The 453,219-nt window shown below is 40.3% G+C and overlaps 1 protein-coding gene and 1 non-coding gene across 3 annotated transcripts; both read left to right on the top strand.

The window, feature by feature from the left end:
- Positions 1-103,313: 103,313 nt before the first annotated feature.
- Positions 103,314-401,183, top strand: LOC124777944 (ubiquitin conjugation factor E4 B). 2 transcript variants are annotated; one of them, XR_007015809.1, is made up of 23 exons: positions 103,314-103,498; positions 103,726-103,885; positions 115,811-115,870; positions 134,477-134,664; positions 142,934-143,086; positions 155,357-155,653; positions 181,579-181,845; positions 197,999-198,160; positions 208,645-208,839; positions 221,490-221,678; positions 233,001-233,121; positions 234,938-235,083; positions 238,633-238,955; positions 253,949-254,184; positions 266,632-266,758; positions 266,863-266,947; positions 319,204-319,316; positions 336,080-336,225; positions 356,630-356,757; positions 374,429-374,603; positions 375,686-375,832; positions 394,659-394,793; positions 400,398-401,183. XR_007015809.1 is itself a non-coding variant. In XM_047253495.1 (22 exons), exons 1-22 carry the CDS (start codon positions 103,475-103,477, stop codon positions 394,715-394,717), a joined length of 3,501 nt encoding a protein of 1,166 aa, XP_047109451.1. In that variant the 5' UTR covers positions 103,314-103,474; the 3' UTR covers positions 394,718-401,183. The 2 variants fall into 2 exon arrangements, 1 of the variants encoding a protein (XP_047109451.1); XM_047253495.1 differs by having other exon boundaries at positions 394,659-401,183.
- Positions 228,599-228,673, top strand: Trnat-ugu. Its single transcript has one exon. It is a non-coding gene; the product is annotated as a tRNA-Thr (tRNA).
- Positions 401,184-453,219: the final 52,036 nt, after the last annotated feature.

Here is a 453,219-nt window from a genome sequence, read left to right as displayed (position 1 = left end):
GCATTATGGGCACCCAACGTGCACAAAATTTGTTGTAGCCTAGCTTTTGAGTGACAGTTTCAAACAACAAAGTCTGTAAAACGTGTGGAAAAGAAAGCGAAAGCGCCGTTATTGTGAAGCAACGGTTTTCACGAATCGTCTCATCAACTTTAGCGACAAGATCGGCAGTCACAATGCCCGGGCGTCCACTCTTCTCTTCATCATGAACGCTGATTCTGCCATTTTTAAACCGAATGCACCATTTCCGGACGGAACATTCACTCATTACGTTGTTTCAGTACATTTCGCACAGTTCACGATAAATTTCTATAGGTTTTAGGTTTTTTGCCAACTAAAACCGTATCACAGACCGTACCTCACAACTGGCGGGATTTTCGATTGCAGCGCACATTTCACATTCGAATATTGAAAAAACCAAATGCGCAGAGACGTTCCCACTGTCACGGATGGATGCCGACTGAGCTCCCGAACACACACGATATCGACGCGCGCCTAGTGGCGTCAGACGGAAACGGTCTCTACTTTCTGAATAGTCCTCGTATATACACAGAAGCACCAAAAAAACTCATATGGACTTGCGTATCCAAATACCAAGACATGAAAACAGGCAGAATACGGCGCTGCTGATCGGCAACTCCTGTATAAGACAAGTGCATGGCGCAGTTGTTAGATTGGTTACTGCTGCTACAATAGCAGGTTATTAAGATTTGAGTAGTTTGAACGTGGTGTTATAGTCGGCGCACGAGCGACGGGACACGGCTTCTTCCAGGTAGCGATGAAGTGGAGATTTTCCCGTACGACCATTTCACGAGTGTACCGTGAATATCAGGAATCTGGTAAAACATCAAATCTCCGACATGGTAGCAGCCGGAAAAAGGTCCCGCAAGAACTGGACCAACGACGATTGAGCAGAATCGTTCTGTGTGACATAAGAACAACATCTCCACAGATTGCTGCAGATTTCAATGCTGGGCCATCAGCAAGAGTCAGCATGCGAACCATTCAACAAAACATCATCGATATGGGCTTTCGGAGCCGAAGGCCCACTCGTGTACCCTTGATGACTGCACGACACAAAGGTTTACACCTCGCCTAGGTCCGTCAACACTGACATTGTATGGTTGATGACTGGAAACATGTTGCCTGGGTGGACGAGTCTCGTTTCAAATTGTATCGAGCGGATGGACTTGTACAGGTATGGAGACTACCTCATGAATCCGTGGACCCTACCAGCAGGGGACTGTTCAAGATGGTGGAGGCTCTGTATTGGTGTGGGGCTTGTGCAGTTGGAGTGATATGGGTCCCCAGATAGTCTAGATACACCTCTGACAGGTGTCACGTACGTAAGCATCCTGTCTGACCACCTGCATCCATTCAAGTCCATTGTGCATTCCAACGGACTTATACAATTCCAGCAGGACAATGCAACACCCCAAACGTCCAGAATTGCTACAGTGTGGCTCCAGGAACACTCTTCTGAGTTTTAACACTTCCGCTGACCACCAAACTCCCCAGACATGGATATTATTGAGCATATCTGGGGATGCTTTGCAACGTGCTGTTCAGAAGAGATCTCCACCCCCTCGTACTCTTACGGATTTATGGACAGCCCTGCAGGATTCATGGTGTCAATTCCCTCCAGCAGTACTTCAGACATTAGTCGTCTATGCCACGTTGTGTTGCGGGGGCCGACACGATATTAGGCAGGTATATCAGTTTATTTGGTTTTACAGTATATATCTTTTCGAAACACACTGTGCGTCCTGTTTTGTCTATCTTTACATTCATCACCTCGACTATTTTTGTTTCCTTTCGATCAAATATCTAATCTAGTTTACTGCTTCTTGCCAAACTTCTAGAATTCTAAGTGGTACAGTGTTTTCCCTCTCATACCTTTTCTAGATCGACTCATATGTGATCCGATGGCAACGGAAATAAACTCGTATTTTTAGAGCGTGATGTTTAAAGTACACGGGTTATCGAGTTTCGAATTCGAAGAGTTCATTCACACATGGAGCACCATCTCCTTCAGCATGACAATGCCAGACCACACTCGACCGCTGCGACTTCTGCAACAATCCTATGCCTTGGTTTCACTACATTGATGATCCTCCATACAGTCCCGACTTTGTCCTATACTATTTTCACATTTCCAAAACTTAAAGAACACCTTCGTGGACTTCACTTTGATATTGATAAAGCGGTGCAAGCAATTTAGCTATTCATTTTGAAATAGTTCACTTATGAACTTAGCCGGCCGAAGTGGCCGTGCGGTTAAAGGCGCTGCAGTCTGGAACCGCAAGACCGCTATGGTCGCAGGTTCGAATCCTGCCTCGGGCATGGATGTTTGTGATGTCCTTCGGTTAGTTAGGTTTAACTAGTTCTAAGTTCTAGGGGACTAATGACCTCAGCAGTTGAGTCCCATAGTGCTCAGAGCCTTTTGAACCATTTTTGAACTTACGAACTTACTGCCATTTTATGCGTTTCAGCGAATTTTAGTCTGCATACGTATGTCTTCTTCTGTCTTCTTTGTGTTCAACCGCAAGGCTGATTTTGCAGCAGTACACCATCTCCATCTTCTGTCTACCTTCCTCCTCATTTCCGCTTATGTAGCGCATCCAACATTATTCACAATCTGCTGTATGTATGATATCTTTGTCTGTAGTCAGAGATTCCTTACCTCAATTCTTCTTTCTGCCATTGTTCCAATTGTGTTATTCTGTATTAAAATATGTGTTGCGAGTTTGTCTCTTCTTGTTTGGGTGTACCTCCAGAGAGTTCTGATGTCCTGTGCTCTTCTGAACACCTCTTCATTGGTAGCTATCTCTCCAGCTGACCGTCACCACCCTTCTGTCGTCCCAAATCTCCAGGGCTTCTAGCCATCGTCTCTCTGTTTTCCTACTGTGCACGTTTCACACCCGTATGAGCACATTCAAAACAAATGCTTTCATGATCCATTTCCTTATTTCGACACTGATGTTTTTGTCGGTGACTAAGTTCTTTCTCAAATTAACTACAGTTTTGGCCTACTGAATTCTTATCATAATTTCTTTCAGGCTTCTACCACTCCTTGCAATCGTATGTGTACAGTGGGAGAATTCTTCTTCAAGGTTCTCCCTGCAATCATTCATTCCGGAATTTTTATTTAATTGCCCATCTGATACAGTTATATTGCTACAATGGTCGAACATATGTTTCTTTGTCGCCTTGCTCAATAAACTGGGGATCTGGCCTCGAGTTCCTACCTGGCTCATGACCTTAGCTTATTACACACAATCAGTGGCTGTCCAGAAGTGCTCTGATTGAAAATGGCGTTAGTCAAGGACACAGTCTTCCTTCCTTATATCAAAGAGGCTATGAAAGAAACAAAAGATACTTTCAGAGTTAAACGATATAAATAAAAGAGCAGCTGATAAGATTGCTATTATCTGTGAAAATGCAGAAGAATTACAAGACCCATTAAATCGTGTAAATAAACTACTGACCACTGAGTGTGGATTTAGAGTGAACCGAAGAAATAGGAACAAATTGAGAAGCACCAGAAAGGAGATTAGTGACTTTAATGTATCCCCTGGTGATATAGCCACCAATCACACAGTCGCGCACTTCAGATTGCTGCAGGTTCAATCGGCTAAAGACGTTTCCTCTAAAGCCCAGAGAAAACATCCACAGCAAGAGACACTTCACGGGTTGTTTACAATCTAACTTCCAGCAGCAGACACTGTATCACGTAACATCACCATGCAGACAGGTGCATAACCATTGCAGAAAATGGCGCTGCCATCGCGGCACAATCCCATTTCCTCGAGTCACGCGCCTTCACCAGTATCATTTCGCTAGATGATTATTTAGGTCGCCGCCAGATCGCTCTGCAGTCACTTCACACTGGGGCGCCACATTGATCGCACGTAGCAATTCCTCAGTCTTTATCTGCATTTACATACATACTCCGCAAGCAACAGGTCGTGGTGCAGGGTGCCCTGTACCACTACCAGTCATTTCCCTTCCCGTTCCACTCACAAACAGAACGAGGGAAAAAAGCCTGTATGAGCTCTAATTTCTCTTATCTTCATGATCCTTATGCGAAATGTATGTCGGCAGCAGCAGAAACATTCTGCAGTCAGCTTCGAATGCAGATTCCCTGAATTTTCTCAGTAGTGTTCCTCGGAAAGAACGTCGCCTTCGCTTCAGGAATTCCCATTCGAGTTCCCGAAGCACCTCTGTAACACCTGAGTGTTGTTCGAACCTACCCATCACGAGGACAAGATGAGAGCAATTACTGCACGCACAAGAGCATTTAAACAATCGTTCTTCATGCACTCTGTACGTGAATGAAAGGGAAAAAACCTAATAACCGGCGCAGAGGTACGTACCCTCTGCCACGCAGTTCACAGTGGTTCGCAGAGTTCAGATATAGATGTAGGTGTACAAGAGCGGCTGTAATGCTGGCAGACCGCAATAACTCACACTGTCCTCCGGAATCACTGTATGCGAGACACACACACAGTAAAAGATGCTGCCCCAGTCCGTGCACTCCATGAACAGTCGGGAAGCGATTTCTGGACACCAAACAGCCCTGGACGACCCGTGGTTGGCGCCTTCGGGACGGCACGCTCGTCGTGTCAGCCGCCTGCCGCCACTGCTGAGGCGCTTCTTCAAGTCCGCGCTGTTCCGTTGAGCCACATTAAGGTGGATTCACACTTGCCGGAACGTCATCGTCACGTCCGTCACGTCAGAAGATTATCCCCTGTGGTACAAATGGTGGCATTCACACACGCCGTCCCCGGAACGTCATCGAAACGTTACGTCACGTCAACATCACGTGATGATTTCTCAGGAAGAATGTTTCAACGGGCCATAGCGTAGTTTACTTGGCTAGCAACTGTTACATTAAATACACAATGTAAACTACGAAAGTATTCCCCACCGCCTGCTATTGCAAAAATGTCTCAATATGTGCTACAAGACAATACTAAGCTAAAGTATTGTATTTTGTACACTGAAGGAATGCATTACAAAATAACGATAGGCCTACATATTTTGTTCAATGTGCTTCACTCACGATTTTTCTAGTGGAATAGCGAAAAGAAAAACCGGGAGTAAGGCTTATGCGGCGTTCATAAATTTAAAACAAGATTAGTAATAAATTAACGACGAACACCTGGCAGCAGAAAAATACGTAAACATAGTTGAAATAATAAAAAGGCCCATCTAGACAAGCCATAGGCAAACCATCAGCTTCTGTCGAAGTGATATTCGCCACCTAAATCTTGAATTCTTCTTCGTAATTTTTTGTTTGTATCTTGCTTAACAGGTAAGAAAACTATTGTTGATGGTGTTGAAACAGCAACCAACCACAAATTTATTTTAAGTTCCTTTTTTCAAAAGGTACCGTTAGCGCTTTCGAATCATTACAACTCATCGTCAGACGACTTTCGGTACATGTGGTGCGTTTTTTATTGATTAGTTCTCCTAAAATATAAATAATACATAATTGTAAGCGCACCACACAGATAGTTGCGTTACAGATTTGCATTGGGTTGTGACTTACGTGAAATGTCGGTCTGGAGTATTTGTTTTCATAGTTTTCGTCCCACAAATGATGTTCGTGGTTTACACTACATTCTTATCGTTGCACACATAAATTTGTATCATTGAGCACTTTAGATTTATCACAGAATACATTTCCACAACATTCTTATCGTTGCACAAATAAATTTGTATCGTTGAGCACTTTAGATTTGTCACAGGCTACATTTTTAACATGCATCACATGTTTTGAAAGATACAAAGTGTTTACAAGTACGTGAGTGTCAAAGATGCTGTGATATATCGAAACATTATAAAGATGTCCCATGTGTGGAAAAGTATCATATACTCACTTATGCAACTGAAGTGCATTTTCCACTAGTACAGAGAGACATTCATTTTGTGAATTTTAGAGCGAATACTGTCACATTATAAATAGTTCCATGTCAAAGATTTTTTAAATATATATGGATAAGACAGTACATTATTTATTTACATTTAGCATCATAAAAATTGTAGTAACATATAAATTTGCTACTTGATCTGCAGATAAGTGTAGGGATATTATTTACTTTGGAGGGTGGAAAATGACTATTGGAAATTTGTCAGGAAAGGGGTGTTAGCTAACTCAGTTTGTTCATTAAAGATATAGTCTGGGGTGCTGTTTGTGTGTGTGTGTGTGTGTATTTCTACTTCTTCTAATATATTCATAGTGGCTCCTTTTTCTGCAAGATGTAAAATTTTTAAGTTATTCTCAATGTTTCTCACTAAATGGTTTTCTTCAACAATATCGGATGCAAATGCAGATTTGTTCAAGTTGCCAACCATTAAACCATCAATGTGTTCTTTGTATCTAACTTCAAAACTTCTGCCTGTCTGTCCAATGTAGAATTTATGGCATTTATCACATTTGAGCTTGTATATTCCCGATTTATTGTAGGGACTCTTGGAGTTATTTACATCATCAGTTACTCTTTGTTGTAATGTATTATTTGTGGAAAAGCTGATTGTGATATTTTCCTTTATAAATAAGTTTGCTATTTGGTATGATAGTGGGCCTATGTATGAGAGAGCAGCATATTTAGGTGGGGAACACTGATTTGTTTTGAAGTGCATGTTGGGTAGATTACTGTTAAGTGGATCTGTGGTTTTTGATTGCATTTTGTTGTGGAGTTTTTCTATTATTATGGGTTTACATCCATTATTATGAGCAACTGTTTTAATTATATTGATTTCATTTTGTTGGTCTGTGTCACTCATTGGTACTTTTTTAATTCGGTGCATCATAGCTCTGAAATATGTCATTTTTTGTTGGTGGGGGTAGCAAGATGAGTTGTCAGTACTGTCATTTTTAGTGGTAGGTTTTCTATAAATACTAAATTAATGTTTATGGTTACTATTACAAATGTTCAGGTCAAGAAAGTTAATGCTTTTATTGGTTTCATGTTCAACTGTGAATTTAATATTTTTGTGCATTTTGCTTAGACCTGCTGCTAATGTAACAATTTCATAGTTGGTACCATCAAAAACTAAGATTGTATCATCAACATATCTTCTCTAGTAGATTATTTTGTTTGAGATGTGCTGGTTGGTTGAGAAGAATTTTTGTTCTATATGGTTGATGTAAATATCAGCCAATATCCCAGCTAAGCTACTTTCCATTGCCAAACCATCATGTCATTGGTACAGCTTGTTGTTGAAGCTAAAGTGATTATGCTCTAGAATAAGTGTAAGTATTTCTGTGAGTTCATGGATCTCTCCAATTTTAGTTTTCTTATACTTAAGCAGATTGTTTCTTTTAATGTGAATAATCTCTTTGACATGGATATTCGTGTATAGGTTGACTATGTGTAGTGATGCCAATTTAGCTATTGGTGGGATGCGGATGTCTTTAATTAAGTTCATGAATTCATACGTGTTATGTATGGTGTAGTTATTTTCAAATGTATAGTATTTGGTAATGAGGTCTTTTAGTTTACGGCTTATGAAGTATCCAGGGCTGTTTCTTGAGTTGACTCAAGAAACATTCACAACCTCCAATAAAACGTAAGCAGTGAAAATTCTTATTCCAGTGAAGAAAGTAGTGGCTGGAATACCACTGCGATCAGTTCAATGCGCACCGGAGTGTAGAGTCGACGACTATTTAGGGAGGTTTGTGAAATTATTTAATGTTCATCTGCAGGCTCGCTCACATTGTTATCAAACTCGCAATTTCTCCATACCACAACAAATTCCAGAAACGTATAACGAAGTGATTAGAGATAATAAGGAGGAGTAAAGAATTTAGTTAAGCCTCACCATGTGTTCGCAGAGACGTTTATTAATCAGTCTTCCGTCATGCAATTCAGTAACTTGTACAGCGAGCAATGTCGTCAATAACGCTGAATCCAAGTACACTTCCGTCTGTAGTACAGCTCCAGGATAAAAAAAAAGAATAGAAACAATAGAACTCGGTATGGAGATCAAGCACACGGAGTGTAACAAACAACTTCCGCACAATGTTACTCCAGTCAATAAACTGATTTGCATACCAAAGTGAAGCACAAGAAAAAGTATATCATAACACTTGTTTCTAACAGGAATATAGAGTCCTTACGAACATTTTGTGCATCTGATAAGTTATTTCGTGTACAGCTTTTTGTCAGAAACTAGCTGACAAAGCCGACTTTGTCCGGGTATTCATTTTGCCAGTTTTCTATTAGAAACGAAAACAAAAAATGAACTGTGTTTGTAGAGTAACATCGAAAAAATTTCATTTCCATATGTTAGTGGAAACGCCTTTGAAATTATGCACTAGTCTCGGTGTGAGATGACCCCGGACAGTTTCTGTACGCTGGGTGCAGCTGGGTCGCCAGTCTACAACGCGTTTTTATAAACGTCTCTCCGGCAACGCCTCTTCATAGCTCTACACGCGACTATTGTTTTCGCCTACAGCCATTTTCGCTTCGCAGTTGAAAGGCGCCAAAAGCGATTTCGTGTCTCAGTGTTGCCTTAAGTTGGCTCGAGTAAAGGAATCTCTAAGCAGAAAAGAATAAATGTATTAAAATATCAATCATGGTGTACACTGTTTTCACGCACCTCCGTGTTTATGATGTCATATCTCTTGAACTACGTATCGTAAAATAATAAATTTGTATAGTTACATTCATCGACATATTTGGATACTGTCTGCAAAATGTGTTGCGAAATAGTAACAGAAAAGTGATAAATTTAAGCCTCAAGCTAAATGCGCCAGTTTTTCAGGTATCTCAGTGTTAATGTCGTCATATCTCTTGAACTATGACAGGTTCCACCCCACAGAGATTGTTGCCTGACAGTAAGTGATATGTGTACCAAGTTTGGTTGAAATCAGTCCAGTGACTTAGGAGGAGGTGTGGAACATACCTACTTACATCCATTTTTATTATACGCTAAGGTGACAAAAGTCATAGAACAGCGATATGCTCATTTACAGCTAGCGGTAGTATCGTGTACACAAGGTATAAAGGGCCAGTGTATTGGCAGAGCTGTAATTTGTACTCAAATGATTCATGTGAAAAGGTTTCCGACGTGATTATGGCCCTACGACGGGAATTAACAGACTATGAACGCAGGACGGTAGCTGGAGCTAGAGGCATGGGACATTCCATTTCGGAAACCGTTAGGGGATTCACTATTCCGACAGTGTCAAAGTGTGCCGAGAATATCAGATTTCAGGCATTATCTCTAACCATGGGCAACGCAGTGGCCGGCAGCCTTAACGTCACCGAGCGAGGTGGCGCAGTGGTTAGACACTGGACTCGCATTCGGAAGGACGACGGTTCAATCCCGCGTCCGGCCATCCTGATTTAGGTTTTCCTTGATTTCCCTAAATGAATCCAGGCAAATGCCGGGATGGTTCCTCTGAAAGGGCACGGCCGACTTCCTTCCCCATCCTTCCCTAATCCGATGAGACCGATGACCACGCTGTCTGGTCTCCTTCCCCAAACCAACCAACCAACCACCCTTAACGTAACAACCGAGATCAGCGGCGTCTGTCGTTAATGGGCTATGGCAGCAGACGACTGACGCAAATGCCTTTGCTAACAGAACATCACCTGCAGCGCCTCTCCTAGGCTCGTGACCATATCGGTTGTACCCTAGACTACTGTAAAATCGTGGCCTAGTCAGATGAGTCCTGGTTTCAGTTGGTAACAGCTAATGGTAGGGTTCGAGTGTGGTGCAGTCCCCACTAAGCCATGGTTCCTAGTTGTCGTTTTGGATTGAAATCAGCTAAAAGGTATTCTTGCTTAAGGGAAGTCAAACAAAGGAACCACCTTCAATGAAGGTCACATATCCAAGTAGTGAAGGAATTAGCATATTTTATCGAAATAAAAGAGGTATGAGAGATAAAGTTAGTGAACTGCTTACAGGTGTTGACTCTAACATTACTGATATATCAGATGTGTAGGTACATGGTGAAAGACCCCCCGGATATGGAAAGTTAAAATTTATTAATAAATGAAACAGCGATAACGATATAATCAAAGACCGACTATGAACCTCGGCAAAAACATTAGTTATGAATGCACGTTAAAGCGCAGACAAATGACCATAAAACATCATTCACTTTTTTGTACATGATTTTGTTTCACTCCCTCGTATGTAGAAGTTTTGTTACGCTGTACTGCTTGGAGTATGACGGGCTACAAGTCTTTTGCATCATATGTGTTTCTGCATAAGATAAGACTTAATAACAGTATTAAGTATTTTTATTAAAGTGAAATAGAATCAAGTTAAGAAGAATTCCGTGATATTTTACATCATCTTGAGAGGCACTGGTGTTCCCTGGAGTTGGCTGCTTCCATCTACAACTGAAGTTAAGGAAAAGAAGTCCACGGTCATATTTTCGTAAAATTAACAGAAGGAGGAGATTTCAGAAGACGAGATTTATAATTAAAATATATATAGTGATGGACCCAGAAAAAGAAACGGCACAAGGTAAACTGAATAAACAATAACACAATTTCGTACACGCAGAATATTTCATAATAATGCAATTGTATTAATATTCTCCTTTCACTGCAAGCAGAAAGACAATTACCAATCAATTTCTTTCATTCTTTCCCTTAATATTTTTAAATTGTTTTTTATTATAATACACAGAGCACTACTTAAACAATGTGACAGTTCAGAGGCTTCCTTCCCCAGGCTATAGATTAGCTGGCAGTTTCAAGTTTTTCTTTGCGGAGTAGGGGAGTGGTCATGTACGTAAAAATCAGTACTGTTTTCAGTCATAGATGTACCAAAGCAGTACAATGAACAGTTATTTGAATATTGCTCAGGGGCAATTGAATTTAAGGAAACTAAACTAATTGGTTTTATTTATAGGTCACCTAATTCTGACTTCAGAGATTTCTACTCAAGCCAGAGAGGGATCTTGATTCACTATATAGGAAGTACCAAAAATTAGTTGTATGTAGTCACTTCAGTATAATTTTTTATGTAGTTGTGAAAGAAAAAGGGTGTTGAAAAATCTACATTCATATGATCTGATGCAACTGTATTTTTTCCAACAAGTGTGCAGTGGAACTGCAGTACAACCATACACAATATTTTTAATCCTTCTTCATTACTAAATGGACATTCTGTCAGCAAAAGCGTGAATGGCCTTTCATACCACAATGCACAACTTTTAGCACTAAAAGCTCCTGGTACTCAAACAAATGTTATATGTAATTGCAAATCATTTGGAAAAGTTAATCCAATGGCAACAGAGAGTTTTTTAAACCTCGTTAAGGAACAAGAGCGGCAGGATGTTAATAGTGCTGATAACATAGATGACAAAAATGAAAGGAAATGATCGTGTGGCACTAATGGCTGGTAGGCCCCATCCGAGGCGATGATGATGAGGACGACACCATATCAAGTCTACGAGCGTAGAAAATCTCGAACCGGGAATCGAATTCGGGTCTGCTGCATGATAGGCAAACATGTTACCACTCAACTAAGCATGTGGACCACATAGATGACAAATATTTTCTCTTGCTCTTTGAAAGTTGCTTTCGATTAGAATGTTCAAAACGGTACTAACAGAAAAGGCAGCCTGGGGAAAAGGATCTCATGTAGAACAAAGTGGAAATTATATCAGGATGTTAGAAGTAGTTGCAATTGTGCTACAGTAGCCCATTACATACAGTACTGTAAGGTGCTTAAAATGTTAATAGGAAGGTAAAGAATATGTGGTACGGAAATAGAACAGCTAATTCACAGGATAAAATTAAAACCATTTGGTCAGTCGTGAAGGAAGTGTGGTCAGCAGCACAATATCGAGAAGATGAAGTCAGTACACAGCAAAAACGTTTCTGTTACTGATAAGTCAGATATCTGAACAGTATTTAATAGTCACCTTCTGGACATAGCTGTTGGTTTAAATAAAAACTTAGTTTCTTTGGGGAATCGTATAACTGTCTTGTAAAATTACTTTCCGAGACATGTATGAAATACTCCCCCATGATAGATTCTAGATAGTATCTAGCAGTAAACTAAAGTACTGTGCTGTACATGTTAACCCTATAGTTAGCTATATTTGTAATTTTTCCTTCAGTAATGGTCGTTTTCCTGAACGATTAAAATACTCAGTAGTAAAGACTGCTTTATAAGAAGGGAGAAAGGGTAATGCAGACAATTTTAGACCTATTTCTGTGCCATCAGTGTTTGCTAAATTTATTGAAAAGGCTCTGTATATAAGGATAATTAATCGTTTCATTTCATATAATTTGCTGTCAAATGTACATTTCGGTTTTAGAAGTGGTTTAACAACTGAAAATGCTGTACTTTAAACATAGCTGCGCTACAGCAACGGTTCCACGTAAATCAGACTAAGAGCAGCCGACCAGTTGCAAAGGATAAAGTAATCTTTACCTAGGTTTCAATAGATATAAATCTATCTTCTTCAGAAGACGGCAATATTATAACATGAAGTGATATGTCCTTATCGTTTAGGCAAACATCTGCATAGTTACATTAATCATATAAAATATAGCCCTGAAAACAGGGTTTGTCGAACAAATAAAATAGGTACATGGAACTTCCATGTACCTATTTTATTTGTTCGACAAACCCTGTTTTCAGGGCTATATTTTATATGATTAATGTAACTATGCAGATGTTTGCCTAAACGATAAGGACATATCACTTCATGTTATAATATTGCCGTCTTCTGAAGAAGATAGATTTATATCTATTGAAACCTAGGTAAAGATTACTTTATCCTTTGCAACTGGTCGGCTGCTCTTAGTCTGATTTGAAAATGCTGTATTCTCATTTCTCTGTGAGGTACTGGAGGGATTAAACAAAGGTTTCGATCACTAGGTCTCTTTTTTATTTAACTAAAGCATTCGATTGTGTTGACCAGTAATATTTTTTCAGAAGTTAGACCATAATGGAATACGGGGTGTAGCTTACAATTCGTTCCCCTCTTAGTTTAACAGGAAACAGGAGAAGGTCATTCTCCACAGTATTGAGAATGGCTATGATGTGGATCCACTTCAAGCATGGTTAAATAAGGGATGCCCCAGGGATCAGTGCTGGGGCCACTCCTATTCCTTATCTGCATTACTGCCTTCTTGTATTACAGGTGATTCTAAAATATTTCTCTTTGCTGATGGCAGTAGCTTATTAGTGGAGGATGTTGTGTGCAACATCGGCTCTGTTTGAAATAGTGCAGTTCAAGACATAATTTCATGTCTTGTAGAAAATAAAAACTAACTCTAAATACGGTAAGACTTAGTTTTTATAGTTTCTACCACACAATTAAAAACATTGACCTCTTAATTACAGAGTACGAGCATATGAATACTGAGACTGAAGAGTTCAAATTTCTAGGTTTTCAGATAGATAGTAAATTGTCGTGGAAAGCCCACGTTCAGAATCTTATTCAAAGACTTAATGTCGCCGTTTTTTACTATCAGAACAATATCTGAAGCAAGTGATAGTTCGACATGAAAAGTAGTCTGCTTTCCTTATTTTCATTCGATTATACTGGATGGTTTTATATTTCGGGGGTAACTCCTCCCATTCTGAAAGGGTATTTTTGGCTCAGAAACGGGAGGTTCGGGTAATAAGTGGTGTAAGTTTGCGGCGGAGCGGTTCCTTTCGTCCTTCACCTGCACCTGCCTGTGAACTCGCTGCAGCAGATCGCCTGTACGAAAGCCGAGTAGAAACCTACCGTACTGCAACTCGCACCAGGCTCCATACAACGTAACTATTCCAAGAATCGGGAAAAGGCCTTAATTTTGAAGGAAAGGTGGAAATACTGGCAAAACTCCGCTATATTCTGAACCTTGATAATGTGCACGTTCACTGCCAAGCCCATGCTAATCTTAACAGAGTCATGCACAGATCCTTTCATTTACGTTAGCAGGTTTATGGTAACGTATTTCCCGAAATCTGAACAGCTACTAAGCACGGTTTGTTCTTAAATGAAACTGCTCGTCATACTATTAGGTTTATCGGTGTCTAATGCACTCAAGTTTTTAGTCACCGATCTGCTCAATATGCCACGCGTAATTACTGTCTTTTGCCATACACAAAATTGCTTAAAATATCCGTACTTTCCAAAAAAAATAAAGTCACCGGAATAAATATGCCTTTACTTTAAACACTTTTGAAACATGTAGCACAACCAAAACCTGCAAATTATAACTTCCTTCGGAGCTCATACTACAGACGACCGTAACATTCTCTATCTCCAAGAGAAAAGACGTTCGAAGTATACTCCGTTCCGATTGGTTAGTTTTCTTTAAGGCCAATAGAAAAACGTTATCATCTCGCGTTGGAACGCGCTTTTCATGACTAACCGATCAAGAGTGTGTGTGTGTGTGTGTGTGTGTCTTACGAAACAATGTGTGTGTAATGTGTGCAGTGAGTGATAGTGAGATATGAGTGCACAGTGTGGCATTACATTGTTTAATACGTTATTTGTTTAAAAAAGATTATCGTATACCAGGAGTAAATCTAATGATTACCTCTAACTAGAAGTCTGTAAATATATGTGTATATGAATTAGATTATTCTAAATTGATCTAAACTTGTAGATACTTTGACATGTCCTACATCCCTGTAAAAAGAGATCTACGGATGAATAAAGCTACTACTACTTCTACTACAAATAACACACGTTCAAACCTTGCTTTTTCCCAAAATAAATATTTAACATTCTGATATTTTGTTTATACTTTACGTAATTAACTACTTTCATTTGCACTCTAATTAGCAATGTTTTTACCATAAACTTACTTAACATATTACGATACAAAATTCCCCGTCGTCTGCATTCGCACTGGCTTAAAACTTTCTCGCACTCGTTCGTAGAGCATACATCATTAGAACAATGATCAACGTATTTACTTTAAACCACATTCACGCATCATTTACACTGCTAAAAGCATATACAAAACTGTGCAAACATAAATAAACAAAAAAGCCTTCAAGACATAAACATAACAATTCACGAAAACATTCTCTTGACCTGTTTCTTGAATGTCTCTGTGCCCTACTGGACTCTAGTGGACGACAATTAGAACTACGTACTCGACTGAATCCGCTTCGGACCATTGTCACTGTGCGCGCATGAGTCATTCCTTCCATGCACAGGCTCTAGACAGTAGCGATACAAGGCGCCACGCCTGAAGTTCACGAATCTCTTGGCGACACCTGTTCATTGGCCTGGGTATTCTGACTTTGGTCTCTCAACATATTTTTCTTCATGTCGCTTCTTGTTAACAATATCAGCTTATTCGCAAGAATTAGCAGCTTTCACTCAGTTAATACCAGGCAAAAATCCAGTCTGCATTTGGATCACACCTCCTTGAGTCTTGTGCACGTACTTTTGTCGCCTCAGTGTACATGTGGATTTGACGTTCTTTACTAAATGTAAACACAGCGTTGCCCTGCAAACGGAGCATCAGTATGGATACACTCTACTACCGCCAGTGAGCGGTCTGGTTCTTTTTAGCAAGTCTATTTTGGTGCCTCCAATTTCAATAGCTATCTCAGGAATTCCAAAATCTTAGCAGTCATTCAAGCGATTGCAAATGTAAGCTGAAGAGTTACCTCATGAGTCACTCCTTCTATTCTGTCGAGGACTTCCTTTAAAAATTAAGCTGATTCTTGTGTTATATTGTTGGATACGTTTATATAAACCTACAGCTTGTTGTCTTTTTAGGATTCATAAACATTTTATTTATTATTACGTTTCTGCTGGAGTTTTATTACTGTCACTTCCATGACCATGGAGATTTACTCCTCAATTTGGTCTTATGGAAACAAAAATAAAATAAATGACGATGTAATGTCATCAGGCCGCAATTGTCGCGATTGGTTTGGAGAACATTCTGGACTCTTAGAGTGAATGATTTGGCCACCAAGATCGCCCAACATGAATCACATGGAAAATTTGTAGGACATAATCGAGAGGTCAGCCCGTGCACTGCATCCTGCACCGGCAACACTTTCGCATTTACGGGCTACTATAGAGGCAGCAGGGCTCAATATTGGTGCAAGGGACTCCCAAAGACTCGGTGAGTCCCTGTCATGTCGAGCTGCTGCACTATTCTGGGTAAAAGCAGGGCCGACACAATATTAGGAAGTATCCCGTAACTTTTGTCGCCTCAGTGTATGTGTGGAGTTGAAATTCTTTACTAAATGTAAACACAGCGTTGCCCTGCAAATGGCGCATCAGTATGGAAACACTATACTACCGCCAGTGAGCGGTCCAGCTATTTTTAGCAAGTCTATTCTCCAAATGTCTATGCCCTTTTGTAAAGGGCGAGGAAATTGAAGCAGTGTTGGCGCCGCCTGCCTCAACGGGCAAAAGGTTTATTGCAAAGCAGATCTGTGAGCCGCGCTTTGCATTACAGGCACCAATAATTTTTCTCTTATTATTTCTAGATACACAGCGACGAAAAGAAAAGCAAGGAATTTCCTGTAACATTAAAAGTTCATCCCAGACCGGGACTCGAACCTGGGACCTTTGCCTTTCGCGAGCAACTATGACTCACCACACGCCGTCATAGCTTTCCTTCCGCCACTATCTCATCTCCTACGTTGCAAGCGTCACGGGAGTTATCCCGCATACCTCGCCGAGCTAGCATTCCTGGAAGAAAGAATATGGCAGAAGAATTTCTGTGAAGTTTGGAAGGTAGGAGTTGAAGTAAAATTGGAAGTAGAGCGTGAGGGCGAGCTCTGAGCTGTTCTTGGATGTGTCAGTAGGTAGAGAACTTGTCCGAGAGAGGCAAAGATACCAGGTTCGAGTCCTGGTTCGGCACACAATTTCAACGTACCATGTAGATTCAAAACAGCGCCACTCCGCTGTAGAGTGAAAATCCATTTTGGGAAAGGAAGATTTAGAGTTTACCGTGACATCGACGATGAGGTCTAAGAGCCCGTATTCACGATGACCGACGACGCCAGAACATCGTACAACATGCATTCCGGAAGGCGAATAGGCATGTGTGACGAATGTAGGGCGTGTCTGTTGTATGCGACAGTCGACATTTTCCAACCACTTGTAATATCGTCTTTATAACTTTTGAAATTAGTGGCTATGATTCCTTCTGGCGTCAACTCAAGTGGCATGTTTTTTCATCGACATTACATAGCAGTGATCGAAATTCATCGGCTTTGTCAAACGTATGAGTCAGACGACATAAGTACCCAAATACTATGTTGCTGGCGTACATAATTTTCCGTTGTCAGCAAAATACCTGTGTCAACAACTACAGTTAGCGGCTTCCTCCCATCGACCACTGAGGACAACCTTTGAGAGTTATAACACCATCATTTATTCCACAGGATCGGGTCGGTTACATACCAGTGAAATGAGAAAGGATTTTTTTGCTCCAGACAACTATCTCACCAACTTTAGAGTACTCAGCAGATTTCCTACTGTCGTAAGCACTGCGTACGTCAGTACAGAAATCTCAGCTCTCCTATATGACGACATGGTCACACCTGCATGGCAAGTGGTTATCTGCAACGTGTAAATCAGACTGCTCCATAATTAGTACGCTAGTTAACAACTCAATACATTGCACTCTTTTAGCATATGCTCCACAAATAGCTTTAACAATTGTTAAGTTTTAGTCGTCAAAGAAACACTTAACGGCCTTCAATGTAATCAATCAGTTGTCTTTCTGGATTTCAAAAGAAAAAAATGCTAACAAGGCGGAGAGTTACCTTTTAATTTATAATCTACTTTCCGTACATAGACGTCGATACCAAGAGACACAAGTTAGAAAACAAATAGATCTAAATGCGTTCTCTTTCGTGTTCACGTGGACATTTTTCTATGACTCGCTGTCGGTGTACAGACACAGTTCGGTTAAAAGGACAAACAGTGCATTTCGGAAGTAACTCCGGTGCAGTATATCAAGAGAAAATACATTTCATACTCTATTGTACATCGTATCCTGGGAAGAACAATGATAATGAATGCCAACATTCTAGTCTGAGGTTCGTTCTTTGTTTGCCTTGTTGTTGTGGTCTTCAGTCCAGAGTATGGTATGATGCAACTCTCTACGCTAGTCTACGCGAAGTCACTTCATTTCTGTTCAGCTACTGAAGCCAAAATCATTTGAACCTGCCTCCTGTAGTCAAGCCTTTTTTCTAATTTTTACCCTCTTTTCCGGATAGATGATTCTTGATGCCTCAGGATGTGTCCTACAAACAGATGTGATGTCCAGTAAATTTATTTTCTCTCCAGTTCGACTCTGTGCCACTCTTTTGTTACTCAAAAAACCCATCTACTATTTAGTATTCTCCTGTTGCATCACATTTAAAAAATTTAATGTTCTCTACTTGTTTATCGTCCGTAGTTCACTTCCGTACGACACTACACTCCAGAGAAACACTTTCAGAAAATACTACGTGACATTTTCATTTATATTCACGGTTAACAAATTCGTTGTTTTCAGAAATGCTTTTCTAACCGCTTATATTACATCTCTACACTTCAGCTACCGTCACTTATTTAGCTACCCAAATAACAAAATTCTATTACTTTTAACGTCTAATTTGCTAATCTATTTACCTCAGCTTTTTTTCTTGAGTCATCAGTCTTCTGACTGGTTTGATGCGGCCCGTCACGAATTCCTCTCCTGTGCCAGCCTCTTGATCTCAGATTAGTACTTGCACCTATTATTTGCTGGATGTATTCCAATCTCTGTCTTCCTCTGCAGTTTTTACCCTCTACAGTTCCCTCTATGACCATGAAAGTTACTCCCAGATCTCCTACCATCCTTCGCTTCTTCTTGTCAGTGTTTTCCATATACTCACTTCCTCGCCGACTCTGCGGATAACCTCTTCTTTGCATACCTTACCAGTCCACCTAATTTTCAACATTCTTCTGTAGCACAACGCAAATGCTTCGATTCTTTTCTGTTCCGGTTTTCCCACGGTTCATGTTTCACAACCATACAATGCTGTGCTCCAAACACAGATTCTCAAATATTTCTTCTTCAAATTAAGGCCTAGGTTTGATACTAGTGGACTTCTCTTGGTCAGGAATGACCTTTCTGCCAGTGCTAGTCGGCTTTCTATGTCCTCCTTGCTCCTTTCGTTATGGGTTATTTTGTTGCCTAGAGAGCAGAATTCCTTAATCTACTTCGTGATCACCAATTCTCATGTTAAGTTTCTCGCTGTTATCATTTCTGCTACTTCATATTACTTTCGTCTTCTTCGATTTACTCTCAATCCATATTCTGTACTCACTGGACTGTTCATTCCGTTCAGTAAATCCTGTAATTCGTCTTCACCTTCACTGAGGACAGAAATGTCATTGGTGAATATTATCACTGATTAATTTTAATTTCACTCTTGAACCTTTCTTTTATTTCTGCCATTGCTTCTTCGATGTATATATTGAACAGTAGGAGCGAAAGACTACATCCCTGTCTTACACACTTTTTAATCCGAGCACTTCGTTCTTGGTTCCCCATCTTATTGTTCGCCCTCGACTCTTGTATATATTATGTATTAAACATTTTTCCATACAGCTTATACCTATTTTTCGCAGAATGTCGAACATCTGTAAACGAAATTTAAAAAGACATTTAAAAAAATTGAAGCAGTGTAAACTTAACAGCGTTCTCTCATTCCATTTTACGAAATGCAGCTAATTATCACACATTCGTCTCATCTGTGCCATAAAATATGGTAACTGCAGATTCTGTAATGTATTTTTGTATATTTAACTGACAAAAATACTTATATGTGCACTTTTAAAATTTTTATTGATGAACTTTTCATTTAAACAAATGAGTAGCAAATTAATAGTCAGTAGCCACCCCGGGGATTAGCTTTTATCAATAAGAAGGCCCATCCCCGATTCTTTAAAGAATTGAACTCCCATACATAGAACATTTTTAAAAATCTAATTACTTTACAAACGAGTTGTTGTGTTAAATATTTGACTAAGCATTTAAAGCGAGAAAAGGCTTATAAAGATTTCAGTTTATGTTTAAAATTTGTTGGAAGTCGCTATTGCTCTCATTATCACACAATGAGTGAATGCAATCTGCATATGATAGAAAAGTCCGTGGGTGTACTGCCAGTCCATAGTGTCCAATGGACACAACATTTCGGCGATCAGACATGTCACCATCGTGAACACCTAACGATGGTGACATGTCTGCTAACCGAAATAGTTGGTCCATTGGACACTATGGACTGGCAGTACACCCACGGACTTTTTGATCAATAAATAAGCCGGCCGTTGTGGCCGAGCGGTTCTAGGCGCTTCAGTCCGTGAACCGCGCTGCTGCTACAGTCGCAGGTTCGAATCCTGCCTCGGGCATGGATGTGTGTGCTGTCCTTAGGTTAGTTAGGTTTAAGTAGTTCTAAGTCTAGGGGACTGATGACCTCAGATGTTAACTCCCATAGTGCTCAGAGCCATTTGATCAATAAATACACCAGGAGGAACTGAAGAATCAATAGTTTGCGGTAATATGTGCGCTCTAAATTACTGCTACTTATTATAGGTATGAAGAGACCAAACGTCTAAATGCAGACTCACCCCAACCCCCCCTCCCCAAGGACAGGATCAGTGCACCACATATGACTACATCTAGAGTATATCCTATGTGAGAACGTTTTCTAGGTGTCCTGGAATTTGTATGAGGTGGGGTATGGGTACCAGCTTGGTATTTACCTAAAAAACCACATCCAGGCTGGCCACCTCACCAGCTCCCATCGTTAGTCCACGTGAGGGATTCGTTCAGTGTCAAGCTCGCCTCCCCATGTCCTAGAAGCAGCACTTAAACACAACAGCTGTATGGGCGTATGCCGTGAGTCACACTGCTTGTAATTGTAATACTTGTCTTACTGTGTTAGATCTTTAACTTAAGTTTATGTTTCTTAATGAATAGATTCCAATGACCCACACAGACAACTATGCGTGTCAAAGCACTACTTCCGGAACCAAAATGCCCGGTGGACTGTCACTGAGTGTCCGTGAGCCACCTAGTGTGGATGTGATTTTTACGCTGTTTCCCACATCCTACTACGTGAATACTGGGCTGGACCCAAGTCCCACCTCAGTTACCGTGTAATATTTAGAAAACTTTTACCCACTTTCACATGACCAACCTTACAGGTAGACAGTTGGAGTACATTCCATACTGGGAGGTAACAGGGTGACGACAGGAACACATCCGGCGACCTTTCAAATTAAACATGACGACCCTGCGCCAATTCTGGAGAAATGAACAAGAAAAACAAGAGTGGGTAGATAATGACAGAATTTTAAAGTTTTAAATTCGGTTAGTAATTGTATTAAATACTGAAAATCTAATTTTAGTTGCCACTGGAAGCTGTTACACAAGTAATCTGCAAATTGTACGATGCACAATGAACCAGATTAGTCATTTAGCAATACAGATGTATCGGACACTAATCACATTGACAATATGGTTTCCACAGTTCTGGGACTGAGCTACAGCATGTGCATTATGATATGACATCACTTTATTTTACTGTATTTTAATTATGGCCTAAATTTTATCTAGAGGATACATAACAATCTCATATCAAGATCACTTATAAGGACTTCTGATGTCAAGTTACACACCTGTGCCTTTTTTACTCAGGGTCATCCCTCACTCCCCTTTACCTGGAGAATCACCAGAATGTATATATGGTCATTCAAAGTCACCCAGAGGATACCCTGCCCTAGCAATGCAACTTAGTCAATTGGATTAGTCATATTCAAGGTCATGAAGTAGATTAATTTGAGACCAGTCATGTGGTCTTGTATGATTGGCAGAAAAATCCCTGGACCAATGCGAGCACATGAAAATGGTGAAAACCTCCTGGACCAATAAGATTTAAGCAGTCCCTTATCCCTCTTGATTTATAACTGGAAAACATAAGTGGATGGTTTTATTCTTGAACTGTGCACCATAGGGAGAGGATTCGAATGTGGCTATAAGTTAATAACAAATTACTTTTGTTCTAATTATGTTAAGTCAAATCACTCAAGATCTAGGATGTTGTTTTTGTTAATAACAAATCAAATTTAAAGTTACACGATTTTCGTCATCCGAGGCATTAGCAGGGACCACACACAGGTGGATGTGTAGGCACTATTTTCCATTTTTTCATGTTTTTCTATACATTCCATATTTTTTTCAAATTTTTGTATTTTTCCGCAATGTAACCATTTTATACCTGTTTCTCCATTGTCTTTCTGTAAATATACAGAATAAATACACCCTTATTGCAACAAATTACATAACTACAAATGTGCTGTTGCAGAGACTGTAACTGTTAAACAAATAAACCCTTACTAAGTCACTCCTACAGTACTAGTTTACGCGATGTCATAGTGTATGTGTTGAAATGAGCATATTGTTAGAAATAGTGACGTCACAGCACACTGCACAACATGCAGGCAAATTTGTGAGATCATGGAAAAATTCTGGGTTTACTGATTTCAAAGACATGTGCACATGTGCTGCTAAGTACTGCAGTAAGAACTGCTTCTAGTCAAAAGCAATGCTTGAAACACAGGTAACCTGTTTTTGCCACTCATACAACCGAATAAACCCAAGCAAGCAGGTAATAAATACATTTTTATTCAAATAAACAATATATGTGTAATCCTCTTTATGCCAGGCATGGCTGTCCTGGGTGTCAGCAGAGAAGATACTAGGATGAAAACATGCACTCAGGAATAGACATAAAGACCACGATAATAAAGGCAAAGAAGTTATGACACACCAGTGGAAATATGTGGGTGACATAACAGATAAATGCCAAGAACTCTGATCCCATTCTCTCTTTCTCTCTGAACCAATCATAATCAAACTCCATCAACCATCCTGCTTTCAAAACTAGCACTGATGTGGGGGCAGCTCCATTTTCAGCCATACAGCACTCCAAAGTGGAATGAGGATACATAATAACAATTATGATATCTAAACAAATAAACCATGCAATATTATTAGTAAATGCGATGCTACTATAAGACCCATGTGTTAACTACAGGAAAAAATCCGAGTATCCCCATCACCATTAACGTAATTTAAACCGATCCATAGAATTACAAAAACGAACGACAGCTAGAACAATGTAATAAAAAAACTATTGCTATAAAAGACTTATACACGCAGTAATAATAACTGACATCACATATCTATGCAAGTTTTAGTAGTGGAAAGCCGATCCATTACTACAAACCTGCCACAAAACGATATTTATACGAATAAATCTTGAAGCATTGTTGGTTTCTGATTGTACTATAAGACTCATAAATAACTACAGAAAAAAATCGAGTAGGAGTATCTCAATACAGTGCTATTGTAGCGTCGCAAGTGTGTTTCGAGCGAACGTTTGTTTTAGGACAGCTAGCTGCATGTAACTTCGGGTGCTGACATCTGCCGGCCTAATTGGGAGACACACGTGCATCTGTCACTACCTGCCGTGGGAAAGCTATCCAATGTCTCTTACTGGACGCGTACATTCACCAACTATAAGAATCTAAATAAAGGATATTAAATATTATTCAATCATTTTCAAAATCGGTACGCTACCTTTTGACATTCAGGGGAAGATTGTATCCAAATTTCAGCTTTATAACTATCATAGCTTCAGAGATGCAAAAAAGAATTGCTAAAAAAGTAAAAAACTGACACTTAGGAAACTAAATTCAGTTAGGAAATATAATAGTTTATCCTTTGGTATTATCTAAAAACATAAACCGAACTCGCAGGATGCAGAATTAATTAATTGCGATTTTCATATTAAAACTTTAATTATTTTTCGTTTTCTTAATATAAAAATCAGACAAAATTATTATTGGTGTCTAAGATTGTTGTGGGAGTATATGTGAGTGAATGAGAGTTTGTACATGGGACATTCGTCAAATTTTAATGTCGCATTATGTACCATCTTAAGTAACCTGCAAGAGTTACGTAAGCCTGTCACGGGAAATTGTTCATTGGGAATTTACACACTTTGCTGATGACGTATGTCTAGGTGTGATTGCTATTGTAACAGAGCAGCCAGAAAGTCAGCTGGAGTATTATCGCTATCTAAAGGATAATTCCAGATTTATTGCCTTTTCGTTTTCGTTTATTAAACATTACTTTAATATTTGTATGTCAGAATGACGTAAATGCGTCTGTATGTAAGGATTGGTGCATTCCACTTTTGGCGTCGGTATGATCATGAGCGAGCATTCTGATTAGCAGCGAGTACGGTCAGCCAATCGCAATTGAGACAGACACGGCTCATTATCTGGTAGTTATACTGGGAGTGAGTCCACTCGCTGAGTAGCAGTCGAGGGTTGAGCATCGCTCCTCTCACGCGCGTACTGTCAGCCATAGGCCCCCGCTTGCACGGGAGTAAAAACAGAAGTGATCTCCGGCTCTGTTTTTATTAAAACATTGACGGGCACTTGCGCCGAGGTCTGGGAAAAAATTTTGCATGGCGTCGCCTGGCAGAGTTGTCGTGTCTTCTCGTCGTTGTGGTATGCCGAGCTTGGGTGGCGCCTTGGGGTCGCGGCGGTCTCTTTCCGCCGACGACACGAGGCGCGTTTTCTTGTTGCCGCGGGCCGCGCGGCCGGCCGTCTCGAGCACCTCAGCTGCCGCAGAGTCAGTCTCTGCCCCCCCCCCCCCCCCCCCCCAAGAACAGGGAAAAAGTAGGCCAGGACCTGGAAGCGGGCCGCGGAACCACAGAAATGTTTTCCGCCGCCCCCGTTCAGAATTCCGCGTCTGCCATCGTCATAGTAGGGTCAGCAATGCAACCGGAAAACCCAACGGTGACAACAAAAGTTGCAACTGACAATAACCTGGCAGCAAGCCCCCTTTCCGCTACCGACATGGCAAAAATACACAAAACGCAAACAAACAAATACATCGTCAGTATTTGCGATCCTGCCCCTCCCTCTCCTCTCCTCCCCCCCCTCTCCTGCTTGCCAACGGCTGTGGTCTCCGCCTCCTTGCTGAACATATCCGCAACCTAAATGGCAAGCAGAAGCCCAGTCAACCGACTAAAATCTTTCCCAAACCCGCAACTGCCACCCAACCCCCTACCCGATCCCAGTTCCTCAAATCCCCCCCCACTCAAGTCCACCACATCCAAGCAACGGCGTGTAAGGAAGGACAAGAAGGAGAAGCACTCCAAGGGGAAAAAGCACTCCACCACCCCCATCCCAACCACTTCCACACCCTCTGAGGAGCCTGCGCCCCCAACAGCACCTGTCGTCGTCCTAGGAGGGGACCAGGAAACACCGGCACTGGAAGGGAACCGCATAACTGGGCAGGATTCGGATGGTTTCGTGCTGGCGAGGAAAACCTTTCTCCAGCCGAGGCTCCCGCCGGCCCGGGGAGTGGAACCCACCCCGAACAGGTTCCAGGCGGTGGCTGATGAGCCAGAGACACCACAAGACACAACAACACAAACACAAAATCAGGTCACCCACCACTTCCCTCCGATCGTCGCGGAGTTCACTCAGAACTACGAGAAACTCTTCGAAATGTTAAAAACAGCAATCGGGTGAGGCAATTTCAAGGCAAAACCTGCTGGTGGTGACAAAATAAAAATAACATTACTCACACTCGAGCACTACACCACAATAAAAACACTTCTCAACAGCAAAAACATACCCCACTACACTTTCCCCACAACAAAAACACGTAATAAAAACATAGTCATCAGAGACCCACCAAGACGAGTGGCCCCCCAGGCGATCAAAACAGACCTGACTGCCCAGGGGTACGTCGTCAAGGCGGTCCAACAGATGGGAAACATAGGGAGCAAGTGGCCCCTGTATCAGGTCACACTGCCGGATGTCCCACAAAACAAAAGGAACATTAAGATGATCATGGCGGTCCCTGTGACCGCTGAACCACTGCGCCGCAAAAACAAGATGGTGCAGTGCTTCAGATGTCAGGGCCTCAACCACATTGCGGCACACTGCTCCATGGCAGTGAGGTGCAGAAAATGCGCCGAGGCCCATGACACAAGAACTTGCAACATAAAACACACGGACCCGCAAATAAGGTGCGCGCTGTGTGGCAAAAACCACACAGCGGGTTACCAAGGTTGTGAGGTCCATAAAAGACACACACAGCAGGCAAAGGGCGCAAAGGCCGCCCCCCACACACGAAAAGAAAACACCACGAACCCATCCAGACACACAAGAAACCAAAACATGACAACACACACAGACAAGGCCTGGGTAAAACCAAGGCCAGACACACCAAGGGCAACATATGTGGAAGTGGTTTCTCCCCTGAGGAACCATGAAAGCATTGCCCAACCACCACAACACCAGACACTATCACAAGAACAACACCGGGAAATACACAGCAACAACGACCAGGTCCACCATGACAGAGAAAGCCCTAGGGAACCCCAGACACCCCCCCCCCCCCCCCATGGATCAGTTGTTAGGCGTAATGGTGCAGACCATGAACCTCGTCATGGAAATGATGAAGGAATTCAGGCAAGGCCAGAAGCAGAACACACAGATCCTTGCTGCCCTTCAGGCAACAGTCCAGCAGTCGCTCCCCTCTGCGACTTCCTCAGTAGTATCAAAACCCCATCATGAATAGACGACCAAACATCCAAGGCTTGACAGTGTGCGTCTTTAACGCAGACGGCACTGTTAATCAAGAGGTCGAGTTCAGAGAACTCATGAAGGAGTTCTCCATCGACATATGCATGATGGGGGAAACCCACCTAAAACTGGGAATAAAAGCGACAGTCCCCAACTATGTTAGCTATCGCAAAGACAGGCCAACCCAAGGCGGAGGAGTGACCATATACATAAAAAGAGGGATCCCCCACCACCAGGTATTCTTACCAGCTACCAATAAAATCGAAGCAGTGGCGGTGGAAGTAACCACTGCCACTGGACCCCTAACAATTGTTGCAGTCTACCGACCCCCACATGACCAGATAGATGAGGGAGACATAGCTGCTCTAGGGCAAATTGAAGGCAAACTCGTAATAGGGGGAGACTTCAATGCCAAACACCCTGACTGGAATTCTAGAGTAACCTCCAGAGGAGGCGACAAACTGCAACAACTAGCGCGCACCCACCACTTCGAAACATGGGGTCCAGTCGAGCCCACACATTTTCCGAAAAACGGAAGCAGGCCCGATGTGTTGGACATAGCTCTCACTAGGAGGATCGCAGGATTTGTGACCGCAAGGACAATCAACAGAATGTCCTCCGACCACAACCCAGTGATTCTAGAAGCCGATGTGGGAGAATGGGTAGCACTCCCACAGTACCAGACGTCTTACAAACGCACAGACTGGGAGCGATACCAAGAAACTGTCTCCTCTGATATCGCTCGCGCTCCGCCACCTGCTGCCGAAACAGTAGAACAAGCGCTACTAGACTTGACAGGCACCATCTTGCAGGCAGCGGAAGAGGCCACCCCACCACAAAGGGATGGCCCTCCACCGCAAATACAGCTCCCGGAACACTTGCTAGCTCAAATCCGACACAAGAACAGAGTGGCAAAAGAGTGGAAGATCACCAGAAATCAGGCCACCAGGAGGCTGCTCAATCGTCTACAGAGAGAACTGAAGGTAGCGCTCAATGAGCACAGAAACCAGCAATGGCAAAACCGCCTCACAGCTCTCAAAGTAGTCGATCACACACTATGGCAAGCAACCAAACAATTCACAAAAAGACGCGCTAGGATGCCGCCACTGCACGGCGAGCGGGGACTGGTCTACAGCCATGCTGGGAAGGCCAACTCGCTCGCCGACTCCTTCGAGAAGCAGTTTCAAACGGCAGAACCCCAGGATGAAGAGCATGAAGAGGTAGTCAGTCGTCAACTGGCTGTCTTCCTCAATGCTGAGGAGGACCCAGAGGACGAACCCATACTTTTTGCCCCCGAGGACGTGGCAAGAGTAATCAGGTCCCTCCCTACAAAAAAGGCGCCAGGGCACGATAGTGTAACAAACCAGTTAGTCAAAAAACTCCCACCCACAGCGATCACACACCTCGCGAACGTCCTCAACGAGATTACTCGTTCCCGCGAGTTCCCAGCTTGCAGGAAACATGCGGAAGTGGTCGCGATACACAAACCAGGGAAAGACCCTCTATTCCCGCAGCACTACAGGCCGATTAGCCTCTTGCCAACTCTCAGCAAGATTTATGAGCGCCTCTTGCTAAGACCCATACAAGAACATATTACCAGAGAGCAAATTCTGCCGGATTTCCAATTTGGATTCCGGCAGAACCACTCTGCCTCACAACAGGTCATGAGAATGGTTGAAGCAGCCACAGAGGGCTTCAACAACAGAGGCTACTGTGGGATAGTGCTACTAGATGTAGCCAAAGCCTTTGATTCAGTATGGCATAGAGGACTACTCTACAAGTTGTACACACAAGGGTTTCCCGGGAGCATAGTTCAGCTGATCAAGAGATACCTCACGAATAGGACTTTCTCCGTCAAAGTAGAAACTGCCACCTCCACCAGAAGGCGTATTCCTGCCGGGGTGCCACAGGGATCGGTCCTGGGGCCCGTATTATACAGTTTGTACACTGCGGACACTCCAACGGCCCCCTGGTGCACACCGCGCAGTACACGGACGACACAGCCTTCTACACAAGAAATGCGAACAAGGACCTGGTCATTTGTAGGCTACAAAGGGTTTTAGACGACACAGAAACCTGGGCCCGTCGCTGGCGCATTCTGAGAAGACACAGGCAATGCTGATTACCCGAAGGCTCGGAAGGCGCGAACCTCCTCAATGTCCCCCCTTCCACCTCCACCTAAATGGAACCCAACTCCCCTGGCGCAGAACTGCCAAGTACCTTGGCGTAACCTTGGACTCTCGTCTTACGTGGAAACCCCACATAGACGAGGTCCACAGGAAGGTCTGCGCCAGAATGTCCATCCTATACCCTATCCTGAACACAACCAGCTCCCTTCCCTGCCCAGTAGCAGTAAATGTATACCAGGCCCTGATCCGGCCGGTAATGGAGTATGCGTGCCCTGTCTGGGGATACGCGGCAAAGCAGCACCTGGACAAACTCCAGAGGCTGCAGAACCGCGCCCTCAGAAGGGCATCTACCTCTTGGATTCCCCACAGACGATCTGCACGCCGCAGCCGAAATTCCACTCCTGAGAGAGCGTTTCCAGGATCTGGCAAGGTCCTCCTATGAAGGTTCCTCCAGATCCGGAAATGCACTTATCCACTCCCTAGGTCGGTATGACATGTCCCGCGATAAGCACAAGCGCCCTATGACGATCTTCGACGATTAAGTCGAAGAGAAAATCCCAATACCCAATCCCTAGTCCAGTTCCTTCCCATATAACACCAATCATCTCGCCTACCTCAGGCAAGTACCAGACACATTCACAACAATTCATCACATATCACAGACACCAAAAATATATAGAAAAATCACACACACACGTTCACAGGGGAGTAAAAGCCAAAAGGCTACAAACTCCCCCTCACACTTCCCCACAGAGGGGAAAGTAACAGATGAAAGCAGCAGCACAAGAAGGGAGTCTCTTTCCAGCTTTGAACGCGGACAGTCATGTTACTAGTGCGACTCAGAATAATCTGTAAATTGAAGGAACATTGAGTTCCTCGCGTTTGATACATGCCGAGATTGACACTGATGTAGTTACGGAGAGTTTTGTGAATTTTGGAAGTTTTAGAACTGTCTTGTTGGAATGATATTCACATGCGAAAATTTGGCCTTCGTAGTATTTGCATGGAATGTTTCAGTATTCAACCACTGAGCATTTTTGGAGAGCAATTTCGTTTTTGAAATCCAGCAGAAGGACCGAATGTAGTAACTCATGTTAGTGGTGGAATTAATGACTGTGGAAACGTTGCTTAACTCTGGTCGGATTTGGACAGATTTCTGGCTGCTGTGTGTGCGAAATGAATGTGTGAATTGTGAACTTGACGGAAATAACTAATATTTTAAATGTGAACTGAATAGTACCATTTATTTTGCTATAAGAACAAATAAACATTTTGGTGTGGAAATTTCGGACATTATTTTCCAGAAGACAATCCATTATAATACCACCCGATAAATTTTTTATTGACAGTTTTTCTACAGAACTTTATTTCATTGCTAGAGTTGCACAGCCTCAGTAATTGTAGATATTTGATGGTGTTTTTTATCAACACTGCTCTCACATCATCTTGTAAGTGTCTACGTTGCCGAGTGAAGGGACATTGCGCAGACGCCGTTCTGAGGTAGGTGAATTATTAATTTACAGCCTGCACAGAGACACCGACAGATTTCTAACCCGCCACGCTGCACTATAAACAATTACCAAAGAACACCGTGAACTATTTCTGCAGTACCTTATTTAACAGCAGATACCCACTTGCTAACTACTGAGGCTATATTATCCCTGCGTTATTAACAGGTGTCGACATAGTGTTAAAGAGCAGTGGCATTAGCAATCCAAACATTCTGTAATGGATTACACTAATCTACATACCAAGTGACACTGTTCACGTGACACCTGCTGCCATCCCGCAGTCAGTGCAAATGTCGATAGCACAGTGGCATGTGGAGGATGCCCAGGGAGGAAGTGCTAGTTCACGTTCAGAGACATTTCATCTTTCTAAGAAACGCAACACATCTGCACTTTGAACACATAAAAGCCATGTAGCCAGGGAAGTAACACAAATGTGTACAACGCCACTCTCATTGTATTCAGATACATGTGTTGAAAGGTGGCTACACTGTGCCACTGCGCCAGAGAGTGCGCCAAAGAGTACTATTAAGCCGCCTCCACAGTGCTTGTTATGAGATTGTAGAAGTCAGTGGTTGTTGAGATCGGACTGGACAGTGCTAGTAGAGAGCTCGTGGAGGTCAGTGCTAGCAGAGAGCTCGTAGAGGACAGTGTGTGTTAAGAGCTCGTGGTTGTCGTGAAGTTGGAGTAAGATGTTGTAGTAAAGAGTGTTCCATGTTTTATGCAGTTATTTGATGGGAGAGATAGCAGATGTTATTGTAATGAGTGCATTTCGTCAATATATATGAAGGTAAAATTTATAATGTTCCTTTATTAGTTGTGTATCTGAAATAATGTGTCACTACAGGTTCAGTCAACAAAGCATCTGGCTCGTGTTCTTGTATTAGAGTGAATTTTGGTTTTCTTGCGTAATTATAGTTTTTCTAAATTTCTTTTGTCACGTCAGTATAATTGGTATCAAAATTCTTGTCTTGTTGGAAAAGAACCGTGCCAGATGTGGGCGTTGAGTCACACTCCCACATACAGAACAGTTACATTTGTGCTTGGATTTTGTAGGTTTTTTAGTTGCTGGGGACTTAATTAATTAACTGTGTTTACGAAAATTTTCTTACATTGTTTGTTGCAGTCAGATAGCGTAATAATACTAGTCAGGGCCAACCGATTACGAGACTTACGTAATCGGACATACAGCTTAACTAAAAAATATTTTCAATCAATTTATTTAATTAAGCCCCCATGCACGTGGCGACCGCTGCTTCGGATCGTCCCTTGGATTCTTCTGATTGTGAAAATTGTAGACTGTAGTATTGTTGTAGTAATTTGTAGTTCAGTAATTGTAGTCTGTATTGAATGTGTAGATTTGGTAATTGGCATTCTTCTAATGGTATTTTTCAAAATTTAATTTTTATTGCCTTGTATACGCGTTTGACAATCTTGTGCAATTATTTCAATTGTTCGATTGATCGTGTTTGAGGGAGACATTGCGTGTGAATAGTATTGTTGGAGATAAGGGGCCATTGCGTGTGATTTTCGTACAGTGACGAATCTTTCGTATATTTTGTAAATGATTACGCGATCAATGAAAAAGGCAAAAATGATGAATAGTGAGAATAACGAAATTGTTAACATGGCGAACTCGCCAACAGAGGAAAACAGTATGATGGATAATGAAGTGGAAAACAATGTAATAAGTCGGGAAGACAGTCCGGAACCATTTCAAAATTTTTCTCAATCGGAAAATTCACAGAATACGAGATTAACGATAGAAGATTCTGGAATAGTATCGAACACAGATAGCTTTACAGCTATTACGAAGGAAACTGGTTTTGCGGGAAATGTTAGGCGCGAAAAGAATTGCGAACCGGCTACTATGGAGCAGTTGATGGGTGCAATATTAAATTTGGGATCTGAATTAAAAACAGTGGCAACACGTTTAGAAACAGAGATGGGAACAATTAAAACTGATATGGGAACAATGGGAACACGGTTGGGATCTGAAATAAAAACAGATAGGGGAATAATGGAGCAGTTTCGATCTGAATTTAAAACAGAGATAGGAACTTTGGAAACACGGTTAGATTCACGAATAGGGACATGTTTCAAAAATATGAAAGATGAATTAAAGAAAGAAATCAGGGAAGAAGTGCAACCGATTCTGAATTCTCACAATAATAGATTAATTGCAGTAGAAATCAGACAAAGGGAACAGGATAGAGAACAGGAAGAAAGAGATCGCGTGATAGTACAGAATTTTTCAGAGTTAAATTTACAACGTGCGAAGGATAAGGAAGAAATATTTGAGAGAATCGAAGGATCCGTATCAAATGACAGATTAAATAACCTAACACAACAGTATGAACAGTTAGCTACCAAATGTGACAATACTGAAACCCGAGTCGCGACACTTACGGAAGACGTAAATAAACAGAAAGAACAATTAGGTGACTTATCGGAAAGAGTAGAGGAAATTTCAGATAAATTGACAAATCTTAGTTTACATGGGGACAGAGATTCGGATGATACAGCCCCATTACCATTTGCAGAAACCGAAGAGTATCAGAACATAAATAAGCATGTTGAGAATCAGGGAAAATTTAATGAACGCGTGAAAAGGGAATTTGAAGCATTACGGAAGCAAGTCAAACAAATTGAAGGCGAAATAGTAGGAAAGGACAGTAGAAGGAACTTAGAATCACAGATAGCAGAGGGGTATGAAGAAAGTAATTTATTTCATTTACGAGAAGCAACAAGAGAGCGCCAGGCGCGCGAACTTTACAATAATCGACATTCGGACTGGGACAGACGCGGTAGGTCTTTGTCGCCACGAGGCGAAAACTTTGACTATAAACACTTTTTGACTGTTCGGAAATTTAAGATTTTCCGCAACTCTAAGAATGACATACATCCATGTGCATGGCTAGATCAATTTATGTACGCACTTCCACCAAATTGGCCACTAAGTCACAAACTAGAATTCATGTGTGGATATTTAGAAAACGAACCAGCGACGCGGATGCGCGCACTCATTAGAGATTGTAATAATCTAAATGATTTTTATCATGCATTTCTATCGGCATATTGGTCCGAAAACACGCAAGACAGAGTCAAACACAGTCTTATTATGCAGCGTAATTTCAAACAGTCTGAGTTCCGCACGCCGGCAGAGTACTTTGAAGACATGATTCGAAAGAATCAGTTCCTGTCCAACCCTTATAGCCCGACTGAATTAATTCGCATTTGTTTAACTAAGTTGCCACAATCCATAAGACAAATTGCTTTGGCCGGAAGATGTAAAGATGACATTGAGACTTTTAAGACTTTGTTGCAAGAACTGGAGTATGACAACGACGACGGGACCTCTTGTAACTTTTTCAGTAACAGTAATTACAATAGACTTTCAGAGAAAAGTGATAGTGGTCGGAACGGGCGTTATATGGGTAATTTTGAGAATGACAGACGTAACAGACACGACAATAGATACCAGCCCTATGACAATAACAGACGTTCTAACAGAAATTACACAGACAACTATAACAACGGTAATTCGTATCGGAATGATCAATCATACGGAAACAGTAATCGGTATCATCAGGACAGAAATCATTCATACAGTAATAGAAATTCTTACTACAGAAATAACCAGGGTAGTAGGTACAATAATAATTTCAGAAATGACAGTCGAAATTACACAAGAAGTAGTTATGCAGACAGACAGGAAAACAGAAATTTTAATAACAGACACAGCCAAGAATTTGCATCTAACAGACAGGAAGGACCTAATTGGCATCCTTCACGTGACAGAACTTCTGAGAGACAAGTGCAAATCGTAGAAATGGATCCGCGAAATGACGCGAATACTCAAAGACGTGACGCAAACAATCGACAATGACTTGTAGCTTCGGCTTCTGGCAGCAATATAGACGGTTCAGAAAGTAATGACACTACGACTTTACACTACGTACGCCTGGAAGACATGAGAGACATTTTATTAGACGAAAAGGAAAATAATGTAGACGCATTTTTACACCCTGTTATTGAAGTATGTGTGGGTAAGAATAAGTTCACTGCAGTATTAGATTCTGGGAGCCCACTGAATGTCATTAGTGAATCAGTTTTTCGTATATGTGAAAGATCTATTGCCTGTCCTGTGTTACCTATTTCTAAAACTACAATTCGAGGTGCGATTTCTGGAAAAAGTGTGGAGGTCAGACAACAGACCAATTTAAATTTCATTTGTCAAGGATACGAATTTTCTGCTAATTTTATTATTGTTCCATTACTCAGTACACAAATTATATTAGGTATGGAGTTTCTTAACGCACATAAGGCAATTTTGAACTTTAAAGAAGGAAGTGTAAATTTGACTGTTGCTGGAATGCCGAAATGTCTAAAATTTTTCGAGTGTTTAACAAGATCTGAGTCAGATACAAAATGTTTAAGGTTTCTTACTTCTGATGTTTTCGTTGAGCATTATGACGACAATGTGTTTATTCATGACAATGACAATAGATACAGGGACGCGATGGATGATATAATTAATAGCGAAGAATTAATTAATGAAAAGGTTAAGAAAGCTGAAGTGCCAGATGACGTTGCAAGAGAAGAGCTGCACCACATTTTAACTTCACATGCTACAGTGTTTAGTCATCACACAGGAACTATACATGGCTTACAATATTTATTTAAAGTAAAAGAACACACACCATTTCGCGGGAAAACGTACGCTATTCCTTTGGCTTACAGAGACAAGGTTAAGAATGAACTTCAGTACATGTTAGATCAGGGCATTATTGAGCCTGCAGTCAGTCCTTATACTAGCCCATTACACGTTGTTCTTAAAAAGGATGGGTCAATTCGTTTGGTTCTGGATTCCAGACAGATAAATAATATCATCATTCCTGAAACTGACCGCCCACAAAATTTAGATGAACTTCTTCAACATTTCCATGGAATTAAAGTCTTATCCACAATTGATATGCGCGCAAGTTTTTGGCAAATAGAACTCCACCCTGATTGTAGAAAATATACTGCCTTTTTAGCCTTTGGTAACTGTTACCAATTTCGGAAATTACCGTTTGGACTTACAGTATCTTCAGCAGCATTCATTCGTAGCTTAAATGAAATTTTACCTGTTTGTCTTCGTGACAATATTACTTCTTATGTTGACGACATTCTTATCGCTAAACGTTCTTGGAGTGAACACAACAAAATTTTGGACTCATTATTACGTATCTTTGCAAAAGTTGGCATTACGGTAAACTTGGAAAAATCTGAATTTGGTCGTTCTCAGGTGAAATTTCTCGGTCACATTATTTCTACAGAAGGTATTCTTCCTGATCCAGAGAAACTAGACGCTATTCGTAATTATGCTGTTCCTACCACAAAACGTGATGTTCGTAGTTTCCTTGGTGTCTGTAATTTTCTTAGACGCTTTGTTAAATTGGACGATTTGGCCACACCTCGTTTATGTGAACTATCTGGAAAGAAATCTAATTGGTGTTGGGATGAGGAAGCTCAGTCAGAATCTGAACAGCTTCGTGATGCTTTAGTTGCTGCTCCACTTCTTTCACATCCGGATTTATCTAAAGAATTTTGTTTGGCAACGGACTCATCATACAAGGGCCTAGGTGCACATTTATTTCAAGAGATAGAAGAAAACGGCGTTGTAGTACAGAAGACGATTGCATTTGGAAGTCGTGTTCTTTCTAAATCAGAAAAGAATTATTCGATTACGGAACTTGAAGCTTTGGCTGTTGTTTGGGCTTTCACAAAATTTCGCACATTTTTGTTTGGCAGACATACTAAGGTTTACACCGATCATCGAGCTCTGGAATTTCTTATGTCAACGAAATTAACTCATGGCAGATTGTCACGATGGGCGCTGTACCTACAGGAATTTGACTTTAGTATTGTTTACATACAGGGTTCTTCAAATATTGTTGCCGATGCTTTATCACGTGCACCTATGGGTTTGAAACAAAGTGCTGAAGAGGACTGCAAGGAAAACAATTTTTGTTTGATGTATATTCAAGGTGTTGCGTTTGAGAACTTTATTTCGTCTTCGCTCCAGGATATCGCTAAGGAGCAAAATAAGGATCCAATCTGGAAGGACATTAAGGAGAAGTGGAGGAGAAAGGAAAGTGTGGCGATTAGACAGCATTATCTAGTTCGCAATGACATTCTTTTTAAACGAAAATCGGTCGACAACTCCGTTTGGTTAGTTTGTATTCCTGATGAGTGGGTCAATAAATTGATTTGGTATACACATTTCAGTTATGCACACTTTGGTCCCAGAAAATGCTTTCATAAATTACGAGAAAATTGTTACTTCAGTAATATGGAAAAACGTATTCGATCTGTTCTTGCCAAATGTAAATTATGTCAAATGGCTAAGCCTCCAACGATTTCTCACAGAGCACCGTTGTTTCCTGTCATTCCAGCGAAATTAAAGGAGATGGCTGCAGTCGATTTGTTCGGTCCAGTGGTTCGATCTACTAATGGTTTTGCGTACATTTTCGTAGCAGTGGAATTGACATCAAAATATGTGTGTTTTACACCTTTACGCAAAGCAACAGCTCGTTCAGTATCTAACGCTTTCATCAAACATTTTCTTAAAGAAGTTGGTCATGTTGATAAGGTTATATCAGATAATGGATCACAGTTTCGTTCTAAAATTTGGCTTCGTACTCTACACCGTCGTAAAATTAAACCAATCTTCATTTCACTTTTTCACCCTCAATCTAACGCTTCAGAGAGATGGATGAAGGAAATCAATAAATTGTGCCGTCTTTATTGTCATCAGAATCACAGAACTTGGGATCAGTATCTTCATATTTTTCAAAATATTCTGAATGAACTCCCTAATGATTCAACTTCTTTACCGCCTCTATTGATATTAAAAAATAAAGTACCAACAAATCGCATTTCTGAAATCGTTCCTTTTCCGCCTTCACGGAAACTACGGCATTCTGAAGTTGTCAACCTGGCTCTGCAAAATATTGCATCTGCGGCTGCTAGAAGAGAGAAATCAGCTAGACGTCCTGGTCGTTCAAAAATCTTGTCAGTTGGTCAGAAAGTGTTAATTAAGTCCCACCGTTTGTCTCATAAAGGAAAAGGCTTATGTCGCAAATTTTTTCTGCTTTATAACGGTCCATACAGAATTCGCAAAATTATACATGATAACACTGTTGAAGTAGAAACTCTTAAATCTCGACGCTCTAAAGGAATACATCATATATCAAACGTTAAAATTTTTGTGGAATGACATACTTGTGAGAAACTAACAGCTACATGTAAACACGCGGAGAGTACAAGGATACCGCGCTGTGTTTTGGCGGCGGCACATACTCAAAGCAACAGTGAAGTCTGCGCGCCGCACAAGGCAGTCGTTGACCGCGAACAATTGCTTCCTACGTCACGCGCCCACAGCTGATCGAGCGCTCAGTGCGAATGCACTGACAGCCGTAAACAAATACACAGTCTAATTTCTCCGACTAAATTCTGTATAAGCTATAAGGACTTGTTGAATTGTGTTATTAACATTCAGTATTTTGCAGGATACGGTTGTATAAAATATTTAAGACCTTCAGGTAAATTCTGTGCGTGTCCGACGTTAAGACGACTTGCTATCGAGAAAATTTCAGGAAGAATGTAATTTCGAAGAAGAAACTAATTAACTAAAAAAGGTAACTATTAATGGAGTTCATTTTACAGGTAACCTCTTTCCACTTAGGTACGTACTTTAGACGTAATTTGCTGCTCGCGATTACGTGATTCATACTTTGTGCTAATTTCATGTTCTATGAATTTACTTGTGAAGCGACATGCTTGTATACATTTACTGATTTTGACAATTATTGATTAATGAACTGGGTTGTAACTTGTATATATTATGCATCGCTTGGCTGCACTGCTTTTTCACTGATGTCATATTTTCTTTTAATTGTGTGCCTGCTGTGCTTATTTATTTAAATTATAATTGTCATCTGATTAATTGTGCTGACTGTGGTTATGTATGTAGGTTATACTTTGTGATTTATCTGCTTGCGCCTTCATGTTTACTTACTAAGATGACATATGAACATTTATTTGCTTATGCTGATATGATGCTAATGACCTGTTTATTACGTAAGATATATGTTTGCTGCTTTTTGTATGGATTACATATTTACACATTTCTGTTTTGTTGTCATAACTACTCTTCAATTTAGAATATAGCAATGCTGATGTACAGTGTACGAACATAGAGTTTAGGTCACACTTTTGGATTAATTATAGATTGTTCGCTTGGCAGAGCCTCGTTGTAGGAATTGTGCTGCATCCACTTGTTGACATTTTGTTCTCTACTGGTATATTTACTCGCTATTGCTTGTTTTGCTTACGCTCAGTGCCTTATATTTTAAGATAAGAAAATTAACTGCTATAATTCGACGAACGACATTAGTACAAGAAAGTCATAGAAGTCACATGAGCTGAGGTTTTATGGAAGCTGTATAAATTTATGCTAATAGGAAGGAAGCTAACGACATGACATACCAATACTAGGTTTAGACCATTAACAGTTATTACACTGCATTTTTCGTGAGCAATTGAAATAGGAAGTGACACTTGACACAAGAAATACTCCACATGTTTGCTTCTGTCTGCTATGATTCTTGAAGTGGTGTACACACTGTGAAACATTATGATTATTCACACTCCGTTATCGTACTTAATTACTGAGAGTTATTCGAACTAAGTCTGTTAGAGGTCAGGTATGCATTTCTTTTATTTAATGATGGACAAGGAACCAAAATGTATCTTATAATTTATAATGAGTAGAAGATTGGGTCAGATGGATTACACAGAGGTTGTGTGTGGACACTGTGTCTTCGAATTGTATGGGATGCTGAATTGAGGTTTGCATTAGGATTTTATCTGTACTTGTTCGAGGAGACTGACTAGAGGAAAGAGTTGTTATGGAAGTGAAATGATATTGGTGCTGAGGTTTATATTTATCGACGTATTATTATAGGTATTGAGAGTATATGAAGTTGTTTGTGGACAAGAGGTAAGGTAAATGATGTTGATGATAAGAGTTATATGTATCGACGTATTGAAGAAGTATTAGTGACGTATTGAGATTATGTGATGCTGATGATTATTGGAGTTTTGGTGGATAAGAGGTAAAGTAAGTGAGGAGCATATTTTTTTTTGTTGGTCTTATGGAACAAGGAGGATGAAGAGAGCAGACTAGAACACTAAAATAGAAGGAAGATAGTCTATACACACACTTTGTTAAATCACTAAGCAGTATATACTTTTTTTTGGAGAGAGGAAGCAATTGCATATCTTGGCTCACTGACAGTTGTTTAACAACAGTACATTTTGATCTGGCTTGGCAAACATTGGTCTTGACATGATGACTATGACGTTGACTAACTATTATTGACTGTTATACATTGCTGCCAGTACTACTTGATACACATGATGAACATCAGATTTTGACAGAATTACATTTACACAATTAACACTATTCAGTTACACAGTAGTACTTAATGTGGATGAGAGATGAGTGAGTGTGTTCTGTGTGTTTTCCTTTACTAATCCTAACCACCTATCTCCTAAATATTATTTTATTTGTTGGTAGTGGCTTGCACTGACACCCATAAATATTATAGGTTTACTGGTATTTGAGTATTTGTAATAGTTAATAGGACAATTATCTGACATCGTTTGTGTGTTTGTTATGATTTGTATGTTACTGTAAAAGCATTTGTATGTGCATTCAAACTATTGTTCATGCCTGAACTGTCTGATTAGTGAAGATAAATATTCTGATCTGTTACCTGCACTTTTTCAACATGATGTGTGACATTTGGTCGTGTTTAATTTCTGCTGAAGAACTGTGTGATCAGTGATTGTAAAAAAAAAATTTATGGACTGTTACCTGTACCTTTTCTACATGATTGGTGCCACTAGGACATGTTTAATTTGTGCTCATAAACTCTGATGAACAGTGTGATCAGTGCTAGTGAGTTTGATGGAACTGCTTCTGCTGAGAGATGTGACTTTTTGCCGTCTGCACCTACTCAACATTGCTGGGTGCCACTGATAGACTGCGTCTACTGAAGAGATGTCCCCTGTTGCTGTGTGCACCTGATCAACATTGCTGATGCCACTAATGGACTGCTTCTACTGAAATGGTGTCACTTGTTGGTGTCTGCACCTGCACTCAACATTGCTGGGTGCCACTGATGGACTGCTTCTACTGAAAAGATGTCCCCTGTTGCTGTGTGCACCTGATCAACATTGCTGATGCCACTAATGGACTGTTTTTACTGAAATGATGTCACTTGTTGCTGTCTGCACCTGCACTCAACATTGCTGGGTGCAACTGATGAGCTGTTTCTACTGAAATGACGTCACTTGTTGGTGTCTGCACCTGCTCTCAACATTGCTGGGTGCAACTGATAGACTGTTTCTACTGAAATGGTGTCACTTGTTGCTGTCTGCACCTGCTCTCAACATTGCTGGGTGCAACTGATGGACTGTTTCTACTGAAATGATATCACTTGTTGGTGTTTGCACCTACTCAACATTGCTGGGCGCAACTGATTGACTGCTTCTACTGAAATGATGGTCACTTGTTGGTGTCTGCACCTGCTTAACATTGCTGGGTGCATCTAATGAACTGTTTCCACTGAAATGAAGTCACTTGTTGCTGTATGCACCTACTCAACATTGCTGGGTGCAACTGATGGACTGTTTCTACTGAAATGATATCACTTGTTGGTGTTTGCACCTGCTCAACATTGCTGGGTGCAACTGATGGACTGTTTCTGCTGAAATGATGTCACTTGTTGGTGTCTGCACATGCTCAACATTGCTGGGTGCAACTGGTGAACTGTTTCTACTGAAATGAAGTCACTTGTTGCTGTCTGCACCTACTCAACATTGCTGGGTACCTCTGATGGATTGCCTCTACTGAACTAATGTGACTTGTGCTGGGTGTACCTGCTAAACCTTACTGAGTGCAACTGATGGACTGCTTCTACTGAAATGATGTCACTTGTTGGTGTCTGCACCTGCTTAACATTGCTGGGTGCCACTGATGAACTGTTTCTACTGAATTAATGTGACTTGTTGCTGGGTGTACCTGCTAAACTTTACTGGGTGCAACTGATGGACTGCTTCTACTGAAAAGATGTTACCTGTTGGTGTTTTTTTTTTTTTTTTGTATAAACTAATCATTGAAGGCATTTTATGTGAACATTTGCATAAACTGATTTTTTGTATATTGTAAACTATTATGTAAAGTCACATGTATGAAAAGAAGTTGTATTGCTTACTGTATTTCATACATTAGGTTAGTGAAAGGTCAGTGCAAAGCCAAAATTTTTAACTAATTATGTGATGTTTAGGTATTAATATTATCTTTTATTTTTGTCTGTATTTTTGTGGACGAATTTGGTGGTATTTTCACCACCAATGCTGGCAAAAATACCATCAAATTCTGGCCTGTGGAGGAGGGGCATATGAAAGGTGGCTACACTGTGCCACTGCGCCAGAGAGTGCGCCAAAGAGTACTATTAAGCCGCCTCCACAGTGCTTGTTATGAGATTGTAGAAGTCAGTGGTTGTTGAGATCGGACTGGACAGTGCTAGTAGAGAGCTCGTGGAGGTCAGTGCTAGCAGAGAGCTCGTAGAGGACAGTGTGTGTTAAGAGCTCGTGGTTGTCGTGAAGTTGGAGTAAGATGTTGTAGTAAAGAGTGTTCCATGTTTTATGCAGTTATTTGATGGGAGAGATAGCAGATGTTATTGTAATGAGTGCATTTCGTCAATATATATGAAGGTAAAATTTATAATGTTCCTTTATTAGTTGTGTATCTGAAATAATGTGTCACTACAGGTTCAGTCAACAAAGCATCTGGCTCGTGTTCTTGTATTAGAGTGAATTTTGGTTTTCTTGCGTAATTATAGTTTTTCTAAATTTCTTTTGTCACGTCAGTATAATTGGTATCAAAATTCTTGTCTTGTTGGAAAAGAACCGTGCCAGATGTGGGCGTTGAGTCACACTCCCACATACAGAACAGTTACATTTGTGCTTGGATTTTGTAGGTTTTTTAGTTGCTGGGGACTTAATTAATTAACTGTGTTTACGAAAATTTTCTTACATTGTTTGTTGCAGTCAGATAGCGTAATAATACTAGTCAGGGCCAACCGATTACGAGACTTACGTAATCGGACATACAGCTTAACTAAAAAATATTTTCAATCAATTTATTTAATTAAGCCCCCATGCAGTGTGTCATTCACAGTTACGGTCGAATTCCTCATGTCACCTTGGAAGACATGCAAACATCAGAAATTAAGACACCACCCGATAGTACTGCCCACACCTCAGATGGCAAGTCTTGCGATGGCCTCTGTGTGTGTGGACACCTGCCATGCTATAGTGTGATGTGATCATGATAGGAGCGATGTGCACAGTACACAATCTAAAAATCTTTAGTTACATCTCGATCTAACTATCAAGACTAATAGCAGTAATAACATAATACTAATAGCAGCAGAGGTTTCCCATACAGCAGTAATTCTTAAGTCAATTGTTCTAAGAAAAACGACTAACGTTCAGTAAATTGTGTCATGTTTACAGCCTGACCACTGTGATGACCATTAAATGTACGTTTTGTTCACACATGCAGTGGTAAACTACGTCACTGTATCACAATACAAGTCCACACACTGCTTCCTACGAAGAATGAATACAAAAAACTAATAAAAAAGTTGTGGTCAACCCATGTGGTATATAAGGTTGCTGGCCGCACTTCATAGCAGTAAATCTTCCGTTACTTTCGGAAGTGGTGTAATCCACTCGTTACTAACTTAGTGAAAAACTTTACCAAAACCAATAACGTAACGCCAGTCTTGTTGCTGGTTGGTTCGATCAACAAGCGAATATTGCGTGAACTCAAACTGGACAATGCTCCTTTCGTGAAAACATTATTGAGAACTGACATTCACAGCTGACTAAACATATTTATCATAATATAAGAGAAATTAGGACTCACGCAGAGGCAAACAGGCAGTCGTTTTTATCCATCGATCTATTCTTTGCTAGAATCACTAACTGCCCTGACCAGAAACCATATGGTTGTTTGCAGAGTATATGTGTTCTAAAAATTTGGGGAGAGATGTTATGATCGCATAATCAACTTACAAACAAACAGTGACCTAGAGTTTGAAGCAGAATTAAATAACACAAATCGGCTAATATAACACTCATGTTCAGTGATTAGCGGTGCTGAGACGGGAAGACTGTACATAGGATATTACTAAAGCTTTCTTTCGTTCTGTTCTAGGGTGGTAAATGTGACACTTAGTTTGGAAGAAGTTCATAATCCTTGATTGTGATGATTTCCTCTTACAGCTTGTAGTCAACTAGGATGGGATATTTTTTTTTTCAGGAGAGATGCATTTAAGATGGAAATGTCGTGTGGCTAGGGCCTCCCGTCGGGTAGACCGTTCGCCTGGTGCAGGTCTTTCGATTTGACGCCACTTAATGATATACCATACCTATGAAATGCAACCTAGTAAGAACGCACTCGAAAATTCAAGTCATTATCAAAACGTGATATGTAAATAATAAATATTACAGATTACTCTGATAGCAACGGACAATGATGCGTATTTTTATGACAACATATTGACATTAGCATAGCACCGTGGGGCTGTGGCACTTCCAGATTATGTGTTGTATCGTCAGAGGAGAGCCTAATACACACATAAACCGAAAACATCACGAACCATACAATCGCATAATGTGAGTTTTGTCCATTGTGGCAATACATAACCAAGTTTTTTAAAGGCTCATGATCACATGGCTAGCTTATAATACATACGCGGTGGTTTGTGAGGCTAGAGATATAGTTGTATGCATTAGTCTGTAATCTTGTAACTCAACCTCCATCTTGTCCTTAAGCATCTTGAACTTTGCGCCCGCTTTCTCGACGAAGCATCTGAAAATCCGTATCAATTCCCGAAATATTATATGCATATAATAAATAATATATATTAGATCGACCCAGATGAGTGTATATCAGGCGTCATTTCCAGTTTGAAGTACATACTGTCAAGTGTATCTGATAGGTAACCTGAAACGGCAGATGCATATCCCTGCTCGTCTTCACAGTCTTTGCGCTTTAAACTCTACTGTAATAAAATGATCTTATATCATAAGGCAGCATGAATCAACCATTCTCTTTTGGAAGGAGATTCTCTTATGACTGCAGGAACGTGTCAACACACTGGTAAAAAGTACTGGGCAAACAACGTCATCACAAAAAGACTTAGGATAGAAAATCCATTTCATGTAAAAAAAACTGTGATGTGGAGGCATATATGTGTTATTACCCCAGCTATGCTGCACTGACGAGAGAGCTAATGAGAAAAACATTATCTCTCCCTCCGACTGACATACAGTAGATGTGGCACAGAACAGGATGAAACCACCAGTCACAAGACACACAAACCATGGCGGAGAATATGGACTTGGCCTAGATAAACAGTACCTCACCAGAATGCAGTCTCTATTAACTTTAATTAAATATTCCCACAAATAATGCCAGAAATTATTAAAATTCCAAATACTCGAAAATTTAAACAGGTAATAGTCTAAGTCTGTTCGACACATTGACTCCTTTAGGTGTCTACATATTTGCCAGCGAAACAGTCAGGTCTTTAGAGATGTATAGCTGTTCTTTGAATTCTAAGATTTACTCTCATATTCTTAACAGCAGTAAAAAACTTTTGGCAGGGAACTGTATCCTATACTGATTTTGAAATGTGATTTACTTACTATGAACAGACAGTCATGCACATGCACAACATCGAATACCACCGAGATATAGTCAACAGTTGAACTATCAGCATTGCTGTTGTGTAATTTGTGTAATAATAGTGAAATAATTAAAAGTATAGACATACAGAGCATAGTTTTATAACCAATTATAGGTCCTCATTATCTGTAATATGTATACTTCAGTTATGTGGAAAATTGGAAATGTAGGTTTCGATCGCACGTCAATGCGTCTTAGTATTCGTACACGTGCAGGACAAACACTGGAATACGTTTTTGCATAGAAATATGATCAGAATATCCACCAACAGCAAATATTTCAGCTGATGATCATTATTCATCCATTTACCATCAACCTTTGGGTAAAGACCATGATACCAACACTTCTACATGATTTCCTGATCATACGTTCTGAACTTGAATGGTTTTGCTATAGAATTACATTATTTTGTTTGTACTGTGATGTGGATACCCCAGGGTCAAGAGCCAGTGTGCTAATCCAGAAATGACAACCAATGTGCATATGTAATGTTTGTATCCATAGTGTTACTCCAAATATCAAACCACAAATGTAGTCATATGTTTTATTATAGCATCTGCCCCAATCCCTAAACGAAAATTCAAGATGCCATTCCAACGTGAAAAACACAGACCAATCCTGACAACTGTGTGGGAGATATGATAATGTTACCCTAGAATGGAAGATCGTCATATTGTATGGATGGCCTTGATATCGTTTTAAGTAAACCTAGGATCCATATCTTGATAAAATAATACCCATACCCTAAACTTTGGCCCTCAGTTCCTAAACGAGCACTTATGCGCCATCTACAGTAGTAAGCAACTGAGAATACATTATATTTTATGAGTCCACCATCAGCACGAGTGTGTGTAATCGACTTCCAGATTAAATATAAAAATTATGAACAGATAGACAATATTATGCATGAGATCTCCAGCTGTCAAATATAATTTAGTCGATTATCGGTACTGTAGAATAACTCCTGAGTAAAGACTCAATATATCAAAACTCTTAATCATACCCCTTATGTGTGGATGTAATTGCTATCAAATCACGCTATTGTGTGTGTGTGTGTGTGTGCGTGCGTGTGCTGTAAAGTGGATACCACAGAGCCAGCAGTAGGATGGATGTGATTATTCTGTATGAATAGAGTTATTCAACACGCCAAAACACATATTAATGGTGGAAAATCATCAGACATCACCCAGGTCTACTTCATTGCAAGAGTGTAATTACTTAAATTAAAAAATAATAAAGGATGACAGTAAAATAATAAACATTAAAACCATAGTACTATGACCAGAACTCAGAGAATGGCAGACAATGACACCGGACAGCCCTGAAGAATCAGCAGTGCTGGGCACAATCCTCCACACAGTGGCGATGAGGTCTGGACAGCAACTGAGCTGATAGCATCTCTGAACGTCTCTCTCTCTCCAGAGTGCGCTAACTCATCTCCAAAACAAAACTTTAAGTAATAGGGCAATCTATGCATGCCCCCAAAGTACCGTTATTCAAGATGGCGGCCGTGACGCAAGTAAGTGACGTCATGTGACATCAGCTGATGACGCATTATACAAGGTAGCGGGTTTTGGCGGGAAAGTGCCACGCCCCCCTGGTGAGATGTTCGAATTTTGGAGGGAAGATAGGTCAATTGGCCTATCTCCACTAACCTAAGAAAATGGAGGGAAAGAAAGGACAGTTGGGCTACCCCCACTAACCTAAGTCACCCGACCGCCACCTCTTCCTAGGAACCGGACCTAAGTCTTTATTTAAACAATTAGAAGCAGTATCACCATCAAGTGTGTTCGCCATGGCGTCCTGGCGCCTCATCCTCCTGGAAAGTGGGCGTGAATTTGTAATTTTGCTCCAAGAGCTTACTCGTACAGCTGAGGGGAGTTAGTATGATGCTGCCCCCACTAGAGGCTGCTCATTATGTCATTCAATTCGAATATAATTTGTTTACATTTCTTTAAATTTTTTAAAATTTGTATAAATTTGTTTAAATTTACTATCTAACTATAGCATTAGTGTGGTGTTACCACCTGAAGAGGCTAAGATACCAGTGCTTGTTGAGCTGTCGGTATTCAATTATCTAGAAGTTGGTGCCAGTCAGAGTGGGTTTTAATAGGTATATTACCCGTGGTCTAGCGATAGCGTCTTTAATTCATAATCAAAACGTCTTCGGTCCCGGGTTCGATCGCCGCCACTGCCTAAATTTTGATAAATAATCAGCATTGGCGGCCGAAGACTTCCGGCATAAGAAGTCAGCCTCATTCTACTAACGGCCTTGTCAAAGAGGGTGGAGGAGCGGATAGAGGTTCAGGGCACTCTCTTGTCCTAGGGGTGGGAAATTGCCCCTAAAGGCGGAAGAATCAGCAATGATCAACGACATGAGCATGCAGAAGGTAATGGAAACCACTGCATTAAAGACACGTAACGTGTATCCACAGGACATGTGGCCTGTAATTGAAGAAGTGTCATGATGATCTCTCCATTGGCAAAAGATTCCGGAATAGTCCCCCATTCGGATCTCCGGGAGGGGACTGCCAAGGGGGAGGTTACCATGAGAAAAAGATTGAAAAATCAACGAAAGGTTAACGTTCTACGAGTCGGGGCGTGGAATGTCAGAAGCTTGAACGTGGTAGGGAAACTAGAAAATCTGAAAAGGGAAATGTAAAGGCTCAATCTAGATACAGTAGGGGTCAGTGAAGTGTAGTGGAAGGAAGACAAGGATTTCTGGTCAGATGAGTATCGGGTAATATCAACAGCAGCAGAAAATGGTATAACAGGTGTAGGATTCGTTTATGAATAGGAAGGTAGGGCAGAGGGTGTGTTACTGTGAACAGTTCAGTGACCGGGTTGTTCTAATCACAATCGACAGCAGACCGACAACGATAGTTCTGGTATACATGCCGACGTCGCAAGCTGAAGATGAACAGATAGAGAAAGTGTATGAGGATATTGAAAGGGTAATGCAGTATGTAAAGGGGGACGAAAATCCAGTCATGGGCGACTGGAATGCAGTTGTAGGGGAAGGAGTAGAAGAAAAGGTTACAGGAGAATATGGGCTTGGGACAAGGAATGAAAGAGGAGAAAGACTAATTGAGTTCTGTAACAAGTTTCAGCTAGTAATAGCGAATACCCTGTTCAAGAATCACAAGAGGAGGAGGTATACTTGGAAAAGGCCGGGAGATACGGGAAGATTTCAATTAGATTACATCATGGTCAGACAGAGATTCCGAAATCAGATACTGGATTGTAAGACGTACCCAGGAGCAGATATAGACTCAGATCACAATATAGTAGTGATGAAGAGTAGGCTGAAGTTCAAGACATTAGTCAGGAAGAATCAATACGCCAAGAAGTTGGATACGGAAGTACTAAGGAATGACGAGAAACGTTTGAAGTTCTCTAACGCTATAGATACAGCAATAAGGAATAGCGCAGTAGGCAGTACAGTTGAAGAGGAATGGACATCTCTAAAAAGGGCCATCACAGAAGTTGGGAAGGAAAACATAGGTACAAAGAAGGTAGCTGCGAAGAAACCATGGGTAACAGAAGAAATACTTCAGTTGATTGATGAAAGGAGGAAGTACAAACATTTTCCGGGAAAATTAGGAATACAGAAATACAAGTCGCTGAGGAATGAAATAAATAGGAAGTGCAGGGAAGCTAAGACGAAATGGCTGCAGGAAAAATGTGAAGACATCGAAAAAGATATGATTGTCGGAAGGACAGACTCAGCATACAGGAAAGTCAAAACAACCTTTGGTGACATTAAAAGCAACGGTGGTAACATTAAGAGTGCAACGGGAATTCCATTGTTAAATGCAGAGGAGAGAGCAGATAGGTGGAAAGAATACATTGAAAGCCTCTATGAGGGTGAAGATTTGTCTGACGTGATAGAAGAAGAAACAGGAGTCGATTTAGAAGAGATAGGGGATCCAGTATTAGAATCGGAATTTAAAAGAGGTTTGGAGGACTTACGGTCAAATAAGACAGAAGGTATCGATAACATTACATCAGAATTTCTAAAATCATTGGGGGAAGTGGCAACAAAACGACTATTCACGTTGGTGTGTAGAATATATGAGTCTGGCGACATACCATCTGACTTTCGGAAAAGCATCATCCACACAATTCCGAAGACGGCAAGAGCTGACAAGTGCGAGAATTATCGCACAATCAGCTTAACAGCTCACGCATCGAAGCTGCTTACAAGAATGATATACAGAAGAATGGAAAAGAAAATTGAGAATACGCTAGGTGACGATCAGTTTGGCTTTAGGAAAAGTAAAGGGACTAGAGAGGCAATTCTGACGTTAAGGCTAATAATGGAAGCAAGGCTAAAGAAAAATCAAGACACTTTCATAGGATTTGTCGACCTGGAAAAAGCGTTCGACAATATAAAATGGTGCAAGCTGTTCGAGATTCTGAAAAAAGTAGGGGTAAGCAATAGGGAGAGACGGGTCATATACAATATGTACAACAACCAAGAGGGAATAATAAGAGTGGACGATCAAGAACGAAGTGCTCGTATTAAGAAGGGTGTAAGACAAGGCTGTAGCCTTTCGCCCCTACTCTTCAATCTGTACATCGAGGAAGCAATGATGGAAATAAAAGAAAGGTTCAGGAGTGGAATTAAAATACAAGGTGAAAGGACATCAATGATACGATTCGCTCATGAGATTGCTATCCTGAGTGAAAGTGAAGAAGAATTAAATGATCTGCTGAACGGAATGAACAGTCTAATGAGAACACAGTATGGTTTGAGAGTAAATCGGAGAAAGACGAAGGTAATGAGAAGTAGTAGAAATGAGAACAGCGAGAAACTTAACATCAGGATTGATGGTCACGAAGTCAATGAAGTTAAGGAATTCTGCTACCTAGGCAGTAAAATAACCAATGACGGACGGAGCAAGGAGGACATCAAATGCAGACTTGCTATGGCAAAAAAGGCATTTCTGGCCAAGAGAAGTCTACTAATATCAAATACCGGCCTTAATTTGAGGAAGAAATTTCTGAAGATGTACGTCAGGAGTACAGCATTGTATGGCAGTGAAACATGGACTGTGGGAAAACCGGAACAGAAGAGAATCGAAGCATTTGAGATGTGGTGCTATAGACGAATGTTGAAAATTAGGTGGACTGATAAGGTAAGGAATGAGGAGGTTCTACGCAGAATCGGAGAGGAAAGGAATATGTGGAAAACACTGATAAGGAGAAGGGACAGGATGATAGGACATCTGCTAAGACATGAGGGAATGACTTCCATGGTACTAGAGGGAGCTGTAGAGGGCACAAACTGTAGAGGAAGACAGAGACTGGAATAAGTCAAGCAAATAATTGAGAACGTAGGTTGCAAGTGCTACTCTGAGATGAAGAGGTTAGCACAGGAAAGGAATTCGTGGCGGGCCGCATCAAACCAGTCAGTAGACTAATGACCAAAAAAAAAAAATTACATGCACTCATTCAGCTGAGGAATGGAAGCGAGCATTAATGCTTAAACATATGAAGAGGAAGAATTGGGTTCTGCAAATAAATTCTTCGCACAACAGGCAACTGCCTCCGACCAGAGAGCTGACTTAGTTCACTGCTACATGGCGCCTCGATAGGTCAGGTTGTCGTACAGTTCAGTCGCGCTGTATGTGTGTCGTGGTCCCATCCCGGGCGATCAAGCACGTTGATATCCATTAATAATAAGAATGACGCTCGACTAGCCTACTTTCAGACCCGCTGATGTCTGCCAGACACAAACGGCCACTTTCTCTAGGAACACTCATGCCCACTTGCCAGCTCCACCTGAGCCAGCCTTACGCAGTGGCCGGCAAAGTTTCTATATAGGTAAGAAAAGGTGTTCGCTACACATTCAACTACCTAGTTTCAACTACTTTTCAAGGTCATCCAACCACTCACTTCCATACTTCCTACGTACATTGAGGGACGGATGTCACCTAGTTTATTTATTATGCTGATACAGCACACTCACCCTACCAGCGGTCTGGAGGGGGGAAAATTGAGGTGGAAAAGGAATCAGCCTGTTCTGGGCTGCTGGAAAGAGGAAGGAGCGTACTTTATTTATTTTTTGAACAATTTATTTAGCAACGGATTTCACCTAAGTTGTTTATTACACTGATGCAAAACACTCTCCATGACGTGCTTGGAGTCACAATATACAGTTTACAGACCTGGAAACTACTCGTAAATAATGCATTATGCTGATGTGCAGAGACCCAAACAACTCGTAAATTACAGAAATAATCCAGTACACACCATACAGACGTGCCAACTACTCATAAATTTTAGCATCACTAAAATAATGCATACAAACACTTTCACAACGCTTAAACAGCCGAAAATAATACATTGCACGAACACTCAGTGCACATAAAAAACACAACTTATCAGCGATATAATCGTAATTATATAATTAATCATAAAGATCGGTCCTAATTACACAACTATATGCACAAGGATGGCTTAAAATCGCTATACTAACTATACCATACAACTCATGTTATCCTGCTGGGAAAAAGAATTTCGCAATACCACTCCAAAATTACGCAAATATCCATCCTAATTACATACTTAATCACAAGGATCGGTCTTCGTTTCACAACTATATGCATATAGTAACATGTCAGGTGTATTGGGACATCATTTTGCACCAGTATGTCCGCCTTTTCAGGGGTGCAGTGGGTCCCACCTTCCTCCTGATGGATGATAACACACAGCCCCACCGAGCTGCCATTGTAAGGAGTACCTTGAAACAGAAGATATCAGGCGAATGGAGTGGCCTACCTGTTCTCCAGGCCTAACCCCCATCGAGGACGTCTGGGATGCTCTTGGTCGATGTATTGCTGCACATCTTTAAACCCTTAGGACACTTCAGGAGCTCCAACAGGCACTGGTGCAAGAATGGGAGGCTAAACCCCAGCAGCTGCTCGACCACCTGATCCAGAGTATACCAATCCGTCGTGCGGCCTGTGTACGCGTGCGTGGTGGTCATATGCCATATTGACGTCGGGGTTCATGCGCAGGAAACAGTGGCGTTTCGTAGCACATGTGTTTCGGGACGGTTTTCTCAACTTATCACCAATACCGTGGACTTACAAATCTGTGTCGTATCTGTTCCCTTTGTGCCTATGCTATTAGCGCCAGTTTTGTGTAGTGCCACGTTGTGTGGCACCACATTCTGCAATTATCCTTAATTTATGAGCGTGAGTGTAGATGCCTATGGCTTTTAAGAACGCCAATAGCGACCTCCTGTGGAACTATGATATGGTGGGAAATTCAAATTGAAATTTGTCCGGATTTAAGCACGGCACCCTGTACACTCATCCGGGCCACTTTCATGTGCCCTATAAGGTACAAGCTACAACACTTCATGCCGTGAGAACCTACCATAATGCCATTTACACGTCTGTCAGAGGTTGCAAAGCAAATATTTGGACATACAGCTTCTGTGCCTACGGAACAGGCAGATCCTGAGAAGTTCACAGAAGAGTGTGCTCCGCAGACTCACAGTGGCTTTTGACAGCAAGCCAACCAATGTTTCAAAGGTGACCTGCATAATCCACCCAGTAGACATTACAGAAGAATGTCTTGCGTCCTGCTACTGGTTATATAAAGGAGATGACAAAATTCCGACAAACCTTTGACCGAAGGGTAATAACTGAGGTTCAACTCCTGAACTGCAAAGTGGGGACGTGATAGAACGACTAGGACAACAGTCAAATGGGCCAAAGAGTCCATCAACTTTTCCCGTGCATTCGAGAATGTCTAGCTCTTGGTCACGTAAACCCCCTCAGGGCATGGTAATTATCTAAATTGAGACAGCCGTACCCATTTTATCTGTACAGGTCCGACAGAAAAGACAACGACATCTGTCAGTGCGGTCGTACAGAAACAACCGAACACATTATCACTAGCTGTGACGCCTGTAGAAGAATTTGGAAACCAAAAGAGACAAACCAGCCGAAATACGAACTTTTAAGAAATTGCGAACGGTGGACAATAATATGCCAGGGTACGACTACTACAAAATCCCTATCATCACGCACAGCATCGCCACAGAAGCGTTAGTGTGAGAAACGAAGTTCCAGCGATTGCATCTAGTGTTGTGGAAAATGAGAATGCAGTGTTGCATTACAGAATGTATGTAACAAGGATCACAGAGCCACAAGAGGCAGAAACTACAGAACCACATCAGCCCTCCGTCGGAACAGAAACCAGTTGCACCTCGGCGACAGTGACGAAGATATAACCAACAGAAAGGAGGTGCATTAACACATGGAGTATATAACACAGTACCGTTAACAGTCTCGACGCCTTCCGAGTCCGTTTCAAACACAGACAACAACAAAAAGTGATTGTTATGGCAGAGACAAAACGGTTGTGTGTAATGATTTCATTACAGAGAATGTACTGATTTATACATAAATCCACTCGAATTTTTATAAGTGAACAGTATTCATTAAACTATTTCGCTCTGCCCGTAGTCCTTTTATTTAGAATCTAGGGTAAAATGGCTCTTACAATAAAATATCATTTACCCAGCATTTTTCTTCTAAACTTTCATTTTCTCTGTTTTCAGCCAATATATTTGAATGTAGTCTCTCAACTAACATTGTTACTGATACATTTCCGATTTAAGCGGCGCCTAGACGATCTATTATACTGACAGCATTTCCCAGTTGCACAATAATATTAACCTTATAGGAGGGAGATTTAGATGTTGCGTATAATATTGAGAACATCACTAGCGATGGAAATATATTGTACTGTCTGGAGATATTGTACCGCCTGCAGTCAGTATTGGCAATACCCTTGACCGTTGTTGCGTCCTACCCTGCAGGGACGCTAAGTGAGGTTAGGTTTGTTGTTGCTGTGTGAAAATTAAGTTCAAAACAAGACGAAAGAACGCTATTATTAAAGTGCATCGAAATGTCTAAATCACTGCCAGAACTGTGGGATGTTAGGGCAGATGAGTACAAAAACAGAAGTGATGAGAATGATGAATCGTATTATTTGTTCCTCAGAAAATATACGGAACGGCCATGAACAAGGATATTTTTGAATAATTTAATTAACGCTAAGTTATGAATAAAACATGTATAGATATTTATCTGTGTGTGTACATTACTTACCTGAATATAGTCCTTTAGTGCACGTATTATTGCATTTTGGATTTTACGCTACCATAACTGAGGGGCGGGGGAGGGGGGGGGGGAGGGGGCCGATAACTGCGAAGTGCCTATGTATGGTGACGCCTCTGTATGGGAATATCCATTTCCAGTAATGTGTCAGATGTTGGACTATCAATTTGCAAAAACTTATAGTAATCTTTTTTTTGTTCAGCCTTAATTCTTTCCACAAGTTTTCAAGAATCATTTTTACGCCCTTTGAAACACTTTTTCATGACCTTTTTTTTCTGCTTGCAAAAAGTTGAGTAATCATCTAACAACCTGAATCACGATTTATTTCTCAATATTATTGACAATAAAATTGACAGTATTATTGAGCAGTCAAGGGGGAGCGTCAGTAACATTGCACAATATTACTGTGCTGTATTATTGCCCGTCTGGGGACCACTTTACGAATATGCATACATTTCTTTTCTTTTACAATAACTTAATTGCTGACACTGTTATTATTACACTACTGCCCATTAAAATTGCTACACCACGAAGATGACGTGCTACAGACGCGAAATTTAACTGACAGGAAGAAGATGCTGTGATATGCAAATGATTAGCTTTTCAGAGCAGTCACACAAGGTTGGCGCCGGTGGTGACACCTACAACGTGCTGACATGAGGAAAGTTTCCAACCGATTTCTCATACACAAACAGCAGTTGACAGGCGTTGCCTGGTGAAACGTTGTTGTTTTTCTCGTGTAAGGAGGAGAAATGCGTACCATCACGTTTCCGACTTTGATAAACGTCGGATTGTAGCCTATCGCGTTGCGGTTCATCGTATCGCGACATTGCTGCTAGCGTTGGTCGTGATCGGTGCGTTCAGGAGGGTAATACGGAACGCCGTGCTGGATCCCAACGGCCTTGTATCACTAGCAGTCGAGATGACAGGCATCTTATCCGCATGGCTGGAACGGATCGTGCAGCCACGTCTCGATCCCTGAGTCAACAGATGGGGACGTTTGCAAGACAACAACCATCTGTACGAACAGTTCGACGACGTTCGCAGTAGCGTGGACTATCAGCTCGGAGACCATGGCTGGCGTTACCCTTGAAGCTGCATCACAAACAGGAGCGCCTGCGATGGTGTACTCAACGACGAACCTGGGTGCACGAATGGCAAAACGTCATTTTTTCGGATGAATCCAGGTTCTGTTTACAGTATCATGATGATCGCATCCGTGTTGGCGACATCGCAGTGAACGCACATTGGAAGCGTGTATTCGTCATCGCCATACTGGCGTATCACCTGGCGTGATGGTATGGGGTGCCATTGGTTACACGTCTCTGTCACCTCTTGTTTGCATTGACGGCACTTTGAACAGTGGACGTTACATTTCAGATGTGTTACGACCCGTGGCTCTACCCTTCATCCGATCCCTGCGAAACCCTACATTTCAGCAGGATAATGCACGACCGCATGTTACAGGTCCTGTACGGGCCTTTCTGGGTACAGAAAATGTTCGACTGATGCCCCGGCCAGTACATTCTCCAAATCTCTCACCATTTGAAAACGTCTGGTCAATGGTGGTCGAGCAACTGGCTCGTCACAATACGCCAGTCACTACTCTTGATGAACTGTGGTATCGTGTTGAAGCTGCATGGGCAGCTGTACCTGTACATGCCATCCAAACTCTGTTTGACTCAATGCCTAGGCGTATCAAGGCCCTTATTACAGCCAGAGGTGGTTGTTCTTGGTACTGATTTCTCCGGATCTATGCACCCAAATTGCGTGAAAATGTAATATCATGTCAGTTCTAGTATAATTTATTTGTCCAATGAATGCTTGTTTATCATCTGCATTTCTTCTTGGTGTAGCAATTTTAATGGCCAGTAGTGTATTATTACTATCACTATGGTGAGACATAATTTTCCAATGAATCAAAACATGTTCCAACTTTAAAAAATTTAAAGACACCACCTATAATACAAACAGTTTTTCTGAAGGAAGAGTCGGCAGCTCGTGGTCGTGCGGTAGCGTTCTCGCTTCCCGCGCCCGGGTTCCCGGGTTCGATTCCCGGCGGGGTCAGGGATTTTCTTTGCCTCGTGATGACTGGGTGTTATGTGATGTCCTTGGGTTAGTTAGGTTGAAGTAGTTCTGAGTTCTAGGGGACTGATGACCATAGAGGTAAAGTCCCATAGTGCTCAGAGCCATTTGAACCATTTGAACATCCATGCCCGAGGCAGGATTCGAACCTGCGACCGTAGCGGTCACGCGGTTCCAGACTGAAGCGCCTTTAACCGCACTGCCACACCGGCCGGCGATCTAACAACTTCATTTGCAGTTTAATTAGATGAAGATGCTATTCATATAATGAAATGCAAGTATTACACAAATATTTTGAGGTGTTTTCAATTATTCATAAGGCCTTTCATTCAGTATTTCCATACTATAGGAACATGGTCTGCAACGATACCATGAACTGGCCAGCTTCCTCTGTTAGGGAGAGTTATTTTGCGACAGTGACAATTCTTACCGTGGGTGACTGTGTTTTTTTTTCATCGCTGTCTGGAGGTTCGACAGACTGATCAGTTTCGCCATTGTCCACAACTGCTCAGGATCATCAGCTTCACAATCACTTTGATCATCGAGTCACTCACAGAACTTCCACGATTGAGTTCCTCTAACAATCCTTCCCGTATAGCACCTTTCATTAGTAAAATGTCATTTCTACGTGCCACTCTCAAATAAATGTACTTCACACTCAGAGAAAGACCAGTTACACAATGTGTACTCCAGAGTCAATGGGAGCTTTCATAAAATATTTCTCTCAGATTAATTAAACAACTATGTTTCACAACTTCGATCGTCCGTATCTGGTGTACATTTCTGTGATTAAGGCATCCCACAAAGAAACAGAAATAAACGATAGATAAAAGTTTTTCAATGACCTTTTGTACACACAGTATTAGAGTTTGAGTATATGGTCCTTTCCGGATACATGTTAGTGACGACGGGCTCAAAAATAGTGAATTTCGGCTTTTACCTCTATAATTTCGTAGTACTTCAGTTCCTTTGAGCTGACTGTGGTCCGCGTAACACATGTTGTATTTGTTTCCGTGTAGACTGGATTTAGCGATGGGAGGTGATCTTGCGCCATCCGCTATGGCCGAGAGGTTCTAGGCGCTTCAGTCCGGAACCGCGCTGCTGCTACGGTCGCAGGTTCGAAACCTGCCTCCGGCGTGGATGTGTGTGATGTCTTTAGGTTAGTAAGGTTTAAGTCTAGCGGACTGATGACCTCAAAGGTTAAGTCCCATAGTGCTTAGAGCCATTTGAACCATTTTCCTGATCTTGCGTTGGTGCGATTCTTATACACCAACAATTCTTTCCTCATAGTTTCACAGAGGAATAAGTAAAAACCTTTTGCTTTGAACAACGTTGGCAATTATATTTTTCACATAAGCATTTTTATTACTAAGTACTGTAGTTTTTTCTCGGAACAACCAGCTCTCTCAACCTCTCATCACACACAGAAAAAGCTAATTAAAAAAATTGCATGTAGTTTGCCTGTCAATTAGCATTTATTGCTTCTCAGATACTGTGTCCTTTGCCCTCTTTTCTCTGCACAATTTACCCAATAAATATGTAGTAAAAATAAAAGGAAAAAATATGACTGTTTCTTCTTTCGTTACGTTGAGATACATACACCTGCCCTCACTGGGTACTGGCATCGATGACAGTATGCAGGATGGAGAAAAACGTTTCACGAAATTTTAACCCTGGGTAGCTGATGCCAGTAGGAACCAAAATTACTAATGTTGTGTTGGTCGACAACTCACCATTTTTTAACTACGGAAACTTGGCGCCACGCGCCCTGTTTGACCGTGGGATTGCCCTGTCGCCGTTCGACGGTTGACGGGCAGCGCTACGGTTGTCGGTTAATACATACAAACGTCCCTCACCCCGTCACTATCCCAACGTGATACGCACACTTATCGAATAGGTCTTGCTGTTTGTCTCCACCTCACGTCAGAGGCATTCAGACGTAAGCTTCGCTTCGGAGCACACACATGTCACCTGCGATTTATTCATACAGTAAGTGTGGCGTCACAGTATTCGTTTGAAGAAGAACGAGATATGGTTTTGGTTTATGGACTAGCCGACGGTAATGCGCATGAAGCTCGACGGTTGTATGAGGAACAGTACCCAGCAAGACGCCACCCACGTTTACAGCAATTCACCGGCGACTTGGCGAAACACGCTCGTTAGGTGATGCTGGAAGATCTCGGACACGAGGGGACGCTGCATTTGAAGAGGCTGTTCTCAAGCGCTTCGAGGAAGCATCTACGACAGGTACTCGAGCGGTTGGAAAAGACATGGGAGTCACTCATCGGTTAGTCTGGCAGGTTTTAAGGGATGACGGCCAGCATCCATTTAGTTTCCACCCTGTCCAAGACCTAAATCCTGCGGCAGATTATGAACACAGGCTAGGGTTTTGCAGATGGTTTCTGCGACATGTTGCACAAGATCCCAACATCCCCACCATTTTGTTGTTTACCGACGAGTGCACCTTTCATCGGGATGGCCTTTACAACACTCAAAACGTTCATTACTGGGCAAGGAGAAATCCTCACGTCACGTACGTCCACGGTCACCAGGAACGATTTTCGCTCAACATTTGGGCAGGCATTGTGGGTGACCATCTGATTGGGACCTTCACTTTTGCAAGAAACTCTACTCGGCCTGCAGGACATACGGCTAGGCATGTGGCTGTAGCATGATGCGGCGCCCGCACATAACACTCGAGCTGTGCGCGGATATTTAAACGAACCATTCGACGGCCGTGTAATTGGCAGAGGTGTTCGCAGGTCATGGCTCCCGTGATTACCAGACCTCACGTCACCGGACTGTTTCCTATGGGGATTCTTCAAGGTTCTAGTTCACCCACCCGGGCGTGAACCATATAGAAACGAAGAGGGACCGCATCAACATGCCGCTAATCAGATCAGGCAATGCCAAGAATCTTAGAAAGAGTTCAGCAAAACACCATTCGACGTTCCCAAGCTTGTGTCGCGTCAGAGGGCCGCCAGTTAGAGCACCTGCTTTAAATAAACAATGTCCTAGCTACAAGAAAGGCCCTTTCAAGGGCCTACACAATTTGTAAAAGACTTTCCGAACGCAAACTAACAGCTGTTGACGTGTTTGTTCCCGGTACGTCTTACCATGAAACTACAATAGATGTGTGGGACCTCGGCGGTTCGCCCCCAGGACCCCGGAGTGGAAGGCTGGTGTACTACCACATAGCGTGTGGGCCACCTTGTATACATCGCTATCTCCGGCGGGCAAAGCACTCGCGGTCATGCGTTGTCCAGAGCATCCGGCAAAAGGGCAATCCTGCGGCCCATCAAGCGCGTGGCGTCAAGTTCCGTAGTTAAAAAATTGTGCATTGTCGACCTACACAACATTAGTAACTTTGGTTCCTACTGGGATCAGCTATCCAGGGTTAAAACTTCGTGACACAATTTTTCGCCACCCTGTATATTATGACATTTTAGGTATGAAAGTCACATACAGTCCAACAATACGAAATCTCACTGTGCATGTAATATGATTCGAAAGTATAATCCTTTATTGCTAGACCAGAGGATGGGGTTGGTTGTTAGGGTTTTAACTTTTATAATATTTTTTGCTGAATGCGGGTTAGCCCTTACTGGCAATTAAAATTTAAATCTTCGTTACTTTACAATTTAATATTTCTACTGCTTCTAGTGGCATATGATAATCTTGTATTCGGTATCATATTTACAAATGAGTAATTCTGTAAATATGTAAACTGTCTTCCTTTTTTCTACTCTGTCTCTGTTATACGTAATTTAATGTCCATCCTTCATTAGTGAAAGTCTTAATGACCTTTCGTCCGCAGTAGGGGTGCACTGTTTGTTGGCAGTGGAGTCGTATTGTTCGACTTTCCGTTCTGTATAGCCGTATTGTTTCGGTCAAACCGCCAAGACCACAGTTTTTCAATGCGTCGGCTAACAGGAGTAAGCTCACACCTTCCATTGCTAGTCCGTCCGACTATACAGGGTGTTACAGTTAAAGGTACGGCTAAACTTTCAGCAAACATTCCTCACACACAAATAAAGAAAAGATGTTATGTGGACATGTATCCGAAAACGCTTAATTTCCATGTCGGAGCTCATTTTTTAGTTTCGTCCACCTACGCTCAATGGAGCACGTTATCATAATTTCATACGAGATACTCTACCTGTGCTGCTAGAAAATGTGCCTTTACAAGTACGACACAACATGTGGTTCATGCACGATGGAGCTCCTGCACATTTCAGTCGAACTGTTAGTACGCTTCTCAACAACAGATTCGGTGACCGATGGATTGGTAGAGGCGGACCAATTCCATGGCCTCCACGCTCTCCTGACCTCAACCCTCTTGACTTTCATTTATGGGGGCATTTGAAAGCTCTTGTCTACGCAACCCCGGTACCAAATGTAGAGACTCCTCGTGCTCGTATTGTGGACGGCTGTGATACAATACGCCATTCTCCAGGGCTGCATCAGCGCATCAGGTATTCCATGCGACGGAGGGTGGATGCATGTATCCTCGCTAACGGAGGACATTTTGAACATTTCCTGTAACCAAGTGTTTGAAGTCACACTGGTACGTTCTGTTGCTGTGTGTTTCCATTCCATGATTAATGTGATTTGAAGAAAAGTAATAAAATGTAACATCCTGTGCACCAGCAGTTGTCTGCTGTCCAATAAGCATTTCTTCCAAGTGATACAAAGGGTCATCTGTGGCTGAAATTCCCGAATAAGACACCGGAACTGCTCCACATAGCCAAAACCTGCATACGGTAGGTCCGCCACACGATTACCAGCAGTTTCCTGAAGTGTTAGTTCGCCCCTTCCTAACGGTTGTAGTCTCACTACCATCCAGGGCACACTTCATTGTACACACCTTGCAGGTCGAGTCACTGAGGTCTATGCTCCGTAATTTGATCCATTTAACACATTTTTAATACGAACACTGTAAATACACCTTACGAGTCATGTCACAAGTTAAATTTATTGTTCCAGCTTGTTCTGGAAGCATAAGAAACGTTCCACATTTTCCGTACACCTTCACAGCATTTGCACATACAAACTCATTAAAATACAATTTTCGATGTGTGACTACTAATACATACTACTACACTCCTGGAAATGGAAAAAAGAACACATTGACACCGGTGTGTCAGACCCACCATACTTGCTCCGGACACTGCGAGAGGGCTGTACAAGCAATGATCACACGCACGGCACAGCGGACACACCAGGAACCGCGGTGTTGGCCGTTGAATGGCGCTAGCTGCGCAGCATTTGTGCACCGCCGCCGTCAGTGTCAGCCAGTTTGCCGTGGCATACGGAGCTCCATCGCAGTCTTTAACACTGGTAGCATGCCGCGACAGCGTGGACGTGAACCGTATGTGCAGTTGACGGACTTTGAGCGAGGGCGTATAGTGGGCATGCGGGAGGCCGGGTGGACGTACCGCCGAATTGCTCAACACGTGGGGCGTGAGGTCTCCACAGTACATCGATGTTGTCGCCAGTGCTCGGCGGAAGGTGCACGTGCCCGTCGACCTGGGACCGGATCGCAGCGACGCACGGATGCACGCCAAGACCGTAGGATCCTACGCAGTGCCGTAGGGGACCGCACCGCCACTTCCCAGCAAATTAGGGACACTGTTGCTCCCGGAGTATCGGCGAGGACCATTCGCAACCGTCTCCATGAAGCTGGGCTACGGTCCCGCACACCGTTAGGCCGTCTTCCGCTCACGCCCCAACATCGTGCAGCCCGCCTCCAGTGGTCTCGCGACATGCGTGAATGGAGGGACGAATGGAGACGTGTCGTCTTCAGCGATGAGAGTCGCTTCTGCCTTGGTGCCAATGATGGTCGTATGCGTGTTTGGCGCCGTGCAGGTGAGCGCCACAATCAGGACAGCATACGACCGAGGCACACAGGGCCAACACCCGGCATCATGGTGTGGGGAGCGATCTCCTACACTGGCCGTACACCACTGGTGATCGTCGAGGGGACACTGAATAGTGCACGGTACATCCAAACCGTCATCGAACCCATCGTTCTACCATTCCTAGACCGGCAAGGGAACTTGCTGTTCCAACAGGACAATGCACGTCCGCATGTATCCCGTGCCACCCAACGTGCTCTAGAAGGTGTAAGTCAACTACCCTGGCCAGCAAGATCTCCGGATCTGTCCCCCATTGAGCATGTTTGGGACTGGATGAAGCGTCGTCTCACGCGGTCTGCACGTCCAGCACGAACGCTGGTCCAACTGAGGCGCCAGGTGGAAATGGCATGGCAAGCCGTTCCACAGGACTACATCCAGCATCTCTACGATCGTCTCCATGGGAGAATAGCAGCCTGCATTGCTGCGAAAGGTGGATATACACTGTACTAGTGCCGACATTGTGCATGCTCTGTTGCCTGTGTCTATGTGCCTGTGGTTCTGTCAGTGTGATCATGTGATGTATCTGACCCCAGGAATGTGTCAATAAAGTTTCCCCTTCCTGGAACAATGAATTCACGGTGTTCTTATTTCAATTTCCAGGAGTGTATGTGCACTTTGTATCACAAACATACTGAAACCAACATTTTTAAGGAAGGAGAGGTCTCCCAAGCGCCAGTCTTTGTATTACATAGTTTTAAGCGTGAAAGGAAATGTGAATATTTAAAGTGTTCGAGGTTCTTTCCTATTTCAGGCAAATGGACACATCTCTCTCGGCCAATTCTCCACTGCACATCACGATCTTCATCAGAATTATATCACATCTACACCTGTAACTATATTCAACAGCATCTAGGGCACCTACTTAGAAGCTGGGGTAGAACTGCATGTGTTAGAGTGCATATTTCAATAAATAATGTGATTATACTATTAAGAACAAATATTTTGTAAAAAGACTAAGGAAAAAATAATACTGTGTCATTTAATCTTAAATTAATCTACGGTGTATTATGTACATTATGGACAAGCTTGATAATGAATCGTCACTGTGTCTTCTTTCTGCATTTTCAAAGTATCGTTGTTTCTATTTACACCGCCTCAATTTTGCTCTTCCTATATATGCGCAGATGTTTATTCTTATTTGTTTATGCTGATGCAAGTGAATATTTGTGCTGAGTCAGTTTCAACCTAATTATTCTTATTACTACAGATATTTATAAAGTTACACCATTGCTTATTTGGCAAATTGTCATTAAGCAAATTTGCAATTCATTTTCTACGGAATGTGTTTGACTATCCTACTACGTTGATATATTTATATACCAACAGCGTATAACATTTGAACTCACGTAATGTAACAGACAGTGCAAAACAAGAATATTTCTTATGTAATCCCTTTGATGTTCATAGATTATTATTCTACCACGGTGCTTTATATAAATATACAAATGATCGCATCTTTGTGAGGGAAACAGGATTGTCTGCTACAGTTTATTTTCGGTTCTAACTTGTGAAACGAACGTTACCAAGCGATTTGCAACTTAATGCTATCGTGACTGATTGCGTCTATCATTATTTTTTCGCTTCCTCATTACAATTATTGTTACTATAGCGTACACAGTAACGAGTATTTACATATACTTCACTATTCCTCTTTGCATTCCTTCTCACACACATTCGCACATCCACGCACAACTATTTCGAGTCAGTGGGGTTCTCTCGGTACCTACCGCCATACTTCCACCTATTTTCCTATAATTATCGGGACGTGCACCCACATCATTCCCTTAAACCCACTATTCTTAAATAAAATGAATAAATGCTTAGCTACCCGTAGGTTGATCAGCGTAACATGGATACTTCAAATATTTTTTAGCAGAGTAGCTTGCATCTACATGTGGATCTATACTCCACAAGCCACCGTGAGGTGCATGACAGAGTGTACGTGCGATTGTGCCAGTTCTTAGGGTTTCTTCCTGTTCCATTCGGGATGAAGCGTGGGAAGAATGATCGTTTGAATGCTTCTGTGTGTGAAGTAATTTTCTGATCTTATTGTCACGATCCCTATGTGCGCGATAAGTAGAGGGTTGTAGTATATTGCTGAAGTAGTCATTTAAAGCCGATTCTTGAAACTTTGTTAATAGATTTACCCGGGATAGATTACGTCTATCTGCAAGAGTCTTCGAGTTCAGCTCCTTCAGTATCTCTGCGACACTCTCTCACGGATTAAATAAACCTGTGACCATTCGTGCTGACCTTCTCTATATACGTTCAGTATCCCCTGGTGTTAGTTCTAAGTAGTACTGGTCCCACACACTTGAGCAATTTTCTAGAAACAGAGGCACAAGTAATTTGTAGGTTGTAGCACTTCCCCAGTATTCTGTCAATAAGCCGAACTCTACCACCTGCTTTAGCCACGACTGAGCCTATATGATTGTTCCATTTCATATCCCTACAAAGTGTTAAACAAGCTATTTGTATGAGGTGGACGATTCCAGCAGTGACTCATTGATATTATAGACTTTGCATACTACATTTCTTCGTTTTGTGAAGTGCAAAATTTCACTTTTCTGAACACTTATAGGGAGCGGCCAGTCTTTGCACCACTTTGAAATCTTATCAACATCTGACAGAATATTTATGCAACTTCTTTCAGATAATACTTCATTACAGATAACTGCATCATCTGCAAAAAGCATAAGGTTGCTATTAATATTGCCTGCAAGATCATCAGTATACAATATGAGCAGCAGTGGTCCCAACACACTTCCCTGGAGCGCACCCGAAGTTACTTATACATCTGACGATGACTCTCTATCCAAGATGACAGGTTGCGTCCTCCCTACCAAAAGTTCTCTATCCAGTCACAAATTTCACTTGATTTCCCATATCACCGTACTTCTGACAATAAGCTTGAGCGTGGTAGTGAGTCAAAACCTGTTCGGAAATCAAGAAATACAGCACGTACTTGGTTTCCTTGATCCAAAGCTTTCTGTCATGTGAAAAAAGTGCGTTGCGTTTCATATGACCGATGTTTTCGAAATCCTTATTGGTTCCATTGAGGAGGTCATTCTGTTCAATATACCTCATTATGTCTGAGCTCTATCTATAGTCCCACGCTTTATTTTATATCTATTATGCAGTAATCTCGGTTTCTGTAGAAGTTTCTTTACATTGACTGTATACCATGGAGGTTCCCACTCATTATGAACTGTTCTACTGGGTACATATCTTTCCAGTGCATAGTCAGCTATTCTTTTAAAGCTGAGTCAGAGTTCCTCTGCATGCTTCTGCCCTGTGCTGGAAGTTTCAAGTCCCTCACTGAGATACGGCACTACTGATTTTTTATGTAATTTATTGAACATATATATTTTTCTTCTTGTTTTAGTTGTCCTTTGTACTTTGGTCGTCATTGTTATCACAACAGCGCGATGGTCACTGATACCAGTTTCGATACGGATATCCTCAAAGAGGTCAGGTCTATTTGTTGCCATTAAATCCAATATATTTCCGTAATGAGTGGGGTTCCAAACTATCCGTTCTAGGTAGCTTTCAGAGAAGACATTAAATAATGTTTCACATGCTGTTTTATCACACCCATCAAAGACAAAACTGTAACGTTCCCAGTTGATTGAAGGATGATTAACGTCTCCATCGATGGTTACAGTGTGATTGGGGAACTTACGTACAAGTGATATGAGGTCTTCTCTAAAGTTATTCGTTACATCAGGAGAAAAGTCCGATGTACGATAGAAGGATCCAATAATCATTTTATGTCCACCCCTGATAGTGAGTCTTGCCCAAACAATCTCACACGCAGCTTCAATTTCCATCTCAGTGGATCTGAGTTTCCTGTCTACTGTGACAAGTATACCACCTCCATTTTCCATTTGCCTATCCTTTCAATATACGCTTAAATTTACCCCAAAAATCTCACTGTTATCAATTTCAAGTTTTACGAGCTTTTGTACCTAGTATTACGTGAGCTTCACTGCACTTCATGAGGGTTTCAAACTCTAACACTTTGTTGGGAATACTTCGGCAGTTTACATTAGGATTTTAATAGACTCACCTGTGGAAGTTATTTATTTCGATGTTACACTGATACTTCTGAATTTGGCCGGCCGCGGTGACCGTGCGGTTCTATAAGCTGTTTTTACATATTTGTATAGCGTGTAGATTTAATTTGCTTGTAACACATCATATTTCGTGTAGAGCAGTTTTTTTGTAGTTAGTCACACCTTGTACTTAGTAAATGTAGTTAGTTCTTTAAGTATCTACATATTATTTATATACTTTTCCTTTTCTTCTCTCCCTATCTTTTCTTACTCCTAAGCTTAAATCTAATATTTACATCGGCTTTTTATACTAGCATATAAATCTTTTCAAGTCGTTGTGTGGGTACTAGCCACGTGTTTTCCCAATCTTAGGACATACCAAGAAGTAACATCCAGGGTGTAGAATGTTGATTATGACATACGGTTCGGCCATTTACGATTTAGTTTCTTATACTTGGTTGATTTAGGGTGTGCGCGTAAGATTACTTCCTGGCCTACCCGGGAGCTACGCTCGCACACACACACACACACACACACACACATACACGTCCTAACCTTCTCTTCCCAGCCGCGGCTTTTTCACCGAGAGTTAACAATGCTTGTTTGATCTTTTGTTCTAATGATAACTCATTGCGAGGAATGCGTGGCAATTGATTCACCCACTCAGCAGTTTCAGACTTGTGGAACATTTGTTTTGTTCTTGTAAAACCAATGGAAGTGTGTGGTAAATTACTAATAATTCCTTCGAAGTATTCCAAATATTCCATCCATTTAGTTTGCTTATTTGGGTTGTTTGTCCTTGTAAAACTATTGAATTCTTTAAATACACATTCCACCCAGCTGAATTCAATCGTGAGACTAAGATATGTTTAATTTTCTGTTCTTTTACAAAATTTCCCCACTTGTTACTCGTAAAATTTGACGCATTACCTGTCATAATTGCTGCCGTTTTACCGATTCTGGGTAAATAATCACTCATAATGCATCTAATAATAGAGGCTGAAGTCACTGTTTTTACTGTATACGTACGTAGGTACTTAGAAAAAACATCATACAGTGCAGGTACAAATTGTACCCCACCCCTGGGCTTTGGAAATGGACCGGTTGAGTCCAGTGATGCTAATTTTAGGGGTTTTGTAGGGGTGATTGAATGTAACTTTTTTTAGACAGGATCAGTTTGAATTTTTTGGTTTCTAGCATATGACGCAACATTGGGAAAATAGCAGTATAACATAATTTTGTTAGTACACTTTGAGACTCCATAATGACCCCAGCTACTGTGGGTATACTTAATGAAGTTATCTACGTACACCTCTGGTAAACATAAGCATCACCTGGATGATTGTGGCATGTGATGATGAAAGAGTACACCTTGATGTAATTTGTAATACATACTTAAATCTTCTTTATCATTTTCTCGACGTCTCTGAGACTAAGTTCTTGCAGGAAAACCTACCACCTTTCTATTCGTTTGCAAAATAGTCTGCATTTTAAGATAAATAACAGGGACTGGTGGTCACAAAATGTTTCGTATGTTTCTTCCATAGGTAGTACTGGACTTTTCTGAATGCGAAAACCACTGCCAATGCTTCGAATTCGATCATTTAATGCGATCTCGCAAATTCTGTAAGGATTTGACTCCCAAAACCAATGAAAAGTATCACTAGTTTCTCTTTGACTTCTCTGATCTGAAACAGACATGCCCCCACTCCTTGTGATGAAGCTCATATACTGAAACAGAATTACTTCCTCATGTCCGGGTGGCACAATAAATTAGCTTTTACTAAAGCTTTCTTAACAGAATCAAAGTCCTACTGACATCGTTTTGCGCGCAACCATGTGTTGTTCTTTCTTAATAACTTAACAGTGCGTCACTGTCCGCCCCCGGTAGCTGAGTGGTCAGCGCGACAAAATGTCAATCCTAAGGCCCTGGGTTCGATTCCCGGCTCGGTCGCAGGTTTTCTCCGCTCAGGGACTGGGTGTTGTGCTGTCCTCATCATCATCATTTCATCCCCGTAGACGCGCAAGTCGCCGAAGTGGCATCAAATCGAAAGACTTGCACCCGGCGAACAGTCTACCCGACGGGAGGCCCTAGTCACACGACATTTACATTTTTAGGTGTCACTGCTCAGTGGTTGGTATGGTGCGAATGTCCTGAAAAATGATCTTAACCACAAAAATGCCTTCAGCTTTTTGTTTTGAGGTGTTGGAAAGTGTCGGATCACATCCATTTTTGATCTCGTTAAACAAACTTATTCATATTACATTGGTCGAAGTCCCGATGTCGAACACAATAGGCAGTAAAATATACCCTACTTTAGCATTTATTGTCGCCTATACTACTTCGTCAGTGACTTCGTGTTTCAGTATCTTGCTTGCATATAACTCATCTCTTACATCTTGGTCTTTATCATGACGTAAAAAATACATGTTTTGTGGATGCATGCACTCACTTTCCCTTTCGATCGTCGTGAGAGGGCTTAAGACGATCGGCTTTGTGTTCTGGTGGTGGTGTCCGGATAGCAACGTTATTGTTAACTGCCTCCACTAAATACACTGCGTGCCCTGTGTTATGCCAGTTCGTGTCTTGGCTGTAAACCCTGTTCTCCTTGTTTAGTTTCTCTACCTTGACTGGGACCAACAGTTATTGGTCTGTACTTTTTATAGTTCACGTCATTTGGTCTCCTATGATCTGTAGCGCCGTGCCAATCATTGCACCTGACTCTTTTCTTGGGACTTGATAGGTTCCTGTAGCTTGGTTCATAACCACGGCTACCTCTCTTTTAAAAACCATTGTTTCCCCGATATCCGAGATTTCTCTGCCCATTATCTGGAGGTGACACGTGTGGGTGGCAACCATGGCTGTTGTTATCAGGCTCGTTGTTTCCATTGCTTTGGATAACTGGCTTCACAATCGGATTGCATCCTTGCCCTCGCCCAACTTCATGTGTGACATCTGTGGAATCCAGTACCGAGAGAAAATATTCAATGTCTGCTTCAGGTGTAGCGATCAATTCTCTTGGAATTTCGGCAGCAATCTACTCCTCAAAATTTTTACGTGTCTGTATGCGAGATATGCTTACTCCAGTATCTCACCTTTTTTATATACTTTTCAAAGTATTTTTGCAGTCCTCTTTCTTTGCTATTGAAAGGTTTCGAGTCGAACACTGTTCGCCGCAATCGTTCTTAAACGCCAATGGACCAATGTTTAAGAAGGCTTGTCAAACTGTTCATATGTTTGACAGCGTTCTGCAACATCTGCTGCCCAGAGCACTGTATCTCCTTGGGTAAATCCTACCATGTAGTGTATTTTTTGTGACTCGGGCCAGCTACACGGCAGTACGTTGGGAACGCTCTTATAACAATTATGGGATGAACCTTTTTTGTCTCTATGGAAAACACTTGAAAATGGTAATATTTTAATAAGTTTTCATCCACTAACAGCGCCCTGTTTCCATTGAGTGGGGTAATGACATGTGTAGCAATGGGGTGTAATTTATTTGGTTTGTCATCGGCATCGGCGATTCATTATATGGGCCGAAACCCTTTTCATTTACATTGTGAAACTGCGGAGGCGAAAACGCATTTTCTATTATATTGGGCGTGTTCTCCTGTATGTTTCCGACGTTAAATTTTCGTTCGAACTAACTTTGCTAGGGCCAGTTCTGAACGATTTTACAGTACAGTAGCCTTGATGTCGGCCTCTACCTTACTAGGTAATGATTTTATTTCCTTTTCGTCTGTCAATTTTTCGATGTCGGTTACATAGGTTCGATGCTGCAGTATAAACTTTTCAGAGAGCATGGTGTCACTATCGAACACATCCGTGCGACTTTCAACTTCTCTGCGCCTACGTTGGGAAGTTCATTACACAGTATTTCTGGAACGTGTGAATAGCGTTTGCTGTCTGCGCGAAGTCGTCGTGTGCTGTTTTCAGACTGTTTTGCTTTTCGGTGAGCTTGTCTAATCTACACGTAGTTTTCTTTTGTTCATCAAGTAATCATGAAAACTTTTTGCCGAAATCTTTCGATATATCTTTACAGTTTTGATTAAACTTGCTCGACGTAGTTGTAAAATTTTGATTGAGAGCGTTCTGTTTTAAAATTTGTACCATCTCATTCATGCCGCTTGGCTCGGGTGAAGTGTTCTATCAGGATATTTAAGGTGTCCTTTTACCCGTAAACGTTTTATGTTCAGCCGACACCGGACTGTTGCAAATTTCAGTGTCAGCTACACTGCCTCTTCCAAAACTAATAGGTAAAAAAGCTCTCCTTGTTGACAATTGTGCCAGCAGGTCATCTGTTCTCTGCATTGAAGTTGCTTCACTGCGTCAGTCGTTTCATTTTGTTCATTCATGTTAATTATTTCGTGTTCTTGGTTACTGAAAATATTTCCATTCGTTTCATGACTTTCTTTTGGTTCCATATTGTTGAATATACATTCCACGTACATCTTTAATTACGTTTTTTATATTTTAAATTACTCTAAATTACATTCAGTTTTCGTCGAAAGTTCTAGTGTGCTTATTACGCACAACAAGACGGCTTCTGTTAATTGAGCAGAAAGTAAATGGCGCATTCCTCATTCGCCTGTTAATTTCCGCATAAATGGTGCTACTAAAAATCTCAAAAAAAATTGAAACTTCCAGAAGGAAGGAAGGCAAGGGTCTATTGCTGCTAAATCTACTAGCTACAGAGCGTAATGATTACCATAATACTTGGTCCCACCTTGTCTTCCACTGATGTTCTCATTTGCGTATTTATGTAAATCTTTTAAATTTTGGTTTTGTATTTCCTTTTACTGTTGCTTTGCAAATTTCGTTCTGGGCTTTTGTTGTTATTTTCTTGACGATCACGTATCATGCAACAAAGAAAATGTACATCATTATTATGTGAACCATGAAATCCCTTACAATAATATGAACAATAGTACTTACAACATCCTGTAGGCAGCGTCCCAGTGAGGTCGCCAGTCTAATAAATGAACAAATATAAAGGGTGTATCAAAAAGAATCATCCGCTTTGGCACTCTATTTCTGAAACTAATAAAGATATTCAATGAATTTTGTTTTTTGATTCAAGGGAAACTCAAAAATTTTGTTTTCATACCTTTTCAAAGGTGATCAATATGCCCCCCCTTGAGATGCACAGCGTCTGTCAATGTGGTATTTAAATTGTTCCCACACTATAGCGAGCGTGTCTAGAGTTACAGTTTCCCCAGCTACTGTTACGTGATGTCTCAGTTCATTCACTGTTTAACATTTTAAAGAACATAGTTCTTATATAAGGAAAACAGCGATCTGTAACTATTATGAATACATTGGAAGCAGTCTTGATCGCTATCCATGACGCAATGCCGGAGACGGTGGGCGGGACTTCATGTATTTAATTAGCGGCTGGTGTTCTTCACAAACAAGAGGATTGCCATCCACCACCGCCTCCAGCAGACATTCATGGTACATCGGTGTTATTTACTGCTTTATGAATATATGATTTCGTCCTTTATATGTTCATATCAATTCCTGTTTATTGTAGGTCCGAAGATGATCTGATGAAAAGATCGAAACTGGCAAAAAAAACCCGTAAAGCTGAAACATTTGGTCCAGTGCTACCGATCCATCGGGCAGTAATCCTTTGATTTACCAATACCCGCACTTCCAGGTGCCAGTGTGCCGGTGCCCCATGCTGTTGGTAAATGAAGTCGAATCGCTCTCCAACTGTGAGAAAAGAAAGTTCTCAAGCATATTGAGATATGTGCTTCCTGTAACAGTATCCTCGGCAAAGAAAAATGGACAATACACGTTTTCCCGTGAAACTACACAAAACACACAAAATTTTGGAGAGTCCCTCTCACGTTGTACAATTTCATGTGGTTGTTCCGTATCCCATATTCTCACCTTATGACGGTTCACCTTTCCATTTAAACGGAATGTTGCCTCATCACTAAACGCTAAGCGTGGAAGAAAACTATCATCCTCCAAGAACAAAATTACAGAACTCTACAAGTTGTTGTTTGTCACCTTTACGAAGAGTTTGCAGTAGCTGAATTTTGTATGGTCTCAGGCGTTAATGTCGACGCAACACACGCCAGACGGGCATCGGGGGCATGTTCAGCTGTCGAGCTGCACTGCGAACGGATTTCTGGGAACTCCTTGTGAAACTATGGTGAATGCGTTCGACGTCTGTGTAAGACACTCGCGAACGGCCCGGCGGTTGCATTTACACTAACATGTTTCTCGGAATTATTCATGCCATCGTCTAATGCTCTGTGCTGTAGGAAGATCCAGCCATACCTAGTACGGAAGTCACTCTGATCCGCACTGCCGAAAACGTAGAACACGAAACGCTTTCTGCTGTCCCGACACCATTTTTCCTAGGACTGAAGTGGGCGCACACTGGTGCTACCTAAAGCGAACCAAGTTAAAACTCGAGAGTTTGCTCGTTCCAACAGTAACTTGTTCGCGCACATATCTCAAATAACATAATAGTTACGATTTTTTAAAAATTGGATGATTCTTTTTGATACACCCTGAATGATGTGTGATTATATTGTTTTAAGTTATCCCTCACAGAATCTGAAAAAAATTTTGGATAGAAGTTTTACAGTGATCTTTTGTACACACGATGTTAACGTGTATGTATATCGCCGACGGGTTTGAAGACGGTGAAGATCGGCTTTTGCGCCTGCATTTCGTAGTATTTCCCGAGAGCTAATTGTGGTCCGTCCAACACATCTTCTACATCTACATGGATATTCTGCAAATCACATGTAAGTGCCTGGCAGAGGGTTCATCGAACCACCTTCACAATTCTCTATTGTTCGAATCTCGTATAGCGCGCGGAAAAAATGAACGCCTATATCGTTGCGTAAGAGCTTTGATTTCCCTTATTTTATCGCTGTGATCGTTCCTCCCTATGTAGGTCGGTGTCAACAAAATATTTTCGTATTCGAAGGAGAAAGGTGGTGATTGGAATTTCGTGAGAAGATTCCGTCGCAATGAAAAACTCCTTTCTTTTAATGGTTTCCAGCCCAAATCCTGTATCATTTCTGTGACACTCTCTCCCATATTTCGCGATAATACAAAACGTACTGCCTTTCTTTGAACTTTTTCAGTGTACTCCGTCAGTCCTATCTGGTAAGGATCCCACACCCCGCAGCATTATTCTAAAAGAGGACGGACAAGCGTAGTGTAGGCAGTCTCCTTAGTAGGTCTGTTACATTTTCTAGTGTCCTACCAATAAAACGCAGTCTTTGGTTTGCCTTCCCCACAAAGTTTTCTATGTGTTCCTTCCAATTTAAGTTGTTCGTAATTATAATACCTAGGTATTTAGTTGAATTTACGCCATTTAGATTAGACTGATATATCGTGTAACCGAAATTCAACGGTTTCCTTGCATTGTTTCTGTGTAGCCTAGATTCAATTACAGGACGTGACTTTGCATTCCGTCGTGTGGCGATTTTCTTCCTTCGTAGTTCCACAGAGAAATAAGTAAAATACTATTGCTTTTATTTAACACATCAGCGTTTTTATTACAGACTGTTGTGTCCGCTCGGTTCAACCAGCTCTCTCAGCCTCTCATCGTAGACAGAAGAAAGCAATTTAAAAAATTTGAGTGTAATCTACTTGTCAACTTTCATCTGCTATTTCTCAGATATTATGTCTTTGGTTCTCATTACTCCGTACAACTCATTACAGTCAGTACGTCGTAAAAATAAAACGAAAAAGTACTGCTGTTTCTTCATTCGTTATGTTGAGATATCACAGCTGGACGATTCATTAGAGCACATCTGACCCTGTGGTGATGTGCTCTGTTCCAGAACTGTGCTAGAAACTCTTTGCTCAGTTGTACGAAATCCTGGCAATACGTGCTGATTATCAGCCACCTTATGCTCATTTCAGACGTTACATCCTGACAGAACATGTTGATTTATTGACCGGGATTGACGCAAACCAAGCACTAAAATTGTGGAGAAAATTTACTGGGAGGGTTCTGGAACTGATTCCGCTGAACTTCTCACAAGAGCGTGAAGGAATGTTTATAGGAGGTTCACTATGTGGAAGTGCAACATCTCCTCCGATCAAGAAGTTGTTGCTTTGAGGTTCCTGGAGCCACCGTCATTCTTTCTGTGGAAGTAAACGATCTCTCTTGGGATCTGCTCCCAATCTCTGTGGCTGTACTGGAGTGGGAGGGATGGGGGGGGGGGGGGGGAGGACTACATTAGCTGCTTTCTCTTAAGTCGCTGGCCATAGACGTTCTAGGTAACAGACCGGTTCCAGCAGAGTGGTAGCTTACTATGCCGCGATGGGCGCACTCACCTTCACCTGTATTGCCAACGTCATCGGCCTCACCTTCAGTGGAAACGGATGTGAAAACTACCACCATAGGCGGAGCTGCAACCAGTTCGGCGACTCGCACTTAATTCATCAGTTATTTTCTCAGCACGCTATAATGGGCATCGATCTTTCAAGTTACCCCTTTTCTTAAATCTTCCAGTTGTCCCTCTGTTCAGTCAATTCTATTTTCAGTAGAATGTACAGCTCTGTATGTCCTGACGTGATCGTGCTTGCTTCCAGCTGATCACTCAGTAACTCTTAGTAGTGTTGTGCACATCTGCCTTTTCAGCAGTCAGGATTACCTGCTCGTCTACACCCATGAATGACCGCTCGACAATACTCAACCTTGTGTGAGTAATACTTAATCGTCTTTGTTATCTAGCAGCACCTTATCTGTGAGCTCTTTTTGTGTGTTCATCCATTGAGCCTGAACATCTAGATTGTTAGAGAATTCATCACTATGAGCCTGAAGGACTCTGGCGAATGAAGCTTTTATTGCTTGTAAGGCTTGCATTTGCAGGTCTAATTTTGCCTATAATATTGCACCTAACTCTGTATCTAATCTGGTATCCTGAGGGTCTTACTTAGTATCCTCTGCATATAATTTTGCATTTAGCGCTGAGCCTCCGATTTGTTGCCTTGTGCATGCGTAGCAGCCATCAGCTAAGCAGACATGTTTACATCAAGTCTGTGGAACAACTAATTATCTTATTGTGGCTTGCAGCGACACCGGGCATTGTCGAGGACTGTGTGTAAATTCTAATGTCGTCACTGTGCTGCATCGTGCTGGCGACGATGTTGTCGACTGTAAAATCGTTGGTGGATACAGGCCTTGAACAAACGGCTGGCCGCTGTCGCCGAGCGGTTCTAGACACTTCAGTCCGGAACCGCGATGCTGCGACTGTCGCAGGTTCGAATCCTGCCTCCGGCATGGATGTTTGTGATGTCCTTAGGTTAGTTAGGTTTAAGCAGTTCTAAGTCTAGGGGACTGATAACCTCAGATGCTAAGTCCCTTAGTGCTCAGAGCTATTTGAACCATTTTTGAACCTTGAACAAACTACGCAGCACACTCTCAAAGTCGGTGGTGGGAGTTGCTGGGGTACCTTGATCAGCCAGTGCTTAGAAAGATGAGGTGGTGTCGTGGCTTGGATCGTTATCCCACTGGTGGCGAGGGCAGCATTGTCAGCTGTGTCGCTGGCCCAGTGGAATATGATGGTCCTGGAAGCGGAAGGATGGATGGTGTCTATCGTTTTGTGCTCCTTTTCGGACTCGACGACCACTTTGTTCTGTAATCTCTGTCATGTCCCATCATGCAGCTGCCAAGTTCGTAAGTTTGTGCATCCAAAATCTCTCTTGCTGTTATGTATCTATAGGAGTATTCTATGAAGGGCAGAGACGTTAGAGATAACCGGAACAAATGATAGTATACTATTTATGGTGAGTATCAGACCTGCTGCCTAAATGCAACTTCTTCCCCTGTCTCAAGATAAGTGATAGCTTACCTGTCTTTGTTTTCTATAGACGGATGTGATAAACTACTTTGCAGAAGTTATGTGATACCATAATAATCCAAATTAATTAAAAGGATATTATGGTTTACACAGTCAGCCACTTTTGATAGTACCAGTAGCCTGTAATTTATTATCTGGACATCAAAGAATTCAATGAATACCTCTCATAAGACATGTTGTTGTTGTGGTCTTCAGTCTAGAGACTGCTTTGATGCAGCTCTCCATGCTACTCTATCCTGTGTAAGCTTCTTCATCTCCCAGTACCTACTGCAACCTACATCCATCTGAATCTGCTTAGTATATTCATCTCTTGGTCTCCCTCTACGATTTTTACCCTCCGAGCTGCTCTCCAATGCTAAATTGGTGATCCCTTGCTGCCTCAGAACATATCCTACCAACCGGTCCCTTCTTCTATTCAAGTTGTGCCACAAATTTATCTTCTCCCAAATTCTATTCAGTACCTCCTCATTAGCTATGTGGTCTACGCATCTAATCTTCAGCATTCTTCTGTAGCTCCACATTTCGAAAGCTTCTATTCTCTTCTTGTCTAAACTATTTATTGTCCATATTTCGCTTCCATACACATACTTTCAGAAACGACTTCCTGACACTTAAATCTATACTCAATGTTAGCAAATTTCCCTTCTCCAGAAACGCTTTCCTTGCCATTGCCAGTCTACATTTTATATCCTCTCTACTTCAACTATCGTCAGTTATTTTGCTCCCAAAGTAGCAAAACTCATCTACTACTTTAAGTGTCTCACTTCCTAATCTAATTCCCTCAGCATCACCCGAATTAATTCAACTACATTCCATTCCTCGTTTTGCTTTTGTTGATGTTCATCTTATATCCTCCTTTCAAGACACTGTCCATTCTGTTCAACTGCTCTTCCAAGTCCTTTGCTGTCTCTGACAGAATTACAATGTCATCGGCGAACCTTTAAGTTTTTATTTCTTCTCCATGGATTTTAATTCCTATGCCGAATTTTTCTTTTGTTTCCTTCAATGCTTGCTCAATATACAGATTGAATAACATCGGGGATAGGCTACAACCCTGTCTCACTCACTTCTCAACCACTGCTTCCCTTTCATGACCCTTACTCTTATAACTGCCATCTGGTTTCTGTACAAATTGTAAATAGCCTTTCGCTCCCTGTATTTTACCCCTGCCACCTTTAGAATTTGAAAGAGAGTATTCCAGTCAAAACTGTCAAAAGCTTTCTCTATGTCTACAAATGCTAGAAACGTAGGTTTGCCTTTCCTTAATCTTTCTTCTAAGATAAGTTGTAGGGTCAGTATTGCCTCACGTGTTCCAATATTTCTACGGAATCCAAACTGATCTTCGCCGAGGTCGTCTTCTACCAGTTTTTCCATTCGTCTGTAGAGAATTTGCGTTAGTATTTTGCAGCTGTGACTTATTAAACTGAAGGTTCGGTAATTTTCACATCTGTCAACATGTGCTTTCTTTGTGATTGGAATTATTATATTCTTCTTGAAGTCTGAGGGTATTTCGTATGTCTCATACATCTTGCTCACCAGATGGTAGAGTTTTGTCAGGGCTAGCTCTCCCAAGGCTGTCAGTAGCTCTAATGGAATGTTGTCTACTCCCGAGGCCTTGTTTTGACTTAGGTCATAAGAGATACAGCCTGCTTAATCCATACACATCTTGCAAACAGTAGCTGCAGATGAACAGGCGGATTCTGTCTTCCTCAATCTCCAAATGCTGTTCAGCATTGCACCACATCATTGACTACTGAACACCATATTGAGCATCTTCGTGCATATTTTATTGGTTCAGTGAATGTTCGACTAAAAGAACTGAGTGGGTTGTACTGTGTGGTGAATATTCTACAAAAACGAAACATCAGTTGTGCCCCCAGGAAGCGTATTATGATCTCTAATGTTCTCAATCTACATAAAAAATTTATCAGATAGTATCAGCAGCACTTTAAGACTGGCCACTAACGGTGCTGTTGCCTACAGGAGCATTGTTGGATAATTGTAGGGAAATGTAGAATAACTTGGACAAAGTTTTCACATGGAGTACTCTTAATAAATGGCAACTCCCTTTAAATGTGGATTAATTCGAGATAGTGCTTACTACAAAGAGAAAGAGCCCAACAGTATCTAATTACAAAATTAGTGGTGAACATCTTTAACTTGGTACAATATAATACAATTGTTTGAAGGTAGCATTAAAAGGCAAAATAAGATGGAACATCTGTGCCAATTCTTTTTTACAGACTCAGATTTGTTGGAACTTTTCTGCAAAAATGTATACAATATGCTTGTGCGACTAGTTGTACAGTATTGTTCAATGTTTAGAGTCCTTATCAAGTAGGCATGCCAATAGACATGGAACCAATTCAAAGATGTTCTTCTAAGTCCAAAACTAGTCGTTATAGCCCATATTAAACTGTAACAGACATTTTTAGGGAACATAAAGGGAAGAAAGTTAATATAGTTCCGTGAAACCCTGTTGGTTAAATTTGGAAAACCTGTGTTTGAAGAAGACTGCGTGGCCATTCTGCTGCCACTATCTTGCATGGAGATAATGATAATAGGGTAAGAGAGATTGCAGAGTATACAGAGGTATATAGATAGCCATTTTTTCCTCTCTCCATACATAGATCAAATTGAACAAAATATCGATCATATTGGTATGAAGTACCTTCAACCATTTACTCTACAGTTACTTGCAAATTAAGTATGTAGATTTAGAGTTTTCTCCATATGAAAGCAGTTTTTTCGAAAGTTGTCTTATCAGGATGTGTTAGATAAAATGGCCCCAATAGAATGTGCCACAAATAATTGATCGTTTCAATATTCTGGTAGTTTGTATGTTTGTTATAGCAAATTTTGCAAAAGTTTGCTTTTAAGAACTGTAATATCGACATTTATTTCTGTGCAAAATATCAAAGTATTCAGTTTGAATGCATTAATATTTGTCATTCACTTGTGCCACATTGGTGGCTCCTTAGAAATATTAAACTATCATTCTTCACTATTTTTCAGAATAATTCACATGTGTGTTCATCACAAAAAAATAGACAAAATTTCGACTGCAAGATATTTGAGTCCTGCATCGTTACCATTTCCACTTTTTTGTTGTATTCTAGAGCGATCAGTTTCCACATTAATTTACTATAATATTTCAATATTTTTCTTAATATTGACACCAAGAACAGTCTAACATAATGTACCTTTTTCGAATTGTTCGCCCTTATTTTTCATTTCTTTATTTGTTTTTGCATTTTACATTATATGATGATGACTTGCAGGTTAGGGCACTAAACGGCAAGGTTGTCAGCACCGTTGCTTGAGTTAAATACAGTCAACTGTGGTAAAAATCTAATAAAAAAATAATGGTAAATTGTAAACTCAAGTCACATTCACACGCAAGAACTGCCAAGATAACCCTGCTATGGTGAGCATGTTAAAAGACCAGAATAACTAGATAAATTCAAGGACAAAATATGAGTAAAGGCTATGGTTGGGTGACTAATTAGAAATAAGGTTTGGCTGAGCAACTCTGTGACACATTACAACGTCACACCAAGTATTTTGAGAATAAATCCAGGCATCATACAAAATCCAAAACACCAATCACACTCGCCTCAGTAGCAGATAAAATAGAGGGCAAACGCTGTCAGAGATCCAAATCTGTCCACAGGTCATTATACAAAATACTCTCAGTTGAAATTTTCGAATCGACAGCTGTGTTCCACATCTGTGACTCACTGGGGGCTCATTGCGACATAAGAGGAAGCCATGTGTCAGTGCGCAATGTCCCACTCTAAGCAGTGAAAGAGCTTCTCCTTCAGCTCGTAGTGGTCAGAAGGAGGAAATCAGTGTTATGCTGAATGCTTCACTGAACACAGTTATTATTCCTCACTTCCAGCCACTGGGCCTCCCACAAAAACATATTCATCTTGGTCATATACGTGATAACAGCCTGCAAGGGGACTGGACACTGAGCATCCACATCAGCGAGTTTGCATGAGAAGGTGAGCATCCTGCTTCTTGCAAAGCTGTTGGATACATCTAACCAATATCAAGAATGGCTCTTTTGGAATACGAGCATGTGAGGAATTTATTGATAGGTAGACATCTCACCTGTACCAATGTCCTCAGCAGAGCAAACTATTCCACATAATAAACTGAAAACTGCTCTGGGAGCCCTATCCTGATGACAATGACACGGAACACTATGGAGCAGCTGATAAAACCCCTCTGCTTGTACCCACCTGTGTAAACACTGATAAAATCATGATAACCTCATTGCATTCAGTTTTAAAAATGTAGTCTGGGGCTCAGTTCTTCTGGTATGCACGTAATTCGAAAAGTAAAGTAGGCCTCTGTACTAGCCTGGGAGACCCCATAGTCCCCTTTTGCTAGATTAAAAGCAACACACACAGTTTTATCCAAAGAGCATTTAAAATCTATGCCAGCGGATCATCAAATTCAGTTGCTGAGTAGCCATTGCAAGTTTCAAAGGGACACATGAAATGGAGAAATAGTCCAAAAACAAGGGACACTGTAATGGGATGACCTACTGTGGACATAATACTGCTGATGTTAAAGAAGAACGACATTACACTTAAAACTCTCCCTCAATGGACAACGTGTCTACTAGTAAAATATAAAGCTTAAAAACTATTAAATAAAACATATTAGAAATTTGAGAAAAATCTAGGCTTCTAAAAAGTTAAAAAAATATGTATTGCTCCTTTAAGTTTAATATAAGAAGTAATGTTCTGATCCAAGCATTGTCTCATTGCGGGACTGCTAAGTAAATAAAATTAAAGCAGAATACATCTAACAATGATAAAGTATGAAATTTAGGTACAAGTAAGCTACCTAGACAATGTAACTAAATGTCAAAACAACAACATCAAATTGTTGAGTCTAAGTGTTAATTAGTTTACTCTGAAAAATTCACATTATTGACACAACCATCAACGACACCTGGCTTCAGCTGACTGCCCATTTGGGTAACCACACTTCGTTCACACCCTGCCCGTTGCACACTGTGTGAGTTAGCATGCTATCATCGAACAACTGCACGGCATAGACCTCATAAGATACAGTATGTTAATACATGAAACTAAGCTCCTACACAATTATGTGAAAACATGAGATCAGATAAATAGGTATCTATTCTTTACAATGTTAGGTTAATTAAAGATCAGTTGGTTTTCATATTTTACATAATAATTAATTATAACTTCACTAGCTGTTCTGAGGTGCGGATGTGGGATGTGCAGGACTGTAGAAGATGACGCCAAACAGAAGAGGCTTATATCCAACAATAATGAAAGTATGCTGCTCTAGAAAGGACAGCTGTTCTTAACTTCTTTTTTTAATAAAATTTCTTAGCATCCCCCAAAATGATGATGCTTGGATCTCTTAAATTTTGTAAGTCAGGTTTTACATTACAAGCATTGTTAAAAAACTATTAAATTTACGCTGCTGTAAGAAGCTTCTTTCACTGAAATTTCCTTTAGGGCCAGTTGAACAATCTCAGGTTAAAACCAAGAATAATTAACTCAGGAAAAGGCTATCGTCAGGTTAACTTGGAGCATGTGTTGTATGACACTATTTTTCTCTCCAGTTAGTTATTCACGGAATAGTGTTCCCATCCAGTTAAGTTGGCAACAGCTTAAGAGTTCACTGGGTATTTTCGTGTATGTCATTTCACAATTCTTTAGTTATCGTTTGCAGAGATAGCATGTCTGATGTGAGTGATAAGCCTTTGAGATCGCAAAACTGTTTGGTTGAGGATATTCTCAGGTTGGTGGGTACTGTAGAGGAGATCAAGAGTGTAGTAGAAAACGCGAAAACTTCTGCGGTGTCGTTCAATGAAAACAGTTTTGCAAAACATTTAACTAAGTTTTAGGGTACTTGCATGTATAATAGTATAAGAATCTAACGTAAAATTAGTTAAAGGATTAGGTGTTTGTTGTTTGACGAGTAAGAGATCTTTCTAGATTTCCGACTAAAGCATGGGAAAAATATGCAAGTTTCCATCTGTAAACAATTACACAGAGACCAACAGAGCAGCTACAATGGGCATACTATTTTTTTTTCTCCGCAAGAAAGAAACACGGAAGCATTACGCTTAGAAAAGGTAACAGTGGCGCTCCATACTTGAAATGTAATTTCCAAGTTGTGCACAATGAAATTCAGGAGTTGATTAAGTTTTCAAGGGAAGAACACCACTGTCAAAGTAGGGACACAATATAAAAGCAACTGTGAAATGCAGTCTGCTTTGTGAAACTGTTCGTTTCAGAGTCTCCAAATGGGACAACACAGACTTCATTGCATTTAATTTGATTCACAATCCTGAGAGGTGATACTGGCTAACTTGCTGTTTTATTTATGTCCTAGAATAATTAATTCATTTCAGCAGCACAGGGTTTCTACAGAAAGTACTTTTGCTAAATTACTGAACATCGTGCATCCAATTTTGCAGGTGCTGGGAATATATAAATCTTGTTTCTATGATGTGATTATTAATAATTATATTGAGAATTTATATGAAGAATATGTTGCCAATATTTACAATAAACAAGTATAATATACAATAAACAACTATAATAATAGAAATGTACCTATGGCATGCATCCAAATTCGAAGCTGTTATCGTACCTGACCCTAAATGTTTTAGGACCAGTAACTACTTCACACATAAGTTTGGTTTTTACAATCATCTGTAGTAGCAATATGTAATCTGGGAGGGAAGGGGAAGTAACTTGGGGCATGACATCTTCACTGTGTTCTTTTTTTCTACAGTCAGCTGAGCTTAAACCTGTCAGTTTTGTATTCTGAATAAAAATATCTGCTCTCAAATGTGGAAGAAGTAGCAGAGTTGTTGATGGTGCTGCTTCAAAAGTAGCAGACAAGAACCAGAGAAGGGAAGAAGAACTGTATTGGTTAAAAAAGAGCATAAAGTTCAAAATTAAGATTAGAAAATATAAATTAAACAAATGATTTCAAAATAAAAGTATATTATTCCACATACATGTGTATTTTATTTCCACTTAATTAACCTAGCCTGAGTAAGCACAAATAATTTATATGTTTATAGGAATAATTGTAAGTGGTGTACCATTTTTTTTTTTTTTTGCTCTGAAGCAGTCACTAAAAGATGGAAAGCTGTCACAATAAGAGATAAGAGCGAACAATATTTTCTGCTATAGATGTGGCTGAGTGAACTCTGGACACTAGCATACTATCAAATATTAAACAGTCATAATAAGCCATCAATTTCAGAAAAACAGTACTTCACAGAAGTACAATATAAGATCTATAAATTTAAGTTACCTTCAGCTAGTTATAATCTGAAATAAAGGAAGACACTGAAAATAACTTGATATTCAAGGAGAGATATAAATATAGCATTTCAGGCACTCTTTCCACATGCTACAACTACCTAGATTCAGTAACTGGATTCCTATCCTACTCCTATAACATACATACATAGGTATTATTTTATGATAAGTATGGATAGGCTTATGTGGATAAAACTGATAACTGAGAAACACAACAGCTATGTTCTGTAGCTGAGGAAGCATCACCATTTAAAAAAAACTAACTTTCCTGTTAATCTTACTGTGTTAAACTTAGCTTGAGTAAGTGTAGATAGTTCACAGGCTTCAGCGGATAATGGTACGTGGGAGACAATGTTGTTGTTCTGAAGCATTTTGTTTTATGGATAAAGCTGTCAGAATTGATACTGGGTGGTAGCTGTTAGCATCAGACCTATACTCTTTTTTGTGGAATGATTTAACAATAGCATATTTCAGTCTATCTCGAAAAATGCCCTGCTTCATTGAGCTACTACATATGTGAATGAGACTCCTACTTACCTGTTGGGAACAAGCTTTTACTACTCTGTTGGTAATGCTATCAATTCCATCCACCAACTTCAGGAAACTACTTCTATGAGCTGACAAAACTTCCAGAAGTTGACTTGATGCAAATGTTTCCACATCAAAGAATTTGCAGAAGTAGGTTTTGCAGGCGATTTGCGAAAGTTTGCTTGCCAGTGGACACCATGTGACTTGCTGCAAGTACTTGCCATATTTGTTAGTTGCTGGGAGTTTTTGCTGAACTTGCAGAAGTTTTGTTTCTGGTTCAGATACTAAAATGCCAGTGCCAGTATCGAAATGTGTGTGAGACTGCTATAAAATGCAGTTGTTGATACGAAAGGTAGAGTACTTCTCTGTTTTGTGGGACACAATAAAGAAACAGAACACATCCGAAAACGTTGCAGTAGACTTTGCTAAGCAAAATGAGATGTGTACTAAAGCAAATGGAACTGATTCATTGAGATTTATGTTTCGCTCCCGCATGCCCAACAAAAAAGAGGACAATTTGGTAAGTGAAACAAATTTTACATTTCACAAATAGCTTTTATTACTTTCATTACACACTTAATAAATGTGCTACATGTAAAACTCAGGGAAAATTTAAAGATGTTAGTAGTCCCAATCTGCTTCCCCTTCTGATGAAACAAAGCAACCTATAAATTCATTTCGCATGTGCTTGGTTAATTTTGATCAGTTATGTATGTCTAAGGGTTCCAGTAGTACTTTTGTTTATGCCAAACTGTCTTTGCACCATTCTGCTTAAGTTTGTGAATCTAGAGCATCAAATGTGCCAGGTCAGGTAAAATTGGAATTGCTATTCTTCTCTGGCATTAAAAGTTGTGGAAAGTACAATTCGCTTTGACAATTTTCCTTTGTTTTTTTTAGAAGAACTGGAGTTCGTAATATTCAAAAGCATTTGGAGATAACTACAAAAAAGGTTTCAGAAACATTTCTTGCTTTAGAGAACCCATAATTAAACATTTGATTTTTCATTAGCTGACCTCTAAAAGGGTAAGGCTTGGCAAACAAAGGCATCATCACCAACAATGACATGGTGTCTGAGGTGTTCTACCCAATGAACTTTGAGGAACTCGTAAATCTGAAGTATTATGCTCAAGACATTCTAACAATTTATAATATCACTAAAAACTTCATCATCACATATGCCATCATTACTATCTACATCAAAGTATGGAACACTATAGTCACATCAAATTAGTGCTAATAGCACAATACTGTATGTGCTTTTATAATTAAAGTATATACTGCCTTTTTTCTCAGAAGCTTGTATTACTACAAGTTTTCCATCCATAGCACCAGCGCAATTTAGAAAAGCCCATCTATTCTCAAAATCAATATCAATTTGTAACCACTCTTCCTCTGCTGAAGGTACATAAAATTTTACAAAACAACAATTATATCTGTAATTTACCCATATGAATAGTAAGATACCTACTACATTATAATATTTATTTCAGGTATGGGTATAAATGAAAGAAAACAAAAAACTGAATTTGACACAAGCAGGCCTACTATTTTGGACAGAAATTGTGTAAAAACAGAACCCACAAGGGCTACTTCCAAAAGAAAGAATGTTACACACGAAAATTATGGTGTTATGTTGAAGGATCGTTAGACATTACGCAGAAGCCTGCAGAGGTATTTCAAGTGTTTGATGAGTATTCTGTTCCCAAGGTCATACCATTGTCACAAGTAACTTGTAAAAAGAAACTACAACACATAATTTAACAAGCAATTTTGGAAGTTTTGGCAGTAGATGATGCTTGCAATAATGCTTGAAAGTCTGACAACAGGAATTTCATTTCTACAATGTATATCACATCAGATGTAGTCGCCATTTTATCTGATCCCATTGAAGTGGATCATTTAGGAGGTAACTGTTTTGCAGCAGTTCTGTTCAAGTAAGTTATTTGAGTGAGCTTATGAAATATCAGAATACTGACTTTTAGATAATCTTTTTCCAAACCAATCTCACAGCAGTCAAGAACGAAGCGAGAATTCATACACACAGGGACCCAAAAATATACATGAGTGAATTGAAAGAATCTCCTGACGATAAATAAGTTAAATAAGTGTATATGTTGTTACTGAAAGTAAATATTTCGTTTGTTTTGTATTTAAGCGTTTTATTCTCTCACCTGCTGCTAAAAATCGAAGGGTAATTAAAAGGCAATCTCTTGGTGAAACAGATTACCGCATTTTTTAACCAGTTTTTTTATATAAGACTTATTCTACAATAGACAAGGGTTGTCCAGAGTCTGCTTATGATATTCTCAGAACGTTTTGTAAGCTGAACAGACTGATGAGTTTAGTTCAGTAATGTTTCTTGAAAACTTATAAAGTACTTCACTTCCTTTTTTCTTAAAATTTTGTCTGTCACGTTTTTTCTTCAATAACAATAACGCAGCCGTTGTAAACTTGCACTTGCCTGTATCTCACAATTTCGTGGGTTCGTGAAATTAACTTGTCTATGCGACTTGCACAAGGAAACTTGTGTAAACACCTCAGCAAGAGCCTGCAGAAGTTACTTGCAGAAGTTACCTGGTAGAGGAATGCGCATTTGTGTAAGAATACTCAACGGAAAGTATATACAAATCTTCATGGAATATTTGCAATTTGCTATGAAAACAAAGAAAAATAATAACGTAAAGACTAAGAAAATGCAACAGCACAAAGTCTACTAATATAACTTGTGAAAATCAGTGAACATGGCGAAAATTGATTTACTTCCTACGTAAGCAGACGCCGACACATTTCTCCTTCTTCCACGTCAACTTCAATACCATCCTACCGAGAAAACTTGACAGTGATGTCCCATTCCGTGCCGTTTACAGTCTGTATTAAAGCTGCCCAACAACTTGTTGATGCTATCATTTGGAATGTATTGGGAATTATGTAAATTGAAGGTGGGGTGGGGAGAAAGGAAAGGAAAGGTAAGGAACTAATGATATCAGCTACATCGGGACTTTATGCGAAATCAGCAGCTACATGTGAAAATGTGTGCCAGACTGGGACTCCTGCTCACAGGCAGTTGGGCTAACAAATGTTCCATCTGGACACAGTGCTTAACGCAAATGTGCGGACTACCGCGGCAAGTTCCCCGGCCAACTCACACTCCCAGTTAGCCCCACCCACCTGCAGTCTCAGTTGATGTTCTCCTTGCTCTTTAATTTTATATTGCCCCTGGAGGTCGAATGTAAATGTGCATCCACACTGAAGGATGTTGATTCATTGGCCATCAAGGTGAATCAGTTATATGATTGCATGGTGTCTGTTCTTTCGGAATTTCGGCCAATGAATCCACAATCTTCAGTGTGGTTGCACAATTATGTTCGATCTCCAGCGGAAACCTAAAACTAATGAGTGTGCAGGACACGGACGGGGTCTGTGAACAGGTGGCGGTAGGTGGGATTGTGGGTCGGTTGGGGAGCGAACCAAGATAGTCAGCTCATTTGCGATAAAGACTGTCTCTGGATAGTGCAGTGGTTAACATGCCCAGTAAGCAGCAGATCTGGGTCCGAGCCCCAGTCTGGCTATGTTTTCAGTGGTTGCTGCTGATTCCACATAATCTTATGATACACCTGACATCATTAGTTCCTTCCCTTTCCTTTCCTTTCCACCCCTCCACCTTCAATTTATATAATATGTATCACAGCTCCGATTTTCACGTGGTGTCTGTTCTTTCAGACTTGTCTGAAAGAGCTGCTCTGAAAACAATTTGTGTCTGACGATTGGTAAGGCACTAGCACCCCAAGCGACGAGAAAGTACCTATAAGATTAAAGTTTGTTTTTCATTATTTTTCTATTTAGTTAACGAATATTATATTTTTATGTTCCAAGCCTTAGTAAATTATTGAAAGACGTGAATGATCGTGAAATGCATGTAAAAACAGCCGAATCCTTCCGATTCAGTGACACAACTTACAACTTGTTGATGAAGAAATAATTTCTAGTGTGTGTATAGTTGCAATTTATTCTGCTGAAAACAAGAGAATATAATACATGTTCTCAAGCATGAAATATGTGTTTACATATTTCATGCAAGTCAAGCATGTATTTCTTTTGTTGTCTATTCTTATTATGGCAGGGATTTTCCTTGACATTTAGAAATTTTGTGTTGAATTTAATAATTCACACATTCTTACACTTCACTCGACTTTATAATACATGAATATTTTTGTAAATGTAATTACTTTTGCTTTAAAAGAGACTGTATTTAAGATTCTTGCCATTTGCAGCTGTGATTTAGCAGCTATTGTTGGAATTGGTTCCTTTTGCGTTGGGAAACACTCTTATACTTTTGTTGTTTTATTATCGCATCTGTATCGTTTTTCCTTCAGCTGTGGTTGTATGGCTTATTTGATACATTTAAACAATTTAGGTATTGCAGTTTCCTATGTCCCACAATCACTGATTCTAATGGAAGTTAGCGAAGAAAACTTCTTGTTGTGAAGTAGATCACTATGTCTTTCAGTAAAAAGTCAGGTCATTGCTCTTAATAAGAACTTGATTTTCTTTTGCAAATATCTGTAGGTACAAGAAAATTCTAAATAAACTGTTCTGTAACGAGCAGTTCGCACCTCTCCAAGATCCTCAGGAAACCCAAAAAAAGACCAATGTGATGTCTTATTTTTGTTGTTTCTGCAATCTATCGCGCTAAAGACGCTTCCGTTTTTAAAAACCATTCTACAGACATTTATAAACAATTACGATTCGTTTTCGCTTTCAAGAACCACACTGAACTCAACATTACAACAGCATAGCTTTCTTGTCACTGGGCAATCTCAGTGGACAACAAAAACGAGATGGAGTGTTGTGATATGTTATTTATTTATCTTTTATTTATTTATTTACACATCTAGTTCCGTAGGACCAAATTGAGGAGGCAGTACATGAAATTACAACATAAATGTCATGACAGATAAAATAAAATGTTTATGAACCCAAAAGAAGTCAAGCCATATGTTAAGGTAAATGCAATCAAAAAATTGAAACGTCCCCTTTGAACAATTGTACATGACTGTGCTTAAACTGACACACAATATTTTGTTAGCGCAACGCAATCTGACTTTCAAAATTCCCTACTAAAGAATGGCCCTGACTAACATTAAACTATACCTTTCACAAATCACTTACCTCACAAAAATCTTCGCTGCTCAAGCTACTGCAATACAGCGAGCGCCACTACTGCCAGCTAAATAAAAGATTCAAACTATGGAAGGCACTAACTACTGATAGGGATAGTTAGCAAATGAAAGATATTAATAGAGAACAAACAATGTATTTACCTTGATATCATCATATATAAATATAGCAGTTCATAACAAATTTCAAAACTCCGCCATCTCTCTCCCCACATCCACCACTGCTGGCGGCTCACCTCCAACTGCGCAACGCTACGTGCTGTTCACATCCAGCTGCCTAACACTACAATAGCGAGTATTACAACAATGCAAAGCAGCCACAGACTGCACACAGCACAGCCAGTGATTTTCATACAGAGGTGGCGTTACCAATAAAAAAACCTAAACAGCCTATAAAAAAACCTAAACAGCCTACTTACATAGCCCCCATGCTCCCCACAAAAAATTTTACAAATTGGATTGGGCAGTGGCCAATACAGATTTGCAAAAATTTTTCATAATTACAATAACAAAGAAATCAAATGCACACACTTATTGATACCATGTTGGTCAAAAGCTCAAATTTTCTCACAGTCCATAAAGACAGTCCTGATCGTTCATTACGGTAAAATAGTAGTGTTTTTCTCAAAGTCTGAGCAGTAGAAGAAAATGCACACAGATGTAGTGGATTTCCATGCAGTCTTGAAGAAGTAGTGTTGTCCTTCCAACGGAAAGACAGTGCTGACTCTTGACATGCATACAGGTAATGGGCCACAACAGAGCAAACCCACAGCAGAGTCAGTCGAAATTTTGAAGAGTATTGGTAGGTAGGTCATCACAGAGCAGACCCACTGTAGTCCTTGTAGAGATTACGGTATTGGTGGGCCACCAGAGGTGCAGACCCACGGTAGTCCTTGTAGAAATAATGGTATTGGTGGGCCATCAAAAATGCAGACCCACTGTAGTCCTTGTAGAGATGGCCAGCAGCCATCTGTTGCGATTGTGCAGGTGCACATTCACCATCGAAGAGTCTTGCGGAGAATATAGCAAGTCCATAAACCACCACTTGTGCACTCACAAAGTTTTTTGGAATTGTCCTTAGAACGAGCAATGCTGTTATCCAGTCCCTTGCTGAATTATCAACACACGTGCAAACACTAACAGTCCCTACTTCTCACATATTGTCCATATACTATGACCAACAGAAACGTGTGCAGTGAAATGTAACTTACAAGTTAATAATAAGATGAACTGGTGTCAATTACAATTTTATAACATGAGAATACAATTACAAAGGTACAAAATACATCATTAAAGAACATAACAATACAGATAACATTTGTAGTAAAACAGGCGTTACAAAAGAATAGAAATAGACATATACGTCAGTGTTACAGGAATTATGACATGAGTACATACATAAAAGATCAGAATAACTTTCGAAACATCAACTTCACACATGAGCATTAAAACAAAACAGAATAAATAATGTCTAAACATCTTTACAAAGTAAATAACACATTATTAATGCTAATTGTATTTGAGGATAACAGTATTCCTCATCATAGTGAATGTAACTTAGTATTAGAAGAGAAAAAAGTTCTATGAAACAGTACACAGAGACAGGAAGAAAACAAATACACAAGGGTACACAAACATATAGTGGGATAACACAAAAGGGAAAGGACAGGGTTTGTTTTACTGCAGTATTTTGCATGGAGATCTCCTTTTGTTCATCATTATTCCCAAAAAGTACTATCTAAGCCTGCTTTCTGTATTCTGTTCATATTTCTTTCAAAATAATTATTTCTGATTGTACAATACTCATTTGGGCCCAAATCATTTTCGTATAACTTCGCAATGCATTCTTTACCTATTCTCCCTAGTCAGTTTCTTATATAGTCTACCCCCTCTTAAGCTAACTTAAATCTACTGAGCTCAGATGCTAAACTAAGGGTCGAGGCAATGCAGCAGCACATAAAACAATTAATATAAACAGCAATGAAAGAAAATGGAAAATCGCAAAGCAAGCTACAGTAAATCTAAATTACCAAGCAATTCAACATTACAACTAATATGAGGCAATGCGCAGCAAACAAAAAAATAAATCTGGCTTAGCAGAGTAACACAAATTAAAGTTCAGTAGCACTATGCCTGGCAAACAGCAGCTTATATCTAAACATGACATAGCTCAAGCAGAAAAAATAGTACACTAAAGATAACAATGCAGATAAGGGAAATGTATAATCACACCTTAATGTCTATGTAATTAAAGTGGTGCACCACAACAACTTATTGTAAAAGAAATATTACCATGTACTTGAAAAGAAAATTATGTGTCCAGTTACTGTTACTAGTCCCTTCTTATTGTTCTTTTCTTTCCAAGTGCTCCTTTTTCTTAAAGAATGTGGATTACAAAATTATCATTTAATAGATCTGTTGACAGAAAGTGTTCACATTAGCAAATGCATCTAAGTTTATTTTATAAAACTAATGCTGTAACATAGCTGGAAAACAGGTATCAAATGAAATAAGCAATTACGCAAACCAAAGCATAAAAATATCATTCAATAGTCATGTGACATTTCATAAGTTAGTAGAAATTCTCTCAACTCTCGTAGAAAGACGCTTGTCGTAATCAGGTGTGCAGATGTAAAAATATTTCTCGTCATTTCATTAGGCATTTCAGTAAATATCATAAATTACGAGCTCCACAGTATGCTTTCAACAAGGAAATGTCAATATGGAGGATAATGGCCTCCCCCCTTTTTTTTTTCTACCTGTGCTTCCAGAAAGGCACACCCTAATGGCTTGTTCTCCAGGTGTCTGACACAGCGGTGTGCCGACGACGCACGTGCAGGTGGTCACTTAACTTTCTTACGGAAATATTTACGACAGCAGTTTCCGCTACAGTGACAGTCTCACATAAAAATATTTCACAGGTCAAGAATTAGCGTTGCAAATCTGTAGAAAGAAAATTCTATAAATATAAGTGTCCAAATAAAATATTCGTCAGCATTGTGATACAGTCACGCATTTACGCACATTTCATAACTCTTAAAGTACGATTCTTGGTTTCCAACATACTTCTTATTCCTCATATACGGTAGCATCATCTTATTGATCATAAACATATCTCAACAGCATAGTACACATCGTCGTCGTAATAATAACATCATAACACCTCAGTCAAATCCCAAAAACGTCGTAGCTTTCTGCAATCATTTCAAAACCTAAAAAAAATTCTCTGCTCATGTCAATAGTGTCATCTGCCTCAAACGTACTTTAAAAATCATGATCCCATACCAAATACATCATTCAAAGCTCTCATAGTACCACAATGATTCCGAAAAAATGTGAACAGTTTACAAAGTACAGACAAAATACAGTTTCATATGTGTGAAGTTACCCAACTGTGTATTGCGTAAACATGTGTCACTGATGTAGTAAAAAAATGTTTATCTCTCAGTTAAATGATCAGATAGCTGTGTAATTTGTGTGTTAGAGAAATATGGTACCGATGTGTAAAGTTGTGTAAGCAAATACCATATTAGCTAGGGTTCCTTGTGGTTGCCACACACATGGTACACAAAGTAAGCGTGTACCCCCCTGGGAATTAATGTAATTATACCCTCAGGTGTTACAGATTACAGCAATGAAATGAAATGTATCACTGAAAACCTTTGTATCATTGTACTTCAAATATCTTTAAAAATAAATGTTTTAAGTACAAAATTAACCACTCAAATACGTGTCCTGTAGCGCTAAATGTGCGTCTTGTTGCAACATAATCTCTGTGGAAGTGTCGTAGTTATCGTCCTCCGAAAGCTAAGTTCTGCAGAAGTCAATGTACTTACCTCATGATAAACAAAAGTGAAATGCTTTGTGTATAGATATCGTAGTTATTACGCTTATTGCCATGATGAAGAAAGTACTGTGCTGTAACGTATTGTTGTGCTACGGAAAAGGCAATCTCATTGTAGCTATACCACAAAAGTTACTACTAAAACATGTTTTACTTTGCAGAATAAAACAGAAAAACTGTGCAGAAATAAAACGGAAACACTACAAAAGCAACATTGTAAATTGTCACTCATTAGTAGTGTCGTGATAAAATCGTGTAACTGTCACATAAACTAACACTGTGTCATCTGGTATCTCACAGAAAGTACTTTAAATTCGGAATATATTTTCAAGTCAACCAAAATGTTGCATTAAAATCTCATTAGCAGTACTGGTAAATGTTCTAAATATGTAAGCCTTATAGTCGTTCCATAATCGTGCAACTAACAAGCAAGAATGTACACACACAATAACACTGTGACGTCTGTTCACTATAACAATGCATTCGTCATTTCTGTTTAAATAAGTTCTCTTGATTCTTGATTGGATATTTAACTTCAAACATTGTTGTATGTTAATAGATTCTAAGTCTGACAAAGCATATTAGTAATGTGAAGCGAAAAATTTTATGACAAAGACTAAGTTAAAAAGCAGATTATCTTTCAATAAACGGTTTTACATGTGAAATGTGGTGTAAACCTTTACTCTTCCTAGTACGCAGAGTTTCAACTTCAACGCAATTATCATGTGGTATACGTCGGATTCTGTAAGGTCCATTGTAAACTAGAAAGAATTTGTGACTCAAGTGTTTCTTCTTATGTGACAATGAATGAGCTTTAATGAGAACTTTCTGACCAATATACAATTTCTTCGCATTTGCTTTACCGTGTAGTTTTCTCCTTTTGTCTGCTGCAGATTTTATATTTTTAAGAGCCAAATCAATTATGTCTTTGTGTCGAAGTTTACGTGTATTCGGGAAAGGTACAAGCTCTCTGATTCTGTTCAGTGGTTCTTCATTCTTCAGTACAAGAGTAGGTGGTAAAGCAGTGGAGTCGTGAGGCGTTTCATTCAGCACGTTTTGAAATAAGTGTAAATATCTGTCCCAATGCTGATGCTTTCTGTGACAATAAAGTCTGCAAAGCTTATTGATTTCTTTCATAATCCGTTCGGAGGGGTTACAATGTGGTGAGTACAATGAAATAAAAACAGGTTTGATTTTATGGTTGCGAAGCATGCGTGACCAAACAGCAGATCTGAATTGAGGTCCGTTATCTGAAATGACTTTACTAACGTGTCCAACTTCACGTAAGAAATTTTTAACAAAGGCGTTGGATACAGACCGTCCAGTGGCTTTACGTAACGGAGTGAAAGAAACAAATTTTGAAGTAAGTTCAACAGCGACTAGAACGTACGAAAATCCATTGGATGTTCTGACAAGCGGTCCCAAGAGATCAACAGCAGCAAATTCTTTTAATTTAGAAGGAATAATAGGAAACAACGGAGTACGATGTGAGACAGTAGATGGTTTCGCTTTTTGACAAAGTTTACAAATAGACAAGACTCTTCGAATTCTTTTTTCCATATTGTTAAAATAACAAGTCGTTCGAAGAATATGATAACATTTTCGTGGGCCAAAATGTGCGTAGCTGAAATGAATGTACCAAATGAGCTTATTAACAAAATCGTCAGGAATGCAAAGTACCCATAGCTTGTCATCAACAGTGCAGCGTTTGAACAGTATGTTGTTTCTAACCAGATAATAGTGCCGAATCTGTGTGTGTGTCTTTTCATGCCATTTGCTCTTGATGTCTTTCCAAATCGGATCTTTATCTTGTTCATGAGCAATGTCCTTTAAAGATGTGGTGATGAAGTTTTCAAAGGCGACTTTCTGAATGTAAAGAATACTGAAATTTTTCTCGAGGTTGCCTTCTGTGGTACTTTTCTCAAGCCCAGCCGGTTCGCGTGACAGTGCGTCCGCAACAATGTTCTCCTTGCCGGGAATGTAGACTATTGTGAAGCGGAATTCTTGCAGAAACAATGCCCAACGTTTTAACCTATCATGATTTAATTTTGAAGACATAAGAAATTGTAATGCACGATGATCACTGTATACTTTTACGTGCTTACCAGAAAGATAGAAACGGAATTTGTTAAATGCCCAAACGATAGCTAAAGCTTCTAATTCAGTAACGGAATAATTTTTTTCAGATTTTGTTAGCACTCGGCTAGCAAAAGCAATGGTTTTCTGAACAGTAGTGTCATTTTCTGTGGCTTCTTGAAATAAATGGGCACCAAGACCGACTTTAGAAGAATCCGTGCTAAGGCAGAAATCTTGTGACAGATCTGGATGAGCTAAGATTGGCGCGTGAAGTAACGCTTCTTTCAAAGAATTGAATTCCAACTGTGCTTGTTCGTCCCAGTTCCAAATAGTATTTTTTCCAGTGAGAGAACAAAGTTTTGGTGTAACAAGAATTTGCATATTCAGAAAACGACGGTAAAAATTTACGAGACCTAGAAAACTGCGGACTTGTCTTTTTGTGGATGGAACTGGAATGGCTCTGATTGCTTCTAAGTTTTCAGGATCTGGCTGAATGCCTTCAGACGAAATAATATGTCCCAAAAACCTCACCTTTGACCTACCGAATTCAGACTTTTCCAAGTTAACTGTAATTCCAGATTCTGCAAAAATACGTAACAAACTGTTGAGGATGCGATTATGTAGTTCCCATGAAGCTTCCGCTATTAGAATATCGTCCACATATAAGGTGATGTGACGTTTTAAGAACTCAGGTAATATGGAATTTAGCCCGCGAATGAATGCTGCTGAAGAAATGTTCAAACCAAAGGGAAGTTTCCGAAACTGATAACAAACGCCGAAACAAAGGAAAGCTGTGTATTTTCTACATTCTGGATGAAGTTCGATCTGATAAAAGCTGGATCTGAGATCAATGGAAGACAACACTTTTACACCATTAAAATTTTGAAGAAGTTCTTCCAACGTTTGCGGCCTGTCTGTTTCAGGAATCATGATCGTATTGATTTGTCTCGAATCTAAGACAAGCCTGATCGATCCATTTTTCTTCTCAACAACATGTAATGGATTGTTGTATGAGCTTACTGCAGGCTCAATAATGCCCTCGTCAAGCAAAGATTGTATTTCTGTTCTAACACGGTCCCTATAATGTGCTGGAATTACATATGGTCTAACACAAAATTTAGTATGCTCACGAACACGAAATTGGTATTGAAATCCCTTGATTGTTCCTGTTTTATGAGTAAAAACTGTGGAATGTGCTTGTAAAATCTCAAAAAGGTCCTGCCTATCAGTGTCATTACAATTCTCAATTGTTTGAATTTTATTCTGAATTAACTCATTAATTTCAAATATGCCGTCGATATCATCCCTGTCAGTTCTTACAGAGTGATTGTTAGTGTCTAGTTCCGTAGAAAATTCCGAACTGTTGTCCAACAGAAGGTAAAGCCGATTGATTTCTTCGTCATGGTTTGAGAGCCAATCTTCAAATTTCAAAGCTATTGACTTACCTTCTTTTTCTAAACTTATTTCAGCATCGTGAAAGTTTAAGATTGCTTTGTATTCATTCAAAAAAGTCTACTCCCAATATAATTTCCGTCGACAATAACGGAACAATAAGAAAGTTCGTAGAGAATCTGTGGCTTTGACAAAAGAATTCTAAGTTGGTTTGTTGGCGTACATCTACACTTTTTCCAAAGATTGCACCTTGTAATTTAATCTTACGTAACGGAAGTGTGAGGCAATCGTTCGATTTGTTGCATTTGCTAAAGGCTGTTTCACTAATTACTGAGATGGGACTGCCAAAGTCAAGTACTGCCGTAAATTTTACGTCATTTACAGTAATGTGAATCACAGGATATGCAATGTTGTTAAGTTTTACGTCGTGTTCCTGGAGTAAGATGTCCCTAATGTTTTCCATTTTTACGTAATTACTGGCTACGGCAGCTGCGTCATCAGTTTCATAAGTACGTTTTGTTGCTGCCAGCGGTGTGAGTCATTCCCTATTGTCTCTTTGTTGGCGCGCGTCGTTATTGGGATTTGGAGACCTAACTTCTACAAATTCACCGTGACGAGAGGGCCCTGCTCTGTTTGAATCCCGCCAGTTCTGATGCAATTCAGGTCTGTCGTTACGATCATATCGTCTGTCGTCATGTCGGTAGATTCCATAGTTTCTTTCTTGTCGGTCACATGGTGGAGAATTTCTCCCTGAATCGTAACTGCGCGCTGGTCCGTTGTGTCTAAAGTTATTCTGTCTCCCTTGATAGTATTTATTTTGGTTCCCATATTGTCTGTTTCTCTTATTGTCTCTGTGATAGTCATTACCACGGAGAGGTGATCTTTCCCTGTAGTTATTACTACTCTGCCAACGGTTGTCATACGGGTGGTGTCTGTTTTGGTCACGATTTGTGTTGTGAGAATAGCCTTGTCGTGTCAAGTTATTACTTCTTTCATCGCGGAATTGCGACGGATGTGACCTGTAATTGTTGTGTTCCTGGTTTCGCATTCCGCGATTGTCAGTGTCAATTTCTAATTCTTGTAAGAGTCCCTGAAATGCTTCAATGTCGTCTTTGCAACGTCCTGCCAAAATAATATGTCGTAAATGTTCAGGCAGTTTGATTAAGCAAATGCGGATGAGTTCTGAGGGGCTGTATGGGTTTGAAACATACTGATTCTTATGCAACATGTCTTCAAAATATTTCATAAGACTGGAAAATTCAGATTGTTCGAAACGTTTCATCATTATGATGCTATGTTTTACTCGGTCTTGTGTGGCTTGAGACCAATATGCTGAGAGGAAGGCATGGTAAAATTCTCCTTCACTGTGACAATCGTGAATTACCGATCGCATTCTTACAGCTGGTTCATTCTCCAAGTAGCCACACATAAATTCTAATCTGTGTTCTAACGACCAGTTGGGAGGAAAACAATGCGAATTGATGGAGCCATGCTTGTGGATGAATGTCGTTGCCGGAATTCTTAAATGTTTTGAATTTACGTGTAGTAATGAACAGCTTATAGTCAAAATCATCATGTCGGTTAGTCGCATATCGGTCATTGTTACGTCGTTTCGGCGGTTCCATTTCAAAATTCGGTGCACCTTGCCAATTTCTTTCATAACTTCCGAAATGCCCTGTGTTATTATTTTGCGGCTTTTCCGTATTTCTAAGTCCCTCTTCCCGCGTTGGAGCGGGAGTGTCCTCTGAAATACGTAATTCTTGTATTACCTGTGTCAGCTGATCTTGTACTTCCCGGATTTCTCTTTGGTGTTGTGTATTAATTTGATTCTGATTTTGTTTGAATTTCCTAATTTGTTCGTACTCTTCTGTGTCATTAAAGACTACCGGTCTTGCGTCAATCAGATTATCATCTACCTTCGCAGATAAATTAGTGAACTGATCCAAAAGTTCGGCTACTTTCTCTGATAGTGTACTTATTTCTTCAGTGTGTTTTTCTGAACCAAGTTTCAGAGTGTCCATTTGTGTTGAAATCGAATCTACTGTGTCCTTTAAGTTTCCCTGAGTTTTTGCAAGTTGCGTAACCGAATCGGTAGATGCAACTGAGTCAAATTTAGCTTGCAAGGTCTCATGATTTTCATGAACAATAGTTTGCAGTTCTTTTATGGCTGCTTCGTGATTCTGTAATGCATTTTCATGCCGCGAAAAAATAGGTTGAAAATGCTCACAAATTTGTGTTTTTACGTCATTACAGACTTTTTGACATTTCGATTCAATGTTATGTAACTCAGTAGTTAAATCTTCACGCGTTTGTTCAAGAGTTTGTTCCATTGAGTCTAACTTTTGAAACTGTTGCTGTGTTTGTCTCTGATTTTGTTCCATTGTGTCTAACTTTTTAAGATTTTGTTCTACTGTGTCTAACTTTTTAAGATTTTGTCCCATTTGTCTCTGATTTTGTTCCATTTGTTGCATTAATTGCAATAATAATGTATTAGTGTCTGGAATCTGTTTCTCTACGCTTTTCGGCAGTGCATTTGCACCGGCAACATTCACATTTTGACAAGCAGAAAATGTGTCTTGACCTATTTGAGAAAACGGTGATGACCCAAAACCTGAATCTACAGTATTTGCGAAATTGTGTCCTGTCATTTCGGATTCCTGAGGCGAGCTGTTGCCGACCGATCGATCGATAATGCTTCCCTGTTCACTACCTGTTTCACTGTCTACACCATTGTTTGCAGCCCGCTCCATTTCCCTATGCACAATTACCAAATTACTACTTTGAACATCAGTTAATTCATTACTCGGTGGCGCTAACACACTGCTTTCATTTTCACTGTCATTTCTCAGTTTACTTTGGAGCCTAGTATTAAGTTTTTCACACGCCATTATTGTCACAGTATTTCACACGACAACACAGAAAAACACAATTTGAAGATCAAAAATAAGAGAACACATTAACATAGCACTGAAAATAATATCTAGTTAATTGCAGCTGCGAAATACTTGGTGCAAATCTACATGCATGCCACAACTGTTTTACTGTACAACAATGAAAGACTGCAACTACAAAGGAGATTTTCTCTACAATTACGCGCTAGCAATAAACAAAATCTACACTAATTACACAAACTACAAAAAAAAATCAGAAGATTCCAGTGAGGCATCCTCGGCTAAGGGTCGACATATGAAACGTCCCCTTTGAACAATTATACATGACTGTGCTTAAACTGACACACAATATTTTGTTAGCGCAACGCAATCTGACTTTCAAAATTCCCTACTAAAGAATGGCCCTGACTAACATTAAACTATACCTTTCACAAATCACTTACCTCACAAAAATCTTCGCTGCTCAAGCTACTGCAATACAGCGAGCGCCACTACTGCCAGCTAAATAAAAGATTCAAACTATGGAAGGCACTAACTACTGATAGGGATGGTTAGCAAATGAAAGATATTAATAGAGAACAAACAATGTATTTACCTTGATATCATCATATATAAATATAGCAGTTCATGACAAATTTCAAAACTCCGCCATCTCTCTCCCCACATCCACCACTGCTGGCGGCTCACCTCCAACTGCGCTACGCTACGCGCTGTTCACATCCAGCTGCCTAACACTACAATGGCGAGTATTACAACAATGCAAAGCAGCCACAGACTGCACACAGCACAGCCAGTGATTTTCATACAGAGGTGGCGTTACCAATAAAAAAACCTAAACAGCCTATAAACAAACCTAAACAGCCTACTTACAAAATCAGCTTCATTTTTGAAGGAACTCCTCAACAGAGTAGGAGGAGGGACCCATGAGGAAACTCTTCAGTTTCGATTTGAAAGCGTGTCGATTACTGCTAAGATTTTTTAGTTCTTGTGATAGCTTATTGTAAACGGATGCAGCAGTATACTGCACACATTCCTGCAAAAGAGTTAAGGAAGTGCGATCCAAATGCAGACTGGATTTCTGCCGAGTATTAGCGAAGTGAAAGCTGCTAATTCTTGGGAAAAAGCTGACATTGTTAAAAAGAAACAACAGTACATAATATACGAGGGTTGGAACTTTAATAGTGGCAACTATTTATTTATAGCTCGTACAAAATAGATAAGTGTTTCAAAGTTTTACTGACCTTCAAAGTAGTCACCAGCATTGTGTATAACCAGTTGCCAGCGATGTGGAAGTCGTTGGATACTCTTAGCAGTGCCAGTTGTGTTGATAGTTCGAGCGGCGCGGTCTATTGCCCGACGAATTTGTAGCAGTTCTGATGTGAATGCTGCGAAGTGTTTCCTTTAGTTTAGAAGTCGAGTTGAACTTACGAGGGCTTAAGTCAGGAGAGTGCAGTAGGTAGTATAGCACTTAGCAGTCCCATCAGTCAAACAAATCAGTGACAGGTTGCCCTGTAAGTGCTAGAGCATTTTCCTGCAAAATAATGGTCAGGTCTTGCAAAAAGTGCTATCACTTCTGTCTCTAAGCTGGTCGTAGGTTGTGTTCCAAAAATGAACAGCTTAGAGACATAAAAGATGACACTTTCTGCAGGACCTGACCATCATTTTGCAGGACAATGCTCAAGCACATACAGTGCAAGCTGTTACTGATTTGTTTGACTGATGGGGCTGCTAAGTGCTATACCACTTACTACACTCCCCTGACTTAAGCCCTCGTGAGTTCAACTCGATTTCTAAACTGAAGGAAACACTTCACGCCGTTAGCTTCAGAACTGTTACAAATTCGTTGGGCAATAAATAGACTGTTAACACAACTGGCACTGCTAAAAGTATCCTACGACTTCCACATCGCTGGCAACGGGTTATATACAATGCTAGTGAGTACTTTGAAGGTCAGTAAAAATTTGAAACACGTATCTATTTTGTACGAGCTGTAAATAAATAGTTCCCAACCCTCATATAATATATTGAGAGGCCAGTGTCAAAATACCCAGACTATTGAACAGGGGTCGACAAGAGGTTCGCGAACTTACACCACTTACTGCCCGAACAACCCGTTTCTGAGCCAAAAATATCCTTTTAGAATGGGAAGAGTTATCCCGAAATATAATACCATATGGCATAAGCGAATGAAAATAAACAAAGTAGACTAATTTTCAAGTCGAGCGATCACTGACTTCAGATACCGTTACAATAGTAAAAATGACAGCAGTAAGTCTACACTCCTGGAAATTGAAATAAGAACACCGTGAATTTATTGTCCCAGGAAGGGGAAACTTTATTGACACATTCCTGGGGTCAGATACATCACATGATCACACTGCCAGAACCACAGGCACATAGACACAGGCAACAGAGCATGCACAATGTCGGCACTAGTACAGTGTATATCCACCTTTCGCAGCAATGCAGGCTGCTATTCTCCCATGGAGACGATCGTAGAGATGCTGGATGTAGTCCTGTGGAACGGCTTGCCATGCCATTTCCACCTGGCGCCTCAGTTGGACCAGCGTTCGTGCTGGACGTGCAGACCGCGTGAGACGACGCTTCATCCAGTCCCAAACATGCTCAATGGGGGACAGATCCGGAGATCTTGCTGGCCAGGGTAGTTGACTTACACCTTCTAGAGCACGTTGGGTGGCACGGGATACATGCTGACGTGCATTGTCCTGTTGGAACAGCAAGTTCCCTTGCCGGTCTAGGAATGGTAGAACGATGGGTTCGATGACGGTTTGGATGTATCGTGCACTATTCAGTGTCCCCTCGACGATCACCAGTGGTGTACGGCCAGTGTAGGAGATCGCTCCCCACACCATGATGCCGGGTGTTGGCCCTGTGTGCCTCGGTCGTATGCAGTCCTGATTGTGGCGCTCACCTGCACGGCGCCAAACACGCATACGACCATCATTGGCACCAAGGCAGAAGCGACTCTCATCGCTGAAGACGACACGTCTCCATTCGTCCCTCCATTCACGCCTGTCGCGACACCACTGGAGGCGGGCTGCACGATGTTGGGGCGTGAGCGGAAGACGGCCTAACGGTGTGCGGGACCGTAGCCCAGCTTCATGGAGACGGTTGCGAATGGTCCTCGCCGATACCCCAGGAGCAACAGTGTCCCTAATTTGCTGGGAAGTGGCGGTGCGGTCCCCTACGGCACTGCGTAGGATCCTACGGTCTTGGCGTGCATCCGTGCGTCGCTGCGGTCCGGTCCCAGGTCGACGTGCACGTGCACCTTCCGCCGACCACTGGCGACAACATCGATGTACTGTGGAGACCTCACGCCCCACGTGTTGAGCAATTCGGCGGTACGTCCACCCGGCCTCCCGCATGCCCACTATACGCCCCCGCTCAAAGTCCGTCAACTGCACATACGGTTCACGTCCACGCTGTCGCGGCATGCTACCAGTGTTAAAGACTGCGATGGAGCTCCGTATGCCACGGCAAACTGGCTGACACTGACGGCGGCGGTGCACAAATGCTGCGCAACTAGCGCCATTCGACGGCCAACACCGCGGTTCCTGGTGTGTCCGCTGTGCCGTGCGTGTGATCATTGCTTGTACAGCCCTCTCGCAGTGTCCGGAGCAAGTATGGTGGGTCTGACACACCGGTGTCAATGTGTTCTTTTTTCCATTTCCAGGAGTGTATGAAGAAAATGGTTAGTCCGGTGATCTCTATGCTATATAAAGAATGTATGAAGATCACTGTGTTAGTGTCACCACGGCTCCAGAGATGTTGTAACACTTCGAATACTGCTAGTCATGGCTGCCTTTGCAAGTTCACGCACCCAGGTAAGACAATCGCTGACTACCAAACAGCTGTGTATGTGACGTCATGACGTGTGTGAGCGCATCAAAGTATCTTTGGTCTTCAAACGGTAGAGTGATTTGATGAATGCATTGTTTTCACAAAATCGGGTGTTTTTTATCTTTATACCTGGAGCGTTATTTTCGTATTACAGTTTTGTCGTAAACGTAAACAGTTGACCGTTATACATCCAACACAATGAGCGAGCTGAGCCAGGAAGAGGTACGAACGCGCAATTCATTGTGTTGTTATGCGCTTAATACTTCTATGTTTTACAGACGATACGCTCAGTAGTGTGTGACATTGTCTTTTGTATCTGAGTATTATTTAATTATTTTACAAATGCATTTTTCGTCCATTGATAAAAGTTGTTTGTTTGGTTTTAATTTTTTGTCAACATATGCTTGTAAACATAAAAGTGAGGTCTTTGACATGGTTCTGTGTGACAGATTCGGAAGAGGCGACTAGCAAGATTGGCGGTACTTGACACGAAGGCCTCTTCATCGTCTTCACCACCACAAGCAGCTCAGCTAGCACCGCCCTCACCAAGCAAAGCAGTGCCGTCCACCCCTCCAACACCAGGCCCATCACAGAGTACAAGTGAACAAGGTTCTTATTACTATAATTACGTTTGGTTTCAGAATTTGTTGTTTACCCAAGCGTTATGAAATATTTATACACTAGAGCATGTACAATAACAAATTACAAGCTATATTTATATTAGTCCTTGACACACACTCAGTGACCCTCACCCAAGATATTTAGAACATAGTATTCACACACACATACTTGTGAGTCCTGTTATTTATTAGAGACAGACAGCATCATTTAAATGAACTTCTCTAAAGAAAACCAAATAACAGTGATAGTGTTTTCAAAGCATGAAAAAAATGTAAAATTTTTTACAGCCCTGATTTCATAAAACAGTGTTGATTTTTACTTGTGTTAGTACATCTGACTATTATAGAGCATCTTTATGATTGGCTTAATGATTTGTTGACCTACAGTGTTAGTGCTACAACAATTTTTTACTTTCTGTCTTGTCATAGTAGTCAATTATTATATAGACCCAGTTACCAATCAGTAACCTAGTGATAAGAGGATGTATAGGATTCATAGAGATGCACTTTAACAAATTCTTTGTATAAAACATAGTCACCAAGTCATCTGTTCCGTAAGAAATATAAAATTTAACTCCTGTTGTATGCACTGAGTGGACAAAAGTGGGTAGGCTCAATTCTTATGAGGGGCAAGTTTATTCAGTTTTATTTCAGTTTTCATGATGTACATTGTTGTTGTTCCTTTAATTATTTTGGTAAAGCTCGTTGTCGTTACCTACGCTCAAAACCTCTCTTTGTTCCTTTATTAGTGGGGTTAATTGAGGAAAATATAGAGCCGGGGTCCACAATAGTTTCTGATGCTTTTTTCTTTGTATAGGGGGTTGGGTGAGAGGGGATTTCATCATTTAGTAGTGAATCATAGCTTAGAGCTTAAGAATTATGAGACTGGGGCTTGTACCAATACAATAGAGGGGATGAGGGGGCGGTTAAGTCAGTTCTTGGGAGGGGGAAGAGGCGCTCTTCCAACCTTCAGTCTCATTTAGATTAGTACTGTTGGCGGAAGAGTGTCCCAGAGGGCTATTATTGTGTTCGGGTTTTCTTAAGGCCTGTGAGTAAAATGTATAGGCCAAAAGTGGTTAGTTAGGGTGGTCTGAATGGGTGGGTGGGTGGCTGCGGCTCAGGATGGGGTGGGTGGTTTATTTGGTGTTAGAGTATTTGTTAAGGGGGGGGGGGGAGTGTGTTTGTTTGTATTTAGTTGTGGAGGATCTATTTTGTTGAAGTTGTTGTTCAGTTGTAGTGTGTGATTGAGATTTTTTTATGTTGCGTTTGGTTTTTGTTTGTGGGTTTTTTATTTTGGGGTGAGGGGGGAGGTTGGGTTGATTGGGGGTGGTTGAGGTGTGGGTGGGTTGGGTTTTTCTTTTGGTTGAGTATTTTTTCGTTGGTTTGTGTGTGTGCGTGTGCGTGCACGCGCGCTTGTGGTGGCCAATCTAGTTTGAGGGGCTGGAACTTTTTTGTGGTAAGTTTTTATTTTTTTTGTTTTTGGTGTATGTGCCTTGTGTTGGGGTCTAGGGAAGTGTTTCATTGAAATTTGTTTCTGTGAAGGTTGGTATTGGTATTGGGAGATGTTTTTGAGTTACATAGGTAAAGGGAAGTGTTCGATCCTAACTTATGGGATTGGGAGCTGCTGTTGAGCTATATAGGTCAATGGAAGTGTTCGATCCCAATGTTTGGCAGAGTATGTTGGTTTTTGTAATGGGATATGGGATCGGGAGTTGCTGTTGTGCTAATATAGGTCAAGGGAAGTGTAAGATCCCAATTTATGGGATCGGGAGCTGCTGTAGATCTATGTAGGTCAAGGGAAGTGTCCGTTCCTAATCTTTGGCGGTGTATGTTGGTATTTGTATTGAGAGATGGGATTGGGAGCTGCTGTTGAGCTATATAGGTCAAGGGAAGTGTTCGATCCCAATTTATGGGATCGGGAGCTGCTGTAGATCTATATAGGTCAAGGAAAGTGTCTGATTCCAGATGATATTGTGTTTTGGGGTATTTGGGGAGTTTTGTGATGTCGGTTTTTTGCGTGGTTTTGTATGTGGGTGGGTGTCTAAATTTGTATATATTTAGTTTGTCCCCACCCAAAAACCCCCAATTTCTTGTGCTTGTCCCGTTAGGGTCATTAGGCTTTTTGTGGCATGTGTGTGTGTTTGTTTTTCGATGTATTTTCGTCTTTATAATGTGTACCTAACGACTTTATAGGCGCTGTATTGGAATTGCCATTTATGGTCGTTTCTGTCATATTTGTGACATCATGGGTCAAAGCAGACGGGTGGTATCGGATGCTTCTGTATTTCCAGTGAACAATATGATACCACACCATTAGACACATGATGTCATTAATGTGATATAAATACAGGGCTCAATACATGACCAATGTATAATATCACTATCAGCATGAAAACTTTAGCAAAATAAAGACACTTTAACAAAATAAAGACGATACGCTATCAGGATCTCCATAGGAATGAGAGATTTTGAATAAGCGTTTTCGTGAAGAATGACTGTTATAACTTGCTGCATTGAGGGGTGGGGGAGAGGAGAAGGAGAGAGAGAGAGAGAGAGAGACGGAAGGGAGGGAGGGGAGAATTTCAAAGGTCAAAGCAATATGGCAATGTTGATACTTAACTACACTTACTGTCTCCACATAGTGCTATATATGTCTAGAATACAGCATTATGTAAACCACTATTCCCATGAATGGTTGCCTGTATAGTTCCAGTAAGTGACACAGTTTGTAAGGTCTTGCCCAAAAGAACTAAATGATATATGGTATATTGTAAACAAAATGCACATATGTCATCTTAACAGGGACACACGAACAAAAACACTGCAGGTGCCATCTTCTTAACATATGATATCACACTTCAAAGAATATACCTGTAGTTCCCTAGACATAACAGACATTGCTGTTAATAATCTGACAGTTCAGGTTACTTAACTTGAATGATCTGTTTATGTTATTCAAAAGAACAAGCCAAGTCCATAATCAGTAGTAACAACACCACACTACACACACAGTCTATTTGTCACAATGTTCTGACAAAAGTTAGATCTTGGGCTAGACTATAGATTAGTGTGCCGTCACAACCAAAATTCCAAAGAGGTCCAATATCAGGAGTGGTGATGTCAGCATTAACTGTTAGGTGTGGTAGGAATGCAAGAGGCATTGGCAGCTGATTTGAGTTAGCAGCAAGAGAATACATGTCACACATTTTGTTCCATAGTAATTCTAACCTATGTTGTACATTCAGCACCTCTTAATTTTGGCACTAAAACATATCTCTTGTTTTCTCAACCTCCCCATTGGCTCAGTGAAGCTGACAGGTTACCAAGTTCCAAACAGTACTGGGAAGTACTTATCAGCGACTTCATTATTACGTAATGTAACATTTCTAAATTTCATTGAAGTTTTAAGGCTGAAAATATTGAGTTTTTGGGCAAAGTGCTTCTTCTGATTTAAGAAAAAACTCTAATACACAGTGGATGCTTACATTGTCCTGCCACTGCAGCATGACTACAGTGAGGGGCTGAGTCAATTGACATGGGTGAGAGGATAAAGGAAATAAAGATAGGTGGGGTGTGTGGAAAGAAAGGAGGGACTGGCAACAAAGGAGTATGATAGAGTTGTGGCAGCAGTGAGCCTGCCCTATTGTAGACAGAGGGGTAGAACAATGAGAGAGAGAAAGTGTGGAGAGAAAAGTGTGAGTGTAGATCAGTGGAGTGAAATGAATGGTTCAAGGACTGAAGTGGAGATGAATGTGGGACAATGGCTGTGGAGATTGAAGCCGGGAGAACCGTTAGACCAAAGGATGTGGGATCCTTGGCATCTATATTATTCAGAGAACCTGATATTGGCAGGGAGGGAAAACATGTGCTAACCACACATTCTGCCACTGGGGGGGGGGGGGGGGGGGGGGGTGTAGTAAACATTCCTCTTGGCTGTTCATTCACCTGGACAATGTTTTGGTGGGCATAACCAAATAACAGAATATGCCTACGTTAAAGAAGAGTTGATGCATAATATGACTGTTATCGTAGATGACCCTCTCAGATATACCCCTGCATGACTGGAATATAAGGTTTTGAGGGTTTTTAGGGCTGGTCTTGTATATGGGTGTATCACAGAGATACCACCTACGTTGCAAGGAAGTGGAAGTTGATGTAGCATTAAACATGGACCTGATTATTTTGTAGATTGGTCGTGTGTGTCATAACTACTGTGGAAAAGATTTTAAGAAGAGTGTTCCTCATTCCAGGACATGATGAAAGATAGCCTAAATTAAGTTGTTCCAGTCTAGGGTGATATTGTGTTCTACACTCGCCTTTCTTCCGCAAACCGAATGGCAAATCATGCTGCTGAGTACAACATGCTCATTTCAGTGGCTGCTTCACAACCTGCACTGTGTGTGTCCCTCTCTGCACTAATACCAACTTCTCTGAATTACGCATATGGCAGATTTCCTTGCAGCACATCTTTTTGTTCAGTGATAATCCTCATTGCAATCTCCCCTGGCCCCAGGCCTGCATCAATCTCCACCCCATCCCCGTGCCTTCCAGTAAACTGCAGTCACACACTTTTCTTTCCTCATGTCTCCCTGTTTTCCTAAGTTATATGCCCCCCCCCCCCCCCCTCCCTCCCGCTTTCCTTTCCCAAACCATAGATTTAGGTTTTCATAAATCACCTAAAGCAAATGGCGGGATGGGTCTTTTGGAGAGCATGCAGTGAATGTCCTTTCCCAGTCCCGGTATCCACTCCATCCAAGCTCACCTTTAACCCAGTCAGGTTGCAGTGATGGGACATTTGTGTGTGTACTAGATCAGACACAAAGAATGACTTTGTTCAGAAGTTCAGTGCCATTTTCAGTCTCTCTTATGTGCCTCGCAGTTACTCAATGGCTTTACTGTATAATGAGTGGTTATTTGTAATTCAATCAGCAATATGCAATGTTCTTGCTATTTTTAGTGTCATGTGAGTATATCAGGATGGGAGCTTGTGAAGTGGCTTGTCCAGCTCGTAGACCTGGTTCCTGAGAATACAAGATGGGAATATTTTCAGATAACTGAATGGGAAATGGATGAGGAACTCCGATAAATAACTGAGAGTCAACGAGTATGTTGGTTAGGAAACTACTGTTGGGTCCCATGGGGCACTAACATGCTGACTATGTTGTGCAATCCTGTGTGTACCCTATGCAGCTAACCGCCACGAGAAATCGTGTCCTGTTCCAGGGCAGATTAACGCAGGTCCAGCATCTGAGGCAGACTAAATATCTCCAGCAGCATCAGCAGCACCACTTACAAAGTCTCACATGTCACATCTCCCATGCGGTCACACTCTGCCCTCGTGACTTCTGTTTCTTCCAGAAGCTTGTCGACAGACAGTCACGTAGTCTCCTGCTTCCTAGCACCCCTGCTGATTTAGGTTACCCTTCTACATGAATACATAGTGCAACATTACAACTCTGGCTACTGATTCTTTAGTATCTTACCCGACTCATTCGTGACAAATTTTACTAATTTATAAAGAGAATGGTGTTAACCCCTTAATCAACCACTTTTCTGAAGGAGAAATGTTCAAAAATTTTCAATTTTCTTTTTGGCAGTGTTATGTACACCTTTCTGAAATATATTTTGGTGCATTTTGAAATTGTGGCTTATTTGTTGTACTTTTTGAAATATGTGACAAATGAGTATGGGTGTAATATTAGCTAGAGTATCTTGTGCTGTGAGAAACACTGCAGTTATTACTGCGCAAGTGTCCGTCTATTTTATTTGAGTTATTTTTGTTTATTGTTTATGGATTTTGTACTGTGTGTTATTAAAAAAAAATCAAAGACTTCACAACACAAATAGTGTTTCATTCAGAACATGTTTCCCATCAGGAAGCTGACTTTACACTCCATGGCTGGATTTGAAATATTCTCAGTTGGTGGAATGGTTTACAGGAAATGTCATGCTGTGGGCCAAAATTGTTATGGCATTTGAGAGGGTGTTGACATTTTTCATTACAAATTTTTCCATAAGGTTTATTGAGAACTTCATATGGGTCATGCTCCTCCTGATTGTAATCAGATTCCATACTGTCCTGGCCAGAACTTACTCTGCTATCCAAGTCAAAGCTGCACACTGTCGAATAGTAACTACTACAATTGTACCCAGTGCTTGCGGCAAACAACAGCCCAATAATGTTTCTATGATAATCACACATTTGCATCGCTACTTTGACAAAGAAAGTTGTAGTACAGTTACCTCAGGTCCCTTAAATTGATGCAGAACGATAACTCACTAAATTGCACAAAAATTGATGTAAATGACATACACACACCACATATGGAAGAGAAGGAACTGCAGACAGAAAAATTGCAAGAAATTAAAGAAAGACGTGCGTACAGGTTAACACGGGATCTTGCTTTGCAGCAAATCAGCCTGCCCGAGATAGTGGGTCAAGGGGTTAAATACGGTGAAAATGTTGCACTGGCAATGCTAAACCAATTTCATTACACAATGTGGACTGTATCCCATATTGTTATTGTGGCCATCCATAATGGGTATGGATTCACTTAATCTGACATTCAGCAGACTATAAACAGCAAGTGACTTATCTGTGGTATTATTTACATTATTTTTTTTACAAAACTTATTATTATTTGTTTGAAATTTTTGCAGGCAGATACTATTTTTGGGCATTACAGTTTCGACATAAATAATAGTAGTATAGTACATCATCGTCATAATAACACTCATTATTCCAAGTATAAACTGTAATGCAAGATTTTCTTTATGTTTCTGAACTAACTTTCAGTTATCCACATGAGACAAATAAACTGAGCCTCCTTGATGCCTCCTAATTTCCCTACTCATGAATATGTGATGCAGACTAAAATGGTATCTAGATTAAAATTTAAAATCTTGTATTTCCACAAAGATACGTTTAATGTGCAGAGTTCAGTGATGTACAGGATGGTATAGAAATGAGACATATCACAAGTGCAAACTGATAGTCTTCAGCCCCCATCCCTTTTTTTAGTGTGAAGCCATAAACACTAAATGAAGGCATGCATAGTGGTTCGGTGGATTGTTTTCTAATAGTTTAATGGGTTTTCTTGTAGTTAATAGTATCAGCAAAAACAGTTTGCAATATTTGTTCATAAAGTGGTATGTGACAAGGTCAGTTATGAATGCACAGTCAACATTGATCCCTTCCTACACCTGCTGTGATCACAGAAATTCAGCCTTGGTATTATGCAATGCCATCTTGAAATGTCAGTTGCAATAGTTGCACAGGTCTTGGAGCGCTACAAAATGATAAGAATAGAAGGCAAAACATGCTAATTAGTTTACAAGACTAATTCAAACAGTTTTGAATAGCTTATTGGATTTGTTGTTGTAGTTCTGTTGGGATGAAGACAGATTCCATTGGTCTAAAGACTGCCAGATATTGGTCAGTAGTTAACACCTCCATGGTTCATGAGAATCAAGTCCACAAGGGCGTAACTGGTGTTGAGGTGAGCTGTATCTGCAATTCTTACTGTTGGTTCCATAATTTTGTAGTCAACTGTGAACACTGGTGTGTATATGGGAGTATCAGAGAAATTTGAACACAGTTGTGATTCTATGGCTGCCCATTCACTAACTTTCAACATTACATATGAGTAAATCACACACACACACACACACACACACACACACACACACACACACACACACACACACACACTCCCAAAAGGGAACTACAGAACGTAAATGTGGCAGGTCACATGGAGCCGATATGGACCGAAGACTTAACAGTGAATTGTAATATCAGAAGCAGATTAACTAGAATTACCGAATAGTTAAAGTAGTTACTCAGAAGACAGTCAGTATTCAGAAGTTATGTACACATCATAGGTAACAGTTGTATTGTCAGTTCCAGTGGTCAAAGCACAATGCTGGTATAGTCATATTATTTTTATTGCTGTGTGATTAGAAATAAGTATAGGACAAGTCACGTCTTGGTAGAAAATGATTGCAGTTAATCACCACAGGTATTTTGTTGACATTTATATCTTTGAGGCAGATTGACATTACAAGCTTTGAAATACAGTACTCAGAATGAAATGTTGAAATTGACCCTACAAAGTTGTGCTAAGAAGTAACCCGTTTGTTTTTTGGGTGCTGTAAATCAGTTACAGACAGGCTCGTTTGAGTCCATGGGGTTATCAGTTTTTGAGGAGACTGTAGGTTAAGGTTGGGAAAAAAATTGTAGCTTTATTCTGCAGCAACAAAGATGTAAACCTCACTCCATTCATAAAGGTGCTGCACTGTTTCTGAGTAAATATAAGATGATTTGACATTCAGGTTAATTCCAAGATTGCAATAGAAACAAATGAAGTGTGCTCCAGACATGTTCCTCATTGAAATGATTCATGTTCATTACAATTTTAAGCATGCTTTTTTCCTAGCTCACAGACAGCCACCATTAAGCCCAGTTATTTTTAACTTGGTGTGGTCTGATAATTTAAATTCATCCTGCTCCTGCCTTAGTTGTTCTGCAATGACTATGCAGCTTAAACTTCAGCATTGTATAAGATGTTGTTTATGATATAACATTCACTTTTAGCAATTACTGTTTTATTCACTATTGCAGTTGAAGCATTTGTGGCATTTTGAAGCAGTAACAAAGCATAGTACAATGTGCCGAGGAAAAGATTTTCTAATATGTGTTTCTCACCATGTTATATTCTGCTTAAAAGCATTAACAGCTGAAAGAGAATATGGAAACATTTAAAAAAATTATAGCTATGGATACACACTACCGAAATTAATTGTGTAAGGTTTCTGGAGACTACTGGAAAATGTTATTAATTGTCTCTTCTAAGGAGATGGTAGATCATACATTAACATTAATCTTGTATATTACATATTGTTTCTGACATTTAATAGTATTGTTCTATGCAAGGCAATATTTATCTATCTCTGTGTCTCTCTTTACTTAGGTGTGAAAGTAATTAAGACATTGTACTGACATTCAGAAGGCAGGCTGAAACTCCCATCCAGACATCATGTATTAGGTGTTCTATGGTTTTTCCCTTAATTGCGCACATTTTGAAAGTGACAAGGCCAACACTCTTCCTGCCCTAGTCCAGGCTTGTTCTCTGTCTGTCTCTACTAAATGAGTCAGTGAGGTTTTAAATCCTAATTATATCTTTCCCCCCCATCCGTGTGCTAAGTATCCTCTACCATCTGGTTTACATTATTGTTCTTGTCTTCACAGTTTTCTGCACTCTACTGCATCCTCCAGTGTGAAGTTATATGTTGCTGGATTCTGTAACAGATGTCTTACTTATACGAGGGGAAGCATTATTATCACAAATCTCAAAATGTTCTTGATCAGTTTACTTGCCATTTTTACGTGATACTCTAATAAACATTTGGATGGATGTACTGTACATTTTTGTACAATATAATTATATATCTAATACATGAAGAGGAAATGTTACAAAAAAGGAAAAGATATTGGTGCATTCACTTCACATTTTGACACTATACTCTGTTGAACATTCAGATGGAAATTGACATAGAGAGGGGGGAGGAGGTTATGCATAGTGCAATAGGAGAAATAGCAGATGTACAGAAAGAAAGAGAGAGAGAGTGGGAAGAGGGGAGAATTTGGGATAGAGTGGAGGGGGCAAGGGCTTTAGGAAGTATGTGCAATTGCCATACATATTTAGCAACATACTAACTTATCGGGATTAGTATTGCTCTAGCTCTTAATTTGTGTGCTCCTGATATCTGTAACTTCAGTATAAATGGTTTAATACACTGGTTCTATACAAGCAACTACTGTAATGCAACAATAAAAGAAAATTGGAGTACATAAACAGTGAATAATGAAACAACAGAGTAAGACTGGCAGTGAAGTATGCTATATATAGTAAACAATGAAAATAATCAATTTTTGATAATATTTCTGGAATCTCTAAATGCTTTTTTCCAATTAAATTTCACACGGTCCTGTTCTGAATCCCATGCCACTTTCCTTGTTATTGATCTCATCCTTACCAAAGGCCAGCTACACACTTCTGTCCACATTAAACCTACTAAAAAACAACAGTACGTACATTTTGACAGTTGCCATCCTTTCCATGTCAAACATTCCCTCCCATACAGCCTCGGCATTTGGGGCAAACATATTTTTTCATGTGCAGACTGTTTACTGCAGTACACCACCATTCTCACCTCAGCCTTCACTGGATGTAATTACCCACCAGCCTAGTTCAAAAGCTGAGTTCCTGGCCATCACATCCAATTCTAGTATTTCTGATCCCTCCAAAAAACAACTTTGCAGCTCACCACTTGTCACTGAATATTATCCTGGTCTTTAATGTATTAATTAGCTGCTTCAACAAGCCCATGACTTCCTAAAAACATACCCTGAAATTATCCATTCTGTCTGAAATTTTGCCCACCACACCTTCAAAAGCTTTTCATCACCCTCCTAGGTCCGCACATCCTTGTCAGACCCTATGGTACTTCTGTACTCATCTCCCTACACTTTGGCTCCTACCCTTGTGACTCTGTCCACTGCAGGACTTACCCAATGCAACCTCCTACTGCCACTTGTACCAGGCCTGTAACTAGCAAGACACACATTATCAAAAGGAGAGCCACCTGTGGAATGATATGTTACGTAAACACTGTTTGGCCATTTACATTGGCCTGACTACCACCCAGTTATCCATAAGGATGAATAGGCATAGGCAGAGGGCGAATACTGGCAAACAGTATCTTGTCGCAGAGCATGCTCTACAGCATGCCTGTTATGACTTTGGTGCCTGTTCCACCACACGTACAATGTGGATTCTTCCCCCAGATACCAGTTTCTCAGAGCTCTGCAGGTGGGAACTAGCGCTACAACATGTCCTTGGTTCTCACCACTTGGCCGTAATTTACGTTAATTCCTTCCGTCTCACCATTTCTCCACAGTAACTACTCTTTTCCTCACTCCATTTTAGTTTTCTATATCTTTCATTTTCTGACCTGTCTATTTTTTCTGTCTCCCCTCCCACCTCTGTTACATGCATTGCACTTAACTTTTCACTCTTATCATCTCATGCACAACGTTTTAGCAGCAATTGCTGCCCTCCATATTACCCTGCCTTCCACCTTTAGGCTCTCAGGTTCCCAAATCTCATCTGGAGCAGTCCCCAACAATCAGTCTTTCCTTCTCATCCTGCCCGATAAGTCTCACGCGACCCAGTGTTCCGGGTGACTTTTCTGAACTCTGCCCCTTTTCCTAAGCCTCTCCAATCCTTTTCCTGTATCTCTCTTCCTCCCTCTTCAGCTCTTCTGCTGGAAGAAGGGCCCACTGTCTCCGAAAGCTTGCATAAGTTAAACCTGTGTGTGTGTGTGTGTGTGTGTGTGTGTGTGTGTGTGTGTGTGTGTATTCTCCTGCTACCGGTGAACAGATATTTGTTAGCAGTATATAGTAAGGCGTAGGTTTTTATGCAACCAACAGCACAGACCAAAAGCAGCTGTGGGGCAGAAGCAAACAATGGGAAGGAGTGCTTCTTGTCTCACTCGTCAGAGGCATTCTTATAAACTGAATTTTCACATTCTGGAAACAGTCCCGCAGGCTGTGGCTAAGCCATGTCTCTGCAGTAGCCTTGCTTCCAGGAGTGCTAGCCCTGCAAGGTGTACAGGAGATCTGTGAAATGTGGAAAGTTAGAGATGAGATATTGGCAGAAGTAAAGCTGTGAGGGTGGGTCATAGGTTGTGGTTGGATAGATCAATCAGTAGAGGACATGCCCACAAAAGGCAAAGGTCCCAAGTTAAAGTTCCAGTCTGGCATAAAGTTTCAGTCTGTCGGGAAGTTTCAATAATTTTATATTTTGAATTTGTTGTTTGACATTTCTCATCTAATAAGTATTTTTGTAACTAGTTGCAGGTGTGAACCAAGGAGCTTCATGTTCATCACCATCAAAATCTGGTAGTGCAGAACGTAAGTAGCATAGACATTATCCGTTATGTTTTCATGTACTAACATGAAAATCTAACAGTAGAAACATTCTTGTTTATTTGGCACATGTAGTATTAGTTAGAAATGCAAATTCGCTGGGAAAGCATTGTTTTCAGCTACTTTATTTATTTATTTGTTTATTTATGTATTATGAAATATGTGTATGGGAATTACATCATCTGTCATGAATTACTCAAGGACTGAAACTACTTCTGTCTGTAAAAAAATATCTGGGCATTGCAGTATACTTATGGCCACCAATGTTTCTTGAAGGCTGCTTGATCTTACTGATGAAAACGAATCTTTTGCAAAAATATGGATAACTCTTTAAGAGAGAATACGATCTCAATTATCTCTGTAAGTAATGATGCTAGGAAGTATGTATGAGAGCTGTCCTGTACTCCCAATACTGACAGACATAGTTTCCAGGAAGAACAGTTTATTTCAGTGCCCACCAAATAGTTGCTTGGTATTTCAGGTTGAATGAAAATATTAGTAGAGAATAAGACAGTGCAAAGGGTGACTACTACGGACCGGTTGGGGGAGCCCTTTTATTATATCCTAGTGAGGCTTAAGGGAACCAACCAGGGAGATACCAGTGCCAAAGTCCAGGTGTTTGCACCATGTGGCTGTTAATATCCATGAGGCAACCACCAGGAAAAAAGATAATCTTCACTATCCACAACTTAATCTTAGTCTTGCACAGAAAGGAGCAAAGTATGCAGCCATATAAATATTTCACCACCTCCCTCGAGTGGTAAGTACTCTGGCAGATAATGAAAATTATGAAAACAAACTCCTACTCCTTAGATACATTTCTGAATAGTTTTTTTTTAGTTATAGAGTTACATTTGTCAACTTTATTTTTTTTATTTTATCCTAAGAACTTAGCTCTCAGTAAATCAGTTTATGGTGAGCAAATAATCGTGAGCCCCTCACCAACCCGCATTGCAGCCTACAAACCTCTGTGCTGGGCTCGGATTCATAATGTGTCGTACAAATACTCACTGGTTGTAAATGATAACATAGACTTCAGACTTTTGGACTCTGTCCACATACAGGGTGTTACAAAAAGGTATGGCCAAACTTTCAGGAAACATTCCTCACCCACAAATAAAGAAAAGATGTTAGGTGGACATGTGTCCGGAAACGCTTAATTTCCACGTTAGAGCTCATTTTAGTTTCTTCCACCTACGCTCAATGGAGCACGTTATCATGATTTCATATGGGATACTCTACCTGTGCTGCTAGAACATGTGCCTTTACAAGTACGACACAACATGTGGTTCATGCATGATGGAACTCCTGCACATTTCAGTCGAAGTGTTCGCACACTTCTCAACAACAGATTCGGTGACCGATGGATTGGTAGAGGCGGACCAATTCCATGGCCTCCACACTCTCCTGACCTCAACCTTCTTGACTTTCATTTATGGGGGCATTTGAAAGCTCTTGTCTAGGCAACCCCGGTACCAAATGCAGAGACTCTTCGTGCTCGTATTGTGGACGGCTGTGATACAATACGCCATTCTCCAGGGCTGCATCAGCGCATCAGGGATTCCATGCGACGGAGGGTGGATGCATGTATCCTCGCTAACGGAGGACATTTTGAACATTACCTGTAACCAAGTGCTTGAAGTCACGCTGGTACGTTCTGTTGCTGTGTGTTTCCATTCCATGATTAATGTGATTTGAAGAGAAGTAATAAAATGAGCTCTAACATGGAAAGTAAGCATTTCCGGACACATGTCCACATAACATATTTTCTTTCTTTGTGTGTGAGGGATGTTTCCTGGAAGTTTGGCCGTACCTTTTTGTAACACCCTGTATAACCAGCATGTGAGCTGATATGTTGATCCTAGGCTCTCAGATCTAGCTTGAAACTGGTGTGAACATAGCTATGTTGTCTGCCAATAATCATTTTTGTAGCCAAACTTTTTGGCTCTGGCAGGCTAGCATGTTGTGGGTAGGTTTTTTGGAGGCCTTACTGCAACTTGTGACATCCTGGGACATCAGAATTTCAGCCCGAGCTGAAGAATTAGGAGTAATTGACAGTTGGAACACATTCAGTGGCTATGCTGTGTGTCATATCATATCCATCTACTTCTGCATCAGCACTGTACTACACAAAGTTTGGCTCTATCAATAACATCGATCCTAGGAATCCAGTTGCGTCCACTACTTCTGATTTTGAACCAGTAGATTATAGAACATTGAGTTCTTCAAGTAAGTTAGAAAAGTTGAAAGTTAGGTTAATAAGAAGGATATTGTAGGCTTTATTGAAGAAAAGAAAATACATTAACAGAGGGAATATTTGATAGAATGAAAAGATTTGTTTTAAAAATAAATAAAAATTATTCTGTGGAAATCATTAAAATTTACACCCCAGCATGTTTACACTCTAAAGTAGAGGTAGGAGACATCGATGGATAGTTTTACAAATGAAGAATCCCACTATGAGATATTGCTGTAGGTTTTAATACAAATGTAGCACAAAAACTAAAGAACAGTTCTTCAATGGTAAACTTTTGTGTGAAACCAGAAATTATAGTCACATGTTAGTAGAATTTACTGAAAAGTAGAAAATATATTTTCCTGCAGGGGGAAAATGACTTTGAAAGGACTGAAAGAAATTAAAAAACATTATTGACTAAATTTCACCAAACAAAAAGATATGATACAAGGTGTGATAATCTTAAACCACTTTCAGCTTTTAATAGACAGTTAACTCATAAAAATGTTGATTAAGAGAATTTATTTAAAAGCTGCTAGGTGTACAACATCTAGTTAACGTACAGGGGACAATAAAGTAACAAGGTACTTAGATAAATGTCAAAAGAAGTTGGACATCTGAAGAAGGAAACAATAATAATAATAATAATAATAATAATAATAATAATAATAATAATTACAACTGGATACAGATCACAAGTACACACAACATTTATTACCAGATACCCAGAATTAAAATTTTTAACAGAACAACGACTAGCTGATCAGATCCGTGTAATAATCAAAAATAACAGGATACCCCAGTCAGAATTAGAAAACATCAAACAACAAGTATAACAAATACTGGAACAAAATAATGTGCAATCAAAAGAAGAAGAAAATACAGTAATGGACTCAAACATCCCAGAGCAAACAAACAAAGAACAACACACATCAATTAAACATTCAGAGGAAAATGAAATCTTAAGACAGTCACCAGAACAAGCACAAATAGAACACGAAGTGACACACATGTTACATATAGAAGAAAAATTTCAGCTGACATATATAGAATACAAAGACACAAATACAGACATTAGACCATTCTTGCATAGACCACCAAATAACCCACAAGTTGAAACAACAATAACAACTATCAACACAATCACACACAACAAAATAAATGAAAATACAACTATGGAAGAGTTACAACTACTGGTTTATATAGGAGCACTCACTACACTAAATATACACACTAGGCAGAGACCAGAACCAACCAACACACAGAAGAAACCCACAAAACCAGCATGGCAACACAGGCTACAGATCAGAATAGAAAAACTGAGAAAAGACATCGGACAGCTAACACAATTTATAAGAAATGAAATATCAGACAAAAAACGAAAAAGGTTAGGTAAAATCTCACAACAAGAAGCGATATAGCAATTAGATGAAAAGAAACAGAAACTACAAGCATTGGCCAAACATCTTAGAAGATACAAAAAAAGTGAAGATAGAAGGAAACAAAACCAAACATTCAACACAAACCAAAAGAAGTTTTACCAGACAATAGATAACACACACATTAAAATAGACAATCCATCAAACATAACAGACATGGAACACTTCTGGAGCAACATATGGTCAAACCCAGTACAACATAACGGACATGCACGGTGGATACAAGCAGAAACAGACACATACAAGATGATACCACAAATGTCTGAAGTGATAATTTTGCAACATGAAGTCACTCGAGCAATTAATTCTACGCACAATTGGAAAGCCCCTGTAAAAGATAAAATGCAAATTTCTGGCTAAAGAAGTTCACCTCAACACATTCACATCTAACTAAATTATTTAACAGTTACATTGCAGACCCATACACTGCCCCGATATACTTACACAAGGAATAACTTATCTGAAACCTAAAGATCAAGCAGGCACAGCAAACCCAGCAAAATATCGCCCCATTACATGCCTACCAACAATATACAAAATATTAACTTCAGTCATTACACAGAAATTAATGACACATACATTTAGTAGGACACACTGGCTGCAGGGCAACGGAATGAGGAGTAGCAAAAAATTTCTGTTGGTTAACGCACAGAAATGACGTCAATTGTTAAGCAAAGAATTGCATACCATGTGTGCAATGGGGGGAGCCCAGTCACCAAAAGATTATGTTACATATATTACTGGAAGCAGATAAGCCATTTCACGTGCTTTTGGGTAGATATTCTTGGACCTTTTGCACAAACACAAACAGGAAACAAGTATGTTTTGACAATAATCACATTTTTTTTTCTGCGATAGCGATACAAAAGCAGGAGGCCAAAACAGTAGCACTTTCAATGCTAAACCAGTGAATACTTAAGTTCAGAATGCCTGAGACAATAATAACTGACCAAGGATCAAACTTTGTGTCCAATTTAATGAAGCAGTGTCGCACATTAAGAAACTTCTGACTAGTGTGTTACACCCACAGACAAATGGTTGATGTTAGGCTACTATGTTAACTAACAGCGTAATAATGGGGGCGGTCTATTTGCATACATTATGGCTGCACACAATTCAAAAAAATCGTAAGAGCACAGATTTGTTTCCGTAGGAGGTTGTTTCTGGACAGAAGGTGCCTTCTCCTTTTTATAAGCCTCCCCCAAGAAGTGATATTTCAGCTGTGAAAAATTTCTCTAAATGGTTAAAAAGTATTTGGCGACAGGTGAAGAAGATGAGCACCAAAGCTTTGGAACGACAAAACAGGATACTTAATAAGAAACCAGTGTTATCTAAGCATTAATTAGGTCAGTGGGTTATGACGACAATCCCGTATGTGTACCAAAAGGAAAAATTATGAAGTTTGTGACATGTTATCAGGGCCCCTTTCAGGCTACAGAAATGATGCGTGTTAACATTAAGCTACAACTCCAAATGAGCCCCATGATAGTCCATACCAGTTGGATTTGTCCTTTTAAGGGAACCATAGAGATGTTGCCCATAACATTGGCAGCATCTTCCAGGGAGGGGAGGGGAGAATCTGGGGAAAAGGGAAAAAAGAGAAGACTAGTTAGGAGAAGCGAGACAATTCTTTAGTTATCTTGACACTTCACTACCCACTTGGGCCATGGGTGGGAATAATAAAGTATCAAGACAATGGCAAGATAACCATGGACTTTTGTATTTTATTTGTTTTCTTACTACTTATTCTCTTCATGTATGTATATTTTGTGGTTATATTTATATTTTAGGAAAGATGGAAGTGTAGAGGATGTTACTTTTTTTTTTAAGGAGTCTCACAAGTGCACATACGGACAGATTTGGTGCAAGTTCTATGTTGAAGGAATTTTGGGTGAAACTGTACTCAAAACTTCAGTGCTTGGATTGACAGGAAAAATGCCAATATAAGTATTACAATAAATTAATTATTTTTTAAAAAGAGTATGTGTTTAATTGATGAGAAAGTAGTTGTCCATTCTCATCAGGCTTGAACGGCAGGTAGATTGTGAAGATTGTGAAGATGAGTGTGTATTTCTGCACATGTTAGTTACAGATCATTAGCTTCACAGGGAAAGATTTTGCAAACTCAGTTTACTTATGTACGATAAATTGTGAAATCAGACAGCTCCATCCCTAGGAACTTGCGATGGAATATCTGAAACAAGTCTGGTCAGAAAAAAAGAGAGTTTTTTCAAAGAATGGGTTTACACTGGATGTATTCTGTAGCATTTCAAACAGTCTTTATCCTTACTTGGTACCAGCAAGGTCGACAGAGTGGCACACTGCTTGTAGAACTACATGGTCGGGGGATGTTAATCAATGGAGCCAATGTGTTATATCTGGACCAGTCTTCTGATTACCTGCCACCATGACAGGAACCACTGCCCTGAATATAATCCACGCGTTGATCCATGTACCCCCTTGAGATTTTACTACCGGAAACCTAGTCTTCCAAAATGACACATTAGACCTGACCCTGCTCATCTCCCTAGATCGAATGTTGGCTGCACAGCATGACCCTCCCCCCAGGGGATCCACAACTCTTTTGTGGATATGTGTGTAGCGAGCACGGGACCCCGAGCTAATGTGGCCTTCCTTCCTTTCCGGGCTGCATACCTTCCCTTTCCGTATCCTTCCCCATCCCCCATCTTCCCCCCCCCCCCCTCACCTCTGGCTCTTTCCTTCCCTTTCTCCCCCTCTGGGGAGTATGGTTTGTGCCTACGTCCGGAGACGGACGCTTGTAAATGTACCGCCCTCTTCGCCTTCCTTGCTTGTATGTCTTAATCTTTCTTCGTCCTTCTCTTTTCCTTACCTCTTCTCCTTACCTCTTCTCTTTACCCTTGTCTCCGCTGCGGCATTTGAGACCTCTCTTCTTTCCTTTCCCTGTCTCTTTCTTCCTCCCTGTGCGTGTCTGAAGGCCGACCCACGCACTTCCATGCGTAGCCGGTGACGGGGTAACGCGTAACTCCCCGCCCCGGGTAGACAGGTAGGACACGTACGTACCCCCTGGTAACGGCCAGGCCCAGGGAGGGGTGATTACCTGAGCTGATACCTTCCGAAAGTGCCGATTGGTCCCTCCGTCCGTTTGTCGGGAGGTGTGACCTGAGGTGTGAACAATCACCTAAGGCGGGTGTGCCCTCGGTGAGGGCCCCCACAAGGGAGGAGCGCGCCATCGGAGACGCCGGTAATCATGGGGGATTCTTCCGCAATGGTTTCCTCACCTTCCACTATGTCTGCTCACAAACGTAAGTTCACTGAGTCTCAGCCACAGACGGTTCTTCCATCGATGCCACAGTTCCTCGTTGTTTCTCGGTCTGACGAAGGTCACGACTTTTCCACGGTCAACCCTTTCATTATTCAGAAAGGTGTCGACGCAATTGCGGGTCCTGTAAAGTCTTGTTCCAGATTACGGAATGGCACCCTGTTGTTGGAAACACACAGTGCCCTCCAGGCTCAAAAATTGCTGCGTACTTCTCTGCTCCACACCTTCCCTGTCCGGGTGGAACCGCACCGTACCTTAAATTCCTCGCGTGGAGTCGTTTATACACGCTCCATCGATGGATTGTCTGACGAAGAAATTCAGCACTACCTGTCTGACCAGGGCGTCACAGCTGTTCATCGGGTTATGAAAAGGGTTGACTCGAACATCATTCCAACCCGCACTGTCTTCTTGACATTTGACAAAGTTCAACTCCCATCAAAAATCAAAGCAGGCTATGAGATAATTTCCGTTCGCCCTTATGTCCCAAACCCTACGCGTTGCTATCGATGTCAGCGGTTCAATCACACCAGCCAGTCCTGTTCCAATCCGGCCAAATGTGTTACGTGTGGCAAGGATGCCCATGAGGGTGCTTGTCCACCTCCATCCCCTTGCTGCATCAACTGTATGGGTGACCACGCTGCTTCCTCTCGAGATTGCCCCGTTTTTAAGGACGAAAAACTTATCCAGGAAATAAGAGTGAAGGAAAAGGTGTCGACCTTTGCTGCTCGAAAGTTACTCGCCAGTCGACAGCCCACTGTACCTCAGAAAGGAAAATACAGCTCTGTCCTTGCTTCTCCTCGGCCAACAAAGGAGGCGGCCACGCAGACTTGCGACCTCACCTTTAGTACCACGGTCGTCAGATCGGCCAGCGCGAAGATCGCCCGTTCAACCTCACCACTTTCGCCTGCCCACTCTATGGCTCACCCTTCGTCGGGTTCTGCTAAATCTCGAGCCCAAAAGTCAGACGCCAAGTCTTCGAAAAAAGAGCATTCTCGTGAAGAGTTTTTACGTACCGCTACTTCACAACCATCGGTTCCTCCTTCATCTAAACATCATACTTCCAAGAAGGCTACGAAGAAACACAGTTCCTCTCCTTCTCCGCCAAGGCGCGTCCCATCTACAGCACCACCTGGCGGAAATCGCCCTCGGCCGTCTTCTGTGTCGCCGGGGCGCACTGCTGGTGGCCGGTCAACTGGCCGATCGTTGGTGGCTGGAGCTGCTCCTGACCAACCTATGGATCAGGATCTTCTGCCTTCGACTGAATGCCATTCCATGCTGTCGGTCGCAAGCTCTGAGCAGTCGTTGAGCTGACAGCACCCTTGGTCACGTTCCTCCATTTTCTGTTCACCCTATGTCCATTATCCACTGGAATATCCGCGGCATTCGAGCCAATCGGGATGAATTGTCGATCCTCTTACGATCCTACTCGCCGGTCATCTTCTGTCTTCAGGAAACAAAGCTGCGTCCCCATGACCGCTTTGTTCTCCCTCATTTTCAGTCCGTCCGATATGACCTCCCCTCTGTTGAAGGCACTCCAGCCCATGGAGGACTCATGATTCTGCTCCACGATACTCTCCATTATCACCAAATCCCCTTAAACAGTTCCTTCCAAGCTGTCGCCGTCCGTCTTTCCCTTTCTGGATACACGTTCTCTCTTTGTACGGTGTACATTCCATCGTCTACACCAATGGCACGAGCTGATCGCCTTCATCTTCTTGATCAGCTTCCACCCCCCTATTTGCTGGTTGGGGACTTCAATGCCCACCACCCGCTTTGGGGATCTCCACATCCTTGTCCACGTGGCTCACTATTGCTAGACGTCTTCCACCAAGCGGATCTAGTCTGCCTCAACACTGGGGTCCCCACATTTTTGTCTGCCTCCACGACAAATTTATCTCATTTGGACCTTGCGGTCGGTACTGTTCCGCTAGCTCGGCGCTTCGAATGGTTCGCCCTTGATGATACACACTCGAGTGACCACTTTCCATGTGTTCTTAGACTGCAGCCTCAACTGCCATATATGCGCTCGCGACGCTGGAAGTTTGCCCAAGCCGATTGGACACTTTTTTCGTCTCTAGCGACATTCGATGACCGTCGCTTTCCCAGCGTCAACGATGAGATCACACATATTACCGACGTTATTCTCACAGCTGCGGAACGTTCAATACCACGCACCTCCGAATTGCCCCGGCGCCCCCCCAGTTCCTTGGTGGAACGAGGCATGCCGTGACGCAATACGTGAGCGGCGACGTGCTCTTCGCATTTTCCGTCACCATCCAACTTTGGCAAACTGTATCCGATATAGCAGCTCCGTGCGCGATGCCGTCGCGTCATCCGCGATAGCAAGAAGGCAAGCTGGAAATTCTTTATTAGCTCATTTAACACCTTCACTCCCTCCTCGGAAGTTTGGAGTCGGCTTCGACGGTTCTCAGGCGCGCCTAGTTTCTCCCCGGTCTCTGGGCTCACTGTCGCGCATGATACCTTAGTGGACCCCGTCGCAATTTCTAACTCATTGGGTCAGCACTTTGCTGAGATTTTGAGCTCTTCAAATTACCCGCCAGCGTTTCTCCTGAAGAAATGTGCAGCGGAAGTGCGACATCTTGCTTTCTCCTCTCAAAATCACGAAAGCTACAATACTGTTTTCTCCATGCGGGAACTCCAACATGCCCTCTCTTCTTCTCGCTCCTCCGCCCTAGGACCGGATGGTATCCATGTCCAAATGTTGCTGCATTTATCAACCCATAGCCTGCGTTACCTCCTTCGCTATTACAATCGAATTTGGACCGACAGTACCTTTCCCAGGCGCTGGCGGGAAGCTATTGTCGTTCCCGTTCCGAAACCTGGAAAGGACAAACATCTCCCCTCTAGCTATCGCCCCATTTCTCTCACGAGTAGTGTCTGTAAGGTTTTGGAGCGTATGGTGAATTACCGTTTAGCTTGGTGGCTGGAATCCCGCAGTCTTTTAACACCAGCCCAATGCGGATTCCGAAAGCATCGTTCTGCCGTTGACCATCTTGTTGCTCTCTCCACTTCTATCATGAACAATTTTCTCCGGAAACGCCAAACGGTAGCAATATTTTTTGATCTGGAGAGAGCATACGATACCTGTTGGAGGACAGGCATCCTCCGCACACTGTTCTCTTGGGGCTTTCGAGGCCGGCTGCCCCTTTTTCTTCGCGAATTTATGGCAGAGCGCACATTTAGGGTGCGGGTGAACACTACTCTCTCCCGTACTTTCTCCCAAGAAAACTGGGTACCCCAGGGCTCCGTGCTGAGTGTTGTACTGTTTGCCATCGCCATTAATCCAATTATGGATTGTCTCCTTCCTGATGTCTCGGGCTCCCTCTTTGTGGACGATTTTGCGATCTACTACAGCTCTCAACGGACCAGCCTGCTTGAAAGACGTCTTCAAGGATGTCTCAATCGCCTCCACTCGTGGAGCATCGAAACCGGCTTCCGTTTCTCACCCAGTAAGACCGTTTGTGTTAATTTTTGGCGATGTAAGGAGTTTCTTCCGCCCTCCTTACATCTGGATCCTGTCAACCTTCCGTTTTCCGACATCGCTAAATTCTTGGGTCTTATGTTTGACAGAAAACTGTGCTGGTCCTCCCACGTTTCCTATCTTTCGGCTCGCTGTCTGCGTTCCCTTAACACCCTCCGTGTCCTGAATGGTACCTCCTGGGGAGCGGACAGAGTGGTCCTTCTCCGCCTCTATCGCGCCTTAGTGCGCTCGAAATTGGATTATGGAAGCATAGTCTACTCCTCTGCTCGGCCGTCTATTCTTCGGCGTCTCGACTCTATCCACCACCGTGGATTACGTTTAGTGTCTGGAGCTTTTTACACCAGCCCTGTGGAAAGCCTTTATGCTGAGACTGCTGAACCTCCGCTGTCCAATCGGCGGGCAGTCCTTCTGAGTCGTTATGCTAGCCATCTGTCTTCCATGCCTGCTAATCCAGCCCATGACCTTTTTTTCGACACCTCCTTTGATGTCGGGTATGCAGGCCGCTCCTCCTCCCTACTACCCCCGGGAGTCTGCTTCCGTCAACTGCTCCATTCTCTCTCCTTCTGCTTTCCTAAAACCTTCTTGACAACTTGGGGTACAGCACCGCCTTGGCTCCGTCCCCGGATCGACTTGCTCAGAGACCTATGTCAGTTTCCCAAGGATGGTACCCCTACACTTGTCTACCGTCGGGCATTTGCTGCTCTATGTGCACAAATGACAGAAGCCACATTTATTTACACCGACGGCTCGAAAACATCGTTAGGTGTAGGCAGTGCCTATATTGTTGGCGACACCCCAAATCACTTTCGGCTTCCCGACCAGTGTTCGGTTTATACTGCGGAGCTTTACGCTGTTCTCCAGGCTGTCCACTACATCCGCCGCCATCAGCGGATACAGTACGTAATCTGCTCAGATTCTCTCAGCTCTCTCCTAAGTCTCCAAGCTCTTTACCCTGTGCACCCTCTGGTCCACCGGATTCAGGACTGTCTGCGCTTGCTCCACCTGGGGGGCGTCTCAGTGGCGTTCCTCTGGCTCCCGGGACACGCTGGTATCTGTGGGAATGAGGTGGCCGATATAGCGGCCAAGGCTGCAGTCTCTCTTCCTCGGCCAGCTATTCAGTCTCTTCCGTTTACCGATCTACGGAGCGGTTTATGTCGCCAAGTTGCTCATTTATGGCATGTGCATTGGTCAACACTTCCCCATAATAAATTGCGGGAAGTGAAAGCCCTTCCTTGCGCTTGGACCTCTTCCTCCCGAACGCGTCGTCGGGAGGAGGTAATTTTAGCTAGACTCCGGATAGGGCACTGTCTTTTTAGCCATCGACATCTTTTAAGCGGTGATCCTCCCCCACTCTGTCCCCACTGCTCTCAGCTGTGGACGGTCAGACACCTTTTAATTGAATGCCCCTATTTTAATCCGTTACGCTCCCGTCTACAGCTATCGCCTGATCTATCGTTGATTTTGGCAGATGACACGCGCTCAGCTGACCGCGTTCTACAGTTTATTAGTGACAGTGAAATGACGTCAGTCATTTGATTTTTTTTTTTTGGGGGACAACCAACCCCTTTCTATAGTGGATTTTTAAGCATTCCTTCTGCCTTTAGTTTCTCAAATTTTATGACTTTGTTCCCCTTGCTGCTGATTTTAAATTTCGTTTTTTTCCTGTTTCCTACGTCACGGGCTGGGCGCTAATGACCATAGAAGTTTTGCGCCCTAAAACCACAATAAAAAAAAAAAATAAAACAGCATGACCACATGTCAATGGACACCTGTTTGAGCATGTAAAAAAGTATCACAGTGAACAGCACCAGTGGCTAGTAGTTATATGATCTTTAGCCTCAGCTGCCTTTAAAATTTTTGCACTAATGGGAGTCGCATACTATCAGCTAAAGTGGAAAGTAGGCCAAATCCCATCACTACCAACCTTCAGCCTACTGGTTCAATTAAGTCACAGCAGTACCAATTAGAAGCACTATGACTAAGGGCAATGTGCACCATGAACAAAGACTTCTGTGTAGAGATAAGTGCTATTGAAGTTGGACAAATAATGTACAATGTGATACCATGAGTGGAGGAACAAATACAAAGTGTAAATAAACTAGTCTTTTTATTCCAGTAAAATTCAAGGGCGAATTTTTTTCATGACAGCGAGGGGTGTAAAGGGATAAAGCTATAAAATGAGACTTGGAAACAGAAGAAGAGCATTGTGAGGAAACCAGGGCACTGCCAAATCGGTTGCAGCCAGCGAGGGGACGGACTGCATGGTCAGTGACTTTGCAATGTTTTTGTCACAACAGACGGCACTTGTCACTGACGCATGCAGCAGCCTGCAAGAGTATTGCAACCCAGTTGTGAGAGCTGGCAGTCACTGACACATTGCAAATAGTTTGGTGCAAAACACTAACTGATGTGGACAGCAGAAATCAACATGGAGAAGCTGGATTTAAGGACTCACAAATCAGGCAGTCAGTATGAAACAAGAGTCCACTATTGTGACATAAAGTCTGTGCGGCCTCATCCAGGTCATGAACTTCTGTCTGCCACCTAAACCTCTGGAAGCTGGGAGCAGGTCCACAGGGTGCCAACAGAAGATCACTAAGCCCTGAGCTCAGAAGTGTGACACAGTCCAAAGTTCCTGTAGCCGCCGCTTCCACCCACACTCACAATGGCCAGGAAACATTGGAACCTTGTGATGCAGCAGGAACAGCACAGCAGTGAAGTGTGCAGTCAGCAGTCTGAGCCCATCACCTCTGGAAAGAACCAGTCATGTTCTCCATAGTGCCCTCTGATGATTGTAATCAAGCCTTAATAAAGAAATCATTGTAACGATCAGTGGTCCTCCTTCAGCTGCACAACATCCTTCATCAGCAAGGAATCAAGGCTTACTCTAAAATATCAGAGCTGTCCTGTTATATTCCCATTGTACCATTTATCAGCATTTCTACCTGTTCCATTTACATATGGAGTGTAGGAGGAATGGTTGTTTAAATGCCTCTGTGTGTGTCATAAGTACTCTAATGTTATCTTTGCAATCCCTCCAAAAGCGACATGAAGGAGGTTGTAGTATGTTGGTAGGTTACTCAGTTGTAGCTGATTACTGAAGCGTGGGAAGTAGGCTTTCACGGGGTTGTTGCATTGATATTCAAGCAACTGCCACTGTGATGTTCTCCCATGGGTCAAACAAACTTTTATCATTCATGCTGCCCTTTGTTGTATAGGTTCAATATTTCATGTTAGTCCATTTGGTATAGGTCCCACAAGCTTTTGTTTTAGGTTGGGTCGCTCCATTGTTTTGTAAGCAGTTTCCTTTGTAGCCTAATTGCATTTTCTTACTGTTCTACCAATGAACTGAAGTCTGCCTCCTGCTTTACCTGTGACTGAGCTTAGGATATTGTTCCATTTCATACTTCTGAAGATTGTTACACCCATATATTTATTTATATGAGTTGATTAATTCCAGTTGGCTCTGATAATGTAGTCGTGGGACATTACTTTTTTTTTCATTTAGTGAACTGTACAATTTTATGTTTCTGAACATTTCAAGCAAGTTGACAATCTTTGCACCACTTTAAGTATACAGGTTACTTTTCCGGCTCAATATTGTGTAAAAATCAACACCCATTTCTTTTAGGCACTGTTTATAATGTATGTGTTTTACAGATTTTTTGTTGATATCGGGTAATGCAATACACTTTCTAAACAAATTAAAAGTATTTTGAATATTTTTGAATGTGCTTAGGGTTATTAAAAAATTACAAAGAAATTGATGCATTTTTTTTCCAAATGCTTCCTCTAATTGGGTACCATTTAATCGAATGTTACACATTTGAAGGAGACCTAATTTTTACCACATATGCATGACATGAGGGCTGAGGTACTAATTCCACCTATTATGTATATTACAAGAATAAAAAAATATGACATCTTACATTTTAATTTTTATAATTTTTTCCTAATAAAAATGTTATTTTTTTCTATAATTTAGTTGATTCTGCAATGAAGCTTAGGTCTACTACATAAATATGGACTATTGCAAGTTACAGGTAAAAAACTAGAGTAATGCTGTGTAAGCTTTAGGAAATATTTGTACCTGAATTCTGAAAAATACAACTTGTGGTAAATTGTGAATGAAGGTATGAGTCCAATCAAACTGTGCCTCAGAACATTCCTAAAGTATAGTCTTCATCCTGCAGCATTTCTTCATCTTTAAGGTTCCTCTTGGCATTCCTTTTAGCACTTCGTGCTTCTTTGGCAGCTTGAAGAGCAAATCTTTCGGCTTCATGCACCTGTTGTCTGTCACACCCAAGCAATTGATCTTACATATTAGAGCCGCATTTCATACCTAAATTTCTCAGGACTTCCAACCTTCCTATCACTCCATCATTGAAACATATCACTGCATCTAGTACACCAACTTTTAATGTATTTAGTCCTACAAAAACATTCTTGGGTAATTTTTCCCATATGCAATGGCTGAAACTTTCATTTGTTTTCTGAGTACCCCAATGAAGACATTTACTAAGCAAAACAGGGTCACTCAGGTGTCTAAAAATTGGTTTTATTTAATTCATAACAGTGTCAAGAATAGATTGCTTATGATGGTATATTTGACCACTTTCTTTTGCTTTTTGGTAACCACATCTAGAATCTGTTCCTTTAGGGCAAAGTCTGTGAACAGGGTGGTCATCTGTGGACAATGTATGAAAGTAGGTGGCCCTTACAGCTTTTCTCATTGCTGTAACATCATTCAGAGGTGCAGTTTGTCTAATGGCAAGTCCGTAATAACTCTGAAGAAGGTCTATTTCAGTTTCTGTCAATCTGCTTCGACCAGACGGAGATTTTCCATCAGATTGCAACTTTCCTTTCATTTCTCTTCGTAGCTTCCTCAATCTAGCACCCATCCTCTTTTGCACATGTCCACAATACTCCAGTTTTGTTACCAAGGTATCACCATAAACATTGAACTCATTAATTTTATTGAAAGCAAGCTTCAGTGTCCCCATCGCTTAGATACTTCATATATCTTATGTTATAAATGGGCACTGACCTCTGAAATATTTATATTAAAAATTAAGAAATTCTTCCAGCTGTATTTAAGGTGTTGATTTTATTTTGGCAGCCTTAAATACAGCTGGAGGAATTTATTCATTTTTAATGTAAATTTATACCAGTTTACGTCCCACTGTCCTCCATTTCAAGTAGGATGTACGAAGATCTGAAATATTTTGAGCTCCGTCACACTCCATACCTCCACTGTAACCATCATAATTCGTAGAACACTGATGTTCAATATATCCTTCAGTGTTACCATGGCAGGTGTGGCAGTACACTCAATGTCAACAATTTTTCCATTCTCCAGAGAAGTAGCACTTACACCACCATTCAAGGAACGATATCCTTGACATTGCCATGTCCCATCAAATTCAACAGCAATGTCCCTGGTTCCATTAATATTTACAGTTTCCTCTACTGATGTTTTATAGATGCTTTAGACACAACCACCAAGGCACCTAAAATTATTTTTATGTACTTTCTGAACCTACTGGGAGGAGGAGGAAGGTCCATCAAACCACAAAATGTTTGAGCAGCATTTTTTCCTTCTCATATTGCATGCATTGCATAAACCAACTCCAATTTCACATCATATGAATTATGCACAATGTTTGAAGTCATTTTCGAGGTAGATTTATTGCAGAATCTACACAGAACAACTAATTTTGACGCTAAACCCTTTCTGCTACTTTGTTGTTCAGTTATTTCCAGACAGCCTACACCATCACATTGTTTACATTTCACCACTGCCTTTATCAAAGAAGATAAGATGCCCACATCAACAACAACAACACATCCACTACAAACAGCCTCATTTTTAACACAAAAATTTGAATCACCAGGAGGCATACCATGTGAGAGTTTCTTCCATGAAGAACTGATACATAGGTTACCTTCAACAGTGTGGCTTGCTTTGTTTGTGAACTGGTTACCACGGAATTTCCTTTTATTGAATTTCTTGATGGGTGGCATAGTTTGTATTTATTGCACACTAAAGGATATGTACTTCCACAAATATGTGTAGCACTTGGGCTACAAACATTCAGCAACACGTGAACAAATGCTTCAGTGAAACAAAAGTAGATACTAGCAAAGATAATCATTTACAGATACTAGAAACCTGTACTGTTACCAACATATACAATGTATCGTATGTATAATTGCTAAAAACAGAAAGTTCACAGTTCTTTTTTTAAATAAAACTGGTTTCTGTAACAGAAATAAAGTGGTCGTAGTGGCATACATGACCATAACTTGAAAATTTGGTATGTATAGGTCATTTTTCATTTGAAACCCTATGATGTATATATCAATGTAATCAGGAAAGACTATAGAATTTAATAAAGTCATTAAAAAAGTTCAATTTTTCCACCATTTATAAGTACCCTGTATCCTTAAAATCTTATCAGTTGATGCTTGCCAACTGTAACCATGTACATTCATTGCCTGGTTTCTGTAAGTGTAACGTGTCACTAATTTTGTGCATGATGCTTGCATGAGAGTATTATGGTAGACATATGCATTTACACGTGATTTGCACTTGATAATGACACTTCTACCAAAACTGCCCTATTTGTGGAAAATGAAATTTTTAACAGTCATGTGAAATGTGTGTCTTCAGTGGATAAAATTACTCAGGAATGTCAGTGAGATGGTATTAGATGGCTCAAAGGAAATTTTATGATAGGAAAAATTGTAAACAATAAATAGAAACTAATGATGTGAAGATATGCCATTTTTCAGTTAAGATAGCAATACCACAAAACTACAAACTTAGAGAAACCTGCACAGACTTTTCAAGAGTTCTTCAAATATATCTGTACTCTCTAAAGTTGACTGAGAAACACATATAGTTATTAATGAAAAACATTGCATTATGGAGGTAAAGTCAGACGAAGCACCCAAAGTCACTCAACGTATGACAAAAGTAACAGTGCCTAGAGATGATTCAGTGGTTAAACTGGACAAAAATTAATACAAAAGAAATGTGAAAAACTTTTTACAGAATGTGTGCCAAGCAATAACTTTATTGTATGCATAGGTCATTTTTCATTTGAAACCCTTTGATGTATATATCAATGTAATCAGGAAAGACTATAGAATTTAATAAAGTCATTAAAAAAGTTCAATTTTTCCACCATTTATAAGTACCTTGTATCCTTAAAATCTTATCAGTTGATGCTTGCCAACTGTAACCATGTACATTCATTGCCTGGTTTCTGTGAGTGTAACATGTCACTAATTTTGTGCATGATGCTTGCATGAGAGTATTATGGTAGACATATGCATTTACACGTGATTTGCACTTGATAATGACACTTCTACCAAAACTGCCCTATTTGTGGAAAATAAAATTTTTGACAGTCATGTGAAATGTGTGTCTTCAGTGGATAAAATTACTCAGGAATGTCCGTGAGATGGTATTAGATGGCTCAAAGGAAATTTTATGATAGGAAAAATTGTAAACAATAAATAGAAACTGATGATGTGAAGATATGCCATTTTTCAGTTAAGATAGCAATACCACAAAACTAAAAACTGAGAGAAACCTGCACAGACTTTTCAAGAGTTCTTCAAATATATCTGTACTCTCTAAAGTTGACTGAGAAACACCTATAGTTATTAATGAAAAACATGGCATTATGGAGGTAAAGTCAGACGAAGCACCCAAAGTCACTCAACATATGACAAAAGTAACAGTGCCTAGAGATGATTCAGTGGTTAAACTGTACAAAAATTAATACAAAAGAAACGTGAAAAACTTTTTACAGAATGTGTGCCAAGCAATAACTTTATTGTACCTTTTGTTTCTCAGGTTTTTCATTTATTGTTATTGATTCTAATAATTACATATGTACTGTCATAAAACAAAACTTCCGTGAAGAGTTTCCCGTTGCTGGAAATATTCAAAAGGGATTGTTCTCGTCAAACACACACAATTTATGTAGCAAAGATAGACTGCTGATCACAAGAGTGATTTGCTTGTGTTTAAATATGTTGGTAAAATATTTCATTTGAGATCTTCAATTGTACGTAATAATGCCTCTACTTTTCTTTACAGCAAAGACACCACCAGTTCTAACTACACAGAAAAGTGATTCTCAGAGCACTGACACATCTTCCCAGATGGAGGTTGACGAAATGCTACCATGTGAAAAAAGTGCTTCTACTTCACAGATGGATGTAGACTCTGGCATTGAGAACATGGAGGTAGAAGATTCACGTGAAGGCACAGGCCTGAGGCACCGGGTAAGATAACAGATACTTGAAGTTGTTTATTGCATTCATCGTACAATGTCAGAAAATTCCAGCACTTTATCCACAAACTTTTTCTGTTCTAACCATTTACTTACTGTGCATGGACTCCTCTGAAATACTCTCCTCCACCATTGATACACCACTTCCACTTCTGGAATCAAAAGTAGTCTCTGGCTGGATCGCGCGAAGCGCCCTCTGTGAATTTTCTTCTCTCTCATCCATCGTTGCAAATCTTCATCCTTTCAAAGGAGTTTTCAACTTTGGATGTAAAAAAAAATAAAGGTATGCAGGGGTCACGTCTACATCTACATCTATATGTACATGTACGTCTATACTTTGCAAACCACCATGAGGTGCATGGCAGAGGGCACACCCCTTTGTACCAGTTATTGGGGTTTCTTCCTGTTCCATTCATGTATGGCAAGCAGGAAGAATGATTATGTGAGTGCCTCTGTGCCTGTAGTAATTATTATATTCCCAATCCCTATGTGAGCGATACATAGGGGATTGTAGTATATCCCTAGAGTAATTATTTAAAGCCAGTTCTTGAAACTTTGATAATAGACTTTCTTAGGATAGTTTATGTCTGTCTTAAAGACCTTGCCACTTCAGTTCCTTCAGTATCTCTGTGACACTCTTCCACAGATTAAACAAATCTGTGACCTACATGCTGCCCTTCTCTGTATACCTTCATATCTCCTGTTAGTCCTATCTGGTATGGATCCCACACACTTGTGCAATATTCTAGGATGGGTTGCACTTGTGATTTGTCAGCAGTCCCTTTTCTAGACTGATTGCACTTCCCTGATTGGGGAACAACAAACCGAAGCCTCCCATCTGCTTTTCCCATGGGGTCTGGAGAGTATGGAGGGTGAGACCACAAACTGATTTGGATTTTAGTTCATTAGTCACGCACTAACAGGGATGAATGTGTGGGCATGTTATCGTGATGCAAGAGCCATGAATTGTCTCGCCACATTTCAGGCAATATCCTTCTCACATTTTCTCGCAGGCATCACAACGCATCCTGATAGTATCACTGATTAACAGCTTGTCCCTGTGGCACAAATTCATGAGGAACTAATCCTTCAAAGTCGGAGAAACCCATCAGAGTGGCATTGATATTTGACCTGACCTGACAAGATGTTTTTGGTGTTGGAGAACATTTCCCGACCCATTGTAAATATTGAACCTTGGTCTCAACATCATAACTGTAGACCGATGTCTCATCACCAGTTATGATTGTCTAAAGGAACATTTCATTCTTATTTGTGTGATCCAAAACTCTTCACAGATTGTGAGGCGAATGTCTTTCTGGCCTTGATTCGTGAGCCATGGGATGAACTTGTGGCAACATGATACATTCTGAGATGCTGTGTCAGGATTAAATGACATGATCCAACTGAAATGTTTCATTCTTCTGCAATCTTTCAGAGAGTCAATCTTGGATTGGCATGCACAGATTCATTGATGTTGCTGACATTGGCGTCGTCAGTAGACATTGAAGGGTTTTCTGAATGATGGTCATCCTTAACTTCCATCCGGCCATTTTTAAACCGTGTGAACCATTTTTAACACCGAGTACAGCTTAAGCACTGATCTTTGTAGGCTTCCTGCATAATTAGGTATGTCTCTGTAAAGGTTTTCTTGAGTTTCATGAAAATTTAATACTGATGCATTGCTCCTCCAACTCTGTCATCTCGAAATTTGCAAAATGTGCAACACAACATTCTACTCAATATAGCACTTACAGCACTGAACAATAACTAACAGACATACAACGGTGAAACTTCCGCCAGTTACATATTAAACACAGGCGTGTGGATGGATGCTAACCGCATTTTGCTCCAACACACCATTGGTGTAAAATTATGAATGTTCTGGAATTTTTTGAACAGGCGTCGGAGAACAGTATCTTATGACTGTGTTAAATCTAATTAACTAGATGTGCTAAGTAGTGGAAAAACTTAAGATTACCACTTGATCTGCACAGAATGTCTTAAATACTTTTACAAATTGTGACAAAGATCTCTCATGCAGAAATATGGAAACAATCCAGTATAAATGTTAAAAAAAATAACAAATTGTCAGTTTCAAATATTAATGAACAAACCATTTTACAAAATTTTCTGTTCAGAAACTCATTTTAATTGTGCGTGTACTCATAATATTTGTGCATATATGAAAATTTTGCCATGGTATACCAGGGATTGGTAACATCATAGTGGTAGGTTTGAAACTGCAGTCTACAATTATCTCTTCGTCCTGTAATACACCTTCCACTAACAGAAGAATTCACGGTCTAACGCTTGAAATATGTGCATCGTACCAAGTAGGATGTGAAGTATCTGTGTTTCTGCGTTAGGGCAAGTTCAAAATGTGACTGCCAGTGATTTACATTTCACACAGTCTGAACCAAGTATCGAGAAGGAAGTCAGTACCCATAAATCAGAAAAGATGAGAAAATAAATTTTTTCTTCCAACTTCAGTGAACCTACCATGAAATGTTTTGCACAGAACGTGGACTTTTTAATGAGTGATCTGAAGCCTTCTGAAAGACAGTCATATGATTGAGGTAAAAATAAACCATTCAACTTGATCCAAAGACATAATGGAGTGTGACTGTGTAAGTCCAGACACCAGACATGTACTAAACTTTTCTCCTGTGGATGTTGCTTTCTTTCAGCATGCAGGTTTTTCCAAAATTAGTACTATTAGCATTTGATATGTAGGATGCACAAAACCAGAGTTCTTATTCTTCAAATTTGTGACAAAGGCTTCTAACATTTCTTTCTAAAATAGTTTTCTCAATATAAATTTTTTATTCAATTTGAGATGAAAATAGACATGAATGCAGACCCATTACACTTCATTAGAGAGGAACTGCATATGCCACCTGAAGATATCAATATTGCCAAATCATCTCTTACACAAGTCATAAAAATCACCAGGTCACCGAAAGGAAGTAAATGTTGTGGCAGTGATCATGTTACAACCTAAGCACTAAAGTTTTACACTGATTTAGTAGTGCCTCACCTGCACGCCTCACCCTCTTGATGCTTGACATTCGAATTGATCACGCACTGGGATGTAGATAAATTAACAAAAAGTCTCAGTTCTGCTTACTGCACCCTTTCATTCTGTTGACCTGCAGAGTGCATTGCTAGCATACCTTGGCACGATACTATTGTATGGCATAATCTTCTGGGGCAAGGCAGCTAATGTCACATAAGTATTTATTCTAAAGAAGAGTTCCCATACATATCCTCCCTAATGGTATTTGTGATTATCAGCAAGGGCCAGTTCAGGATGAACCATGCAGTTCATAACTTCAATACTGGATGATGATGATGATGATGATGATGATGATGATGATGATGAGGTTCCATACTCTGAGGAGCGTAGGGAACGATGCGGGAGACCCGCACCACCGACTAGGCAAGGTCGTAGCATAGGTGGTTGGCCATTGCGTTCCTCCAACCGTAACGGGGATGAATGATGATGATGAAGACAACACAACACCACCCAATCATCTCGAGGCAGGGAAAATCCCTGACCCCGCCGGGAATCGAACCTGGGACCCCGTGCGCAGGAAGCGAGAACGCTACCGCAAGACCACGAGCTGTGGACACAATACTGGAAGTGAAAGGAATTTCTACACAGTGTGTATTCCTATCCAGGATTCAGAATAGATATCTACACTGTTGACTCAAAACATTATGACTACTGCCCACTGTGAGATGTAATGCCATTTGGTGGTAGTGCAGGCACGTGACACAGTAAGGAAAGTACGTAAGCGGAGAAGAGACGTGAGGAATCATTCTAGCAATGATGTTATTATTGTTGTGTTGTCCACTCCAGAAACTGGTTTGATGCAGCTCTCCATGCTTCTCTATCCTGTGCGAGCCTCTTCATCTCCGAATAACTACTGCAACCTACATCCTTCTGAATCTGCTCAGTGTATTCATCTCTTGGTCTCCCTCTAAGATTTTCACCCTCCAATACTAAATTGGTGATCCCTTGATGCCTCAGAACATGTCCTACCAACTGATCCCATCCTGTAGGCAAGTTATGCCACAAATTCCTCTTCTCGCCAATTCTATTCAGTACATCCCCATTAGCTATGTGATCTACCCATCTAATCTTCAGCATTCTTCTCTAGCACCAAAGAAGCTGCTATTCTCTTCTTGTCTAAAATATTTATCGTCCATGTTTCACTTCCATACATGGTTACACTCCATACAAATACTTTCAGAAAAGACTTGCTGACACTTGAATCTATATTCTATGTTAACAAATTTCTCTTCTTCAGAAACGTTTTCCTTGCCATAGCCAGTTTCCATCTTATATCCTCTCTACTTCAACCATCATCAGTTATTTTGCTCCCCAAATAGCAAAACTCATCTAATCTAGTTCCCTCAGCATCAGCTGATTTAATTTGACTGCATTCCATTATCCTTGTTTTGCTTTTGTTGATGTTAATCTTATATGAGGCGTGTTTTTTAAGTAAGTACCGTTTTGAAATTAAAAAAAGATGTGCTAAGATATCTCAATAATTTTATTTTTACATGAAAGTGTGTACCTTAATCTACAGACTGACGCCATTACAGTCTGATTCTTCCTTGTTTACGTTGTCTACTGAGTGTTTAAAATGCCTCAGATAATCATGAGTCCCGCCGACTTTGAAGTACTCGCTGGTATAAGATTTCTTAGTGCTAAAGGCCTAAAAGCGATCGATATTCATCATGAGATCTGTGCAGTTTATGGAGAAAACATTATGAGTGATGTAATTGGTTCACTCTGAGACACCTGGACACTTCCCGTGTTGAGAGCCCTTTCTGGTACAAAGTAACAATGGGTACGCAATTGAACTATGGTATTGACAGTCTAGGCATGGTTGAACTACAGACAACACGAACCGTGTACCTCCTTCCTGGCGGAATGACTGGAAGTAATCAGCTGTCGGACCTCCTCCATATAACAGGTGCTGCTCATGCATGGTTGTTTACATCTTCGGGCAGATTTAGTGACACCTCTAAACTGTCAAAGGGACTGTGCCTGCGATATAATATCCACAATCAACGTCTATCTTCAGGAGTTCTGGGAACCAGAGTGAGGCAAAACTTTTTTGATGTGTTTATAATCTACCTGAAACCTTTCAGTGTCTCCAGGCCTCTTCCACATATGCAACCTTCTTTCATGATTCAAACCAAATGGTAGCTGTGATTAAGTTATGCTCTGTGCACAATTCTACCACACAACTTTCTCTTTCATTCCTTACCTCCAGACCATATTCACGTACTACTTTTCTCCAGTTGAGTTCAAGTCCCCCATGACTATTAAATTTGTGGTAGGTGTGGGCCTCATGTCTATCTTGGCTACAATTATGCATTCACAATGCTGTTTGTAGCAGCTTATCTGCATTCCTATGTTTCTATTCATTATTAAACCTACTCCTGCATTACCCCTATTTGATTTTGTGTTTATAACCCTGTACACCTTACCAGAAGTTCTGTTCCTTCTGCCACCGGACTTACTGATTCCCACTATATGTAGCTTTAATCTATCCATTTCCCGTTTTAAATTTTCTAACCTACCTACCCAATTAAGGGATCTGACATTCCATGCTCCCATCTGTAGAATACCAGTTTTCTTTCTCCTGATAATGATGTCATCTGGCGTAGTTCTCGCCTGGAGATCTGAATGGGGCACTGTTTTACCTCCAGAATATTTTACTCAAGAGGACGCCATCATCATTTAACCTTACAGTAAAGCTGCATGCCCTCGGGAAAAATTACAGCTTTAGTTTTTACTTTCTTTCAGCTGTTTGCAGTACCAGCACAACAAGGCTGTTTTGGTTAATGTTACAAGGTAAGATCAGTCAATTATCCAGACTGTTGCCCCTGCAACTACTGAAAAGCTGCTGCCCCTCTTCAGGTTTGTCTGGCCTCTCAACAGATACCCCTCTATTGCTCTATGGTACAGCTATCCATATTTCTGAGGCACGCAAGCCTCTCCACTAACAGTGAGGTCCTTGGTTCATGGGAGAAGGCTTTACAAAATCCAGTCAAAGTGGCGGATTGCTATGGTGAAGCTAGTGAGCTATAAGTGTGCTACTCTCATGAGCATTTCTGCAGAGCGCTTGAAGGACAGTGAAATCACCAGTAGGCAGTCAGATGTTCGACATCCTTGCCTGATCACAGAGCCCACTGTGTAAAGCAGGATAGGCAACAGGCTGTGGCAGATCTGACTACAGAATACAACGCTGGTGCAAGCACAAGTCATGTGGAGCACATCACTCGGCACAAATTGCTGAATATGGGTGTCTGCAAAAGACAAGCCTCCATTTGTTCCCAGGTTGACCTTAAGACATCATCAATTATGGTTGCATTTGGTACAGGATCATTGAGGTTATACTGTGAATCAGTGGAAAAGTGACACCTGATCAAGTGATTCACATTTCTTGCTACACGGTATTGATGCCACAGTACAGATACGCCATCATGCAGTTGAACGGCTGCTCAGAATGTGCAGCATGCAACAAGCCATGGATGGAGGACAATGGGGACAGTATTATGCAGTGGGGGACATTCTCATAGGCTTCCATAAGACATATGATAGTAGTCTAAGACACCATGACAGGTGTGGACGAAGTGAATATTAATTGCAGACCTATTTCTATCCCTTTACGTTTGATGTGTTCCCTGAAGACGATGGCATTTTCCATCAGGACAAGTTAGGATAAGTGTCCATGTTGTAAAACTATAATTGTGGTATCGTGTTCGGGGAACATGGCAGTCAATTCACAGTGGTGCCTTGGCCACCTGATTAGCCTGATGTGTGCCTGATGAAACATACTGTTACATCATCTGGCCCAGCAACCCACCAGCCCGTAATTTACAAAATTGCATGACCTGTGCTTATTTTCTATCTGGTACCATGCACCTCTGGAAACTTACTAAGGTGTTGTTGAATCCATGCAATTGATTATCTGGTGTATTGCATTCAAAGGTGGCCCAACACACTATCAAGCAAGTGGTCATAATGTTTTGGCTCATCAGTTATGTGCTGGGGCAAAAGTCTATTACAGGATACCAGCAGTCAAAAGACATGAAATTGAAAATCTTCAGGCATACAAAAACAAAGTAAAAGAATACCCTCATTATCCATTCCTTCTACAATTTGTCAGAATATTTGGACTCAGTGATTTAAATTCTACCTAACTCTAATGTTTATATTAAATGTGTTTTGACAATGCCCTTACATAACCAGCAGAGCGTTATGAGTAAAGTTACATAAATGATTTATTGGCAGTATTTGATAAAAACATCAGAGTACTGTAGGATGGAGGCCAGTGGATGTTTTCAATGTAACTGTTCGTCTCCTGGTGTAGTTGGTTCTGCCTGTCAGTGTCTTGTATAAATTTAATGCCGCCTTAACAAAAACTACAAACAAACACACACACACACACACACACACACACACACACACACACACACACACACACACACAGTTTTATTGTAACCAGTTGCCAGTATCCATTTAGAGTAACCGCATTTTGCAGCACGCATAGCAGCTGTATGAATTGAAACTGTGTCAGTTTGTTGTGATAGGGCTGAGGAAGTATTTAGAGCCATGTTAAGAGCAGTGCTTTATGCAGCTTGTTGGGAATGCATGGTGGGAAATTTTCACAGTAAATGATACGACTGATCCCACAGATATTATGAGGTGTTAAGATATGGATAATTTGGAGCCAAGGAAAATACTGTCTTTCTATTCTCTTCCAGCATTTGCAAACATTTATAGTCTTATGGTAAGACACATTGTCTTTCTACTAAATCACACCCTCTACAAGGACAGTCACCTTTAAGCACAAGTGACACATGGACTCTGAGGATGAATTCGCACCTAAACTGGTTGAGAGTGGCCGGCCGGAGTGGCCGAGCGGTTCTAGGCGCTACATTCTGGAACCGCGCAACCGCTACGGTCACGGATTTGAATCCTGCCTTGGGCATGGATGTGTGTGATGTCCTTAGGTCAGTTAGGTTTAAGTAGTTCTAAGTTCTAGGGGACTGATGACCTCAGAAGTTAAGTCCCATAGTGCTCAGAGCCATTTGTTTTGGTTGAGAGTGTAAATGTCAAATGTCCTAATTTGAACTGTGGCCTGGCATGTAGTTACGAACTGTCAGGAAATTTATATAACATTGTGTTTGAGATCTACATGTTATTCAGTTTTCTTTTCTTTTGGTTTATATTCCAGACATCTAGCTCCTGTAATGACATAACAGAGGATCAAGTTCATGCTACGGTGTCAAGAGTACTGTGTGTATCATGGAAGGAGAAGACTGACAAGGCCATTTATCTTCCTGAAACAGCAGCTGCCATTGAAGAGGTTGACAATATCAATGTCCAGGTTAGCTGAATTGCAGTTGTCAATGCTTCTCAGTAATTGTGTTACTTTTAATTGGGGACAGTTATGTTGTGCTGTAATAAATTGGCACTTATTTAGTTTTTATTTGTTTATTTCCAATTGTTGATATTTGCTACCTAGCAAGATTGTATCTCCTTTCAACTGTACCATAACTGTTAATCATTAACACCAAGTGACGTCACAGTGAAGGAAGTTTCAAGCAATCTTGTGTGTTATGATGTGCTTTGAGGGCTAACAGTTTTGTACTTCAAGGAAATTTCTAGAGTGATTGGAGAAGACTGTCCACATGACATTACTTAAGCAGCTCTTCTGTAGGGTTCCGAAGGAGTAACAAGTCTGAGTCATAGTCTTCATTCAGGTCAATCTTCTTCATTGCTCACAAGAAAGAATATGGAACACTCAATGGAAGACAGGTGGGTTGTGTAATGTAAGATTAAAGAAAGCCTCCTTTCTCTCAACAGTTGCAGTTAACAATTTTCTATAATTGATAGAAACAATACAGCTGGAAGCCAGTAGGTCAGCAGTTCCACTTTTGTGTATGAAACTGAAATTGGTCCTGCCGATATTTCAGAACTGTTTAAGTGTTGTTTGATGACCACATACTTCGAGTGGAATGAATAGTTTTATGAGCAAACAGATGGTGTGGCTATGGGAAGCCCCCAAAGTCCCGTAATTTCAAACATCTTTATGGAGAAATTCGAAGAACAGGCCTTAGGTACTGCCAGCAAAAAACCAAATGTATGGTTCTGATATGTGGATGACACGTTTGAGCTGTGGAGACATGGCAGGGAGGAACTATGCCGGTTCCATGAACATGTGAATAGTATAAACTCGAGAATTCAGTTTACAATGGAGGAGGAGGTAGATGGCGGCAAATTACATTTCCTCGATGTGCTTGTTTTTAGAAACGAAAATGGTAGTTTGGGCCACTCAGTATACCGCAAATCTACGCACACGGACCGTTATTTGCACCGGGATTTGAACCACCACCCACAACAGAAGCGGTCTGTTATCGAGACGTTAGCGGACAGAGCTAGAAATATTTGTGAACCTGAGTTGCTTGACACTGAGATGGAACATAGCCGCAATGCACTAATGAAGAACAGATATTCATCCGGCGAAATAAAACGTGCATCGAGGCAGCTATGCAGAAATCATAGTGACGTACAGGCTACTGCAAAATCTAAGGCTTTCCTGCCGTTTGTTAAAAATGTAACGGAAAAAATAGGGAGGATCTTGTCGAAGCGGAATATTACTGTAATTTACAAGCCCACCAGGAAGATACAGGAATACCTTAAGCCTGCCAAGGACGCTCGCAAACTGTTGGAAAAAGCTGGAGTGTATAGGATCCAATGCAGCTGTGGAGATGTTTATGTGGGTACCACGAAAAGAACTGTTTCTAAACGTTTGGAAGAGCACAAGGGCAATTGTAGAAGAGGAGAAACGGAACGATCAGCTGTTGTGGAGCATGCTTTCCAGGCAGGGAACCACAATATTCATTTCGAGGAGACGCAAGTACTGGCGGCCACAAGCGGATATTACGAAAGGCTCTACAGGGAGGCAATCTAAATCGCTAAACACCCTAATAATTTCAGTCGAAAGGAGGAGGGCGTGAAATTAAACGGTATATGGATGCCGGTGTTAAAGAAGATGTGTACCACCCGTCCACTACTGGGTGATGGCAACAGCGATCAACAGCGACGGACAGCGGCCAATTGCACTGAACGTTTTCAAAACACGTGACGTCACGCTGCAGCACAGGAGCGCGCAGATACGGAATTTAGCGGCAGTCAGTAGTGAGCCAGTGGGTGTGTTGGACCTTCCATTGAGCTACGGACCCCCTTGAAGATGTCTCCCGCAGTCGGAGACGAAATGTTGGGAATTGACACAGAATTCATCAACCAACCATGGCATAACAGCCCGGATAATTATAATGGACACTGAGAAAAAGCATTTTGTTCTTTCATTGAGACAACGCCCCAGTAAATTGCTCAGAAACTTTTACTGACCAGTTAACTGCAGTGAGCACCCTCTCCATTCTTCTGATCTTGCCTCAGTTGACTTTGTCATGTTTCAACTAAAGTAGAATCACTTGAATGAATGGTTATTTTTCTGGAAATGTAGGGCTCCTGCAGTTATGCAAGATGATGTGCTCAGCTCTGAAAAAACCTTGGAAGTAAATAATTTGATTTTTGATTTCAGCAAAAGGGGAGGGGTGTTAAGTACAAGACATTATTTCAGTAAATAGAACTGCATTGTGGAACTAATGTAGTTTCCTTTGCATTATTAAAATGTAACAAATACACTCTTAAGAAGAAAAAGAAAAAAAGAAACCACACACACACACACACACACACACACACACACACACACACCACGAAGGAGTTATGAAAACTGGTCACAAATTGATATTTATACAGGTGTAAACTGAAAACTGTGAGCTTTTCCAGCCGATGGATGAATGTGTGATGCAGTAACACAGTTTCCCCGCACAGCTAGCAAGGGTAATGAACAAGGGACATGTTGATACTAAGGCATAAAGTCTTTGTGATTTTTCAATGTGTGCACTTAGCTGGACAGTAACTATGCCTCACAGAAAGGCCCGTGAATAATGTAAGCGGATTTCAGCACATGAGGGAGGATGTGTCCAAGACAGGACATATAGCTGGGTTCAAAGAAGGCAGTTGGAGTAATTGGCAAACCACTTAACATTTGAATTAGAGTTATGCCACTACTTGATGATGTTGGCAGGAATGGGAGAACCCTGGCTGAACACAGCATCAAGAAGAAAACTGTCCAACTAGCAAGATGACAGAACGAGAGACACTCACAAGGAGAGGTCCCTAGAGGTGGTGTCAGCTTCTTGAAATCACCTACCATATTTACTCGAATCTAAGCCGCACTTTTTTTTCCGGTTTTCGTAATCCAAAAAACCGCCTGCGGCTTAGAATCGAGTGCAAAGTAAGCGGAAGTTCTGAAAAATGTTGGTAGGTGCCGCCACTACCAACTTCTGCCACCGAATATATGTAACGCTACACTGTCATGCTTTGCAGGCACACAGATAAATACTGGCGCCAAAACCTCTGCGTCAGTAAACAAATTTAAGAAAAGGTGGAAGACGAGCTTCGTTCTCTGCCCCGAGTTTCGACCACTGCTTTTTATACATTATCCAACGAAGTAAATACAAATTCCGTGTTGTTCATCTTCGAACGTAGCAGTATTTCAATGTACTACGAAAATCCAACTGGCAAAACTGTTTGAGATGTTTGTCAATTTGGCCAACTGTACATTCTGAATTTTTTCCTACCTGTGAGAAGAGATGGTTGCTAATAGGAACCTTTATGAATTGTGAATCACATGTAGTACTCTCTTCACCATAAGAATAATATGAACATAAACATTTTGCCATGTATTCTTTCGTGTTTGCTGCTATCTCATTTAAATCCTGTCTGCCTAATAAAGTACGAAACTAGAGTGAGACAACAGCAAACGCGGAAGAATGTATATATCATGTCATGTTTATATTTGTATTATTCTTATGCCTAATAGTGATACAGTCAGAAATGAAGCACGGCATTTGACTAGATTTTTAAATCTAAGATGACTCTAATTTCTGTGCAGAATGTAAAGTACTAAAGAGGCGTCCAAAGATTTTCAAACGGAGAAAAATTTTCGCTAAACTCTCGTTCAGAACATCTTCTATCATCCGCAGTCTATTATTTGGTTCTTGTTGGTCATTATCAAAGAAAGCAGCAGTGTAACAACAAATAGCAGTCTCTTGCCATTGTTTTGCTAATGAGACGATTTTTTTTTTTTTTTTTAGTAGTAAGCGGCGGTAGTGTGCACAAAAGCAAGCCATGCCGCGAGCGCCGACAGGCCATAAACACCCTTTATCAGAATGCGACAAACAATGCATGACACAGTACAATAATGCATTTTCAGCTTAGAGTGATGTAAACACCTATAACAAAGAGAACGGCACTTACCAGATCAAAGAAAAATAAGCAATTGATTCAAACCAGACGAAGCACGTGAAAAAGGAAGGGTACCCGTATAAATACGGACGGAGTGTCTGACGCATAGCAATGGCTACCTGGTAAAGCTCAACTGCTAAGCTTACAACTCGAACCAAACTACTGTACCTGTATCGTCATTCATTCGACCTAAACTGTGTCTCATATTACAATGGACCAACTTTGTTTCGATTTGGAGGTGCGGCCTAAAACATTTTTCTCCCCTTGAATTTCGAGTCTCAAATTTCAGGTGCGGCTTAGATTCAGGAAAATTATTGTCTTGATTTCGAGTCCCATTTTTCAGGTGCGGCTTAGAATCGAGTGCGGCTTAGATGCGAGTAAATACGGTATATGGGATGTATGTTACGGTCCCAGGTGTCACACCCTGCAGCCGTTCACCCTAGTGGCCCTCATATGTGAGCAGGACAAAAAAAAGTCAGAATTTCATAAGGTGGTCTACAGATTTAAAAAAGAAACATTAAACAGATTGCTTGCATGGCGTAATGATCATAGTACAAGCCTCATACGTAAGTGTTTGTGATTTCGATTCTCACCAAGTGCTTTGAACTGTTTTTATTTTTTAATTTTTATCAAAATGACTTTGATCATTTTTTTTCCAGTTAATTGGTTTTAGTGTGACTTTAAATTATTTTCCTTTGTGTCATTATTTTGATCACCATATTAACTTTTTCAATTGCTCTCATTTTTTCTTCCTGTAATTCTTTTCCTCTTCGAATCTTTTGTGTGTGCTTTTAATTCTTTCCATTTATCAACATTGATTTAATTTCTTCTCTTTTGTTGTCCTGTATTTTCGTCCATGTTATTGCATTTGTTATTTCTGTTCCTCATTGTGGTTGGGTTTTGATTTTACTTATAATCCCTTCTTTCGTACTGAGCGAGGTGGCACAGTGGTTAGCCCACTGGACTTGCATTTGGGAGGACAACATAGATTTTCCGTAATTTCTATAAATTGCTTTAGGCAAATGCCGGAATGGTTCCTTTGAAAGTGTGTGGGGGAAGGAAATCACCCGTGCCCTTTAAGAGGAATCATTCCTTCCCTAATCCTATGGGACCAGTGACCCTGCTGTTTGGTCCCCCAAATCAACTAACCAACCTTCTTTCATATAAATCTTTATTTGCATTATTTTGTCTGTAGTGCAGTAAGTCTTTTATGTTTTTAATGTTTGTATGACAATTACCATTCAAGAAAAAGTACATCTTGTAATGAAAATTACATTTTGACACCATTGCACCGTCAATATAAATATACTATTTCATCTTGTTTTTTAATCGATAGATTGAGATGTTCAATTGATTAAATATTATAATAGATAAATAAAAATAATTAAATTCCTGTGCACAAAGATTCCAATTAGGAAAAAGAATGATGGGAAGAATAAATGAGAGCAGTTGACAAAGTTAATACAGTGACAGAAATGATGTGACAAAGGAATATAAATTAAAATAATGATGAAAGTCACTTCGATAAAGATTTAAAAATATGACATTTCAGAGCACTTGATGAGATCAGACCAACGTCATCTTGCATATGAAGTTTGCGCTACAAACATTGTGCTACGCAACCAGGCTGAATAACATTTCCTTTTTAAGCCTTTGAACTCGATACAGTTAGGGTGCTCAGTATTGATGCTCAACATTTTGATTTTCATGTACATCGACAGTTATCAACTTTCAAGTGTCACTGCAGTGATGTATCGACAGTCAATAACTCTGCTAGTGTGCTGTTCATTTGTTGACAATATGCTTTGTAATACTTGTTTATATGTTGTTATTTCTTTGGGCACTGTTGTCTTTGTGCAGTATTGTTAATTAATATTGTTTCTATGCTATTTTTCTCTAAGTTAATGTTTTCTGTTTCTATATTTCATTTGCTTACATGATTTATTTTTTCAAATGTGTCCAACAATGAAATTAGTGAGTGTGGTAGGTTTTTTTTTTTTTTTTTTTTTTTTTTTTTTTTTTTTTTTAAATATGAGTGATACAGAGTATTTCATTGAAAGCAGTTCAGAAAATGATAGTGATGTTCTTGCTGATATATTGACTGAAAGTGTAAACAGAATGGAAAATACGCACTACAGTGAAGTGATTGCACCTGAAACACAACAACCACTACCGCATCCACTTCACAAGGTGCCTGGACCAAAGCAATTGCCACCAATGAGATCTTCTGCAATTGAATATTTCAGTTTATTTTTCACTGCAGCATTACTTCAGTAATTATCACTGAAACAAATTGCTCAACTAAGCTATGTATATACAAATGTGCTGCTACTTTGTCCAGCCCATATAAAAAATGGAAGAATGTCACAATAGCTGAGGTAAGATGTTTTGTAGCAGTCATACTGAATATGAGACCCACCAAACAGCTACATTGTTTCCATACTGGAGAACAAAACCAGCTAAGGAATTTCCATGGTTTGGAAAAATGTATTATGCTCCAAAACACATGTTAGGTGATACACAACTGTGTACATCAAGGAGACTGTAATTTACTATCCGATTATTACATTCATTATCTCTGTAAAAAATAGTAAAAATTTCATTGTTCTTTTGTCATTTTACTCAGAAATATGTATAGATTATAGGTTTTATGGACATTAGTTAGCATTCTTTAAATTAAGTGTAGTGTTAATTGTACAGAAGCAAAATCAAATTTATATAATTTTTAAAGTACTTTTTATTTTGTCACTTGTAAACAATTTAAAGCCAATAAATTTGACAATCATGGTGTAATGCCACATGGGGTAGCCATGCAGTCTGAGGTGCCTCGCCACAGTTCGTGCCCCCCCCCCCCCCTCCACCACCCTCCGCCCCCTCCCTCCTCCACCGCCCTGCCCCCCTCCCTGTCGGACATTGGAGTCATCGCTTTGGTATGGATATGTGTGCTGTCCCTAGCGCAACTTAGTTTAAGTTAGATTAAGTAGTGTATAAGCCTAGGGACCAATGACCTCAGCAGTTTGGTCCCATAGGAACTTACCACCATGGTACAACATAATAAACTACATACTTTCATGGGTAAACTGTATCTTTTGATATTGTTAAATTGAATGCAGTATGATGTATGGCAATTTAAATAGAACACTGAATGACAATATAAAAACTTGACAGTTTTAGTGTCCACTGCTCGCGTGTTAACACTGTAGACTATCACATGAAACTCCATAAATTTTTCCTGGGTTACTCATAATCGACAGTCCACCAGGATGAATGGTTTCAATGTGTGATACCTAGGATCTTAATTCCATTGCTGCGTACCTCTCCTTGTCAGAGCCCTGGATTCATCATTGTTATAGATCTTACATGCCACTATTGCTTCAGTGACCACTAATAGGCAGCTCACAGAAAGGGTGCTGAATTCGAGGCGCTCCTTGTGCCGACTACTGTTGACGTCTCCAGTGCTGTTGGCCACTTTGTGATAAATGTAGATTGTAGCATAGTAATGTAAGTGACTGGATTAGAAACATTAAATATTTGTTGTAGTTTAGCAATTACATTTACCTGAATATAAGATGACCTAAAGAAAAATTGCTTCATGAGAAAATTTATTTTTAAAATATTCTAACAGATCAACACCATTTATTGATTGTCTATATCTTGACGATAGGAGGAGGAATAAAATAACAAAAAGAAATGGTTTACATTAATGTTCATCTTCACTTTCTTTTTGCTTACTGTATAAGCAAGTCATCTATGTTATCTATATCTTTAATCATCATCATCGTCATCCTATAAGCACAGCTGTTTGGTTGTCACAAATATTTGGCTGTTTCCACAAATATGGTTAGATTTCCAAGGTTTTTGTTATAGTGGGATCTGAGGACACAGCTGGAATACTGGAATACATAGCGAATTTCACATCTATATTTGTCTCCTACTTACATACATATTGTCTGCTCATTGCTCTTTCATATTGCATGGGTAGTAGCAACAGCTGTCCCCCCCCCCCCCCCCCCCCCCCCCCCCCTTTTCATTCCCATCATACTTTTCAAGGTGAGTGTTGGCAGCATTGCTGCATGAAACACGTAAGTATGCCAGTATCCCCTATTTACACCTTCAACGTCTCCAGCATAAATTTATACTTTTGTGGAGTATGTTTGGCAGCACAATGAAATTACCTGCACACCCACGACTCCTCTCCCCATATTTGACCCATTTCTCAGCCAAGCTGGTGATGCTGTTTCCACTCCAACCCTTCCAAATTCTTCAAAATAAATCGGCTTGTAGCCTCAATTGCAAAAGTATTCCCTGTAAATTCAAGATGACCCCCATATTAATCTATTATGCAAAATAGAGATGTTGATCTCAGTAGCAATAGTTTAATCTGTGAATGTACTATGACCTTGTATTTTTGAATCACACATCTTGAGAAGAAAACCAGCTCTTATAATTGGATAAATACAGTATTTAAATTATTTAAGTACTTATAATGGTGATTAGAAAGGGATCTGTCGAAGAAAAGGTTTAGAGAAGTTCTGAAAATTTTAGTCTTTATAGTTTTTGGTGTGCTGATTATAAATGTCACTGTTACCATCACAAGTGTTCACAAAAATGGAAAAAAAAAAATGCATGAAAAGACACACAATGCAGTCCCCCCCCCCCTCCCCCCAACCTGAAAACACTGTTGCAGTTTTCAAGCCGCATTACTTGTCAGTATTAAATTGAGTAGGACTAAATTAACTTACAGTTTTGATTCCATAATTTTCTTTGTCCATTTTACTTGTTCATTTTGTCTTCTTGGAGCAAGTGCACACCTGATCAGCTTGTTTACTGTTCTTTTTGCATTCTCATTCACTCCATTTGCTGTCATCCATTTATCTAATTGTTTCTCAGCCTATGTATTCCTAGCATCACGCTAGTCCCATTTGTTTGACTCTCTCTCTCTTCCCCCATCATCGTCCTCTACTGGCCATAGCTCATTTTCATGAGGCTTCATTTACAATCTTGTTCTCACATTGCATTTGAAGAGTTTTATTTGTTTCAATACACTGGAGCATGATAGACAATAGTGCATTGGGTTCTGAAAGTGTAATGACAGAAGCAAAACAGGAAGACCTATAAACATATTGTAAAGCAAGATGGGGAAGGTGAATGTCACAAGGGGAAAACATAGCTTACAGATAATATCAGAAACAATGTATCAGTGAAAATTTTATTGCAGCCCATGTTAAGAGGGTTAACAAGGCAGCCGTCCACAGCTCGTGGTCTAGTGGCTAGCGTTGCTACCTCTGGATCATGGAGTCCCGGGTTCGATTCCTGGCTGGGATGGGGATTTTCTCTGCCCGGGAACTGGGTGTTTGTATTGTCCTCATCATTATCATTCATGACAATTGCTGGATTGGATTTTGTAAAAAATTGGGCTGTGTAAAAACTGGGACTTTGTATGGACGCTGATGACCGTGCAGTTGAGTGCCCCCCAAACCAGTCGTCGTCGTCGTCGTCGTCAACACAACAACAAGGCAGTCACATCCAACAATTATTTTCATCTGTACGTTTCTCTGCAATCAAAATTATATTTTTGTGTGGATTGTGATTCTGCGGCAGTTCGTGAATGAATGATGAAAGGTGATTTCCCATGGCTAAATAAAATTCTGTGTACAGTGTTAGGACTTTAAAGTTCTGGGAATGTACTAAAACCACAAATTATAAGTTAGACAAACCATAATGTGACATGTACAAGCTATTTTAGATTTAATATCAGCAGATAGGCAGTGTTGTTTTTCCTGCATAAGGAAGCTTTATACTTCATCATATAGTGAAGAAAGGAAAGAACTGGTCCTTCCAGGAATGTATAAGGTACCTACACAGATATTTTTCTCTCTCGAAAACAAGAATGAGAAGTGTGAATTTTCTGTACACAAACTGCTGGATAAGATTGAAAGTGTCTTCCACGTAGAGGGGGGAGGTGGGGGGGAAGGAAAGCTCTGCTCTTTATAATGTAAGGAAGCAGCATACTAGTAATGACGTATCCAAATAAATTGCTATTTATTTTCTTCAACAGAACAAGTGTCAGTATCATATCAGATTCTCCATAACAACAGAAATTCTCTTCAGTTAAGTTTTCAATCTTTCATTAATACATAATACTGGTCATTACACTGTCATCTGAAAGGACACATTTTGCCCTTCCCTTGACATTGTTGTGTTGGAAAAAAACATGGGATCATTGACAAATGGGAGAAAAATTCGACCACTGTTGTACACAGTAATATGAGTGACGTAATCTCAAATTAATTTTTTTCATAATTGCAGGAAGGTTTGTAACTGTAAATTCACAAGAAGTATGAATCCTGAAAGTTAAGTCATGTATTGGGATTTTGCTCACTTTGCAGGAAGGGTTTGTATTCTGAAACTTTTACTGTCATAAGTATACCTGTGAAAGCTCATATGCAACACTTCTCTCAATTTGTTTTCAGGAAGCAGATTTTAATATTCAATTTCTTGTTGTTTGTATCACTCCAAAAAATGTAATTGTTCCATATCAATATATTCATTGAGCAAAGACCATACTACCAGCACAATTCATGGGAACTTGCGGAACTGGTCAGCTAAAATGTTTTGAATGGAATTGCTTGCTGTGGAATGGGTCCACAGCCTTTATGCACTTAGTAAGAATAATTGTTACTGCGTGTGTCTCTCAAAAATTATTTTATTCTTTTATTTAGTATGATTGTAATTTTGAGTACTACTCATCTTCAGGCATAAATCTCAAATGCAAATATACATTTAGGCACTGCCGCTATTTAAAACTCCATCAAATTTGGCAGTCAACTGTCAAGCAGAGCCATAAAAGTGTGGAAAATTATGTTACTGTTGTGGTTTTTGCCTGGTTTTATGTTTGTGTATAGTATGACCTGAACACCGTTTGTACTCATTTGGAATGACTGCCATATTTATGCCTGTGTGTATATTTGCATGTGAGATTTCTGTCTTAAGGTGGGTGATACTCAGAATTGCAATCACATTAAATAAAAAAAATAAAATTGTGTTTGATGGCCATAAGTGGAAACAACTGTGTTTGAATGAAATGAATAATGATGTAGGTATAGTTGCAATTAAGGTGTAAGATCTTTGTAATATTTAATTATCTTCGTAATCTATTATTCGTTCCATGCTTGACTTCTTTTGGCTTTATATTGAAAGTGAAAACCTAGTGAGTGTTCCATGGTGGAAGTAATTTTTTGGAGGAAGTCAGCCAAGATTCTTCTTGTGAAGTAACCTTTGCAGGTGTAGTAACTACGACAAATACTTCATTTGCTTTTGTATGCTATGGAAAAGACTGGAGGATTACGTCATGAGGCTAATGTGGTAATATTTGATCAGCCATTTTATCTGAAGACAGTATATACCCTAGCAAGTTGACACTGAAATCCTGATGGATACCATCTCATAATGTCTTTTCATGGTAGTAATGGGGTTCACAGTATAAGAGCCTGGCATGAAGGAATGGTTCAGCATCATCTATGCCTTTTGTAGGCGAGCATAGGGTGTTGAGAGAGAGGACTCTGTACTTCTCAGACTTTCCACAATAAAAACTACTTTCATTTAAATATTTAACTACAACAATGTATTTAATCTTGTCTGTAATATAATGTTGCAGGCACAATTTAGACAACATGTATATTTTATCCCTGCAAATCGTTCTAGTTCCTCATTATCTTTCAACACTTTTTAATATTTATTTTCATTAGTGGATAGAGAATTCAGTAAACCAATTATATGAATAGCCCACTAAGAAAGAAAGAAGAATATTTTATTGTGTAAATAACAGAACTGATAAAAATTTGAAATATTGAGCAAGTGATGGACCACCAGTTACTGTAATTTCCATAAACGCTTACTCCAAGATGCTGCAGTAGACAAGAAAATTCATTAGGTTCATAATTGTAGATAATTTAATTTTGTGTCATCCAACATGGAATTATATTACTTGGAAAGAGCCCATTTTCAAGTTATGAACAAAAACTCTGATTTTTAAGGATATATTCTGTTATATTTACGGGGAATATCCGAGGAGACAAAGTTGAAATTCATAATCAGCACCCTTAAAAACACAGCGAAGCAAATTTTCAGAACTACTCCAGAATACTCTAGGTAAAAATCACCATTTGTTTAGTGTATGTTTTAATTGTATCAGCTGCAACAGATACAAGTCCCTCTCTGTTTGTGTGAGGAGCTGTTTGTTAATTTTTGTAAGACAAAAAAAATTGAATGTTTACAGGACTTAGTAAACCAGTGCATAATGGAAGTGTTAGTGATAGTGTGCCAGCGTGGTGAGGATCCAGAAAGTGAAGTGTCAGGACTATCAACAACAGAAGGAGACCGTGATGGTGACTTGGCAAGTCCTGCTCCTCACACAGCATCCAGCAGTGACAGCCCATATCCTCCTTCCTCACCATTACAACAGCAGGAACGTTCATCACCAGCTCTTCCACTGACTGATCCCCAGGAACGTGCCCTACGTTATCTCACCAATTGCTACACAAGAGTAGCCACAGAGGAAAGGAATCATCCAAAGGTAAGTCGTTGAGCCTGAATCTGCATCTGTCGTTCTCATTGTATAGATAGTAATTTAATTGGTGCCTCAAATAGTGGATGTTCATTATTTTAAACATCTCATTAGATTTGGTATTTATCTTTCATAACTTACTCCTAGTGGAGGTGTTCATATAAGAGCCTTTCCCAAGTAAAAATTAATTTATTGGTGCATATTTTGATTTGTAATTACTTATAACACCTTGTTGAGATACAACATTCTTCTTCAACTTTGTAAATGGGTTAATGACTTCTCCTGAGTCTGATCCAGATTCATCTCCTACGGAACTTTTGTTCAAAAAGATAGTGTTGTCTTCCCCCCCCCCCTCCCCCCCCTTTCCCCCCCAAAAGTGAAGTGGTTTAAGTGTAGCCTCTTTTTTTCAATAGCCACCAACCGCTTTTCATCCACAATGAGGAATACTGTGTTAAATACTCACTGTTCTTGTATGATGTATAATCTTCACTCTTAATCCATCCTTACTTCCATAATGTGTCACAAAACAGTTTTCAGAATCGGCAGAAAAGGCAGTCTTTGTTAGGTTTTCACTTTAAAGAAAGTTAAGTGTTGATTTTAAATGACACATTTTCAACCAGTCAGTGTTAGTTTCTTGAGGATAATAAGAAACGTGTCAGTACAAGTTCCAGTGAAATGTAATTTTGCCTATACTGAATGTGATTTCAGGGTGTATATTAGAGATGGGCAAACTCGTTCTTCCTTGAGAAATAGTTCACTGCTGATTGTTCTTTTTTGGGAATCATTCACTTTTACTCGTTCACCGTTCATTTGTGCTTGGTATACGGTTCTTATGAAAAACTGAAAACTAGTTGTGTAGGTGACTGACAGATGGAGGGCTCCAAGAGGACGCACTTCCCTCACCCATGGAGTACAGAGTTTTTATTCATTACAGAATTCTCACACACTTGTAGAAGTAATTTTCATGATCCTGCAGAACCACTCGTTTAGCCAACTGTAGCGTTATGTGGCTGATCACAGGGAGATAATATATATGGTGGCGCATGGAAAACTGGCCCCAAGTACAGACTGCTCGCCAATTACGCAAGATTTGTTGCCCGTTACGAGCAGATACGACAAACAGATAAACATGTAATAATTAGGCAGAGAAGAAATAACAAATAAGCTAATGCAAGCAACAATGGCAAAACAATAGATGACGATTGTTGGGGGACAATGGGCAGTCTAGTACTCGGGGCCGATTTTTCGTGTGCCACCCCGTACCACTAAAATAATATTGTAGAAGTTATCATATTCTCTTTACAAAATATGAGAGCAGACACTCGATTATGGAGCGCAGGTTTCATTCGGTTGTAAGTCAGCCTGCTTTCCATAGCAATGAACATGCTGTTTTACCTTGGATCAAAGAAAGATGGAAAATAGCTGCTTGTCTGTGCCGTACCGACTTCCTTCACTACCTTCTTCGAAATATTGTTGTGGAGTTGCGTATGAGGCGTTTCACCGCTGTCGTGGAACCGAATTCCCCGTCACAGCTTTCTTAACGTAATCAACAATAGCTAAAGGTAGCGCTTCCTAGAGCTATGTTTTGTTTAACAGAATTCCATGTGCATTGCGCTATGCCTTAAAAAAAATTTTCTGCTTTATCACTTTCGAGAAAGATTAGTCAAAGGTTCTTTATGACTGGTTCATTTTTGTTTATAACCAATAGTATTCTCATTTCTGATAGTTTCTTACTTCAGATTCTTCGTTTTCAGTATCAGTTTGACGTTACTAGTACTTGATAAAAATATGTTTTCTAAGTAGTTTGCTGTTTTATTTCCCAACTTACTGGTAATTTTCTTGAATACATGTTAAATGCTATCGTAAAATGATATAATGTTAGATCGTCAACTTGAGAAATGTGTCATTTCCAGAATCAAAATAACAACACAGAAAGGTTTACTTCAAAGAAGGTAATCGTGAATCACGCCTGTCTTATAAGTATCAAAGTAGCCTACCCATAATAAATACAAATATTGAATCGATATCCATCATTTCGCGGAGAGTTCCGGTAGCATGACACATCTCAAAAGCGATCAATTAATTTATATCAAAAATGGCTATTTTAGAGCCTTGCCCCTCTCCTTGGAAAAATTGCTGCGGACACTCACAACTAGTAGTATTATACCTTTCCTTTTCAAGGGAAGATTGTAGCAAGTGCAACGTCTTTGTTTTCTGTTCCATTATGTAAAATAATTCACATTCACAAGGGAATTACTCACATTAAATAACTGGCCAGTAATGAGTCGTCTATCAAACCAACATTAATAGTTTTCTTTTGCAATTTGCTGGTGTCTACATCACATTGTCTGCACATCAAACTGCCTCTCCATTTGAAAAGACATTTCTTACTGAGCCAAAATGAACCCCAACCCACTTATCTTCCCCCCCCCCCCCCCCCCCCAAAGAAACCAAACCAGAAGGTAATGCAAATTGGAAACAATCAAACTTAAAAATAATTAGAGCCTTCCTAAATGTAATGTTTTGCATATGAAAGATACACGAAAATCGTTGTATATGAATTTCCTTACACTACAAATTAAGCAAATTATTGAAAGTTAGTTGCTAAATCAAGCCGATGAAATCAAAAAATATATTAATAACAAAAAAGCTTGCCTTGTTATTAGTATGTCTTTCGCTGTTCATCGATATAATGAAGTGAGCTGATATGCCCGTTTGTTGCCTGAAAAGACGTACCTATGACATACAACGTAATTTTTATGTAATTTACGTAACTATAAAATACTTTTTAATCACTGGTCATGGACGCTGAATAGCCAGAACTAGTTGCAAGAACAGTTTGAAACACATGTAAAATGGGCGACCGCAGTGAACGAAATGAACAACTGGATACTGAACTACCTAGGAGCAGTCGGCAGCATAACTGCAACAGGTGATCATGTGAAGAACAACAAGTGCGGCCGAGGGAGACTGAGAATGAGACAAGCATGCGACCGAGGCTGGAACAAGAACTGCTGATGTGACTGCCGCAACCGAAGTGAACTAGTGAACTATGAAGCGATCGTTTCTCGTTCCCGGGAACTATAAGTAGACGGCTGAGACTGAAGTGAACTATGAAAGACAGTTTCTTGGAATTCGTTCCTCGGTCCTTTCGTTCATCTTGCTGAAATCGTTCCTTTGGACCTGTTCGTTCACGAACAGCCCGTCTCTAGTGTAAATGCCCTGGGACAGACCTAGGAATTTTTTCACCTGGAAGATACCCAGGAATTTTTTTAAAACTCTGGAATTTTTCATTGTTTTAGTTTTCAGTTAAGTTTTTGTAATTTTGATAGTGAGAATTGACACACTAACAAAGAATTTTACTTTAGCCCGTTACTGTAAAATAATACTGCAGCAATGAAAGAAGAATGAGGGAATAACACTAAAATGAAACTTAAGTTGCAAAGAAAATGTGCCATTTACAACAACAAAACACAATGTACATATAAGTGTCTGCCAACAATAAAATGTGTCAAAGACGTTAAGACGAACCCTGTGCAAATTGCTTTTGATGAGCATGACATCACAACAGCTTACACTTCTAAAAGGTTGTGGCAAAATATTTTGAATGATAGTTTGAGAAGAGTTACTTTCAAAGTGCATTTCTTTTTATGCAAGACCAATTATGTTATGTGTGAGAATATGTGGTGAATATTTTAAATCATGGAGTGTTTGACTTCACTTAATACTTTGAGGAGCATCCACTTAGAAAAATTTTGGGCACAGAAGACTAGCCATTATTAAAAATTTTACTAGCACTTTTGTGTTTGATATCTCTTGACTGGTAACACGCGCTATAAAAGACCAAGCTTCAAAGTTAGTTTTTCATATTTATTTTAGTTTTTCCATAGATTACAAATTAGACAATAGTGATGACAAAAAGTATAATTATCCTTAAAATAAGGTACGAGATTAGTTAATGACTAATTTCACGTGTAATTGGCTTTTCTGCGGTACAGTCCATGTGCTCGACAGAACCTGCATTCATCTAGGTAACTCATGATATGTTCGGTACATAGTGGTGCTTGTGAGAAATATACAAACTGTGCTCTTAGGATCCTGCCTAACCACACTCTCAGAAAAAAACAACAAAATTTTTTTTACAAACGATATTATATGTGAAGGCGTAGCTTCTTTATTGTGTCGTTTTTTGTAACTGTACTGTCTGTATATAAATTTAAGCCATTAATGTTTTGTATTTGTGTGATCGTGCTACTTAAAGTGATGTTGCTATTGGCTGACTACATCATTTGTCCTGTGATCGGAATATCTGCTATCATTGGTTGGCAAGATCACATGGCACGAGCTACAATTGGCTGACAAAAGTACATTGCAGTCTTGATTTCAGTGCTTCAGAAGCTACCATACTGTATTTGGAATCCATATTTATACATTCGTAATACAAAAATATGCAATATACATGTTCCCAGGCATAGAAAGATCTTCCAAAAATGTGTTGTCTTTTGTTGGGTTTTGTTTCCTAAAGTGCCAGGAAGTTTTAGGCCAGTGTATAAAACCTCTGACATTCAGAGGATTGATCAGTTTTATAGCCCCAAGGGAAAGTATGTTGTCTCGTAACATGAAAAAAAAAATTGTTTTCTCTCAGGGCATACTGTATTTTCACCTGGGGAAAATGTTTATTTTTAAATGGAAAATCCGGAGAAGTTTTTCTTTTTTAAGTTATTTAGTTCGCCCACCGCTCCACCCTCTCTTGTCCGTGTGTACACCCTGGAAAAAGTGAAGCTGCAAAAAAAGTAAGAATGAGTCAGAAATAATTGCATCTTTGCAGCTTTTAACTAAGCTGAACAAAAATCATTTAGAGTTTGAAATATTATCCTTTGTGACTGAACTTTAGATATTACTTATGATGTAGATCCAAAAAAATTGATTTGTATTATTTGTTTCTCGGAATTGAATATAAACTGAGAAAATATCAGAAACAGAAGTAATTTGAACTGAAATAATTGAAATTATTGATGCACTTGCATACATTATGTGTGGAAGCCTTTCTCCTCAGTTGGAATTGTTCATTCATACCTACATCATTTGGTTTCCCTCAAGAATTTACTTAGCTTGAAGGTAACTGTTCTGTACACAAAATGGTGTAGACTCATTGGAGTCTGTAAAAATGGCAGAGGAAACTTATGTTTTTATTATGTCATTCATTTCTGTTGTTTTTTGTTTAATCAAATTACTGTTTTGTCTTGGTCCAGTCCTAAAAATTCAGAATCTTCATCAGAAATGTTCTGAGTTACCTCAGCAAAGTAGTACTGATACTTAGGATTCCATCTCTTCAATAGCTTCAGCCACTTGACAATCAATGAAAGCTATTTTATGGAAATTCAAGAAGCAGTACAACAGATGCAATGTCAAGGCATTCTCTTGAATACCAGGATATATCAGGAAGCAGTGAAATGTTTCCTTCCAGGAAGCAAGGACACTGCCTGACCCCCCCCCCCCCCAAAAAAAAAAAAAAAAAAAAAAAACCACTCGGAAGGGGAGGAGGAAGCAAAATAAATCTTCACAGGTTGAAGGAGTATGTGATACTACTTCAGTGATTACAAATGGCTCTGAGCACTATGGGGCAGTGATTACAAAATTGAGCCAAATTTACAAAGGATTTGACAGTATGAGCCCACTTATTTAGTATGACTGCACCTCCTGTGGTCTGGATGCATTGATTTTGTTGGGAAGGGTGTTACTAAGCCATTATATCCTTTCCTGAGGCGAGATGGCCCACAACTGTTGTATTTGGTGCAGGATGTCCTGGCTACAGGCACTGGGACAGAGCTGAGATCCCAGTCGGTCCCCCACATGTTCAAGGGCAGGTCTGGGTGGCCATAGGAGTACCTTAATATAACACAGACAGTTGATAGAGGCTCATGCCATGTTTGGACAATCATTAGCCTGATGATAAATGGCATGACAATACTGTCGTGAGAGGTAACTCATAAGCATGCAGGATGTCTGTGACATACCATTTTGCTGTCACTATTCTCTCAATTGCTACCATTCGTGACCAGGAGTCATACATAATGGCTTACCAAATCATGTTGCAGTAACACGTAGTCTATGTCTATCCAAGATACTGAAAGAATGGAACCTCTTCTGAGGTTGCCACCATAACTGCCAATGATGGTCGTCTAGTGTGATGCAGAACCGCGATTCATCACTGAACACAAAGTGAGGCCATTCATCAGCAGTCCCTGCTTTCTAGTCACGGTATCACTCCAAATACAGCTGTTAGTGGTGTGTTAATGTCAGGTTGTGCTTGGGATAGTAATTCCCTAGTCTGTCTGCTGCTAGCCTCCCAGCTATTGGTGTAGAATGACACACAAAGGTGCAGTGAGTCCATAACTTGTTCTTGGTTGGCAGACACAGAGTTGGAGGGGTCACAGTGTTCTTGGTGCACAATACATCGATCCTCTGTTGTGGTGGTCAGACACAGCCGAACAGAATCTTGGTATGAGTATGCCTGCTCTCATGTCCCCATGCAGTTGAACATTGGCCCATTGCGACAGCAGACTGCCTCACAAATCTGGATATGGCATGACTTAACCAGTTGGCCAATTGGAGACCTACAATGACATCTCCATCAAACTCTTGTCAGGTCTCACAGTGATCCCTCGACATCTGGCGATGTTCATGCCCCTTATATGCTCAGTGTGGGTGTATTGAGTTACATTAACATTTGACCAAGTCTTATGAGTGCTTCACTTTTTGTGCCAGGAGACAAAGAACAGACATCGTGATGTGGTGTAGCATCATTTAGCATGCTGTTGTATTTCTGTCAGTGGTTGAAAGTAGCAAACAACAAGCTGTGGACAGTCACATTAACAACCTGAGCACGGTATACCTCTTGCCAATCACAATTATGCAAGAAAGTGAGAGTTACCAGGCTAAGAATAGGACATCGTCCATAAACACACGACTTCCTTTTCCAGTGATATCAGTCAATATATGGAACTTTTGGAGTACCACTTTAAGCACAACATATTTTAACGAAGTGTATTTTATTTTCTGACAAGTAGACATCTCTCTTCTTATCTGGTGATCCAGCCTCTATTTTAAGTGACAGTGAGACTTACTTTAACATTTTGTGTAGTGTCAGGCTTCTCACTAAAAGGTTTGGAGGTAATTTTAATGAAGTCTTGGAGTGTCTGGCTGTTTCCCTGGTTTTCCTGGTAATGAGGCAACTACACACATGTGAGGGGGAAAAATTTAGTACTTGGTAAGCATATACTAGTTTCATTGGGTATTGTTATACGCAAGGACTATTTTAGTTTCCTTAAAAAGGACAAAAAACACACACACACACACGCGCACACACACACACACACACACACACACACACACACACACACACACACACAAAGTACTACTACTACTATTCTGCATTGTAATATATTGATGCCATTCTACATTCAATGTAGGCTTACTTCTTAAATATAAATTTTGTACAAGCTTGATTGACCTACCAGTATCTACATATCCAGTGGAATCGCGGTAGTATGTCTCTCATTACCATGTTTTCCCATGTAGTAGTACATCCAGTTTTGGAAGTCCCAGTCCCAGCTGCTTTAAACACAGGTTAAAACGATTCATTTATACATTCTCCCTGCCCTATTAGTGTTTTCAAATTTGGTCATATCAGTAGTGTTTACCCACTGCAGCTTTTGTTGCTGGGAGTTCTGGTAGTGGTGGGAGTAGGTCATCTGCGCCTGTGCGATGAGAAAACATGCAGAGACAGTGCTTTTCAGTGCCAGCATCTTTGCACATCATACATATCATTTGCTATGGTAGAAATGAAGCTCAGAAATAGTTTTTATAGGTTGGCATTAACCCTGAAGACTTCAGACTTTTACCGACAAGCATCAGTTGGAGGCAGGGATGAAGTTGTAATCGCCAAACAATAAATTGAATATTTATTAGTGTTTAACTCTGCAGCTGGTGTCTTTTGTTTTTGTTTGGCATTTGACTGACACAGTTTGTGGTGTTTTCTTTTCTTTTCTTTCTTTCTCTCTCTCTCTCTCTCTCTCTCTCTCTCTCTCTCTCTCTCTCTCTCTCTCTCTTTTTCCCCACCAAATACGTCAGGACAAAAAGATGGACAAAAAGACAGTGAGTAAGTTAACATACAAAGAAAAGTGGAACTTTATTCAGAAACTGGACAAAAATTCACACATGAAGTGTATTTATATTGCATGAAAACTTAAAATTAACTATATGAACGTCAGGTAAGATGGTGAACAAACAAAAAATAATTGAAGCAGCGTGTTTGGTTGGGAAAAGGAAATGGCAGTCATAAACTAGGGTGTGACTATCAGTCTCCAGATGTGGAAAACGTGCCATTGAAGTGGATGTAATAAGCTTGTGCTTTGAATATTGCAATTAATGATACTGTGGTTCAGGTTAAAACAATATATTTGGCACTAAAGATGGGCTCACAGATTTCAAAACATCCAATGGTTAGATCAAAAGGTTCAAGAACTGAAAAAATTTCGTGTATAATTGTGTTAGAGGTGAAACTGAAAGTGTAAACATTGAAACTGTTATTCACAGAAAAATTTGCATCAATCATAAAAAGGTACAGTCCCAATGCTATTTTTAATACAGATGAAATAGGCTTATTTTTTCACATTCCGCCCGATAAAATTTTCAAGTTCATAAGAGAGAAATGGCATGGAGGGAATTTAGTAGAGGCTAACTGTCCTTATTTTGTTGTAATGAAAATGGAACAGAAAAGTTGGTGCCACTAATAATGGGAAAGCCGAAGAATGTGTGAACATTTTCATGTAAATGTATTTCTTAAGTTGAAAGCATTGGTAACAACAATTATATTCAAATAGTTGTTGCGTGCCAGGGATGGAAGTTTGGGTGTTAGAAAAAGCAAAACCATCCTTTTTATTGAGCAGGCTGCAGTGCAACCCCTAGATACACCGTATCTACATAATATAAACATAGTGTTTTTTTCCTCCCAATTGTACAAGCCACCTTCAGCCATTCGGCTATGGCATTATAAAATGTGTGAAACAGAAATACAAGAGATTCTTGTAAAGAAGAGGCTGGTCTATCTTCAAAATTGAATTGGAAAGGGGGTGAGCTTTGACACCAAGTATTTTGTAAGAAGTGCCTGGGATTCAATGAAAGAAAACACAATCTCAGACTGCTTCAAGAAGGCTGGCTTGCATTGGATATGTACAGAAGACATCACTATAAAAAATAAAGGAACTGGAGCTGAACAGTGGCAGCAAATTGGCAAATAAAGGGGCAAGTAGAAAACACCTGCTGCGTTAGCTTTGATGTGTATGTTGAAGTTAATGAAGATGTTGCTGCCTCTCAGGCCATGACAGTCGATGAAGTCTTGCAGGAACAGATGACAAAGAAATAAGGAGATGAAGATGGGATGAACCAAAACCTTAGTATTTTCACATGGGTATCAGTTGGTTTTTGCCTTCCACTATCCGCCTACTACTTCAGATTTCATTTTTCCCATACCTCATGCGTTTCAAACTTTTTGTGATCCCCCCCCCCCCCCCAAATCTGTGTTTGGATGTATTCTTGCATATTTTTTCAGACATATTTCTACATTTTTAAGCGTTTTTATCCTCCACCGTCAATCCTTGCAGAAAAATTTCCTTATCCCTAGCCAGAACCCAATCCCACATACTGTTCCTGTGTTGTTGTGTGGCTCATGCAATCCCCCCAAATGGCCTTACCATCAAATTACCCATCTCTGGCTGCAACCACTCTTTCTACAATGACCTACATCTGTTCAGATTTCGCCATTCCTTAACGCTCACCAACGTAGTCCTACAAACCCATGTCAGTCAGGCTCAAAACTCCTTGCAGTATTTTCTCTCCATCCACAAAATTCAATTCTTCTCCTACGCGGTCCCAAAGTCCTGGATCCCATATTACACATTGAAACTCTTGCCCTCCAGGAACTAGAGCGACATGCACAATGCCATCTCAAAAAAACTCTTCTTCCTGTTCACTTCTTACTCCTGCTTTGGACTACCACCATCCACCACCTCTACAACAACTTCCAAACCTCCCCCACTTCCCCTCATAGCTGACAAACCCTGCCTTGCATATGTAGTACATTTACCCCACCTTCAAAAACTTCCTCCCACCACCATACAGAATCCAAAACATAAGCAGACCCAAAACACAGTCATGAACCTTTCCTCCAAAAGCCTTAGCCCCACAGAAGCACCAGCCCTATGAAAAGGCCTCACCTTTTGCCCCACTCCCAAATTCCACCAAGTGGGACTTCTTAAAGACTTTATCTCCTTCTCCTGGTCCCTACAGCTGAAACACTTTCTTGCTGCCAACTCTACCAATCAGACTCAATCAAAGACCAATATTGAACCATGCCAGACTCAGTACAGTCCTCCATCCAAAACTGATTCACCCCCACTGCAATTTTAACTTTTCGGAATTTCTTAACCTCAAACCTTGCATCACAGTCATTCCCCCAAATCCCTGAACATGCAAGGTAGACCGAGCGAGGTGGCGCAGTGGTTAGCACACTGGATTCGCACTCAGGAGGATGACAGTTCAAACCCGCATCTGGCCATCCTGATTTAGGTTTTCCGTGATTTCTCTGAATGACTCCAAGCAAATGCTGGGATGGTTCCTTTGAAAGGGTATGGTCAACTTCCTTCCCCACCCTTCCCTAATCTGATGGGACCAATGACCATGCTGTTTGGTTCCCTCCCCCAAACCGACGAACCAACCATGCAAAGTAGCCTTACATCCGCTGAAAGAACCGCAATCTACCACCTAAAAACTTATTCTGATCTTATAGTCCTACCTGCTGACAAAGGCTCCACCACTGTGGTTTTGAACCACAAGGATTACCTGGCAGGAGGACTCCAGCAGCTGTCAGAGTCATCCACCTACAATCCCTGCCATGGTGACCCCATTCCAGTAATCCAGTAGGATCTCCTCACCCCTACCACTCCACGCACTCCTACCTTCTACATGCTTCCTAATGTCCATAAGTGCAACTGCCTGTGACACACCATTGTGGCCAGTTACTATGCTCCCACTGAGAGAATCTCAGGTCTCGTAGACCAACACCTCAGGCTATTGTCTGCAACCTACTCTTGTATATAAACTATACCAACCATTTCCTCCACCGAATCTCCACAGTTTCTGTTCCTTTACCACATGGTGCTCTGCTTGTCACTGTTGATGCCACTGCCATTTACAGTAACATCCCTAATGTGCATGACCTTTCCGCTATTGAACACTATCTTTCCCAATGCTTGAAGGATATCAAACCTACAACATCCTTTCTTCCTGATCACTATAACCAACTATATCCTCAAAACAATTATTTCTCCTTTGAAGGCATCTCCTACAAACAAGTCCGGGGTATGGCTATAGACAACTGCATGCGATCATCCCATGCCAACCTATTCATGGGACATCTAGAGGAATCTTTCCTAACTCCTCATCTGGTTCAGATTCGTTGATGATGTCTTTTTGATATGGATCAAGGATGAGGACACCCTATCCACATTTCTCAAGAACCTCAGCACTTTCTCCCCCATTTGCTTCACTTGGCCCTTTTCAACCCAACAAGCCGTGTTCCTCAATGTTGACCTCCTCCTCCTCCTCCTCAAAAATGGGTACATCAGTACCTCCATTCATATCAAACCTACCAATTACCAGCAATACCTCCACTTTGACAGTTGTGACCCATTCCACACCAAGAAGTCACTTCCATACTGCCTAGCCACTTTTGGCCATAATATCTATAGGGATGAGCAGACCCTCTAGAAATATACCAAGGGTCTTGCTGAGACCTTCACAAACTGTAATTACTGTCAAATCTTGCACCAAAACAGATCTCCTGTGCCTTATCTCTCCACCCACCCACCACTCCCAGCCCTTGGGCCTCTTTTGCAGGTTCATGCATGGCTACCACAAGGGCCTTTCCACTTCCGTGCCCCATGTCTATCCTCTTGCTAATCTTTTTCCCCTCCCTTGGGGAACAAGTCTGGAATGTTGTTGGAAATGTGTTCTGCATATTCAGTAGCCGATATCAGAACATTCTCTCCACTATCTTTCGTTCCTTCTTTCTTTTTCCGTTCCCCTTCTCCTACCCTTCCTCCACTGCAGCGTTTGAGGTTCCCCTTTTTCTTCTTCCTCTCGGTGTGCTCCTGAAGGCCAGCCCACATGTCTGACATGTAACGGGTGATTGGGTAACGTGTAATTTGCAGCCCCGGGTTGAGAGGAAGTGTTCACACATACCCTCTGGTAAAGGCCAGGCCCAGGGAGGAGTGATTGCCTGAGCTTCTACCTTTTTAAATTGCTGATCAGTCCCTCTGTCAAATGTTCGGGAGATGTGACCTGATTGTGTAAACAATCACCTAAGGTGGATGTGCCCGCTTCTGAAGGGTGGCCACCAGTTGGAAGGAGTGCGCCATCAGAGATGCTGGCAGTCATGGGAGATTTTCTTGCACTGAGTCGACGTCTGCTAAACGTAACGGAATGAGGCTAACGATTCAAAGACCCTCCCAGCTGCACCACGGTTCCTCATAGTTTCACATACTGAAGATGGTCAGTCATTTTCTGCAGTCAATCTGTTCATTATTCAGAAAGGTGTTGATGCAATTACTGGCTCTGTGAAATTTTCCTGTCATTTATGAAATGGCACTTTGCTTCTGGAGACTACTTCTGATTCTTGAGCACAACAATTGCTTGCAGATTCACTCCTCCATGGCTATCCTGTTCATGTCGAGGCCCATCGAACTCTGAATTCTTCTCATGGTGTTATTTACACTAGGCTGCTAGATGATCTGACTGAGGTAGAAATCCAAACATACCTCTCCGATCAGGGTGTGTTGCAGTCCATCCGGTGATGACAAAAATAGATGCATCCTTAGTGCCCCACGAACTCTTTTTCTCACTTTTGATAGAGTCACAGATAAAAGCAGGCTATGAAGTTATCACAGTACGACCATACATACTGAACTTGATGTGGTGCTACCAGTGTCATCGTTACAACCACACTCGAGAGTCCTGTCAACACCAGGCCAAATGTGTAACCTGTGGTAGGGATGCTGATGAGAGCAATTGTCCCCCTCCTCCTCCCCAGTGCTTCAACTGCAGTGGTGACCATGCTGTCTCCTCCCACAATTGTCCTGTGTATCTCAATGAGTGGGCTTTCCAGGAGATCTGGGTGAAGGAAAAAGTGCCTCACTCAGTAACTCGCAAGTTGTTGGATAGTTGGAAATCCTGCATTCTACCAACTGGCACCCACAGTACTGTTCTTGCCACATCTTGCTCCACAAAGGACATGGCCACACAGACATGTGACCTCAAATTGAGCACCACGGTTGTGAAATCACCCAGCATCATGGTAACGTCCCCATCTCCCCTCCTCCAGCTGTGCAACCAGCCACCAAACTTTCATCTCATGGGGTGAAGTCACCTGCTACACAGCTGGATTCCTGGAAAGGAGAGAAAGCATACTCCTGTGAAAACTTCCCACATCCCTCCAGCCAACAAACATCTGAGGCTTCCTTTGCCACCCAGAAAGGCTCCAAGAAGTCAAACAAAAAGAAACAGTCTTCTCCTTCACCAATTCAGAGATCCTCTTTGATGATGTTGGCCACGTGATACTGTCGCCTGGCCGACCTTCGTTTCACCAGTACACACCACCAACCGTTTTTCTGCCCTAGACTCTGCCGACCGACAGAGGGAGAATGTCGATGTCTCTGTAGACCTCATGAAGCAGGATCCTCCTGCCTCTGTGCCCTGTAGTAGCAAGTCTTCGAAGGCTGGCACTTGGCAGCTGCCGAGATGACATCCCTTCATTTTTTCCTTGTCATGTCTCTCCTCCAATGAAATGTTCGCAGCCTTTGATTCAACAAAGAAGACTTACGGCTGCTCTTAGAATCGCAGTTCCGCTTTTACTCTGCCTCCAGGAAGCAAAATTGCATCCTCACGACCTCTTTGAGCTTTCGCATTTCTTCCCGGTCCGCTTTGTCCTTCCCCCAAGAACGGCATTCTATCTCATGGAGAAATCATGCTGCTTATCTGGGATGATGATCATAGTGAACCATCTCCCTGATGAACGGCTCCAAGCTGTTGCTGTCCACATTTTCCTTCCTCACTTGACCTTTTCCCTTTATACCGTTTACGTCCCTCCATCATTCAGAATAACCAGGGCATATTTCCTCCAGCTTATTGGGCAACTCCCTCACACCTTTCTGCTGCTCAGTGGCTTTAATGCAAAGCGTCCCCTTTGGGGCTCACCCAGAACCTGTCAGAGAGGTGCCCTTTTGGTTGACCTTCTCAATCACCTTAACCTCACCTGCTTTAACATGGGAGCACCCATGTTCCTTTCAGACTCCACTCACACCTATTGTCATTTGTACCTCTCCTTCTGCACTGCTCAGCTTGCCCATCATCTTGAGTGGTTCGTTCTCTCTGACACATACTCTGGAGACTGTTTCCTGTGTGCCATCCAATTGTTGACCTCTATCCCAACTACGTGCACACCAAAATGGCAGCTTTCTAAGGCTGACTGGAAGCTTTACCCCTCCCTGGTGACCTTCAATGAACAACACTTACAGTTGTTGTGACCATGTATAATATCTTACAAACATTATCCTTACCATCGCAAAAGTTCCGTTCCTTCTACTTTCACGTTACTGCACTGTATCCCAGTCCCTTGGTCAACTGAGCCATGCTGAGACACCATTCGCCCACGGAGACATGCTCTCCATATTTTTAACTGTCATCGTAAGATGACAATTTGCATTCATTATAAACGGCTGCATGCCGTTCTTCAGAATAGCAAAAAAGCTAGCTGGATTTCATTTACTAGATCTTTTAAGAGTTCCACTACCTGTTCTGTTTTGAGGGCCATTCTCTGATGGTTCTCTGGGACCAAGGTCCATTCTCCAATTTCCAGCCTGACAGTAGCAGATGATGTCATAGTGGACCCCATTGCTATCTCCAACACCTTGGTCTGCCATTTTGCAGAGATTTCGTTCTCCTCCCACTTCCACCCTGCCTTCTTCCATCGGAAACAAGCGGAGGCGGCTTGGGCAATACCCTTCTCTTCTCAGAATAGTTAGTGCTAAAATGCCCCCTTTAATATGAGGGAGCTAGATCATGCTCTCACTTCATGCCAATTTTCTGCCCCAGGGCCAGACAGTGTTCACATTCAGATGTTGCAGCACCTTACTCTTGCAGGCAAACAATTTCTCCTTCAACTGTACAACGGCATCTGGGCAGAGGGCACGTTTCCCAGACACTGGTGTGAAGCCACTGTCATACCTACACCCAAGCCCAGTAAGGAATAAAACCTTCCTTCTAGCTATTGCCCTCTCTCACCAGCTGTGTTTGCAAGATGATGGAATGTGTGATTCATGCCCGGCTGGCATGGTGGCTTGAGTCTCACAATTTACTAACCACTGCACAGTGTGGATATCGAGCATGCTGTTCTACAGTTGACCATCTCGTCACTTTTCCACCCATGTCATGAATGGTTTCCTGCTGAAATACCAGACTGTAGTTGTGTTTGTCGATTTGGAGAAAGCCTTCAACACCAGTGGGAGGACTTGTATCGTCCGTAGTCTTTGCACGTAGAGCTTCCGTAGCCGCATGCCCCATTTCATTCAGGAATTTTTACAAGGCCGAGTTTTCACAGTATATGTGAGTTCTACCCTGTCAGACACCTTTATCCAGGAAAACGGTGTGTCTCAGGGTTCCGTCCTGAGTGTTGTCCCCTTTGCTATCACCATTAACCCTATAATGGCTTGCCTCCCGCTGGGCATCTTCGGCTCCATTTTCATTGACAGTTTTGCCGTCTATTGCAGTTCTCTATGGACCTGTCTCATTGAGCGATGTCTTCAGCGATATCTTTACTTGTTGAGCACTGACAATGTGTTTCATTTTTCCATTGGCAAAACCGTTTGTATGAATTTGTGGCAGCGTGATTGGTTTCTTCCACCATCTTTAAATCTTGGGCCTGTTGCTCTTCCTTTTGTTGAAACTGTGAAATTCCTGGGGCTCATGCTCAGTAGGAAACTTTGATGGTCCTCCCATATGTCTTACCTGGCAGTCTGTTGTATGCGGTCCCTAAATGTCCTACTAATCCTGAGTGGTGCTTACTGGGGAGCAGATCAAACCATCTTTCTCCATTTGTACCGGTCCCTTGTCCATTCGAAACTAGACTACAGGTGTTTCATTAATGCATCTGTGTGTCCATCCCTCTTACGCCACCTCATGGCACCCGTTTGGCCACTGGGACCTTTTACTCTAGCCCGGTTGAGAGTCTATATGCAGAAGCTGCCAAACTACCACTGCTGCCGTGACGTTCTCTTCAGCAGATACACATGCCGTTTGTCTGCCATGCATGACCACCCATCCTATGCCTCCTTTGATGACTCCTTTGACTGCTAGTATGGGGCACGTCCTTCTTCTCTGTTACCCCCTGGAGTTTGCTTTTGGCTCTTGCTCCAGCAGCTTAACTTCATGCTACCAGCCACTTTCCTGATGGATGGGAACCCTTCACCACCTTGGCTTCATGCGGCGGCCCTTGTTCACCTTGGACTTCATTCCCTCTATCGCCTTCAGTTTCAGTTTGGCAATAGTACCTTCGTGTAAACTGATGGCTTTTGGACTGACCGTGGTGTCAGGTGTGCCTTCGTCATTGGCACTGGTGTTTTTTGCTATCAGCCTCCAGAACGCTGACCAGTATTTACAGCAGAGCTCTTTGCCGTGTATCAGGCCATGCAATACATCCAGCGACACAGGCTTTTCAATTACATCATCTGTCCTGACTCTGTCAGTGCCCTTCAAAGCTGTGTGTGCTGTACACTGTCCATCCTTTAGTGCAATGGGTTCAGGAAAGCTGTCACTTGCTGAATCTTGATGGAGCCAGTGTGATGTTTATGTGGGTGCCTGACCTCATCGGACTGACAGAAAACGAGGACGCTGACATTGCTGCCAAGGCTGCAGTCCTTGTACCTCAGCCTACTAAAGCTGTCACTTGCTTACTCTTGATGGAGCCAGTGTGATGTTTATGTGGGTGCCTGGTCTCATTGGTCTGACAGAAAACGAGGACACTGACATTGCTGCCAAGGCTGCAGTCCTTGTACTTCAGCCTACTAGTTCTTACATTTCCTTCGATGATCTCTGTGTTGCTGTCTGTCAGCAGGTGCTGTCACTTTGGCATCACCACTGGTCCTCCCTTCATGGGAACAAGCTCCAGGTTATTAAGCCTCTCCCAGTGGCTTGGACGACCTCCTCTTGGCCCTCTCGCCATGAGGAGATCATTTTAGCTAGGTTGCATATTGGGAACTGTCTTTTTAGCCATCGCCATTTGTTAAATGGTGCTTCCCCACCACTTTGTACTCATTGCCCTCAACCGTTGATGGTCTGCCATTTCTTTACAGAATGCCCTTTTTTTTAACCACTTACATTCTTATTTGTGTTTGCCATCTGAGTTACTGGCTGTTTTAGCGAACAACTCATGGGTTGTTGACTGTGTTTCAGTTTTTATCCATCATAGCAATATGGTGAAGGACATCTAATCTTTAGTTCAGGACCTCTGTTTCTCTATAGCGTATTTTATAGACCTTCATCCAAGTTTTTAGCTGTGTTCTCTTCCGTAGATTGGGATTAACATGTAGTCGTTTTTAACTCCTATCTTTGTTTTTGTGTTCTACAGTTTTGACATGGGCACATATGACTGGTTGTTTTTGTGCCCACCCCCCACCCTACCCCACTCCACCCCGAAATCCCACTATTCAGCCACAGAAGAGCATTTCCTTCGTGACTCTTACCACTCAGGACTGGAGCAACTGAGTCACATTCTCTGCCAGGTTTTTGACAACCTCTAGTCGTGCCCTTAAATGAGGAATAGCCTACCCACTATTCTCACCTCCTCCCATAGTGGTATTCGGCCACCCACCGAAACCGAATCTACACAAAAGCCATGTCTATCCCTACACAAGCCCTACTCCCAACTCTTGCCTCATGGTTCATATTCCTGTAATTGACATAGATGCAAGACCTGTTCCATACATCCTCCCACCACCACCACCACCTACTCCAGTCCAGTCACAAGCATCACCTATCCCATCAAAGTCAGGGCTACCTGTGGAACCAGTCATGTGATCTACAAGCTATGCTGCAACTACTGTGCTGCATTCTACAAGAGCTTGACAACCAGCAAACTGCCTGTCCACATGAATGACCACCGACAAACAGTGGCCAAGAAACAGCAGGACCACCCAGTTGCTGCACAAGTTGTCCAACACAACATTCTTTATCATACCTAATGAAGAAGGGCTGTCATTCTGTTGAATATTAGATAACACAGAAATCTGGGGAAATGGATTATCAGCTGGGGGGGGGGGGGGGGGGGGGAGCACAAAATGTCTGACCATTATGGCTGGAAATCAAGTGTTAATGTAGGAATGATTCGCTGGCAGTGTGCAACTGCAATCAGTGAAAATCTTGGCATACTTGTGTTTGCCACTCCCAAAAGTGTGTTGCTTGTAGTTATCAGTTTTAAAACAATTTATCATACTTTATCTTAGGAGACGCTAGTCGCTGCTGCTGCTGCTGCTGCTGTTGCTGTTGTTGTCTTCAGTCCAGAAACTGCGCAAGCCTCTTCATCTCCAAGTAACTACTGCAACCTACACATCCTTCTAAATCTGCTTAATGTATTCATTCCTTGGTCTCCCTCTATGATTTTTACCGTGCATGCTTCCCTCCAGTACTAAACTGGTGATCCCTTGATGTGTCAGAACGTGTCCTACCAACCGATTCCTTCTCCTAGTCAGATTGTGCCACAAATTCTTCTTCTCCCCAATTCTGTTCAGTACATCCTCATTAGTTACATGATACCCATCTAATCTTCAGAATTCTTCTGTAACACCACATTTCAAAAGCTTCTATTCTCTTCTTGTCTACACTGTTTATCGTCCATGTTTCACTTACATGCATGGCTATACTCCATATAAATACTTTCGGAAAAGACTACCTGACACTTAAATCTATTCTCAGTGTTAACAAATTTCTCCTATTCAGAAACGCTTTCCTTGACATCATAGCCAGTTTACATTTTACGAGGGCGGTTCAGAAAGTAACCTCCGAGTGGTCACAGTGCGGGTTGTGGGGGGAGTAGCGACGCCATCTGTGCGTTCACGCACTCAACAGGTCAGTCGGCATCAAGCCGTGGTCGAGTGAACGTCGTACCTGCGCTAGTTTAGTTTTTGTGGCAGTTTGAAATGTATGCTGCAATAGAAAACCCCGCCAAATGTGAAGTGCATGCTGTCATAAGGTTTTTTACAGCCAAAGGATATTCTGCAGCAGCTATTCATCGTGAGCTTTGTGCCGTGTACGGACCAAGAGTTATGAGTGAAGGAGTTGTCCGTGAATGGGTACGTTTATTTAAAAGTGGACGAGAAAACGTTCATGATGAAGAGAGGAGTGGTAGACCATCATTGGTGACTGACAAACTCGTTCAGACAGTTGATGCAAAAGTTCGTGAAAATCGACGTTTCTCAATGTCAGAGTTGTCTACTGGTTTTCCACAGATTTCTAAGACTCTCTTGTATGAGATAGTGACAGCAAGATTGGGTTACCGTAAGTTCTGTGCACGATGGGTGCCCAAAATTCTTACCGACCACCACAAAACTCAAAGAATGGCCTCTGCATTAGACTTTCTGTCACGTTATGAGGACGAAGGAGAACCATTGTTAAACAGAATCGTGACCGGTGACGAAACCTGGATTAAGTACGTGAACCCTGAGACAAAAGAACAATCAAAGATGTGGGCACATTCAAATTCGCCTACCAAACCAAGAAAAGCCTCGCAAGATTTTTCTGCCAGAAAACTGATGGCAACAGTGTTTTGGGATGCCAAAGGGGTGTTGTTGGTTGAATTCATGGAACGTGGTACGACCATTAATCAAGACGTGTACTGTGAAACAATAAAAAAGTTACGACAGGCTATACAGAACAAACGCCGTGGTATGCTGACTTCCGGTATCGTTTTTTTGCACGATAACGCCCGTCCTCACTCTGCTCGCAGAACAACGGCCCTTCTTGAGTCCTTCAAGTGGGACATTATCAACCATCCACCTTACAGCCCAGACCTGGCGCCAAGTGATTATCACCTCTTCATGCATTTGAAGAAAGGCTCGGGTCACAGCGGTTTGATGACGACGAAGAGCTCAAAGATGCGGTCACAGGCTGGCTCCAGGCACAAGCGGGTGATTTTTATGCAGAAGGAATTTCAGAGCTTGTGAAGAGATACGATAAGTGCCTCAATCGCTATGGAGACTATGTAGAAAAGTAGTGCAAAGATGTAGTTGTAAGATGTATATATTAAAATATTTTTATTTAACTTGGTGTATTTTTTTAAATCAACAGGAGGTTACTTTCTGAACGGCCCTCGTATATCCTCTCTACTTCGACAATCATCAGTTATTTTGCTCCCCAATTAGCAAAACTCATCTACTACTTTAACTGTCTCATTTCCGAATATAATTCCCTCATAATCGTCTGATTTAATTCAACTACATTTCATTAGCCTCGTTTTGCTTTTGTTAATGTTCCTCTTATATGCACCTTTCAAGACATTGTCCATTCCATTCAATTCTTCTTGTCTGATAGAATTACAATGTCATCGGCGAACCTAAAATTTTTTGTTTCTTCTCCATGGATTTTAATTCCTACTCCAAATTTTCCTTTTTTTCCTGTACTACTTATTCGATATACAGATTGTATAACATCAGGGATAGGCTACAGCCGTGTCCCACTCCCTTCTCAATTGCTACTTCCCTTTCTTGCCCTTCAACTCTTGTAACTGCCATCTGTTTTCTGTACAAATTGTAAACAGCCTTTCGCTTCCTGTATTTGACCCCTACCACCTTCAGAATTTGGAAGAGAGTATTCCAGTCAACATTGTCAAGAGCTTTCTGTAAGGCTGCAAATGCTAGAAACATAGGTTTGTCTTTCCTTAATCTATCTTCTAAGATAAGTCATAGGGTCAGTATTGCTTCGCGTGTTTCAGCATTTATACGGAATCCAAGCTGGTCTTCCCCGAGGCCAGCTTCTACCAGTTTTTGCATTCATCTGTAAAGAATTTGTGTTAGTATTTTGCATGCGTGGCTTATTAAACTGTTAGTTCTGTAATTTTCACACCTGTCAACACCTGATTTCTTTGGTCTGGGATTATCATATTCTTCTTGAAGTCTGAGGGTATTTCACCTGTCTCATATACCTTGCTCACCAGATGGTAGAGTTCTGTCAGGGCTGGCTCTCCCAACGCTATCAGTAGTTCTAATGGAATATTTTCTACTCCCGGGGCCTTGTTTCGACTTAGGTCTTTCTGTGCTCTGTCGAACTCTTCACGCAGTATCATATCTCCCATTTCATCTTCATCTATGTCTGTTTCCATTTCCATAATATTGCCCTCAAGTACATTGCCCTTGTATATAGACCCTCCTTATACTCCTTCTTCCTTTCTGCTTTCCCTTCTTTGCTTGGAACTCGTTTTCCATCTGAGCTCTTGATATTCATACAAGTGGCTCCCTTTTCTCCAAAGGTCTCTTTAATTTTCCTGTAGGCAGTATCAGTCTTACCCCTAGTGATACATGCTTCTACATCCTTACATTTGTCCTCTAGCCATTGCTGCCTGGCCATTTTGCACTTCATGTCGATTTCATTTTTGAGACATTTGTATTCCTTTTTGCCTGTTTCATTTACTGCATTTTTATATTTTCTCATTTCATCAATGAAATTCAGTATCTCTTCCGTTACCCAAAGATTTCTACTAGCCCTTGTCTTTTTACCTACTTGATCCTCTGCTGCTTTAACTATTTCATCTCTCAAATCTACCCATTCTTCTTCTACTGTATTTCTTTCCCCCTTTCTTGTCAATAGTTCCCTATTGCTCTCTCTGAAACTCTCTAGAACCTCTGGTTCTTTCAGTTTATCCAAGTCCCACATACTTAAATTCACACCTTTTTGCAGTTTCTTCCATTTTAATCTACAGTTCATAACCAATCAGTTGTAGTCAGTCCACATCTGTCCCTGGAAATGTCCTACAACTTAAAACCTTGTTCTTAAATATCTGTCTTTCCATTATATAATCTATCTGAAACATTCCAGTGTCTTTAGGCCTCTTCCACATATACAACCTTCTTTCATGATTCTTAAACCAAATGTTAGCTGTGATTAAGTTACGCTCTGTGCAGAATTCTACCAGACGGCTTCCTCTTTCATCCCTGACCCCCAGTCCATATTCATCTACTACTTTTCCTTCTCTTCCTTTCCCTACAGTTGAGTTCCAGTCCCCCATGAAAATTTTCATCTCCCTTCACTATCTGAATAATTTCTTTTATCGCATCTTACATTTCTTCAATGCGGTGCTAGTTGGCATGTAAACTTGTACCACTGCAGTAGGTATGGGCCTCGTGTCTATCTTGGCTACAATAATGCATTCACAATGCTGTTCATAGCATCTTATCCATGTTCCTATGTTTTTATTCATTATTAAACCTACTCCTGCATTACCATTATTTGATTTTGTATTTATAAACCTGTATTCACCTGACCAGAAGTTCTGTTCCTCCTGCCACTGAACTTCACTGATTCCCGCTATACGTAGCTTTAACTTATCCATTTCCCTTTTTAAATTTTCTAAGCTATCTGCCCAATTAAGGGATCTGACATTCCATGCTCCGATCCATAGAACGCCAGTTTTCTTTCTCCTGATAATGACGTCCTCCCGAGTAGTTGCCGCCTGGAGATCCGAATGGGGCGCTATTTTACCTCCGGAATATTTTACTCAAGAGGACACCATCATCGTTTAACCTTAACAGTAAAGGTGCATGCCTTCGGGAAAAATTACAGCTTTAGGCTTCTCCTTGCTTTCAGCTGTTCACAGTACCAGCACAACAAGGCCGTTTGGGTTGATGTTACAAGGCCAGATCAGTCAATCATCCAGACTTCCCTGCAATGAAAAGGCTGCTGCCCCTCTTCAGGTTTCTCTGGCCTCTCAACAGATACCCCTCTGTTGTGGTTGCACCTATGGTATGGCTATCTGTATTGCTAAGGCATGCAAGCCTCCCCCCCAACAGTGAGGTCCATGGTTTGTGGGGGGAGACACTAGCTATGAATTTTAGTTTAGCTGTCAGTTACATGAAAGTGATACAAATTGAAGAAAGGGAGAGGGAGAGATGAAAGTGATACAAATTGAAGAAAGGGAGAGGGAGAGGGGGGGAGAGAGAGAGAGAGGGAGGGAGGGAGTGAGTGAGTGAGTGAGTGAGTGAGTGAGTGAGTGTTGATTCTTTTTGAGGGAACAGATATTAAACTATCGTTTTTTTGTGCTTGGTTTGTGAAGTCTTAAATACCCAAAATTCAGTTTCAGTTGAATTATAACTAGGCGTTCGTGTAGCATTACACCATAATGCATTCTATATTATAGTTATAAATATCATCATCAAGTAACCATTGCACTCTAGAATATTTTATCAGGAGAAGAAAATAGTTTTGTTTGTTAATCAATCAAATACAGATTACAGATAATGTAATCCCTCTCCTATTCATGAAGTATATGCCATATTGGTAATTTATGACAGGTTAAAACTGTGTGGCGGGGCATGAATATGGACATTTGCTGCATATGACACAGGCTGGAATATGGACATTTGCTGCATATGACACAGGCTGGAATATGGACAGGGGGGAGTTGTGGGTGCTTAAGAGGTGATTGAAAGAAATTAAACTAAACAAAAAAGTGTGGCCGGCCAGGGTGGCCGAGCGGTTCTAGGCACTACAGTCTGGAACTGTGCAACCACTATGGTCGCAGGTTCAAATCCTGTCTCGGGCATGGATGTGTGTGATGTCCTTAGGTTAATTAGGTTTAAGTAGTTCTAAGTTCTAGGGGACTGATGACCTCAGAAGTTAAATCCCATAGTGCTCAGAGCCATTTGAACAAAAAAAGTGTGTGTTTATTGCAATGATACAGTTCACATTCACACTCTTCAGGAAACATAGAATTATACCAAGAGCATCTAAAAGCAATGGGGTGGTTAGCAAGAAAGTTATTTGAACTGGTTACAGACCGTAAAACCTTACTGAACAATGAAGAAAATGATAAAAAGCTTTAAACTTGTAGGGTCCTATTGCCCATGTTGAAACTGACAACCATGTTTGTATGCTGCTTCTCATCGGTAGTAATGTTACAATTTAGACACCCCCTCCTATACACTTTGTGGTACAATTCAGATCTTCATCTTGTCATTGACTTCTCTCTACTCCATCAAAATTTCACATAATATCTCTCACACCCAAAACCTTCAGATACTCAGATGCGCACCAAACATTGTGTGTTAATAGAGTATAAACCAAAACACTGATTTAGTTCGTGCTATGTGTTGTTGTCCAGTAGAAGATGCGTAAACGATAATTAAAAGTAACACCAGAACCACGAAGTGTAGGCAAACCGTATCTGTGAGATCAAAATGCGAAGATCTCGGGTAGATGAGTTGGTAGAGCATCAGATCATTGTACTAAAGGTCATGAGTTCGAAACCTACTGATGGTGATTATATATATATTGCAGATTATGCCTGAAATCGTTAAATGGGATACCATTTTTCATTTTTCTGGCATGTGAAAGGATGTTTCAGAGTTTGTAACAATGTTCTTTTGGCAGTCTGCTTTCACTTCATTAGTTGAAAGTAGCAAACCTATACAGTACATTTGTATAGATAGGTGTGGTGTTACCTATGCAAATGTACGCTATAGGTTTGCTACTATCAACTAACAAAGATACTGCAGACTGCCAAAAGAACATTGCTACAAACTTTGAAACGTCCTTTTACACAACAGAAAAATGTTCTTCCATATAACAATTTTACATGTAATCTGTTAAAAAAAAATTCACCAGCAGTGGGCTTCAAGCTTAGGACCTTTAGCAAGACAATCTGACTCTTAACCAACTCACCTACCAGAGATCTGCACACTCAGAGCTCATAGATACGGTTTGCCTATACTCCGCAGTTCAGATGTTGCTTTTAATAGCTGTTTACGCATCTTCTACAGGATGACAGCAAACAGCACAAACTAAATCAGTGTTTTGGTTGATACTTTATTGACACACAACGTTTGGTACCGATCTGAGTGTTTGAATCTGGAGGTTTGGGTGTCAGCTCTAATTTCTTTCACAAACAATAAGCCTGAAGTTATGTTAAACATAGACTCTTCTTCTGATCTCCCTTCTTCATATGAGACCTCACAGTCATAAAGTGCAGCACTACATCAGTGCCACCAAGGATATTAGTCACATAGCGTCATTAAGTTTGGAACGGAAGCAGGAGAAACAGTGACAGCTGAAGCTTTGAATCGATTCATGAGGCATTTTCAGATGGCTTATTCAGATGGAAATTGTCAGTAAAATACAGTGTATGTGTTCAAGCCCCCGTCTGGCACACAGTTTTAACCAGCTACAGGTGTTTATTTACATTTAAGTATTTTAATGACAGTAGAAATGACAGCTTGTGAGAGTATAGTGGTTTTGTACAGAGTATTCAGTTGAATTTGTGAACCTTATCCAAGATCATTGGTGTTCTGATAAAAAATAAGACTGTGAAAGAAGCAAATTCTGTACAGTAGTTCATGATAAATACTAAAGATAATGCTGTGCCAGAACATCTCTCAGTTAAAAAATCATTGATTACAATATTAATTATTTGTCGAAGTCCTCATGAGGAGTTGATTTTAAATATAATCATTACATCAAGGCCTTGTCCCTGTTGGAAATTTTTAAAGGACATTGTACACTGTGTGTGATAGAATGTTGCTGAACTAATTTTGTTTTGTTTTTGTTTGACAATATTTCAGAGATGCAGTTCACCACCATTGAGTGAAGTTCTGTCAGATCTACGAGCACAACTTGTGCAGTTTGCTGCATTGGTCTTGCAGGGCTCTTTAGACAACTGGCCTGAGGAGAGGCCCACAAGTGCCACCTCTGGGTCAGTGGGAGGTCTGGGAGTGTCAGAATCCCTTCTTTTGTCACCTATTCTTTCACAGACACTGCCTCGAGGATTCCTGCCCGAACTTGTATCCCGAACTTATACATCACCAGGCCCAGGAGATGCCTTCTCAAAGGTAGGCTGTGTCAGTATTGTACTACTTTGTGTTTACTTGCACAGTAGTAAGTCCTTCAGTTAACTGTTCTTCTGTCTTACTGTGTGGGAAACATGACCTTTTCTCCCATTATTCCAAGTCACAAGGTAAATAAGACACTTGAATAAGTGACATAGTTTATTAACATTGTTGAAATAGTGATTCTTATATTTTTTGTTGGTTAGTGATTTGTTGCATGAAATTAAAAGAAAAAAAGCTATTACTTCTTCCTTTCCACTCTTCCAAGTTTGACAACTAAAAATGAGCGAGGTGAATGTAATAAGGCTGATAGTAAACATTAGTGTTGCAGAATACACTGATTAGCTTTACATAATCAGTTTATTATGTTCATAATCTTCTTAGATGTCAGAAACTGTGTTTGAATGTTGCATTTTATTAATGTTTCCTGCATTTGTAATACAATGTTAAACCATATATGCTTCATGTGTCAGGTTTTGAATATATGTGGTGACTTCAGAAAGTAAGTTTTGTAGAGTGCTGACAGCACTCAATAGGGTGAGTGGTCATGGTGACAGGCCAGTGGCAGGTCTGCAGCACTGTGGCACCATGTCCCACAAGGAGACTCAGTGCAGGCAGCAGCTGTCTCAACACAGTCTCAAACTCATGGCTGCATCTGGCAGTGCCCATTCGCTTCATCATCTGGCATAGAGCTGGTGTCTTGATGGTACTGCTGGACGTCAAATGAATCTGCTTCAAAATTTCATATCTGTTTTTACATCAAAGAGGCGGCACCTTTGTTGCATTGCTATCCAGTTCTTGGCCAGGTAGCTCACATCCAGGGTGTTGTCATGCTCTCATATTTCCCTACCCGCATTGGTTCTTACTGCTAAGCGGTGCAAGTTCCCACTTAATATGGCTAGCTCATCTCATAAACCTTCTGCTTATGTGTTATTCTAATTCACAGGTTGCCACACTGCACTTATTGGTACATAGTTGCTACTGCAACATTTCATGGCAGCTTTCTTACAATATCTTACTGATCTCACTAAAAACTGAGTAGCGAGACTACACTGCCCATCTTCACAGGGAAGACCCGGCCCCTCAGGTCTTGATCAGGACTGGTTTTTCACCATGGCTACTTCCACCTTTGAGCAATGTAATAAGTGCACACCAATAGACTGGCAATTCTTAACACTATACACTTACTACACTAAACTTTAGGACTGTGTTCCATCTTCCTCAAACCGTACAAATTTATTCTCCATCTCTCTCTTGGGGGATCCAGTCCATTAGAACCTAGACTACCCATGGATCAGGTTCCTCAATGGCTCTTAATCTCAGGTAAATAAAATCCATGCAGAGCAAAATCAGAGTCACAATGACACTATGAATTGTGACACTCAAGGTCACGTTTAATCGATGTCTACCAGCTCAGTACTGTTCCATGTACTGCATTAGTTGCTTTGCAGTGATCCACCCCTCATGGGCGGATATCGTCTGTCTTAGTGAATGGAATAAACTTGGTTCCCAGGTTTTGTTTAGGAAGTTAATGTTTTGTTTAGGCAACATCTCTAAGGGCTTGTCCAGCCAATATAGCTTGGCTGTATTATATTTAAAAGAGTAACTCCCATTGTTGTAGCCAGGAAATGAAATGTTGGTGCTGTAATATCACACATGGTACCGTTAACTAACAACCAACGGCCTCTTAACTCAAAGCACTTGCTCCCATGAGCTTACCTTTTTCTTAGCAACTTGCAACCACTATTATGTCGTACACTCCATACACCTGATGTAATATTGCTTTCTGGAAGTATGGCTTTGACCCCATCACTTTCTTTCAGCATGGCGCATGTGCTTCCACCCATGTGGATTTTTCAGGTAGGACATATGATGACCATCCCACTTTGGCATTGCTATAATTTCACAGGGTGTATACGACCTGGGAGATCTGGGAAAAACCCGGGAATTTTTTCATCTGGGAAAAACCTGGGAATTGTTTAGAATTCTGGGAATTTTTCATTGTTTTGGTTTTCAGTTAAATTTTTGTGATTTTGACTGGTAAGAACCAATACTCTAACAAAGGATATTACTGTATCCTGCTACTGCAGAATAATGCTGCAGCAACAAAACATGAACGAGAGAAAAAAATGAAAATAAAACTTAAGTTGCAAAGGAAATGGGCCATATACAACAACAAAACAGTTCTCATACAAGCGCCTGCCAACAGCAATGTGTGTCAAAGGCTTTAGGAAGGCTAAGCAATTCTTTATAACAAATTGCCTCCGATGAGTGTGACGTGACAACTTTAAATTAGATTCGTTTGAGCTGTTGCGGGCGGGCTCTTGAACATGCGCAGTTGAGTCACGCATGAGTGATACATTCTCCCGCGTCTGGTTACAGAAGTGTGGTTGGGCGCCACTACTTAATATTGCCCTGGTTCGGAAATACAGTAAATCTGGGGCTGATGCACAGAGCAGTCTGAGTTGAGGTGGGAAGTCTCCATGTGACCTGTGTTTACGTTCAGTGATTTTGTTGTTTCCTCTTCATTTATTGCTCTCACGTTAAATGATAACAAAACTGATTTTTGTGGCCGGCAGCTATCAAATCAATTAAAATACGTTCGCATAATTACGGAAGACTAAAATGTGTCATTAGTTTCAGATTTTATCTCCACCTTTCTGACAGTCGAGCATTAATCGCCTTACAGAACAATGAAGTTATTTTTGCCGGTTTGCTAAAGAGATTTGGTTGACAATTAATCTTTTCTGCTGAGGCAGTCAATTTATTTCAAACGAAGTGTTTAATTTCACACTATTGGCTAGTTTCAACTGTTCGCTGCATTTCAAGTGCACGTATGGCATTATGCCATAATAAAAAACCAGGCATTAGATAATACAGTACTGGTGCTCCAAGAGACTATACATACGAATGTGCATTTTTAGCTGAATTATGCGTTTTAGTATGGTTCACGAAATTCCGACGCCCTTGAAGTATCATCTGAAGTCTTGTTTCTTTTATGACATATTTTCTTATTTGTGTGTTCGCACTACTGAAGAGTGATCCTGCTATTGGCTTACTACATCACGTGTCCTATGCTGCCATCAGCTGGCGAGATCACGTGACGTGAGCTATGACTGTCTTACAAAAGCGCATCACAATCTCGATTTCAATGTTCTGGAAAGTAACATGCGGTGTTTAGTGGAATTAAAATTTATACTTTCGTAATAAGAAAATATGCAGCGTATATTGTAACGGTACTTTGACTTCCGCGCCTCCGCCAATACAAAGTTATAATTTACGATCGCGCACGCAGAAGAGCGCTGCGCCAGCGACCGATTTTATAAATAATTTTGTTCTTTTTTATTTTTGCGTAGGTTTTTGTTTTTAAGAACTAATTGATGACTCTCTATCTCTTGTCTTGATACGAAAGACGTGTATTTGTCGGCGATGTGTTGAATGTGCCTTTGGGTGAAAATTAAAATTACATTACAAAGCGAGGTTGTTTCAATAGCTAATGAGGAGAAGATAATAAAGGTAACAGTACAATTGGCGTCCTGGTGACAGGACTTGCAATCTTCGGATTTGATACAAGTGCAGTTCGGATTTGATACAAGTGCAGTTCGGATTTGATACAAGTGCAGTTATTATAAATTTTGGACATTTTATCTAATTTTAACCATTTAATAGCATCAGAAAATGAATTTGGACGAAGTCTCATTCATTTCAATTGTAATGTTACGTGCATGAAATTTACAACAATATTGTTTTCCCTGTTATTAATTCGTGTTAATTTTCATTTTCATGTTGAGGAAATTAATTTGGTAAAAACAAAAAAGGGAAAAGGATAACGTTCCATAAAATAATTTGCACGGACGCAAAAGAAAAATTTTGGATTAAAAACTGTATATTTGTCGCTACATTTACAACATAAGACTGAAAAAAAAAAAAAAAAAAAAAAAAAAAAAATTGGTGAGTACAGAAATTTACATTTTTTCCAGTTTCAAGCAGCCATCTGTACTTCCTTTATTCCGATCCATTTATTTCGAAATCATTTTTTCAAATTGTAGTTAAAATTGATTTACTACTATTATTGCAAATGATAAGTGAAGAGCATATTCACAGTCATTTATTTGTGAGAGGGAAATTTCAGTACCAGTTTAATAATTCAATTTCTAATTAGAAATCATATAGAAATATCCATTTCCATAAGAGAAATTTCAGATTTCAACATACCATATTTAAAAAAATTTTTTTTTTACCATTGGAAAATTTTATTTGCAATTAATTACGAAAATCGCAAGATGGACGCTAGACGCGTAGAAATTGTTTCCGCGGACGAGCTTAGTGAAAGTGACACATTGCAAAACATGTCCGACAGTCAAATGAATATTGAACTTAATAGTGAGGATGTTCAAGACATAATTTTACCGGATCGATTAAGACAACAACCCCTATATTTAAACAGATATACAGGCGAATGGAGAGTGAGTACTACGCGACAAAACGTGACATTGACAACGTCAACTTCAGAACCAGACATCAATCAGACACGAAAAAATGACGAAACTAAGACACAGGACTCCGACATGCTCAACCAGATTCTGAAGTTACTTGGTGACCAAAACAGAAAATTTGACACTTTAGACAAAAGATTTGACGCTTTACACGACTATTTAAAACGTGACACTGGGAAATTTGATACTAAATTCGATGAACTGACACGGGACATAAAACAAAATTTTGAAAAACAATCGAGACAAAGTGCCGACTTGACAGAAACCACCAGTAGTCTTGGAAGGAAATTTACTGACTTATCAGACAAGGTTACGAGACAAGAAAAGGTATTTGTGGAATTCAGTGACGAGACAAAAACTGACTTACAACGATGTAATGAGAAATTGTTAACAGTAGTTTTTGAACAACAGAAAACCAGTACCAAAGTTGACGAATTACGACAGTCACACAATTCCGTAAAAACAAACCAAGAACACTTAGACCTGACGATTATAGACCTTTCAGACAGATTAAATGATGTAACATTGGAGCAGAAATCCTTACAAGAAAAGTTAGAAAAGCTTGAAGACAGAGCAGATGTAGCATCTTTAAAGAGTGACACAACTCTAGCAGAAAAACTTGTACATGAATGCAAATTATGTGATGATTATTTAGATGAGAAGTTTGAGACAATGACACAGATCATTTTAGATAAGACAAAGGAAAAAGTAAAGTGAGAAACAGATAATATTCAGAAAGAGGTACGTAAACTTAAAGAAAATGTAATACCAAGTTCGTCAGTGATACCAAAACCCATAACAGGCAACCAAAACAAAAATGAGAATCCAAATAATGCTAGACTCAGCACACAGCAGAAAATAGAATTACCAATGAGTGATACAAATCCCAATGAACCATTTTCAATGCTACCACAAGATCAAATTTACTATCAGATATCACCACATACTATGCACAGTTTGACACAAAATGCAGGACCCATAATATCATCGGGAGTAGCTGATGAAACATTAGTACGACATGGATACTTTCAGACATTTTCATGTGATGAGAAAGACAAAGTGCATCCGATTGTTTTCATCCGCTCTTTTGATGGTATTTTCCCGAGACATTGGTTAGAAGTCGATAAAATTCGATATGTTACAAATTTGTTACGTGGAAGAGCAGCTAAGTGGGGAGCAGCAATGAAAAGACGATGTTTAACATTTGAACAGTTTGAACAAGCATTTCTTGAGGAATTCTGGTCGATCACAGAACAGCAAAGTTTAAAACGAGAAGTATACAATCCAGAAATTTACAACCCGAAGAAAGAGACTTTACGTCAATACTTTGAACGCTACCTAGACAAAACATTATATTGGACAAAACCAGCAGATTTACCAGATGTAATTAGAACACTTAAAAGCCACTTACCATTTCCTTACCGTGATAAATTAATAGGAGTGTCCGAGGACAACATAAAGAATTTTTTCAGTTATGTTGATGAGATAGATGTTGTTTACAGAGCTGCTATCAGGAATTTCAATCAATTGTATCCGATCCATCCAAGCAATTCGCGTGCGCACAACAGAAATGACAGAGGCTATTGGAATCCGCCTCCGACACCACAACAAAACACTCAAAGAAACAATTCGCACTACACTGGGACAAATCCATTCAATATTAGGAGAAACAACTCGCAGCATTGGCAAGGAAACAGTAATTATTACTATAATGGTTATCCGAACAGTAATTACAATCAGAACAATAACAGTTATATTCAAAATAACAACAACAGAAGAAGGAACCGAAATTGTAGAGATCAAAGAAGAGAGGATAACAGGTACCATCCAGGATATTTTCAGAGAAACAACATCCAACAACATCCAAACATGTATTGCAGGAATAACAGTAATGACAATACCAGTTACAGTCATGGGCGAAATAATGTATGGGGAAATCACAATGGACCACTGCCACGACACATGCAATACAGCAACCCTCAATTCGTACCTAACGGAACTCCCAATGCGACAGAAATGTAAATATTATTGAGTTGGGCAATGAACCCAACCCACAGCAACAACCGAATTTGCCGGAAAACGAACGACGACCGAGCTAAGCGCTTGAGTTACGGTCAATAGGGAGCAGAGCACAATGGAACCGACGATTTGTTTTCTCCGATATGACGACAGTAAGAAAATAGAAAGAGAATTATAACAGGATGTAGATTTTAATAGTACCAGTAAAACAAAGAAGATAATTATATATTTTTTATATATAATTTTTCCCACGTGGAATGTTTCCTTCCATTATAAAGAAGATAATTAATATGATATACAGTTATGATGAGCCTACATTTAAGTTATACAGATACTTACAATCTAATGAATGCAGGTAAGTCTAGAAAGCAATGTGAACCATCCAATAGCTAATAAGATATTTGGTTATAAGAGGAGTTGCTGTTGAGGCATATACACATAGAGGAGGCAGAGAACTGAACAGAATTATTTTCTTTAGGAGGCATGTGATAATAGTAATGTTTATATGAGTGATGTGAGTGACTGAATGAGATGAGTGAATGTAATTTTAGTTTAATAAGCGGACAAATAGTAATACGGAGAGAGGTAAATGGAATATAAGATGAGAAAAGGGTATTATTATTACTATTATTATTGTTGTTGAAGTAAAAAGTAAGTGGTGATGAATAAGAGGAAAATATATATATAATGCTGAGGAATAAGTATATGTTATTTTGTGAAGAATGAATAATGGATAGGTGAGAATGTTATGAGTAATTGAGAATATGTTGAGAGGAGAGAAACTAGATTTGAACGCTATATCACATGTACTCATGGAATACAGAATGAAAGTAGTGGAAAGAATATTATTTATTGAAAGATTGGTATGCCTGAGATAATAACTTACGTGATGTCTTACATATTCTTATAACTAAAGGTGAAAGTATAGATTTATGTGGAAAGAATTATTTACAGCAGCCACTGTTGGAAATGTACCAGAAGATTTAAATCTATAACACTTTAACACTAATCTAATGGGAACTTGTAATGAAATTTTTGGAGTTATGTAGGCTTGACACTTCAGATTGGAAGAATTATTTAAGAGAACATATTTAGCAGTCATCTAATGACATAATTAAAGCTCATCTACTGTACTGAACTAATGCGCCATTAAATAGAAAGGAGAAAACAAAACGTCAGTCCTCTGTTGCGGCTCATACTCTCATCCCTCCCTTAGAAAATTTTGTACATGTTGATGAAATATTTGACATTATATAATTCGTGATTATCTGACAGTATGGAGAGACATACACACACATTTATTTATGAATAGAATTTTACAGGTACCACAAGGTAAATACAGAATGGATATACAGCATGGAACACAGCAGCAATTATCTAAGAAGATTTACTAATTTATTAAGTAAAACATTTATTTATATTGATTGATACTCATGAAAGGAAGGAGATGAACTACACAAACTTTATAGGAACATGATTGACTTGAACTATATATATATATATATATATATATATATATATATATATATATATATATATATATAAACACACACACACACACACACACACACACTTACCACACTGATGTACATACTTGTAGGATCCTAAGATATTTAGAGGGGCACCGCTCTTAGAAACGGTAATAGAGGGGTACCACTCTTAGAAACAGCAATAGTGGGGACACGACACTTAGAAGCGGTATTAGTTATAGGAATTTTTACATTATATCAAGTTAACATGTATTTTATTTATCATATTTTATTTTGTATAGTCCACTGTAGGAGATGACTTTACTAGTATTTATGAAGTAGTTAGCAACCATCCCATGAACCTATCCTCCTACAGAGGGCTGTCTTGAAGCTTGAAATATGTGTAAATTTTATTCCAGGAGGCGAGATGAATTTTAAGTTGAATATTCTAGTGAGTTGCCACAATTATCTTCAAATGTTGCAAGTGTAACGAAAGGGAAAGGAACAAAAAAGGAAAGAAAAGAAAAAAAGAATGAGCTAACAAATAAAATAAATAAAATGTATATTTCAATCTGAATGTAATGTAATTCACATGTCAGCACAATGAGATTGAATGTAACGTAAAAATTTACTATAGTTTTCATTTAATTCTGTATATGTATTATATGACAACAATGTAACTATCTCATGTAATGATTAATTGTAAATGTTTGTATATTTATGTACTTACTATATCAAGAAATGTATTTTAAGGAGATGTTAATGAGCTGCAAAGGACTTGTGCATGTAGCACATGATTCATATAAATGGAACTGAAAATGCAAAGTAGAAACCAATGTGATGGAACACTGGTCAAGCAATATTTACGTAGTGTCAATATGCTTTGAAGTGTATGGTGTTGTGGAATCGGCAGGTCTTCAGGTTGGTGTAAAAGACAGGCTCATCACCTGTGGTAGGCAGTGAGGTGTTTCCTGTGCCCTCATTGACTATTTATACCCCGGTAGACGCCACCAAAATTCGACTGCTGGAGATCACAATTTCGTGTTGACACATTGAACAAACTTTGGATTTTCTTCAAGTCACACGCAAGAGATCCAGGCAGTACACACACACTCAGAATCCGATACTACGTTTAAAGACATTGGAGCAATATAATAGAAACATTTATTGTTCGAATTAATTCCATTGTAAACACAAATCATGTGAACTGAATTCAAACGCTGTGCTAAGCAACGATAATACGCTGCAATTCAAAGACATTAATGTTACGACTCCTAAAGAAGATACACACCAAAAAGACTGTATACAAAGACTGATATGCAAAGAGCATTGTGCTCAGAAATATTTTTTGTAATATGTAAATTTTCTATACTGCCACACTCGCTTGCGGAGCGTGTCAGTAGAGGAGGCATTGTAATGGTACTTTGACTTCCGCGCCTCCGCCAATACAAAGTTATAATTTACGATTGCGCACGCAGAAGAGCGCTGCGCCAGCGACCGATTTTATAAATAATTTTGTTCTTTTTTACTTTTGCGTAGGTTTTTGTTTTTAAGAACTAATTGATGACTCTCTCTCTCTCTTGTCTTGATACAAAAGACGTGTATTTGTCGGCGATGTGTTGAATGTGCCTTTGGGTGAAAATTAAAATTACATTACAAAGCGAGGTTGTTTCAATAGCTAATGAGGAGAAGATAATAAAAGGTAACACCACAATATGTTGCTGCACAGCAAAGGTCTTACAAAAAAATTTTTTCACTCCCTGAGTTTCGTTTTCTAAAGTGCCGAGTTCTGTTTTCTAAAGTGCCGGGAAATTCTACTTCGGTATATAAAACCACAAACATTCAAAGAATTGATGAGTTTTACTGTGCCGAGGAAGAGTTATACTGTCACTTAATACGGAAAGAAGTGTGTTTTCACCCAGGATAAAGTGTATTTTTAACCGGGAAATACGGGAAAAATCCGGGAATTTTTTTCCTTGTCCACGTATACACCATGTTTCACTACCACATACCGATCCCCATCTTCCATCACCATTACCCTCGCTGACACGTACAACCATACACTATCCATTTTTACATCCACAATTGTGCCATGGTAGTAGGAAGACAGGTTCTGGCTGATGGACTCTGCTACTAGTTGTTGTTATGATGATAATTATCTCTGCACCTTCCACAGCCCCTTCAGATATTGCTCAGGTGACAATAAGACCAGACTCAGTTGCCCATGGAGTGACTGATGAACAGCAAACTGCATTCAACAACTCCAGATACTATCTTGTAATGACTTCAACAGTCTCGTCAGTGTTATTGAAGCCCTTTATACTTTGCATCCCTATTTCAACTGTTTCTAAATCCCAGTTCAGAGTGCTAACTGATGTCTTGACAAAATCTATTATCTTTTCTAGTGAGCTATCGAAGCATGCATGTGTTGTTCAGCATGCTACTTTCCAAACCCCCAGTCCATGTGGAATGCCACTCAACAGCCACTCTGTTCCCTTCTGAAAATTTTCTTGTGACTTCTGACACCGTGATCAGCTCACTTAAAGTCGTTTGCATCCACTGTCCAAAATGTCGTTTGCATCCACTGTCCCAAATGTCGTTTGCATCCACTGTCCCAAACATGATCTTGAGTATCCTGCCTCCAACATCTGTCAATTCCCTTTTTATCCTTCATGACTCATGCGGCACTACTTCTACTACTTCCTGCATCTGTTCCTTCAGTTGCACATATGCCACAAGCATTTTCTTGGGTTCTTCAGATACTTCCCTCAATACGCCATTACTACTTGCTAATTGCTGCAAACCTAAAAAGACCTATTCCAGCCTCCTTATCTCATTCTGTTGTTCCTATACATTGAATATTAAACATAATAGCCGTTTTTGTCTAGATAATACCACATACTGCTGCCTGGAAAACAAAACTCCTCCATCCAGGTGATGATTTTGCTGCACTCCCACTCTGCTCCAGCCGAAGAGATAAACCACTGCCAAAAAGCATTCTTCTTCCCTCACCTTTTCTGAACTGCACTCTGAGGACAGCGACTGTTGTCACCTCACCTCTCTCCAGAAGCCTGCTATCTCTGAACAGCACTTCTCACCAATAACAAAAGATAATCTTTATTCTAAGAGATACATATAATCCTACTCGAAATTACTTCAATAATATACACAACACACAAAAGAAAATAACCAAAACCACAAGAATCACAATAGAACACAAAATATGATGACTACTTCCTCAATCTTAACGATACAGTATATGAGGTATGTGGAGTTCCTTCTCTTTTTGCTTATTGTCCCACTTCGTATACTTCCCCTCTCTTCCTGGGTCCCCTAATATTACCCATGTGATTGCTTCTGGCACTCCCATGAATGGTTATAAACATCCAACATGTACAGTCATCAATCTCTTTGGCAGATGTAGCTTCACATTCACAGGTGACATGGTTTCAGTCACTTGGTACTGTGTCACAAACTTACCTTCCGTTTCAGAGTATAAGAACTGGATAGCACTCACCTTGCATTGAGGGCAAGTTCCCCTACACTTTACTGCCTCCTGTTGGCTTTCCAATGCCTTGGTGTTTGCTTGTTGGACCTTCAACACATCTCACTGTTTTCACAAATTTTCAGGCTGATTCTCATTTCCTGATCCTTTATGCTTAATCTCATTGAATGGTGGCATCTTCTTGCCATACACCACCTCGAATGGTGGCAACACAGTGCTGGTGTGTACCTTTAAATTATTTGCACTCACCGCAAAAGTTAAATATATGTCCCAGCCCGTATGGTGAGAGTTCATCCAATAACTAAGTATCCTCCCAGTTGTCCAATGAACCTTCTCTGCCCTTCCATTAGATTGATGATGAAATGGACTAGTTCTTAATTTCTTCACTTTCAACAACTGACACATCATCTTCATCAGGTCAGATAAGAAAATCGTCCCGTTATCCATAATTATTGTCTCCGGCCTCCGAACTTAACGTCCATCTACTCACCAGCAGTTGTGCGACTGTGACTGCCTCTTGGTCCAGCATAGGCACCATCTTTACGCAATGAGAAAAATGGCGTATTATAGTCAGCACAAAATGATTCCTTGCTGACCTTCCATAGAATGGTCCTAATACATCCACCTTAGTAACACGAAACAGTTCCACTGCATCTGGCAATCTCTGCAATAGTATTTGCTCCTGTCTCAAATCCACATGCTGTACACAGTTTCTGCTGTACTTATTAACATCACTTTTCCTTCCTCTCCAGCAGTACTTCTCTGCCACCCTGTCATTCAGCACTCTGCATCCCCCATGGCCAGATAAAACATGATCACGCTTTTAGCTCAGCACTTCTTTCCTTAACTTCGTTGATATAACCACTTGTGGTCCTGATCTCATTGCATTACATAACAACCTGTCACACTTGGTGGACTGCTGCTGCTAACTGTACTACTTACACTCCTCACAGCTCTCTGTGCTGCATGCCACTCGGCAGTGTCCTGACCTAGTGCTTGTAGCACCACTACCTTCCTGCTTAGCGTGTCCTCATTTCCATATTGTCCTCCCTGGTTTGTAGATTACTTTGCACTCAAATATGCTGAGGTTTAATGCCAAACTCCTCAGTCTACTAGATGGGTCCTTCAGACTTAATAACCACTTCAAAGCAGCATGATCAATCACTGCTTTAACTTTCTTCCCATACAGGTAACACCAGAAGTATGTTACTTTGTACACCAGGCTAAGCATCTCTCTCTTTGTGGTAGAATATTTCTTCTCAAGTTCATTCAATTATCTCGAAGCAAAAGCAATAGGATACTGCTCTCCATTGACCTCCTGGCTCAGAACGAACTCGAGTGCACAGTTTGACACGTCAGATGATAACACAAATTTCTTCTGAAGATCTGGAGACACCGACACTGAACTCAATGTAAGAAACACTTTAACTCGATAAATGATTTATGACACTCCTCAGATGACACAAATTTAATATCTTCCTTTAGTATTTGTGCAAGCAGCCTTGGTCTATTCGCAAAACACCTCGCAAGTTTTCAATAGTAATTTCCAAGACCCAGTAAAGACTGTAACTCTTTGCTCATTCCTGGTACTGGAAAAATCCTGCACTGCCTGTATCAATCTCGTATCATTCCTCACACCAACCTCACTAATTACATGACCTAAGTAATTTATTTCTTCTAACGTGAAGTGACTTTTTCAGTAATCATTGTTAGATGAGATACTTGCACCTGCTGAATGCTTTACTTAGTCTTTGCCTATGTTCCTGCAAATCTCTTGAAAAGACGATTATGTCATCCAGGTACACTAAACAGTGATGAATCTTCAGTCTTTCAACACTCTATCCAACAAACGCTGGAATGTAGCTGGCGCATTCTTTAAACCAAATGGTATAGTTTTGTACTGTTAATTTCACCAAGATACTGAAAATGCAATCTTTGCTCTATCCTGTGGACCCACCTCTAATTGCTGGTACCCACTCTTCAAGTCTATCATCAAGAGATACCGGCAAATGCTCCATATTATCAGTTGTTTTCGTGATGTTTGGAATGTGGTAAGCATCTGTCGAATTCTTACTGTTCAGGTGGTGGTAGTCACAGTAAAATCGATATCTCCTCAATCTGTCTGAAGACTTCTGCAGTATAATTACAATTCCTGCAATACTCTCTCCTTCTTCTATGACGCTGGTCAACTGTTAATTGATAAACTCCTCCAAAATTGGCTGCAGAGACAATGGTATTCTGTACAGCCTCCAGTACACTGATGATTCATTCCTCATCAGAATCCTGTGTTGGCTTAAGGGAACTGCAGGCAAGAGCCCTTTTGGCAAGAACGAGACTTGAATCTCTAGCAACAGTTCTTCCGCCTGTTTCCTCTCTGTTCCCCTTACAAGCCTCACTTTCTCACGCAATGTAATCTTAGTGGCATCCTGTGCTCTTCTGTAGCCTACACCCTCTGTGGAACAATATTTCTCTACCGCAGTTTCTAACATTGCCACTAATGTTCCCTTTAACAGCTTAAACCTCCTCGACACCAAAATTATCCACGTTGCCTCCATCCCTTTCCTGTATGTGTACAATACTTCATCTCACTAAACAACTTGCTGCTTCTAATACTTCACTATCCTCCAGCATTCCAGTATGCACAGCATATCAACTGGTAAGTCAGGCATCACATTCGCTCACAGCAACATCCCAAGTACCACTCAACACACAATCAAGCATTAAGCCTTAATGTCATTGTTCACAGCTTAACTGGATTACCTTGTACAACAGATACTCCTCACGACAGATCAGCATTGATGACAGCTCCTCCAAGTCAGAATGTCCTCGCACTAAGTTCCACCTCAAATCATCAAAGATCAGTTATGATGTGATATTGATGCAGAAAGTCTAACCCTAGGATTGTCCTGGTTCCTCACTTACATGAGACACCACTTTCACACACAACATAAACTTGGTTGTCTCTAATTAAAAATACCCCGTTACCAGCCCCAGTGGCCATACATCATTATCCCCTATCCCACGCAAATTATAATGTGGAGGGTCAAATTGCTTCTTACCCACTAAACCTCTCGAGGCCACCGACACATGTGCCCTTGTGTCCTACAAAAATGTATACTTCTTATCATGTATGACACCCATTGTGGCACATTCTGCCCCCTGCATTTGTACTTACTGCTTTCTCTTCTACTGGAACACCTTTCAGCAGGTCTGGGGCTCTTGTATCTCACAGAGCATAAAGTCAGTAATTCAAAGGAATAGAAATGAAAAACGGCCTCACACCTGTGGCATCCTTTCTGTAGTGCTTTATCACTGTTGCAAGCATTAGCATGTTAACTGCAAGAATGCTTGATTACATTAATTACTGCTAGTCTTGAAGCACAGTTTCTTCGACGGAACAACAGTTATATAGAAATTTAATCTACTTGCTCTTATGTTCTCAAACAAACTGGCCATCCAGTAAGGTTTTCTGACCAAACCATTCTATTCTGTCCTTATCCAAACTCTTGAGATCTCCTTCAGTTTCATAGCCACTTGATTGTTTCGGAGAATGAGTACTTCACCAAATTTCTCAATGACCGCAACTGCTATAAATACTGCGGCTAAGGGCCAATTTCTCCTTTCACAACGAGTTTCATCCATCATGAATGATTATAGTCATTTGATTGGTTACCTCGTGGCCATCATGTACCCTCCTCCTTCCAGTCTGATTATTTTTGAGAGGTAGCTTATGAAAACTCTCATAGTCTGGTGCTGGTGAAATCTAGTTCATTCTCTCTCCTATGCTATTTTGGGAAGCCATCCTGTCTCTCTTCTGTAAATTCCGTCAAAGTATCAGAAACGTGTTTACTCTCAAGATATGTAAATGTGCTTCAGTCACAACAAGGCTGTATTAATTTGTAGAACAGCCAACAATACTGTTTTGATGGCTGGTAGAGCTGCACCTATCAGTACTCAAGTTATAAAAATCAAGTTGTGGGGGATTTCTCTGTCTCAAGCTCTTGATTTAAAAGTTCCTCTGTGTTTGGGGTTAAGTTGTACTTGAAGCACATAGTTATCAGCCCAGTCATATAGTCCAAAGTCCTCTTTGGAACATCTTGTGTAATACCATCTGGTGTCTTGTGAATTTTAGTCACTGCGGTGTATGACTGTTAGTTAAATCATTGGCAGTATTCATAGCAGCCAGAACTGGAAGGTTGATTGTAGATTTTGTTTCAGATTATTGTACTCATTTTATTTATTATAATGCCCTTTCAACTTCTTATATACAGTCATCATGCTCTCCATGAGTCCATTCCATAATAATATTGCCATTCCATATTCCTCTTATTCTTTAAATGCTTCTGTATCATAGCCAGGAATATGGAGCGTATATGTCAAATCTTCAACAGAGAAAATAATGAGAGTCATTGTTTGTATGTCATCCACTTTATACATACAAAAAAGAAATTGCAAGAAACATTAAAATAAAATGCTAATAAATTACACCAAACTGCAACAGGTTTTTGAAAAGAATTTTTCTTGAAAGAGAAACCTGTAGTTGAAAATCATATCATGTAACTACATGTAGTTAGCCTTTCTAGCCCGTGTTTGTAATTACATGTTTCAGACGGACATTTGGCAGTTTTTGCACTATGTGATAAAATATTGTCTCTTTCATGACACAGATATTTGGATCCATTCTTCAAGGGCTTTTCATAACAATGAAAGCCTCTTCAATAGTTGGAAATGGGCACAGGCAACCAATCCAGGCCTTGAGTGATTTATTGGAAATAAGATGTGGTCCATCTGGAAATGTGCGCCCAATTTGCAGATTACTCACACAACAGGTGAGTATTTAAAATACTATAAATCAGAAGATTTATCAAATGATTCCTGGGAAAAAGTTTTCATTTAATATTGTCTGGGGTTATTTGTGCTTTTTTTATTGTATTTTATTTTACTTTTTTACTTGAATATGTTTTTCATGTTACATAATTAAATGCGAAACACACTAGCAGATCTAAATTATGAAAAGCAGGACTTGTTCAGTTAAAAAGAATTCTACTCACGATTGGCAGAAACTGTGACATGAAACATTACACGTATTTCAACCAAGATAAGAGTATGTTGACATGTCACTTTTGCAAGTCTTTTCTTCTGTAGATTTGTTTCTCGGGTTTTGTGAGGAAAATGGTAGATCAGAAAACTGCATAGTCCTCTCACTATTTTCTTTCTTCCCTAGTTCATTTTATTCATAACAAGTGTTATATTGCTAGAGGAGGCCGATTTGCACGCTATAAGCTCACGCAGGATGGCGTGAGGTCTGAAACGGGATACGTAATGAATGCTATAAAGAAAAGTACATAGCTGCTGGAATACTTAACTTTAATCCATCATTGGTGTACATCGCTCTTGACAAGTTAGACTCTTTAGATACGAGGGCAGTTCAATAAGTAATGCAACACATTTTTTTTTCTGAAACAGGGGTTGTTTTATTCAGCATTGAAATACACCAAGTTATTCCCCAATCTTTTAGCTACACAACACTATTTTTCAACGTAATCTCCATTCAGTGCTACGGCCTTACGCCACCTTAAAATGAGGGCCTGTATGCCTGCACGGTACCATTCCACTGGTCGATGTCGGAGCCAACGTCGAACTGCATCAATAAATTCTTCATCATCCGCGTAGTGCCTCCCACGGATTGCGTCCTTCATTGGGCCAAACATATGGAAATCCGACGGTGCGAGATCGGGGCTGTAGGGTGCATGAGGAAGAACAGTCCACTGAAGTTTTGTGAGCTCCTCTCGGGTGCGAAGACTTGTGTGAGGTCTTGCGTTGTCATGAAGAAGGAGAAGTTCGTTCAGATTTTTGTGCCTACAAACACGTCTACGAACAAGTCGTTTCTTCAATTTCTGAAGAGTAGCACAATACACTTCAGAGTTGATCGTTTGACCATGGGGAAGAACATCGAACAGAATAACCCCTTCAGCGTCCCAGAAGACTGTAACCATGACTTTACCGGCTGAGGGTATGGCTTTAAACTTTTTCTTGGGAGTGGGTGTGGCGCCACTCCATTGATTGCCGTTTTGTTTCAGGTTCGAAGTGATGAACCCATGTTTCATCGCCTGTAACAATCTTTGACAAGAAATTGTCGCCCTCAACCACATGACGAGCAAGCAATTCCGCACAGACGGTTCTCCTTTGCTCTTTATGGTGTTCGGTTAGACAACGAGGGACCCAGCGGGAACAAACCTTTGAATATCCCAACTGGTGAACAATTGTGACAGCACTACCAACAGAGATGTCAAGTTGAGCACTGAGTTGTTTGATGGTGATCCGTCGATCATCTCGAACGAGTGTGTTCGCACGCTCCGCCATTGCAGGAGTCACAGCTGTGCACGGCCGGCCCGCACGCGGGAGATCAGACAGTCTTGCTTGACCTTGCGGCGATGATGACACACGCTTTGCCCAACGACTCACCGTGCTTTTGTCCACTGCCAGATCACCGTAGACATTCTGCAAGCGCCTATGAATATCTGAGATGCCCTGGTTTTCCGCCAAAAGAAACTCGATCACTGCCCGTTGTTTGCAACGCACATCCATTACAGACGCCATTTTAACAGCTCCGTGCAGCACTGCCACCTGTCGGAAGTCAATGAAACTATACGAGACGAAGCGGGAATGTTTGAAAATATTCCACAAGAAATTTCCGATTTTTTCAACCAAAATTGGCCGAGAAAAAAAATGTGTTGCATTACTTATTGAACTGCCCTCGTACATGCAATATACTGTTAATGGCGCCTTGCTAGGTCGTAGCCATTGACTTAGCTGAAGGCTATGCTATCTATATTCTCGGCAAATGAGAGAGTCTTCGTCCGTGTAGTCGCTAGCAAAGTCGTCCGTACAACTGGGGCGAGTGCTAATAAGTCTCTCGAGACCTGCCGTGTGGTGGCGCTCGATCTGCGATCACTGACAGTGGCGACACGCGGGTCCGACATGTACTAATGGACCGCGGCCGATTTAAAGCTACCACCTAGCAAGTGTGGTGTCTGGCGGTGACACCACAATAAGGATTCTGGCATGTTAGGAAATTTAATTTTTGAACAAAGTAATTCGAAGTGTCTATAATAATGATAGGTAATGTGTGGATTTTATGGCAGTTGGCCGGTATATGTACAAGAAATGTAGTGTAAGATCTTGATAAATCTAAAAGAACAAATTGTACATACCATAAAATTTGAAAATGACTGTCCATCAAATCAACCACTATGGGAGTCTGCACTTAACTTGTCTTCTACAGTATTATAATCAATATCTTGTTAGTTCTACTGTATTGTATTGATCCTGTCATCTATAAAGCATATTATGCATAAGACAAGGAACAAGTCAGTTTATAAGTATTCATTTATTACATATTTATATAGCACTTTTTACTTGAGTAAAAGCAGTGATGCTACACTGAAGTCCCAAAGAAACTGGTATATGTGTGCATATTAAAATACAGAAATATATAAACAGGCAGAATACAGCACTGCACTTGGCAACACCTACATAGGACAACAAATGTCTGGTGCAGTTTTTAGATTGGTTACTGCTGCTACAGTGGCATATTATCAAGATTTAAGTGAGTTTGAACATGTTGTTATACTCAGAACACGAGCAATGGGACACAGCAACTCTGAGGTAGTGATGAAGTGGGGATTTTCTCTTACAACCATTTCACAAGTGTACTGTGAATATCAGGAATCAGGTAAAACATCAAATCTTCGACATCGCTGCAGCCGGAAAAAGGTCATGCAAGAATGGGACCAATGATGACAGAAGAGAATCGTTCAATGTGACAGAAGTTCAGTCCTTCCACACATTGCTACAGGTTTCAGTGCTGGACCATCAGCAAGTATCAAGTGTGTGCACCATTCAATGAAACATAATCGAAATGGGCCTTTGGAGCCAAAGCCCCACTCATGTACCCTTGATGACTGCACAACACAAAGCTTTACGCCTCGCCTTGGCCCGTCAACACTGACATTGGACTGTTGATGACTGGAAACGTTGTCTGGTCAGCAAGTCCCACTTCAAATTGAATGTAGTGGATGGATGTGTTTGGTTATGGAGACAACCTCATAATCCATGGAAACTGCATGTCAGCAGGGGACTGTTCAAGCTGGTGGAGGCTCTTTAATGGTGTGGAGCATGTGCAGTTGTAGTGTTAGGAGAGCCCTCATATACCTAAATACGACTGTGGCAGGTGGCTTGTATGTAAGCATCCTGTCTGATCACCTGCATCCATTCATGTCCATTGTGCATTCTGACAGACTTGGGCAATTCCAGCAGGACAATGCGACACACCACACATTCAGCACTGCTACATAGTAGCTCCAGGAAAACTCTTCTAAGTTTAAACAATTCCACTGGCCACCAAACTCCCCAGACATGAACATTATTGAGCATATGTGGGATGCTTTGCAACATTCTGTTCAGAAGAGATCTCCACTCCCTTGTACTCTTATGGATTTATGGACAGCCCTGCAGGATTCATGGTGCCAATTCCCTCCAGCACTACTTCAGACATTTGTTGAATCCATGCCATGTTGTGTTGCCAGCAGCACTTCTGCCAGCTCATGGGGGCTCTAGACGATATTAGGCGAGTGTACCTGTGTCTTTGGCTCTTCAGTATATAAATATGACTTTAAAGATTTTCCAAAGGATTTGACATCGGCAATTGTTTTTTATGTTTTCAGAAAGTCTATTAAAAGCTCAAGTTTGGCAAAGAAATGCTTTAATTTGGGTAATATGTAAATTTTTGTTTTGTGTAGCACTGCGATCATGAGTGTCACACTTCTTTTGCAGTCTGCAGTCCTTACCTATCACATTTATTTTAAAGAATATAAGGGTTTCCGTAATGTAGATACATGGCAAAGAAGGAATACCGGAGATGTTGAATAAAAGTTTACGAGTCTCTAGGTTTGCATCCAAACATTACTCTAATGTCCCTTTTTGCAGATTAAAAGTCCTGATACCTGCTTTAGTGTTTCCCCAGAAAGTGACTGCATATTTAAGGGTAGAATGGAAGTAGGCTTATTATGCATTTGTTACTGTTTTCTCACTACAGCAGGATTTTAGTGAGCAAAGGAGGTAACATGTCTTGCTAAATTTTACATTAAGACAGTCAGTATTTTTATTCCATTTTACGTTGCTTTGCAGTCATAGTCCTACGTCCATCATGTTGTCAACTGGTTCATTTGATGGAGACAAATGGGATAAACTTATGCTTGCTTGGAGCATTGTGGAATTCTATTGTAATAGATTTTTAACTTTTTTTTTACAAGGTGATTATTCTGTGCCCTGCACTGTTTTCTGATTGCTGAAATTCTTCCTTACTTTCCCCTGTTAGTAAAATTGTGGTATCATCTGAAAATATGACTGTCTTATGTGCATCCATGTTTAAGATTAGATCGTTAATGCACAGAAGAAACAGAAGAGGTCACATTACTGATTCTTGGATTACACCATGTTTCAGTGATTTATGGTCTGACAAATGTTCAGAGGTAGTTTTCGGGTTGACATTTCTGTACTTGATGCCCACTGCTTGCTTACAATTGCACAGAAGAAACTGAATGAGTTGCTGGATAGATTTCAAATATCATGTTTTTCAAGCTTTGACAGCGGAGTCTAATGATCCACAGAGTCAAATGCTTTCAGTAGGATTCCTATTTCTTGTCCATGAGCCTTCATATGAAGTTGATTGCACTCACAAATGGCAGTTGTTGATCTCTTATTTCTGAATATGTGTTGTTCATTACGTAGGATACTATTTTTATGTATAAATTCCATAAGTTCACCATACATAAATTTTTATGATATTTTTTAAATGCAAGAAGAAATCGTAGTCGGTCTGTAGTTGTTGACATTATCTCCCTCACCTTTTATGTACTGGAATATAGTGTAGGGACCGATGACTTCAGCAGCTTGGTCCCTTAGTAATTCACACATACACTGGAACAGCCTTAGATGTGTTCAGTGTCTCATTTAAAGTGCTCGCCTGAAGTGAGCAGTCATATGAGCAGTTAGGTTTGGTTCAGTTCTCTCTTCTTTAAGATCGTTGAAGGGATACAATCAATGCCTGCAGAGTTGGAAGTTTTTAGTCCTTTTATTGCTTTTGCTACTTCATGTTGTGAGATGGAGCTGAGTACATTGACCGTCTATGTTCACTTATTTTAGATTCATTGTTTTGAGTGTTCTTATTTGAGGTTGACTTTATCATATCAGCAACACCTTTGAAAAAGTTGTTAAATATGAGGGCTACTTTTAAGGGGTTTGTTACTTTTTGAGTTTCTTGTAATTGAGTGATATTTCTGCGTGATGCTCTGTTGTCAACAGATTCTTTTTTTTTTTATAACACTCCACATAGCCTTTGCTTTATTAGCTAAATTATAAATAAATTCACCGTTGTGCGTTATTTTTGCTGCAGTTATTACTTTTCTGTGTATTTTTATAATATACATGTAATGCAGGTGAAAAGTTTTCCGTGTTAAATATTATTCAAAGTAGTCTCTTTTACAGTTTTTTGTGGAAGTGCAGTTTGAAAGAAATGGGTTAGTGTGTCAATGAATGTGTTGAAATCCATGATGGAATAATGACAATATTATGAAAAGGATAGTTGCTACTCACCATATAGCTGAGATGCTGAGTCGCAGACAGGCACAACAAAATGACTGTCAGCAAGTAAGCTTTCGGCCAAAAAGGCTTTCAATCAGAATAGACTACACACACACACACAGACACACACACACGCTCATGCACACACACAAGCATGCACACATGCGCACCATCACAGTCTCTGGCTGCTGAGGCTATGGTCTCTGTGTGTGTGTGTGTGTGTGTGTGTGTGTGTGTGTGTGTGTGTGTCTATTTCCAATGAAGGCGTTTCTGGCCGAAAGCTTATTTGTTGACAGTCTTTTTGTTGTACCTGTCTGTAACTCATTATCTCCGCTGTATTATCATTAATTTTGTAAACTAGTGACCATTTTTCTTTGTTTAGCAAGCTGTTGAAATATTTCATGTTCTCCTACCTATAGCTTCTATGTGTGATTGCTAAGGACGTTAACAATACTGCCTTTCATTTTCAAGCTTCATTTTTAATGAAGTGCTGTGTAAACTCCCCTTGACTAGCAACTGATCTAAAGGTATTTCACAAGTGTCTGTTATACAGGCAGCCGCATTTCCTTCAGCCATTAAACTGTAAGTTGTAACAAGTACTAAAGGACCTCTCTGCTTCTACTGTTTTGAGGAAATCAATGTTTATGTCACCACAGATTATCAAATCACAATCCATTTTATTTAAACACTGGAAACTCCAGGTAGAAATATCAACAATATAGGAAAAAATGGGCTACTACTTACCATGAAGAAGGCACGTTAAGTTTCAGACAGGCGCTATTAAGACACTTACACAAAGCTTTCAGCCACACCCTTCATGAGCAAAAGCGAAACGGAGAACTGCACACCATTCTTACACCCGAGAAAGCACACGTCTCACTCACACATGACCAACTCCGGCAGTCCAGACCAGCTTACTTTGTTTAGCAATGACTCTAATTTATTTAAGAAAAGTTCAAAATTTCCAGCTTGTGATCAGTAAACAGTATGAATAACGAGGTTGACCTTAATAATTTTTATAGCTGCAATTTCATGATGCTTTTGATATTCTTTCCACTTATGGCAAGCAGGATAGTAAAATCTATATTTTTTCTGTACATTGCTACTGCACTTTAGTAGGAGGACAAAGTGAATTCATTTATTTTTGTATGTTGAATTAATTCGGGGTTAAGCCAGTGCTAGGAAATGAATAATAGTGAGGTATCCTTTAGTCCACCTGTAATCAATCTTATTAAGCAAGGATTGTACATTTTCATGAAAAATGTTTAGATTGAGTTTATTTATGATTGATAGTTCAAGATCCCATTTTTTCAATTGAAAGCTGTGATGTTAATGAACCTTCAGAAATTTAAATACTAATACTATCTTCAAATATGCATTGCTGAACAACTGAAGAAATCATTAAAAGAGAATGGCATTTATACAACAAATCACCAACAACAGTGCAAACTAGCAATAATGTTTTAGGGTAGTGTCATCAAATCGCTGGCATACTATCAGTATTTCCTAAATGTATCAGTAGAACGTATGTACATTGAAACATCAAACTAAAGAGTCTTCTTCATTTTGGGAACACTACTTGTCATGTCGCTTAAATGTAAATGTGTATTGTGTTAGTTCTTAATGTCAAAGTATCAGAATGGCCAGTTACTGCATAATTAGCTCTGAAACTCCTTGACAGATTAAAATTTATGTTCTAGACCATTACTTGAACTTGTCCTTTAACCTTCATTGGACAGTACTTGTGACAAACTGAGTTTTCAGGGACTTTCCCATAACACGACTTGTAGCTTTCATGCTCTGGACCTCTGCCCTACATTTCAAGCTCTGCAGGTGTCATTTAGCCATTAGTGGGTAAGCCGGTCTCCATCATATTCTTGCTCAGGTCTGATATACCAACAAGGTATTTGAGATACTCTGTGGGGAAAATAAATTAGAAGAGAATAACTGGCAGCTCGAATCATTTAGGTGCATGAATAGGCATACATGGAGAGCTCACTGAAACAGAGCACTGTCCACAAAAGAAAAGGGCAGGTTTAGCTTAGCCCCATTCTGACCAGGTGTTATACTCTGTTGGGAAGTGTCATAAGTCTTCACATCAGAGTGAAAGATTCATTCTGGAATCGTACACTTTGCACATACTGATTGCCCACTTCTACTTGGACCCCTGTGCGATCATTGCATTTCACCTGACTACATGTGAATGTTTACGCTCATTGAAAACGTTAGCTACATAACACTGTAATGTTATTACACATGATAACAGTAAGTAACTATTGCGAATATAACCTTGATCTGTGTGCAGTGCTGTGCTTTGTTGTTGTTGTGGTCTTCAGTCCTGAGACTGGTTTGATGCAGCTCTCCATGCTACCCTATCCTGTGCAAGCTTCTTCCTCTCCCAGTACTTACTGCAACCCACATCCTTCTGAATCTGCTTAGTGTATTCATCTCTTGGTCTCCCTCTACCATTTTTACCCTCCACGCTGCCCTCCAATGCTAAATTTGTGATCCCTTGATGCCTCGGAACATGTCCTACTAACCGGTCTCTTCTTTTTGTCAAGTTGTGCCACATACTCCTCTTCTCCCCAATTCTATTCAATACTTCATCATTAGTTATGTGATCTACCCATCTAATCTTCGGCTTTCTTCTGTAGCACCACATTTCGAAAGCTTCTATTCTCTTCTTGTCCAAACTATTTATCGTCCATGTTTCACTTCCATACATGGCTCAGAAACAACTTCCTGACACTTAAACCTATACTCAATGTTAACAAATTTCTCTTCTTCAGAAATGCTTTCCTTGCCATTTCCAGTCTACATTTTATATCTTATCTACTTCGACCATCATCAGTTATTTTGCTCGCCAAATAGCAAAACTCCTTTACTACTTTAAGCGTCTCATTTCCTAATCTAATTCCCTCAGCATCACCTGACTTAATTCGACTACATTCCATTATCCTCGTTTTGCTTTTGTTGATGTTCATCTTATATCCTCCTTTCAAGACACCATCCATTCCGTTCAACTGCTCTTCCAAGTCCTTTGCTGTCTCTGACAGAATTACAATGTCATCGGCGAACCTCAAAGTTTTTATTTCTTTTCCATGGATTTTAATACCTACTCCGAATTTTTCTTTTGTTTCCTTTACTGCTTGCTCAATAAACAGATTGAATAACATCGGGGAGAGGCTACAACCCTGTCTCACTCCCTTCCCAACCACTGCTTCCCTTTCATGCCCCTCGACTCTTATAACTGCCATCTGGTTTCTGTACAAATGGTAAATAGCCTTTCGCTCCCTGTATTTTACCCCTGCCACCTTTAGAGTATTCCAGTCAACATTATCAAAAGCTTTCTCTAAGTCTACAAATGCTAGAAATGTAGGTTTGCCTTTCCTTAATCTTTCTTCTAAGATAAGTTGTAAGGTCAGTATTGCTGTGCTTGGTGATTGATATTATTATTTACTGAAATTAGTGAAGAGGCTGTACCTGGTCCTTCTAGTGACACGCCGTCACCTTTTGTGTCACTTCTGCGTTGCATTAATCCAACATGTTTGTTTCTTTTATAAACTACACACTGGCTTCTCTAGGAGGAGAATGTGTGGCTTGTCTCAGCAGCCAATGTCCTATTGAGCCAATTGGAAGCTTCCGCTCCCAGCGTCCTCTGCTCAGGGGCCAAGGAAAAGTGTGTGTAATAATCTGTACTGTAATAATCTTGCCATAGAGTGACAAAAGTGGGATAAGAATCTTTAGTGTGCAACAAAGAAAAAAGTTCATCCAACTCCAGAATTTTAGTCAGAAAAAATAATTTAAATGGGTTGTAAGAATAACACATTGGCATCCTAATTTAAAAAAAAGGGAGTTTTTTAAGCGTGTATATAGATCAGTTCAAGATATATTGTGCATTGATAGTTAGTGTTATAGGAAAGATCGTGTAGAATTTGAATACTTTTGGATAAAAGGAGACCACTCACCAAAATGCAGGAGTGTTGAGATGTTGACAGGCACACACAAAAGAAAGAGAACTTGCTAGCTTTCACAGTTATCCTGTAACAACGACATTAAAAACTCTCTCTCTCACACACACACACACACACACACACACACACACACACACACACACTCTTATGCTGCCCTTATATGATACCAACTCGATTACCGGCATATCGTAGGATCAGTAGCGTGTGTGTGTGTGTGTGTGTGTGTGTGTGTGTGTGTGTGTGTGTGTGTGTGTGGAACATGAGACAAAATACAGACATTTAAATAGATAAATAGAGTGAGTTCTCTGCTAATAGCTAAAGACTGTCAGTGCAGAGGGAGTCAAGACAACAAAAATCAAGTCTGTAATAAATACTGTTGTAGAGAGACAGTATCATAACCCATACAAATTTTCTGGTGGAATTGTTAAGGATAAGTACAATATGTTGTTAAAATGCGTGCTTGCTTACTATAGGTGAACTTATAGTGAACAAAGAGAACACATTGTCCAAAATGAATTCTTGCTTCAGTTTTTGAATTCAGTCATTGTTATGCATCAAATTCTTTCATAAATAACATCAGTATTTATACGTGACCCCACTCTTTTGACTTTGATACATACATGATGCAAAATAATTGCTCACTTCAAGACAAAAAATAATAATTCCAAATTGCAATATGTCAATCTTCTTTTCAGGTTCAGTTCCTGCCTGACTTGGTTACTCCAGCTGTTGGAAGAGAATTGTCTCGAACATCTTATTTGGGACCATTCCTGTCAGTGTCAGTCTTTGCAGAAGATGAGCCAAAAGTTGCTGAAAAATTCTTTTCCGGAAATACAGCTGCTGACAAATCACTGAACCACACACTACAAATAGAATTGGAAAATACAAGAGTAAGAAAAAAGTTATAATAATTACTTGTGGCTGGCATAAATTTTTCAGACTTAACATTCATTGAAACTGTCCTTCTAAACAGTAGTTATGTTGTTGCAGACATTACAAAGATATTACTGAAAACTGATAAATTGGAGTTTGTGGTCTTGTTGCCACACGCTGTCTTACGCAGATCAAAGTTAGTGTCCAGTCCCTAGCAAATGAGACAGAAACTGAAATTGAGAGTAGCAAAACAAAAGCTGAAATGCTTAACTCAATGATCCTTTAGAAAGGAAAACACAGGAGAATTACCCCAATGTAATCCTTATACCACTGAAAAGTTGAATGAAATCAGTATTAGTGTCAGTTGTAGAGAAACAGCTGAAATCATTAAATATGAACAAAGCTCCAGGACCCAATGGAAAACCTATCAGATTCTGTACTGAATTTACGGCTGAGTTAGCCCCTCTCCTGTCTAAAATCTGTCATAGATCTCTGGAACAAAAAACAGTTCCTACTTCTTGGGAAAAAGCTCAGGGCACACCCATCTACAAGAATGGTAGTAGAAGGATCCTCAAAACCAATCCTTGACATCGATTTGTAGTAGAATCTTAAAACATATTCTGAGCTCAAACAAAATGAACTAATGAACTACAGTAGAGTGTCTGTAGTCTGACACATATGGGAGTGGTATATGTCCACTGGGGGTCGAACTGCACAATAAACCTGGATTCGGTGTGGGCCGGCGGTTTGGTGAGTGGACTGCTGTAGCCTGTTGTGGGGGTTGTGAACCACTGAGGACTAAGGTGGGGACGAAGCCTCTCTGTTGCTTCTGTGTCCCCAGTTCGGTATAATGCAATAATTGTGACACTGATTCACATTATCACTGTTATTAATAATATGCTATGTGCATTTGCTGTCTGTTTATTTATTTACAGGATGGAAACCTCATCATCCACAACGATGCAGCAATGACAATAAGCTATCATGTAACTCTTAACATAGATAAAATAGCATGGCCCTTTGGCGATGGAGAATTTGTAAAAGAATGTTTTGTTGCTGCTGCAACAATTTTGTGCCCAGCAAGTCTTCCTGTTTTTGAAACTGTTCCTCTTTCAAGGAGAACAGTTTGCAGGAGTCCTGAAGAAATAGCACACGATGTGGAAGCTCAGTTGAGAAACAAGATCAAAGATTTGGTTTTCTTTTCATTAGCATTGGACTAAAGCACTGATGTATGTGATGTTGCTCAACTTGCAGTTTTTTTGCGAGGAGTAGATTCTCAGTTTAATGTGATTGAGAAACGCCTTGATTTAGTTCCAATTTATTATCCAACCCCAACAATGTCTGACAAGATACATTTGTGTGTATAACATATAATAGAGAAATACGAGCTATGTTGGGAAGAACTTTCATCGATTGCAACAGATGGGACTAATGCAATGATTTGTCATAAGTCTGGTGTTGTGCTTTGATACGAAAAAAATTGAAAGCTGCCGGCGTTCAGCAGTAACTACCAGCAATACATTGTGTTCTTCACCATGTTACTTTGCTAGCAAAATGTGCCAAACTAGTTGATGTCATGGACAGGGTTATAAAAACAATTAACATTCTCAGATTGCACGGTTTGGAACACAGACGATTCAAATTGTTCCTGGCAGATCTCAAGTGTAAATGCGGTGATGTTCAATATTTTCGTGAGGTATGCTGGTTGAGTCGAGCTATTGTTTTAGAACGATTTTTTAATTTACGTAAAGATGTAGCGTTATTCATGGATGCGAAAGGAAATCTGGTAAAAGAATTGGACCACCCACGGTGGATTTTAACCCTTGCATTTTTAGCTGACATAACTAAAAGCATCTGAATAGCTTGAATGTAGCTTTGCAAGGTAGAAATAAGGTAACTAGTGGAGTGGTTGACACTATTTTGGCAAGAGAAAACTGCTTTTGTGGGCAAAGCAACTGTCAGAAATATTGTGCTTACATTTACTGAGTGTTGCACTAGTTGTTAATGAAAATAATTTGGAACAGGAGAGGCTCAAAGAACATTTTTATGGGTTTGTAATGGTGCTGCAGTCTCTCGTAGGCATTTTTGATACTAGATTTGAGGATTTAAATCAACTGGAATGCGATGTCAACCTTTTTGTGACTCTTTTTGCAGTTAACGTTGAAAACGTGCCTTATGAAAATCAGTTGGAACTCATTGACTTTCAATACAATCATGTACTGAAGGAGAAGTTTTGCACTGCAGAAACCTTGGAAAGCTTCTACAAATATTTCTCATGTGAACAGTTCCCATTGTTATTTAAAATAGCTGCTCATGTGTGTAGTTCTTTTGGAACAACATACTTGTGCGAAAGTGTTTTCTCCCTAATGAAACTGACAAAATCTAAGCTTAGTAGTAGTCGTACTGATGTTCATCTGGTTGACCCCTTGCCGTGAAGCATGTTGGGACCAGTAATTTCACACCAAATATCAAGATGCTAGTTGAAAATCATTGTAAAAACATCCAGGATGATGTAATTTAATGCCTATGTCCTATTCGTACATAGTACCCTCCTCTGAACTATACACATCTGTGTAAATATAACGTAATACTTACAATACAAATTTGTTTGTTTCTTAATCCTTTACATCTGTATCATATTTGTGAAAATAGAACATTTTATAATGATTCAAAACTGTGTTTCATCTGGGCGCAGAGTTCATGGACCCCACATGCGCGTGAAACAACCTCGGATGTATGTGTGTTCCACCTCCACTACGTACGTTAGCTTGCTCACACTCAGCTGTGTGCATGAAGCGCTTTCACAGCGACATGGTTGCCCCCCGTGAAGTGTGCATACCCAAGCGGCAGCCATGTCATACAGCTCTGCTACCTGCACTACGTGCCCTCATAGCTGCTCAGCGTTGCCCTCGCGGGTCACGGTGCGGGCGGGCAGCTATCGGCCCACCCCTGCAGTAGATTCTTTTTTTTTTTGGTAATGAACCTTAACAGTCTGCGTAATATTATGATCCATAGGCTGTAGCAAAGGAGCTACATTTGGAGGGAGAAACATCACTTTTATCAAACCATCTTTGGGTTTAAGTTCTTCTTCAGTTGGATGTCCGGGGCAATTATCTAACACCAACAAAGCTTTCTGAGACAAATTTTGCTTCTTGAGGAAGTTTTTGACCATTGGCACATGGCACGCACTCCTTGTGAAACCATTCACTGAACAATTCCCGGGTCATCCAACCTTTTTTTGGTGTTTATATTTGAATTGCAAATGTTTTGCATTTTTGAATGCCCTAGGATTTTTTGATTTTCTTATGACAAGCAGCTCAAGTTGATGTGTTCCCTCAGTTTATCATGATTTTTTAAATGTCATAAATGGTAGCATGCCTAACACCATAAAATGAAGTTAAATCATTAATTTTTTTTTCTCTTTTGTTTAATTTTATAATAATTTTGGATTTTTCAACTAAAGTCATTGTCCTGTGTTTCCGTTTTTAACTACCTGCTTGAGACATATTGTAGGAAATACTCACTAACACCATCACAGTAAAGTTGAAGAAGGTGCTAATTCGATTGCAACAAGTGGTGGCTGACTGTGTATTGTTTACTAAACTGTTCACTTGAAGTGGCTCGCCCATCCACATCACGTGATCTCGACTCATTGTGTTGGACCTCTGTACGTGTCAGACTTGTGAAGAGACCGTATCTCGAATGGAATGACCTCCTACATGCCAACCAGCAGAGATTCCGAAAACATCAGTCACGTGTAACCCAACTCGCACTTTTCTCACATGACATGCTGAAGGTTTTGGATCAAGGTAGGCAGGTAGAGACAGTACTTCTTGATTTCCAAAAAGCCTACACTTATTGTCAAAAGTGCGATCATATGGGGTATCAAGTGAAATTTGTGACTGAATTGAAAACTGTTTGTTTGGGAGGATGCAGCATGTTACCTTGGATGGAGAGTCATCGTCTAGGACAGGCTGTTAGGCCGGCCGAAGTGGCCGTGCGGTTAAAGGCGCTGCAGTCTGGAACCGCAAGACCGCTACGGTTGCAGGTTCGAATCCTGCCTCGGGCATGGATGTTTGTGATGTCCTTAGGTTAGTTAGGTTTAACTAGTTCTAAGTTCTAGGGGACTAATGACCTCAGCAGTTGAGTCCCATAGTGCTCAGAGCCATTCATTCAGGACAGGCTGTTCCAACCGAGCTCCAGGGAGTCGGAGCGCTCACTGCGGCAGCTCGGAGCCCGCGTGGAGGGGGGAAGCGAACTCACTGCCCCCTGGCCGCATGCAGCCGCAAGTGACGCAATAATCCTTGTTCAATGACAGCTATGACTTGCCGCGGGAGCCCTGTACCTCTGTTGGAGGATACCTTTCTATTCATTGAGAAGGATGATCGTCCGCAATGTCTTGTATGTCATAAAGTATTCAATTCTGCGAAGAGGTACAATATACAATGACATTATACACATCTTCACGCTGCGCACTACGATCAGGTAGAAGGCGTTGCTCACAGAGAACTGGTAGCCAGGCTTAAGAACGACATAGCAGGAGACGTAAGTTCAAAAACAGTTTCGTAATACAGAGGGTATCAAAACATGCAACATAGTTCGTGTTCTGTAATGCATTTATAATTTTCAGGTGAATGAGAGCGGAGAAAACACTACTGAATCTGCACTTCGAGCAAGCTACAGGGTCGCTCACATCATTGCGACAAGTGGCAAGCCATTTTCGGTGGGACCACTCGTAAAATCGTGCGTGGTAGCTGTTGCAGAATGTTTGTTTCCAATGGAGGTGCAGGCAATTGAAGGGATTTGCCTGTCGAAGCAAACAATGTCTCATCTAATCCTGGACATGGCAGCGGATTTAGAGACACAGCTCAGGAGAAAGGCGGAGAGCTTTGTTGCATTTTCGCTAGCGCTTGACGAAAGCACCGACATATCGGACTGTGCTCAACTTGCAGTCTTTGTGCGTGGTGTCGACATGGAGCTGCAAGTAACTGAAGAACTCTTGGATGTGGTACCACGTGATTACACCGCAACAGGACATGACATTTTTGAAGCTGTTTGTGAATCAGTGGACAATATGAATTTGCTGTGGGATAAGCTCCATGCTGGAGCGACAGACGGTGCACTACAAATGATCGGGCATCACCAAGGTTTTGCTTCTCGTTTGAAAAATAAACTCGGGGACGAATTCGGGAAAGACATTTTGACTCTTCATTGTTTTATTCACCAAGAGGCACTGTGTGCTGAAACAGTAGAGCTAGGTGGCGTAATGAAAGATGTCGTGAAGTGTGTGAATTTTGTGCGGCGTCACAGTATGAATCATCGCCAATTCAAAGGATTCCTGAAAGATATCGAAGTGGAGTATGGGGATATACCTTACCACAGTACAGTTCGTTGGCTGAGTCGGGGAAAAGTTCCTGATGTTTTCTTTGCCATTCGTGAGGAAATTTCCCTTTTTCTTGAAATGAAAGGGGAAGAAATGTGTTGTCTGAAAGATATAAAATGGATATCAGACCTGGCGTTCCTAGCTGATATAACTATGCATCTGAATAATTAAAATCTGTCACTGCAGGGCAAAGGGCAGCTAATCGTTGACATGCACGACCAGATCAAAGCGTTCATGGAAAAGTTACGTTTATTTGAGAGGCAGATGAGTAATGGACATTTAACGTTCTTCAGTCGTCTTGCTTCTTTAGAACTACCTGAAGGTACTACTTTCGGCAATTACCAAGCAAAGTTAAAGCAGCTCATCACCTCGTTTGAAACACGATTCCGAGACCTCACTAGTTTGGAAATGGAACTTAAGGTGTTCAGCACTCCTCTTTCAGTTTCCCCCAATGACTTGTCACCGTCACTTCAATTGGAGATAATTGATTTGCAAAATTCAACTTTGTTGAAAGAGAGGTACTACAACACGTTGGATTTGTCACGATGGTATCATTTATTACAGCAAAAAACATTTCCCAAGCTTCACAACAATGCCGCTCAGATCATGTGCATGTTTGGATCTACGTATTGTTGTGAGCAGCTTTTCTCAGTAATGAAAAGAGTAAAAAGTGAGGAACGATCGTTTCTTCAGGATGCAACAATGAAGGCCATCCTCCGCATTAACTCTGCGAACACTTTGACGCCTGATATTTCCGATCTTGTAATGAAAAGAAAATGTCAAGCTACAGAGACCCAATAAAGTTAGTATGCAATTTCTTGTAAAATAGTTGTTTCTTATTTATTTCCTGAACATCGTATTTCCTGGTGTAGCATGTCACCACGTCTTAGCAGCTAAGAGTATGAGGTTGTCGATCTTGTAAGACGCAGCTGGCACATCAAAATGCTTGTCTTGCTGCCTGCCTCAGCCAGCCGTGCCGCGTGCCGGCCTACTTGACTGGTTACAGCGAGCGACACGGCTCCCTGGAGCAGGGAGCGCTCTGCAGCTCACAACGGAGCCGACGAGCTGGAACAGCCTGGTCTAGGAGTAACTTCGGGTATCCCCCAAGGAAGTGTGTTAAGACCCTTGCTGTTCATGTTGTGTATCAATGATCTTGCAGACTATATTAATAGTAACTTCAGACTTTTTTGCAGATGATGCAGTTATCTGTGGTGACGTACCATCTGAAAGAAGCTGCATAAATTTTCAATCAGATCTTGATAAGATTTCAAAGTGGTGCAAAGATAGGCAACATTCTTTAAATCTTTAGAAATTTAAAGTTGTGCGTTTAACAAAATGAAAAAACTTAGCATCCTATTATTATTGTATCAGAGAGTCACATTTGGAGTTGGCCAACTCGTGCAAATACCTGGACATAACACTTTGTAGGGGTATGAAATGGAATGATCACATAGGCTTAGTTGTGGGTAAAGCAGGTGCTAGACTGTGGTTTATTGGTTGAATACCGGGCAAGTGCAATCAATCTACAAAGGAGATTGCTTACAAATCACTTCTATGAGACATTCTAGAACATTGCTCAAGTGTGTGTGTCCCATACCAAATAGGATTAACAGGGGATATTGGATGTATGCAGAGGAGGGTAGCTCAAATTGTCACAGGTTTGTTTGATCCATGTGAGAGTGTCTCAAAGATATTCAAGAAACTGAACTGGTAAACTTGTAAAGATAGGCGTAAACTATCCCAAGAAATTCTAGTAACTAACTTTCAAGAATCGGCTTTAAATGATGACTCTAGCAATATACTACAATCCCCTTCATATTGCTCATGTAGGGATTACGAGGATAACATTAAAATAATTAAAGCACACACAGAAGCATTCAATCACTTTTCCCAGACTCCAAGTGTGGAGCAGCCCTATAACTGGTATAATGGGATGTACCCTCTGCCATGCCCTTAATGGTGGTTTGCAGAGTATAGCTGTAGATTTGTCACGTACTAGACTGAATAGAATTGTGAATAATCAATGCTGTTTACTGATTGTGTCCATTCATGAGAGAGAGAGAGAGAGAGAGAGAGAGAGAGAGAGAGAGAGAGAGAGAGAGAGAGAATGTGAAACAATGGAAAACTGTTCATCATTTATTCCCATTTCATGGTGTTAGAGGAACCACCAAGTTGTTCCTTTTGCATGTCAACATTATTACATTATTATTGAATTTGCTCTCTCTTCTACACCTTTTATCCTTCACAGAGTAACTCGTTATCATTACATAATTTTTTCATGACTGAGTAACATATTGAATCACCAGAGTTTTAGTTTTTCATTTAGTGATTGTGAGATTCAAATACTTATCCGCCTTTCCCATTGCGTGTTTGGATTTTTTATAGAAATCTAAAGCCTTTCCCAATGTGTGTGTAGATTTGTGATAGTTATCTAAAATACTTTAGGTATGCGGTCTGTTCAAAAAATCGCGGAATATTCGTAATTTTGCAGCAGAGTGTGTTGCAACAAAATGTGGTCGGTGTCCCTACACATGCCGGCGTTTAATGTGTAACTGCCGGAAGTTTCATTGTTGTGCATCTGTTAGTTATTGTTCAGTGCTGTATGGAGTAGACTGTTGTATCGTACAGTTTGCAAATTTTGAGATGGCCGAGTTACAGCAACATGTCTGCATTAAATTTTGCATGAAACTCAAGAAAATCTTTACAGAGACACACCAAATGATGCAGGAAGCATATGGTGATGAGTGCTTGTACCAAATTCAGTACTACAAATGGTTCACATGATTTAAAAATGGCCAGACGAAAGTTATAAATGACCCTCGTCCAGAACAACCTTCGTCGTCTACTGGCGATGCTCATGTCAGGGCAATGAAATTGTGCATGCCAATCAGAGAGTGACTATCTGAGAGATTGCAGAAGAACGTAACATGTCAATTAGATCATGTCATCTAATCCTGACACAGCATCCTGGAATGCATCGTGTTGCCGCCAAGTTCATCCCATGGTTGGAGTCAAGGCCAGAAAGACATTCACCTTACAATCTGTGAAGAGCTTTTTGATCATGTAAATGAGAATGAGATGTTACTAAAGAGAATCACAACTAGTGATGAGACATGAATCTACCATTGTGATCTTGAGACCAAGATCCTGTCTTCACAATAGGATGGAAAAGGTTCTCAAAGACCAAAAAAAGCTTGTCAGTTCAAATGTCAGACATACTGATAGTTTCCTTTGACTTCGAAGGCTTAGTTCATCATGAATTTGTGTCACAGGAAGAAACCATTAATCGATGGTACTATCAGCACATATTGTGATGCCTGCAAGTAAATGTGAGACAGAAACGGCCTGGAATGTGGCGATGCAATTCATGGCTCTTGAATCATGATAACGCACCCATACATTCATTCCTATTGGTGCATGACTATTGCACAAAAACCAAATTGGTGTGCTACCTCATCCTCTGTACTTTCCAGACCTGACACCTGTGGACTTCTTTTTGTTTCCAAAGTTGAAAACTTTGTTGAATGGACAAAGATTTTTCAAAGATAGATGAGATACAAGAAAATTTGCAGACAGCACTTCGTGCGATCCAGCAAGAGTTGTAGCAAGATGGTTTCCATAAGTGGAAACTGCATTGGGAGTGGTGTATCAATTGTGGAGGAGAATATTCAGAAGGAGTCCATACAAAGCAAGTAGAAGGCAAGTGCTGAAAATTTTTTTGGACAAAGTTCCGGAATTGTTTGACCAGATCTCATAAATGAATGAGTGAATCATTGTTAGAACTCTCAACCACATTAATTTCTCTAGCCTGTTAGATCTTAGTGATCACACTGTCTGCAATGGCTTTCCTGCGTATCTCTTTATTCTCCATTCCAACATTGTTTCTATGTAAAAATTTCTGGCTAATGAATAGGCAAACCAATGTGCCAGATATGTATTTTCCTATTTACTTTGCTGCAACTCCAGTTTCAATTTGTTTGAGAGTTGACGACATTGATGGCATTCACTGTTTCAAATCTACTACCAGAATGTCTTCTTTCATTTAGATTTTTCATTTGTTTGGCTTCTACCATATCATTGGTGTAGCAGAATTTTTTGCCTTCATTACTAACATGTCAAAGATGCAAGGTAAGTAGAAGAAAAACTAATACTGAGGATTGTGGTAGCCCTTTTTTATACAAAGATTAACTGAATGGCTATGGTGAGTGTAGAGAGTTGATTTATTAAACAATGGGAAGTCCAGTTTGGGGTATCGCCAGTATAGTGAAAAGGATAGATCGCTACTCACCATAAAGATGACACATTAATTTGCATACAGCCACAATGAAAGGACTATTACGCACTTAGCTTTTGGCCAAAACCGTCTTCAGGAAAGAAAAGAAAACACACATTCAGACAAGCAGTCATGCCTCATGCACAACTTCCTGTGAGAATGTATGTGTGTTTTCCTTTCTTTTCCAAAAAAAGGCTTTAGCTGGAAGCTAAGTGTCTAATTGTTTTTTGGTTGAACCTGCCTGGAATTCACCATGTCATTGTTATGGTGAGTAGCCATCTATCATTTTCATAATATCGATTTATTATCATGTTCTTCATGAGCCTGCTAAGCTTTGAAGAAGGAATCATTTTTGTTAGCTGCAGCATGGGTCCATATAGCCATACACTGTCATAAGCAGCAGTAGAGTCCATGAACACAACTCCTGATTTCAGACCTGTTTGGAATACTGATCCAACATTTGATGTCAAAGTTAGACTTGTTTGCAGTAACTGCGGTTAGTTATAATGTCAACTTGTTCAAGAGGAATAACATTGTTCTCGAGCTGTATGGTGGTAAGTGTTGGATCTTTACTGTGTTTCCTTGGGTTTAGTAAGATACTAGTTTCAACTATTTTAAACTCGCTGGGCATCATCCCATTCTTAGAATACCTTCATCGAAATGATCAAACAAGTCTCTATTGGGGTATCCCAGGTTTTATAAATTCAGGAAAAATTATCCAGTTTGGCTGCCATCCCCATTTTCAATTAAATTGCAGCCTGTTTCATTGTTCTTTAGTAAAGGCAGCAAACAAATTAGGGTTTTCAATAAGAGTGTCTATTCTCAGTTTTTCTTAGACAGTTTTTGTACATCCTTGATCAGCTGGGATTTATTTTGGGCATTGTTCTATCTGCTTTGCTACTTGCGATGGGGTTATTTATGGATGGCTGTTCAGGATAGAGGTTGCATCTCCAAGGCTCTCATTGGGGACTATCCTTTCATACTTGAATGGATGCAGTTTATCTGCTCTAATGGGTTGCATGTTAGTTAACTATAGCAGTGGTAGCCTTAGTGATGATTTCCCATTCTCTAATATTCGTGATAAAGATTCTCTGTCTCAGCACTTCAGCACAGGAACCCACAAAGTATGCTAGGATTTGCAACTACCCTCAAGAAACATCAGTAGTTTTCTGTATAGGATTGAACCCAGCATAGGTGTGAGTGAACCTTTGTTTTTGTTTCAGAAGTTCAAGCATGCTTTCAAGACTGTTCTAATTACTGGCAGCTGAAATCCAATATTTACAGTGGTTGATCAGTGTTGGCTGTGTGGGTAATTTGGTGGCACTTTCCCTAAATTTGGTGACACTTTTCCTGAACTAAACATTGCAATCTGATAATATTATTCACCATATAGTGGAGATGCTGCATCACAGATAGGCACAACAAAAAGACTCTCACAATTAAAGCTTTCGGCCATTAAGGCCTTCGTCAACGACACACACACACACACACACACACACACACACACTCTCTCTCTCTCTCTCTCTCTCTCTCTCTCTCTCTCTCAACCCACACACAAGTCTGGAGTCAGGCAACTGAAAACCACACTCATTGTTGCCTGAGACTGCAGTTGTGTGTGTGAGTTGCGTTTGCATGTGTGCGTGTGCGCGTTTGTGTATGTGTGTTGATTGTTGATGAAGGCTTTAACGGTCAAAATCTTTAATTGTGAGAGTCTTTTTGTAGAGCTTATCTGTGACTCAACATCTCTACTATATAGTGAGTAGCAACTTTCCTTCTCATAGTATTGTTGCATTCCATCCAGGATTTTCCATTGTTTGACATTGTAATCTGAGTTGTTTCTATGATAACTATGCATAGTTCAGGATCTGTATCACTTTTCTGGGGAACAGAGTGGAAAGTTTTTTCTCCTTGCATTCGACCCTAAATGAAGGTCCATATTTTCCATACATTTCATCATCATCAGAATATCCCCAGCTGACAGTGACTGTTAAAATCTCCTGGGCACACAGCAGGATTGTTAAAGGCTGGAATAGAAGGTGTAGGCCAGATAAACTAGGTGATTAATAGATGGAAGTGTTGTATCTCAAAGACTTTTATTTAAACAGTGGAAAACCCAGGTTGCAATACCAACAATATGGAAAGGATAGATTGTTACCGACCATAAAGATGACGTGTCTACTTGCAGATGGGCACTTGTTGATCTTCATGGCCATTGGAGCTTTAGGTCCAATACAGTCTCTGTAGATGATTTGATGGACTGCTCTTGCAGTCCATTGCGTGGTTAGCATCATAGAGTAGGTTATCTGCTCTTGCCGCCGCCCCCCCCCCCTCCTTTTATTATGATCTTTATTTGGTTTCCTGACTTTTTGATAAATTTTGTAAGTCATCTAAATCTTAAATAAGTAGTTATCAACCCACTATTTGATCCCTCCCACACTGCGCTGCTGCCTTTCAATGACAGGAAGTATGAAAAACAAAATACTCTCAATGCTGTAGAGTTTACAGAATTTTCTGCAATGTCTTTTTAAGAGTGTATCATTTTCTAACTGTCCACTGTTGATTTCAAATAATCTCCATCATTTACCAGAATGCATACGAACAATTTCCATGCACCTTTTATCACATTACTTGTGCATGGTCTAGCAAATTTAGATACTGTAACCCATGCTGTATTACAGTGGGGCCTTTTGCTTTATGTGCTTCAATCAACATAGGCAGTGGTGGTTTAGCATTATGAACTCTGTAATAATTTGTAATTGAAATGGTGTTCCAGTTTGTGATATTACTGCTTTCCTCTAAATGTACCATTTCATTTTCTTCTTCTTCTTCTTCTTCTGACAAAACTGAATTTGGCCTTAAGTGTGTTACATCCTCACCACCCATTTCATTATTATGTATATTATTTCAGATAGTGTAATAGCAATCGTATCAAATGTTATGTCTGCCTTTCTTTTGTAACATTATTTACCATTTTCAGTTTGAAAATATAACCATTATTTTTTTGATTACAGGTCATATTGCATAAGGTATTCCATGATATACTTGTAAACAACAGTTCTCGTGAACCTACACTGTCATATATATCAACCTTGTTGCGGACCAATGAGAAAAGAGCTCAGATACACGCAGATGAACGCATGCTTGCTGGAGATGGTTTCATGCTCAACCTACTTTCTGTTTTGCAGATGCTTGCTCTAAAGGTGAGAGTGACACCATAAAATTACCTCTCATTATTACGGTACCTCAAATAGCTAATGTTTGTATATCAACATATAATTAATAGTACAGTTGTCTCTATAATGTAACAGCGCAAACTGATTTTTTTTTTTTCTTCAGAGCAGTACTACAAAACATCATTACTCATTTGGCAGCTTATTACAGTTGTAAGGAATGTCTGCTGAACATATATGAAGCAGAATATTTCACCAGTTGTATTACGGTAGCTGTACAGATTATTAGCAAAGCTGACTAGAATTATTAACGTCATAGAAGAAGATAAGATTGCCACTTACTGTAAAGATGACATGTTAAGTTTGCGGACAGGCACAATTAAAAGACACTTACACATAAGGTTTCAGCCACAGCCTTTGTCAGCAAAAGGAGTAGAAACACACACCATGCATGCATTCACACAAGCAGGTACATCCTACGCACATGACAGCCAACTCTGGCAACTGAGACCAGAATGCTAGCCACCGCAGGCTGCTTACACCACATAGACCTATTAGCAATATGGCAATGTACACACATCATACTGGATTTTAAATTTTACTCCATTGGTTTCTATACAGTTGGTGTCTACTGGACCCTATAATATGTTCTACAGGATGTTATCTGTCCTGTCTCATTCAGCAGTGATGCTGTGCGCATTTCGACTAGCATCTTTTGGTGTACTCAATTTTATTATGGTTACCCACCATTGGGGTTTGACTCTTGATGTGGATGATTTCATGAAACCAGGACTCTGTAATTGCCCATTTACATTACGGAAATATAATTATTATAAACCTGAAGATGAATCTAAACTGACATCAAACCGGTAGCTGCAAATAAAGCACCTTCATACAGCTATGCTGCTTTTGGAAACACTTTATCATTATTGACTTTTTAATTGTTATAATTGGGATATTTATTGAGTGGTGAGTAGTGTTATTGTTATTCAGAATACCTAATGAATGGTAAGATGAAGGATAAACATGAATGCATGTTTTGATCAATGTTTATGAATTGATAAAATGAAATCATAATATCAACAACTTCGTTGATGTGAAACCTGTCAAATTGAGGGGACATTAGGTAGAGCAATAAACCAATACACTAGATGTGGCACATGCACACACAGAGCCGCCAGCACTGTAGTCTTCCACCACTGTCACCTGATTGGTGTGAACAGTGATCTTTGCTCAGGAGGGTGATGTGGAAATGAAAAGGATGTGGTGTACAGTGAGAGGGGGTAAAGAATGATCATACTGCAACTAGATGGTGTGGCTGACCTTATTCAACCAAAGGTTTCATTGTCATCGTGCCCACATTTGCACAGCAACATGGCATGTTTCATGGTGGCTGCAGGGAGTGGTAGAATCAGTAGAAGTCAACTTAGATTCAGTCAGTGCTAAACTTAGTTAGTAAACAATATTGTTTGTTGTAGCATTTTATAGCAATGTTGTTCAATTTGTCACAATACAATTTCATTATTGACTGAAAAATATACGAAAATGATAATTACCTTCTTGTGTAACTTTGGCGTTCGTAGAAATTATGCGTTGTTGTTTCTTCCATATGCTGCTCATCCTTTGATACTAGTCTGTGTGCAAGGCAGGGACCGTGTGCCTCTATCCCCAAGCAGCCTTCATGTTACATGCTATGTAAATCCACCGGGGGGCCGAATTGCACAATGACCCTGAAAGAGTGGTTCGGTGTGGGGCGGCGGAGGGGTGCAGTGGAATGCCGTAGTCGGCGTGGGGTTGTGGACCACTGCAGCTGTGGCGGGGACGGAGCCTCTCGGTTATTTCTAGGCCCCTGGTTAACATACAATACAATACAAGTGTTTCTTGGAAAACGGGAAGGAGTGCAGTGCATACATGGCACCCCATCCAGGTTCAATGAGAGGAGGATCTTGTGTAATATTTTCTAAATTTTTTTCTGCAGTGCAGCTGTTGAAGGAGAAGTCTGCATCATTTTGGCCTCATCATAGTCTTCAGCTGTTTGAAACAATAAGGAAATAAGCTTTACAAATAACATGGGCCACAGAATTGGCAGAATTTTAATTACCTATATCTTCAAAACTTTCTAAATCGGTATTCAAATCAATATCATCCAACTCACTATTTGAGCCGGGATCATCAGGCAATTCATCTAGAATACTCAGAATTTCACTCTCTTCTAAATCCTCCATTATAAATGTAAAAAATGAATTAAATTCTATCAAACACACTCTTCCTACAAACACTACACCTCCATATTGGTTGAAATAAGCACAAACAGGTTGAAAGAAGCACAAACAGGTTGAAAGAAAGAAAGAAGGAATATTAGGGTTTAAGGTCATGTCAACACGAGGTTAGTGGAGACAAAGAACAAGTTCGGGTTGTGGCAAGGATAGAGAAGGAAATTAGCCATACCCTTTCAACGGAAGCATCCCAGTAATTTCCCAGAATGGTTTAGGGAAATCACAGAAAACCTAAACTTAATGGCTGAACACAGACGTGAATCATTATCCTTTTAAAAATGGATCTAGTGTGCTAACCACTGTGCCCCCTTGCTTGATAAAACAAGTTGAAGTGTTACTGACCTGTTTGATGACTTATTAGTCTTGTGGAATTTTAACAATCCAATCCTCTTCAGATGATTATTAGGTGATTTACATTGTTAATCATGATGAAACACAAATTTCATTTTTCATTCATTCACATTTATTGTTATTAAACTCATGATGATCTGCTTCTTTTGTGTTCTATTAGTATAGATGCTCAGCACAGATCAATAAGCTACACAGATTATGAGTGGTTTCACAAAATTCACAAGTGGCAAAAAATGAGCAACATGATGATTATGTATTGAATGATGCGTGATGACTGACTGAAAATTGCATGATGTAAACTGAACATATTGTGTGAACTGGTTGAGTGCTTGCCCACAACTAACTTACATAAATGTTTACATATCAGATGCTTGCCCCTGACTGGCTGAGGCATTATGCATGACCCCTACATAAAGATGCACATAGTGCTGAAATGACGAAATATTAAAACACTAAGTTGTTACATTTTACATGTGAACACAAAAGGCTGAAGAAAACAAAATATACATGAATAAAATAGCTGGTGAAGTTACCTTAATTAACTGTAAGCGGTATAATCAGAAAATGGCAAATTGATACGCACTATTTTATGATGTGAAAGTTTTTCTGTATATTTGCTTTTTACAAGGTTATCAAGAATTTTCCAGAAAGTTAATTTTTTGTAATTTGAATAGTTGATAAAATATGTTGTTCTAGGAAAGTATACAATTTTGGAAACAGCAAATTCGTTGCTAGTACACTGTAACACTAGGGTTGTGGAATAAACATATGTTCAGATTCACACCTTCTGGAATATGAAACTTTCGACTACAAATAACTTTTGAAATGTCTGGTTTTCCGAAAAAAGTAAAGAATTTGTTTAAAAGGGAAAAGTGCGGTGCTTCTAATAAGGTATGTCAATCTTGAAATAAACAATTCTAAGGGGGTTCGAATTATGAGGTACATTTGCTTTACCGGAATACTAAATTTAGAATATTTCTTTAAATATATCTGTATAATCTACACACACTATTGGCATCAACAGTCTGATAATTATCTGGTGAATAATAAAGTTTTGTCAAATACGCCATGACTATTAATTTAGCAATTTCAGGAACATATTGTAGTGCATTACATGTGTAATAGGTAACAGAAAAAAATATGTAAATAGTAGAATTGTAGCAAGTGAAACCATTCCACTTCTGTGTCTCAAGGTGAATGATATTTTTCTTTAAGAGATTAACCAAATAGTTCACTTACTTACCAGAAGAGGGCAGAACATTGCAATAAATGCCCCTGTGCCATTACTGCCTTAAATGCTGAGCTCTGTGAATTTATTTTATTTTATTCTATTTATTTTATTTTTTACTGCTTGAATTTTGACTTTGCATCTTTACAGTGAGCAGCAATTTGTCCTTTTCATAATATTGTTGATATTCCAACTTGGAGTTTCCATTTTTTGAATACATCTAAGTTATTTATGTAGTTATTTTTTATTTTATTTTCACGTCAAGTTCTGTAGGATCAAATTGAGAAGCAAATCTCCAATATTCATGGAACGTGTCAGTACATGAAATTACAACATAAAAGTAATGACAGCTAAAAATAAAATGATTATGAACCTGAAGAAGTCAAGCAATAAGTTTAAGTAAACACAATCAATAATACAATAAGAATCAGCTTTATTTTTCAAGGAACTCATTGACAGAATAGAAGGAGTGACCCATGAGGAAACTCTTCAGTTTCAATTTGAAAGCACGTGGATTACTGCTAAGATTTTTGAATTATTGTGGTAGCTTTTTGAAAATGGGTGCAACAGTATACTGCACACCTTCCTGCACAAGAGTTAAAGAAGTCCGATCCAAATGGGGGTCTGATTTCTACCAAGTATTAACTGAATGAAAGCTGTTTATTCTTGAGAATAAGCTAATATTGCTAACAAGAAATGACAGTAAAGAATAAATATATTTAGAGGCCAATGTCAGAATATCCAGACTAGCGAACAGGGGTCGGCAAGTGGCTCACGAACTTACACCACTTATTGCCCAAACCGACCGTTTCTGAGCCAAAAATATCCTTTTAGAATGCGAAGAGTTACCCCAAAATATAACACCATATGACATAAGCGAATAAAAATAAGCAAAGTAGACTAATTTTCATGTCAAATGATCACTTATTTCTGATACAGTTCGAATAGTAAAAATGGCAGCATTAAGTCTTCGAACAAAATCCTGAATGCGGGCTTTTCATGACAGCTAACTCTCTATCTGAACACCTAGAAATTTGAACTGTTCAGTTTCATTAAGCATATGCCCATTCTGTGAAATTAAAATGTCAGGTGTTGTTGAATTGTGTGTTAGGAACTGTAAAAACTGAGTCTTACTGTGTTTTAGCATTAGTTTATTTTCTGCATGCCATGAACTTCTTTCATGAACTACGCTATTTGAAACTGAGCAAGTGTCGTATACAACATCCTTTACTACCAAGCTAGTGTCATCAGCAAACAGAAATATTTTAGAGTTAGCCGTAAAACTAGAGGGCATATCATTTATATAACTAAGGAATAGGAGTGGCCCCAACACTGATTCCTGCCCCCCCCCCCCCCCCCCCCCTCACCGCCACCTCCCATTTGACCATACCCTCCTCAGACCCCACATCACAGCCATTCTCAATACTGTGGAGAATGACCTTTAGCTGTTTGCTCTTGAAGTAAGAGGTGAACCAGTTGTGAGCTACTCCCCGTATTCCAACTTCTAGCTTCTGGAGCAATATTTTGTGATCAACACTATCAAACGCCTTAGTTAAATAAAAAAAATATGCCTAGCATTCAAAACCTTTTGTTTAACCCATCCAGTACCTCACAGAGAAAAGAGAATCTAGCATTTTCAGTTGTTAAAGCCAAACTGTACGTTTGATAACAAATTGTGTGATATAAAATGAGCAATTATCCTTACATACACAGACTTTTCGATACCTTTAGCAAACACTGATGGCATAGAATTAGGTCTAAAATTGTCTTCATTATCCCTTCCTCTCTTTTTATAAAACGACTTTACTACTGAGTACTTTAATCATTCGGGAAACTGACCATTCCTAAAGGAAAAATTACAAATATGGCTAAATACAGAGCTAACGTGTGCAGCACAGTACTTTAATATTCTGCTAGGCACTCCGTCATATCCATGAGAGTCCTTAGTCTTCGGTGATTTAATTATTGACTCAATCTCCCCCTTGTCTGTATCACAGAGGAGTATTTCAGACATCAATCTCAGAAAGGCATTCCCTGTAGAAACTAAATTTTTGTTTAATTCACTAGCAGTGTTGAGAAAATGATTCTTTAATACTGTACATATATCGGATTTATAAGTAACAGAAATATTTTTACTATGAACTGACTTTATATCGTTGACCTTGTGCTGCTGACCAGACACTTCCATCACAACTTGTCATGTGGTTTTAATTTTATTCTGTGAATTAGCTATTATATTTGCATACCACATACCCTTTGCCATCCTAATAACATTTTTAGGCTTCTTGCAGTACTGTTGATTGTGACTACTTCTAACATTGTGAAATAATTCCCCTCTTTGTTCTATGTGATATCCTTATCCCACTAGTCAGCCACCCAGGCTGCCTTTTACTGCTGGTACCCCATTTAGAACATTCTAATGGAAAGCAACTGTCAAAGAGCATGAGAAATGTGTTAAGGAAAGCATTATATTTGTTATCTATGTTATTGGCACTATAAACATCCGGCCACTCTTGTTCCTTGATGAGGTGTAAAAAAACTCTCTATTGCTGTTGGATTAACTTTCCTACCTAGTTTGTAATTAGATGTGACATTTGTTTGAGTACAAAAGCCTTTTAGTATTAAAATTTGTGCATCATAGTCTGAAAGGCCATTCACCCTTTTACCAACAGAATGCCCATCTAGTAATGAAGAATGAATGAAAATATATTGTCTATGGCTGTGCTACTCTTCCCCTGCACCCTAGTTGGAAAAAAACACAATCTGCAACAGATCATATGAATTTAGGAGATCTGCCAACATCATTTTTCTTGCACAATCATATACAGAATTAATATTGAAGTCACCAAATATAATTAATATATACTTATATGGATATCCATATAAGTATATAGTTCTGGCATTACCGGCCATGACCTCCTCCTTCTGTACGGATGCACACATATTCCCCAAACTCTTACGGGACTTGGAAGAATGTCTTCCATGAGTAATGAGTGTGTTGGGGTGGGACACTATGAATGTGGTGTGTGGACATACAAGGTGAGAATGTGAGTATCGCGGGGCGAGATAGTCCCTGCAGTCGCACTATCATCTGTGCCCTCGGTGGCTCAGATGGATAGAGCTTCTGCCATGTAAGCAGGAGATCCCGGGTTCGAGTCCCGGTCAGGGCACACATTTTCACTTGTCCCCGTTGATCTATATTAACGTCCGTGCGCAGCTGACAGTATTAATATAATTTTAATAAATATAATTAATTTCTGGTACTTCCTATAAAGTGAATCAAGAACCATCTCTAGCTTGAGCAGAAATGCTCTGAAGTCAGAGTTAGGGGACCTATAAACAACAAAAATTAGAAGTTTAGTTTCCCTAAATTCAACTGCCCCTGCACAACATTCAAATATCTGTTCAGTGTAGTGCCATGATACGTCCATGGACTTCAATGGAACATTGGTTTTTATGTACATGGTCACTCCCCCACTCCGCAAGGAACTCCTTGAAAAACAGCCAGCTAATCTGTATCCTGGTAAAGGAAGCCTCTGAATTGTCAAATTTTGTCAAATTATTTAAGTGGTGCTCCGACATACCAATAATTTCAGATTCAACATCTATAAGCAGTTCACTAACTTTATCTCTAATACCTCTCATATTCTAATGAATTATGCTAATTCCTTCTCTACTTGGAAACGTGACTTCCTCTGAAGGTGAGTTTGTAGTTAGAGGGACTTCCTTTAAACAGGTGTACCAGGGTGTATACACCCTGGGACAACCGGGAAATCTGGGAAAAACCCAGGAATTTTTTCATCCGGGAGAAAACTGGGAAAATCCCGGGAATTTGTTAGAATTCCGGGAATTTTTCATTGTTTCAGTTTTCAGTTAAATTTTTGTAATTTTGACTGGTAAGAAATGATACTCTGACAAAGAATTTTACTGTATCCCACCACTGCAGAACCATACTGCTGCCATAAAATGTAAACAAGACAAAAATATTAAAATAAAAGGAAATGCGCCATTTACAACAACAAAACACAGTGCACACACAAGAGTCTGCCAACAACGAAATGTGTCAAAGGCTATAGTATGAAGACTATGCAATTCTTCATAACAACAAACTGCTTCCAACGACGTGACGTCACAGCTGTTCACATTAGGTTAGTTTGAAGAGTTGCTAGTGGGCTCTTGTGTGTGTGCTGTTGAGTCACGTGTGAGCAGTACCTTCTACCGCTTCTGCCTACCTGAAGTGTGACTGTTACGAGTGTTAGCTGTATCAGCAGTACCAACAAGCAGCCATATGCTGCCTGGAAAAATTTTTCTGGCGCACCCAAGCTGCTAGATTCGCACATGCACAGAGCAGTCTGGGTTGTAGTGGGGAGGAGAAATAGTCTCCTTTTAGTGATTTTGCTATTTATTCTTTATTTACAGCTCTCATGTTAAATGAAAACAAAATATAATTCTATGACCGGCAGCTATCAAGCGAATTAAAATATTTCACATAATTAAGGAAGTCGAAAATATGTTATTAGTTTCCTGATTTTATTTTATTTCCACGTTTTTGGCAGTCAAGCATTAATCACCTTGCAGAACAATGAAGTTATTTTTGTCGATTTGCTAAAGAAATTTGCCTTTTATTAGTTTTTTTTTGTACAGGCAGTAAATTTATTTGAAACAAAGTGTTTCATTCCACACCATTGGCTAGTTTAAACTTTTTGCTAAATTTCAAATGCACGTTTTCATCTTCCAGCACGTATGGTATTATGCCATAATAAATAACCAAACATGAGACAATACAGTACTGGTACTCCAAGAAAATTGTCTGCAGCTCGTGGTCTCACGGTCGCACTCTCTCTTCCTGAGCACGGGGTCCCGAGTTCAATTCTCGGCGGGTCAAGGATTTTCACCTGCTGCAAGATGACTGGGTGTTTGTGTTGTCCTCATCATTTCATCATCATTCATGAAAGTGGCGAGTTTGAACTGAGCGAAGGTTGGGAATTTGTACAGGCGCTGGTAACCCTGCAGTTGAGTGCCATAAACCAATCATCGTCGTCATCATAATCCAAGAAAATTTGCATCGCGGAAACTTTATATCAGATTGGGGCTTACATCTTTGTAAATCTGGACACGCTTTAAGCCAAATTATGAATTTTAGTATTGTTTACAAAATTCCAATGTTTTCGGAGTATCGTGTGATGTCCTGTTTCGCTTACGACGTAATTTACGATCTCTCAATGCTATGCAAGATCCGTAAATGCTATATACATGCGGGCTTCCTACGTCATCGTAGTTGCACATGGGCAACACCTGTTTTCTGGTGTTGTCTGATAATTGGTGAAACGAATTCTAACAGGTCGCGGGAAAATATTGCGAATGATGGTTTGAAAAGCATTTCTTTCAAAGTAAATTTAATTTTGCGCAAGGTGAATTATGTTACGTACGAGAATGTCCTTTGAATTTCTTAAATCGCAGAACACTTGACTCCCGTTTAAAGCTTAAACACTTTAAAGACCAGACATTTACATCATTATTTAAAATTTTGCTGGCACATTTGCGTGATGTATCTTAAAGCATAACACATGCAAAGAAGACAAATACTATACGTAAAAGCTTAGCTTTTCTTGTTGCTACACTATGTACATTAATTTAAACCATTAATTTTTCCTATTTGTGTGCTAACGCTTCATAACAGTGATGTTGCTATTGGCTGACTACATCACGTCCCCTGTCCTCTGACGATCTGCTGTCATCGGCTGGTGAGATCACGTGATATGATCTATGACTGGCTTACAAAAGCATCGCAATCTCGATTTCACTAAAGTGCTGTGATTGGTTTTACAGTTCCGAGGGAAAGTTTACTGTCACTTAAACTGGGAAAATGTGTATTTTCACCCAGGAGAAAGTGTACTTTTAACAGGGAAAAATCCGGGATTTTTTTTCCTTGTCCCCATATACACCCTATATACCGATCAGCTGACGTCAGTCTAAAAACGGTGCATCTCTAACACCAATTATTACAGGAATTTTTCCACGAGCGATTCCACCTCCACCCACTGCACTGTCACCTATGAACTTTGCCAGCTTCCCCTTCCCACACCTACTGAGGTGCAGGCCATGCCTAGTGAAACCTGATCTACTGATAGACTCAGCTGGCAACACTGAAATGTGGCCCAGACCCTCTGCCATCAGTGCCTTCTCCAGCCCCATATTAAAGCGCCTAACAGCCGCATTAAGATGAGGCCGATCATGACACTGAAACAGTTGCATGAAATGCACATTAGTGCCACCAGTTTGAGTAGCTATCTTTACCAGATCACCACCTACATCATATTCCCCATCCCTATCAAGACTATTACTTGCTCCACCCACTATCTCTACCTGATCCTCCTTCGTAAAATTCATACATAACTCTCCTATGCTGTCAGTCACCTGAGCCAACCCTGCACTAGCGTTCATGGTGCTGGTGACCTGGTACTCACTCCACAACACTTCCTGCAGCTGCTGACCCACACCTCTACCGTGCGAACTATCTGACAGCAGAATCTACTTCTTTCTGTTTGACTTTGTAACTGACCTAGGCCTCATAACTGCTGAGGACTTCTGCATATTTCCTACACCTACAGCTACAGTTACAAGGGGCTCCTCTCCACTCAACCCTGACAGTTGCTGAAATCTATTGCATATACGTAAAGTATAACTGTCTGAATACCTCCTCCTCCTCCTAGCTGCCTTCTTGCCAACCATCAGTTCCCATTCCCCAGCACCCTTCATCCTCCTCAACATATCTAGTTCTTCCTGTGCGTGTTGTAACTGCAGCTGAAGGGCACAGGTCTTATGCTCCTGCTCCTCTATCAACTTATTTCTATTACAGATTCTGCATTCCAAGGAGAGGATCTCACTAGGATATCCACTGGCTTCCCCATTGCATTTCCCCCCCAATGAAAATACTTTGAACAAATCCCATACCGTAACTGATTACTCACAAACCTACGACAGAGCCCACACTTCTCACTCATGGTAAAATTTTACAGTTACTGAAAGAAAACTATACGTCTACGTTACCTAAGTTCAGTTACACCAGTGGAAGTATTTATAGAACTAGCAATAGCGTTCTCGAAATTCCCTCTCTACTGATAAAAGCAACTACTTTTATTAATACTACTAAACCACAACTAATACCAATACCAACAAAACTTCACAAAATTATTTGTTAAAACCAAAAATTCAAGTGGTCACTGGAACACTCAATGAAGTTAAAACAGGTTTTAGGGTCACCATCCTCTATGAAGAGGAAAATATTGTAAATTGACAAATGATGCTGTTCTGGTGCTACAGCTGTGATGGATGTTTTCTAATTCACCAGCAGAGAAAAACTTATTTAGTTATAAAAACTGTGTTGATAATAGGAGCTCATCTGTCACTCTGAGTGGATTTAGTTTGCTAACACTCTTTTGTTTAATCATCAATCTTCAGCTTCATTATTTGTTGTTTTTTTTTCTGTTGTTACAGATTAAAATGGACAAAGTAGATGTCTTCTACCCATTCCACCCATCAAGTCTAATTGATGTAAAAAATGAAACAAGGTTAAAATTTACATCACAGGAGGCAACAAGTTGGCTGGATGATCTCAGTGGGTATAAATGTATTGTTTTCCATTTCCTTACTTTTGAAAATCTGTATATTGAGCAAGCAGTAAAGGAAACAAAAGAAAAATTCGGAGTAGGTATTAAAATTCATGGAGAAGAAATAAAAACTTTGAGGTTCGCCGATGACATTGTAATTCTGTCAGAGACAGCAAAGGACTTGGAAGAGCAGTTGAATGGAATGGACAGTGTCTTGAAAGGAGGATATAAGATGAACATCAACAAAAGCAAAACAAGGATAATGGAATGTAGTCTAATTAAGTCGGGTGATGCTGAGGGAATTAGATTAGGAAATGAGGCACTTAAAGTAGTAAAGGAGTTTTGCTATTTGGGGAGCAAAATAACTGATGATGGTCGAAGTAGAGAGGATATAAAATATAGGCTGGCAATGGCAAGGAAAGCGTTTCTGAAGAAGAGAAATTTGTTAACATCCAGTATTGATTTAAGTGTCAGGAAGTCATTTCTGAAAGTATTCGTATGGAGTGTAGCCATGTATGGAAGTGAAACATGGACGATAAATAGTTTGGACAAGAAGAGAATAGAAGCTTTCGAAATGTGGTGCTACAGAAGAATGCTGAAGATTAGATGGGTAGATCACATAACTAATGAGGAAGTATTGAATAGGATTGGGGAGAAGAGAAGTTTGTGGCACAACTTGACCAGAAGAAGGGATCGGTTGGTAGGACATGTTCTGAGGCATCAAGGGATCACCAATTTAGTATTGGAGGGCAGCGTGGAGGGTAAAAATCGTAGAGGGAGACCAAGAGATGAATACACTAAGCAGATTCAGAAGGATGTAGGTTGCAGTAGGTACTGGGAGATGAAAAAGCTTGCACAGGATAGAGTAGCATGGCGAGCTGCATCACACCAGTCTCAGGACTGAAGACCACAACAACAACAACTTTTGAAACAAAGAATTAACGAAGATAATCCAGATCTGTAGGTTTCTGTTGGCGCAATAGGCATATCATTCTTAATGAAGATACAACATAAACATTTTTCTTGCTACATCTTAAGGAACGAAGTTGTTATTTGTAACTTAATGGTTTTCTGGTTATATTTTATATGAAAATATGCAAACTATTTATCTTTGTCATTTATGTATTATATACGCACATTAACTTTATAGGAACCAGGTACAGCAAGTGGTAAACTTTGGTTTATTGGTAGAATACTGGGGAAGTGCAGTCAATCTACTAAGGAGATTGTTCACAGATTGCTCATGCAACTGATTCTAGAATACTGCTGAAGTGTGTGGGACCTGTACCAAATAGGACTAATAGGGGTATCAAATGTATACAGAGGAGGACAGCATGAATGTTCATAGGTTTGTTTAATCCTTGGGAGATCCTGAAGGAACTGAACTGGAAGACTCTTGAACATGGATGTAAACTATCCCAGGAAAGTTTGTTAACAAAGTTTCAAGAACCAGCTTTAAATGATTACTCTAGAAGTGCATTACAACCCTCTACATATTGCTTACGTAGGGATCATAAGGATACGACTAGAATAATTGCTTCACACACACAGAGGCAGTCAAACTGTGGTCTTTGCGTGCTCCATACATGAATAGAACAGGGAGTCACCCTAATAACTGGCACAATGGAACATACCCTCTGCCATGCACCTCACAGTGGTTTACAGAGTATAGGTGTAGATGAAGATGTAGAAACAGATATATTGTATTCTACCATTAAAATTTAATGTGAAAGAAAAACACTTCAGAGCTTATTGTGTAAAATTAAGATTGATAAATGATCAAACAGTGAAAATTGTGTCTTTAAACTGCTTACACTTTTCCAGACCGATCACTGACTCATAAATGGCGAGAACCAAAGTTTCCAACACAGTGCTGGTTTCTGACCCTCCACTGTCATCACTTGGCCCTGCTTCCAACATGCCACAAGTATCAGCGCCGCATTAGAGCTCTTCGTGATCTGCAGAAACTGGTAACTGTATATTTCCTATTAAGGTTGTGAGATTCATCTATTCTTATCACAGTCGTAAAACCAACCATTGAAATTGAGTATGGCATGCAAAAGGCAGTTATCTTTCTTATAAAACAATTTTACAATTAAATGTGTGAATTCCGCGTGTTTCTTCTGTATAATTTTGTGCAGCAGCCGTTTGTGTTTGTAGTAGAGTTATTAGTGAGTACATGTGCAGTGGCTCTCGTTTTCAGGCTTGAATTGTGTTTTATCACTTGCAAAAGTGGAATTTCTATTATAAGGGATAAAAATAGCATAAAATGTGATGGCACACTTGACCTTGTTGGAATTTGAAGACTTAATCGTGGACTATGCCTGAACGTACTATCTCTGTCAATCATGCTAGAACGCTTGTTAGTAGGAGGCAATATAATCCACTTGAATTCCTCCCACCCCTTCCCCAAGAAGCGTGCCACCTATAACGGTAACAATGTTTGACTCGCTCATTACCATGATATCTCTTGCCAGCAAGGAAAAACAACAAGTGCAGAAAATATGGCAATGAGCGTGAAACTGGAGCTGTGGGGGAGCAGGGAAAATGTTTCTCAACTAAAATATGAAATGAGTTGCTCCATTGCATCTGCTGTGTGTAGAAAGTTCATTGTTGATAAAAAAAATTAAAAAAAAGGAACATGTTTCAAAGTGCCATGCCACTCTCAGGCATGCATCTGGATTGACTGATCGTTACACAACAAATTTTCAATGGCGCAATGTGTCGTCATCTGGTAACCTGATGATTATGGCACATTATGCCGTCATTCATTCAACAATGATCAATCAATCCGGCTACATGCCTGAGAGACTCTCAAGCAGCATATTCACTGGGAAAACCTACAAACAAATTGAAATGATAATTAAATCGACACCCTAGCTGCAAACAGGCGTTGATATGCATAATTGGGGACATGTTGAAAATGTGTGCCCCGGCCGGGACTCGAACCTGGGATCTCCTGCTTACATTGTGGATGCTCTATCCATCTGAGCCACTGAGGGCACATAGGGTAGCGTACCTGCAGGGAATTATCCCTCGCACGCTCCCCACGAGACCCACATTTCCAACATGTCCACACCACTACTTTTGTAGTGCGCCTAATAGATCTTTGTCCATCAAACTCATTACTCGTGGAAGATTAATCTACCATGTCCCGTACGAGTTGGGGCATAGCATTTGCTAGGTCAGCGGCCGGGTAGCCATATTTTAACTATATATGGAGGTGGTATCTGTTCCCGAAATAACAGATACCACACGCTACAAGAATCCGTTCGCTATCTTGTTTGTAGTAGCTTGCCTGTATTCCTGTTTTCTTATTCATTATTAGATCCGTTAACTGAAGTTTTATCATGTGTTAAGTTTGATTCACAGATTTTAGTCAAAATTAAGGATCTGCTCTGAAGTACACACAGCACTTCATGATACAGATAATCTCAATCTGATTGCTACTGCAATATCAGGTGCAGTAACTGCAGCATCCCTAAGAAAAATTATGAAACGCTTGAGACGGATACTGCTGCAGTTAGCACTTTAAAAAAGAATGTATCTGAATATGAGAAAAACATGTAAGTTTTGGCTACCTGCTTATATAGGCTGCACATGAGAAATTGGACATTGAAGTAATCAAGGTGGACATTGACAGGAGCCATCGTGGGGTATGAAGATTATCAGGTGTTACGAAACCTCGTCCAGTAATTTTCAAGTTGTCTCTTGCCGTACTTTAGACACAAAAAAATTAACAAGGCCTGGGCTCACAATGAGAGAAGATCTTACACAGAAACATCTAAGGATTTTGAGTAGTGCCATATCGCATTTCGGCTTTCAGAATGTGTGGACTCAGGGTAACAGAGTAATTATCAAGACCACAGCTGGAATGACATAACTAACTAACATGAAGTGAAAGTACCTGAGCCAAAGTGAAAACTTAACATCTCTCTCCTTGGTTTGATATTAATCTAGTGTAAAATCCCTTGTACTCAAAATACTATCTTGAAATTGTATAAACCCTGTAACTATCTTTGTACATGTGCCTTCACATGCTGTTCTTGTAATTGTAACTCTATAATTGTCTCTGTACTAGATCCTCCACGTATTATCCTTCTATTGCCCTTAACTGTGGTATTACTGAACTTTATTTACTGTTAACACTAAACATTTGCCTAGATTTCTCTAACCTGTATGTAATGGTAGCACTGTAATTATTATTATTTTCCTGGTTACTTTAGTAACTCAACTTCTTGGTTTAAACAGCTAGGAACAAAACTGCAAACCATGTTATTTTAGTAATTTCTTATTTGATAGATAGCTTTCTGCATTAATCTTGTAGTTATTTCAACTGGTTTTCTCTGCTGGCAACATCAACCTTGTAAATAATTCACTTTTTTCTTCCAACCATGAAGTGTATAATGCAATAACTACTTTTCATTCTTTAATCCCCCCCGACTGTGCGTACCCACTTAAAGCATTTCAGTTAATGTCTTTGAATTCTTGTTCCAAGTGTATATATGCTGTAATTCCCACAAAATTTCAGCGTTCACCAATGTAAGACAATTTGTTTTGACCATAGTCTTAACAAGAAAAGAAATTTAAAACTCTTCTTGACCCTTATATTCATTTTATTTATAGTGAAGAGTTAAACGTATTCAGATTGGAGTTTTTGTAGCCATTATCACCAGTGTCCACATTTTTCATTGTGACCCGTTAGATCTTCTAGTCATGCTACCTCTCACAAGATGGCATGAGCATGCATAGTACTGCATATTGCCTCACAGGTGTGAAATGCAAGTGAATTGTTTCCATAATTTATACCTGAGTCTGCTTGTGACTGACTTGTAAAGCAAAATATAGCAAAAGATCATTGCTACATTACACTCTCTGCCATAAAATATCATGCATGTGGTCCGACACAAAAGAACTAAAATCGTTGCTACATTACACTGTCTGCCATAAAATATCATGCATGTGTGCTGACACAAAAGAAATGGAACTGGTGCTGCATATACATGTTCTTACCAAATATTCACACTCAGTGATGGTTGCCTTCACTGTAGGATGCAGTTGAGTTCAAAAATATCTACATTCATTTTTTTCATGAACTATGTAAAATTACAGCCTTTTGTCGACATAATAGCTCGTGACAGATAGTTCCTTAGCAATGCAGGTAGTCTCATTTCTTTTGTGCTGGAGAAATACATTGTCCCAGATAACCTTTAATGATTATTTATTGAGGTGCTGTACAGATGTTAGGCTGGCCGAAAATTGGGAAGTTTGATGTTGTACTTCTCTACAAATTTATATTTAAGTGATTTCTTTTCCAAAGCTGTTCTCATCTTTGCTCTCTAGCTCAAACATTAGTAGGTTTTACATTGCTTGTGACTCAAAACCAGTGATTTCTCTTTAGAGGAGAAAAAAATTGTCTTTTGAAATGTACTGTAAAGGGAAGCAGTTGTTATGGTTTTACTGTTTGTTTCTCAGACATGTAACAGAATTTTTACGTATGGCTGTTCATGTTTGTCCAGGTGGATGAGATGCAAGCGACAGAGCCCCAGTGGCGTGATTTGGGAACAGCTGCACGCAACAAAGAATTGCTGCGTCGGTGGAAGCAGCAGGTGAAGAAGTTGACACGAAGCAAAGCATGTTCAGATACTGGACTACTGGACGAATCACTTGTGCGTCGCTCATTAGTATTCTACTCATCTGTGGCAGAGCTACTGTTGAGTGCACTGACTGACCCAGCTGCTCCACCAGGGCAGCTGCTGCCCAGTAGTGCACCAGCTGTTTTTTCTGCTCTGCCTGAGTGGTATGTCGAGGATGTTGCTGAGTACCTGCTGTTTGCCCTCCAGTTAGTATGCATTTATCTGCTGCAACCTTTCTTATTTGTTTTCTTTATCATTATGCAGTTTGTTTTGGATTGTTATTTTGGTGTATGTCATGACATGAAAACTGCTGACCATCATACAATTTCTAATGTTTTATAGTTTGCAGATACTTCATTCTTAGGAGTCTGTACCGTCACTAACTATAACTTCAGCCACTACTTTCCCTCTTTGTGTATGTAAAATGTAGTAAGGTGTACCATAGTTTTCAATATGATGAAATAATCAGCAACCAGTTGCATAAAAGACATTTAATTTGTTAACCAGCTTAGGACACTTAGTGCGCTTTTTCAGAATATTGTACGCATCACAATAACCTATTGAAACTGTTAAGAAATTAAATTTCTTTTATGCAACTGGTTGCTGATTATTTTTTTGTATACAACTAAAGTTGCTGAGAATGGATAAAATACTAAACAGTTTTGAGTCCACACTAAATTGTGGTTCCCTCTGTAATTGAGTCAATAAGTTAGTCCACAGTCTGGAGAAAAGAAAGAGCATACCACCTCCAATAGGATCATGTTCGTAATTGACACATGTAGAAATAAATTCAGGCATGCACAAGAGAAGTGTTTTGACTCTTGCTGTTCACTTTGTATATTAATAACATGTCAAACAAACCTCAGACTTCTTGCAGACGATACAGTTATTTCTAATGAGCTACTACCTGAAAAAGGCCACATAGGTATCCAGTCACTTCTTGATAAAACTTCAAAGAAGTCCAGAGACTGACAATTTGCTTTAGTTAGTAAGTTACTTGTTCCATGTATGTGTAGCTGCATAGTGGCCTTTTTTTCCACTCAAGAATTCCTCTGTGGTATGAAGTTATTATGGAGAACTCCATGCCAAAGTTGTATTCATTAAAGGGTAGTGCAGATCATTTTTCTTTTCAGTGTTGTACTTATGAATATTTATGTTACTCTCAAATATAAAGCCCTTATAACTGGCACAATGGGAAGTACCACTGCTATTCATTTCATAGTGGTATCCATATTATGGATATGGATGTAGATGCCTTGTAAAATACTGTGATGTTGAGACCTATATTTATATTGAGGACAGCTTTACTTTTTACCATTATAATGTCGTCTTAATTGTTACTAACCATGTAGTTTGTGAACTTCAAGTATCTATTACTTGTCAGAATTTTTGTCACAGAATCTTATAATATTTAAGGTCATGTTTGCAGTTTCAGTTTTCAGCAGGGCATGTACTTAACATTTAAGTTCATATTACTGTTGTGCAAATGCTCTTCTGCCAGTTTTACGAAGTGATCAGGTATCCGAGTGGGAGCCAGGTACTGTAGCTGCATGTGACAAGTGGCAAGTGACAGGCTGGAAAATATGACCATGATATCGCAGCCATGACAATATAAGCTTGGATTAGTTTCCATTCTTGTTTATGCATACACATGTGTAGGTGCCTAGCCAAATCATGCTCAGCATGATGTCTAATTACACTTCTGCATTGGAAAAAATTAATCCAACTTTCAGTCTCATGACAGAACTTTCATACAAGTGTTGAGGAGAATATGGTGGGTAGTATTCTTATAATCTGGTCATAAAATTAACTACAGAGTGAGTGGTGTACTGACCACGTGCTCCTCAATATCGGCCTCGAGTGATACCTATTGGCTGAGTATGACATGGTGGTTGGTCAGTACTGTTGTTCTTCCAAGCCTGTTCAGACAGATTTTAGTTTATAGTGTCCTTGTAAGAACATTTAAGGGTTCACAGTATACATTTGCTAATTGAAAGCAGGTGGCTTTGGTGCTCAAAGATTGTTTGGTTCAAAAGATCTACATTAGATGTACACCTTCCCTTCCCCAGCAGCCCAAGTTTCTTTTCCTATTATATGAACAATTACAGAGCTCATCTGGACCTAGTACTAATGTTAACAAGTAAAGAAAAGAATTCAGATATAGTCATCAATTAAAAATACAATTTAATATTTTTAATACCATCTTACTCGACAGATCATGAACTTTTTCTTTTGCAAGTAATGCGAGTAAGTATTAACTTTGGAAAATCCAGGATGGAATTACAACAGTATTATGAAAAAGATAGAGGAGATGCTGAGTTGCAGATATGCACAACAAAAAGACTACTATACAACTAAACTTTTTTGGCCAAAAGGCCCTCTTCTGAAGTTGACACATTACCACCATCTCTGGCCGTTGAGGCTTTACTGCATATACCACCACCTCCAGCAGAGAGAATCAAGCTGTGGGTGGTGGTGGTGGTGGTGGGAAGGAAGAGGAAGAGGCTGAGGCGGGGAGAAGGAGGGATAGCAGAATAGAAGTGGGGCAGATGTATTGCTACTTGTGGGAGTGTACATGGATGTCGTGGGGACAAGATAGAGCTCCTAGATGATGCTGCAAGCATTTGGGGGGGGGGGGGGGGGCAGAAAAAGAGGCAAGTAGAGGGGGAGAAAATACTTGTGGGTATACTGTTGGAGTAGAATGATGCAAAGTCCTGGATTGGGAGATATAGGTAGATGAAGGCCAGGGACTAGTGAAGGTTGAGGACAGGGGATTACGTAGGATATATTACAAGGTGGGAATTTAAGGAGATGGGACCTGGATAAACTGACTAAACCAGAGGTTGTACAGAGTTTCAGGGAGAGCATAAAGGAACAATTGACAGGAATAGGGGAAAGAAATACAGTAGAAGACGAATGGGTAGCTCTGAGGGATGAAGTAGTGAAGGCAACAGAGGATCAAGTAGGTAAAAAGACGAGGGCTAGTAGAAATCCTTGGGTAACAGAAGAAATATTGAATTTAATTGATGAAAGGAGAAAATATAAAGATGCAGTAAATGAAGCAGGCAAAAAGGAATACAAACGTCTCAAAAAAGAGATCCACAGGAAGTGCAAAATGGCTAAGCAGGCATGGCTACAGGACAAATGTAAGGATGTAGAGGCCTATCTCACTAGGGGTAAGATAGATACAGCCTACAGGAAAATAAAAGATACCTTTGGAGAAAAGAGACCCACTTGTATGAATATCAAGGGCTCAGATGGAAACCCAGTTCTAAGCAAAGAGGGGAAAGCAGAAAGGTGGAAGGAGTATATAGAGGGTCTATACAAGGGCGATGTACTTGAGGACAATATTATGGAACTGGAAGAGGATGTAGATGAAAATGAAATGGGAGATACGATACTGTGTGAAGAGTTTGACAGAGCACTGAAAGACCTGAGTCGAAACAAGGCCCCAGTAGTAGACTACATTCCATTAGAACTACTGATGGCCTTGGGAGAGTCAGTTCTGACAAAAATCTACCATCTGGTGAGCAAGATATACGAGACAGGCGAAATACCCTCAGACTTCAAGAAGAATATAATAATTCCAATCCCAAAGAAAGCAGGTGTTGACAGATGTGAAAATTACTGAACTATCAGTTTAATAAGTCACAGCTCCAAAATACTAACGCGAATTATTTACAGACGAATGGAAAAACTGGTAGAAGCCGACCTCAGGGATGATCAGTTTGGATTCCTTAGAAATGTTGGAACACGTGAGGCAACACTGACCTTACGACTTACCTTAGAAGGAAGATTAAGGAAAGGCAAACCTACATTTCTAGCATTTGTAGACTTAGAGAAAGCTTTTGATAATGTTGACTGGAATACTCTCTTTCAAATTCTAAAGGTGGCAGGGGTAAAATACAGGGAGCGAAAGGCTATTTACAATTTGTACAGGAACCAGATGGCAGTTATGACTCGAGGGGCATGAAAGGGAAGCAGTGGTTGGGAAGGGAGTGAGACAGGGTTGTAGCCTCTCCCCGATGTTATTCAATCTGTATATTGAGCAAGCAGTAATGGAAACAAAAGAAAAATTTGGAGTAGGTATTAAAATCCAGGGAGAAGAAATAAAAACGTTGAGGTTCGCCGATGACATTGTAATTTTGTCAGAGACAGCAAAGGACTTGGAAGAGCAGTTGAACGGAATGGACAGTGTCTTGAAAGGAGGATATAAGATAAACATCAACAAAAGCAAAACGAGGATAATGGAATGTAGTCGAATTAAGTCGGGTGATGCTGAGGGAATTAGATTATAAAATGAGACACTTAAAGTAGTAAAGGAGTTTTGCTATTTGGGGAGCAAAATAACTGATGATGGTCGAAGTAGAGAAGATATAAAATGTAGACTGACAATGGCAAGGAAAGCGTTTCTGAAGAAGCGAAATTTGTTAACATCGAGTATAGATTTAAGTGTCAGGAAATCATTTCTGAAAGTATTTGTATGGAGTGTAGCCATGTATGGAAGTGAAACACGGACAATAAATAGTTTGGACAAGAAGAGAATAGAAGCTTTTGAAATGTGGTGCTACAGAAGAATGTTGAAGAGTAGGTGGGTAGATCACGTAACTAATGAGGAGGTATTGAATAGGATTGGGGAGAAGAGAAGTTTGTGGCACAACTTGACTAGAAGAAGGGATCGGTTGGTAGGACATGTCCTGAGGCATCGAGGGATCGCAAATTTAGCATTGGAGGGTAAAAATGGTAGAGGGAGACCAAGAGATAAATACACTAAGCCGATTCAGAAGGATGTAGGTTGCAGTAGGTACTGGGAGATGAAGGAGCTTGCACAGGATAGATTAGCATGGAGAGTTGCATCAAACCAGTCTCAGGACTGAAGACCACAACAACAACAACAACAACATATTACAAGGGCAGTTCCACCTAAGCAATTCAGAAAATCTGATGATGCAAGAAAGATTGAAATGGAGCAGGCTGTGAAACAGTCATTGAAGTGATGCATGTTGTGTTGGGCAGCATGATCAGCAATTGGGTGTTTCAGCTGTCTCTTGGCCGGTTTTTCAGTGGCCATTCATGTGGACAGGCAGCTTGTTAATTGCCATGTCCACACAGATAGCAGCACAGTGGTTGCAACTTAGTTCGTACATCACATGACTGCTTTCATAGGTACCTGTGCTTTCGATGGGATTGGAGATGCCTGTGGCCTGACTGAAGTAGGTGGCAGTGGTAGGACATATGGGACAGGACTGGCTTCTAGGTCTGCTGCAGGGGTATGAGCCATGAGGCAAGGGGTGGAGTAGTGATGGATTAGGATATTGCATAGGTTTGATGGATGGCAGGACAGCACTGTGGAAGGGATGGGGAGAATAGTAGGTGGGATATTCATCATTCTAGGGCACAAGAAGTGGTAGTTGAAACCTTGAAGGAGATTATGATCCGGTTGCCATATTCTTGGCTGGACTGAGTCTCAAGGGGAGTTCTCCTTTGTGGCCAGACGGTGTGTATGTGGGATGTGATACGTGACTGGAGAGACAAGGCATAGGAGATCTATTTCTGTGCAAGATTGGTAGGTAATTTTGATCTTTGGAGGTCTCAGTGATATCCTTGGTATATTTGGAGAGGGTCTGTTCATCACTGCAAATGGAATGGGCACAGGTGGCTAGGCTGTATGGAAGGAATATCTTTGTATGGAATAGATGGCAGCTGTTGAAATGGAGTCATTGCTTTTAGTTTGTAGATTTTATTTGGATAGAGACATCCTTGAGGTGGGGGATCAACATCAAGGAAGGTGAATTGTTGGACTGAGGGAGATCAACTAAAGCTTTGGGAGAAGGTGTTGAGGTTCTGGAGGTATATGGGTTGAGTGTCCTCACCCCCAGTCCAGATCATGAAGATGTCATCAATGAATCTGAACCCGATGTTAGGTTTGGGATTCTGGGTGGTTAGAAAGGAAGCCCCTAGATGCCCCATGAATAGGTTGACATAGGATGGTGCCATGCAGGTGCCAATTGCAGGTGCTCCTTCAAAGGAGAATTAATTTTGGATAAGGATATAGTTGGTCATGGTGACCAGGAAAGACGTTGTCAGTTTGGAGACAGTCGGATATTGGGAATGAGAAGTAAAGGAACAGGAACTGTAGAGTATAGGTGGAGGAAATGGTTGATTTCTTTTATACAAGAGGGTAGGTTATGGGTAGTAGGCTGATGGTGTTGGTCCACAAGAGCAAAGATTCTCTCAGTGGGGACACAGTAACAGGCCACAATGGGACATTATGGGTGGTTGAGTTAATTGACATGTAGAAGGTAAGGGTGCAGTAAGTGTTAGAGGTGAGGAGAAAGATAGACTCATGGGTATGGTTCTAGGATGGGCCTATGGATTTGAGGAGAGACTGGAGATCCTGTTGGCTCTCTGGAATGAAGTCATTTTGGCAGGGTTTGTAGGTGGACAGATCTGATAGCTGGCACAGACCCTCCACTAATACCCTTCCCTGCTCCCACTCCAGCACTATGCAGTCTTCAGTTCCACCAATGTTCCCACTAGCCTTTTTTCTCATACTCCTTTTCTGCTCCTCTCCCCCCTCTAACCTCCAGACTGCACACCTACATTCCTACCCTGTCTCACCTTGTCTTTGCACACTCCCACAAACAGCACTACACCTGCTCCCATGCCTATTCTGTTATCCCTTCCCCTTCTCACCATAGCCTCCTCCTTACACCCACAACCCCCAGATTGCTTCTCCCGCTAGGGGCAGTTGCTGCACATGGTCCGGCCTCGGTTGCCAAAGAGGGTGGCCGTGTGTGCGTGTGTGTGCGTGCGTGCGTGCGTGCGGCGCGCGTGCGCACGTGAGGCATTTTGGCCGAAAGCTTAAATGTACAGCAGTCTTTTTTTAATTGTGCCTGTCTACTACACAATGTCTTCTCTATATGGTGAGAAGCAATCTTTTCATTTCATAATACTGAATGTTAATTTTGTTTGCTAATTATCAGATCATTAACTCAATCAGTTGCACAAAAGTAATTGCTTTAACAGCAGCTCTGTTGTTAATTTCATAATGCTTTATTGAAGATGATTTCATTTTAAATTCCCAATAATAACTTATATTTTGCAGTACTTACTACTCAAAAGGAAACTACAAATTGAGAATTCATGTAAAAAGCAAGTACAGTAAGATCCTTTTTTAACTAATCTTGGACCCAAATGTTATTTATATTGAGGGTCAGTAGCCAGTCCCTAGACTAAGCGTCGATAGTCTGCAGGTCTTCCTGCACCATAATACAGTTTTCTGGCATTGCAAATTTTCTGTTTATGACAGCAGCATCTTCAAATTGCTTCATGGAGCTTCCAAAATTATCGACCTGATTATTTACTTATACTGTGAACTAGTCATGGTAAGAGCTGAATGAAAAACAATCGATTCATTCAGTTGTAAAAAAAAATTGATTCGTTTGCTTGTAGTTTTACATATTTATCGGATTATTACAAATTTATTTTTTTCAAGTGAAGGCAGTCTGTGGGAGTAAATGAATGAAAACATTCAACACCGTTATAACTTTGCGTATTGACTGTATTATTTATGCTTTCCTTTCAAGTGGAAACAGACAGTAGTTTTTCTGTCAGTTGAACCATATATTAATTCTTTAAGCTGAAACCACTCTTTACTGTTTTAGTTGACTGAGCTATCCAATCGTCATTCTGAGTAAAGCTGGCCTACAGTACTTTCATCAGTTAAACTAAAGCAATGCCACATTATGCTAGCAGAGGATAGCCCTATCCCCAGTGATAAGTGAAGACGTACTTCACGGGGTATGCCAAAGTTAAAATAAGCATTATACATTTTCATTTAATTATTTATTGAAGTGACCAATTTTTTCTTTCCATCATTTAAAACTGATTCGTATATTGTTGTGGATTTAGTTGTTCCTGATGCCATTAAAGCATAACTAATTACGTTCATGTATCGCTGGAGTAAGCCTACCTCACCTAAATTGCCGAGCCCAGACAAAAACTTTGAAAACCCTTGACGTCTGGGTCAAATCAGATTATTTTCCTGAACACACAGAGTCTGTAGATGATAAGATGGATGATGCCCATGGTGTTCTGGGGGAATGTGTCCTCACTTGCATTTCAGTGCCGACAACACCAGCATGTGTGCGCCTCCTACTGATCAGCAGATATGAACTATATACACGAGAGTGACAAGGATTTGTGAAAGTGCATTATAGAGGTGTACATGTGTAGAAGTAGTATTCATTTGCAGTAATGAATATGAACATAAATTAAGTCAGTTTTAACATAGCTCAATGAGTAGAAGGCCAATGCAATGTAAAATGTTCAGTTATGTTGTAGGCAGTGCAGCATCACAGTGCATGCGATCCCTGATTGTTGGCTGCTTCTCATTGTCTCAATAAAGAAGTATGGAAAAATATAGGGTGTTCCAAAATTAACTTTACAACTTTGACCGCATACGTTTGAGAAATGGGAAGAGGCAGAAACGTGCATTTTGCGGCATGATGTTCACACACACCTAAGGTTCTAGTAGCTGCTTAACAGAGTTCAGTGTGTTAAGGTGATCATATTTTCAAGACCAAATTTGGGACACATTAAAAATGTCTGGTATTGCAAGTTTGTTATAAGAAGTACTTTAATATATATTTTATGAGTACCTTATAAGATAGAGTGTGAGAAGACGTACAGTTTTTAATAGTGCTTTAAATTTTCTTCAGTTTGTCTGTATTCTTCAACAGCACTTGAAAATATTTAACTCAGGTTTCTGTAGTCACTAACATTGATTTTGAGTTTCTGCAACAAACTTTGTCTAGTCACTGCTCCATACATTACTTATATGTGAAAATGCTCTTATAATTAGCAGTAGACTGATACAGGTGAAATGAACATCTGATTTGGGATACATATTTCATAATGGTTAAATCTGGAGCAAATTGGTGTCCAAAATTACTTTTGAAAAAAATTCGAGACAGAACTAGAAAAATAATGATTGTCAGAAAAAGGAGGGGTGGGAGGAGGGGGAGGGGGGCAGATGGCCACCTTAAATATGTGCACCATCTATAGCACACAAGATACTAATCAGTATTCTAGTAACATGACTGGCCTAGTGTGTCCGCATTAGCATGTGATGTTGCCACTCTGAGCAAGCTCACAGTTCCTGCAGATCCCGAACAAATAAAATAAAAATAAAAGTAATGGAGTTCCACATATATAAAATCTGGTGTGTACCAACCATTCCACACACTGTGTCAACTGCTGAGGGGTGGCCACTTAGTAACTAACATGGGAAAATAAGAAAAAAACAGCTTCACGTGTGTGTGAACAATATGCCACAAACTGCACTTTTATACCTTTTCTCTTTCTGAAATATATATGATCAGAGTTGTAAAGATCATTTTGGAACATTTTCTATATGCATAGGAAAGCATCTAGATGCACTTGCCTGTGGGTTTTTATTAGACTAAAATGAAGAAACTACCTACAGGTTGGTCCTCATTTAATGGATTTTAACTAAGCTTTTTTACAGTCTGTTTATTTCCAATCAGTCGAATTTCCCCCATCACAAACAAAGCTCCGGGTTTACCCTTGACAGTTGTATAAAAATCCCTCAGTATTCCTCTGAACTCCTCAGAACTTCTGAGACTTTTCATCAGATCTTTCAGTAACACTTTGCTTTCAGATTTATTGAAGACTTAATGCATCACTATTTTACTATCATTTTTGCTACATTCAGATGTTGTTTGTCTACTGCGTTTTGACCTTCATTTAAATCTGTGATGAATGTCACTTTGCTTTTATAGAAATTTTCTAACACAGCAGTTGAACCACAGGGATCTTTCCCATACCTCATATCCTAGCTCGACACATAATTGCCTATTGAGATACTGTGTGAACTATTACCTGTCACACTTGCCAAGCAAAAATATTCTCTCACCTTTCTTAACATTCATTGTAGCCCCTGTAGCCAATGATGCCATAACAGCCTTACTGTCAAGGATTCTCTCCTCTGTGGAAACTAAATCATAAATCATAAATCATAAAATCCAGCTTGTTAGTTAGTAGGAGGTATGAGTGCAATTCACTTATTGGTTCTGTAACTAACTGCTCATGGTATTTTCAGAAAAGACATTTAGAATAAACTCACATGAACCTCCATTTCAGTACCTGCTATAGTCTGGTGGCTCACCCGTTCTGCGCATGAAATGTTGAAATTTCCTCCTATTACAATTGTATAAGCAGGAAATTTACCCACAACATCCTATAGATTTTCTCTGAAGCATTGTGACACTGTAGCTCCATACTCAGGTAGCCCATAAAAGTATCTGATCAATTTGTGTGACTTACATTTTAATGATTACTTGCACCCAGGTAACTTCTCATTCTGAATCTGTGATAATCACTTAGGTAGTATCTAGGTGTTTATGCCAGTAAATACAAATCACCAGCAGTGTCCAACCTATCTTTATGTCATGTATTCCAGTGATAATTAAAAAAATTTCTGCTATTCACTCCTAGTTCCGGACGGTTTTCTGTTCCTACTGTATAGGAACCCAGCCAGCAGATGTCATTTGCACTGACATAAGTCATAATTTCTCGTTGGTTGCACCTTGTGCATTCAGTAGCTGCCTGTGCAGCTGTCTCTGCGTCTCTGATGAGACCCCCTCCCCCCAGCAAATGTGCTCTGTGCACACTTGGCTTCCTTCCCTGTGTGTTAGCTATTTGTCTGCAGGGCTCCTTTATCAGGCTAATGTTAGGGCTTTCAGTGGCCATTATAGCTAATATCTGTTCCTGGCTGGACTTTGCAGGAAAACCAGCCACAGAACCAACAGACAAAGCACAAGTGTTGCGTCTGCTGTGCTCTCAACAGTGGGCAGTGCGTCATATCTGTTGCCAAGGTGTAAGGATAAGTCAAACTGGTCATATCATGTGGATTAGAAGCTGCAGTGTCATCAGAGGCCTTTGGGGAGAAGAGAAGCAGCTGTATGAATATCAAGAGCTCAGATGGAGAACCAGACCCAAGCAAAGAAGGGAAAGTTGGAAGGAGTACATAGAGGGTCTGTACAAGGGAGCTGAACTTGATGGTACTATTATAGAACGGGAAGTAGACATAGATGAAGATGAGATTGGAGATATGATACTGTGAGAAAAACTTGACAGAGCTCTTAAAGATCTATGTCGAAAAAAGGCTGCGGGAGTAGATGATATTGTGTCAGAACTACTGACAGCCTTGGCAGAGCCATCTGTGACCAAACTCTTCTGTCTGGAGTGTGAGATGAGACAGGGAAAATACCCTCAGAGTTTAAGAAGATTGTAATAATTCCAACCCCAAAGAAGGTAGTTCCTGACAGGTGTGAAAATTACTGAACTATCAGTTTGATAAGCCGTAGTTGTAAAACACTAACATGAATTCTTTACAGAAGAATGGTAGAAGATAGGTTAAGGAAAGGCAAACCTACATTTATAGCATTTGTAGGCTTAGAGAAAGCTTTTGACAATCTTGACTGGAATACTCTCTTTCAAATGCTACAGGTGGCAGCGGTAAAATACAAGGAGCGAAAGACTGTTTACAAATTATACAGAAACCAGACAGCAGATATGAGAGTCAAGGGGCATGAAAGGGAAGCAGTGGTGGAGAAGGAAGTGAGGCAGGGTTGTAGCCTATCCCCAGTGTTATTCAGTCTGCATATTGAACAATCAGTAAAGGAAACCAAAGAAAAATTTGGTGTAGGCATTAAAGTTCAGGGCAAAGGAATAAAAATTTTGAGGTTTGCCAATGACATTGTAATTCTGTCAGAGACAGCAAAGGACTTGGAAGAGCAGTTGAATGGAAGAGACATTGTCTTGTAAGGAGGGTGTAGGATGAACATCAACAAAACCAAAACAAGGATAATGAAACGTAATCAAATTAAATCCGGTGATGCTAAGGGGATTAGTTTAAGAAATGAGACATGTAAAGTAATAGCTGAGTTTTTCTATTTGGGCAGCAAAATAACTGATGGTAGCTGTAGTAGAGACTGGAAATGGCAAGAAAAAAATTTCTGAAGATAAGAAATTTGTTCACATTGAGTAAACACTGAAGAGCCAAAAAAACTGTTACTCCTGCCTCATATTGTGAGGGACCCCACAAGCACCCAGAAGTGCCACAGCATGACATGGCATGGACTCGACTAATGTCTGAAGTAGCGCTTGAGGGGACTGACACTACGAATCCTGCAGAGCTTTCCATAAATCCATAAGAATACTAGGGGGTGGAGATCTCTTCCGACCAGCAAGTTACAAGGCATCTCGGATATGCTCAATAACATTCATGTCTGGTTCATGTTTGGTGGCCAGTCGAAGTTTTTAAACTCAAGAGTGTTCCTGGAGCCATCTGTAGTAATTCTGGATGTGGGGGGTGTCACATTGTCGTGCTGGAACTGCCCAAGTCCATCAGAATGCACAGTGGACATGACTGGACGCTGGTGATCAGACAGGATGCTGCCCGAGTCATGTCTAGACATATATCAGGACTCTAATATCACTCAATCTGCACATGTACCACACCATTACAGAGCCTACACCAACTTGAACAGTCCCCTGCTGGCATACAGGATCCATGGATCCCCATACACATCTATCTGCTCAATACAATTTGAAACGAGACTCATTTGACCAGCAACATGTTTCCAGTCATCAACAGTCCAATGTCAGTGTTGAAGGCCCAGGCGAGATGTAAAACTTTGTGTCGTGCAATTTTCAAGGGTACACAAGTGAGCCTTCATCTCCGAAAGCTGACGTCGATGATAGTTCGTTGAATGGTTTGCACGCTGACACTTGTTGATGGCCCAGCATTGAAATTTGCAGCAATTTGCAGAAGGGTTGCACTTCTGTCAAATTTAACGATTCTCTTCAGTTGTCATTGGTCCTGTTCTTGCAGGATCTTTTCCTGGCCGCAGCGATGTCTGACATTTTATGTTTTACTGGAGTTCTGATGTTCTGGTACATTCGTGAAATGGTCATACGGGAAAAATCTCTACTTCATCGCTACCTTGTAGATGCTGTGTCCTATTGCTCATGCGTCAACTATAACACCACATTCAGACTCACTTAAATTTAGATAACCTGTCATTTTAGGAGCAGTAACTGATCTAACAACTGCGCCAGACACTTGTTGCCTTATGTGGGCACTGCCAACCACAGCACCGTATTCTGCCTGTTTATGTATCTCTGTATTTGAATACACATGCCTATACCAGTGTCTTTGGTGCTTCAGTGTAGATTGAAGAGTCAGGAAGTCCTTTCTGAAAGTATTTGTCTGGATCGTAGCCATGTATGGAAGTGAAACATGAACGATAAACTTTTTGGACAAAAAGAGAGTAGCAGCTTTCGAAATGTGATTCTACAGAATAATGTTGAAGATAGATGGGTAGACTATGTAACTAATGAGGAGGTACTGAATAGAATTGGGGAAACAAGAAAATTGTGGCACAACTTGACCAAAAGAGGGGTTCAGGTGATAGTACACATTCTGAGACATCAGGGGATCACCAGTGTAGTATTGGAGTGTAGTGCGGAGAGTAAAAATCTTAGAGTGATCAAGAGATGAATATAGTAAGAAAATTCAGAAGGATGGAGGCTGCAGCTGTTATTCAGAGATGATGAGGGTCACACAGAATAGAGTAGCATGCAGAGATGCATCAACATGAAGTTAGGAGGGACTCCAGACACACTACCAATACCATTGCTTTCACCAGTGGTGCCCTATGTATGCTGCAGCCTGTATGTGTTGATTGCAACCAACTCATCTTTTAGCTGTTCCCACACACAGTAAGCCTTAACTCACATCCATTTTCCATTATGCAGAGTTTTAATATAACCACATACAGAACCTACTAAGTAATCAGTTTGAGAGTAACAGAAAAACTGTTAGAGGCTGAAACAACAGATCAGCTATGTAACAGTTTCACTTCAGTTGAAGGCTACACCACTGAAATTAAAATTATAGAAGAATAAAAAAAAGAAAATGAAAATGGACATAGGCATCTTGTAGGAGGTGATAATATCGGTACACAAACACAATAAAAAATATAAGCTGCTGTATAAGCATTGACAGGCACAACTGCACTACACACAGGTAGGCAATAAAATACTTAATGACTGATAAATCCTTTGAATACTAGAAAATAAACAAGATGTGGAAGTTCCACCTTAGATGTATGACTTGGATAAAAAAGACAATTATTTACCTGTGTAAGTGTTTGTTGGGATATCATTTTTAGTTGTGCTAATTCTAAATGTTGATGTATAATAAATTTAATAAATATAATTAAATTCCATGTTAATATTTTACATATATTGGGACAGGTATTATTCTGTTCTCTGAATTGGTAGAAAGGAAAATAATTATAAATTACTTTCTAACAATTTGCCACCTAGCATTAGAACTGCTTAAAAAACCATCTTTGGAGTGTAGTTGAGTCTTTAAAAACTGTTTGCATACACAAACTAAATGCTTCTGCTCATAAGCCTCAAACTCCCTACTGTTAATTATACAATAGGTGCCATATATACATTACTAATTTCAAACCATGTTTTTGGAGTTTACCATTTGCTCTTCAACAGTAGCTTGTGTTGGGAGTGATTCATGAAATCTTTACTCATGTTTAATATGACATTACCCCAATAACACTGTTGAATTAGCATTCGAAATGTGTTAGTCAAAAGTTCAAAATTTATTGGCGTAGCTAACAAGCTTTGATATGATCAGTTGTAATTTTTAAAATAATCATTCATCTCAACCATACCTCTTTAATTTATATTGTAATTGTTCAGTAATTAGTTGACAATTCAAGACTTTCTTCTGGGTTAGCTCAACATTTAACAGATACAAAATGGCATTAAAGATTGTTTTTAATAGTTTGGATTGAATTTGGTTCAGAAATGATCACACACACACACACACACACACACACACACACACACACACACACACACACACACACACACACTTTTACTTTTGGAAAACACTTGTGTTGCCTCATATTTTTTCCCTTCCATATCTCAGTATATTTTGTATGAGTATCATTTTGTAATGACTGGGAAATCAATTGCAAATATTTTCATCACAAAAGAAAACTACTTTTATGAATTAGAGCTAGAGCTTTGCATTTTTTTACATTAATTGATACAAATGAAAATGATTTTATTATTCCAGATTTATGCCAGGTGTCGTTGCTGACTGCATGGAAAATAACCTAATCTCATGGTTGTTGGTAGCTGTGTGTTGCCCACAATTTATCAGGAATCCTTATCTAATAGCCAAAATTATTGAAGTTCTGTTTGTGATAAATCCTAATGTGCAGTCAAGAACTGAAACTCTCCATGATCGTGTCATGGCACATCCTATTTCACAAGTGCACCTGCCATCTTGTCTAATGAAATTTTACACAGGTAATAAAGCTAAATATTCTCTCTCTCTCTCTCTCTCTCTCTCTCTCTGATTGTTTCCCTGAAATTATAAATTTTTAAGTAGTGTTCTGATGCATAACTTATGTGTTGTGATGCATGTACGACAGCTCTGACAACTTCACCATCAGCTCATTATTATACCTGAGCCACACTTCCTTTTTTTTCCATAGAATCAGTTGTAGTTTTCCTCAATAATGGTACACTGTTCCTGTCAGTGTGAGTGCCAGATTGTCAGTTTCTCTGCACAGTTGTGTACTGTGATTGTGCAAGAGTGAGGCTCCATTTTGTTCACTTTTCAGTAATGACTAAACTAATTTTTTGTTCATTGTAGGAGTGAAAATAGAGATAAATAGTATTGATCATATAATTCTTCAGGCTTTTCCAGTTTTATGTTGACATGTTGAATAATCATGTTTTCTGTCAGCTGTTTGCGTTGTTCTCGCAAAATATATCAGTGGCTTGACTCGCTGTCTTCTTCAGGTGCCCTCTGAGACTGACAGTGAGTCAAGCCATCAAAATATTGTACAAGAACAAAGCAAGCAGCCAGCAGAGACCCTATTATTCAACATGTCAGTACTGATAATATTTAACCCTACACTTTCAGAAAAGGCACATGGGACGTAGGGACTCATAAGATATTTGTTTTGTGTATGGTGAAAATACCTTAGCAAAATAGGTATCCTAGAAGTGATTTGCTTAATTCTCATCGGGAGATTTTGAGACTTGGTCCTCTCTACATTTCTGTCTGGGATCAATTAAAATGTTATTGATGGTCTGATCAGTGTAATTAATGTGACAAAAATAGGAAGAAAACTTGCTAGCTTTTAGGGTGCATTCTACCCTATCCCATTTAGCTGTTATAAAATATTTTGTGCTTACAATGATGCATGCATCAATGCATTGTTCAGATACAGGTAGAGCAAGTTGTTTTCAAAGATATGTGAGAGGGGAAAGTAACTGCACTAGCAATATTTATGTTGCACTGGTGTCTGAATTTATTTTCTTATAAGGTGAACAGTTTGGGTGATTTGGGCAAGTTAGAAAAATTGGTTTACCTGATATAGTGAAGATAATCTCTGGGTATTCTGAATGACTTTGAGAATTTAACAGTTAATTGACTGAAGTAGATATATTAAACAACTTTGTTGGAAATTAAATAATTTAGGAATAAAGGAGACCACTCACCGACACACCTGTGTCCCTACATTGTGCTAGTTGGGCCCACAGTGCTGGGATTGCATTTTGACATTCTTGCCCCCCCCCCCCCCCCCCCTTCTCTATTCAAACCTCCATGTCATCTTAATCATGTGCCACACTTCCTCAGCTTTGGTGCCTTTGTGTCATGTGTCTAGCCTAGGCATCTGCCACCCCTTCAACCCACTTTCCTAGCCGGCATACTTGTTGCCTGCCTCTCTCTATCTATCTAACGTAACACGACCCCCACTGCCCACTGCACACTAGTTCACCTCCCAAAATGCAATCCTGGCATTGTGTATCCAGCCAGCATAACATAGTGGCACAGGTTGTGTGTGTGTGTGTGTGTGTGTGTGTGTGTGTGTGTGTGTGTGTGAGAGAGAGAGAGAGAGAGAGAGAGAGAGAGAGAGAGAGAGAGAGTGAGTGTTTCAGCTCATTAAAGGATTTGTTCTAAAAACTAGAAAGTGTTCTTCTTCCTTTGTGTGTACCTGTTCACACTTCTGCTATTTGGTGATTGGTGTTCTTCACTCCTAAATTATTTAATTTCTGCCAGAAATTACACAGTGAGGTTCTGCTTTGGAGAACAATTAGTTTAGAGTCATCCCAAAAGGAAGGTGAAGCATGCCCATTTTGAAATGCTGGTCATCATTCATAACAAAATATATTAATATTACGTTATAATGATGGCAATTTGAAGCATTTTCCAACAGATTTTTGTCAAACACTGTGGAGCACAGCACAGCACAGCACAACACATTAACAGTGATACCAGTGTGGTTTCCAAGGGAGGCAGAAGAGGCAAGACCCTGTAAGTTACAAAATTGTAGCTTAAGGGAAACTGCTGTCTGATCTCCATTGTGTTGGGGTCTTGGTTATGATAGCTGCAAAATCTACCACCAGTACACTTAGAAAATGTAACTCCTATAGATTTTTTTACTTTGTGTTCCTAATATTTATTATTTCAACAGGCTGAATGTCATTTTGAGAAATATTTTGTGTGGAATGTCACGGTCATTATTACAGCACAATTAGCGTGTAATCAAAAGCAATGCCAATCAGCCCATATACAGGGTGTTAGTTTTAACTTGAGCAACTAAATAATGTAGGAAAATAATGTTCTGTGTGAAAAGGTAATATTAATAAAGGGAACATATGTCGGCACTATGACTGACCACCTCCTAACCAACCCCCCTGCGTGTGCAAAGTCAACCTTGTATTTTAAAATGGGAACGCCCATTATGTATTGCATGTTCAGATTCTACGCCAGAAAAATGCGTACAATTTACCCAAACCATTGTTTCCCATTTGTAGTAGTCAGCCCTATAATTGACAGATATCAAGTGTGCCTATTTTTGCAGTTGAGAACCAATGCATTTGCTTCTATGTTTAATTTACAATGTGAATGTAAACCTTTGTGCTCTAATGGCTGATATTGATGTTTAAACATTACTTGAGTATTGCAAATGTGATTGTGCACTACAAATAATATGACTAGACATTAACATTTTTGCAAATAAGATACACGTATCATAATGTAGTTTTCTGTTGCATATGGGGTTGATTGTGGTTAGTCCTCAGACCATTGGAATGCTTGACTTTGATGACTGCCCTCAAACGCTACTATCAGTGTGTGTTTTACCGTCCAACTGCCATAACTCTTGCTTTTGCCGCTATGCGGCTACTGGCAGAATACAAACCACAACCCTCACACTAAGAAAAATGTCCATGGAGTGATTGTGACAGGCACACCTGCCATTGATGCTCACTGAAATCTAGCACCCCAATGGTGCGAGGGAAGGAAACTCACCAAAAACAAGCATCCCGATGGGAACGGAAAACTATTACATCCATGTCGTCGTTCCTGGATCACAGTTTCTAACCAAACATTGAAACAGCGGACCATATTGTACAATCAAATTTGCAACACTAAAATTGATGTTGAACATAAATATCAATTGTTACAACACAACGGTTTACATTTACATGTAAATGAATTGTAGAATCAGATGTGTTGACTGTTAATCGCAAAAACAGGCACACTTAATATTTTCAATTACAGTGTCATCTATCACTAATGTAAACAATGGTTTGAGTAAACCATACGTATTTTTTTGTGTATAATCTGAATATACAGTAAAAATGAGGGGGGGGGGGGGGGGGGGTTCCATTTGAAAATATAAGGTTGACACTGCCCACCAAGAGGCGTGGGTAGGAGAGATTGACAGTTGTAGCATAGACCTATATCCCCTTTACTAATATTAACTTTTAACCTAGAACATTTTTTCCACATAACTCATTGTTTTCAAGGTACTTAGTTGTCTCAAGTTAAAACAAACACACCCATATAAAGAAATTCATCAAGGAAGTGAAGGAAAAAGTTCAACTTAAGAATAAGAACAACATAGTAGGCTTAAAGCTGACAGCGACACATTGTTACCTGCCATACTTTTTTTGATATTTTCATTACTTGCATTTCTGTACATTACTCTAATTATTATTTTGAAAAATTTAATGGAATGATTTGCGAAGACACAAATTCCAAAGGGAAGTATTCGTCAACTGGGAATACTTCGACAAAAGAAGCCCACGTAGCGTTTTAACAAAACATGGAAATTTGTTCACAGTTTGAAAGTTCCATAACAAATAACTATCTTAACGAAAGTTTGGGCTTTTTGTGTCTGTATGTGAAGTACCAACTATCTTAATAACAGAAACACTATAACAAGGCTTCACTCGTGCGGCCTCAAGTCAGGAACACCACACTGGTTCAGAAAAAAATGATTAGGATAATTACAACAGTGCATGATGCACTTGAGTAAAGTCGTTTAATCACAACTTGAGAGTCTAACAAGAAAACAGTGAGTAAAACAGTAATAGTGTCCTACGTGTCATGTCTCTTAGCAAAGTTGGAGTCAAAATCGCCTTATACTGTCCAATGTTTTTCGGACGACAAGAGACAGTGTGGTATTGGGTTGCAAGACTCACACGTCTCTCAAGTCAGTTAACTAGCACATTGTGTGTAGCTGATCCGCTTCTCTGGGTAATCAGCTATGTCGATCTCCTAGTCTCAAGCGAGTCCAATACGTGGATGTATATAGAAATCTATATTCAATTGTTCATTAGTCTTTTTACGATCAACACAGACACTAAAGAGCACAGAATTTTCTTGTTCTTCTCTGCCCATACACGGAAACTCTGTGGACTGTACATCAGGTACTTGTCTGCTGCTGTTCAGTTGCTGGGTCCAGCTTTTTCTCATAACTGTTTTTTGACCTGCACATACAAATAGGCGATGCACAGTAGGGCATATTCCTTTCTCCCCCTCACCTCTAAAATATTTTGGTGGAAGGTAGAGTGGTTCTAGAATTTACTCCGAAATTCTCGAAGCACTGCAAGAGCTGATGGCACATCGAGAGCGATTCCCTGATTTGAGTGGTACTAATGTACTTGGCACGCAGCCCAGTCCACTGGCTGTGATGGAACTGGCTCACTATGGGTAGCGTGTCTGCCTATATAGCTGCAGATGGCAGGATACACAGCCAACGATTTGCAGCACATGATCTGGTGGTAGGAAATAATTCTGCACTACTAGTGACCTTTTTTGGACACTACTAGTGCAATTTGCTGGTGTGGCACTGGTGCTGTGACCACCGCCTGTTGGCTTTGCAGTGAAGGTGACCTTCCTGGCAGTAGAAGCAATCTTCCGCTGTCAAAGTTCCTGCTGGTAGAAGATGAGCCATAACTAATGCTGTGCAATGGTCTTGCTGGTAGCTGGCTGTGCTGACATTCCTTAGCATCACAGCACAAAAAAGATAGCAAAAATAAAGCCAGGGTTTTAAATTTCATATTTAATCAATTGTCCACGCAGGAGAATTGTACAAACATGCCGTCGTTTGACCACCATGCAGACTCCCCCATATGTAGGACATAGTAATAAGCATTGCTGATGTAGAAAAGCAGCTGAAACTATTGAAAGCAAATAAACTGCCAGTTGTTGATGGCTCCCCAATTTGGTTTTCAAAGAGTGCTTTACAGTATTGGCCTCTTAGAACTTGCATTTATTGCGAATCTCTCACCCAACACAAAGTCCCAAGTGACTGGCAAAAAGTACTAGTGACTCTTGTATATAAGAAAGAAAGGATCTGCTAAATTATAGGCCAATATCTTTAACATCAAATCCTTGAACATATTCTCAGTTCGAATATAATAAATTTCCATGCGAGGGAAAAAGTTCCGCCCATAAATCAGCGTGTTTTTAGAAAGCTTTGCTTGTGCAGAACTCTGTTTGCTCTTTTCTCACACGAGATCAAAGCATTTGACGCAGTGTCACACTGCTGTTAACAAAGGTACAAGCATACCAGAATAGGTTCCCAAGTATGTGAGTGGCTCGGAGACTTTTTAAGTAACAGAACCCAATATGTTGCCCTCAGTGGCAAGTGTTCATCAGAGATGATGGTATTGTCAGGGGGACATGGTAAGCAGCAGTCTGTTGCGGCTTTTTGCTGTTGATGCTGTATGGAAAGGTGTCATTGTTGAGTGACTGTAGGAGGATACAAGATGACATAGACATAATTTCTACTTGTGTGATGAATGGCAGCTAGCCCTAAATGTGGAAAAATGTGAGTTAATGCAATGAGTAGGAAAAACAAACCTAATGTTCAAGTACAGCATTAGCATTGTGCTACTTAACACAGTAATGTTGATTAAATATCTCGGCATAATGTTGCAGAGCAATTAAAATAGAATGACCCTGTAAGGATTGTAGTAGGGGAGGTGAATGGATGACTTTGGTTTATTGGGAGAATGTTAGTAAAGTGTGATTCATCTGTAAAGGGGACCACATGGAGGACACTTGCGACTTATTGTTGAATACTGCTTGAATGTTTGGGATCTGCACCAGGTTAGATTAAAGGAAGATGACAAAGCAGTTAAGATGGGTACTGCTAGATTTGTTACCAGTAGGTTCAAACAATACACAAGTATTACAGAGATCCTTTGGAAACTCAGATGATAATCACTGGATGGAAGGCGATATTCTTTTTGAAGAGCATTATTGAGAAAATTCAGTGAACTGGCATTTGAGGCTAAGTGCAGAAGGATTCTACTGCTGCCATTTTGCATAGGGACCTTGAAGGTAAGATATGAGAGATTAGGGCTCATACAGAGGCATATAGGTAGTCACTTTTCTCTCTTTTTATTTGTGAATGGAACAGGAAAGGAAATTACTAATATTGGTACAGGGTATCCTCAGCCACACACCATACGGTTGCTTGCGGAGCATGTATGTAGGTGGAGATGAAAGACTGTTCCGTTGGTAGTACTTCAAGATTTTCAAAACAATGGTAATTTTTTTTTTTTTTTATTATTTGCTTGTGTCATTGCTTGCAAGGAAATGAAACTTATTTCTCTGCCTCGTGATGACTGGGTGTTGTGTGCTGTCCTTAGGTTAGTTAGGTTTAAGTAGTTCTAAGTTCTAGGGGACTGATGACCATAGATGTTAAGTCCCATAGTGCTCAGAGCCATTTGAACCAAATGAAACTTATTAAAAGTGTTTGACAGAAAACTTGTTTTAAATTCAGTAAGAACATAAAATGTCCCACTGAAAATTCACCATGATAATATTTTTTCCAGTATCTCTTAATAGTTCTGCAAAGGAATTGACTTTGTTACCCTGGTACACGAGTGACTTCCATGAAGTTATGAAAAGTCCACGGATAACAGATATGTGGAGAACTTCAGTCCCTACAAAACCTATGTGGATGGAGGTGTGGGGCTACTTACATAAGTTGTACAGTAGTGTGAGGGGAAGGAATGTGAATTGAATCAGCATTTCCATAATTTTCTAGTTAAAGTAGTGAACTGTACTTTGCTATCTGACAAAATAAACTTTTAAACAATGGCTTTAGATGAGATTGATATTAAAAAAAATATTTACTGAAGCCATATTTATTAGTACGGGAGGTGATGTCTGCTTGTGTCTGTATATGTGTGGATGGATACGTGTGTGTGTGCGAGTGTATACCCGTCCTTTTTTCCCCCTAAGGTAAGTCTTTCCGCTCCCGGGATTGGAATGACCCCTTACCCTCTCCCTTAAAACCCACATCCTTTCGTCTTTCCCTCTCCTTCCCTCTTTCCTGATGAGGCAACAGTTTGTTGCGAAAGCTTGAATTTTGTGTGTATGTTTGTGTGTCTTTCGACCTGCCAGTGCTTTCGTTTGGTAAGTCACATCATCTTTGTTTTTTGATAAATTTTTCCCACGTGGAATGTTTCCGTCTATTATATTAAGTTTTTATTGACACGCATGGAAGTTAGGTGGTCATCTCATGACAGAACAGTTCTCATATTGTCTTTTTCTCATCAGCTACACCTTTCCCATGGCAAAGTGTCTCTTCAGCTTTTGTCTTATTTGGCAGATATGTTCTTAAAAATCAAATGTTTAGATACTTCAGGGACGAATCACAAACTCTTGTACTTTGCAAGACTATATCAAATCGTTTATTAAAAACCTCTTTAAATTCCAGTCAAATTGAGTGCTTTGATACCGTTCATGATTTCCTAATATAAGTTCATATTACTTTGGGAGACAGTGTCAAGAACATAATGAAAATTTGAAGTATCTTGGAAGACCTTTCAAAGATTATTTCCTTGCTCTGCCTACACGCCATGTTCTATAAATAAGATCTGTTACCCCATTCTGGGTGCTCAAAATATTTAAGCACTAATTTAAATTATATGTGTTTGTAAATGCTTCTCTTCATGTATGAGCATTTACCTCATTCTCCACTACATTCTCAGCATAGTGTCACTGTAACTTGTACGCCCATGTCCCCAGTGCTTGTACACCCATGTCCCCAGCAACCTCAACATTGAACCATTGTCAACTTCATAACCTTGGTAGTCTCTTGAAATACTTTGAGAAACTGAATTAATTTGTCAGGTATCTGGTAATTTCAGTTCCCAAATAAGTGTATTAACTTCAGCAATTCATGATACTGCAGCAACTATTCGTTATCAAGGGTGTGACATGGGACAGTGCAAAGGTAATGGTTGTTGCGTGGAAGTCGACAATATTTTCCAAGTGTCTTTTGACAGTTATGCCCTAATCAGTAACAAACACAACCCTTTACTCGTGCATTGTAAATATCCCTGACTTGTTCACATTAGTTTCAGTTTGCTCTCGTATATCTGTATCACTTTTCTCCATATCAGTTGGGAACTCTGCAACAAACAGGACACAGTATTTCCACATCAGCTCTCACAAGACTGAATGCGTAGTCAGATAATCTGTTTTTTAGTGTATGAATTTGTTGACCTGTCAGTTGTACATACACAAGCACAATCTTCCATGTCCTGCAACCCTTGAGGTACCATAGCCACATCGTATTCATCTGCCATTTTTTGTACCATGCAAGAAATTGTTGATGCGTCAGGAAGCATGTCTCTTGCACTTGTAGTGGATTACTGCACTCCTATTACTAGCATTATGTATGCAACATCCTGAAAGCCTCAGTGTTGCTGAACGGCTTAGATCTTTTGCACACTGATCGAGGTAATGGATTTTGCTGTTATCGGAAAGTTGCTACTATTGTTGATCTGACTATTAGGACAAGCTTTGAAGGTATTAAAGTTTTGCAGCAGGGTACTGATACAGCCATCACAGAAGCCATATGAGGGTATACTGAAAAGTTATGCCTCAAAATTGTTTATGTAAAAACACAGATTTTTAAATAAAGCAAATATTATTAACATTCTGCATTTTTACCTTTCATTTCTACATATTTATTTCTCAACATTCACCCTGAGGACAAACACATTTCCTCAAATGGGAGACCAGTTTATTGACATTGTTGCTGCTGTTGTGATCTTCAGTCCTGAGACTGAATGTGGAAAAATGTAAATTAATGCAGATAAGTAGGATGAACAAACCTGTAATGTTCAGATGTAGTATTACTAGTGTCCAGCTTGACACAGTCAAGTCATTTAAATATCTGGGGGTAATGTTGCAAACTGAGTGAGGTGGAACGAGCATATGAAAACTGTGGTAGGGTAGACAAATGGTTTACTTCGGATTGTTGTGAGAATTTTAGGAAAGAGTGGTTCACCTGTAAAGGAGACCGCATAATGGACACTGAGTACTGCTCAAGTGTTTGGGATCTGTACCAGGAAGGAAGACATCTAAGCAACTCGGAGGAGAGCTGCTAGATTTGTTACTGCTAGGATCGACAAAATGTAAGTGTTATGGAGATGCTTCAGGAACTCAAATGGGAATCCCTGGAGGGAAGGCAGCGTTCTTTTCGGGGAACACTATCAAGAAAATTCAGCAAACCGGCATTTCAAGCTGACTGCCGAATGATTCTACTGCTTCTAACGTACATTGTGCATAAGGACCACGAAGATAAGATACAAGAAATTGGGGCTCATACGGAGGCAGACAGTCAGTTATTTTTCCTTTCACTATTTGCTAATGGAACAGGAGGGGACATGACAAGTACTGGTACAGGGTACCCTCTGCCACACACCTAATGGTCACTTGTAGAGCATCGATGTAGATGTAGATATTTGACGCAACCACAGTTTGAAACACCCACCACCTAAAACCGCAATGTTAAAAATTTCTGCCTTATACCAACTTTTGTACTTGAGCTAACAAAAAAACACGGGTGTTTCTTTGATCTAAGATGCTTTGTCCCACAGCTGAGTACTACGTTGCATTACAGGATGTGTGTCTTGTACAGATCGGTCAACCACTCGCAGATTGCATGTCACCAGAGCATCGAGTGTACTGACACATCATTACATTTGTGCACTTTTTATTTTAAAAACATGTTCTTATACACATTACTTTCCAAACTGGGCTTCGTCAGGTGATGTGCAGTACAAGTAACTGAACATTTGTTATATTTTCAGTATTTATATGCAGAACATATTTTGAAATAGCTTTATTTCTGATAAAATGTTTCATCTGGGCACAATTTACTATGAAACAGCGTCTATTGGGTAATTTCATGTTTTTGTTTTCTGAGGCAGAATTAGCATCTGTATTTGCATCTATCACAAAATCTGAATTTTTCAGTTCCCAGCGTATCGTCAGGGAGATTGCTTTTAAATATTCTGGAGGAAACTGTGACAGTAAATGCAATACTGGTAATGTTTTGAATGTACAAAGACGATTCAGTCAGAATACACCATTGCTGAAGGAGGTTTAGGAGGCCTCAAGATGCAATCTGGACAGTTTGCTGTCACTGTCACCCCATTCCTTCTTGGCAGCATACAGTGTTTATAGCAGCAAGCTACCAAGTACTGTACTTGTACAGTTATTCAAGATACACCCTGGTTTTAACTCTTATGTTTCACATAAGACATTTTTACTTTAGCCCCCCCCCCCCCCCCTCTCTCTCTCTCTCTCTCTCTCTCTCTCTCTCTCTCTCTCTCTCTCTCTCTCTCTCTCTGTATACTCAGCATGTATCACCTCAGTGAGGAGTTGAAGCTGACAAAGAACATATTTCATCAGACGGAATTATTGATTCAACAATAATGCTACATTTTACAGCAACACCCAATAAATTTCTGTCTTTTTCAACTTAAGCTCTGATATTAACAATGATTGTCGTGTTAAAAACTTGCAGTGAGTAAAATGACCAGACCAAGAATCATGCACAAATAATTGCTGAAAAATCTACTTTATCCTCTTCTCTTAGCTGAAGGTGTGTTTCACTCATTGTATGTACTCAGCCTATAACACACAGTGAACAAAGTATAACAACAAAAACAATCAATTATTGATAATATAATGTAAATGGGTAGATAAAAAATTTACTAACCAAGCAGTGGCACAGGAACACACACACACAAAAGGATTTAACTTCTACAAGCTTTTGGAGCCAGTGGCTCCTCCTCCTGACAGAAGAGTTGAAGGAGGAGGAGGAGGGGTGAAGAAAAAGGATTGAAGAGATTTAGGGAAAGGGGTATAGTTCAGAAAACTCACCCAGAATCCTGGGTCAGGGGAGAGTTATGAGACGGGATGAGAAGGAAAGACTCCTTTCTTTCTCATCCCGTCCAAAAGCTTATAGAAGTTAAATCATTTTGTATGTATGTGTTCCCCTGCCACCACTTAGTGAGCAGATTTTTTGTATTACACAATAAACAAATGTTGACACACCTATGCACATCAGGAATCACTCTCGTCATTTCTCTAACATGAAATGTGTCATTCATAAAATAAAATCATTTAGACAAAAGACCTCATCTTACTCTAAAATTTCCCATTTATTTCAATACTATCACACTACCACTTGACATCAGAGTGCCATCTTCTCAATCACCACTGCTTCCAACTGCAGCCACTTGTTGGTTTGTCCAGTGAACACTAAATACAGAAGAAGGGAAGGAAACTTGACCTATGTGAAGGACCTGAAATAGCATTTCATCAGGATAAACCTAATAACACGCTTAGTATATTAACAGGCGATAGGCACAATGAATTCCTTAACTTTTAAAAAGTCATTATAAACATGCCACATTTATGTGAAAATTCACAGAAAACTAATGTAAATATACATTTCACCATTAGCACATGTTGTTATTTTTGGAATTGTGAGGGACAATTGATAACTTATTGCATTCGTGTGACATTCCACACTTAGTGTTTACTTAACAAACTGTTGGGTTAGATATCATCATATGTGACAAGAAGTGAACATGGTCAGAGGCACCATGAAAGTTGTGCAGTGATGAGATGGAACCAAGGGACACAAGTTGGAAATTTTAATCTAAGAGAAAGACCTTTAATCCAAATAATTTTATTTTATGATGGCTACTTTGCATGTTGAAGAACTTATGATTAATTATTTAAACACAAAAATAAATGTGTAGCTTTGTGTTAATTTTGCTTTATTGTGTCTTATGTGGTGAATAAATATAGTGGTTAACTTAACAATCACTACTTCAGATTCATAAAAATAATGTTATTGCTCGTTCAATTTGAAGTTACCCTGTGAGTAAGCTATAAGTAATGATTCCAGACTCATAGAATTATTCTGTGTGCCACTCGATGTAGGGGAATGTAATCATCTGTAGTCAGTTTGTGGTGATAATTTTCATATGCTACATTGAAACTGTTTTCTGTTAATTTGTGTATTTGTGTATGTTATTCAACTTTTAGTTTTCCCATTGCAAAGGAAAATCATATTTCCTGTGTGCTGGATATTTGTCCTGATTTATTTTTGTGTATTTCAGATGTTGAAACTACTGGTTCCAGTTCAGAATTTTATGACAAATTCACAATACGCTATCATATAAGTGTAATCTTAAAGGGAATGTGGGATAACCCTCTACATCGTCAGGCAATTATTAATGAGTCAAGGTTTGTGGCATTTTCATCTTTTGCTGTTGTCATTTACTGAATTCATATAATTATGTAATATAGTGCACTTAAAATTTTTCTAATAAAGAACATAACTGTTTCAGATCTGGAAAACAGTTTGTAAAATTTGTTAACATGTTGATGAATGACACAACATTTCTGTTGGATGAAAGCTTAGAATCGCTTAAGGTATGAGACTTCAATGTCAAGTATTTTGTTTGTATTCTAATTATGTTCTAATTCCTCACTCATGTTATATTGTTGTTGCCACACTTTAAATAATGGTTTCTCAGTTTCATAATGTACAGAAAGTTCTGGTTGAGAATTACAAATTATTTAGGAATAAAGGAGACGACTCACTGAAAGGCAGAAGTGCTGCATCGTTAGTAGGTATACAAACAAAAGGTACAGAGCTTTGCGATCTTTCAGAATGAACTTCCTTTTTCAAGTTTGTAGGAAAAAACATGCGACACACACACACACACACACACACACACACACACACACACACACACACACCTGTCTGCCTACATTGTGCTCAGTCAACTGCCAGCTCTTTCCTGTCCCACGGTGAGTGTACTGGGGTGATGTGAGGCTGTGCCTGAGGGATGTAGAGAGGCAGGGAGGGAGTCGGGGGGGGGGGGGGGGGGGAGTCAAGTAGCTTATGGAAGAGGGGGGAGCCGTCTGTGGGCTACCTAGGGATGCAGATAGATGACGCAGGTGGCAGACGCCTGGCACTCAATTTCACAGGCTAGGACACAAGATAACAGCACAAAACTGACTGACACGATTTGGGTGGGGGTGCTGGGACGGAGGTTGGTGTAACATACACATTATATTGGGTGGGGGGACTTACTTTTAAGCCAGGGAGGCTATGGGAGAGAAAGATGTTCTGTAAGAATAGCTCTCATTTGTGCAGCTCAGAAAAGCTGGTGGTGATGGTGGTAGTGGTGGTGGAAAGGATCCAGATGTCAAGGATTGTGAAACAGACATTGAAATCTCACATGTTGTGCTGTGCTGCATGTTGTGCCACTGGGTGGTCCACCTTGTTTTTGGAAACAGTTTGGTGATAGCCATTCGTTCTAGTTGTCTGATGGTTGGTTGTTATACCAATGTAAAATGCTGTGCAGTGGTTGCAGCAGAGCTGGTATATAATATGGCTGCTTTCACAGGTGGCTGACCCATCCAGCACCACCTACTCCAGTCCTGTCACAGGCGTTTCTTACCTATCGGGGGCTGGGCCACCAGTGAAAGCAGCAATGTTATTTATCAGTGTTGCTGCAATCATTGCACAGCATTTTATATTGGTATGTCAACATCCTGGCTGTCAGCTAGAATGAATGGCCACTGCCTAACTGTTGCCAAAAACAAGGTGGACCACCCAGTGGCACAACATCCAGCAGAGCATAACAAACTCCCTCCATGCCTCTCTACATCCCTCACCCCATCCCACCCTGCACCCTCACCCCAGTTCACTCACCATGGGAAGAAAAGAGTTGGCAGTTGACTGAACACAATATAGGGAGACAGGTGTGTGTGTGTGTGTGTGTGTGTGTGTGTGTGTGTGTGTGTGTGTTTTTTTTCCTACAAGCTTGAAAAAGGAAGTTCATTCCGAAAGCTATCAAAGCTCTGAACCTTTCGTTTGTGTACCTATTCAACAATGCAGTGCTTCTTCCTTTCAGTGAGTCATCTCCTGTATTCCTAAATAACTGGTTTCCTAGTATCTGCTAAGAAGGAAAGCATGTAATTTTGCTGCAGTAGTGACTGGCTTTCTGTTCTGTGTTAACACAAACTGGTGTCGCTAATGGTCCAGTATTGTGCAATTTTATGTATGTACTGTGGTATTTCCGTAGAAGCAGCAGGAGTCGCATTCATTGATTTGCCACAAGCTGCAATTGCTTCGCCACGCGGGGTAGCCGCGTGGTCCAGAGTGCCTCGCCACGGGCCTCGCGGCTCCCCCCGTCGGAGGTTTGAGTCCTCCCTTGGGCATGAGTGTATGTGTTGTCCGTAGAGTAAGTTAGCTGAAATTAGATGAAGTAGTGTGTAAGCTTAGGGACCGATGACCTCAGCAGTTTGGTCCCATAAGACCTTGCCACAAATTTCCAAATTTGCATTTGCTTCATTAGAATTTGTAATGTTTCATGAGGTCATTAATAGTTTCAGTTTTGAACATGCTTTGTCAGTAGCTGCACGAGTTTCTTCAACAGTGTATGTACAGTGTGGTTGCCATGTAACAGCAGTGGTCTTTAGTATCCTCTCTAGCATGATACTCGCACCGTGGCTTAGTCTGACACTGATTTTGGGTCCATACATTTGTAGCATTGTAGTACTGATGAAAATTGTGCATCTACTGAGCATCGTACATAATGAAGATACAGATCTTATAGTTGTTTCTGTACTTAAAATATTAACAAAACGACAGGAAGCAGTGTAATCACATCATTGCGTCCTGCTCGGATTAGTCTTGCAACTTTCAAACATTTGTCGCAGGGACTATAAACAGAATTCTTCTTGCATAAGTTTACATCAACATTATATACAGTATAGTTCAAGCTGCCCATACAATTTGTGCTATGATCATAGGATAGATTTCTTCCTACTATGTGATTAACTGTAGTATTGGATACCACTCATACTTTTATTGTGTTACATTTGGTGCTATCACTGTTGTGGCTTTGCTAGGTTCAGTGTGTTGCATAGTTTTTGGTTTATTTGTGATCAGTTTTCGTTTGTCATAACTGATGTGACACATGATGGAGTTGACAACCCATGTCACAACTATGAATAAAAATTTCATTCCTCCTCTTCATAATTGTAACAAGTGATTTCTCCTCACAGTCTTTCAGACACAAAAGGGATGTTTACTACAAATGCATCATATACTTCATTTTCCCAGACCAAACTGTGTAAAATGTTTGAGCACCAAAATAGGTTATCCTTATGTATATTGACCTGCTGGACACAAATCTGGCCTTGTTTTTTACACAGCACCCGCAGTTTTTGTGTAAGTTGTATAGTTATTATGTAACTGTATTTGGTTTTGTGTTGCTTAAGCAATATGATTTCATTTGTAGATGCTAATTTATCAACACAAAGAACATGAAATGCTAATAAAATAGGTTTAATATAATAGAGGGAAACATTCCACGTGGGAAAAATATATTTAAAAACAAAGATGATGTGACTTACCATACAAAAGCGCTGGCAGGTCGATGGAAACACAAACAGACACATACATACACACAAAATTCAAGCTTTCGCAACAAACTGTTGCCTCATCAGGAAAGAAGGAAGGAGAGGGAAAGACGAAAGGAAGTGGGTTTTAAGGGAGAGGGTAAGGACTCATTCCTATCCCAGGAGCGGAAAGACTTGCCTTAGGGGGAAAAAAGGACGGGTATACACTCGCGCACACACACATATCCATCCACACATATAAAGACACAAGCAGACATATTTAAAGACAAAGAGTTTGGGCAGAGACGTCAGTCGAGGCGGAAGTGCAGAGGCAAAGATGATGTTGAATGATAGGTGAGGTATGAGTGGCGGCAACTTGAAATTAGCGGAGATTGAGGCCTGGTGGGTAACGGGAAGAGAGGATATATTGAAGAGCAAGTTCCCATCTCCGGAGTTCGGATAGGTTGGTGTTGGTGGGAAGTATCCAGATAACCCGGACAGTGTAACACTGTGCCAAGATGTGCTGGCTGTGCACCAAGGCATGTTTAGCCACAGGGTGATCCTCATTACCAACAAACACTGTCTGCCTGTGTCCATTCATGCGAATGGACAGTTTGTTGCTGGTCATTCCCACATAGAATGCATCACTGTGTAGGCAGGTCAGTTGGTAAATCACGTGGGTGCTTTCACATGTGGCTCTGCCTTTGATCGTGTACACCTTCCGGGTTACAGGACTGGAGTAGGTGGTGGTGGGAGGGTGCATGGGACAGGTTTTACACCGGGGGCAGTTACAAGGATAGGAGCCAGAGGGTAGGGAAGGTGGTTTGGGGATTTCATAGGGATGAACTAACAGGTTACGAAGGTTAGGTGGACGGCGGAAAGACACTCTTGGTGGAGTGGGGAGATGCACCCTCCCACCACCACCTACTCCAGTCCTGTAACCCGGAAGGTGTACACGATCAAAGGCAGAGCCACATGTGAAAGCACCCACGTGATTTACCAACTGACCTGCCTATACTGTGATGCATTCTATGTGGGAATGACCAGCAACAAACTGTCCATTCGCATGAATGGACACAGGTAGACAGTGTTTGTTGGTAATGAGGATCACCCTGTGGCTAAACATGCCTTGGTGCACGGCCAGCACATCTTGGCACAGTGTTACACCGTCCGGTTTATCTGGATACTTTCCACCAACACCAACCTATCCGAACTCCGGAGATGGGAACTTGCTCTTCAATATATCCTCTCTTCCCGTTATCCACCAGGCCTCAATCTCCGCTAATTTCAAGTTGCCGCCACTCATACCTCACCTGTCTTTCAACAATTTCTTTGCCTCTACACTTCTGCCTCGACTGACATCTCTGCCCAAACTCTTTGTCTTTAAATATGTCTGCTTGTGTCTGTATATGTGTGGATGGATATGTGTGTGTGTGCGAGTGTATACCCGTCCTTTTTTCCCCCTAAGGTGAGTCTTTCCGCTCCCGGGATTGGAATGACTCCTTACCCTCTCCCTTAAAACCCACTTCCTTTCGTCTTTCCCTCTCCTTCCCTCTTTCCTGATGAGGCAACAGTTTGTTGTGAAAGCTTGAATTTTGTGTGTATGTATGTGTCTGTTCGTGTTTCTATCGACCTGCCAGTGCTTTCGTATGGTAAGTCACATCATCTTTGTTTTTAAATATAATAAAGTAGGTTTTCATACATACCTAAATAATTTTTAGCATTTTCTGCCTCCATTATGTGTGGTGCTACTATCGTACAGTAGTGTCCAAGAGTAGTCAGCTGTGATACTTCTTGCACATTGCTCCTGATGGCATTGTTCCATTATAGATATGGTCTGATAAAATCTTTCTCCATGTTCATCAGAGACTTGTCCAAGAACACCAACAGGAAAAGAATCCATGTTTTAGTGAAGAATGCGCAGTTTTAATGACATTTGATAACCGAGATTACGGTAAGACTCTAGTAGTTTGTTGGCTAACAGATCACTGTTGTCTGCTCTCTTGTTTCCAAAGAAATTGGAACACAGTTTTTGAAAGTCCAGTTCAGGAGGGCTCACAACTATGACAAAATCAGGATCATGAATAAGCTGTCTAATTTGAGGGCAGCAAACACACCTGCTTTCACCTTGGCTTCACTCAGTGAAGGGAACTTCTGATGTAAGTATCCCAATTACTTTGAAGCAGCACAGATTTTTGCCACTTATGACTGTTATATTGAATCTTACTTAACAAAAGTTCCATACTGCCATATGTTTCCTACAAAATAATGACATAAGCTGTGGGAACAGGATGATACATACCGTATTTACTCGAATCTAAGCCGCACTCGAATCTAAGCTGCACCTGAAAAATGAGACTCGCAATACAGGAAAAAAAAAATTCCCGAATCTAAGCCGCACCTGAAATTTGCGACTCGAAATTCAAGGGGAGAGAAACGTTTTAGGCCGCACCTCCAAATCGAAACAAAGTTGGTCCATTGTAATATGAGACACAATTTACGTCGAATGAATGACGATACAGCGACAGTAGTTTGGTTCGAGTCGTAAGCTTAGCAGTTAAGCTTTACCAGGTAGCCATTGCTATGCGTCAGGCCCTCCGTCCGTATTTATGCGAGTACCATTCCTTTTTCACGTGCTCTGTCTGGTTTGAATCGATTGCTTATTTTGCTTTGATCTGATAAGTGCCGTTTTCTTTGTTATAGGTGTTCACGTCATCCTAAGCTGAAAATGCATTACTGTACTGTCATGCATTGTTTGTCGCATTCTGACAGTGCGTGTTTACGGCCTGTCGCTGCTCACGGCACGGCTTGCTTTTGTGCGCGCTACCACCGCTTACAATTAAAAAAGAGAGAGAGGGGGGAATCGTCTCATTAGCGAAACAATGGCAAGAGACTGCTATTTGTTGTTACTTACACTGCTGCTTTCTTTGATAATGATCAACAAGAACCAAATAATAGACTGCGTATTTCAGAACATGTTCTGAACGAGAATTCGGCGAAAATTTTTCTCCGTTTGAAAATCTTTGCGGCCGCTTCTGTAGTACATCAAATTCTGCACAGAAATTAGAGTCATCTTAGATTTAAAAATCTGGTCAGTTGCCATACTTCATTTCTGACTGTATCACATTAGGCATAAGAATAATACGAATATAAACATGACACGATACGTATATTCTTCCGCGTTTGCTGTTGTCTCACTCTAGTTTCGTAGTTTATTAGGCAGGATTTTAATGAGATAGCAGCAAACGCGAAAGAATACATGGCAAAATGTTTATATTCGATTATTCTTATGGTGAAGAGAATACTGCATGTGATTCACATTTCATCAAGTTCCTATTAGCAACCAACTCTTCTCACTGGTAGGAAAAAATTCAGAACGTACAGTTGGCCATATTGACAAACATCCTAAACAGTTTTGCCAGTCAGATTTTTGTAGTACATTGAAATTCTGCTACATTCGAAGATGAACAATACGGAATTTGTATTTACTTCGTTGGATAATGTATGAAAATGCAGTGGTCGAAACTCGGGGCGGAGAAAAAAAAAGCTCGTCTTCCACCTTTCTTTCTTTTTTAATTTATTTACTGACGCAGAGGTTTTGGCGAAAGTATTTATCTTTGTGCCTACAAAGCATACCTGTGTAGCGCTACATATATTCGACAGCAGAAGTTATAGTTGTAGCGGCACCTACCAACATTTTTCAGAACTTCCGCTTGCTTTGCACTCGATTCTAAGCCGCAGGCGGTTTTTTGGATTACAAAAATCGGAAAAAAAGTGCGGCTTAGATTCGAGTAAATACGGTATTGATGTTGTGAAGGAGTACTGCTTTGAGGGTAGTTTTGGAGCCATCAACAAATAGTCACCATTCTGCTGATATATGTTTCATTTCCATAGCATTAAACAGACCATTCATATCATTGCAATTATGGAATGAGTCTTCCTTGTCAAAGAATGTTGCTAAGGCAACCTGACGATATTGAAAGAAACACACCGTAGCATCTTTGTATAGTAAATTCCACTGTTTCAAATGTGAACCCAAAAGTTAGGTCCACAGCTCGTGGTCCAGTGGCTAGCATTGCTACCTCTAGATCACAGGGTCCCAGGTACGACTCCTGGCCAGCTTGGGTATTTTATCTGTCTGGGGTCTGGGTGTTTTTGTTGTCCTTATCATTCCGTCATCATTCAAGAAAGTGGCTAGACTTGACGGTGTACAGATTGGGAATGTGACAGGCGCTGATGACCACGCCGTTGAGCGCCCCATAAACCAATCATCATCATCAAAAGTTAAACTTGTACCTTTGAAAGATTCAGCTTCCAAACAAGATCATTCAGATCATTTTGTGTCAGGAGATGTGGCATTGTTTCTTCATAATCGAAATCAAATTTTACATTCTTCGCCTCTGTACTAGAATTGACGTAGGTTTCAACTTCCAACGATGTCCACAGCTCGTGGTCTAGTGACTAGAGTTGCTACCTCTGGATCACGGGAACCCAGATTCGATTCCCGGCCAGGTTGGGGATTTTCTCTGCAAGGGAACTGGGTGCTTGTGTTGTCTTCAGAATTTCATCATCATTCGTGAAAAGTGGCATGACTGGACTGTGGAAAGATTGGAAATCTGTATGGGCACTTATAATCATGCAGTTGAGTGCCCCACAAACTAAATATTATCATCAAATTCCAATGAGTGTGTGTTGGGAGGAACAGGGACAGTTAAGGAAGAAGTGTATTGTACAGATTGAACAGTGAGTTGAATGGATACTTGATCATGTTTCTAGCCCTGCCCTTCATCCTTGCTGTTTTAACCATGTGGAAATAGAAATTATCTATGAGACTGGTTGGTTCTCACCATATCATTGGAATAGCAAAAGGCATTGCAACTTTACCTTTTATCTTCACTCAGTCATAAAGACGAGATGAACAGTTCACACAGACAGTATGTGGTGCCCATTTTCGGTCCTGATCACCCGAAATAAAGATCATACAATTTCTTAACCACTGATGTCACATGTTGTTTGCTTGATTTAATAGTGCACTCAACAAAGATGAAGCAAAAGTTATTTGGGTGACTTTAAGATACCCATGACATTGTAAAGACACTGACACAAATGCACCACTAAAACAAAATGAAACACAGCACAGGGTATATTTAGACCGCACTACTCACACTCATGAATGCACAGCCAAACAAAGAATGCATTTCCTCATGACTGATAACAACGTGGTGTTCAGGAGCGACAGACAGTAAGTCACACATTGTTGCCATGTTATAAAAGATTAATAATAGGAAAGCTTTCTGACAGTCACGTCATGAGGGTAGCCTCAATAGGTTGCATTTCTTAAGCAATCTACTGATTTTCTTTTTACAAACATATTTTTGAAACTGTGTGTGCTAACAACAAATAACATATTCGTGCTTTGGGGGTGAAAATACATAAGAAACAACCATTTCCATTCTTGAAAATTTGTTGTTGTTGACTACGAACCTAGTGTGTGGACATACAAGGTGAGAATGTGGGTCTCGCGGAAGGCACGCGCGCAATAGTCCCTGCAGTCACGCTATCCTCTGTGCCCAACATCTGCCATGTAAGCGGGAGATCCCGGCTTCGAGTCCCAGTTGGGGCACAGATTTTCACCTGTCCCCGTTGATATATATCAATGCCCTTTAGCAGCTGAAGGTATTAATATAATTCTAATTTTGGTGTAGTGAAATGTCAATGAATATTCATTCATTAGGAATACCTCATGTCATCTGTTTAAAAGCCCTCTTTTCATTTTGTAACAGGGAAAATGCGCAATTCCATTCTATTTGTGTTACATGTTTATTAAAAGCTGTTGTTATTATTTTAGTGTTATTCAGTTACAATCAATCTCATACATTGTCGATCAGAACCCCATGTACAAACTTTCAGAGATTGTTCAGATACCTTTAGAGAATTTTGGTATAAGGGACTCACATTCTCTGGCAGCTCATTACAGAGCCACTGCATTTCATTTCTTTTGTTTCTTGCCCCCAGTATCATTTTGTCTGTACTGCACTGACAATAGTGCACAACAATGTAAATGTCAACAGTATGCCCAGTGTGCATTTTTTCATTCACTCATGGTACCTGCTGTTGACGAAAGTAGTGCCACAGCCCGCCCCTGCCCCCAACCTCGTTGCCCTCAAGTTTGCATTCAGCACTGCTTGTTTGTGTCCTAATTTTGGTTATTGATACTATTAGTTATGTGTTAATTGTGATGCACTGCAGCACTATGGATAGGTTTACTGATGAAGAGTGCACCTTTTGTATGGGTTCACTGAATGCAGTGGAAGAGTGGCTTGATGATGCTATGCTGAGCTGTTTCCGCAGAGGCAGCAACGATGTCACAATATTTATCTATCTGTACATAGGCACCTGTGAGATAATGGATCCTTCCATGTTTAATGGAAGTTATTGGTGTGTGATATGCTAGAACCACCAATATCGAAGAGAATGTGTTACACACCATTGATGACAGTCGTGTCTCTAGTGGTCGGTGTGTTGCGTGAGCTCTGATCACAAGCCAATCAACTGTTCTGAGAGTCTTACATGAACAACAATTGCACCCATGACCACCACAGCAGATTCAGTCATTGCAGCTGGTGGATTTCCTATTTTGGGTGAAATTTGTGAATTGGTTCCTACAGCAATGTACAGAAAACCCCAGTTATCCTGCTTGCATGTAGTTTACAGGCATGGCCACATTTACAGAAGTTGACATTTCCAGCAGTAAGAATAGCCATGTAAGGAGCAACGAAGTTTGCTGGGAATGTATGGGCTGGTATTGTCAGTTATTTTCTGATTGTCCCTTACCCACTTCTATGTACACTGAACAGTCATGTACAAAACATTCCTTCAACATCCTCTCTCACAGTTCTTAGAAGATCTGCCACTGAGAATTTGTCAGCTTATGTGGTTTTAAAATGACAGGTCACCAACACAGGGTTGTTGCATTACTCAGTGTTTTGTGTTTTGGTTATTGCATATTACTGGCTTAAGAAGGTATTTTCATAGAAGAAAGGACGATTGCAATAACAAATCGAACAAATCCTAGTTACATTATTAGTTGGTAATAAGCAGCTGGAGACCATGGGTCCCTGTACCAAAATACTCAGAAGGTATCCTGTGAAACTTTGACAGTGGAGTTCTGGTTCACCCTGTATTTTGTCTGTGGGCTGAGAAACAGTAACAGAATTCGTGCTCAGTATTTGTGCTGCCAAAAGTGATCCAAATTATCGTTATTGTATTTTAACTTAGGTATAAGTTGACAATCAAACAAATGAACAAAAGGCTTAACTAAATACCAGATATCACATTTATTGAATGAAGTATAAGTTTAAGTATACCTGATGACACTATATATACAGGAAATAATTATGCCCTGGAATACAGACACTACAGGTAGTATGATATGAAAACCTCTTCTGCTTTCAAAACCATTGAATGTCTTCACCTGTTACTCTGGCAAGAGATCCTCGCAGGGTGCTACCATCTGAAGCTAGGTGGACCCAGGTTTTTTTTCCAACAAGGTTATTACAATAGTGTTCCCAGAGAAGAGAGAGATAGGAAACTTTGGAGAGAAAGGGAGCTGGAAAGCAAACCACTGGAATTGTTCAAGCAATATAAGACAGACGCTTCAAGTGTGTCCAGACACAAGTGGGAATAACTGATTGGTTTAGGAATGCTATTGATTTGAGGCAAGGAATTGTGGTGCCACCATTATTTTTTATAATTGTGGTGGACGAAATTGTGAAAGAGGCAAAAGAAGCTTAGAGAGGAAGGGAGGTGAAGTTATTGCTATTTACCAATGAAATTGTGGTTTGGAGAACTGACAGTAAGGCTGTAAAAGAAGAAATAGACATTTTAAATGAAAAGAATTAAGAAATTTTGTGCTAACCAGAGGAGACAGAGAATGCAAGGGACAAATTAATATTAATGGACAGGATATGGCAATTGTGGATTAACTTTAAATATCTAGGAAGTGACATAGTGGAGAATGCAAGAATGGAGGTAAAAGTTAGCAAAGGGGTAAAACAGAGTAATGCCTTTTACCAGTGTGTGAGGGTACAAGATGTACTTAACACTCATCCTGACATACGCATCAGAGACCTGGACAGTGACAAAAAGAGAGGGAAGTAGAATCCGAGGTAATGAACTGAAATTCCTAAGAAGTATGTTACAGAAAATGGGAAGAAACATAGTGATAAATGAAGATGTTAGGGAAGAATTTGGAGTAGAAAAACTGAGCGAGAGAGTTGAGGAAAACAGGCTAAAATGGTTGGGACATCTAAAGAGAATGGAAGATAGAAGACTAACAAAACAAATGATTGAGAATAAGAGTGAGGCCCAGAGCAGCCAAGCAGTCAGTTAACACCAGTTTAAGAAGAAGGAATCTGGACTGGAACAAAACAGTTACAGAAGAAGAATGGTGGAAAGATGGTGGGGAAGTGGAGAAGTATCATAAATGTCCCAATCCAGTCTGATGTCCCCCCTGCGGGTCCGGGGATTAGAATAGGCCCGAGGTATTCCTGCCTGTCGTAAGAGGCGACTAAAAGGAGTCCCACCTCCTCAAGGCGGTCGTTAGCGCCTGCGTCCGGAGACGGACGGTTCCACGACCTCTATTTGCGGTCATTTTGCTTTTTCACTTCTCGTTTCTTCCTTCCTTTGGTTGGTTCCTTTCTTTGCTCTTTTCCACCTCACTGTCTTCCTTACTCTTTCCCTTGTCTTCTTCTCCTTGCCTTCTCATTGCCTTCTTCTCCTTACCTTCTCCTTGCCTTCTTCTCATTGCCTTCTTCTCATTGCCTTCTTCTCATTGCCTTCTTCTCATTGCCTTCTTCTCATTGCCTTCTTCTCATTGCCTTCTTCTCATTGCCTTCTTCTCATTGCCTTCTTCTCATTGCCTTCTTCTCATTGCCTTCTTCTCATTGCCTTCTTCTCATTGCCTTCTTCTCCTTGCCTTCTCTGGTCTCCGCCTCGGCGTTTGAGACAGACTGTCCTCTCTCTCCCTCTCTCTCTTCTTTTTCCTCTTCTTCCTTTCTCCCTGTGCGTGCCTGAAGGCCGACCCACGCGTTCGCACGCGTAGCCGGTGACAGGGTAACGCGTAATTCCCCGCCCTGGGTAGACATGTAAGGCACGCGCGTACCCCCTGGTAAAGGCCAGGCCGGGGGAGGGGTGATTGCCTGAGCTGATACCTTCTGACCATGCCGATTGGTCCCTCCGTCTGTTTCTCGGGAAGTGTGACCTGAGGTGTAAACATTCACCTAAGGCGGGAGTGCCCTCTGAGAGGGTCCCCACAAGGAAGGAGCGTGCCATCGGAGACACTGGCAATCATGGGGGATTCCTCCGCAATGGATTTCACTCCATCTGTCTCGACTTCTGCCCAAAAACGGAAACGTGACCAGCCACCAGTGACAAAAGTACTACCGCCTGCCCCACAGTTCCTCGTCGTTTCTCGATCTGAGGACGGAAAGGATTTTTCCTCTGTCAACCCTTTCGTTATCCAGAAGGGTGTAGATGCCATAGCCGGATCTGTCAAATCTTGTACCAGGTTGCGTAACGGTACCTTATTACTAGAAACTGAGAGCGCCTTTCAGGCGCAAAAACTGCTTCGGGCCACACTCCTGTACACGTTCCCTGTGCGGGTGGAGGCTCACCGAACTTTGAATTTGTCTCGTGGTGTGGTCTATACTAGCTCCCTCGACGGATTGACTGACGAGGAGATTCAATCATTCCTCGCTGAGCAGGGCGTGACGGCTGTCCATAGGATCATGAAAAAGGTCAACAATGACCTTGTACCGACCCGGACACTTTTCTTGACCTTCGATAGTGTTAAGCTGCCATCGCGCATCAAGGCGGGCTACGAGGTTATTTCTGTTCGCCCCTATGTCCCGACACCTACGCGCTGCTACCAGTGTCAGCGTTTCAATCACACTCGACAGTCTTCTTCCAATGCGGCTAAATGTGTCACTTGTGGCAGGGATGCCCATGAGGGTGACTGTCCACCTCCGTCTCCTCGTTGTGTGAACTGTCAGGGTGACCATGCAGCATACTCCCGCAACTGTCCTGTCTATAAGGAAGAACGCTGTATCCAAGAAATTCGGGTCAAAGAAAAAGTGTCCACCTCAGCTGCTCGCAAGCTATTGGCTAGTAGGAAGCCCACGCTGCTCCCAGCGGGGAAATACAGTACTGTCCTCGCCTCTCCTCGGACTACCAGGGAGGTGGCAACCCAGACATGCGATCTGACCTTCAGCACCACGGTCGTCCGTTCGGCCAGTGCTAAGATCGCCCGGTCGACGTCTCCTCTTCCTCCCGTCACCTCTCAGACACAAGCACCTTCATCAGCTTCTGCCAAGACGAAGACCCAGAAGTCAGATGCACGGGCCTTCAAGAAGGAACCGTCCCGTGCAGACTTCCTACATACCTCGACCTCCCAGCCTTCGACCGGTACTTCCACCAAACGTCCTTCCAAGAAGGCTCATAGGAAGCACAGTTCTCCTTCTCCGCCACGGCGCATTTCTTCTCCTGCGCCACCCAGCGGTTGCCGCCGCAGGCCGTCATCCGTTTCGCCTGGCCGCACCGCTGGTAGCCAAACATCTGGCTGTTCACCGGCGGAGGAACCCCCACCTCCCGGCCATCTTCCCAAGATGGCCGATGAACCTATAGACCCAATGGACGATGACTGTCCGCCTACTGATAGCGGCGGCAGTGCTCGCTCGAAGCCAGGCGCTCAGCGGCCTTCGAGGTGACCCCTTCTTTCATCTTCCTTTTCTCCTTACGATGGCACTTATTCACTGGAATATTCGCAGCATTCGCTCCAACCGAGAGGACTTGAAGTTGCTGCTCCGCTTGCACCGTCCGCTCGTCGTAGCCCTCCAGGAAACGAAGCTATGCCCATGCGATCAAATTGCCTTGGCACACTACACCTCTGTGCGTTTTGACCTACCCCCTGTGGTAGGTATCCTGGCTCGTGGAGGGGTTATGTTGCTGGTCCGGGATGATATTTACTACGATCCCATCACGTTGCACACCGGCCTGCAGGCAGTTGCCGTCCGCATTACTCTCCCCACTTTTACATTTTCCATTTGTACCGTTTACACTCCATCGTCATCTGCCGTTACCAGGGCAGACATGATGCAACTTATTGCTCAGCTACCTGCACCATTTTTGTTAACTGGAGACTTCAATGCCCACCATCCCCTTTGGGGCTCTCCAGCATCCTGTCCGAGGGGCTCCCTGTTAGCAGACCTTTTCAACCAGCTCAATCTTGTCTGCCTCAATACTGGCGCCCCTACTTTTCTTTCGGACACATCTCACACCTATTCCCATTTAGACCTCTCTATATGTACTCCCCAACTTGCATGCCGGTTTGAGTGGTATGCACTTTCTGATACATATTCGAGCGACCACTTCCCGTGTGTTATCCATCTCCTGCAGCATACCCCCTCTCCGTGCTCCTCTAGTTGGACCATCTCCAAGGCAGACTGGGGGCTCTTCTCTTCCAGGGCGACCTTTCAGGATCAAACCTTCACCAGCCGCGATCGTCAGGTCGCACACCTCACGGAAGTCATTCTCGCTGCTGCTGAATATTCCATCCCTCACCCTACTTCTTCTCCACGTCGTGTACCGGTCCCCTGGTGGACTGCAGCATGTAGAGACGCTTTACGTGCTCGTCGACGTGCTTTACGCACCTTTAAACGCCACCCTACAGTGGCGAATTGTATCAATTATAAAAGATTACGTGCACAGTGTCGTCGTATTATTAAAGAAAGCAAGAAAGCCAGCTGGGCTGCTTTCACAAGCACCTTCAACAGTTTTACTCCTTCTTCTGTTGTCTGGGGTAGCCTGCGCCGGCTATCTGGCACTAAGGTCCACTCACCAGTTTCTGGCTTGACGGTCACGAATGACGTCCTTGTGGCCCCTGAGGATGTCTCCAATGCCTTCGGCCGCTTTTTCGCCGAGGTTTCGAGCTCCGCTCATTACCACCCTGCCTTCCTCCCCCGCAAACAGGCAGAGGAGGCTAGGCCACCTAACTTCCGCTCCTCGAATCGTGAAAGTTATAATGCCCCATTCACCATGCGGGAACTCGAAAACGCACTTGGCCGATCACGGTCCTCCGCTCCAGGGCCTGATTCTATTCATATTCAGGTGCTGAAGAACCTTTCTCCTGCGGATAAAGGTTTTCTTCTTCGTACTTACAATCGCATCTGGATTGAGGGACATGTTCCTGCATGCTGGCGCGAGTCTATTGTTGTCCCGATTCCTAAGCCGGGGAAGGACAAGCACTTGCCTTCCAGTTATTGACCCATCTCGCTTACCAGCTGTGTCTGTAAAGTGATGGAGCGAATGGTTAACTCTCGATTGGTTTGGCTGCTCGAGTCTCGACACCTACTTACCAATGTACAATGTGGATTTCGTAGGCGCCGCTCTGCTGTTGACCATCTGGTTACCTTGTCGACCTTCATTATGAATAACTTCTTGCGGAAGCGCCCGACCGCGGCTGTGTTCTTTGATTTGGAGAAGGCTTACGACACCTGTTGGAGGGCGGGCATTCTCGGCACCATGCATACATGGGGCCTTCGCGGTCACCTCCCTCTTTTTATTCGTTCTTTTTTAATGAATCGACAGTTCAGGGTACGTGTGGGTTCTGTCCTGTCAGACACCTTTCGCCAGGAGAATGGGGTGCCACAGGGCTCAGTTTTGAGCGTCACTCTCTTCGCCATCGCGATCAATCCAATAATGGATTGCCTCCCAGCTGATGTATCAGGCTCCCTTTTCGTGGACGATTTTACCATCTATTGCAGCGCACAGTGTACACGTGTCCTGGAGCGCTGTCTTCAGCATTCTCTTGACCGTATTTACTCCTGGAGTGTCGCCAATGGCTTCCGTTTTTCTGCCGAGAAGACGGTCTGTATTAACTTCTGGCGCTACAAAGAGTTTCTCCCACCGTCCTTACGACTCGGTCCCGTTGCTCTCCCAATCGTGGAGACGACAAAATTTTTAGGTCTTACATTTGACAGGAAACTTAGCTGGTCTCCACATGTGTCATATTTGGCTGCCCGTTGTACCCGTTCTTTAAAAGTCCTCCGCGTTCTTAGTGGTATGTCGTGGGGAGCGGATCGAACCGTCCTGCTTCGTCTATATCGGTCGATCGTCCGCTCCAAGCTGGATTATGGGAGCTTCGTATACTCCTCTGCACGGCCATCCATCTTACGCCACCTCAACTCCATACAACATCGAGGTTTACGACTTGCGATTGGAGCGTTTTATACTAGTCCCGTAGAGAGTCTTCATGCTGACGCTGGCGAATTGCCACTCACCTACCGGCGTGATATACTGCTTTGTCGGTATGCGTGTCGGCTACTGTCCATGCCCAACCACCCGTCTTATCGTTCCTTTTTTGACGACTCTCTTGACCGTCAATACGGGTTGTATGTCTCTGCCCTGCTACCCCCTGGAGTTCGCTTTCGTCGCCTCCTTCAACACCTTAATTTTTCACTCCCTGCAACCTTTCGAGTGGGCGAGAGCCACACGCCACCTTGGCTCCAGGCTCAGGTCCGCATTCACCTTGACCTCAGCTCGCTCCCGAAAGAGGTTACCCCTGATTCAGTCTACCACTCCCGTTTTGTTGAACTTCGTTCAAAGTTCATCAATATGACCCTCATTTATACCGATGGCTCAAAGACCAATGACGGGATCGGGTGTTCTTTTATTGTCGGGGCACAAAGTTTCAAATACCGGCTCCATGGCCATTGTTCGGTCTTCACAGCTGAGCTCTTTGCCCTCTACCAGGCTGTTCTTTACATCTGCCGCCACCGACATTCTGCTTATGTCATCTGCTCCGATTCCCTGAGCGCCATCCAGAGCCTCAGTGATCCTTATCCAGTTCACCCTTTCGTGCACCGGATCCAACGCTCTCTTCAGCAGCTGGTGGACGTCGGTTCTCCGGTTAGCTTTATGTGGGTCCCTGGCCATGTCGGTATCCCTGGGAACGAAGCTGCAGATGCCGCGGCCAAGGCTGCGGTCCTCCAGCCTCGGACAGCTTCTTGTTGTGTCCCTTCATCAGACTGTAGCAGGGTCATTTGTCGGCGCATTTTATCGCTGTGGCATGCCGATTGGGCTGCACTTACAGACAACAAGCTTCGGGCTTTGAAACCTCTTCCCGCGGCTTGGACGTCCTCCTCCCGCCCTTCTCGGCGGGAGGAGGTCGTTTTGGCCCGGTTACGCATTGGACACTGCCGGTTCAGCCATCGCCATCTGCTGACGGCTGCGCCGGCGCCGTTCTGCCCATGTGGGCAATTGCTGACGGTCCGCCACATTTTAATGTCCTGTCCGGATTTTAACACACTGCGTCTAGATCTTAACCTGCCATGTACTTTAGATGCCATTTTAGCGGATGACCCACGAGCGGCTGCTTGTGTTCTTCGTTTTATCAATTTGACAAACCTCTCTAAGGACATTTTATGATGCTGTTTTTTAATCCTATGCCTGTCAGTCTGTCTTTTATCGTGTTTTCCCTTTTAGTTGTTGTTTTAAACTTGTGCCTCGCGGTGCATTCTTAACGTAGTCAGGGCGCTAATGACCATTGAAGTTGTGCGCCCTAAAACCACAAAAAAAAAAAAAAAAAAAACCCTGCCTGATGCTGGATAAAGGGGAGCAGAAGAAGATGATGACGTCTCACACAGCCACACTGTTTCCTTCCTGTAAGTGACAGAAACTCAGGAAAATACTATAGACAAAGAAATTTCAGTGCTTTTTCTGGACATCTGGCTTTTAAAGATCATAAACTGTAATTAACAAAAGGAGAAAGTATAAAAATGCAGCAAATGAACCAGACAAAAGAGAACACAGACATTTGAAATACGCGATTGTGGAAACTGGCAAAGCTGGAATGGTTAGACAATAAATGCAAGGCTGTAGAAGCATGTATGCCTATTGGAAAGATAATGTGGAGTATAGGTAAATTAGAGAGAGGTTTGGAGAAGAGGGCAGCAGCTGAATGAATAGTAAGAGCTCAGATTGCAACCTTTACTAAGCAGAGAAGGGAAGGCTCATAGACAGAAGGAATACATAAAAGGGTATACATAGAGAAACAAACTTAAAGACAGTGTTATGGGAAGAGAAGAGGGAATAAATGGGAGAGATGATATTGAGAGAAGAATTTGACAGAACTCTGAAAGACATAAATCAAAACAATTTCCCTGGAGTAGATGACTTTCCTTAAAAATTACTGAGAACCTTGGGAGAGCCAACAATGACAAAACTATTCTGCCTTGTATGCAGCATATGTGAGACAGGTGCAATATCCCATTTCAAGAAGAATCTTATAAATCATATTCCAAAGAGGGCAGGTGCTGACAGATGTGAGTATTACTGAAACAATTTAGTAAGTCATAGTTGCAAAGTACTGACAAATTATGTACAAAAGAATGATAAGATTAGAATAATTACTGCTTGCATAGTGGCATTCAGTCAGTCATTTTTCCCATGCTCCATATGTGAATGGAACAGGAAGACACCCAATAACTGGTACAATGGGAATTACACTCTGCCATGCACCTCGTGATGGTTTGCAGAGTATATATATGTAGATGTAGATGTAGACAAAATGCCCAATGCCAACATTGAGGAAGATCAGTTTGGTTTGCTGAGAAATGTAGGACCTCGCAAGAGCATACTAACCATATGACTTATCTTAAAAGATAGTTTGAAGAAATTCTAATTACGTTTACAGTACTTATAGATTTAGAGAGAGCTTTTGACATTATTAACTGAAATACACTCTTTGAAATTCTGAAGAAAGTTGGGATAAAATACAGTGAGTGCAAATATTATCTACAACTTGCATGGAACCCAGTGTGCAGTCATAAGTCAAAGGGTGTGAAAGGTAAGCAGTAATTGAGAAAAGATGAAGACAGTGGTGTAGCTTCTCCCCGATGTTGTTGAATGTGTGCATTGAACAAGAAATAAAAGAATCAAGAACAATTTTGGAATGTGAATTAAAGTTTTGAGAGAAGAGAGAAAAAATTTGCAGTTTTGCTGATGACATTGTAATCCTCTCTGAGATGACAAGCATCATGTAAGAGCAGTAACAGAATGTAGTCAAATGAAGCAGATGAGGAAAAGAGGCACCATAAGTAATCAGTGAGTTTCACTGTTTGGCAACAAGATAACTGACAATAGCAAAGTAGAGAGGATATAAAATGCAGACTGTCCATAGCAAGAAAAGCAGTTCAGAGAAAGAGAAGTTTGTTAACACTGAATATAAATTTAAGTGTTAGGGATTCACTTGTGATGGTGTTTGTATAGAGTGCAGCCTTATGTGAAGAGTAATGTGAACTACAAAAGACAAGAAGGGAATATAACCTTTTAAAATGTGGTGCTATATAAGAATGTTGAAAATTAAATGTGTATATTAAATAATTAATGGTGAGGTACTAAATTCAGGTGGTGAAAAAGAAATTTGTAGCCTAATTTGACTGGAAGAAGGGGTCGATTGGTAGGATATACAGTGGGGCATCAATGAAACATTTTGTAATGAAAGGAAATGTCGGGGTTAAAAATCGCAGATGGAGACCAACACATTTATGCAGCAAGCAGCATCAAATGGCTGTAGATTACGGTAGTTATGCGGAGATGAAGGTGCTTGCACAGGATAGACTAGCATATAGAGCTGGATCAAACCAGTGTTTGGACTGAAGACCACAATAACACTGCAAAATATCATTGTACTTTGTGATGGTCGATGTTGTTAGTCTTTATATGCAATTGAAATATTTACAATAGAGAATGTTTGAATACCACAATGCTGTTTCCAAAAGGTGAATAAAATATTTTCGTAATATTTCCTGTTGTGACAATAGTATGACATAGTAGTGAATAACTGCTTGTAGATATGTACTTCTCTGCTACTACTTGTGTCATTTCACTATTATATATTGAAGTGAGCAATGTCTTTATCTCACTAGAATGCCACAGCAGCATCTTCCTTATTCAAAGTCTTGTTCATTATTCCTCTTGGCATGGATTTCCTTATCAGTGTGACAGTGTTATAAAAGTCTTTTCTTTTAGCTGGCAAAAGTATAGTGTGTCCCTTTCAAATCTCCCATATTTCAGAGGCCCAGGAAAAAAGTGCAGTAGATACGATAATGAAATTGCACCATGTACTAGAGCATGTCAGAGAATTTATTTAATAATTATCAGTTCATATCTGCATGTGAACCATTCGTAGCACAAAGAGTATTGAGTCTATATTCAATTTCTTACCATGTTCTTCGTGACATGACTCCGTCATTGTTGCATTCGCATCAGTGATAGAACATCTTAATGTAGGAATATCGTCCACTTTGGTCTTATACACGCCATCCTTTATGGATCCCCACAAGAAGAAATTGAGCGGTATAATGTCGGGGACGTGGTGGTCAGACAATGAGTCTTCCTCATCCAGTCCAGAAATTGGGAAATTTCGAATTCAGGAACTTAAAACAGTTGTTAATCAGTGCAGTAGAGCTCCATGTTGTTGGGTTGCAAGTCTTGTATCTGACGGTGTACAAACTGCTCCAACATGCCCAGATACAGTGGCCCATTCACCGTCATTTCTCCAAAGAAGAATGGTCCATCTATCCTGTCACACATTGGCCCACATGAGATGTTCAGTTTAAGGCTATCACAGACATGCTCAGTAATAGCATACAGATTTTGTGAGGCCCAAATCCAAGCATTAGTCTGATTAACCATGCTTGGTTCATGAAAGATTGCATCATCTGAGAATACACATTATTGCAGGAAGCTGATGCTCGTGATATTGCACTGTAGCATATCTGTAGCAAATTGTTGTCGGCATTGTTTGTCATTCAGCATCAGATGTAGCAGAATTTGCACTTTGTAAACAATGAAGACTCTGGTGTACTACATGATACAGTGTTCCTTGGAATACATTAAGTTGCCTAGATGTCTGCTGATTTGACTTACATGGGCTTCTGAGAAACACTTGTCTAATGTCCTCTACTGTCTCCTCTGAAACTCTACGACATGCACTGCCAGATTGTCCAGTCACCAGAAACTTACAGTACCATTCCTTAATTGTTTTTGCATCAGATGAATTACATCCGAACAACCTATGATAATTGCTTTCCACTGTAACAGGCAATTTTATTGCTGCTAACCACACTACTGCTAGCGTGTTCTGCAGTGAAGTTGTCATTTTCACTTCATGCAATCGTGCTGCACTCTGGTGACAATAGTTGGCATATCTGTTGCGAAAATATAAATTCTTTGAGATGCTGTATCATTTGGTGTAATTTCATTATCATATCTACTATAGATTTTTTCCTTGGGTCGTTGAAATATGGGAAGTTTGAAAGAGACATCATGTATTTGTTGGCTATGAAGTTGTTTAAAAATGATCAGTTGTTAAGCAATGTCTGTTGTTCAGAAAGTCTTGATCAGCGTAATTACAATCTGTAAATACTTACAAAGATCTTTACACTCTCAACTAAACTTTGTGCCTTTTTTGGCATATGTTATGGTAGGTATTGTATGTCTATTTCTGAATTCACAGCACATGAAAGATGTCATTCAAAATTCCAATCTTTTCAGTGTCATAAATTTCACCAACACAATTCTTCCTTACAGTCTATAAAGTAGCATCCATTTTTTCTGCAGCAAATGAGGTAAGGACCTAATTTCATTTAATCTAGGGTGGGATAATTGTCGATTCATTTTACTGTTGTAGAAGAAGAATATCTCCAGCTGCCTGAATTGAAGTAAGGACATTGCCTTTGTGAAGAATGGAACAGAAATTATTTATTTGCATGACCAGTATAAGTGCAGATCAGCTACCTTCATTGTGCTTTGCCAAACTGCAAGTGATATAACAATACATATGTTTTCACTTGTTTTTGGCAGGTACTGATCTGATTTGCAGCTGCAGTGATTTGCATATCTTCTAGTTTTTTCATCTAAGTGTGAAACTTGTAACAAATCTGTCGATCTCTTGAAGCCAGAGCTAAAAATCTCCTAAAGAGAAAAAGAACTATGAGAAGTCACTTCCTGACAGAGAAATCTGCTGACTTTGCCTTTTTTTTCATCTCCAAATGTAGCTCTGTAACAGTCCATACTCTTCAAGTAGTTACAGTGGTAAAAAATCATAAAAGTGAAGTAATGCACAAGAGAAATAGCTAGTGGCATTTTTGTCAGTTACTGCAGTGTCTTCTGATAAAAGTAATGTCACTCATCAATACATAGAAAGACGAAGTGGTGGAATACCTACTCCCATCCAGCATTGTGTAAACTTATAGTTCAGAGTGAATTACTTTATTTGATGATAAGCACAGTAAAAAACTGCACTGAAGATAATTGTGGTGTAATAATTTGCCATCACATGTACCAACACATGTTCCCTCAACATAAATCATATGTACAATTACTTTGAATTATGTTTCTTGTGGTTTATCCAAAATAATTTCACATGAATACAAGGTAGCCAAGATCACTTTCTTCTGGCACTTTCGTCAAAACAGAGCACCAAATTCTGATGGTTGTTGTACAGGTTTCTGTTGTATTATCTGTTGCCTTTTTTGATGGATTCGAAATACACTAACGTCTGGAGTGTTAATTGTTTTACTTGATCTTGCTGATGGGGACTGAAGGAGGTTACTTGGGACTTGTTTTGTAAGTGTAGTCATTCAGCTTTAGAAGTAAGTTTCTATAGTTCTAGAAATCAGCTTTAATAAGAATAGAAACATTTTGGGACTCAAATGATATGATGGGCTTTCATAAAGGTTTAATTATCACCTCAAAAAAATTAAGCTGCTACCATGAATCTTTGTGATTGCATTAGTCTTCTCTGGATATTTTTCCTTCAAATGAAACCCTCCCTGTGATGGTTGGCTTGGCAGAGACCTCAGTTGTAGAAGTTAGCTTTTTGGCTGTTGAGGAAATGTTACACCCTGAAAGTCACCTCGTCATCATTTGGGAAATACATGTTGTGCAATGATTTCTTCAGCAGGAGAAAGAAGTAAAAGTCACTGGCCACCATGGCAGGAGCAAAATTTGATAGCCCAAAAGAGCAGTGTGTATGATTGTGTCCTGTGCAGAATGGACTTGGGGCATTGTCATGGAGCAGAAACACTTTGACAGCTTCCTGTGACACTTTGTCTTAATAACCACCCATAACTTCATCAGGAGATTTAAGGAGTATGCTCTTATGGTAGTCTGCCACTTATGAGTGTACTCTGTTAGGAACACACCATTGCAGTCCTAAAAAGCACTTTGGATTTCCTTGCCCAATGATGGTTGGGCCTTGGCCTGTTTCATTAGTGCTGGATCCATGCTTTCACTGCTTGCTTTGCTCATTTATATTGGGGTCATCTGCATTGGCCTCATGCACTTGAACATAGCCTCTTCTGCCTCGGCTTGACAGGCCTCTTAGATAGGTGTGAGCAGTTATGGAACCCAGTGGACAGCCTTTTTTGCATGTTCAAAAATGACCTGAAAGATGTATAAAACCGATCTCTGATTAATTTTCGCTTTTCTGGTGTCACAACAGTAGTGATGCCAGCATTGAGCACCAGTGTCTCCACTTCTCTTGTGATTTCTGGTTCTTCAGAGAAAGATGCTGTGCCACTTTGTCAGTTGTGTTTCAGATTAGTGTCACCATAATGTGTAATACAGTGGTGTATTACACTTTCACCATGTCAATAAGGATCCTAGCAGCATTGTTCACCTCAAAATGCAGAAAACAAATTACTGCACAATGCTCCACTTGCACGACAGTGAGCCGGATCGCAAGCTAATGGACACCCCCTCCCCCCCCCACTTAAATGTACTTAACTTAGTATTGCATATCATCCTGCAGACTTAAGCGCTGGAGTCCTGTAGCAACATCTACCTGCCTTTCATTTACAAAAAGTATGAGCACTATATGCACTTTCCATCATAAAAGCAAATCACGGAAAAAACTTGCTTTCTTTAGGGAAAGATTTTAATCAGTGGACCAATCAATATAGACTTACCGTATTTACTCGAGTCTAAGCCGCACTCGAATCTAAGCCGCACCAGAAAAATGAGACTCGAAATAAAGGGAAAAAAATTTCCCGAATCTAAGCCGCACCTGAAATTTGAGACTCGAAATTCAAGGGGAGAGGGAAGTTTTAGGCAGCATCTCCAAATCGAAACAAAGTTGGTCCACTGTAATATGAGACAATTTAGGTCGAATGAATGACGATACAGCTACAGTAGTTTGGTTCGAGTCGTAAGCTTAGCAGTTAAGCTATACCAGGTAGCCATTGCTATGCGTCAGGCGCTCCGTCCGTATTTATACGGGTACCCTTCCTTTTTCACGTGCTTTGTCTGGTTTGAATTAATTGCTTATTTTTCTTTGATCTGATAAGCGCAGTTTTCTTTGTTATAGGTGTTTACGTCACTCTACGCTGAAAATGCATTACTGTACTGTGTCATGCATTGTTTGTCGTACTCTGATACTGCGTATTTACGGCCTGTCGCCGATCGCGGCATGGCTTGATTTTGAGCGCGCTACCGCCGCTTACAAATAAAAAAAAAGAAAAAGAGAGATAGAGGAATCGTCTCATTAGCGAAACAATGGCAAGAGACTGCTACTTGTTGTTACTTACACTACTGTTCTCTTTGATAATGACTAACAAGAACCAAATAATAGACTGCGTATGATAGAAGATGTTCTGAACGAGAGTTTAGCGAAAATTTTTCTCCGTTTGAAAATCTTTGCAGGCGCCTCTTTAGTACATTACATTCTGCACAGAAATTAGAGTCATCTTAGATTTAAAAATCTAGGCAATTGCCTCGCTTCATTTCTGACTGTATCACTGTTTAGCATAAGAATAACACGAATATACACATGACATGATATGTATATTCTTCCGCGTTTGCTGTTGTCTCACTCTAGTTTTGTGGTTTATTACGCAGACAGGATTTAAATGAGATAGTAGCAAACACGAAACAATACATGGCAAAATGTTTACATTCGTATTATTCTTATGGTGACGAGAATACTGCATGTGATTCACAATTTATAAAAGTTCGTATTAGCAACCATCTCTTCTCACAGATAGGAAAAAATTCAGAACGTAGAGTTGGCCATATTGACAAACATCCTAAACATTCTTGCCAGTCGGGTTTTCGTAGTACATTGAAATGCTACTACATTCGAAGATGAACAATACGGAATTAGTATTTACTTCATTGGATAATGTATGAAAATGCAGTGGTCGAAACTCGGCGCGGAGAAAAAAAGCTTGTCTTCCACCTTTTTTTTTTTTTTTAAATTTATTTACTGACGCAGAGGTTTTGGCGCCAGTATTTATCTTTGTGCCTACAAACAGCACCCTACAAAGCATGCCTGTGTAGCGCTACATATATTCGACGGCAGAACTAAGTTGTGGCGGCACCCACCGACATTTTTAAGAACTTCCGCTTGCTTTGCACTCGATTCTAAGCCGCAGGCGGTTTTTTGGATTACAAAAACCGGAAAAAAAGTGCGGCTTAGATTTGAGTAAATATGGTACCTTTTGACAGAAAACACCACTTACTTTGAAGTATGGTTGCTTCCAACGACAATACAAAGAACAAAGCACTTCCCCAATTCCCCAATTACAACTCTGCCTGACATCAAAGCAGAGCTAGCCAAATCTTCGTTCTGCCGTGCAGACCTTACATATTATTCCTTGATTCACAAAATCTCACCAAATGTTTGAGCACTTTAAAATAGAACATTATTTATCACAGCTTAGAGGCCTCAGTGATTTTAGTACTACAGTCAGGAAGATACTAACACAAAGAGTGAATGTGTCAGAAAGTTACGTGTAATGTTAGGTAAGTTGCAAAGCTGCACAACCAATTGTAACACTAAGGCATGGTGTTACATCAGCTGCTGGAATGCTTTGCTGAATCTGAAATTGCCCTTTGTGTAATGCAGCATGATGGAGAAGAGAAGTATCCGATAGCTTCTCCAAAGTTCTTGTAACAATTAGCTCTGCAATGTTTATCTCAGCTGTGTTGTTTTTGTCAAGCACTCACAGAGGCCTCCACTGAGTGCCCAGTCATAACATGCTCTCCGTGAAAACAAGAAGGCACCTCTGTTCAGTAAGGAGCAACTACTATACTGAAGCACCAACGAAACTGGTATAGGCATGCATATTCAAATACAGAGATATGTAAGTAGGCAGAATACTTTGCTGCAGTCAGCAACGCCTATATAAGACAACAAGTGTAGTGCAGTTGTCAGATCAGTTACTGCTGCTACAATAACAGGTTATCAAGATTTAAGTGAGTTTGGACGTGATGTTACAGTAGGCATACAAGTGATGGAACACAGCATCTCTGAGGTTGCGATGAAGTGGGGATTATCCCATATGATCATTTCACGAGTGTACCGTGGATATCAGGAATCTGGTAAAACTTCAAATCTCTGACATTGCTGCGACTGGAAAAGGGTCCTGCAAGAACGGGACCAACAACGACTGAAAAGAATCGTTTAACATGACAGAAGTCAACCCTTCCGCAAATTGCTGCAGATTTCAATTCAGTACAGGCTTTCGGAGCTGAAGGCCCACTCATGTTCCCTTAATGACTGCGTGACACAAAGCTTTATGCCTCAGCCTGGGCCCATCAACACCGACATTGGACTGTTGATGACTGGAAACATGTTGCCTGGTCAGACCAGTCTCATTTCTAATTGTATCGAGTGGTTGGGTGTGTACAACTGTGGACACAACCTCATGAATCTATGGACCCTGCTTGTCAACAGCGGACTGTTAAAGCTGGTGTAGGCCCTGTAATGGTGTGGGGCGTGTGCAGTTGGAGTGATCTGGGACCACTACTTCAGACATTAGTCAGGTCCATGCCACGTCATGTTGTGGCACTTCTGCATGCTCGCGAGGGAGATAATAGGTACGTGTACCAGTTTCTTTGGCTCTTCAGAGAATTTTGGCTAGATCTTTTTCTCTAACTACCTAGGTAGCTTAATGAAGTTAATTCACACACATTACCAGGCCTCCTCTTCTCCAACTCTAAGAAGAGCACATGAGCATTTGTAAGATAGAAAAGAGCTTCCATCTATTTTCTGTCCCCCGCCCCCTCATCCTTCACTCTAGTAAACAGAAGTTCCCATCATTGCGGGGAAGGATGTCCTTGTACAGAGAAACTGCATAGTACCGTATTTACTCAACTCTAAGCCTCACTTGAATCCAAGCCGCACCTGGAAAATGAGATTCAAAATCAAGGGAAAAAAATTTTCCTGAATCTAAGCCGCACCTGAAATTTGAGACTCGAAATTCAAGGGGAGAGAGAAGTTTTAGAACACACCTCCAAATTGAAACAAAGTTGGTCCATTGTAATATGAGACACAATTTAGGTCGAATCGATGAAGATACAGCTACAGTAGTTTGGTTCGAGTCTTAAGCTTAGCAGTTAAGCTTTACCAGGTAGCCATTGCTATGTGTCAGGCTCTCCATCCATATTTATACGGGTACCCTTCCGTATTCACGTTCTTCGTCTGGTTTGAATCGATTGCTTATTTTGCTTTGATCTGATAAGTGCCGTTATCTTTGTTATAGGTGTTTTACATCACTCTAAGCTGAAAATGCATTGTTGTACTGCATCATGCATTGTTTGTCGCATTCTGATAATGAGTGTTTATGACCTGTTGCCGATCGCGGCATGGCTTGCTTTTGTGCGCGCTACCGCCGCTTACAATGAGGGGGGGAAAAAAATTAGAGAGAGAGAGAGAGAGAGAGAGAGAGAGAGAGAGAGAGAGAGAGAGAGGAATTGTCTCATTAGCAAAACAATGGCAAGAGACTGCTATTTGTTGTTACTTACACTGCTGCTTTCTTTAATAATGATCAACAAGAAGCAAATAATAGATGCATATGATAGAAGATGTTCTGAACGAGAGTTTAGCGAAAATTTTTCTCCGTTTGAAAATCTTTGCAGGCACCTCTTTAGTACATTACATTCTGCACAGAAATTAGTCATCTTAGATTTAAAAATCTAGTCAGTTGCCTTGTTTCATTTCTGACTGTATCACTATTCAGCATAAGAATAAAATGAATGTAAACATGACATGATATTTATATTCTTCCACATTTTGTCTCACTCTAGTTTCGTAGTTTATTAGGCAGACAGGATTTAAATGAGATAGCAGCAAACATGAAAGAATACATGGCATGATGTTTACATTCGTATTATTCTTATGGTGAAGAGAATACTACATGGGACTCATGATTCACCAAAGTTCCTATTAGCAACTATCTCTTCTCACAGATAGGAAAAAATTCAGAACGTAGAGTTGGCCATATTGACAAACATCCTAAACATTCTTGCCAGTCGGGTTTTCATAGTAGATTTTTAGTGATGACTTCAAATGTAGTGTGTGTTGTTGTTGTTGTTGTTGTTGTTGTTGTTGTTGTTTTAAGTCCGTAGACTGGTTTGATGCAACTGTCCACACTTTTCTTTCCTGTGCAATGCAGAGTAGCAACACTTATTTTATAAGAATGAAAATAACTTAGAAATTAAATTCTGAAATTTAAAACAAAATTTTATTAGGTTTGTAATACCACTTATACGAAATGTTTAAAATATCAGTCATGATTTTGAATCACTATCACTCGATTCTTTGTTGCTAATTTCTTCGTACAGATCATTGTCCTCCATATCATCTAGTGCATTGGATATCTAACATGTTTTAAATGCTTGTTACACAGTCTAATTTGGAACATACTTCCATGCATCATAAATCCATTGGCAAACTTGCTCCTTTGACGTGTCCTGTTGGTGTCAGTTGTCTGTCGCGTTTCGAAAGCTACTCTTTGTACATGTGTTTAAGCTTGCCCTTAAATGGTTTATTTAAAAACAGACATCAAGTGGTTGCAGAATTGACGTCATCCTGCCTGAAATTATTGCCAAGTCTGTGTTGCTTTCCTCTAATTCTCGTTTTGCTGCAGCTGATGTATGGCCTGCGTTTGCATCTAATTCCAACAGACTGCGTAAACCGAGCATTGCGCCAGGACGACGATTCCACACATGCCTAATCCATTCCAGCACCATGTCCTCCGAAAACCTCCCAGTTTCGTTTCCTCGTACAGTTACAGTTTTTGGAAACACTTCCGATTTTGGTAAGTCTTTCGCTTCAAAACTATGAATGGCAGTAATTTATGTCCATCTGCTGTGCAAGCAAGCATGATGGACAGCCACTGTTTTTCACCCCCTGATGTAAGAACACTTATGTCTTTCTTTCCTTTGACGTCAACCGTATAATTTAACGACATGTCAAATATACAGGAGTTTGATCAGCATTTCCTATCTGACCGAGAAGGCATTGCTTTTCTGTGCTGAAATTCCACATGTTTTTCTTCATAATTTTTTGGCAGCTTCTGTGCAACTGAAGTTTCGCCTCCAAAGTGAAAAACCACAGCGCTTCATAAACAGGTCAATCCAGTTGCGATTAGCCTTAAAATTGTCAAATTTTTGCTCTCTAGCAATTCAATGTGCCTTAATTTTTAAAATTTCGGCATTCACAGGCAGGAATTTCTGACGCTGTTCATTAAAAAAATCATTTAAAACCACTTCTAGTGCATGACATCAGCCACACTTTATCCCACCAAATGCTTTCCTGCTACTTGAACATTCAAATAATTTGTCTCTCTGCAATTGCCATCGCCTGACGTTGCTCTCATCAATCACGTATCGCAGACCTGCAGCACGATTAGAACTTTCTTCCGCAAAAGAGATAACTCCCCTCTTGAATTTGGCACTGTAATGAAAGGGCTTCATTATGGTTCACTAACACCAACAAGCACTTCACAAAATTCCACGAAGCAATAGGTGCCACTAAATGAAATCTTGATGTGCCCCAGTGTATCAACTCATGCAACAATCCTAAAGCCTTGTGCATTGTTGGTATTTCTGTATAAAGAAATTTATTTTTGTTGCTACAAATATTTGAAAGGCTGCTACATTTGATGATGAACAATATGGAATTTCTATTTACTTCATTGGATAATGTATGAAAATGCAGTGGTCTAAACTCGGGGCGGAGAAAAAAGCTTGTCTTCTACCATCTTTTATATATATAGACACACACACACACACACACACACACACACACACACACACACACACACACACACTGATGCAGAGGTTTTGGTGCCAGTATTTAGCTTTGTGCCTGTAAAGCATGCCTGTGTAGCGCTACGCTCACTTTGCACTCGATTCTAAGCCGCAGGTGGTTTTTTGGATTACAAAAATTGGAAAAGAAGTAAATACGGTAAGCTCAGAAATCAGCACCAGAATTACTCCAGTGTCGCATTGGTAGCTTCCCCATGCTGAACCTGACCACCAGGGGCCTCATCAGATACTCCTATTCCAGCGAGAATGTGTCAGAAAGCCAGCCATTTTGGCTGTCACTGCTTTTGGGCATACTCAATCGTTGGGTTCGTACTTTGAGCTCATGAAATCAATTACATACAAACATAGTATTCAGTAAAGATTTCTTACCACATCTTCTCTATATGTGGTGCAGATATTTCAATATGTACCAGGGCTGCAGATGTTCCTAAGAGAGAAAAAAAAGTAACTTTATTTTTCTAATGTAGAGAATCTGAAAACAGTATGCTGGTTGATACTTTATTTTGGTGTATAAACTTATTTTAGCTTTATTGCCTTCATCAGTACATATCCTGAAGTCGTAGATGGACATATGTCAACTTCGAGTAAACCAATATTGCTGCCTGTAGTTGTTGTTTGTAATATTATTTTTTCGGCAATGTTTTAAAGCTGTTCAATAATTTGTTGTTGTATGTATATTACAATACTTATTTTTCTGAGGTAATAAGTATGAAACTTTGAATGCCCATCATAAACTTGATATGTTTGTTCATTATACCAAATGAACCTTTGCATCAAACTGAAACTGATAATTTCTTAACATTTATGCATAAAATAAATAAAGTATTAATTTTTGTGCTTACATTGCAGTTGGTCAAAAAGATTCACTTCCTAAACTATCTTAATCAAAACCGTTCTATTAAAACATTTCCAATAGGAATGGCTCCCAGTAGGAATTTACCTATAAATGCTTATGAGTAAGAAGTACATAAAAACCTTAGTGTTGTGTATAGAAATATCAGTCTAAAATGTATAATGTTTCTCTGTGAAGACATGGAAAGTGACAGATCTATGTACCTTTATCCATTTATTGATTTTATCTCTAAGATTATCTATGCAGTTATCAGTATGTGGTGTTGCAGTTGCTTCTGTGGTGGGAAACAGTTTGGTCTTTGTGGTAATATAGGTTTCCATAGCTTTTGCCCGTTTACTGGTATGTGGTCACCTCATCATTTTGGTTGGTAGATCAACATTCCAATTACTGTTGCAAGTGCCCTTCATCAGGATAGAGAAAATATGAGTTGACCTTTTTATCATATTGTTTATATATGCACCCTGATGAATGGCCTTTGCAGCAGTGATCAAAATGTAAACACTGTTGCTTTATTCTTTAAGTTAAATGAACTTTCCTTCGAGTGGATGGTATATTGTGGAGCATGGTTCAGAGCTTGCTCAATTATGTAGATAATGTTTGGTGTGGGTAAAAATTTTGAAATAAGTTAGTAGGAATATTGCGATTAAACTCGTCACCGACTGCAGGCTCTCTTTAGTACTGCACTGGCAGTAGTAATAATGCTACAAAAATTTAATGCATAAACCAGTGTAGACATTTATTTGTATCTTCAGTTTCAGTCCATAAGTCTCAGTATAATGATTGAATAATCAAGACTGCAGTCTCCTTGCCCAAGTTTACACACGCAACTAACTTCTACCATGAATCGATACAAAGTCCTCGATATTTCATTCCTTCATAAGATAATGATATGTAAAATAATCTGGTAGCAAGGAAAACAATATGCATTGAGTATAAAAGATCACTACTGCACAGACATAGGAACTCTGTGAATGGAAAACTGGTATGATATACTCTATAGCTCTCCAATGGGAGGACAACCTTTTAGTTACAGAATGTTGCTGTGCTACCATTCATTATTCAAAATCCCTCAGCAGAAGGCAGAAAGAAACTATTATTCTATTCAATTTGTGTTTGATTATGCCTGGGATCATGTTGTAATCATGGGTTATTTCTTACATACACATAATCAGACTTGTTTTTGTTCAGACACAGAGTTCAATGAATAAAGTTTCTGCGTGTTCAGTACTTTTAGTTGATGCCAAGAACTTCATGTTAATATCTAGAAAATGCCGGCATTTATACTGATATTTGTTTCACATTTTACCATTGTCTTGGTGAAACAAAGCATGTCATATAGTTTGATGTTAAAAGATTATTTTTTGTTAAGATATATTTGTTGTTGTGAACAGCTCAATTAAACTCATTTTTGTTCCATCTTATATGCTTTTACATTTACTATACCCTCTCTCTACATCCAGTTACATTTCTCAAGGTTTGATGTCTTTACTCCCTGGAATCTTGCAACTTGCTTCCCCCATTTGGACACATCTCAAGGGAAAACCAAGGTAAAACCCCAAGTGAAACCTACAACCTGAGTTGCATAACTGCCACTATGATTTCCACTTAAATTTGGTTTCAAAATAGTAAACAGGAAAATAATTAAATATTGTCACGTGAAGTGCTGAACACATTATCAAAAACTATTGCAATTCATTTTGCTTGCATATCAACACATAATGCAAATGCGTTGTGTTTCATGAACCTGAGAAACTTGATGATGACGTAAGTGTTGGTTTCCTGCATAATATGAGCATAAGCCGTATGCATATTGTTCGTTTTGGTTGGATATGAGTGGAGAATTAGGAGAGTTTTAGTACATACTTTGTAGGAAAAACATCATCATTTGTATTATTCTCCTGCTCTTAAAGACAATAGTAGCCCTGGTGTGGCATTGGAATGGTGTCAGCAATATTAGTGGTGTGTTGCCAAAGAATGAGGCAGGTGAGTATCACCCAGTGGTGTGAGCTGAAGTAATCGGCAAACACCCTCAGAACGTTGATACGCAACCAAACCTGTTCGGAATGTCGCCACCCAGCAGATGACGACAGAGTACATGAAACATTTATATGCAATAGTGAACGAAAAAATTAATTTACAGCTGCGTGTAAGGAAATAGATTAATACACAACAGAGGTGATAATGAGCGTTAATGTTCAGTTGACTGTAACTGTTATCATTGTAAATTTTGGGTGAGCAGTCTGTTACAAGTGTACATTGCAACATTTAATACATGTTCAATCCTCATCAAATAAATTTTTAAATACAATCACATGTTTTGCAGTTCATTTTCAAAATCTGTAATTGAACAAGCCCATATAGCGCAGTTGCCTCAACAACCCAGAAGCGCATAATTACATTGTCGCAAGCAGTGCAGCCATATACAGCATTAGCTCTTTAGCGATTCGTAGGCTTCTCACTCGGTGCATTCTCAGACCACCTACTTATTGTTCATGGGTCGCCCATAATTGCACATGTTGATACTGTGTGTTCACATCAACCCATACGTCATCTTGAATGTGTGGATCTCTTCAAAAAAGGGATCATGGTTTATGGATCATTGTTCCAACCTGTCATCACAGCAGCAAATGTAACTGCATGTCCAATCAGTGAAGTCTGTCAGACCTATGACTTTAAAACAATACATTGTAGTTTGACTACCCCAGACCACACAAGTGTTCAGTTGGCCAATGAAACACAACTTTAATTGCTATTGTAAAGAATTAATGTAATTATCTTTCTGCAACCTGTTGCTGGTTCACATCCTTGCCTCACTCCAGAAGTTACAAGCACAATACTTTGAAGGAAATTACAAGGCAGAAAGCAGTAGAACATTTATACTTGTCCCCATGACTCGCTCAATTCGTACAAAGGTCATGAGTTTTACAGAATAATACCACCCTTGTATGAAAATCATCCACAAAAAACACAACAAATAAAGAACAGATCAGCCTAACTTGAATAAAAATTTGCATAATAACCTATTCAAAATTCAGGTAGATCGTTCCTATTAAATGTTCCTCTGTCTATATGTTTATAAATCTACAAGGTGAGAGTAGGTCCCTAAATTTATTTTCTCCATCATTTCAACATCATTTACTTAATTCAGCTATTCTCAGAAAAAATCATACTTAATCATCTAGTAATATAGTTATTATAATCCCAAAACAAACATAGGTTACACAAATCTACACACAGAGTACAAAATATACTACCCTATATTGCTTCACACTGAAGTCTCTTATTCTTTAATTATTTACACGTGAATATATACATGCAGATTAATACAGCTGAAAAAGAAACCTTCATTAGATACAATTAAAGTGAGCTACTACTTGTTGCTGTTGTGGTCTTCAGTCCAGATACTGGTTTGATGCAGCTCTCCATGCTACTCTATCCTGTTCAAGTGTCTTCATCTCCCAGTACCTAATGCAACCTACATCCTTCTGAATCTGCTTAGCGTATTCATCTCTTGGTTTCCCTCTACAATTTTTACCCTCCCTGCTGCCCTATAGTATTAAATTGGTGATCCCTTGATGCCTCAGAACATGTCCTACCAACCGATCCCTTCTTCTAGTCGAATTTTGCCACAAATTCCTCTTCCCCCAATTCTATTCAGTACCTCCTCATTAGTAACATGATCTAGCAATCTAATCTTCAGCATTCTTCTGTAACACCACACTTCGAAAGCTTACATTTTCTTGTTGTCCATGGCTACACTCCAAGCAAATACTTTCAGAAAATACTTCCCGACACTTAAATCTATACTCGATGTTAACAGATTTCTCTTCTTCAGAAACACATTCCTTGCCATCATCAGTCCACTTTTTATATCCTCTCTACTTCGACCATCATCAGTTATTTTGTTCCCCAAATAGCTAACCTCATTTACTACTTTTAAGTGTCTCATTTACTAATCTAATTCCCTCAGCATCACCTGATTTACATTCCATTATCCTCATTTTATTTTGTTGATGTTCATCTTATATCCTTCTTTCAAGACACTGTCCATTCCGTTCAGATGTTCTTCCAGGTCATTGACTGTCTCCGACAGAATTACAATGTCATTGGCAAACCTCAAAGTTTTTATTTTTTCCCCGTGGATTTTAATTCTTACTCCAAATTTTTCATTTGTTTCCTTTACTGCTTGCTCAGTATACTGATTAAATAACATCGGGGATAGGCTACAACCTTGTCTCACTCCCTTCTCAATCAGTGCTTCCCATTCTTGCCCTTCGACTCTTGCAACTGCCATCTGGTTTCTGTACAAATTGCAAACAGCCTAATCTATCTTCTGAGATGAGTCATACAGTCATTATTGCTTCACGTGTTTCAACATTTCTACGGAATCTTCTGAGATAAGTCATACGGTCATTATTGCTTCACGTGTTTCAACATTTCTACGGAATCCAAACAGGTCTTCCCCGAGGCTGAGTTCTATCTGTTTTTCCATTCATCTGTAAAGAATTTCTGTTAGTGTTTTGCAGGTGTGACTTATTAACTGATAGTTCTGTAATTTTCACACCTGTCAATACCTGCTTTCTTTGGAATTAGAATTATTATATTCATCTTGAAGTCTGAGGGTATTTCACCTGTCTCATACACCTTGCTCACTAGATGGTAAAGTTTTGTCAGGGTTGGCTCTCCCAATGCTACCAGTAGTTCTAATGGAATATTGTCTACTCGAGGGCCCTTGTTTTGACTTAGGTCTTTCAGTGCTCTGTCGAACTCTTCATGCAGTATCACATCTCCATTTCATCTACGTCCGCTTCCATTTCCATAATATTGCCCTCAAGTACAGTGCCCTTTTGTAGACCCTCTAATACTCCTTCCACCTTTCTCCTTTCCCGTCTTTGCTTAGAACTGGTTTTCCATCTGAACTCTTGATATTCGTACAAGTGGTTCTTTTTTCTCCAGAGATCTCTAATTTTCCTGTAGGCAGTATCTGTCTTACCCCTAGTGATATGCTTCTACATCCTTACATATGTCATCTAGCTTTTGCTGCATAGCCCCTTTGCACTTCATGTCGATCTCATTTTTGAGACGTTTGTACTCCTTTTTGCCTGCTTCATTTACTGCATTTTTATGTTTTCTCCTTTCATCAATTAAATTCAATATCTCTTCTGGTAGCCAAGGATTTCTGCTAGCCCTCGTCTTTTCACCTACTTCATCCTCTGCTACCTTCACTATTTCATCTCTCAAAACTACCCATTCTTCTTCTATTGTATTTCTTTCCCCCTTTCTTGTCAATCAGTCCCTATTGCTCTCCCTGAATCTTTGTGCAACCTCTGGTTTAGTCAGTTGATCCAGGTCCCACCTCCTTAAATTCACACCCTTTTACAGTTTCTTCAGTTTTAATCTACAGTTCGTAACCAATAGATTGTGGTAAGAGTCCACATCTGCCCTGGATATATCTTACAATTTAAAACCTGGTTCCTGAATCGCTGTCTTACCATCATATAATCTATCTGAAACCTTCCATTGTCTCCAGGCCTCTTCCACGTGTACAACCTTCCTTCATGATTCTTAAACCAAGTATTAGTTATGATAAAGTTATTCTCCGTACAAAATTCTACCAGGCAGCATCCTCTTACATTCCTTCCCCCATTCCATATTCACCTGCTACTTTTCCTTCTTTTCCTTTTCCTACTATTGAACTCCAGTTCCGCATGACTATTAAATTATCATCTCCCTTCACTATCTGAATAATTTCTTTTATCTCGTAATACATTTCTTCAATATCTTCATCTGCAGAGCTACTTGGAATATAAACTTGTAGTACTGTGGTAGGGGTGAGCTTCGTGTCTGTCTTGGTGACAATAATGTGTTGACTATGCTGTTGATTGTAGCTTACCTGCACTCCTATCTTTTTATAAATTAAGCCTACCTGCACTCCTATGTTTTTTTAATTTCCTGGTCGCCAGCTGGATATTCTCGTCCGCAGAAAGGAGTATGAATTGTGACAATAGGTTCTGGGTGGAGGGGGAGGGGGCGAGGCGTGCAGCATTAAGATGGTATGAGTAACCTCTTATGACTTTGATCTCTCTCGAAAAACTTGTGTGTCCTGCTGTAATAGAGTAACCAATTCAAGTTCGCTCCTTAGGTGAGTGGTCAGTGCGGCAGAATGCCATGTGAGGGACCTGGGTTCGACTCCCGGTGGGGTCAAAGATTTTCTATGCTTTGGGACTGAATATTGTGTTGTCTTCATCATCTCATCCTCACGGACATCCAAGTCCCCAATGTAGCATCAACTAAAAATACTTGCAGCAGGTGACCAGTCTATCCAAAGGGAAGCCCTAGTGACACACACATTTCATTTCATTTCATTAAGTAATTCGAGCCACTGGGATTTTGTCAAAGCATTTGATTCGGAGGTCTTAGACTTTATTTGTTCCTTTATTGATGGAATGCTTGTTGTTACAGTTGACTATCGTCTAAATGTATTGTTATCCATATCCATCCAGTTGATAGTGAATCCTTTATGGTACTTGCCACGGACTCCCTCATCGCTTAATAGATTCACTGAAACTTGGATACCTTCAACAGTAAGACGGCTCTTGTCTGAAGAAAAGTCGCCTATTTCATCCTTTTCTCTCAATAGGTCAAGTCCTACTATGCAATCCATAACAAGATTCTTTACAGCTACAAAGATGCTTGTAGTGGCTACGTTTCCTAGTTTCACATTAAGTCGTCTCTGCAGCTTCGCCTGCATTGACCCGTTCCCAACTGCTTCAGTGATTTGGCTGTTAGCTAAAAGAAAAATAGACACCTGCACTTCCTTCAGTATTCTTTTGAGTAAAGCAGTCGAAATCGCACAACAGTCGAGCCTGTGTCCGAGACCGTTAAAATTTTCGTACCTTAATTTCTGCTCTATGGCAGACGGTGGCAAAGCCAAGTTACAGATCTGGCAAGAATTAACGTCTTGTGATAATTCTTCCCAGTATTATCTCCATCATCGTACCTCAGCATCTTGATTAATCCAACATAGCTCCTGTCTCTATTCTAAACTGTCATTTTGAGGCAGTATGTAGCTACTTCTAGTCTTCTGGGTATTAGTGGGTAACACGGTTATTGTCATCGACTACCTCTGTGATTATTGGGGTTTTGTTCTGGCAATCAGTATTATCTTGTTGTGATGCTTGGCGTCGGAAAACTGGCAGCCTGGATGGTACTGTTGCTCCTGCCGCATATTGCTGTATCTGTTACGGTTGACGGTGTTATTTCCGTAGTTATTATGTCCGTAGTTACTTCCACTGTGGTTATTTGGTAGGTTTTGTGACATATCATTTCTTGCTCCATTATAATATCCTGTTCCACTGATCCTCGATTATGTGATGCACCTGATAAAACCAACTGGCTAATGACCTGTGGTGTTCTTGATTTTTGAGTAATCATATAGTGCGTCATTCGAATTTAGGACAGACGTAACTTGCAGATTCCATTTCGCTGTGTGTATCAATTTTTCATGTATTTATATTGGTAAATTCGCCTATAAAATTCACAATATATCCTGATGCGATATTGTTTCATCCCAGTATTGAGTATTGTTCATATACTTCTCAAAATATTTGTGCAAGCAACCTTGTCTGAAGCAGAAAGGTGTGGGATTGAATGCTTCCTTCCTTAATATTTATTAAGTTTCACCGGACCACTATTACACTAAAAATGCGCATTCAAATTCTTTGTAGGTTGTGTGATTCAATGGCCTCTACAGCCCAGAGGACTTTTTCTCCATAAATGTATGAGCTGACATAGTCTATCTTTTCAATTTCACTCCAAGAACGTAGTTGTGCACCTCTAAAAGCTTGTATGAAAACGACTAGGTGTGTGCTTTCTTTGTCTGGTAGAAACACTTAAAACTGCCTATGCCAACTTTCCCTCCATCAATATAGTGTCTTAGTCAGTCATCATCGCGTCCCCCCTCCATACATAGCATACTGGAGCTGAGAAGTTTGCTTCTAATTTTAACCTTTTATTTTGTGGATTCCCTGACAACAGAGTACGTACTTGCATCCACTCAGAATCATTCATTATAGATTGGTCTTCCTGCATTGCTTTCTTCGCTTGAGCAAGCTCTGTGCTCATAGATTCAACATGCTTACTAATGTCAGCTCACCACTGCAAGAAATTGTCTCCCAATTGGACTTAAATCTCATGAATTCTGTGTGGGAAGTCTTAATCTACATTATCCTTTTTGAATGATGCCATCTCAGCTGATGCCTGAAACTCTTGTTCTATCCTTTTAACTATATGCACATCCTTCACAGATATCCACATACCCATTTCAGCAGCAAATTGATCTCTTAGTAGAACAAACTGCTCACTAATCTTTTTCTCTTGTTCCAGATATGGGTTGGTAACGCATTCTAACTTTTTTTTTTGTGGTTTCTGAAAGCGTTTCCTGATTTTGTTTTATGTCGGCTTCATTGTTAGTGAAACATCTGATCACTTTGGGTAAATGTTGATGAGCTTTTCTCAGTCAAATATGTCATTGATTAAAGTTGTATGTTGACTAAATCTTTTTCTGTTGACACTATTCCCTGCTTCTCTGAGTACCCTCCTAGGGGGCTCGCCACTCTTTGGTGGATTCACGCTTGGCTGTGACGGAGCCCCAGCCGTTGCAACATTTTTTCCCATCCATGCTGCATGTCTATCCTCTTGCTATTCTTTTTCCTCTCCCTTGGGGGACACGTTTAGAGTATTATTGGGAATGTTCTGCATTCTGTCGCTGACTTACGAACAGGTTCACCTTTGTTTTTTGCTCTCGTTTCCTTTCTTTGTTTCCCTTTTCCTCTCGTTCCTCTGCTTCGACATTTGAGGATCCTCTTTTTTTCTCTTTCCTCCCTGTGCATTCCTGAAGGCCGGTCCATGCATCTGACACATATCAGGTGACTGGATAGAGTGTAATTCCCAGCCCCGGTCGACAGGCAGGGTTCACACGTACCCCCTGATACAGGCCAGGCCTAGGGAGCAGCGATTGTATGAACTGTAACCTTACCAAATTGCCGACTGATCGCTATGTCAGGTGTTGGGGAGGTGTGAACAATCACCTAAGGTGGATCCGCCTCCTCGTGAAGGGGGCCCCCAGTTGGAAGGAGCATGCCATCAGAGACGCTGACAATTGTGGGGGATTTCCTCACAATGAGTCAATCATCTTCCCACTCAACGTCTACAAAACGTAAACGTAATGAGGCTAATGATTCAGAGATACTTCCCTCTGTGCCATGGTTCCTTGTGGTTTCACGTACTGAAGACAGTCAGTCCTTCGCCACGGTGAATCCGTTTATTATTCAGAAAGTTGATGATGCAATTGCTGGCCATGTGAAATCCTGATCTCGTTTACAGAATGGCACTTTGCTTTTGGAGACCGCTTCTTATGCTCAAGCACAACTGCTGCTTGCTGCCTTGCTTTTCCACGGTTACCCTGTTTGTGTCAGGGCCCATAGAACCTTGAATTCTTCCTGTGGTGTAATTTACACCAGGCAGCTCGACGGTCTAACAGAGGCCGAAATCCAATCTTAGCTCTCTAATCAGGGTGTCACTGCCATCCATCGTGTAATGAAAAAGGTTGATTCCTCCTTAGTGCCTACCCGCACTCTCATTCTCACCTTTGATAGAGTGGTGCTTCTGTCCAAGCTCAAAGCAGGCTATGAAATTATCGGTCTGGCCGTACATTCTGAACCCGATGCGCTGCTACCAGTGTCATCATTTCAACCTCACTAGAACATCTCGTTGACACCCTGCCAAGTGTTATCACCTGTGGTAGGGATGCACATGAGGGCCATTGTCAACCTCCTCCTCCCTGCTGTATCAACTACAATGGTGGCCATGCCGCCTTCTCTCGGGATTGTCCTGTGTATCTTCATCAGCAGGCTGTTCAAGAGATCCAAGTAAAGGAAAAGGTGCCTTACCCAGTGGCTCACAAGTTACTGTCTAATCACAAACCCTGCGTTCTCCTATCTGGTACCTATAGTTCTGTTCTTATTACCCCTCGCTCCATGAAGGACGTGGCCACGCAGACATGCAACCTCAAATTCAGATCTGAGGTTGTGAAATTGCCCAGTGTCAAGGTAACATCGCCATCCCCTCGTCCAGGTGTGCAACAAGCCGTCAAACTCTCGCCTCAAGGGGCAAAGCTGCCAGCTACAGAACCGGTAGGCCGGAAAGGACAGGAGGAGTACTCCCGTGAAGACTTCCTTCATCCCTCCAGCCAACCAACACCCAAGTCTTCCTCTAACTGGAAGGGCTCGAAGGAGTGCACCAAAGGCAACCGGTCTTTTCCTTCGCCAACTCGAAGGTCCTCTTTGACAGTGTCACCTCTGTATCGCCGGTGCGCACCACCAACCATTTTTCAGTGTTGGACTCCACAGACTGGGCGCACAAGCACACCAGTGGTTCTGTGGACCCCCATGGAGCACGATCCTCCTGCTTCTGTGCCCTGTAATAGCGACTCTACATCGGCTTTCATTCAGCAGCTGCCGAATTGACACACCTATATCTCTCCTTATCATGACTGTCCTCCAATGGAACATTTGCAGCCTTCAGTCGCACAAAGAGGATTTATGGCTGCTTTTAGCATCGCAAGACCCCTTGTACTCTGCCTTCAGGAAATGAAATTGCGTCCTTGCGATCGCTTTGAGCTTTCACATTACTTACTGATTTGTTTAGACCTTCCTCCTGAGGTCGGCATTCCATCTCACAGGGGCGTCATGCTGCTCATACGGGATGACATCCATAGTCACCCCATCTCCCTGACAACCCATCTTCAAGCTGTTGCAGTTCGCCTTTTCCTTCTCCGCCTGACATTTTCCCTCTGTGCCAGTTATATCCCTCCATCATTCAATGTCACCAGGGCAGAATTCATTCAGCTTATTGTGCAGCTACCTCCCCCATTTTTGCTACTCTGTGATTTTAATGTGCATCCCTTTGGGGTTCTCCCAGGATCTGTCAGAAAGGTGCCCTCTTGGCTTATGTTCTTAACCCACTTAACCTCTTCTGCCTTAACACTGGAGCACCCACTTTCCTTTCCGACTCCTCGCACACTTATACCCATTTGGACCTATCCTTCTGCACTGCTCAGCTTTCCCATCGTCTTGAAAGGTCCATTCTTTCTGACACCTACTCAAGTGACCATTTCCCGTGTCCTCTTCGTTTGCTGACTCCTGCCCCATCCGCATGCACGCCCAAATGGCAGCATACTAAGGCTGACTGGCAGCTTTACTCTTCCCTGGTGACCTTTGAAGAACAAGAGTTCCCCTGTTGTGATGACCAGGTGGACCATCTCACCAATGTTATCCTTGCTGCTGCAGAACATTCCATTCCTCGCACTTCTTCTTTACCATGTCATGTCCCCATCACTTGGTGGACTGAGGAATGCCGTGATGCAATTTGCGCACGTGCTCTTCACATTTTTAACCGTTATCCTAAGGTGGCAAACTGCATTCCGTATAAACAGTTGTGTGCAAAGTGTTGTCACGTTCTTTGGGTTAGAAAACACGCTAGCTGGATTTCATTCGCTAGTTCTCTTAACAGTTCCACCCATTCCTCTGTCATGTGGGCCAACCTCCGACAGCTATCTGGGACCAAGATACATTCCCCATTTCCACCTCACAGTAGCTGCTGATGTTATCGTGGACCCTATTGCTATCTCCAACACCTTGGGCCACCATTATGTGGAAGTTTCGAGCTCTTCCCACTATCACCCTGCTTCCTCCATCAGAAACAAGTGGAAGAGGCTCAGGCGATACCCTTCTCTTCTCCGAATCGTGAGTGCAACAATGCTGCCTTTACTACGAGGAAGCTCTATCGTGCTCTCGGTTCATCCTGATCCTCCACACCAGGTCCGAACACCATCCACATTCATATGTTGCAGGACCTTTCTCTTGCGGGCAAGCACTTTCTGCTTAACACGTACTGTAGTGTAATGACATATAGATTTGTTTAAATGATTTTCATTTGACATATGGCCATGTGCAGACTTCGTCACCTACGTCAGTTACAACCCACTTCAAAATTATTTATATCCCTTTTAAATTGTCTCAGAATGGTTCTTGAACGAAACTGTAAAACATCATTTGAGTCATATGCACAGAATTACGTCACTCGGGCCAATTGGTTTGCGTAAACTTTTTCGATTTTAGATGTCGTTTGTTTCTCCTCAGAAATTATATTGATACACGTTATCTGATTTAATCGATATTAGAACCACATTGAATAAACTTTTTGAGATTCAAAGTCGCGATGAACGCTGTCAAAATTCAATAATCTTGTCAAATATATTATTAATTCATTCACATAATTCTTCATAAATAAATCCTCGGAACAAGTATTTCAACTTTAGTAGTATCCACTAGTTTATTATCTTCCTACATACAGACGTGAACCTGAGCCTTGATGAGACAAAACTAACATTTTCAATTAGATTAAACTTCCTATGATATCATTGTTGTACAAAACATTACAAATTCTCAATTATTTAATTTTTAGAAGCACGACGCAACAACTCGGTTTCAGGATCTTCTGTTGCTCTTTGGCTGGCGACCCGCGACGTATAGTGGCCAGCAATTTTCTCTCCGGTCCCGGCAACGAAGATGCTGTCTCCGTTCGTTGCGCCGCCGTCTCCGTACATGAAACATAAAAAAAATACAAAAACTTTAGACACTTCACAACCATTACAAATATTACAAAAATACATAAACAAAACTAAATTAAACTTATATTCACCTGCAAACTGGGCTGACACTGGTGGATGGGTGACACTTCAATTTCGTCCCACTACATACCCCACCCACAAGCTCAGTTTGTCAGGTTTTAACCAAAAATAAAACTTTTTCTATATACAATATTTAACTGTTAATACATTTTCCTCACATTTTACGTACTCTAGAGTCCTTGCTCTTAGATAGATTTAATCCTTTTACTACGATATTATTGTGACTATTTGTCATTTACTCTTAATTGTGCTATTATGGTAATTCATAACCGAATATATGGAGATTACTCCTTTTCATTTAATAGTTGCTAGTAAATACTAATTTAGTATGTTCTTTAATGTTGTTACATTAGGACAGAGCGTTCAGATTGTGATAGATTAGTTTCAGTTTTTTTCATTTACTAGAGTTATTCTTTCCAAAAATGTATATCACTAATAAGTTTCTCACAATAACTAATAGTACTATTTACTTTACGCCCTTCTTTTCCCTAATGCTTTATTTATGCCTGAGGTCAAGAAGAAATCAAGCAAAACTTTCTTTAGAATCTCGGCACGGCTTTCTTTACCTTCGGACACCCTGTTGGGTAATGGCAATTTATTTAGGAGAAACAAGCGAGAGAGCCCCGTTTGGTGTGTTCTATATTAACACCATTACAAATCTCTATTAAAGGCACTCTGCTATGTTCTCGTGAGCCATATAGCTCTGGACGCCCATGGTCCCTAAAATTATTAACCATCCCCTTTGGTTCCTACTATCCGAGTAAATATAAAAATATACAAAATTCCTTCTGACCTAATAACAAAACTTTCTTCCATATAAATCCCCTTTTAGTTATCTTTCCCTTTTTGAAGTACCGGTAGATTATTGTAGAAAACTTGTTTAAGCTTCCTGTCATTTCTTTAAAATAACACGTAACTATCACGAAAAACTTCACGTGAATAAACTATGAACGCTCTTCCGTATGTAACATATACTAAATATTAACTTATTTAGGAATGAAGGGTTTCATTTCATCAACAGTATATAATCTTTTAATTACACCTGATGAAGGTTCCATAAGAAGTAACGCTTTGGGATGTACAATCTTATGTACAACATATGGACCTTCAAAGATAAAGAAGAATTTTCTACATTCCTTATTGATCTTCGAACTTTTAGGATGAGATTGTACTAACACAAGATCTCCTACCTGAAATGAGGGTTCTATAGCATGTTGATTATAACTTTTAATTCTCCGTTCAGCATTTTTAACAATCTGTTCGCAAACTTTTTCGTCTGGGATGCATTGTTGGATCTCATTTACTGGTGGCCAAGGTAGAGCAGCTAGTAAAGGCTCACCTACAATTCGTTTACCTAAAATTTCTATAGGTGATAATCCCATTGTTAGGTGAGGCAATTCATTTAATATCTTTTCGAATTCAGGCATTAGTTTCGCCCACCGAGTATGTTTATGTGCACAATAAGTCCTACATAATCGTCCTAATTCTTTCATGACTCTTTCTACTAAATTACTTTGAGGGTGATATTTCGAAATTAAGACATGTTTGATTCCATATTGTTTTATCATATCTTGAAACTTTTGGCTAATAAAGGCACTACCGTTGTCAGACATAAGTCGTTTAGGAATGCCCCAGTTAACAAAGTAATTTCGGGTGAGGCAGCGTATAACGCTTGCTGTATTCGCTCGTTTCAAAGTATATAGCTTCACATGTTTGGACCAACATTCCATTACAACAAACACATAAGTAAATCCTCCTGAACTACGAGGCAGAGGGCCGAAAAAATCTAATGACAGTAGATCCCACAGACCTCGAGGAATTACAGCATATAATGTATAACGCTTAGATTTGTTATTAACTTTAACCTTTTGACAGTTTTCACAAGCCCTAATAATACTTCTCACAATACGGGACATATTTTTGAAATAATACTACTTCATTAGATGTAATACATTTATGAATTCCAAAATGCCCGTAACCTTCATGAATATAAGCAATTAACTCGTACACAACAGTTTTCGGAATGCAGATTTTCCATCTCTGGTGTTCCCTCTGTGCTTTCCAATACAACAAGTCGTTGAAATATAACCACACACCCCGGGTGTTAACTGTTTCGTCCCCATTATTAAGGTTTTGTATAAGGTCCCTATATTGATCATCATTTCTTTGATTGCATCTGATAGCAGTTACTATTCGTTTAACCTTACGTTCGTTCTCCTGAGTTAAAAGGAAATAAACATGATAATTTGTTCCTGGTTCTTCTGCAATGTTAATATTCTCCATTCCTACTGGAAGTCTCAACAAAGCATCCGAAACTACATTCTGAGATCCTTTTATATACCTAATTTTGTACTGAAATTCTTGCAAGCATAATACCCAACGTAATAGTCTATGGTGAAGTAACCGACAATTGTTCAAAAAGATTAAAGCCTGATGATCAGTATATACAATTGTTTTTCTTTCCATTAATAATCCTCTAAATCGTTGAAAACCCCATACCACTGCGAGAGCTTCCTTCTCGGTTACAAAATAATTTCTTTCATGTTTATTTAAAGTTCTACTAGCGAATCCAATAGGCCGATATAATCCCTTTTCATTGGTCAGATCACCTTGGAATATTACGCAAGACACACCATAATCAGAGGCATCCGTACACATACAAAAGTCCTGGATTGAAATCTGGATGGTATAACATTTTGGCTTCTGTTAACCCTCCTTTTATCTTATTAAAAATTTCCTCTTTCTCTTTTCCCCAGAGCCATACTGACTTCTCTTTTAATAAATCCAGTAATTTAGGATTAACAATATCCTGCCCTGGAAGAAACCTTCTCAGAAATCCTACCATTCCTAAGAATGATTTCAGTTGTTTCCGATTTCTAGGACTCGGGCATCGAGCAATAGCTTCAATATGTGCTGGGTCTGGCCTAATACCTTTACTGTCCACTATATGCCCCAAAAATCTCACTTCCTTAGATAATTTTAGCGTAATTCCTCTGTCAATTAAACGGTCACACAATTCCCCCCCCCCCACTGACGTACTGTGCCTGTTAGTTTAGGGAGAAAAAAGATTGTCGGGGTTTGCAACGTTCATCTGCTGCCCAACATATGCGCCTTCTCGTGGAATAACTGCGTGACCGTACTGCTTGGCTGCGCTCCGTCAGATGCCCACACCCGCGAAGTTGCCGCTGGCTGGTGAAGGCTCCACGAAAACTCGCGTTGACTTCCGAAGGACTCTTGATGTTTTGTTTCGTACCTGTGTGCCTTAGTCACACACAAGTCCTGTTTCCAAGGTCGCTACAGTGTAGTGTAACGACGTATAGATTTGTTTAAATGATTTTCATTTGACATATGACCATGTGCAGACTTCGTCACCTACGTCAGTTACAACCCACTTCAAAATTATTTATATCCCTTTTAAATTGTCTCAGAATGGTTCTTGAACGAAACTGTAAAACATCATTTGAGTCGTATGCACAGAATTACGTCACTCGGGCCAATTGGTTTGCGTAAACTTTTTCGATTTTAGATGTCGTTTGTTTCTCCTCAGAAATTATATTGATACACGTTATCTGATTTAATCGATATTAGAACCACATTGAATAAACTTTTTGAGATTCAAAGTCGCGATGAACGCTGTCAAAATTCAATAATCTTGTCAAATATATTATTAATTCATTCACATAATTCTTCATAAATAAATCCTCGGAACAAGTATTTCAACTTTAGTAGTATCCACTAGTTTATTATCTTCCTGCATACAGACGTGAACCTGAGCCTTGATGAGACAAAACTAACATTTTCAATTAGATTAAACTTCCTATGATATCATTGTTGTACAAAACATTACAAATTCTCAATTATTTAATTTTTAGAAGCACGACGCAACAACTCAGTTTCAGGATCTTCTGTTGCTCTTTGGCTGTCGACCCGCGACATATAGTGGCCAGAAATTTTCTCTCCGGTCCCGGCAACGAAGATGCTGTCTCCGTTCGTTGCGCCGCCCTCTCCGTACATGAAACATAAAAAAAAATACAATAACTTTAGACACTTCACAACCATTACAAATATTACAAATATTACAAAAATACATAAACAAAACTAAATTAAACTTATATTCACCTGCGAACTGGGCTGACACTGGTGGATGGGTGACGCTTCAATTTCGTCCCACTAGAGTACAACAGCATCTCGGCAGAGGGTACATGTCCCAGACGTTGGTGTGAAGCCATCATCATACCCATACCTAAGCCCAGTAAGGACAAAAACCTTCCTTTTAGCTACCGTCCCATCTCTCTTACCAACTGCATTTGCAAGGTGATGGAACGTATGATTCATTCCCAGCTGGTATGGTGGCTCGAGTCTCACAGTTTACTGGCAAATGCACAGTGTGGATTTTGAGCACAGCGTTCTGCAGTTGACCATTTCGTTACTTTGTCCACCCATGTCATGAATGGTTTTCTGTGGAAATCCCAGACTGTAGCCGTGTTTTTCAATTTGGATGAGGCCTATGACACCTGCTGGAGAACTGGTATCCTCCATACTCTTTACATGTGGCGCTTCCGTGGCCACTTGCCCTGTTTACTTCAGGCGTTTTTAAAAGATTGAGTTTTCAGGATGCTTGTGGATTCTGCCTTGTCGGACATCTTTATCCAGGAAAATGGTGTGCCTCAGGGTTCCATCCTGAGTATCGTCCTCTTTGCTATCCCCATTAACCCTATCATGGCCTGTTTCCCACCAGGCATTTCCGGTTCCCTTTTTGTTGATGATTTTGCCATTTATTGCAGTTCTCCATGGACCTCTCTCATTGAGCAGTGCCTTCAGCAATGTCTTGATCGTCTTTACTCTTGGAGCATCGACAATGGCTTTCGCTTTTTCACTGACGAAGCCATCTGTATGAATTTCTGGCGACATAAGTGGTTTCTCCCACCATCGTTACATCTTTGGCGTGTTGCCCTTCCGTTCATTGAAACTACAAAATTCCTGGGGCTCATGTTCGATAGGAAACTCTCATGGTCCTTCCATGTGTCTTACCTAGCAGCCTGATGTACGTGGTTCCTCAGTGTCCTACCTTCGAACCACACTCCTTCGTTTGTACCGGTCCCTTGTCCGTTCGAAACTCAACTATGAGCGCTTGTTTATGGGTCTGCACGCCCATCGCTCCTACACATCTCAACACAATCCATCATCGTGGTATCCGTTTGGCCATGGGCGCATTTTACACTAGCCCGGTTGAGAGTCTGTTTGCTGAAGCTGCCAAACCTACCACTGTCTGACTTTCTCCTCAGCAGATATAAGTGCCGTTTGTCTGCCATGCATGCCCACCCATCCTATGCCTCCTTCTTTGATGATTCCTTTGATCATCAGTATGGGGCTCGTCCTTCTTCTCTGTTACCTCCTGGAGTCCACTCTTGGCACTTGCACCTTTCCTGATGGGTGTGAACCCTTCACCACCTTGGCTTCGTGAAGCAGCCCATGTTAACCTTGGCCTTCATTCACTTCCTAAGGACACTATTCCCACCTCAGTCTATCACCTTCAGTTTCACGACCTTCGCATGGAACTTCGCAATAGTACCTTTGTATACAATGATGGCTCTCAGACTGACCGTGGGGTTGGGTGTGCCTTTGTCATTGGCACCCGTGTCTTTCAATATCGGCTCCTGGCACACTCCTCAGTATTTGCAGCTGAGCTCTTTGCCTTATATCAGGCCACGCAGCACATATGGTGACATAGCCTTTTCAATTGTGTTTCTGCTCAGACTCACTCAGTACCCTTCAAAGTCTATGTGTGCTGTACACTGCCCATCCCTTAGTGCAGTGAGTCCAGGGAAACTGTCAACTGCTCTCTCTTGGTGGAGCCAGCGTGATGTGTCTGTTGGTTCCTGGTCATGTCTTTCTACCAGGAAACAAGGCTGCTGCCAAAGCTGCAGTCCTAGTACCTCAGCCCGTGAGTACCTATGTTCCCTCTGATGATATCTGTGCTGCCGTCTGTCAGGTGGTGGTGTTCCTTTGGCATCGTCAATGGTCCTCCCTACATGGCCATAATCTCCAGCTTATTAAGCCTCTCCCAGCGGCTTGGATGACCTCCCTCGGCCCAACCACCAGGAGGAGGTTATTTTAACTTGGCTGCATATTGGGCACTGCCTTTTTAGCCATTGTCATTTGCTAAGTGGTGCTACCCCACAACTTTGTACACATTGCGCCGAAGTTTTAACTGTCTGCCACTTCCTGAGGGAATGTCCATTTTTTAACCTTTTACGTTCCTGTTTGGGTTTGTCGTCTAAGTTATCAGCCATTTTAGCAAATGAAGTGCGGGCTGTTGACTGTGTTTTACTTTTTAACTGACAATGCAATATGGCGATGGCCATTTAATTTTTGGTTTTGGACCTCCATTTCTGTATAGTGTCTCTTTTAGCCCTTTTTCCATGTGCCTGTTTTTAACTGTCGTCGATTCTGTCAATTGGGACTGACATATAGTCGTTTTTTAACTCCTTTCTGTCTTTGTGTTCTATAGTTTTGACTTGGCCCTGAAGCCTAACAAAACCAATCTTTGAATACACCTAACTCATTGAAAACTGTGGCTAAAGTTCCACCCATTTTGTCGATCCTATGAAATAATTCTGTAAAGGGATCAGCATTTGCAGAATGAGATATTCACTCTGCAGTGGAGTGTGCACTGATATGAAACTTCCTAGCAGACTATGTGCCAGACTGAGACTCGAACTCGGGACCTTTGCCTTTCACGGGCAAGTGCTCTTCCGACTGAGCTACCGAAACATGACTCACGACCCGTCCTCACAGAGGTACTGGCAGAATTGAATCTCTGAGGATGGGTCGTGAGTCGTGCTTGGGTACCTCAGTCGTTAGAGCACTTGCCCACGAAAGGCAAAGGTCCCGAGTTCGAGTCTCGGTCCAGCACACAGTTTTAATCTGCCTGGAAGTTTTAGATCAGCATTTGGTTTGTCTTAAATGGCAGGCTCAATATTTTTGACAATCTGCTGAACATTACTTTCGTCTGTATTCTCCATTCTTACTTGGTGTTTCATGTTTACCATAACCCACAAGGTTGTAGAAAAAAATCAAAACCTCCACCAATAACAATTAAAACAACAGTGTCAGTCTTCAAATACCACTTATTTTAGTTAAATGTTATAACAATTAAGATGCAATCTCATAATTGAGGGAAAACAATGTAGTACCACTTATCTATATACCAAATTATGGTTGTAGATCTTTGCTGAAAAAGTTTTAAACACCTCTAAACTACTAAAGTATGGAAACTGCTAATTCTACAAAAGAATTCTAAGTGTTTTAAGCATCCTTTGTACAAGCAGAGCATGAAAGGGAACAAACAAAAATATACAACACTTGCCCATATTTAGCAGTATAGCCCTTGTTCATAAGTCCACACCTGGCTAATTACTTTCCTAGTCCTCTCCTCATTGCACACGCCATTAAACATAAAAACATATGAACATAAGATATTTATAATAGATTTTACATGAGAATACATAGAAAATTTTTACAATAACTATACTACTAACTAATACTTTAAAACATCCTGGAACTTAGTTGCTAGTAAAGAATATTACTTTTAAAAAATTTTAGAACATTGTTCCAGGAAAACAGCGATCTGTTAACATTTTAAATTATTTAGTAAACACAGTTGTGGTCGCATATAAGTTGGTAATTGTTGTTTTTAAATGACCAGTTTCAATCTTGTAAAGAGATCATCAGATGTACATTCTCGGCTTCACCATACTGGCGTGGAGAGCACTGCACGCCAGCAGGATGCGCCTACTTCATGCCAGTGATTCCTGTTATCATCAAGGTTTCTAGATCTGATGATGATCTCTTTACAAGCTCGAAACTGGTCATCTAAGAATAAAAATTACCAACTTTTACATGACAACTGTGTTTACTAAATACTTTAGAATATTACTTTATTCATTGAGTTAAAGGAACTCTCCTATGAATGGCTGGTGGCATGGATAAAAATTTCAAAGCAGTTAGTATGAATACTGTGATTAAACACATCACCAACTGTAGGCTCTATAATGCCATACCATTAACTGCCACAAAAATTTAATCCATAAACCAGTATTATAGTTCATAAATCTTGATATAATGTTTGAATAATTAAGATGGTAATCATCTTGCCCAAGTTTACACACACATCTAATTTCTACAGTAGATCGATACAGGATCCTCCATATTTCATTCCTTCATAAGATAATGGATAACAAACAAAAAGCAGGCAGCGGAGAGAACGACACGTATTGAGTGCAAAAGTCGCTACTGCACGGACAATAGGAAGTCTGGTGAGCAGAAAACTCATTAAGTCACAACACAACATGATATGCTATAAATGTTGATCTGTAAAACAATATGACAAAGCAGTTACTTATTTGGAAATGTTTAATTGAAATTTGATCTTTCCTTGTAAAGTCATTTTGATATGAAAAACTATTCTGAGAGAGTGTGCTGTTACAGCGCATTCATGAGGTGCAGGAGCTAATGAGCCAAGCAGAAGCATGGAGCCAGGTACCACATGACCAGCAACAGGCCAGACAGAGGCAGCTGTCAGCTGATGAAAGGCAGTGCAGGTATTGTATCCTCCTTCTGCTTCATTATCTACTGTTTTGCTTTCCACTGGAAATGCAAGTTAGTGGAGCTTGTCTGAACCACCTTGGTGTGATGCTGCTTTTGTACGGTTTGGCTCTGGACCAGATAAACTTCAACAAGAAGAACTTCACAGAGGAATTTTAAAAGTAGATCTGAATACGAGAATTTTGAAAGTAGGCCTGATTACAATAAGACTGAAACAAAGTGTAACTGATACATCAGAAAGTAAATGTGAAAGAAGTCTTCCATGGCACTGGTAAATATAGAACTTGGGTAGTCATTCAGGAGAGAGTTGCACTGACAGATGATTGTGATTGATGCAGCAACTCCCATTACACATGACATGGTTTGCATCTGATTGCTTCTGGTAAGAGCCTGCTTGTATGGCTAGTCACCTGAGGCATCCAGATTGTCACAGGAGTAATCAACCTGTGTCGCTGTTTTCCAGTGTATTCCCTATACGATTTTTTGAAATTAATTTATCTGAAGAACCATTGTTTGTGTAATCTTCAAGATTATGATTGGTGAAAATTAAAAAATAAATACTCTGTCATTACACAATATATTTTCAAAGTATAACATGATAATGGTAAATTGTAAGCTCTAGTTCAGTGATAGAAAATGTTAACCTGTATTGCAGGGAGAGGTGGGCTACAGAGCGGTGTGGCAACATTTTTTGTAGGAAAGCTGGACAGGAGCAGAAATGATCAACAAACAAGTTAACACAGTAAACAGAATATTTAGTTAAAATGTATTTCTCCAAGTGTATGAAGACTCAGTACAAATAATGCAGCAAGAAATAGAGTTCAGCTCTAAAGCACGAATGATGGTGTTGGAGATGCGACTAGGAACATCTGTGTAGTGTCATACAATGAAGTGACTCCAAGTGTGAGTGGGGTGCGTGGCTGCCACCAACCACCCTATATTGTGGCAGCAGAGGGTGCTCGTTGTACAGAGAGCCACTGGAGGCATGGCTCAGTATGTGTGCCTCATTGGGTCTGCCAAATCCCATATGTTTCGCTTGTCTGTGTGGAGTGGACATCGCCTGCCATGACAGGTGCAGCAACTGAAACCAGGTGTGGTAGCACTGTCCATCTAACATCTCCACCAGTGGTGGTCCATTGCATGGCTGTGAGTGGTAGGAAAATAAGAAGAGCAGCAGAGCTTGATCACATGGATAGGAGGCAAAAGGGTTTGTTCATCTTTTGCTCAGATGTTCATAGAAAGTGTTGAGCATCGCCATTGGGTTGTGGGTGAATGGTGCACTCAAGATGTGGTTGATGCCAGAGGCTATGAAAAACTGTTCAAACTCGGCATCAAGAAATTGAGGTCTTATCTCAGTCACAATCACTTCAGGCAATCCCATGAGGCAAAAGATTTGACAACAAGGCCTGGATTGTAGAATGAGATGGTAGAGTGCATAGGAACCGCAAAGGAAAATTTGCTGAAAGTATCACAAATGATAGCCAATGTATATTCCAGTAAGGGCCTGTGGAATCCAAGAGCAAACATTTCCAAGGTGCTTGAAGTTTGAGCCATTCGAAGAACTGCTGAGGCAGGGCTGACTGATGTTCAACACAAGCTTGGCACTGAGAAGTCAGCTGTTCAATTTGTGCATCCAGACCTTGCCAAGTGCAATGACATCACACCAACTGCTTGATACAAATGACACACCAGTGACCTTGATGTAGCAAACAAAGCATGTCAGGCTGTAAAACCTGCAGAACCACAAAACGTGACTGTTCATTATCAGAATGAAGCAAAAAGATGCCTTGGTGAACTGCAAGGGCATGTCAGCGGGCAGAACCTTTGCGAAATACAGAGGTACAAATCTGTCTGGCTGAATGCGACCATCCAGTGTGGGTGTAGTGCAACAAACTCTGCAAATCAGCATCTGCAGCTGTTGCTTGGGCAATTTTCTGGTGTTTAAGTGAAATATTTGCAAACCATCTGTCTCTCATGCAACACTGTAACAACAAGAACCACAGGACTCGTCGAATGTTGAATATGGATCAACAGGGAAGCGAGAAAGAGCCATCTGTGTTGGCATGCTTAGCAGTGGGCTGATATGCACTTTCACATTGGTAATATCACAAAAGAAGAGGCCAGCATTGCAGCTTCTGCACTGTGCGAGTTGGGACTGACTGAGAAGGGCCAAACAAAGATTTTAGAGGCTTATGTCAGTCACCAAATAAAATTTTCTGCCAAAACTATATTGGTAAAAATTAGTGACACCATAGAAAATGTCGAGAGCCTCCTTTTCAATGTGCAGATAATTACATTGAGCTTTCTTCAGCAACTTTGAAGCAAAGGCAACCAGTCGGTCAACAGCATCAAATTCATTCAGCAGAAGTGCATTGATGCTGTAAGAGGAAGCAGCTATAGCCAAGACCATGGGTTTGGTTGGATCAAAAGAAACAAGGCATCAGTCACTAAGCAAAGCAACTTCTGGAAGGCAGACTGATACTCTTGCAACCAAACTAAAGGAACGTTCTTCCTCCGAAAGCAATGCAAGGGACCCACAATTTGAGTGCATTTATGAATACATCGAATGTAATAGATGAGTTTCCCTAACACAGACTGCAATTCCCACACATTGTGTGGGGGTGGAAGGTCTCGATACCAAGCAAATGTTATTGCAATGGGTGAACACCCTGGCTATTAATAATATATCTAAGTACTCAAGTTCAGACTGAAAAAACCCACACTTGTCTCTGGTATATTTGAGACCAGCTGCAGACAACACTTGAAACAGAGTATGGAGATTGATAATATATTCTTCGGTAATGTGACGTGAGATGGCAATGCTATCTAAATAATTTGAACAAAAAGGAACTTTTGCAGTCAGCTGCTCCATAAAGCACTGAAGTATGGCAGGTGCGGAAGCGCTGCCAAACGGCAATCTCAAAAATTTGAAGAGACCCACATGAGCATTAATGATGAAGACCTCTTATGATGGCTCACCCAGAGAGATTTGCAAGTGAGCGTCTCGCAAATCAGTATTGTAAAAGTGATACTGATATCCAAATTATCCATCTGTTCTTCCAGGTACAGCAAGAGATAACAGTCAATGACTGTTTGAGGATTCACAGTTTCCTTAAAATCAGTGCCCAGCCGGAGTCTTCTGGACAGCTTCTTCAGTACAAGAAGAGGGGACACCCACTGACACAGTAATGGGTGCAATGACCCCATTGTCTTGCAAAGCAGTAAATCCTGAGCTACCTGTTCTTGAAGTGCCTGAGGGAAAGGACGACTAAAAATAAAAGTTGCTTCCCATGAGGGGCAGACTGGCAATCTATTACAGCGAGGACACAATTTCAAACTTTGTGCTGGACGCAATGTGTTTATGTGAGTGCTGTGGCTGTGGCCAGCTGGGCTGCTGTTTGCGAGCTGGCTGCAAGACCTTTGTGTCGTGGCTGCCAAAGAATAGACAGGTGCAACTTCAAAACTGTCTGCTGCACTTTCACAGGAATCCTGACAGTCTAGAATCTGCAGAATCTATTGCAAGGCAGGGTCCAGGTATTTAAGAACCTGTTCCTGAATCTCAGAGTCAGGTACATTATGCATGATGGCATCATGAACCACTGCATGACTGTAATATTTGCCACAGCCACATTTGAATCTTCATTGTCCAAGGTCTTCCAGTTCAGTTACTCACTGACAATATGTCTGTTCTTGTTGCTTACGCAACCTAAAGAATTTGTAAGGCACAGCTGACACTTGAAACCTGCCTTCATAGTACTTTGTAAGTGCCTGAAATAGGTCCTCATATTATACTAGCTCAGGGTGAGATGTGGGAAACAACTTGGCGAATTTGTCGCACAGGCTATAAATAGCCACTCCCACCGGGGCCAAGAAATGAGAATGTTTGTCAGTACCTTGTGTGTGATCTGCTGCAATGTGCATGTTGAACTGTGTGAGGTACTCTGTCCAGTCTTCCTTCGCCTCATCAAACTCACAAAATAGTGGCACATACATAGGTGATGGAGTCGGTGGCACTGCCATTGGATCCAGTGTCTTGTTTGAACCCATTTTTGCCATCATGAAGTGATTCATCAGGTCAAGCAGTTGTGCCATTTGTTGATTCTTGACACTGAATAAGCTGACAAATGAACTGCAGATGGCAAAGCAGCCAACTGCAGTACAGTAGCCATTATCAGTTAAGCAATGCTCAAATACAAACAGTAAAAAGCAAAAATAGCAGAGAAAGAAAAAAGGGGATGCAAAAGCAGCAAACGTGGAACCTAGAACATAAAGAGCAGAAGCAAGGTAAATACTGGATACACAAAAGATAAGCAACTGGGGAAAAAAAGAAATATGACAGAACAGGATTAAGTCAATTTGAAGACTGCACCATGAAGGAAACAACCGCTTGTTGCCAGTTGTGTTGTCTACAACTTTCTACACAACAGTAAGGAGAGGTGGGCTACAGAGTAGCGTGGCAACTGTCGTCATAGAAAAGCTGAACAGGAGCAGAAATGGTTAGTGGTATTTCTCTAAGCATACTATGATTCTTTACAAATAACATAACAAGAAATAGAGTCAAGCCCTCAGTGTCAACAAGGAAAAGACTGCCTAAACTAAAGCACAAACAATGGTGTCAGAGCCACGACTAGGGAGCATCTGCGCAGCATCACATAATGAAGTGACTTCAAGTGTGAGTGGGGTGTGTGGCTGTCGCTGACATATATTGCGTTAGCAGAGGGTGGTGCTTGTGGCATAGAGCCACTGGAGGTGTGACTCACAGGTGTGCTCCATTGGGTCCACTGGATCTTGAATGACAACTCGGACACCCATGGTGTAGTATTGATACATGATACTGCGTAACCCTTTTCAGCTCCCTAAGCTCAATGCATCTTTCACTATGGGAGGATTGAGTTTTTCGAACAGGCAAAAAGAAACTGTACATATAATGGAGAGCCATAGGTATCAAGGTCTTGGGGTCAGCTAAAAGGCTGTGTATGCAGTGAGAGCAGTCAGTGGTGTTTTTGTGGTCAATCATGATAAGATGTGAATAAATAGAGTAACATTAGTTTTGGAATTAACTTGGGCTCTAAGTAATTACTCTCTTCCTTGTTTTTTACCTTTTAATTGTGTTTTATTACTGTATCAAATTGACATTAATAATTGTAAAGTTGTATGTGTAAGAATAAATAACTGATTAAATAATTTTCTATCAGATTGCGCTGATTGAGAACAACTTAGTTGCTGATGTCCGGATATTAATTACACTATATGATACAAGTATCTTGACACCTATTAGTGGACATTGATTTGGGAAGTGTTACCCTTCATCTGTATGACTGCTTGAACTCTTTCTGTAAGACATCTGAATGCTTCAATCAGGTACCTGAACATCTATGGAGAGATGGCAGCCTATTCTTACCCTAGAACCAAAACCAGCAACCTTCTAACCCATCCCAAAGGAGTTCTATTCGTTTCAAGTCAGAATTCTGGGCCAGACCATTTCAGGAATCTGATTGTCCCCAAACCATTGCCTCATAGGTACTGCTTTATGATAGGGTACATTGTCATGCTGATGTAAGTAATTGCCGTCTCCAAGCTTTTTCTCTACTGTATATGGTACACGGTGCTGTAAAATGTCATCACATCTTTCCCCATTTGGCATTATCTTAAGTGCAATAATGGGCCCATACCTTAACCATTGAAAACAGACCCATGCATGATGGCAGGTAACATTCTCCAGGCATTTGTTGAACCCAAACCCTTCCATAAGATTGCCACAGGGTATGGCATGATTCATCACTCCAAATCACTAGTTCCCGGTCACCTACTGTCCAGTGGAGTTGCTCATTACACCTCAAGTGTGGCTTACGGGGAGCTGCTCAACCATTGTACCACATTTGTTTTAACTCCCTATGCGTGGCCATTGTGCTAGCTGGACTGCTGGTACCACTTTGGAGCTCAGATGATTCATTCTGCGGATTTCATATGATTTTTTACAACCATCCCTCCACAATGCTAGACAGTTGCCGTCCATCAGTACATGAGTTCTGCCTGGCCATTGTTTGGCTGTGGTTGTTTCTTCTCTTTTCCACACATCGACTTGGGCAACTTTAGAAGGATTGAAATGTCCCTGATACATTTGTTACTCGGATGATGTCCAGTGACTAGTCCATGTTCGTAGCCATTGAGCTCTCCTGGGCAGCCCATTCTGCTGGTACTGCTTTCTACCGACAACACACTATTTCCACTTCCTTTTATACTGATGGGTCAGCCTCTCGTACATCTGGTGACCAATTCCACAATACATAGGGATGTCTGGATACTTTTGATCAGATAGTGTCCCTCCCACAGTAACTTCCCATCAAGGACTGAAAGATATATTGTAACAGTGATTGCGAATTTTTTTTTTAACCCCAATTAACTTCAATAACTTTGATTCAAAAGTTTGTCTAACCATGATAGTTAACTGCTAAGAACAAAAATGCTGACTAGTTTGTTTCAGATCATAGAAGAAAAGTATCACTTAGCGTTAAAAATAACTAGAACATGGTGTTTCCTCCAGTCTGTTGTTAGAAAAACTGGACAAGTGTGAGTAAGATATGTACTCTGTAGGTTCCACACAAATTTAATTATATACACACACACACACACACACACACACACACACACACACACACACACACACCAAACGAGAAAGCGCTGGTAGATAGACACAATAAAAAACACACAAACACACACAAATTTCAAGCTTTCACAACCCAAGGTTGCTTCATCAGGAAAGAGGGAAGGAGAGGGAAAGACGAAAGGATGTGGGTTTTAAGGGAGAGGGTAAGGAGTCATTCCAATCCCAGGAGCGGAAAGATTTACCTTAGAGGGTAAAAAGGACAGGTATACACACCCGCGTGCGTGCGCCCACACACACACACACACACACACACACACACACACACACTGTCTGTATATGTGTGGATGGATATGTGCTGGTCAATGTTACAAGGCCAGATCTGTCAATTACCCAGACTGTTGCCCCCTCAACTACTGAAAAGACTGCTGCTCCTCTTCAGGAACCTCACATTTGTCTGGCCTCTCAGCAGATGTCCCTTCATTGTGGTTCTATCTATGGTACAGCTACCTGTATTGCATGCAGAGGTGTGCAAGCCACCCCACCCCACCCCACCCCCCCCCCCCCCCACCCCCCCGACAGCAAGGTCCATGGTTCATGTCTAGTTCAAAATTATGTGCAACCATATTCAGTAATTAGTTCCTCAAAGTGGCAATAAATTTTACACCCATCAATAAAAAACAAATCCAGGCGCATTATATTTACTTTTGTAAATGTTGAATGCACCACCATCAGACATTAGTTTCAAAAACATAAACCCTAAAGAGGTTACAAAATTCATCAGGTCGCAGAAGAGTAGTAATGCTGCTGGCTACACTGATGGTTTTTTAGCAGTTAAAATTCCATGCTGAGTTGATAGGGCTACCTTTAAATTGCCTTCTTAATCACTCCCTGGCATAGAACATATTTCCTGTCATATTTAGTCATTGGTAAAACCAGAGATACACAATGCATCTTTAGTTACAAACCCGTTTCATTCCTTCCAGTCATTTTTAATTTTTCAGAAAGTGGCTATTATGATAATTTATTTTTTGTGTCTGTGATTTGAATTATTTTTGGTGGTGTGGGTTATCATCCCACAGCCATGGCCATCTGGATGGGCAGCCACCTCATGGCCTGTGCAGCTGCCAAAGTTTTACTTCAGGGCCTTATCCCATAGATAGCTTGTCTTCACCTCGATTATAGAACGCTGTCTACACCTCCATTTTAAAGCTAATGTGCACTACCATTGTGCTTGTTACCAAAGATCTTCCACTGTCACAATAGCGAACTATGCCTGCTACCACACAATCACAGGGCGGAAGAGGAACAAATAACTAGATAGGACTTTATGAGATACTCTTTGTCTCGATCCTCTGTGGAGCCCTGCCTGGTATGGAAAGACTCTGCTAGCAGTTCCATTACCACTAGTATAGCCCTCTACTTCATTGGAACACACAGACCCCTCTCGCCCACAAGGACAGTATTTCATAAGTCGGTGTCTCCTGAATGGATAGATAGAGTACTGATTCATTTTTCCAGACAAAACTTTTTATATGCCTCTCAGTTCGGCATTTGTAAAAAGTTGTCTGCAGTGGAAGCTATACAAGAATAATTGACGTATGGGTATACTCTGTGTGCTTGCCAAAGCCTTTGATTCAAAATTTTTTCTTGACAAAATAAAATGTTCTGGCATTAATGACATTCGTCTTGGATGGATTTAGTCTTACTTTCACAATAAAAAGCAGTGGGTCTCACTGTGCAACTGCATCACTGGACTGAAAGTAATTTCATAAGGTAGGAACTGAAAGAGTACTGCGTCTGCTATGCTTGTACTCTTTGGTTACCGTGCACTAGCCAACCAGTCTGACATTTTAGACCTTTGATACATTATGCGCCTTTTTTCAGTGGCGGGAGCATTGCTGAGTCACACCGGCATTGATCCAGTACATATGGAGCAAGCATACATGTAGGTAGGTGTCTGGAGTTAGAGGTGTTGGTTGGATTGTTAAGATAGGGCTCTGTGGCAGTAAAAGTTGTTAACTGAATGAAGGAGTCGAGCAATTATTAGTTAACAATCATATATGTAAAGGTTAAGCAGAAGAAGCAAGTATTTCTTATGTAAGTGGAACTGAAATTATTGATTGAAATTATACAAAGTAATGACCTACTGGAGACAGTAGTAAAAGTTGAAACAGTATCGATGAAAGAATCAAGCTCATGTAAATGATAACTTCTCTCGAATAACAGAGTCCAATCACTGGACAACTAAATAAACAGTAATATGTGTTAAATTTCAAAATGGAGAGTTAACAGAACGTATTGGATAGGGGGGTTCCATTGAAGTTCAATACCTGGTCAGCAGTTGTACATAGATTACGTAAATTTCCTTTGATTGGCTTTAAAGGGCAGTTCAAAAACTATATGTTTGTTGATGATGCATGCATACTAATTGAGGGTCCCAAGGGGTTAACCTCACAGGGCACAGTTCAGCCAATCACCAAACAGATCTTCAACTAGCTCTTAGCTAGCATTTTAAGTCTTACTCTCACAAAGACACTTACTATGTAATTTCAAACAAGCAAAGATGATCTGCTTGAACCAGCAGTAGACTTTAATAGTAATAACACTAAGTAAAATTTTGTATATAAAATTCTCTGGGACGCAGCTGGATACCATGTTAACTTACATTGGCACATAGATAAACTTATCAAGACGACAAATTCATCATGTTTTGCTTTTAGAAATGTCTCATTGTGTTTTCAAACAATGGAAACTCCAGGTGGGAATATCAGGAATGTAGGAAAAGACACATTAATACTTACCTTAAAGAAGACACATGAAGTTGTGAACAGGCACAATTAAAAGACACCTACATAAAGCTTTCAGCCATGACCTTCATCAGCAAAAGAGAAACACCCACTGTTCATACACACAAGCAAGCATATCTCATGTACACATGACCGACAACTCCAGCACCTCAGGCCGAAATGCTGGAGTAGGCGGTCATGTTTGCATGTGGTATGCTAGCTTGCATGTATTAATGGTGTGTGTTGCTCTTATGGTGATGAAGGCTGTGGCTGAAAGCTTTATGAAGTGTCTTTTAATTATGTCTGTCTGCAACGTAATGTGTCTTCTTTATGGTAAGTAGCAGTCGTCTTTTCCTACATTGTTCATTATGATTTCATGTTGACTTTGCCTTCTCATTTAGGATGCAGAGTGGAGTTTTGTACTCTGATCCTAAAGAATTCAGGAAGCAGGAAATTGATAAAACATACCAGTTCACAAAGAAATTAGAAACCTGTGTCATTAGCTACTCTTACAAATCATCAGACTACATAAAATTCAAGGATTGGAAGTTATTTTTACCTACTTGACAAGTATCAGAGTTCATTGTAAAACAGGCTTTTGCAGTTGCAAGTGCAGTGTTTAGGTTAGAGGTCTCGGGAAAACACAAGATGGGCTTCAGTCACAAAGGGTGCATGTCGAACTCAGGAAGAATGTAGCTACAGTAACCATCCGTATAACAGTTGTAAATTGTTGTAGCTGTGTTGGGAAAGTACAAGAGCTCCAAGCGCTAATAGAAAGCACTGATACTCAAATTGTTATAGACACTAAAAGCTGGCTAAAGCCGGATATAAGCACAGCCAAAATTTTAGCGAAGAATCTTAACGGTGCTCCGAAACGATAGGCTAAACATGGTTGGTGGTGGCTTGTTTGTTGCTGTTAGAAGTAGTTTATCTTGTTGCGAAATTGAAGTGGGTGCGCCCTGTGAGTTAGTATGGGCAGAGGTCATTGTTGTCAACTGGAATAAAATAATAATTGGATCCTTTTACCAACCCTCCATTTCAGATCATACGTTTGCTGAAAGGTTCAAAGAAAACTTGAGTGATTTCAAACCCGTACCCGACCCATATGATTATAGTTTGTGGTGACTTTAATTTGCCCTTGATATGTTGGTGAAAATACATGTTTAATTCTGAAGGTATGATTGAAACATCATCCGAAATTGTGCTAAACACATTCCTGAAAATTATTTCGAGCAGTTAGTTCATGAGACCATGCAAATAGTAAATGGTTGTGAAAACACACTTGACCTCTTAGCAACAAATAATCCTGTGTTAATAATGAGCATCAAAACCAATACTGGGATGAATGAACACAGGGTTTTCATAGCGAGATTGAATGTTGTAACCCTCAAATCCTCAAAAAATGAACAAAAATATACCTATTCAAAAAAGCAGATAAAAATTCACTAACGCCTTTGTGAGAGATAATCTCCACTTCTTCTGAATTAATAATATAAGTGTGGACCAGATGTGGCTTGAGTTCAAAGAAATAATATCGGCAGCAATTGAGAGATTTATACCAAATAAATTAACAAACAATGGAGCTGATCCTCCTTGGGACACAGAACAAGTCAGAACATTGTTCCAGAAACAACAAAACAAACATGCAAAATTTAAACAGATGCCAAATCCCCAAGATTGGCAATCTTTTACAGAAGTTCTAAATTTAGCACGGATGTCAATGTGAGATGCTTATAACAGTTTCCACAACAAAACTTTGTCTCAAAACCTGGTAGAAAATCCAAAGAGATTCTGGTCGTATGTGAAGTATGTTAGCGGCAATAGCAATGGAGATACTATTGAAGACAGTGCTATCAAAGCAGAGTTACTAAACACAGTCTTCTGAAATGCCTTCATAAAAGAAGACAAAGTAAATATTCCAGAATTCGAATCAGGAACAGCTGCCAACATGAGTAACGTAAAAGCAAATACCCTCGGAGTAGTGAAGCAACTTAAATCACTTAGTAAAAGCAAGTCTTCTAGTCCATACTGTATACCAATTAGGTTCCTTTCAGACTATGCCGATTCATTAGCTCCATACTGAACAATTATATACAACCGTTCGCTGAACAATAGATCTGTACCCAAAGATTGGAAAGTTGCACAGTTCACACAAATATTCAAGAAAGATAGTAGGAGTAATCCACTTAATTACAGGCCCATATCGTTAATGTTGATATGCAGCAGGATTTTGGAACATATATTGTGTTCGAACATTATGAATTACCTCGAAGAAAACGGTCTATTAACACACAGTCAACATGGGTTTAGAAAACATCATTCTTGTGAAACACAACTAGCTCTTTATTCCCATGAAGTGTTGAGTGCTATTGACAAGGTATTTCAGATCGATTCCGTATTTCTGGATTTCCGGAAGGCTTTTGACACTGTACCACATAAGCAGCTTGTAGTGCAATTGCGTGCTTATGGAATATCGTCTCAGTTATGTGACTGGATTTGTGATTTCCTGTCAGAGAGGTCACAGTTCGTAGTAATTGAGGGAAAGTCATCGAGTAAAACAGAAGTGATTTCTGGTGTTCCCCAACGTAGTGTTGTAGGCCCTTTGCTGTTCCTTATCTATATAAACGATTTGGGAGACAATCTGAGCAGCCATCTTAGGTTGTTTGTAGATGACACTGTCATTTATCGACTAATAAAGCCATCAAACGATTTAAAAAAATAGCAAAATGATTTAGAAAAGATATCTGAATGGTGCAAAAGTTGGCAGTTGACCCTAAATAACGAAAAGTGTGACGTCATCCACATGAGTGCTAAAAGCTTAAACTTCTGTTACACGATAAATCAGTCAAATCTAAAGTCCATACATTCAACTAAATACCTAGGTATTACAATTACGAACAACTTAAATTGGAAGAAACACATAGAAAATGTTGGGGGGGAGCTGACCAAAGACTGTGTTTTATTGGCAGGACACTTGGAAAATGCAGCAGATCTAGTAAGGAGACTGCCTGCACTGCGCTTGTCCATCCTCTTTTAGAATACTGCTGTGCGGGTGGGGTCCTTACCAGATAGGACTGATGGAGTACATCAAAAAAGTTCAAAGTAGGGCAGCACATTTTCTATTATTGCGAAATATGTGAGATTGTGTCACTGAAATGATACAGGATTTGGGCTGGACATCGTTAAAGGAAAGGCATTTTTCGTTGCGACGAAATCTTCTCACAAAACTCCAGTCACCAACTTCCTTCTCTGAATGTGAATATTTTGTTGACACCAACCAACATTGGGAGAAACGATCACCACGATAAAATAAGGGAATTGAGAGCTCGTACGGAATGATGTAGGTGTTTGTTCTTTCCATGTGCTATACGAGATTGGAATAATAAAGAATTGTGAAGGTGGTTCGATGAACCCTCTGCCAAGCACTTAAATGTGATTTTCAGAGTATCGATGTAGGTGTAAATATTATGGTACTAGTAGAGGATAAATAATAGCTATTTAATATAAATGAGGAAGTGGCAGCTTTCTCAGAGTAGTGGCTGTCCTTATAATGTACAGATGGTGCAAGCACAAGTAGTACTGAGTAGTGAAGTGTTAATTTATTGTTAATACAGTGTACAGATGAATGTTTCTGTAAGTTGGTAATTTTTTATATATACCAGACTTGGTCCATATCCCTGAAGGATCTCTGGAACACAATGAATTAATAAGGCGGTTGATGACAGTGAGTTAATTTAAAGGAAAAGAAATAATAGTAACAATGTCTTGTGATGCTTTTGGTAAACTAAACATGGTTTTCAAAACTTAAGTGTCCTGTATGTTTGAGAAGGAAAGTTTACAGTTAGTAAGCAGACTTGTGACAGTGAGTCATGTAGTTTCAGCATACCATCTAAATCTGAGACTTGCTGGGTGAGTAACGGAGAGATGCATTTTAGATATTACTAAGAGAGATTGGAAAACAACTAAATGGAGCTGAGAGTAAAATAGAATGGAAAATGTCATTATAACTAATTGAAAATGAAATGTGTGTTATTAGGACATATCAGGTGAATTGATGGTCAGTGGATTAATGAAGTGCTATGTTGGATTCCAAAAGATAAGTAAAAACAACCTTATGGAAAGTAGGTAGATGAAATGTGGGGAGAAACATTGATGTGAATAACTGAAGCTCATATAATGCATGGAGAAGTTTGGCAGGGGCATCAGGCAGCAGTGGATGTCAATTTATGACTGTTGATGATATACACATTTAATGTGGTACTAGTAAGTTCTGGGTAAATTAAAAATTATGTGAGTGTAAAGGTAACCTCTAGAACTATAACTGAGGCATTGAGCAGTTGATAGGCACATAAGGAAGACTAGAAATGTTCCTGAGAATGTTGCTGAGCTATCAGTGTCCTCTGTCAGAGCTAAGTAACTGAAAAACACACACACACACACACACACACACACACACACACACACACTGATAGATATGGGCTACCTCCTGCTTCCAACATTTATATTTACAGCCCTTCCTGGTAGGTTAAAACTGTGTAATGGACTGGATGTGAACTCTGAATTGAGCCAGTTGGGTGTAACTCTCTTACCAGCAGAGATAACTAGGCTCAACTTTTGGCATGGCCCTCAAGCTTCAAAAGTGCCAGTACTGCACTGTACTCTCCAAACACTAGTGAAGTTCTCCCACATACTATTTTGGACTAGCAGTCCTGGAAGGAAGGATAACACAGAGATATGGCTTAGCTATAGCTGAGGTGTTGCCTTCACTATGAATCTTTCTCTCTACCATGGTTTGTTTAATCTGTCAAAAAGTTTCAGTACAGTGTGCGCTCCTCTGGAAGATTCACTCCAGAAAAAATCCCTAGGCTGTGGCTAAACCAGATCACCACAACATACTCTCTTCCAGGAGTAGTAGTTGAGGAAGATATGTAGGAGAGCTTCTGTGAAGTTTTCAATGTAGAGGAGAGGCACTGCTACAACTGAAGCAGTGGTCGAAAAAGGTTGTAGGTCATGCCTAAAATCTCAGTTGGTAATAGCATTGGCCATGAAAGACAGTTTTCCACAAGGTTGAGACCCTAAAACAGTGTGCGCCCCCCCCCCCCCCCCCCCACACACACACACACACACGCACACACACACACAAAAGCTGCTGCAGGGTGAAAGGTCCGTTCTGGATTTAGATTTTTGAGAAGACTTGCTATGTAGCATGTAGAATAACAGTAAAATTTCTTATCTGCATAGAAAAATTGTCTGACTCGTAGTAAAACATTACATGTTAACACTAATATTTCTTCCTAAATATGAATAACTCTTCCGTATTCAGTTGTAAATGAATTGTATTTAAGTTCTTACCTGTAAAAGAACAGAAAGTTTTCTAAATTTTGGAAAAGCAACCTAAATTTTAATTCAGTTTTATTTGGAATATTTTTTATGTTTGTTGTTCCACATTTTTCTAATGTACAGTTCTTTTAACAGTCATTTTTTGTTATTGGTTATTCTTGTTCCATGTTTAGTGTATGGTTTTCGGTACAGTGTTAACGTGCCACTTTAGCACAGCAAGCCATACTACAAGTGATGTGCTCCGGAGAGATCTTCAGTCACTGAAAATGCATATTTTCGTAATACACAAGAATAAATACAAAAATCACTGAATATGCCGTGTTAGTTTCGCAAACGCTTACATCGACATGGCAGCTGCTTGGTTTGCTTCTGTCAGCCAATCACTGCATGGAATATGTGAATGACAGGATGATTCAATACTTGTACAGATTGCAAGACTATTATGAATTATTATTAATCACAGCTCATTATTCTACAAGGTCCCATGCCTTCACTCCCGTGACACTGCGCTAAAGGAAATACGACTAGAATTCTTCTCACATCATTGCTCCAAATATTAAAAGCTAAATGTGTTGAACAAAGTAAACAGCATAAGTTTATTTTTTTCTGTTATTGCTATTTGGTTCAGAACTCATACATGATGGTCAAAAAAATATCTGACTTCTTGTTATGTGTATTTCGACAAGTAATTCGAAGACAGACACACTTCTCTCAAATTTTGGCTTCTCTGAGCATATAGTGACTAAATGGCCTTCCTTCTCTAGTGAAGTATGTATTGAGTGGGTGATTATCAATTCACAACAGCTTGAGAGACAAGGAATCATTGTTGAAATAGACAAGGCAAAATTTGGGGAAAGGAAAAGTGTCAGAGGTTGTAAAATCACTTGACAGTGGCTGTTCATTGGAATTCAGTGATGATCTGTGAAAGTCTTATTCCTGCCTGTGTAAGCATGGAATAAGGCCATCTTGATAAGAATATTGTCAACTACTGGAAATCATATGACACCGTAGTTATTGGAGGTTTTCAGCACTTAAGAGGCAACCATTGAGCAAACTTCATGGATATGATAGATCGTGCTATTCACTCACAGAATTGGAAATAATATGATAAAACATAACCAACCGCACAATTTGGCAGAAGGACCAATGATTATGTGTGTTAATTAACTGAGCACATGTTCCACAGAGCTTTTTACACGAAAGAATTATTACATTAACTTTTATGTTGAGGGAGATAAATTTTTCCTGCCTGGGGAAACTGTGATGAAATAGTTTCTTCTTACAGTGTTGAAGGCATGACTGGAAGCTACATTTCCATGCCTGTGTTTACCATTTTTGGTGCAAAAATGTTGGAGATCCCAGTGCCTTTACATCCCTAACCATGTGAAGGCATAGCTTTGCTTTGTGCTATAGATTGTATATTAATTTAAAACATTTATCATTCATATTTTACCCATGCTGGATGTTTTCTTTCTTTTTTCCTTTTTAAAAAAAATCTGAACTTTGATGAATTTTATGTGCCTTTACATCCCTAACCATGTGAAGGCATAGCTTTGCTTTGTGCTATAGATTGTATATTAATTTAAAACATTTATCATTCATATTTTACCCATGCTGGATGTTTTCTTTCTTTTTTCCTTTTTAAAAAAAATCTGAACTTTGATGAATTTTATGTGTGTTTGCAGTATTTGTGTCTTCATGCGATGAAATAGTGCTGTTTCTCGTCCTGTGCTGTGATTGACAGAAGCAAACTGAAGAGCCCCCGTATTGATTTAATTATTTGCGAAGCTAACATGCCATATTTGGTAGTCTTCATATTTATACTCGAATTTTATGAAAATATGCATTTTCAGTTATAAAGATCTCTCCAAAATGCATCATTTTAGTACAGTTGTTGTGCACATGTCTCAAAATGGGACATTGGCACATTAACTCAATAACTGGTTTCTTTATGGTAATGAAAACTTCCATTTCTGTCAGCAGTAAACTTTGCCTGTAGTATGCATATGTATGTAATGTTTCGCAGGTCTTACTTGACTTTGGCCAAAGAGACAGTGGATATGTTCCATTATTTGACAGTTGCCATCAAGGAGCCATTCTTAAGGCCAGAGCTGGTTGACCGCTTGGCAGCCATGTTAAATTTTAACCTGCAACAGTTGTGTGGTCCTAAGTGTAAGTATCTAATTTTTAAATAAACTGTTTCACATTCAGGAAAATATTACTATGTGTATGTCTTAGAAAAAGGTGACAAAAATGATTGATTGTAAGTAGAAAAGTGGCTATGGGAGTGCATTTGTCTCTTCTCTTTAAAAAGTTCTCACTGAAATGGTTGTATCACATCATTTGATTTTTTTCTTTTTTTTCCATAGGGTGTTACAGTTATACATCTTGTGGCTGTTTGAATGTGAAAACTTTTTACTGCATTTCAAGTAGGATAATAGTAATTAACTCATTACATTATGGTGATATAATGAGTTATGACCAGAACAAATTTCCCGGTGATGTGGGGGGGGACCTTCATGGGTGCCACTGTCTTCCAGAAATGGTGGAGTTAACATAAAGATAATAAATGTAGTATATTTCAGAACTTTTATGTAGCATACACATATATTCTCGCAAGAATCAATAACCTAGACCAGGGTTTGCCACAGATATGCTTTACAAAAATAACCCTTCATTAATTTTCACTAATGTATTCAAGTAGTACTAAAACTATTAATATTGTTGTTATTGTTGCTGCTGCTGCAGCAGCAGAATTAGTAGTGGTGGTTTTTGTTGCTGTCATAGTTTAGTGAATGTTTTGACATTATATATCATCCCTATATATAAAAGGCAATGTCCTGATTGATTGACCTACTCACTGACTCATCACCACCCAGCCCAAACAACTAAGGATAGAAACTTGAAATTTACGAAGGTGTTGATCTTTTACTGTAGGCATCATTTAAGAAGGAATTTTTCAGTACTCCATCCCTAAGTGGGCGAAACAAGGGACAAATGCAATTTTGAAGCTGCATCTATGAAAATTGGTATTTGGTTTCTTAGTCAGAAATAAAATTGTATGTGTTTCAGCATTTTTTGAAATTCAGCCACTAAGGTCATAAAATAAGGGGTGAAAGTTTTTTTGAAAATAAATCATTATTAAAGAACTACAGAAAAATTTTTAAACCCACATCTATGAAAACAGAATTTGACTTCTCAGTTAGAAATTAAAAAATACATGTTTCAGTGTTTTTTTACTGTCTAAGAGAATGAAATAGGGGATGAAAAGTTTTATGACATTATTTCATTGTGAAACCATTTTCAACACTAAATATATGAAAATTTGTATTTGATTCTCTGTTAGAAATAAAAAAAATACACATTTCACTATTTTTGGAAATGCAATCCCTAAGGGGATGGGGGGGAGGCCAAAAATTTTTAAGGAAATATTTTGTTATAGAAAAAATAGTTTTAAAAGCTAAATCTTCAAAATTTTGCGTTTCACTTCTCGGCTAGATATAAGGAAATGTGTTATGGGATGGTAGTTTCTGTGGCAGTATCATCACAAGAACACAAAAGATATGATTAACAAAAACTTCAGCTATCGGAAACACTTTTTGGTCAGAAGTACTTTCAGGAAAGACCCTGCTTCTGCAGCCTCAATCAGTGTGAAAAGCTTAGGTCTTGCAGTTTGTGAACAACACAAAAATCTATACAGACCATACAGTCTATGTGAGCGAAGCAGCAGGCACTAAGCTAGTCTGACAATAACTATAGTTTAACACACGTGCAAAAGCTACATCATGCTGTTTTTTTCTTTCATGACATAGCACCATCTGAAAGATTTGTGTTGAAACCGGAAACCATGCTCGTGACTAGTAGCCATTTTATCCATCTCATTGTTGTATTCTACCCTGTTCATGGCTTGTTATTTCATCCATAATGTACACGTGTCCCCCCCCCCCCCCCCCCCCCCCCCCCCGAAGGTTAATAAGTCATACATGCAATTTGTGTTAGGTGAAGATCTTACTGTTTGTGTTTAGTGCCACTTTTTTCATATTGAATCATACCTTCAGGAGATGGACTCAACTTCAGAACACTCTAAACAGTGAAAACATGGAATGGTAACTAGAAACCAAACAAAACTGTTGCTTGCTATTGCAGGTCAGTTTAATGTCCTCTTGGAGTTCTACCTGTTGGTGCAATATGTACACATGGTCAACTGCTGCCAAAGTGCTGCTCTTCCCTTAGTAAATTACCCACTGTAAAGAACTTCCACCAGTGGGTCCATAACTAGTCATAGTGATTAACAAACAAACCATGGAGTCAAGATGTTGACATTTATGATAATGGTGATTATAAATATATTTGAACTATAGGTGTTTATTTTATTACAAGATCCTAACTTCTTTAAAATGTTGATTGCTATGATGATCTACGGTGGACTAACAAAGATCAACAATGACTACAAGTCTCTGCTATACTCGGCAAGATACTGATAAAATCAGCCTATATCAGTAAGCTAATATTCATTTGAGTGTTGTATTCTTGAAGATGAATTAACAAATAGGACACTAAAAATTGATCATTTTTGTCCAGGAACTTTCAAATATCTGTGCCGTTTTTCTGCACTGGCTGTGTATATATGCCTACAATGCATTTTAAAGCTGTCCAGTACAAGGTTTGATTACTAAAGTTCTTACTCCAAGAGACAAGTTTGTCTGTCATCTGAACCCAGCACCTGGCATAACAGGTGAATGAAAAGTGTGGAAAATACTTGCAGTTTGATTGTACTCTGCTCAAAAGTGAACTGACTAAGGCTCTTACCTTAAATCAGTATAGCACAGCCAAAAATACTTACTTCTTGCAGATACATAAGGAAATAATAAGCTTCTGATGTCATCCATCACACAATATCTGGGCTTCTGTATCTGTTACAATCTGTGCTCAGTACTAGAACATGGAGACATTTAGTTACTGCAGTCATGATTAAATTTCATACTCACTATATATTTATAAAACTCGACTGATTTGACTGACTCCGTACTTATTTACAAAATTCTTTCTCTTTTCTCTGAATTTTCTTATTCCTCTGCATGTGTCATTTATAAGGACAAATCAAATAGAAAAGATAGTTTTTTAAAAAAGAAACTTTTATACAGAAAACAACATTGCGAGTGACATCATTTCTCTACAGATGTCCCTGGGTCTCTATGCATGCAGTTAGTCTGTCTCGTGAAAAATTTTGTAATTCCAACCTGGAAAAATCTTTATGGCATTGTGCAATGTCCCGCTTGCATTGCATCCTCTTCGTCTTCATCCAACAAAAACTGTGATTCACTAAGGTGCTCCTTCATTTGACCGAGTATGTGAAAACTGCTTGGAGTTAAGTCAGGACTGCACAGTAGGTGCCCCAGCAGCTCAGAACTGAAATATTGGTTGCACCGGATTGTTCCACCAGCCACATAACAGCAGGCATTATCATGAAGCAGGATCACACCCTTTGGAACCTTCCCTCGCCTCTTTGTTTTGATTTTGGAGTACAGATCTCACAGTAGCTGTTGCTGTTCACTGTTCGACCTTTAGGAATGTGATGAATCATCAGTGGATGTTTCAGATCACAAAATAGCATTATCAGCAATTTTCTTGCATAAGTCTGGACTTTGAGCTATTTTGCTATAGGCAAAATTAAATGTTTGCACACTACACTCCGCCGCATACTCATCAATTTTTACTGTGCAACTGAGAAATTCTAATTCCTCTTCAGAATGCCTTAAACATGATTTTTATATTTCCAAATGTTCCTGTTCTTGTTTGTGTCAGTCTGTTGGTTGACATGGTACCCAACAAGCATAAACTGTCCAATTGTGGAGGGATTCATGGATAATTGCAGATGAGGAACTGTGGTGCAGTATTGTCATTTCTGGAACAAGTATCATCACAAGTCATTCCCTCAGCTGTCTAGATTTTCCTGTCAATTTTTGAAATGGATGGGCTACCCAAATGCTTTTTATTGCCGACAGATGTATGTCCACTTTTAAGCCTTTGACGGCTATGGATGAGTTAACTTGTCATGCTCTATCATGCCCCAGGTGCTGCGGACGGGTTTAAGCTATGCCTCTGGGATTTCCTGAAGTGCTATTGATATGTTTACACATCCTATTCTGCCGGCCCTCTCACTGCTGCAGACGAGTTTTAGTGTACATGCATGCTCTAGGCATATTGATATGTAGAGCTGCATTTCTGCATCGTTCTTCCAGAGCTTTTCAGAGTTTCAGCCCGAAAGTTCAAACGTGTCTCTATATCTGCAGCTGTGGTTCCTCATTTCAGATTTTGTCTTCACTGCGTGTTTTGTCAGTATCAGATATGCATTTTTTCTTTTCTACAAGAGAAAATGTCACATTGTCACGGTTTCACAGATAGAGATCCTGGAGATACTCAGAGCACAGTGAGTGTGAATTCCCCGAGGTCAGTGGCAGTGATGAGTCTCCAATAGAATCTCAGATTAGTAATTCTCAAGAGACTAAAGAGAAGCTTGATAAACATTAGGGTGACTTTGCACCTTCAATTAGGACAGTTTATAAGTGGTTTCAAAATTTTCGGAATGGCTATATGGGCACAAGTGATGCTGAACATTCTGGATGCCCTGTGGAGGTTACGACTCCAGAAATCATTGATAAAATCCATGATATAGTGATGGATGATAAAAGAGTTAAGGTCCGTGAGATTGCTAGTGCTGTGGGCATCTCGAATGAACTGGTACATAATATTTTGCATAAACACTTGGACATGAGAAAGCTATCCGCAAGATGGGTTCTGCGATTGCTCACGCTTGACCAAAAACGGAATTGTGTGAAGTGTTGCAGGGATGGTTTGCAGCTGTTCAGGAAGAATCCGCAGAACTATAAGTATCATTTTGTCACTGTGGATGCAACACGGATATATTACTACACTCCTGACACCAAAGAACAATTTAAACAATGGGTTACCAAGTGAGAATCTGCAGCAAAAAAGGTGAAGACTATTCCTTCGGGTGGAAAGTTTATGGCGACTGCCTTTTGGGATTCGCAAAGGATAATCCTCATCAACTATCTGGAAAAAGGTAAAACTATTACAGGTGCATATTATTCATCGTTATTGGACCGTTTGAAAACCGAGATGCAAGAAAAACGCCGGCGATTGGACTGCAAAAAAGTCCTTTTCCATCATGACAATGCACCAGCACACACCTCAGCAGTTGTGGTCACAAAATTAATGGAAGTATGATTCCAACTCGTTTCACATCCCCCTATTCTTGAGACTTGGCTCCCTCGGACTACTATTTGTTCCCCAATTTGAAGAAATGGCTGGCAATCATGCAGTTTGGCAAGATATGACTGACCCTGCTTTACAGTGTTATGAAATTATTCCAGCGCGATGGAAACAATTATATTCAAGTCCACGGATGATTATTTTGCTGCTAAACTTGCCCAAGGATGTAAAGGAGGATTGAAAAGTTTCCTCTCTTCGGAGCATCCTCAAAATGAAGAAATATGCTAACAAACAGATTTGTTGCTTCAGATGATTCTATATCTGTTTTGTACATGAGGTAATTACACAGCACACACTGCGCCAGTAAAACAAAAATTGTATTCATTTATCCGCCTACAATAGGCTAAAATTATTACCGTCTGATGTAGACAGTTACATTCGGATATCATGATTTTGACCATCAAAGTTCTCTTGAGGCATATAAAAGGATTTAAAATACGTACTGCATATTGTAAAAAGAATTCAATACCTTAAAGGTTCCAAGTTTTAAATGTCGCTTCAGATGAAGTAGTGCGCTGGCAATAGCTGGACATGATTTCTTCATTTGCAGCAACAAACATTCCATACTTGCAGTAAATACACAGTTATTTAAAAAAATCTGTCAGTTAATAAAAACTCGTACAGATTCATCTCTTTACGGTGTTATAAAATTATTCCAATTTAAAGGTTAGATTTTGTATTCAGAGACATTGATATTTGTCCTTGACTTTTGCCTTAAAACAATTAATTTTATTTAAGTATTCGAAACATATTCTGATACATCAAAAGTGTGTTCCATTAAGCATGTCATTTCACTTGTGAATCATTTGTGAATAATTTATTGTGCTAGCATGCTCAAAGAGCACAGGCAAATTGGAGGGAGTAAATATACAGGTTCTAAAGTGTTTGCCTCACAAGCTATGTCCAAAACATTCAGCACAGGGCTGGAGACTGGCACAAGTAATTCAACAGGCAGGATGTGATCATGGATGAAAGAATCCGAGCAGAGACAGATGGCTTAGACAGTAACGACACAGCACTCAGCATGCATTGCATCAAGCGTGTCAGTATTAGTGAAAGGATTAAAGCAATTTATCCATCCATAACTCTTTTTGTTCACTAAGCCAATTATCATTGTACTGCAGTTGCGTTCTGTGAAGATTTCCTCTGATTTAGTTACTTGAGAGCACAGAAAAATTATCTGCCCCATATCTTCCTTGGTGATTACAGAAATGATTTGGACTAACACAGCTAATGCACAGTAACAACAGTGAGATTAAGGCCTGTCATTTTTGAGACAGTACTGTCAACCTGTAGACCAGAAAAAAAATCTTTACTTATTGATGTGCTCGCATATATTTGTTTCTTTTAACAGGTTATCTTCACCCCTATCTCTATTTATTTCATGCAGGAGTGCTGATGACCTCACCATTTAGCACTTTAGAACCATAACCACATTACATCAAGTGAATGTCCCATTGAATTGAAAACAATTGTCTGGAGATTTTTTAAACTTTTGTTTTATCAAAATGAAAATCAATTTTACTGACTGAAAATCCACCACTATTCTATTTGTACAGAATCACTCATTTGTAATTTCTTTTTAAAAAATTTGCCTTAAACCAGGGCCTGATAAAATTCTATAAGGTGTTCCCTACATCTGATGATGGCACACAAGGTGTCATGTTTGCCAGCCATCAGAGCCACACAGCTGGTCAAATGTGTCCTATGTCTCCCTGTGCGCCATTTCAGCCAGTGTCATTCAAACAATGAAACAAACATCATGAGTGTAACCGAGAAGTCTGTGAAAGAAGCAGTGGCAAAACTGAATTATTCCATCCCACAATGAGTGTTTATTTATGATTTAATTTGTAAGTGCGCACAGAGTCTGCCTGTATTGTCTGGTGGAGATTGTTTGAACAGAAGTTTCCAGGCATTTAAATTCTAAGTCATGGGGCAGAATACTAATGAGTAACGAAATTTTGTGAAATGGCAAGTGTCCATGACAAGAAGCATTAACGATAACATACCGTGCTCACATAACCGCATCTTGATGTCATTGCATACCACCTGGAAATTTGCCTAAAAAGTCTCTTAGACATATACCGAGCGAGGTGGCGCAGTGGTTAGACACCGGACTCGCATTCGGGAGGACGACGTTTCAATCCCACGTCCGGGCATCCTGATTTAGGTTTTCCGTGATTTCCCTAAATCGCTCCAGGCAAATGCCGGGATGGTTCCTTTCAAAGGGCATGGCCGACTTCCTTCCCCGTCCTTCCCTAATCCGATGAGACCGATGACCTCGCTGTCTGGTCTCCTTCCCCAAAACAACCAACCAACCTCTTAGACATATTTCACTGCAAACACAATTTTCTTGCACGTCTGTACAAAGAGGTGCTAAGTTACTTAGGCTGAGGCCATAAAATATAACAGTAGTGCAAGAACTTAAACCTGTTGATCCTGCACACACGGTTAGGTTTTGCGAATGGGTTTTACAACAAGTGCATGGCAGTGAAATGGATCCTTACATCATTCTGTTTTCACACAAAACTTGGTTTCACTTACAAGAGTATGTTAATTCCAAAAACTGTTGACTTTTAAGTACTGATGGACCATTCTGCTTCATGAGGAATCCCTTCATGATCACAGAATAGGAGTGGTGCACAGTGAGTGGTGACAGAATAATAGGTCCAATATATTTTTATGACACAGTTTACAGTGAAACAAATGTGCAAAACATTTTGCAACTGTTTTTTAATACATTGATTGAAAAAGAACAAAGCTTCATATTTTTCAACAGGATTTGGCAAGAGCTCATACAGCCAAGGATTCTTCCCACACAAGTCATGATGTTTTCCATGACAGAGTTGTTAGCAACATTATGTGGCTCGTTTGAAGTTCTGATTTAACCCCTTGCAATTTCTATTTGTGAGGAGCAGTAAATGATAAAGGGTATGCAACAGATCTCTACACATTACAGGTACTCAAGGTTAATACCTGTGAGTCAGTTAATTCGATTTCTTAAAGAGAATTACATTGTTTGATGAATAACTTTTGTGAGTAAATACCAGAAATTCTTGGGAAACAATGGCATACAGTTCCAGCATCTCCTTGCATGAGTGCAAAATGTACTTGCATATAGTTTAAATTTGGTAGCACAGTCGTAGATGGATGACACCGCACCTGATTCACTGGGCAACGGAGCACTCGTTGCCCACCATCTGCTGTGGCTTGTACGTGTGGTCATGAGGTAAATGGAATATCCTGTATTGCAGTAGTCATTGATGGGTTTACACTGCCCATTTGAAAGCTACATATATTTCATTAGCTTATCTCTTGTCTCCAGCTCTGTACTTCGTTTTACACTTATTATGCACAAGTCTCTGTTTTTACTGTGGCTGTTAGAGGATTTCACCATTCATGAATTGTGTACTAGGTACATATCTGCCCACTGCATGATCAACTATTCTTTTAAATGGAGCTGTAGTTCCTCTACAGTCTCCTGCCCAGAAGTAAAAGTTTTGAGGAGCTCCTCTTTGAAATGCGACATGACTGCCTCTTTATGTAACTTGCTAAATATGTCTATCTTCCTACTTGTTTTAGCTACCCTTTCTACTTGCATCAATGTTTTAGTAATCATTGTTGTTACACTGCCACAACGTCACCGATACCAGTTTCAATACAGACACCCAAAAAGATATCAATCTATTTGTTGCCTGTAGATCTAATTTATTTTCATGAGTGGGCTCTTGAACTATTTTTATGATTTGGGAACATACATACTAGCGAACTGGGGTTTTCTCTAAAGAGTTCAGTTACATCAGGGGGTGGGAGAAATAGAACTGTCCAATTACAAATGTATGCCCACCCTTGACATTGGGGGTTGCCTGAACTACATATGCAGCATCAATTTATCTTGGTGGATACTCTACCTCCATTTTGCAGTAGCATATCCCTTCAATATACACTTTGATTTACCCAAAAAATATCACTACTGTCAATTTCAGTTTGTAGCCAGTGTTCTGTGCCTAGTGTTGTATGAGCTCTGTCACATTTAGGAGTACTTCAAACTGTGACATTTGGTTGTGAATGATTCAGCAGTTGACCACTAGAATTTTAATACTCTCACCCATGGGAGGCATTTCTGTGGCACTACATTGATACTTTGGAGTCTCCTACAGCTATCATTTTCTGTAATGAATGGAAAGTTGCCTCCACACACAGACAGCTGTACCTGAGTAACAATGTCTGATGTGTAGTACACCCGATACATTTAGGGAGTGCTATAACTGAAGGGATAGGCAGAACAAAGCATTAACATACAAGACTGTATTTTGAGATATTGTATGTATTTGTTTTGTTAAATTCAAAGACAAGAGCATAAATAAAATAACAGAACAATCTATATAGAAACAAAAAATTCCAAGAAGTCACAGCCTAACTCATTACAGAACCTTTGAAGTCTCTGTTTCCAGCCCTCTACTTGGCTCATAACTAGAGGACCCCAATCAGTTCTAGAACCAATGCTGCAGATTGTGAGCTTCGTTGAAACTCTGTGAGCAAGGTTGGTCTTCTCAAACCTTTCTGCCAATCACTGAAATGATTCAAGTAAGATCTTGGAATACAAACAACAGGCATCATTTGTTCCAGTCTGTACGACAATCTGCATTTGGCTGCACCTCATTTGTACAGTGACTGCCAGAACAGCCTGTCCCACAAGTTGAATGAGGCCCCAAGCATACATGCAGAGTGCGTAAGGTAATACTTCTCATTCCATGCTGACATTTTCCCCAAGGAGCATTGTTATACACTGTATACTTTGAACTGCTGACAGTGAACACATTCCTATATTTTTGTACCTACCTCTGCTGACATCAGGCACAGCCATTTTCCCAAGAGCTAAAATGTGTGTCACTGACTTGGTTTCAGTTCCGGTGGAACACAATTTGTAGCAGTAATGATTATAATAATGAATGAATCTTTCACTCTGCAGCGGAGAGTCCAAAAAGTAAAAGTGCGGCTATAAGTGTACATTGGGAGTCATGCCCAGATAGCTCAGTCATTAAGAGCATTACCTGCAAAAGGCAAGGTTCTGTGTTTGAGACGTGGTCCAGTGCTCAGCTTTAATCTGCCAGGAAGTTTCAATTTTCATTTTTCCATAACTGAATTTTTAACAATCTGGCAGGAATCCCACTGAGCCCTGAAGCCGATTTTAATTTTATCAGTATTGATTGTTCTCGACTCCTCTCACACTGATATCTTTTTCGTTCTTCTTGTAGTGGTGCAAGAAATACACTGGGACAATACACAGAGAACTTCCTTAGTAAAGGAACATTAGGCAGTGAAGTTCACCATTTCTGTGTTTGCTTTGCTTTACTCGATTTCAGTTCATATGTGGTTCACAAGCGTCTGGACATGAACTTTGATGCTACTGGTAAGATTCTGTTAAGGTTGTCATTTGCAGCTGTGCTGTACACCCCATGAACAAAAATCCTATGACCAATGATTGAAAAAATTTTGTAGTTAGACATGACTGTCTTAAGGAGTGCGACTAAATGTAAGTTTTTTCAAATTTATTTGACATCAGTACAGTAGTCAAGCCATAGTCCCAGTAAATTTCAGAATGTTTACATGACTAGTTTCGATGAAGCTCAGTCAACATTATAAAATGTTATAAGTCTGCTATTAATTATGAATACCTGAAATATAAGTAACATCTAACCAGACACCTTTTTCGTAGGAAAAGCCCCAAGGGCTTGCCGATCACAGCAGTCTTTTATGTGCGTGTTCTGCTGCCACTTAGTGGATGGGTTTTTTGTCTGTTCAATTACATAATAGAATCACATCTTGTGATATGCAAAGGTTGTGTGTCTTTCAGCATATGTGAGACTGTACAATGTCATTTACATTTACCTTGTATAATGATCCAATATGATCTAAGGTATTTACGGCTTATTGTTCTTCAGTGCATATTATGCCATTTATTGTCATCTTCATATCTTTTGCATAAATGATCTAATGTATAACCAAGACCTAGGGCTACATTTCCTAATCCAGACCTTCCACATCTGGTCACAAAACTTGTTGTTTTTTCTATGTTTGCTGTACCATATTTTGTCATCTGTGATTCCTTTGTATGAATGATCTACTGTATGTTTGTTTTTATTCTCTGAATATTATACACCCTAAATATTTGTTTTCAAAATTTAGTTTATGACTCAAATTCATGTAACTTACATTTACAACGTTCTTAGGTGGTTTATAAGCTACCATTATTATTGCTCTAATCGTTGGACAATATTGTTCATCTCTATCCTTGTTCCTAAATGTCACCCATACCCAGCATCGGCAAAGAGGCAGCATCAATGTGTTTGTCAGTCATATGGTAACAACAGCTGTATATGTGTCATCCAAGCAAACAGTTGTTTTATGGACACAGTGCTATTGAGTGCTGTGCTCAAGATTACAAGCATGCATTTTTATTTTTAAGACATTGAGGTGAGATTATAACAACATTTTTCGTTACTTTATTGACATTTTACAGTTAGATTAATAGTGATGTTCGTTGTATTTTGCAGATGTGGAGATTTTTGCTTGTCAGGATCGTTATGCAAGTAGTTGGACAATGCTGATTCTAATCCAACAAATATGACATTAAGATATTAATGTTCTTCACAGCAGTCAATTGCAATGATGTTGCTTCTTTGGCATTACTTCATAATGAGATTTAATTTAATACAATAAATTCACAATATCATTTCCTATGACAAAGGTGTTGTGGTTAAATGTTACTTTTCAGGTTCCCATGATTAACAGCAGACTTACTTCACACTTGTTACATTTGATGATGGTGACCGGCTTCACTGATTCACTGAAACTAGTCCTGCAACCTTTCTGTAATTTACTGTGACTATAGCTTGACTACTATATTTAAGCATGAGTGTGTGTGTGTATATATATATATATATATATATATATAATGGAAGGAAACATTCCACGTGGGAAAAATTATATATAAAAACAAAGATGAGGTGACTTACCGAACAAAAGCGCTGGCAGGTCGATAGACACACAAACAAACACAAACATACACAGAAAATTCAAGCTTTCGCAACAAACTGTTGCCTCATCAGGAAAGAGGGAAGGAGAGGGGAAGACGAAAGGAAGTGGGTTTTAAGGGAGAGGGTAAGGAGTCATTCCAATCCCGTGAGCGGAAAGACTTACCTTAGGGGGGAAAAAGGACAGGTATACACTCGCACACACGCACATATCCATCCACACATACAGACACAAGCAGACATATTTAAATATGTCTGCTTGTGTCTGTATGTGTGGATGGATATGTGCGTGTGTGCGAGTATATTTAAATATGTCTGCTTGTGTCTGTATGCGTGGATGGATATGTGCGTGTGTGCGAGTGTATACCTGTCCTTTTTTTCCCCCTAAGGTAAGTCTTTCCGCTCCCGGGATTGGAATGACTCCTTACCCTCTCCCTTAAAACCCACTTCCTTTCGTCTTCCCCTCTCCTTCCCTCTTTCCTGATGAGGCAACAGTTTGTTGCGAAAGCTTGAATTTTGTGTGTATGTTTGTGTGTCTATCGACCTGCCAGCGCTTTTGTTCGGTAAGTCACCTCATCTTTGTTTTTTATATATATATATATATATATATATATATATATATATATATATATATATATATATAAAAACAAAGATGATGTGACTTACCAAATGAAAGTGCTGGCAGGTCGACAGACACACAAACAAACACAAACATACACACAAAATTCAAGCTTTCGCAACAAACTGTTGCCTCATCAGGAAAGAGGGTAAGGAGTCATTCCAATCCCGGGAGCGGAAAGACTTACCTTAGGGGGAAAAAAGGACGGGTATACACTCGCCCACACACACACATCCATCCACACATATACAGACACAAGCAGACATATTTGAAGACAAAGAGTTTGGGCAGAGATGTCAGTCGAGGCAGAAGTGCAGAGGCAAAGATGTTGTTGAATGACAGGTGAGGTATGAGTGGCGGCAACTTGAAATTAGCGGAGATTGAGGCCTGGTGGATAACGGGAAGAGAAGATATATTGAAGAGCAAGTTCCCATCTCCGGAGTTCGGATAGGTTGGTGTTAGTGGGAAGTATCCAGATAACCCGGACGGTGTAACACTGTGCCAAGATGTGCTGGCCGTGCACCAAGGCATGTTTAGCCACAGGGTGATCCTCATTACCAACAAACACTGTCTGCCTGTGTCCATTCATGCGAATAGACAGTTTGTTACTGGTCATTCCCACATAGAATGCGTCACAGTGTAGGCAGGTCAGTTGGTAGATCACGTGAGTGCTCTCACACGTGGCTCTGCCTTTGATCGTGTACACCTTCCGGTTTACAGGACTGGAGTAGGTGGTGGGGAGAGGGTGCATGGGACAGGTTTTACACCGGGGGCGGTTACAAGGATAGGAGCCAGAGGGTAGGGAGAGTGGTTTGGGGATTTCATAGTGTATATATATGCAGTCTCCCATCCTTCATCAAGGACACCAACCACTTCCTTGAACGCCTGGAATCCTTACCCAATCTGTTACCCCCGGAAACCATCCTTGTAACCATTGATGCCACGTCCTTATACACAAATATTCCGCACGTCCAGGGCCTCGCTGCGATGGAGCATTTCCTTTCACGCCGATCACCTGCCACCCTACCTAAAACCTCTTTCCTCATCACCTTAGCCAGCTTCATCCTGACCCACAACTTCTTCACTTTTGTGGGCCAGACATACCAACAATTAAAGGGAACAGCCATGGGCACCAGGATGGCCCCCTCGTACGCCAACCTATTCATGGGTCGCTTAGAGGAAGCCTTCTTGGTTACCCAAGTCTGCCAACCCAAAGTTTGGTACAGATTTATTGATGACATCTTCATGATCTGGACTCACAGTGAAGAAGAACTCCAGAATTTCCTCTCCAACCTCAACTCCTTTGGTTCCATCAGTTTCACCTGGTCCTACTCCAAATCCCATGCCACTTTCCTTGACGTTGACCTCCACCTGTCCAATGGCCAACTTCACACGTCCGTCCACATCAAACCCACCAACAAGCAACAGTACCTCCATTATGACAGCTGCCACCCATTCCACATCAAACGGTCCCTTCCCTACAGCCTAGGTCTTCGTGGCAAACGAATCTGCTCCAGTCCGGAATCCCTGAATCATTACACCAACAACCTGAAAACAGCTTTCGCATCCCGCAACTACCCTCCCGACCTGGTACAGAAGCAAATAACCAGAGCCACTTCCTCGTCCCCTCAAACCCAGAATCCCCCACAGAAGAACCACAAAAGTGCCCCACTTGTGACAGGATACTTTCCGGGACTGGACCAGACTCTGAATGTGGCTCTCCAGCAGGGATACGACTTCCTCAAATCCTGCCCTGAAATGAGATCCATCCTTCATGAAATCCTCCCCACTCTGCCAAGAGTGTCTTTCCGCCGTCCACCTAACCTTCGTAACCTGTTAGTTCATCCCTATGAAATCCCCAAACCACCTTCCCTACCCTCTGGCTCCTATCCTTGTAACCGCCCCCGATGCAAAACCTGTCCCATGCACCCTCCCACCACCACCTACTCCAGTCCTGTAACCCGGAAGGTGTACACGATCAGAGGCAGAGCCACGTGTGAAAGCACCCACGTGATTTACCAACTGACCTGCCTACACTGTGATGCATTCTATGTGGGAATGACCAGCAACAAACTGTCCATTCGCATGAATGGACACAGGCAGACAGTGTTTGTTGGTAATGAGGATCACCCTGTGGCTAAACATGCCTTGGTGCACAGCCAGCACATCTTGGCACAGTGTTACACCGTCCGGGTTATCTGGATACTTCCCACCAACACCAACCTATCCGAACTCCGGAGATGGGAACTTGCCCTTCAGTATATCCTCTCTTCTCGTCATCCGCCAGGCCTCAATCTCCGCTAATTTCAAGTTGCCGCCACTCATACCTCACCTGTCTTTCAACAACTTCTTTGCCTCTACACTTCTGCCTCGACTGACATCTCTGCCCAAACTCTTTGTCTTTAAATATGTCTGCTTGTGTCTGTATGTGTGGATGGATATGTGCGTGTGTGCGAGTGTATACCTGTCCTTTTTTCCCCCTAAGGTAAGTCTTTCCGCTCCCGGGATTGGAATGACTCCTTACCCTCTCCCTTAAAACCCACTTCCTTTCGTCTTCCCCTCTCCTTCCCTCTTTCCTGATGAGGCAACAGTTTGTTGCGAAAGCTTGAATTTTGTGTGTGTGTTTGTGTTTGTTTGTGTGTCTATCGACCTGCCAGCGCTTGATGATGATGATGATGATGAGACTTACCAAACAAAAGCGCTGGCAGGTCGATAGACGCACAAACATACACACAAAATTCAAGCTTGCGCAACAAATGGTTGCTTCATCAGGAAAGAGGGAAGGAGAGGGAAAGACGAAAGGATGTGGGTTTTAAGGGAGAGGGTAGGGAGTCATTCCAATCCCGGGAGCGGAAAGACTTACCTTAGGGGGAAAGGAGGACAGGTATACCGTATTTACTCGAATCTAAGCCGCACTTTTTTTCCGGTTTTTGTAATCCAAAAAACCGCCTGCGGCTTAGAATCGAGTGCAAAGCAAGCGGAAGTTCTTAAAAATGTCAGTGGGTGCCGCCACAACTTAGTTCTGCCGTCGAATATATGTAGCGCTACACAGGCATGCTTTGTAGGGTGCTGTTTGTAGGCACAAAGATAAATACTGGCGCCAAAACCTCTGCGTCAGTAAGTAAATTAAAAAAAAAAGGTGGAAGACAAGCTTTTTTTCTCCGCGCCGAGTTTTGACCACTGCATTTTCATACATTATCCAATGAAGTAAATACTAATTCCGTATTGTTCATCTTCGAATGTAGTAGCATTTCAATGTACTACGAAAACCCGACTGGCAAGAATGTTTAAGATGTTTGTCAATATGGCCAACTGTACGTTCTGAATTTTTTACTATCTGTGAGAAGAGATGGTTGCTAATACGAACTTTTATAAATTGTGAATCACATGCAGTATTCTCGTCACCATAAGAATAATACGAATATAAACATTTTGCCATGTATTGTTTCGTGTTTGCTACTATCTCATTTAAATCCTGTCTGCGTAATAAACCACAAAACTAGAGTGATATAACAGCGAACGCGGAAGAATATACATATCATGTCATGTGTATATTCGTATTATTCTTATGCTAAACAGTGATACAGTAAGAAATGAAGTGAGGCAATTGCCTAGATTTTTAAATCTAAGATGACTCTAATTTCTGTGCAGAATGTAATGTACTAAAGAGGCGCCTGCAAAGATTTTCAAACGGAGAAAAATTTTCGCTAAACTCTCGTTCAGAACATCTTCTATCATACGCAGTCTATTATTTGGTTCTTGTCAGTCATTATCAAAGAAAGCAGTAGTGTAAGTAACAACAAGTAGCAGTCTCTTGCCATTGTTTCGCTAATGAGACGATTCCTCTCTCTCTCTTTTTCTTTTTTTTTAATTTGTAAGCGGCGGTAGCGCGCTGAAAAGCAAGCCGTGCCGCGATCGGCAACAGGCCGTAAATACGCAGTATCAGAGTACGACAAACAATGCATGACACAGTACAGTAATGCATTTTCAGCGTAGAGTGACGTAAACACCTATAACAAAGAAAACTGCGCTTATCAGATCAAAGAAAAATAAGCAATCAATTCAAACTAGACGAAGCACGTGAAAAAGGAAGGGTACCCGTAGAAATACGGACGGAGCGCCTGACGCATAGCAATGGCTACCTGGTAAAGCTTAACTGCTAAGCTTATGACTCGAACCAAACTACTGTAGCTGTATCGTCATTCATTCGACCTAAATTGTCTCATATTACAATGGACCAACTTTGTTTCGATTTGGAGATGCTGCCTAAAACTTTTCTCTCCCCTTGAATTTCGAGTCTCAAATTTCAGGTGCGGCTTAGATTCGGGAAATTTTTTTTTCCTTGATTTCGAGTCTCATTTTTCAGGTATGGCTTAGATTCGAGTGCGGCTTAGACTCGAGTAAATACGGTACACTTGCACACACACACACACACACACACACACACACACACATATATCCATCCGCACGACACAGACACAAGCAGACATTTGGATGGACATTTGCGTGTGTGTGTGTGTGTGTGTGTGTGTGTGGGCGCGCGCGAGCGTGCACCTGTTGCCCCCCTCCCCCCAAGGCAAGTCCTTCCGCTCCCGGGACCAGAACGACTCCCCACCCTCTCCCCCAAAAAAGTCCTTCTGCTCCCGGGACCGGAACGACTCCCCACCCTCTCCCCCAAAATGGTGTACAGGTGTACGCTTGCACATACACACACATATCCATCCGCAAATGTCCATCCAAATGTCTGCTTGTGTCTGTGTCGTGCGGATGGATATGTGTGTGTGTGTGCGAGTGTATACCTGTCCTTTTTTCCCCCCTAAGGCAAGTCTTTCCGCTCCCGGGATTGGAATGACTCCTTACCCTCTCCCTTAAAACCCACATCCTTTCGTTTTTCCCTCTCCTTCCCTCTTTCCTGATGAAGCAACCGTTTGTTGCGAAAGCTTGAATTTTGTGTGTATGTTTGTGTTTGTTTGTGTGTCTATCGACCTACCGGCGCTTTTGTTTGGTAAGTCTCTCGTCTTTGTTTTTAGATATATTTTTCCCACGTGGAATGTTTCCCTACTGTCCATTCTCTTTGATGTCCTTTTGTTGTAAAACCATAGGACATATCCTGAACTTAAACATAATGAGGTTTCTCAAAGGAATAATCTCATCCATGCCAACCAGCATAGATTCCGAAAACATTGGTCATGCTAAACCCAACTGGTCTTTTTCTCAGGTGACACATTAACATTTATTAACAAAACTGTGATTATGTTATTAAACTGCACCTGATTGTGTTCTGACTCTTGTGGTCATTACCTGGCAGACAGTGTTAATGGAAGCCTCAGACTTTTTGCAGGGGCTGCAGTTATCTGTAATGAAGTACTGTCTGAAAAAGGCGCAGACATATTCAGTCAGAATATGAGAAGTAATGATATACTTCTTTTGTAGCCAACATGCTGGAAAAGTTCGAGAAGTTTGATCAGGCTATAGATTCACTCCTTAGGCGATCACCTTGATTTTTTCCTCCAGGAAATTTGGGTGAGGTCAGTGAGGATAAAGTGATCATTTACTGAAAAATATCAAAGTGACACCTAGACTGTATCAGAACCACTGGAAATAAGCATTATTGTTAGAGATTGCTGTTGGTCACTTTACCCAAATGTACAGCAGGATATTGATTGGAGAAGAAGATACATTAGTTGCTTTAAGGAGAAGAGCAAAGTATAGTCCAATGGACACACGCTTGCTATGTAATAAAGAGATGTTTTTTGTTTATACTGCAATAAAACCTTTGCTCATATTGAAAAATTTGTGCTAATTTTCTAGTTCGTTTCAAAGTCACATTGTAACATAATATTAAAATAACTATAATAGATAAGATCCCTGTAAATCAGACGAGGAAGTAGAAATAATGAAGCTTACGGTAAAAATGCTCTCTCATAAGAAAAAACATACCGGTATCAATGTATCACATTGTTTGGAAAAATACTGACTATCCTGTAATAGACTGTTTCATAACTTTTGATAATAAACGTAATATTTCTTCGTAAAACTGATGACTGCTAAGGTATCAATATTAGGATGTACGTGATAAAACCTCAAAAGGTGTTTGTAACTGTGATATGATTCATATCAAATGCTGAAATCACTTACTCAAGTTACAGTTTTTAACATTCAGCGTCATTTTGCTTTACTATGGAATTGCCAGTTCTTAATGGAATTAAAACATATATAAAGACTGTACTCAACAACGTGCCCTAGAGACAAAGTGAAAACTGATAGAGAATTATTTTTGTAATTTGCCAGTCTTTCACACATCATTTCATGTTGTAATACAAGTGGTCGGTCCCCTCATACATTGCTGCAACAATGCATTACCCTCATTGTGAAAAATACTATGAATATAGTAGTGTGCTGTAGGAGTAAAAGACATGACTCACCAAATAGCAGAAGGTTCAGTCATTAGCAGGCACACACAAATAAAATAGAAAGCTTAGACTAGCTTTCAGAATAAATTCTTTGTCAAGCTAGAACACACGCGCGTGTTTTGTGCATGTACTCTACCTTGACAACAAAAGCTAGCAAGTTTTCTTTCTCCTCTGCATGTGCCTGTTGACAACTCAATGCTTCTGCTTTTCATTGAGTGGTCTTCTTTACTCCTAAGTTACTTACATTTTACCAGAACTTTCCTAGATATAAATATACTATAGAAAATTTTACTCTTTCATCATAAACCCAGCGCTTTCCACTTGTAAGTCTTCCAGATAGTCATGGGGTTTGTGTGGTTTTCTTCCCCCGAGACGGCCACAGTTCAGAAATGTAACACATTGTTAAGTTCATCATGGTCTCTCTCTTCCTTTTGTTTACATAATGCTGTTGGATGACATTTTGTTTTGCTTCTGTTATTGTTATAGTAAATTAATTATCTGCTGTTGTATAAAGCTAAAGACTTTTCTGAGTGTGTATCACATTAATTATTTGATTATTTAGTTATGGTAATGGAAAGCCCTTGCAGAATGTAAATATTGAAATCTAAAATATTTAAATACTTAATATTTTAAATTGTGTTAGTTATATGAATATAATTCCATGAAGCTTGATTGTAGAAGAAGATACATTAGATACTTTGTTTAAAAACTGCAATTAAATTATGGCTTATGCCTAATATATGTCAGCAGAGAGGAAAGAAACAATATCGTCATAGTATGCCACAGCCCCAATCCCCTCCTCCCCCCCCCCCTCTCTGTCCCCCTCCCCCTGCACACCATTAATTTACCATGGGCTTGTTATGACAACGTCTTCCTCCCCATACCTGTAATTCTCAGGGATTTTTTGCCCCAAGTTTGAGTAGCCACCTTGTTCTTCTGTTTCTCGAAAGGATTAGTCCGAAAGCTAGCAGAGTTTTCAGTTTTGTTTGTAGATGATATAATGCCTCTACTATTTGGACTGTTGTTAATTAGTTTGATTACTTGGTTGAGTTTTATTAATCACAGGAAATATGTTCTTAATAAAGTCAGCAAAATATCAGCTGCACAGTACTGGTGAAATAGGATTGTCATCAGTAGTTTGTAAAAAATTAATCAATTCAAATTGAAACTATTTTTGCTAAAAACATTATTGTATGATGTTCTCTTCATTACAGGCAAGAATTTGAAAGTTCGCAACCCAGAGAAGTATGGCTGGGAGCCGCGTTGGCTTCTTAGTCAATTAATTGATATATATCTCCATCTCAATTGCGACAGTTTTGCTGCTGCTTTAGCTGGTGATGAGGTAAAGTGTCTTTTTTTTTGTTTTTTGACATAGCATTAAATAAAAGGAGCACACTCATAATTAGTAATGTGGTACAGTATATAAGTGACAATTTTAATTCATAAAAGTTAACACACTTGAGACTGGCCAGTTTTTTCCTTTCTCTAAAATTGACTTAGTCTATTTATTCATGAAGATATTACTATAAAATGTTAGAAAAATCAGATATGCAACTTGCTTTGCTGAGTAATAAAGAAAACTTGCACAACACATTTGTACATAATTTTCCTCAGTGTGTTATGTTTTGAAACACTCGGTCACAGCCAGGACATTTCTTTGCAACACACTTTTTCTTTCTGGCTCTATCTTACATTGGCAGACACTCTGCACACAGGTGCCCAGTTTTTTTCTAATTGGTTGTATTTTTTTGGCAAAATGTCTTCCACTAGATCTGCTAAGGCCAAAACTTGGAGATGAAACAATTTCTTTACATTAGTTGACTTGTGCCGCAAAAGAAACCCCTAGTTGTACAAGAAACTTGGAGAGAGTACATTTTGTCGTTTCATCATTGTTTTGTGTTCCCTGATAAAGCATGAAGCATGGATGCAGCAGTGATCTCTATTGCAACCTAATGAATGAACAATTTCATTCTTTCCTGCTTCGAATGCTATGCTCCAAAACAACATTGAGTTGACAAACTACTATTTGCGAAATAGTGTATCATGTCAAGAACATCAGAACGTCTTTTATGTCCTACATTTGAGGCAGAGCAGATGTTCCCTTTTTGCAAAAACCGCTTGCACATTTTGGATTCTTTGCTTGACAACCATGTATTTTAAATGATATTTTCTGTCAGTCGTGAAAGTGCCTACTACCTTCATATTGCAATCCTGTTCGTAATAAAGTACAACAGATGACACTCAATAGCAATACATGGACATTATAACAGTCACTTCTTACCCAGAATTAATGTTTCCCTGCTGTTATTAACTTTGTTCATCACTCTCTTCAAATTTTCTATGTTCATTATGTTGACACATTCCCACCATTTACAAATCATGAAACAACACTCATAAAGGAGGGGAAAAACCATTGTAGTTGACAAAATAAAATGGTGCTGTTTCTTGAGCCCTAGACGCGCTAGTCCTGAATCAGTAGAAGTGATTAAAAGTTGTAACAACTAATTTTGCTGCTAGTGCTCTGTCTTCTGCCTCTGCTAACCAATTGCTGTTTCTCTTGAGCATTCTGAGGTTGAATTATTTGTGTTAAGTGAAAATAAATTGTTTTTTGCCACTGTTTTAATACAGAAAGGGACAAGAAAAAGTAAACCTCTTCAAAAAAGATGAGGTTCATTGGGAATTGTATAAGATTTGTACAGAGTTTAGGATACCTGTGTTCATGCTGAATACGGTTATTGAAAACAAAAACAGTATCTAGGGAAGTGCAAATAAAAGTGGCCCAAATTCCAAAGGAAAAAAATATGCTAGTTACTCCAAAATGAGGAACCGGGAACATCTGCAAAGACCTGGTTCAAGAGATCACATGCACATGATATGCCACTAAAGGGCACAATGTTACGTGAAAATGGTCTAAAGGTGGCCATGTGCTTCGTAATTAGAATTTCTCCACAAATAATGGCTGGACTGATGGATGTAAGAAGTGATGTAATGTGTTTTAAGAAACTGTATGTGTTTAAGGAAATAGATAATTTACAGAAACTGTTAGTGAATGCCTGAGTAGTAGATTAAAAGAACATACACAGCCTCAATAATGTAAAGACAACATCAATATTGATAAAATCAGTCTTTTTGTCAATATCCTTCCAGATAAGATACTTGCCTTTAAGGGTGAAAACTGCCATGGAAGGAAACACAGTGTTCACCCCTACAGTAATGTAAGTTACCAGTGCTGAAAGACTTCAAGAGATTGAGGCCATTGTGATTGGTAAATCAAAGAAACCAAGGTTTTAAAAATGTGGAAGCATTACACACCAACTTCAATGCCAATTACAAAGTACAGATGATTTCAGAGCTTTTAAAAAATCATTTGTCTAGCCTTCATGCAAAAATGGAAACTTATGACGTGAAGATTCTCCTCTAAGTAGGTTGTTGCCCCACAGTCCTAAAAATGTCAATTTACAAAATGTACAGTTGAGTTATTGCCAACAACCTGCACAAACAAATTGCAGCCCTTCAAATGGATCATGATTCATTCTGTCAAGACATTTTAGAGAGAAATCATTGTACACATAGTATTAATTTAATAGAGACTGGAAAGAAATTGGACTTTTGTAAAGTATCGCTACTTGACACACTGTGTTGTGTAACAGAGCCCACGACAGAGGTTATTTAGCTCATCTTCAACTGCTTCCAAACAGATGAATGAAATACCTGGCTTCTTTGCCTCTTTCCCTGCAAGTACTTCCCTCCTACATAAATATCCCATCTAAGCACCACAAGGTACAAACAGTTTTATGCCGTACTTACCTGTTTGATATTCATATACTAGCAAAAATGAATTTGTTCTTGAGAACCACACATATCTCCATCAACTGCAAATATCTTCAGTCAACAAGTGATGGAGAAGACTCAGAATTCAAATGATTGAACATTCTGGCGAATTTTGAAAAGTCGATTGTGGTTATGCTGGATACACAGAATTTATTTGTTAATGTTATTGAAGTGCAGTGTTAAAATTTCTTCGAACTTTTTGTGGTTCATAATGGTTGCAGGAACTATGAAAGATTTATCCTTTTGACCAGTAGTCAGTGATTTTTGGCATTTTCACAAGATACATATGAATAATTATGAAGAAGAATGAATAAATATTCTCAGCTTTTGTCATAGTGAACTTCCCCAAAAACTATTCGCTTTTCTGAATCCTTTGTCGTCTTTGTATGACTATTATTGGCCCTACAAAACAATTAGGCTCAGTTTTTATATATTTTTCAAAAATTATTTCCACTGGCGCACATTATCAGAAACAATACATTGGTGCAGAATGAAGTATTGCCTTCACACAGCAATTTCCAGTAAAGGGTGTACAGGAGCAGGGTAATTAGCTTGATGCCATGCAAATCTCTAATCTGCTCTCTTGGGTCTCTTAAGCAGTAACACCAGTGAAGTTGATTGTTCAGGAGATTCTTCAGAGTCATTTTCTTCATCTACAATCAAATTATTATAAATTTTACAACTATAATTATCTTATATATGGTACTTCAGCCAATACATCCTTGCAAAACATACACTACAATACTTCTAGGTGTATGAACCCCAGGCCAACCAGCAAAAATGCTGGAATTTTTTTATCCAGAAGAAATTCAAGGAAACCTGGAAATCATTTAAAATTCTGGGAATTTTTCATTGTTGCAGTTTTCAATTAAATTTTTGTTATTTTGACTGGTAAGAACTGATACTCTAGCAAAGAATTTTACTTATGTCTGCTACTGCAGAATACTACTGCAGCAGTAAAATATAAACGGGAGAATAATGCCGAAATACAACTTCAGTTTCAAACAAAATGTGGCATTTACTACAGTAAGGCACAGTGCACACACAAATGTCTGCCGACAGCAAAATGTGTCAAAGACTATGTTATACTTCGCAACAACAAACTGTTTTCAATGTGTCCTTTTCGTGGGACTTGCTTCAGTGAGCATGATGTCGCAATTGTTTGCGTTTGTTGTAGGTCATGGGAAAACATTGCAACTGTTGGTTTGAGAAGCGTTACTTTCAAAGTAAATTTCCTTTTATGTGGGATGAATTATGTTACATGTGAGAATGTGGGATGAATTTCATAAATCATGGAGTGTTAGACACTCATTCGAAGCCTAATTCTGAAGACGAGCCACTGTTAAAAATTTTGAGCTCAGAAGGCTAGCCATTTATGCCATTATTTAAAATTTTACAGGCACATTTTAATAGTAACACACACAAAAAAAGACCAACTTTCAAGGTTAGTTTTTCATATTTATTTTAGTTCTTTCATAGATTACAAACTGTGTAGTAAAGATGGCAAAAAGTATAACTCTTCTTTTAAAAAAAATGTGAAATGAGTTCTTGAGCACTTTCACATGTAATTGACTTTTCTATAGAAAAGTCGGAAGTGTTCAATGGAACATGTATTCAGCCTGCCTACGAAACATTTGCACAGCAGTTAAATTTATTATCATGCTTGTGAGCAATTTAAGCTGTGTCCTTAGGACCCTGCCTGACCATACCATTGGAAAGAACAGCAAAAAAATTTTGACAACTGATATATGTGAAAGCTTAGCTTTTCTCGCAGCTGTGCTGTATGTATGTTAATTTAAACCACTAATTTTTTCCTTTTTGTATGTTCATGCTGCTTAACAATGATATTGCTATTGGCTGATTACATCTGCTGTCCTATGTTCTGAATATCTGCTGTCATTGGCTGGCAAGATCACATTACATGATCTAAGATTGGCTGACAAAAGCACATCACAATCTCAATTTCAGTGCTTCAGAAGCTACTGTGTTGTATTTGGTGGAATTACTGTTCATACTTTCATAATATGAAAATATGCAGTGTAAGTGCTGCTGCGTATGAAGACCTTTCCAAAATGTGTTGTTTTTTGCTGCATTTTGTTTCCTAAAGTGCTGGAAGTTCTATGCCAATGTATAAAATCTTTGCCATTGAAATGATTGATAACTTTTACGGCACCAAGGGAAAGTATAATGTCAGTTAACACGGGGTATAGTGTGTTTTCACCCAGGAAAAAGTTTATTTTAAACAGGGAAATCTGAGAGAAACCCATGAATTTCTTTTTCTTGTCTGCGTATACACCCTGTTCTTGTCGCTGTTACTCAATCAAGCATTCAGCAGTATAGAAATTTGAATCCATACTAGAATCCTCCTCCTCTCCTTTTGAGTCAGAATCATTGAATACTTCTCCTTGGGCATTGAAAACATCACTATCATTGAATTCCCCCCCACCTCCCTCCATGGGCCCACAGTACCTATTGTGGGTTCATGTTTGGCACACATGGGGCCCCCGAACTATTGCAGTCTCCTTCCTTTTTCCAGACTGCATTATTTTCCCTGTCCCTGTTCCTCTCCTTCCTTGTCCTTGCTCCTTTCTCCCTACCCCCACCTTTCCCTCTTGGTGTACTTCTTTATATCGACCCGACTATCCTCCCAGCTTTGTTTTGGTATGTGCTATTGTTTAGTTTGCTTTTTCCATCTCCTTTTTGGCAATTTTGGTCCCCCTGGGGTTTGACCTCCATTTCCAGCGTTTTCCGTTCAATGTGAACCATTTGGGGATGAGCTCCCAACCTAGTTTCCATGGTGCAGGTTCCTTTCCCCCTCCCCTCCCTTTTCCCCTTGCACTCTGGCCCCCTTCCTGCTGGGTCACCAGCATGGTAGCCAGTCCATGTGGTGAGGCTGTTAAGTACCTACTTGGCTGAGCCCCCTGACAACAAGTGGATCACACTGCTAGTACCTGAGCTGTTAACACCTCATGTATGCCAAGGAGTCGATGCTCATCACTTTGGGGCATCAGAACTTCCGACAATGGCCGCTGTGCGAAATGGCCCTTGCTGTGGCTGGTTGGCACCCACAGGGCGAGCCCCTGGTCGGAGTGGATGGTACTAGGGTGGACGCCTTGCACATGAAACAACAAAAGCTTCAACATCCTGGCCATTCTGTGGCCATGTCTAAGAGTGATAGAAGACATGACATTCCTCCTCCTGATCCTTCAGCCTTCAACTCTTTGGCCACCCCCTGGGAAGAGGGTCAAGCTCGCCGGCTTGGGTTGAAATCTTTCCTTTGGTACCTGGTTTGTACCAGGACAGATAGCAAAAGTTTTGCCATGACCAAACCTTTGTTTTTCAGGGAGATGATTGAAGATAAGTATGGCGAAGAGGAATCCATGAGTAAAATGCGGTCTGGTTCTTTGCTCATAAAGGCACCTTCAGCTGCCCAGTCTGAAGCCCTGCGTGTTTGTGACCATCTATCCCAGTCTCCGTTGCACCACACCAATCTTTGAACTCGGTACAGGGCATCATTTTCTACCGGGATCTTCTTCTCCAAACTGACGAGGAGCTCCGTGCAAACCTCGAGTGGTGAGGAGTCTGATTTATCCGCCGTGTACAGTAAGGCCCTAAAAACAATCACACCGAGACAGGCACCTTTATCCTGGCCTTCGAGGTGGTACCCTCCCAGAGAAGGTAAAGGTGATGGTGTATCAGTGTGATGTAAAACGTTACACTTCACCACCAGTGAGATACTTTAAATGCTTACGGTTTGGACACGTCTTCCCGCTGCACGAATGAACCCCTCTGCGGTGACTGTGGGCACCCCCTCCACGAATGGAGTGCCTGTGCTCCCCCGCCAGTATGCGTAAATTGTAATGCACAGCATTCTCCACGTTCGCCAGCATGCCTGGTGTATGTGAAAGAACACGGATTCAAGAGTAAAAGACCTTAGCTTGACTTACCTACACCGAGGCTTGTCTAAAGTATGACTGGCTCATCCCATGCCTATAACTTCTACTTTTGCTTCAGTTACGTCCATTCCCCCTCCTACTCCCTCCTCTTCCCAGCCCTGCCCCATTCGCCCCACACCTTCTGCCTCACCCACTCTCTCCCAGTCCCCCTCCCTCTCTCCCTCTCCACCACTGTCCATACCCACCCCTTCGGGTGCTGCTCCCCCTCCCTCGCCGAAGAAGTGCTCCCCTTCTTCGGCAGCCACCAGTACTGGAGCTCACTCCCGGGACTCCTCTTCCCGGCACCCCCCTGAAAGGCGATCTGCAGCTTCACATCGGCCACACGATCCGTGGCCAGTGGGCACCAAGATTGCCAGGTGTAATTCCATGCCCGACCTCACTGCAGTCTACCCTTCTCTTCCTTCACAAGAGAAGAAGAAGAAACACAAGAACAAGGGGAAGGCCCCTCTGGTACCCCCTGAGGCGCTGCCTTTCCCTCCTCCAGCCAATGAACCAACAGAGTCTGACTCCATCTATATGGGCATTACCCAATCCTTATCGGTGACGGATGGCGACTCGACGGCGTGACTGGCTGCGGTCTGTTCGCTACCCATTTGGTCTCCAGCTTAAGAATCTTCCAGTGGATTTGTACTGGCTATTTGCGTCACCCCCCGGAGTTGCAACCTTTTCTTTCATCCTACTCAGCTGCTTGCATTGCTCTCCAGGAGACCCATTTTGTTGATTTTTTACTCACCCACCCTTCGTGGGTTCCACGCTTTCTGTCGAAACCGAACTGGCCCCTTGCGGGCTTCTGGTGGTGTTTGCACCTTGGTCTGCAAGGACATTGTTAGTAAATGGATTCCCCTTCATACCACTCTGGAAGTAAGTGCTGTCAGTGTTCATCTGGCCACTCCACTCACAATCTCTAATCTCTACCTCCCGTCTGACAGGCTGCCCACGTGCCTTGCCCTAACCACCCTTCTTCAACAACTTCCTTCTCCCTTCCTGCTTCTAGGGAACTTTAATACACACAACCCTCTTTGGGATAGTCACATGCTGTTCTGGCAGGGCTTGACCTCTGTCTCCTAAACACCACCGCTCCCACACACTTTATGTGTGGCACACGGCACCTTCTCTGCCACTGACCTCTCCATCTGCAGTCCCAGCCTTCTTCCCTCCATTCAGTGGCGTGTCCATGATGAATTGTGTGACAGCGATCATTACCCGATTGTTTTGACCTTCCTTCAGTATATCTCACTCCGTCACCCTCCCAGGTGGGCCTTCTCCAAAGCTGATTGGGGTGCCTTCTTCTCTGCTGCCATCCCCCCTGTACTACCACACAGTAGTATTGATAAGTCTGCACAGACTTTGACTGCTGCCATTCTTTCCACAGCTGTTTCGGCCATCCCTTCTTCCTCAGGTTCCCCCTGTTGGAAGATGGTCCCTTGGTGTACTTCGGAAATTGCTGTGTCCATAAAAGACCGCCACCATGCTCTTCAATGCTTCAAGCGCCACCCTTCTACTGCTCTCCTTCTGGTCTTTAAACGATTCTGCGCCTGGGCCCTTTACCTAATCAGATTTCAGAAACGGATTTGTGGCTGCCATTGGTCTGCACACCCTCTCTTCACAAGTCTGGGTGAAACTTAGGCGAATTTTAGACCATCGTCCTTCCAGTGATGCTGCAGGAATTTCTGTGCTTGGTGTTGTTCTTACTCATCCGGACTTTGTCGCAGAGCATTTCACTCAACACTTTGCACAAGCCTCTGCATCGACTCAGTATCCACTCACGTTCCTCCTCCTGAAAGAGCACTCAGAATGACTGCCTTTGACTTTCGGTTCTCGCTGTTTGGAGCCTTATAATGCCCCATTTATTGAGTGGGAATTCACCAACGCCTTTGCCCTTTGTCCTGACATGGCTCCTGGACCGGATTAGATACATAACCAAATGCTCCAACACTTACCAGTGGCTGCAACCGTTGTATACTGACCCTTTTCAACCATCTGTGGAGTGAGGGGGTATTTCCTACCCAGTGGCAGGAAAGCCTTGTTATTCTGGTTTTGAAGCCTGGGAAGCCACCTCTTCAGTTGGATAGCTACCATCCCATTAGCCTTACCAACACCCTCTGCAAGCTCCTTGAATGCCTGGTGAGTTGGCGGCTGTTTTGGATCCGTGAATCCTGCGACCTTTTGTCATCGACTCAATGTTGTTTTCACTGTGGCCACTCTATGGTGGATAACTTGATCCTCCTGGAGTCTGCTATCTGGTCGGCTTTTGTCCATCGGCAACACCTCATTGCAGTCTTCTTTGAACTGCATAAAGCCTACGACACCACTTGGCTCTACCACATTCTCGCCACCCTTTTCGAATGGGGCCTTCGTGGCGCTCTGCCCGTTTTTATCCCTAACTTTCTCTCTTGTTGCTCTTTCCAGGTTCAAGTTGGTTCCTCCTACAGTACTTCCCATCGGCAATAAAATGTTGTTCCACAGTGTTCCGTGCTGAGCGTCCCTCTCTTTCTAATCGCCATTAATGGACTGGTGGCAGCTGCTGGGCTGACAGTGGCCCTTTCTTTGTATACTGACGATTTTTGTATGTACGTCGCTTCCTCCTTCATGGGCGCTGCAGAATGCCGTCTACAGGGGGCAATCTACCATGTGCAATCTTGGGCTCTCTCCCATGGCTTTCAGTTTTCGGTGGCCAAGTCATGTGTCATGCATTTCTGCCATCGCCGTACAGTTCATCCCCAACCAGACCTGTTCCTTGATGGACAATCCCTCAAGGTGGTGGACACACATCACGTCATGGGTCTGGTCTTCGATGCCTGGTTGCCGTGGCTCCCTCATCTTCACCAGCTGAAGAGGACATGCTGGTTACATCTCAGTGTTCTTAGATGTCTGTGCAATACCACCTGGGGTGCAGACCACTCTATTCCCCTGATATTGTACAAAGCGCTGGTCCAGTCTCGTTTAGACTATGGGAGTCCTGTCTATGGTTCTGAGTCACCTTCGACATTGCAGATACTAGACCCCATCCACCATTGTGCGGTACAACTGGTGACTGGTGCCTTCCGGACTAGCCCCGTGATTAGCCTTCTTGTAGAGGCGGGGATTCCACTGCTGCGAGTTTTGCTCCAGCAACAGTTGATATCTTACACGCTCTACATTCGCTGCACCTCAAAGCACCCTAATTATGGTCTCCTTTATCCAGACACGGAGATTAACCTACCACGGTGGCGGCCACGATGTGGGGGTTACCATGGCTGCTCGCATTCAGTCGTTCTTTTCTGAGCTCCAGCACTTCCCTTTACCACCTTTTTTCTCTGCTCACGCATTTACCCCTCTGTGGTGCATCTCTCGGCCACAGCTCTGTCTTAATCTCTCCATCAATTCAAAGGATTCTACCCCTCCAGAGGCCACCAATTCTGCTGTCTCCTCAGTTCATTCCAGTGTTCAGAAGTGATTTATACTGATGGCTCCATGGTTGCTGGTCACACTGGTTATGCGTACACCTATGCGAGCCACACGAAACTTAATTCCTTACCAGATGGCTGTAGTGTTTTTACCGCAGAATTAGTAGCCATCTTGCGTGCACTGGACCGTGTCCGCTTCTGCTCAGGACTGTCCTTCACTATCTGTAGTGACTCCTTGAGCAGTTTTCAACGTGGATGCGCAGTGGTTTTCAGCTGGACCCCAGGCCATGTTGGGATCACTGGCAATGAACTTGCCCATTGACTGGCAAAATTGGCTACTAACGGGCCGCCGTCTCTTGCTATTGGCGTTTCGGAAATAGACCTTCGCTCAGCATTACGTTGTGAGGTTTTGGGACTTTGGAATCCAGAATGGCACACTCTTTCTTCACCAAACTAGCTCAGGGCGATAAAGGCTTCTACAGCTATGTGGCAGTCCTCCTTACGGGCCTCTTGTAAAGCCTCTGTCGTCCTTTGCCAACTTCGTATCGGCCATACTTGGCTGACTCACAGTTATCTCCTCCATTGTGAGGACCCCCCTCTCTGTCATTGTGGATCAATGTTGACTGTGGTTCACCTCTTACTGAACTGTCCTGACTTTTAGCGTTCCTGATTCGCTACCCCTGGTGTTAGCTGACAACGCCCCAGCGGCTGACCTAGTTTTACGATTTCTTCATGATGGGGGTTTTTATTGCTTTAATTAAGGTTGGGACCTTCAACCTTATCGGTGGGTGGAAGGAATGGCAGGCCGTCTTGCTCCCCCCTTCGCTCCAGTTCGACTGGCTTCAACTGGGCTTGGCAGTTCATCCCCGCCCTCTGCCTTTCCACTCCTTTCTTTATGGGGTCTATTTTATCTTGAGTGTTTATCTTGTCTACCTGTGCTTCTTCCTTCATGCCCCTGTCATTAGTCACTTTCTTTCCCTCCTCTCTTCTTCCATCCTTCTCTGTCAATAATTTGTAATTTTATGTCTCTTGTAGTTCCCTCTTATAGTGTGAGGTTTTATCAGTTTTAGTTATTCCATGGTCAGAGGGATTGATGACCGCCTAGTTTGGTCCATTTCTCCATTCCAACCAACCAACGATTGAATTTTTCCAGCTCAGAGTTTCTGCAGGCCATGAAAAGTGAGCCCGATAACACACAAATAGCCAATAGCGTAGGACCTAGAGCAGGGTAGCAGTAAATGAAGCAGTCTTTGGTACAACAAATAGTTCAGAATCCAGTAACTAGGTAGCAACACAATACAGACATTCTGCCTTATGTGTTTGAGTTAATTCCCAACAGAGAGCATGAAATGGTGTGTCAGGTATAAATTTTTAAGCTCATAGTGAAGCACTCTCAGTTGCTGTCTATTCTGACAAACTGCTGCCACCCATGTCCTGTCTGGGTGTTGTCCACTACATATTTGTTAATAACCAGTTTTGATAATTATCACCAACTTCACTTATAAACACTACTGTAGGCTTACTGCAGCAGTAATACACCAGAAATTCGTGCACAACCATGCAGAATCAAGTGACAGAGTAGTGATTATGGCTTCATCTGTAGTAGTATCATATGTTAAAACAGTCTTCTATATTGGTAGAGGAAATAGGGCAGTAGTTTCATTCATTCAGTTCATAGGTTCTCCATAACAGCCTTCTCTGTTACACCTTTCCCAGTGGGGCTTGGAAGATGGCATCTACACAAACTCAAGTTTATGGGAGATATGTACAGAAGCATTAAAGCTTTTCCCATGATGTTGAGCATGCTGTGATTGCATGACAGCATCAGAAACAAGAAATTTGTTTCTCTTCTTTTCTTGGACTTTTGTAATTTTTCACAGTGAGTACTTTCCAAACTCACTCATATGCAGAATGCAAGTCATCATCTAGAAGACAATACCTCTTTGTCAAAGTTAGTGGTTTAAAACATATTTCAAATCATATAGAAGGTGGAGTTTAAAAATAATTATGATCTTGAATTATGAGAAACTACCATGTGCTTCCTGTATGGTCCAAAATCCTTGTTCCCATATCCCTTGCAGAGCAACATATCTTCCAGGACTTTCCATACGTTGTCTGGTATATGTCAAAGACCAAATAGTAAATAAAGTTTCCTTCACACAAGCAGATGGATGTTAATAGTGGATTCTCATGATAGATACCTGTACTACAGTGGTTCCCAACGAGGGAATAATAACCCCCTGAGGAATAAAATGTAATAATTCTTAGAAGTAAAATGTAATAATTCTGAAGGTTAAAAATCAAAAGGATGCAATTGTGTTTCAGTCCCAAAACTAAATTATTTTTAAAACCTTAGTATATTATCACTATTCCTTAAGATTGTACTGCTGATTACATAAGTTACCAATAATTACATTTTTCAAAATATTAGCATCAACTCATGACAGTGTTGTGGGGGTTATAACTTGATCTTCCTCATGTAGTCCACCAACTACACACCGATTTGGTACCATGCATCTATCACAGTAAAATTGAGCACATACATCAAAAAAGTTTAAATATATCATGAAATTGCATTCTCCGAATTGTAGTAGTTCCCACAACAGAACAGAAATTGCTTCACTATTTAATTCAGTACAATAAACAAACTAATTCACAGCACAACAGTAACTGTGTAATGGCTACTACACTGCTGTAGGCCTGACACTGTATTATTATTATTATTATTATTATTATTAGTAGTAGTAGTAGTAGTAGTAGTAGTACAAGCAGCAGTGATATGACACAAAGCATCTTCCAATTTCTGCCAGTTCAGAAGTAAGAAGCCCAGCAATGAAGTGATTTACAAACCATAGGCGTTAAGTACAGGATGTTTCAAAATGAGTATATGGATTTTAAGGCTTTGTATCATTTATTACATTCAACTTACAATTATAAATAATACATCAAATAAAAGAGCAAATCAAATAGTTTCCTTACAAGTGTTCAATCTGAGCACCATTTGTCACCCATCAAGTTGATAGGCGAGTTCTTGTGAAGCCTTGATCAGCGTGTCTTAAGTAACTGTGTTGTGTCTAAAGTCAAGATGATCAGCTGGTAGCGGAGGACTGTCACTTGATCCTTTGTGAACCCACAAACGTAAAAATCACATGATGTCAAATTGTGTATGAACATGGAGGGCACACAAAATAAGCTCTCTCATCCGACTTCTTGAAGACGGTCCAGTGTTCAAGCACAATCACTTACTGAGTTATGCCAGTGAGGCAGTGCACCATCTTGCTGCAAAACACAGTTCTGTGGTTCATCTTCTTCCCATTGAAGAAAGAGCCATAGTTATAGCCCTTCAAGGTAAGAAACACCAGTTACAGTTGCTTCACTGAAAAATGAAGGCCAATAACTTCCATAGGAATATGGAACAAAGAAAAATTCAATTTTCTTTGCAACTGTGCCATCTCATAGGAATTCGCTGACCCTCCAGATGCACACATTATTTTCAGTCACATTTCCAGGTACGGGACATGTCGATTCACCACTGAAGACGACAGGACCATCCTCACGCAGCAACATTTCCTTTGCACAGTTGGCATATAAGCCATAGTCTGTAGGCTTTAGAGCTTGGAATTGCTAATTCACGACTAGCCTTCCAAACTGGTTTATTGGTGCGACACATGAAACACAAAATAAATAAAACTTTTTGAGTTGCTCTTTCATTTGATCTATTATTTACAATTATAAGTTGAATGTTATAAATGCTACAAAGTTTTAAGACCCGTATATTCCTGTATAGTGCACACATTTTAATTTGGTTGCTTTGAATTATGGTGCAGGTGTGGGTGAACCAAGTGTTGCTAGGGTGCTGAGGAAGCATGTTTTGTAATGGGGCGCCTGCCCTACTATTGACAGTTAGCTTTCTTTTCTGTGAACTAGTTTTAGGTAACACTTGCAATGGTCTGAGAATTGTTTCATCCTTCTACAAAAAAAAATAAATAAATAAAATAAAAATAAACCTTACCCGTTGTCGCACTGAGTCATTAGATCACATTTTAAGAATACACCAACAAAAACTAAATATCATCTACCTTTCAATATTTTGACAATGAAATTGTTCAAAAAAATTCTTTTTCTTTATAAAGTTTGATTAGGTGGGGATGATAGTAGAGGGAAGGTTCGGGGTACTAGCTAATATCTGACTGCCCTCAGGGATAATTGTCTCAGAAAGGCTGGAAACCAGTCCTCTACCATATGCTGTCTTCAGTTGCAAGCCACTCATTGGACAATAATGCATGTTTATCTAAAAACGTCAAGTTTGGTATAGAACAATAACAAGCCAAGAGATAGAGTGTTATGGGTATGGCCCTGTAATCAAACAACAATTATGTTAATAGTAGATAAAACTGATACAACTTGTGATCAGTGTTATACCTTAGAGCTAATCATCATCGCAGAGCGGCACAATTTCAGTTGACAAAATATGACGTAGATTGTTCTGATGTTCGGTTTAACTACAATCGTAGGTGGTACAATCAGCGAGGAGTAGTAGCACAAGCATCTGGTTGCACTTTAGGACATCAGGGAAGAAAATAACTGCATGTGCAGAACTATATATAGCAGAATGCTCAACCCCAGTGTCACCAACTTATAAGATCTGTTCAAGAGAGTGACGAAACTTTTTCTCCGCCTAAGGCGTGCATCTGCTGTAGCATCATGGCACAGGTGGTGGCACTGTATCTGCCTGGAACTCTGTCTGCCACACACCAGCAACTGTTGACATTGTTGATAGTTAATTTAATTTTCAAGCTTTTGGTGTGGAAGATATGAGTTATGGCAATATCGTGATTTTTGGAAGCAAGGCTGTAACAAGAAATTTCACTTAAAATGGGGAAAATGTTTTCGGAAACCTTTAAACTTTTGATTAGGGAAATGATACTTTACCCCAATTGCAGTGTTACCAGTGGTTCTCTCATTTCAGAAGTGCTCGGTAATCAATTGAAGATGAGACTTTATGGTGCCATGAAATTTTAACCAAGAAACTTGAACAGACATTGAGTTGTAGTGTTGTTTGTTCATTGTTTGATATTGATTGAAGAGAGGAAGTAACATGAAGTGAAAATTTGCAAGGAACTGCTTGAATAAGCTGACAATGACAAAACTTCTGGGCAATGGACGATAGGATCACCATGGTGCTGCTGCTTTTCTTTTCCCCTCTCCCATATTTGCTTTTTAATGTGTTTGGAATGTAGCATTTCAAATGTTTCATGATTACAAGCCATATTACTCCAAAAACTTCAAAGTCATCTACTTTTAGAAATGCGTCATACTGCTTTAGGAAGTTGATGTCTGAACACAGACCTTCAAATCATATGAGTACGAAAAAACCAGAGGAAACCAGTTTGTAAAATCCCATTATAAAATATGCCAGTACTGTGGCTGAATACATCGTGGGTATTCTGAGGGAAGCTTGAAATCACTTTGCATTCATTCATAACCATATCGTGTTGTGTAAATCACATGATGAAAGAGAGCCTTCAGGGACACAGAGTGTTGTGACCTTTCAGCGCTTTTTAAGGGTCATATTAAAAATATCATTAAAAATTGATGCATGGCTCACCCACAATTTTCAGTTGTAGTTACAAAATGATGTTCAGTTACACATAGCACATCTGTAGAGACACCTTTAGATGTTTCAATTGCCTTTGGTGGTACAAAAAGCTCACCTTTCTTATGTAACAAGCTTCTTATCGAAATTTCTCCATGAAAAATTTCAGATGTGTTATGACTATGACTTTTTGAGCTGTACAGGTTGCCATTTATTGTTTCTGTATTGATTGTTGCAACTATTTCTGTATTTATTTGGCACTTCAGTCTTTCAGAAAAATCTATCCTAAATAAATATTGAAAATCACATGGCTTGGGCAGACAGTGCTTCTGGAAATCAGTTATGCAAGTAACTCTTTACCAAAAACATTCTAATGTAGACCACACCAGATTTGTAGTGAGCATGTTGGAGGCAGTTCATGTGTCGCAGTGTAACCTACCAATCTGGTTCATATGCCTCTTAAATCATGTAGAATTTCTTCTTTACCTTTCTTCTTCTTCTTCTTCTTCTTCTTCTACTTCTTCTCATTAATGATGATTAAGAATGTTGAACAGTTGCAAAATGATTGTACACAATCAATTTGAGTATAACTTTCATTTCGTTCATGTTTCTTATTCATAAATACTTTAAATGACCAAATTACCAGTGTGTTAGTAATGAATACTTTAATTTAATGTCACAGGTCAGTAAGCTGCCTATATAAGCTATTATGAGCCTAGTGAATATTAACGTGTGACACCGTAATTAAACATATTATTTTGGATAAAATTGCATGTATGAGCATTGGAACTTTAATAGTGGCAACTATTTGCATACAACTTATACAATATATATGCATGTTCCAAAGTTTTCTGTCCTTCAAAGTAGTCACCAACAGTGTGTATAACCCATTGTGAGCTAAGTGAAAGTTGTAGAATGCCCTTAGCAGTGCCAGTTGCGTTGATAGTTTGACTGGATTGATCTGTTACCCAATGAATCTCTCTAACAATTCTGAAGCAGATGCCGTGAAGTGCCTTCTTCAGTATAGACCTGATTTTTTTCTGGAGGTAGGTAAATTTGTCTTTATGTGGTAATGCTCTTAGGTGATTTTTTAAAATAATTTTAGATACAAAATTTATACGAATATATTCACTCATTTTAAAAATATGCTTTGTACTCTTGTCTGCACTTTAAGCACTAAAATAACTAATTATGAAATATTGTCAATTGTAGTAAATAAAATGATCATTTAATAGTCACCATGCAAAATAACAACAACAATGTTCAATTGTACAGTGGAATATGGGGAACCAATGACATCAGTGCGTTCTGATTAAATTTTCAAGCAAAGGGAAATATTTGTGTGAAAGGGGAGAGGGGGGGGGGGGGTCATCATTCTTAAAACAAACAAACAATATGCAGGCAACATAAAATATTAAGGTTTCACATAATAAAATAATTCCATCCAATATACTATTATCATCAGCAATCGGTAAACTATACTGTAAATAATAAAGTTCAGTAAGATACAGCATGAATAAGAAACTAGTTACTTTATGCATATGCACAACTAATGAACAGAGACCAGAAAATTAATGATTATAATAATGGTATCATGTGTGGTATAATAAGATGAAGTCTAATTGCACCTTTCTCTGTTACAAAACCCATGCGTGATCATCGCATTCTGAATCTCTGCATTCACACATTCAACAGAACACTTGGCCAAGTCTTATCCTGTAACACAAAGAGTAATGCAGTTGTAAAAATAGTGTGAGAAGCATTTGCACCATTGCACCTAATGTTATCCTCAGTTACTTAGTTGAAGTTACAGTCTAAATCTCTACCAGCTCCTCTAATAATCACTACATGATCTTTAATAAGATCTTTCCCAGAGAGCCATAATCAAAGATGACAAGACAAGATAACTGCTTTAATCATTCTGTCATAAAATAATAGATTGTCGGAATCAAGATTTAATATATTTCCAAATCTGATTACTACCTATGCAAAAAAAGTAAAATAGGTATTGACAACAAAAATTTAATTTAATCATAGTGTAGCATACAGGCAAGTGGTTCCTCACATTATGCGTATAAATTAGTTGTTTGATGGTAATAGAAATTCTATTAAAATGGAATGCGGATTTTGAGGGTAGACCTTGCTAACACTGGTTTGAAGACAATCCAGAGTTTCATTTTTGGCAGATCTTAAATTTCCATCTGTTTAACCCACATATTTCATTTATCTGTTTATTGATTGCAGCGGTCCTTCAAGAAAGAACTGTTTGAAGATGCAGCAGCACGAATGGAAAGACGCTCCATTAAAACACCAACTGAGATTGAACAATTCAGAAACTTAGCTGAGAAAGCACATGACATTTCAGTACAGAATTTGAAGAAAGAAGTTGATTACAGTGATGCACCTGATGAATTTCGGGGTAATTTTAATTTCATTAACCTAGCGAAACAAATAAGCGTGTAAATAAAATAACTCTTGACACAGAGATATAAAATGTAGCAGTAATACTCAGTATTTTGAGTAAAAGGAGAGAGCAGCACAGTGCACATATTTCTTTAGTCTCTGAAGAAAGTAGAAAGTGTGCAAAAAAGTTAAAGATTCATCCTTCTGACCATAGACATTAATCAAATTCTGATATAGGAATTGATGTAAAATATGGCTACTTCATCTATCTTCTGTAGCTTTTGATTTATTTGCAAAGTTTCATACATTTATTTATTTAATAGAGTTATATGCTAGTAAACAAGCTTTTGATTTATTTGCAAAGATTCATATATTTATTTGTTTAATAGAGTTATATGCTACTAAATCAGTATCAGTGGATCACACTCTATATTACACAATGCAGTGACTGTGGCTTATCAGGAAGTTGATAATATAATGAATTTGGTTGTTCATCTCTAATCAGAATTTTATTGTTTATTAACATAGTCACGGACTATTATAATTTAAACTTTGTATGTTAGTTTTTGTCGTACTCAAATAAGATATTCTACCTACACACCTGACCAAAAATGAGTTTCCGTGAACATAAAAGCTGTTGAAATGAAGTACACTTAAAAACTATGCAGGACATATATGTCATAGATGAATGTTAGTTGTCACACCCAAATTTATAGCACCAGTGCACACATTTCATTTCTAATAAGAGAGAAGAGTTGTTATGCCATGTGTAATGTTGCAGTCTTTAGATAGGTAGCCTTAAGTGTAGTATAAATTTCCTCTCATCAACAGGTTATGTACATCAGATTTTATTGTTTCTCTTTCTCTTGATCTCCTACTTTGTATTGCTTCATCATCTTTGAACTAAATGCCTGAAATGTTATTGAGGATGAACTTTTTTGAACTGAAGATGTAGGAAATCTATTGTGATCTACTTTTCTAACCTACCGTTCATGTACATAAGTAATTTCACTTGTGTAGATAGTTACTGTACAAAGCCTTTTAATGCATTTACCATTTAATGTTTGAGAGCTGTATGTGGCTCATCATATGCTTCAGATCCATTGATGGATACATTGATGGAAGATCCCGTACTGCTTCCATCAGGGAAAGTTATGGATCGTGCTGTTATAGTGCGTCACCTTCTCAATTCATCGACAGATCCTTTCAGTCGGCAACCCCTCTCAGAGGACATGTTGGAACCAGGTAAGTTACATCATCTTTGCCACTAGGAACTGATTATTGATGTGTGTTTCCTCTCTTTATATTCTTTTTCCTCTTGATAGAGATGAATACACTAAGCAGATTCAGGAGGATGCAGTAAGTCCTGGGAGATGAAGAGGCTTGCACAGGATAGGGTAGCATGGAGAGCTGCATCAAACCAGTCTCAGGACTGAAGACCACAACAACAACATGAACTAAAATGAGAAATAGAAAGAATGGTATTGCAAATTTAGTAACATTTGAGTATCAGATTATTATCATAACTTACATCAAGAAAAGGGAAATGTCCCCAAAGTTAAACTTCAGTCAAATAAAGATATAAAACAAAACTTCCGTTTATCTGTTGGCAGGGGACATAATCATAAAAAGATATAAATTACAACTTTTGTATGCCTCGGTCAAAAGAGAGACAAAGGATGAAGGAACTGGGACTTAAAACAAGCGATAAAAGTTACCCTGGACTGTCAGCCAAGGAAACCCAAAAAGGCAGCATGAAAGAGAAATAAGAAAGGAAATTTTAACTAGGTTTTGAGCTGAAATCTCAGACTGTTAACCAACTATAATGGAAAAAAACAAAGAAGAATGTAGAAGCAAATAGAGTGGGACCAGTTTACTTGTGCACATGTTCTTTCGCTGCTGAACTATCTTTTTCAATGTCTGACTGAGACTGTAAAAAATACATCCTTCTTCCCCACTTTAATACATTCTTTTATTTTGTGTGTGGAGCTAAATGGAGTGATTTCATAATTGTTTTAATGTAAATCTAGTACATTTTAAGTACTTTCAATAATGTGCACTCTGTTTCCTTGCTTTATTAAATATTTAAAATTCACTGAAAGATATCATAAAAACCAGAATAATTACTTTAATTTAACATTTTACTAAGCAATTCCCCCATACATTACTTAACAGTTGAATAATCTTCCTCATCCCCTACACCGAACACTGAGTCCTGCTCTTTCCCCAAAGTGAAATTCAGAGATCTTATTAAAATCTGTGTAATTAAAAACTCAGCCACAGGCACCTAATATTTGATACACGTGAACCACCTCTAACAAATCATGCAGGGAAAGGCAGTGGTTAAAGCATTGAGTTCACATTCACTACACAGTAGTAGTGTACACCTAACGTCCAATTGACATTAACTGTCTCCAACTAATGATGCGGGGAATGCCACTGGTTAATGTGTTGGATTCATATTCAGTTCACAGTAGTGAACTAGCTATCCAACTCTTGTTTCCATGAACCACATATGAAAAATGCCAGAATGTTTATTTCTAAAAGGTCACAACCTATTTCCTTCCATATCGCTTCCCTACCCAAAGTTTCGCACCATATCTAATGATGTCCTTGTGAATGGGGCGTTCAAGTATAATCTTAATTTCTTTCTACCACTTCTGAATAGAACCAACAATGCTGTGACCAATATTTGCTTCTTTTAGGCTGTTATGTATAATCTGGAACACAGCAGTCAGCCAGTTATAGTTTGGAAGTGCATAATTTGTGTAGCAGTCATAAAAGAATGTAATCATAATGGAATCTACTCTCATCTGTTCTTGGCTGTCAGTTACAACCTTTCTATGCTGTGTGACAGGAATGTTCCATTCTCAAAAATTAAGAATAGTAATTGCCAAAAATTGAGACATTTGACAGTTCAAAATCTTAAACCCCAGAAAACACTTTTAATGAATTCTACATCTACATCTACATCCATACTGCGCAAGCCACCTGATGGTGTGTGGCGGAGGGGGGTCTTGAGTACGTCTATCGGTTCTCCCTTCTATTCCAGTCTCGTATTGTTCGTGGAAAGAAAGATTGTCAGTATGCCTCTGTGTGGGCTCTAATCTCTCAGATTTTATCCTCATGGTCTCTTCGCGAGATATACGTAGGAGGGAGCAATATACTGCTTGACTCCTCCATGAAGGTATGTTCTCGAAACTTCAACAAAAGCCCGTACCGAGCTACTGAACATCTATCCTGCAGAGTCTTCCACTGGAGTTTATCTATCATCTTTCGCGATTACTAAATGATCCTGTAATGAAGCGTGCTGCTCTCCATTGGATCTTCTCTATCTGTTCTAACAACCCTATCTGGTACGTATCCCATGCTGGTGAGCAGTATTCAAACAGTGGGCAAACAAGTGTACTGTAACGTACTTCCTTTGTTTTCAGATTGCATTTCATTAGGATTCTTCCAATGAATCTGTCTGGCATCTGCTTTACCGATGATCAACTTTATATGATCATTCCATTTTAAATCACTCCTAATGCCTACTCCCATATAATTTATGGAATTAACTGCTTCCAGTTGCTGACCTGCTATATTGTAGCTAAATAAGGCATCTTTCTTTCTGTGTATTCGCAGCACATTACACTTGTCTACATTGAGATTCAATTGCCATTCCCTGCACCATGCGCCAATCCACTGCAGATCCTCCTGCATTTCAGTACAATTTTCCATTGTTACAACCTCTCAATATACCACGGCATCATCTGCAAAAAGCCGCAGTGAACTGCCGATGTTATCCACAAGGTCATTTATGTATATTGTGAATAGCAACAGTCCTACGACACTCCCCTGCGGCACACCTGAAATCACTTTCTTCTTCTTCCCCCCCTCCCCCCCCCCCCCCCCCCCACACACACACACACTCTTATAATATTTTGTTTTCATTATCTCTCATTTGAAGGAACAATAAGGCCATCTGGCCTGAATATCACTTAAAATTTTTACAGATCGTCTGCAGTAATATGCTACTGCTTTGTCAAGTCAGGCCATGTAATTATTGAACCCTTACGTATCCTTACTCTTGGAAGCATGGGCAGTACTTGGTTTTAATTTAAATTCCTCAAACTCAAGAAAACTATATTTTTCTTCAGTAATATAGTGTGTGAAACAACATGCATTAAAATTAGTTTTGATTTGCTTCAGCATAAAGGATGTCCTTTCCACTTGTCTGTAGGTGATATAAAATTTGTGGCAACATTTAACAATTAACTAGTCTCACATTTTAGAAAATCATTTACAACTGTGAACATTCTTCTGATGTTGATCTCTCTATGGATGTACTGTACTGTTACAGTGTGGTTACAAACTACTACAAAATTAATCTCTCTCTCTCTCTCTCTCTCTCTGTGTGTGTGTGTGTGTGTGTGTGTGTGTGTGTGTGTGAGAGAGAGAGAGAGAGAGAGAGAGAGAGAGAGTACTCATCAGTCACAAACTAAGCACAATTTTTTGTTTAAGAGCGGTAATCATAAAGTTTTAATTGTTGCCTCAAAAAAATAAAGTTATACAATTAAATTCTTAGTTTTTGCAGATACATGTCTGCAGTCAAGCTACATATTGAAATCTCCTTGCCTTAGTGCCATAGCACACCACCACAGACTCCAAAATAAATACTTGCAGCTCGTTGATAAAGTGGAGTATTGTGCAATAATACATATTCTGTATTTGAAGAGCAACAACACTGTAGCAGTCAATGCTGAGTTGGTGCACAAGTACAAGTATGAATGATAATGAAACAAGTGACACACAATTTTCTATGAAGAACTGGAAATCTCAATAGGAGGCACTCGTGCTGGTTTCACAACCATGATGATGGAGGAAAAAGCCAAAATTAGTCGTGGATCAGTTTTCATTACTTAGCACGACATTATGAACACTCCAAATGTCAGCACTACCCATTGGTGTCAGTGACTGCTCACATGCTTTCAAAAAGTCTGCCAAATGGAGATAGTAGTGCAAATGTTGCAGCTGTGTCAGGCTTCTTTGGTCATTTAATACTATGGGTGAATGCTGGGTATATTGGTGAACTTAGACAAAGTAGCAAAGCAAGCATTGGAAACATGTGGATTCACCATTGCTGAAGCTTCATGGCAAGCTGTCTGACATAGTTACACATGCTGTTTCATTGGGTTATCAAATTTTGCCCCCTGCCCATCTCTCCCCCATTCTTGTGCAATGGCAACCAGTCCTCCTCTTTTCTTCAGATGAGGAACAAAATGCATAGTAGGGATTTCAAGAATGATGTTGAAGTGAGTTTTGAGGTGAAACATTCCCCAGACAGCAAAAATGCCAAATTCCACCACCAAAGTCTCCACCAAGTTATCTACCATTAAGAACAATGTTTTGCATCGAAGAGTGAATATCTAGAGGAGGACTAATACCATCTTCAAGTGGATTTCTTTCTAGTTGACAATTAAAACTTTATGACTACCATTGTTACATCTATAAATAATGGCCTGAGTTCCCACACGTTAACATCCACCGTTCCAGTACAAGTAAATACCTTGTTGGTTAATTTGTGCTGGGCCCATAACGTTCATGTAATTATTAAACATGGTTATTTCCATTTATGGATGTCGGAAATTATTTTATAAGATGATATCTACCTGCCTGCAGGTGGATAATACTCAAAACTACAGTCATAACAAATAAAAAAATTACATTTTCCACGAGGGTTTTGACTACCTCTCATGGTGCCCTGAAATGATAAATGTCCTACCACTATCCTTCCCACTCCTCCCACAGTGGTATTCTGCCACCCACCGAACCTACATAATATCCTCGTCCATCCCTAACAACCCCTAGGACTACGTGTGAAACCAGTCACATATCTACAAACTAAGCTGCAACCACTATTCTGCATTCTATTTAGGCATGATAACCAACAAGCTGTCTGTCCACATGAATGGCCACTGACAAACTTTGGCCAAGAAACAGTTGGACTACCCCATTGCTGAGCATGCCATCCAACATTGGATCCTTCCCACCAACACCAGCTTTTATGAATTGCACAGGTGGGAACTCTCCCTGAAATATATCTCATGTTCCCATAACCCTCCTGCCCTCAACCTTCATTAGTCATTGTCCTTACCCATCTAGCCCCCTTTCTGTTCTCATTCCAGCAGTACACAGCCCTCTCTATTCCACCAATGCACCCTTGTCTTTTTACTTCTCCCTTTTCCCTCTACCACCACCCCTCCCCCCCAAATCATCCCCTCCTCCTGCCCCTCACCGCCCGCTGTCTAACCTCCCAACTGCACCTTTCTGGCCAGCCTCTCTCCACCTCATCCCCCTATGCTCCCACAAGCAGCAGGTTACCATTCCCCACTCCTACACTGCTATCGCTCCCCCTCCCCTTCCCACCCCAGCTTGATCCTTAGCCCCACACCACCCAGATTGCTTCTCCGATCATGCACTGCTCCTCACAGTGTGGCCTCGGCAGCCGGAGACTGTGGTCACGCGCAAGCGTGCGTGTGTGCGTGCGTGTGTGTGTGTGTGTGTGTGTGTGTGTGTGTGTGTGTTTTGCCTAATCCTGACTAGGCCTTTTAGGCAGAAAGCTTACTTGCTTGATAGTCTTTTTGTTGTGCATACCTGCAACTCAATGTCTCTGCTATGTAGTGAGTAGCTATCTATCCTCTCGTCAAACTGTCAGAATCTTGTCTCAGTTTTGCTCAGCTGCCGAGGACAATGTTACTTCACTAAGTGCCAAGGAAAGAGCAGCAAAACATTTTAAAAAGTTTGTGTTGCAGGTTAGGAAATGGGAGCATGTCTTGTCACACCACCACCCCTCACCTGTCAGTACATTGTCATGATTGACTACTTGAAAAGGTGTGCTCTTATTACACAATGTTAATTAACTACTTGCATACGGAGTTTGAAGCAGAGGGCACAATATTAGCGTGCAAGAAGTCTCTTGGCCATGGAAATGCATCTTGTTACACATTAGTTTTGATCCAAAACTGTGTGAACTGTGCTTTGAAATAGATCTGTGCTCCATTTTCTACTATTCATACTACTAGGGCGCCCTGAAAAATAATGCCTCCGAATTTTGATCTGAAAACTCGTACAGCTTTTTGAATGAAACAAATGTTATTAACATTCTACATCTTTATTCTTCATGTCTGCATATTTATTTTGCGACGTAGTCACCCTGGCAACAACACATTTCTCCCAAGTAAAGAAACCAGTTCATGTTGACCATAACTGTGGAATGTTTGACCTTGTTGGCGAAGCCACACCTCTTCTCCATTTGCGCCGCTTTATTACTATCAAACTGAAGTCCTCCTAGGCTGTTATTAAGATGGAGCAGCCACTCCAAAAGGCATTTTAGAGCTGCTGCCAGCATATGTTTAGGCCGCTCCTAACATGGAGAACAGACGCCATTTGTAGCCATCGCTCTGGAGTACAGACGCTATGGGAAGTAAGATACGAACACAGTTCTTCTGCTTTTCCACCGTTGGGACTTGTAAAATCCTCCTCCACTTCCCAATTGTTGTCTGTCTTCACCTTTTACCCTGGTGAGGGGCCCTTACAGAGTACTACCATCTGGAGCCAGATGGACCAAGATGTTTTAACGAGGTTGTTACTCCTCCCCCTCCTCCTGCCTCGCCACTTGCAAGGTGAGGCCCTGGGCTTGGGACTGGCACTGGCGGAGTTTGAAATGGTACTTCAAAACCAGCCTCGGAAAAGGTTAGGGCATTCCCTGCAAGCAACGCCCAGTTGGGGTACTGGGGGAACTGTGAGAAATGGGCGACTAGGCACCAATACAATGAAGGTGCGTATCATTAATGTGATGACCCTTACTGGGAAGGTGGGAGAGTTGATAGACTTCATGGAAAAGGAGAACTTAGAACTGATGGGACTTAGTGAAGTTAGATGGAAGGGAAGAGGAAGGAGGAAAATGAGGAAGGGCTACGCACACTACTGGAGTGGTGCACAAGAAGCCAAAAACCTAGAGGAATATGTGTGGAAGCAGTAGAATACACAGGTGATATGGTGATGAGGATTCGGCTGAGGACAAGGAATGTAGTGAAGGACTTCATCCAAGTATATGCACCACAAACAGGAAATAAAGAAAACACCGAGGATTTTCTAGAGCTGTTAGAGAAGACAATTACAGATGTGGAAGCAATAGTAATGGGTGACCTAAATGCACAGGTAGGCAAAGAAAGACTAGAGAAGGAGGAGATAATTGGCCCATATGGATATGGGAGGGAAAATGAGGAAGGAGAGAAACTGGTTGATTTCTGTGAAAGAAACGGTCTGATTGTGGGCAATACATGGTTCCGTAAAAAGAATAGCCAAAAGATAACGAGATATGGATGGGGTGATAGACGGACGAAGACGGTCATTGACTACTTTCTGCTGGAAAAGAAAAATCGGAGACAGCTGACGGATGTAACTGCGCTCCCGGGAGAGGCTTTTGATGGAGACCACCGAGTGGTGGTGGGAAAGATGAGATTTGATGAATTGAAAGACATAAAGAAAGAAAGGGAAAGGCAAATAAAAGTGTGGAAACAAAAGGATGGCTTAGTACAAGAAAAGTTTAAGGAATTATTTAAATGTAAAATCCCTAACACCGTGTATGGCCATGTGGAAGAGGAATGGGGTAAGTTCAAAGAAGCGTTTGTAAGCTCTGCTGAGAAGACCTGTGGCAGTGTGGGCAGGTAAAGGAAAAGGAGACACCGTGGTGGAATGAGAGGGTGAAGGAGGCAATAAAAGAAAAGAAGAAAGCCTAGCATGAATGGAACAGAGGCAGAACAGCTGAAAGTAAAAGGAAATACCAGGATAGTAAAAATAAGTGTAAGAAAATTGTGGTAGAAGAAAAGAGGAAAATCTCAGAGAAATTCACCTGAGAGTTGGAAAGAGATGTTACTAGTGGTAAGAGGTTGATACATGGAATTACAAAGAGTATGAGGAAGAAAAAAACATACACAAAGCTAGTGAAAGGGGAAAGCAGAGAGCTATTAATGCAACCAGAGGAGATAAGGAAAAGATGGAAAGAGTGCTTTGATAAATTACTAAATGTGAAGAACGGCAGTGGAAAGGGAATAGAAGTACGGCAGAGGTCTGGAAGAAGAGGAGGATATAATGATGTTAGAAGTGGAACTAGCTCTGAGAAAAATGAAAACAGGAAAGGCACCTGGGATAGATGAAATTACTGTGGAGATGATAAAGGCAGCTGGACCAGTTGGGCTACAGTGGCTATACAGACTAATAAGATGCATTTGGACCCAAAAATGTGTACCTGAAGAACAGGGAAAGGGAATAATAATCACAGTTTTCAAGAAGGGTGACAGGAAAGTATGTGACAACTATCAAGGGATTACACTTATATCCCAAGTAGCAAAAATAATGGAGAGGATACTGGAAAGAAGAGTGAGACTGAAAGTGGAAGGGCAGTTAGAAGAGGAGCACTATGGCTTTCGTCATGGTAGATCAACAGTGGACCTAATCTTTAGTATGAGACAGTTGATGGAAAGACATTGGGAGTATGGGAAAGATCTGGTGATGACATTTCTTGACCTAGTGAAAGTATAGACAGTGTTACCAGGAAAAAGGTATGGGCCACCTTGAAGAGAAAGGGAGTTGAAAAGCAAACACTTGAAGTCATCCAGGCAATGTATGAAAAAAGCTCTAGTTGTGTGCAGACACCAGTTGGAAGATCTGAATGGTTTAAGAATGTTAAGGGACTAAGACAAGGAAGTGTCACGTCACCACTACTATTTATAATGGTGACAGTTGAAATAGTCAAAGAGACGATAGAAGCCCATAGAGGAAGGGGGATGAAGCTGTTACTGTTTGCTGATGATATTGCAGTATGGGGAACAAGCAGTAAGCCCCCCAGGGGGGCTCACGGTGCTTTCCTGAGTATGTGCGTGGCAAGCACAGGGCCCCGAGCTATTCCAGTGTTCCTTCTTTCCCAGGTTGCATTTCCTTTGCCTTCCTCTCCTTCCTGTCCTTGCTCTTTCCCTTCCACCCTCTCCTCTCCCTCTCTTGATGTCCTCCTTTATGTTGGCCCCGCAATCCTCCTGGTTATGTTAGCTTTGCGATTTGGTTTTGTTGAGTCATTACCTCATCCTTTCGGTATTCTCTGGTCCCCCTCTGGTGTTTGTCCTCCATTACTAAATTTCTGATCCGTAGTGTGAGCCATTTGGGGAAGAGCACCTTACCTAGTGTCTCCAGCGTGTGCCCTCCTAGTTCCTTCCATCTTTTCCTTCACGTTGTTGTCTGATGCTAGGGTGCATAGCCAGCCTGTGTAGTGGGGTCACCATGTACCCTTTTGGTTGAGCCCCCTGGAAACACAGGGATCACACTTCTGATACCTGAGCTGTGATCTGCTCATGTAAACCTAGGAGTGGTTGTCATCCTGGAGCATCGGAACTCCCGGCAATGGCCGCCATGCCAGATGGCCCCTGCTGGGCTGGGTGGTGCCCATGGGGAGAGCCCCTGATCGGAGTGGGTGGTATCAGGGCAGCCACCATGCAAATGAAACGCATAAAGGTCCAGAATTCTGGTCTTCTATGGCCATCTCTTTGAATGGAAATGATTCTTTTAGTGCTTCTTCTTCTGCCCCTCCCTTCCGTGGCTACCCCCTAGGAGGGGAGTCAGGCTCGTCAGCTCAGGGCGAAACCTTTCCCCTGCTATCTGGTTTGCACCAGGACTGATGGCAATACTTTCACCAATACCAAAGCTTTATTTTTTGTGGAACACATTGAATACAAGTTTGGTGAAATGGACACTCTGAGCAAGATGTTGATCAAAACTGCATCAGCTGCGCCGGCCAAAGTGGTCGAGCGGTTCTAGGCGCTTCAGTCTGGAACCGCGCGTCCGCTATGGTCGCAGGTTCGAATCCTGCCTCGGGCATGGATGTGTGTGATGTCCTTAGGTTAGTTAGGTTTAATTAGTTCTAAGTTCTAGGGGATTGATGACCTGAGAAGTTAAGTCTCATAGTGCTCCGAGCCATTTGAACCATTGTTTGCATCAGCTGCCCAGTCTCCGGCCCTTTGTGCCTGTGACCATCTTGGCACAATTCCTGTGTCCATTACCCCCCACTAGTCTTTGAATATGGTTCAAGGTGTAATTTGTCACACGGACCTCATCCTTCAAACTGTTGAAGAACTTAGGGACAATCTAGGACAGCGGGGTGTTCACTTTGATACTATTGCCTTTATCCTGGCCTTTGAAGGGGATACCCTCCCTGAGAAGGTCAAGATTGTGGTTTATCGATGTGATGTCAAGCCATACATCCCACCACCTATGAGATGTTTTAAGTGCTTGCATTTTGGACACGTCTTCCCACTGTTCACAGACCCCTCTCTTTGGTGACCGTTGATGTCCACTCCATGAGGGGAGTTGCTATGTTCCCCCTCCTGTGTGTGTTAATTGTCATGGCAATCACTCTTCACATTCACTGGATTGCCCGAAGGAAAAGAAGATACAGGAGTATAAGTCACTTGATCATCTAACCTACACTGAGGCTTATAAGAAGTATGCACGTCTTCATCCTGTGTCAATGACATGTAGCTATGCTTTAGTTACATCTTCACCCCTTCCTTACCGCAGTCCTGAACCCCTCCCCTGCGGTTCCCATACTCTCCCTCTTGGCGCCGCTCCCCCTCCCCAGCCGGAGAAGTGCTCCCACGTCTGATGGTCAAGGGCGCCCCTCCCAGGAACCCCCCTTCCCAGCACCTTCCCGGCCAAAGGTCTGCCGCCACACGACGACCATGAGAACCACAGTCTGTGGGCCCCCATGTCGCCCACTCTCTTTCTGTTCCAGATCTTGTTGCAACTGGCTCCTTTTTGCAGCACAGCCCTCCTCAATCTCAAACAGAAAAGAAGGAGAAACATAAGTCCCAGGACAAGGAGACTTTGGTGTCACCACTGGTCCCATCCCTGGCTCTGACCTGCTGTTCATGGATGTCGTCCCCTCCTTGTCGGTGACGGCTGGTGACCCGGTGACATGACTGGCTTTAGCCTGTTCACACTACATTTCAATCATCATTCTGTGGTTATCCAATGGAATTGTAATTGATATTACCGTCACCTTCCAGAGCTGAAATCCCTTATTTTGTTTTACTCTGCAGCATGTGTGGTTCTACAGGAATCTCATTTTACTGATGATCATTCACTGACCCTCCATGGGTTCCGCGCTTTCTTTCGAATTGGGTCAGCTCCCTGCAGACTTTTGGTGACGTGTACGTTGGTCCGTACGGACATTGCTAGCATGTGGATTCCTCTTCAAACTACATTGGAAGTGGTTGCTGTTAGGGTCCACCTGGACTCTGGGGGTCACAGTTTGCAATCTTTATCTCCCTACCGTCAGGACCGTTACACCTGCTGCCTTAACTGCCCTTCATCAGCAACTTCCTCCTTCTCAGGGATTTTAATGCTCATCATCCCTTGTGGGACAGTGCATTTCCATCTATTCCATCTAGTCAGGGTCTACTCATAAACCAGTTTCTTGCAGACCACGACTTTTGCCTATGGCTCCACTACCCATTTCAGTGCTGGTCGTGGTACCTTTTCTGCCATTGATCTTTCTCTTTCTTCTCCCTCCCTCCTCCCTTCCATACACCTGTCGCCACATGACGACCTTTGCAATAGTGACCACTTCGCGTTGATTCTCTTGCTACCTTCCCGCTCCCCAATGGACATGTTACATCATTGGTCTTTCCAATGCGCCGATTGGCCTCTATATACTGCAAGGGTTGTTTTTTTCCCCTCTTTGTTGGGCTGTATTGATGATGTCGTATGTGGCATGTCTGATGTGATTGTTCACACTGCTAGCCTTGCTATCCCATGCTCATCTGGACCATTTTGCCGCCAGCAAGTCCCGTGGTGGAGTACGACCATTGCCATTGCCATCCATGATCGCCGTCGAGCTTTGCAACACCTTAAGAGATACCCATCCGTTGCCAAACCTATTACTTTTTAATGCCTTCGTGCCGAAGCCTGTTACTTAATCAAACGGAGCAAACGGGTGTGTTGGGAATGCTTTGTTTCTTCCCTCAGTTCTACTGGCTCTGTGTCGCTCTCTCCAAGGTTGCCATCGGCAGTCTACCATCTCGGGCCTTGCCCTCCCAGATGGCCTTTTCACAGACCCGTTGATTCTCGTGGGACATCTTGTGACCCATTATGCAACAGCATCAGCATCAGCAGCAATCTCCTATCCGGCTGCTTTCCTCACCAGAAACAGTGGGCCGAAGCTTCCAACTTATGTTTTACCCCTTGTCAGTCAGAATCTTACAACGAACCTTTTACTGAATGGGAAGTTCTTTCCGCACTCTCTTCTTCTCATGATACGGCCTCTGGCCCAGACTCCATTGATAACCAATTGCTTCAACATCTCAGTGCTCCACATTGACAACATCTTCTCTGGGTGCTTAACCATATTTGGCTCCAGGGTGACTTCCCTTCTCAGTGGAAGGATAGCATCCGTCCTTAAGCCAGGTAAGAAACACCTGTTTGTCGAAAGATATAGGCCAATTAGTCTGACAAATGTTGTTTGCAAGTTACTTGAATGGATGGTAGCCGGTTGGCTCGATTGGGTCCTCGGATCTCGGGATCTTTTGTCCCCTTACGAATGTGGCTTCTGAGAGGGACGGTCTCCAATCGATCATTTACTTGGCTTGGAATCTGCAGTTCAGCAGGCTTTTTCCCAGTGCCGCCATTTGGTTTTGGTATTTTTCAACCTTCGCAAGTCCTATGACGGGTTGGTGCCATCATATCATACTTACACTTCATGGGTGGGGTCTTCAAGGCCCACTCCCGATTTTTATCCTCCAGTTCCTGTTCCATCAGTCGTTCAGGGTTCGGGTTGGTACTGTTCTTAGTTCCCCACGGACCCAGGAGAATGGCATCCCACAGCGTTCTGTATTGAGTGTACTTCTTTTCCTCATTGCTATAGATGGACTTGTGGCCTCTGTCGGTCCTTCGGCCACCCCTGCTCTGTATGTGGATGATTTCTGCATTTGGGTTAGTTCCTCTTCGATGGCCTTTGCAGAGCAGCAGCTCCAGGGTGCTATACAGCATGCCTCTGCATGGACCCTCTCACACGGGTTTCAATTCTCTCCTCTAAAATCACGCGTGGTCCACTTCTGTCGCCGCACTACAGTCCACCCCGATCCGGAACTCTACCTTGATGCACAACAATTACCTGTGGTCCCAAGTTTTCATTTCCTGGGTCTTCTTTTAGACAACAAGCTCACTTGGCTGCCTCATATCAGACTTCTGAAGGTAGGATGTTTCCGTAAACTCAATGTCCTCTTGGGGTGCCGATCGTTCCACTCTTCTCCGCCTTTATCGGGTTTTAGTGCTGTCTCACTTGGACTATGGTTGTCAAGTTTATGGTTCGGCTGCTCCTTCCACACTGTGCCTCCTGGGTCTGGTTCACCATCGTCGTATCCATTTGGTCACCAGTGCCTTCCCTACTAGCACTGTTGATAGTCTCCTGGCTGAAGCTGGGTTCCCCCCCTTTCTGTTTGGCAGTCCCAGCTTCTGGTTTCTTATTCAATTGCTGTCCGTTCCTCTCCCACTCATCCTTCGTATTCTATCCTGTATCCAGACGAAGGACGTCACCCACCTGATTCCCGCTCTCGGGAGGTCCAAAAGATTCCGTTCCCCGAATGGTGTTCCGTTGTTTTTTCCACCAAATTTTGTGGGAGTTTACACCGATGGCTCTAAATCTGCTGATCGTGTGGGATATGCCTTCACGTCCTCTGTTGGCATGGAAAATCATTTCCTGCCAACTGCATGTGGGGTGTTTACTGCGTAATTGATGGCAATTTTCCAAGCCCTTACCTTTATTAAACAGTCCAAGCTCAACAACGTTTTGTTATGTACGGACTCAAGGAGTGGCCTTCAGGCTATGGACCGGTGTTTTTCCTACCATCCCTTGGTCTCGGCCATCCACTACCGTCTTGCTGATCTTCACCATGCTGCTTGTTCCGTTGACTTCCTTTGGGTCTCTGGCCATGTGGGTATCCCAGGTAATGGAGCTTGCTGATTGTTTGGCTGGGGGAGCAGTCACTTAACCCCCCTTTCTCTGTAACCCCTCCTGCGGCGGATTCACGGCTTCATATCAAATCCCACTTCGCACAATCATGGGCAAACTCTTGGGAGGCTACCTCCCCATCTAATAAACTTCGTGCGGTTAAGGTGACACCTGTTCCATGGCGTTCTTCCTTCCGCCTGTCCCGAAAGGACTCGACCACCCTGTGTCTTCTCCGCATCAGCCATACCAGGCTTACCCATGGTTTTCCTCTCCATAGTGAGCCACCCCTACTTTGTGGTTGTGGAGCCTTCCAGTCAGTAGCCCACATTTTGGTGGTATGCCCCCTTCTTTTGGCTCTGCGTACTAAGTACAGACTTCCCCGCACTTTACCTTTGATATTGGCAGACGATTCCTGGATGGTTGAACAGGTTCTCAGTTTCCTCCATGAAAGTGGTTTTTATTTTCAGTTCTAAGATTTTTAATTTCCGTCTGGAGTAGGGGCAGGGCAGTGAGGGTTGGGGTGTCTCCCACTGTAAGCTGTGTTTGGGGATTCCTGACTCCCCTCCCTAGCCAAGATCTTCTTTTCTCTCCCTTTTACTGTGTTTTTATCTCTTTTTAGATTTGATTAGTCTCCTTTTTACAATACGCATTTTTACATTCTAGCGGTTGAACACTTTTGAATAGCTGGTGGTCTTGCCTGTACTGCATCAGAGATACGATATTTCCTGCCTCTAGCGTAGCCTTGGGGTTGCCCACTTGCTGACTTCCCACCTTTTGGTTTCACCATTGACAACACGACTGCACTTTTTTTAGCCTTTTACCTTTTATGGTTATGACTCTTCGGAGATGTAACTCCATCCAAATGGACCACCTTTGAAACAAGGGACTGATGACCTTGCTGTTTGGTCCCTTCAACCACAAACACCCAACCAGCAAGCAGAAAGGAGGTACAAAAACAAATAGACATCCTAAATGATAAGGTTGAGAAATATGGAATGAAATTTAATGTGGAGAAAAGCAAGACCATGTTGGTAACCAGAGGGGATAGAGAGGGTAAGGGACAAATTCATATTAAGGGATGGGATATTGAAGTAGTGGACAACTTTAAATATTTGGGACGTGTATTAATGTGGAATTCTCGTTTGGAGACAGAAAATAGCAGAAGAATACAACAGAGTAGCACATTTTACCAGTATGTGAGGGGCTTGGTTTGGGGAAGGGAAGTACCAATGAGGTTTAAGCTGGTGCTATACAAGACTTACTTCACATCCATACTAATTTACGGTCAGAGACTTGGACTAAGCACTAGAAGAGAGGAGAGTACGATACAATCCAGTGAAATGAAGTGTCTGAGAAGTATGCTAGGGAAGACGAGGAGAGACAGAGTGAAAAATGAAGATGTTAGGAAGGAAACTGGAGTGGAGTAGTTGACTGAGAAAATTGAAAAGAATAGATTAAAATGGTTTGGTCATGTGAAGAGGATGAGGGAGGGAAGAACACCAAGAAGAATGATGGAGGTCAAGATTGAGGGCAAGAGGCCAAGAGGAAGACCGAGAACAAGATGGATGGATACAATAAAGATTAGTTAAGGTGGAGAAACCAGCTATGGAACCAAATAGTGGAAGAAGAATGGTGGAAAGACAGAGTAAAGTGACGAAGTACCATTGATACCCCAACCTGACCAGATGTTGGATAGAGGGGAAACGAAGATGATGATGATGAAGTCCTCCTGGCATTCTTTAAGTTTTGGGGACAGATGACAATCGTATGGGACTAAGTAGGGATTGTGTGAAGGATGGTTGATGAAAGTGAACCCAAGGTGTCGGATTGTTGCAGATGTCACAGTACTCATATGTGGTCTGGCATAGTCATGCTGAAGGAGAGAGTCCTCTGTGTGTGGATGAACTTTTCGAATTGGAAACTCCATCACAGCATGCTATTTCTCATGCACCAACATAGTTACGTTACATGTCACCATGTTACACGTTACAATCGGAGCCCTCTCGTGGCAGAGATGTGAAGTTAAGAACTCAAATATCAATCTGTCAAAGCAATTTAATGCAGCTTCCCAAAATTCTCTAAAACTTCAACTTCGAAGTTTTCCAAGCGTTTTTAGTACCCTAATGAAAGGTAGATTTTTCAATGGGCACTGTGCCTCAGTGGTACAGTACTCACTTGCGTTGTGAGTGGCTTGGATTCGGTTCCTGGTGGATGCAAATTTTTAAAAAGTGTTCTTGTTTTATGAGTGTTTCCATGAAGAGTAAAATACATAAAGATGGGAAACATAGGTATTGCTTGAGATATAATGGCTGGATCACTAGCTTGAGTCTCATCTCTCTCTCTCTCTCTCTCTCTCTCTCTCTCTCTCTCTCTCTCTCTCTCTCTCTCTCTCTGCCCTCCCTCCCTTCCCCCCCCCCTCCCTCTCTCCCTTCCCCCCCCCCTCCCACCCTCCCCCATCCCCTGCAATTCAATTTGAATATCTACATAATTTAAATATAAAATTGATCAAATACAGGATGCCACATGAGGAATCGAAGCAAATCTCTTCTGCTGCTAGCTCTTTGCTTTGCATATTTTGAGAAGTGTTAGTATGGTATAAAACAATGCGCACTTGTTCATCTTCACTACTTTGAAACACATCTTTACTGAACAAGTGCTCATAACTCTTAAGGTATGCATTTCAGAGCCCATTTTTATTAGACTTTTTTGCTTTGAATGATTGTTCCTGTCACATCCCTGAACATTGACCATTTGTTTAGGAACACAATATGTATGCTAATTAATATGTATGTATGTAATAGCCATTTATATGAAAAAATGTATGCATTTTTGTTTCTAATTATACTACTGGCCATTAAAATTGCTACACCACAAAGATGACGTGCTAAAGACGCGAAATTTAACCGACAGGAAGAAGATGCTGTGATGTGCAAATGATTAGCTTTTCAGAGCATTCATACAAGGTTGCCGCCAGTGGCGACACCTCCAACGTGCTCACATGAGAAAAATTTCCAACCGATTTCTCATACACAAACAGCAGTTGACCGGTGTTGCCTGGGGAAACGTTGTGATGCCTTCTGTAAGGAGGAGAAATGCGTACCATCATGTTTCCGACTTTGATAAAGGTCAGATTATAGCCTACCGCGATTGTGGTTTATCGTATCATGACATTGCTGCTCTCATTGGCCGAGATCCAATGACTGTTAGCAGAATATGGAATCGGTGGGCTCAGGAGGGTAATACGGAACGCCGTGCTGGATCCCAACGGCCTCGTATCACTAGCAGTCGAGATGACAGGCATCTTGTCCGCATGGCTGTAACGGATTGTGCAGCCACGTCTCGATCCCTGAGTCAACAGATGGGGATGTTTGCAAGACAACAACCATCTGCACGAACAGTTCGACAACGTTTGCAACAGCATGGACTATCAGCTCAGAAACCATGGCTGCGGTTACCCTTGACACTGCATCACAGACTGGAGCACTTGCGATGGTGTACTCAACGATGAACCTGGGTGCACGAATGGCAAGACGTCATTTTTTCGGATGAATCCAGGTTCTGTTTACAGCATAGTGATGGTTGCATCCATGTTTGGCGACATCGCGGTGAACACACATTGGAAGTGTGTATTCGTCATTGCCATACTGGCGTATCACCCGGCATGATGGTATGGGGTGCATTGGTTACACGTCTTGGTCACCTCTTGTTTGCATCGACGGCATTTTGAACAGTGGACGTTACATTTCAGATGTGTTATGACCCGTGGCTCTACCCTTCATTCGATCCCTGCAAAACCCTACATTTCAGCAGGATAATGCACGACCGCATGTTGCAGGTCCTGTACGGGCCTTTCTGGATGCAGAAAATATTCGACTGCTGCCCTGGCCAGCACATTCTCCAGACCTGTCACCAATTGAAAACGTCTGGTCAATGGTGAGCGAGAAACCAGCTCGTCACAATACGCCAGTCATTACTCTTGATGAACTGTGGTATCGACTTGAAGCTGCATGGGCAGCTGTACCTGTACACGCTATCCAAGCACTGTTTGATTCAATGCCCACGCGTATCAAGGCCGTTATTATGGCCAGAGGTGGTTGTTCTGGGTACTGATTTCTCAAGATCTATGCACCCAAATTGCCTGAAAATGTAATCACATGTCAGTTATAGTATAATATATTTGTCCAGTGAATACCCGTTTATCATCTGCATTTCTTCTTGGTGTAGCAATTTTAATGGCCAGTAGTGTACATAGAACAGATAAAAACATAGTTCTCACTCCAGATAGAAATTCGAAATTAACCATTTTAAAAAAAAAAAAAAGATTGTGTATATTAAAAACCATTCATCTTGATGTATTTTAATGTTCATGAAAATGCTCGTAAAACATGCACCTTTGTTTAAAACTTTACTGTGGTCGGGAATCAATTCAGGTTACACACTTGGCAGGTGCACATTATACCCCAGAGCTAACTTTAGGGTATTAAGGACACTCGGAAAACATGAATGTTGAGTTTCTCAAGAATGTTTTAGAGTTGCATCGACATTCTGTTGGTGACTGATATTTGAGTTCTGAACTTCATGTACCACGAATAAATAAAATACAAAAATCCAATTACTGTGTGGTCTTCTCGTTAGTGTTTTGCAAAATTGTAACTGTGGTAAATGCAGAATGGGGATAAAAATCAAACAAAGAATTGAGTTAAGATAAAAGCAATATGTTGCAATATGGTAGTTTTGAAAATAGACAGAGGGAAGGCAATGTGAACACTTATTAAAGGCACATTAATTGGGAGTAGGACATACAATATGGACCATAATTTCATTTACTTGACTGGCAGAAAGGAAGTGGTCAAGCAAGTTTTCAATAACTCCGTGTACTCCTGTTTGTTTGTCATATCCATTCATATGAATATAATAATTATATAAGTTTTCTCAATTGTAAGCAGCTGTAAGAAATGAGGTAGTGAATTTTGATGTGTATTGTTGATTTAGAGTTTTGTTCTAAAAACAGTTTTGTTTTTCCTAAAGCTGCTGAACTGCGGGAAAGAATAGCATCGTGGAAACGTGAGAAAAAGAAATCTGCATAATGTGAAAATCTTGAAGTAAGCCTGTGGTGTATTGTCAGCAAACTTCAAGACTCAGTGTTTTAAGAAGCCTGGGAAGGTTTGTTTTTTACTACACCAAAGTTAAGCATTGTGTTTTACTGACTTCACATATAAAATGTGATTTGTTACACACGTGACAATTTCATGGATATGAACATGTTTTCAGTGTCTGTCCTGAAATACTACCTTTCTCCAGCTGATTTACACTTTTCCTTCAATTTTTTATTAGAATGTATATACATTTTAATTATTCTCATTTTTTGTACAAAGTTAGAACCATGTTTATTGCCTTTACATCTAAGAATACTTCACCAGATCACTAAAGAGCACATAAAATGATTTACGTTGGTGGGAAAAAATATTAATACTTCACAATACATGAATTTCATATTGTGAACTCATCACACTATCAGAGGTGTAACTTAAGCAGAAATTGTCTTTTGAGCTTCAGTTACCCAGAGCAGAAATGCTATTTTTACAAATTTAGCCATATTGTGTGGGGATATACTGTATTTTCAAAATTTCAGATTATCCAGTAGTTGTTTGTTGAGTCTCTGTCATCACAGAAAGTATATATTTTAGTATGCGAACTTCAGCCATGAAGTAATTAATGATTTTGGTCCAGTGTTTTTGTTTGTGGAAAGTCAAACAGTTTTTATTTTATTTTTTGAAGTATACAGTTGCTCACTGTTCTTAATAAAAACGTTTTTGTCTTTTTTGTGACTGGAAGTATATAACTACAATTTGTGCTAGCCAGAACAACTGTGTGTGTGTGTGTGTGTGTGTGTGTGTGTGTGTGAGAGAGAGAGAGAGAGAGAGAGAGAGAGAGAGAGAGAGAGAGAGAAACTTGTATATATACATACAAAAGTAAGTTACTAACTTAAGATATTTATCAGGAATAACAACAAAAAGGAAAAGGTTCACAGTGAAAAGAGAGATACGTTTAGAATTATAGCTTACCTCTCACTGGCCTTTTGTCATAAGTTATGGAATATAATTTTGATGTAGTAATTGTGTAAACTGTTGTTATTATTTGTTTTATATCTTTAAGTGTCTTGAAAATAATAAATTCTACAAGAGACTTGAGTTGTTAGGGAGTAGATGTTGTTTCTGGAAAGCAGTTTTTCTTTACTTTAGTATAATGTAACAAAAACAAGCAAATTTTATTGCTTGTAGTGTAATGGGTGCAATGCTCTTGGTTACATTCAAATGCTTCGGTTTTTTATTTCTTGCTTTTTTTTCTTGTTAAAAATGACTGAAAATGTACCAGTCATTTTTCTATTGATTTGCTGTAGGAAAGAGTTTAATAGAAGTATTTTCTTCCCTTAAGCCTGTGATATATTATGGTAATGTGAAGTTGTAATGTTTGAGCACAGGCGGTAGCAGAAGCTGATTATTTGATTTTAAATGTAACTTTGATCTCATTAACAAATGTTCCTTAAAGTTTTAAAATTGAAATAAGAGGGCTGAATTAGAAATGTGTAAGATTGAGTGCAAACAATATTTCTGCCACTATATTTTTCTCCATGTCACTGTATAGATTCCAAAAATCAACATTGTGCAGAAACAATTTTGATTTTTGAAAAAAAGTTATTGTCCACGAAAAAACTATTGTCCATGAATAAAATTGTTGAGACATTCATGGCCAGTTGTTGACTCACCGCTTGTTGGCTTGTATCTCAGGTTCTTCAGCCGCCAGTGTTTGTTTAATGACGGCTGGAGAACTGAAGACAGAAACCAACTGGCAAATGTTCATACAGTATATGGTAGTCTCTGAATGATGTCTGAGTGCACACGAGGGAAAAAGAGACATTATGACATGAATCTAAAAACAAAAACCTTATAATTGAAATTAGTTAATATAAAGATGCAGATGTGAAGTTGCACATGCCTTCCATTTGTCACTGTATTACGATATCATGATTGTGTAGATGGCTGTTTCATTACCACACTCTTCAACGTTACTGCTTTGTAAGCATTTCATTTTATAGGAAGGTAATCAGAAATCCTCACTGCCATTCTTAAACGCTAGATTTTTTATATAACTCTTTATTATCTGTTATATATTGTGTAATCATTAGGCATACAGAAAGCAAGAGCCTCACAAATTTAGAATTGTAGTCATTCTTTATATCATTTACTAATAATATGATACTATACCTCTATCACTTACTTCACATAATTGCTATAGTGTGCCTCGTGCCTCATGATATGGAAAGGCACTTCTGTGCAGAGAGAGAGAGAGAGAGAGAGAGAGAGAGAGAGAGAGAGAGAGAGAGAGAGAGAGAGAGAGAACTTTGAAAGGGATGAGGTTTGCTTGTGTGTGGTGGCAGAGAGGAAGCCAAAACTTTCCGTGTTGCCCAGTTTTGTAACCACGAATGAAATTGTGTCACCACTGAAATAAAGCCATATTGCAGTGTTAATGAGAGCATTTATTGCCACCCAGCTCTGTTCACAATATACCTTGGGAGGGAGACTAAATGTCATTGGCTGCCAGGAATTTGTAAAGAGATATGCACAGAATTCTTCAAAACAGAATTGCATTTCAATGTGAAGCACACTATAACCTCTGCCATAAATCTAATATCTTCAGCATGGATCATTTTGTACTCACATTTCTGTTATAAAAATTCGTGTGTAATGTAATATTTAGAGCCATAAGAAGCTAATTTCTGTTTTATGTGTCGAAGAATGACAAGAGAAGCAGTTCAGGCAAATTTTTATCTTTGTCATACATTGCCAAACAGAAATTATAAATTGGCGGAAGATATAACATAATTTGTTTTATAAACTATCCGGCGAAAACTGAAGATATTCGGCAAAATTAAGCAGACAGACAGTGTTCAACAACAGATGAATGGCAAAATATACTTTCATTTTCATGTGTATGTGTTGTCATCGACTTTGTGCTTTTTTGTGATTGTTGTAACTATTGAAGGCCAAAAGAGAATATTTTGTGATGTTTTCAAGTTCGTTGAGGTACTGGATGAAATATATCACTAAATACATCTGTGAAACAGCAAGCAGTTTCTTGGAATTACTCGTGTTCCTCTTTATGGATATTACATGTTGCAGAGATTGCATTAGTCTGTTTTTGTTGAAATACAATTTGATTTAGGTGCCTCTAGACAAATGCTAATTTCTGTTGTAATGAAATTCTGTAATGTGAGTGACAAACACTGATAAATTGTTGATATATCTTCCATCCGTTAAAATGTAAGTCAAGTTTTTGTCTAAACATATTGATTTCTTATATGGGAATATTTTGAACTTTTTATGCTAGATACTGTCTTGTTAATGTACAAATTCTGGGAATTGTCTTTCAGCTATGAATTTTTTTATTTATTAATACAGGAGGTTTCTCATGCTTGTATAAAGAAGAATTATCCTTTGGTAATAGGTAATAAATGACTGTGTGAATGTCTTTTGATTTACAGCCACAGTGAATCAAACTTAACTTTGTTCTCTCTGCTAGGTTGTCTGTCATACTTACTTACATTATGTGTTGAATAAATAAGACTTGAGGTTTCATAGATAATTGTATTCCATCATTTTTCTCCTCATTAGATGGGTTGTTAGAAATAATTGTAGTAAATTTATACCCCTTTTTTAAAATGAGGCATCTCTGTTATGTGGAGAACTACCTGATCCACCTCTTGCTATATAGACGAAGCTACATATTCCATCATTAACTTATTAAGTCGAGTTGGTGATGCCTTTAGATTTAAAGACCTCAAATTCTTTTCTTGAAGCTCAAAAAAGTAATGGTAATGGCACACGTACTCCACATTGCTGCATTGCTGTAAGTTTGCAGGAAGATTCTGTATGTAATTCAGTTACACATACCCTCTTCCACATTATGTGTTATTTACAGTGTGATTTTGAATTTGTTTTGTGGCTATTGTTTCTTCATACCATCTGTATGTTTGCAAATAGCCACTCAAATTTTTTGCTTCAGTTAACAGTCATTGTTTATGAACAACGTATGTTGCATTTTGTGCCTGCCAGCCACTATCAGTCGTGTATTTTTCAACTGTAACAGCATATCTTAACAATGTTGTTAGAATTATTTATTCTGATGTGCAAAATAAAAATATCAAGAGAAGTTATGCAGAGAAATGAAGATTTGAAATCATTTGGTATTTAGCTGTTGGTGGAATGATGAAATGTTTTCTTGGGATAATGCATGTGTCAGATAAATGTCCAGGAAAAATTTACCATATGACTTTTCAAATACAAATTGTGTTGTAATGTGCATATAACAGAAAGTCTGCCCCTTAATAATCTTCAGGAGGCAAGATTGCAGTACCGTCGATATACACATTTGAGACAGACACACACACACACACACACACACACACACACACACACACACTCTTAGTGTGAGAATCTGCTAATGTGTAATGTGTACAAATACAGAAATTTGTCAACAGTTGTGAGACTTCAAATGCCCAGATTTAATATTTTTATTTTGTTTATTATTTCACTACTGAGATGTTTGCCATGTATCAGGATGTTATTTTTCTACTGTAATTCAGTGTGTAGTGGAAAACAAGTGTAATTTGCTTATATTTTTAATCCACTTGTGTTTTCTAACCTTGTTATGGAACTTTGGTATTAGGTGTGCCTGTCCACTCATGACAATTGAGCAGCCACAATTTTATTTGAGAATACCCCATTCAAATACTCCATCTTTAATATTTTAGTACCACTGCAGTGAGGATCAAAATCTATGACTGTATTTGAATAGAAATAGAATGTGTTATGTAGGATAAAAAGTAAATAATTTTAGCTAGCTAAGAAATGTTTGATGTATGGATATACTGCCGGGAAAGACTTCCAAACATTTTTTTCTTATTAGTTTGTAAATGCTACTGATAAAGAATGATTCTACTTCTTTACCTCTGTGGTTTTTATATTCCATTGTAGTGTTGTGATTATCAGCAACAGTTTTGCTGTTTTCTTGAATGAAAATTGAGCAGCCACAATTTGATCCCCTTCCTTTCAAATACTCCATCTTTAATGTTTTAGTATTGCTGCAGCGAAGACCGAAGTGTAAAACTATATTTGAAGTCACATTTCATTGTATTTTCACCAGGAGAATAGAATAAAATAGTGAACATTAAGCAATAATCTTCACACGAGAGTCGACTGCTTGTGTCTACTTTCCTTTCTGTTCTTATTTTCAGCTAAAAGTATAATGACCTCATCCCAATTTTGTATACCAAGTTAGGTTTCATGGTAGATCTTCCAACCCAAACAAGTGATGGACATTATTTTTCAAGTGAAATATTTGTTTCAAGTATTAAATTCTTTATTTTTCACATATGTCAGATTTTATGTCTGTAATGTTTTAATTGAAAACATTATCATAGATCTTCGTCCATTCACATGTTTAACCAAACTGTTGTGTGTTCATGAATGTATTAGTAGTAACATCTTACAAATGTTGATGAAAATACTTATGAGGACAATCCTCAGGTACTGAAATGATAGCTACACTCAGTGTTAAAAAGAAAGACAGTATTGTTAGTTTATTTAATGTATACAATTAATTTTTGCATTTTGGATGTATCATGAAAACTGTTGTGCACTTGCAATAGTCAGCGAAATATAATGTGTGTGTTAAAAGTAAAATTTATAAATTTGTAATTTTTTACAGGTGTGTGATGCAAAATAACAGAAAATTTAATGACAAACTTGTTACACAATTGTCATTCCAATCTATGATGATTCATGTTGCAAGGTGCTAGTAATTATAATATTTAAACAAAAACTGTGGTTTTTGGATTGTTTAATACAGTGATAAAACTACCATTTTATAAGTGCTGTAAGAAAACCTATTGACAGGAGTGGCACAACCAACAGGCATTATAAACTAAGTTTATTTGCCAGTGTGTGTTAAAACATTTTGCTGTTAGCAAGCACCATACTGTAGAAAGATGTATGTATTCAGTTGGGAACAGAAAATATAAATCAGTGACAACTTGTAATCTGTTAATACAAAAAGGTGTGTGCAAAATCATTTTGATACAAAATAAAAGCCACTGAAAAAAAACAACAACAACAACAGTTAAGTTGCACTATTTTATTGGGGCTATACATTAATAACGCAGTGTTACGAATATATGAGGTATATTTTCTAACAGTGACAGAATATTTGCACTGCAGGAGTTAGTGTCGGAAACTGATAGATCATATTTTTTTTTTTGTGTGTGTGTGTGTGTGTGTGTGTGTGTGTGTGTGTGTGTGTGTGTGTGTCAGCCATTGTTAATACCTGTTGTACAGATTTGTGAGCTTAATATATATTTCAGTTGTGCTCTACAGTCACAGTGTCTGGTGAATTGCATTCTTAAAGCATGTGAAGAGATCAAAAGTGTATGTTTTTGACTGTTGATAACACTTTGTTTAAAGTGTCAATAAAACAATAAACTGTGAAATAATAAAAGGATTTTTATTTCATAGACTTTTTAATTCGTGGGATGATCTTGCAACAAAATCAAAATAAATTTTAGCATGACAAGGTAAGTACTGAAACCAACTTTTTGACTGTCACACAGCTGTATGTGTTAACACTTTGAATCAAACAATGGAAAATCCAGGATGGAATGTTACAATATTATGAGAAGGAAAGTTGCTACTCACCATATAGCAGAGATGCTGAGTCGCAGATGGCACAACAACAAGATTTTCGTACTTAAAACTTTCGGCCAATGGCCTTTGTCAACAATGGACACACATATGCGCACACACACACTTGTGCAAACGCAACTCACACACACGACTGCAGTCTCAGGCAACTGAAACCACACTGTGAGCAGCAGCACCAGTGCATGATGGGAGTGATGACTGGGTGGGGGAAGGAGGAGGCTGGGGCAGGGGGGGGGGGGGGGGGGGGAGGGATAGTATGGTGGGGCCGGCGGACAGTGAAGTGGGGAGGGGGGGAGGGGAAGTAGTGGTAAAGGAGAGAAATAAAAAAAAAAAGTGTGGTGGTGGAATGGCAGTTGTGTAGTGCCAGAATGGGAGCAGGGAAGGGGCTGGCTGGATGGGTGAGGACAGCAACTAAGGTTGAGGCCAGGAGGGTTATGGGAACATAGGATGTATTGCAGGGAAAGTTCCCACCTGCACAGTTCAGAAAAGCTGGTGTTGTTGCGAAGGATCCGTACAGCACAGGCTGTGAAGCAGTCATTGAAATGAAGGATATCATGTTTGGCAGCATGTTCAGCAACTGGGTGGTCCACTTGTTTCTTGACCACAGTTTGTCGGTGGCCATCCGTGCAGACAGACAGCTTGTTGGTTGTCATGCCTACATAGAATGCAGCACAGTGGTTGCAGCTTAGCGTGTAGACCACATGAATGGTTTCACAGATAGCCCTGCCTAATCTCGCGTGCCTTATGTTTTGAGTCTCCCACCACCTCCCACAGCCCCACCATTCGGCCACAGAGGAGCATTCCCCCCATAACGCAGTACCACCCAGGACTGGAGCAACTGAATTACATTCTCCGTCAGGGTTTCGATTACCTCTCGTGCCCTGAAATGAGAAATGTCCTGCCCGCTATCCTTCCCACCCCTCCCACAGTGGTATTCCGCCGTCCACCGAACCTACACAATGTACCCGTCCATCCTTACACAACCCCTCCTCCCAATCCCTTACCTCATGGCTCCTATCCCTGTAATAGACCTAGATGCAAGACCTGATTTTTGTCCGCATGAATGCCCCCCGACAAACTGTGGCCAAGAAACAAGTGGACCACCCTGTTGCTGAACACACTGCCAAACATGATATCCTTCATTTCAATGACTACTTCACAGCCTGTGCCATACGGATCCTTCCCACCAACACCAGCTTTTCTAAATTGCGCAGGTGGGAAATTTCCCTGCAATCCTATATTCCCGTAACCCCACCTGGCCTCAACCTTCGTTAGTTGCTGTCCTCACCTGTCCAGCCCCTTCCCTGCTCCCATTCCAGCACTACACAACTGTCATCCCACCACTACACCCAGTCTTTCTTTTTTTTTTAATTGTATTTTTTTATTTATTTCTCTCCTTTACCGCTACTTCCCCCCGCCCCTCCCCACCTCTCCCCTGCCCACTGCCCAACCTGCAGCACTTCTGTCTGCCATCCTCACCATGCTATCCCTCCCCCTCCCCACCCCAGCCTCTTCATTTCCCCCACCCAGCCATCACTCCCATCATGCACAGGTGCTGCTGCTCGCAGTATGGTTTCAGTTGTCTGAGACTGCAGTCGTGTCAGTGAGTTGAGTTTGTGTGTGTGTGTATTGGCCATTGGCCAAAAGCATTAAGTGTGAAAATCTTTTTGTTGTGCCTATCTGCGACTCAGCATTTCCGGTATATGGTGAGTAGCAGCTTTCCTTCTCATAATATTATTAACACTTTGAAGTGTGCACAACATTATCCACAGCAGTCTATCTGAAAATATCTATAAATATTTACAGTTTGGTCTTCTTGCATGAGATGTGACACCTTCTTCTATTCTAGGTGTATACGAACCTAATTTTTGGTGGTAGTCATAAAATTAATCACTTTTTCAAACTTGACATTTCAGTAACTATTTATGTATCCAACTATTTCTTGGTTTTACACACAGAAGAATAGGTCTCATAAGAAGAGAAATTAATTTGAACTATGAGTTAAACACCTACTGCTCCAAAAGGTACTTTTAAATTACACGAATAAAGGCGATGCAGATGCTTTTCAGAAGCAGGACTCACTAGGTCTGTTGGTAGTTAACATAATCTGTTGGATAACTGAAGTTATCAGTCCGGTAGTAACCAACCCCAAGCAAGCTGTTATGACGAAATGGCACTGAAAAATTCTTGGTGTTAGAAATGATGTTCCATGTATTTTATTTTGTTGTACATAGACATGATTTTGGTGTCCGTAATGTTTCATAAAAAATAATTCTGTATATTTAACAGAGTATAAAAACTGAAAAAACAGTTGTTAAGTTAGACCCCTACAGTTTGGTGAAATTGTCAGTAGGCAGTGGAACATTCATATAAATTTCATTAATTGTAACAAATATATATATATATATATATAATTTTATGAGGTCATATTTTTCTTGATCCTTTCAAGTTGGGAACCACACTGAAATAGTTATCAGTTACTTCTTTCTTTCCTAAATGTAGCACTGAAATAAGACTTTGTAATCTCGTGTGTGTGTGTGTGTGTGTGTGTGTGTGTGTGTGTGTGTGTGAGACAACGAAATTCTGATCACATGCCAGAATCTTACGATTGATTTCTTCTGGACGAAGGCTGTATGAGCAACTATGTATTGACCCAATAAAGCTAGTTTTTGATCTCTACAGTTCGAGACATGGTGTCTTGGTTGGAGCAAAAGTTGTGGACTCCTATGCAGTACATCCACAGCTGCCTTTTGTAATAACAAATACCCATAGTCAGTATTGGTGTCACGCACCTCTCATTTGCTGATGATGTGGCCCTGTTGTCCAGATATAAGGAAGAACTGATGTGGATGAGAGAAAGCATGGGGGTGGCAGTGAGCAGACTCAGTCTCCCTGTGGATCAGTCAAAGACTGGTGATGAGTGGGACTCATGCCAGTTCAAGAGACCCACTTTAGCCTCTGGTAGTCAGAACCCGATCATGCAAAAGGGCTCATAATTTTAAATATCTGGGGATAATCATTACAGAGGATCCAAGCCACAAACCAATCATACTTCAGTCTGAGTCGGCTTTTTAAATCACACAATCGCTCAAGGAAAACTCCTGCTGTACAAAACAATGATCCAACCCATAGGGCTGTATGGTTGTGAAACTTGGAATGTCTGGAAAAAAATACTTCTATAAACTTCATATTTTCATCGAAAAAGTGTTATGGAAGATCCACGGCCTGGTACAAGACAAGATCACTGGAGAATGGAGGATCTGGCATAATTGTGAGCTTACAATGTACCAAATATTCTAGGTCTGATGAGAAGCAAGTGGCTAGTATGGACAGGGCATGTCACTTGGCCGAATAAACACCGATGACCTTTGAAATCCATGGCTTTTACTCCCTGTTGAAGAAGACTGCTAGGAAGACTAAAGAAAAGATGGAGAGATGGAATCCTTGAGGACTTTCTGCAGATCAACAGAGAGCCTGGTAGTCTTTTGCAGTCCTCTGGGCCTGCCTGTGTATTTTTATTGCAGAGTCCTACTTGTCTTAATTTCCTCTGTTGATGCAGGAGTGGGTATCAGCTTGCCTCACTGCAGTTCATTCCAAATACCTATCCATCACTCATGAAGGAACGTGAGTTTAACACTTCAGTTAAAGACATAATGTACATTTGGAGTATTGTTTCACCTTCAATGTGTATTATGAGTTTCAAAGCAACATCGATCTTGACAAGCTTTTGCATACAGATATATTGCAACTAACTGTGGCAACTTCAGACTCTCGACATAGACTGCATTGATGGGACCCACCATCAGACTACAAATATGATTCAGCAATCGTAATATTACACAGTATTTTAGAATATATGTATAATTAAACTTAAAATTAAAAATTATACTTTCACAAAGTACCTGGTACAGAAATATGCTTTACAAAGAATGGAAATGTGCTTTTCATAAACAAAATCACCTTTAAATGTCGTTCATAAACAGTTAATTCCAAAAAACATCCATTTACTGTTTAATTACAGAATTAATTTAGAAGCTAACTGTTATACTGAAACTTAGTCTAGTAACAGACGTTATGTAACTGTTGTCCCAAAGATAAATAATTTGGGAATACTATTTCAGGAATTGATGTCAAATAATTTTCTTAAATTTTCTGTGAGATGATTTATATAAAATAATGATAATTTGAAATCCAGCAGAGGGCCTTTTTAAACATAGTCAATTACAAACTTACGTTCAAATGAAATTATGTATGACAGCATAAACAGTAATTTTCAAAATACATATTCTATATGTGACGTGTATCAGGATGTGCCTCAGTCCTGGCATCTCTCTCTTCATTATAGTGTTTCCTTGTCTGCTACACAACAATCTGAACTTCTAATCTCTATTCATTTTGAAAATGATAAAGTCATATATTTCTGTGACATGAGTCCACTTTTAAACAACCTGCTACTGATTGTATAGTAGATGCATTTAAATTCAGCAGTTTGGATGTTGCTTCAGACTGCACAAGGGTTTTTGTTGAAAAGGACTGTTCCATACACCAAACCAAATGACAAACAGAATTTTTACCAGTTTTAACACTTCAATTTAATATACTACTTTTTCTTCTTCACAAAATATGAACATTACCAAAAGTACAAATACGAATAAACAATTCTGTCAAATAGTCTCTTAGCAGCAACTCTCAGCTCTCTTAGCAGATTTGTTTGCACAATCTAAATGTCTTCTGAACAATCAAAGTGCCACAAAGTATTGTTAAGAGTTCTCAGTTAATTATACTTGTAACTCAAAGTTACAAGTGCACAAAGTTTTGAATTTGTTTTACAAATGGCTCAGTAAAGTTTATTACAAAAACAATCCAGTATAAAGATGTAGAAAATTAGTGCAGTTAACATCTTTCTTATGAGACGTAAAGTACATTATGATTATGTAGATGAAAATCACTAACATGTTTCCAAAGTGTGTGAACATGCTGTGTGCTACAACAGTTGTTTTCAGAATATGTAATTAAATATGCTTTTGGACATGAATAAGTTCATGTTTTTTAACATAGACAAAATTTTAGAATAAAAAACATGTTTCTCAACCCTAGTTAGGTTTTGTACTTCATTGCAATCTCAGGTATTGAATAACAAAGTATTGCCAGTACATACATGAAATTATAATGTTGAAACAATGGAAACTCCAGGTAGGAATGTCAACAGTGTAGATTGCTACTTACCGTAAAGAAGACATGTCAAGTTACAGGCACGATTAAAATACACTCACATAGAGCTTTTGGCCACAGCCTTCATCAGTAAACAAACACACAAACACGAACAACCACCAACTCCAGCATCTGGGACTGAAATGCAACATCACGTGGGATGCGAGCAGCAATCTGGAGGGGGTTGGGAAACGAACAAAAAAGGAGAGGAACATGGAAAGACAGGCAGATGCATTGGCAGAGATCTGCAAATAAACAGGGTGGGAGACGTGAAGGGGGAGGAGATGATAGGACAGAGGAAGTTGAAACTGTTGGGTGGAGGGCTTGGGGACAGCATGTTACTGTAGGTTGAGGCAAGCCGTATTAAACAAAGAAGAGAACAGTGGGAGGAATATATACAGAGGCTACACAAGGGAAATGAACTTAAAGACAGCATTATAGAAAGGGAAGAATAAACAGATGAAGGTGAGATGGCAGGTATAATACTGTAGGAAGAATTTGACAGAGTACTGAAACACCTAAGTCAAAACCAGGCACTTGGAGTAGATGAAACAGCATCAAAATTATTGAGATCTTGGAAGAATATTCAATGTAAAAGATAGTTGAGACCAGCAAAATACCATCAGACTTGGTAAGATGAATGTAGAAATTTCAAATAACAAAGGTGTGAATAGTACAAAGCCATACGTTTAATAAGTAAGTCACACTTTCAGAATACTGCCAGTAATTGTTAAAAAAATTACTTGGGAGGCCGGTAGAGAGAGCCTTGAGAAAAGTCAGTATGGATTCGGGGGGAATGTAGGAATGTGGTGAGTCAATATGACCCTAAAACTTATCTTAGTAGATAGACTGAAGAAAGGCAAACTTACATTTATAGCACTTGTAGATGTTGTTGTTGTTGTTGTGGTCTTCAGTCCTGAGACTGGTTTGATGCAGCTCTCCATGCTACTCTATCTTGTGCAAGCTTCTTCATCTCCCAGTAACTACTGCAACCTACATCCTTCTGAATCTGCTTAGTGTATTCATCTCTTGGTCTCCCTCTATGATTTTTACCCTCCATGCTGCCCTCCAATACTAAATTGGTGATACCTTGATGCCTCAGAACATGTCCTACCAACCGATCCCTTCTTCTGGTCAAGTTGTGCCACAAATTTCTCTTCTCCCTAGTCCTATTCAATACCACCTCATTAGTTATGTGATGTACCCATCTAATCTTCAGCATTCTTCTGTAGCACCACATTTCAAAAGCTTCTATTCTCTTATTGTCCAAACTATTTATCGTCCATGTTTCGCTTCCATACATGGCTACACTCCATACAAATACTTTCAGAAACGACTTCCTGACACTTCAATCTATACTCGATGTTAACAAATTTCTCTTCTTCAAAAATGCTTTCCTTGCCATTGCCAGTCTACATTTTATATCCTCTCTACTTCGTCCATCATCAGTTATTTTGCTCCCCAAATAGCAAAACTCCTTTACTACTTTAAGTGTCTCATTTCCTAATCTAATACCCTCAGCATCACCCGACTTAACTCGACTACATTCCATTATCCTCGTTTTGCTTTTGTTGATGTTCATCTTATATCCTCCCTTCAAGACACCATCCATTCCGTTCAACTGCTCTTCCAAGTCCTTTGCTGTCTCTGACAGAATTACAATGTCATCGGCGAACCTCAAAGTTTTTATTTCTTCTCCATGGATTTTAATACCTACTCCAAATTTTTCTTTTGTTTCCTTTACTGCTTGCTAAATAGAGAGATTGAATAACATCGGGGAGAGGCTACAACCCTGTCTTACTCCCTTCCCAACCACTGCTTCCCTTTCATGTCCCTCAACTCTTATAACTGCCATCTGGTTTCTGTACAAGTTGTAAATAGCCTTTCGCTCCCTGTATTTTACCCCTGCCACCTTTAGAATTTGAAAGATAGTATTCCAGTCAACATTGTCAAAAGCTTTCTCTAAGTCTACAAATGTTAGAAACGTAGGTTTGCCTTTCCTTAATCTTTCTTCTAAGATAAGTCGTAATGTCAGTATTGCCTCACGTGGTCCAGTATTTCTACGGAATCCAAACTGATCTTCCCCGAGGTGGGCTTCTACTAGTTTTTCCATTCGTCTGTAAAGAATTCGTGTTAGTACTTTGCAGCTGTGGCTTATTAAACTGATTGTTCGGTAATTTTCACATCTGTCAACACCTGCTTTCTTTGGGATTGGCCTTATTATATTCTTCTTGAAATCTGAGGGTATTTCGCCTGTCTCATATATTGCTCACCAGATGGTAGAGTTTTGTCAGGATAGCCTCTCCCAAGGCCATCAGTAGTTCTAATGGAATGTTGTCTACTCCCGGGGCCTTGTTTCGACTCAAGTCTTTCAGTGTTCTGTCAAACTCTTCATGCAGTATCATATCTCCCATTTCATCTTCATCTACATCCTCTTCCATTTCCATAATATTGTCCTCAAGTACATCGCCCTTGTATTGACCCTCTGTATACTCCTTCCACCTTTCTGCTTTCCCTTCTTTGCTTAGAACTGGGTTTCCATCTGAGCTCTTGATATTCATACAAGTGGTTCTCTTTTCTCCAAAGGTCTCTTTAATTTTCCTGTAGGCAGTATCTATCTTACCCCTCGTGAGATAAGCCTCTACATCCTTACATTTGTCCTCTAGCCACCCCTGTTTAGCCATTTTGCGCTTCCTGTCGATCTCATTTTTGAGGCATTGTATTCTTTTTTACCTACTTCATTTACTGCATTTTTTTTATTTTCTCCTTTCATCAATTAAATTCATTATCTCTAGTCTTACCCAAGGATTTCTAGCAGCCCTCGTCTTTTTATCTACTTGATCCTCTGCTGCCTTCACTACTTCATCCCTCAAAGCTACCCATTCTTCTTCTACTGTATTTCTTTCCCCCATTCCTGTCAATTGTTCCCTTATGCTCTCCTTGAAACTCTGTACAACCTCTGGTTCTTTCAGTTTGTCTGGGTCCCATCTCCTTAAATTCCCACCTTTTTGCAGTTTCTTCAGTTTTAATCTACAGTTCATAACCAATAGATTGTGGTCAGAGTCCACATCTGCCTCTGGAAATGTCTTACAATTTAAAACCTGGTTCCTAAATCTTTGTTTTACCATTACATAATCTATCTGAAACCTGTCAGTATCTCCAGGCTTCTTCCATGTATACAACCTTCTTTTATGATTCTTGAACCAAGTATTAGCTATGATTAAGTTGTGCTCTGTGCAAAATTCTACCAGACGGCTTCCTCTTTCATTTCTTCCCCCAATCCATATTCACCTACTACGTTTCCTTCTCCCCCTTTTCTTACTTCCGAATTCCAGTCACCCATGACTATTAAATTTTCATCTCCCTTCACTATCTGAATAATTTCTTTTATTTCATCATACATTTCTTCAATTTCTTCATCATCCGCAGAGCTAGTTGGCATATAAACTTGTACTACTGTGGTAGGCGTGGGCTTCGTGTCTATCTTGGCCACAATAATGTGTTCACTATGCTGTTTGTAGTAGCCTATCCGCACTCCTATTTTTTTATTCATTATTAAACCTACTCCTGCATTACCCTTATTTGATATTGTATTTACAACCCTGTATTCGCGTGACCAAAAGTCTCGTTCCTCTTGCCACCGAACTTCACTAATTCCCACTATATCTAACTTTAACCTATCCATTTCCCTTTTTAAATTTTCTAACCTACCTGCCCGATTAAGGGATCTGACATTCCACGCTCCGATCCGTAGAATGCCAGTTTTCTTTCTCCTGATAACGGCGTCCTTCTGAGTAGTCCCTGCCCGGAGATCCGAATGAGGGACTATTTTACCTCCGGAATATTTTACCCAAGAGGACACCATCATCATTAAACCATACAGTAAAGCTGCATGCCCTCAGGAAAAATTACGGCCGTAGTTTCCCCTTGCTTTCAGCTGTTCGCAGTACCAGCACAGCAAGGCTGTTTTGGTTAGTGTTACAAGGCCAGATCAGTCAATCATCCAGACACAATTGTAGATATAGAGGCAGATTTTTACAATGTTGACTGGAAAACACTCTTTGAAATTCCGAAGGTAACAGGGATGAAATACAGAGAGCCGACAACTTGTACAAAACCCAGACTGCAGTTGCAATATTTGAATGACATTAAAGAGTAACAATATTTTAGTAGGGAGGGATACAGTGTTGTAGCCTATCCTGATGTTATTCAGTCTGTTCACTGAAAAAAGCAATAAAGAAAACCAAAGAAAAATTTGGAAACAGATTTAAAGTTCATTATCTCAAACTTGAGGCTTTCTGGTGACATTCACATTCTGTGATAGATGTTCATATACAGGCAGCAGTTGTAAGTTGCCAACTCTTATTTAAAAAAATCCTTTTATTACTGAAATCAAACTCACTCAAAAATATAGTTTTTTTGTATTTTTTTGTTGTATTTGTGACATAATAATTACATTAAAAAATCATTTTAGTATGACTGAACACTTCTCATCTGAGATTAAGAACAGGGAAATATTTCTGCTGATTATTCATTGCACATCACCACAGTTCCCATTGTGCAGATAACTTACTCACTTCACTTAAGACATTCTCACATTTTACTATTTCAGTACAGTTTCACAGATCTTGTGGACCATCTTTTGAGTTGTGACCTCCTCTACACATCCCATATATTCACCATCATCATTTATGTATGAATAAGAATAAGAATCTTTATTAGCCATTCAGTATTTTCTTATACAATGGGCTTCGTCAGTAAGTTCAATTACAGTATAAAGATGGTTATATTCTCATAATAATGTATATATAAATCATATGAAATGTAGTGTAGTACAATAGCACACATTTGGAATTTTATATGTTATTAATTTTACAACAAAAAGGAAAACATTATACAGATTTATATTAAGCAGGGAGTATTCATGTTGATGACACTATGACATTATCATATACATGTTGATAACACTATGTCATTATCCTAAGCTATTGATACAAATTTAGGTCCTACTACAGGCAGAGGTACCTTTCTCTATGTTAAAACAGCAAAACTGCCATATTACAATCTTTAAATTCATCAACTGAGTAAAATGCTTTACCTTTGAGCCATTGACCCAATGTTCTCTTAAATTTACTTTTAGATACTATTTGTACAATTTTAGGGAGCATATTAAACAGTTCGAGGCCTACATATTTATAACATACATATTTATAACATTATATATAATATATTTATACATATTTATAACAGAGCCATGTGTGAAAGCACCCACGTGATTTACCAACTGACCTGCCTACACTGTGACGCATTCTTTGTGGGAATGACCAGCAACAAACTGTCCATTCGCATGAATGGACACAGGCAGACAGTGTTTGTTGGTACTGAGGATCACCCTGTGGCTAAACATGCCTTGGTGCACGGCCAGCACATCTTGGCACAGTGTTACACCGTCCGGGTTATCTGGATACTTCCCACTAACACCAACCTATCCGAACTCCGGAGATGGGAACTTGCTCTTCAATATATCCTCTCTTCCCATTATCCACCAGGCCTCAATCTGCGCTAATTTCAAGTTGCCGCCACTCATACCTCACTTGTCATTCAACAACATCTTTGCCTCTGCACTTCCGCCTCGACTGACATCTCTGCCCAAACTCTTTGCCTTTACAAATGTCTGCTTGTGTCTGTGTATGTGCGGATGGATATGAGTGTGTGTGCGAGTGTATACCTGTCCTTTCTTCCCCCTAAGGTAAGTCTTTCCGCTCCCGGGATTAGAATGACTCCTTACCCTCTCCCTTAAAACCCACATCCTTTCGTCTTTCCCTCTCCTTCCCTCTTTCCTGATGAGGCAACAGTTTGTTGCGAAAGCTTGAATTTTGTGTGTATGTTTGTGTTTGTTTGTGTGTCTATCGACGTGCCAGCACTTTCGTTTGGTAAGTCACATCATCTTTGTTTTTAGGTATATTTTTCCCGTGTGGAATGTTTCCCTCTATTAATTCATATCATTAATTTGAACCCAACAATTACGTTTGTTATTGTCACTGTTGCATTTCGAAATCTTTTCTGTCGTCTTATTTTCTGTTTTTGTTTTTGCCAGTAGTTTCACTTTGTATTGACCTCCTTTTTACTGTAATCTACTATACAATTTTATCCCGCCTATATATACTCAATAATACGTCACCCACTTCCAAACCATAACCAAAAAATTTTTTTCCGCTTTCAACACTACCGCTGCTATAAAATCCACCGTTTCTAGTCCACAAACAGTTCCTTTCACCTATTAAACAACCATTTCGTCTAGTTCTGATAACTTTTGCTTTATTTCCATTTCCGTTTTTCCTACATCACTGATAATTTTTAGCCGCTTCCCACAGGTTTTAACGTCATTATTTCTTCGCCAGACAATTGTTAGCCTCATTTTCATAATCTGCCACCACAAAACCACTCTTTTTAATACATTTACACGCCGTTTTTTCGAAATTTTCCCGAATCTCTCCATCCTTTAACGTGTTTTGGCGGCAACACAACCACCTAACCTTTGTGCACATCGTTGTCTACCAACCCAAGTTCACCACAGGATCAACATAGCCCAGCTTTATCCAACACTTTTTCGCCCATTTTCACAACAGATCTCCAATTACTTTCTCCAGTTATTTTCATTTCCATTTCAACCTCATGTTACACTTTCCACCTTCTAATACCATGTCACCCTCACAACACCCCCACAACGACCCCATTAAGTTTTATTTACATTCCCTCTGCAAACATGCCTTCACCCTAGCCAGATTACGCTCGCATATTTTATTTTCTCAGGCTTGTCTGATATTTGGCATTACCCCCAAAGGCCTCACACTTAAAGTTCCCATCTCTGGCTGCAACCCTTCTTTCCATCAGTCCCTATACCAGTTCCAAACTGAACAATCCATTGCCCTCACCCACCTAATCCTTAACCTACACATCAACTCAGCCAATGAACACACCCGTCAACTCCTATCCTTAATAAAAGTCCTCAATCTTTCCTCTCCCACATCCACACTGGCTGTTCAGAGCATCCTCCTACAGGCCAACCGCAAATTAGAACAGCATGCCACCCTTCACCTCAAAAAACTATCCAATCTCCTGGTTTCCCACCTCCAGAAAGGCAACTCACTCACCCTTCACAACCTTTCCAGCAAACCTCAACCTCCTCTCATTGCACACAAACCCAGTCTCTCCCATCTACTCAACCTCCCACTTCCAGCTCCACTCCCTCCAAAACCTCAAAATTCCAATCAACACAATCTGGAACCACAACACCCTAATTCAGTAGTTAACCTTTCCTCCAAACCTCTCTCCCAATCCGAAACCTCTGTCCTATCCAAAGGCCACACCTTCAGCCTCACTCCCAGATTCCACCAAACAGCCCTTGTCAAAGATTTACTGTCCTACACTCGTACTCTCTGCTGGAAGTATCACTTTGCCACGAAGAAAAATGATCCTTATCCTACTCCTAATGATCCAACTCCCCAAGACACCATCCAAATTGAACCCTGCCTGGAACAGTTTCGTCCTCCGTCACAGCGGGACCCACCTCCTCTTCCTCAAAATCACCCTCTCCAAACCTTCCAGGAATTTCTGACTTCCAGCCTTGCCTCTCAATCCTTCTTAAAAAACCTTAATCCTACTCCCAACATCACCACTGCTGAAGCCCAGGCTATCCGTGATCTGAAGGCTGACCGATCCATCGTCATCCTTCCGGCAGACAAGGGTTCCACGACCGTGGTACTTGATCGTCGGGTGTATGTGGCTGAGGGACTGCGTCAGCTTTCAGACAACACCACATACAAAGTTTGCCAAGGTAATCCCATTCCTGATGTCCAGGCGGACCTTCAAGGAATCCTCAGAACCTTAGGCCCCCTACAAAACCTTTCACCTGACTCCATCAACCTCCTGACCCCACCGACACCCCGCACCCGTACCTTCTAACTTCTTCCTAAAATCCACAAACCCAATCATCCCGGCCGCCCCATTGTAGCTGGTTACCAAGCCCCCACAGAACGTATCTCTGCCTACGTAGATCAACACCTTCAACCCATTACATGCAGTTTCCCATCCTTCATCAAAGACACCAACCACTTTCTCGAACACCTGGAATCCTTACCCAATCCGTTACCCCCGGAAACCATCCTCGTAACCATTGATGCCACTTCCTTATACACAAATATCCCGCACATCCAGGGCCTCTCTGCGATGGAGCACTTCCTTTCACGCCGATCACCTGCCACCCTACCTAAAACCTCTTTCCACATTACCTTAGCCAGCTTCATCCTGACCCACAACTACTTCACTTTTGAAGGCCAGACATACCAACAATTAAAGGGAACAGCCATGGGTACCAGGATGGCCCCCTCGTACGCCAACCTATTCATGGGTCGCTTAGAGGAAACCTTCTTGGTTACCCAAGCCTGCCAACCCAAAGTTTGGTAAAGATTTATTGATGACATCTTCATGATCTGGACTCACAGTGAAGAAGAACTCCAGATTTTTCTCTCCAACCTCAACTCCTTTGGTTCCATCAGATTCACCTGGTCCTACTCCAAATCCCATGCCACTTTCCTTGATGTTGACCTTGTAACGGAACATATTAAAGGCTTTACTTTAATGAAGTATGTGATACCCTCCAAATTCAACCAGTTTAACAAGTATTTATGATTATAGAAGAGTTATTGTGTATGTTAACAATGATTGCACAACATGTCTCCATAAACAGTCAACCCATTAAATTGTACTGAATAACTGACCCACACAAAAGTTAATATCACTTGATCACTGATACAGCAAATGTCATCATGTAAAAACACTAAGTTTATCTTGAATAATTAATATGAAGTACGAAAAATAGTAGCCAACTTAGGTATTTTGGATCTCCTTAAATAAAAATCACCCAGTGAAACCTATTTGTTCACTAGGAGCGTCTTCACTCAGTATTCACGTAATCAATGTCACTCGATGCAAATTAATAACTTATCTGCACAAATTATGATAACAGATGTACATGTGACTTATAAACTATATCTCTTTTTAGTAGTTCTTTGACAATGTTATAAATACAAGCAGCAAGAAGGGTCGGGGGAGGCAGTCGGAATGTCACTTTGGTAGAGTGTGTTTGTGTGTTATTGTTTGAGGTGGATAAACAATGCAAGGAACATGTAACGGAAATATTACTTTGTCTTTTTCATGGTCTTTGGTGGACAGTGGAATTAAGATGGCCACCAGAGTAATAAATATTTGAGGTTTACATATTTGTTGGTTTCGCTCGTTCTTTATCATCAAAAGCATATAAAAAACACGGGACCTCATGTTTTTAACCCTAGACAACCAGATTTAGAGCCAGCATCAGCATCGAGAGACAGCAGCGATCCAGCAAGTAGCAGCGATTACTACAACGCATTTTAATGGCGCCAACCAAACATCAAGTGCTAACAAGCTCCGTAAACGGGAGTGAAATAGTGCGATTACAGCAATTAGCTATATCAACGACTAGGCGACCATTACAACCTCCACCTGTCCAATGGCCAGCTTCACACGTCCGTCCACATCAAACCCACCAACAAGCAACAGTGCCTCCATTATGACAGCTGCCACCCATTCCACATCAAACAGTCCCTTCCCTACAGCCTAGGTCTTCGTGGCAAACGAATCTGCTCCAGTCCGGAATCCCTGAACCATTACACCAACAACCTGACAACAGCTTTCGCATCCCGCAACTACCCTCCCAACCTGATACAGAAGCAAATAACCAGAGCCACTTCCTCATCCTCTCAAACCCAGAACCTCCCACAGAAGAAACACAAAAGTGCCCCACTTGTGACAGGATACTTTCCGGGACTGGATCAGACTCTGAATGTGGCTCTCCAGCAGGGATACGACTTCCTCAAATCCTGCCCTGAAATGAGATCCATCCTTCATGAAATCCTCCCCACTCCACCAAGAGTGTTTTTACGCCGTCCACCTAACCTTCGTAACCTCTTAGTTAATCCCTATGAAATCCCCAAACCACCTTCCCTACCCTCTGGCTCCTACCCTTGTAACCCCGCCCCCGGTGTAAAACCTGTCCCATGCACCCTCCCACCACCACCTACTCCAGTCCTGTAACCCGGAAGGTGTACAGTACAAAGGCAGAGCCACGTGTGAAAGCACCCACGTGATTTACCAATTGACCTGCCTACACTGTGACACATTCTGTGTGGGAATGACCAGCAACAAACTGTCCATTCGCATGAATGGACACAGGCAGACAGTGTTTGTTGGTAATGAGGCTAAACATGCCTTGGTGCACGGCCAGCACATCTTGACACAGTGTTACACCGTCCGGGTTATCTGGATACTTCCCACTAACACCAACCTATCCGAACTCCGGAGATGGGAACTTGCTCTTCAATATATCCTCTCTTCCCGTTATCCACCACCCCTCAATCTGCGCTAATTTCAAGTTGCCGCCACTCATACCTCACCTGTCATTCAACAACATCTTTGCCTCTGCACTTCCGCCTCGACTGACATCTCTGCCCAAACTCTTTGCTTTACAAATGTCTGCTTGTGTCTGTGTATGTGCGGATGGATATGAGTGTGTGTGCGAGTGTATACCTGTCCTTATTTCCCCCTAAGGTAAGTCTTTCCGCTCCCGGGATTGGAATGACTCCTTACCCTCTCCCTTAAAACCCACATCCTTTCGTCTTTCCCTCTCCTTCCTGATGAGGCAACAGTTTGTTGCGAAAGCTTGAATTTTGTGTGTATGTTTGTGTTTGTTTGTGTGTCTATCGATGTGCCAGAACTTTCGTTTGGTAAGTCACATCATCTTTGTTTTTAACTATTATGTATCTTAGACAGTCTAGAGTATGGCAGATCAATTGTGTGGTTTCGTCTTGTATTGTGGGTGTGGAGAGATGACCTAATGGGATATTGAGCTATGTTTTCTTTTACGTGTAGTAAGCAATAATAGATGTATAAACAAGGTACTGTCATGATGTTAAGTTTTTTGAAATTATCCCTGCATGTATCCCTACTAGATAAACCCACTATACATCGAAGAGCTATTTTTTTTGCCATCTGAAAATTGATATTGAATTGGGAGAATTTCCCCAGAGCAGAATACCATATGAAAGATGGGGGTGGATATAAGCAAAATATGAATGCAGCAGTAAGTTTTGGCTGACATTACTCCTAAGCTTATAAAGTAGGAACATAGCACGTGCAAGTTTAGAACAGGAGTATGTGGTATGTTTATCCCAGCTAAGTTTCTGGTCAATCATCATTCCTAGCAGTTTAACAGACTTATTTTCTTTGTTTGATACCTTCAAATTAAAGAATATTTCCTCAGTTTTTGTTTCATGTATGAATAGGGAGTTTGCACTAAACCAATGAACCGATTTTTCAAATATTATATTTTTTTTTTTTTCGTACAGATTCAAGAGTCTTGTCCTGAATTGATAAAAGGGTAAATACTGTGGCATATCGTTAACATACACTACAAACAGGAAGGGCCCGAGTATGGAGCCCTGTGGCACACCTCTTTTTATTGTTTGTGGGTTTGACAGCTGCCCATTTACACTAACAAATTGTACTCTGCTGCTTCAGTAGGATTTTAATAATTTCAGGGTGTCCTCTTCCATGCTGTAGTGTCTTAATTTCATGATCAAAGTACTATGAGATACAGTGTCAAATGCTTTACTCAGGTCTAGGAGAGTAGCACAGGAGATTAATTTATTTTCAAAGCCATCATATATATCGCTTACAATATTTTCAACTGCTTTAACTGCGGATAGTTTAGACCTGAATCCATACTGTGAGTAACTTAACAAATTATTCCTCTCAAAATAGTGATTCATTTGTTGGTGAACACAGTCTTTGATTATTTTAGATATTATTAGGATTAATGAGATAGGGCAATAGTTACTTGGATTTGATTTATCTCCTTTCTTAAATATGGGAATAGTTACTGCTATTTTCAAACAGTTGGGGAAAATCCCTTGCTGTAATATACGGTTAATGAGAGTGGTTAGAGGGGGCAGAAGATCACTTGATATCTTCTTTATGACAAAGTTTGACAGACCATAGAAGTCCTCTGCTCTGGAACTACTTAGTTTGCCTATTGCTTTGCTAACATCATTTTCAGTTACTGTTGCCCGGCAGAATTTATGGACTACATACTTATTTGAACCTAAAAGAGTTTTAGCATCAAGCATGGTGTTGAGGGGAGACAAATCTTGTTGTAAACTGAAGTTAACAAAGTGTGAGTTTAAGATATCTGGCGCTATGGGTATAGCTAGTTGAGTTGTTGGTCTATTTATTTCACTTTTAATTACTTCCCAAACAGCTTTACAGCTGTTTCTGGATTTAAGAATATAGTTATCATTCGCCCTACGTTTTGCTCAGTTGACAAGTATGAAATTCAGTGATTCAGTCATAAATACCTTGTAATGGGGAAAAGTTACCAAAATACCTTTCCAGAAGGTGGATTGGTTGGTATTTTTTTGTCTCGTGTGTTCTTTGAATCTTCTTTACGCACATCAAAAATGAAAAACATGAAGTTGACAACATTGAAAAAACACTTCAATTCCTGCACAAAATCCCAAGAGATCTAATCACGAATATTTTGGAGGACTTCAAAATATACGTACACACTACGATATACTAAATGAACAAACCAGTTTCAAGCACATACAGTTTGTAAACTATTTAATACAACATTAACCCATTGTCTTAGTCAAGTGTGCCAAGTGGTCAAAAAACTAAGGAAAACTGACAGTTCCAAGAAATCTTGAACTTCCCAACAATGTGATAAAATTAAAGGTAGATAAGAAGTATTTATATATTCTTTTTAGAGACACCAAACTGCAGTTCTTCCAATCTAAATACAAAGCCAGTAGAAAAACCTACAGGGAAGCACTTAAGACATTAAAAGCACAGATGTATGCAGAACAGATGAGGCAATCCAGCAATATTAGGAAAGCAGCAGGGAGTATAGCAAACAAGGAAAGCAGGAGAAGTGACAGTGTAGTCTGCAATAACATCATAATAGGCAATGAAAAATTGCTGACTGGTCCGAAGGAAGTATGAGAATCATAGACGAATTTAGTAACATGAGTAGGAAGGATTTGATTGATCCACCACAGGTGCTAAATCCCAGTAATGTCAGTAATTCATTTTTCCTGAGGTGTGTTACAGAACTTCAAATCGTGAAAACCATTTCCACCTTAAAAGCAAATACATCCAATTGCTAGGATAACATCTCAGCCAAATTTCTGAGAGACTGTAATAATGAATTAATAAAGCCACTACAACATTTAACAAACAGCTCTTCAGTCAGGGATCATTTCCTGACTTCTTAAAAGTTACTGAAATAAGACTGGTGCATAAAAAGGAAATAATTACCAATGTGCGAAATTGTAGGCCTATTTCATTGACATCAAGTATCAGTAAGATGTTGGAAACGCTACTTCTTGACCAACTTGAGTTACTTTTCTGTAAGTGTAATCTACTTAAAAGCTCTCAGTATGGTTTCAGGAAGGGCAGGTCTACGATAAGGTCTGTAGCTACATTTTTTCAAGTGGTATTGGATAAACTTAATGATTGAAACAACTTATTGGCACTTTTTTGGACCTATCCAAGGCCTTTGACTCTGTAAATCATCCCAATCTTCTATATAACTTAGAAACTTATGGAGTCAGAGGAACAGCATTAGATTTCTTAAGATCCTACCGTGCTGTCTGGAGCTTGTTGCCTCGCGGTAGTGTTCTCGCTTCCTGAGCACTGGGTCCCGGGTTCGATTCCCGGCAGGGTCAGGGATTTTCACCTGCCCCGAGATGACTGGGTGTTGTTGTGTTGTCTTCATCATCATCATATCATTCATCCCTATTACGGTTGGAGGAAAGCAACAGCAAACCACCTCCATTAGGACCTTCCCTAGTACAACGGTGCAGGGCTCTCGCATCATTCCCCTACGCTCTGTCAAGAAGCATGGGACTTCATTTCCATTTCCTACCTTGCTGACAGGAGACAATGTGTTACTCTGTATCATACAACTCGGGGACGTACACAAACAGTAAAATCATCTTATAAAATTCTTAACTGTGGAGTCCCTCAGGGAAGCTGTATAAGGCCTTTTTTGTTTATTATGTACATCAATGATATAATAATTCTACAAAATTCAAACCTGGTAAATTATGCTAATGATACATCCTTCATAAGCTAGGGCTGTACAAAACAGCATTGCAAAATAATACACAGAACATTAGCCTCATCAAAAAATATCTCACCAAAAACAAATTGGCACTAAATAAGGACAAGACAATTCTGATGGAGTTTCTGCTAAATTATAAATCCAGACAAGTGGATGCTGAGCCAGAGTTATCAGTTGAAACAACTGATAAACATAAATTCTTGGGTATTATGGTAGATGAACATTTTACATGGAAGAAGCACAGCAGCTATACGTGTAAAAAAAATCTCCTGTAATATCTACCTTCTAAAATGTGTTTCTAGTATAATAACGCCACCTGTCTTAAGACAAATCTATTTTGGAATCATACCCTCCCACCTAAAATATGGTATCAAGATTTGGGGTGGGACACCAATGGTGTACATGGATAGGGCTTTCAGAGCCCAGAAAAGAGCAATCAGGATAATAGCTAATATTAGTCAACGTCAATTCTACAGAGAATACTTCATTATGTATAACATACTAACAGTGTATTCATTGTATGTTCTCAGGACAATACTGTACATTACTGTATGTAAAAGAAAATATGGGACATATTATAATCAACAGTGAAATCCGTAACTGTAATACAAGAAAAAGAGAGGATTGCCACATAGAATTTAGTAATAAAAGAGCAACAGTTCATAGTCCATTTTCTGCTGTAAGACATTATTTATAAGAGACTGTCAAATAATATAAAAATTCTAAATGGAAAGATATTTAAGACAAAATTAAAACAACTGTTGTTAAATGTTTGTACTCCATCAAGGATTTTTAATGTCTTGTGTATAATTTATCTTTATTTCTAAACACTTACTAGTGTTCATACGTTGATAAACAGACTATGTCTATGACTGTAAAAGATATTGTGGACAAAGGAAACATTTATTATTATTATTATTATTATTATTATTATTCATTATTTAAAATTTTATTGAAATTCTGTATAGGGGTAACAGATAACAAAAACACCATAGATTACAAACACAACAATAACAGTTCCATAGATACATAATCCGTAACAACGTAAATATCTTTGAGTAAACAATGAGCTGTCATAAGTGCAATGTCAAATTATTGGAGAACTCTAAAATGTTACTGACAAAAGCTTTACATCCAGCAAGTACATATAGCAGTAATAATTTACTCAAAGCTGACCTATGTTCATCTAAAACATCAGCATGCGAGTACAACTTCCAATGTAAAAAAACTTTATAAATTATATATTAAGTAAATTATACATAAATACAATTGTTTGCAGATATGCTGATGAGGGCAATATAGCTGAAAGAATCTTATATACTAAGAGAAAATGTCAAGCAACATACTGTCTATCAATTCTCCGTGTAATATTTCCTTTTGGGTAGAGGCCATGCACTGAATGCTCATCAGTGGATATTTTGTGAAGCAGAGTTGTCCAAATTGCTTTTCTCATCTCACAGACATATTTGCTGTTTCTCATGATGGGTAGAAGATAACATTTGGTAAGGTTTTCTGTTTCTGATTTGGTGAGTCCGTCTTATCCACCAGTTGCTTTACCATCAGAGAGTTGTTTTTTACTGTCAGGTTCTTGCATAGTTTCCTTAGTCTTGCCCCCATTCTCTTCTCCACATGTCCTATACATTCAATTTTTCTAAATTTCAGTTTCGCCATATGGTTTAGCAGCCACAATAGTGAGTACTACTGAATCCTTTAGACTCACCATTACCAAAACAGTGAGTGTATTGCACACCAGGTCTAGCTATTGACCTACTAAAAATATAGACTGCCTCTTTGCTTTCCATACCACCACTGAAACCTTCAAAGTTTTCATCATATTTGTGTTCATTTGCCCTATTGGCACAATCTTAGCAGTGTTTTGTCAGACATTCGTAGTCCAGCACCTTGCCTGTATCTACAGAGGTAATTGTGACAACTCTGTTCAGTGATATATGGCCTCTCTCATCCAGTGCAGCAGTAATATCAGTGGATTGTCATATATCTTCAGTTTCTTTTGCTGCCCTCTGCATAAATGCTTCAGTGACTTTTGTTAGGGCATTATGCAAATGTTTTTAATAACTCTCAAATTTTGACACGAAGCGGTGAGCAATCCATCATGGCACAGAATATGTGGCTTGCTTTTCTTCCCTTTCCAAAACACCTCATGGTAGAAGCAAGGCGAATAATCACTTCACTATATTTTGTGAATGTTGCAGGAGATTTAATTGTACTCTCATTACTTCAACACTTGACATTCTGCTACAATTTTACTGCCTAGGCCCCTTCTCGTACTTATGTCCTCATTAAACATAAGGAAGTTTTCGCTATTACACTATTTACATTTAGCAACAGACAAAAGCAATTCTGAAAAGTTGAACTTATCAAGTAAAATGTAAATGTTATTTTCATCATTTACAACACCGAAATCTTGTTCTTTTCTGCAAGATGTTTCAACTTGCGTTTTGAAGCACTGCCTGGTGGACTTTTAAGCCTGACCTCACTTCGCTGCAACAGACAATTTCTTCATTTTTATGATTTCCAATAACATGCTTGTGTTGTTTACCATAAAAATTAGTACTTCAATTAAACTTCTTTGTTTTTGGCATTTCACAATGTAAAATGGATGAAGAACACAGTCACAACAACAAGATTACGATACAAACACACATGAAAAACATAAGTAAACTCAATTAATCCACTTGTAAAAAGATTGACTGCATTAAATATCTGCTCATAGTACAGTTGATATGTTTTTTGAGGCTATTGCACAAATGAGTTGGTATGGAAATAGCAGTGCCAAAATTAAATAACAAGACATTGTAGGCAAGGTTTTGTGTTTGACTGTTGTGTGACAGCTAGTCACTTATGTGCCACATCTACTTGTGCAGGAGAATCCCGCACAAGATGAGATATTTTACATAAAGTATATAATTTATAGAATCAGGAAGAACCACAGAATTTTATTAAAGAAAATTCCTTTTTTTGGGCCCACGTGACATCCGGATGCCCTTAATATTAATGGAAGTCTCAGAGCCAAAAGCGCATCAGCCTTTTGTTGTATTTTCCCCTTAGCTAAATTGCTAATTCCAGGAATAATGACACAAAGTGGAAAAAGCTTTAGAGTAAACCTCATTTAACACACTGACTGCCATTTGGCCACCAGCAGCAATAGCAGTACCACATGCCTGGCACCTTGGGGCTGTCAGCAGCCACTGCAGACCTCCAAGCCTTACCATGTGGCTGGCCTGGTGTACCATGTGGCCGGCCTGGTGGCAATCAGCATGTTAAACTTGCAACTACATTTAACTGTGTTCCAGAATACCCATTTACCCTGTACATGTCTTATCAAGCTTTTTCCATGCTTAGACTCTGATCCCAGGACAATGTTTTTCTGTAAGTGATCATAAAATGACTTCTCATTCAATGTAATCATTGACTACACGTTCACATCAGGAACTGCAGTTCATTCTACTTCCTCAAATTCAGTACTATGAATATGTTGATTTCCTACGACTCTTCTCACAGGAGAAATTATCTGTACTTCGAACACCGGTACCCCAAAAAATAGGTTAATCCATAACTACATTACCCATGTCTCCTGAATTAGATGAGTACAGACCATCAGTGTAAATTTGTACAACTTTTTCCATTTTTTGAAAGTGCTGGACACAAAATGAGTTACACATCGCAACAGACAGTGTAACATTTTACATTTAAAGTAACTGAGTGCATGGGAAAGCGAAAATATATGCTAACTATGCTGGATTCGAGTAAAATTTCTGTTTCAATGCTGGTACAAAGTTACACTGTCATTTAGAGTAATTTTAGACCACTCTCAAAATGTGTGGTATTTTTGCTATATCTAATGCTCTGGGTAAGTTTAGATCATGCCAGAAAGAAATTGGGTATTTATAAGAAGTAACAGTGTTAACTCAGTATTGCAGATTTACTTTGAAATGTCAATATATTTGTGTAGACCTGGCATTGTTCAACTTAAATCATTGTCACCAGAACCTCTCTTCAAAGATTATGCAATTTAAAGGATAATCACAAGCTTGAGTGCTTGTAAGAAGATGCAGAGACAACTGAAATACTAACTAGAAACTACAAAGGTAATAAAACTGGTATTTTTAGTACAAAATAATCCAAGTAGGTGGAGCAGCAGCTGTTTGAAACAAAAGTAATAAGTGGTACAAAGATACCATGATTGATAAAAAGTTACCCTGATTGACTGTAATATAGCTTGAGACATTGTTATAATGCCAACCGTAAAGTAGGTAGGCTGATCACCAACCCAAAGGTGGTTCGAATACCACAGTGCTTTTCTCACAGGTGATTCTATTGGAAATGGCTTGCCATTGCCTTCCTCTGATCTGTGAACTGACTTATTCACCCAATGTAGGGGGACCAACCATTTAACGTGGACTGCAAACCATAGTGAACTCAACATTTTTCACCTTAACAAAGGTGAAAGTGGTGATAAATGACAAATTAAAATCCAGAGATCGAACCCAGAATCTCTAAAAATCAATATAAAATATATGAAGATGAGGACGGGTAATCGAAAATCACTCACTTGCAGGTATATGGGGCATGCATGGGCTATAGGCCCATTTTGAAGTTTGCATAAGCTCATTAGGTTTTGAGTTTGCACTGTTTTTCTACTTTTATTACACACACACACACACACACACACACACACCATTATGTTACAACGATGTCCTATAGAAAATTGCCCGCTCTTCAAGAATGGGCACTGATAACCGCGCAGTTGAGCTCCCCACAAACCAAACATCATCATCGTCATCTTTCAAGGAAAAGTGTAATAATAACTGTTAATTCATTTATTCTACTGTGAGACAAGATGGTCAATGCTTTCATGGAGAAATGTTTTGTGGTTGTCTACAGAATCATAATTGTACTGAGGTGCAATGTGTCATTTGTTGAATGATATGTTACACGTCCCTGATCTTCATTCGCCAATGAAGGATGTTCATGGGTTAAGGTACTTAGTAAGTAGGAGGCAAAAACCTCCCAAAAGTGGAAGGTTTTTGATAGTCTGCGCAGATCGGAGTTGTACTGATTCTGTGCTATCAGCATTGAGGTGTGCAGACTGGTGCTCCTACTTGCTGGGTGGCATTGTTTGTTCCATGGGGCTGCAAATGAAGGGCGTGGAGTGCACGTGACCTCTATGACATCAAAGAAGTCAACCCCAAAACAGTGATTTATATTCCAATTTTATTGTAAGAAATTGTTCAGAGTTTCTTGTGAGATGCACTCATGAGAACATCTAGCCAGAATTTTACACCTATGTAGCCGATCAATTAGAAGTAGTTAGGATTTTATGTTATATGAAATACACTAAATTTAGCTTCTGTGGGTGTGTTGCTCCATTAGACAGAAGAAAATGTCTCTTTCAGCTTCTCCAGTGCTGTGGATCAAAGTCCACCAGGGAGAAGCTGGTTCATGGTTCGAGGGCAATGTGTAGCAGGGCCCTTGGAGCATTGAAATTGCACAGTGACACAGAGAATATAACAGCACTGGAAAAATCCAATGAAATAAGAGAGATGCAGTTCAACTACTGGAACTGTTTGAATGGTGTGTTCCTATCACCTCCAGTGGAAAAGTAAGCCACAAAACATTCCAGTACCCAGGCATACAACTCCTCATATGAAGCAATTCGATGGTGACAAATGACTGTCATCAGGGCTCCAAAAATTGGAAATCATGTGGGAAGACATCAAGACATTATGGAGGGTCTGTAAGGGCTTCTTAGCAAAACTTCTGCAGCTTACTCGAAACAAACTAGCCCATGCATGGGCAGGCATTATCCTGCAACAGAATGATCCCATCTGTCAGTGATATGGGCATTTGGACTTGATGGCATGCTTCAATTTTTTCTGTGTGTCCATATACCACAGTGCATTAATTGCGGTCGTACGTGGACACTTTGAAGAAATTGAAACATTTTATCAAGTTAAAGCACCCAAAAATGCTGACAGATGGCATCATTCTGTTGCAGAATAATGCCCACCCATACATTGCCAAGGTTGTTTCGACCACACTGCAGAAGTCTCACTGGGAAGCCTCCAGACATCCTCCATACACTCCTGATCTCTCCCCATGTGATTATCATACTTTTGGAGCCCTGAAGGAAGAAATCTGTGGCTCTTAGTTTGCTTCAGATGAAGAGCTGCTCTCCTGGGTTCAGTCATTGTTCTGCAGTCAACTGCAAACATTTTTCCGTGAAGTCACTGACCATCTTGTCTCACAGTGGGATAAATGTGTTAAGAGTTATGGGGATTACTTGTGAAATAATAAACATTTCACTTACTTTTTTTTTCATCCATCTTGTTTTCATTTGACTGCCCCTTATATAAATAACCTTCAGGTAGAAGGCTGTACATGTCTTTTTTCTTAAACTGTGTAAGTTGGACTTACATCTTTATGCTCAAAGAAGTCTTATGCCATCTTGATCTCATTAAACCCCAAATGCTGCAGTGTTTGATGTATCTGTAAACTTGTTTAAAGTATAATGGAGTTTTCTGATGCTCCTTGGTGGAGCATTTCATATTCAAGGAAGAAATTTCCATACAGTGGTTGTTTTACAGCTATTTATTTGTGTTACTAGCTATCTTTTCAGCATACAAAGCCATCCTTATAGAAAGTTTTTAAGGTACACATAAACATAATGCCTGATTGGGAATATAAAACAAGAAGCTCACTGTAATATTTTTTTGTCTAACTATAAATGAATCTACAACAGTGATAAGCACATACCTATACTTCACTGAACCACAGAAGTAGTTTGATTGACCCTTATAATAAAACTGCTTTGTAACAAGTTTCTGAGGAGTAAGATACTGTTTCCTTGAAGAAGGGACTTACCTCATTTACACTGAAGATATGTCCAGAATGTTAAATTCAAACTTTTTAGGTGAAATAAGTTTTCATTAACCAAAAGCTACCATTTACTGGAAACTAAATTGTAGCTTAGCATGAACTCAACAGGCTTTTACTTTTAAAATGTATGTCAAATCATTAATTATTTGTACTGTATAAAAGAGAACATCCACAATTAAGAAGAAACTGTTTTATTAAAAAATGGAGGCTAAATAAAACACTATACATAATGTTTTATAAAAAAAATCAATAAAATTAGTTGGCAGATGTTGTCACTCCAGTTGCTTGATGTCACAAGAACTGATGAAAAATAACAGTATGAAGTCTTTGCATATGTACAGAAAAACAAGTTACAGGTGAATCCATTGCTATCTCTACCTTAATTTATTTCAGCTTGTTCCTTCACGATAAAATCACACATCTCACTCACATCCATCTGGAGTTAGAAATTCGTCATCGTAAGAAACAGCTCACTGGATAAACATCTTTAATAACTTTCTGTTCTTCTTTACAGAATTAGTGAAACAACTCAATGCAGTCTGTTGAGTCACATCATAGTGTGTAGAAATTAAAATATTCATTTTCATTACTGTGTGTCTCTCAAGGGATGAGTTCAGCCCTGCACAACAGCAATTTTGTATTTTGCTTTCACAGATTGAATAATGCACTGGCCTAGAGGTGTAGGTGATTTGTGCAGCTATGGAATCAGGAAAAGTGCAACATTAACATTTCTGTTTAATGAGGTTGCCTTAAATGTGAGTAATAAGAACAGTCTTCTCATCTTCTGCTAAGCAATTTTCCAAAAGTTTCTGCTACCATTGAGGCATTGCTATTGAGGTTCAAGTATAATCTATGACACTGTTTAAGTCCATACATGTTCTTAGAATGCCTGACTTTACACCTTCCAGTTATTAACGGCAGTAACTCTTTATTTACATCAACATTATCGCATAGCAGTGCTGTCATCTTTGGTAAGATGGCAGCTACATGCTAAATGAAAATTAATTCTTGTAAAATAAATCGCCATCAATCATGGAAGAGTGAGTACTGAAGTTTGTCTTGTTAGAGGAGAAAAACAAACAGTAATTAGGTTATAATAGAGGGAAACACTCCACGTAGGAAAAATATATCTAAAAACAAAGATGATGTGACTTACCAAATGAAAGTGCTGGCAGGTCGACAGACACACAAACAAACACAAACATACACACAAAATTCAAGCTTTCGCAACAAACTGTTGCCTCATCAGGAAAGAGGGAAGGAGAGGGAAAGATGAAAGGATGTGGGTTTTAAGGGAGAGGGTAAGGAGTCATTCCAATCCCAGGAGCGGAAAGACTTACCTTAGGGGGAAAAAAGGACGGGTATACACTCGCACACACACTCATATCCATCCACACATATACAGACACTGTCTGCTTGTGTCTGTATATGTGTGGATGGATATGAGTGTGTGTGCGAGTGTATACCCGTCCTTTTTTCCCCCTAAGGTAAGTCTTTCCGCTCCCGGGATTGGAATGACTCCTTACCCTCTCCCTTAAAACCCACATCCTTTCGTCTTTCCTTCTCCTTCCCTCTTTCCTGATGAGGCAACAGTTTGTTGCGAAAGCTTGAATTTTGTTTGTATGTTTGTGTTTGTTTGTGTGTCTGTCGACCTGCCAGCACTTTCATTTAGTAATTAGGTTACATTGTTTGAATTGTTACAAAAGAATCAGCAGTTGTAGCCATTGAAGACCTATATCCTTGCTTCACTCATTGCATCACCACTGTGGATGGTGGGGTGTCCAGCAAAGGACGGAATATTATTTGCACTGATAAAAATAGTGACAGTGCTCCTGTGGTAAGTGCTGTGCATTGTTTTAACAGATAAGTAATTCTGTAGTTGAAGATGACTCACTGCAAAAACAGTCACTCAGAAATAAGGTTTAGATTTGACAGAATCCATGCAACTCCTAGTAGCAGTTATTATGTTGGTGTTTGTGAACGTATGATAGAAAGTAAATGCCTACAGAACAGGTACTATTTCCGACAGCTTCAAATATAGCAACACAACCATGAAAAAAACTTTCACGGAACTTATATAAACCCACAGGTAAAGGTGCCATATGTAGTGTACTTAGAAAGCAAAAAAGCTGATGCAGGAAGTATACATCCTACCGTGTTAAGAAAAACTGTTCAAATTTGTGAGCACATTGTCATTATCTCGCAGGTGGTAGAAAAAGATTAAAAATTGAAGCCAACTCTCTAACAGCTGTAAATTACTCATTACAGTCAGAAGCAAAATCTGAGCAACATTTTAGACATATATCCCAAATTATATGGTGTTGAAGCAAGAAGTAATGCAAGATATCTGTACACAACTTTCTTAAGCCGAAGCTATGGAAGCAATAACTTACAATGTTCATATCATCAAAGTAATATGAATGATGAAACACATCACCCAAATCAACATATGTCTTGTTATAAGTTTGCTGAGATGCTTTCTGACTTCACATTCTCATATCCTGCTGCAGCATGTGTATATTCATAGAATGCACTGGGAATTTACTCCATATGTTCCAGGAGTGAAACTATGTTTGCAGTGTTTACACAATGACAGTGTCACAGTCAATATTGTTGCTGTCAATGTCGTGTCAGCATACAAGTCAACAGTGCCACAGCACCAGTATATCTTGCCTACATTGCGGTGAATGGCATGGAGCTATGGACAAAAACTGTAGTGTGTTTCTATCTAAGAAAAATGTTCGTGAAATTGTGGCCCAAAACAATTGGCATTTTAAAGAGGGGTGAGAATTATCCATGCAGTACAATATATTCTCAAGCTGTTCGGTCTTTTCCTGTGCCTATAAATATTAATGTACATCACACTCAACAACATGAACATGGAGACATGAGAAAGAACTTGGATCCTCTCTCTCTCTCTCTCTCTCTCTCTCTCGCTTCCCCTCTCCCTCCCTTCCTCCCTTCCCTGTACAAAGTGCTGCACCAGAAACAAAAAGGATTATAGAGGCACCCACAGTCAGTCAGTGCAATATATGAGACAAGTGTTAGTAAACTGCTAATCCCCTCACTGATGTGCAGAATTAGACGCAGGAAATATGTGATGCCCAACAAACAAAGGCATCATGGAGGCTACAAAGGAGTTGGTGCAAGAAAGCGCTACTCCACAAGAGTGTATTTTGACTAAATGCATGATATATGTCTGATTCATTACAAAGAGGAAAACATAAATACAACCAGACAAAACAGTTTACGTAGAAGACAGTTCTTTCTAACAGTACATGTGGAATTACTTGTTACCAACATATTGTGAATTCAAATATAAAGCAGATGAAATGATCAGATTAATCTTACAAAACTGAAGGTTACCACTCTCTTTCATGAACCACTACAATTATCCACATCAACTGTTAATTGATCCTAGAGGAAGTTTCGGAAATGCAATTCCAGATAACATTTGCTGTCCAACATTAGAGTCACAGAATGAACCTGTTCAAGGTTTCACTGATATTCAACTGAGAAACTGTGCAATTTACCACATAGTTGGATGTGTTGTTGTTGTTGTGGTCTTCAGTCCTGAGACTGGTTTGATGCAGCTCTCCATGCTACTGTATCCTGTGCAAGCTTCTTCATCTCCCAGTATTTACTGCAACCTACATCCTTCTGGATCTGCTTGGTGTATTTATCTCTTGGTCTCCCTCTATGATTTTTACCCTCCACACTGCCCTCCAATGATAAATATGTGATCCCCTGATGCCTCAGAACATGTCCTACCAACTGGTCCCTTCTTCTTGTCAATTCTCTATTCTGCTGCCTCAAAGATAAGACATCAGTTTAGTCACTCTTCTGTTAATTACCAATAATCACCAAAATTTGACATATTATGAGTTTATATTTATTACACATATCTGCCTGTGTCCATAATTATTGCATAATCGCGAATTGCATTCAACGTTTCAGCTATTTATTTCCACTGTGAAGTATAAGTTCAGTGCTGTGATGACTACACGCCATCTGCACACTATCAGATGATTAATTACTCCATTTACTTTAGAGTCTGCAGTCTGATTTACTTTAAATACGAAGTCTGAGTTTTCTTGCGGTGCACTGCAACATATCTCATCCTACTGCAGTGCAATTTCACACAGTTGTACATCACCCAACTTATTGCTATCCAACATGGACAATAATATGCACAGATTCAGCTACAGTGGGAATCTTGTTAAAAATATATCTCATTTTAAACTTACTCAGAGTCATTTCCTCTTCTGCTGCGGTTCTTGTCATTGCAAAACTGAGGTCCATTTCGTCACAAAAAAAGTAACTCATGAGAAAAGGTTTTTATTGACAGTTTACTACATATTTACTTTACTTTTTCACATAATCACTGTACACACCCATACCCTTTCTGTAACACTGTACCAGCTTCTTTAACCCCTCTGCACAGAAGTCTGCAGCCTGGGAATTGAATCAGGTTGTTATGCCAGTCTTGAGTTACTCATCTTTTGGAAATTGTTGTCCATCCAGCCATTTATTCAAATGTAAGAAGAGGAAATAGTCACTTGGTGCAGGGCCAGGATTGTGCAGAGGGTGGCCAAAAAGTTCCCAACAAAAATCTTGAATCTTCTCTTTGGTTTTGGCAGCAGTGTGAGGGCATGTATTGTCATGAAGGGGGATTATGACAGACAGTTTCCCACAGCATCAATTTTAGATCACACATCTCTGGTTAGCATTTCACAGTATATGTCAGCTGTAACTGTTGGCCTGTGTTCCATGAAATAAACCGAAAAGATGTCATTTTTATCCCAAAATATGGAAGGCATAATTTTTTGATTCAAGAACAGAGACTGCTTAAACATTTTTCATTTGGATGAACTTCAGTGGTACCACTGCATTGACTGTTGTTTTGATTCTGCATTGGTGTATGATATCCATGTCTTGTTGCCCATAACAGTGTGGGGAAACAAATCATCTCTATCTTATCTACAACACTCCAAAACTTTCATGCACTACACGTTCTTTGCTCTTTGTGATGATCAGTAAGTATTTTTGGAACCCAGCTCGCACACATTCTGTGATATCCAAGATGTTCAGTGACAATCCTCTAAACTGAGATTTGAGTAACATTTTGGAATTCATTAGTCAGACCACTAATTATCAATTGCCAATCACTTCAAAGTTTTTGGTTCATTTGTTCAATTGCTGTGTAGTATCCAGCGCTATTTTTAATGTAAATTTATGTAATTTTAGCTCAGTAAATTAATCACTGGCAAACAAAAGCTACTACTGTAAATGTTATACTGCTGATGTGAGACTGTCGCCTAGCATCACTCTCTAGTGATGTGAAACTTTTTTTATTTCTGTATTCATCCTTCTGGTCTGAGTCTTCATACAAGCTGGATGCAGAATATTAAGCTACAAATAGATGCTGAAGTATCAACCCAGGAATGAGTCATTCATGTATCATTATGACATATGAGAAGATTAATTACATAAGGTAAAATCTCATTGCATTGAACATTCATTTATAGTAGAATACCATTGTTCACTTATTCTTACTAATCACTTTTATATGTTTAAGAGTTATTGTAAGGAGTATTTATAGTACAGCTTCCCCAATGGACGCAAGTAAAGGCAACTACTCGACATTAAATCCTGAGCTTTTTGGGGTCACAGCCCAAGAAGTCCGGCCACCAGGTACCTTGTGCTGCCACTGGATGTCACACTCAGTGAGTCATTGCGAGAGAGTAAGTAACCAGACTAAGAATATTTGCATTTTGCAGAATAGCTGGATTGTTGCTAAAGAAAGATCCTGCAAATACATGGCTAGAGATACAAGTTCTTCTTGCTACTGTCATTTAGTCATATTATTATATTTATTATTATTATTATTATTATTATTATTATTACAGAGTGTTTTAAAAAGGACTTTACAACTTTGAAAATTCATATAAATTAATTAATAGTACCTACAGAGGTGATTACAGTATCAGTTTGTAGGGAAATACATCAAGTTTTGTCTTGCATAGTTCACTAGTGCTGAATCACACTGTAAGGAGTGCTAGTGGCAGTTGTGTTAAGGATGGCTGCCTTCACTGGACCCAAGTGTGCTAGCTGTGCATTTTGATTTTAAGAATCGAAGTCGGTAACAACAATTCAGTGTAATTTCCATACCAAGAACACTAAAGATCCTCCAGGTAAGCCTACAATTTATGAGTGGCCTAAATGTTTTGTGGAAACAGGTGCTCAGTAAAACATGGGAAATAATCTTTCCTGATGAGTCGACTTCAACTAAGTGGCAAGGTTATCACACATAACTGTAGGATTTGGGGCAGTGAAAATCCACAACAAACTTTGCAGCATGTTCGTGATAGCTGTAAATTGAATGTTTTTGTGCACTGAGCAAAAACTAAGTGTATGGCCCCTTGAGAACCATCAACAGGATAGTGTACGTGGATACATTACAACAATTTTTGATACCATAGATCGATGAGGATGACCAAGAATGAAATGATTGCTACATGCAAGATGGTGCACCACCCCATTGCCTGGCTGATGTTTGGGATTTTCTCAGTGACTGCTTTCTAGGTCAATGGATTGGCCATGATGTGCCAATTGTATGGCCCCCACATTCCCCAGATCTGACACCACTCAATTTTTTTTAAAATTGGGGATTCATCAAGGATATCATGTTTGTACCTCCTGTGCCAGCTTCTCTACCTGAACTTAGAGCAAGAATTTATGCTGCCACTGAGAAAGTTACACCTGTAATGCTTAAGTACCTGCAATGCTAAAGCGAGTATGGGAAGAAATTGACTTATGGGATGTGCGCAGGCAGGATAACCAATGGAAGCCACATACAACATCTTTAGTTTAAGGCAGAAAAACTTGATGTGTTTCCCTACAAAATAACACTAAACCCAGCTCTATATCTTCTTTCAATAAATTTATATGAATTTTTAAAAATCCTTTTAGAAACACCCTATATTATTGTTATCCATATTATTGTACTTCTATTTCTGGTTCACAGGTTGCTAATGCCAATTATTATGAATGATGGCTCCTCAAAAATGTTATAGCCCCTGGCAGAAGGAAATCTTTATTAGCACCAACACCAGTGTTTGATTTGTGATGATACACACCAGTAGGCGGTACCGGTAAATCTGATGAGAAAAAATCTGAACCACATGTTTTAAGATGTGGTATGATAGAACATTTGCTGCAGTTGAAGGGATGTAAAGCAAATGTTGTAATCACACTTTTAAAATTCTCAGATTAAAATAATGTTTTCGGAAGTCTAAATTTCGAAAACACCCCTAGAAAGTGACAGTACGGGAACCTCTTTTTTTTTTTTTATACAAAGCATGCACTGACTAATGCTATACTCTCTTAGATTATAGTAGTATTGCAAGTACCCTAGGATACTGCAGGATCAGATCATTATCCTATACTGAAGAAGATTAGGTGAGAATACAGTCACTGTCAGAATACAAATCCAACAGCTAGCTGTAATATTAGAAAAGCAAATTAGGAATGTTATTGAGAAACTATAATACAAGAAATAAATTAAAATTTCACTATTCGCAAGGAAACTGATGGTTATGGAAACCTTGAGAAATGTTTCTCGCTTACAGTTTGCTGTTGATCTTTGTCTGTATTCAACAGCTTTTCCTGTTGAAAGAGCATAAAAACGTATGGATCACGCCACATAAAACCATTGAATTTTGCTGAGTGAGACTGGCCTGAAATAACATTGGTAGTTACTTTTATGCAAAGCAGAGTTTCACATTTTGCATGTAGTATGACGCTTAGTGGAACAAATATCCCATTCAGGTGCAAAACTGAGTTTCTAGGTATGAGAACTGACTTAGGATCAATGTGCAAACATCACATAAATGATATTTGCCCTAAGATATGAGGGTGGATCAAATATAAACGGGATTTTATTTTTTATTTAAATTCATTTATTGAAAAACTCAAGGCAATTATAATTTATTTTTCCACATAGTCTCCTGCTTTGGAAATTCATTTGTCCCCGCGTATGGGCAGCTTTTTGATGCCCTCATCATAAAAAGAACTGGGTCATGTCACCAGCCAGCTGCGCATGAAGTCTTCCACACTCTTGACATCTTCAAATCGTCACCCTCCTAGAGCTTCATTAAGCGGTCTGCATAAATGGAAATCGCAGGGCATAAGCCCGGGCTGTAAGGAGAATTATCAAGTGTAGTTCAGTACATTTTCTGTAGTTTGGAAACAGTTAGAGCTGCAGTATAGGGTCATGCATTGTCGTGGTGGAGGATGACCTGTCGAATCGATTGGTCTCTTCTTTTGCGGTGATATGCAACTCTCACCTTGTTCAACAATTCACAGTAGTAAGCAGCATTGATTGTGCATCACTCGTGCAAAAAATCAATCAGCAAAATGCCTTACTGATCGAAAAAAAACTGTTGAAAAAACCTTGACAGCTGACAGTTGAGACTTGGCTATCACTGGTGCTGCCTCCCCTTTCCTCTGCCACTCCTTGCTGGCTTGTTTGGATTCTGGAGTGTAGTGGTGAACTCATGTTTTTTTAAAGGTGATGAGCCAACTCAAAAATGCATCACCTTCTTCTGCAAACCTTGCTGTAAGCCTCTGATGAACCTCCAAACATATGAAATTCAGATTTTCGGTAAAAAGTTCAGGGACCCATCTGGAACACACTTTATGGAACTGTAGGTCTTTTGTGATGATTGCTAGACAACTCCCATAACTGATTCCAACTTTTTGTGCAATTTCTGATACTCTTGCCTGTCAATCATCATCAATAATGTCTTTAATCTTGTGAATGTTTGTGTCTGTACTACTGGTCCAGATGGTGATTGTATTGCTGATTTTCCACACATTCTTGTCCTTCCTTGAACTTTTTGTGTCAGGCAAGCACACAAGTCCTTGATAAAGTTTTATCACTGAACTGTGCAGTCAATATTTGGCAAATTTCTGCTGCTGTAACTCCTTCACGAGCAGGAAATTTGATAACTATGCATTGCTCAATGGAGGGATGCACCTGTTGCTCAGACATCGTGATCATTACTGATGAAATGGCAGGAAATATCTAACAGCACACTCTCCTCACTTCTAATGGTCTTGCCTAATCATATCAGAAGCGTGGGGCCAGTTCTACCAACTGTTGATGTTCAGGAACAAAAACCTCATTTATATTTGATCCCCCCTCGTAGAAACAAAGATAAATGCACTGAGATGTGTGGCCAGACGCGGTGGGAGCTCACATGAAAACAGGAACTCTCCTCACTCTCCCATGAGGTGAGTCTTGGATTATGGATGCATGTCATGCCATGATGGGGCACGAAATTTGATATCTGAACTGGACAGACTTCAGTATCATTTTATTTGAGCATACACTGGAAACATGCTATCCACACCTATGAGTGCTCTCCTTGTTGAGGCAGAGGATCCACCACTGAGTATCAAAAGGGAAAAACTTGCAAATAAGTTTGTTCTGTAGCAAATCTCACAAACGGGACACCCACTAATCAACAGATTGACAAAATGTTGGCCAGACACTGAAAAATGCATCTAAAACTGGAAATAGAAGAAAGAGATTGATTATGAAATATCTTCAATGGTGGACCTTGTACAAAAATGAAATACAGAATCGTACTAGAATTCCTAACGCCATTCAGCTACTGATATGATATGAAAATATGCTAATCTTTGATAGTATCATACAGTGTAAAGATTAAAAAAAAAACTTGAAGACTGGCATCAAAGTTTTGTTCAATACCATATCCTTGGATTCAATGAAGATTTATAAGGATTAATAGAAGATCATCAATGGTGACATAGTAGGATGCATGGTATACAGCCCTGCACAAAATTATCAAGTGCTATATTCCCTACCTAAGGAGGGAACAATCAACTGCAATTCAGGAAGCAGTAAAAAATGGAAGATCTGGCAGGTGATTAACCGACTATGTAGGTGTACTAAAGAGCATCGAAAAAGCCAAAATGGAACAAAAGTGTGTCACCTGTAATTATAGACATTATTAAAGAAGTCACTAAAAATAAGTGAACAGGGATAGTTACAAAGTTATCGTGGGTTCCAGGGTACAGTGGCATTGTTCAGAATGAAATAGCAGACAGGTTAGTGAAGCAAGTAATGAACTTAGCTTAAGCAATGAAAAAGCAAGAAATGACAGTAGGACACAACAGGATTCAACTAAGATTTCAAAAAGAGTCCGTTACAGGTGGCTGCAACCTAAAATAGCATTCTGTCCCTGGTTTACTGATTGGAATAGAAGCAGAAAATTCATAATGATGATTATGCACTTGTCCTTAAATCATAGCAAATTTACAGCCAGCCTGATCTGAACAAGGTTAAAGGAATCGCTATTATGTGAATGGTCCAATTAATAAGGCGATATGAACCACCTCCTACTCTCACATACCAAATGCAAGACTACAAAAATCTTTTGTCCATGCATTGTTTAATGCAAAGGTTCCCCTTCTAACATCAGCTGCAGTGTTTCTGTCAACTCAAAACAGTAAACTGTTATTAAATGTTATGTTCAATCACGTAAGTATATGTGATATAACTGTGTACAGTGTGTTGTGGGAGGAGTGGTTGATATTCAGGAATGTGGCAGGAACACTCATTTGAAGGAAAAAAAGGTTCATATGGACACATGACTTATCCTGAATGGTTCCCAATATAATATAATATAATAATAATAATAATAATAATAATAATTTTATTGTCTTTAAGCCATTACAGCAATAGACAAAGTCATACATATAATACAATACAGTACAGTACATGCTATAGAAGGACAGAATTGTTAAGAACTTTACAGTTTAATATCACAGGTCATGAAATCCTTTACATTGTAGAATGGGTTTACAACTAACCAGTCAGAAAGTGTTTGTTTGTATTGTTGCTCTGGTAAATTTTGTATACCTTGTGGAAGTTTGTTAAATAATTTGTGGCCCATAAGTTCATAACTGTTAACTGATTTTGACAGTCTGTGGTAGGGCGTATAGATAGAGCTGTTTGTCCTAGTGCTGTAACAATGTATATTTGCCCTGCGTTTTACTTTAGGTAAGTTCTTTTTTGTGTAGATTAAAACATAATAAATATATAGGTTTATTACTGTAATGATTTTTTGTTGAGTAAACAAAGGTTTACAATGAGCCTTGTATGGTGAGCCTGTAATTATCCTAATAGCTTTCTTTTGCAGCAATAGTATATCATCCACACAAGTGGAGTTTCCCCATAAAATAATGCCATAGGATATGATCTTTGGAAAAATGAGTAGTAAGATACTCTAACATATTTTTAGGTACACAGTGCATTAATCGCCTTAACAAATAGATTACCCTAGACAATTTACCGCTAATATACTTAATATGTGGATTCCAAGAAAGTTTATCATCCAAATATACCCCCAAAAATTTAACACAACTAGGATCATCTGATGGAAACTTGTCTTTTAAACTAAATACCATCTGCTGGGTTTTGCTTTCATTAAGCAAGAACCCATTTGCTTTAAACCAGAGTGAAGCTTGCTCAATTGTCTCTGTAACACATGTTTTAAGGCTGTTAAGATCATTACTGCTGTTCAGAAATGTTGTATCATCAGCATAGAGTACTGTTCTGGATTTGATAAATGATGGCAGGTCATTTATCATTATTAGGAAAAGGAAAGGGCCCAGGACGGATCCCTGCGGAACACCTACCTCAACTTGTTCTATACTGGACATTTCTTTCCCAACACAGACGGCTTGCTTACGGTTTTGTAAATATGATCTTAATAGCTTAAGGCTGTTACCTTTAACACCGTAAAAGTCCATTTTCTCGAGTAGCAGTGTATGTTCTACACAGTCAAAGGCTTTGCTTAGGTCACAAAAAGTCACTTGGGCAAAGCATTTATCTTCAAATACTTGATGGATGTATTTAACAACATTGTCTATGGCATCAATGGTTGACAGGTTTTTCCTAAAGCCATACTGTGATCCACTTATTAATCCTATGTTATCAAAGTAAACAGATAATTGTTGGTAAATTATGCATTCTAGAACTTTTGAGAAAACTGGGACTATGGATATTGGCCTGTAACTTGAGACAGAATTTTTATCTCTATTTTTATGTACTGGAACTACCCTAGACAGTTTAAGCTCATCAGGGAAAAAACCCTCCAGTATACACTTGTTTATACAATATGTTAGGGGGTACACTATACAGTCTATTACTTTCTTAAGCATGTTACAAGACAGGTCATATATGTCTACACTGTCTGATGATTTTAACTGCTTCACTATTCTTAACACAAAACCAGGTGAGACCTCAGAAAAATTGAAGGTACTTGTGTTTGTTGATGACCCAACAATATTTTTTGACAGTAACTGTGATGAGCTGATTTCAGGTTTAATTATAGCACTTCCTACTTCCTCAACTGATTTAATAAAAAAAGTCATTAAATTCCTGGGGAGAGATACTAATTTAGAAGGCATTTAATCTCCATTTGTTTCTAGGCTAGTGATGGGCATCCTTAATTGTTTAATTGGTCGTGGTAGTACAATTAACTGGCCACCAAGACTGTCAGATCTTACACCATAGGCTTTTGTTTATGGTGCTGGATGAAATCTGAGGTGTACAAGGAATATGCATGCTGAACTGCTTGGTCACATCGTGGATGCTGCTGCTTTCATTATGGAACATGAAGAGCCACTCAGACAAGCATTAGAAGTTCTTCCAAGAGTGCACAAAGGCATAGAAGTTGGTGGTAGAATATTCGAATGTTTATCGTGAACTATACAGTAGCTGAAATGTGTTGTGTATGATAATGCATAGAGATGAATATTTTTTTAAAAAAAAAATTGTATTTTTCAACTGATAAATTGTAAAATGCCTGTTGTAATGTTTACTAACTGTTTTATATATGTAAATCTGGCAACGTATTGAATAATATAGAAAATTAATAACATTGTACATTAAAATGTTTTCTACCTCGGAAACCATTCAGAATAGGGTATGTGTCCATACAATTTTTTTTTTAAATACTGAATGTTGACCATTCCTTCAGGACACCCTGTAGGTCAGTGGTAGGCTACCTGATCCCTACTGCCCACTAGTGTGTGTTCCAGCTTACATGGTATATGTTTTAAAACAGTTCCATTACATTGCATAAAAGTTTGACATGAAGTATTTGGTAAGTGATTATTATCATATTCTTTAACTTCATGTAACTCTGCATTATAAAGTTTGCAATGTAAATTTATTTGCCTACTTCATAAATCGCTATTCGTGTGGAACTGATGTGAAGTTGGAAAATGTTACTGCTGATACAGATACTAAAGTGGGCAGTAGATGAAAAAGGCTGACTATACCTGCTGTAGATATACTATGTACATAATGTGTGGATATTTTGTATCATTTCGCAACTAAGTAGGCTTCTATGGTCGGTGTCAAGATGATTAAAATTCTCGGGGGCATACAAAATACTAAAAATGTAAACAAATGAACTGCATCCCTCATCAGGGCTTTGATTACCTATCATCATCCCCTGAAATGAAGGACATGCTACCCAAGATCTTTCTCACCCCTCTCAATGTGGTGTTCTATCACCCATCCAACTTTCACAGCATCCTAGTCCATCCCTATACCAATCCCGATCCCAACTCTTTGCCACAGGTATCATATCCCAGTGGAAGACCAGGTGAAAGACCTGCCCAATCCACCCATCCAGCACTTCCTGTGTTCTGTCACAGGCTAATCCTATCCCATCAGTGGTCAGACCACCTGCGAAAGCAGCCATGTCATATACCAGCCCTGCTGAAATCATTACACAGCTTTTTATGTTGGTATGACTACAAACCAGCTATCCAGCAGGATGAACAGCCACTGCCAAACTGTGTTCAAGAACAAAGTCAACCACCATGTGGCATAACATGCAGCTGAACATAACATGCTTGATGTTAATGGCTGTTTCACTGCCTGAGCAATATGGATCCTCCCCCCCCCAACCCCAAGTTTTTCTGAACTGAACTTACAACACATTCTATGCTCTCAAAATTATCCTAGCCTTGACCTACAATAATCTACTGTCAGCACACCCTCTACCCAACAGTTCCCACCTACTCTGTCCTATCACCTCCTCACTATTCTTGTTCCTTCACCCTCCTTGTTGCCACCCTTTGCAATCCAGCAGCCCATCTTTCCTCTTTCCTGCTCCTCTCTTTTTTCAATTCTCCATTCCCCGTCCCCCCTCTCTAGTTCCTGCCCACAGCCTCTCAATGCTGGTAGCCTAGTCCCTGCACTCTCTGACAGACAGCTCTCTTTTCTCCACCCACCTGTAAATGCCTATTTCTTCCCCTTCCCTGCCCCTCCATACAGCTGCTTCCATTCTACGTGACAGTTGCATTGTGGTCCGAGCTGCCAAAGATGATGGTCGTGTGTGCGTGAGGTGTGCTTACTTGTGTGAATGAAAGTGTGTGTGTTGCCTTTCCAAAGAAGGCTTTGGCCAAAAGCTACTGTGTAAGTGTCTTTTCATTGTGCTTGCCTGCAATTTGATGTGTCATCTTTATGGTGAACAGCATCTTTACGGTGAGCATCAATCTATCTTTTCCTCATATTGTTGACATTTCAACATAGAGTTTTCATTGTTTGAAAATATAAACTATTAAACCAATATTTTAGCCATATTACAATGACCTTCCGCAGGGCAGGCCTGGTCTCACAGGAGGAAATATGCCCCTATTTATTACAAACAATAAGTGTCAGTATGTCATATTTAAGGAACTTCCTGGTACCGGAATATAATAGGCTAGTCATGGTGAGAGAGAGAGTACGCTGGAGCTATTCATGGGCTATCCAGTCTGTCAATGATTGGTGACAGTCTGCAAATCATAGGCTGTCATGTCTGTGAGGCTTTTGGCCTGCAGCCACTCATGGCCCATCGGACTAGGATAGCTGGCAGCCAGGATGCAGGAAGTCTGTAACCATTCTCTGTATTAATGTTGTCTTGTCAGGCTGCTTAGTAATTTCAGTTGCCTCTGCTACTTTGCATTGACAAATCCACAACTCTCACCAGTACACAGTCTTCAGTTGCATGTAGCATTCATGTTCTGCTACTTGTGTGCTGATTGGCATCTGTTACCTAGGTAGGCAGCTATGTACTCACAACATAGCTCATACACTCCTGCAGTATTAAGACTGTTCAGTGCACTCTTGGTGCACTCATCTCGTGTGTCACATGGCTGCTGCAAAAAATCAGTTTGAAACCTCACCAGCAGAGAATGTTGCCTAGCTGTACCCTGTTGCTCTTCATATATGATAGATGCACTAGTGGAAGCTTTCCTTCCTTTTCTTCTTCTCTTGTTTCATTTCAGTTGTCCTTGGTTATTTTTCATATCGTGTTGTCATCATACCTGTTGATAAAAAATGGATGGTGCAGCTCACTCAGTTCTTCTTTGATATTATTATCACTTACCAGGTAGACAGCAGCAGTATGTGTATGCAGAACAGAATACTTCTCAACTAGGTGATGGAGGTTCTCCTTGTGCAGGCACTGATTTGTGTGGGTTGGCATGCAGGACACTTTGTGTCCCGGTCTAACACTGATGCTTCTATATATCTTCATGTCCAAAAACGGTAATGCACCATTGTTTTTGGTTTCATGCATTAATTACATATTCTTATGCAAGCTATTTTTTAAATGCTGAAGGATGCTGCCCAGCTCCACTTTGCCAAGTGGCCAGATAACGAATACGTCATCTATGTATCATGGCCAACAATGGGGGTGTAATGGTGCAGAAGCTAGGGCCATTTACTCAAAGGCTTCCACGAAGATGTCCACAGCATCTGGAAAAATGAGTGTGACCATTGTCACTCCATCTAGCTACTGGTGAAGTACGGTGATTAAATGCATAAGTGCATCAATTAACAGATATCAGGTGGGATCTGCTCCTGTAGGATGTTAATCATGTCAGTTGACTGTAACTGCTTTTTCTTAAACAGTTGTACAAAGTTGGAAAAATCTTTCACATAACAGCCTGTTTGCCCCAAAGGTGGTGCAATTGAGATGCCACATGTTTTGCTACATAACAGATAGGTAAGCAGACTATAGGCCTCAGTGGATAACCCTTTTCATGGGGTTTAGGTACTCCATAAATTCTAGGTGGTATAGAAACTTTGGTGATGAATCTCCTGGCTGTATCGGGATCATTTCTTGAGTCCTTTACAAGGGCCATCATATTCTTGATTATCCTTGCCATCAGATTACTCCTTCATTCTCTGTAAATTGAGTCCCTCAGCAGCTCATCCATTTTCTTTTCATATTCAGTTACAGTCACAGTTATGCCCACAAAAATTCCTACAGAGAAGATCTTTCAATCTGTGGAGGCATCACTCCAACAGGTACCCCTAGACAAATCAGAAAAGATAATGTAGCAAGCTGTTACAATCCTACAAGAAACAAAGCCACCCACACATAATATTACATGTGAAGAAAGAGAGGCCATAAAAGATCTCAGGAATAACAGGGATATTATGGTCTCACACATGAACAAATGAAGCACTACACTTGTGATGAAAACCACTGAACAAAAAAAAAAAAAAAAAAAAAAAATATGGATGAGCTGCTGAATTACCCCTTTATAAAGAACTAAGGAGTGATCCAATGGTGAGAATAATCAAGAATATGAAGTTCCTCATAGAAGACACAAGAAATGATCCTGATACAGCAAAGAGACTCATCACTAAGGTTCCTGTACCTTCTAGTATATACAGAGGACCTAAACTACGAAACAAGCCTTATCCACTGTGGCCTACAGTGAACACAACTGACACACCTACATATTACATAGCAAAACATACGGCATCTAAATTGTGCCACCTTGTGGAGCAAACAAACTGCCATGTGCAGGATTCTTCACATATGTACCACTGATTAAGGAAGAGCAGATACAGTCAACTAACATTTTGGTTAGATCTTGCATCAAATTTCTCTCCACTAACACACCAAACAATGGAAAATCCATGGCTGTAACAATGCACACACACACACACACACACACACACACACACACACACACACACACACACACAGCAGGGTAAGGGTGGGGGACAGTGAAGTGCTGCATGTGGCAGTGTACAGGGATGAGATACAGAGAGGGTAGAGCAGTTAGGTGCACTCAGGAGATTAGATAGAGGGAGGAAGATGAGGGGGGGGGGGGGTAGAGGAAAAGAAGAGAAATAAAAAGACTAAGGCTGCATTGGTGGAATAGAGAGGTGTGTACTGCTGGAATGGGAACAGGGAAGGGGCTAGATGGGTAAGAACAATGACTAATGAAGGCTGAGGTGAGGTGGATTACGGGAACATAGGATATATTGCACACATAGTTCCCACCTGCGCAATTCAGAAAAGCTGGCGTTAGTTGGAAGGATCCATATGGCACAGGCTATAAAGCAGCCACTGAAATAAAGAACATCATGTTGGGTAGCATGCTGGTGGTCCAGCTGGTTCTTAGCCACTATTCGTTGGTTGCTTTTCATGTGGACAGACAGATTGTTGGTTGTCATGCACACATACATTGCAGCATAGTGGTTGCAGTTGTGCTTTTGGGAGCAGGAGTTGTGTAGAGATGGATGAGAATATTGTGTAGGTTTGGTGGGCAATGGAACGTTCCACGATTTCTACCACAAACCTTGCCTCACCATCATTTCCCCAAATCCCTCAACATGCAAACTAACCTTACATCCGCAGAAAGAACCACAATGCACCACCTAACACTAATCTCAGCCTTATAATCCTACCTTCTGATAAAGGTTCCACCACTGTTGTTTTGAACCACAAGGATTACCTGGCAGAAGGACTCTAACAGCTGTCAGATATATCCACCTACATACTCTGCCACATTGATCATATTCCAGAAATCTAGCAAGATCTCCTCAAACCCTCTGTCCCATTTTGCCTCTCCCCAGAGTCTATCTCTCTCCTCGCCCCTACAAGTCCCCGCACTCCAACCTTCTACATACTTGCTAAAGTGCATAAACCCAACCACCCAGGATTCCCCATTATGGCCAGTTACTGTGCCGCCACTGAGAGAATCTCTGCTCTCATAGACCAACACCTTCAGCCTATTACCCGCAACCTACCCTGCTATATAAAAGTTATCAACCATTTCTTCACTGACTCTCCACAGTCCCTGTTCCATCACCACATGATGACCTGCTCGTCACTATTGATGCCACCTTCCTTCACACTAACATCCCTGATGCCCATAGCCTTACTGCTATTGAACACTACCTTCCCAGCAGACCAACAAACTCCTTCCTAGTCGCTATGACCAACCATATCCTCACCCATAATTAGTTCTCCTTTGAAGACATTACCAACAGACAAATCCAGGGTATGGCTATGGGCATCTCCATGGCACTGTTCTATGCCAACCTATTCAAGGGCTATCTAGAGGATTCTTTCCTAAACATCAATAATCCCAACCCCCTCACCTGGTTCAGCTTCACTGACAACATCTTCGCAATCTGGATAGATGGTGAGGACACCCTATCCACATTTGTTCAGAACCTCAACAACTTCTCCCCCATTCACTTCATCTGACCCTACTCAACCCATTGAGTCACCTTCCTTGATGTTGACCTCCCCTCAAAGATGGCTACATCATACTTCAGTCCATATCAAACCTACTAACCACCAACAATATCTCCACTTCGACAGCTGCCACCCATTCCATAACAAGAAGTCTCTTGCATACAGCCTAGCCACCCATGGTCATTGCATCTGTAGTGACAAGCAGTCCCTCACAGAGTAAACTGAGGGTTTCACTGAGGCCTTCACAGACCTTAACTATCCTCCCAACCTTGTACAAAAACAGATCTCTCATGTGCCGTATTCTTCCAGTCACCCACCACCTCCCAAAATCCACCTCCCTTTGGCCACAGAGGAACATTCTCCTCATGACTCAGTAGCATCTAGGACTGAAGCAACTGAATTACATTCTCTGCCAGGATTTCTGCTACCTCTTGTCTTACCCTGAAATGAGAAATGTCCTACCAACTATTCTTCCCACCCCTCCCATAGTGGTATTCCGCCACCCAACTAACTTACGTAATACCCTTGACCGTTCCTATACAACCACTCCTTTCAGTCCCTTGCATCATGGCTCATATCCCTGTAATAGATCTAGGTGTAAGATCTGTTCCACACATCCTCCCACCACTACCTACTCCAATCTGATCACAAATATCACCTATCCCATCAAAGGCAGGGCTACCTGTGAAACCAGTTGTGTGATCTAAACCCGAAACATTAAACCACTGTGAGGGCATGACAACCAAACAGCTGTCTGTCTGCACGAATGGCCACCAATGAACTGTAGCCAAGAAACAGCTGGACCACCAGTGTGCTGCCCAACATAACTTTCTTCATTCCAATGGCTGCTTCATAGCTTGTGCCATCTGGACCATTCCCACCAACTCCAGCTTTTCCAAATTGTGCAGGTTGAAACTCACCCTGCAATATAGTCTGTGTTCTCGTAGCCCACCTGGCCTCAACCTTTGTTAGTTATTGTCTTTAGCCATCTAACCCCTTCCCTATTCCCATTCCAGCAGCCTTCTATTCCACAAATGCACCTTTAATCTTGTTCTCTTCCCCTTTTTCACACCTAGCTGCCCTACTCTCTCCACACCTCATTGCAATATGCTCCCACAAGCAGCACTTTACCATCCCTAACTGATACCCTACTTTCTCTCCTCCTCCCTGTGCCAGCCTCCTCCTTAACCTCGCCTCCTGGTTGCCTCTTTCATCATGCTCTGCTGCTCGCAGTCTGGCTTCAGCTACTGGAGACTGTGGTCATGCATGTGTCAGTGCATTCTTGTGATTTTGTGTGTGTGTGTGTGTTCTCTATTTTTGACAAAGGCCTTGTTTGCCAAAAGCTCACTTTCAAACAGTCCTTTTGTTGTGCCTATCTGTGACTCAGCATATCCACTACGTAGTGAGTAGCAACTATAATTTTCACTAACATACCTATAGAGGAGACAATTCGCATCCTGCAGTAGCAGATCCCACCTGACATCTGTGATTTGATATGCTTATGCCTGTCACCAACGTTCTTCACTTGGTGGAAAAAATATTATAGGCAATTAGATGGAGTGTCAGTGGGCTCCCCCCTCTACCCAGTCATTGCAGACATGTTCATGGAAGCTTCTGAGCAAATAGTCCTAGCTTCAGCACTGTTACGCCCTCATTGTGAGCCATGCTATGTAGCCCACACTTTCGTTATCTCGCCACAAAGGGAAGCAGAGTTGGGAAACTTCCTTTAGCACTTAAGCAGCCTACATAAGAATATACATTTCACATGTGAAACTGGGAACAACAGTGCATTACTATTTTTGAATGTGGATGTATATAGAACCACCAAGGTCAACCTTGGACACAAAGTGTTCTGTAAGCCAGTCAACACAGATCAGTATCTGCATGCAGACAGCCACAATCAACCAGTTCAGAAGTATTCTGTTCTGTATACACAGACTGCCTATGTCCAGCAGGTAACTGATACAAATAGTTTCAAAGAAGAATTTAGGGAGCTACGCCACACCTGTCACACCAATGGGTGCAATAACAACATTGTATGAAAGCCAGCAAAGGCCAGCCAGAATAAAACAAGAGAAGAAGGCAGGGAAGAGAAGCTTCTGCTAGTGCACTTATAGTATGTGTGGTGAAGGGGGAGAGGGGGGGGGGGGGGGGTGGGGAGGGATCTGTGAATGGCTTCAAAACCAATTATTTCCTGCAGCAGTCATACGTTGCATGACATGAGAGATTGTACCAAGAGTGCGGTGAACAACCCTGCTATTGCAGGATTACATGACGAATGTAGCAAATGCAGAACTGCCTACATAGGTGAGAGAGGGAGGCCAGTCAGTACACGAGTAGCAGAACATGGACACTATGTGCTGTTATCACACCATAATGAATTGGCAATAGTTGAACACGACCATGACTGTGGAAACTCTATCTTGTTCTGGGAAACCCATGAGTTGGCGAAAGATTCGTGGACCAAGCAGCAAAATCTGAGAGGTGACAGAAATTATTAAGCAGCCTGACAGCATTAATAGAGAGAATGGCTACAAATGCTGGTCTCCTGGCTGCCAGCTATCTTAGTCCAATTGGCTGTGAGTGGTTATGAAGGAGAAGCCTCACCAGGAACAGACATGACAGCCTAAACAAACAGCTGTAGAGGAACTGTCAGCATATTTCACCCACATCAGGAGGAACATGCCCACCAGAAGCAATAAATGAATAGGTGAAGGTTAAAAAAATCGAAGTAGCAGGTAAGGAACCAGCTACTTTCGATATTTTAACTCTATGCCAGTTTCAATTGTGCCACGAAGAACACATACAACTTGTAACTGTTTTCTTTGACTTACATCTCCTGCAGCCTGAAATGTCATTATTATTATTTTTGTTATGTACTATTCAGCCTAGTGGCAGGTCCATGTTTTCATATGGAGAATTTCTGATGTTAGTGTTCCCTGTCTTCAGCTTCTTCCTTTAGTCTGCTGTATCTTCTTCTGTCTTTCATGTCATCCAAATGTTGAATTATTCCTCTTGCCTGTCCTGTAGCTAGTTCTTTTGATCTTCCCTTTGGTGATGTCATTCCTGATCCTGTCGTGTGTATTTCACCTTCCTGTAAAGATCCAGTTGGCCTTCCTCTGAAGAATTGTATTCACAATGGTTTTGTATTGTATTCGTAATAGCTTTTTGCCATATCTATCGCTGCCATCTTGGAGCCGCCATCTTGAATAAATTTGGCAATAATGCAGAGTAGGGCCACACTGCCCTTGTCCCACTATTAATGTGCAGCCAGGATACGGTAGCCATCTTTCCGCTTGCCCGTCTTGTTAGTTGTCATCAGCAGTTACCTTTGTTTTTCATAGAATGTCGATGCCAGTACTGTATAATTATTTAATATAATAAACAATCTGTTTATGTTGCATTTCCATTTTTATTTGGAGAGCAGATAGCTCACTTCAATTTACAGATTTATGCTGTTGATTGAACAAATAGTTACGAGGGGTATTCAAGTTCTAAGGCCTCCGATTTTTTTTCTAATTAACTACTCACCCAAAATCGATGAAACTGGCGTTACTTCTCGACGTAATCGCCCTGCAGACGTACTCATTTTTCATAATGCTGACGCCATGATTCCATGGCAGCGGCGAAGGCTTCTTTAGAAGTCTGTTTTGACCACTGGAAAATCGCTGAGGCAATAGCAGCACGGCTGGTGAATGTGCTGCCACGGAGAGTGTCTTTCACTGTTGGAAAAAGCCAAAAGTCACTAGGAGCCAGGTCAGGTGAGTAGGGAGCATGAGGAATCACTTCAAAGTTGTTATCACAAAGAAACTGTTGCGTAACGTTAGCTCGATGTGCGGGTGCGTTGTCTTGGTGAAACAGCACACGTGCAGCCCTTCCCGGACACTTCTGTTGCAGTGCAGGAAGGAATTTGTTCTTCAAATCATTTTCGTAGGATGCACCTGTTACCGTAGTGCCCTTTGGAACGCTCTCGCTGTCCCAGAACATGGACACCATCATTTTTTCAGCACTGGCGGTTACCCGAAATTTTTTTGGTGGCAGTGAATCTGTGTGCTTCCATTGAGCTGACTGGCGCTTTGTTTCTGGATTGAAAAATGGCATCCATGTCTCATCCATTGTCACAACTGACGAAAAGAAAGTCCCATTCATGCTGTCGTTGTGTGTCAACATTGCTTGGCAACATGCCACACAGGCAGCCATGTGGTCATCCATCAGCATTCGTGGCACCCACCTCGATGACACTTTTCGCATTTTCAGGTCGTCATGCAGGATTATGTGCACAGAACCCACAGAAATGCCAACTCTGGAGGCAATCTGTTCAACAGTCATTCGGCGATCCCCCAAAACAATTCTCTCCACTTTCTCGATCATGTCGTCAGACCGGCTTGTGCGAGACCGAGGTTGTTTCGGTTTGTTGTCACACGATGTTCTGCCTTCATTAAACTGTCACACCCACGAACGCACTTGCAACACATCCATAACTCCATCACCACATGTCTCCTTCAACTGTTGATGAATTTAAATTCGTTTCACACCACGCAAATTCAGAAAACGAATGATTGCACGCTGTTCAAGTAAGGAAAACGTCGCCATTTTAAGTATTTAAAACAGTTCTCATTCTCGCCGCTGGCGGTAAAATTCCATCTGCCATACGGTGCTGCCATCTCTGGGACGTATTGACAATGAACGTGGCCTCGTTTTAAAACAATGCGCATGTTTCTATCTCTTTCCAGTCCAGAGAAAAAAAATCGGAGGCCTTAGAACTTGAATGCACCTCGTATATAATAGGATTACTGCAATTTACCACCTTATGATTCTATGATAGGGCATTTCAGGATAGTGATTCCATTGTGTAATTTACAGTTAACATGGAGTCTTAAGGATAGTGTGACAGAGTCTGGGTAGGTCCATTTCTCTGATAGGTTTCACAATCTCATACGCTGCAGAATGTTGTATAATTTGGTGAACCCTGCTTGGGCTTCTTTCCCTTGGAGATTCTGTGGGCAGACTAACTATTTCTCTTACAATATATCACGTAGTTAGTAAGTAGATCAAGGGTACAGTTCATTTTGTTGTATCTATTTTGCGACCAACTGGGGCAAGCTTTATTAGATCCATGCTAGTATCAGATTAGTCTTAATTGGTTGGCGCCTAATTTTCTTTTATTTGTATCTCCTATGTATTTTGGTTCCGTGGGTTCTGCACCTCGTCTTTATGTCGTTTTGCGGCGTTTTTACCGGCTTTGTGGTTTGGAAGGATATTGTGATCGTCCTCTATTGTTTTATGGTTATCTAAGTAGCTTTAAGGTTATCTGTTGCTGGGCAAATTTGTTGTGTCATGCAGCAAATTTTGTAATCGTGTATATTATTATTCAGTGTGTATGATCACACGTAGTACGGCTTGGGGATAGAAAGCTTTAAAAGAAGTTAACAGAACAGGGAATATGGAGTACAGTAAGACAGATATGAAGCGCATAAGAGCACTCCTGCATGCGGAGGCATGCGTGAGCATGGAGGATTTAGCTATGGGCGAAAGATCACACTAGGAAGACGTGGGTAGAGAAGGCACTGAGCAAGCTCAAGGGGATATCGAAAGATGAGGAGCAAATGTGAAGGGACTTGGACGATAAATGTAATGTTTTGTGTATATATTTCGGTTTCGTTGCTCACATTTTTGGGGGGACCGTAGATTTTTTGAGCCTCAATTATGCAAATAATGATGAGGTCCCCAGTAATTTTAAAAGGGATCAGAGCAATGAGTACTCCTTTCCTACATGATATATTTTGTCTTATTAAACAGTAGTGTGAGTGGCGTGTAGGGGAAAGAAGTATAAAGGAGGCCAGGTTGGGAAAAGTGGCCACTGCTTATTTGATATCTGCAGCAGTGCTGCTTCCAACAGAGAAGTGGCCAAACTAGGTGTAATCAACATTATTACTGTTGTCGATGACGTTGACAGAGGAAGCTTTCCATCATCTTTATGTGAAAATGTTTAGGTTTTTTGATGGTTTGATGCAAGTTAAATCACTCATGTTACTTTAGCTGCTTCACTTTTATTCGCTCATTGTCGAATGTCGTTCAATTGAGACTGCAATCGTAACATTTAACTGTAAGTACAGTGATCAAATACATATGTAGCTGGTGTCCTACGACGATTCTGTATGGGGGTACGTGGCGCACGGCGGCGGTGGCCTATGGCAAGAATGTTCACGTTTCCAGCTAATGGTAGGCACTGTCTGAATGAAAAGGGCTGTTGGGTTGCAGGAATGTACCTGGCTTAACCGTGTCGTCCTCTAAGCGGCTGGATAGCGAAATATGACTCACTATGAGTTGGGCAGCCTTCGTGATCTCGTGTGTTCACGGTCGAAACATAAGAAGATTCAATATGTATGTGTCTTTGTGCTAGACCATTATTCCCTCCCATGTAAATTGTCTGGTTGACTGCTTCTGCACATTTCCCAAGTTTGAGAGAACATCGACTGTGGTGTGTGTTGTGTGCATCCCGCAGGTGAAAGATGGGTGGAAGACACGTTTGTTGGTTCTCTAGACATGATGAACACCTTAGTTGACTTTGTAAATTATAAGGATGATTTGGAATCTTTTATATCACCGACATAAGTATTAACGAGTGTAATTATGGGTTTCCTCTATTTTTTTTCGAGTTTTCACGTAAAGATTTTTGCAGATGGGTTAGGTTTCTAGCTACTCAGAGGTTTACCACATGCTGCACCTTGGTATTGCTAAGCGCTTGATTTTGAGAAGTATCGGACAAATGGTATAATATTTTGGCAAACCATGTGAAAATGCATGTGTTCTTGTAATCCCAGAGTTTGGAAATCGGTGTAGAAAGCAAGCAAGCAGGACGGTGTCAAAAAGAGAACGCCTTTGTGCCGAGGGGAACC

Source organism: Schistocerca piceifrons, chromosome 2, assembly GCF_021461385.2.
Source record: "Schistocerca piceifrons isolate TAMUIC-IGC-003096 chromosome 2, iqSchPice1.1, whole genome shotgun sequence".
Lineage (NCBI taxonomy): Eukaryota > Metazoa > Arthropoda > Insecta > Orthoptera > Acrididae > Schistocerca > Schistocerca piceifrons.
The sequence above is the reverse complement of the archived record's forward strand: the minus strand, read 5'-3'. Positions and strand labels throughout refer to the sequence as shown.

Coding starts and splice junctions, on each gene's coding strand:
- LOC124777944 (XM_047253495.1), top strand. CDS start 103,475: ATGAGCGAGCTGAGCCAGGAAGAG. Junction 143,087..155,356: donor TTGACAATATCAATGTCCAG/GTTAGCTGAATT, acceptor GAATGTTTACAG/GACTTAGTAAACCAGTGCAT. Junction 266,759..266,862: donor GCAATTATTAATGAGTCAAG/GTTTGTGGCATT, acceptor TAACTGTTTCAG/ATCTGGAAAACAGTTTGTAA.